This window comes from Xyrauchen texanus, chromosome 20, assembly GCF_025860055.1.
Source record: "Xyrauchen texanus isolate HMW12.3.18 chromosome 20, RBS_HiC_50CHRs, whole genome shotgun sequence".
NCBI classification, from domain to species: domain Eukaryota; kingdom Metazoa; phylum Chordata; class Actinopteri; order Cypriniformes; family Catostomidae; genus Xyrauchen; species Xyrauchen texanus.
The window spans coordinates 30624431-31201146 of record NC_068295.1 but is presented as its reverse complement, the minus strand read 5'-3'; the positions used below and the strand labels follow the sequence as shown (position 1 = coordinate 31201146).

Sequence of the window (576716 nt, the reverse complement as noted above, 5' to 3'; positions counted from 1 at the left end):
TATTGCAGTAGCTAAACACATTATGGCATAAGGGGAAACAGCCCAGTCCAGAGTGACTTGCAGTTCTTACACAATACCATGTTGAGTCACTCTCTCATAAGAAGTGTCACCGCCACATCTTATTTTTCAATTAATGTCACATTGACTTTTATTAGTGGAATCATTGCACAAGTAGAAATGGATCAGGTCTGAGACAAGTCGCTTGTCTAACTGATGAAAGAGATTAGCAAATATGGGGATCACTTCTTGGGAGAAATTAAAACGTCCAAATACAGGGGTATGGGAGAGAGCCAGAGCACAACTCAGCTTGACTGTTTGATTGACATCTGTAACCAGAGACAGATAATTCTGGTTTGTTTTCAAGTAGTAAATAAACTCCCTCAATCTTTCAGAAGGTGACACAGTGAGAGGCATGAAATATGATGCTCAATATTTCAGATAAATATTTTAATAATATAAATAATATATGTATTTTCAATAATAATTAGCAAAGGAATAAGATATTTTGATGAAGAAAAAAATTAATGAGCTATCCTGCTGAAAAAAATACATTTGCATTTTTTGCAAAATTTGTTTTACGTGGCTTGTTCTACATATTGCGGCAGTTTGCTGGTGAAATAAACACTAGAGACGTTACATCAACAAAGAGTTTAATTTACTTTTACACAAATCACTAGTTAAACAGCTGATTATCAGTTCATAAACATAAATGTTTTGCTCTATTTCCAACACAATGCTATCTTGTGACATCATAAAACTTTTACTATAATGCATCATTTCAAAGGTGATACATTTTAACATTTGCATTACATAACCAACTGCTTTCAGGGTGATTAGGTTACTTGGTAGCTCAACTGATTGAGCATTGCACTTGTAACGTGGAAGACCCAGGTACGAGTCATGAAGAGCAAATGAGGAGACACATGACCTAAAAGTGACATAGAATTAACACAAAATGACACTATCGGTAGGTATATGGTTTGGGGTTGGGACATCGGTTACATTTATTTAAAACTCGAACCTTAACCTAATCTGTTTGGGAGAACATTAAACACTCTTTTAGCACCACACAGTGGACGTTTCACCCCAAAACTGCCGCGACACGTGTAACCCCACTTAATTTCAGAGTGGAAAAAACAGCCTAAACCACCCTATGTTTGTTAGCTAGTCTCTCCAACAGATGTGTTTGGTCTGTTGACTGGTTTTAGAGGAGGTCTTTTCACTCTTTCTAGCAGTTCAGGCTGGGAGACCTGCTTAAACCATATAAGACTAGTTAAACCAGTCCAGACCAGAAAACCATCTAAGGCTGGCTTGAGAAGTTTTGTTAACACTATAATAAGGTTCTGTTTGTTAACATTATTAAATGCATTTGGTATCATGAATTTATAGTATATAAAGTATACTTTGGTTTTGATGCGAGCGCCTAGCGTCTACGTACAGTTGAATGTTTAGCCTTTCAAAGTATACTTTAGTAAACTGTGTGCCCATGCACACCACGACTGCTATGATATACTGGACTAGTTCTCTTCAGGAGTTTAGACCCATAAATGTTTCTTTATAGTCCTAAAGATTAGATTTATACAAATGCATGTATCTCTAGACCTATTCACACACGTGCTCTTGATGCTCATGTTGACTAATGTTGTTAAGAAATGTTAAGGAATAAAATCTTATGGTAGAGTTTTACCAGCAAGGCAGAAACAGTGGGTGAGTGCACCATTGCTTGTCTGAGCTGTGGTTCTTTCATTTCGTCTCATCGTTCTGGCTGTGTGCAGAATTGAGACAGATCTATTGTGATGGCAGTATCACCACTCACTAATAATTAATCCGATTCTGCAGTCTCGCAGTGGAGCGACACTCAATCCCCCTTTGGCCCTCAGATCTGTCTGCTGCTGCTGCTGCTGCTGCTGCTGCTGCTGCTGCTGCTGCTGCTGCTGAGAACTTGTTTGGCATGAGAACATGAAGGCCCAACTACTATATTTACATTTCCTGGAGCTCTTCACCTCAACATGCCAAACAACCACCCAGTCTGTGGTAGGAAAGACAAATACATAAGTTGTAATGTTGACTGTTCAAGCAGCAATTTGTGAGCCGTGCACCTGTATGTATTTTCAAATTTCACTGGCTCGCCATGTTGGCTGTTCTCTAAAACATTTATTCAAAATAAATGTGGGTGGTTTACTGAGGAAGACATGCTTTCATCAAGTGACCTGATGATCTAAGGGAAAAATAAGCAATCTTGTTGTGGGGCAGAGCTTGTAGACATCAGTGATCATCAAATATTTACTGAAGCAGGACCAAGGAGTGATGCCTCTCAATTCTGCCCACTTTGTTCTCTTTCCAATAAACTCCAAAAAAAAAACATGTCCATTGTTTTCCCACTGTTCCAGACGAACTTTAAACCAACAAGAACACCTTTACCTCGGCAGGGGTGCTAATCCAAGGCTCCGGTATTCCTCTTTGCTTCACAGGACACTTGTCAGCTCTAGAAGGTGCAGATGTCTTACTGTCAGAGGTTAGGTACTTCATAATGGACAGAGCCCCATTCATGTATCACACTGGAAATACACAATCACTTTCAGCTCATTAAGTGTACTGTGAGTCTGGGGCAAAGTGTTTGCCTGAATGGAATAAGTCTGTACGAAGAAGCAACAGAGTCTGGATGAAATATAAAATGCTGAACTTGCTGGCAGGAGTCCATACTTTGGGCAGCTTGCCAGCTCAGTTGAAATTACACTGCTTTTGCAAGTAAAAACATTTATGAATAGAGTGGATTTTTAATCACTGCTGAATTTTTTTTTAAAGTTTTAAACTTTAAAAAATGCTTTTTATGTGTTTTAATGTTTTACCCATGTCCCTGAAGCAAACTTTGAACCATAACCCTAACTTTGAAAAAGAAAAAAAAGAGAACTCAACATAAAAAACATGGTTAATTTAATCCAAGCAAAAATGAAATTAAAATTAACCATTTCCTCAAAGCGCAACAGTCTGGTTCCACAAGTAAAAATCCAATTATTTCTTTCATAGACTAATTAATTTTCAATAATAACTTATAAACCTTTAAAGACCGAACTAGCTACAAGGTTGTTCATTGATGGTATATGCTTCCGTTGAAGCCATCAGCCTGTGTTGTCAACTTCATTATTTAAGTTGTGGAATTGCTGTTAAACAACTACATTACCCATGGTAGAGCAGATAAAGATCCACCAGTCAGAGAACCCAGTCCAACCAAGCACCAAGTCAGCCTCCATTTACCCTTAAACTACTTATCTATTTGTACATAATATAATTTTTTTTCTATACTTATAATCAACAACATAAATCAATAGTTTTATATATTCCCATTGTTTTTTATTTAATTACATTATTCACAATGCTTTATGGGATTGTAATTTGTACCCTCGATAAAGATAGTACACAATTCTGTACCTTTGTTTTGAGGCAAAATTATTTGAAAATCTGATAAAAAGACTTAAGTTTGTAATGTTGTTTTTCACCTTGAAGCTGGTTGATTTGGTTCATGGCTTACAACTCTTTTATGGAGGATTTTATGAAAAGCAGATGCAAAAAAATGAATGGGAAAAATACTTCTGGAACCCAGATATAGTATTTATTTGTTGTACTTTAGTATCTTGAAACTCCAATACAAAATAGGTAGCATTTCTGGGTGCATAGCGTCCTCATCCAACCATACACAGCACCAAAGTTATCATAACCTACATGTTATAACCAAATACTTATATCATCCACAGAATTATCATTTCCACTATTAAATATAATATCACCTCAGTGAATTTAGTAAATAAAGAATTCTCCAGCTTAAATGGCTAAATTCTGTATAAATATAGAGTACATTTTAAATTGTATCTGTATGTTTGCCCCTATATGTGTTATGTTATTTTAATCAAGTAATGATTTATCAGAAAGTAATTTAAAATATTCACCATGAAATAAAACATTGCAGGAGTGAAGGAAGCAGTAATCTCCCAGCTCATACGTCTTCCCCATAGTGGATTATGGGCAAATTACCATCGTTATTAGAGTGCATCAGGGTGAGACCCTGACGGTCTTGTACCCAGCCTTGTGGGGGTGGTTCCTCTTGGGACGGGGCGCGTGTGCCATCCACTTCGGCCCTCCCGATACCCTCACGAAACCTCTTGCGTCCGATTTTAGATCTTTGAGGCTTGAACCGCTCGGTCAGGGTGTTCAAGTTGCTAACTGTCAAGACGGTCATGTCTCAGATCCAACATTACAATTGGCTGATCACGATCGATCTCATGGATGCATATTTCCATATTAGAATTCTGCCACAGAACAGGAAGGACGAAGCCTTCCAGTATCGGGTTCTTCCATTCGGCCTAGCCCTATTTTCACATTCACGAAATGCATGGATGCAGCACTGGCTCCTTTGCGACTCCGGGGCATCCACATTCTGAATTATATAGACGACTGGCTGATCTTAGCGCAGCTCCAAGAACCGGCAGTTCAGCACAGGGATATTGTCTTAGCTCATCTGGTTTCTCCGGGTCTGCGACTCAACGTCAAAGAGCGTTCCCTCTCCCACCCGGGGAATCACCTATCTGGGGGTTATATGGAATTCGATCACGATGCAGGCACAGTTGTCTCCTGCTCGTATCACATCCATTCAGAACACCCTGAGCAAACTCAGGCTAGGTCAAGTTTGCACTGTTCACCAGTATCAACAAATACTAGGTCTCATGGCGTCTGCATCCACTGTGATCCCTTTGGGCCTGCCCCATATGAGACCGTTTCAGCTATGGCTAAAAGCCAGGGGATTTCATCCAAGGGCCAGTCCCCTAGGGCTAATAAGGGTTATGCGCCGTGTGTTTCTGTTCCCTTGCTATGTGGTTCAGACCCCGCTTTCTTACCTTGGGTCCCACTCTAGGTGCGTCTCGTCGTTGCAGGCTGCTAACGACAGACGCCTCCCTGACGGGCTGGGCAGTGGTCTTAAGTGGTCGTCCAGCTCAAGGGGATGGGAGGGTCGTCAGCTGTCACAGTAACTGTCTCGAGTTGATGGCGGTATTTCTGGCCCTGAAATACTTCTTCCAGAGGCTACCATGTCTTGGTGCAGGTGGGCAATACAGCGGTAGTCTCTAACATAAACCATCAAGGAGGTCCACGTTCATGTCAGGGCAGTTTATATCCCTGGATGCCCATATGTGGGAGCAGATTTACTCTCCAGACAGAAAATACAGTCGGGTGAGTGGAAACTCCACCCCTAAGTAGTGGAACAAATCTGGGTGAGATTTTACAGGGTAGAAGAGGACCTCTTCGCCTCTATGAACAGCCCAATGTCTCCTCTACTTCTCTCTGAGTCACCCAGCCCCCCTGGGTCTGGACGTGATGGCGCATTCATGGCCCTGAATGTGTCAGTATGCGTTTTTCCCCAGTTTCTCTGCTCCCGGGAGTCTTGGCCAGAGTTCACCAGCAAGGTTCTTGCCTCTTACTGATAGTGCCACGCTGGCCAAACAGGGAATGGTTCTCGGAGCTAATCTCTCTCCTCGGCGGCTCGCCTTGGGCGATTCCGAACAGGAGGGACCTTCTGTCTCAGGCGCAGGGGATGATATTTCATCCCCGGCCCGAATTGTGGAAACTTCTTGTTTGGCCCCTGAAGGGTACCAACTGGGGGACAAAGGGCTGTCACCTGAGGTTATCGAGACCATTCTTATGGCTAGGGCTCCCTCTACCAGAAGAATCTACACCAATAAATGGGGTTTCTTCGAAAAGTGGTGCAGTTCACATGGTGCAGATCCAGTTAACTGCCAAATTGTTTCAGTTCTGGACTTTCTGCAGGAAAAACTGTCAGCAGGCATATGCCCCGCTACTCTCAGGGTTTATGTGGCCACCGTTTTGGCTTGCCACTCCTTGATGGACGGGGTGCCTTTGAGGAGGCATCCTCTACTCGCTCGCTTCATTCGTGGAGCCATGCGACTGAGGCCTCCTGTTAGGACCAGAACTCCTTCATGGGACTTAGCAATAGTCCTGGAGGGTCTGGTTGAGACCCCCTTTGAACCTCTAGAGTCAGCGTCTGACAGACTTCTGACTCTCAAGATGGTCTTTCTTATGGCGATTACCTCTCTTAAGAGGATTGGGGATCTACAGGCTCTGTCTGTTTTGCCAGCCTGTTTAGAATTTGCCCCAGGTATGGCCAAAGCTATTCTGAATCCTCATCCTGACTACCTTCCTAAGGTGCCTTTTTCGACACTACATCCTGTCACTCTGGAAGCTTTCTGCTCCCCGCCGTTTTTAATGCCAGAGCAGGAAAGACTTCACGGACTCTGCCCAGTCCATGCTCTTCAGACTTATGTCCACCGCACTAGCCAGTGGTGTAAGTCAGGGCAATTATTTGTCTGCTATAGGGGCTGCAACAGGGGAGCGGCCGCTACCAAGCAGACTATGTCACATTGGGTGAGGGATGCTATTGCCCTGGCCTATGAGGCGCGCGGTCAAGCTTCGCCAGTAGGTGTCAGGGCTCACTCCATCAGAGGGTTCGCCTCCTCTAAAGCCTTGGCTAGAAGGGTCCCTCTGCAGCAGGTTTGTGATGCGGCAGGCTGGTCCTCTCCGCACACATTCATCAGATTTTACAGTTTGGATGTTCATGCTACTCCGAGCTCTTACGTCCTTGAGTCGACATCTCAAGCTCATGCCTGAACAAGTTTGTGACGCGGCAGGCTGGTCCTCTCCGTGCACATTCATCGGTTTTTATGGCAGGCTCATGCCTGAACAAGTTTGTGATGCAGCAGGCTGGTCCTCTCCGCACACATTCATACAATTTTATGGTTTAGAGGTTTATGCTACTCCGGGCTCTTAAGTCCTTGAGTCGACATCTCAAACTCATGTCTGAGACCTCTCGCATTCTTGTGAGCACACTTCACAACCGTAGGGGTCCGGACAGCCCCAGTGCGGCGGCGTGGGTATTGAGTTCCCAAAAGCGCTTAGCAAAGCGCAGCATCATAGTGAAGCTTTTTGTAAAGGGAACATCTCGGGTTACATGTGTAACCCTTGTTCCCTGAAAAAAGCGGAACGAGATGCTGCGCTTCTTTGCCGCACTGGGATGTCCCAGGACTGCTCTTCAGAAAAAGATATCTGACGACACACTGGTGATGCGTCTATTTATAGCCTGGACACAGCCGAGGCTATAAATTCCGGTCAATGTTCATTGACATGTTACACACATATTCACAGCTGTCACAATGCAGGATTGTTCACAAAAGAGCTTAGCAAAGCGCAGCATCTCGTTCCGCTTTTTTCAGGGAACAAGGGTTACACATGTAACCAGAGATGTTTTGGCAAGTCAATTAGGACATCTACTTTGTGCATGACACAAGTCATTTTTCCAACAATTGTTTACAGACAGATTGTTCCACTTTTAATTGACTATATCACAATTCCAGTGGTTCAGAAGTTAACAGATTGGAGAACTCCAGAAAATGATGACAATCCTATAGCCAATTAGTTTCTGATACGAGGTGTACTGAATTGGAGGTGTACCTGTTGACGCATTTTAAGGCCTACCTTCAAACTCAGTGCCTCTTTGCTTGACATCATGTGAAAATCAAAAGAAATCACCCAAAACCTCAGAACAAAATTGTGGACCTCCACAAGTCTGGTTCATGCGTGAGAGCAATTTCCAAACACCTGAAGGTACCACATTCATTTGTATAAACAATAGTACGCAAGTGAAAACGCCATGGGACCATGCAGCTATCATACCACTCTCGAAAGAAGCACATTCTGTCTCCTAGAGATGAATGTAGTTTGGTGCAAAAAGTGCCAAACAATCCCAGAACAACAGCAAAGGACCTTGTGAAGATGCTGGAGGAAACAGGTAGACAAGTATCTATATCCACAATAAAACGATTCCTATATCAACATAACCTGAAATGCTGCTCAGCAAGGAAGAAGCCACTGCTCCAAAACTGCCACAAAAATGCCAGACTACAGCTTGCAAATGCACATGGGGAGAAAGATCTTACTTTTTGGAGAAATTTCCTCTGGTCTGATGAAACAAAAATGTAACTTTTTGGCCATAGTGACCATAGTTATGTTTGGAGGAAAAAGGGTGAGGCTTGTAAGCCGAAGAATACCATCCCAACTGTGAAGCGCGATGGTGGCAGCATGTTGTGGTGGTGATTTGCTGCAGGAGGGACTGGTGCACTTCACAGAATAGATGGCATCATGTGGAAGGAAAATTATGTGTATATATATTGAAGCAACATCTCAAGACATTAGCCATGAAGTTAATGCTCATCACAAATGGGTCTTCCAAATGGTCAATGACCCCAAGCGTACCTCCAAAGTTGTAGCAAAATGGCTTAAGGACAACAAAGTCAAGGTATTGGAGTGGCCATCACAAAGCCCTGACCTCAATCCGAAAATATTTTGGGCAGAACTGAAAAAGTGTGTGGGAGCAAGGAGGCTTACAAACCTGACACATTTACACCAGTTCTGTCTGGAGGAGTGGACCAACATCCCAGCAACTTCATTTAAACTATATAAAGGCAATGCTATCAAATACTAACAAAGTGTATATAAACTTCTGAGCCACTAGGAATGTGATGAAAGAAATAAAAGCTGAAATAAATAATTTTCTCAACTATTATTCTGACATTTCACATTCGTAAAATAAAGTAGTGATCCTAACTGACCTAAGACAGGGAATGTTCTCTACGATTAAATGTCAGGAATTGTGAAAAACTGAGTTTAAATGTATTTGGCTAAGGTGCATGTAAAGTTCTGACTTCAACTCTACATTATGTATCAAGAACTAACAAAAAAATATTTTTAATAGCATTTATAAATATTAATTAATAGTCAGGGTTGGGAGGGTTACTTTTAAAATGTAATCTGTTACAAATACTGATTACGTAGTAAAAATGTAGTCAGTAACCTCAATAAGAAAATAATGTAATCAGATTACCTTTAGTTACATTTTCATTGCCTCAAATTCTCATATATGAATAAAGTCAAGAGAAAAGCAATATGTGCTCGAAGACTTTTAATCATGCCTTCTGAATGCAAACAAAATGTGTTTGAGTAATGTAGCTTTTATTATATTTGAGAAAAAATCATGAAAAACAGTCCCTAATTATTAGGAGTCCTCTATCAGTTACAGAACATTTTTATTTTCTCATCAAGCAAATACAGTTATAACAGACGCAATTAATTTTGTCTTGGTTAGCATTAAACAAAATCTGACAGGATATACCTCAGATCAGAAACTGCAAAGTAAAATTCTGCCATGTATTGCAGTTAGCAGGTAGACTAATTAGCACTGACCAATCATTAACTTGCAATTGGTAGTGTAAAGGTGCCGGCCCCTATACTAAATTTAAATTAATTATTTTAAGTAAAAATTTGGGTGCCAGACAGGTTTAGGCACATCAACATGGATACTGTGTCCCAGATAGCTCTAAAAGCCACAAATTACATGCAGCAGCCATTTTAGTTGGTGGTGGTGGAACCTTAAAGTGGCATCTTCTTCATCATCACGATCCACATTCAAACATCACCAGCTAACGTTAATGGGTGATTCTATGTTTATGTTTAAGGAGGATTTTAATTACAAAACAAATAATAATAAATAAATAAATAAAATGTTGTTTTAAAGAATAGATAGAAATAGATTTAAACCTTTTTAGTGTCTTGATTTACTTAATTCTTCTCTCTATGAGTTTTAGAATGTCACAATTGCCAGTATTTCTCCCTCACCCATTCTTATGAACGGTTCTTAACAATACATTTATAATAAGTATCAAAATCAGATAAATTATCCATTGCAATTTTCCCCTAAGAACTAATGGTTTGACCTTGTTTGCCTCAAGAGGAGATTTCTCTCAATTTCCTTATTATGGTTTTTGGGATTTTACCTTTCTTTAGTGTGTAATATAGCTGTTTGTGCATGTAAAAGGTCTGCAAAGTTACAAAGCACAAAGTCCACACCAAAGGGAGTTACTCTCTACCACAGAAAACACTGCTGAAATACCTGGTTTGCAGTCCAGGCATTACTTCCGTGACATAGCTAAGTCACTATGTAACACATTTGCATAATGAGCAAAATATGGGCTCTTTAAAGTCTGCATGTAATCAAAATGGACCTTATTTACTTTGTTAGTGCACATTACTAGTCTTGTGGTGAACAATTCATAAGTGATTTAAACCACAGAAAAAAAATATTTGTCTTCAATCAAAATCTGAAAATTAGCTTTGCTTCTTTTCCTTCTCTGATGATGTCAGTTTGACCCCCCCAATACCCTGGTTGCAGGCCCAATGGCTTGATTTTTTGCATTTCGAAGAAGGAGGGATATCAGAGAGATCAGGATTGTGTTCGAGGCATTTCAGAACACGAAATGGGTTTTGTGAAATAAATATATACCAGATTCTGCTGTCTTGTCAGAATACACCGCTGTTACCTCACAAAGTTTGAAGGTAAGTGAAACTAGCTAACAAGATTGTCAGAAAAGTGCTGGCTATATACTGTATTTAGACATCTGTCCTAAGCAATGCACCCTATTAAAAACCTTGCCAAAACGCAGTAATTAAACACCGGTTAATGTAATAAAGTTTGCAGCAATAATAGCAAATAACAATTAGTTTTGAAAAATTTGCATTTCCATTGGGAGACATCAAGATGCTATCGAGGGTGAACCTGCTCCTGAGCCTCCACGTCCAGATCACCATTAGTACTTTCAGCAGGTAATGGCTCAAACATATAAGGCCTGATTCGCACAATAAAATTATCCCCTGTTTGCTCCTGCTACTCGTTCTCCTCCGCCTGCAGCAAACAAACTTCTTCCCCATCGCAATTGCTGGCAGTGTGTCAGGCGGAGAGTAGTCCACAACTGATTGTAAACTTGCGTTCAGATCTGCCTCCGTTTCTGTATGAAACACCTACTTTTCTAGATCCAATCAATTAATGCAATCAATTATAAAATATCTATTTTTTTCTCATTCAATATTCCGATTCACTCGGAAATACGTCAAGATAGGGAAGTCGGTCGCAACCTCTGTTACATGCAGACTTGAAATAATATTAACATATGAAACTTTTAAATGTTAATTTAAAAAAAATGTATTATTTAGTATATGTTGAAAATAACATTAACCAAGATTAGTAAGTGCTTTCAAATAATTATAAATTTTTAGTTGGTTAACTAATGTATTTAATTAATCTATCTATTAACAATATCACTGATTTGATTTGAGAGTGACAAACAACATGAATTGTGCTCCTTTCATCATACAAACTACTTCTATGACAAACTGTGGGTGCTTTATTAGGCGTTAAGTGAATCGCTGGCTTATGTCATTGTATTCAGAAGACAGAAAGTCATATGGGTTGAGTATGAGTGGGTCATATGAGTGAGTAAATTATGACAAAATTATAATTTTAGGGTGAAATATTCTTTTAAGGGAATGTTTTTCTAAAAGAGCCAAATGTGCTCATAGTTGAAAAAATTTTAGTTTTGTTTTTTAAAAATGATACTTTGATAAATCATTTATTGCTGCTATATCTTGCCAATAAAACTTTAAAAGGGCTTATTTGATAAACATGCTGATATATTGCTTGGGTCTATTTATTGGCTTTCTAAATTTTCCGCTTAATTCTCGTCCCTGTCAAGTGTTTCTGCAAGGTGAGATGCTTTGAGGTAAACACAATAATTTGTCAAAGGGGAGGGGGGTGGGGGGATAAATGACAGGCCCTTATCCAGACATCATGGATGTAAACAGAGCCATAAAATGCTAACATCTTCTTTATATTTATATTTTCTTTTATTGGGGTTTATTTTTTGCACATCCAAAGGTTAAACACACTAATCTCTTATCTAAAGTATCAGTCAAAATAGCAATCGGTAAGCACCAGTTGACATGAGAATTGAAAGAGCCCAGTGCATGCCTCTTGCTGGATCCTGTTGCCTATCTGCATGACTTGGGCTGCCATTATGACAGCTCCACTTGCCCAGAGCAGATAGCCAGCTGGTCAAAAGCATGATTTACAGCCAGAGTAAACATACTCAGCAGGATCTCCAACACATTTGTGCATTCACTCACACGTAGAAGTGTTACATGATGCTAAAATCAAGGGGCACTGAGACAGAGTGACAGCAATAAATGTTTAGGGCTGTACTTTTCAAAGGACAGTTCCTTGTCCATGTAGAAGATTCTGGAAATCGCTGTAGCAGATGTATCTAGTACTCAAGAGATTACACTTAACCTGAGTATCTGATCTATACTGCGTTGTCAGTACCTTCCCTCTATAAAAAAGGAAATTACATAATAAACCTGTCCGTTCAACCTGATACCAGGTTGCTGTGGTTATTCCAAGTTTTTTTATGCTCAGTTTGATTTTCATTTGTCAAGGTTAGGCTATTAATCTTTTGGCAGGATGTTAAACCCTGCTCCTGGACACTCTTTAGGAGACTGCATCCTCTTTTTCATTTAAATGTATAAGGTCTTTGCTTTAAATATTAACAAAGCCACAAACCACACTAAATGAGTAAAATATGAGGTCAGGTTAGTAGTGAGATTACTCTTATATGTCACTCTCTCTCTCTCTCTCTCTTTGTCTTATGCAACACACAACTGTGTTACTCATGCAGGAGTGAAATGCCTAGGTTAAGCTGTTGGCCTGACTTATGGTACCAATAAAGTTTTCTAATTTAGGGTGCACAAATGAAACAGCCCTGCGCCCTGTTGTGAGAGGAGCAATGTGACACTGTGAAAGCTTTTGCAAACCTTTTACTCTAATATACATAGGAATGGCATACTACCATACTACTCTAACTATTTATTCCATAAACATATATGGTAGAATTAGTTAGAGAAGTATGGGTAGTATGCTATTCCGAACTCAGCAAAAGTGTTATCCATTCATAGTAAGTATAGGAGAGCCCATGCTGGTTGTCACATGGGGAAATTGTAACAAGGGTCTATATCTCAGTTACTATGAGGCTTTGTGTCAAAACTTTAATTACACAAATGTGTTTTCTCTAGCAATGGTAATGTATGTCAGTTTTAAAAACCTAGTTCATTCCAAACTATCCTCCAAGCTATAGTGCTTTAGTTTAGTAAACCAATGAGCATAATAAACCACACTAGTATACAATCAGGTAAGGGTCAACATAATAATAATGTAAGTTTAATGTTACACTATAAATATATATTTTTGGTTAACAATTAATAAAATGTCATTATTGTGCAAATACAATACAATACAATACAATACAGGCTTACTGTGGTGAATCAGTGTAAAATCCCTGTCCTTACCTAACCCTGATTCACCACAGTAAGCCTACAATAATTATTTATATTTTGAGCTGTCAGATCAGATTTGGCAACAGCAACTAAAAATCACAGGCTTAAGTTTTTGCTATGTTCCCAGGACAAAGGTATTTTTCATAAATATTATATAGGTTAAGGGCAAGTTATTAAATAATTGTACAATTTGTTGGTGAAAACAATGGTTTATTTACATTTATACTCTGAAAAGCCCATAATGGGCTGTTATTGGAACAACATACCAAATATAGTGAAAAGCATACTCTGCTATTGAGGCAAGTTGTCATTACAGGTCAATGTGTGTTCAATAAACTGTCTTTTTATTTTTTATTTTTTTTTGGTCGACAATAACAGTGGAAATGTTCAGCAGAATGTTTTCAGCCAAGACAAATATTCACTGATTTAAAAAGTTTGACAACCAGCCCCTGTCTCTACTTTTAAGTTCCCTTGCACTTCTGGCCGAGGTAATTTGACTTAGTCTTACTAATAAGTGTTTTAATGGCTAAAATAAAATTAATATACAATACAACTGACGTGGAGGCCTCTGAAAGTCAGCCAGACTGACATACAGTATATCCTCAGGCAGTTTCTGTCCTGGAGGTGTCGTGACTAGAAATGAGTAAATAAAACCAGCAGAACGGTGTGCTGGCCCAGAAGAGCTGATGCATCAGAGAGCTTCTATCTTCCTCAGCACTTTTATTTCCCCTATTATGTTCCTGTTAATGAGTAGCTGAGAACACCAAAGCCAATATATAGGAGTAATGCATCCAAACAGCCGATATAATGAAATGGGCTTTATCAGGATGCGTGTCTGTTAATGTGGAGTCTCTGGATGCCCTGTAAATGAAACAATTAAAAAAAAAACAAATGTAGTTCTGGCATCGTTGTGGATTTTGGGTGAAAAAAGAGAGCTGGGTAATATTCTACAGGCTTTTTATATTTCAGCTTAGAGTTTCTAAATGTATGCCCAAACTTTATTAATTCTAATACGCATTCATTTTATTCTTTTATATAAGTGCCAGGTTTCCTACACGCATCCATTACCAAAGCAAACTAAAGCTCTGTTACTATATTTATTACCACACAAACTAGGTTTAATTTATGATTTTTTGATGACGTAGGCTCCAAAAATATGTTGTCCTTTATTTTCTGCGCAGAGAATCATTGTTATGCATTAGCAGTATAAATTAAGCAATAATTTACCTAGGCATGTTGCTGCCTTTGATATATTCTCTTAGTAAGATATATATTCTCCTGGCTGGGCGCTCCCAAGGCCTCTTGGGGAAGGGATGATATAGTTAATTCTAATGTACGAGCTTGCAGCTGGTAATGGTTTAAATTATGCATTTTCACTGTGGAAAATGAGTTGGGAAGATCTTGCCAAAACAGGATCATTCACCAGATAACTGAACAGTGATGTCATTGTCCTTTTTCACGCATATTTGTGTGTATATACGTGAAAAAAATTATAAAGAAAATACGAGGAATACAAAACTACAACTTTTTCAACTATGAGCACTTTTGGCTCTTTGGAGTTTTAGAAAAACATTCCCTTAAAAGAAAAGGTTACATCTAAATACACAACATCTTTATCAAAAAGTGTCATATAATGTTAATTATAACATCTAAGATTGTTGCCATGTAAGCAATATCAGAAGAAAAAGAGTAATGTTGAGTGTTGGGTAGATTACTTTTGAAATGTAATCTGATACTGATTAAAAATTACACAACTAAAATTGTAATCAGTAACATAATCTTTTAGATTACATTTAGTTAATCTAATCTGATTACTATGGGATTACTAATTTCATGCTTTGATGAAAATCAAACTTTTCAGTGTATCACTAACCAGTTACAAATATAATGTAATATAATTACAAGTACTTAGTATTTTTGTAATCTGATTACATAGTACATATGTTGAAGCAATGAAGTAATTATTTGACATGTTACTTGATAGATTTTCATCTCTGCAAATGAAAACGATGCCAACACACAGACTAACAGCTGCTACACCGCAAACCCAAACAGGCGTCATGATATAAACAGAGATGAATCATCTCAGTGCTGTTAAATGAAATAACAGCACTCTTTTGGAAAGGCCCTGGTCCAATCAATTACACTTTAAAAATTTTTAACCTGCAATTGTTACCTTAATGAGTTATTTCTTCCTGACCTAACCCTTAAAAAATGTTTTGGTGTGACCTAATTTAGTCAGGTTGATTCAGTCATTTTAAATAATACTTTTCATTTGAATCAAACCAGTTACCACATGAAGCACATTTTTTGGTTCACTTTGTTTTTTAGTCTAGAGAACTAAAACATCTGTTATTAAATCAAGCATTCATAATTGATGAAGGAATTTAAAAGCATTGAGCACAGTCAAAGTTTATAGTTTTTATCCTGGATATTTTTATTTTTTAAAGAATAACAAACAAACAATAGCATGACATTAACTAAAACATTTTATGTGCCATGCATTGCTTGGTGCAACCATCCTCTGTCCTGTTCGGGTTTACATTCTCTGAGCATCTCCGTAGGAACAGATAGGATGGAGAAAATTGCTTCATTCAGTGTGTGTATGCTTACAGAGATTGGTGGTCTCATCTGCTGAATCCACTGCATTAGTATCTGCTTCCCAGATCTCCTGTGGCCCTCACTACACTCTCAGGCCAAAGAGCATGCACTTGTAGGGAAGATAAACTGAGATTACCCCTCGCTGCCATTCTAAAAGTGCCATCTATCACCGGGGCCTCCATGTGACTTCAATTACATTAGCAAGCTTAATGGTAGTGTTAAAACACAGTTAAGGACAGGCCAGGGGCCACGGCTGAGGTAGATCTCTGCCTATGACTAATGGCTGACCTGTCGCAAAAACACAAAGGAAAATTCCTTTTGGTCAGCTAGATATTTGCGAAGAGTTAGAATCACTTTTTCACCTCTGTCTTAAGGTATAACCTCCATAATCGCTAATTGTGTGATTTCTCTTGTGCACTTTAAGTTTGTCCCGACAGGTTATTTCAGCTTGTTATCGGGAAAGCATTTATCCACTTGGAATTATTACTCCACAAGGCCCTCCCACAGCAAAATAAACGCTAGTGTATCTTTGAGAGTTATGGTGAAGCCTTTCCTCATTAGACGGGCAATCGACTGGGGGAGAGCAAAGCCCAATTCCTGCCTTTATTGAGTGTAAAGGAGAGCCAGACTGACATTTACATCTCCTGGTTCTTCATGACTGGCTGGCTGGGAAATCGCCTCATAGATCTCCCTTTTGAGGAGGGGTGCTGAAGCAAAAGACTGGATCTAATTTACTGCTTTGACTTATGAATTCTGCCTCATATTCACATCTCTGATAAAGAAGATATAAGAATAATAAATTCACTTTTGAACCACAAGCAAATGAAGAGACATTCATCTTCTCTGCAAGAAATTTAAAATTGGACTTTGGTAAAACCAGATGTCCTCAGAGTCACTGAAATAGAAGTTGCAGATAGTGAATCGTCACCAGGAGAACATTCATTAAAATGTTGCTGTTGTTCCATAAGCCAAATGCTTATTGTTTAGCCCGTACCAATATTTGGACAAGATTAAAGGTGGTGTAAGCCATTTTCTTTATATAGAATGGGATCACTGAAAGAAGTTTCTTGAGATATCGTACCGGACTCTGTGACAGCACTAGACTCTGTAAACAGAAAATAAATAGGCTACAGTGTAGTAGTTGAAGTGGATCATTCAGGTTTAATGCCATCTTTATATTCATAACAGTTGTCATCTGAGGGCGCTATTTTGCTACTCTTGTTGTGTCTCAAGACAACAGTGAGAAGGTGACAGTCTCAGCGCTATCTTTGGAGGGTGGTGTTTTGGAAGGGGGGGGGGTCTAATTTAAAGGCTCAGTCTTGTGGAAGTTCCAAAACTGCTAAAATTGCATTCAGCAACTTTAATGTATATATTTTTAATATCAATTGTAGCATCTGGACCAATCAGACACTAAATTATTCATGATTTAATGAATAATCCAACAGACGTCTTCATTGACTTTCACTTTTACATTTCCCATGTATGCGTGATTTGTGTGTATGTGTTTGTTTAGATTAGTTAGATTAGTTATGTGTTCGTGATTTGGTTAAATAAAGAATTAATCATAATTCCCTTATTAAAGCTAATTCCTTACAATAGAAATTGTGAGTGGATACAATGAAATGTAGTGTTACGATTTTAATGGTGGAGATTATTCAGACATTTGTAATTTATCTAATTTATAATGGTTGTCGAACGCATCTAATTCCAATGTAAATCCCTACATATAATGGTGGAGGTACACAGGTACTTTAAACCATCCCATGTACATTTATACTATCAAATTTGCTACACAATTTAAAAGAAAAAATGTAAGGGGAGGAGATGTGCTACTCATATATAGATGGGAGAAATCATAATGTTAAATATGGGCACTGAAGCCCTGTCTACATTTGTTCATTCGAGAATGTGCATAGTTTAATGTTAAAAACTATGTTCTCATGTGAACACGCAAGCCATTTGAACAAGCTTCTCTCATGTACTCATGAACGTGCAATGGACATTCCGATTTTCACTGAAAAATAATTATTAATTTGTATACCTTCAGAGTATTTGTAATATGACACACAAGATACATGGGCTATTTGATAATGTAGTTGGATGCATTTTTAGATTTGAAATGATTGCCTTTGTAATGAATAGATGGGCCGGGATACTCATTAAAGGTGTCATGACATGAGGAATCACATTTTGCTTGATCTTTTGACATATAAGAGGTCATTGAAACATACTGTAATTTTCAGAACTGAAAACTTCCTCCATAATTGAAAAAAGGCATTAATTTACACCAAGCTGCAAAAACGGCTCATTTGGTATTTTTGAACTTGTGATGTCATAAGAACCAAATACATCTGCATATGACTGCCTTTTCAGCAAGACATCAATGACTATTTTTCGTCATTGCACCCTTGGCCCCACCTACTGGTGCTCAGTCAGTTACACAGGTATAGAGTAGAGAGATGGTCCTGTCACAGGAGATTTATCTACACCAATGGGGACTTACACACAACACCTTCATGAGCATATCTGGATTTAAATGTGTTTCTACATAAACATTCACTTGATTAATGGCTTTGACCATTATCATGCATCTTGCATCTTTTAAAAAGAAATGTCAAGTTATAACTCTAAAAAGGAGACCCCCCCCATTGTGTTTAATCTTGCTGTTGTGCTGTTTTGAAGGCGTTCTGGTTGGTTTTGCACCCATCTGTGCTATTTTTGATTGCTGGTCTTTGTAAATGTGTACTAGACGAACGTCTTTGATCATATTGATGTGTTTCCGCACAACACCAGTGACGAGTGCCGCATTTAAGAGTAGTATAAGCGCAGTTTTTAAAAACACGTCTCATTCTGATGCTGCCACTGACTGGGAGAAACACATGCATTTCTGTGTGTAAACAAACCAGGAAAATGTGAGATGTCAATACTTTGGCCGGCTGAATCACCCAACATCACTATGGATTGTATTAAGTTTGCGTTTTCAGAAGATTTCAGTGTGGATTGTAAGTGTTTTTCGGCTCATATCAGCGTGGATTGCTTGTGAAACAGTCACAATATGATTCAAGCTTAGCAAAGAAACTGTTATTGAAAGATATGACATTTCAAATTTGACTGTTGGATGCAACCGTAAGTAACCAATTCCATTTATGGATGACTGTTTGATAGTTTATGCTGAGCTTGAGTGCACAGTTTGATACATTCAGATGAAATGTGTTGGGTGTATATTATGTGTTAACCATGTAGTTTTACAATGTGGAGTTTGTTAATTTTCTTCGAATTGCATTTCAAATATGTCTGTATTTGAAGGTGTGGGGATGGGGCATGGTCGTGTATCTGTCTGTGGGAGAGATGGAGTGGTGTGGCTCTTCAAGCTGGTTGGCATAATTTCTAACAGCTGTTTCTCATTACAGTGATGGTGGAGGGAGACCTTAAAAAACAGCCAAACACGACAGAGAGGGTAGAGAGAGAATGAGTCGAGTTTGCAGCGATGGCATGTGTTATCTATTGAGTGTTTGACCTATTTGAGTGTTACTGAGAAGTTTACATTTATTTTGAGAGTGTTCATTTGTTGCACTGAGTGAAAGCACCAGAAAAGAGTGCACACACTGTACAGAGAGGCAAAGAAATAAAGAGCACTCTGCCCCATATTCCCTCCATAGGCAACCTCCGATCGAGCTGGGGCGTATCAGATACGATACATATCAAGCTTTGGTGGATTCTGGCTCTTCCAAAACCTCTATTCACCAATGCTTTGTACATGACGGGGCATTGGGCAGAAATAATCGGGTAAGGGGCAGTGTGTGCTGAAGGGTGAGGGTCAAAATCCCTTGGCTCTTCAGATATATCAATACATATATATATATCCTTTTATATCAATATCTATCTATATTCTGTTGCTTAACTTCTTAAATAAAGTGATGAATTAACTATATGCATGATCACATAATCAATTCTATTTTCTTATGCATAACTGAAATATACTTTGAATCATATGTGTGTTGGAATGTTAACTAGTGTCTTTTAAGGAACATTCCAGAGTCTCTCTCTCTGTCCTGCCCGTAGTCTGAAGGTCCTTTGGGGATAAGCTTAGCTGTGATGAGAGGGGGCAGGGAGAATGTTAAACATATGTTCTGTGTTTGATCGTTACTTTTCTATGATTAAGTATATGGTTTAAAGTCCTATGCAATACTACCTGAATAGTAGAAGTGTGATTTTCTCTTATTATTTCTTTAGGGAAGAAAGGTATGTTATTTCTACCCCTCTCCTCTGCCTGAGGAGTGAAAATTTTATCTCTCTTGTTTTGGCTTAAATGACCTGATAATGTGTGCTCTGGCTCTCCTGTGCCCAGAGAAAAACTGTTGTTCGTCAGTGTTTTGTGTGTGCGTTTGACCTTCTACCTAGGTTTTGCACCCAGGGAGGCACACCAGGCCGACTCGAAGACGCCCGCGATCATCTGCGAGGTCACTTCAGACGTAAATCTCGGGCCCCAGGACGACAATTGCGCTGATTAATGTTGATAGGGCATAGCAATCTATATGTTGTGACTATGTTCTTGTAGCCAATCAGGAGTGAAATAATAGAATGTACTCCTTGCAAATGGTATAATTGATGTAAGATTTTGTGTAATGTATGAGTTAGCTTTCGATCTCCTCGTGAGACTTTGCCGCTGGCTGTACCAATTTCACTGCAAACTATTCTTCAGTAAACTTTGGATTCTTTAATTGAACTTCTTGACTCCTGGTTTTCTTTCTCCATATCTGGTCTGGATCATAACTGTTATACCCCTAACAGTGCACAGGGATATTCACACGTATCCAGTTGTTAACATTGAGATACTATTCAGGGGGAGAATGCATAGAGTACAGGCCACGGTTATTTCCCGCCTCACCTAGCCACTAATTCTGGGGATGAATTGGCCTGATTTAAATGAATTAAGGGAATATGTCTAGATGGGTTCTGTCGAATAATGTCTAGGAGGCACTCTTCAAAATCATCTCCCATATGGGGATTCTGAAAGACATCCTCACTGAACAAGGAACTACATTTATGTCATGTACATTATGTGAGCTGTACGAATTATTGGGCATTAAATTGATTCAGACAAGAATGTATCATCCGCAAATGGACGGCTTGGTCAAACGGTTTGTTCAGAGCCCCTGCCACGTTCAAGCATCTCATGGATAAAATTCTCAGCCCACATACAGCATATGCTGCCTCTTATTTATAAGATCACATAATTTATAGTAACGATTGGCAGTGGCACATGCAACATCTGAGAGCTGTCCTGAGGTCGCTGCGATGGGCAGGGCTCACGGCCAACCCTGAAGAAGTGTGCAATTGGGCAGGTGGAAGCTCGGTATCTGGGGTTCCAATTGAGTCATGGGCAGGTGTGACCCCAAGTTAACAAAACTGCAGCGATCAGATTCGCTGTCTTTTTCTGCATATCACAGTGCCATTTTGTGTTCCATACTGCATAACGCAGCAGCTCATTTTAGCTTATCACGGCCGATTCGGCCCGTTTCATGGCTGACCCGTTCGGTTCTCCCGATGGCCAGTCCGCCACTGATCACCCCCAAAGTGCGTCGGCCCACCGGGAAAATGCCCGGTATGCCAGATTACCAGTCCAGCCCCGGTGCAAACATATTTCTACCAACATTATAAGTGGACCTCAGGGAAGATTATGCAATGAAGATAAAAGAGTATGAGTATGTCATGACCCCTTTAACATTTTTGACATTCTACATGAAGATATGAAAAAGTCGTACAGCTTTAAAACGACATGAAGGTGATTAAAGTATGACAGAATTTAACATTTTGGGTGAACTGTTTTTTACTATTGAACGTGTGTGCTCATAACCAACCTGAAAAATACATTATTTTTGGCATTATTTGAACCAGTGATGCACAATTTATGATTCCATTGTCATCTGATTTTTTCTAAATGGTAAACATAATCAGGCACAAGATGATAAAGAAACTTGGAAAAATAACTTACATGTTCATTAGCGCAACAACTTTCAAGAGAAAAAAAACACTGCAAGGACAAGAACTCGCCAGTAACACACAGACAACTGCAAATGGAGCTCTTTAAGGTGCACTCAGCAACTTTTAGTTTGTGTCATCTTTGACACTGACTCCTAGCAGCATGGAAACAGCATAATTCAAAATCAATAGTTTTTAGTTTCAGATGCCATTGTAGAATTTCATTATTCAGAGTTAGCCATGATTACTTGTGTCCAATAGTGTGTCCAATAACAAAGTGGTTACTGGGATTAAGAGAGTAGAATTCGGCTATTTTATCTCAAAATGACATCCCCAATGAGGGGACCCTCTTCATGTAGAATAAAGCAGCTTTTATAAGGTTAGTAATGTGACTGGTGTCTTCATTTTAATGTGAGTGGACATCATTTTATAGATATGTTTTACAATTACAAAAAAATTAGTAAAAGGTTTTAATAAGGTAAATATTACTGGGTGCACCTTTAAATAGTCCACAAAGGCAATAACTACAGTTGGAGCTCCAGTAGGTGGAGCTAAAAGCAGTGGGGAGTTTATAGAAAGTATTTTATTTAAACATTATCATAACCAACAGTTTCAAATATGTTGTCCTTTCCTCATTCAAGTAGAATTTTTGGGAAATAGCAGCCTGAAGATGTTACCAATATGGTTGACAAGTTAAGTGACTTGCCATAATCAGATTATTCTGTCATGCAAACAAACGGTCTGGTGCATATGCAGGGTTGGGAGAGTTACTTTTTAAATGTATTCCACTACAGATTACAGAATACATGCTTTAAAATGTAATTTGTAATGTATTCCGTTAGTTTACTCAAGGTCAGTAAGGTATTATAAATAATTTGGATTACTTCTTCAGCACTTGTAGATTTTTTCACTTGTTTTGAATATAAAAACTACAGTACAGTAAGACAAATTACACATGTTAAAAATACATTCTCTGAAAAATCTAAATATCTTATGCAGTGTTGTTTCTAAAACAAGATCATCAAATTGTTTTGATATTCTTTATATGAAAACAATACAAAAATTATTATCAAGAATCTGATTTTTGCCCTAATATCAAAGGTCTTACTAGAAAAAAAGAAATTATGAGCTAACGTAAATTTTCTTGATAAAACAATATGATTGTGCTGGTAACATGTGCATGTAAAATGGCTAAATAGAGCATTTTAGCTTAGCATAAAGCTGACAATTTACACAAGGTCTATTTCTATTTCTTCTGCTCCAAACTTACTTCAAATCTACTTCTCTGTCTGCTCGTATGAATGTAACACATCATAAGAAAGTGTTTCACCACTGTTCAAATGCACATTGGATCACATCATTTATATGTATAAATGTTTTCCAACTGAATAGACTAAATATTAAATGAAACAAATGACAATAACATGCAAAGTAATATATTCAGTAATCAAAATACTTTATGAATGTAACTGTATTCTAATAACCAATGATTTAAATTGTAACTGTAGTGGAATACAGTTACTTATATTTTGTATTTTAAATACGTATTCCTGTTACATGTATTCTGTTACTCCCCAACTCTATGCATATGGTACGTCTAATGTCACTAGCATGAACAACATTCTACTGTATGTCGGGCTTCTGTACTTTTACAATGAGCTTTTCTGAAATATTTTGCTGACTCTGTCCATGTTTTAGTACATCTTGCTAAGGTCTTGGCAAAGTAACGACCCACTTTGCATTGCATACATCAACAGATTTGCTCTTTTCATTCAACAGCAATTACACTTTATTCTTTGAGATGAAAGGTGGCATTCCAATGCCTAACAATGTCACAGAGGAACTCTTCCCCCTAAATTGGCTTCACAGCCATCATCCAATTAGGCATGAACTATGGTAAGTGCAACAGCTATTATTGTTTACCAAAGGGGGTACAGAGAGGCTGAATAGCTGAAGGTAAGGGGTAGTTTTCAGAAGAGATGTGTGGTTTGTTGATATGTGCTTACACTGCAGAAAAAGAGCGCAATGACAAAGGATAGTACGGCACAGCTGTAGAATCATAAATAAATACTCTTAGATGGATCTGTCTCTTGGGGACATATATTACACTGCTCGCAAATACAACAGAAATTATCAGTGTCTCACAGACAGAGTGGGTACTGGGAAATCAATCCATGACTCAACAAAACATATTCTTTAGGCCAACCATCAACCAATGCCACAATGAACTATGATGAATATTTTGCTGGATGAAGCCTTCTGTAAGAATTCTAATGTGACATAAGTAAATAAAAGAAGTTAATAAACATGATGCATGGTCTTGTTCAATGGCTTTGCCAGAAAAATTCATTGTTTTTATAGCTATACTAAAACTGGCACTATGACATTGGGGTCCAGTTGAGAGACCTTCATGAAACAAAGACATGAATGTGAATAAAGGGCTTCTACACACTAGATAAAGCTCTGATGGAGCATTTGGCACATAGGAATGCATGTTTTTTGAGGGCGTAGAGAGAGCCATGTTAAATTGAAATCAATTGGGAATACAGCGAATTTGATTTCCGATAGCATAACTAGACCTGCCTCTCCGATTTTGTCATTGGTCACAAATGCCTACATCACACTGTGTTGCACTTTAAAAAGCTGAAATACTCTCAACGTTTGGTGGCATGACAGAGTGTGACTTTGCAAATCCTTGTGTTTTCTCTCTCTATCCTTGCAACACAACATACCCATTGAAATCAATGGATTCTCAGTGTTTTCTGACATAAACACTAGTGTGTAGATGCCTGAATTCCTTATTCCTATCTACATGAACCATTTTGAACAGTCTGATCAGTTATAAAGCTTTCACAAAGAAGTAAGGCTTTCCTCTGTGCATCAAAACCAAAATTATAAATAGTAATCTAAAACTAATCAAAGTCGGTATCGTGTGGATGAGGTGGCAGCAAGAAGAAAATATCTGATTTATATCACACGTACACCAAATGGCACTGCAATGGTAACTGCAGCCTCTGATGGCAGCTAAGGCTTCTAGTTTGATAGCAGCTCTCAAGCCTGTCGGCTTGAAGATGTAGCGTGGCTCAACTGACAGCAAAATTGATTTTCCTGGCTCTTAAATGCAGCCTATGCAAGGAGAACCAAGGACACTCCCTTTCACAGGTAATGACAATCGTCTTTAAGAAATAATGGCCTTGATGATGCTTTTGAAAAGTTTCCAGGTTGCCTCCAATAATTAATTCTTGGTCGATGGCATGATGATAGATTCTATCCATCTCAAAGGACGCTGTTGCCACAATTTAATTGACGAGGAATGAATCCATGAGGTTACAGAGGAGCCGGCTAAATTTCAGGTGATCAGCAAGGTTTCAAACAATCATTGGCAAACTGATGTCTGCCCTATATCTATAAGTAATTTTGTTTTATAGTCCATTAAGGATCGCTGGAGAAAGGCTGCATGGGGAGTGTGGCTTTTTGTCTAAATTAAAATGTCAGAGAGTAAGAAATAGAACAAAACAGGGAATCTGTAATTAATTTCATAGCCATAAAAATTCAGTAATCAGGAGGCCATTCCACTCTCCAGCATAGCAGTTTCTGATTCCAGCAAACTGAAATAAAATGCATTCATCTCCCTTAATTAGATTTTTAATCTAAGCTGTACATAGGAATTCATTATGGCTATTCCCTTGCAGACTGCTAGAGTTGGCTGAAAAATGAACTGGACTTAACGTAGAAGACATTGATGAGTTATTCACCAGATCAAAGTTGTTTTCAAAAACATTCTGCATCTACACTGTAAATTGGTGAGCTTTACACATGAGAAGGCTCTATTTTCATAAGACCACAAAGCGCAGTGCTACGCACAAAGACCATGCACTATTTCTTATCCGATTTTTGTAAAAGCGTTAATTCTAAGCACATTGTTCATGACAGCACAAAGCGCAAGTGGGCATGGGTGGTAGTATTTACAATATCTGTGGGTGTATGCGGAAAAACATCAAAATGTTTTATGAAATAAATATTTATGAGGTTTGTGTTAAACAATCTATAAATCATGGTTTATTTTTCGAATATTATTATTATTATGTTTATGCTTAAAATGTTGTTTTTGATCTAATTTGTATTTGTTTTTTTTCTGTCTGTTGTCACAAAGTGATTTTTAAGTCAGCGCAAAAGGGGCCGGTGGAACGAGGGTAAAACGAGGGTAAAATGTTTGGATTTTGTATAATTGTTTGACCACTTCATTATTTTGATTATATTTGAATTTAGTTTGAAGTGTAATTTGAATTAAGAAATATTTTTTTGTCTAATCTTTTCGTGTTTCAATAAATTAATTTACATTTTTTCAAATCAAAATCAGCCAGTAGAATTGAAGTGTGTTCCGATACAATCATTGTTAATGCTAGCTATAATTTTTGTGTCAGCAGATTAAAATAATTAATAATACTTACATTCTCTGGAATTTAACAGAGCATACATTCATACCCTGAACCACATTTAAGAGGAGCATGTCACATTTAACAGGGGCACAGATAATGCACAAAATAATGTAAGTCCATATTCCTCTAATTCATTGCAAACAGTCCATTTAAATTACCAGCTTCTTATGAATGTGCCGTCTTTGTTTATATCGCTGGTGCTTAATGGAATATGTACACAATACCAGCAAATTCACTTGTGCCTAGACTCAGCGCATGCTTGCACAAAAATACCAAAACTTCATGGCCATGCCCGCTGACCTTTCACTTATGACTTATGACAGTCAAAGGCATCGCTAGACTTCAGTGTCATCTGGGGTGTAGCCATATTATAATATAAAAATTAGAAGAATCCTCCCTTCCTTGACTTAAAAAATGACCACCCTACATGACAAATAATATTTAATCGCAACACTGACACTAGTTCAGAAATGTACATAAGCAAACGTCAGGCACACAATAAACATATTAAACATGTTTTAATTTAAATTGAAGAGGATCAAAGTGAGAATTGCTACTTGTCAGCTCATTGTTCATTGTGCAGAAATGAATGCTAACAATAAAATCAAAGTAATTTAACAATTGAAATTTGCAATGGATATTTACCATAATTTTTGAGAACAAAGTAAAAATAACGAGAATAAACTCGAAGCATTATGATTTTAATGTGTAAAGTTTTCCGAATAAATCGAAATGAAACCAATGTGGTGGACAATGGCAAAGTGGAGTGTCTGGGATGTTACAGACAACATCACTAACCAGGGAGATAACTTGGCTATTCAACCGAGCTGAATGTGTGGGAAGTTTTTGCAAGCTCTCTGTTCATGAAAGAGGTGTGCATTAGTACATGAGTTTTCAACTTATGGGCGCCTGTCAAGGGAGGCACGAGAAATAGGCTCACACTCAAGTGAACCTGAAAAATAATTGGAACTGCTGTGAATTATATAAGTCATATCAAGATATTATATGTGGTAACACCCCCTCAGTTACAGTCTTGTTTATAGAGGAAAACCCAATAACAACGCCGAATGAGACTGCGCAAATCTGTCTGTTTTTTTCATCTGAATAAATTACATTTCCTACATAACCTGTAGCTGCAGTGTCCAGATACTAATATCTTAGTGCTGATGCACCAAAAGACCAAGGATTTCTTTATTGCATAAATCCTATCCTAAAGTATGATTTAACTACTCCACATCCATCTCTTGCATTAACGAAGCTTCTGGATCGGCATCTGTTCTATCATTGTATTGATGCTCTGTTAACCTAATATTGAGATTTTTCACTAAATATTTCTACTACTACTTCATTCTCACAATGCTAAGAATTTTTTCTAATAATTTTTACTTTATTTTTCAAAATATAATGACTATAATCTCAAAATGCTATGACTTTATTCTAATAATTTTGACTTTATACTCATACGAAATGTAATATCATAACGCAACGACTTTATTCTCAAACGTATAGGTTACGGATGTAACCTCCGTTCCCTGATGGAGGGAACGAGACGTGTGTCGAAGAAGTGACACTAGGGGTCTCTCTTGAGAGCCTTTTGCATCTCTGATCTATGAGAAAAGGCCAATGAGAAATTGGCAGACAGAATTTGCATGTCCCACCCCAGGACATACGGGTATAAAGGGAGTTAAATGCATCTGTTTCATTCAGGATTTTTCTGAGGAGCCGACAATGAGGTTCGGCCACAACAGTGGCTCGGTTCAGCGACATGGCCGGGAGGACACAACGTCTCGTTCCCTCAAACAGGGAACGGAGGTTACATCCATAACCTAGACGTTCCCCGTCTGTCGCTCACTTCGACGTTGTGAACAGACTGGGGGAGGTAAAAAGTGCTGAAATACATCACATGGGCTTTTAGGTCACATGTGGAAAATGGCGCGGTGGTAGATCCTACCTCATGGGGAGGGAGGTGTTGCTACAAACACGGCAACTGGGGGTCTATGAGGACTGCCCAAGGGAGAAGCAGGTCCGCTTGCAAGGGGACGTACCACGCAAAATACACTCAGGGGGAAAAGTCCTCATGGGAGCCCGTCCTGTGGAGCACCTATTGCAGTACAGGGTAAATTGAGTACCCGCATTGGTCTGTCTTCAAGGAGAGGGCTGTCTTCAAAGAGAGGGCCCTGAGTCCGACTGATTCTAGTGGCTCGAAGGGGGGTCTCGGGTGTTTGTGCAAAGCCTGGTTGAAAAATCGCAAGTCCAAGATAGGTCGTAAGCCACTACCTTTCTTGGGTACGATGAAGTAAGGGCTGTAGAAACCTTTCTTCATCTTGGTTGGAGGGACAGGCTCTATAACGTTCTTGAGTAAGAGAGTCGCGATTTCCGCGTGCAAGGATTTGGCATCTTCGCTGTGTACTGCGTGCGGTAAAACGGGGGCGGGGGGGGGGGGTGTCTGGCAAACTGAATTGCATAACCGAGTTGAATGGTCCTGGCCAGCCAGCGTGACGGATTGGGAAGCGAGAGCCATGCGTCCAAGCTCCGTGCTAGGGGCACTTAGGGGACGATTATTTTTGACGTACACGGCGGGGCTTCGCAGCGGGGCGGAGAAGGTAATGCGGCGTCGGGAGGCAAAAACACGTCCCGAGGCTCTGGTGCTGAGAGAAGACTCAAAGCACTTATCTTGTTCCACACACCCGGCGGGGGGCGGGTTAGTGACTGAGGAGGAGGTCCTACAGAGGCGTCCTCTAGACTCATCAGAACCGGCCAGCCAGGGAACAACATTTGTGTGGCTGGAGGCGAGAGGTCTGTGTCCAATGTGCCGGGACTGTTGAGGTGTGGCGACGGGGTGCCGTGAGAATGGCATTTGCGGGCCAGGTGACCCAGAGACAAAGGGAATTGCTCTTTTAATGAGAATGTGGGTACCACAGCCCGAAGGGAGTGCGGCAAAGTAAGTAAACTTAACTGAAAATTCTCCTCCAGGCCCTCCACCGGGGGACGGAGTTGTCTGCTTACCAGCTCTGGAGCAAACATCTTGGTCCCTAGGTCGTCCATCTCAGGAATGCTTGGGAGACTTCCGGGTCCTCGAATGGGTTTGTGAGACAGGGGGCATGCACCTCCTGCGGGGTGCTCGACGCTGGGGCTGAGAGCTGGGCCCGGGTTCCAGGAACTACACAGGGGCGGAAGGGCATCTTTATAAAGACGTGTCCTGAAAAGGACGTTAAACGCCAGCTGTGTATAATGCTCTTTTAGAGAAAATAACACTTTTAGAGAAATAACTCTTTTAACTACGCTGCACCCAGCGGCAAAGCTGGAATGTCTGGCCCCTGGACGGGATGCGGAAAATATAGCTGATCTACCACCTGCGAAGCACCCAGGAGCAAAGCTGCACTGCCGTGCAGAGAAGGAGAAAGCCGCTGATGTGCGCCATAGATCCAACAGCAATTGCTCAGAGATGGGAGTAACAGTGTGTGACTCGCAGCTTGCTGCATACACAACCGGTCGACTCCAAAGAAAATTTCTGAATGAAACAGATGCATTTCCCTCCCTTTATACCCGTATGTCCGGGGGCGGGACATGCAAATTCTGTCTGCCAATTTCTCATTGGCCTTTTCTCATAGATCAGAGATGCAAAAGGCTCTCAAGAGAGACCCCTAGTGTCGCTTCTTTGACACAACGTCGAAGTGAGCAACAGACGAGGAACTAATACAACTTAATCTCATAATGCTACAACTTTATTCTCATAATTTTTACATTATTTGTAAAATATTATTACTTTAGATAATAAAGCAGCTGCCCCCGTGACCCGACTTCGGATAAACGGTTGAAGATGGATGGATGGATGGATGGATGGATGGATGGATAATAAAGTCATAATATTTTACAAATAAAGTAAAAATTACTTAATAAAGTAATAAATCGTCATTTTTTTATTTAACGTGGCTATAAAACAGCATCGTGGGATCAAAGTGTAAAGTTCAAAATAACTTACATTTTTATAAATGAATATGCTGCAATATGATTCCAGGATGTTTTTAACAAAGTTTCAACGCTTGATAAATGGTAAGAGAGTTTTTTTTCCCCTTTTGCTCTGGTGTGCAGACTTAAGTACATTGACAAGTTCAGTCTCATTTGATTTTAAACCATTTAAAAATCAAGGCACCACAAAGACGCTGTTTAAACGTAGCAGTTTAACTCCATGCACATGACATGGAAATGTGATCCAGCACGGGCAGAGCACGTATAGAAGAAGTCATTTTTGCTTTTATCGTTTAAAATCTATGTATTGTGCTATTTAGGCTTATAGCTCACTGTGCTGCTATTTTGAGTTGTGTTTAAGGACATTCCATAGCAATAAACATTCTTTATTCCTGCATACCAACTCCCAACTAAACCCTAATTACCGAACAAGATGACTGGCGCATGCATTAAAATTTACTTGGTGTGTGGATTGTTAAAAACAAATGAAGATTACAAATGAGGCTTATAGATTATATATTTAGAAATAAGGATTGCATAATAAAACCTCAGTGCCTCTGATACAGAAAAGTTGCACCCCTGTGAGAAAATAGAAAGCTCCAACACAAGGCGTTCGTAATGTGTCTGATGAAGTTGAGCACGAACAGCAGGTAAAAGTCAAAGCGCGAACTGTCTATGAATTCAAGTTGGGCTCACTGATCGAAATTAATTTATATTTGAAGCCAGAATTGAAACCTGCCTTGATGCTTTTGTACCCTGATGTAATTAACAATAAGTCTGACTTTTTTCTCATCACAAAAAAACATTCGGGCTATTAACAAAGGATTCGGGGCTTCAGCCCTTTCAGCCAGGGTAGAGCTGCGCCGCTGGACATAGTGCTGTGCTTAGCTCTAGTACTCTTAAAATAGGCCCTGATATGAGCTCAGATTACAGAAAATTTCACAGCAAAAGAATTCTATGAAAGGCACATATTTTATAGAATTTGAATCGTAACTTCCTCTAGGATGCACAGGGAATGACAAGTTTGCTGTGCTGAGTGTGCTCAGTAAAAAGGTTTGCTAATTGCTTTTAATGATTTTCCAAATAATATGCTCCCAGAGGATATCTATTGGACTCCTATTAGTGTTGTTAATGTGAAACAAGACACAGTGTTATGTGGATTCCATTGACTTCTGTTCTGACAGAGCAACACACTTGAGCAATACACTCTGTATATGTAAAACCAGAGGAATTAGTGTAGGTTTATCAGAGAATTATGAATAAAGCAAGCCCTGTATTGACTGAGGAAGTTTTTTTGCTAGCAATGGGACACTTATCAAAAGCAACATGCAGATATAGTAGAGCACACCTAAATGTAGATTCATATATTTCACCATTTGTTATTATGTTCTTAAGAGGCATTTTGAATACAATACAGGTCAATGTTTAAACATTAAAATATATATATGATCAATATAATTTAAAATATAATAATGAAATGGAAAAACGTCTAGGATACGTATGTAACCTCCGTTCCCTGATGGAGGGAACGAGACGTTGTGTCAGAGAAGCGACACTAGGGGTCTCTCTTGAGTGCCGATATTCACCTCTGGACTATGAAAAAAGGCCAATGAGAGTTGGCAACCAGTATTTGCATGTCCCGCCCCCGGACATACGGGTATTTAAGCGGCGAAAATACGGGAGTTCATTCAGGATTTTTCTGAGGAGCCGGAAATGGTCCGGCCGCAACAGTTAAGCCATCAGGATTCCTTATCGTTACCCTGGAGGGGAACAAGGTGCTGGCCGCCAACCTGGGAACGGGCCAAGCCTGGCCAGGCCTCTTTTTCTCTATGTTTCTCGCATAAGTGGCAAGACCATCAGAGGCCTGCTTAGGGCCTATGTGGAAAAGTTGGTGCGGTGGTGGATCCAGCCTCATAGAGGGGGGAACATACAGCACTGCAGCCGAGGCAGCCATGACTGCCTAAGGGAAACACGGGAGTCAGCTCGCCAGAGGGGACAGAACCGTGGTGTTACACAGAGGGGGAGTCCGATGGAGGCCTTACCTGTGGAGCACCTATACCAGTACAGGGTAGCTTGCGGTACCCGCAGTGGTTTGGGTTAGCGAGTTCCTCCGCTGAACTGCGACCCACGAGGGCTAGGGAGGAATCGACCAGTGTCCCAAACCTGAGATCTCCTGGGAATGAAGGCGCACTGTTTCCCCTGGTTAGGGGGAAGGGCGTTAGGTCCAAGCGATTCACCCGGTCAGATCGTGGGCATGCCACCGAGTTCTACGGGCTCGGTACCTGAGAAAACACGGGACGATACTGACTCAACTCGGAGATTGTAGAATCTCGCAAAAGTGTTAGGTGTTGCCCAGCCCGCTGCTCTACAAATATCTGCTAGGGCAGTGCCCCTAGCCAGTGCCCATGAGGACGCAACACTCCTGGTGGAGTGAGCTCGGACCCGCAAGGGGGGGCATGGCCTGGGTGTGATAAGCCAGGGAAATGGCGTTGACAACCCAGTGGGCGAGTCTCTGCTTGGAGACAGCATTCCCTTTCTGCTGTCCCCCAAAGCAGACGAAGAGCTGCTCAGAGCGTCTGGTGCTCTGTGTGCGGTCCAGATAGATACGTAAAGCACGTACTGGACACAGCAGTGAAAGGGCTGGGTCTGCCTCCTTCCGGGGCAGCGCTTGCAGATTCACCACCTGATCCCTGAAGGGCGTGGTAGGAACCTTGGGCACATAGCCCGGTCGCGATGTTAGGATCACGAAAGTATCTGCCGGACCGAACTCCAGGCAAGCGTCGCTAACAGAGAACGCATGCAGGTCCCCGACCCTCTTGATGGAAGCGAGCGCGATCAGCAGGGCAGTCTTGAGAGAGAGAGGGCCCTGAGTCCAGCTGAGTCAAGTGGCTCGAAGGGGGGTCTCTGGAGGCCCGTAAGGACGACCGAGAGATCCCAGGAGGGGAACAGGATAGGCCGGGAGGGAGTTATCCTCCGGTCACCTTTTAGGAACCTGACGATTATGTCGTGCTTACCAAGAGACTTGATTGATTGTATCTATGACGGTCGGTGGCAGGCCAGCTAGATCTTCCGCATCCCGTCCAAGGGCCAGACGTGGAGGTTCCAGAGGTCTGGGTGCGGGTGCCAGAGCGTGCCCCGTCCCTGAGAAAGAAGGTCCATCCTCAGGGGAATTCGCCAGGGAAGGGCTGTCGTGAGGAGCGTGAGGTCCGAAAACCAAGTCCGGGTAGGCCAGTAAGCGGCTACCAGAATGACTTGCTCCTCGTCCTCCCTGACCTTGCATAGCATCTGTGCAAGAAGGCTCACTGGGGGGAATGCGTACTTGCGCAGCCCCGCAGGCCAGCTGTGTGCCAACGCATCTGCCCCGAGGGGAGCCTCTGTCCGGGCATACCAGAGCGGGCAGTGGGAGGTTTCTTGGGAGGCAAACAGGGCTACCTGAGCCTTGCCGAACCGGTCCCAAATCAGCTGGACTGACTGGGGGTGGAGCCTCCACTCTCCGCCAGGCAAGCTTCGTCTTGACAGCACGTCCGCTATCACATTGAGGTTGCCGGGGATGTGAGTGGCGCGCAGTGACTCCAGTCGCTGCTGACTCCAAAGGAGGAGACGACAGGCAAGCTGTAACATGTGGAGGGAGCATACTCCGCCTTGGTGGTTTATGTAGGCTACGACCGTGGTGCTGTCTGTCCTGACTAGGACGTGTTTGTTCCGAATTAATGGAAGAAACTTCTGCAGGGCCAGAAAAACAGCCAGCAGCTCTAGGCAGTTGATGTGCCAGCGCAGCGGGACTCGGTTCCACCAGCCTGCGGCTGCGCGCCCATTGCATACGGCGCCCCAACCCAATTTGGAGGCATCGGTTGTGACCAGAATGCGTCGGGACACCTGCTGCAAGGGTACTCCTGCCCTTAGGAAGCAGAGGTCTGTCCAGGGTTTGAAGGTTTGGCAGCAGGCAGAGGTAACTTTTATGTTGTGCGTGCTGCGGCGCCATGCTCGTCTCGGGACTCGAGTCCGGAGCCAGTGCTGAAGTGGTCTCATATGCATCAACCCCAGCGGCGCGGCCGCCGCAGAGGATGCCATATGCCCCAGGAGCTGTTGGAAACGTTTTAGCGGGACCATGGCGCCTGGCTTGAAGGAAGTGAGGCATTTCAGCACTGACTGAGCACGCTCGTTGGAGAGATGTGCTGTCATTGGGACTGAGTCTAACTCCAGACCGAGAAAAGAGATGCTCTGGACCGGGGAGAGCTTGCTCTTTTCCCAGTTGACCTGAAACCCCAAATGGCTGAGGTGGCTGAGCACCTGGTCTCTGTGTGTGTATAGTAACTCTCGGGAGTGGGCCAGTATGAGCCAGTCGTCGAGGTAATTGAGTATGCATCTGCCGGCTTCTCGGAGCGGGGCAAGAACTTTCGTGAAGACGCGAGGGGACAGAGACAGGCCGAAGGGGAGGACTTTGTACTGATACGCCTGGCCGTCGAACGCAAACCTTAGGAAGGGGCGGTGTCGAGGGCGAACTGAGACGTGGAAGTACGCGTCCTTCAGGTCTACCGCTGCGAACCAATCTAGATGCCGGACGCCAGATAGAATTTGTTTCTGGGTGAGCATTTTGAACGGGAGTTTGGACAAGGTCCGATTGAGAACTCGCAGGTCCAAGATTGGTCGTAAGCTGCCACCTTTCTTGGGTACAACGAAGTAAGGGCTGTAGAAACCTTTCTTCGTTTTGGTTGGAGGGACAGCTCTATCGCGTCCTTTAATAGAAGGGAGGCGATTTCTTCGCACAGGGAGAGGGCATGTTGGCCGTGTACTGCGGAAAAATGCATGCCCATGAAGGGGGGCGGAGACCTGGCAAAATGAATTGCGTAACCGAGTCGAATGGTCCGGTGCAGCCAGCGTGACGGGCTGGGCAGTGAAAGCTACGCCTCTAAACTCCGTGCTAGGGGCACCAAGGGGACGGGTTTTTTGGACGTACCCGGCGGGGCTTCGCAGCGGTGCAGAACAGGTAACGCGGCGTCGGGAGTCAACGTGGCATCCCGAGGCTCTGGTGCTGAGAATAAACTCAAAGCACTTACCTTGCTCCACGCACCCGGCGGGGGGCGGGTTCGTGACTGAGGAGGAGGTCTGGTGTTGGCGTCCTCTGAACTCGTCTGAACCGGCCGGCCGGGGAACAGTCGTGGCGCTGAAGGCGGGGACACCGCATCCATGGAGCCGGGACTGTTGAGGCCTGAAAGCAGAGTGCCGTGAGAACGGCATTTGCGGGCCATGTGCCCCAGAGACAAAGAAAATAGCTCTTTTATTGAGAATTTGGGTACTGCAGCCCATGTTGGGGGTGCGGCAAATGAAAAAACAAAGGATTCTCCTCCCGGCCCTCCACCGGGGGACGGAGCGGTCTTACCACCTCCGGAGCTAACGTCTTGGGCTCTGGGTGCGTTGTCTCAGGAGCACATGGGAGCCTTCCGGGTCCTCGAGGGGGTCCGTGAGATAGGGGTGTGCGCTTCCTGCGGTTTGCTCAACGCTGGGGCTGAGAGCTGGGCCCGGGTTGAGGCGGAGCAGGGGCTTGCCTTCTGGCCGCGGGAGAACGCCCTCGGCGAGCAGACGCGGCATGGGCCGTGGCGGCAGGCTTACGGCGAGGCATGATGTGAGAGATGGCCTCCGTCTACTTCTTCACCATGGAGAACTGCTGGGCAAAGTCCTCGACGGTGTTGCCGAAGAGGCCGAACTGGGAGACAGGGGCGTTGAGGAAGCGAGTCTTGTCGGCTTCACGCATCTCGACCATGTTCAGCCACAGTTGACGTTCCTGGACCACTAGCGTGGCAATCGCCTGCCCGAGCGCTTGCGCTGTGACCTTCATCGCTCTCAGGGCGAGGTCGGTCGCTGAGCGCAGTTCCTGCAGCGTGTCGGGATCAGGGCCACCCCCGTGCATGTCGCGTAGTGCCTTGGCTTGGTGGACCTGCAGGAGAGCCATGGCATGCAGGGCGGAAGCGGCGCGTCCGGTGGCGCTGTAGGCCTTCACTGTCAGCGAGGAGGTTGCTCTACAGGTCTGGGAAGGGAATACGGGGCGACCTCGCCAGGTGGTATGGGTACTGGAGCATAGATGGATCGCAACCGACCTATCCACCTGGGGAATCACCTCATACCCATGGCGTGCTCCGCCATCGAGGGTGGCGAGGGCGGACGAGCCTGTGGCGATGTGACGAGTGGAGAGGGGTGCTCTCCACGAAGACGTCAGCTCGTCATGCACTTCCGGGAAAAACGGGACCGGGGGGGGGCGAGGCTGTGAGCGGCGCCCAGACCCCAGGAACCAGTCGTCGAGCCATGATGGTTGTGGGGAAGATGGAGGGTTCCAATCCAAGCCCACGCTGTCGGCTGCCCGGGAAAGCATGTCCGTCATCTGTGCGTCAGCCTCAGCCTGGGCGTGCAGGCCCGAAAGCGGCAGCCCAGGGGAGTCCTCAGCATCAGATAACCCGCCATCCGATGCTGCGGCGAGATCATCGGCTTCCATCGCAAGAGGGTCGCCGACTGGCTGTGAGGCGAGTCATCGCTACCTCGAGCACGGACGGGAATCAACGAGCGTGTCGGTGCGCGGGTGGTCCGAGGGGGCATACCCGGCGGAGCTGCACCCCCTGCCATCCCCAAATCGCCTCCATCGCCAGCCGCATCGTCCTCAATCCCGTGGGAAGAAGGAGCGACCCGGGGGTGGCTGGAGTGGCTTGCTCACAGTTGTAAGCAAGCTGCGACCGCAACGTTGTCATGGTCATGTTCTCGCAGTGAGAACATGAACCATCCACAAACGCGGCCTCGGTGTGATCTCTACCCAGACACACGGCCGTCGGAAGCGGAGAGCACTCTACCGCATCCAGAAACAACACAGGGGCGGAAAGGCATCTTTATAAAGACGCGTCCTTAAAAGGATTATCAACGCCGCTGTATTTTGCTCTTTTAGAGGAAATTACTCTTTTAAATAAAATCACTCTTTTAGGGAAAAAACTCGTGAGAGTTTTTAAATCTGCACTGTCGATGCTCCCAGGGGCAGGAATGCACAGCCGTGCAAACAGGAGAAAGCCGCTGTTGTGCGCCGTAGAATCCAACAGCATGCAGCAGAGGGATAACAGGAACTCGGTGTGTATACGCAGCAGTTGCAGACACGACCATCGGCTCCGAAGAAATTTTCTGAATGAACTCCCGTATTTGTGCCGCTTAAATACCCGTATGTCCGGGGGCGGGACATGCAAATACTGGTTGCCAACTCTCATTGGCCTTTTTTCATAGTCCAGAGGTGAATATCGGCGCTCAAGAGAGACCCCTAGTGTCGCTTCTCTGACACAATGTGGAGAGAGCGACAGAAGGGGAAAGTGTTATAATCCGGCATACTAGACAGTGTAGTCAAGTCCACATTCGGCATTTTAGGTGTTCAGGTGTCTAGATCCCAGTAGTGGAGTGATACTTTACAGACCTAGAAGAGTTGGCCAGCTTGCAACAGTCTGCTTCATCCTCCACTATATAGCACTCAGAACAGGCCAGCAAGAACGTAACACCACCACACAAACTGCACTGTGCTTATTTTTATATAGTTAGCTACTCTATTGTAGTTAGCTTTTCAAAAGTGACCCTACACTGTTGTTTAATTACTTCATCTTCGGTTTGGGTTTGCGCTAACACTATTAAAGCGAAGACAGAAGTCTCCTGAGAGAGCAAAATATTCTTAGTGCATTAGGAGGGGTGCTGGAAAGATTCAGTTCAGTGCAAGGTCCTCCACATACCACATACCATAACTGTGTTGAGTGTAATACATCAAAAAATTTCCCCATGTCAGTAAGGGGGGTTGGTGGTAATAAAAATGTGTGCCATCATCAAATGGATAACCTGCTCCATGAATTATGTTCAGTAATCTGCAAAAATGATTGCTGGCTAACCGCCCCTAATGAATCTAGCAAATGGATGGATTACAGTACCAGTGAAAGCAACCATTTTATCCAATAGTGAAGAATGGCAATGCTGTTGTTACATATGGAAAACAGAGAGGATTGCACACCACTGGTATCCAGGTAGTTGAAGCATAATATTTCCATTTACCTTTTTTTATCAACAAAATATTTGGGGGTGAAATTTCAATGAATTTGTAAGTAAATGTGAAAATGCATGTCCTATCACTGGTCACTATTTCATAAAGTTTTTCACTATTTTACAGTAGTATGAATGTGTGTGTTATTTTTGTGTGCGTGTGTGTGTGTGTGTGTGTGTTTCAATGTCATATATTTGTTTATTCCATTTTAATTTACATACATTTTATTGTGGGACAGACTGAGCATACAGTTTCTTCTGCTAGTTTTGGTTACTGTGGCATGGGGGCGTGGTCATGTGTTGGTCTGCTGGAGAGACAGAGCAGTAAGCCTCATCATCTGGTTCACAATTATCCCTAACAATGCTTCCAATCCTGCTCCAGGCACAAGTGTAGGACCGGCAGGTGCTCCGGAGCCTGATTGCCAGGGAGGGGGCTGGCGCTACGACCTCCTCAGAGCCCATCCCACGGTGGCCCTCACGAAAATGGGGCCAAAATACCATACGGAGGCCTTTCGCGACCTCTTTGAGCCTCCCGATCAGTGGGCCGTCCACCTGTTGCCCCTGCTCTCCGGGGAGGTGCAGCTGTCTGCACAACAAATTCCCGCCGCCAGCCTCCTAGATTACAATCACCCGAAGAAGGCCATCCAGCAAGGGGTCGGTCGGACTCTTCCAGAGTCAGCAGCTCTTCCGCTCGTTAAGCTTCGGGAAGGACGGTAGCTTAGTGGAAGTGGTCAATCTGGTGGTACTGGAGCAGTTCATCTCCCAACTTCCCTGAGGCATGTCCGAGTGGGTCCAGTGCCACCACCCAGCATCATTGGACAGAGCCATCCAGCTGGCAGAGAACTACATGGCAACATTCCCAGGAGGCGGTGAAGCAGTCTCTTCTCTCTCTTCTCTCTCTCCATCCCCTGTGCCTTATGTTCCATCCCCTTCCCCCCGTTCCCCTAACTCCCGCCCAGTTCCAGTTCCTCAGAGGTGGGGAGGCCCGCCCAGACCCTGCCCCCGGGGGACCCTTCCCCTTGTCTGCCCCCCTCTCCGCTATCCCCCCAGGTTGGCGAGACCGCCCCCACGAGTGCGGAAGGAAGACCTGGGCCGGTTTGCTGGAGCTGTGGGGAAACTGGACACAGCCAGGAGTGGTGTCCATTAATGGAGATGGGAACACTGGTCCAGATCCCTGACACTCCACATCATATCGTATACTGGTAAAATAAAGGGGGATACACATCAAGCTTTGGTGGACACAGGTTGTTCTTAAACCTGCATGGTGCAAGGCGGGGCATTGGATAAAAATAAACTGGTGAGGGTGAGGTGTGTTCACAAGTATACAGTGGTTACCATTGAGATATGATTCAGGGGGAAAAGTAATAGAGTCGAGGCTGCAGTTAATTCCCGCCTCACCCATCCACTAATTCTGTGAACCAATTGGCCCGGTTTTACAATTCTATTGAGGTTAATGTGTGTGGCTGGGTCCTGCAAAGTAGTGGGGTGGGGTGTAATGTGCGATACTGTGGCTGGTGAGGTGAAAAGTGAAAGTAATTGATCGTGAACAGGTCCAGCTCCGGTGCACTCACATACCCGTACTTTTCGTTGCATCGAGTGACGCAGGACACTCAAACCAAAGAGACAACATCTCAGCTGTTAGTACCGAAGAGCCGTCGGGAAACACTCTTCCAGGCGGCTCACTATAATCCAATGGCTGAAAGTGTTTGTGTTACTGCCTACCTCAAGCTTCAAATTACTCGCCAAGTGGCAAGGACCCTTTGAGGTCACACGACGAGTCGGCGATCTCGATTATGAGGTTAAGCAAACAGACAGGGGAGAGGCATGTCAAACCTACCACCTCAACCTCCTCAAACTATGGAGGGAGGCGGTACCTTTAGTCTTGGCCAGTGTAGTTCCGGAGAGGGCAGAGCTCAGGCCGGAGGTATTCCCCAATTCAAGTTAATTCACCCCGGTTCACCTTGCAGCTTACAGATAATGCCAGGTTGCAAGCGGAGTTCGTGGACGTGTTTTGACCCCTACCCGGTCGCATGAACCTCATAGAGCACCATATCGAGACCTCCCCGGGTGTGGTGGTTAGTAGCCGCCCCTATCGTCTTCCTGAACACAAAAAAAAATTGTTCAGGAAGAATTACAGGCAATGCTGGAAATGGCCGTAATACAAGAGTTGGACAGCGATTGGGCCAGCCCGGTAGTTCTGGTACCGAAGAGCGACGGCTCGGTCCATTTCTATGTTGATTACTGGAAATTAATGTAGTGTCCAAATTTGACGCTTATCCAATGCTGCGAATTGATGAGTTACTCGATCGGTTGCTCAATTTTACTCGACTCTGGACTTAACAAATTGTTAAGTCCCAGTGTCCTGAGAAAAGACAGATGTTTCCACACCGTTCAGATTGCACCAATTTGTGATGCTTCTGTTCGGTTTGTTTGGAGCCATGTTTCAGCGCCTTAAAGACAAGAACCTCAGTCCGCACATGGCATATGCCGCAGCATATCTAGACGACATCATAATTTACAGGCGGCGGCATATGCAACATCTGAGGGCTGTCCTGAGTGTGCTGAGACAGGCGGGACTCACAGCCAACCCAAAGATGTGTGCCATTGGGCGGGTGGAAGTTAGGTATCTGGGGTTCCACTTGGGTCACAGGCAGGTGTGTCCACAGGTTGACAAAACCACAGTGATCGCAGCCTGCCCGGCGCCCAAGACCAAAAAGGGGGTAAGGCAGTTTTGTGGCTGGCTGGCTTCTACCAAAGTTTTGTGCCTAGTTATTATTATGTCACCAGCCCGCTGACTGGCCTTACTAAAAAGGGGGGCTCCCGATCCGGTCCAGTGGACAGAGTCGTGCCAACAGTCCTTCCTTAAGGTAAAGTCTACACTGTGTGGAGGGCCTCTTTTACATGCACCTGACTTCTCTCTCCCCGTTATTTTGGAGACTGATGCATCTGACAGGGGCTGCGCATGGTGCTCTCGCAAGAGGTAGGGGGACGGGGTGACGGCCAGTGCTATTTATTTCTCCAGCCCTTTAAGTTCATGGTGTTCCACAGACCGGTGTGTGGTTGTGGGGTGTGGTGATAGTTGTGGCTGCAGTTACCGTCGATTGGGGTTAAAAAGAATAAAAGGACTGACCTTGAGCTTGCTTCATTGTCTCCTGACTCTTCCATTGCCCACGAACTAAGCTCTATTACATTTACAATTATATTGTATTTTTGTGCATTTTTAAAAAGATTTCACAAAATTACTTTGAGAAATGGTGGACCCCCTGTTGAAAACCCCTGTTATAGAAGAATTAGTAAAACGCTGTCAGACGAAGTTTAAGATGGAGTATAGCATGTCAAGCTTCAGGACATATCAAGTATCCATTCAATTAATTTAATGGGTTCTCCTGAAGAAAAGTGTCCATTAAGACAAAGATGTCTGTGCTGATGTTAAGACGATGTTGTATGGTGTAGGTGCTGATGTATGTGGTTATGAGAGGATATTATTGATTAGCTAGATAACTGTATTAAATGGCAATCTTTCAATTAGGCGTCATTTTCACTCCCCTGATTATGTGCCTAGCTAATTTCAAGACAAGCATTTGATCTTTTCCTGGCCATCATTACCTACTCCACTGTCATGAGTCAGCATAACCACACACGTCAGTCTTGCTTTCTCTTTCTTTCAGTTTATAATGTGACAAAGTAATTTGCCATATAATTATTGTACACAAACATCAACATGTGAATCCTTCACTAAGACTACAACCTCATGCATCACAGTTGAAGATCAAATGAGATGTAGTATATGATTTAACAACATTTCTTATAATGCTAATCTGAATATAGTACTGTACAATATTATAGTATTGTATGGTACTGTCATATTATTTATTGCCTGGGAGTAACAAAATTAGATATTGGATTTTACTATTGATTTTAGGTCCACTCAACAGACACAGCAGATCATTGGCACATCCAGCTTCAGTGCAAATGTAATTCTGGTAAATATGCACAGAAAAAAATGGGAAGTTGGCATTATTGAGCCCTGAACATACAGCAAAAGTTCTGAGAATAATAGCTCTGTTTCGAAACCTGGTGAGCTGCCTCGTTGCCTACATAGGCATCTCTCTTCTAAGGCAGCATGCTAATCGTCATGGAATCGTATTAGTGATAGATTTGAAACACTCTACAAAGGCAGCAACTGTGCACCACACAGCGTTCCCTACAGGAGACATAAGCCTGAAGTTAGCATGTTGCTAAGCTAACGGTGTGACTCATAATCTTTAAAATATATAACATAGGCTACACATACACTCACTCAGCACTTTATTAGGAAAACCTGTAGATCTGATTATTCATATTATTATCTAACCAGCCAATCATGTGGCAGCAGTGCAATGCATAAAATCATGCAGATACAGGACAGGAGCTTCAGTTAATGTTCACATCAATCATCAGAATGGGGGAAAATGTGATCTCAGTTATTTCGACTGTGGCATGATTGTTGGTGTCAGACGGGCTGGTTTGAGTATTTCTGTAACTGCTGATCTCCTGGGATTTTCACGCACAACAGTCTCTAGAGAACAAAAACAAAACAAAAACATCCAGTGTGCGATTCAATTCAAATAAAATAAAATAAAATAAAATCACTTTATTGTCACACTACCATGTACACAAGTGCAACAATAGGTGAAAGTCTTGTGTGCAGTTCCGAGCAACATAGTAGTCATGACAGAGACAAAACATACCAATTGCAATAAACAACATATTTATCCAACACAATTTACATATCAAATGTACACATACTTACACAACACAATAATAATATACAATGTACAGTAAACAATACACACAATATAGAATAAAGAACTTGTCATGTATTCGCCTCTAGCGGGTCCTGATGCTGCGATACCGCCTGCCTGATGGTAGCAGTGAGAGCAGCCCATGACATGGGTGGCTGGAATCTCTGATGAACCTCCGAGCTTTTTTCACACACCACCTGTTATATATGTCCTGGAGGGCGGGAAGCTCACCTCCGATGATGTGTCTGGCAGTTTGCACCACCCTTTGCAGGACTTGCAGTTGTGGGCGGTGCTATTGCCTTACCAGGCGGTGATGCAGCCAGTCAGGATGCTCTCTACAGTACTGGTGTAGAACCGTGTGAGGACGTGGTGGTTCATTCCAAACTTCCTCAGTCGTCTCAGGAAGAAGAGGCGCTGCGGGGCTCCAGTGTTGAGGGTCAGTGATGAGGAGATGTTGCTGCCCATTCTAACCATCTGACGTCTGCCTGACAGGATGTCCAGGATCCAGCTGCACAGCGAGCTGTTTAAGCCCAGAGCCTGGAGTTTCACATCTAGCTTGGAGGGCACTATGGTGTTGAATGCTGAGCTGTTGTCTACAAACAGCATTCTCACATATGTGTTCCTTTTTTCCAGATGGGAGAGAGCAGTGTGTATTGTAGATGCAATGGCATCATCAGTGGAGCGGTTGTTGCGGTAGGCAAACTGCAATGGGTCCAGAGAGGTGGGCAGCACAGAGCAGATGGGATCTCTGATTAGACTCTCAAAGCATTTGCTGATGATGGGGGTCATCAGAGCAACAGGACGCCAGTCATTTAAACAAGTTATTTTTAGTTACTTTTGTACAGGCACAATGGTGGATGTTTTGAAGCATGTTTGGGCTACAGACATTGAGAGGGACAGGTTGAAAATGTCCGTAAAAACACCAGCCAGTTGGTTCGCGTACACTCTGATGATGCGGCCCAGAAGGCCATCTGGACCCGCACTTTTACGGATGTTCACCCATTGGAAGGATCAGGTTATATCCGCAACAGAGACGGAGAGTGAACCAACCTCTGTAGCGTCGGCCGTGAGTGCTCTCTCCGCGAGGGCGGTGTTATTGTCCTTGAAACGAGCATAAAATATATTAAGCTCATCCGGGAGCGAGGCAGCGGTGGTCACGGCGGAGTTTTTATTCCCTTTGTAGTCCGTGATGATGTTAATTCCCTGCCACATACTTCTAGACTCGGTGGTGCTCTGATAGAGTTACAGAGGGCATAACTGGCTTATTTATGCTCCTCCGCATTCCCAGAATTAAAAGCGGAGGTCCGCGCATTAAGTGCCGCGCGAAAAACGCCGTTAACCCATGGTTTCTGGTTGGGGTAGATCCGTATTGTTTTGGTCGGAACAACAACGTCCTCTACACACTTCCTGATAAAACACGTTACGCTATCAGCGTAAACCTCGATGTCGTCATCAGAGACGGACCGGAACATCTCCCAGTCCGCATGATCAAAACAGTCTTGTAGCACTGGATCGTTCTGAGGGTGGGTGCTTCCTGTTTCTGCCTGTAAGCGGGCAGAAGCAGAACAGAAGACTGGTCTGATTTTCCAAATGGTGGGCTGGGGAGGGATTTGTTGCCATCCCGGAAAGGAGAATAGCAATGGTCCAAAACCCGGTCCCCTCGTGTGTTGAGATCCCCGATCTCAGCTCGCAGAGCTTGTTGTCCAGAGACTGAAAATTTCCCAGTAGTATACTGGGTAGCGGGGGTCAATTTATGCAAAGGGCTCCGCTGGCGTGTTTGTAAACAGTGGGTCGGCATTGAGGAATTTGAAGTCCGGTTTTCGGTGTGTAATTGCAGAACCAATGTCCAAAAGCATTTGTATGTCGTATAAAATAAGGCAGTCAACATCCAAGACAAAAAAACAAAAAACTGTAAACAAAACAAACAATAACTGCAGCGTTGTGTCGGAGCTCGCAACGCAGCAGCCATACTCAGCGCCATCTTGACTCAAATTAGTTCTGCAGACGGAAATGCCTTGTTAATGAGAGAGGTTAACAGAGAATGGCCAGACTGGTTCGAGCTGACAGAAAGGCTACGGTATCTCAGATAACCACTCTTTACAATTGTATTGAGCAGAATAGCATCTCAGAATGCTCAACACATTGAACCTTGAAGTGGATGGGCTACAACAGCAGAAGAACATGATGGCCATTTTATTAGTAAATTAGTATTAGTATTTTATTTAAACATGTAAAACTCATTGAGTTTATATTGAGTATAATAATACATTGTAAATCAAATGTATTAAAATTGAATATTTAACGCTATATTTCAGTTTTGAAATATTCTGTATGTTTATTATAATCAACTTGAATTTATTTTCTTCACTGAGCTGAAATGCCTTTAAGGATTGCCTTTTTGGCTAAAGGTAGCATTATTAATTTATCTATCTTTTGGAACAGCCTTTGTGTAGGGAGCATGCCTATGATGCCTTAAAATACCGCCTCTAGGCAGCTTACTGGGTTTTGGAACAAAGCAAATTAGTTTTATAGTCTTTTTTTCTTGATTTTGTCAAAGAATTGAATTCAATGTCCCTGTTTTAGTGATGTCAACATAACAAGGCCAGGCTCACGCACAAAGCGCTAACAGCTCTAAACTATCTTTCCACATGCAGGGCCGGAAAGTCTTTTAATTAGAGGAATGCGGCAGCACTATATTTCACCCATTCCTGGTGTCTTGCATTATCTTGGTAAACATCCCAGGTACTAATTTGATATATTGTGAAGCAGTCTGTGCTCTATCCAGCTCACAGCGTGATAGATGAATTACTGGAAGATGAAATAGCGACTGAGATTTATGGCCTGCCAGCACACAGAATATGTATGATTATCTGCTGCACCCTGAAAGCTACTTCTTTTGAGTGATAAGCAGAGGGAGAGTGATCTACCAAATTACTTCATCTCCCCAGTGTGAAGGGAAGAGCAGGGACTGCAAACGGAGCTCGTTTGTATCGCAATTGTAGTCTTCAGCAGCTAGCCGCGGTGGAGGCGCACTGTCCTGCAGATTGTTTATAGAGTTATGAATCTCATCTCCCACAGCCACACCAGCAGTTTTTTCTCTCCTTTACTCTCTCTCCGAGCAGCTATCATTGCGACTCCTTCTTTCTGTGGCCTTTGCTAGTTATGCAGTAACAAACTGTCGTCATTTCACTCTGGTGGATTGCAGTTCCACTCTGTATTTTTCTGAAATATTTTACTTCTGATTTCGTTATAATACCCACTGGTATTTCTAAGCACTTAAAGCTGTTCTGCAACTAATTGATCGATGGTACGTCATCGTAAATCCCAAAACCTGGCCAAGTTTATTGATCCTGCAGGAGCGCTTGTACCTCTCAGCATATGTCACCTAATGCACTCATAGGCTGCTAAGTAGGAGGCATTTGTTATAGTGAGGGCATTATCATATGCACACTCTGCCCATTGTTAACTGCATCAGTGATTTAATGTGAGGCAGCATGACTTGCATGGCACCCAGGAGAGAACTTGATTTGGTGTGTGGCCCAATTTATATATTTACATTCTGGCCATAAATAACCTTAATGCACCTCAGTGGATTGCTGAGAGTAATTGTTTATCCACATCCTAGCGGACGTGCTTGACAATATTCTTGATGAACATCCAGCAGCCTTGTTTCAAAGGATTGCTTTGGCTGTAGTGGCTGCAGGATGGGGTGATGTGAGGCTCTGCTCACATCCCAAATAACATTTTCTTGTCTCCCATTCACCGCTAATGAAGTTTACCAAACTATAGTTTATTTCCGCATTCCAAATCAAGAAATATGGGAAGGATCCATAGGCATTGAATACAGCTTCTATCAGCGTGGATGCGTAAAGACTTTACTCTTTAAAACTGTTTTAAAGTGTTTTAAACCTTTGTTACAATAATGTGTTTCAAATCACCAATAAAATATCATACATGTTGCTTCTTCAGCTGAAATCAAGCTAAAAAAATATTCTAGAGCAATAAGACAATCTAATGACTTTAGCAATGAGTGCATTTACATGCACAGAAATACGCTAACTATAAAAATCAGATCACTCTAAAAACCAGACAAAGCAAGAACATATTTATATGACATACTTAACATTTAAAATTATTGCATTTTCTCCAGTTTGACGTCAAAACATTTAAGAAGCATGCACACAAAACATACACGCATTGAATAAGAACACAGATAAAGGTGTTTACATGCATCACGAAATTGGGATAATGACCTAAAATGTAAACCATTCATACTACCTTCCCTCAATAAAAGAACATGGTTCCATTACACTTTGCTGGCTATTTAAGTGTAGTGTAAGATTGTGCATGTAAATATGCTAAATAAGGCAATTGGCTCTTTTTGTAATTGAAAGGTGGGACTTTTAGCTTCCGTATTGAGAGGTGATTTCAATAATTCGACAAAAAAATAACGCGTTAAAAAATTTTACGCAATTAATCACAATGCCGCCAGACCATAATAAGGAAGATTCCTGAGAAATGCAAGCTTGTAGTACCACCTGTTTACTCCAGAGGGCAGTAATTAAAATTTCAGCTGTATGGGCAATGCGCAGTTTATACAGTGAAGAAAACAACACTTCAGAAGGCAGAACAACACAAACATGCCAGCACGAAGCCGCCAGCAGGCGCCGCCATTTGTGCCATTTAGAATTTCAGCCGCCGCCAGCCAATAATTTCGTAAGCCAAATTGAGCCGCCATCTGATAAAGTTTGGCTGAGCCGGCTAGAATTATTTGCATCAAATAATAATTCTATCACATAGAGACATACACACACGAAATATATAAACAATACACGAGATCTATTTTCCCACTGGATTCATAACAGCGCAGTCTTGTGCCCGTTGCTACGATACACAGACTCACAGTGAATTGACGACCAATTAAAATTGCTCGTTTTCCGTACAGAAGAAGCGATGCATGTTTTTCTCGCACTGAGGTGAAATGGCGGAAAGAAGCAAGCAAGGTAATTTTGATCTCACTTCTCACATACTTTCCTAATTCCTACTTACTTTTTTCTTAACTTAGGCCTACCCAGACTTTTGTTAAATCTTCAGGGCACGGTTGCACAAACACCTGAATCAAAGATTGATGTTATGAACCAAATATTCTGGAACGGAGAGATTTATAGCACTGAACGTGATATTACTGCAGTAACAAACCACCGTTTCCACATTGCTAATTCACGACGCATGCTTCAGTGTACATTGAAGTGAAATGTGCAAAACTTTGTCCAAAATAATAGGCTACTGATAACAGTGTGTGTTTATATTAAGGCGAGACACGGCAGGCAAAAACATTTTTGGATATTTGTCTTCAATAACATGTCTTCTTTCAGACTTGTGGTGAAAAAAAGTCCGAAATACACATTTAGGTCTTTATTACACTACACTTCGTCTGTTTGCGTCTGTAGATTTCTCATAAAATTCAACAAAAGTTTGCATTCTTAATCAAGGTGTAATATGATAAGCTTCATCCATGATAATGCCAAGTTATTGTATACAACTTAGCCTACATGCATTTAGCCTAAACACAACACATTGTAGGCTATGTGAAAATGTTTAGTAGCATACAGACTACAAAATAAATATGTACAAACGTTGTGAAAGTAAAATCTGGTGTTTTCTTTATTACATTGTATTGCATTTTGTAGAAATATAGTGTAAGCCATGCATTGCTTGGAAATATTGAGATCTAGTAAATCAGTATAACATAGACAGTGGTGGACGAAGTACACATACCATGTACTTGAGTTAAAGTAAAGATACTCAAGGTAAAATATTACTTAAGTAAAAGTAGAAGTGCTGCCTTTAAAAATTCACTTGAGTAAAAGTGCAAAAGTATTTGCCTTCAAATGTACTTAAGTATCCAAGTACTATGATTTTTTATGGCCATAATGTCCTATTATAATTTGTCACAAGACTCTTGGTTAACTCAGTCTACATGAAGACTAATGTCACTCTTGGCACACCAATCTATTAATAATATAACATTAATTAGTCAGATGTGTGTATATATATATATACTACTAATATATATATATATATATTTGAAATGAATACATTTTTTGTGTGTTTAATTTTGGAGGGAAGGGGACTGTTCCCATAAGGTATAATACATTTACAGTATTTACTGTATATATTTTTCTCGAGCGTCTATGGTCATAATTATTAACATCCTAATGTTATGATACATTCACATAAACCTGCACAATGCCATTAAATATATATATATATATATATATATATATATATATATATATATATATATATATATATATATATATACATATACTATATACACACACACACATACATAGAATATATATATATATATATATATATATATATATATATATATATATATATATATATTCTATGTTATGGGAGCAGCCAATTTCCCTCCAAAATTAAACACAAAAACGTATTAATGCAGTGTTTCTGCTACTCTCCAGAAAAACAATGCTATTATATGCAAGTCATTTTAGTGTCAACATAATAAGCAATGTACATTATGCGTCAATATTTACCGATAATTGCTGCAATAATAGCTGCTGCTCTCTGCCCCGCTTAAAATCATTGGCAACGCAATTTGTTTGGAACTATTGAGAGCTACACGAATCACGTGACTGCGCGGCGGCGAGATCACTGTCGCAACCGTCTATGTTAGCAACTCTCATATTTAATGGCTCTGGGGTGCGTTTCCCATACAACAACGTAACTTGCTGCTCCACTACCGTAGTACGATGCACTGTTGAAGAAATCAACTTGCTAGTCACGACTGTTTCCCAAAACCGTATTGTCACAAATTGGTTGTTCAACCACGTTGGTTAATGATGTCACACATGTGGTGGATTAAAAACTACTTTTAATGAATCTGTTCGAATTAATGATCGAATTAATGCTAGATGTTTTGCTATAAATTACGGACATGTCATCTGAGGACTCTCTCATATTTTTCTCAGTTATTTGCTTTATTTCCAGATTCAATCATAGGCTCGTTCTTATGCACTAGAGCACGTTCACACATGCGCACTCTTCAAAAACGGTGCTTTAAATCTATTGACAAACTAAAAGACATAAAGGACATTTGTATGTCTTCTAAATAAAAGATACTGATTGTACTGAATGTCATCTTGCTTATTTGGCTCAAGATAATAATTTATTAAGCCCACATGTTATAATAACAAGAAACTCTGCTTCTAACCACAGGTCAAGAGCTGTCGTTCCAACCACACAACTCTGCGATGCTGTTTGCGAATGTTCGTTGGAACGATGGTTTCGGGAAACACCGACTCGTTGAACTATGATGATAACGACGGAACTTGCTACCATAGTTGGCTAACACCCCTGGTTCGCGCTTAGCAGATGCCGCCAAGGCAAGTTCAAGACAAAGCGCGCGCGCTTTACTGTGATTGGTGGCTCGTTTGACCAGTTACATTTTTATCCACTCATAAATAAAAAGGAACGACTGATTTTGAAAATGTAGTAGAGTAAAAAGATATTTGACTTTGAAATGTATTGGAGTTAAAGTAAAAGTCTCCCCAAATTTAAATACTTCAGTAAAGTACAGATACACAAAAAAGCTACTTAAGTACAGTAACGAATTACATTTACTTCGTTACTGTCCACCACTGAACATAGACATCTGTAGACATGAAGTGGCAGCTTCAGCCATTTTCAGCTATGAAAAATTTGGCGGCTGCAGCAGCCATTTAGGTTTTGGCTGAGCCGGCTAGCCAGCCAATAACTTCATCAGCCAGCCATTATTCTCAAAACAAATGGCTTCGGGCTCTAGTTCATAACACTTGAAGGAGCGCAAATGCGAACTAAGCGATCTCAAGATGTGTTTAAAGATTGAGTATTAAACTATATTTAACTTGACGCAGTGACCTATTTCTTTTTTTTATATTTAAAGATAAATATGTATAATTATTTCATCATTATATATTGAATTATTGTTCCCAGTCTGTCGCTCACTTCGACGTTGTGTCGAAGAAGCGACACTAAGCTCTCGAGCGCCGAATATACCTCTGATCTATGAAAAAAGGCCAATGAGAAGTTGGTGGACACAATTTGCATGTCCCGCCCCTGGACATACGGGTATAAAGGCAGGGAAATGCATCCGTTTCATTCAGAAATGTTCTCGAAGCCGATGGTCGTGCATGCAGCGAGCTGCGAGTCACACACACCTGTTCCTCTTACCTCTGGTCGATCTGCTGTTGGATCTATGGCGCACATCAGCGGCTTTCTCCTTCTCTGCACGGTAGTGCAGTTTTCCCCTGGGCGCTTCGACAGCGCAAACTTAAAAGAGTTAAAAGAGTGATTTTCTCTAAAAGATTATTTTCCTCTAAAAATAGCAATACACAGCGGCATTGAACGTCCTTTTCAGGACGTGTCTTTATAATGAGCTGACGGCTGCATGGAGAGCACCCCTCTCTGCTCGTCACAAAGCCCCTCGCTCATCCGCTCTCACTACCCTCGACGGCGGAGCGGCCCACGGGTACGCAACGATTCCCCAGGTGGATAGGGTGGTTGCGTTCCACCTATGCTCCGAGAATGAAGGTCGCCCTGTGCTCCCCTCCAAGGCCTGTAGGACAACGTCGTCATTGACCAACAAAGCCTACAGTGCCACTGGAGAGGCCGCTTCCACCCTGCATACCATGGCCCTTCTGCAAGTCCACCAGGCCAAGGCACTTAAAGATCTGCACAAGGGTAGTCCTGATCCTGGCGTGCTGCAGGAACGGGGCTCAGCAACCAAACTCACCCTCAGGGCCATGAAGGCCACATCGCAGTCACTCAGGCAGGCGATGGCAACTCTAGTGGTTCAGGACACCGGCGACACCGTCGAGGACCCAGCAGTTCTCCGCACTGAAGAAGCAGACGGAGGCCATTTCACATATCCTGCCCCGCCGCAACCCTGCCGCCACTGGCCAAGCCCCTCCTGCGGCTAAGAAACATGCTGCTCCGTCTCAACCTGGGCCCAGCTTGCGGCCCTCGCGTCGAGCACCCCACAGGAAGCGCACGCCCCCGTCTCACGGACCCCCTCGAGGACCCGGAAGGCTCCCAGGCGCTCCTGAGACGATCGACCCAGAGACCGAGATGCTGAGGTAATAGCGTGCGCTTTTTCTCCCAGGAGAGCCCACACACTCGGCTCCCTGGATGACTCCTCCTAGCCCTGTGGGTCCGCAGTTCGGTGGAGGAATTCGCCGACCCAATCCACTGTGGGTACTCAAATCTACCCTGTACTGGAATAGGTGCTCCACAGGTTAGGGCTCCTACATGGACTTTCTGCCTGTGTGTATTTTCCGCGGTATGGTCTCCTTACGAGTGGACCCGCGTATCCCTTGGGCAGTTCCCGCTGCCCCTGGTCGCCGTGTCTGTAGCAACTCCTCCCTCAGAATAGGCGGGATCTACCACCGCGCCACTTCCCACATGTGACCTAAAACCCCATGTGGTGTATTTCGCCACTTTTACCTCCCCCTCTCTAGGCGGGTGTGGTCTCCACAGGGTCTTTTCCCCCTGAAAGTATAGGAAACTGGGTAAGACCCCCTTCCCACTATGCGTGTAAGGGCCCCCACCATTTTTTGCTCTATGCGAGAAACATCGAGAGAAAGAAGCCAGGCTAGGCTCGGCCCGTACCAGGTTGGCAGGCGTCGCATTGTTCCCCTGTCTAGGGTAACTATAAGGTTACGACGACGTTATGGGGCATTGGGGAAGGGTACGTGCAGTCTCATACAGCTGGTCGTTTTGGCACGTCAAGTATCTGCCTGCTCCTGTGTCAGCAGTACCCGTACACGGCTCAGCGCATGGCGTGATTTAAATTGGATATATATATATAATATACCAGAGACTTTTTTAACAGAGACAGGCTACTTCTATTAAAAAAAAATTGAGAAATTGGAACGCCCAATGGTCAATGAACATCGCCTGTCAATCAACTCGAGAATACGCATTAGCGATGCTTTTTTGGCATAATCTAAGGTAAAAAGGAAAATTTTTAATACAGTGTTGTCAGATTTTACTGCTAATTTGAAATATGTTCTTTGATTGTAATCATGCCCAACCATTTTAGAGATTTTGGTCTTTCCCCAATCAAGTAGATGGGAGCTGCACTTGCATGTCGAGACCATTTTAAAGATGGCCACCAGTGGACTAACTTGCTAGAAAATCTTTGAATATACTCAGGTTCCCCATATTGTCAGGAGGCAATCAGGCTCACTCACATCCACAACACAAAGATCACACTCACCCGAATACTAATCGCCTGCACCTGTCATCAATCCAGCAATCCAGCAATCACCAGCACTATTTAAGAGCACAACTCACCTCCAGTCTCTGTCAAACCTTGAATGAGGAAATATCCACTAACCTGCTCTCTGTGCTTTTCAGACGATTGTTCCTGAGACCATTCCAGTCTGTTTCCTCAGTACACCCTTGTGTTACTTACCTGTTTTCCCTCGTCCAGAGACTCCTCCATCTCCCTGGTGTTCATACTCCGCGTCCTTTGGATTGTGATACTTACCACACTCAAGCCTGCCGTTATCTGCAAGAGAAAAGAGGGTCATTCATCAGTATTATACTCACAGCGCCCGTTGATGCATCTGAACTTCCCTACTGTCCTACGAAAGCTTCATTAAAAGTTATTCTGAATCCTTCTAACCTTGTTGTCCTAGTGTCTATCCTGACAGAAGGTTCGACCAAAACCGCTATGATTCGGAACAAACTAATCCTGTGATTAATCCAGCTGGAATTTCCCCGCCTGAGCTCGGTGAGCGCGGAGCTGCAGCGATTCCCACTTCCGCATCTGACGCTCCACCACCGCTGTTTACTTTCTGCCCTATGATAAAACCAGCGCCTTTCTCTGGCCGGGAGGAGGATTGCAACGGATTTCTCCTTCAGTGCTCACTCGCTCTAGAGGTACAACCATACAATTTCCCAACTGAACGTTCAAAAATCTCCTTCATTATTTCACTCTTATCTGGCCGAACACTTCAATGGGCAGAATCCATGTGGAATCAGACAGGACCGTTACTGACTCTCTTCAAAACTTCATAACACACTTTAAAGTATTTGGTTGTCCTGTAGGTGATTCATCAGTCTGTGAGCAGTTATATCACCTCCAACAAGGACAAATGTCTATAACTGACTATGCTATAAAGTTTAGAACCCTTGCCGCCACGAGTGGATGGAATGAGAGAGCACTCATGACAACCTACCGTCAAGGATTAAATCCAGCCCTCAGATTACAACTCGTAATTTATGATGATGTCATGGGCCTTGAGAAGTTTATTCAACAATCTATCCGAGTCTCTCGCCGAGTTCAAAATTGTTACCCAGATCTTCACCAATCATCATATGCTTCCTCGTCTAGGCCTGCTGATATCCCAGATCACCGCGGGGTTGAGCCTATGCAAATTGACCATACCCGTCTTTCTCCATCAGAAAGAACCAGACGCATGACCCATAATCTCTGTCTGTATTGTGGGGACAACTCTCATTACATCGGTGGTTGTCCTGTCCATCCACCTCGTCTCTTGGTGAGTTCGTTGGTAGTCAGTCCCCTCAATATTGCTCCTTTATCCACCACCATTTCATTGATTTCTACTGATGTTACCATCTCAGTTACAGCCCTCATTGATTCAGGATCAGCAGGTAATTTCATCTCGGGTGACCTCTGCCGGCAACTTCAACTCCCGAAAATCCTCTACTCAACCCCGTTCACAGCCAAATCAGTGACTGGAAAGACCTTGAATCCTGGGTATGTAAAACACAGAATAAAACCAATCACTTTAAGAGTCGGTTGTCTACACGAAGAACCATTCACTCCTTTGGTGTTAGAAAATTCCACTTCTGCGATCATTCTTGGCAGACCCTGGCTCATCCAGCACAATCCTGATGTCTCATGGAACAACGGAGAAATTCTGCGCTGGGGTTCTACTTGTTTCTCTACCTGCTTCCCTAAGCTTCCAAGACCTGCCTCTACTTCGTCTCAAACTATCTCCATTGCTGTGACATCTATCGAGAGCCCTCAAGCAAAACGGACCATGGAAATTCCACCCTGTTATGCCTCCTTTGCAGGCGTATTTAGTCCTGAAAAGGCCTCTCATCTTCCCCCACACAGACCTTGGGATTGCGCCATTGACTTGGAACCTGATACATCGGTGCCCTGCGGCCACATTTATTCTCTCTCCATCCCAGAACAACGAGCCATGGAAGAGTATATACAAGAAGCCCTAAATCAGGGGTACATTCGTCCATCAACTTCACCAGCAGCATCTAGTTTCTTCTTACGTGGCAAAGAAAGATGGTGGTCTAAGACCTTGCATCGATTACCGGGCTTTGAATAAGATCACCATCAAGTTTCAGTACCCACTCCCTCTCGTACCCACATCACTCGAACAGCTACGAGGCGCGCTAGTATCTTCACCAAGCTTGACCTCAGAAGTGCGTATAATCTAATCCGGATACGAGAGGGGGATGAGTGGAAGACCGCATTCATTACCCCCTCTGGCCACTACGAATATCTTGTTATGCCGTATGGTCTGGTCAACGCCCCTTCGGTGTTTCAAGATTTCATGAACGAAATACTCTGTGATTTCCTCAACAAATTTGTGATAGTATATATTGATGACATTCTTATCTTCTCCCAAGACAAATCTTCACATCAACGACATGTCTCCAGTGTTCTCCAACGATTACGAGATCACTCCCTCTTCCTAAAAGCAGAGAAATGCATCTTCCATCAAGATTCGGTTACTTTCCTTGGGTACATTGTGGGTAAGCAGGGGGTGAAGATGGATGAAGGAAAGGTCGCGGCAGTCACCTCATGGCCCACTCCGCAAACAGTAAAAGAGCTCCAACGATTCCTTGGCTTCGCGAATTTCTATCGCAGGTTCATTAACAATTACAGTACCATAACCTCTGCTCTTACCTCTCTCCTGAAAGGGAAACCAAAATCCCTGTCCTGGAACCTTGAAGCTGACCATGCCTTCCAGACGTTGAAAAATGAGTTCATCTCTGCTCCTCTTCTACGCCACCCTAACCCAGACCTCGCCTTCATCGTTGAAGTCGATGCCTCCACAACTGGAGTAGGTGCCATACTTTCTCAGCACCAGGGGGATTCCCATAAACCTCTTCCCTGTGCCTTCTTTTCAAAAAAATTATCCCCAGCTGAACAGAATTATGATGTGGGTAACCGGGAACTCCTCGCCATCAAATTGGCTTTGGAAGAGTGGAGACATTGGCTCGAAGGGGCACAACATCCTTTCACGGTACTTACCGATCATAAGAACCTTCAGTATCTCAAAGAAGCCAAGAGACTAAATCCACGTCAAGCCCGTTGGGCTTTATTCTTCACTCGGTTCCACTTCTATATCACCTATCATCCAGGATCCAAGAGTACCCGTGCGGATGCTTTATCCAGACTCCATGCCCTTCCAGACACCATTGATGAACCTGAACCAGTTCTGCCCACTACAGTTTTCGTCAATCCCATTCAATGGGACATTAATGATCAAATCCAGGAAGCCACGAGACTAGAACCTACTCCACCAGAATGCCCAGACACCCTCATGTTTGTCCCAGACGAATATTGCCTACCTCTCATCGAATCTGCTCATTCGTCAGTTGGTACGGGTCATCCTGGAGCGACACAGACTTACACTCTCCTACAGCAATGATATTGGTGGCCAGGCATGAGAAAGGAAGTACAATGCTTCGTCCAGGGGTGTCAAATTTGCGCTATATCTAAAACTCCACGTCACTTACCTTCTGGGAAACTATTACCTCTACCTATTCCTCAACGGCCGTGGTCGCATCTGGGTATTGATTTCATTACTGATTTACCTCCATCAGGAGGCAACACCTGCATTCTCATTATAGTTGACAGATTCTCCAAAGCCTGTAAACTGATCCCCTTACCAGGCCTTCCTACAGCTCTTGAGACAGCCGAGAGCCTCTTCAACCAGGTTTTTCGTCATTTTGGCCTCCCTGAGGACATTGTGTCTGATCGAGGACCTCAATTCATCTCTCGGGTTTGGAAAGCTTTCTTTTCTCTTCTCGGAGTGACGATAAGCTTGACATCGGGATATCATCCCCAGGCTAATGGGCAGACTGAGAGGAAGGTTCAAGAAATTAATCGTTTCCTCCGCACGTTCTGTCAAGATCATCAAGACACGTGGAATCAATTCCTTGCCTGGGCAGAATACGCCCAAAACTCCTTGCATCAGACCACCACAGGGCTAACACCTTTCCAATGTTTCCTAGGTTTCCAGCCACCACTGTTTCCATGGTCCGGTGAGCCTTCCGAGGTCCCTTCAGTTGATTTCTGGTTTCGAGAAAGTGAAAGAGTGTGGAATGATGCCCATCATCATCTCCAACGGGCCATACACAGACACAAAAGATTTGCAGATGTACGTCGAAATGACACCCCTGTGTTTGAACCTGGTCAGCTTGTCTGGCTCTCGACTCGAGACATCCGTCTACGCCAAACATGTCGTAAATTGAGCCCACGATATATCGGACCTTTTAAAATTCTCCATCAAGTCAATCCAGTCACATATAAGCTTCACCTACCTCCTCGATTCAAGATTCACCCAGTTTTCCATGTATCTCTCCTGAAACCTCATTATCCTTCTGTTTTTCCTCCCACTACAGAGCCTGATTCTGACCAAACCCCTCCCTTACCTACCATTGAAGAGGACCCCATCTACTCAGTCCACGAAATCCTGGACTCCCGACGTCGGGGTGGTCGTATAGAATACCTTGTCGACTGGGAAGGTTACGGGCCAGAAGAAAGATCTTGGGTTTCTCGAGACGATATCCTGGACCCGACTCTTCTCACTGAATTCCACCAACAACATCCACATCGACCAGCCCCACGACCTCGGCGCGGACCCTGGAGGGGGGGGGTAATGTCAGGAGGCAATCAGGCTCACTCACATCCACAACACAAAGATCACACTCACCCGAATACTAATCACCTGCACCTGTCATCAATCCAGCAATCCAGCAATCACCAGCACTATTTCAGAGCACAACTCACCTCCAGTCTCTGTCAAACCTTGAATGAGGAAATATCCACTAACCTGCTCTCTGTGCTTTTCAGACGATTGTTCCTGAGACTATTCCAGTCTGTTTCCTCAGTACACCCTTGTGTTACTTACCTGTTTTCCCTCGTCCAGAGACTCCTCCATCTCCCTGGTGTTCATACTCCGCGTCCTTTGGATTGTGATATTTACCACACTCAAGCCTGCCGTTATCTGCAAGAGAAAAGACGGTCATTCATCAGTATTATACTCACAGCACCCGTTGATGCATCTGAACTTCCCTACTGTCCTATGAAAGCTTCATTAAAAGTTATTCTGAATCCTTCTAACCTTGTTGTCCTAGTGTCTATCCTGACACATATGTTGTCACAATAGGAACCTGTCATTATATATCTTAATATAGACTTTTAAGCAAAATATAAACAATAAAAAATCATGAAACATAAACAATGACAATTTTTACTATTGGTTAGAGTCCAATACATAATTCCCTTAATTTGGATTTATAAAAGTATATTGTACTCTATTATTTTGTGAAAACCCAACTTGCTCCAATAAAAATGTGGCAACTTTCGAACACTGATCAAATCTGCCATTACATAACAAAGTTGATTCTTGCCTTATTGTATACTAGAGTAATTGTGTTGTGTTTACTTGTTTAATCAAGTGCTATTAATATGTTGTGTGAAAATGTCCCTCTATGACAACTAGTCCCGGTCTCCCCTATATGACATTGGGAGTTTAGTAGCAGAAGTCTGCAGTATATGCCACAAGAGGGACAAAAGGTGCCAACAAGTTAAACATGGCATTGAATTGGATGTTTTTGTGCCTCTCATTTTACCCCTCCTGCCACTGATGTATTGCAGTTGCCTGACAGGAAGAGCTCCAGTAAAATCTCTGTACATGCCAAAATACATTTTACAAGCAGTATCCTAATCAGCTAGCAGCCAGTGGCCCATAAATCCTGCCTGTGTTGGCTGAGCGCAGTCACCAGCGGGACTGAGGGAATTAATATACAGCAGAGCCTATATCCCTGGCCAGACCAGAGAGAGGCAGTGCTGTCAGGGGTATTTGTAAAGCACAGGGAGGAACTATGTGACTGTCTGAAGAAGTTAGTATGAAAGGATATGGTGAAATAATTTTTGGCACCATTTTAATCTAACAAAGTGGCATGCTTACAGTTATGTTTGCATATACCGCACACCATGCTGTAGACATTTAAAGGTAAATTTGTACACCCCCTCCACAAGTATGTTTTAGATACAGTCTCATTCAGTGCAGCTAAATGAATAAATAGGTTAATCTAAATGTACCTAAAAATAAAAAAATGTAATTTCCTTTATTTTCAACTGTGATTAACATTAGATTCCTAATACTGTAATACAACAATGTATTAAAGTTTTTAAAAATAAAAATATGCAATATAATGATTTTTATTGAAATCAGCATGAATTTTAAACATAACAACAAATACAGTATTACCATGAAGTACAAATATTTTACTTTTTCTTTTTTCCAAGCATAAATGCAATACAACAAACTAGCGTAATGCATATAAATAACATTTAATATAATCACTGCATTGTGAAAATTAGATTGTGGGTCTTTATTGTCATTAAAATAATATCACATTGCAAAAAATATTTATGCTCCTAAAATTCTTTTAATTTTCTTAAAGCAAAATAGAGTATAATTTCTCAATTCTTTTTTGGGGAGTAATATGACCCGGACATGTTGGTGACAGCATTTGTGAGGTCCATTGGAAGTATTTTTTTAGTTTTTGTCTCTCCCCTACAAAGACAAAAAACGATGCTTGTTTTGTTAGAGCTGGTGCATTAACCTCGAGATTAGTTTGGTGACAGCAGGGCTTGTTTGTCAATTTAACATGACATTGTTCATCTGCAGACAACATGGCTAATAGCGCAGAACCCTGAGCAGTTCTAACAGCCGTGAGCAGAAGGCCAGCAGGGAACTAATCGATAAATGAAATGATACTTTGAAGTGAGCGCACTTGAATCCCAAAATGACTTAGGTCCTTAGATAACATCTCAAAATTAGATAAAGGCGCTTCAAGGGGGAAAATGGTAGGCCTGGGGAAATCTATGGCAAATAGGGCTATTTTTCTTTTGGAAATTAGTTTTGAGCAGCTTAACGCGGAGCGATATCTTGATGGGGGTATTAATGAAAGAATTCACTCTCTGTCTTTTTCAGGACATCCACACTTGTGGCAGCTGCAGTTATTCCCATATAGCTTTTTTAAAGTGAGCAAATGGGTTAGGTATGTTCACAACCCAACTGCTCCGACTCACTTACACACAAACAGTCTCTGTCCACTGAGTTTAACAGCCCCACAAATACATTCCTACTTTGTGTGATCATCAGCTTTAAACCAACAATCTACTACAAGTTACTCTCACTGGTCTGAAGAGCGTTAGCCTAGATAGCTTCCAGGAACGACACTATTCTAGGATGACCAAAAATATCTACTGCGGTGACAGGCTGTGTATTAACAGAAGTAGATTACTGATAGATTTTTTTAAATGTTTATTGCAGTCTGTATTTCATATAACTATTATATGAACAAAGGCCATAGACATATCTGCTTATTAACATGTTTATTGGTAAATTTGTCTTATTATATAAATGCACAACGTGTGTAATTGCACTGAATGCTACTATCCTCTGTGTACTACATGGTTAGGCATTTTAATGCTGTTCGCATATTAGCCATCAGATGGCAGCATTGAGGTCTTTGTCTCTTAGAGCACTTTCATAGTGCAACGTTAGCCTTCTTTAGATTTAAATGTAAAAAAGGGCAGAAGACACAAGCATCACATAGATAACAAATGCCCCAAAGCAAAAAACTTAATAAAAATAAAACATCTAATAATTTTAAGTCTAGAGTAAGCCCTACCCATACAGAAATCTGATACTGTTAATGACAGTATATGTAAAACAAATATATCTTCATAAATGTGTGCTTTTTTAATGATAAAAAAAAAAAAAAAAAAGAGTCAAATACTTTGAAAATATATTTCAAAATACAACAAAAATGTCCATTTTCATATATGTAACATGTATTTTTCCAAATACTAGAGGAAATATATTAACACACACATATATATATATATATATATATATATATATATATATATATATATATATATATATATATATATATATATATATATATATATATATTTAAGTTGCAGCCTTATGCTAAAATGCTTTATATATTTTTTCTTTTTCCACATCAGTCTACACTCCATATCCCATAATGACAATGCAAAAACCAGATTTTTGATAATGTTGCAAATTTCTTAAAAAGAAATAACTTATCACACTGACATAAGTATTTTGACCCTTAACTCAGTACTTAGTTGAAGCACCTTTGGCAGCAATTACAGCCTCAATTCATTTTGGGTATAATGCAACAAGCTTTGCACACATGGATTTGGGGATTTTATGTCATTCTTCACTTCAGATCCTCTCAAGCTCTGTCTGGTTGGATGGGGACAATCTGTGGCCAGCCATTTTCAGGTCTCTCCAGAGATTTTCTATTGGGTTCAAGTCCGGGCTCTGGCTGGGCCATTCAAGGACATTCACATAATTGTCCCTATGCCAATCTTTCATTGTTTTGGCTGTGTTTAGGGTCACTGTCCTGTTGGAAGGTGAACCTTTGGCCCAGTCTGAGGTCCTGAGTGCTCTGGACCAGGTTTTCATAAAAGGATATATCTGAGTTCAGCTTTGTTTCAACCCTGAACAGCCCCCAGGACCTGCCACTGAAAAACACCCCACAGCATGATTCTTCCACCACCATGGTATTACTTGGAATGGTATTACTCAGGAGATGAGCGGTGCCTGGTTTCCCCCAGATTTGATGCTTGGAATTGAGGCCAAACAGTTCAATCTTCATTTCATCAGACCGGAGAATCCTGTTTCTCATGGTCAATGAGTCCTTTAGATTCCTTTTTATGTGTCTTGCACTGTGCAGAGGCTTCCGTCTGGCCACTCTGCCATAAAGCCCAGATTGGTGAAGTGTTGCAGTGATGGTTCTACTTCTGCAAATTTCTCCCATCTCCACAAATGATCTCTGGAGCTCAACCAAAGTGGCCATTGGTTTCTTGGCCCTCTCACTTACCTAGGCAGAAAAGTTTTTTGTAGCTTTCCCCAGATCTGTGCTTCGACACAATCCTGTCTCTGAGCTCTGCAGGCTGTTCCTTTGACCTCATGGCTTGGTTTTTGCTCTGATATGCATTTTCAGCTGTAGACAGGTGTGTGCCTTTCCAAATCATGTCCAATCAATTGAATTTGCCTCTGGTGAACTCCAGACAAAGTGTAGAAACATCTCAAAGATGATCTAGAGAAATGGGATGCACCTGCACTAAATTTCAAGTGTCATAGCAAAGGGTCTGAATACTTACTTCAAAGTGATATTTCAGTTTTCTCCTTTTTAATACATTTGCCAAGTTATAAAAAATGCAGTTTATGCTTTGTCATTGTAGGGTATGAGTATAGATTGATGCAAAAAAAAATATTAAAAGAATTTTAGCATAAGACTGCAACATAAAAAAATGCGGAAAAAATTAAGGGGTCTGAATACTTTCTGGATGCACTGTACTCATGATTAATAAAATAAATTAAGTTGGTCCAACATAAGAAAAGTTATTAAAAAGTTATTATTATTTTTTCACTCACTCGACGTTGTGTGTGAAACATGACACTGGGGGTTGCTAGAGAGCCCCGAACACCTCCCAGATATTCCTAAAAGAGTGTATATTCCTGCTAAAGAGTATATTTTCTCTATTAGAGCACACAAATTGACGTTGAACGTCTTTTTAAAGACTCATCTTTAAACGAGATCTGTGTGTGATTCCTGGATGTGGTCATTATCTCTCCGCTTCCTCACGGCCAGCTTGACGTCTCTTTCGGGACACGCCAGCTGGATGAGTATTCGATTGCTGCATCGGAGAGCGCACTGGCGATGTCGGACACTGAGGACTCGACTGGGCTGCCACCTTCAGGTCTGCCTGCCCAGTCTGAGGCCGATGCAGAGCTGGCCGCCATGCTTGCCCAGGCCGGCATGAGTATCGGGTTGGACTGGAACCCTCCAGCATCCCCTGGGCACTCACGGCTCGATGATTGGCTCCTGGGTTCGGGGCACTGCTCATGGCCACAACCCCCTTGGTTCCTTTCTTCCCGTAGGTGCATGCAGAACTCACGAGGCCGTGGAGGGCACGTTTTGCTGCCCGAATAAGACTTCCGGGTTCGTCCGTTCACACTACCCTCGATGGCGGGGTGGCCCACTGGTACACGGATGTACCTCAGGTGGATAAGGCAGTTGCAATGCACCTGTGCCCACAGAACGCCACCACCTGGCGGGATTGTCCGGTGCACCCCTCCAGAGCCTCTAGGACTACGTTGTCTCTGGCAACCAAAGCCTACAGTGCTACTGGACAGGCCGCCTCTGCCCTGCATGCCATGGCCCTCCTTCAGGTACACCAGGCCAAGGAACTAAAATAATTTCAAGTGGGTGTCCTGATCCCAATGTGCTGCAGGAGCTGCACTCGGTGACTGAACACGAGCACTGGGGGACGAAGGTCACAGTGCGTGCACTCGGGCAGGCGATGTCAACCTTGGTGGTCCAGGAGCACTACCTGTGGCTAAAACTGGTGGAGATGAGAGACGCCGACAAAGCACTCTCTCAATGTGGCGCCATTGAGGACGTTGCCCAGCAGTTTTTGGCTGTGAAAAAGCAGACGGAGGCTATCCAACACATCTTGCCCTGGTGCAGCTCAAGATTCTGCACTCTGTCTGCTCGCCGAGGACATCCCTGACTTGGTTCTCGGACCTCACGCTCCTCACGACAGCACCTCCCTGGCAGATTCCTCTGAGGAAGGATCTTCTTTCTCTGGAATGGAGCACAATCTGGCACCCACGCCCAGACCTCTGGAACCTCCATGTCTGGCCCTTGGATGGGACGTGGAAGACCTAAGTGGCCTACCATCAGCAGTGGTAGACACGATCAATCAGGCCAGAGCTTCCTCTACGAGGCAGCTTTATGCCCTGAAGTGACACCTGTTCGCGAACTTATCATTTTATCATTTATGCATTTGGTAGACGCTTTTATCCAAAGCGACTTACAGTGCATTTATTACAGGGACAATTCCCCTGGAGCAACCTGGTGTGAGTGCCTTGCTCAAGGACAAAATGTTGGTGGCTGTGGGGATTGAACCAGCGACCTTCTGATTAACAGTTATGTGATTTAGCCCAATACGCCACCATCACTCTGGTGTTCTTCCCGGAATGAAAGACCGCCAGTGATATGCAGTCGGGTCAGTGCTTTCCTTCCTGCAGGAGAGGTTTTAGAGGCGGCTGTCCCCCTCCACCTTGAAGGTATACATAGCCGTTATAGCCGCACGCCATGACGCAGTGGACGGTAATCCCTAGGGAAACATGACCTGATCTCCAGGTTACTCAGAGGCACCCGGAGGCTGAATCCTCCCAGGCCATGCCTCTTCCCCTCATGGGATCTTTGTAAATGACTCTAACGGCTCAAATGGGGAACTCTGAAGGCCCAGGAGGACCATTTGAGCCGCTAGAGTCAGTCGAGCTGAAAGCCCTCTCATTAAAGATGTCCCTCCGGATTGCTCACCTCCATCAAGAGGTTGGGGGAACTGCAAGAGTACTCTGTCAGCAACTCTTGCCTGGAGGAATCAGGTAGTGAACCTGCAAGCACTGCCCCAAGAGGAGGCAGACCCAGACCTGTCGTTGCCGTGTATGGTGCCTGCTTTGCGCATCTATTTGGATCGTTCGCAGAGCTTTAGATGCAGCAGCTCTTTGTATGCTTTGGTGGACAGCGGAAAGGGAACACTGTCTCTAAATAGCGGCTTTCCCACTGGATCGTGGACGCCATTGCACTGGCCTACCAGACCCAGGCCATGCCCGCCCCCTTGCGGGTTCGAGCACACTTTACAAGGAGTGTGGCATCCTTGTGGGCACTAGCCAATAGCACCACTCTAGCAGACATATGCAGAGCAGCGGGCTGGGCAACATCCAATAACTTTGCGAGATTTTACAATCTCTGGGTTGAGCCGGTTTTGTCTCGTGTTCTTTCAGGTACAAACAGGTAGAGTTTGGTAATACGGAACAGCCCCTTACCTTTCCCCTTACCTGAGGCGAAAACATGTGCTTTTACCCCAGTCGAGTTCACGAAGTCGCAGACCCTGGATGTCCTTCCTCCCTAGCCCTATGGTTTGTGAACTCAGTGGATTAGTTCGTAGCCAGCCCCACTAAGGTGTTTAATATGCCATGTACTGTGATTGGTGCTCCACAGGTACCGATTACTACGGTATGTATATTGATGTATATTCCACAGTATGGTCTCCCTGTCTCCCTCTGCCCCTGGTTGCGTGTTTGTAGAGCCCCCCTTCTTGGCGGGACCAACCACCACGCCTCTTTCATGTGCGGCTGCTGAGCCAATGTGTCGTATTTCCACATGTTGACCTACCCTTTTGGGCAGGATGTGGTCTCCATGGGGTCTTTTCCCCCTGAAAGAATAGGAAAGGAAAAGAGCACCTTCCCCAATGCGAATGATAGTGTTAGATGGCCCCAGCCGAATTAAATACACTATGGAGAGAAAAACATAGAGAGAAAAGCGGCTGATGCGGCCTGCTCCAGTGCTAGTTACATCGCTTCCCCCCCCTCAGGGATGTGGGGAACTACATTTACATTTACTCATTTGGTAGAAGCTTTTATCCAAAGCGACGTACAAAAGAGGAAAACATAAGCGAATCACCTTAAAGAGACAGTGGTACGAAAAGTGCCATATTACAAAGTTTCACTATCATCAGAATAGTATACAAAACAGATTTAAGTTTTAAGATTTTTTTTTTTTTAGTGACCGGTTAAGTGCTTTCGGAAAAGATGTGTTTTTGTCCGTTTTTTGAAGATAGAGAGTGAGTTAGCTTCCCGGATTGAGTTGGGAAGGTCATTCCACCACCGTCGTATGATGAAACTGAAAGTCCGGGAAAGTGTTTTGGTGCCTCTTTGTTTTGGTACGACAAGGCGACGTTCCTTAGCCGACCGCAGGCTTCTGGTGGGAACGTAGCTCTGCATAAATGTTTTTAGGTATGCTGGAGCAGACCCAGTGACTGTTTTTTATGCCAGCATAAGGGCCTTGAATTTAGTACGTGCATGAACCGGCAGCCAGTGGAGAGAGACAAAGAGTGGTGTAACATGTGCTCTCTTAGGTTCATTAAAGACCAGACATGCTGCTGCATTCTGGATCATTTGGAGAGGTCTAATAGCACATGCAGGAAGGCCTGCAATGAGAGCGTTACAGTAGTCCAGTCTAGTTATGACAAGTGACTGAACGAGCAGTTGTGTGGCATGTACAACTACATGACATCTTTTGTGGCGTTGGGGGAGGTTATGTGCAGACTGATGCTCCTGCTATTATATATCCTGCAGCTTGCTTGCACCTGCATCAGCAGTTCACGTAACACGGTTCAGCTGTTCTGGCGTTTTTCTATAGGGACCCCTAGTGTCACTACATCGACACAACGTTGAGTGAGAGACAGAAGGGGAACATCTGGTTACTGCTGTAACCTCCTTTCCCTGATGCAGTGAACGAGTCGTTGTGTCCCTCTTGCCACAACACTGTACTAGCCTCTGAAATGGCTGGACCTTGTCTCTGCTCCTCAGCACAAAACCTGAATGGAGTGGGCATTCCAGCTCCTTTTATACCCGTATGTCCGAGGGAGTGGCATGCAAATTCCATTCACTAATTCTCAATGGCCTTTTCTCAAAGAATGGGAGGTGTTTGGGCTCTCAAGAGCGACCCCCAGTGTCACTACATTGACACTACATCTCGTTCCATCCATCAGGGAATGGAGGTTCTGACAGTAACCATGAAGTAAATCGTGGTTGATGAACCTAATGAAGTGGAGTTAAAATTAATATGGTTCATTAATTAATCCATCTACATTATGATTGCTCAATGAAACTTAATCTGAAGTAAAGACATTAAATTGAGTGTAAATTCTCTGAAAACAAATCTTTATATATCATGCAGTTTTGCTTCCCAAGTTAAAGGAGACCTATTATGCCCCTTTTTACAAGATTTAATAAAAGTCTCAAGTGTCCCCAGAATGTGTCTGTGAAGTTTCAGCTCAAAATACCCCACAGATCATTAATTATACCATGTTATAAATGCCTCTTTTTGGGTGGAATCAAAAACACGCTTATTTTGTGTGTCTCTTTAAATGCAAATTAGCTGCTGCTCCCTGCCCCCTTTGCGGAAGAGGTCTGTGCCTTTACAGCTCATGCTTCGGTTACTACAGCAACTACAAATCAGAACCTATATGACTGACAGCATAAATGCCGGAGCTCAGCCATATATTTATGAAACAAGCACATTCGGAAAGGTGATTTGCAAACATTCACAAAATATAAGGTGCGATACTTACATCTTCAGGATATAAAGCTGGAACATGAACAGCTGGTACTGATCCATGCTTGAGAATCACATTTTTTAAATCCTGCATTATATTGACACTCATTCACAAAGCAGTCTGGTGTAAAATGATTTACACAAACATACATTCATTTTTGTATGTTTTGGGGTGCATTTCCTTCAAAAACAAAACTTGTCCACTGTGTCTTCAGAGGCTCTGATGCCGAGAGTACATGAAGACACTTATGTTCACTTTTACTGCTCAAGGTATAGGCAGGTTCAGTTACTGATGCACACTCCTCAAGAGTTCTTCTGAAAAAGCCTTCAGAACAAATTCAATATATCTGTTGTGCACATAATGTGTATGTAATAGGTAATGGATTACTGTTTTCCTCCAAACGATAAGCTTCTGTCTGGACACACACGTGTCTCTCTCTGACAGTTGCAGGGTGTGAGCAGGGCCGTAGCTTAGTGCTGGAGGCTCTTATTTATAGGACATTTGTTGCACTTGACATTTATCATTGCTTCAAGGCCTTGAACTTCATGCAAACAGCATTGAAGCATTCAATACGCAGGGCTTTGGGCCTCATACTGGGGCAAAAATACAAGTCTTTTCACGATGAGATAAATCACTTCCACTGCACCCACAGACAAGAGCACAGACGTTGGGGTTGGGAGCCACATCCTCGGGATAAGGGCAGAAAGACAAGGCTTCATATTCTTTCTACCCTTGACAAATTGTTGTGTGCATTGATACAAATATCACTAACCATTACAGAGAAGTCTATGTTATTGCGCTGATGCCGGAGGTACTTACACCGACCAACAGGACTGTTTCTAATGGTTGGGTAGGCAAATATGCCTCCTCTGGAATCAGGTAACGCAAAGAAATATTACAGAAGTCAAATCATATGAATGTTCCAAAAAAAAATAAAAGATAGATGATTTTAAATTATAATTTAATTACAAATTATTATCCTTGTAGAACTACATTGTGACTTCAAGGGCTTAAAGGAATATTGCACGTTTACTACCTGCTCAATCGACAGCATTTGTGGCATAATGTTGAGTACCAAATAAAATAATTTCAACTCATCCCTCATTTTCTTTAAAAACCAAAATCGATGTTACAGTGAGGCACTTACAATGGAAGTGAATGCGACCAATTTTTGGAAGGTTTCAAGGCAGAAATGTGACACTTATAATTTTATAAACGCACGTACATTAATTATTGTTGAAACTAGTGTGTTATATGAGCTGTAATGTTGTTTAAATCATAATTTACCGGGATTACAGGGTTTACAGTGCCATTTGGTCATGGCAACGAAGTTGTAAACTTGGATGTACCTGTAACTTTACACAGAAAAGTTTAGTAAGCGATTTTATCATGCAAAATTAAGTTAACATGCATTAAATTTGTGTCTTGTGGCTATACTTTGAAAATGGACCAAAAATATGGATGACTCATCTTTCAGTCACAGGTGTATCCAATTTTCTTAAAACTAAAAATCTTGCTAGAATGATAATATCCCCTCCTCCTAATATCACTTGCGATAGTAAGGGGTTTATGGCTGTAACTTAACTAACAGGTATTGGCTAATAGCACACTGATCATTTCCTGCTGTAGTCAGCCTCCAATTAGAAGCCAACTGCTGCAATTCCATATGTGAATCATGATTATTGATTAGTGATCATCAACACGGAAAAGGTTTCTAATGCTGCTGCTTCTGGTGATAAAATGCAATCCAGCTGTATTTTTCTTTCATTGATGTGCAGAAATTATTTTAAATTCATTGCACAGTATAAAAAAAAACTAAAAAAACAACAACAACAACTAATTGATTAAAATGGTTAATGCTATAATCTACAAGAGCTAAAAGGGCATACAGGGACAGTGTACATTCGAAAACAACATCCAGGGCACATAAAAATGACACACACACAGATAATGATGAACTAAGCTGATTACTAAATTAATAAATGTCAGTGGGAGTGTCACTCATTCTCTTTCCTGACAAATTAATAATTGGTAGTTACTGACAGTAATTTGAAGACTTTACTGAAAACTGCTTCAGAGAACTAGAAGTCTCAAGATGGCTTCAGCACTTACTGAATTTGATTCCATGCCTCAAAATGTGTGTGCGCATATTCATATATGTGCACATATGTCAGTGCATCTCCTCAGCCTTGGAGCGGGTGGTTTGGCTAGCTCTATGGCCTGTGTCTGGACTCATCATGCAGATGTTGTGGATCTCTGCAGCTATTTTTGGAGCCGTGTGATGACAGTGTCAACTGGAATACTCTTCCCACTTCACAGCGAAAGGTCAGAGAAAATTAAAGGCTACATGAATTTGTAAGAAACCTCGTGTCTATAGACATTAGCCTCTAAGCCAGAGCCACTCAACCTGATGAGAGCTGGGCTGCAAACAGCGGTCCTTATTGCTTCAGCTCCAACTCTTCACTGATTCACAATTCTCTACCAGAAATGAGATGAGAATTTGAATTATGTTCCCCAAAGTATGACGGTGTCGTGCAAGATATTATCCCCCGCAGTTAGCCTTACAGTATCTGGGTAAGATGTGCCACTTGAGTTTATATTCCATTCATATGACATATAGAGAAATAAATAATTTAAAATCTATATTAAATTAAAGCTAATGCACAGAAATTTAATAATTGATTTGTTTTTTGTAATCCTACAAATAGCTGCCAGATTAAAGGTCTTCAGACTTATAAATAAGTGATCAAATATAAGAGTGTAATTTTTATTTTCGTCACTGAAACAAAAAGGAAATGACTCAACCTGGCACATCTTACCCCAGGCCTGGGGTAAATTGTGCCACAAGGCAAATCTTTTTCTGCTAGCATATCTATTACTATCTCTCTATACTATTTAATTTACTAAAAAGGTGTTGATTGCCAAAGAGAGCAGACAGAGTCATGCATGTTGGGTCGCGACATATTTTAACAAATGTACAATTATTACCTTAGAGTCATTGAAATTGCTAAGAACAAATGCAATCTGTTCAGTCCCCTCTTCCATATACTGCTGTTCCACTGGACGGGACAGTCTTTCTGCATTTGTATTTGGATGATAATACTCTCTCTCACTGCTATATGAAGCAAGGCGCTGTCAGCTGCAAAGGTGATGCGGCCAAAGGGTCACTAAGCTTGTCACTTTTTAAGGCACCACGGTTATCCTGTCAGAAAGATGACAAATTCCTTGATGACTTTGTTTGTCTTGGTTTAATACAAAGTATCAAAAAGAGTGATGACCGCCCACAATGTGTTATGTGCGCAAGTTCAAAGTAATGAGTCTTTCTTAATAACAAAATAAGACAGCGTCTCCTCACGCATCACCTGCAGCAGACAATTCTGTCAGAACAAGACAAAATGCAGTTCTTCAACAGTTGAAAAGTTATTAAGAACTTACTTTTAAGTAAGTTAGAAAGAACTAAGTTAGCAAACAAAAAATAAGCGAGAATTGTCTATCAAAGTGGGATATGTGAGTTGCTTCCAAACAATCGCTCAATAAATCCTACATAAATAGATAGACATCAGTATAATGAATAATGGTCAACTTGGCACTGATTCATTGACCTTATCTGTTCTGTTGAAAATGTATTAATCATTTTCCATTGTAATCATAGTTTCTGCCTAACTATCATACATAGTTACTGCAATAATTGTTAGCAGGGCTGCTATAAAACCTTTAAAAAATAAATATGATATCACCTTCATTACTAAGAAGTTGCCACCAGTTTTATTTTTGTTTTTATTAATTTTATTTTATTGTATTTTATTAACAATAGCAGCAGTCACAATGATATTTTGGCAGAAACTATGATTGCCATGCTACATGTTTGTAGGAGTTGCAAAATATTATGTTTTTCAGTTCAAACTAGATGTAAATGATTTTATCAGTTTCAATATGGATTCTTTTTTTTCTTTACTTCTACAATTTGGGGGTGTGTTTTTGCAAAATATCATGTGTGGGTCCTTGGCCGAAGCAGTTTTAAAGGGATGGTTAACCAAAACATAAAAATTCTGTCATAATTTACTCACCCCTCATGCCATCACAGATGTGTATCACTTTCTTCTGCTGAACATAAACAAAGATTTTTAGATTAATATTTCAGCTCTGTTGATCCATACAATGCAAGTTATTGGTGACCAAAACTTTGAAGCTCCAAAAAGCACATAAGTGCTGCCTAAATGTAATCCACAGGACTCTAGTGGTTAAATCCATTTCCCCTTCTGCAACTCACTCGATCTTGTGTCAGTGTAGTGACACTAGGGGTCTCTCTTGAGAGCCTCAGTTACCTCTTATCTTTGAGAAAAGGCCAATGAGAATTGGCAAACAGAATTTGCATGCCCCTCCAGCAGACATATGGGTATAAAAGGAGAGAACCGTGCATCTTTTCAGACAGATTTTTTCTTCGTAGCCAAGCGGTTGAGTTTCAGCGAGCGGAGTAAAACCCACTTCTGTTCCACTCACCTCTAAAGAGCATACACTGTTGAAGATATGGCGCGTTTCAGCGGCTTTGCTCTTCTTCTGCACCCCAGTGCAGACTACATCCCTGGGCGAAGCGCAGCCCTCTAAAAAAGAAAAAAAAAAAAGAAAAAAAAGTGTATATATATTTCTCTAAAAGAGTAAGCACATTGATGTTGAACATCTTTTTAAAGATGCGTATTTTTCAAGCTGCCCTTCCGTCTTTGTATCATTCCTGAATGTGGTCGTTACCTCTCCGCTTCTGACGGCCACGAGGCAGCGAGGCAGCGTTTGTGGTGCAGTTGGGCGATTTGGGGAATTTAACAGGCACGGTTTCAATGGGTAAATCCCCGCGGACCACCCGTTCCCCAGCACGCTAGTCTGCCCCCATCGCCTTACGGCCAGTCTGATGTCTCTTTCGGAGCCCCCGAGCTGGATGAGAGTTTCACCCCCACATCGGAGAGTGTCTTGGTGGACTCCAGCGCTGAGGACTCCACTGGGCTAGCGCCTTCAGGTGTGCCGGCCCAGTCTGAGGCCAACGCCGAGCTGTCCGCTATACTTGCCCGGGCCGCCGTGAGTGTGGGGCTGGATTGGAACCCTCCATCCTCCTATAGATCCCCGTTCCTGGGTTCGGGGTGCCGCTCACAGACTCCCCCGGGTCCTTTCTTCCCGGAAGTGCATGATGAGCTGACGAAGTTGTGGAGGGCACCTTTAATCGCCAGTTCCCCTTCCTTTTCTTGACAGTTGCTCTGTGCACACAGGGACCTGGTGCTCATGCACCTCAGCCATTTATGGCTTTGGGTCAGCTGGGAAAAGAACAAGCTCTCCCCAGTTCAGAGCATCACATTTCTCGGCATGGAGTTAGGCTCAGTCTCAATGACAGCATGCTTCACAAGCGAGCATGCGCAGTCGGTGCTAAACTGCCGAAGTACATTCAGACTAGGCACAGCAGTTCCACTGAAACAATTTCAGAGGCTCCTGGGGCACATGGCATCCTTGGCGACAGTCACGCCACTCGGGTTGATGCATATGAGACCGCTTCAGCACTAGCTTCAGACTCGAGTCCTGAGATGGCATGGTGCCACATCACATACCGTGTGACCCTCACCCCTTCCTGCTGTCACTTAATCAGCCCTTAGACAGACCTCCATTTTCTACTGGCAGGAGTCCCCCTACAGCAGGTGTTCAGATGCATCATAGTTACTACAGATGCCTCCCAGTTCGGCTGGGATAGCACATAAACTGCCTAGATTTGCGCGCTGCATTTCTTACCCTGCGCAGATTTCTGCCGCTGATCCGTGGCAAACACATGTTGATCTGCTCAGATAACACAGCTACAGTAGCGTATATAAATTGCCAAGGTAGTGTTCGCTCTCGTCGCATGTCGTAACTCGCCCACCATCTCCTCTTTTGGAGCCAGCAGTGGCTGAGGTTGTTGTGCACCACTCATGTCCATGACAACCTAAACACCACAGCGGATGTGCTGTCAAGGCAGGAGAGTGGAGACTCCACCTTCAGGTTGTCCAGCTGATTTGGGGTCAGTTCGGCAGAGCACAAGTAGATTTGTTTGCCTCCCAAGAATGCTTCCAGCTCTGGTTCTCTCTGATGGAAGCCCCCTTCGGCACAGACGTGCTGGCACACAGCTGGCCCCGGGGGCTGCACAAGTGCACATTTCCCTCGGTGAACCTACTTGCACAAGTCATGTGCAAGGTCAGGGAGGATGAGGACCTCTCATGGCCCCCTACTGGCCCACTCGGACTTGGTTCTTGGATCTCACGCTCCTCGCAACAGCCCCTCCCAGATTATCTGGGCTACGTGCCCAAGGTTCCTACGACCCCCTGTCGGCAGACAAGCATCTCCCTTTGGCAGAGTTCCCTCCGCCCCCCCAGTCGCTGTGTTTGTAGAGCTCCTCCCCATCGAGGCATGACCAATCACTGCACCACCTCCATATTTGGCTGGTAAGCCCATGAGACATATTTTGCCACAAGTTAACCTCCCCTGCTGGGCAGGATGTGGTCTCTGTGGGCTCTTTTTTTAGGAAAGAACGCCTTCCCTAATGCATGTTTTAGCGTTAGATGGCCCCAGCCTCATCTAACTCTCTATGGAGAGAAAACATAAAGAGAGAAAAGGCTGCAGCTGGTGCGTGCTAGTTATGTCGCTTCCCTCCCTCAGGGATGTGGGGAGGAAATATTACGTGTTTTGGGGCATTGCGGAAGGTTACGTGCATTCTGCTATTTTTACACACAGCAGCTTGGTTGCACCTGCTTCAGCAGTCCAGTCCACGTGTACATCGAGTGAGTGACAGAAGGGGAATGTCTTGGTAACCGCCGTTCCCTGATGGAGGGAATGAGACGTTGTGTCCCTCTTGCCACAACACTGTACCGCTGAAATGGCCGGGACTTTACTCTCGGCTCCTCAGCTCAAAACCTGTCTGATCAGTCACACGCTTCCCTCCTTTTATATCCGTATGTCCGGGGGAGGGGCATGCAAATTCTGTTGTCCAATTCTTCTTCGCCTTTTCTCAAAGATAAGAGGTAACCGAGGCTCTCAAGAGAGACCCCTAATGTCACTACATCGACACAACGTCTCGTTCCCCCCATCAGGGAACAGAGGTTACGACAGTAACCGAGACGGTCTTCTGAAGCGATATGATAGGTGTGGGTGAGAAACAAATCAATAGATAAGTCCTTTTTTACAATAAATCTCCACCTTTTACCAGCCCCAACCAGTAGGTGGCTGAATGTGAAAGTAATTTCCACAGCAGAATGTGGAAGTGAAAGTCTATTTAGAGTAAAAAAAATAATACAAATATTGATCTGTTTCTCAACCACACCTGTCATATAATTTCTGAAGATATAGATTTAACCACTGGAGTCTTATGGATTACTTTTATGCTGCTTGTATGTCCTTTTTTTTAGCTTTAAAATCCTGCTTACCATTCACTTGCATTGCATGGAGCGGAAATATTCTTAAAAATCTTTGTATTTAGTAGAACAAAGTCATACACATCTGGTATGGCATGAGGGTGAGTAAATAATGAGAGCATTTTCATTTTTGGGTGAACTATCCCTTTAAGAATTTCTGGCCAAAGAGACACAACATATCAAAGTTTTAATTGGTATGAATATTACAATATTTATTTGACTAAAAAACTTTTTTTCCCAGACTTCTCTACATGGCGTCATCTAATGTACAGTAAACAAAGCTTTAATAGTTGATTAGCTTAGCTTAACATGCTGCTAGCCAATTAGTCGTCTAGCTTAACATGCTGCTAGATGATCAACTTGCTATAAAATGCTACTAAACAATGAGCCTGCTGGTTTAGTACATATGAATAAGAGATGTTATATTTACCACTGAGAAACTCAGATGATACCCAAGTTGTGACATTGGTAGTGGCCTGTCCACATGAAAGATGATGGAAAGCAAGGATTTTGCTAAATTATTCAAATTTCAATGCTTTATTTAAATAACGATTATTTGCTTTATATGCGGATCTTATAATCAACTAATTTGCTAATAGTCAAGCTAATGTCGACTCCTCCTTTGCAGTTTGTATTATACAAATGAATTAGTAATTTAATAGATACCAGTCACTATAGCCAATCAAATAGGTTGTGTGAAAATGATGCAGGTGTATTCACTTCGCTCATTGTGTATTTGTTTGGCTTCTTCAGTATTTAAATTTTTTTCCAACTTCAATGTGTAACATGTCGTAATAATGAATACCCAATTTGGATGACTCCATATGTTTTTGAACAGGCTTTACAAACAGCAACCTCTTGTTGTCCATGGGGGACAGGATTTTGGCTAGGATTTCAGGGGAGGGGAGGGGGTTGACAATCTGGTAATGTGATTCAAAAAACACTCTGGGTGAATTCATTAATTACAAAGCTGGCTCGAGATCAATGGTAAATATGATTTGAGTATATTTCTAGCATCTTTGTTAAGAAGCAGAGTGTCAAGTATTAGGTGGGGGTTGAGTGCTTGAGCTGCCTGGGGCTGCAAGTGATGTTAGTCCTGCTCACTCGAGCAGCAGAAACAGGAATTAGCAGGTACATGGAGACACTTGGATAGCTGTTTCTCCCTGGTGAACATACTCTTGTGAGTGGCACATAACTGACAGCTCCAAATGCCAGACAACACAGCTCTGTTTCTCTTTATTCTGTAGCCAGGAAAACACACGGACACCCTGTTGCCTGAAGACAATGAGCTCAACTTGACAGTAGATGCAATAAACTAGCAGTGTGGGAGACGTGAAGTTAAAGTGATGCATGATTTACAGGCGCATGTTTATGACTGCTACTGATCACAGCATTTGTCAGCACTCTAATTCTGATTGAGGTCAGCATTGTGACCGCTATCCTCAATCCTTCAGTGACTGCCAGGTCTTCTGTTTCCAACATCGCTCTTCACTGTCTATTTTTTTCAATGCAACTTGTATTGATAATGGGATTGTTTATGGATATTTAAAGGCATGTGAAATGCAAGGCCTCTGGTACACTTAATTAAATGTGCTCATTGGGACATGCCATCAGTTCTAAATCTATAACGGTCTGGACTGAATGTTTATGTAAATATATCCCTTTTAAAGAGGGAAAATATGCCCCTATTTTATAAGAATGCTCTATTTGCTAATCAAATGCATTTGCTAAAAGTCTCTATCACTATATGAGGTCCAAAAATAAGGAGAGAAAAAAACTAGAGACAGTGGTGTAGGTTTCATTTAAACTTTGGGGGGCTTGTGAGTCTTTCTACTAGACATACAGCATGATTATATAAAATGTATTTACACTGTACTAACTGACTGACCGAGTTCGTCAGCACACTAATTCTGATTGATATCAGCATTGTGACAGCTATCCTCGATCTTACAATGATTGCCTGGTCTTCTGTTTCCAACATCACTCTTCAGTGTCTATTTTTTTCAGTGCAACTCGTAATTGATAATGGGATTGTTTATGGAGATTAAAGGCTGATGGACAGACGGACCGACTGACAGATAGATAGAGCTAATTCTTGTGGACAATGCTTAATGTATGTTTAAATGACATGGAAATAGGACATCCGGTAAAGCCTTTATCACAACAGATCAGCAAATAAACCACTTGTTGTATACAATTCTAAACATCTGAAACAATGGCCTATTTGAAGCATATTTGCAAATGGCAAAATTGGTTGCTTTGTCATTTGGCCACGTTTAAATCGAAGCAGGCCCTCTCCACTCTGTAAACCTGAATCAAATAAAGCACTCAATAATTATAACATATTGGATCCTTCTGGAGGTGAAAAATCAATAGACTAAGGACAACGAACCTATCACTTAATTCTCTTATCACTCTGATTTAGTGGAGGAGGAGGATGTTAAATAACTCTAAATCTTTATCTATGACTTGGAAGGTGCTTTATGGCAGTTCTAACAGCTGTACTGAGACAGAACGTCTATACATTCTGCAGGACACACATTTTATAGCTTTATTACCCTTTGTCTTAAAAAGCACAGAGACATAGCATGGCGGAAGGAGATAGCAGTCAGTATTTAAGGAGGGGGAAAAGAGTTGCATGCCATCATGGCAAGAGCAGTGGTGGACGAAGTACACATACCATGTACTTCAGTTAAAGTAAAGATACTCAAGGTAAAATATTACTCAAGTAAAAGTAGAAGTGCTGCCTTTAAACATTCACTTGAGTAAAAGTACAAAAGTATTTGCCTTCAAATGTACTTAAGTATCCAAGTACTATGATTTTTTATGGCCATAATGTCCTATTATAATTTGTCAAAAGTCTCTTGCTTAACTCAGTCTACTTGAAGACTAATGTCACTCTTGGCACACCAATCTATTAATAAAATGACGTTAATTAGTCAGATGTATATATATATATATATATATATATATATATATATATATATATATTTGAATTGAATACATTTTTTGTGTGTTTAATTTTGGAGGGAAGGGACTGTTCCCATAAGGTATAATACATTTACAGTATTTACTGCATATATTTTTCTCAAGTGTCTATGGTCATAATTATTAACATCCTAATGTTATGATACATTCACATAAACCTGCACAACGCCATTAAATATATATATACACACACACACACACACGCACACATATATATATATATATATATATATACACACACACACACATATATATATACACACACACACACACACACACATACATACACATATATATATATATATATATATATATATATATATATATATATATATATATATATATATATATATATATATATATATATATATTCTATGTTATGGGAGCAGCCAATTTCCTCCAAAATTAAACACAAAAACGTATTAATGCAGTGTTTCTGCTACTCCCCAGAAACAAAAATGCTATTATATGCAAGTCATTTTAGTGTCAACATAATAAGCAATGTACATTATGCGTCAATATTTACCGATAATTGCTGCAATAATAGCTGCTGCTCTCTGCCCCGCTTAAAATCATTGGCAACGCAATTTGTTTGGAACTATTGAGAGCTACACGAATCACGTGACCGCGCGGCGGCGAGATCACTGTCACAACCGTCTATGTTCGCAACTCTCATATTTAACGGCTCTGGGGTGCGTTTCCCGTACAACGACGTAACTTGCTGCTCCACTACCGTAGTATGAACCGTAGTATGATGCACTGTTGAAGAAATCAACTTACTAGTCACGACACGCAAATTGGTTGTTCAACCATGTTGGTTAATGATGTCACACATGTGGTGGAGTAAAAACTACTTTTAATGAATCTGTTTGCGATCGAATTAATGCTAGACGTTTTGCTATAAATTACGGACATGTCATCTGAGGACTATCTTATATTTTTCTCAGTTATTTGCTTTATTTCCAGATTCAATCATAGGCTCGTTCTTACGCACTAGAGCACGTTCACACATGCGCACTCTTCAAAAACGGTGCTTTAAATCTATTGACAAACTAAAAGACATAAAGGACATTTGTATGTCTTCTAAATAAAAGATACTGATTGTACTGAATGGCATCTTGCTTATTTGGCTCAAGATAATAATTTATTAAGCCCACATGTTATAATAACAATAAACTCTGCTTCTAACCACAGGTCGAGAGCTGTTGTTCCAACCACACAATTCTGCGATGCTGTTTGTGAATGTTCGTTGGAACGATGGTTTCCGGAAACACCGACTCGTTGAACTATGATGATAACGACGGAACTTGCGACCATAGTTGGCTAACGATGCTTTTGGGAAACGCACCCCTGGTTCGCGCTTAGTAGATGCCGCCAAGACAAGTTCAAAACAAAGCGCGCGCGCTGTACTGTGATTGGTGGCTCGTTTGACCAGTTACGTTTTTATCCACTCATAAATAAAAAGGAACGACTGATTTTGAAAATGTAGTAGAGTAAAAAGTCAGATATTTGACTTTGAAATGTAGTGGAGTTAAAGTAAAAGTCTCCCCAAATTTAAATACTTCAGTAAAGTACAGATACGCAAAAAAGCTACTTATGTACAGTAACAAATTACATTTACTTCGTTACTGTCCACCACTGGGCAAGAGACATATCTCAGAGACAGGTTTATAGGCAAGGAGCCAACCTCTATTTTGGGCCTCCCTTGTCCCCTCAGTCCTCTAAACTCAATCCCATCTCATACCACATGAAATGAGGGAGATTTAGGCTTCTGATTTATCTGCACAGCGATCATATTTACCTTAATTTACACATATACACAGAGCCAGGGTCATGGAAAGGACTTCCACAGGAGGAGGCTGAAGCTCCTTTCTCTGTTGTATTTTTTTTACACTTGATAGACATGAGTTCCTGGAGCGAGCAGATGCTTCCTCATATTTTCTGGTTCCAGTGACAACTGCCGTATTGTTTGGCTTGATAAGGATACAGTGTTCCCGGTAATAGGAATTAGGGAGAGGCGTAAGTCAGGAAGACGTGGGGTGCGACTGAATCAATAGATTATAGGAGATTCTCATGAATGTTAAAGAAGCCATTATTATTGGGGCCATTAAAAGAGCTTACCCTGTTTGTCTTCCCCAAGCATGGCTGGCTCTAGACTTGACAGGCAGCAAAATACTTTTTAATGTTATTGACAGGTAAGGAGAGCTTATTTTGTGTCACATGTAAAGCCACACAGGGGTGACTAAACTGTCAGCTAAACTTACAAGCATTCAAAAACTCCTCTGACAGACAGCTTGGATTTAATTAAGGATCTGTGGGAGTATGAAGGAGATCAATGTGTTTCACACAGCCATTTGAGTCATGGTCCCCAGCTGTCCAGATAAAGTTAGGCCTGAAACCAGATTGCTCTAAAGAGAGGTACGCATAAGAAAGATGGCATATTATTGTGTCAAAATTCCAAAAAAGGGGGACATGTATTTCACTGAAGTGCTTACAAAATCAACTGAAAATTTTAAAGCAATAGTTAAAACAACCACAAGATAAAAAAAAAAGTATTTATTTATTTTTACTGTGGAACACAAAAGGAACATTTTTAAGAATATTTATGCCTCAGATATTTGAGAGCTACAGCAGAGGGGAAGATTTTCAGTGAATAACAACCAACATTTTCATCTGTTCCACACACAAAACTATTGTATGACTTCAGTAACCTCAGAATATATCTTATAAGTCAAATTAACTGCTTTTATGGTTCTTTTATTGTGATTTTTGGTTCTTTTTGGAGCTTGTCAGACTATGACTATGACATAGGTCACTATGAACTGTCATTCTATGGAAAAGAGCTGCGTGAAGATTCTTTAAAATTCTCCTTAAATTGTATATTCCACTGAACAATAACAGCATATGCATGTGAAACAATATTTTCCATGCAATGAAAGTGAATGGTGACTGAGGCTAGCACTCTGCCTAACATCTCCTTTTGTGTTCCACAGAAGAAATTAATGTAATGACAGAATACATTTTTTTATTTTATTTTTTATTAGACTATCAATTTTAGATTCACTGTGCTAGATCCCTGTAGTTTGAGAGTGTTTAAAAAAGTTTGCATATGTCAAGCAATGTGTAAATACATTGTTGCACCCTTGAAATGATTAATGCAAAAATGGCAGGTCTTTTTTCTTTACTACATGTTCTTTACTACATGTGTGGCATATCCTTTCAACACTATAACTATAACTTCTGCACTCCAATTAATACCAATTAAACATTGTGACTTGTCATGGCAGTTTCACATCTCAAAGCACTGAACTTGAGCATTCTTAAAGGCACAAGGAAATAATTGCTTTAGAAAATATATGGAATGAGTTTTAATGAAAATTAAAAAACTTTATGTACCAAACTGAAATTATAAAGATGCAAATAAAAAAGGTTAAATAAAATATATAAAATAATGACTTCAGGTTCCATGGTCACTATAATGCAACCAAAAGTACACCATTTGACATTAATGTTTACTTGAACCAGTAGAAATCAATGCTACTTGACTTAAGAAGGTTTTAAGCACATACACATAATTTTGCTTTTTAATTTATCTTTCTGATACCCAACTCCATGTTGTAGAGGTCAGATTGTATATAAAATGGTTTGTTTGGATGGACAGCAGAAAGGTTAGCTTAGTCACACTGTGCTCCCTACAGTGGAATATATTAGCTGCCATCTTCGGGGTGTTTTAATAATTACTTTCTAGGGCCATCTGACACTTTCAATAAATTCAATCAGCCCCTTAAGTTTTAAAGGCAAATTCATATTGCGGCCATCACTAATATCTGCCCTGTTCCAGGAAAGAGATAATTCGCTGTAAAAATGTGTTAATGCAGCTTGGTAATCAGACACAGCAGTGCAGTACAGCTCACAGAGCAATGTGCCAATAAAGAAAACTACACAAATGAATTAAAGAATTAGCGGCAGCTCATGTATCTTCACAATTAATAACTTCCGCTCCATCAAGTGGTAATCTAATTATGAATTATGTATTTATCTGCCATGAATCATTTATACACTTTATTAGCTAAATTGGAAAATAGAATCTGGGCTCATTATAATGATTTTAATTAATGTTTGCTCAATTCTGCAGAGTCGAGTTACTGACCGAACACAAACTGATTTTGAGCCATGTTGCTAATGGTGATAAAACAAATCTAATCATGATTCAATAATTAACAAATTATTCCTTGGGAGATTTGTTTTTTCCTGCAATAAAGCCAATTTCTCCAAAAGATGCACTCCTAAAGCAGTGCATGCATCTTCAGAAAAGATACATAAGAACCATCTAAATGAGATCTTCTGTGTATATTACAGATGATTACATACATTATGTGTACAGATGATAGTGATTTGAACTCCATGAAATTAATGAGAGAATATTCATTATGCCACCTGCATTTTACCAACCCTAATGTAACTTAATTGCCGTTACTTTGTAACTACCTTAGACTCCCATTAGAGGGAAAATCACATCTGTTTCTATCTTATAAACTTTGTGCTTATTTCTCTGGGCTTTTACTCAATATGTAGTTGGTATGTGAACACACCATGTGGTTGACTGTACGGTGTACAGTAAATATTTCATAATTTATAAAACAGAACACTGCTAATTTGTCAGCAAATTAAAATGCACCTGTTCAGAGTTGCTTATATTGCCTACATGCATTTTAAAATCCAGCTTCTAAAGGCCAAAGTATACTTCGGCTTTCCGCGTTGCTTATCAGAACATGCACAGTATACATGAAGCAAATTTCGCCATCAGCACGGTCTGAATGGACTGTCCGCGTGCGGCTCAGATTTCGACACGTGGACCGTCCTCGTCTATGTGCATCATCAGCGCATGCGCCTACCGTTGACTGTACTAAAAGAGTTTCACAAAGCTGTCGTTGTGCTTATGCATTTTTATTATTATTTAAGCAAGCTATTTATTTACTCTCTCCATGACAGACAGCATGTATAATAAATAATATGTACCTAAATCTCAACATGTTCACATACTGTGATAACATCATTTTTAATTCTATAATAATTTAATAAGTACTTTTGAATCCACTATTTATTGCTTTTGTTTATTTATGAAATTTATAATTATTTCGGGAATGTGGGCATTTCCTCTAAAAACACAAGCACTTTGTCAGTGTACTCACAGAATGACACAGACATACCAACACAGAACTATAAATACAAACAACCACATTGGCCACTACACAGAGCCTACGGCATGTTTGTTGCAGAATTGTAAACCGGCCTGTAAAGGAGTTCAATAGAAAGGAGGAGGTGAGAACCGGCTTGACAATATAAATAATATTTTAATGAAAAACGTAAACAAAACACACATGACGGTCAGATGCCCATAAACAATCTCTCTCTATTGCACCACCGTCTGCAGTCAACCTTTATCCCTCTCGGAGGCTTAATTAACCTTATAAGGGACCGGGTGTGTATAATCACGACCCGGACATGCCCTCCCCCCTGTCACATTCCTCCCTCTTTCTATCAGGCTGGAGAGCCCCGGCATGATGTACCCCCTTCCTGAATCTGGGATGGGACAGAGGCAGGGAAACTAAAATAATTAAAATATGGGGTAACAGTGTAGTACACCCCCCCCCAATAAAATAAGAATACAGGAAAAACATAGAAAAGAGAGAAAATAGGGGGAGGAGCATGACCGCCTGCCCGGGACCGGAGGATCTACTACCGTCCACCGGGGGAGGAGCGAGCTGTCATCTTTGCGCCTGCATGCCAGTTTATTCCTCTCTCTCTTGCTGTCACTCCGCTTTACCCTTTCCTTCTACTCTTTTTTTTTCTCCCCTCGTCCCCCTCCCCAGCCCTAGAGAGGTGGGAAAAAGCCTGCTGGCATGAGGGACCAGAAGGGCATCCGGGGGGGGGGTGTACATCATGCCGGGGGTTCTCTGACCTGAGGCAAAGGAGGGAGGAGTGTGATGGGGAGAAAGGCGGGGCCGGACCATGACTACGCACGCCCAGCCCCCAATCAGGATAATCAGCCGAGGAGAGGGATAAGAGCAGCAGGATGCAGCAGTTCGAGAGAGAGAGAGCCACATGCAGCTGCAGTGTGTGTGTGTTGTGTCTTTTTGTTTTCATTAAATAATATTTTGACTGTTCAGCGGGTTCCCACCTCCTCCTTTCCCAACCTTAACCTTGTTACAGTGTGATGTTACATCCACACCACTAGGTGTCAGTGTCCAAGTCCAAAATGACTGCTGTATTATCAAGCACAACATAAACTGCACTCATGAAAAATTATAATTTTTCATGAGTGCAGTGCACCTTTAAAATTGCACACTGGGTGGGAAAGGTTTCGGACACCTAAGTGTTGGTGTGTAAATGTGAGCACCCATATGTTCATATGTTCAGTGGCACCTGTGGTACATCATTTTTACTATGTTTTAGCATCACTCACAGGAGTGCTGCATGTTTAGATGCCATGTTAAGTTAAAAAGAACTTCAACTGTTAAAAACCTGCGTTCTGCTCTTGTCAAAACCTGAAAGAAAGGCCATCAACCAACCAGTGACGTGCAATACGAATCAAGCACAAACAAATGCTAAACACACAAGGAAAACTAGCATTAACTAAGTATTAGCACTAGCCGGTTAGCTTAACATTCACAACACATACTTTCAATGTGGGAGCGCATTATACCGGGTGGCGGTCTTTGAATAGTGACGTATTTACATATAGCCCAATAACCACCCTAATATGCCCCCTGGGTGCGTACTGATTGCTATCAAAACCTACCTAGTACTAAAAGGGGCACAGTACAAATGAACCAAACATTCTGGGGAAACACTTGCAGGGAGACAACTGTCTATCCCACTACAATCGCATACTCAAGAACATTAAAAACTGCTTATCTCAAAGTCACCAGAATTTACACTTTGGTGTTGTTTTTGCACATACACAAAAATATCTCTTGGGGTAGCATGCCCCTAGACCCCCTACAAATGAGGGTAACTATACTTTAGTCACATTTCTGTTCGTACCCTCAAATTAAATCCTGCAGGCACCCATCCACATGTTCAGATGTATTTTTCTGTATTTTTTCTGAAATACAAGCCATTATAACCACTTAGTTTCTTGAGATGGTGATTTTGGACTGGGGAGGAAGTTTTGAGTTCTGAAATTAAGTATGTTTTCATAATATAATAAACACATTTATCGCCATAATTATCATCAGTCCCTAAACTAATGTCAAGTTGTTCTCTTATGAAAAAAACAAAAAAAACATACATATGGTACCTTTTTAAAACTGCATATTCTTTAATCTATTAAGTTATCTTTAGCAGACAAATTAGACTATTTATTACATAATGTTTTCTTTTGCAGCTCTCGAGACTCGTACACCTGTGATACTTTTCACACCATTTGCTGCACTTAAAACCAGACAGGCCAAATGTTAGATGGAAGATTAGCTTGATAACTCCTCAGTAATCAAGTAAAAGTGTCAACCAAGAGGCCAGGAAGGCAGAAGGCTAGGAACACCACTTTAATATCCCAAACGCACATACTTACACACAGCTCTCCTTTCAAAGAGGAGCCCAATTACTTCTTCATGAGGATTCATGGAGCCACCCTTTTCTCATTAGCTATATTAAGAGACCATCTCTCTGGCTGCCAAAGAGTGAAATGTAATATTTCCCTTGTGTCCCCATAGCTTTTCAGCATCCTGCATCAGTCTGTGTTGGACTCTGTACAGTGAGAGATGTCAGTATGGGTGAAATATAGAGCACTCAGTTGAGTTGGAGAAGCAATGCAGTCTTCAAAGGAAGCAAACCCTGAGAAAGAAGTGGATGGGGAGGTGCCATATCTGAGGCTTCAGCTGTCTGCAATAACTCTTGGATGATAGGTACATGTGGCTCTCAGATGACTAACACGCTGTGCGTAAATCGATACATTGACTCAACGAGTGATTTGAAAATTTGGTACTAATTGTTTGATAGTTTAAATTCAGCCTTTAGCAGCTTAATGAAAAACATTAGCAGACATTTAGCCTTGGCTTAGGCTTAGTATAGGAATACGTATTAGCGTTTTTTGGGGTCAACTTGGCGGATGTGGTGATGAGCAATGAAATGTTTTTTTCCCATTTTTGGAAGTCAAAATATTTCACAAATATAATCCAGAAATATCCTTATGACGAGTTATGGGCACATAAATAAATAAAAGCAAACAAAGTCATATTTACCAGTGTGAAACTCAGAATTCTATAACAGAGTTGCGAGCGTGTTGACATGACAGATGGTGCAGAGAAGCTTTAATGATTTTTCTAATTTATCTTAATTTCAGTGCTTTATTTCAATAATATTAAATTATTAAATATGAGAGATCATATAGTTAACTAATATAAAGCTAGTATATCACCCTTAGGTGGAGCTCCTTTCAGGGAGTACCAGAGCGGCAGTGGGAGTGGGAGATCTATCTGTGCCAATGCCGAATCGGTCCCAGATCAGCTGGACCATCTGGGGGTCCGATGGAGTAGCCGTGAGTGGGGGTTTCCAGTCCAGCCTCACGCTCACGGCTGCCCAGGAAAGCATAGGGGACATCTGAGCGTCAGCCTCAGACTGGGCAAGCAGACCCGAAGGTGACAACCCAGACGAGTCATCAGCTTTTCAATGCAGCGGCGATGTCGTCATCCAATTCCGGGGGCTCAAGAGAATTTGCCAGCTGGCCGAGAGGCGAGCCACACTCATCCCGAGCTCGGATGGAAGCAAGCAAGCGTGCTGGGGGGCGGGTGGTTCGTGGTGATTTACCCGGCAAAACCAAGCCCGTCGTCATCCCCAAATCGCCTTCATCGCCAGCTGGGTCATCCTCAATCCCGTGGGAAGAAGAAACGACGTGGGGGCGCGGCTGAAGTGGCTTTCTCCCATGAGAAAAGAAAGCCGCGAACGCAAAGTTTCCATGGCTATGTTCTTGCACCGAGAACATGAACCATTCATAAAATGCTGTCTGCATGTGATCGCAGTCCATGCACGCCAGGAAGCTTTTATGACCGTCAGAAGTGGAGAGAAATCAACCGCATCCAGGAACTACACAGAGGTGGAAAGAAATCTTTAAAAAGACGCGTCCTGAAAAGGACGTTCAACGCCTGCTTTGTATTGCTCTTTTATGAGTGGGAACTCAAACACTTTTAGAGGAAATAAACTCTTTTTAGGAGGAGAAACACTCTTTCAGGCAATGAAAGCGCTGTTGAAGCGCCCAGGGGCGTGGACTGCACAGCGTGCAGAGAGAGAGAATGCCAGCTGGAAATGCGCCGTACATCCAACAGCAGTGCTTCCTTCCAACAGAGGTGAGTGAAACAGTGGTGAACTTAGCTTACTGTTGTACAACCGTTCGGCTCCGAATAAACGAATAAACTGACTGGCACTCGCTGCCCCGCTTCCCTTTATACCCGTATGTCCAGGGCGGGGCATGCAAATTCTGTCTGCCAACTTGACATTGGCCTTTTCTCAGGTTCAGAGGTACGTTTGGTGTCCCAGGAAGACCCCTTGTGTCACTTCATTCGACACAACATCGAGTGAATGACAGCAGGGGAACAGTGCATTACAATAATCTAGATAAGACTAAATAAAAGGTTCGATTATCCATAAAATTCAAAACCTGTCTCACATTGGAAATGTTCCTTAACTGATAAAAATATAAACTTCCTGACGTGATATTAAAAATGTTCAAAATATATGCCCAAATTTCTCACCACCTGCTGAATATTTGGGACCACTTGATTAAGCGCTGACTCACTCCATGTCTGATTATAACAACAAAATTTAACTGCAGAAAATGACGTCATCCAATTGTTTATTGTTGAAGAACATTTAAACTAGGCAGATCATTGGGATTCAATGACAAATATAACTGTAGGTCATCTGCATAGCAATGAAAATATACATTGTATTTTTGAATCATAGAACCAAGAAGTAACACAGTAAATAGAGAGAAAATAAAATTGATCCTAAAAGGTATCCTCATGGAACATCACAATTTATTATTGAAGAGAAGGATATTCTCCAACAGATACTCCAAATTTCCTTTTTGACAAATAGGAAACAAACCTAAAGTCAGGGCTGGACAGGTAATCTGGCATACCGGGCATTTTCCCTGTGGGCCGACGCACTTTGGGGCCGAACAGGGGCGGACTGACCATCGGGAGAACCGAGCGGGCCGGTGGGTCGGCCGCGTAACTTGTCGAATATGCCGCATTTGCTGCCACATAACGGAGCCGCGGTATGCAGAAAAGGACATGCATATGATGTATTAATGCAGAATATCTAACAAATAATACCCAGTTGGGCCAGTTGCCATGTCAAATCCCAGGACAATTTCTTTTCTCAGTCCAGCCCTGCCTAAAGCCACCCCAGATTATCACCCATCTCATTAATGTATCAATTAAAACTGAATGATCAACTGTCTCAAACACTGCAGATAAATCAAACAACACTATTACGGAGCACTCTCCAGAATCCTCCATCATCAAAAAGTGTTTGGTTACCCTAAGGACATGTTGTTATAATGAATACCCTACTCGGACGCATGAGCTTCCCAGGTCCACTTGAAGACACTTATGGCGCTTTTCCACTACACAGTACCAGTTCGCCTCGGCTCAACTCGACTCGACTTTGTTTGGTTTTCCACTGTGTAAAAGTTGTACCTGTACCTGCTTTCGGGTACTTTTTTTCGTACCACCTCCGGCGAGGTTCTGAGCAGGCTGAGGCGATACTAAAATGTGACGTAAAAACAATGCCAACTGCTGATTGGTCAGAGAGAATCGTCACTATTCACTGCGTCATCATTGCGCGCGCCAGACGGAGTATCCAGAATAACTCCGCCATTTTTAAATAGTTTGCACAGATATAGCCTACAAAACTATTATTATGGCACAGCGGGAGCGCCATTTACAGATGGCACTCGATGATGCAGCACATGCCCGAGAACTCGAAGCGGCTTTAAGGAGAGAGGAGATTGCTGCAATGTCGTCCTTCAACCAGGCCTTTCTGGGAACCCTGAGCCAGCTTGTCCAGGCACTGAACCGGCGGGATGCTGTTCCACCGCCCCTGGACTGAAACCCCTTTGTTTATTTTAATTAATGTTTGCACTACATGTAACATATGTATATAGTTGGATGTGTGAATTTATGTTAATATTATATTTTTTTCTATTTGTATGCGTGTTTAAATAAAACCTTTTTGAAACTTATTACAAACAGTGTCTTTTTTTGATGGTTTGCTTTTTTACAAGGGTTTGAACAAGTATTTTCAGATTGTATACTGTGATAACCTTTAATGAAAAACTGCAGAGACAACATATTTAATGATAATGTATTTATTTAGCAATTAAAATAACGCATCAGACCCTCTCGTACATCTCTGCCCTCCTCCTCAACACCCTGTGCCACTGCCACCACAGGCTCTGCTGCTGCAGGTGCATCCCAGTCATTGTCATAGTCCTCTTCGTGACTCTCACAAAGGTTATGCAAAGCACAGCAAGTAAGAATCATAGATTTCACAATTGTAACATCACAGTCATTTCTTTTCATGAGGCAACGCCACCTTCCCTTCAGTCTACCAAAAGCGTTTTCAACCACTACCCGTGCTCGACATATTTTCTTGTTGTAGATCTGCTGTTTTACTGTCAGCCGTCCAGTGTCAGTGAATCGGTAGCTCGGTTGAAAGCCCAAACAGACGGTCTGTCACGGCGACTTTGCAAAGCTAAACAGATCTGAAACACATAAACCATGCACATTTTAGTACGTAATACTGGTAGCTATAAAGTTGATTAAATACTTTGCATATAGTATAGTATTTACACATATGCAAACGTTAGCTATGTTAGCATAACTTAACCTCTTGCGTCGGCTGTGAACAACCGGATTCGTCTCGTAGTCTGAACTCTGTAGTAATTCCCAAACTCTCCTGTTTTTTTCAGCAGTGTTTCGTTTTGCTGCCCTCAGCCTCTCATGAAACAACGTTTGTCTTCTTGCTGTGAGAAACAGCCACATCCCGAGGATCAAAAACAGCATACACTCGATTTCCTCCATTGTCCTGTGTGTGGGTAGCGGATGTGTGTCGCGTATAAGATTACGTCACGGCAGTTTCCTGCGGTGTCGCTATGACGACCGGGTATTATTTGTGGCGGTACTGTCTGCAATGGAAAACGGAGCGAAAAGCGAGCCGAGGCGAGGTAAGCCGAGGCGAGGTGGTACTGGTAATGGAAAAGCGCCATTAAAGTCTGAGAATGGCTAAAATGAAAAGAATCCATTTTGTGTTTAAGATATTATATCTAATGTGAGAGCTATGCTAAGTGATATGGTGGGGTGGGGTGGCAACTGAGAGGGTGCAGTGTTTAGAAGATTTGGAGAAGATACAGACTGTACGGTAAGTAGATGATGAAACTTCAAAACAATCAGAGAAATTCTGAGCTCTGCATAACAATATAACCAGGCCTGGGCCAGGTTACATCTTCCTAATTCTGAGCCTCCTCCCCATGGCAACACTCCCCAAAGATGGTGAATAATGACATGCCTTCATGTATTTGAATAATTCTATGTATAATGCACAAGTGTAAAATGATGCATTGCTGCAATCTCTTGTATAAATTGCCTTGAAGATTAGCAAGTCTAGAAGATCAACAGAGTGAACAAAGGCAATATTTTTGCTGTGTGCCATCTGCAAATGGCCAACACCTTCAATTGCTGAGTACAAGTTATACTGTATATTAGATATTTATCAGTTATTTAGTAGTATTTACAATCAAAAGGTACATTTTGTGACATGGTATGTACAAATACATTTATAAAATATAAATACCAAGAGGTAGGCCTTCTACTTTTATCAATATTTTAGGATTTCCTTTTGTTCTCCAGAAATAAACAGAAATTAAAAAAATACAATAAAATAAAATAAAAACATTTGCATTCATCAATACCACATCAACACCTTCTAAAGCTGTCTGAAAAATACCTTTCACTTCACCAACAATCTCTTTACCGCTCTTCTAAGCATGAAAATGTGTCTTTTGTAATGTTCATTTGGCGGCCATCTTGGCAACGCTTCAGCAGCTATTTCCATATCATTTTCTACATAGACAAATAGTTTTTTAATGATAATTTAATATAAACCTTTTATTTTTGATAGGTTTACTTCTTTTGCTCAGGCTGATGGGCATGGATATTCTAGAGTAAAAAAACAAAACAAAAAAAAACAGAGGATACCTCTATCACAAAGGCGATGGACTCTTTTATCTGAACTACCTTTTCTACAGCATTCATATTGAGTGCTGCAAAGTTAGCAAAATGGCTAATGTTTAGAGAACTTTTAAAGGAACAACCCACAGTTAAATCTCAAGAGCTCTGCTGTAAAGTGAGATGACCTATGCCAGCAAACACTGAAAATATGGCCAAATAAAGCTTTTCTGCACATTATGTGTTGGTATATCTTTAATAGAAAGCATTTGCTTTGGAGTGTGTTTCTGAACCAACTGCGCTATGATTGATGTATTTGTTGTCTCTCTGGGCCTGTAATTTGGCACTGAAATGCCAATTGACAGTCCTCACTCAAACCCAAGTTCAAAACAAACACTGCCATCCTGTCAGTACACATGGCACATCCAGGATTTCATAGAATGAGTAAGTACATCAGAAAATGATTTAGGTTGTCTGCTCTATCACATTCTACCATTTTCAAAAAGAGTGGAAACAAATAAAACTGGACATCATTTATTTAGATCTTGCTTAAGCTTGACTTACCTTAAAATAACACACATGGACACCCATGTACCATCAATACGTTTATGAACAATTATGATTTCTTGCTCCATCGTGGCCAAAAGCTTGTCAGGTAGTGACAGCCTCACCCTGCCCCTCGTTCAGGGATGTCTCTTCTTTCTGCAGGGCTGAGAAAAACAGAACTGGGAGCCGCCACAAATTCAGACAGGAAGGCTGTCAAGCAGAAGCTGTCAGACGATGCTTTCTGATGCCATCGTCTCATCAGCAGGGCTGTCAGTCTCACAGAATCTACTTGGCTCTGAGGAGAACTAACATGGGAAAGAGAGGAAACGAGCACAACTAAATGAACACTGCCCAGTATGCACTCTGTATGCTGCCTACTGTTTTTTTATTTTATTTATTTTTTATGGAAAAAAAATGATGGTAAGCATAACAGCAAGCATTATTCTATAATAAATGTTTCAGACAGTAGTATGCTACATTGCTCTCACATTACCTCATCACATTGCATGTTCAATTTAGCAAGTGGCATCCAGTTAGAATCTTGGAAATTTAAGGCTAGGCATAGGGTATGCTTCATTTTCAATCAAGCCATTATGCCTCAAGCAGGGCTGGGTATTGATACAGATTTCCAATTTGATTCGATTCCGATTCACAAGCTCTCGATTCAATTACAATTCCTATTTTGATTCGATTTCATTCGATATCAATTCATATTTGTATATTTTAATAATAATGTCCCTTTTGCTTACATATGAAAGAAATTATCTCCCAGCTAATGCTGTTAATTATACAGGGGACCTTCAAACTAGATACATTACGTAAAATACTATTACGTAGTACATAAAATACTAATTATATTTTATTTGTTTTTATTCATTTTGGTTACATTTCAGCTTTTTAAAAATTAACAAATCCATGCATTCAATCAATAAAAATTACATTATATTGCATACTCTATTTATTGTTACACGTTTACTTTTTAATTGCATAATTTACATTGATTTGTTGAATATAATTGCTAAAACCGGTCTCTATAAATAAACTGCCATTTCTGTAAAGAGTGTCTGTTGATGAGCGTATGTTAACGAGAGAGACTTAAATGGCAAAAGTGAAAGGATCTTGCTGCTGAATACTCCGCCTCTTATTAACACAATTGCTGTGTATGCACAGACGATGCATACAGCTGCATGAGGTTATAAAAACGTATCGGTTACCTAACGTAACCTCGGTTCTCTCTAGATGAGGGAACGAGTATATGGGAAAGATTCATCTTTTCTGAGATATTGAAGCCAAAAAATTATCCTTAATTTTTGTATCCATTGTCAACGCAGTGCGGCAGCTGCAGACCTTGAGCGGGCTTGCTAGCGAGCTCATAGGTTGCTCTGCGGCAACTGCTGCAGCCTATAGACGAGCTTGGGCGAACTCGCATCCAATGAGAGGCGTCCGCGCGCTCACTGCATCAAAGCCCGCCAAAATGGGCGTGACTAGAGTTCATATAAGCGTAGTTCGTGAGGCTGGAACCCTGGTTTTCATTGACTGAAGCAAAAAGTCGCCGTGGCGCGAAAGCACGGCCGGCTACGCAATACTCGTTCCCTCATCTAGAGAGAACCGAGGTTACGTTAGGTAACCGATACGTTCTCTTCACGAGAGGTTCTCTCAGATATGCGTAGCTAGCTTACGCTACGGGAACCCATTGTCAACGCCGTGCGCGCCAAGCATCCACTGTATGAGCCCCAGGGAATTAAGGGGGGACCCGGGGGAGCCCTTATGAGTGGGGAAATAATATTTGGCCGGCAAGAATGCGGGTCATTGATTGTGTAATACATAAGCACATACAGGTGAAACTCGAAAAATTAGAATATCGTGCAAAAGTTAATTAATTTCAGTAATTCAACTTAAAGGTGAAACTAATATATTATGTAGACTCATTACAAGCAAAGTAAGATATTTCAAGCCTTTATTTGATATAATTTTGATGATTATGGCTTACAGCTTATGAAAACCCCAAATTCAGAATCTCAGAAAATTAGAATATTGTGAAAAGGTTCAGTATTGTAGGCTCAAAGTGTCACACTCTTATCAGCTAAACACCTGCAAAGGGTTCCTGAGCCTTTAAATGGTCTCTCAGTCTGGTTCAGTTGAATTCACAATTATGGGGAAGACTGCTGACCTGACAGTTGTGCAGAAAACCATCATTGACACCCTCCACAAGGAGGGAAAGCCTCAAAAGGTAATTGCAAAAGAAGTTGGATGTTCTCAAAGTGCTGTATCAAAGCACATTAATAGAAAGTTAAGTGGAAGGGAAAAGTGTGGAAGAAAAAGGTGCACAAGCAGCAGGGATGACCGTAGCCTGGAGAGGATTGTCAGGAAAAGGCCATTCAAATGTGTGGGGGAGCTTCACAAGGACTGAGGCTGGACTGAGGCTGGAGTTACTGCATCAAGAGCCACCACACACAGACGGGTCCTGGACATGGGCTTCAAATGTCAAACGTCTTACCTGGGCTAAACAAAAAAAGAACTGGTCTGTTGCTCAGTGGTCCAAAGTCCTCTTTTCTGATGAGAGCAAATTTTGCATCTCATTTGGAAACCAAGGTCCCAGAGTCTGGAGGAAGAATGGAGAGGCACACAATCCAAGATGCTTGAAGTCCAGTGTGAAGTTTCCACAGTCTGTGTTGGTTTGGGGAGCCATGTCATCGGCTGGTGTTGGTCCACTGTGCTTTATTAACTCCAGAGTCAACGCAGCCGTCTACCGGGACATTTTAGAGCACTTCATGCTTCCTTCAGCAGACAAGCTTTATGGAGATGCTGACTTCATTTTCCAGCAGGACTTGGCACCTGCCCACACTGCTAAAAGTACCAAAACCTGGTTCAGTGACCATGGTATTACTGTGCTTGATTGGCCAGCAAACTCGCCTGACCTGAACCTCATAGAGAATCTATGGGGCATTGCCAAGAGAAAGATGAGAGACATGAGACCAAACAATGCAGAAGAGCTGAAGGCCGCTATTGAAGCATCTTGGTCTTCCATAACACCTCAGCAGTGCCACAGGCTGATAGCATCCATGCCACGCCGCATTGAGGCAGTAATTAATGCAAAAGGGGCCCAAACCAAGTACTGAGTACATATGCATGGTTATACTTTTCAGAGGGCCGACATTTCTGTATTTAAAATCCTTTTTTTTTATTGATTTCATGTAATATTCTAATTTTCCGAGATTCTGAATTTGGGGTTTTCATAAGCTGTAAGCCATAATCATCAAAATTATATCAAATAAAGGCTTGAAATATCTTACTTTGCTTGTAATGAGTCTATATAATATATTAGTTTCACCTTTTAAGTTGAATTACTGAAATTAATGAACTTTTGCAGGATATTCTAATTTTTTGAGTTTCACCTGTAGTGGGAAGGGAACGACAGAGCGGCGGTGCCGGTCTGTGTGGAATGTGTCCCATCAGTGCAGCTCACCAGGGGAGCTGTAGCGTATTAAACCGCTAGTAGTTTTGCCTGCAGAGCGGGCACTTCCATATTGTAAAATCTGACAAAGGTGGAGGGGGAAGTCCATCCCGCTGCCACACATATGTCGTGAATGGAAATCCCGCTGGACCATGCCCACGAGGATGCCATGCCTCTAGTGGAGTGAGCCCTAATGCCCAACGGGCATGGCAGGTCTTTTGACGCGTATGCAGCAGTAATAGCGTCCTCTATCCATCTAGATAGTGTCTGTTTCCAGGCGGTGAGACCTTTGGTGTGCCCTCCGAACGAAACGAAAAGCTGCTCAGAGCGTCTGAAAGCGGCGGAGCGCGCAGTATACAATCTCAGTGCTCTGACCGGGCAAAGGAGATTGGCGTCGCGTTCGCTATCGGGTGCTGGCAGCGCCGATAGGGAAATGACCTGTGCTCTGAAAGGAGTACCGATCACCTTGGGAACATAGCCGTGTCTAGGCTTTAAAATGACCTTGGAGTCACTTGGTCCAAACTCAAGACACGCAGCGCTGACAGACAGCGCGTGAAGGTCTCCCACACGTTTGACTGATGACAGGGCAGTCAGAAAACGGTTTTGAGTGAAAGGTATTTCAAATCCACGGATTGAAGTGGTTCGAAAGGGGGCTTTCATAGTTTCGAGAACTATAGAAAGATCCCAGATAGGAACCGATGGGGGCGCGGGGGTTCATCCTTCTAGCTCCCCTGAGGAAGCGGATGACCAGCTCGTTTTTACCCCATGACTGGCCGTGCAGGGGTTCAGCGAACGCCGCAACGGCCGCCACATACACTTTGAGCGTGGATGGGGATCTGCCCTTATCCAGCAGCTCTTGTAGAAATACGAGCAGCGACGACACCTCACATGTCCGCGGGTACAGATCTCTGTCGGTGCACCATTTTGAGAACACAGACCATTTGGACGCATATAGTGTTCTCGTGGAAGGGGCTCTAGCGTGTATGATGGTGTTTATTACTCCTTCTGGCAGAGCGACGGGTAGTCGTTGATCACCCACGCATGCAGCGCCCAGCGCTCTGGGTGGGGATGCCAGATTGTGCCGCGAGCTTGAGAGAGGAGATCTGCTCTCACTGGGATGGGCCACGGCGCTGTCAGTGACAGCTGCGTAAGCTCCGGGAACCATGTCTGATTCTCCCAACGCGGGGCTATGAGGAGCACCGAGTGACGCGTTTCCCTGATCCTCTGCATTACCTGTGGCAATAGCGAGACGGGAGGGAAGGCGTAAAGCGGGCGTCTGGGCCAGTCCTGGGCCAGCTGCGTCCTCGCTCGAGAAAAATATTGGGCAGTGAGAGTTCTCTTTGGATGCAAAGAGGTCTATCTCTGCTCTGCCGAATAGGTGCCATAACGTCTGGACTGTTTGAGCGTGCAGGGACCATTCCCCTGGGGAATATTGTCTCTGGACAGTCTGTCCGGGCCGTCGTTCAGGTGGCCTGGCACGTGCGTCGCCCTCAGTGAGCGCAGGTGGCACTGGGACCAACTCAGTATGCGTTTCGTCAGATGGAAGAGGTTCCTGGATCTGACACCGCCCTGACGGTTTAGGTAGGATACCACAGATCTGTTGTCCGAACGGACCAGGATGTGGTGACCCTGAATGACCGGGAGAAAGCGCACGAGCGCGTACTCGACCGCTATCATTTCCAGACAATTTATGTGAAGGAGCTTTTCCTGAACTGACCATAGGCCGAAAACCGGAGAGCCCTCGCAGACCGCGCCCCAACCCGTGTTGGACGCGTCTGTCGAGATGACTTTTCGGCGAGATACAGCTTCCATTGTCACTCCCCGCTGATACCATTCGGCCACTGTCCAGGGCTGCAGAGCTGATATACAGGTCTGAGTCACCTTGATGGGCTGGCGGCCTGTGGCCCAAGCCCGGCGAGACGCGCGGGTGTTTAGCCAATGCTGAAGCGGGCGCATGTGCAGTAAACCCAACTGAAGTACTGCTGCGGCTGAGGCCATGTAACCTAGCACTCTCTGGAATTTCTTCAGAGGCGTGAGGCTGTTCATCTGAAAAGATGCGGCTAGTCGCTGAACACGGCGCGCGCGCTGTGTAGATAAGCGAGCCGTCATTGCCACGGAGTATAGTTCTATTCCAAGGAAGGAAATTGTCTGACTGGGCTGTAGTGAGCTCTTGGTCCAATTGACTGCAAGACCCGAACTGTTCAGATGGCTGAGGAGAACTGCTCTGTGAGACAGAAGCTCCATATGTGACTGTGCCATAATCAGCCAGTCGTCCAAATAGTTCAAAATTCGCAAACCCTGACTCCGCAGGGGTGCGAGCGCCGCATCCATGCACTTCGTGAAAGTACGGGGTGCTAAGGACAGGCCGAACGGGAGGACGGTGTATTGATAAACCTGGCCGTCGAAAGCGAATCTCAAGAATGGCCTGTGACGGGGATTTACTTGAATCTGAAAGTATGCATCGTTCAGATCGAGAGAAATAAACCAGTCCCCCTGGCGCACATGCGCGAGGAGTTTCCTGATTGTAAGCATTTTGAATGGTCTTTTTGCAAGCACCTTGTTCAAAACCCTGAGATGTAATATGGGTCTGAGGCCGCCGTCTTTCTTGGGAACAAGAAAATAACGGCTGTAAAGCCCCGACTCGCTCAGAGAGGGTGGCACTTTCTCTATGGCCCTTTTGCACAGAAGGCTTGCTATTTCTGAATGAAGCATGCACGCTGCTTCCGTGTTCACAGTGGTTTCGAGCCGCGCTCTGAAGCGAGGAGTGCGGCGATCGAACTGTAGCAAATAGCCCTGTTGTATTGTGCTTAACACCCACTTGGATATCCCTGGAATAGCTTCCCATGCTTTGAAGCGTAACGCTAGAGGGTGAATGGCCAATTCGCTCTGATTGCCGCACACAGAGCGCTGAACAAAATATGTGAGCGCGTTTAGTGTGTTTATGCATGATTGCTCGCAGACAGCATGAACAGGCTGTTTTGTGAGTGACTTCCCGATTGGAATGAATGGGGAAAGAGTCACATCTGTTACTTGATGCGCAAGCATAGTCATGGACATGGGACTTACACACAGAGGAATGTTTGCTGGCCGTGTAACAGAGCGGGCAGAGAATGGGCGCGCGCACGTATTCGTGGGCGCATTTATTGACTCTAACACTCGAGCGGTTCGTAACCGCTTTATGTGAGCGTGCTCTGGTGGGGACACGAGACATGTAGTGCTTGTGTGTAGAGGTGAACACTGGATTGTGGGCACATTTTCTACACATAGGGCTGGTCGTGTGACAGAGCGGCCAGAGAATGGGCGCGCGCACGCATTCGTGGGCGCCTTCATTGACTCTGACGCTCGAGCGGTTCGTAACCGCTTTATGCGAGCGTGCTCTGATAGGGGCACGGAATGTGTTATGCTTGTGTGTAGGGGTGAACACTGGGTTGTGGGCACATGTTCTACACATAAGACATGTTTGCTCTTTACAAGATTTATTTGGGTCGCCGTAAAAACGGCGTTTGAGTGCAGGCAAGCGGGCAGTGTCACCGGCTTGTTGGCTGCTAAATTCACCACTGTAGTAGCCTGAGAGAAGGGGACTGACAGGGGGCAAAGCTTTGACGGTGGTCCGGCCGCGGCGGGACTGAGCCGTCGTTTGTTCAACAAAGTTAGGAAGACTTCGGTTGCTCTGGTTTCAGCGTTACCTTAAATCGAGGCCCGCGGGGGGGCGGCGGTCTGCGGCGGCTGTCTGAGCGCGATCGAGGGCGGCCGCCCTGTCGACGCTGAGAAGTCTGAGTTTGTTGAGCTGGGTGCTGTGAAGAGGCTCGTGCAGGAGGCTGATCACGTGAGCGGCCTGCAGAGGAGCTAGCGCGACGCGGCAGGAAGAGGTTCATGGCTTGAGTGGCTTTCTGGACTTCTGAGAAGCGGTCAACAATGCCACTCACCGCGGAGCCGAAGAGACCGGTCGGAGAGAGCGGTGCGTTGAGGAATGTGGAGCGCTCTGCTTCTCCCATGTCGGCTAGCGTTAGCCACAGGTGTCTCTCAGTCACAGTCAGCGAGGCCATGCACTTCCCTAGAGCTTGAGCTGCAGCTTTGGTAGCGCGAAGGGCGAGGTCTGTCGCGCTTCGTAGATCAGTAACAGCCTCTGGGTGCCTGCCTTTCTCATCCCACTCCTGAAGAAGATCCGCTTGTAGGCCATGGAGTGCAGAGCAGATGCGGCTTGGCCGGCGGCGGAATAGGCGCAGCCAACATAGGCGGAAGTCGCTCTGCAGGCCTTAGACGGGAGCACAGGCTTAGATCGTCATCTCGCGGAGGGCAGGCAAAGGTGTGCTGCTACCGAGTCCTCGACCGGGGGGATGGAGGAGTAGCCTCTCTCGGTGGCGCCGTCCACCGACGCGAGAGAGGTGGAGACGTGGGAACGGGACCTGGCCGACAAAGGAGCGTTCCACGACTTTGCAAGCTCCGTGTGTAGTTCCGGCAGGAAGGGAGCGGCCCGGGCCGCGGGTGTAGAGCGGCGATGGCTTTGAAGGAAGCAGCCGTCGAGTCTGTTGGGTGCCTGCTCAGGGGGCGGTGACCACTCGAGCCCGAGGCGGTCGACGGCCTGTGTGAGGAGGCGTGTTAACTCCCCTTCGACTCTGGCGCGGGTCCTGCTGGATTCCTGGGCCGAGGAGGAGGCTTGGGAACCTGACCACTCCTCGCTGTCCGAAGCCATGATGGAACAGCAGCCCTTATCCTCCGCCTCGTCATCCGAGATGGCAGCAGTGCGGCCGCTCAGCGGCAACTGCGCGTCCCGGGGGGGCGGGGAGGGTGAAAACGATGCTCGAGGGAGAGGCTCCGGCGAGGCAGTCCCTTCAACCACAGTTTCCGGCAGCCTTTGGGAGCGGCGCTTCTTTCTGCGCGGCGGAATGTAAGGCGGTGCGGCGGCTTCTGCTTTGAGCGCTTCGAGTCGAGCCCGCAGGGTCGACATCGGTAGCTCCTCGCAGAAATCGCATCCGCCCTCAGTGAGGGCGAGCTCTGCGTGTCCCAGTCCCAGGGAGAGAGCGCAGATGATGTGGCGGTCTCCGGTGCGGAGAAGGGCGCGACATGAGGCGCAAGTGGAACGAGACATCTTGAAAAAGACGCTCGTACTCTTTTGTGAATAGTTCGTAAGAACTAGCTTGCTGAATAAAAAGGATACGTCGTCGGATGGCGTAGCTCACAGGATGGCTGAAGGTGGCTGAGACGGCCGGCTTCTTCTAGCGCTGTCCACGCTTGCATGATGCCCCTCGAACGGCGACGCGGCTTCCAGGTCAGCGATGCGAAGAGCTTCGCTGAAGAGATGAAAATCAGGGTTCCAGCCTACGAACTACGCTTATATGCACTCTAGTCACGCCCATTTTGGCGGGCTTTGATGCAGTGAGTGCGCGGACGCCTCTCATTGGATGCGAGTTCGCCCAAGCTCGTCTATAGGCTGCAGCAGTTGCCGCAGAGCAACCTATGAGCTCGCTAGCTAGCCCGCTCAAGGTCTGCAGCTGCCGCACTGCGTTGACAATGGACACAAAAATGATCCATTGTCAACTTTTTTGGCTTCAATATCTCAGAAAAGATGAATCTTTCCCGTAGCGTAAGCTAGCTTACGCAATACGAGAGAACCTCTCGTAAGAGAACTGGACTGTGCAGAGAGGTGGCAACATGCAGAAAACCGAAGGGTTGGTTTTCTTTAAAATAATTATTTTGCTATTTGAATCCAGTTGTGTGAAAATTTCACACATAAGAGTCACATAATTTTCAGTACAGTAATCCACACAGTAAGTATAGTGCTGATTTTGACAAATGTAGTAAGTCATCCAAGTATTCATTGCATATATAACATTTGTTAACTGATCGCAGTGTACACACTATATAGTGTCCTACAGCAATGGAAAGAGTAGTATGTTACAGTAGCTATGTACTACAAACATAGCCCAACACTCACAGTGTAGATGTCATTTTAATAAGCAAATTAATTTATTTGTTGTCTATTTTGATCTAGTAGACATTAGGCTGTGGATTTATCCTTTAGCAATCCCTATGCTAAGTATACTTGAGAATCTGTGGTTGTTGTGTTTCTTTTTGTTCAGAGGCGGAGAGCTCCAAGTGCCAAGAACTTGTTTGTTCGTGCCCTTGCTTGTCTATCAAAGAAACATATGGCCCCCCCATATGTGGAGATGTCAGGAGGCCTTTCAGGGTAATCATCTTCTGCAGCTGGATGAAGATCCCACGTCAGAAAGAAGTGTGCCATCCCTGCTTTTGCCTGATCTATTTAATCTGTCATGCACAAAACAAAACGTCTTGGTTACTGTCATAACCTCCATTCCCTGATGGATTGAACGAGATCTTGTGTCGATGTAGTGTCACTAGGGGTCGCTCTTGGGAGCCCCAAACACCTCTGATCTTTGAGAAAAGGCCAATGGGAATTGGCGAGTGGAATTTGCATGCCACTCCACCGGATATACGGGTATAAAAGCAGCTGGATCGCAACCACTCATTCAGGTTTTGAGGAGCTGAGACATTTCTGCATTTCAGCTGGTAGTTCAGTGTTGTGGCAAGAGGGACACAACGTCTTGTTCCCTCCCACCCAAGACGTTCCCTATCTGTCACTCACTTGACGTTATTTGCACTATCCATAAGTAATATTGGCATTAAATTCATAATGTTAGCCAGAGTGCAATTGGCCCCCACAGTGAGTCTGGTTTCTCTCAAGGTTATTTTTCTCCCATTAACCAACATCTTATGGAGTTTTGTGTTCCTTGCCACAGTCACCTTCGGCTTGCTCACTGGGTTCATAAATAAAATTATTAAATAGGAAATATTAATATTAAAGAAAAGCACCGACCCGATTGTGCATCTCAGGGGGTCTTCATGTCGGGAAGAACATCACTTAGCAAACAAACGTCATTCAAGGCATACAGGCACCTCGTACAGGGAGCCCTGGCCTGAGTGTACGTGTCTACCACCGCTAGTGGTAGGCCACTTAGGTCTTCCACATCCCGTCCAAGGGCCAGACATGGAGATTCCAGAGGTCTGGGCGTGGGTGCCAGATAGTGCCCCGTCCCTGAGAGAGGAGGTCCAGGCAGAGCAGGTTACGCCACGTCGAAGATCCTCGTGTCCCAAGCTTGTGGCTATGCTGATGGGAACATCAAAGCACTTACCTCGCTCTGCATACCCACCATAGGACCAGTCAGCGACAGGGGAGGAGGAAAACATCCTTGTGACACATCACAAACACCAGCTCCTTTTATACCCGTTTGTCCGGGGGATTGGCATGCAAATTCCAATTGCCAATTCCCGTTGGCCTTTTCTCAAAGATCAGAGGTGTTTTGGGATCCCAAGTGCGACCCCTAGTGTCACTACATCGACATAATTTCGAGTGAGTGACAGATAGGGAACAACAATGCTTGCAACATAATTTGCAACTTTCATCTGACAACACCTCTCTTAGTAAGAGATGAACTAGTCTACAGAACATGTTTAAGAGTGTAAACACAATAAATGGTAGTTGATGCAAACAAATCTAAATTGTAATAACCTGAGGGTAACATATGCAACTGCAGATGGAGTACATACCATTATGCATCACCTCAAGGCAACAGGGGCTTCAATATGATAGTAATATAGTCGTATAAACATACTACATGAATTGTATGGCTAATTTTATTTCCTCTCTCTAGGTTGCTTATTTAATATATTTTATAAGTGCTTATTTAATATATTGCTTTCATAAGAGCTTGCAAGCTTTCCTTTTTAAAATATGTCTCGATCCTTTGGGCAGTGTGATTAAGGATAAAATACTGGATGCATACTTCCAAATAAATTCAAGTAATGACATAAGCAAAAATGTTTAGCGGTTGAATTTTTTCAGTGAGTTGTGAAGCGGATTCTGACAGAAGGGATGAGCGCAGAGGCATCCATTACTAGCACACTGTACCCCTGGCACGCTAGCTAATGTATTACCTTTGGATTATTCTAATATCTGTCTGATGTATGTTTGCTAAGCAAAGCAGGAGCCCATGGGTTAGGCCCTGAACAACACAGCAGCTGCAGGAAGCCTGTCTCTTGAAGGAACCTCACAACCACCATCCTCCCCCCTTCCTGTTGCTGAAGCCAGAGAAAACTAAGTGCGAGGTGGATGTATAGGGCCAGAGGCAGCGGGTCCTTTGGAGCTCCTGGGACTCACTATAGCCAGCAGGCCGAGGAGCTGATAAGTCAGTGAGCCATTCATCAGCTCAAATGAAGGCAGTAAAGTTGACTAGTGAGAATGTGGCTCAGCCTGGGGTTGGCAGACTGTTCCTCAGAGGAGAACTGCTGTGACACTAACCCTGTACAGACGCTCATAAATGCATACTGTATTTGCCCCCCTCTGACATACGCAGACAAATATTTATTCTTCTTGATTCTTTCAAGGAGCACAAAAGAAAAATCACACCTCTCTTTTTCTCCCCAGTTCATGCCAAAATAATCAATGCTCTCTCAAGCGGGCTTGGCTGTGCTGACGCACAGGAATGCATGCATTCATTGCTCTGGAGCTCCACTAAAGATAATAAGCAAGGAACGGTCCTATGTTTTACAGCTATCAAGATTCATCCTATTTGACATGTATCATGGTGTTTATAAAGTCCCAGTAAAACCTCTAGCTATACACTTAACAGGGTGCATTGCAAAACACAAGTTCTGAAGGCATTCGGAGAGAGCAAATCCAGCACGCTCTTATGCGTGTCCCATTTCTTATTCACAGTGCTATTCTCAGTGTTAACACCTGTCAGCTGACTGACTTCTTGTTCCCCATGGCTTATGAAAAAATCATGGCTATGGAGTTCAGAGTCAACAGACCCATCAATATAAATTCACCATGGTCTTCATGGAACATTAGGCGGAATACTGTTTGCTTACAAAGGGCCTCTGCCTCTCCACTGCTGGTATGAATGACAAAATGGGGGGGGGAGAAATGGTTCCTTTGAAGAATATTTTCACTCATGTGCTCTAAATAGGCCATAAAGCATTTATTGCCTTTCACAAGCTCCGTATAATGTGTGTTACAAATTTAATGTATTTACCCGGTCATAAATCACAACATGTATGTCACTGGACTCACTTTCCCGTGGTTTTCATTTATTTCCTTAAATTATTATTTCCATAAGAGATGATCGTTTAAGATGAGTGCAACTTAACAACACAAAAAGATAACATGATGGATATCATTATGGATAACATATAAAAAACAGAGAACTTCCTCCAGCCATGTCAAACTGGTAATCAAGTTGATATAACAGCAGCCTGCGCCCAAGCGCGATTGTGACATGACAAAGACCTGCAGTCATGTTCCCACCGAGTCTTTCGCGAGTCGTCAAATGTACTTCACCATAGAGACATGTTGGCATTCCCGCTCTGTTTGAGATAATTCAACAAGGCTGTCCATTCCTCTGCATGGAGAACAACCGAGGAATAGGAGGAGACATCGCTCCCATGAGTTTGATGTGCCTTACACTGCTGTTGTTAAACACATGACCCGCTAACGTTTTTGTTTTACATAAGGCCGACTGGCTGTCGGGGTTTCCACTGAAAGGAACTGAAAGTCAATTATCTACACCATTTCTCTCTGACATCATTGTGCTAATACAAGCTGCTCTTGACCTTATGCTCGCGTGTCTGGGGTTGATGAAAGTAAGGCGTCGCTTCATGATTGGATTAACTTCAGATGTGGCGAGTGTCTGGGAATATTACAGTGGAGGCTCTGTGATCTGCCCTCCTCTCCTCGTCTTATTCTCTGTCATCTCTCTCCCCCAAACCCTTATCTCTGGCCCAGGGCACTTTAAGCCCACATTACACACACATACACTCGACCTGAGGAGAGATCGCTCTGGCACTCCCTCGGTAAGCTTCAACACACACAGGCTTGATAATTGACTCAATTAAAAAGGTCCAATTGCCACAGCAAATTGATCCAAGTTATAACATTATCATTAGCACTTCAAGTATGGCAATTATAGGACATTCACAGGCAGAAGCAAAAATAATGGGGAAGGAAAATTAAGTGACTTTGTACAAAAGGACATCCATTTCAGATGCACTTGATGTTGTGAATAGCCCTGGTGTCAGCAGTATATGGAGATAAAAGAATGAAAGCTTCTTATTACATATGTTAGCTCTGATGAAAAGTCCTCTAACAGACAAATGGGTGGGAGACTATTCTCTTTCAACAACCTGGATGCTTGTATGTGGATAGTTGACATGAAATATTTTTAAAAGTTGACATGTCCTGTGTTTTGCCATTTTAGAACGGACCCTTTTCTCATACCTTGATGACGCGTTTGCACCTTATTTAGCATCGTAAATCTAGCAAAATTCTTAATATATTTTTTGTATTATAATTTGGAGTAAATTTATAACATAATACTTTGTTATATATTACTCTGGAATTAGTTTGCTGTTAGAGGCAAATGGGAAAATATAATATTTTCTTAGATCTCTCAATCATGATATTGATGTTAACCCTGCTATTGTTTATGTCTGCAGTTCAAACCCAGATATGTGAGAAGGGAACATTTTGCATAAAGTTTTATTAGATAATGTAAATTGAAAACACTGGACCACTTAAAATTAAGTAGTTGCAAAAGGTGATTAGGAGGAAGAACCTTTAAACAAAGTGACAGAATCTAAAATATAAACTTTCCCTTTTAAATTCATATACATTTTAACCTAAAGGTTTGATCTTGATTAAAAAAGGACTTGATAATGCATGTTTTCAGCAATATGATTTTACTTACCTACCTAAGTCAAATGCCAGAGCCACATAGTCACATAGAGTGTACATTTTTAATGGATATAAATATTTATGAGGAATCTAAATCTGAAAGACTCCATTATACACTTTTGTTCTAAACAAGTCAGTAATATAACAAGTGAATCAACTTCCATTGCATAGTTGTTACTATCACAGCTGCAATTGTTAATACAAAATAACATATGAAACAACATCCTTTTAAAAGTTACTGAGGTCTCGGAACTGTTAAATATTAAGGTGAGAACATTTTTGTATCAGTAACCATGTTTATATTACATTGTGGGGACCAAAAGTGTGTGTGTGTGTGTGTGTGTGTGTGTGTGTGTGTGTGTATGTGTGAGCGTGTATTTATCACTTTGTGGGGACCAAATGTCCCCATAAGGATAGTAAAACCCGAAATTTTTGACCTTGTGGGGACATTTTGTCGGTCCCCATGAGGAAAACAGCTTATAAATCATACTAAATTATGTTTTTTGAAAATGTAAAAATGCAGAAAGTTTTCTGTGAGGGTTAGGTTTAGGGGTAGGGTTAGGTTTAGGGGATAGAATATAAAGTTTGTACAGTATAAAAACCATTATGTCTATGGAAAGTCCCCATAAAACATGGAAACACAACATGTGTGTGTGTGTGTGTGTGTGTGTGTGTGTGTGTGTGTGTGTGTGTGTGTGTGTGTGTGTGTGTGTGTGTGTGTGTGAGCGTGTATTTATCACTTTGTGGGGACCAAATGTCCCCATAAGGATAGTAAAACCCAAAATGTTTGACCTTGTAGGGACATTTTGTCGGTCCCCATGAGGAAAACAGCTTATAAATCATACTAAATTATGTTTTTTGAAAATGTAAAAATGCAGAAAGTTTTCTGTGAGGGTTAGGTTTAGGGGTAGGGTTAGGTTTAGGGGATAGAATATAAAGTTTGTACAGTATAAAAACCATTATGTCTATGGAAAGTCCCCATAAAACATGGAAACACTACATGAGTGTGTGTGTGTGTGTGTGTGTGTGTGTGTGTGTGTGTGTGTGTGTGTGTGTGTGTGTGTGTGTGTGTGTGTGAGCGTGTATTTATCACTTTGTGGGGACCAAATGTCCCCATAAGGATAGTAAAACCCGAAATTTTTGACCTTGTGGGGACATTTTGTCGGTCCCCATGAGGAAAACAGCTTATAAATCATACAAAATTATGTTTTATTGAAAATGTAAAAATGCAGAAAGTTTTCTGTGAGGGTTAGGTTTAGGGGTAGGGTTAGGTTTAGGGGATAGAATATAAAGTTTGTACAGTATAAAAACCATTATGTCTATGGAAAGTCCCCATAAAACATGGAAACACAACATGTGTGTGTGTGTGTGTGTGTGTGTGTGTGTGTGTGTGTGTGTGTGTGTGTGTGTGTGTGTGTGTGTGTGTGTGTGTGTGTGTGTGTGTGTGTGTGTGTGTGTGTGTGTGTGTGTGTGTGTGTGTGTGTGTGTGTGTGTGTGTTACACATATACCACTATAGAGGCCTGAGTTGCACAGACATGGAGATGTCAGCAGTGAGTGATTTAAGACAGAGCTCCAGCAGCCTTGCACTGCCACATAGAGGAGCAGACAGGCTAGAAAGATGAGCCCTCCTCAAATGTGAAGGCTCTCTCACTAATTGTTTCTGAAAAAAATGACATAGTCTTTTTTGCACTTTGCTTCAGGTGTCAGTGCCTTTCACATTAGAGGGTTTGCGATTGTGCGATTGCCCTGAAGCAGTTTGTTTGATGTTTTGAGGACTGTCATTGCCAAATGCAAATCCATAGAAATTGAAATCTGAATATATTTACATAAGAGGTTAATAAAAATAAAAGATACCTAAGTGATTTGAAAGTCAAACAACTGCACCTGCCACTCAAGTGTAATTTTATGCTGACCAGGTTTGGTTTGTCACAATAGGGAAGAGATACAAAAGTAGGCTTAGAATACAATAATTGTACCAGCTTATCTCTGAGACAGACAAGGCTGCATTTAGCTTCCTGACACATTTCAAGTGGAATTTATTTGTATTATTTGTTTATGCAACCTTTTTTTTTTCAAGTGAAGTTTGTAAGGTACGAACAACACTAAGACTTAAAAGATGACTTTTTCTGTTGTTGTAATGTTAAATAATGTAAATAATAAAAATAATTATTCATGCAACAGAGCTGGAATTTTTTTCTTATTCATGTTTAATGATTTCATGCGCTCTCTGTTATTAAATCTCTGTCTCAGTAATCACTATATTACAGTGATCTTTCTACAGTGTCTATTCAAGTGGGCAATGGCAAACTGCAGTCTATATGTGTCATTATGTAGACAACACTGCCACTTGCTGCAAGATAGCAAGTACAGCATTCTCAGCTTTTAAAAACAATGCCCATGTGTATTTTGCATGGATATGGCTTTGGATATAATATATTATGACATTTGATATGTCAACAGTTTTATAATTAAAGATTTTCTGTATTTTCATATATATATATATATATATATATATATATATATATATATATATATATATATATATATATATATATATATATTTTACTATTTACTGCTACAACTCTTTGTGATTCTGATCCATTTATTTTGCAATGTACGCTCCAAGAGACTGAAATGATGAGCTTGTCTCATGCTGCTGTACTTCCTTGAAATGTGAATTTGTGTCTATAGCAGCCCTAAATGCAAATGAGAAAAAGTTGCAACTGCTCCTGTGTATTAGAAATATGTATTTTTTAAAACTGCAACAATTGTATTTATTTGTCACGTTTGAAGATAACAAAGGCGAAACCTCCTGAATTATTTTGTTTCATATTAACAGTTTCATGTGTATTTTCCTTTCTTGTTTTGGTAGCGGGATTTTATTATTTTTTTTTTTCTTGTATTCCTCACCTGAGCCCCAGGGTTTATGAGCATATATCAAGGTGATGCTCTGACAGCCAGAGGAAGAGCAAACACAATCAGGACTGGGATGAGGAATAGAGGCACTTTCCACAGATGGCAACACGCATCCTTTCAGTCTTTAAACAGACCTTGAAAGCAGCTGAGGGACCGGGCCCTGTCTGTAGAAAGTGTTGAAGAACAGTGGGTACTTGGCAGAAGTAGCAGAAACAATTAGCGTCACATAAGCTTCCAGGAGCAATGGGTAAGATAGGATGTAAGAACATGGTATCTTATTTTCAGCGAGCGGACTTGAAATGCACACTTTACTTACAAGCATCTCTCATTGTCATTACGCGGCGCAGCATGAGCAAGATTTAAAGATGGCGATAGTCATGCTCCATATTTCACTGCTGATGACTTATGAGTGGGCAGGGAGATTTGTTTGCATCCTTGCATACCTAATTAATGAATCGACAGAGGAAGTGCGCCTCCTTTGAGAGTGCCCCACCACCCTGTCTCTTGTTCTGTGCATATCATTGTGCTCTGGTTTTCTAATTGAGAAACACTCAAACACAAACATGCCATTTGAAATGCCAGTAATGAGATGAAGTAAACAAATTTACCATATGACACACTTACACTTTATTTGAGACAGATAACCAGAACGTCCCTACTCCCCAACTACAAAGAGTGAAAATTAAAATGCATTTCATTAAGTTTGGCACAATCATGAGCATATAAATAATAAAATGAATGAGTGTCTAAACTACATAGGCTAAAACAAGGCAGAGATGCCTTCTCTGGGTTTCATTGAGTTGGACTATTTTGATAAACATTCTCTCATCCACTAGACAGCAGTATAATATTACAGCTTTTCAAACATCATGATGCCAAGGATCCCCTTGTGAGGGATACACTTCCTAAAATATAAAGGCATCTATATTGTATATTTAAATGTATAAAGACCCATTTATTATACTGTGTGAGGAATTAAAAAACGAAGTAATATGATAAAATATTTGGCTTTTTATTAGGAGAAATTAAATAGTAAATACATTTAATTAAATAATTGGCTTGTATATTGTCATTATACTAAAGCTAAAAGAAATGATTGAAATATTGCATGAAACATATTATCTGTATGAGTGCTTTAAGAACAAGGGCTGTTAATAACAGTGTTTGGTGTAATTTGATTGCAAATTAATTTAGTTACCGTAATATAATTACGTTTAAGTATAAAAAATAGTGTAACACATAACATTTTAATTTCTTGTAATCAGATTACAGTTACTAATTTTAAAGTTAATTTTAAGTACATTATTAGGTTACACTTGGGTTATATTTTTTTTTTATAATATTATTTGAGTGGAAAAACTAATACTAAGTATTTAGTAATGCAATACATTTTTATGAAGTAATCATTAAAGTAATCTGATTACAATTTTAAAGAAGTATTTGTAGTTTTTTTTTACTTACCCAACCTGGCCAATAAAACAGAATAATCAAGATTCATTTCATGATTTCTTTAGAAAGCAGACTGAAACTAATAATGTTTATAAGTATTTTTTGTTTATGTTTATAGAGGGACTGCCTAGACCACCCTTAATTTAAAGGGATAGTTCACCCAAAAATAAACCTTCTCTCATCATTGACTCACCCTTATGCCATCCCTGGTGTGTATTACTTTCTTCTGCTGAACACAAACGAATATTTTTAGAAAAACATCTCAGCTCTGTACGTCCATACAATTCAAGTGAATGGTGTCAAGAGATCCAGAAGCTCCAAAAAGGAGATAAAGTCACATAAAAATAATCAATAAAACTCCAGTGATTCAATTAATGTCTTCTGAAGCGACCCAGTTGGTTGTGGGTAAGAATATACTAAAATTGAACTCTGTTTCAACTGTACATCTTGACAGCAGTCTACCTGGTGATCAGGATTTCAAGCTTGATTACACTGCTCTGCACATGCATCAAGCTCTAGGAAGTGTAATCAAGCTTGAAATCATGATCATGCCTAGGGACTGCAATGGCAAAAAAAACTTTTCTCATTCAAAATCAACTTGATGGCTTCAGAAGACATGGATTAAACCACTGGGGCCGGATTCACAAAAATGTTCTTTAGAAAAAAATTAAGAAAGTTCTTAGGATAAATTATAAGAATGTTCCTAAGTTCAATTCTTGAAAAATTCTTAAGAAGTTCTCAAATATTTTCTTAAGAATAAAAAGACAGGATTTTACATTGTCTGATCAGCTAGCTAATGGAGTTACCTTGTCCAAAAGCCTACAACAAATTCAAAATGTCAACACTGGTAAATTGCAATGATTCATTTATCTATTAACCTTTTTTTTAAAGTAGCAAGCACCTTGTGATCATTTTGTTTGAATGTAAAGTGCGTGAGATATGTTTTATGACATTAACCATCAGAGGAGAATTTACTTGCTGCTAACCATTTGATCATTTTTTATTTGACATGGAGGAAAAGAAAAGAAACAAATTTCAGTAGACTGGATGTTCTTGTTGAGGAAATTACTGCAAGGAAAAAGTTCTCCATAGGAAGCTTGATAATAATATCACATCGGAAAGTACGAGGCGGGTAAATGGGAAAGGTGGTGGTGGGCTCTGCTGTGCTCAGCTCTGATAGGGATGTGGATGGAGGTGAAAAAGAAAGTCTCAGCTTTCAAATGTTATAATTATTATGTTTCTATGAACTCTAAAGATCGCGTAGAGAGCACTTTGAATTAGCCTGATTGGTCACCACATTAAGAAGCTTCAAAACAAGATTTATTGTTTGAATTTGATGATAATATGCATATGGTTTACAAGCTGAAAATATAAATATAATTAAAACTAAAGAGTTAAAAACGTTTTTCAGTCCAAAATAACATTTCTACATCAACAGTCCACTGCGACTTCAGACTCGGCATTAAAAATCCAGTAAATGCATTAAATATCTTAATTTTTAGTATTTAAGACAACTGTGAGGTTATCCTACATTTAAGATGTTATTTAAGACAATATTTAAGAAAAACAAATTCTGAGAATTTGAATGCTTCTTAACTTTTTTCTTGAGAACAATCTTAAGAAAAAAGATAAGAACTATCTTAAGAAGTTTATTCGGGAAAACAAAATATTTGTAACTTTTTATTAAGTTAGAAATTAAGAAGAAAATGTCTCCTTTTGGGGGGTTTTGGAGTTCTGGTCAGGTCACAGGTTCTAAAAATCTTTGCTTGTGTTCAGCAGAAGAAAGAAAGTCGTGTACATCTGAGATGGCATGATGAAATGGTGAGTAAATGATGAAAGAATTTTCATTTTTGGGTAAATTATCCAATAAGAAACACTTCCGGGACCAGCCTACACTATTCACTTTTTATCACATTGTTCATTCATTTTGGGTCTTTAAACAGATTTTTTAATCCCATTACAAAGTAACAAATGCAGTGTTTTTTCAAAGTGTTTACTTCACCCAATAACTATAAGCAATTAAGCAATATGTCGTTGAGTATGTGTTTGGATGCCTATGCTAACACAGTATTGTCCACATAAGCTATTACACAGCTGTAGATTGATTGCGTATCATAGGTTGTGTGGTTAAGCAAAGCCCGAATACTGGGATATCGTCTAGGTTACAAATGTAACCTCCATTCCCCGATGGAGGGAACGAGACGTTGTGTCTGAGAAGCGACACTAGGGGTCTCTCTTGAGCACCGAATATACCTCTGATCTATGAAAAAAAGCCAATGAGAAGTTGGCAGCTAGTATTTGCATACCCCGCCCCCACAAAGGCGAGGCAAATACTAGAATTTATTCAGGATTTTTCTGAGGAGCCGGAAATGGTCCGGCCACTACAGCGGCTCGGCTCAGCGACGTGGCCGGGAAGGACACAACGTCTCGTTCGCTCCATCGGGGAACGGAGGTTACATTCGTAACCTAGACGTTCCCCTTCTGTTGCTCTCTCCACGTTGTGTCGGAGAAGCGACACTAGGGGTCCAATTTAAATTACGCCATGCGCTGAGCCGTGTACGTGGTCTGACACAGGAGCGGGCAGGTGTTTTTTACGTGCCAGACGACCAGCTGTATCAGACTACACGTACCCTTCCCCAATGCCCCACAAAAGTCGTCGGAATCCTTTTGGCTACCCTGACAGGGGAACAAGGCGACACTTGCCAACCTGGGAATGGGCCAGGCCTGGCTGGGCCTCTTTTCTCTCTATGTTTCTCGCATAGAGCAATAGACAGCTGGGGCCCTTACACACACCGAGGGAAGGGGGTCTTACCCAATTTCCTATTCTTTCAGGGGGGAAAAGACCCTGCGGAGACCACCCCTACCCAGCTGGGGAGGTAAGGTGGTGAATACATGTGTTTTTAGGCAACACGTGGAAGTGACGCGATGGTAGATCCAGCCTCAGCGAGGGGGAGTTGCTACAACACGGCGACCGGAGGACAGCCGGAACTGCCTAAGGCAAATGCGGGTCCGCTCGTAAGGGGACCGTATCGCGGAAAATACACACAGGGGGATTCAGCGTAGGAGTCCTCACCCTGTGGAGCACCTATTCCAGTACAGTGTAGATTTGAGTACCCGCAGTGGATTGGGTCGGCAAGTTCCTCCGCCGAACTGCGGACCCATGAGGGCTAGGGAGGAATCGACCAGGGATTCGAGTTGAGTGGAATCTCCTGGGAAAAAAGACGCACAGTTTTACCTCAAGTGAGGGAAAGGGCACTATATGCAAGCAATTCACCCGGCCAGCCCATCAGCATGTTACCGAGTTCTACTGGCTTGGACCTGAGAAAACACAGGATGAAATCCTGCCATCTACTGCGTCCTGGTGGGCCACGATAGCAGCAACATACACCTTCAAGGTGGACGGGGACAGCCTCCACTCCAACCTCTCCTGCAGGAATAGGAGCACTGACCTAACTGCGCACCTCTGTGGGTCTTCAGCCCGGGAAGAACACCAATTTGCGAACAAGCGCCACTTCAGGACGTAGAGCTGCCTGGTGGAAGGGGCTCTGTCTTGGTTGATCGTGTCTATGACAGTAGGTGGTAGGCCAGCTAGATCTTCCACGTCCCATCCAGGGACCAGACGTGGAGTTTCCAGAGGTCTGGATGCGGATGCCAGATCGTGCCCTGCCCCTGAGAAAGAAGGTCCTTCCTCAGGGGAATTCGCCAGGGAGGGGCTGTCGAGAGGAGTACAAGGTCCGAGAACCAGGCCAGGGTGGGCCAGTATGGAGCCACTAGTGTGACTTGCTCCTCGTCCTCCCTGACCTTGCACAGCACCTGTGCAAGAAGACTCACTGGGGGAAATGCGTACTTGCGCAGCCCCGTGGGGGAAGCCTCTGTTCGGCCATACCAGAGCAGGCAGTGGGAGGTCTCTCGGGAGTCAAGCAGGTCTGCCTGGGCCTTGCCGAATCGTTCCCAGATCAGCTTTACCGACTGGGGGTGAAGCCTCCACACTCCACTGGGCAAGCGTTGTCGTGACAGTGCATCCGCTACCTCATTGAGTTTGCCGGGGATGTGAGTGGCACGCATTGACCTGAGTTGCTGCTGGCTCACAAGGAGGAGACGACGGGCGAGTCGTGACATGTGGTGGGAGAGTACGCGATTTATGTACGCTACCGCAGTGGTGCTGTCTGACCTGATTAGGACATGTTTGTCTCGAATTAATGGGAGAAACTGTCGCACGGCAAAGAAAACAGTCAACAACTCTAGGCAATTGATATGCCAGCGCAGAGGGGCCCCTCTCTAAAGGCCTGCAGCTGCGTGCCTGTTGCAAATGACGCCCCAACCCGATTTGGAGGCGTCGGTAGAGACCAGGATGCGTCGGGACACCTGCTGCAGGGGCACTCCTGCCCATAGAAAGCAGAGGTCTGTCCAGGGTTTGAGTGTTTGGCGGCATGCAGGGGTGATTATCACACGGTGCATGCTGTGGCGCCATGCTCGTCTCGGGACTCAAGTCTGAAGCCAGTGCTGAAGCGGTCTCATATGCATCAACCCCAGCGGCGTGACTGCGGCGGAGGATGCTATATGCCCCAGGAGCCTCTGGAAAACGAGGCAACGGTCCCTCTAGTTTTAGAGGGACCGTTGTGCCTGGCTTGAACTTTGCGAGGCATTTCAGCACCGACTGTGCACGCTCGTTGGTGAGACTCCATGCCGAGAAGGGAGATGCTATGAACCGGAGTGAGCTTGCTTCTTTTATTGAGAATTTGGGTACCGCTGCCCCGGTTAAGGGGAGTGGCAAATTAAATGTATTCAAAACAAAATTCTCCTCCTGGCCCTCCACCGGGGATGGAGCGGTCTTACCGGGTGAGGTCGGTCGCTGAGCGCAGTTCCTTCAGCATGACGGGATCAGGGCTACCCACGTGCAATTCTTTGAGCGCCTTGGCCTGGTGGACTTGCAGGAGGGCCATGGCGTGCAGGGTGGAAGCGGCCTGTCCGGCGGCGCTGTAGGCCTTCGCTGTCAGTGAGGATGTTGTCCTACAGGCCTTGGAGGGGAGTACAGAGCGACCCCGCCAGGTTGTAGGGTTTCCGGGGCATAGGTGAAGTGCAACAGCCCTATCCACCGGGGGAATCGGCGTGTATCCATGGACTGCTCCGCCGTCGAGGGTAGTGATAGCGGATGAGCGAGTGGCTTTGTGACGAGAGGTGAAAGGCGCTCTCCACAGCGACGTCAGCTCATCATGCACCTCCGGGAAAAACGGGACTGGGGGGGGTGGCCGTGAGCGGCGCCCAGACCCCAGGAACCAGTCATCCAACCACGATGGCTGTGGGGAGGACGGAGGGTTCCAGTCCAAGCCCACGCTGGCGGCGGCCCGGGAAAGCATGTCGGACATCTGAGCATCAGCCTCAGCCTGGGGGTGCTGGCCCGAAGGCGGCAGCCCAGGGGAGTCATCCATGTCAGACGCCGCGCTCTCCAATGCAGCGGCGAGCTCATCAGCTTCGAGCTCTAGAGGATAGGCAGGCTGGCTGTGAGTTGTGCCGCTGTTGCATCGAGCACGGACGGGAGTCAACGAGCATGCCGGGGAATGGGTGGTCCGCGGGTCTCTGGTACCCGATGGAGCCGCACCCACTGCCATCCCCAGATCACTTCCAGCGCCACTCGCACCATCCTCAATCCCATGGGAAGACGGAGCAATGCGAGGGGTGGCTGGAGTGGCTCGTTCTCGGTTGAAAATGGACATTCAGCGCTCGCTGTGTTTGCTCTTTTAGAGGAAATTACTCTTTTAAATAAAATCACTCTTTTAAGAAAACTCTTTCGAGTTTTATCTGCGCTGTCGAAGCGCACAGGGGCAACAATGCACAGCCATGCACAGGAAAGGAGAAAGCCGCTGTTATGCGCCAACAGCATGCAGATCGTCAGAGGAATACACAGGAACTTGGTGTGCATATAACTCGCAGCAGACTGCATACACAACCTTTGGCTCCGAAGAAATTTTCTGAATTAACTCTAGTATTTGCCTCGCCTTTGTACCCGTATGTCCGGGGGCGGGGTATGCAAATACTAGCTGCCAACTTCTCATTGGCTTTTTCATAGATCAGAGGTATATTCGGTCCTCAAGAGAGACCCCTAGTGTCGCTTCTCCGACACAACGTGGAGAGAGCGACAGAAGGGGAACTACAGTGATTAATACTCTATTGTTTTAAAAATTGTTAGTTAACAACAAAATTCATAATAATTATTAGGGGATTTTTTTGTACTTTTTATAAAATGATTTTGATGGGGATAAAATATATCTGTGGCAGTAAATGGAATATAAAAATAGATGGGATGAGCACATTGTAAGCCAACCATGCATTCTGCATTTGGAAATCTGTAATGGAAATGTATTTAAACAGCCTGGAAGCATCTTGAAATGTCTTAAAATCACAGCGCTTGCAAATTACATGTAATTCTCTGCTCTCCCCTGAAAATATTTGTCACAATTCTTTCTATAACATGTTTTTATTTAGTGTATTGAATAAAAATACTTTAAAAGCATTGCTAAAATCAACACCTTGCAAACAGCAGGTCCTTTGTTATATTAGGAAGCCAGACAAACAAACTATGGACATTCCTCTCAACTTAGAAATAAAACCTCACTTGCACATATCACAATTTCATTTGTTTCTGTTGAATCTGTTTATTAAATCTGGCTCCTGAGATTAAGATGTTTTGTACTATTGTTATCTTCTTAGCATTAACAGGTAGGTTAATATCTGCTTAACCTGACTAATCTAAGATGGGTCAGTCTCGTGTTATAAATGTGACTTTTAAACACATGTGCATATTGAAATACATTGCTTGAGAAAAGCAGAGTTCTCTTTTCTTTTTTGGCCTGATGGTAACCCTGCTTCTTATCGATTTACGTTTTTAGAAGTTTTGAGGACACCTTTTTATAGTCCACCTAGCTTGTTTAATATTTGGTTATTGAGTTTTATATGAAGGATTTTGTAGCAGGTAAACGGCATTCTTCTAAAATATTGAATTATACATCAAATACAACATTTGCCATGCAAAATGTCATGTGACTAATGTCTATTCACTTTATGTGTAGGCAGGGCCAGCCCTACTACAGGCAATACAGGCGACCGCCTGGGTTTTGTCTGACATACAAATCACAATGACGGTTACAAATAAAAAAATTATTTTACTTATAAAATGAGCTCTTAATAATAAAAAAAAGACAAATATATGAAAGTGACAACAAATAAAATAACAGCAGTCTATCTAAAATTGGCAAGAAGAAGCCTTTATTTCACACATTGCTGTCACACATTATGCACATATAAATACACAGTGAAATTCTTTCTTTGGCATATCCCAGCTAAACTGGGGTCAGAGCGCAGGATCAGCCATGATATGGCACCCCTGCAGCAGATAAGGTCAAGAGCCTTGCTCAAGGGCCCAACAGTGGCATCTTGGTGGTGCTGGGGTTTGAACCCCAACCTTCTGGTCAGTAACCCAGAGCCTCAACCACTGAGCCACCACTGCGGAACTAGAGTGTGGCTTCTTTTCACTGTATTTTTAGACAGGAAGGAATTCAGACACTGCTGATATAAAGACACAAAAAAACTCAATAAAAAAAAGCAATTAATGTGGAAAATAACCAAACCATCCTATCTACTGGATCTATGGATGTTATGACAGTTTAACTGGGGGGGTATGCAGGTCTGCCCTTATTAGCAAGAGTCACAAAGGAGGGGGGCCTGGGTATCTCAGCAAGTAAAGATGCTGACTACCACACCTGGAGTTGCAAGTTCAAATCCAGGGCGTGCTGAGTGACTCCAGTCAGGCTTCCTAAGCAACCAATTGGCCTGGTTGCTGGGGAGGGTAGAGTCATATGGGGTAACCTCCTCGTGGTCGCTATAATGTGATTCTCGCTCTCTTTGGAGCACGTGGTGAGTTGTGCAGCACAAAATAGTGTGAAGCCTCCACATACTCTAGGTCTCTGTGGTAGCCACGTGATAAGATGCACGGTTGATGTCTCAGACGCGGAGGCATCTGAGATTTGTCCTCCACCACCCCAATTGAAGCGAGTCACTGCCACGAGGACTTACAGTGAATTGGGAATTGGGCATTCCAAATTGGGGAGAAAATTGGGAGATGGAGATGATCCTCTGTTACAGTATATAGTGAATAACTCTGAGAGGGAGCACCCAGTGCTAACCAAACTATGACTGGTATGTATAAACACCAGGCATGTGACACCCCACCAAATACAATATGCGAATCATAATTTAAAAAGAAGTTAATAACAGTTGGTCCAAGAGTCCGAAACCACAAGTGAAAATGCTTCTATTTAGAATTGTTTTCTTACAAATTATATAATCTGCAGTAATACTATATTCTGTAGTATTTGGAATGTCCCCCTTTCATGGCATCATGAACTCAAGCATACAAGAACTAAAAAACATAACATGTCTGATCCATGTTATGCTATTTTAAAATGTTTCAAAGAGCATAATAGAGCAAAATATTATATAAAACAAAAATCTAAGATTTTCAATGTGGTATCAAGTTCTTTGATGGTCTTGAATGACTTGTAGTTTCATGTTCAGACACTAGAGATCAGCATATTCATAAGTCTAATATTTAAAGAGATGGGGAAATACTAAAACTTTTCTCACCTGTTTATTTCTGTTAAGAACACTATGGAGGATTCCAAGAACTTAATGATGGTGGCATTTGAGCAAGCTCAGTTTATGGCTAATCTTATGAAACTGATCCAAGCCAATAAATCTTTTGAAATAGGTGAGTGGAAGGAATTCCATACATGGAAATTATGTTTACATTTCACTGCTTTCTTATTAAATATACATTTAGCTTGGGATTGTCTGTTTTAGGTATCTACACAGGATACAACACCTTAAATGTGGCTCTGGTAATACCTGAGAATGTGTGGTGGCCTGTGAAATTAATGAGGAATATGTGAAAATAGCCAAGCCCTTTTTTACATGTCAAAATAAAACATAATGCCACATATTTGTAACATTATTTTATACGTTTTAACTAAGCTTAGATGCTGCTGGGTTTTAATTCACAACTGAAAGCTGTTGGTTTTATTAAGACATGTCACCACCTCTCAACATATACAACTACACATGCCACATTTTCAATATTGATTCTTGCCTGCCACTCCGAGAACATCAGTCATCATCAGTATAAAGCCCAATTGCCCAGTAGTGAGGGAATAGAGACTTGCAGAAATGTCCATCAGACTCTGCAATGTGCTGATAGAGACAGATGTGGATTTCCATTTGGGTGCTGATATCTGCACAATTAGCCTTGTAAATCCAAAGAGCACAGTACTTTGTCATCAGTTTTCTTTTCTTATTTATAGTTTGTAATAGCTATAGCACAGAAATAGCACCATATCAAAATGCAGACTTCACATGTCTGAGAAATGCACAGTAACCACAGGGAAGTTTTGTTGTACAAGAAGAATTTACTACACAGTCTTTTTATTTTAGGCTGGAGTGGAGAATAAAATTGTTATCTGCATTAAACCTTGGTTAAAGATGGATTTATATTGTAATCCATTACAAATACTTTAGAAAAGTGGAGCTAAAGAAATAAAACTTTGCTCTGTCTTCAGACAAACTCTTAATCGCTGGTGAGGCTGAAACCAATGACTTTGAGTTCATTGACGCTGACAAAAATAATTATGATTCATACTTTGAAAAGTCTCTTCAGCTTGCTCGAAAAGGTGGCATAGTAGCTATCCATAATGTAAGTATGATGTACACACTATTTAGTTTGCTTTGAAAGCCTGCTTGTAAATACATACTCAATGGATATTCAATAAATTATTAGTAGACATAAATTAGGCTACTATGTGCTGAAGGTTATCTGATAGAGCAGTAAAGTTATTGAAATCGTAATTTTTACCGTCTTTTTAGGGTTTTAGGGTTTGTAGACAGAGTGGCCACATTCATTTCCATTGTAAGTGCCTCCCTTTTGCTTTTGCTTTTCTTTTCTTTTCTTTTTTTTTAGAAAAGGAGGGGCAAGTCAAAATGTATTTGTATGGTAGGCTAATCAAAACTACGTCATAGATGCTATCGATAGAGCTTCACTTGTATTGAACCCGGAATATTCCTTTAATATTGGGATGAATGAGGCAAAGATATACATATGCGTACCTTTATCCTCGTTTTCTGTCAGTAAGCTGGTTTCTCTGTTCTTTAGGTCTTCTGGTGGACGTGTCATCAACCCAAGCAGAGGATGACATCTCCTCACAGACAAACTGAACAAGAACATCAAGATGACCGAATTCATCTCAGTATACTCACTAGATGTCCTGACCCTATCTATCAAAATAGCATCTATATTATACAGTAATAACTTATTTGACGTACTAAAAACTGACGTTTATCTAATTTTTGCGCTGAATAATAAAAATAGCTTTTTTGCTAAACTTTCCAACTGAATTTTCTGGTGTTCATGAAAACTTGAAATATTAAATATGGCTTTTGTAAACAAAGATATGAATTTAATCCATCTCCATTACAGCATAAGTGTAAAAGTTGGCTTTTAATACCTATTTCTTTTATAAAACTTAAACAAATAATCAGCGTATCAGATACACTCCTTTGAGTCTCCATATTTTGGCGTTGTAATTCAATGTTTTGCGGAAGATGGCGACATTGCTCCTATGTCGTTTCTCTAGTCAGAACATTTACTTTTTTAGATATTATTGAGCATGTATTTACTTGTCGAGCGTCGACTAATGTTTTGTTCTCTCTTTACTCACTTCTCTTCTCACTTTACTCACTTTTATTGATATTCAAAGTCCAATTACTACTTAATTTTGTAATCCACACATTGCATCTGAGGCTTGGAGCCTGTTGTTTAGCCTATAAATGTTCTGTGACAGATTAGTAATGTTACATGGACTTTTATACCTTAATATGGATGTTTTTGTATTGCCATACATAAAGTGAAGCAGTACTGCTTTCGCACTATTGCGTTGTTGAATGACGTTGTATTCGTACAGTTTCGTTTGTCTTTACGTAAAACAAGTGGAAAGTGAAACTTAAGATGGGGGCGGTTCGTCTATAAAATCCCGTCCTGATCATGTCAACCCAGACAACATTTCGATTCACACCAAAAGAGCTTGTGGTTAATATAAGGTAAGGCTTTTTATTGGTTTTCATAATTATCAAAATATTATCAAGATTAAATATGCTGAAGCAATAACAATACAAGCCATTTAAAAAAAAAAAAATGAAATATGAATGAATACCTTTAATTAAGAGGTCTTTTCAATATTAAAAATAAATGCATATAAGAATTGATTTCTATACTTTATGAAAATATATTCCACTAAACATTTTATGTTTGTTTATTCATATTATTCCTTTATATCCTACTGTAAATAATTGGTCAGAGATACAGTAAGCAGAGTAAACATCCAAAAGAAACAAAATTCAATAAAAATGAGAAAGCATTGGCTGGAGTGAGCAAATCTTTTTTTGAAATACTTAAATACTTCTCTCTGTTTGTCTTAAACATTAAGGAAATGTCTGAAGAGGATCTTCAAAAATTGCCCTGCCACTTTACGTGGGGCCTGCAAAAGGAGGACGCTGATCTTAATTTCCTTGAAGTGAAATTCTGTGAAAAGCTGAAAATGAAATGCGAGGATGTTGAAAATTTGAAACATAGAGACTTAAATTTTTTGGCCTTTATCAAACATTTACAAGGTTTTAATGCTGAAGCAATTAAGAATCTGGAACAAGCAAAGGAGGAACATCTAGGAAATGAAAAGTTCTTAATTGTGACGTATGGAAACTTAGCTTGGGTGCACAGTATTATGGGCAATGTGCAAGAAGCCAAAACCTGCACGGAGAAGGTTAATGAAATCCTTAAAGCTTTTCCAGCCCCATGTCCAACAGATCCTCACAGAGAAGTTCAGAGCGAGAAAGCCTGGACACTTCTTAAGTTTTCTAAAAAAACATACATCAGGGCAAAGGAGAGTTTCCTTGAAGCATTGCAGCAAAAACCAGATGACAAGGAATGGAACACGGGCTATGCCTTTTCTCTGTTCCGTTTGGAGGGACAGGAGATTGGCGAGTACAAGCGTCTATGTTTTGAGGAGTCTCCTGCTGTGGTCCAGTTGAAGGAAGCGCTGAAACTTGACCCAGACAATGCAATGATCCATGTATATCTGGGGCTCAAGTGCAACAAGAACCAAAGGAACACTGAGGCATGGGAGTACATGACAAAAGCGCTTACAATGACTCCAGATAATCTCAGTGTTGTTTTGCGTGTTGCAAAGTTCATGAAGAAAGAGCAGTGCTATGACAGGGCCTTGGAAGTGCTGCTGAGAATGCTAGACAAAGCACCAGAGTCGTCACGTTTACATCATGAGATTGCCAACAATTACCGCTGGAAAGCCATGCAGTTGAAAGACATACACAATCCAGGGTTGCTGAGCCTTTGCATTCAGCATTTAGAGAAGGGTGCCAGTTTAAATCCAGGGTTCATTTACCCACAGTTGGAGCTAGCTATGAGGTATGCAGACATCAAACAATCGGCTAAAGCAGAGCAGAAGTTCCGTGAGCTGTTTGCTCTTGACCTGAACCCAGCTGATCTTCAAGCCTGGCATCGCATGTATGGAGATTTCCAACTCTACAAGTTGGGCTCAGAGGCATCTGCAGTTGAGCATTACAAACAAGGCATGATGTTGGGACGAGTGTCCACTGAATGGATCAACTGCAGAAACAGACTGAAAAAAGTCCTACAGCATGACAGAAGGGACATATACCAGATCCGGATGTTCTTTTCTTCCTTTTGGCACAGAGGCACTCATTAAAAGACAATATTTCCATCCCTATGCATTGCTATGTTTATGGTTTACTTTGTAATCTGAAGTTCCACTAATTATAATATTCATCTTCTCATGTAATCAAAATCTTTCAAAGCTTTCAAAGTTAAAGTAGTTCACTGAAAAATTAAAATGATTCATTAACCTCCATCCAATACTTTATGGGCTTTTATCTCTTGTGGAAAACAAAAAGGAGATGTTAGGCAGAATTTTTACTTCAGTCACCATTCACATTCAAAGTATCCTTTTTTTCTTTTTTTCATGTAATGAAAGTAAATGTGATTTAGGCCAGGGGTTCTCAAACATTTTGGGGCCAGGGACCCCTTACAGGGGAGAATATTTTCCAAGGACCCCCTTCATAATTGTAACACTGATTAAGCATATGCTTTATACTACCAGTTGTACTCTTAGAAACCATTGGAACTATTTCTATCCTAAAACTTTTCATCCTAAATAATTCAGACCTGTTTCATAGTGATAAACAGAAACACATTTCAGTTTTTATTCAAATTGCATTTGGACTCCAACAGCATTTATACTGTTCAAGAAATTGAAGCTTTCATAAAATCAACAGTAGCAAGTCCTAATAATCCCAAACATTTAAAATGACAAATGTAAAGTTACATTCAGTAAGTGCTTCAACTTTAAAATTATGAACTTATTGCTTCTTATTCAAATCAATTGCAGAACAAACAAATCATAATGTAAGTTATCATAACATTGTTGCAGAACACATCATAGTAATTAAGCCTATTCAGAATTTTTTTAGTGAAATACTTGCATTAGGCTACATAACATTCTTATCTCACAATTCACAATAACTCACTTGATGAACTCACCTTAACTAATGAGATAAGTGAGCCTCTCTCTTTCAACACATTATGATTATTTTTGATGATGGATGACAGGCAGACTCTAAGATCATTTTCAACATGCAAACAAGCCCTGTACTTAGTCTACATTGCAGCCAAGTGGAGAATGATGACTCACAGAGGTAAGTGGTAGGAAAGAGGAGCAATATTCTCATGGCCTCGGCAGTGAGTTCAGGATACTCATGTGAGGGGAGGGTCAAAAGTCTGCATGAGGCACCTGCTGGAATCTGGCCTTCAATGTCCTTTCGTGGGATAAATCCAACAGCTCCTCTTCTGCCTTACCATTAAGGCCACTTTTGCAGCTGGGGCAAAGGGATCCCGAACCCAGTCCCAGGCATCTGTGTTCACATCTGAGAAGTATGAGCTGAAGTGCTTGTTCAGCGCAGAGAGGTGAGAGGTGGTTACCTCTCTCACTATAGCCACAGACAGGTTTTTTGTGTGGAGAAACTCAGTCAGTTGGGGGGACATGTCTGTTACTCAACCTCCTTTGACAGAGAGGTTTAAGCTATTGAGCAAGTTAAATACATAAGCAAGATATGCCAATTTGGCTACACACCACAGGTCGGAAAAAAACTCTGCAATGTCGGATTTGTCTACTCTCATAAATTCTGACATCTCACTGCGTAGCTCAAACACACGCTGCAAAACTTTAACACGAGAGAGCCATCGCACTTCTATGTGATATAGCAGTATATCATGCCCAGCATCTATCTAACTACAAAGTTGTCCAAACAAACTTGACTGCAGTGCCCTTGACTTGACAGAGTGAAGGTCTGGTTCCATGCCTTTTGTTGCAAGCGCCTGCCGATGTAGCATACAGTACTTAGCCATAATCTTCGGGTTGACAGCCTTTATCCGCGCAATAACTCCACACTTTCGGCTCATCATTTTCGGCTTATCAGGTTCACCATCCACTTTGTATTGTATTGGATGTATTCCTCTCTCTTTCAATGGAAAAATTATTTTGTTTTGCCCTTATATTCTGGGTGCTTTGTAATCAGATGCCGCTTTAGCTTGGCGGGCTTCACGGCTTCATATTTTCTCAATTTAGCTAGCTTGGACTTGATGATGTGGACTTACTCAAATATTTGTCCATGCTCGCCTGTTAGCTAATAAGCAAAGGTAAGCAGCAGCAAGAATGGTTTGTTTTGCCCTGAGTGAAGTAAAATTTTTATTAATTTTTTTTCTGAGAGAAGTGAGTGACTCATGACACAGATTGACTTGACATGTCAATAATTTCAGAATTTCTATAGGCCCAAAGCTAACGTGGGTGGTAGTAATGGACACAATATGGCTTGTTTTATTGGCACAAATGGTGCCCAACTGTAAATATGCACTTTTTAATAATACAGCACAATTGTATAATTTATAGAAAATTATTTCACGGACCCCCTGGCTATGGGTCACTGGGACCACAATTTGAACACCACTGATTTAGGCAATAACATTCAGCATAAAATCTCCTTTTTTGTTCCAGAGGCAAATGAAAGTGATATGGTTTGAAACATGTGAGTAAATGATGACAGAAGTTGGCTTTTTGGGTGACCCACCCCTTGCCTGTATGGATGTATAAAGGTGTTTGTATCAGATTTGTTTAAAACTAAGCAACACAAATTTTAAAAGGTTTGTTATTAAATCTGTTTAAATACACATTAAATGACAAATGGAGATGAAGTTTGAATATGTACATTGTCAAATTAATATAAATCCAGCACCTCTCATGAGTTTGACTGAAAGAAAAAGCTGACTTCTGTCAACTTTTCTGCAGCACAAACGTGTACATAATAGCATTAAGCATATTGTTCCATCAGTAAAATATCTGCAAATCTGACAAGAAGGAAACCGTAATTCTGTAGAATCAATAACACCAACATAAAAAAAAAATTAGGTTAGACACCATAACATATGAGCTAAAGAAAACATTACATTTTAATTTAAGCTGACATCTTACAAAGCCCTGATATAACATTTTGTTGAGGGTGCAGGAAAAGGAGTCATATTAGTGTGACTATATAAGAACAGTGAGCATTGCATTAAAGAAATACATAAAAAGAGAAAAAATGCAAAACATGTAATGTTTCACATTTTATGTTGCAGCCTTATACTAAAGTGCTTTAAAAAAAAAATACATCATTTGACACTTCATTTGCTTCAATATATCATTCACTTCACTTGCACATTTATTAAAAAGAAAAAACTTAAGTATCACACTGACATAAGTATTCAGACCCTTTGCTATGACACTTAAAATTTAGCTCAGGTACATCCCATTCCTCTGGATCATCTTTGAGATGTTTCTACACTTTGTCTGGAGTCCACCTGTGGCAAATTCAATTGATTGGACATGATTTGGAAAGGCACACACCTGTTTTTAAGGTCCCACAGCTGAAAATGTATATTAGAGCAAAATCCAAGCCATGAGGTCAAAGGATCTGCCTGCAGAGCTCAGAGACAGGATTGTGTCAAGGCACAGATCTGAGGAAAGCAACCAAAAACATTTGGCTGCATTGAAGGTTCCCAAGAGCACAATGGTCTCAATAATTCTTAAATGGAACAAGTTTGGAACAACTAGGACTCTTCTTGAGTTGTCCGCTCAGCCACTGAGCAATCAGAGGAGAAGGTCCTTGGTAAGAAAGGTGACCAAGAACCCAATGGTCACTCTGGTTGAGATCCAGAGATCATGTGTGGAGATTGGAGAAACTTGCATTTCAATTGGACAACCATCACTGCAACACTCCACCGATCTGGCCAGATGGAAGCCTCTCCTCAGTGAAGACACATTAAAAAGCATCTAAAGGACTCTCAGACTGTGAGAAACAAGATTCTCTGGGCTGATGAAACAAACATTGAACTGTTTGGCGTCAGTTCCAAGAGTCATGTCTGGAGGAAACCAGGTACCTCTCATCAACTGCACAATACCATACCAACGGTGAAGCATGGTGGTGGTAGCGTCATGCTGTGGGGTGTTTTTCAGCGGCAGGGACTGGGGGACCAATCAGGGTTGAAGGAAAGCCAAATGCAGCAAGATACAGAGATATCCTTAATGAAAACCTGGTCAGCCACAACATTACAACCACCTGTCTAATGTTGTGTAGGTTGCCCTCATGCCGATAACCGCTCTGTACAACTGTGGTGAGAAGAATATAATCTCAGAATGCTATTCTGATATGCGGGTTGGCGCTGTTTTGGTGGCATGAGCAGTGGCGGAGACCCCATTGGCCACCCCACACGCAATTGCCGTTTTTGAGCACAAGACTTAACATGTACTGCCTGAAAATGTATGTGCCACCACAGACTGATCACTGGCCCCTGCCCGGCCACCCCTGATAAAAATCCCAGGCTCTGATCCTGGGCATGAGGGGGGGTCTACACAATATTAGGAAGGTGGTTTGAATGTTGTGGCTGATCGGTTTATATATATATTTTAGATAATAATAAAATAAAAATAAGTAACAGGTATTCTCAATCAAAAAGAAAAACAATGTCATAATATCTTAGAAATATATTAGAAACTCACTCTTGTCATTGTTTATGAGTTTATGATGTACAGAATTTCAGCTAAAAACCCTTAGAATCTGTGTTAGAAATCAAGTTATTTTTTCTTATGAATGAAGTAGCATTTGGCATTACAATATAAACAAAACAATCTGGAAAATGTTCAACGGCCTGGTTATTAATTGAAAAACAGAAAGATAAATCTTCATAGGCAATAATAATAACTCACAGGCTACTAAATTTGGGTTGGGTATCTTAATTATTATTAGCCTATCATTATTATTTGCACATTACTTAAACAAAAAACAGTTAGCACAGCATTGGAGAAATACATGAAAATGAAATAAAAATATATATTTTTTAATTATACTCCATTAAAAATAAATAAGTTATATAAAATAATACAAATAAACAACAATCAGAAGGAAAAACATAATACTTAGAAATGTTTTATTCTTAGAGATATTTCAACTAGAAAATTTGGGTAAAGAATCAAGAAAATTGTTCTTATGAATAAATTAGCCAAGTTACATTGCAAAAAAATATATCATGTTCAATAGCATGGTGATTACTTGGGGGAAAAAAGTATATATATATATATATATATAAATCAGTGATAATATTAACTCACAGTTTATAATAGGAGACAAATAAGAGCTCACTCACATCTTCCAAAGGTGTGTGTGTGTCAGGAATCTGTGGATAAAGTGCAGTTAAGGTGACGTCACAGCAGTTCCCTGGAGGTCGGCAAAGAGTGAGTGTGCATGATGCTGAGCTGAACAGCTGATTCTGTGAATTTTATCAGCATGGACTGCTCCATTCCGCAAACCTAGCATCTACTGCAGTATATAAATAAAGGTCACAAGTCCCTCACTAAACGCTGCACATGAAAGCGCACCAGCCTCGTGATGGAGCGGCTTCTTCATTCACCCGCCAGGGCTCGTGAAGAGTACCGGTATCAAATGGCACGTCCTTCTTCAAAACTGATCTCAAGGACTGCCTTTAGCTTGGGGTCCACAACCCAACTGAGAGGCAACGAAACTGGGGCCAAACCAGTTGATAGCTTAGATTTGTTGCAGACCACAACATTTGCAGGTGAAATGCCTCTAAGGAAAATGAGTGAGAAAGAATTACTGCAGGGACTCAATGACCGCTTCGCAGGATTCATCGAGAAGGTTCATCACCTGGAAAACCAAAACAGAGCGCTTGAGAGAGAAATTGAGGCCACTAAACTCAGAGGGATATCCTCAGGCTCTCTCTCTAAAGAATATGAATTGGAACTCAACGACCTGAGGAAGCAAGTTCACGAGATTTCCCTTCAAAAGCATCAGATTGAGATAAATCGCCAGACTCTGGAGGACGAGTTCAAAACTTTGAGAGACAAGTACGAGAGAGAAGCGTGTAGTCGAGTTGATACTGAGGACAATATTTCAGTGCTGAAGAAATGCATCAATGACGCATACTTAGCCAAACAAGAGATGGATAGAAAAGCAAAAGCTCTTGAAGATGAAATCAGCTTTCTGAAGAAAAATCACAAGAGTGAGGTAGACGAAGTGATTGGCCAAATCCAGGAAAGTCATGTGGCTGCAGAAAGGAGTGATTTTAGTAGAAGTGATATTACTGCAGCTCTGAGAGACATCAGGATGCAACTTGAAGGTCACACCAACTCTGACATCCGATACGCTGAGGAGCGCTGTTGCACACAGCTCGCCAAACTGACCAAAGCAGCTGAGGTCAACAGAGAGGCCCTCATGGCTACTAAAGCAGAGATTAATGAACACAGGAGACTGCTTCAGTCCAAGGACACTGAGCTGGACTCTGTGAAAGGTGTGAGAGAGGCAATGGAAAGGCAGCTGTATGACCTCGAGCAACGGCACAATGCTGAAATCCATCATTACCAGGTAAGCAACCATCCACCTTCAAACAATATTATATCAGCAAATCAACTTTGATTATTTGTGGTGTACATTGATATAAGAGAAAGGAATGATTCATAATATTTGAGAATAGTTTTGTGCAATCTTTACACATTATTAATTCAAGATATGTGGTATGTGTTTCTTTTCTAATGGAATTCCATGCTTACATGCAGTACTTTTATCTTTGGTGCAGGACACAATCAGAGAGCTGGAATTCGAGCTGAAAAATGCTAAATATGACATGAGCAGCCACATCATGGAGTACCAGGATCTTCTCAATGTAAAAATGGCCCTGGATGCTGAAATTTATTCTTACAGGTACTTCTTTGATTGATTATACAATAGTAATAGAGAGATACATTTAGCAATTTTGAAATGAACTTCATTGGCTAGCAATTGTGGACAACTGGACAATTAACAGACATGTTGTTCACTTTTTTCTTGTGATCAGTTCCAAAATTTATGCAAATCAAACACATTTTCTGTTATCAGATATTTTAGTGATTTTGGAATATTGTGTAAAATAATTAAATTTAATTATTGCTCCTTTAAATTCAGCTCTTTTGTTGTAAATGGTATTTGTTATCAGACACACACACAGATATATATATATATATATATATATATATATATATATATATATATATATATATATATATATATACACACACACACCGATCAGCCACAACATTCAAACCACCTAGATAATATTGTGTAGGCCCCCTCGTGCCGCCAAAACAGCGCTAACCCAGCATCTCAGAATAGTATTCCGAGATTATATTATTCTCACCACATTACTACAGAGCGGTTATCTGAGTTATCATAGACTCTGTCAGTTCAAACCAATCTGGCCATTCTCTGTTGATATATATATATATATATAGAGATATATATATATATATATACTGTATAATCAGAATTAATTGGCCATTCTACCATCTATATATTGGCATCGGCCATTAAAACAAATACCAGTGTTGGGTGAAATTGATTACAAAGCAATCCACTACTGTACAGTAGTGCAAAGCCCCATACACACATGCAGCGACTATGCCGCTTGATAATGCTTGTCTCTGTTGCTTTTATTTTTTGTTTTTCATTCCAGTTTGTTCTGAGCAAAAACTGTATTTTTTTATTCCGGTTCAGAAGTTTCACAGCCTCCTTTCCAAATGGTTACTGGTTAGAACAAAATAAAACAAGGGTTAAAAACTGTCTTTTTAAAATGACAGTAGAAACCTGGTCTGGAAAAACAAACTCAAATTAAGCCATTTGCCTCACCAAAATAAGCCAATATATATATATATATATATATATATATATATATATATATATATATATATATATATATATTTGTTTTTTTTCTGTGTGGTGGATTTATCAGCATAGAAATCATAACAAGTGTACAGTTAATTAACAGTTAAGTATAATTTTAAAGGTTTATCAAAAATTAAAATGATCAAATCTGTATTAACACATCGTGTCTAACAAAAATTCAGTTAAGACTTGGAAATAACTGATTATCGATTAGAAGTGGTTACCAGCATTTAAAAATATTTTTTCTCTCTGGAACCATTGAAAATCACATTGTTCCCGTTTTCAGTTTTGTTCTAAAATAAAATTTGTTTGGTTTTCAGTTTTGATTCTTGAACCTTTTCTTGTCCCTGGTCACTCTAACATTATTGGTGGACTGCACTTCTGGCCATATCTTTTGAAAATTCACAGATGGCATTTTGCTAATAAAACTAAGATATCATTTCACAAGGAATCAGTTTTCTTGTCACTAAAATGCACATTCTGCAGCAGTCCTCAATGCAACATAACATTAATAAGATGAACAATCTAATAATGTATGAAGCAAACTCACTCAGACTGCTGACAATTTCAATTCCACACAGAATTTTGTTTTATATCCATTGATGTTGTTGCAGACGAATCATATAGAAAAGTTCACAGAAACTTTAGCTTGACTCCATTATCTCAAAGGAGATTGGCTCTAATGAAAACCTCTTCACTCCAATTGGTTGTCGCTCTCAAAAGTTGCTCCTCATTTGCATAAAGTTAAACTTTTGTTAAGTCGCTGGACACGCCCATATCTAGTTGTCATAGGTCACTGTTGCTCGTGCCGCTGGAAGTCGCCTACTCGCATTGAAAATGAATGGGATCTAGTCATTTTGTTGCTGGAAGTGTGTGTAAGGGACTTAACACAGTGCATTTCAAATTCTGTAATCAGAGTAGTTACTGACTTCCAATTTATTAATAAAAGTTAATAACTTTGAAGTACATTACTTGAGTTACATATTTCAAAAATAATATAATTTATGTAAAATACATTTAAAACGTACCGGTTTAAAATTATCAAACATACAGTATGTATCATGACAGCTGAAGGGCGTGTGAGTCATTGTGAGGTAAAAACACATGGTGCTGAGTGTATGACTTACGTGTGACTATGAACAAGGAAAAAAAGTGTTTTAGTAACTTAAATGTAATGTCATTAGTATTGTGATTACTTTTCAATGAAGTGATCAGTAAAGTAATCTTATTACAATTTAGAGAAGTAATTAGCTATTTGTAGTGGATCACTTTGAGTAATTTACCCAACATGGTTTACCACTATTATACGGTATTTTTATGTTATTATTGTTTAATTCTGAATGTCTTTTTTCGAATTATGAAATGAACTATTTTGTTCTTGTTCCATTTTCTTTTCTACAGAAAACTTTTGGAGGGTGAAGAGTCAAGGTACTCTACAATCTCAGATGCACATATTTCAGTACCATTCATTTACAGACAGTCACCTACTCTCCCTTGTGTGAAAAGGCAGGGGGTAGCAACTCGAAAAGCAGAGCCTCACTACAAATTTGTTGAAGAGATCATTACAGAAACAAACAGAGAAGATGTGGAGATATCAGACACTGGGGCTGACAAGAGTGAGGAGGGGAGAGAAGATGACAAACCAGACGAGGAGAGCAGTGAGCAAGATACACAAGGTGACATTTCACAGGAGGCTGAAGATACTAAAGAACCAGCCATGGAGAACAGCAATGGAGGTAGCCCTGAAATAGAGGCAGAAGAAAACCTGACTGTAGAGATTGTTGAAAGAGAGGAAGAGATGGCTGTAAACAATAAGGTACACAAAGATAAGGACACTGACTCTGAACCAACTCAAGACAAAATTTTAGCAAAACCCCTTGATGAAAAAGATAAAGATGAGCAAACCGACACAAAAAGCATAGAGCCCAAAGACCTGCAGGATGATTTGAAAGGAAAAGTAGAAGTACTAACAGATGCACCTGAAGAGGAAAATGTGAAGACAGATAAACCAGATACAGATAAAAAAGAGGTAGAGAAAGATGTCTCAAAATCAGAGCTGTTAGCAAAGCAAGTACTGCCAGAGAAGTCAGCTGAAGCTGGTCCAAAATACAAACCATCTCAGAAGCCGCAAGAAGGTCCTGAAACAACTACTCAAGAAAACACCAAGCCCAGTGAACAGGCAGTTGAGGTAACTTCTCAAAAAACTGAAGTTGCTGAACATAAAGATGCTGAAATTACATCTCAAGAATCTAAGACTGCAAAACAGCAGAGAAAGAGAAAGATGCAGTGCCAGTGAAATCTGTAGAGTTGGATACTGCAACACCAAAACCGCAGCTCACACCTGACAATGCTGAGAGTGGAAAAAAGATTCCTTTGGGAGAGGATACAATGGAGGAGACAAAGAAGAGTGGAGATGCAAGTTCCCCTAAAAAGGATATTTCAGACACTGTGAAGACATATAAACCAGCTAAAGAGGTAGAGAAAGATGTCTCAAAATCAGAGCTGTTAGCAAAGCAAGTACTGCCAGAGAAGTCAGCTGAAGCTGGTCCAAAAGACAAACCATCTCAGAAGCCGCAAGAAGGTCCTGAAACAACTACTCAAGAAAACACCAAGCCCAGTGAAAAGGCAGTTGAGGTAACTTCCCAAAAAACTGAAGAAGTTGAACATAAAGATGCTAAAATTACATCTCAAGAATCTAAAACTGCAAAAACACCAGAGAAAGAAACAGCGCCAGTGAAATCTGTAGAGGTGGATACTGCAACACCAAAACCACAGGTCACACCTGACAATGCTGAGAGTGGAAAAAAGATTCCTTTGGGAGAGGATACAATGGAGGAGTCAAAGAAGAGTGGAGATGCAAGTTTCCCTAAAAAGGATATTTCAGAAAATGTGAAGACAGATAAACCAGATACAGATAAAAAAGAGGTAGAGAAAGATGTCACAAAATCAGAGCTGTTAGCAAAGCAAGTACTGCCAGAGAAGTCAGCTGGAACTGGTCCAAAAGACAAACCATCTCAGAAGCCGCAAGAAGGTCCTGAAACAACTACTCAAGAAAACACCAAGCCCAGTGAACAGGCAGTTGAGGTAACTTCTCAAAAAACTGAAGTTGCTGAACATAAAGATGCTGAAATTACATCTCAAGAATCTAAGACTGCAAAAACACCAGAGAAAGAGAAAGAAACAGCGCCAGTGAAATCTGTAGAGGTGGATACTGCAACACCAAAACCACAGCTCACACCTGACAATGCTGAGAGTGGAAAAAAGATTCCTTTGGGAGAGGATACAATGGAGGAGTCAAAGAAGAGTGGAGATGCAAGTTCCCCTAAAAAGGATATTTCAGACACTGTGAAGACAGATAAACCAGCTAAAGAGGTAGAGAAAGATGTCTCAAAATCAGAGCTGTTAGCAAAGCAAGTACTGCCAGAGAAGTCAGCTGAAGCTGGTCCAAAAGACAAACCATCTCAGAAGCCGCAAGAAGGTCCTGAAACAACTACTCAAGAAAACACCAAGCCCAGTGAACAGGCAGTTGAGGTAACTTCTCAAAAAACTGAAGAAGTTGAACATAAAGATGCTAAAATTACATCTCAAGAATCTAAGACTGCAAAAACACCAGAGAAAGAGAAAGAAACAGCGCCAGTGAAATCTGTAGAGGTGGATACTGCAACACCAAAACCACAGCTCACACCTGACAATGCTGAGAGTGGAAAAAAGATTCCTTTGGGAGAGGATACAATGGAGGAGTCAAAGAAGAGTGGAGATGCAAGTTCCCCTAAAAAGGATATTTCAGACACTGTGAAGACAGATAAACCAGCTAAAGAGGTAGAGAAAGATGTCTCAAAATCAGAGCTGTTAGCAAAGCAAGTACTGCCAGAGAAGTCAGCTGAAGCTGGTCCAAAAGACAAACCATCTCAGAAGCCGCAAGAAGGTCCTGAAACAACTACTCAAGAAAACACCAAGCCCAGTGAACAGGCAGTTGAGGTAACTTCTCAAAAAACTGAAGAAGTTGAACATAAAGATGCTAAAATTACATTTCAAGAATCTAAGACTGCAAAAACACCAGAGAAAGAGAAAGAAACAGCGCCAGTGAAATCTGTAGAGGTGGATACTGCAACACCAAAACCGCAGCTCACACCTGACAACGCTGAGAGTGGAAAAAAGATTCCTTTGGGAGAGGATACAATGGAGGAGTCAAAGAAGAGTGGAGAAGCAAGTTCCCCTAAAAAGGATATTTCAGACACTGTGCATGTAGAAGCTAAACAATCTGAGCAAGGGGACACCAACAAACTAACAGATGCTGCAAAACCTGTAGATAAAAAGCAAGAGTCTCCAACAAAAGAAGAGGAAAAGCTACAAACAACAGAAGAATCAGTAAAAAAGGAAGATAGCAATGCTGATGGATTGGTAGACAGTGTGAAAACAGAAAAGAGAGAAGGAGCCAAGCCAGAAGAAACAGAAAAAACACAAGAAGACATTTCAAAGGATGCAGGAGAAAAATCTAAACCTGAGTCAAAGAAACCGGAGGACACCACAAAAGATACTAGTGAAAACAGTGTAAAAACAAGCAAAGGAGAAACCATAGTCACAGAAAAGAAGGTTGATGATGCACCTAAAGCCAAGGAAACCAAATCTGATGCAAAGCCAGAGCCAAAGGATACAAAAGAGAGCAAAGTGAAGATGCCTGAAAAAGCTGAAGGGGTGGATAGTGTAACAACCAAAGACTTTAAGACTGACAGTGGAACCACCAAAGATGTAAAAAGTGAAGAAACTGTCCCAAAAGATGACAAAGAATCAGACAGCGGCTTACATAAGGTGAAGGATGCAACATCTGAGACATCATCCATAACAGAGGCAAAAGCACCAGAGAAGACTGAGCAGGTTGGCCAGGAGGACAGCATGAAAATCAAAGGTGCAGATGAAAAAAGAAAACCCTTTAATGTAGTGTAGAATCCTCAATAAAAGCATCAGAAAAGGATAAAGAGCAGAAAAGATATTGGTCAAAAAATAATAATAAAAAAATTTAATGTCTTAAAGCAAAGAGAATGAAAAATGTTAAAATATGCAACCTTGATGTAATGTAAAGTACTTCATGATAGATTATCTCAGTGGAGCATGAGAATTTTAGAAATTGCTATCCTAAAGTTTGAATGTTTTGATGCATGTGTACACTGTAATATAGGCGTACATAATGAATGTGTGAATAATGAGGAATGTAAAAGAACAGATTTTATTTTGCTACATCCCTTGCTCTGATCATCCAAATATGTATTAAAACAATGCAATTTACTGAATAAATATTATTTCAGCATATCAATCTGTTTCATAGTATATTAATTAAGCTTAAGGTTTTCTATTGGATAAAGAGCTTACAACAGAGGACATTTGTGCCAACAGTTTGGGCAAAAAAGAAATTTCATGCTTTGATGCTGCTCTTCTTTTCTTTGTTGGCAACACCCGCCAATCAGCACATATATAAACAAAAGTATTTTCTTTCAGCATAGCAACTATTAAATTTTATTTGTACAATTTATCACTAAGGATTTTGCTCTAGCGTAGGTGTTCACAAGCTTATTTGTCAGCTAACTCCTATTGACCTAAATTATTAACTTAAAGAGTAGCCCCAACATTTAAAAGTAACACTAACTTTAAATAAAATATGAACTTTACATGTTCACTTATTTCTTTTATCTTTATTGAAGCTATCTCATATATACACTCACCTAAAGAATTATTAGGAACACCTGTTCAATTTCTCATTAATGCAATTATCTAATCAACCAATCACATGGCAGTTGCTTCAATGCATATAGGGGTGTGGTCCTGGTCAAGACAATCTCCTGAACTCCAAACTGAATGTCAGAATGGGAAAGAAAGGTGATTTAAGCAATTTTGAGCGTGGCATGGTTGTTGGTGCCAGACGGGCCGGTCTGAGTATTTCACAATCTGCTCAGTTAGGGTTTACAAAGAATGGTGTGAAAAGGGAAAAACATCCAGTATGCGGCAGTCCTGTGGGCGAAAATGCCTTGTTGATGCTAGAGGTCAGAGGAGAATGGGCCGACTGATTCAAGCTGATAGAAGAGCAACTTTGCCTGAAATAACCTCTCGTTACAACCGAGGTATGCAGCAAAGCATTTGTGAAGCCACAACACGCACAACCTTGAGGCGGATGGGCTACAACAGCAGAAGACCCCACCGGGTACCATCTCCACTACAAATAGGAAAAAGAGGCTACAATTTGCAAGAGCTCACCAAAATTGGACAGTTGAAGACTGGAAAAATGTTGCCTGGTCTGATGAGTCTCGATTTCTGTTGAGACATTCAGATGGTAGAGTCAGAATATGTCGTAAACAGAATGAGAACATGGATCCATCATGCCTTGTTACCACTGTGCAGGCTGGTGGTGGTGGTGTAATGGTGTGGGGGATGTTTTCTTGGCACACTTTAGGCCCCTTAGTGCCAATTGGGCATCGTTTAAATGCCACGGCCTACCTGAGCATTGTTTCTGACCATGTCCATCCCTTTATGGCCACCATGTACCCATCCTCTGATGGCTACTTCCAGCAGGATAATGCACCATGTCACAAAGCTTGCATCATTTCAAATTGGTTTCTTGAACATGACAATGAGTTCACTGTACTAAAATGGCCCCCACAGTCACCAGATCTCAACCCAATAGAGCATCTTTGGGATGTGGTGGAATGGGAGCTTCGTGCCCTGGATGTGCATCCCACAAATCTCCATCAACTGCAAGATGCTATCCTATCAATATGGGCCAACATTTCTAAAGAATGCTTTCAGCACCTTGTTGAATCAATGCCACGTAGAATTAAGGCAGTTCTGAAGGCGAAAGGGGGTCAAACACAGTATTAGTATGGTGTTCCTAATAATCCTTTAGGTGAGTGTATATTATATATATATATATATATATATATATATATATATATATATATATATATATATATATACACACATACACACACACACACACACACACACACACACACACACACACACACACACACACACACACACACACACACACACACACACACACACACACACACACACACACACACACACACACACACACACAGACCACTTTATTAGGAAGACCTTTACACCTACTTATTGTGATAATCTAATCAGCCAATCGTGTGGTAGCAGTGCAATGCATAAAATCATGCAGGCATGGGTTAGGACCTTCAGTTAATGTTCAACTCAACAATCAGAAAGGGGAAAAAGGTGATTAGAGCTGACAGAAAGGCTTTGGTAACTCAGATAACCCCTCTGTACAATTGCAGTGAGCAGAATAGCATCTCAGAATGCACAACATGTCTACACTTGTGGCAAATGGGCAACAACAGCAGAACACGTTGGGTTCCACTTCTGTCAGCCAAGAACAGAAAGCTGATTTATTAGCTTTTTTTGGCGTGGCACTAAACTGCCATTGTAGTAAATAGCTATTGACTGAGGTATTTTTGTGTTCTTGCCCTTTTAAGGGATATAATGTTTTGGGTATGAGAAGCCATTTGCTTTGCAGTTAACACTTTCAAGAAGTGTAATTTTATTGAAGAATAGTTTATTGAAAAGTTCAAACATAAACATAAGGACCTCAGAGGTTTTGTGGAGTCAGGGTCATAACGCAACACTGGGAGCTAAAGATACTGAACTCAAACCACATGGGCGACCCATTCTTCCTTTTCTGTGTGATTTAGCTAGTCGTCTGTGCTGCAAATAAAAACAAACTACCAGCCATGCCAGCTCACTAGTCTTATTTTCAAACAGACAATCTCCCAATAAGGCTACCCAAAAACTGCTCTGTTCAAGGGCAGACTTCATGTACAACAATTCCTCCTGGAGTTTTTATGGCTGACAAAAGGAAAATAAAACTCATCCTTGCATGCATGGAAAGAAACAACGGTATAACAGTATTTAAATAATATCAGGTATAAGCTTTAATAAGGAGTTAATCATGAGTTGCATTCAGATGACTAAGGAATATCAGATACAAATACAAATGATGAAATCAGACACATAGTTTTGCCACAAACCCACCCCAAATCCACTGCAACGTTACTGAAAAGGGACCGCAATAGACCACAGATGCCCTCAGTCCCAGGGAGAATTTTCATTACTGTGGCAGTGCTGGAGACAGAAAATTTGTAGCTGACCCAATGTGAATGTCTATGAGACAACAACTACAAACAAAAAGGACATTACGACCAGGAGGGGTAAAAAAGAAATGCCATGAAACGGCTGCGGAAAACGACTGCTTTAGATGTAGCCTTGGAACACATCCTATCCAATCCCATCCTGAATTCCCTTGCTGGTTGCTGTTGGAGTTAGATTTAAGGTCAGATTTCTCTGATATTCCCTTGTCCCTGACGTTAAGCAGGAGCAGGTTTAGGCCTCCAGCTCCAGACCCAAGCCCAGCTTATGGCCACCGGAATTGACACTCTTTCCATCAACCAGGGCAGACAGGGTCAACTTAATACCTGTAAAAAAACAATATCAATTTAAATCACTAAAGAGTTATAAAAAGCCTTTAAAGAGGCCCTAACAACGTGTATGCAAATAAAATAGAAGTCTCTATAAAAGCTAATTTAAAACAACTTATTTAATCAGTCTCCAAAGCTCACAGGGAGCGAGTCATTTTGGAGGTGGACAGAAGATATTCCCTGCCATAAAGTCTATAGTGAGATTTGGGTAAGAATTACTGTGTTTAAAGTTATGAGAGTGGATACACATAAAAATAATAAATGCTCATATGTAGGTACATTTTAACTAATCTGCATGGAACATATACTTTATGCAATGAAAGGGGATACATAAAAAAATAAATCTCATCAGTGTACCTGGTCTCAGAGTCTGAGTATAGCCAACACCAACAAGGCTGGTATTGTTCACTTTAGCCTATTAGAAATGAGACATAAAATGTTAAGAAACGTATGACCCAGCGCCTAATGGAATATTGCGGCTACAATACAAGTTAAGCTCAATCGACAGCATTTGTGGCATAATGTTGATTACCACAAAAAATTATTTCAACTCGTCTGTCATTTTATGTATGTATGTGTATAATATATATATTTATTATTTTTTAACTGAGGCTACAGTGAGGTTCTTACAATAAAGTGAATAGGGCAAATCTTTTAAGGGATTGAAGGTAGAAATGTAGCTAATAATTTTATAAAAAGCACTAACAGTAATTTGTCTGTTAAAACTTGTGTTATTTTAACTGTAAAATTGTTTAAATAGTCGTTTTGAGATTGTTTTACATTACATCGCCATGGCAACATAGTTGTACAATTGCCTATAACTTCACACAGAAAAGGTTAATAAGTGACGTTACCACACAAATCATTTTTACACACATATTGTTTATATCTTGTGGCTATACTTTTGAAATGGGAGTATTTTAATGTTTACAGATTGGCCCCATTCACTTCCATTGCAAGTGCCTCACGGGAACCGGATATAGGGGAAAGTCAAAATGAATTGTTGTGGCAATCAATATTATGCCACAAATGCTGTTGATTGACCATAACCCGGAATATTACTTTAAATAAAATGTCAAATGTAGGCCAACATTAAAAATTCAGATTACACATTTTCCTCACTGTAACAATCAGGCCACACATGCATGTTATACGTAACATGATGGGCCAATTTCTATAAAGCAGTTCAAACTTCTAAAAATGTCAATTGTAATATTATATTTTAATTGTATATAATGTGTGTTCTGGGTTAAGGCACAGAAACACACAGGTCTCCCTTTCTGAGACAATATTGTCTTTTGTGATTTATTGTGCTCTGTAAAAGCAGTCTGAGAGGGTTTGTTTACTCACACAGATGGAGGCATCTTTGTCCAGCTGGTATTTTGCAGCAATGCCGAAGCGTGTGCTGTTGCTACCTGCTGTCCAGGCAAGATTTACTGCTGTCTCCAGCTTATCACTCACTTTCTGGTAGATGGAGCCACCAAATTCAGAGCCATCATTACTGCAGGGACAGCGGTACCAAATTAATCAATCATTAAATAAAACAAATTTAAAAACCTGTATTTACAATTCTCTTTTAAAAAAATGAACCCACTGGCATTTGAAAAGGTACTGTAAATTATTTCAGCAGTTTTGTGAAATTCAACCACACGCACTCTACAAAATCCCCTCCGGTCATGTCAGCAAACCCGAATGCACAAAATGATCCACAGACAGAGTCTCTTATTGGATCATTTTCTGATTGGCTAAAAAAGTGTGGGCCAGCCCCTGACTCTTTTTTTAAATGTTTGAGCCAAGCACTGTCTCATAAGCAGCTGCGATTCCTCAGTACATATTTTTCAATGACATTTTTCAGGTAGTAAGGACATTTTATGTAAGAAATTCCCCCCAAAAAAGATAAGAAAAAAAAAAAAAGTAAAGACAAAACCATTTAATCTCAACTAATGTCAACACTACCCTACACTAGAATAAAACTTCAGGTACCCGTTCCGTGAATTTAGACTGATTTAATGATGCTTCAGGACTTACACGTTGGTGTGCAGTTGGAAGTCGCCGGTTTTGTAGCCTACAGCAAAGTTGTTCTGGGTCATCTTGGACTTAGCAGTGTCAAAGGACATCTGGTAACCAGCAAGCCATCCCTCATAGCCAACCACTGCAGCTCCGTGGATGGTTGGGCCAGCAAAATCAAAGTCAACATCACAGCCCAGGTTGACATACTCATGTTTGTAAGCAGTCTTGACTTTTCCACTCTTTTTTCTGTTCTCAAGGGGGAAAAACAGCCCAGTTCAGTGTTATTCAATAAGATAAGATTGGTTTCAAAGTCAAACAAGGTAGGCATTTTGCGCAAATTTATTTATTACACATGTAAACATAAACGTTTACAATTCGACTAGCAATTGACCAACATGTGTAGATATTTTACCAGTTTAGATTGATAGTAAAATTTCCACATTAAAACAACATATTTTATTTCTTTTAAAATAAATGCTGCAGGGTTTAATATTTTTCTAATCAGTTCATACTAAAACAATAATCAGAATCAATTCAGAGTTCAGTTTAAATCACAGCAGAGCAGTGGTGCACACCAAAGACAGATGTAGAAACAAAGATGCGAGTTAAGTGCCTACACTAAAGTCAAGTGCACAAACACGACTGTTTGCAGACCAGCTGTAGCAAACACTTGACCATTTGTGGCCGAATGAATCTATGATCCTGAAATTCTTTCACAAACCCACGCAAGAGAGTTTATTCATGATAAGCCAACAAACAACATGAAAGACGAGCTCGCACCCTTTATTGCACTGATTTGCACACAACAGGGGGAAAACACAGAAGAAAATCATGACGAGGCAGCGGTTCGGGAGATGTTGGTGATGTTTTCATTTTAATTTTTCCGATGCCTTTCTCTACTCTTGCGTACTCTCCATTTCATTGGCTTTTACTTTATTGCCGGTCACTTGCTTGTCAGGACAGTACGCACACATGATGATGAAGGTTTGAAATCCATCGTAGCTTTTGTGACAGGGTCGCGCGATCTACTCGCAGAGTAAACAGATAGAACAGTGCATATGAGATGCTTGATTAATTTTCTGAAGCATCAACTGCTATTTAAACTGCTTTACCATCACATGTGCAGGTGAGGAGAAGCTGAGGGCTGCACTCTCATAGAAGCAGATATACCTCTCATCCTGGACCAGAAACTTCCAGTTGTGATTAAAAATTGTATTGAATAAATTAATATGCATAGATTAATTTTAAATAATAATTAAATACAATTAAATGATATGCAATGCTTAAAAATAAATAAAATAAGATAATCAGTTTAAGTAATAGTATTCAATGTGTTTTTATGGAGAACCAATTTTTTTGTGCTTTTAAAAGGTTCTAAAGAGAGATACTCTTTTAAACTATAGAACCATGTATTTAATCTTGTGGATGTAAAAGGCCAGTTTATGTAATGTGACTCATTCTGATTTTTTAAAACAGCTGTTAAATAAAAAAACTGAAAGGGAAAATAACAGAGTAAAAAAATACATTTGAAGAAACTGAATAAAGAAAGAAATTGAAGGACAAGATGCATCGTACTGCATCGAGAATCGTTTCCCTTTGAATCGTAATCGAATCGTGAGGCCAGTGAAGATTCACACCTCTACGAATAAACCTACACTGCTCCTGCCAAGAGACAGATACTGCATGATCCAAAGCCCCTATCCTGAACAGTTAGAGCCTATACATTGAACAGCATGAATGTCATCTGAGAACAGAGGCCCCAATGCTTGGCCAAAGCCACACTAGGCATGTGCAACTCTCCTGACAGAATTACATATCTTACAACATGGGGAATACGTCGACAAACTGGGCCCCACTCAGTAGGTCAATATAACTTTAATATCTACATTAATGTACAACAATACAGCGCTAACTTTGTCAAATAATATTCTATCATGATAAATAGAATATACAGTTTTGTTCAGACACAACATTAAATCTCCCCAACTCAGTTTTACAATAAGATAAATCAGTTTCCATTGAAATGTAAATCTTTTTACACCAAAGCTTGATGCAATCTGCAAAATTGGACAACAAAAATAAATTACCCTGTGTTTGGTGAGAAGGTTGTGTCAAAGGTCAGCTTCAGTCCCTTTGCAATCTGAGAAAGTGTCACAAATAGCATTATTAATAATGATTAATGAACCACACCTTGACTCACCATCACTCGACAATTTAAAAGTGCATTCAGACCTGGTCTTCAACGGTGATCTCTGTGCCCAAAGTGTTGTCAGTATTCCACTTCTCTGTAAAGGTCAGACCATACTCAGGTCTCTTGTATTTGGTTTCCAGGCTTCCCACCACTTTGCTGGTGTCAGTGTTGGAGGAACCAGAGGTCTTAAATTCCTATGGAACGATGAAAGAAATATTTCACATTGTGGCAACATAATCCTGGATATTACAGAAGGCTAATTGTTTAAATTAGGAATGTTTTAAACTGAATCAGAGACAGTATAAGAGGGACTTTCCCTTCCTCCCATTTCATTTTTTTATTTACAACACTAAATATGGCAACTATAGCCTTCCAGTTAAAAGAGCCAATTGCCTTTTTGATAAGAGGCATTGCCTTTATTTTTGTTACTCTAGAAATGGCCATGGGCATTAGCTATACCAGCCTGAAGCACCTTTTTTTTATCATTTGATCTAAAGAAGCAAAATAGATGACACCACAGACTTTATTGCCAATTTGAAATGCGTTTTTGAAACGCAATCTTGATTAAACCATTTTGGAAATGTTGGTTATTTCCCATTCATGCTGATAGAAGCTGTATTTATATGAGCTTTAAAATAGTTGGCCAGGGGCTAAATCGATTTTTAAAATTAATATTTGTCAATTACCGATTAAACGGCCAATGGTTTTTAAAAACCATAAAATTCACAGACATAGATGCTACAAGAGATTAATAAAATTCCAGTTGCAGTTTATTGTTTAATCAAAATGCCAATAACAAAAACAAAACAAAAGATATTTAACTATAAACAAGTCTGCTCTAAAGTTAAGCAGATAATTACCAAATTAAGCTTTTTATAGCCTATTTATATATATATATATATATATATATATATATATATATATATATATATATATATATATATATATCATTTTTTTCAGTTTCATTTGAAATTTTAGTTAAAATAAATAAAAAAGTTCAAAGTTTGAAATCAAGGCATCTTTTTGTGAAGGCTTAACCCTAACCCTGCTTAATGAAAATTACCCCATAGTACCACCTAGCGTCCAACCCGCAGTAATACCAGTTTTGTCGGTTTGAACGCGAATAATTAATTACTGCATGGAAATGCCACGTAAACGTTCATGTCTGTCCATCACTGACTACGTGACTTCACCACTTAAGAGGTTATTTTTTTTTTCTGCGACCAACCGACCAATCAAAACTTGGTCGACCAAGACTCTTCTGATCGACTAACGTTTGCTCGACAATTAGGGGGCAGTCCTAATCAATACCCTGCCCTAGTAAACTATGTGCACTGATTAATTGAACTCTAGACTTAACGAAGAGGATACACAGGGAGTGACAATACAGAAAGGCAGAGGTCTGTGCATGCAGTGTTTTTAAAATATAGCAAAGAGAGAAGTCTCACCACTCCACTAGTTGATTTTGTCTTGACATCAAGCTTCACCATACCAAAGCCTTTCAGAAAATAATCCAAAGGAAAATTATTATAATAGGGAATTCAAGTACAAATAAAGGACATTTATCATATATTGTAGTCTTGGATTATTAGATACATTACCATATCCTTTGTTGAAAATGTCTTTGGCAGATTTGCCAAGATCAGCATATGCTGGGGGAACAGCCATTTTATCTAAAAAGAAACTGCATAGGAATAATTAGTGTAGTTTGTTCTTTGGGGACATACTAATATAGTTGTAGAATAAAACAGAACCAGGCCAACATTTACAGTTACAATAGATCTGAGCCATTTGGTACAAATCAGTGAAACCTTTTGGGCAGTCTACTGTAACTCTAGGTGTACAGGGATAATCTTAACGAAGACAGAGTCGCAGGAGTTTGATAAACGACCCAGCCTGAAAGCAGCTGCTCTGATCTGGCAGTGAGAGCTAATCTGAACTGACAGCAGGCCACACCTAACTGAAGTCACTGAATCATGAAGTGACCGCTCAAGTAGGATTCACTCACAGTCTGAACACACTTCAGACTAATCTACAAGAGTTGAATATGCACGCAAGTCAGCTTTCTCCTCAATTACTTGCATGCATATTCAACTGCCTGGTGGGGTTGTGGAAGTGAGGAGTTGAGTTGAGACACGCTTTTTTGTGTGTGTGCCTGCATTTTTTTAAAGGGATATTACACCCAAAAATTAAAATTCAGTCATCAGTTACTCACCTTCATCTTCATTTAAACCAGGAGATACAATGGCAGCCCTATATATTACGAAATAAAATTTTCAATAAAAGTGAATGATGAAATTCACATGATGATTCTGGTAAACATCTCCTCACAAAATGCAATGAGTCATCATGGGTTTGGAACAATATGAGGGCGAGTACATGATGACAGAATTTAAGGCAAATGATCACTGTGAGCTTTACCATACATGCCATTACACATGTCACCACAAATGTAACAGGAATGTCTGGTTTTCATGCCTTCATTTCAGGAAGTACTAACCTTCTATGAAGACTAGTCAGATTAAATCATTTAAATAATCAATATGGATATAATCTCAAAAGTGAAAAGCGAGTATGGAAACTGTCATATTTCAAAGGGCAAATTAAGGGCAAGGTTAAAAAGGGGAGGCACAACCGCTATGACACAGCCGGAGGAAAACCTCATGGACGGTGGTGGCTACACAAAACTTGAAGTGAAATTAAACAAAGATACAGCAAGTACAACGAGCATTCGTTCCGTGTACAGCTTAAATAGACTAAGTGTCTGATACAGGAGAGCCTGGTGCTGATCCCTGCACTAAAGGCGTGATCTGTCAATTACAATTAGACCGTAAACCTTCTATAATATCTTCATGACACGCAATAAGCGGCAGATCATCACTTTGCTCTGTCTTTTTGGCTCTGACATAAGAACAGGCCGAACTGTTGATGATTCAGCTAACACAAGCTAATGTGCTAGCCAAAAGTGATAGAGTGGAAATGTACGACTCCAAACATCAACTTTCCGCAATATATGATCCCTGTCACGTTGACTGACTTACCTATTAAAGTGCTTGGCGTGAGTTTGTTAAAGTAAGCCTGGTGAGCTTCTTGGCAGCGCTGAGGCAATGTAGTGGGACTGGCCGGTTGGAGGGCGAACTGAAGGAGACTGTAATGTAACGCAACCCGTGCCGAAAGCCTCCTGTTTGAGGACCCCAGGGTGTCCCAACATTGCCTGACGGTAAATGTTAAAGGAAAGTTCACCTACAAACGAAAATTCGTTATTTTCTCACACTCTTGCCATCCCAGAACACAAGATTTTAGAAACATATCTCATCTCTGTATTTCCATGCAATGCAAGCGAATGGTGGCCAGAACTTTGAAGGTCAAAAACAGAAAACGTAAAAGTAATCCATAAAACACTAGTGGTTTAATCCATATGTTCAGAAGTGATATGATAGGTGTGGGTGAGAAACAGATCAATATTTAAGTAATTTTTTTACTATAGATCTCCACCATTACATTCTTCTTCTTCTTCTTTTATTTTTTTGGCGATTCACATTCTTTGTGCATAACGCCACCTACTGGGCACGGATGAGAACGCATACTTAGGTCTCCTGTGGTCGCTGCATCAAGGTTGTCCATGTCAGAAATGTGTTGCAGAACTACTTTCACCAATTTGTTGCACTTTTGTTGCATTTGTTATGTTGTGATGTATCCCTGGCTAAATATAGTCATTCATAATTTGTCGTTTTTGTGATAATCTTTGTAAAATGAGAGAACATGAGTGGTGCCCTCCAGGTTAATCTCAATTAAATTGAATTAGATTGTGATTTGCACTAATTATGCTAAAGTAGAATTCAGTGACAGCAGGTTGAACAAAACAAAGTTGACTCAAAAAGAGCTTCAATATTTTATATAAAGAGCTTCTTGCACATACCATTTTTTTTCCTTCATTTCTAAATGCTTTTATGTTGACTGACTCATTTTGAATTCCAGAGGATTCGGTGTTGACATTGAGGACATATTTAGTAGAAATGATGTATCTATGGTAGGCCTATGACCCTGAGAGTGGCAGTGTGATGCTGTATCCTCTTGAACTGAGGACAGACTCATCAATCAGAGGGAAGCCATGCTGAGCAACAATTTTATTTATTGATTTATTTTCTACATGGAAATTGAGGCCAGCTGCTTTTAAATTAATGCTGGATGTGGCTGCTGTAAAGTCGGTTCTCATGGGCCAGTTTATTATTATTTTATATAGACTATGAATGAGACCAAAAACCTAATTTTGTATCTCGTCAACTTGACTGGGAAAAAATTTAAGATTCAACTTCCAAAAGATATTGAATGGCCTCTCCTACATTGCCTGTGGTGCTTTGGTGATGCTCCATCACCATCTCATAAAAACTGATAATTGAAATAAGTCTTGCATCCACTTTCAAAGCTTTCTACTTTACTGAATATTTTTATATTACTGTATATTAATTTAATTAATTTAATTGGGTCTTATTTCTGATTAGAGTTCAGCAAATACTGTCTAACTGTCTGTCTATCATCAAGTCTTCTGATCCTGAAGAAAAAGAGCGTGTTTTTTTTACAAATGAAACAAGAGTGTCAGGGTATTGAGACGCAGGACTCAAATTTTATGATCAATGTCAATGAAACTCAGTAAGCAGTATAGTAGGAAAGTCTGCGGATGGCTCGCGCAGCGGAACGGAAGGACACCCAGCGAAGCGTCACCACCAGCATGCCCGCGGGGTCTGTCCGGAAAAAGACAGACACTGGGATGGCATGCGCCGGCACGTGACCACTGTCAAAAACACCAAACACAACAAAGAACACGGGGCGGCACGCGCACACACACAAACACAGCGGATCGGACGGACGGACGGACGGACGGATGGATGGATGGATAATTTACATTTATGCATTTGGCAGACTCTTTTATCCAAAGCAACTTACAGTGCACTTATTACAGGGACAATCCCCCTGGAGCAACCTGAAGTTAATTGCCTTGCTCAAGGGCACAGTGGTGGTGGCCATGGGGATCATCGAAACGTCACTGAACATTGACAACATATTCATTATAAAATTTTTAAACTATGATAATCATAATGTTTAAACAAAGAGTGAAATAAACGTAAAGCACTTAATATGTAGTGTGTGACAATTATTTATAGCATTTAAAAAAAATAAAGACTGTCGTCCAGTCATTTCGGCCACAACAAACACGTTTGACTATATGTTGTAAATATATTTATTTATTCAAAAGTTTGAAACACACAGTCAAGAGCATGCATGAGATGTCATGAGAAATGTGATGTGTGAAGAAATAAATATCTGTGTGACTATTTTAATTGTGTCACTCCAACCAAGCTGTACATTTTGAAATTGTGCAAAAAAAGTATTTAGGATACATAAAATGCTAGCTATGAAATTAGCCTCAGCAGAACAAAAGAGTCTGTGGTTTTATTTCATAAATGTTTAAAATGACATTTCCATGTTATCAAACTAAATACCAACATTTGAGATGTGGTGATTATTATAATAATTATTATTAATTAATTTATTTCCTTTTTTATAATTAATTTGATTTAATTTCAGATAAATGATGGTTCAGGAAAACAAGCCCCTGAGGTAGTGATGATGGTAGTGACAGAAGTATCTTGGATGAAAGAGGAAGGGTAGGATGACATGACTAGTGGAAGGTACCCTAGGCCAGGCTAAGTTTTCTAATAAGATCCACCTATAATACTCTTCCAAGCCCTGGAAATTTGTCTCTGTCGTATGGCAAAGAGGAGAGTTGTCCCCACTGTGAGGCCCAAAGAGCAAATCTGCAGCACATCTTTGCTTGGTGCAAGACTGCATTGGCACAAGGACGGTACAGATGGTGGCATGATCAGGTCCTGCAAAAGCTGGCAGAGATCCTAGAGGTGTGTAGAGTAAAAGCAAATGAAGGCCATAGGAAGGAAGATAGGAAGATCACCGAGTTTGTTAAAAAGGGAGAGCTGTTCAAGCACTGCATAGAGGAAATCAAGATCAATCCTGGTGCCTGGTAGTGATTGGTCAATGGTGGTCAACCTGGGCCAGCAGCTGAAATTCACTTCTGAGGTTGCCATTACCTCCTTGAGGCCGGACACAGTGTTATGGTCGGTGTCAGCTAGAAACTTATAATGATTCATATTACTGTCCCATGGGAAGAGGGACTGGAGGCAGCCGATTAGAGGAAGAAGCTCAAATATGCTGATCTGTCTGCCGAGTGCAGGGAAAATGGATTGAGGGCTGCAACTTACCCTGTTGGGTGTCAAGGATGTATGGGATGATCAATGCAACTTCAATTGAAAGACATTTGTATCACTGGATCAGCATTGAAGAAGCCTCTGAAGGAAATGGCAGAGTTATGGCTTCTGTTTATGGTTAAGAAGGAAGGATGACAAGCGGGTTGTGAGGAAGTAAGAAAGTAGAAATAGGGAACTTAATTTTTTAATTAAGTCTCTCAAATCGCTTTCCTTGATAATATGTTGGGGAATTGGTTCAAGGATAGGCACTGGAGGGGTGGTAGGCGTATTCGCATAGTTTGTCTTTTCTAACAGAGAAGAGGCTTTGATATACGGCAGGATTGATCATCATTGGTAATGGAGTACTATTGTACTGTAATGGAGGAATGTCTTGATGGGAATGCAAGAAGGAGAGACAGAGGAAAGGATCCGGTGTTCAGCTGCGAGAGGTGGCAGGGAGACATCACCACCAGGAGATGTTCTGGAATAAATGGGACAAAACATCTGTGATGGGTGGCTCCTGGTTGATGACCCCATAGCTGGACAACTGAATGCACTGGCGGAGAATCGGCAGGCCATAATGCCCAGCTGTTTTATACAGCCACCTGTGCATCTGATCATAAATTAAATGTATAATATTCTTAAGTGGGCTGGAATGTAGAGTGACATTGTAAAGCATATTTATCTAACATTTATGGTAAAATAAATAGTTAAATTACACAGTAATTTGAATAAAAACTGTGGAGACTGTGAATCAGAACTAAAGTCCCTTGAAAGGAGAAAAGCGTCATATGATGGCAATTACACATCTGATAACATTAGTGTAAGTGAACAGAACTGCTTATAACATCTCATGAAACACGCCCTATAATGCTGTGAACTATTTATTTACTTTCGCATTTATTAAGACCTGAATCGGTATGCAAATATATGTATGTTAAGATATTAGCTTTAATTTACCATGGAGCAAATGTAGGTGACCTTGGTGATGTTATACATTTGGGAATGAGGACTGACACAGTTTAATCCAAAGCATGCTCTTCTTGAGATTTTTTTAAAGATGTTTAAAAAAGAAAGAAAAAACAATGTGTGTATCCTTTCTAGGGACCTTGTGTCACTATTAAAAATGTCCCAGCTGCAATGATAATTCCTATACAATTCCACTTAAAACTACTCAAACAAAAATGACTCCCATTTGCTCTTGTTGGAAATAAGCAAACGCTTTTCAGAGAAATGGTGCACGGCAACAGTTGATAAGATAGGATTGGTCAGAACTGCTTTTATGGATGGCTTAGCAAGGGGTATACTGTATTAATGCACCTCTATCAAGAAGGGCCAGCTTTAGACTGTATGGCTGCAAAATGGAGAAAAATTCATTGAAATGCACAAAGCAGTGGATTGATAAAAGAAGATTCCAAAGTCTTTGAATATCCCTTGGAGTACAGTTAAATCACTAATTATGAAACAGAAAGAGTATGGCACAGACGAGAGCAAGCTGTTTTGAAAGCAGGAAACTTGTGAGAGAGGCAGTAGTTATTACCCTTCGTCATATATTTCTTTGATTAATGAGGGGGCGTGGCCAGAAGTAGCTGATAGTTGTTTCTGCTTGATAACAATATCCAGAAGTAGCTGATAGTTGTTTCTGCTTGATAACAATATCCAGAAGTAGACCGGGTGTCTGTTTGAGAGATGCAACAGCCGTATGTGTCTCGCCGTATGTGTCTGACCGGATGTTGATATCAATAGACCGGATGTTTTGACAGTATGTGTGTTTTGCTAGACAGGATGTCTGTTTGCGATTGATAAAGTTTGACAGGACGTATCTGACAGGATGTGTGTTTGACCACTGGTTTGACCATTGGTTTGTTTTCTAAAAAGTAAAATGTGAAGAAAAAGAAATGTGTTTAAGTGTGATGCTTATATTAATCTGTATATAATGTATATCTAACTTAAAATGTTAAAGATGAATAAACAACATATTTGTTTTTAACAAGAGGGTCTACTATTTAACTTAATACCATGAGTACTTTTTTGTTGAGTTTTTCATTCAATCTCACCTGTAATTTCAGAAATAGGCTTCTAACTACACATGCTCTGTTAAGTTGGAGTTGTCAGGCTCTGACACAGATATTTTGGTCCACAGATCTGATGTTTACAGTTTTACAGAACTGTATTAACTCTAGGTGCAGTTTTAGGCTCAGGGATATGTTTGGGGGATTGTTCTTGGATGAAAATAGGAACATAATACACTTTATAATTAAAGTTTACATCTGTGAGGTCTCATTTATATAAAATATATTTCAAACATTTACTGAAAACTAAGGTCACGCTATCTTTTGTCTCAACTTCAAACAAGCTCAGTGTACTTTTAACACTATTGGCTACATCAAAACAATCACAAAGGGATATTTTGTATACAATTCACAATTTTAAATCATTGATTCGTCGCGTGTTATTTACTGCGTCTGGATTGACCAGTTCAACACTTCCGTTCCTTATCACCGTAACAGACTTTTGACTGTTCACACACACACACACACACACACGTACATACGCACACACATTAGTGCAGCTATTATTATGAGGACTCTCCATAGACATAATTATTTTTATACTGTATGAACTATAGATTCTATCCCTAACCCTAACCCTCACAAAAAACTTTCTGCATTTCTACATTTGCAATAAAGCTTGTACAATAGAAATGTCCCCATAACCGACATTTATAGCATATTACCCTTGTAATTACCAGTTTGTAACCTAAAAAAAGTCCTCATAAATCACCCAAATAAATATGCCTTTGTTTTACCTTTGTTTAGATTAGGGCTGGGCGATATGGCCAAAATTGTAATCACGATAATCGTTTTTATATTGTTCGATATCGAACTACTGCCTCTATCACGATATACATTTACACATTGCACTTTCTTTTTTTATTTCAAAGTTGACGGAAGAAAAGAAGAAAAAGAAACAGTCAAAATAGTCTTAACAAATCTGCACAGGGGGTCCAGAGACGGCCAAAGCAGTGGGGTCTGCGGGATCCTTTACAAATTTTACCGTCTTTTACCGTTTATCAATTGAAAATGAATGTTAAAAGATTGTGTTGTTAAAAGATCATATTTGTTGGAATATTTTGACATTAAAATGAAATATTTTGTATATTTCTTTAGATTCAGATACCCTAGTATGGGGCATAGAAGCCCTTGTGATTGTGGAATGATGCTGAATGTGGTTCAGGGGTGTCTAGAGAAAATCTATTAAAAAAACATATATTTTCATTAAAGTGAGAGATTAGTCTACCAACTAGTAATTTTAGTCTTTCCTTATCCATTCCAGACATCTAATTAATTTTCACAAAATTAGAACAGAAATTGATTTGTTTATTATTAAAGGCTCGTAACATGCTGATTAATAAAGATACATTTAGAAGGGGAAACGTTTTGGTCTAAAAGGTGCTTTGAAACCACGTTAACTCATGCGGCGTTTCATGTCTACACACATGCAGGGAAAAGAGGCAACGCATGCAGAGCAGGACAGGGCAGAAATAATGCATGCTTGGTGCTAGAGAACATTATTCAAGATTACAGCGCAGAAAGATCAGAGCTGTTGTCCACATCACTGTTGTTCTGTAGCGCTCTTCACTAGAGACGATGAGAGAGCGCAACAGTTGCCATGAAGTCTTGCGGTGCGGATGGAATCAATCTGGTGTCTGACATAACCTTATTGTTAGCAAGGCAGCTAGCATTAGCAAGTTCATCCAGTCTGACCCTACTTTACCACTGGCGCGTTGTGAGCGAAGCTGAGTTTTCAATTAATTCCTATTAAAGCCGAGCGTCATGCTCGCAAGGTGGATCGTAGGATTGGCAGCGGTGCGGAGCAAGCTCTCTGCTAGCGCTGTGAGCGCCTTTGAGCGGATTTCGTCCACCCCAGTGGAAACGCAGCCTGAGAAAGCCAAACTGCTTGTATTTTAGCGACACGCAGTAAATATAGAAAATTCCTCAAAAGCTTATCGTGGACTTTATTGTGATAAATATCGATATCGCTTTATCGCCCAGCCCTAGTTGAGATGTTTCTTGCTTCTATCTAATAATATTAAGTTGATTTCACTCAAATTAATATTCAGTTGTAAATAGTAAATTCTCGATTGTAAATACATGTTTAAATATGTTTAACGGTGTTTTCAGTCACTTTCCAAACCAGTAAGGTTTGAAACATATATCTCTATATGTTTTCAACGCAATTAGCTAATACTTATGACCCAAATTGTTATTCCAGATATAGATCTTTTTCATATATCGGTAGATAAATGGTAGTATGCCAACACAAAACTTGAAATAAATGAATTTGTTATAGTACCAGTTGATATTTTATTTGTAAGACAAATTTTGAACAAAATCCAAATCAGCCATCTTCCATTTCTACAGGCCCAAATAACTAAAATGTAAATATCTGAACACCGATAGTATTAAAAACATGTGGTATTTGAAAAACATATTACTAAACGTACCATATGTAACTAGAATAAACCAACAATGCGTATATGAAAACCTTCTTTCGATCTATAATCAGTAAAAGTGAATCTGGTGTTGTGAAGATGTGTAATACAAACAGTTCTCGTTCACTACGATCCATGGCGCTATCATCAGACCGGTGATTTTATAATAGTCTATTAAAATGACATTGTCTTAGCTTTAGTTGCAATAAAATGTATTTTACAGTGTATCTATTTTAAACAGTTTTTAAAAAAGTCCCTGACAACACACGAGCAAATGAGAGTTTCATTTTTCTCTGGAAAACAATTCTTTCAACATATACAGGCGGTTTTCAGACCTTTAATCACCCGTTATTGCAGCAATTAAAACCCCCACAAAAAAACAGCGGATTCAAAAAGGCTGGTGAAAATCATTTCTAGATGTACTTTATTTGGTTATTTTTTTATTTATGCTCAAATGTGGGGGAAAAAATTAAAGAGTTCTTAAGAAAGTATTTAGTACTTAAGAAAAATCTCAGGATGAAGAAAAAAAACAAGTGGGGGATGCAAGAAACAGTTGTTATTCAAGCCAATTCAGTAGTAATGCATTGCAGATTTCACAACACTTCTATAAGGTGCCATGAGATAAACAATACTTTTACTGCAATTTCAAACTCATTCATAGAAATATGATGCAGTGCATTCAAATCTAGAAAGACATTTTGGAAAATACCCACTTTGAAGAATATGATGTGGAGATTTTACAAATCATCTTCCACCAACAAAATAAGGTAGCACAATTCAAACCAAATTGTGTAACTGTTCGGGTTTTCTCCACCACCTTATGGAAAAAGGAGCCAGCTCCCATTGTTTTACAAATATGCCATCAAAGAAAACAGAACACTGGGTAAATATATACATTGATTCTTAGTTACAGGCTTACAACAGAATAAAACAAGACATCAAAGGGAATTTAAACTGAGTGGTAAGGATTTCCAAGTTGCCACTCAACCCACATAGTGCAGAACCTCTTATTGACAACAGTTTTATTCGGTCTACACATTTTCACATCTCCAACACAATGCCTTCATTTGGATGTTATGAAAGCAGACTGGGATACATTAATGCTGGATTATTGTAAAAGTGCATATGTTTAGAGGATATCAAAATAGGACAAAAAAAAATTATTCTCAGTTGAACTCAATTGAAAGCGGGAAATCAGATGTTATTGAATTTCAAAACAAAAACACATGCCATTAACAAACTGACATTTTTATTGGTCAAACACAAAGCCAATCATAAAGAAGTTAAAAACATATTTTTGAATGTGCATTGTCTGTGCAGTAGCTCTAGATGGCAGAAGAATCCTGTAACTTTTGAAAATATCAGATAATGAACATTTTTTTTATTCACAATACATCATTTATAGGGAGCATAAATTGTGTACATTATCGTTGCCAGGGATATGTAAAGCACAGTTGCATGTCAAATTCAATAAAAGGATCAATGTTAAAATGAAGGACAAAACTAACATGGCTATTTCCCAACACTGAAAGCCATTTAAACACTATATAATAAATACAACCTGACATGACAGCCATGGGAAATTTGCTATGCTTGTTTTGGAAAACCCAAGCAAACAAAAGAACATGTTAATAGTACTGCTGACAAATTCAAGTCAAATTCTGAACATCATTTGAACAATGTCCATACATCATCCATTTCTGTTATTGATTTCAAATCAATGCAAATTTTATGCAGGAACATGGTAGAGGTCAAAGCTCATTTTTAAAAGAAATGACAGAAATTGGATTTAGGACAGAACATAATGCGTTTAGGAAATGCAACTTGCAAGGTAAAATTAATAATTAATCAAATCAACGAAGATAACAATAAAGTATCTTTCACACATAGAAACCATGATTGCTTCATTGCAAATGTTTCATGATGCTACACTGGAGTTCATTTCACAACATTCCCACAACCTTCATCATACTTGAGGCCTGATTTACTAAAGCAAATCTTTAGCAAAAGCAAAAATCAGCAGCATAGCCAGTGACAAGTCACCACCTCATGGTATTGTTTTTGCACACGCTAAGAATTGTAGCACTTCAGAGATAGCTTTAGTAAATCTAGCCCTTGATAGGAAAAATAGATTAATTAGCCTTAATATTATTCAGATTATTTAGGAATCAACTTATATAGAACAAAAGCTATCGTCATTTTAAGATCACACTGACTAAATTCAGAAGGTACTTTGTTTTGTTGTTTTCTGTCAAGTGGAATGATTACATAAGACATGAATTTTCCCTCATCGCTCCTTCAAAATTTCTAAGGGATCATACAAATGCAGCTATATAAAATGAGATCTTGATCGCAAAACTTCAAGTCTGATTTAATGTCTTATCCACATATAAAGGAATTTAATAATATTAAAACAGGGTTCTTTAGAACAGAGAAATAAAAAGTGCTTATGCTGTATGCGACTCCATTAGAACCGGCGCAGACACTTCCGTATGCACAGCCTGAATGGTGGATTTCAAATGTTGTACAACAGCAGTACAATGGCAGTTGGAATGCTCCGAGATCTAGCACACACTTGATTCATTATGGTTTGCCAACAACTCACAGGAATCAGACAAACAAAGAGAACAGAACATCTAAACGACAAAATGAGTTCAATCTCAGTCTTTGTGCCCAGTGCTGTGTGGCTTCCCCATATGTCCTCGAGCGTGCAATGCACCAGCAGGTCCTCTAGAGGGCGTATGCGGGCCATATGATCACACGTGCAGCATCTCCATACTGTAGTCCTCTGTCTCTGTGTACTGGGAAGAGTTTGTGTCTGACTGTGCCGGCCCAAATGCCTCTTTATTCTCCAAGTTTGGCTCCAGGAGAGAGGGCTTTTCAAAAACATTCTTTTTACAGGTCTCTGGGCGATTCTGCACATATATTACTCTGTTGTAGGCCTTGAGTCTCCTCCATAACTGGATGTAGACCTTGCATTGCACATACATAAACACCAGTCCACCAGTGAAGCCTATAGCCACCACCACCAGTTTGGTCCAAAAAGGCCATTCCAATATCCCTGTATAATAAAAGAAAAGGGAAAAATCCACATTAAACCACTGTAATTATGCCACATAAAATGTGCGTTTGGACAAATAAAGGGATAGTTCACCCATAAAAGAAAATTCCATCAACTTTTTTTCCCCTACACCACTGACTTTTTAATATGTACAATACACATCACATACAGATAACTTTATTCCAGGATCAACATACTGTATGCAGCAACCCTAAAACAAGTTCAGGCTGCAGCAACAGCTGTAAATTGCCTTAACATCGAGTGACCCCACTTCTACTTCTACAAACATGCCTCTGGTAAGAAGACTTGAAACCTGTTTGGGTTTAAATAGTAGCGTCTCTAGTTTAGTTATATATGCAGCTTTAAAAAAATTCATTCATTTTTCGCATGTCAGTGCGCAGATAAACATGTCAGATATCCACATATGTGGATTTTAAGACATTCCATCAAAAGTTGAAAAACACGACAGTTATTTTGAATAACTTTTAACATTAACACACATGTTGGTCATTTTGCTCCATTTTAATATAAATTGTTATATTTTGTTTTTATATCACTGTACAATAAAGTTCTATTCATTAACATTGCTATTGCATTGCTAAATACATTCTTATATTTTATATTCACGGTGCATTTTCACATTCAGGATCAATGGGTTCATCCAAAAGCTGAAAATATTTTGCTTTCAGAGGCTTTATAGTTAGGATAAAAATAAGGTACATTTCTAACTGTTCTGAGACCAGTGCAGATAGACAGCACACTAGAGGTTAAGTAATTTACTAAATAGGGAGCAAGGAGACATCCTTCTATGACATCCATTCACTCCTAACATTCCAGTCAAATGTTCAGTTTCAGGCTGTAGATGATGTTTGGACCTCTAAACATGTTTGGCAGACACGGGCAATGGTAGTCCGCACATAGATTCAGAATTTATAATGTATAATTTTATATAAGCATGGTTTGCAGTGCCTGGATAATTCTGGCCATTATTTAGAATCTGGATTAATTATGCTAATTTCTGATGTAATGTCTGTAAAGTCTCAAAATCAAACCATTTGAATTTTTTAAAAAACTGAATTTCAATAGCTTAGTGTTCAATAGCTTAGTGTTGTAAAATTTCACAACTTAGTCCTGCTGTCCACATATGTGAACATATATTTTTATGGAAACTATTTGCTCTAGAATTAAAAAAATTTTTTTTGCTCATTAATTAGGTGGAACATGCACACAGCAGTCAAGCTCCGGTCTCAGGAGGTTAAAGCAATATTGCATATGAAGTGATTCTGGAATACAACATCTAAAACATATGTCACACAACGAGCAAACACAGGAACAATTATAGCACTGGGATGCAAATACAGGGGGCTGGATAATAGTCCTGATATCTCAATCAATGTTTCAGGTAGAATGGGTCATTAGAAGCACAACCTAATGGGGCAGCAATGGATATGGGGCTATGCTTTGGAACGTAAAAACAGCTTTTTAACCCTTGACCATTTTACCAAATAATGACTCATTACTTAGCTGAGAAGTAAACAGTGTCAAATGCCAATTTCAGAGTGAGACGTGATAACAGCAGCTAAGGAATTCCAAAGGAATTTCCAGAGAATTTGACTGGCACAGAACATACAGTATCTCACAAAAGTGAGTACACCCCCTCACATTTTTGTCAATATTTGATTATATCTTTTCATTTGACAACACTGAAGAAATGGCACTTTGCTACAATGTAAAGTAGTGAGTGCACAGCTTGTATAACAGTGTAAATTTGCCGTCCCCTCAAAATAACTCAACACACAGCCATTAATGTCTAAACCGCTGGCAACAAACGTGAGTACACCCCTAAGTGAAAATGTCCAAATTGGGCCCAAAGTTTCAATATTTTGTGTGGCCACCATTATTTTCCAGCACTGCTTTAACCCTCTCGGGCATGGAGTTCACCAGATCTTCAAAGGTTGCCACTGGAGTCCTCTTCCACTCCTCCATGACAACATCACAGAGCTGGTGGATATTAGAGACATTGTGCTCCTCCACCTTCCATTTGAGGATGCCCCACAGATGCTCAATAGGGTTTAGGTCTGGAGACATGCTTGGCCAGTCCATCACCTTCACCTTCTTTAGCAAGGCAGTGGTCGTCTTGGAGGTGTGTTTGGGGTCCGTATCATGCTGGAATACTGCCCTGCGGCCCAGTCTCCGAAGGGAGGGGATCATGCTCTGCTTCAGTATGTCACAGTACATGTTGGCATTCATTGTTCCCTCAATGAACTGTAGTTCCCCAGTGCTGGCAGCCCCAGACCATGACACTCCCACCACCAAGCTTGACTGTAGGCAAGACACACTTGTCTTTGTACTCCTCGCCTGGTTGCCGCCACACACACACTTGACACCATCTGAAACAAATAAATTTATCTTGGCCTCATCAGACCACAGGACATGGTTCCAGTAATCCATGTACTTGGTCTGCTTGTCTTCAGCAAACTGTTCGCAGGCTTTCTTGTGCATCATCTTTAGAAGAGGCTTCCTTCTGGGACGCCATGCAGACCAATTTGATGCAGTGTGCAGCGTATGGTCTGAGCACTGACAGGCTGACCCCCCACCCCTTCAACCTCTGCAGCAATGCTGGCAGCACTCATACGTCTATTTCCCAAAGACAACCTCTGGATATGACGCTGAGCATGTGCACTCAACTTCTTTGGTCGACCATGGCAAGGCCTGTTCTGAGTGGAACCTGTCCTGTTAAACCGCTGTATGGTTTGACCACCGTGCTGCAGCTCAGTGTCACTGGGGAGGGTAAATGGCTAATTGGGCCCAATTTGGACATTTTCACTTAGGGGTGTACTCACTTTTGTTGCCAGCGGTTTAGACATTAATGGCTGTGTGTCGAGTTATTTTGAGGGGACAGCAAATTTACACTGTTATACAAGCAGTACACTCACTACTTTACATTGTAGCAAAGTGTCATTTCTTAAGTGTTGACACATGTAAAGATATAACCAAATATTTACAAAAATGTGAGGGTGTACTCACTTTTGAGGGATACTGTATATCTGTGCTCATCTTTCACTGGAAATACAACTAGCCTTTGAGCTATTTACATTTTCTTGCCTGTCTATTAAAGAGCATTTTTAAATGTCAAGATCAAGTGTGTGGAAATTGCCATGTGCCAAGTCTCTAAATGTTACGGGTCTGCTCAAGCACAGGGCCTAGATCAAGGAATAATGTACTGCTTTCGGACACTCCGTATGTCAAGCCAGGATGTAGCTTAATCCACCTGACATAATTAACAGAGGGCAGAGAATGAGGTTAGTGCAACATAAGATGTACTTGAATATTATATTGCTGGGACCAAATGAAAATATCCAAGAATCTGGCACTTAAAAACCTGCACTGATTGGCCAATAAACTGAATATTCATCTGAATATGAACACTATCAAAGTCTATGGTAGTTATAGGGTTGAGTACTAATGCAGATTTACTGATTTGATTTTGATTCACAAGCTTTCGATTCAGATTCATATGGGTATTTTTCAGTTATAATGTCCCTTTCACTTACATATGAAAAAGTCTCAGAGCGAATTCTGTAAATAATACAGGGGACTTTCTAACAAGATACATTATGAAATTAGTAATTTTACAAATTTTATTTTATAAAGTTATCAATCTATCAAATATATATTTATTTAGTTGTTCATCATTTAGGCCACATTTTGGCTTTTTAAAAAATAAATAAATCTATGTATTCAATCAATAAATTATGATATTATATTGCATATATTATTTTTTGTTATGTTTATTAACAGGGGCGTCGGACTGGGGGGGTAAAGGGTACCGAGTACCCAGGGCCCGAGGCAGGGGGGGCCCCTTAGAAGTCAGTTTTCTATACATACATATTTGGTACGGGGGCCCAGCAAGATGGTTTGTACCCAGGGCCCAAAATTTGGTGCTACGCCCCTGTTTATTAATTGCATAATTTGTATCAATTTACAAGTATTTACACTGATTTGTTGAACACATGCTCAAATCGGTACTGTCTCTAAAAAAACCTGCCATTTCTGTAAAGTGTCTGTTGATGAGCGCATATCAACGATAGAGACTCAAATGGTTCTCATTTGTGCCATGTATGATTAGAATTAAATGTTTATTTGTGTTGTATTTGATCAACAACTGATTGTAAAGAACAGAAAATTAAAAGAGACAATATTCAATGACAAATGGGTTGCATGGATCTCGTCTTTGGAGACAAGGAACAACTCTTGACATGCAGCAAAAGGATCTCGCTGCTGAATAATTTACGTATATACAGTACAAAATTACTGGTGAGAGAAATGTAATCATTTAACGGGCAGTTTCCAAATACATATAATTTAGTCCAGTGGTTCCCAATCCTGTTCCTGGAGGCCCCACAACACTTGTTGGACATCTCCCTAATCAAACACCTGATTCAACTTATCCGCTCGTTAGTGGAGACTCCAAGACCTGAATTGGGTGTTTAAGAAAAGGGAGATATACAAAATGTGCAGTGTTGGGATGCCTCCAGGAACAGGGTTGGGAACCACTGATTTAGTTGCATAGTGTAAAATTTGGTTACAAATGCGAGTGATTCCTCTCACTGTAGAAGAGTGTTACAAAGAGTAAAAGATCATTCTTGGGATTTAAGCATCTATATTGATCAAATGAAGATTGCAATGCAGCAGGAAATCAATATTTTTACCCTGCCCTGATTACAGACAAAGTATAGTCCTGATTGGACCCTCCCATGCATTATGCTGATAACTAGAAATTTGCCTGAACTCTATCAGAATAGTTTGAATTTGGCATATTTATCGAATTCCAAACTGGCCTCAGTCCAATGAAATGGAACAATCGGTTCTTTGTTCCAAGCATTACCCTCGCAGTCACATGTACAGTCTTGTTCTCTTTAATCTTTTATGCTTGAATATACCCATAAATAGACTGAAGAAAAAAAAAAAAAAGTGGCTAGACTGTGATAAGTGGTCATCAAGCCTGAAATTGCCTTTGTCCGGCATATTCACAACTGACAGTGTGGGGCAGACGCACAAATTGCATTTAGGAGTGTGTTCTGGCTGTAAAGCCTTTATTCAGGCTGTGACTGGCTTTCATATGCTAGTGATGATTGATGTAGAGTCTGTAGGAGGGGAGGATGGAGGGGGGAGTGGGAAGGGGTTCAGCCATTTGAACCCTCAAAGAAATAACTACTGTACATTAAGAGGATAGAATTGTAAAAGCGTTTACCTGGTATTCTCCCGGCTGCATGATTAAAAAGAGTTTGTTACTATTGTACTATTGGCAAAAGGTGAAGCACTTACAGTGGTTGGGGGTGTCATGTCTTCGAATTAAACTCTATTGACAGCATTTATGGCATGATGTTTAGTACCACTGAAAATAATTGACATGTTTCTCAGTTTAATTTTTTTTTTTTTAAAGCCAAAACTGCAGTTACAGTAACATTTACAATAGAAGTCAACAGGGCCAGCATAATGGAGGCATTGAAAGCCTAAATGTTAAGCTCATATTGTTGCTACAGCATTTACAGTATATGAACAATAATGTCCATCATTTCAGCTGTAAAATTGTTCAAATCATCCACTTTGAAGTGGGACTACTTTTAGTTACGTGTTACTGATGTAATTCCTGTGGGTTGTGTTCACTCATCACATTCCTTTCTGATATCATTATTTGTGCAAAAGTTACCAGCTTCATATCATCATAACAACGAAGTTGAAAGATTGGATGATGGTGCTTTCACGTCATTCAGACTTGTAAAAAGTATTTATGTCTTCGCAGAACTCATAATTAAAGGATTAAACATTCGATGCACCGAGTCATGTGACAAAACAACATGGCGCCGATCTCAGCCTTCTGAGATCTTGTCTTTGTGAAAGTTTTTACATTAAAAATTGTTTGAGTCAAAAGTGTAGAATTTAGTTGCATCCGATATGTCAGTTTAAAGGGGTCATGACATGAGGACATATTACTTGATCTTTTGACATATACAAGGTCATTGTACTATTAAAAACATACTGTATGTTTCAGAACTGAAGACTTCCACCTTAATAGAAAAAGAAAATGTAAACAAAGCTGATTTAAATGTTTTTCTACAAAACATAAACATGTCTGTGACCGCTTGATACATATCTCTGGCAACATTATTTTTTGCACCCCTTTTCTCCCCAATTTGGAATGCCCAATTTCCAATGTGCTACAAGTCCTCATGGTGGTGTAGTGACTCAGTTGCCTCCGCATCTGACACCATCAATCTGCGCATCTTATTAGGTGGCATGTTGAGCGTATTACCACGAAGACGTAGCGCATGTGGAGGCTTCACGCTATTCTCCGCAGCATCCACGTACAGCTCCCCACATGCCCCACCGAGAGCGAGAACCACACATTATAGCGACCACGAGGAGGTTACAAAAACTAAAAGATGAATTCCTTAATTTATGTTCTGTAGTAATCAACATTATGCCATAGATGCTGTGGGTAGCACTTAACTTGAATTGAACATAAAACAAAAAAGAAAGCTACTGGAACCTCTGACTCTTTTGCCAGGCAAAATGTATCCTGAACACATATTGCAGCATGATACAAGAGATGAGAAATGGACACGGCTAAGAAAGTTGAAAACATTCTCTATAGAGTATATGGGTGCATGCACTGCGGTCTAATAGGTCTCTGACTCCGCTCAAGCCTTTACCATGGAAGATGAAAAAGTTAATGGTGTAACCATGGTAACAGTGATCAAAGATCTCCTTACAGTTCTTGGACAATGAAGTGCATGTGAATGGGCAATTAATGGTAGGAGCAAATCAGTAAAGTGCTACTGCCAGAGACCAATCAGCATAAGGGTCGCAGTCAGCGATATAACTTCAAAAGGATGTGGACACTGAGTGCAGCAAAAGGGATGGAGCACAAGCTTTGTACAAATCTGTTACAGAAATCAAATCCATTGCTATCTTAGATATATTCAACGGAGAACCCACCCGGTCCCTGTGCTCCACAGCTCGATTGGTATCGATTTAATGGAGCTTGAGGGGTAAACTGGAAATCACCTCTACCATGAGCATACCAACTTGTCCAAAAGGGTTTTCTAAAATGAGACACCAACATGCTGTTTAAAAACCGGAGTCCACATTCAGAATCTGAGATTCTAATAAAACAATTTAATCCTGGAAAAATCTGAAATTTTTATGAATTAGAAAAATGTAAAAAGAAATATGATGACATAAAATCAACAACAAATATTTAAGATTCTGCACTATTTCTAGGTCACTAATCAAATAATGAAACTGTGACATTACACCTTTTGTACAAAGGTGTTGACATGGTCAGAGTTATTTGCTTGCGCTGAAACATTCTCAAATCATGCTGCAATGACATAGACCATCAGGTTTTGCACAAACTTGTAAGGTCCACGGCAGCTTCAGTGCATGCCATCATTAAAGCAAAAGTAGGTCATACCAAATAATAAGAGAATTGGAAATTAAGTGAAAAACTTACATGAGTGTTATACTGATAATACACTTCAATGTGCAAAACAGCAGCATTTTCACATGTGGACTCAGACTTTTAAATGGTGTTCTACATTTGAAAGAAAGGATAAATCATCTTGGTAGAGGACAAAGACATTATGATGTGCCTGACAAAGACAAACAGCAGTCAGAGGGATTCAATCACTCCAACAACGGAATAATCCAGTGAGTGTTTTATGGTAAATGGGGGATGAGGAAATAGGAATGCAGGTAGACAGTGCTGGATGAAGTGGGAGAGCAAAGGTAGTTCTGGATTGGCTGAGGAGATAGGTGGGCGGAACTAACCTTGTTTGATCTCCTCCGCTGTGCGGTCAATGAGGACGTAGAGCGACCAGACAACACAGGTGATGGCGATCACGTGGAATGTGACTGAGAACATGATCTTTCTCCGCTCACTGGCTGTCATCTGAAGCTTCTCCCACTGCACATAAAGAGATGTGCATGTGCACGGGTGTGAGAAAGAGAGAGAGAGAGAGAGAGAGAGATAGATTATAAAAACAATTATATTGTAAACAAAAAATATTTCCAACACTTCTTTTCTTGCTGTTGTAAAATAGCACTCCATACACTTCAGAGTCTAGTACAAACAAAGCCTTTCTGCCCAATAAATATTTCATGCAACTTAGTGAGTGATCTCCAGGCTCTCTCTTTAGCAATTCAGTGCCGGTCTCAATGTCCAACAATGACCCAGGTTTCAGCTCAGCATTCACTACCACTTTAACTAGAATAATATTTTATTGGCAATAACTTTTCCTTTTTAAGTCAACATAAAATGCCATTTGCAACCCATTTTTCAATGAAAAAACAAGGAGGGCAGGACTTAATAGAGTAAGAGTACAACAGTGACCGCCCATTCCCATGAAGCATTGCAAATTATGTAATCATAAACGACAGAACACAAAACTATTGACTATAAATCATTGATTTAAGTGGGAAATGTTTGAAGTTTACTGCAAAATATTCAAAAATATACCTGTACAAGTTGTTTGAAAGAGTAGGCAGGCATCAATCGCAATGATTTATGGGAGTAGATGGTCATTAGAGGTCGACTGATATACAAGTTTTACCAATTTATCTGCACTGATAGTTGGTTTTTGGCAAAAAAACAACAAAAAAACAACACTCCAATAGTTTGTTGTTTTACATACCAGAATGTAGGGGGTGAATGGAATGCATCTTGAATCAGTTTTGGAGGGTATTTACACTTGGTTACTTCATGCGTTTTGCTGATCGGATTGCTATCTGATAATGAAAACACCAAGTGTAAATTCCCTCCAAGATGGATTCGAGACTCATTCGAAACTTGGTCAAGTGTAAATGCATCTGGCTGTTCAAGCTACATATGCAAACTTTACTCAACCCAAACAGCGCTACGTCAGCATGGGGAAAATTTGAAACATAACAGCTGTTACAGAGTATTTGCATAGGGCTCACATCCTGCAATAAATAATAAAATATGAAACAGATGCATGTTGTACGAGAGACATAACTTTTTCTTCATTGATTAGATGCAGATTGATGAAGAAACGGAAACTAAACACTGAAAATAAGTGCAGCTGACGAGCATGGCCATGGCTGAACCACGACAAGCCCTGTGAGGAAAAATACACAGCGCATGAACACCGACACCTGCGCACAGGGCAAAGTCACTTGGAATCGAATGATAAATCTTCTCTTTTAAACTCGCTGCCTGGCATTAGCATATTAATTGTTATTTGGATATAGCGCACAAATCTAAGATTGGATTTTATTATCCGTTTGGAAACATTGATGTGGCCAAGTGTAAATGGAATGTGCTTATTCAATCAGGTAACAGTCAGATCAGTAAAAAGGCATGAAGTGACTGAGTCACCCCCCGTAGTCCCATTGTAGGAGGGGAGGGGTTGAAAAGTAAAAGGAGGTTTTCACTCCAGCTGAAAAGTTGTTAGGAGGTCACGCATGTTATTGCATATTGATAAAAGATTATGGACACAATTTTTTATTTGAAATAACATGCACTTATTAATAGTACACTTAAAACCACGAGTATGTATTCAATCAATTCGGATTTCATGTTGACTTTAAATAAAGTACAGTCTTTAATCCATTAAATTATTCAAATAGAAACGTGATAAATTTTGAGCTTTTCAGTTGCAAGGGTACAGTACATTTTCTAAAAACACCTGGCAACTAGTTGGTAGAGATTTTTTTTTTTATAGGAACAGAAGAAATACTTATAATGGGCACATCTAATCTCAAAAAGTTCAAACAGAGAACAGCTGAAATGTTTCACATTTCGGATTTCTGTAGAATGACACCCTGACTATTTTAGTTTTGAACAATTTATCACATGGTGGCCTAATAATACATTCTCAGAAAAGATGACAGCGCTGAATCTGATGCACAAACCCACAGAGAGCTAAATTAAAGACTAGGAAAACTAAAAGTCTTCTCTTGAAAAGCTCTTTCCATGGCAAATAAAAAAGCACAGATACAAATCTCTGTTTATTTGAGATCTGATCCACACCCTTTCATCTGGAAGGATGCTGACATCAACGTAAGTGCCAATTTACAAAGATGTTCATAACCTAATCACAAAAGACAAATCAAGAAAACAGAAAACAAACCAGCAGCGTGTAACAGTTAATCAATAGCTACGATTATATAAACAGATGCCTGTCAACTGTCATATTGACCATAACGTCATGAGTTTGTGTCTCGTTTCATCTTGATTAACTTGCAGACAACTAGAGATAACACTCCCCTAAAGCAGTCTGCTAGAGCACCATTTCTATGGTGACACAAAGGACAGCTGTCCTAGAGATGTCCTATTTTAAGCCCCATTAGAAACACACAGCATCAGAAATTTAATTAAAAAGAGGAAGCAGTGGACAATATAGAAAAACATTAAAGTGCCTGGACTTTTATCGTGTTCACGTCACTCAAAAACAATTCATTGGAACAATTCATTATAAAAACCTCTTGCTGGTTGCATGGACAAACTTGTTTTCAATCATCTCAAAGATCAACTACTGCATTTGCTCATAAACAAATGTAAATTGCCCCCTTATGTAATGCTCAGACTCATGTGGCTTATATTTCATTTCAATAATAATAAAAATGTTGCCAAATAATACAGTTCACTAGCCTAACTGTGGGAGATTTATGTTTGCTAAACAATGCAGCAACTGAAAGTGATTGAAAGTATGAAATACCATACTGTATATTTATAGTTTACTTCAAAAATGTATTAAAAAAAATACCAAGATAAATGTAAACAAGTTTGAGTTTAGGGAGACTGACTTGATTACATCATTCACAATGAACCATGGGAGTAGACTTCTCTGATTGGTGGATCTCTCCTCAGGATTATGGGTAGTGTAGTTCTTCACTGGGAATGTAACAATTGAACTATATACTCATGCTACTATTGCTTAACTTCCGAGCTCATAATAGGGTCTATCTTGAAAAGTTTATACAATACCTCAGAAAATGTATTCCTTTACTGTGAAAATGAATGGTATTTTTACTTTCGTAAGCCTACTGCTGCACTTTATACAGAATTCAACTGATTTACAGTCACAGGTGTGTGTTTATCAACTATGGAACATTGGCTTCTAATGTGGCACATCCAATCAGAATGCAATTCATTTGAATTATTATTTTTGACAATACTTTGCAGAGGGCTTTATGTAGTGCGTTTGTTCCTTGGTTTAAAGTTTGGAATGGCATGCATGTCAGTATGAGCAGGCGGCTGTGGACATTTCTGGGTCTGTGAGTGTGTATGCATGCATGTTTGTAATATTACCTTGCGGAGTGGCTTGAGCTTGGTTTCCATGATTAAAGTATATTTACAGAGCTCACAGCAGCGTGTGTCCGAGCTCTTGATCCACTGCTGCAGGCAGGACTGATGGACATAATGCAAACTCCCAGTGCAGTGACAGGGTGTGATCAGTGGACTCTCATCATCCCCCTCACAGTGACAAATCCTACAGAGAGAGAGAGAGAGAGAGACTCTGTCATCATCCTAAAACCACTGCAGAACAACATTAGCCAAAAGTTTTTCACAGTTATACTAGTCTTAATTTAACTTTTTTGCCAAATGCAAGTAAAAAGTGGCTTTGTCGAATAAGTGTAACATTGTAATGGTAGTTACTTGCCAGTTGGCAACTTCTGCAGGAACTGCAACAATATATTAATTAAATCAAATTGTAAAAATGATCCTTGCTGAGGTAAATGAGGCAAGCGAGTATTTAGGAACTCCATGTGATGACACATACGTGGAATAATCCTTGCATTAGGTCGGCAAAAAAATATTAGTAACAAAATCACAATGTGTGTTTTTTTATTTGTGCCATTTCAGAGAGATGGAGGCCAGATTGTACTATGAAATTCTGGGAGATACAATGACCTGCCCAGTTTGTTACAAACATGCAAGAAAGAAAATTGTTAAATAATCCAGTCCTTACTGAAATAAAATTAGTTTTAAATAAAACTATGCAAAATACTGTTTAATTGTCAGCAAGACATTTTTATGGCCGGTAAAGATTCTATATTCACTGAGTGATGTCAAAAGTTTCATTTTAAAACCTGGTTATCATAGAAGCGTCCAACAGCACTTTAAATCACACTAGCTGGTGGAGAGGGAAAAGCTGTTCGTTACAGTTTGGGGAAAGGGTTTGTAGGAGGTGCCCAGAGGAAATTAAGAGACACACAGAGTGAGAGACAAAAAGAGAGGTGAAAATACAAGCAACTTGTGGCAGCAGAAGAAAAACTTCCCACATTTAAAAGTATTATACCCCAAGGCAAGGGTCCCCATAGTGTAAAGAGATGGAGCAGGGACCCCCTGTTACATACAGAATAAAATAGAGCATTGCGCATTTTAAGCATGGCCTATAATAACATGCAGACATTGCGACTTACAGCGTATTTAAGGTATACATTTGATCAGTTTGTGTGTTCCCTGGGAATCGAACCCATGACCTTGGCATTGTTAGCGCCATACTCTACCTGCTAGTTTGTTAAAATGCATATACTGTATAAATTGCAAGTCATATATTTAAACCAATGCTAAAGTTCAGATAAATGTTTCATAGCATAAATTTAATTATTTTATTTTGGTTTAATAGATTTGAAGTTTTTCACAAAATTAATAAGGGGTCCATGTTTCCTGCCATGGACCCCCTGTTGAAGACCTCTGCCTTAAGAGATTAAGAGTACTTTTGACAAATATGTTTAAAATGATATTATCAGCCTAGAAAAAGCTGTTTTATTCTACATAATGTGAGTCGCCCCCTCATGGTGGCTGTCATTTTTAGATCATGACCAGTCAAGCACTACAAACTTTATCTCTGTAATGCCAATATTATCAGACACGGTCTTTGCAGAACAATTTAATAATTGCTGACAAATACAGCAACAAACAGGGTATTTTCAGATATTTTAAATATGTTATTTTCAGGTGACAGTATAAAGTCCAAGACCACTGTAGTATCTACATTATTCCGCCTTGCTCTGATGGGTTCCCTTGCTCTCGCTCTCACTCCCATGCTTAATAAGCTTAGAGGTCAGTTGGGAAAGCATCGAGTACAAACAACTGCACGACAAATGTCAACATTTATATTATGAAGATCTGCCACTGAGGCTAGCAGAAGTTCAAAGAGAATCAGAGATAATTTCACAACACACTGGTGCTGGTAGATGCGCTTGTAAATGCGCTGCAAATGGAGTTTGTGAAAAACACTCAGTGCAGTGAATTTGTCTTTTAGGACTAAGAAAGTGTGACTTAAATCTGCAGTGTGTAATTTCTGCACCACTAGCAGCACCAAACGGATTGCAAACGTAATGTTTCCAACAGATTTCCCTAAAACTGCTATTGTTCGAACAAAAAGTTATTCCCGCCTCAAACTCTATTTGCCACATTATTTGTCAGTCAGACGGTCTCTTAATGTGTCCAAGTCAGGGGTGCTCATTACATAGATCGCGATCAACCCCAAGAAAACCACTGGTCGAAAAGGGAAAGGTATATAAACTACACAAAAATCTTATCTTAATTATTATTAGATTATTTAATTAATTACCTTATTTCCTTATTTCAGCTCCCCTGCGCATGGATTTCCGAAACGCAGTATGGCAAGGAAAGACTCATTCATTGATAGAGTTAGGTAAATGGGTGGCGTTAGAGTTGGGTTAGATTATTTGACAAATGAGGTATCGCTTTCCTCGTGAATATTAAGGACCCATCCCCATACTATGTTTTGGAAATTTGCCCACACACACAGCCTGACTGACAGATGCTTTCTTTTTCTGTGCCTGCTAATCTGTCTGCGTTAAGATGCTAATGGCTGATACGCGCCATACAGACCTGCCCATATTAATATTAAAATTGAATATTAATCAAGCAACAATAACAACAAATCGAGACTATTTATTGCTCTTGGCTGGATAAACTTTAGTAGCTTTAAAAATATGAATGTATTATAATCATGCAGTGAAAACCTGTAATCTATTAAGTTTTATGGTAAATTAGAATAGTTTTCAAATTTCTGAACTTATACTTGAATAAATAGAGCACCCCCGCCGTAAGTCAAAGATCTGGCTTTGTGAGGTTCTCAAAAGCCTAACCTTGGTGATTTTTTATGTCTGACAGAACCACAATGTAAATAGATGGCATAATGGCTACAGCACACTGCTCAGTCATTGTAATGGATCTAACAATCATCCCTTCCGGCTGCGTGATATGGGCCCTATAAATGTTAACAAGCTGCCGGGGCATAAACACAAGAGAAAATTGCTTCTGTGTCAGCGTCGAGAGACTTTTCAGACTGAATGACCAGGATAATGACTATTTTCAGATACGCCTGATCCAGTTAAGGCTCTACAAGATTAGCAAACAGCACAGACAAAGAGAAAAACGGAGCCCGTCACATCTCCATCAGCCGACAAGCAGCTTTACAGTCTGAGCAGTGTGTAATAACTTCACTGCGAGCTGAAGGGAATCAACTTTAATGGACTCCTTTTGTTTGTGATTACTTGCATATTACCTGACAAAGTTATGATTCATGTCCCCCTCTCACTCTCACTCCCCCAAGTATAATCAAAATATATGAATCCCATCACACAGAGCTAGATTAGATCAAATTAGAATAGAAAAACTCAAATTACCATATTTAAGATACTCTATACTGCCTTTTGAGGAGGTTTGGCCCATGGCTCATTCTGTGACCTGCTGTTCTACAATAGCGAAATTGTCATATAAGACGGACATTTCCCTCTCGATAACGCTCTTTATAGCACTTTATTAGGGTGAATACAGTGACCGCCAGATATGAGACGGTGAAAGGATGACTTGTCCTGCATTAAAAACTGCACTGAAGAATAGGTGATATGTGGAAAGCTTGAAATTAATTAAAGTTATATGCACACAAAATAGCAGGTAAATGGTGATAAAAACTAAAATAATATAAATTCTCATTTCTATACATTACGATTTCTTAAAATGCATTTAAGCATCATTATCAAAATTGTATAGCTTATTCTTTTTTTATTAATTAATGCCATGTACAATATAAAAACAACAAATAAAAAATAAGGACAAAAGATATTTAACTTATATATATACTATATTTGAATTAACTAGAGCAATACAAAAGGATATTCCCTTTATTTAGCTCCTGCCTCCACTTTTTCCCCTCCTCCCCCTTCCTTTGTTCTATCTTTCCCCTTTTTCTTTCCTCCACCTCCACCACTCCCACCCCCATCCTCCCCACATGCAAGGGGACCAACCAGATACACACCACAGGCCAATTCTTCAAATGGAAGCTCCCACCAAGGCACATGTGGGTGGAAGGGTGATTTCCCACCGTTGAGGAATCTGGTGAGACATTCTGTTGATGCAGGTTTACCACAGCAGGTACCCAGACCATGCTGCCATAGCCAAGTCGTACCATGTCCTATGACCCATAAGCATCGTCCGTAGTCATTCAGAGTAGTCATACATGTCATATAAATCAGGCCCCTTTTAGCTATAATGTAAGGTTGGACCAGCAGCGTGCACCAGCCAGACGAAAATGACCGGCAGGGGAAGTGAATGGAAAGAGCAGGAAAATCAACGATAGAATTAATAACCACAACAATAAATGTACCGATAATACTACTAATAATTAAAATGGTTGTCAAATTGAGAAAATCCATGATTTTGTATAATCTATGAGTGAGAATACAATATATTTTGTGTTTATAGAGGATGATTTATATATATATATATATACACACACACCTAATAGTAAGATCAATAATAATATGCAACTGTTATAGGAAGAGAGAAAACAAAAAGAAACATGAAATACAACATTTAGAACATTATATCATATACAAGAAACAACAATCTCTAAAATATTAATTGTAGAGGATTTAAAGAGTAATTTGAGTAATACTCAGGCAATATTTGTATATTATATATTAAACTTATACTTCTTGAAACACATTAAATAGTGCAGGTGTTTACATATACATATGTGAGTCTTCAACTCACCAGCTAGGTTAATATTTAGGGATGAAAGAAGTGGAGTGAAGATTTGATTACATTTATGACTGATTTTTAACTGTAAAATTAAAAATAACCAAAAATAATAAGCATGAATCAAAAAATAAGCGCAAATACAAAAATAACAAGCATGAATCAAAAATGTAAAGTACGCTCCAAAAAAAAATGTAAATAAAAAAAAATAGAAAAATTAAAGTAAATTCATTGAATTGCAAACAAAATCATGTTTTCCTTGATTATAGTACTGTTTTTTTTGTGCTCTGTGACAATTTTGCTCATATTTAAAAAATTTTGTACGCTTGCGCTGTATTTTTCCTTGCTTTTGTTTCCAAGTTCTGTGCTGGATTTTCCAAAAATTGTGAGTTATATAAATCGGGGCGTTTTGCATCCCTATTGGTCCACTAGTTCTTGATTGACAGCTCATTCTCTAGCCAATCATTTAAAGAGGGGAGGTGACATCACCAATGCAACTACGACGGCTGCTGCCCAATATTATATTATTTGTGGTTGATAGATACGCTGCTTGTGTCTGTTTTGAGTATTTTCTGCCAGCTCTAGCTAACAATGTGTTGTCTGAGTAGGCCATTATCATACTCTGTTACTTAATACTCCATTATTTAATACTTCCTTGTTTAGCCACCGATGCCAACATAGGATTAGTACATAACGGCACATTCAGCAACATGGAAAAGCAGATCAAGTTGGGTTCTGATCTCACGACTAAATTGGTACAGCAAGTAAAAACATGCAAACATCCACACCAACCCAGCCTTGTTTTAGTTTTTTTTAGATATGCAGCCAATAACCTACAAACAAGGAAGTATTAAATAATGCCTAAACTAAAGTCTCTGCTAACTAAATTCAGCTGACTCGATACATGTGTTAACGGAGTATGATAATGGCCAACTCAGACAACACATTGTTTCCTAGAGCTGGCAGAAAATACTCAAAACAGACACAAGCAGTGTATCGATCAACCACAAATAATATAATATAATATTGAGCAGCAGCCGTCGGTGTTGCATTAGAGTGATGTCACCTCCTCTCTTCGTATGAATGACTAGATGAGCTGTCAATCAAGAACTATTGGACCAATACTGATGCAAAATGCCCCCTGATTTACATGAAACTCACAAGTTTTGGAAAATCAAGCGTGGAACTTGCAAAGAAAAATACAGCCTACACGTACAAAATTTTTTAAATATGAGCAAAATTGTCAGAGCACAAAAACAGTAATATAACCAAGGAAAATATGATTTTGCTTGCAATTCTGATGACTTGGCTTTCATTTTTCTGTTGTTTTTTTTTTTGCAGCATATTTTAGATGGGTTTATATTTTTTTATTCAAGCTTATTATTTTGATTCACGCTTATTTTTGGATCCGTGACCACAATACATTTGATGGGATTTTTATCCAATAATTGTTTTCTTGGCGATAGCTAGAGACAGAAACTGTGGTGTTGGATGTTCAGGAGGAGGGTTATTTTGAGATGCATCACCTAAAAAAGGCATAATGATGGAAAATTAGGGATTCTGCAATTCAATATATCTGATAGCTTATTGGTAACATCTTTCCAGAAATGATCAACAGGTGGGCATGACCAGAGTGCATGAAGGTGTGTTAAGGTTGCAGTAGGTGCATCTGTCTGAAGTTACTAGTCCCATTTTAAACATCTTGTGTTGTGTAATGTGTGTTCGGTGTAGTGTTTTATAATGAATTAATTGGATGTTTGTATTTGTACTTATGATGATGTTCCTAAAAACTGTTTTACAGAATTCCTTATCTGTAATGATGTTGAGATATTTCTCCCATTGTTTAACAGATGCTGGAGTCTTAGTATCTATGGATGATATTAGATTGTATAACTTAGCAAGTAACTTTACATAACTACTGATTGATTTAGTGCGTTCTATAAGTGGTGGTGGTTTTTCTATACTCTTATTTCCAGTTGTGGCTTTAATAGAGTTTCTAATTTGCAGGTAGTAGAAATAGTGTTCTATTCCTAAGTCATATTTCTTATGTCTTAATTCTGTAAAAGTTGTTACCAGTAAACAGGTTATGCAAGTGTGTGATCCATTTTATATTGTTAAGAGGTGTTTTGTTGATTGTAAAATCAGGGTTATGCCATATGGGGGAGTTGATGTGTGGTGTGAGCTTGTGTTGTATTAATTTATGTAATACAATGTATTAATTTGCCAACAAGCAGTGAGTGTTGTTCTAATCATAATATGGTTAAAAAGGTTATGCCGTTTGATATATGTGAATGAAGGGAGATCAGATTTGGTTATTTCTTTACATTCTGCCTGTTTAACTCTAGCCATAGGTTATGGATACGGTCACATTTTCATTTGCAAATATATTGTAATTGAGATACTAAGTAGTAGTGTTGGAAATTGGGTGCTGTTATTTTTTTATTTATTTTAAGTGTTTGTAAGCTTATTTTAGGCTTATTTTTTCCAGTAAAATTAGCTTATTGTTCCATTTAAGGATGTAAATTAAATCTTAGTTGGTTTCACTGGAGCCATGGTGAATAAATAGATTTTTGGCAGTATACACACATTTTAACTGCTGCTATACGACCTATGATGGAGAGTGGTCAGTTCATCAAGCGATTTAAAAATTCTTTGTTTTTAATAGTGGAATAAAGTTGAGTTTGAATAAGTCTGAGAGGTTCGGGGATATGTGTATTCCTAGGTATGTAATATTATTTATTGTAAATGTGTTCTGTATGCTAGTAGCGTGCGGTTTCATATTCAGTGGTAAGATTGTTGATTTGTTCCAATTTATGGAATTGTCTGATATTTTAAAATAGACGTTAATGAGTTTAATTGTTTCTGTAAGTGATGTCTTTAGAGTTTGTAAGAAAAGTAATATATCATTAGCATATAAAAGAGATTTTATGGTCAGTGTTATGTAATGAAATTCCATAGATATTTGGTCTTATTGCAGCAGCTCAAATTTCTATGAATAGAGCAAACAGTAATGGGGATATAGGGCATCCCATACGTGGCGCAACAGTTAAAGAATGGGGAACATTTTTATCTCAGATTTTGAAAGAGGCAATTGTTGATTGTTGGTGCCAGATGGGCTGGTTTGAGTATTTCTGTAACTGCTCATCTCCTGGATTCACACACACAACAGTCTCTAGAATTTACTCCGAATGGTGCCAAAAAAAACAGTGGCAGTTCTGCAGACAGAAATTACTTGTTTATGAGAGGTCATGGTTTATGAGAGGTCATGGAGAATGACCAGACTGGTTTGAGCTGACAGAAAGGCTACAGTAACCCAGACAACAACTTGTTGGCAGTTTATTATGACCATAGCATTTCTAATAAAGTAATACTCAGTAAGAATATATCCTGATAACTCTATATAAAGACTTGTTCTTGAACACTATAAGCAGAGGACTGCAAACTATCACACTGCTAATGTGGAACACAGTACACATGCTCTAACAGGAAGGAGAAACAGGGACTTGTTGGAAATGATTATGCAGGTGAAGGATGGATCACTCTAGAGGTGGAGCCCATGGGTAAGAATAGCTGAGCGGGAGTGAGTAAGCCCCACCAACCTGCAGCAATCCCCGGAGGGGAGCACTGATTCAGGTCGCTGTCCTCCTCAAGTGAACAAAGCGGAGCCCTCAACCCATCTACCTTTAGTTACCAACTGGACGAGTCCTCCTCGAACACATAATCTCCCACCTCCTCTAAACAACAAGACTCGCTGACCCCCAGAAGGGCACTAGATGACTTTGCTATATGTAAACTGGGGGTGTAGCTTCCCATTTCAAACACCTGAAAGCTTCCTGCGGTAGAAGAGCGGGTGAATGGAAAGAAGAGACGTAGGAAGTTAAGAGCTTCTTTGGAGGTCTGATTGGGGATGACAAGAGGGAGCCAGACAGTGCCCAGTCCTTGGAGAAGAGATATATTTTAGTTGTTGAAGGATGGAGGCTGAGATGGAAAGGGCGGAGGTAAGTTGTCTTTTCATTGAGGACTTTGGTGTGACCAACTTCAACAAGCTTGTCTTTCTCAAGTGCCCAGCTCCCCATCTGAACAAGTGCAGTCTATAAAGTGAAGACCAGTACACTGGCTATCCACCTTTTGGCCCACATCATTCAGAGACTTGGAGAACTTGAGACTGCCTCCCTCTGATTTTAGGATGACTGAAAGTTTAAGTAAATAGTGCCGTTCGGTGCCAAAAAAGGTCCTACTTTTGGGCTTGGTGGGAGAGTCCAGACAGAGTGTTGTCATGGTGACACTCTGTGATGCTGAGTTTTTACCGTTAGAGTTCAACAGTACTACAGTAGCCTGTAAAGTCTTCTATGAGCCCACGTCCTGAGCGAGGTCATGTGAACTGCATATGAGAGGAGGGGGTGGGACAGAAAGAGGAGGTGCAGAAACAGAGATGGGAAGAGAGAAAACGGACATAAAGAGACATGCAACATGCATTAGAGCAGTGATTCGCAACCAGGGGTACTTGAAGGGTCCAAGGGGAACTTGGAAGGATTTTGATTTTGCTTTATTAGACTTATAAAAAAGAAATAGCCACTTTCAAAAATATTAGGGGTGTCAATAGATTAAAATAATTTGTCACTTAATGTTCCTTTTCCAGTTTCCAGACAAAAAAATTTAATAAAAACAAAGACATATTTCCATGCAAAACATTCACAAAATCATTCTTACACTAATTGTCAAAACTGAATTAAATGTCACAATTTTCACAAGACTGGAAATAACATTTCTAGTTTGGCTTTGATAAAAGGATACCAAAATCTAATTTCTGTAACAATGTACTCATCCTCGTGTTGTTCCAAATGAGAATTATTTTTTTACCAAATAAAAGGAAACATTTTAATTAATATTCTGTTCTGACTTTTCAATACAATGGCAGTTGATAGTGACTCACTTTAAAGCATAAATAATTGCCCAAAAGTAACAAAAGAAGTCCATGGGACTTATTAATTTTTTCAGTGAAAATCTTGATGTCTGTTACATAACGGAATATTCATTAAAATTTTCCATCCTTTTAAGCCATACTTGTGGCTGTGGGGGTTTATAAGAAAAGGTTGGGAAACACTGCATTAGAGAATAAATGGAGACAGATTATAAAAAGAAAGGTGGAAGAAACAGAAGAATGCAAGAAAGAAATGGCAGAATAAAGATGGATGGCAGTGCTGGCCCACTGATGTTCAATAATAAAAGAGACTAACAACCCTGCCATCCCTGTTTTTCATATAAGGCTTTTTCAAAGTATTTTCTTTCTCTCCTCTAGTAAATGTCCAAGAGATTGCTCACATGACAAGACCCTACTGCAGGAGTACATGAGCTCAGTTGAGGGCAGGGCAAACCTACCTGCAAATATCCTGGTTAGAAGGTGTCACAGAATTCCTGGGGAAGACACAGGGAGCATTTACAGAGGATGGACTTCCTGCCTATACACAAAACAGAGAGGAAAGTATTAAAATGGAAACATGAAACATTAAAAAGGTGTTTTTTTTATTTTATTTATTTAATAATACTTCCTTCAACTACAGTTTAATATGAAGAGATAACTTTGACCATTCATGAGTTTTGGGGTGGGACAATCTGTATGCCGAAAATGGCTTGGGAGTGTTTAGAAAACCTGTATGTAAACAGTGATTATTTTTATTTATTTGCAATTTCGTTTGGTGCTGCAAATGGTGCATAAATTATACACTTCAGCTTTAAGGCTGAAATTAACTCAACGCAAGAACGTGAACCCAGATGCTTCTAGCTACACAAGCTCAATTTAGTGCGTTGTTGTGTTCCAAGTGTTGCAATCTCAATGTTGGACATTTGTGTGAACTGTATGCTGGTAACGGGGAGTTTTCTCTTTTCAAGCCTCATGTCATAGTGGAGAAACAGTCTGAAGAGAATATTGCTGAGCAAGTAAAGTCAATTTTACAAACTTACCTGGAAAAACAAATAGCACATTCGGTTTATTTGCCCAGATTTTAAAGGTAACTTTCTCACCCCCTTTAGCATTGAGGTTTGTTCCTGGCACTGATACACAAGAATGCATGATAAGCATGTTCAACTGGACCATTAGGCAAGCGCTCAAATCTACATGTGTGTATTTGCATAGTGTTTGTCCAAAATAATTAATATTTTTGTAATGTCTTAAAGACAAGCGAAGAACTTCTGTCAAAAGGAATATCTTTCACTGAAAGTTATTTCACCAAAAAACTAACATTGCATGGAATTTCTAATCAAAAGGAGCATGGACTGTATTTACATTATTTGATTCCATCTTTTATGTCCCAGACTAATTATCTATTGATTCAATCTGTAACAAACAGAGAATTTATAGCCCGGAGCCTGACATGGATCAATACAGGACGGAGTGTCCGAACTGCCCTCCACCAAAACACGCACACACAGGCTGACACCCATACTAACAGAAATTCACAACTCCAAGAAACTATTCTGAAATAATGGTGTGTTTTCAGGCAAAAGAAATGGGGAAATATGCCTGAGTGAACACTCGGCTCCTTACATTAGATCCTCTGTGCGGTTTTGTCCAACCATGATTTCAAATGATGATTCACACTCCTGTTCAGTGGGATGCCAAGGCCGGAGACCACTAGTGAAAATTCTTTTTTACATTTCAATTATATTATTAACATAGCCATTTCAGTAAAGAAATGTAATTAATTTGAGAATATCTTTGAGAATGTCTCCCTTTTGCTTTAAATGGCAGCATGCACTTGAGCTGACATGGACTCCACAAGACAAAGCAAAACCTGAACGTCCATGTTATTCCAGCATAATCAGAGAATGTTCCAAAAGTATCTTGTGTGCTTCAATGGAAACAAGGAAATCTCATCATATGTACATAGTTAAGATGGTCAAAGTCACAAATTTCCTAACTTAAGACCGATGTAGAGTTTTAATAGTGCAAAGCAAATAGTTAAAATATTAATATACTTAATTCGTTCATTTTACAATAATATTTTTAAAACACAAAACTTTGTTTCCAGGTTTAAAATAGATTTTGAAACCCAAATTTGTAGTGTGGTTGCAGACATTTGGCCCCACACTGTCCTGTATATACATGCTCCATTCTGATTGTGAAGGATGCTTCATGGGAACTGAAGATATATTTTAGAACATTAAATGTGTTTAATGTGTGTAGCATTGCAGAGTTTTGTGTGATAACTGTGTGAACGTGACTAAATCGAGTCATTACCCAGTCACCCCAGTGAGGGAGATGAGGGGTTTTTGACAGCCTGCCACTGAGGGGGGGTTCCCAAGAGAGATAGATCAACACCCCTGATAGTGCTACGTCATCTGGAGATAGCCCGCCGAAGATCGCCAGTGACAAATACCGGCATAGCATACCTTTATTATTGTATTTAAGTATATGCTTCACCAGTGACGTTTTAGGGCTGCTAAAAGCGTGAAATAGACCCGTTTAAAAGCATGACTGTAACTGAAGGAATGAAAGAGAAGGCCAACGAATAGCTTTCTCCAGTTATATTAGACCTCGTTGGCTATTACCTACATACTAATCTTAAATTCCTTTCAGTTAGTTTGATAAAAAGACATGTCAGGCAAACACAGTGAATTACATCAAAGTCATTATATAACATGGTACTGCTGCACATGTTGCAAAATAAAGGGATTTTAGCAATGACACAAATTATGGTAACACATGCAATAAAGTTTAGTCCAGGGCCTGTTAACACATATAAGGAAATACTTCATTACACACTCAAGTCTTCCTCATAATAGCTTTATTGCATAACTGATAGACAACCCAAGTGCTGATGCAGTAAGCAAGCATTTCTGTTTCGCAATGTGGATTTAGGCAACATGTGATCTTTTGGAATGACTCTAAAAGCAATAAAAATGAAATTATGGAAAGTTGTATACAGAAACTAGGGATGCACCGACACCACTTTTTCTATTGGAAATCTCAGTATCGGCTGATACCGATCCCAAGCCAGTACCAGTGTTGTTTTTTTTGCATAATAATCAGTTCAGAATATCTTTACATTATTGTGTGGAACTAATTGGGAGTACTCTTTAATATGTAAAGAAACACAAACCTCTAACTACACATTATTTAAATATAAATGTACAGTATAAATCATTAAGAAACACTTTATTATTAACTAGTATACTGGATAATGTAGCCGCAAAATGAACAGTAATTCCAGTCGTCAAGTCTTCAGTAGAAAAGAAACCAGTGTATTATTTTTACCTTTTTTCTTCACCCAAAAGTATTTCAACTTGCATCTGGATTTAAAGGATTCAGATCTCTTTTTTGTTCAATTTAGTTGCAAGACATCGGTCCACTTTTCATTCACACAGTTATTTTTTTGGAACCCATTCAACTTAAATATTATTATACATTTTAAACAAATACTAATGATGACAATAATAATAAATTGTTATTAATATCATTATTACTGTCTTGATTTTAATTTGAAATACAACATGCGCCGTTTTAGCATTCAATTGTGAATTTCTCATTAAATTAGACTAATATTTGAACATTCATTTGACAGCCTTATTATATGTCCACGTGCCCCTCGTGATTATATGATTTACATTTCAGATATAGAAGGAAGCAGGAAGCTTGGACAGAAGTTTATTTTATCACAGAGAAAAGTTGTAAATTTCATAGTCAAAAAAAATCTCAAATGGAAAACTGACTGTTCCTGCACGCAAGCATTCACCCAATGTATTGTGTTTGTCTTCTGAAGCAAGCGATCGGCCAAGCAAAAGCGCTTTCACATAAGGTCGGCATTAACCTGAAATTATGATTTACTACTGATGATTAACTCATTAATCTACTTGGCAGCAAAACCTCTGAACGCTCATGTTTATAACCTGACTGTAAAAAATTGGACGCCCCTCAACTACCTGAAAATAAATTAAGTACATTTAATTTGAATGCGTGTGAGTGTGTGTCAACCAAGCAGCACCATACACTAACGCGCTGGCGCTGCGCATACTATACATTTACTTATTAAATACAGACTTTTGTGATTCACAGAGCTATCACACATCTTCAAGTGGCTTTGAATAAAATGCACAAGTCTTAGGAACGGTTTAATTGTGTTTTTATGGTTCTTTTGTCATATTTGGAGCTTGCCAGTAACGAATATGACTAACACACAGTATCTGATTTCGATCGGGCTCGTCGGACTGATACCCGATCCATCTAAAAGCTTTAGTTTCTGAGCAGACACCGATTCAGGTATTGGATAATCCCTAACAGAAACAGAATTATAAGCAGCACCAAATACAAAACCATTACAATAAACAAGTTTTTGTCTCCAAACTGTTCAACCCTAATCAATTTTCTGGAAGCACATTAAAACTCTGTAGGTTATTGTATATTATCATACAAATAATTTGAAGCATATGTTTACATAATGTTTATGGAAATAAACACAGATGCTGCAATGGTCTGTCAAATCACTCGCATGTAACCGAAAGGCATTCAACCCTCACAAGAACCATAAATTATGAATTGAAGAATTGGCCCCCTTTCAATTCATGATTTTGAATTTAAAATTTAGTGGTCACACCCCACTGGATGTTGAATTTCAAATGACAAGATGATAAATTAACTCACAAATTCACAAAGTCACACAATAGAGGAAAGTCATTAGTCCAACACATGTTTTGTAACAAAAACAACTGAAATTAAAAGTTAATTTATTTCTGTGGCAAGGAGAAGGGTGGGGGCGGGCCGTGATGATGAACGCCTGGCCCCTAATCAGGCTAATTCAACCCACAAGGGGGATAAAAGGCAGCCGGAATTGGCAGATCGGGAGAGATAGAGCTACAGGCAGCTGCCCTGTATGTGTGTGTGTTATGTGTCTTTTGCTTTAAGTTAATCATTAAATTATTATTTATATTGTCAAGCCGGTTCTCGCCTCCTCCTTTCCCGCTTACCGTGAGGGGAGCGGCCGACCGTGAGGGGAGCGGCGGCTCCCTACAGACCGCCTGCAGCGGTCCGGTCACTGCCAGGGCCAGAGGAGACCCCTACCACAGACCAAATTTTCCCTCCCCTTATCTCCCTCCCAGGTCCGAGAAGGTGGGGAAGCCCTGCCAGCAGGCATTACAAAATATAAGGTATGCATGTATATAGATATACATGTTTTTTAAAGCAGCTTCTTTAGAATTAATTCATTTGAACTCTTCCTAAGACTCAAATTTAAACTACAATTCTACATTGTTTGCTACCTCAATTAACATTCAAGAATTGAATTACAATTTAAAAGCCATTCTCAATTCAATTTAAAAAGGCAAACAACCCTCACAAGGCATTCAAACACAGGTGCCTATAGAAGCCCAAACTCCGAGTAAAATAAAAATGACGGTTCAAATAACGGGGAAGAATCCAAACAAGGGGATTCTAGGTAATAAAAGCAGTGACATGGATCACTTGAGTGTGTTGCAATGGCAGAGTTGAGAGAAATATCCCATGGACCACTATTAGGACCCTTTGGGTTTCGCTGCAGTTAACACCTTGTCACGCATCATGCTATGTGTCATTTCATGTCGGACACTGAATAGATTACAACTGTAATGGGAGCTCTTATGTTATTCATTCTGCCAGAGAAAAAGGAGCTCTGGAATGATGAGAGGTCGCTTTCCGCTGGGGCTAATCACAGATAGCTGAATGTAAACGGACAATTGAACATGCTAAACTGGGCTTTCAATGTAAATGAAGACAAATCTTTTACTCCTAAGTCCTAAAGCACAGCAGCACTAAATGTTGACAACAATAAAGCATAGAAACTAGTTATAAAAAGTGGTACTAAGGGTGCTTTCACACTACAAATTTCATTATAGACCCAAGGGTGTTTGACGTTTGATTTGCTGGTTGGTGCAAAAGCAGTTATTTAGCAGTTAAAATAAAGTGTGTGTGCCAAAAAGTTGTTCAAAGCTCTTTCATGAGAACCATAAGTCCTCAGTGGCTGGATAGTCTTGAGTTAAACTAGTGAAGTGTTTCAGAGCAAGTGGCCCTGACATTTATTAGTGCATGTAAAGGGTTTATCTGTTAAGAGGCTCAAATGTTACGCAGAAGTGCAGTAAATCTCCTCTAAGAGGAAGAGATACATGTTAGAGTGAAAGTGCCTGAAAGATATGATCCCAACATGAACTAATTTACTACTACTGTAAAGCCGTGGTCAAAAGTATTGGCAGTGACAAATTTTGTGTTTTCCAAAGTTTGCTGCTTCAGCATTTGTAGATAATTTTTTTACATGTTTCTATGGTATACTGGAAAAAAATTAGAAGCATTTCATAAGTTTTAAAGGCTTTTATTGGCAAAAACATTTCAATGCATGCAAAGAGTCAATATTTAGTGTTGACCCTTGTTCTTCATAACCTCTGCAATTCACTCTGGCATGCTGGATATCAGCTTCTGGGCCAAATCCTGACTGATGGCGATCCATTCTTGCCTTATTAGTGCTCAGAGTTGATCACAATTTGTGGGCTTCTGCTTGTCCACTCAGCTTTTGAGGATTGACCACAGGTTCTCTATGGGATTAAGATCCAGGGAGTTGCCTGGCCACGGATACAAAATTTCAATGTAATGACCTCCAAGCCACTTCATTATCACTCTTGTCTTGTGGTGCTCCACCATGCTGGAAAATGCACGGATCATCACCAAATTGCTCCTGTATCATTGGGAGAAAATGCTCTTGCAGGACGTTTTGATACCTTTCTTTATTCATGGCAGTGTTTTTGGGCAAAATTGTGAGAGCCCACTCCCTTGGATGAAAAGCAACCCCCACACATGGATGGTCTCAGGATGCTTCACTGTTGGCACGGCACAGGACTCATGGTAGCATTCATTTCAGTCTGTCCTTGATGTTTTTCTTGCAGAGAAGTGGCTTCTTTGCTGCCCTTCTTAACACCAGGCCATTGTCCAAAAGTCTTTGCCTCACTGTGCGTGTAGATGCTCTCACACTAAACTGCTGCCAATATTGAGCAAGCTCTGCACTGGTGGTGACACGATTCCGTAGCTGACTCCTCAGGAGGAGACGTCCTGGGATGTCCTGAAGCCTTCTTTACTGCAGTTGAACCTCTCTCCTTGAAGTTCTTGATGATCCGGTTAATGGTTTTTTCAGGTGCAATATTCTTTTTTCACAAAGGCCATTTTGATGCAATGCAATGATGGCTACATGTCTTTCTTTAGAGATAACCATTGTTAAAAAGAACATAATGATTGGAAGCACTTCTTAACTCCTATTATAGCAATAAGTCTGCTCTTATAATCCAAACAAAATTATAGAGGGATTTCACCTAACTAGTACTCATTCACACTTTCCCAGGTGCTGCTGATATGATAAGTGCAATTATGTTAGCTGTTAGTCATTTTGTACCAGGGCCCAAAAACCCAATGAAGCTTTTTGCAATTATTTAAAATGCATCTGATCACTCTGCACAATAATCTAGAAACAATGTGAATCAACACCACAACAATTGACGCAGAAAACTTCACTGCCAATACTTTTTGCCATGGCTGTATATTGCTCCATGCCTTTAAAGGGTAACTAAACCCTAAACCAACTTTTTTTAGTTAATGATCTGTAAAAATGGGGCTTTATTAGTACTGGTCATTGATTCAAGTAATTGTTTTGACATTTGTGTATAAAGTGTTTTAATTCTACAATATATGGTGTAAAAACGTCTGAGTGCCGCCCTCTTCAGGTGGAACGGTGGCTACTGCACTTGATTTTTCCTATTGGCTGTTGCGGTACTTCGTGACGTAAGCGGTGACAGCTGACGTAAGCAGGTTCCAGCTCACCACGCCAGATTCATGTACATGTCGTCTTGCGACCGTGTGAGGAATAATAATAACATAGAGTCTGACAGCAGCTGTCAATTAATCCGTCACAACGAGTCCCAGGTGCCCCCCGCTCAGCCCCGCACTCGGTTCGTTCCCTCTATCCCCGCCGGGGTCTGCCCACTTTTCCAGCATTTTCAAATATTTCTAGTGGGTGGAGTCAGACTCTGAGCAGGTGTTTAGTTACCCTTTAAATAGTGAAAATACTGGTTTTTAAGATGCATTCTGAGCAATGCGTTTGACAACGCTAAAGACAGGTGTAAACGGAGTTCCAAAATGTTTTGATTTGTCCACTTCAGCCACATTATTAGGTTGCTGAAAACATAAGTGACAGCACTGGGCTCATAGTGTAAACAGTCATCCATTCAAATGCATCTGAACAGCAGCAAAGCACCACCCACTTACCTTTCAAACAACCATTGGACCAAAACAAGAGTTTTAAACTTTTCCGGTTAAAAGCAGCTTTAAAAGAAAATAACAGCCCGATTGGAAAATTTAAAAAGCGCATGCATACAGCCTACATAAACAAGAAATTTCTTCAGTGTGCCTGAAATCAACACACAGTATTTAAAGCTCAGTTAATACAAGTAATCCATTAACCCCTAAATGCATGGTAATTTTCCCAAACACTCTTACATATACGGGTCTTAAGAAACACAGCACTTATATCTATCTACAATGGATGTACAAAATATGTATGTATGTGTAACTTACACTGATTAGCCACAACATTAAAACCACTGACAGTTGAAGTGAATAACATTGATTATATTGTTACAATGGCACCTGTAAGTGGGTGGGATATATTAGACAGCAAGTGAACAGACATTTCTTGAATTTCATGTGTTGGAAGCATGAAAAATGGGTAAGCGTAAGGATCTGAGCAACTTTGACAAGGGCCAAATTGTGATGGCTAGATGACTGGGTCAGAGCAACTCCAAAACAGCAGGTCTTCATGGGTGTTCATGGTATGCAGTTGTTAGGTACCTACCAAAAGTTGTCAAAGGAAAAACAACCAGTGAACCAGCGACAGGGTCATGGAGTACTGAGGTTTGTTAGTATTTATGCTTGCTTACTATGGGCCTAAAGACAATCATTTTCATCATAATTTTGTGTTACAGCATTATTTTCTGTAAAACTGCTTTGAAATTATGTGGTTTTTTTTTTGTTACCACTGCAGTACGTTCATCTCTACGCTGGCCTAAGGCATATGGTTTTTATTAAATATTAGACAAATATACAGTTGTTCCTTTTAAATATGGAATGGGGACTCGAAGATTGATTAATAAACAAACTGGGGTGGTACCTAGAGTGCCAATGTACAAAGCTTCATTGTATTAAGGAGTATATAGCTACAGTTAAAGTGTCTACACAGGAATAAAACAGAGATCCTTGAGTTTCTTCATTTTTTCTTTCTCATTCTTTAAAATATTTGTCTATGGCACTTTTTCTTCTAGACCAGACAAAATGTCCTGACCATCAATTTCCTTTGGTTGGCAAAGTAAATAAATATAAATTTGAACTGTCTTGCAAGGCAATGGAATAAAATAAAGAAGAGAATGAAAGATAGATGCAGACCCCCTTGAAGGCTAAGCCTATCTCTCTGTCAGTATCCGAAGAAGGAAAAAAAAGTGTCATACCTTTGAAATGTTGCTGGACCTGCTTGCAGAATGACCAAGCGGTTTCTCATTCTGTGTGAGAGAAGAAAGGGTAGAAAAAGTTATAGAAGCATGCTTACAATTCAATGAAAAAGAAAGAGTGCAAGAGGAAAAAAAAACTACATTTAAAAAAAACTAAATTACTTTCAAGTACAAAGTTTATACCAAAACTGACTGCTAAAAATGGTAATAACACTGCAATCTTCAGTTGTGATTTTCAGTGAACTTCAAAATTGTGTGCACGCTGAAAGATGTAAAACATAAAATACATTGTAAGTGATAGTTTAATGGTCTTTAAACTCAATATTTCTCAGCTGGTTAATTCAACCCTCAAGCATTCATGAGAGATGTTGTTTTCCTGCTGTGATATTATTTATAGGGCAGCTGTGACTGGAGTGTAAGAGGGTTGGTATATTATCAGCATGTTCTACTCTGACACAAAAATCATGACAAATGCATTACAAGAATGAATGCAAAGCAAATGAAAGTGCAATAAGGAACAGAGAAGAGAAGGGTTTGTGGATAATCCAATTAATCTGCTGATATATGACCGTTTTGAAATTATCGACATAAACCAATAATGGTGTTCACATGTCCAATTATCATAAGTTGTAGTTCCCCCTTATGTCAATTCCAACAGCCTTGACAACAGATTAAAGAATGTTTCTTTTCAAAGTTGTTTATTGGATGTTGAGCAAGTATTGTATCAAGCGTTCTTTCTAGCTATTTTTGCCCTAACTGAATTGTATTGACAAAGTATCTATCAACTTTATATCAGCTATCAGTCGATCTGCTCTAGACATTGTATCTGCTATTATAATACCCATACTGGTAAATTACAAGTTTGTAGTAGGCAAATATTTTTCAATTAACTTCCCTCCTTTAGTGGCTGAATATCTGTGGATAGACCCCTAATCATATGAAGCTGCTACTCACTATCATTTGAAAATACTTAACATCCTTGAAAACCTTTTAATGTATATTTTCTCTCTACTTGTTAACTGCATTTAATGGTGACATTCAGTCAAGTATAATCTTTGACATAGATTGTCATTGATTTTCATTTTTGGCATATTTACTGTTCTACGAATTCAGTTAAAAATGTATCCCACTGTCATTGGCATTTCTTCCATTAAAGAGGTTCAGTGAAAAACTGAATGAAAAGCTACGTTAAAGAATGAAACTCACATTAATATATTACAGATCTTTGAGAGAACGCCTCATTCTATTCATCTCTCCTCAAGAAAAGCATGTCTCAATTGGGCTCCTTGTGCCGTAAAGAAAAAGTAGAACTTTGTACAACAACAAAAAAGGACATCTGCCAAAAATGTCCTGAGTCTGTCTCTTTGTCCTCATTAAAATGATGGAGACAGGGACACTTAAGGTGAGGTGCAAGGACACAGTAAACACATGCTGCATCCACACAAATTCAAATAGGTGAATCAAATTTCACTCAAATTTAAATAAATAATAAATATTTTTTACATAAAGTGGAGCCTATTTTTGTACCATTTTGCATTGTGAAATTTAAGTTTTTGTAATTCTCATTTTTCTCAATAATTATTAGATTTTTCTAATTAGTCTTATCTTATGCAAAAAGAGGAAGCTCTGCATAAGTCTTGCATCATTTACAAGAAACAACTCTGAATCTTCAAAACAAAGAACAACAACCAGCGTTATATAAAGAACAAAAAAAATAAATAAATCCAGAGGAAACCTCACTACTCTAGTATTTCCAGCATAGAAATGGCACTGACTAATATCAGTGCTTGGCAGAGAAAAGCTCTGAAACAAAGAGCCTTCTGGCACCATGATATATGTTTAGCAAGTGGGTGAGTGTACTGTGAGAGCTCATTGTTTTTCCTCTGAAATCAACTGTAACAGTGAGTGCCCGATATGTGAGAGAGCATGTGCAGCACCAGAAGGACATATTCAATTCATCTTTAATGATTCCTTTGCTTTTTACTCATATCTAGCCCTCAGCTGTTACCATGGAGATACAGTGGAAGGGGATTGAGTGTATCCCTGCTGGTTATTGTCTGTCATTAAGGAGAATTTCAGCCACATTACAAATTATTCATCTAGTCACATTTCCATACATCCTGTATCACACACACACACACACACACACACACACACACACACACACACACACACAAGGTGATGGCCATCTCGCTATCACTTTACCAGTTCAAAATGAGTCTTGCTGAACAAGGCTGGGAAATATATTGAATATGGTTTCCTGACAACATAAATTTAAGCAACCTCATAAATATCACAATGATTTTAATTTGGTTTTAAAGTGAGCTTCCTAAAAAGTAATTAGACTAGTTTTTTTAATACTTCCTTGTTGATTCATGAATAGGAAAACAGAATAGCAAAAACACCACTAGTTAGCAAGTTTGATTTCACCTCAATCTATCCATTTAACCAAATCAATTTGAATTAAAAGGATTATTCTGGGTTCAGTTCAAGTTAAGCTCAATCAACAGCATTTGTTGCGTAATGTTGATTACTACAAAAAAGAATTTCAACTCGTCCCTCCTTTTCTTAAAGGGGTCATATAATGGTACATGCACTTTTTCAAGCTGATTGTACTGAAATGTGTGTTGGCTGTGCCTGTACACAACCATCCTATTATGATAAAAATCCATCCAGTGTTTTTGTTTTAATCTCCTTATATATTTTCTCCTGCCTCAAATCGAGCCGTTCGACCGTGTGACGTCACATGGTCGGACGCCCCTCCCAGGATTGTTGATTGACAGCAGTGTTTCAACACAGACCCGCCCTCGCTCGTGAGCGAGCTGTCAATCATAGTCCGTCATCATTGTTGATACACTGGAGCAGAATGGCGCCTAAGCGATTGTGGTGTTCTGTTCTTCGGTGTAATAACGAACACAGCAGTCATTTTGATGTTCCTAAATCTGAACCGCTGAAGACGCAGTGGCTGAGTTTTGTTTACGATGGGAATATTCCCCACGAGCAACGTCAATGTGTTCATGTTTGCGCGAATCATTTTTCACCAGACTGCTTTATAAACGAGGGTCAGTATAAAGCTGGTTTTGATAAGAAGCTGCTGCTGAAAAAAGATTCGGTACAAACTATTTATATTCCCTCTGCACCTCCAGAATTAGTAAGTGTAACGTTTTATTAACCTTTATATTAATCTTTGCAAATCGCTTGCACGCTTCACAATGAATGTGGCTAATGTTTACACTCAGGGTACATTACGGCATGTTTTCCATAACGTTACGACGTTCTCAATATAATTCATAATCCCACGTTTATAATGAACAACGCGTTATGGTTATTGTGTTATTAAAAACTGTGTACGCAGGTGTTACAGTTAACATGGTAACACTAAGTTACACCTGGTTTACTTGTATGTTACTGATTAAGAAGTAATGTCAAAAAACAGTTATACGGAGAATAACTCCAGAACGGAGGGGCGGGTGACCAAAGCTCATTATCATTTAAAGTCATATGCTCTGAAGCGCGTGCTGAAAACAGAGCTGTTTTTGAGCAGGTAAAATTAGTGTTTTCTTAAAATACTAATAAGAATTTTTAATAAAAGTATATTACAAAGTTTTCATTTAGACCCTAAAGATTCATATTAACTTGTACAAAAATGGCATTATATGACCCCTTTAAACAAAAAATACAAAATTGGTTACATTGAGGCACTTACAATGTAAGTGAATGGGGGGTATATATAATAGATAAATATAGATATATAAATATACCCACATATTTGGCTGAGTGCTTCCTTACAAGTACTTCAGGTTGTAGCTTTGTTTTCGGCAACAGCAGAAATTAAGTGTTGTTATGGATCTGCATGCTTCAAGTGTGTGGGCAGATCCAGAGTAATGAGCCAACCTCTAAGGTTGCCATGAGTGCACGGATAATGTAATGACATGACAAATGCATGGCTGGTGTTTGTATGTAGTATGACAGGGACAATTAAAGGAGAAAACAGCATGGTGAAGTATGAAGCAGGTGAAAAATATTTACAGATCACTCATCATGTTCAAGTTATCTGTGGCAGTGGGTTGTAGGGAGGGATGTGAGATTTCTGAATAAATGATTGCCATTCCTGGTCTCAAACTACATTCTGGGGTTAAGTTTAGGAACTTCTTGCCCTATTTAACATCAGCCTTATAAGTCAGATGTTCCAAGAAACTGCCACAATCTCGTCACCCTGCCAGACAAGGTCTGCTTTGTTTTCTGAGATGTAGTCTTTTATCTGGGAATGTGGGGCATTTCTTCCATCTGAGGTGATGTGACGAAGGCTTTAAAAAATGTGCTAAAGGTGTCAAGTGTTTCCTGGAATATTCTCTCTGCCATGTTGGGGAAAACGTTGTTAAAGACTTACAGTGGTAGCCAGACTTTTGATTTTTAATAAATGTTCTGGTCAAAGTTGTAGGTTAATCTGGCCAAGAACTGCACAATTAAAAGGAGGACACCATCTGACAAACATGTAAAATCACCAACTGACCAGCATTTTTACATAAAGTTAATGGGATAGGGAAATCTAGTTTATGTCTAGATGGTAATTCTCCTACTGAAAAAGAGTTGCACTTGCTGCTACGAAGGCTAGGGTGGGATCATGTCCCAACCAGTGACGTGACAAAGCTTTAGGGTGATCCTCACTGCACAGAACTGCAAAATAATATTGCGGATTCACGACATCGAGTTTAACTGCATTTATTTAAGCGGTTTCAGACAGAATCAAAAGCCTAATCTCTCCACAATACCTCACAAATACAGGAACATTAATGTAGAGTGGAGGAGGGCGGGGCCGGGCTGGAAAAATGCATGCCCGGTCCCCAATTAGCCTGATGGGGGCGCACGAGAGATAAAGGTGGCCAGTGACAATGCATCGAGAGAGAGAGAGAATGACAGGCAGCTGCTTTGTGTGTTTATGTTTTTCATTCAGTTTATTATTAAAACCATCATGTATATTGTCAAGCCGGTTCTCGTTTCCTCCTTTCCCTTAACCCGCTTTACATCCCGGGAAGGGGGGTGCCCGTCTCGGAGTTTGACACTTGTGTCACACAGTGTCGAGTGAGTGAGTGCCACAGCTACAGGGGGACTGAGTAGCTAGATCATCCGGACGCAGAGAACGGCCGCCATCCGCGAGGCGAGAGTGGACTGGACTCCCCAACCACCTGGAGCGAAGGAGCCACTGCCAGGGGCGGAGGGGAGTCCCCAAGGGTCACAGAGAACGCGGAGGGGTGTTGTGTCCACTGGGGGTCGGTCTGACTCCAGTCCACCCAAGGTTTATTTTTTTTCTCTCTCTCTCTCTCTCTCTGTCACTACATGTTGGCCTTTATCCCTTGCATATTTTGTTTTGTTGCTGATTCTACCCTCCTGCCTCCAAGGTCGAGCAAGGCGGGCAGACAGGACGCAAGGCACACCTCCCCCATGTACTTCATGCAGGGGCTCCCCGGCTGGAACAATGCACGCCTGGTCCCCAATCAGCCTGATAGGTGCGCACAAGGGATAAAGGTGGCCGGTGACAATGGTTCGAGAGAATGACAGTTTGTTTGAGAATGTTTTTCGTTCAGTTTATTATTAAAACTATTATTTATATTGTCAAGCCGGTTCTCACCGCCTCCTTTCCCTTAACCCGCTTTACAATTACTAATTACTTAATGGGAAAAGTAATCACATCACCAATTACATTTTAGTAATAAGGGTTTTGCTTTTCCACTCAAAACAATGTCAATATTTCCTTCATGTTCATTGCGGTTGTGTTTTCAGCTGTCACAGAAACACAATCACACATATATATTAACATAATTAATGTTTTAAAAGTACTCTAAACCAATGTTATTTTATAAATGTGTAACAAAAGTACTGTACTTAAAAGTTAACTTAATTGAAGGTCAGTAACTGGAATCTGATTACAGTCATTTAAATTGTAGCTAAAGTAATTAGATTACTGCAATTAATTTTTAATCAGCTTACACCCAACACTGCTCTTGAATATGTTTCAAAGATTCAATTGCACGAACCTTGGAAACTTCTACAAATCTAGAGATTAGTTCTTCCTATTGTGGCAGCTTGGTACCTTGTAAACAACTTAGTTTCTAGGTTGACTGATTCAAGACCTGTGTACCCAGACTCTGACACGCGATTAATGCGAAGAACAACACCAGAATTCAAACAGCTCTTGCCATATTTGTGTGCAATATGCATCAGACAGTCCAGAAACAGTCTATAGGTGGTATGTGTGCATACCGACTGAGGTCAAGACTACACGGTCCTCAATATACTTGCTTTGGAAACTTTCCTAAAACTTTAATACATGTCTAAGAACAAAGTTGAGGTGTTGAAAACACCACGTCATTATTTCACCAAGTAGCACTTTGTTCAAGCAAAGCTTTGCAGAGTATATTCGGCCCAAACATTGCCCCAGTATCTGGGCTGTCTCAGAGGAGAGGGCGAGTCTATGACTGCCTCGTGGAGAAGATTGAATTATCCTACTGGGGAGCAGAGGTTATCAGCCCTGAGTGAGTGTAGACCTGTGACAGAACAGCATCTGCACTGCCTCCGCTGGCTGCTTTCTCCCTCCATCTCTGAGATTCCAAACCATGTCTCATTGCATTAGCAGACAGCTAAACGCAACAACAGCAGTCAATAGTGAACAGATATCAAATGAGATTATAGTTTCAAATCTCACATCACTCTATTTTTTATCTCCCTCTTTCTCTCATTGCTTTTGTCTTTTGTTGTTCTGCTTTTGCCAGTTGCCTTGTGTGCACAAGCAATTCCTATCAGTTAATGTTTGACTGGATGTGAACATAATGGCACAAAAACATTCAAAGAACTGGCTTCTCGTGACTCAACGTTCATTGTTCCTCAAATCATTACGGTCAAAGGATGTGATCATTTAAATTTTTTTATAAAACAAACTGTTGGGTTGGGGGAGTGTTAAAGATGAGGAAGTAGAGGGAATTCAAAATTATGATAAGTATTAAACAAGCAAAATTTGGACCCAACATTTGCATCCCATAAATTATAATTTTTAATTACTTATAGCCTTGTCTATTCAAAATTGCAATTAAGCCATCTGTTGCAAAGAAATAGGACTTACTTACAGGATGAAACATTACATTGTTGCTTGCTGTGCAAAACACCACACTGTTTCAAAGTGGTTGCCAGGCCATGGCTATGTGGTTGCTTAGTTGTCCCGGTTGGTTGCCCGATTTTAAAATAACCCACACCCAAATCTCTGGGCCCAAATTAAAAAAACATAACTTAAAGGGGTAATGATATGCCTTTCTTATTATTTGAATACGTTGATATATTGAATACCTTTAAAGTTCACTTACAGTATAATAAAGTTTTAAACACCAAAAAAGTCATTGTGTTATATATATATATATATATATATATATATATATATATATATATATATATATATACATATACATATAACACAATGTATTATATATTCATTAACCCTCATTCTGTGTGTATATCTTTTTTTCTTTCTGTCAGAAACGCTTTGTTTTGGTGCAGCTTCTCCTTTAAGACTTGACAGTAAATGCTCACTCCTATGATTGGCTCTCTGCTTTAGACTGACTTGAGTGGGGTTATGGAAGTGATTAAAGGTAAATTAGACAGTCAGATGGAAATACCTACCAGAGTGACATCCCAATGTGTAGGAAGTAGAGAACGAGTCCTTTTGACAGCTTGGTTTCAACAAATGCTCTTTTAGTAGTGAAGAGGAGGTTTCGAGTTCTGAAACTTACAGAATGTTTTACAGACCTCATATGTCAAAAGATCAAGGACAATTTTATTCTGTATGTCATGATACAGGTTTTTTTTTTTTTTGCACATTTTATTGTCCACTAGGCAGACATTGCACATTTGATTGCTTAAATGTAACAAAACACCTCTCCTCAACAAGCCACACGATTTTAGGCATTTTTCATGTCCATAATGGTTCAGGACGAGCTACGTGCCAAAGTCTAATACTTAGGTTTAGGGTTTTTGAAAAGGTCCCATAATATGTGTACTAAATGAACTGAAGCCTGGTTAGTCTCTATAACATTGTGCATCCCTCCTCCCTCCTCCCGTCTGGCAAGAGGTACCGAAGCATTCGGGCCCTCACGGCCAGACTGTGTAACAGCTTCTTCCCCCAAGCCATCAGACTTCTCAATACTCAGAGACTGGTTTGACACACACGTGTCCTGAGTTGCACTTTAATAACTGTCACTTTATAACTGTCTGCTACCTCAATAACTGCTATGTGCATAGAACATTATCTCATAGTATGTTATGTTTACATTTTTAGAAACTGTCATCTTTTTGCACTACTGAGTACTGGTCAGCGCTGCACTGTCTATTGTCCTGTTCATTGTCAGTAATTTGTTGTACTGTCCTGTACTTTTTGCACATGTTTGCACGTGCACTTTATATAGGTATATATAGGTAGTTTATATAGGTATTATTTCGTTGTGTAGTCTCATGTGGTCCTATGTTGGTCCTTTGTTGTTTTTATGTAGCACCATGGTCCTGGAGGAATGTTGTCTCGTTTTGCTGTGTACTGTACTAACTGTATATGGTTGAAACGACAATAAAAACCACTTGACTTAACTTGAAGTATCATTTTCCCCACCTTTATGTGTTACATTTTGCCAATTAATGAGTACTATGAAAATGCAACAGTTTGCAGAGTATAAACATTCAGATTGTTGTTGTGACAGAAGCTTACAACATACAGCTGCCACTGCATTCAAGGTACCTATGTGTTGCTTTCATTGGCGTGCAGTCAGCCACTTCAAACCCTTTAGAAAAGGGGTGACTTAAATGGAGACGTAAAATGTAGACTTTAAATTTTGAAACATTCTTTCCCCTGTTTATTAAAAATATATATGCATATAAATGCATTTAAATAAAATATAAAACAATTTAAAATAACTGTAGATTAAATCAAATATCTTTACATTGTTTCTCTTGTTTGACAGAGTAAGCGGTGTGTTTATGCAGGTTTATGGTTAACAGGTTTATGAACTGCACACCACTGGTTTCTTTAGAACAAAACTGCTTAGAATATTCTGTGCTGACAACCATGATTTGCATTTATTTAAATTAGATGTAAATTGTATTACATGATGCAGACAGGACAAAAATAGTTTCTCTCTAAATATTGAATCTGTGCGATGTGTAAATGCAGCCTGATAGAACGTGGAGCAAGAGTGTGTGTGAGAGCACCCGAAAGATGGTTAACTATGCCCAAGTAGGGCAAAGCCAGAGGAAATTCTAGTGGAGGCTCAAAGAGGTCCTAAAGTGTGAATCGGTTGTTTGAGCTGGGTATGGGGTAAAAAACAAATCCAACCATGTAGCTGCTGGTTCCCTCCGAAGTTTCCCCTCAGGATAGTTGGCGCTCACTCACAGTTTTATCCGATAAAGTTAATGACTAGAGGCCTTGGTGCCGAAAAGATCTCAACCTATTCCCAAACTTTAAATGGGTAAGAAGCCCAGCTCACTGGCATGGACCCGCATGTGGAATGCGAGACACCCAGTGGACCATTTTTGGTAAGCAAATCTGGCACTGTGGGATGAAACGAAAGCTCTGCACACACAAATACTTTCTAGCACAATTTTTTCAAATGGAATAGAGGAAGATTTCAGCCTCAATTCCAGCCTTTTGGAAAACATAACTAGGCATCAGCAAGTGTTGCTTTGTTCCAAAACTTAGTGAGCTACAAAAGGGAGCATTTAAAAGGTGCATTTTAAAGGCTCAGCAAAAGAAAAAAATCTATCCAACATGGCAGATGAAACAAAAATGTCTTCATACAGTATATCCTTCATTCAAACTGAAAACTATGAATAAAAAAAAAAAAAAAAAAAAAGTTAAATCTAATTAGAAATGTCATGAGTCTTCATGCTTTTAAGAGTATAACGTAGGGACATCCCCATTAAACTATTGGCCCATATTTTAAACGGGTCATGACACGAGGAATAAAATGTTCCTTGATTTTTGTACATATAAGAAGTCAATGTACTATAAAAACATACTGAAAGTTTCAGAACTGAAAACTTCTTTCTTAATAAAAAAAAAAAAAAACAGCATAAATTTAAACCAAGCTGCAAAAACGGCTGTCTGGGAAAATGTTTTTCTACATAAACATGCGCATACTAATGTCTTTGACTTCTTGATAGATATATCTGGCCGCTTTAAGATGACGCACTGTGAAGTTGCAACTCTGAAGAGGAGAAGCTCTGTCATTCAGCTGCTGCCCTGATGTTTCGAGCACAATTGCGTCATGGACGCGTTCTTACCTCATCTGTGCTATTTTTAGTTGTTGGTGCATGAAAACACGATGGAATGATATTGGAAACTGGATGCGGCTTCAGCGTTTTTTAGAGTGGATTGTATGTCCAGCTCTTATACTAGTCATAATGAAATTCAAGCTTTGCAAAGGAGCTGTTATTGAAGGATAGGGCAGTTAAAAACACTTGGATGCAATTGCAAAAACCAGAGTAAACAGTTATGTTCATGGTGCAGACACCCCGTTTACATGGGCGTGTCTGTTCACACGATGCAATACAATGGCTCAAGGCGGTCTACACTGATCAGCCACAACATTAAAACCACCTGCCTAATATTGTGTAGGTAAGTCTACGGTAACTCATATAACCACTCTGTACAATTGTGGTGAGAAGAATAGCATCTCAGAATGCTTTGAGATGCGAATTTGTTCTCTTTGGTGACATGAGGGGGACCTACACAATATTAGGCAGGTGGTTTTAATGTTGTGGCTGATCGGTGATATTTTTTCCACGCACCTTGCTGGTTTTGTGAAGTTGCACCAGAACCAATGGTTTATTTGTGTTGTTGGCAGATGTAGCACCACCGAGTGCACCACAAAATGGAACGGGCAATCCGTTTACTTTTGCCGCAACGGACACACCACAATGGATGCTTTCATGGAAGACAGCGTCATTGATATAATGGGTTCCATTGCTTTAGACACCACTTTCATGTCGGTTGTATGCAGGTTGTGAGTGATAACAGTTGTGCTTAAGATGAACAGTTTAATATATTCGGATGCAATGTGTTGGATGTGCGTTGTGTGTAAACCCTGACATTAGTTTGAATGTTTTGGTACTTTTATTATTTTTAAATAATTTTCTTCCGATTGAGTATCCAATATGGCTGTATTCGAGGAGCTGCATGATGTTAGCCAATTAGAACACTGGTCGTTTATGTTTAATTTTAAAGGAGGCGCTTAGGCCAAAACAGAGTGTTTTAGACAGAGGTGCCAGAGAAAGGCTGCAAAATAATCATATATTACTAAATTGTTTTAATGCAAAAAAGGACACTCCAGGACGGATGTTAAAATGTCCCCTATGTGCTCAAGCATCCCATATAAGTTGGCGAACAAAGTATAGTGTCATGAGCTTAGCAACATTCTAACATGAAACTCTGAAAAGAAAATTTGTGGGAGTATGTGGGAGGTTAAAAAAAGTTACTTACAAGGTTCATCATTAAATCATTATGAGGTTCCATTTCAGTTAGAATCCTGCCTTAATAGGCTGCTGTTATTGTATGCAGTAGATTCAAGGCAGCTCATTAGGTTTTGGAACAGAGACTCAGTGTCTGTTTTTGTCTATCCATCTTTCTGGCAGCATGTTTTAAAGCAGTTAAGAGCCTGAAGTCCTTCAGTTACACATCGAAATGAAAGCAGGGTTTGTTTAACTATCAGTTTGGAGCAGTTTTGCAAACAGCAGTACCAAGAGTCAAACCAGTCTTAGAGCACCTATTATGGTTTTTAAAATATTACCTTTCATGTAGTGTGTTATATAGCTGTTTGTGAATGTAAAAAAAAATCCCCAGTGCATGACAAATGGAGTTAATGACTCCCAAAAGAAAGAACTGATTCCGAACACCTGAAACGAATCCAGTCTTACTTCCTGTACAAACCTAAGTACTTTGGTAACAAAAAAAACCAGACTCGTCTTCATTGGCTGCTCGCGAACAGCGAGGAAAAAAGGATTTTTATGCAATTTAAATTATGAGCAAATTAAATTGTTTTTTGACCTTGGATGCATGGAAAATCTTTTGTATGAGACCTTTAAAACAAAATTAGGCACATTTAAAAACCATAATGTGTGCTCTTTAACAAGAACATTTCAGATCCTATCATGTCACATGTAAACAAAGCATGTCAAGATCACCCACTTCGTTGTTGAATTTCATGCAATATTTAACTTCACATCAACAATTGATTAGATTAGCAATTCAGTGTATCATGACCTATTCAAACATATAATTCAAATTTATTAAAAGCTTAAAATCACACACATTACACAGTAACATCTGCTTTCTGAAATGACACATTTTAGCACAAGTAGGATTCTTTTACAGCCTAACTAACATAAAAATTAATTATAGTGGGTTATTTGATTGTAGAAAAGAATGACATAGGATGAATAAGCATGCACGCGCACACACACACACACACACACACACACACACACACACACACACACACACACACTTTGTGTTCTACAGGAAAAACATAATTTGAGTTGAGTGACATGAGGGTGGGAAAAGGTAATGTCAGATAGTGACAGAATTGTCTTCATTTTAAAGCAAATCATCTGCAGAAGCACACCTCAATTGGACTGACCAAATTTAGACATGAATTTCTGCCAAGGAGATTTAGTACAAAAAAAAAAAAAACTGTGCAACGTAATAATTAAAGATACAAATTATCAGTTAGAATGAGCATGAAGCCTCTGTCAAGGGATTTTGGGAATATAACCCTATCTGGCAGGAAGTATGAATGGAAACATTTTCCAGTTTGAGCTCAAAACATTTGCACAATGATGGCTCAAATTTCAATATCAAAGAAGCTGAACACAGGCAGAGGGGAATTCATACTCTGGACAATGACAACAATTACAGCTCATTTTTTCAGCTGAGAGGCACATTTTACTCATCTGACCTGTCAAACAAATCCCAGCCCTCTGAGGCGTATGAGCCGGAGATCACATGGTGTAATGTAAAAAAGGAGTTACAATCAGCTCAGCTAACTAAAGGCCTCGCTGGAGCACCATCTCTACTGAATCACAGGAAATGGTCATTTCTCAACAATTGAATGTCCACTCATCTCTTTATCACACCCAACCACATAATATAATGAGAAATGAAAGCAAGACTTAAAATAAAGCACTGGTCATAAAGTCAGTTTGGCAGTGTCAAAAGGGAAGATAAGAAAAATGCCTTGATGTAGAGAAAAATAATTCTGCAATGTAGGTGTCATGTGTAAACTTAAAATCCCTGGCCATGTTTGGAATTACATATGGTCATACTACTCTTGCCATTTCTGCAGTATGCAGCATGTAGTCTGTGTGAAGTATACAAATCTGATGTACATTATGCACAGAGTACCTGGATGATCTGCTACAGTGTACATTTGCCAAAATGTTCCAAACACTAAAGCACACTGCAAGGAATTCTTTATATCACAATACAATGCCTTGACCTACATTGCCAATGTAATGAACAGACCATTATATGAGTTGTGATTTATAACATCTCTTTTAGTTGTTGGACTGCCAAAAAATTATAGATTTTTAAACAAGCTTTAGATTTATTTAAAAGATTACTGGATACCCCGGCTAAAGTAAATGAGGTCTTGTGACAATGTTTATCACTGCATAAGATTCACATTCACATACTACTTTTTAAAAACATTAAACGGTAGTCAGTGTATTCCATTCGGAACATAGCAAAGAGCAAGTGAAGGTAAAACAGCACAAGCAAATTTGATTGAAAGTCTACAAGTGAAACACCAACAACATTCTCATGTCAAAGTGAAACAACATTCTTATGGGAACAGTTTCGGTTTCCCAGCTCAGATTCTTTTTTCTTTCTTTTCTTTAAAAAAAGCAGGGAGCTGTAAAGTTGTTAAAATTTTCATTTTTACAGTCATTTTTGGGTTTGTTGACACTACATCATCATGGCAAATTTTACAACTTTACATAGAAAGTGATGTTACCACACAAATCATTTTTATAAACATATTGTTTATGTCTTGTGGCTATACTTTTGAAACAGTGAGTATTTTAATGTTTATGGATTGGCCCCATTCAATTCCATTGTAAGTGCCTCACTGGACCCATGATTTTAGCTTTTTTTAAAGAAATCGAGGGATGAGTAATATATTGGTGGAAATTAATATTGTGACACAAATGCTGTCGACTGAGCCTAACTTGTATTTAACCTTTACTTATTACTCTATCTATGACATAACATGACTCTGGAAACAGCATGAAAGTTTAATTCATTGCCATAATCAGACATACAGTGCATCCGGAAAGTATTCACAGCGCTTCACTTTTTCAAATTTTTGTTATGTTACAGCCTTATTCCAAAATGGATTAAATTCATTATTTTCCTCAAAATTCTACAAACAATACCCCATAATGACAACATGAAAGAAGTTTGTTTGAAATCTTTGCAAATTTATTAAAAATAAAAAATGTCTTTGCCATGACACCCAAAATTGAGCTCAGGTGCATCCCGTTTCCACTGATCATCCTTGAGATGTTTCTACAACTTGATTGGAGTCCACCTGTGGTAAATTCAGTTGATTGGGCATGATTTGGAAAGACACACCTGTCTATATAAGGTCCCACAGTTAACAGTGCATGTCTGAGCACAAACCAAGCCATGAAGTCCAAGGAATTGTCTGTAGGCCTCCGATACATATTGTATTTTGGCACAGATCTGGGGAAGGGTACAGAAAAATGTCTGCAGCATTGAAGGTACCAATGAGCACAGCGGCCTCCATCATCCATAAATGGAAGTTTGGAACCACCAGGATTCTTCCTAGAGCTGGCTGCCCTGCCAAACTGAGTGATGGGGGGGAAGGGTCTTAGTCAGGGAGGTGACCAAGAACCCGATGGTCACTCTGACAGAGCTCCAGCATTTCTCTGTGGAGAGAGGAGAACAACCATCTCTGCAGCACTCCACCAATCAGGCCTGTATGGTAGAGTGTCCAGACGGAAGCCACTCCTCAGTAAAAGGCACATGACAGACCATCTGGAGTTTGCCAAAAGGCACCTGAAGGACTCTCAGACCATGAGAAACAAAATTCTGTGGTCTGATGAAACAAAGATTGAACGCTCATCACTTGGCCAATACCATCCCTACAGTGAAGCATGGTGATGGCAGTATCACGCTGTGGGGATGTTTTTCAGCAGCAGGAACTGGGAGACTAGTCAGGATCGAGGGAAAGATGAATGCAGCAATGTACAGAGATATCCTTGATGAAAACCTGCTCCAGAGCGCTCTGGACCTCAGACTTCATCAGGTTCATCTTCCAACAGGACATCGACCCCAAGCACACAGCCAAGATAACAAAGGAGTGGCTACGGGACAACTCTGTGAATGTCCTTGAGTGGCCCAGCCAGAGCCCAGACTTGAACCTGATTGAACATCTCTGGAGAGGTCTGAAAATGGCCGTGCACTGACACTCTCCATCAAACCTGATGGAGCTTGAGAGGTCCTGCAAAGAAGAATGGGAGAAACTGCACAAGAATAGGTGTGCCAAGCTTGTAGCATCATACACAAAAAGACTTGAGGCTGTAATTGGTGCCAAAGGTGCTTCAACATAGTATTGAGCAAAGGCTGTGAATAATTATGTACATGTGATTTTTTTTTTTTCTCGTAATTTCAAACAAACTTTTCACGTTGTCATTATGGGGTATTGTTTGTAGAATTTTGAGGAACATAATGAATTTAATCCATTTTTGAATAAGGCTGTAACTGTACAATGTGGAAAAAGTGAAGCGCTGTGAATACTTTCCGGATGCAGTGTATTATGATGTGGTTTCATTGTGCTTGCTATGTCTCAACTATATTCAAAGGAATATTCAGGGTTCAAAACAAGTTAAGCTAAGTCGATAGAATTATTTAGATCTGTCCCTCCTTTAATCCGTAAACATTAAAATACAAACTGTTTTACAGCAAAATCTCACTTTGCCCCCTGCCCTCCTTTCTCCCTCCCACCTGGAGGGGATTTCACAAAAAGCCTCTGATTTGGTGCATTCGTAAATTAATGTGATTTGCTCATGCAAATTCATCACATCACGACACAACGGTCACCAACTTTGTCTTTATTGCTGGGATAATTCAGTTAGAACAAGATAAACATCAAACTCAGTATAGAGTTAATGGCATAATGATGAACCTGGCCTCATGATGTGCAGCTGTATCATTAGACAGCAAATAACTGCCCATCGCTGAGATTTAATGACACATAATGGCTGTAGAATTACTGTACTAGTGTATATGTCACTGCACACAGACATAAAACAGTTCTAAATGACTGTGATCACAAATTCCAAACACAAATTTGGATCAGAATCTAGGAGGTCTTTCCAATCACTGCTAAGTGCTAACAGTGTAAACTTTCATTTTAAGGGGCAATATTTGTGCTGTGAAATGTATTTTCTGTGGGAAATTTGGACCTTTATGAGGGTATATTTCACATAGTACATTAATGTTAAATACTTCAATTAAATTAGATTTGGCTGTTACCTATAAAATTAAAGTAAATAATGCACAAGATGTAATAACACAGTAAACTCTCTGCTAGAATACATTTTAAATAACCAGCCTGTACTGAGAGCAAGATCTGTCTTACAGATAATACAATAACATATCTCAAAACTAAATACATAAATAGATAAGCCTACAATAAATAAATACTAGAAAACAGAAAATCAGATGAAAGCACTGCAGGGCCATATTTGCACCCACATTTTATATATCTGTGGCATTTTCACTTTTTGTCTTGGTTAATTTCCGATTCTTCCTGCTACAATGCAAAAAATATATACTTTTACTCAATATGTGTCTTGTTTTACAGTAAAATGTTCTAAGCATCATTAAATCGAAACAACTATTTTTTGCAGTGTATCCCCCTAAAATCAGTGTACATGAAATTACAACCCCTATAATGGGGCATAAAGCGGAGTTTTTAAACCATGTGGATGAAAATAAAGGATGTGGTATACATTTGTGTCTGCAGTGCAGTTTCGTTGATAACATCTGATCAGCCAATCTCATTGGTGTAAAACAGAAGTGAGATAAACAGAATGGAGAATAATTCCACAGTAGTGTTGTCCTGCAAGCAAACACAAGCACCTGACTGGAGCACACACAGACAGCGGAAAGTATAGGGTGAAAGTGGGAGGTCACTGGTGAAACATGGGATGGATATAGAAATTGCATAAATACACAACAAATGTCGCACTGTTGATTTTACACACACAAAACACTCCTGCTCACATCTGATGTTGAAATGCTTCACAAGCTGCCTCATCTCAAATAACACAACAACAGGCCTCAGATGGAGTCAACAATCACACACACTCACACTCACACAAAAAGAGGGAAATAAGCACAACAACAAAGAATTTTTTTTTTTTTTTACCTGAATCCTCATTTTCCAACAGGAATGCATTGATGAATCCTTTAGGAGAAAGCAGTCTCCTTCTTTATACAACAAACAAACTCAGACAAAGCCTTGCTGGAGAGGTTACATGTCCCCTGTATAATTCCTGAGGGATGTAGCGGAGGAGCTCAGCAGAGAGGCAGGATGCAACAGAAGGAGATTCTGTCCTAAATCCACATTCTTTCTACATACACACAAGCAGACGCACTCACAGAACAGACGATACTTGCCCAGGCTTGCTCTCAGCCGCAAACCCAGCAACTAGTCACTTCCACCAGCTGACTCCAATCAGTAGGGACAACCCACTGTATTATACATTATTTATAAGGGGGAGGAGCTGAGCTCTTTGCCTGTCAGAGGATGTGTTTCAAACTCCCACCTTCCCCACAAACTGTCATTTGTGCCAGAGCTGGGATATATAAAAAGCACCTTAGCTATGTTTGGAATGGGATACTAGCTTAATATTTACTGTGTACTGCCTATTATTTTTTTTTTAAATGTAATCTTTTTCACAATACATAGTAGGCAGTATTCTATTGTAACTGTTTCAAATATTGTTACTGTTGTCACAAGACCTAATTATATAATGAGGTCTTGTGACAGCAACTAATATATACATATATATATATATATATATATATATATATATATATATATATATATATATATATATATATATATATATATATATATATATATATATATATATATATATATATACACACACACACACACACATATACAACAGTTAGTTCTGGTCCTGAATCTGATTGGATGAGAGACCTTCCATGAGAACTGATGGTCTGACAGCATTAGCACTCTTCACTGTGTGTATCACTCCGATTGTGTTCGTGCTGTTCTAAACTAAAGTGTAAGCGTAGTGCATATGTGTTAGGAGTTACTGTCTTTACTTTTTGAAATTACATATGTTAGCCAGCAGGTGGTGGCAAAAGATCATTTTTGTGTGTAATATGAGCCAGTTGGTGACGTAAAGTGAATCCGCTAGTCATTGTTTACATAGAACAGCGCTTACACATTTGATACATACGGTTTAAAATGGCAGAGGACATTGCTGTTTCTTTAGTGAATGACATTTGCGCACTGGCTACTGCGCAATAGAGAGGAATACACCACTCGGACGTATATATTCCACTGAGAAAGCTGAGCTTCAGAAAGCTGTAAGCATCTCTGATTGGGTGTGGCAACAGGTGATTGCACACGCTCTCTCTCTCTCTCTCTCTCTCTCTCTCTCTCTCTCTCTCTCTCTCTCTCTCTCTCTCTCTCTCTCTCTCTCTCTCTCTCTCTCTCTCTCTCTCTCTCTCTCTCTCTCTCTCTCTCTCTCTCTCACACACACACACACACACACTATGTGATACTATTTCGGAAGTGAACATTTTGAATTATTAATGGAGGCTTGGACACATCATTTGTTTTGAACCAGCAATGGCAGATTCTGATCGGTCGCGTAATAAAGTAGTTCCATGGACAAATGTGTTTTTATGACCGTACCAAATTTTTTAAAATGTACTTGTTCATTGAACTGTTGTATATAAGCATTATCACACGAGCAAGAGTGATATGGCCATATTACACTCTTGCTCGTGTGATATTGCTTAAAATATATATATATATATATATATATATATATATATATATATATATATATATATATATATATATATATATATATATATATCTCTCAAGCTATATTTATCTAACAATACGTTTTGGGGTTAAATATCCAGTTGTGCAAATGTGTTTTCACTAGCAGAGTTTCTTTATGTTTTTTCCAAAACCATCTTATTTCAGAATTATTTTTTAGAAATTCTAACCACCAAACTGAACCAAACATATTTTTATATAGCTCTTGAATAAACAAGCAAACATTATTAAACCACACTGGCATACATTCAGGCACTTCAGAAATAAAATGCTTTTTTTGGTTCCTTTTTGTATACAATTATTATAATAATTATACTTATAATTTTTTAATTGCATTTATTTATTTTTAGGTGGATTTTTCTCCCTTTTTCCTCCCCAATTTGGCATGCCCAATACCGAATGCGCTCCAAGTCCTCGTGGTGGTGTAGTGACTCGCCTCAATCCGGGTGGTGTAGGACGAATCTCAGTTGCCTCCGTGTCTGAGACCGTCAATCCGCACATTTTATCAAGTGGCATGTTGAGCGTGTTACCGTGGAGACATATTGCATGTGGAGGCCCACGCTACTCTTTGCGGCATCCACGTACAACTCAACACGCACCCCACTGAGAGCGAACCACATGATAGCGACCACGAGGAGGAATTGCATTTTTAAGGAATTGTTCTGTTCTATGCAGCACATTTGAGCAAATTTGCGATTTGGTGGTGGAATGTGTTATTTGGAATGTTAAAATGAGAACTCGTTATGGCTGTTATAAGTGACAATGCGTGACAGCGGCAATGCTCTTTCGTGCACACAAATGTGCACACTACTTGCTCTGCTGTTCCGCAGCTTGTGCTCCAGTGCAGTTAAATCACAAAGCAAAATGCAAACAAATGTGTCCCGCTTCATGAATTACATCCACTAATGTACAGATGTTATCATGGTTTATTAAAATAAAAAGTTACACTAGGGCAGATTAAAAACTGGAACTCCTTGTACTAGAGGCTAATACTTTACCATGAAACCAATCAGTAACCGCATGCACCAAATTGTTAATCCATGTATTTCTACACAGACTTACAAAATCCCAGGACCAACAGTTGCAGATATAGGGAATATAGAAAAACAAACAGGGCAGATGGGCGTAAAAATGTCTTCTGAGTGAACAAAAATCTCTTCTGCTGCTGTTCTCAGTTCTCAGCTGTCTGAATGCACAAATGGAAGAGACAGTGCTAAAAACATCAAGACAATTCCTCCAGTAAAGTGTTGAAAAATAAAGGGTGGTGGCAAAGAGATACAGCGAGAGAGGGGGCGAATAAAATCAGGTGGCGAGCGAGAATCAGGTAGGGGTAAGTGAGGAGACAGTGAAACACTCTGAGCTAAATGTAGTGAAGAGGATATCAGATAACTCCTGGGGCGTGAAATTGCGATGTAATAGTCTTTTCAGTTTATATTCAAAAAGAAAGTCAAACCTTCTCACAGGGGACAGGGGTTGACAATTCACACAGAAACCTCACTATGAGCTCTCTGTGTGGGGGATGGAGGATGAGGCAGTGCACACCATGAACATTAGATTTCAACAGTCATATAAGCGAATACTCATTTAACTTTCACTAAAAGTAATGCAGCATGGACTTTCAACATCAGCAATCATGAAAACTACATTTTGATCAATGAACTCTCATTTACATTTACACTTTGCATAGTGCTTGAAGCATATGAGCGAGCATGCATGTTTTAAAATATTTAAATTGCAAAGATCTAAAGAGTGCATCAATCTAAGAAAACAAATTACACTTCAAAAAATTTGATCTCAAAACTTTTAAGTGACCTCTTTTGAAAAATACAAGCTCTGCTTTTGGGACGCTATTTTTGCAGGGCAGGGCAGAACTAAAAGAAGCAGGTCACCCTCATACACCCCTGTGATGACTGCTTCACTGAGATCAATGCCAGTAAATTCATTATCATAATCTGTTCTCATCAAAAGCAACAACATTGGAGAGATTAGTGAGTTAATAAATAACAAAAAACGAATAACGCAATCTACTATACTGTATTACTCTGAGCATTAATGCATGAACTTAAAAGGTGAAGTATGTAACCCTTTTCAGGTAATATTCACCTTTTTTTTTGCCAATGTGTGAACAGCTGTAATGCAACTTAAAAAATTAGCCCTTCCTAGGTTGCCTATTAAAGCCTGTAGACTGATTTTCATGCGAAGGGAGCGGGTCGCTTTTGCCGGGAAAATCCAAAGGATGTGACATTTATGCACGTTCCCGAGAGCCTTGCCTCAGTGCTTCTCTTCCGCTACTCAACAGCGACAACAAACTGCAACACTAAGTAACGTTATCTTAGAATGGAATCCAGCAAATTTCCGGCTCCCAGCACAATACAGACTCCTACACAAACTTAGAGTAAGCAAAAAAACAAAAAAACTTTATCTACCGAATCCAGTCTGGTTAAGCAGGAACATGATCGTGGTCGAACTAGAGTGAACATCGGCAGGGTATTTGATTCCTGGAGGGAACTTCGACCTTGAATTGGCATTCTTCTTATTGGACAGGTAAGTTTACATAACTGTAAAGCATGTGAAATATAGTGCCATAAGGATTGATCTGTGTCATTTTAGCTAAACTACAATAACTCATGAAATGAATGCTAGACAGTGTTCAAGACAATGCCATTCATTAGAGTAACATAACTTGGAGATACAGAAAATATATACATTCTATTATTATAAAACAATAGCGCATCGATAAATCAAAATGACAGTTGCGATATAATCACATCAATACTGAATTGTGTCAACATATTTATAATGTAGAGTCTATTTTATAAACAGCTACTATCATCATCCACCAAATTTAGCTAACAGCTATTGATAATCCAACATAGGCCATCATATAAATGCAGTCAATGTATCATGCAAAGAAAAGTGATTACTTCAAACTAAAGTCTTGCATAGTCAGACCTACAGTATATCTACACTTTGTTTTAGACCTGTTCCAGCACTGGAGTCAAATATAATATACATTCTCAAAGTTTGTAGTAAAACAATCATAACTGTGTAATTTTAATTATGCTACCTCATCTGTCAGCATGATGCCAGTGAATCACATTCAGTCTGTTTTGGCCGAAGCTCGCTCGCTCACGTCCCTACGGAGTGTGTGCATGAGCGCGAGCATGAGCAACATGTAGCTGGCTGCAGTTCACTTAATGGCCACAAGTGTCATTAATAACAAGGGTTTCTGAATCTTACAAACTGCAATTTTAATTTAATAAAAAAACGAATTAATTAATAAAAACATTACTGATTGAGCAGCCAGATCGATGAATTGGCCAATATTTGGCCATTTTGAGAGTATTGGTCATTCCGCCTATAGTGACAGCCTTGTCAATGGATAGTGAACATAAGATATACATTATACTGTATACATATATAGATATACTCTCTAGATCAAGGGTGGCCAATGCGTCGATCACGATCTACCAGTCGATCGCAAAGGCAATGCTGGTAGATCGCACAAAATTTAAATGTGTTAAAATTGAATAAAAAAAATAAATAAATATATATATATATATATATATATAGTCTTTCCTTCTTTTAGTTTCTGTCTGACTTGCACTTGACGAGTACATTTTGACCAGGCGAGATTTGTGTTTATTCAGTTGCCATGACAACTAGGTTTGGGCCTTCCAAGTGCTTCTGAGAACAGAGCGCGAAATTGCGAAGCTAGCAGTGTTTGAGACTAGCTACCAGCCGCTACTGTCTGATTCCATTCAGTGCAAATCATCAGAATAAGGTAAATGCCCTGGCTATTGTAATCTATTGTGCTGTAGGTGTTTTGGGTTTAGTGTTAAAACTGAATGATATCAACATTCAACATTATTACATATATATATATATTTTTTAATTAATTACAAGATTAATTCCATGTAGGGATACATGCAGTAGTCCCAACAAGCATTTAAAAAAATGTTTTAGTTGGTAGATCTTATTGAGTTGGCCATTTAAAAGTAGATCATCATGCAAAAAAGTGTGGGCACCCCCTGCTCTAGATATTGGTGTTGGTAATTGCAATAAAAAAAACCCATACTGCTTGACAACTACTAAATAACAAATGACATCATATGTAACATCAAATACAAAAGCTAAAGTTTTCAGGGATCTACGAGGTCTCTCTACTTGTAAGCCTTACTTGTAAGGACTTGATTTCCATCCAAACAGATTGATCCACTGTATATTAGAGGGATATTGATGTGATAAGTGATGTAAAACCAGGCTTTTCCAACCTGAATGAACAGAGAAGATATTCTTATACGGGTAGATGCCAAAGTGATATTAACACTGACATATATGTTGAGATAATGTCTTCTCTTTGCCTTTTTAAAGCTTCACCAAACAAATAAAACAAGTACACAATTAAGATATTACTCAATTAACTACGTACTAATTTGCGCATACATGTTACGTATTTTGTCACTTAACTGGACCACAACCATAAAAGGCACTATCTATTCTCTGTTTGTGTGTACTTTTTTCATAATTTATTTTACTTCTGCTCTAGCTTCTGTTCTACTTTATCTACTCTTGGAATTTGACAGCGTGATACTGCAGATTTTGCTGGCTCTTGTCTATTGCTTGTGATGTTCCATTTTGGTAAGTCCAGTCTGCTAAATGACTAAATGTAAATGTTCATGATTATCACATTGGTAGCTGATGTCAAACCAGAGACTATTTAGCAGAGACGGGCCACTTCTATTAAAATGAATGGGAGAAATTGGAATGCCCATTGGTCAACGGATTTAGAGTTAATTTCGGCCTTACAGGTAAAAGAGTCAATCACCTTTTAGAAACAGACATCGCCCATCAATCAACTCGAGAACGCACATACGCATTAGCTATACAAGACTGGAATTGTTGTGTTTATTTTGCGTAATCTAAGGTAAAGAAGCACTCTTTATGATACCAGTGTCGTCAGTTATCATGTTACTGCTAATTTGAATTATGTTCTTTGATCGTAATCTTGACTAACCGTTTCTGAGATTTCTGTTTTTCCCCATTCAAGTAAATAGGAGCAGCTCTTGTATACTGCTTGTTTACCTAGAAAAATAGTTGCCCGAGAGCATTCCAAAGATGGCAGCCAGTAGAATGATTTGCTAGAAAGACTTTGAACACACTATATTAAAGTAAACTGTCATGTCTCCTGTGCACTTTGCGCGAGGAGCGCTATTCGTATGATTTTGCTGCCTATGTAGTGTCACTTATAAAGTTCCATTTAAGTTAGAATATTGCCTTACAGAAGAAGGCATCTGATTATGTAGGCAGTAGACAGCCAGGTGGCTCACTAGGTTTTGGAACAGAGCCTATTTTGTTTCTGAGTGACAAATTATTTGGAAAGTGAAATGAAATGAAGTGATCTTTGCTGACTCACAATAGATATCTCCTCTGAGGAAGAGTAGATAACACCTGTGAAGTATGCCTCATGATTAAAGTTAGGACACAGACTCGCCAAACTACTTAAATCATTTCTCATTTTAAAGTGAAATCAATAAGGGCTTTGACAGTCCTGCTCTATTCTAACCTTGGCAGTCTATACATGTACTGTAATTAAGGGAGATTAGACACTATTACATGGCCTACTTCAGTGAGATGAGCATAAACAACCTTTAAAAAACTGCTTCAACTCTATTACAAGGATAACCTGTATCTATCCTGGAGCCTTTATTGGTGAGAGAACAGACATTAAGAGGGCATTTTAAAGTCATGTTGATGGGATGGCTTGTAGACAGGGTTCACAAACTGGAGGCTCTGATCTTTGAAAGCAGTCAGCCCAGTATAATGGGAGTGTTCAGGAAACTGCAGGGCTGAGGCTGCAGTCTGGGCTTGGGGTGGAATTCCCCTCATGTCCCTGTGGCCATCATTCAATACAGATTATGATTCCAGAATTTCTTCCTTCTGTGTACAAGAGTTTTCCATACATACATACAAGAGGTTGCAACCATATCTCGATTTAGCAACTACAGTGAATACTGTATTTCATGTTGCATGGCTTTCATTTGTATTACTCCATAAAACAGGTTAACCACAAATAGAACACAGCCTGAATGAATATGATTAGTGGGCAGACATATGTTTTGTCTGAGCTCATTCACTATTCCCTCTACATTGAATGCCACATAGTGCACTATATAGGGAATATTGAGCTAAATTAGACTATTCTGAAGGAAACTAGACTTTTGATAAACATAAAATCTGTCTGTGGCTCACAGTCAATTTTTTGTGCTGTTTACAGAGAACACTATCTGAGATACAGTAGGTGTGATGCCTATCGCAGTGATATCTGTCAGGTAAGAGACATTTTCTGCCATTTCATACATTATTTACTTGCATCCTGCAACAGTATGTCAAAGCTCTTTGTAATCAGACTTACAGCATTACATGGGCCATTCTATTGAGGATGGTGGCACAGCTATTGCTGTGAGCTGGCCTACTGGTTGGCAGATTGCGTTCATCTGGTGAACCCACACAGATGGACGTCTCCACTAGCCCTATCTGAATACAGCCAAGGACATTACAGGGCAAATTATTCCTTTAATAATAGACCTTAGAAGATCTCTTCAATGGCATGCACTATATAAAGCTGTATAAAGCTCCTAGATTTAATTTTCAACAACTGATGTTGTCTGGAGCTTTTTGTCTGCTAAAAATTATTGGAAAGATATTTTTTTCAAAGTTTCGTCAGCAGTACGATCCAAAATCACTTTAAAGAACTGTACAACCCATTGAAGAGACTGGACGTCTATCCCTCTCACAGCAAAGATGGCGCTGCTGTGAATAATGGCTGTGGTCAAATCAGCCAGCAACCTGAATAATATAAATTTTGTATCTAGGGTGCTATGATGAGGAGGAGGGCATGGCCAGGTCGTGAGTACGCATGCCCGGCCCTGAATTGTTCTAAATGTTCCGGGAGGGGGATAAAAACAAGCCAGAGGTGCCAGTTCGAGAGAGAGAGACTGTGTGTGTGTGTGTGTGTGTGTGTGTGTGTGTGTGTGTGTGTGTGTGTGTGTGTGTGTGTGTGTGTGTGTGTGTGTGTGTTGATTTAAGTTGATTTATGTCATTAAAAATTTCAATGACTGCTCAGCCAGTTTCCGCCTCCTCCTTGCCCATCCTTACCTGTTACATTGGTGCCGAAACCCAGGAAAGAAGAAGGATGCGATGTCGTGGAGTCCTCACCATTGCCGTTCGCCAGGGCTGTCGCCAGGGGACGGAGGAGTCACTGCCGGCCACCGGGAGTTAGAGGATTTACTGCCATCTGCCAGGAATGGGAGGAGTTGTTCTGTCCACCAGGGGAGGAGCAGCTATCATCCGCAAGAGGGTGGAGGAGTGGCTGAGGGCCAGGCGACGGCATGTCCAGGGACCGGCAAGCAAGTTATTCTCTCTCTCTCCTCTCTCTCTGTCTGTCTCTCCCCCTAGCTCTTTCCCTCTCCCTTCCCTCGTCTCTCCCAGGGCTTCAGAGAGGTGGGGAAGACAGTGTGTGTGTCTGTGTATTTAAGTTGATTTATGTCATTAAACGTTTATTTGACTGCTCAGCTGGTTCCCGCCTCCTCCTTGCCCATCCTTACCCATTACAGGTGCTCTAGGTGATTGGTAGGATGTTGCTAAGATTGTCTGGATGGTGGTAGCTGTTAGGAAGTTACTAGGGTGCTTTGGATTGTTATTAAGATGTTACTAAAGCACTCTGGGTGGTTGATAAATGTTATTAGGGTGCTTTGTGTGGTTGTGGCTGTTAGACATTATAAGGGTGCTCTGGGTGGTTGTTAGGACGTTACAAGGGTGATTTTCATGGTTGTTACAACGTTACCAAGGTGCTTTGGGTGGTTGTGTCAGTTAGGGCATTATAAGGGTGCTCTGGGTGGTTGTTAGGATGTTACTATGGTGCTTTGCATGGTTGTTAGGACATTACCAAAGCAATTTGTGTTGTTGTTAGGATGTTACTAAGGTGCTTTGAGTGGTTGTGGCTGTTAGGATGTTACAAGGGTGCTCTGGGTGGTTGTTAGGATTTTACTATAGTGCTTTGCATGGTTTTTAGTATGTTACTAAAGCACTCTGGGTGGTTGATGGTATGTTACTAGGATGCTTTGGGTGGTTGTGGCTATTAAAGGACATTATAAGGATGCTCTGGGTGGTTGTTAGGATGTTACTAAAGCACTCTGGGAGGTTGTTAGGATGTTACTAGTATGCTTTGGGTTGTTGTGGCTTATAGGCCATAATAAGGGTGCTCTGGGTAGTTGTTAGGATGTTACTAGGGTGCTTGAGGCTGTTAGGATGTTATAAGAGTGTTTTGCATGGTTGTTAGGATGTTACTAAAGCACTCTGGGTGGTTGTTAGGATGTTACTAGTGTGCTTTGGGTGGTTGTGGCTTATAGGACATTATAAGGGTGCTCTTGTTGGTTGTTAGAATGTTACTAAGACAATCTGGGAGGTTGTTAGGATGTTACTAAGGTGCTTTGGGTGGTTAAGGCTGTTAGGGCATTATCAGGGTGCTCTTAGTGGTTGCTAAGAAGTTACTACGGTGCTTTGGATGATTGTTAGAATGTTACTATGACACTCTGAGAGGTTGTAAGGACGTTACTAGGGTGCTTTTCGTGGTTGTGGCAGATAGGATGTTATAAGGGTGCTCTGGGTGATGGTTAGGACGTAACTAGGGTGCTTTTGGTGGTTGCTTGCCTGTTACAGACTGAAAAAGTGCACTAGCTTGCAGTAGCAGAGGCAAGAAATACTGAGGTTGTCTGAATTAATTCAAAGCCATCTGCATCCACAGGGGAGAACCCACATCATAACGAACTTTCTAACTCATTAGCTAATGTCTAATTACTGTAATGATTTTGAAGTGGAGATAAAATGGAAAAAATAGCAAAAGGTACAGGACATAATGATACTTAGTAACTTTTCTAAAATGACTAAGCTATAAAGCTCAATCCACACTGAGACCCTGTGTGCTTCAGTGTAGCCTGCGGCCTTTTTAGCATCCAGATTGGGCCATTAATTAAGATCAGTCATGAGGCTCATGAGGGAGAATAAGTCACAAACTGCTTTGATTACATGCGACAGAATTCTGCATCACTGTTCCTGGTTAAAGGCCCACACAAACGAAAAGGCCTCAAAGGAGTATTGAACAGTGTATCTCTAGAGCGGTAACGACAAAACTCACTTCCCATCTGCCGAAAAGTCATTTACTGTAAAAACAATATCAGTGGCTTTCAGTTCCCATATCAAATTCTGCCGTTATTTATGATAAGAACCACAATAAAGAATGCAATGCTTGTGAAACATTTAATGTGATTTATTTTAAACCTCATCATCTTCTGCAAGAGGTTTTATATGTCTACTTCAAGTCCTCCTCAGAAGCTGTAATTACAAAATGATTAAATGCCATTTTTTTTAAATAAAAAAAAGATGCATAATGTAACTTATTGTAATGTAAATGCATTATTAGTGCTGTTGCAACAAAACTTTATTATTGCCAATACCAATTTGCTTTTGCCATGCTTCTTTAATAAACACACCCTCAAAACGGAAAGTCAGGCCTTTAAAAAAAAAAATGTCCCTCTGGAAATGAAAACATTTTGATAGTGTTCATCTTGTAAATATGATCATTTTGACATGACTTAACGGCAGGTTGATCTGTTTTATACTGAAAAAATGGAGCTGTAATCACACCTCCAGCAGATGTCTGATCTGCACACTGCTAAGGAACTCCAGCATCCCACACATGGCCCTGCTAGAGCTGCTGCTGCTTTCATCTGTTTGTGGTTTACAGACATTTTCAGGCATACTTATCTTTACCAGAGGGTCATTTTTACCAGTGGGTGAATTCCCATCTCTTCCTGTCCCAGGAAAGAAGCCTTCAGATTTCAGAGAGTTTACTCATCTATCTCTAAGGATGCATGTATTCATTTGCAAAACTCTGCAAATGAATACACAAAGCATTTGTAGTAAACAAACTGCTCTGTACAAAGGGAACTGGTTACAGAAAGAGACACAATTCCTCTTTCATTTTCACACCACTGTTGCAAGACTTTGAATAGCCGGCAAACAAAAAAAAGGAAACATTTTTTGAGAAAGGTCAGGCGCCTCATTTGTTGTAATTAATGAAAATAATGTGCAAATCTGTGAGGTGCCATAAGCTATCAGTGATTCAAACAATGAGGATTAACAATGTCATTGTTGTTTAAAGGATTGCAGAAGAAATATTACACAAAAAGTCAAATTATAGGGAACTCTAGTTTCCTGTATCTAACTGGTATAGCATGGTGCTAGCAATGCCAAGGTCATAGGTTTGATTCCAAGGGACCTCACAAACTGATAGAAATGTATATCCTGGATGAACTAATACACAATATGAATACTGGCAAAACTTCCACTTTTGCCAGTAAGTTACCTGATCTAATTCCATAAACACCAAAATCTCCCTCTGAGCATTTGTCATGGCCATGTTGTCTTTATGATGTTTGTTTTGAGCATCAAATAAAAAAAAGTGTACTTTTGAACAACCAGAGAGACAGGCTTCAAAATTATACATTTTTAACGTTAAGATAGTAACCCAGCAAGCTACAATCTCCTCAGCTGGTATGCATGATTGTACATAAAATGTTTCCATCCAAACCACACTTAAGATTAGTTTTAAAAAGTGCTGTCTGTCGATTACATTTTTAAATCGTAATTAATCTCATAGTTTTTCATAGTTAATCGCGATAAATCGCATATTTTGAAAGTGCTGAAATTTGACTCTACTTCTTTTCCTGTCAAAATGCATTTATTTTCTGCTTAGGAAAAAAAAAAAAAAAATTAACAATATAATGCTTTATTACCATTTTCAAAATAAAATGGTAGATGCATAGAAATGCACTAAAATAGCACCAATTAACGTTTATAAATAGCAACATTAAACGTTTTCCAAAGTGTAAGCGGGAGTTTGACTTACCGAAAGAATTAGTCCCCATAGGTTTAGTATTAATTGCAATGGGCAATAAATCTCATCCTCCACAATATTAACTGGCTGGTAGACTGTGGCTATCCACTTTGCTGCAGAAATTGTGAAGCCGTGTTCATGATTCGCATGATTCTGACATCAAGCGCTGCTTTGAACTCCACATGAAAAGTGCTTGAGGACAAAAACGTCTCATTCTGCATTTTGGTGATAGATACAACTTGACTTGATCTTGATCTTTTAAATATATAAATTAGCCTTTATTCTGCTATATTGTATATTGAGTTTATATGTTTATACATGCATTGTATACTATAAATTGTCACATTCTCTTACAATAACCATTAATTCTATGTCCTGTCAGTTGTCTATGTATTTAGGAATTGTGCTATCATTATTTACACCTGTCAATATAGTTGTCTATATTGTAAATGAGTCTATCCAATAAAATAGAGAGCGAGATAGATCTAGACTTTGGACTAATGTCTTTCACTTCTCCAAGACTCAGGGCTCCATAAATTATAAGAGTGGTAATGAAAATGTCATCTCTCTGCCAAAGTTGCCCCCTCTCATTTACTATTCCTCAAATTTATCATCTCCAGCACAGCGCATGTATTTGCATTTAAAGCCATGCATTTTAAAGTCTAATGATGAGAAAAACATGCATTATTAGCATTCAAAGTGTTGAAATCTCAAACTTTATATAGCTTATGTGCTTCTTAGCACACCGTAACCCCCCTTAGGAATGAGATTTCTTCAATGAATGATAAGCTGACAAAGTAACTTGCCAGTAGATTAATGAATGAACAGAATATTCTCTAAAGCCAATACATTTTTATGGTGCAAACACTAGCATGTCTTCATATAGCAATCTTGGCAAGGATGTCAGATGTGGGCTTGGTGCTTGACATATGACTGAGGAAGTGTGAAGCTGTAATAGTTTGCATAACTCAAGCAGCTGACTTCACCCTTCATCTCCTATTGAAGCGCAGCCAACAGCTGACCTCAGCACTGTGCAGGTGTGTCCCACCTAACGGATGCAGGAATTTATAGAGTCTAACACATCCCAGATGTTTGCACTGTCAAGATATGCCATGCAAATGAAAAGAAACCTTAATTATACTTTGAAAGAAAATGAAAAATGATTACAGAGGTAAATAAATTATGCTAAACCATTTCTCAGAACTTCACTTTTCTAAGTGATTTTTGTAATGACATTTACCAAGTCCCAATATAATTTAGCAGATATTTAGTGGCTATTCATCCCCCTCAAGTTCTCAAAGGTGAAGTTTATTACATTAACTATGGACATGTTCCACTCACACTTGACAACCAGAAACTGTCCAAATGCATTTTGTTTTAATTTTGAACAGTATATGTATTATTTTTATCATCTAAAATCCAACAAACTACTTGTTGTGAATCAATCTGCTTAAAAAGTGGGTTTGGACAATATTTATTTACAATAAATGCAACTTTGTTATTTTCTTATATAGTGTGTGATAGAAAATCTGGTAACACTTTACAATAATGTTCCATTTGCAAACATTAGTTAACACCATTATTTAATATGAACGAACAATACTTCTACAGCATTTATTCATCTTGGGTCATGTTAATTTCAACATATAGTAAAACATTAATACAAAGTACAATAATACAAAAGTTGTATATCTTAACATTAGTTAATGCACTATGAACTAACAATGAACAATTATATTTTTATTAACTAACATTAATGGTGCACACAGTATTTTTTTTAATTGGACTTACACTGATTCTTAGTGGTGTGGATGCAGCATTTTCAGTTACAGATGCCATTATAGAAATTCACTATTCACAGTAAGCCATAATTAACTTAATTCATGAGGGAAAGTGTCCAATAACAGAGTATTGAAGTATTCGGCTGGTCATGTGATCCAAACATGGCAGCCCCATGAGGGTACCCTCTCCATGTAGAATAAAATACCTTTTATAAGGTAACTGATATGACAGGAGTTTTCATCTCATGTGAGTGCTCATGATTATTTATATATGTTTAAAAATTACAATGAATCTATTTAGAAGTAAAACTTTTTTAAATGAGGGAAGAAATGCTGAGTGCACCTTTAATAAATGCTGTAATAAAAACATACATTGTTCATTGTTCGTTCACGATAACTTTTGCATTAACTAATGTTTATGAATGGAATCTTATTTTAAAGTGTTACCAAAAATCTGATAGTGTGGCTTTTTTAGGGGGCCACGTTTAATTAATATTTACTCAAGACCCAGAAAGAATACAATAAAAGGCGCTGTGCTGATGAGGCCACAAATTCCCAAAAACTCTACTAATTTAGCAACCACTGCTGGCCATCATCCCTAAACTGCCACTCAGTGTCTCTCCTGTGTAGTTCCCTCCTAAGCCAGTGTCTGTGTTTAAAAAGATTTTAATATTTTTAAGTACTTCTAAAGTAATTTTAAAGCTGAATTGTTTCAACTGCCTTATTGGACCAAATTGAACAAATTAGACATAGGGAAAAAATAAGTGTGCGTGCTTAACCTGTAGATATGGGCTTTGGAATTGGCCTTCTGAGAACCACTTAAAAGATGCCCTCTAGAAACTTGGTTTACTTATTTTAATGAGGCAGAATTCAAGAGATGATTTTTCTCATGTAAAACAACAGCCAATGCAATAACTTGTGACTCACAAGTGTCTAAAGCCTAACTGGATAGGACTAGTTTTCCCTGAAGCTGTAAGGTGTAAATTTGTGTTTCACAGATGTAGTTTGATTTCAATCCCGTCTGAATCAAACAAGTCAGTGTTTATCTAACATATCCTCGGTAAACGGAGGAAATTACTGACAGTTTTCCAGCAAAATTGCGTGTCCTACCAGATTGGAATATCTGGGATTGTGGTAGCTATACTAATATATATATATATATATATATATATATATAAAATAAATTACATTTTTTCAAAAACAAAATTCTAATTTTATTTTATTTATCCTTGAAATGGCATAATAGCTTGTCTTATTTTTGTACTGCCTGGTGCATGTTTATTATTGAGTAGCAGTAGCAGTGTCAGGTAAGCACCTCAGCAGCATCACAGGATGCTTCCACTTTCATGTTTTAAACTGGAACAATGAATTGGCTCAAAATAACGTAAAAATAACCACAGACCCCTTAATGTAAAGCATAATTGCTATCATTGCTTTCAATGATGTGCCACCTGCAGGGTTGTTAAAATATATTACTACAGATTACAGAATACAAAATACATACTGCAAAATGTAATTTGCAACATATTCCATTAGACTACTCAAGGTCTGTAATCTAAATACATTGGATTACGAGTTATGACTATAAATGTATATATATGTATATATATATATATATATATATATATATATAGTATATATATATATATATATATATATATATATATATATATATATATATATATATATATATATATATATATATATGTGTCATAACAAGAAATTATACATGATTGTAACGTAGTCATAGGATGGGCAAGGAGGCGGTGGGAGCAGTCAGAGTAAAATATTAAATGACACAAAGGAACTTAAACATAACATATTCAATGGATGGGCAAGGAGGAAGGTTGGGCTGACATAAAGGAACTTAAACCTAAAACACTCAGACAGCGAGGCTGTGTGTGTGTGTGTGTGTGTGTGTGTGTGTGTGTCTCTCTCGCTCTCTTGAACTGGCATCCCCGGCTCCTCTTTATCCCTCTTCCGGCTGATTGGGCCGATTCAGCACCAGGCGTCTATCATTATGGTATGGCTATACACTACTCCTCGTCACATACCCCAAGCGCCCGATTCAGGCTAGGGAAACCTCCGGCCTGACTTACTCCCCCCTCCTTTCCAGGAGGGGAGGTGTTGCCCTTTCAGCCTCCTGGGAATCTGAGTAGGATGAGGGGAGGGAGAGGGAACCAGCTGTGCAGCGGTACTCCGCAACACTGGCCGATGGCATCCTGGCAGAAGGCAGCGGCTATTTCATCTCCTGGTGGATGGCAGTGGGCTCCTTCGCCTTCTGGCAAACCGCTCCAGTACCACCAGACCATATCTCCTCTACGTTGCGACCCTCAATAAGCAGTGAGGGCTCTCTGACAGCGCATCCCTCCTCCCTCCAGGGTTTTAGCATCAACGAAACATGGTTCGGGAAAGGAGGAAGCAGGAGCCGGATCCACTTTCAACAAGACTTTAATTAGACTGAACATCAAACTGAAAACACAGCAACATAAACACACAGATCGGCCGCATGTGTCTATTTCTCCCTCTCTCTGGTGTTCCCGTCTCTTCCCTTATCTCCCTCCTGCTGATTAGGCAACTCAGCGCTGGGCGTGCATCCTCATGGCATGGGCACACCCTCCTCGTCACACTTCTCCACCACCTGATTCAGGCCAGGGCACCATCTGGACTGGTTTACCCCCTCTCTGGAGGGGAGATGCTGCCCTTCCAGCCGTTCCGCCTCCTGATGGTCCTCCCCGCCTCATGAGAATCTGAGAGAGACGAGGGGAGAGAGAAAGAGCAAGCAGGAGAGACAAAGAGAGAAAGAGGAGAGAGAGAGAAAAAAAAGAAAAATCGCTCTTCTTCTTCTCCACAACATGATACTGCTTCACGGTTGGGATGGTGTTCTTCATCTTGTTTAATTTTGGTTCATCGGACCAGATGACATTTCTCCAAAAAGTAAGATCTTTGTCCCCATGTGCACTTGCAAACTGTAGTCTGCTTTTTTATGGTGGTTTTGGAGCAGTGGCTTCTTCCTTGCTGAACAGCCTTTCAGGTTATGTTTATATATTACTTGTTTTACTGTGGATATAGATACTTGTCTACACGTTTCCTCCAGCATATTCACAAGGTCCTTTGCTGTTGTTTTGGGATTGATTTGCACTTTTAACACCAAACTATGTTGATCTCTAGGAGACAGACTATCTCTCCTTCCTGAGAGGTATGATGGCTGTGTGGTCCCATGTTGTTTATACTTGCATACTATTGTTTTTACAGATGAACGTGGTACCTTCAGGAATTTGGAAATTGCTCCAAAGGATGAACCAGACTTGTGGAAGTCCACAATTTTTTTTCTGATGTTTATTTTGATTTTTCCATGATGTCAAGCAAAGAGGCACTGAGTTTGAAGGTAGGCCTTAAAATACATCCACAGGTGTATCCAAATACACCTCCAATTGACTCCAATTAACCAGAAGCTAATTGGCTAAGTGCCTAAAGGCTAGACATCATTTTCTGGAATTTTCCAAGCTGCTTAAAGGCACAGTTAACTTAATGTATGTAAACTTCTGACCCACTGGAATTGTGATATTGTCAATTAAATCTGTCTGTAAACAATTGTTGGAAAAATTACTTGTGTCATGCACAAAGTAGATGTCCTAAACAAATTGCCAAAACTATAGTTTGCTGATATGAAATCTTGGAGTGGTTACAAAATTAGTTTTAATTAATTCAACCTAAGTGTATGTAAACTTCTGACTTCAACTGTATATAGATACATGTTTTCCAACTGAATAGACTTAATATTAAATGAAACAAAAGACAATGAAATGCAAAGTAATCTCTTAAGTAATCAAAATACATTTTGAAGGTAACTTTATTCTGATTACTAAATATTTAAATTGTAACTGTAGTTACTAATAGTTTGTATTTTAAATATGTAATCCCATTACATGTATTCCATTACTCCCCAACACGGGCAACCTGTACATATCTTATGAAATAAAAAAATGTGTTTTGGGGTTTCATAACCATTTAAAAGGGATAGATTAAAGTGTAAAACCCACAGAGATCACAATACTGTTCAAATCAGTACATAAAATCATAGATGTCCTATTTTATAGCTGAGGTGTGTTATTTTTTCTATGGTAAAATTATTTCTCGTACCCCATCTTTATATGCAGAATTGACTATTAGTAAGTCATTTATAGGTTGATTTCACTGAAAAGTGTAACATAGATCAAAGCAAAATACTTAAGACGAGTGCTAAACATAGCAACCTCACTATAGCTACCCTTTTCCTTAAACTTCTCTGCTTCTTCATCTACAACTCCAGACAGCTTGAACAAATTGAACTTCTGATCCAGCATTCCCATTAGATTTTGGTTAAAAAATCTGAAGTGACAGCCCAAGCAGATGGTGATATCTTCCTAATAACAAGCCCTGGCTTACAGAATCTTTCTTTGAGTGGTTAGTCTTTTTGCTACTCGTGTTCAAGCAAGCTGTGATGGAAAAGTTCTGTGAGCTCTTTCATTGTTTGGTCTCAGTTGTTAGAGATTGGTGAAGACACAGATGACTGTAAACAGACTGATAACAGACTAGAATAAAGATGTCTTCCTTTTATAACTCATAACTCAGCAATGAATCTCCTCTGTGTATGTTTTGCAAAAAGCTCACGAAGGCAGTGATTTGTTTATGGAATCGTAGAAATTTGATACAGTTGGGAAATGCATAAAAATACAATGCCTGTGTCAATATTGGGCTTAGTAAATATCACAACCAATTCAGTGGAAAAATTAAAGGTGAGATATGAATAAAACCCTGCATGAATACTGACAGTTTAAAACTGAGGTACTGTAGTTATTTCCATGCATGTGTAATGTATCCATATTTTAAAAATTACTGTCGGGCTTCTAATATAATTTACAAAATTAAAGTTGAATCGGTTTCAGGCATGAGCTCTTGGGTTCAAAAGTCTGCCACTAAAGTCATGACATCAAAATATCTTTCACAAGTCTTTCCCCAGGCAGCTAACTCAGTTTCCACCAACAAGCAATTTGTCTGCCCAGAATGAATGCTGAATTGTTGTGCAAAGCAGCACAATTACCATCAATCAGAAGCTATTTGATATTAAACGAAAGGGGGGGCGGCTGGCCCAATGGGATTTCACAGAAAGAGAAACCAAGCAATCGACAAAATGTCCTGCCACTTATCACGGCTTGTAAGGACAAAATCTTTAAATGGAAGAGCTTTTATGGCTTGTCGCTATTTTGCATCATGCCAGGTTAAGACACAACGTTAAAAAATCTATTTCATAGCTCAATTCCAGGTGCTTTGGAGCTTAGAAGCAAAAAAATGTTGAAGCAAAAAAAAGTTTACTCTGAGTGCCGGTTCATCAAGGAAGGTGGTAGGCATTATACATCCTAGTTCATGCACTGGCTCTAACGTCTTTATGAAAGCTCTTCTTTAGTCAGTGCTTCATTTGTTTCACACTGCTTCTCAGAACTTTCAGATTATGCTGAACGTTTGCATTATGACATCTGTATAAATTAATCTATCTACATATTCAAAATGGAAATTACAAAGTAAAAGAACTCAGAGGCCCATGTTTGGCACCATCCGAACCTAAAGGTAATTATCTTTTATTAGAGATGCCTGCTAAGGCAAGCAGCACTATTGCTATTACTCATACTTACTGTGGAATTTCAAAACATCTAATCATAAGTATTCAACTTTGGTATAACTTGTTCCACACCCGTTGTGCAATGTAACAGACATAAATGATACCTCTATTCGTGCAGACTGCTGGAGAGAGGTGTGCTATGACTTTTCTAAGTAAAATTCCATAGACTGACATTGAAGGAGGAACTCAAGCATTATCTGTAGGTACAGGAATATCAATGAGAATTGATGATATCCTCTTTTGATTAGGGCCAGTAAGCAACCACCTAGCAACTACCCAAAACACCCTAGAAACTGCACAGTGTCACCATGGCAACCACCTAAAAACACCCTTACAATGTAGTAGCAAGCTTTGCATTGGCAAGCACCACACACATTATCTGCTCTTAGCCAATTGCTAATCAGGAAGGAAAAGGATGTTTTTTTATTCCGGTGACACCAAATAAAGGTATATGGTCAGGACATTATCTGATAGATAAATCTCAACAGTTTGTCTTGGCTTGCCCTGTTTACACAACATGTTCCAGTGAAAATAAAGCTAAGCTTTGCCATTATAAGGAAAAACTACAGACAACACTGACTAAATGCTTCCCTCAGTGATTAATAATTTACATCTCCCTTTGTATAAGTAAAAATAAATATATATATAAAACATGAGGGTGAGAAGATGATAACGCTACCTTAAAGATTAATTAAACATTAATAAGCAATCAAACAAACAAGATCAGAAGAAAGTGGTTGCCATGGAAATTCATTCCTCTGTTGCGATGCATAAATGTGGCTCCTAAATTGATACATTCTCATTTCTACATTGACATTTTAAACATTCCCTTGGCTTGCCATGCCTGGCAGCAGCTTTGTCCCTTACTACATTAATGTGACTGAGAGTTGACTGCTACATTCTGATTGCTGTCATTATCCATGTGGAGACCTTGTGCCATGTGCTCCACTGTATAAAGACAGCCTGGTCAACTCAATTTATCAGAGCCACAAGCTACAACAAACCCTTCATGTCAGGTTCATTCTACTGTTGAAAATGCAGCAAGTAATTAGACTCTCTGAAAGGAGCCATATTGACCATTGGGTTCATTTGCAAACCATGTAAAATAAAAAAAAAATATAAAAAAAATTGACAATAAATAACCTAAAACTATGACCACAAACAGATATGAACCAAATTTTTTTGAGGGGGCACCAGGGTCAACCAAACCCAGACCACCACCACCACCACCACCCCCATAATTTATGCAAAATTCATATTAAATACAAAAAGCAGTATAATTCACAGGTTTTAATCAGTAATTGTATCAGTAATGGTTGCATTCGAATGCACTTTTATGACATGGAGTGCATGTCTGACATCATGCTCCCTAGGTTGAAGTTTCTTGAGTACATACATTATGTATCTATTGGCTAAAGCATTTTTAGAAGAGGCCGTTCATACCAGAATGATATACAGTATATTAACCTTTCCATTAAGGAGCAATATTTGACCCCTGGAGATGTTTTTCACTGGCTTTTTTTATTTATTTTTTATTTTAAGAGGGCATTGGGGCATCATCTGGCACAACAGTTCTAATTCATGTTTCACCTTTGTGGTTTTAATTAACTATAATTTTCACATACAACAGTGCATCATGGATTATTAGGATTTATAATTAATATATAAATTAATTACATTTCAACTACACAATGGCTAGGGATGTGTAAAATGGCATAATTTCAAAATCAACTAGTCTGTGGGTTATGCCAATGTTTATTCAAAGCCCTCTATAATTAGGCTGGAGTAATTTCCTCAAGACACCAATCAGATGCGTTTCTTAAATGTAAGCGCTGCCCTTCAGTAGGATTACAGACATTCAAAAAATTAATTATCTTCATAACTATAACCTTCAAACTGTCAAAGTCCAAATCCGAGCCGAAAAGACCGATAGTAAAATATTGTTGTGGCACTTTGTTTGGTGTAGTGGTGTTTTTCACCTATTTTTTCTTCCATTTTTTATTTTTGTCTTCATTACATAACAAGTAAAATTTATAAATCTGAAAATAAATGAAGTAAAAGCATAAATAATCGAACAAATAAAAACACAGATAATGCCTAAAATGGCGTGTGGATAGTAACATTATGCATAGCTGCTCATAAAATAATTGTGATATATGCCTTCAGGTGTATTAACTAAGCACAAATAAGACAGCACTAATAATACTAAAAAACAATATACATGGTGTAATAGTACGTTTTCAAAGGTGTGAAATAATTTAATATTATATAATGAGGTGCAAATTTAGCCTGCCTCTATTTCATAAATTAATTCCAAGGGCTAAATTATTCTGTTTGACCTCTAATTTCAACAACATAGTATTTAAACCCACACTTAAAAAAAATCTACAATTAATTTACAAAAGGTAGCCTACCTTAATAAAAAGTTGTCTTTTACCCTTGCTACAGTATATAGATAACCCAGGACTTATTCTGTTTCCTTGGTGAATTAGCACATTATCAGATCTTGTAGTTAATGTAGATAGAGTTTAATTGTTGGTGACTTCAACATTCACATACTGTAGATAATGAAAATGACGCATTTGGGATTAGCATTTATCGATATTCTGAACTCACTTGGAGTCAGACTAAATGTAACAGGACCAACTCATCGCCATAACACTAGATTTAATTCTTTCATATGGAGGTGATGTCGATACTATAGAAATTCTGCCGCAGAGTGATGACATCTCGGATCATTACCTCGTCTCTTGTATGCTGCGATAAGCAAATGTTACTCAATCTACACCACAGTATTGTTCAGGTAGAACTTATCTTTTGACCACTAAAGATAGCTTCACTAATAATCTTCCAGATCTACTCAGTAAACCCCAAAGCCTAGAAGAACTAGATAAAATTACAGAAAATATATATAGTCATCTCTAGCACTCTTGATAGTGTCGCCCTCCTTCAATTAAAGAAAATGTAAGAAAAATTTGTACAATGATCACTCATGCTCTCAAGAGAGCAGCCTCGGAAAATGGAGCGCAAGTGGAAGAATAAAAAATAAGAAGTATTTTGCGGTGCATGGAAGGATGGTGCCGGTAGCTACAGACAGGCACTAAAAGCTGCCAGGTCAGCATATTTTAGCAAACTCATAGAAAATATCCACAACAATCCTAGATGTTTATTCAGTACTGTGGCTAAATTGGTTAGGAATAAAGCCTCAACAGAACCAAATATTCCGTCGTAGCACAAGAGTAAAAACGTCATGAATTTCTTTACTGATAAAATTTTAATAATCAGAAATAAAATTGGAATTATAAAATCATCTGTCACAGCACCTCAGAAAACAGTGTCTCATAATTTTCCTCACGTGCAACTTCAATCCTTCACTGTCATATGTCATGAAGAACTAACAAACTTATCGAAACATCAAAAGCCACAACATGTTTGTTAGATCATATACCAACCAAGCTCTTAAAAGAGGTATTCCTTGTAATCTCAGAACCTCTTCTTAATATTATTAACACCTCGCTATCCTTAGGACATGTCCCAAAAACTTTAAAATGGCAGTTATCAAACCGCTTATTAAGAAGCCACAACTTGATCCAGGAGAACTGGCTAATTATTGACCGATTTCAAATCTTATGTCATCCCCCAAATATGTTCATTAGTATATATGAAATAGAAATAATATATATGAACAGTTTCAGTCACGATTCAGGCCTCATCACATTACAGAGACTGCACTTATCAGAGTTACAAATGACTTGCTAGAAATTATTTCACTTCTAGTGCTTTTAGATCTTAATGCTGCATTCGACACGATAAATCTCGACATTCTCTTGAATAGGCTAGAAAATAATGTTGGCATTTGTGGAGTTGCATTAGCATGCTTTAGGTCCTATTTAGCAGACCACTACCACTTTGTCTATATAAATGAGAAATTGTCAAACCAAACAAAAGTATGGAGTGCCGCAGGGATCAGTTTTAGGGCCTCTGCTTTTCTCCTTGTATATGCTTTGTGGTATAATTTCCACAAGTTTCCACTGTTATGCTGATGATACCCAACTTTATATTTCTTCAAAACCTGATGAGATTCCTGATGAGTGTATCAATGAAATAAAAGATTGGATGGCCAGAAATTTCCCTCTACTCAAGTCCGACAAAACAGAGGTACTAATTAATAGAACAAAAACCTCTAAAAATGAGCTCTAAAAAATTATTTGACTCTCGATAAATGTACTGTTACATCATCTTCAACAGCGAAGAACTTAGGTGTCATATTTGATACCAATCTGTCCTTTGAAAATCAAATTACCAATGTTTGTAGAACATCATTCTTCCACCTAAGAAATATTGCTAAACTACGAAACATGCGCTCTGTTGCTGATGCAGAAAAACTAAATTCATGCATTCATGACCTCAAGACTAGATTATTGTTATGCATTACTGGGAGGATGTCCAGCAAAATCAATAAATAAACTTCAATTGGTTCAAAATGCAGCAGCCAGAGTGCTGACTAAAATCAAGAAATATGATCATATTAGCCCCATTTTATCGTTGTTACATTGGCTACCTGTTAAATTTCAAATTAATTTAAAAGTTTGTTTAACTATGTACAAAGCTTTGAATGGTCTAGCTCCACAGCACTTAAAGGGATACTCCAGGATGTAGCATTAAGCTATGTATCAGTAGAAAACCAGTAGTATTTTCGAATTACCCTGCTTCCCCCCCTCATATCCCCATGATATGAGAGAAAATTTCATTTTTAGTCTGGAAAAAAATCCTCCGATGACGCAAAAATCGTCATTTTGCATCATCGGAGGATTTTTGGGACAGAGGCTTTAAAGGGTAACTAAACCCTAAACCAACTTTTTTTAGTTAATGATCTGTAAGCATGGGGCTTTATTAGTACTGGTCATTGATTCAAGTAATTTTTTTGACATTTGTGTATAAAGTGTTTTAATTCTACAATATATGGTGTAAAAACGTCTGAGTGCTGCCCTCTTCAGGTTGAACGGTGGCTACTGCAGTTTAATTTTCCTATTGGCTGTTGCGGTACTTCGTGACATAAGCGGTGACAGCTGACGTAAGCAGGTTCCAGCTCACCACGCCAGATTCATGTACATGTCGTCTTGCGACCGTGTGAGGAATAATAATAACAGAGTCTGACAGCAGCTGTCAATTAATCCGTCAATACGAGTCTCAGGTGCCCCCCGCTCAGCCCTCATGACTCGGTTCGTTCCCTCTATCCCCGCCAGGGTCTGCCCACTTTTCCTGCATTTTCAAATATTTCTAGTGGGTGGAGTCAGACTCTGAGCAGGTGTTTAGTTACCCTTTAAACTACAGCCAGTATTAGTAGCTAGTTCCGCATGTTTTCACCACACCCATATGAGGCGGGATCTTACTCATAGAATGTAAAGATAGTGTCAGCCATCTTTAAGCTAAGCTAACAGGCTCTTGCTCTGTAAAACTTTGTATAATAGTCTAATCACGATGGCGGAAGAAAGTTTTGAAGTAATGACAGATGGGGATTTCGAAGATCTTTTGTGTGAATCGGATGCTCATGGGCTACCTATACTGAGCCGCAATACAGCTGACGTAACAGTTGCGGAGATGGAGGAACAAGAGGCGGCCGGAGCAGCTGCTGCAGCAGGGGAGCAAGACCTGCTTGGCGGTCAGGAAGAAGAGCCCGCCAGACTTCGAGCTGGGGCTGAACTGGTGGTGTCAGTGCTCTCACTGTGCGTCTATGCAAACAGATAGAGAGTCCTATTGCTGTCGCGAATTTCAGCGATGCCATTTTCTTCTGCATGAGATCGCTGAATCCGCTGATGAAACTGCACAGCTAGCATGTGTAACTGAGCACCCAAGTTTTGTACCACACATGGACAGGGGGTCCTGGAAACTTATTTCAGGATCCCAAAGATAAATTGAAATGCCAGCCAAAGCCTGCAGGGACAAATGGACTGGCTTAGTGTAAAGTGAGTATTTGTTTTGTATTTCTTTTTGTTACTAAGACGTAATGTACAGAGTTTGGACACCCGGCATAATCGTGGTTTGGGAGTGACCTCGTAAGTGCGGCAAAGCAAATGCATTCTGGGAGTTGTTGTCTTTCAGCCACATGAGTAAAAAATACATTTTTTGCCTTTTCTCAGTCTAGAATGCTTCAAATTCAAAAATAATTTCACATTTCTACTACATAAATGACCACTATTAAATACACATTCATCTTCCCACAGCTGGAGTATCCCTTTAAGTGATCTTCTACCAGGCTATATTCCATCACGTTCATTACGTGGTCTAAAGCACATAACTGGTAAGCAGAAGGTTGTTGGTTCGATCCCCACAGCCACCACAATTGTGTCCTTGAGCAAGGTACTTAACTCCAGGTTGCTCCAGGGGGGTTGGCCCTGTAATAAGAGTAAGTCGCTTTGGATAAAAGCATCTGCCAAATGCATAAAATGTAAATGTAAAAATGTAATGTAAATGAAATGACCAGCCAGGTTGAACTGCGATGCACCTAACTGATCTCTGCCTACATCACCTTGGTCTAATGATGGACTACACTCTTGAAAAGGAATGCATAAGTTATCAACTAATTGCCAACAAAACCCTTCATCAGCCATCTAACAAGAACAATTGCATCTATGTGAACTTTTGCAGTTAATCCAGGATGGACTTCAAACTAAATTTAGCATGTGAATAAAGATTTCTGCAACATGCACATTCTTGTTTCCATGCAATAATCATTCAATTGAATTATTGAAGGATAAAATATGTTTTTGTAAATTCAAATATTTCATTTAAAATCCTCTTGGCTCAAATATCTGAGGGGGCATGTGAATTGGCATGACGCCTCTGACCACAAACCAAACTCAAACCCTAAAACCCAAAGACAACCATAAAGACATTTTGGATTCATTATTTTACAAAGCACAGTATTCTGTGGGTTGTTGAAGATATATTGCTTTGAATCGAAGATAAACTAGCAGTAAAATGTTGAATATTAGTTTCTGTTAAGGTAAATGGACAAGCATAGTTGTACCTCTAGAGTCCTCTAGTGCAACATTAAAGTCAACAATAATTAAATTAATCCTATTTAGTTTTTTTAATAGATGTTCTTGGTCTTATTGTATAGTGTACAATTCATTGGTGCAAGCTATTCAAATTTAAAAATGTGTCGTCCTCTGTAACAACTTTCCTTTTTGGCTGATGAAACAAATAACACTAACCCCTCCCTCTAATCACCTAACTCAATTTCGGCAACACCCACTTTTCACTGATCAATTCCTTGTGGATAAAATCAAGTTCCCTTCTAATCTACAGGTGAGACTCGAAAAATTAGAATATCGTGCAAAAGTTCATTAATTTCAGTAATTCAACTTAAAAGGTGAAACTAATATATTATATAGACTCATTACAAGCAAAGTAAGATATTTCAAGATTTATTTGATATAATTTTGATGATTATGGCTTACAGCTTATGAAAACCCCAAATTCAGAATCTCAGAAAATTTGAATATTACATGAAATCAATAAAAAAAAAGGATTTTAAATACAGAAATGTCGGCCCTCTGAAAAGTATAATCATGCATATGTACTCAGTACTTGGTTTGGGCCCCTTTTGCATTAATTACTGCCTCAATGCGGCGTGGCATGGATGCTATCAGCCTGTGGCACTGCTGAGGTGTTATGGAAGACCAAGATGCTTCAATAGCGGCCTTCAGCTCTTCTGCATTGTTTGGTCTCATGTCTCTCATCTTTCTCTTGGCAATGCCCCATAGATTCTCTATGGGGTTCAGGTCAGGCGAGTTTGCTGGCCAATCAAGCACAGTAATACCATGGTCATTGAACCAGGTTTTGGTACTTTTGGCAGTGTCAAGTGTCAGTGTCAGTGTACTTTTGGTGCCAAGTCCTGCTGGAAAATGAAGTCAGCATCTCCATAAAGCTTGTCTGTTGAAGGAAGCATGAAGTGCTCTAAAATGTCCCGGTAGACGGCTGTGTTGACTCTGGACTTAATAAAGCACAGTGGACCAACACCAGCCGATGACATGGCTCCCCAAACCAACACAGACTGTGGAAACTTCACACTGGACTTCAAGCATCTTGGATTGTGTGCCTCTCCATTGTTCCTCCAGACTCTGGGACCTTGGTTTCCAAATGAGATGCAAAATTTGCTCTCATCAGAAAAGAGGACTTTGGACCACTGAGCAACAGAGCAGTTCTTTTTTCTTTAGCCCAGGTAAGACGTTTGACATTTGAAGCCCATGTCCAGGACCCGTCTGTGTGTGGTGGCTCTTGATGCAGTAACTCCAGCCTCAGTCCACTCCTTGTGAAGCTCCCCACACATTTGAATGGCCTTTTCCTGACAATCCTCTCCAGGCTACGGTCATCCCTGCTGCTTGTGCACCTTTTTCTTCCACACTTTTCCCTTCCACTTAACTTTCTATTAATGTGCTTTGATACAGCACTTTGAGAACATCCAACTTCTTTTGCAATTACCTTTTGAGGCTTTCCCTCCTTGTGGAGGGTGTCAATGATGGTTTTCTGCACAACTGTCAGGTCAGCAGTCTTCCCCATAATTGTGAATTCAACTGAACCAGACTGAGAGACCATTTAAAGGCTCAGGAACCTTTTGCAGGTGTTTAGCTGATTAGAGTGTGACACTTTGAGCCTACAATACTGAACCTTTTCACAATATTCTAATTTTCTGAGATTCTGAATTTGGGGTTTTCATAAGCTGTAAGCCATAATCATCAAAATTATATCAAATAAAGGCTTGAAATATCTTACTTTGCTTGTAATAAGTCTATATAATATATTAGTTTCACCTTTTAAGTTGAATTACTGAAATTAATGAACTTTTGCACGATATTCTATTTTTTCGAGTTTCACCTGTATTTCTTGTTGAAAACCCTGTTTCACACAGACATATGTCAGATTAAGGAAGTTAAAGGGCTTGTGAATATTATTTCATCTTTGCTTTAAGGGGGTAAAAATTCATATTTTATTATCATTATTTTTTTTTTTTTCTCTTCGTCTGACCTTGGGAAATGGTTACCCTGGCAACCACCAAAGTGAAGCTCATATGTATGAAGCTGTAAATGTCTGTCTGCCTTCTGTCTTATTCTTGTTTTCTCTCTTTAGGTCTCTCTCACTGTGTCATCCACTCTTCCCCACACCTCGATCTCCAAGACTCACTCACTCTCTCTCTCTCTCTCTCTAAACAAACACTCAGGATTACATAGATTTGGACATTGTACACTACAGTATTATTGTATGACAGATGAGTATATACAGTTGTAGACAAAATGATTAGCCCCCCTATGAAATTTCAATTATTTTTCAAATATTTCCCAAGTGATGTTTAACAGAGCAAGGGGATTCTTATTATATTTTTCCTCTGGAGAAAGCCTTATTTATTTCAATTTGCCTGGAATAAAATAATTATTTAAAAAATGAAAAATATTCTAATAAGTCAATATTATTAGCCCCCTTAAGAAATCATCTGTTTGATTGGCTACGGAACCAACCACTGTTATCCAATTACTTAACCTAACTAACCTAATTAACCTAATTAATCCCCCAAGCCTTTAAGTTGCACTTCAAACTGAGGTTTAGTATCTTGCAAAACAAATAGTGAAGTAATATACTGTAAAACTGTCATCATGGCAAAGACAAAATACATTTGTTTAGACCTGAGAAAAAGAATTGTTAAAGCTCAAAGCAGGAGAAGGATATACACGTTTATCAAAGCTTTTTCAGGTGTCAAGAACTGCCGTGAGAAGTATCATCAAGTAGTCTGAAGAGACCCACACAGTGGAAAACAAGACTGGCAGAGGCAGGAATCGAAATATTTCAAAAATCTTGGAAAGAAAACTGGTGAGAGAGGTTTCTAATGATACAAGAACAACTGCCAAGACACTAGTGAATGATTTAGCCAAGTCTGGGATTGATGTCTCAACGAAGACAGTCACTAGAGCCCTGCACAGGAATGGACTGAAAAACAGAGACACCTCCAAGCTAGACTGATGTTTGCCAAGGAATTATGCATACTGGAAACTTGTCCTTTGGTCAGATGAGACAAAACTAGAGCTCTTTCGCCACAGAGATGTTGCCTATGTTTGGAGAAAGAAGGGAGAGGCGCTCAACCCAAAGAACACCGTTCCCACAGTGAAACATGGTGGTGGGAGTATAAAGCTGTGGGGATGTTTCAGTGATTATACACACCCCGTCTCTTATCATGCTAATTAAGCCTCCAAGAGGGATAAAAGCCGACTGCGGATGGTGGTGCGACAGAGAGAGATCGTTTACGGGGAGTTGACCATTCTATGTGTGTTTGTGTCTTTTGATTTAGTTCTTTATTAAACTATTATTTATATCGTCAAGCCGGTTCTCACCTCCTCCTTTCCATTGAATCCCTTTACAGATGTTTTTACAGATTACAATAATATGTGTAGTGCAAAATTATTAGTAAATTATCAAAATGGAACACTTCTGGTTTGTCTGCAAATTGATCAAAGCACTTGTTCAGTTGTGGTCATATTGCCTACATGCGTTCTAAAGTACAGCTTCTAAGCTTTAAAACGATATCTACCTTTTCTTTTGGTCAAAACTGTAATTTTTTTCTTGCCGGAAGTAACACAACCCACTTTTCATTGTTTGAGAAGCTGTTTGAGCAGCTATTTGGAGCAGCATTACAGAGGCCAAAACAATAGTCTGTGCTTCCCCACTCTTGATAAGCACAGAAACTGTTTAGCATGAGTCGAAGCAGTTGTATTAAAATGAATGGGAGAAACTGGAACTCTCAATATGGCGGATAAAGAAAAGGAAATTCAGCTTTACAGATAAAATAACTTATCCCCTTTTAGATTCAGACATCGTCTGTCAGTCAACTTTGGAATGCAGATACGCATTAGCTAGTGTGTGATCTGAACAAAAGAAGCACAATTTATGACACCATTGTTGTGGATTGAACTGCTGATTTGAAATATGCTCTTTGATCATAATTTTGACCAACCATTTTTAATATTTTGGTCTTTCCTCATCCAAGATAGGAGCTGATCTTGCACCTCTATCCAAAGAAAATAGCTTCCCAGGAGCCCTCTAAAGAGGGCCGCAGATTAGACTGACTTGCCTTGAATGGAGTGGTGGTGGCGTAGTGGGCTAAAGCACATAACTGGTAATCAGAAGGTTGCTGGTTCGATCCCCACAGCCACCACCATTGTGTCATTGAGCAAGGCACTTAAATCCAGGTTGCTCCCGGGGGATTGTCCCTGTAATAAGTGCACTGTAAGTCACTTCGGATAAATCGTCTGCCAAATGTATATATGTAAATGAGTGGCTCCTGTCGCTACTACCAGTGCAGTGTCTACTGTATATATATGTTGTTTCTTGTACACAGCCAACTGAAAACAAGTGGCATGACATTGGCAAAACGGCTCTGATGCAGCATTTAATTTACACAGAACCAAAGCTTAAAACCTAAACTTACCTAAAATATTAATGCTATTCTTTTGTTGCCTTGCATGCACTTCCATTTCTTTCTCTAAATGCAGATCTAGTTCGTAAATTACAGATTTGCAGTATGACCGAAATGTTAGACAACATTTATATGTGAAACAAAGATATTCCCTTCTAGCCTTGGCCCTCAAGCCTACCTGTGATTTGACCATCTTGAAAGTGCCCTGAGTCACAGACTGAGAAAAGCACAGCCTGTCATCCATAATTTTCAAGCAAATTTAGAAGCCTGTTTTCTAACCCTGCATCACATCCAGAGTGCTTAAATAGCAATCATTGTAAAGCATATAACCATCAGAAATTCAAAAGACAATGTAAGAATATGGCAGCCTGATTTCACAAGAGTTTTAAAGCAACAAAGAATAGTCTGATTGGTTAAATTACAGAATAAAGTGTTTCCTGAAAAACAGGCAGTCAGCTTCATAACTAAGTTTCCACCAACAAGCAATTTGTCTGTCCAGAATAAACGGCAAATTGGTGTACGAGGCAGCACAATTACAAGCAATCAGAACATATTTGATGTTAAATGTACAGTTACAAGGAGTGGGATTTTGGACCAATGAGATTTCACAGAAAGAGAAACCAAGTGATTGAAAGATGTCTAATAAGTTGTTATGTTGATGAATAGGCAGCTTAAGTTAAATGATGTTTTTCAGAGAGTAAAGCCAATATCAAAGGTGAAAATGTAAAAGTAGTCATTATCTAAACATTTTTGTATGGACGTGAGAGAAGACCAATAATTCATGATTAAAATAAGTTTTCTGTAGATAACGGTTTGGTGGAAAAGCAATCTGTATCAGCAGAGCGCTGTCGACACGGCAACATTTACATACGTGAGGCTTAAAACAACCCTAATCTTCTCAATTAGATAGAATAATCATAGTTATACTCTGGGAAAATGATGGACCTCCAAGGCATGCTCTCGCACAAGACCAGTGTTTGAAGATGGCAGAGAAGCAGGAGGCGTTTAAAAGCATCTTCCCCCATCTTGGCAGAACCCCTGTAAAAACCGCTCAGGAACACAGCAATTGATGTCAGAGTGAGTGAATCAGCTGGGTCGTAGGAGTCTAAAAAACGACAATCAACGTGACAACTTTAATTAGGTGGCACACAGAGATGCCCATGAAACTCATGCTTGCTAAACAAGGAAGAGAAGGAAGCAAGCTTCCGGAAAAATCCCCCTTCAAAATAAATATTTTCTTATGTCATGTTGTACAGTAAAAATATCTAAACATCCTTAAAACGAAATACAATTATTTGAGAAGTGCAAGTGGTTGATTCTCACAAAACCTGTCAAGAAATGTCCTTGTCCTTTTTAACTAAAAAAATCAAAAGAAACGTATATGAAATTATATTTTGCATATAGAAAATAAAGGCTAGTTTAAGGGTCATTAAGATTTTTTGCATTGTGACATTATTTTCATGACAGTTTCGAACATTTTACCCTCTGTTTCTCATTACCGCAATGCGAAAAAAATGGTCATTATGATATTAACATAAACGCAATGTGAAATAATAATTTACTATTTAAATTGTTACGTATTTTTATAACAAAGTAGTACTCACTTTGTAATGCCTTATATTTTTGCAGACTTTCATTAAAAAAAAACAAAAACAAATGTACAACATTTAATACAGTAAAAAAAAAAAACAATACTGTTTTACTATAATGAAAGACAGTATTGAAAACACTGGCAATAGCAAAAGTAAAACATTCAGATGCATTACATTAATGAGAATTGGGGAGGAAAATGTGCTTAAGTGTCTTGAAAATAATGTCACAATGTAAAAAATCTTAATGGTCCCAAATGTGGTCCTAAATAATTTAATATGTTATTCAGTATTGATATGTGGTTAAATATGACCAGGACATTTTCTTGACAGGTTACATGAGAAACACCCGATTGCATAAGATATAAAGACTTGATTTCAGAGAATATATCTTGAATTGGAGATCTTGTCCAACATGTATTTTACCCCATTGGCAAATCGTTTTTTATTCTTTCTTGTTTTAAGCATAAATCTAACCAAATTTGGTGAGGTTAATGCTTAAAAAAGAAGAAAAAAACTATTTGCAGATTGGGTAAGAAGAATCAAATTAATCAAGTCTATCTTACACAATTTTGCTTATGTTGTTTTAAGGATGCTTATTTTAAGGATTTTATTTGTTGTTTTTTTGCAGGGAATGTTTTAATGGCTAGAGCTGGAGAGTTGCCTAAGCTCCTACATGCGTTTTCTCCCAAGAGAACGAGGAAAGGAACTGGCCGTCTTATCACAACATTCTCACATTGGCTAGACCAGAACTGATACGGCACTGCAGATTCCAGCTCCACATCTCACCGGACACAAGTTAAAGCAGGAGACAGTGGAAAGTATAGCTTGGGGCTAATTAGGGGGTAAAAGTATCCCAGCTCACCGCTTTAACCGCTACAACAACACTAAAATTAGGGTTAAAAAAAGTCACAATAAGACATACAGGAGTTGAAAAAGACAGAGTTGGTGTGTGTGAGAGATAGACACCAGCAATGCAGTAACTCACCTACAGAGTGATGGACAACTAGTCATGCTGACAACAATATTGCTATTTTCACATGGATCATGAGGAAGCATGGGCAAAATATAAAGTGCAAAATGTGCATGTGGTTTATTTCAGAACACCCTGATATATGACTGCCTCAAAGAAGCTTGACAACACAGACGAAACTAACGGTTTTAAAATGGCAGGTCTTTTTTAGAGTTTATTCTCAAACAACTGAACTTTGATAAAATACTATTTTGACTTTTATGCATTTGGCAGACATTTTTATATATAGCAACCACTAGTGCATTCAAGGTACATTTGATCAGCTTTCTGTGTTTTCCCTGGGAATCTAAAACATGATGGAAGCACTGAAAGCTCTACCAGTTGAGCTACAATTGGACTACAATTTGCACCATCACAAAAATTAGCACAAAATTCGCACTTTCAAAATTGCAAGACTCTCTTCAACTTAATGTAGAATGAAAAGCTAAAGTATTGCACAGCTTCTGTAATAAACCTTTAATGTGACATTAATTCAGTTGTATTGTTTTAGTACCAAGGGGCTTGGAGAAAACTATTCTCTGCTCCAATTTAATAAAAAAAAATTATAATTTAACACCAGAAATCTCAAAACTCTGGGAATCTTCTAGGCTGTGACACTATATAAATGTATGTTCATATACTAATTTTAAAATAATTAAAAAGACTGCCTTTAAATTTTGCCAATTGTCCCAAAGGGTTGAGTAAATCAACTACAAAAACATTGACAAATTTCTTCTGTTGAACACAAATTAAGATTTTTAGAAGAATATTTCAGCTCTGTTGGTTCATACAATGCAAGTGAATTGTGGCCAGAACACTAAATTCTCCAAAAAGGAGATAAAGTCAGCATAAAAGTAATCCATATGACTCAGTGGTTAAATCAATGACATCACAATCATGTTTTCAATCTTGATTACGCTTCCTAGTATTTGGCGCATGCATAGAGAGCTAGATGGCGCTATAAGAAGTATAATCCAGCCTGAAATAATAATTGTATATATTGAAAATACATAAAAGTTGTCCAATGAAAAAGGAATTACAATTTGTTCTTTTCTCACCCAAAACCAACTGGATCACTTCAGATGGCATTAAAGGATTAGTTCAACCAAAAATGCTAATTCTCTCATGATTTACTCAACTTTAAGCCATCCCAGATGTGTATGTCTTTCCTTCAACAGAACCAAAAAGAAGATTTTTATAATCACATTTCAGCTCTGTTTGTCTATACAATGAAAGTGAATGGGTGCCATGACACTGCTGGCCGTAAAAATCTTAGTTTGTGTTCTGCAGAAGAAAGAAAGTCATAAACATCTGGGATGGCATGAGGGCGAGTAAAAGATAAGAGAATTTTCATTTTTGGGCGAACTATTCCTTTAAAAGTTAATGTTTTTTATTTAGAAAAAGAAATGTCTGCGCCTCTAGTGGCTCCAGACAAAAGTCAAATTTGTTGCATAGACAACACTGGCGGCATCCGAAAGCTAAAAATTGCATCCATCAGAGACTGTACAAGGGTAGGAAATTTGTAGATGTCCAAATCCAATATCTGCTACACATCCTGTTTACTGAGACACCTTCAGCTGGTAATTTTTTGAAGGTAGCCTTGATCCAGCTTTTAGAAAATAGACATGTCTTCTGAAAGAGCAGAGGAAAGCAGTAATCCGTTTATAAATGTCCTGTTTTTCTTTTCTTTTTTTTCAACTTATTACTTCACTTGTAATGAGAAATAAGCACTGTGGTTGCTAAATATTTGCTTAAAAGCAGCCATTGACTCTACTATTGCCATAGGGGTTACCTGTTTTTCCAGCCACTGAAAGATGGGGGAAAGTGTTTGAAATTCGCTTGAAAACAGTTATTATTTTTGCAGTTATTTTAATGCACTAGTGGTGCAGAAATGACACATTATACCTTTAAGACACTAACTCAATCTTTTGCAATCAAGGAGGTATGTGAGATAAATCTGAAGGTTTTCTCCAGAGGCAAGGCTGAGAGTGGTGGAATTTTGATTTGGATTTTGTGAAGTACATTAAACTGAGAGGGCCAGAGGCTTCCCTTCAGTCAAGATTGAGCCCTGCAGCAGTGTATGGTCAGCTTGTCTGTGTCTCTTTGAGCCAATCCCTCAGACATAATCAACTCCTGCCAATACTCACGATGGCTTCCTCAAAATCACTAGGAGCAGCTCGCAATCTGTGCCTGAAAAAAGTGGGTCATTTTAGATTACAATAATCTTAATCTCTCAAGTTAAATAAAGCACATGCTGGAATAGCACCAGTAGTGTGATAAAATCAAGAAATGGAATTCACCATACAAAGTTGCGATTCACTTCCAATGTACTGTAAGTGGCTCACTGAAAACATGATTTCTTTTTTTTTTTAAGAAAAGGAGTAACAATTAAAAATTAATTTTGTGCTAATCAACATTATGCCACAAATGCTGTCAACTGAGCTTGTATTGAACCCATAATATTCCTTATAATCCATTATTATGGCCAATATAAAGGGACACAGGACACTCATTTGGGTTCTTTCGAATTATCTAGTACATAAAGTCATTAAAACAGTTTGAATCCTTCTTAAAACAGGAGTGATACATTTTTGCCTGGCAAATCTAATCTTCGGCAGCAGGTGTTTGAGGGACCTGTACATTTACAAAGTCTTTAAAAAGTCTTCTTTGTTATAATAGGCCAGTCAGTTATGTTTGGCAGAAACCTCAAACTAAATGATGTAAAATGTAGCTATTCCTGTCAAGCATATGACACTCATGTAAATTAAACTTCCAAATTTGAATATTTTCTCCAAAGCAGCAGTAAAAAACACACTCTGAGTTGTGCCGATATCACAACAAATGTCAAACACTTACACAAACAAGTTGCTCTAGCAATCACACGGCACCTTGGTCTCTCTCTCGAGGAGATTAGAGTGTTGACAAAGCTTAAAAGTGTCCTACAAAGATAGTGCTGGCATTGAAATCATGTTGCTCTTCAGTAAACATTTCCCCTCAAGCATCCTGGTGGCTCCATGTTATTTTACAGAGTTGCAAGGCTCTTATCATTATTAGCATAATATTACTATTCAAACCCCCCAAAGCAAAGCATTCCAGAGAACACAGATTTGGACAATATGGCCCTGTTAATGTTTGGCCAGTTTCCCTGCCCTATGGGTTACCAAAAGCTTTAATATATATATATATATATATATATATATATAAAACAAAATTGGCAAATTTAATACAGTTGATAAAAACAGTTGTTTGCATTTATGGCAAAGTGGCAGTTCAGTTTCTATCTCCTTCTGTTTATGTGTGTAAGTTCACACAAGATGCATTCTCTCTGAATAAAAGATTATTGTTGCACACCAGCTGATCATGAAACCATCATGCTGTTTGGGCTAGATGTTGGGGGAAAAAATGGTTATTTCAATGTTTTCTAATATTTTACCACATGATCCTATATCAATACTGTATTGCAAAGAATTAATATTTTTGATAACATTCTTGATATTTATATTTTGGGGAAAAAGGTGATTTAGTCTTAAAAACTTGCTTAAGTGGTACTCAAAGTACTGCAGCATTAGGTGAACGCACACTAACATTTTCCATTTGCCTCTACAAACTCAGGTGCATATGTGTAGGCGAACCAAATTGGAGTCATTTCCCATTTCCTAATCCCAAACCCCCTCTTCTCTTAATAATGTAAGTGGCAAAAAGCCACCAAAATACTTCAAACACTCCAGGATTTTAAAATAGTCAAATTGGGCACAGTAGCTTATAATCACTCCAGGTCTATACTGAATCTGCACCCCCTGAACTCCACAGAAAGTGCCACAAATTACTGCATAATTTAAACACCTTCCATTCACAAAGATGTACACATTGTCAGCCCCCTAAGTGTTCATTTATAAAATATTTTGGCTAATACGTTGAAGCATTCAGCTACCATTAATATAGTACTGCTTCCAGACCCCCTTTAACACATTTTACCATGTTTAAATCCATTCATCTCTCAAAACAAGTGTGAAAAATTCTGTCTGGGACTATTAATGGTGCATTAATGACTGACTGCCTAATGATAAGAGAGAGAGGGAGATATTTTTAAAACCTAGTCTCATAGAATTAACATCTGAGTTTTATGTGCCGAGTTCTACATTTAGCTGCAGTTTCCTGGTGAAATGAACTCTAGAGGCGGTACAGCAACTGTGTGTTTTATTTACTTTCACACAAAATCACAACTACATTGGCAAATTATGACCTTATGAACACCTGTTTTTTGCTCTGTTACGCACACACTGGCATGTAATGACTTCGAGCTACTTTTACTATAACATATAATTTGAAAACCGATACATTTTAACACTTCTATACAGGACTGGACTGGTAATCTGGAATACCGGGCATTTTCCTGGTGGGCCGACACAGTTTGTGGCCGGTGGATCGGCCGCGAAATGGGCCGCGATAAGCTACAATGAGCCGCCGCATTATGCAGAACGGACCACAAAACGCCGTAGCGATATGCAGAAAAGGACAGAGAACCCACTCGATTTTGGTGCCCCCACTGGACATTTAACTGGAAAGCTGCAGACAAATGTGTAATATGTAGTAAGTTTCATCTGCAAAAATGTTGCCATGGTCACATCAATTTCATGAGATTGGGCTGTATATTTTAGAAGTTATTGTCATTGACACAGATCTCATTTAAATGATCAACATGACACCGATTTGAATGTGAGCAGATTGTGCCAGAAAAACATAATGAAAAAACGACAGCCTGCCTCTGTGTACCTGATATTTCTGACACTTGTTCAGTTCTGAACATTTAATAGCACCAAAACTGCAATGGCAGCTGGCGCTGAATCTAAAGCAGAGGGATCGAGGGCTCCTTTCCACAAAGACACAGAGGAGGAGTTGTCTGCAACAGGCAGATGGGCTGTGCATTCTTTGCCTAATGGCAATACACCCCCCTCTCTGATCTGTATGCAGAGAGGTAAACGATACTGAGGCTTGTGCCAACTCCTCAGTCTGTATAAAAGACAGTCCTAGGGGTTAAGAGAAAAAAAATTGCCTCTAAACTCCAGGAAGGAGGAAGGATAACAATCATTTATATCAGTCATCAAAAGATGGACAAAAATCTGCTTAAAACTTTTCTAAAATACACATAGTGGGGTCCAATTCAAGGAAAATGCACAAAACTGATAAAAAACAGACTTTGTGTTTAAACAGGTCATTCTAAATACAGCATATTGCATTTCTAGAGCTTTGAAAGATTTTGGTCATTATGGTCCAGCGAGGTTTGATTATAGTGTCTCGATGACTAACCTTCATGGTTCATTACCCATCTTGATGCGTTTGTGTCTTAACACCAAAAATAAGACAAAACTGACCATTAATCAACATCAATCAAATGAGTCCCACTAAACCACACTCTGGTGAGTGTCTTCATTAATAAAGGGTGAATCTCACGAAGCCTGTCAAGAACATGTCTGGCATGGGTCATGTCCTCAAAATAAAACCTAATATCAAAAGAAGAAAAAAATGCTATTTTGCTATTTTTGCTATTCTTAATTATGCTATTTCTAACAACATTAGTATTTTATTCATGACAATTAAGCACATCCCTGACAATTATTAGTGCAATAATAAAAAAAAAAATATATTATTCTCATTTTCGTAAAAAAAAAAAAAAAAAAAACCTTATTTAAATTGAAACATTTATACATAAATGTTAGCATTTTAAATTAAACTTTTTAAATGTGCCAAATGTGAAATTTGAAAATTTGATGAATGAGAATTACAAAACAAATGTAAAAATATTTGATACAATATCCAAAAGCAATACAATAAAAAGAACTGGAAAGAACTACAAAATATAACTGCATTTCTTAAAGCGGTCATGAAATGGAGATTCAAATTTTCCTATATATATATATATATAGACATATAAGAGGTAACTACTATAAAAACATATTGTAAATTACAGAACTAAAAACCTCCCCAGTCTAAAAAGAGCATTTATAGTTGCCACCCTGCTGAAACGTCTCCTTTTGAAATCTGTCTGTTCGTTTCGGTGTGTTTCTGGCGATGTGCACTTCAGTGCGCCTACAGTATGTTTTCGAGTCATTTTACCATTCTGACTATGATGTGTTCATTTTGTTTTTTGTCTTTTTTGTCTCATGTCAGCATTGATTGTATGTGAACAGTCATAATTGGTGCTGGGTATCGAGTTCGATACATTTTAGGCACTGACCGAATTGCCTCTAAACTATCGAGTATCAAAAAATACTAAGGGGTTAATCTCGTCAACATCAGTGAAAAGCATGTAGCATGCTAGATGTGCCCAAATCTAAAAGTGCCGGTGATTGGCTGTGTTTAGGCATCAAGAAAAATACAGTAGTTTACGCCGGTTACACCCAGAGATGCGGCTCACACGTGAGGCTGTAGTGTGTATTCATCCCAACACCCGTAGATGTAAAAGATGTGGAAATGATCAAAAGTGTGGCTACATTTCAACAGACTCGATGCCAACAGCGCGCGATGCAATATTTGCGACAAGATAATTGCTGCCAAGACCGGCAACACGACAAATCTGATGAAGCACTTGACAGTGCACGGAATAAACTTAAGAGCAGAAAGTTGCTCCGCCTTCGACTGCAAGAAGACCGAGCCGATGCAGTCATCCTCTCAGCGTCCTGCCACTGAGCTTCCTTGAACATACCCACCATGAATCCTCCTCCAAAACTACTGATGAATGCAGTGGCGCTATGACTGGGACAAACCAACAAACAAAATCGGCTAACTTGTAGTGGAACATGCTTGTGTACTTGTTAAATCAATTTTTCTGTGCGCGGTGACAGTCCTATAAACTGTTAGATATTGTTTGGATGTATGGCTATAAATAGCTAGCTAAATTGATGCTAAAAAGGCTTTAAGGTTGACAGTAACTTGACAGTAAAGTTTAACTCACATTAAACTAATTATCTTGTTAAACTGTACTGAATTAACGGTTTAGCTTTCTTGTTTTTTTTTTCCCCTCTTCACATTAATGTTATAGCCTCTGCCCCTGCCGACCCTGGCATGAGGAGACCAGAAGGCTCAGAAGATCTCAGTCTTTGAGTCTGTAAAAAAAGTAAACAAACTGAAAAAATAAAACCAAAGTTTTTTTTTGTGGTAATGTTTGTAATCTTGTTAAAATGGATTTCATAAAATTGCTATCGAAAAAAGTATCATTTAGGAACCGGTATCGAGGTCAAGACATCACATTTTTTTTAACAATACGCAGCCCTAGTCATAATATGATTCAAACTTTGCAAAACAACTGTTATTGAAGGATGGTGCAATTAAAAACACTTTAAAAATGTAAGTAAACCATTTCATTCATGACTATTTAAAATGTCATGACCGTTTAATAGTTTATGGTGCTGACTGTTAACAGTTGTGCTTGAGATAAACCGTTTAATATATTCAGACGCAATGTGTTGGATTTGCGTTATGTGTAAACTCTGTTGAGGAGCTTGTTTATCTCTCCGATTGAGTTTGCTGAATTTGAAGGGCTGCACGATGTTAGCCAATCATAACAGTGGGGGTTCACGTTGAAAATTAAACGAGGCGCTTAGGCCAAAACAGAGCGTTTCAGACAGAGGGCCAAAAACAAGGTGCAAAATGATCATATATTACTAAATTGTGACTGTTGTGGTGCAAACGACTTTACATTTTTGATTCAGATTTGACCTTGACATGTTCTTTTTGACATTCACGCACAAGCTCCTCTACAACACTTCTAGTCAACAGCTCCATTGTTAGTAGGTAAAAATTACTTTTGGTTGGCACACTGTCACTAACAATCAGCCAAAACCTTTTGAGGGCCCTGTTGTAAAAAAAAAAAAAAAAAAAAAAGGATGTACCAAATGACATAGCAACAAATCTATTTGACAGATGGCAAAAGCCAGTCAATACTGCCAGATCAGATGAATTCTGTAAACAAACCACCATGCCATATATACAGCTCTGGAAAAAATTAAGAGAGCCATGCAAAATTAGCAGTTCGATAAAGTACTGACAACATTTCTCCCAAATTTTAAATTTTTGTTATTTAGAGCATTTTTTTTTGCAGAAAATGAAAACTGGTCACAATAACAAAAAAGATGCAGCGCTTCCAGACCTTGAAAAATGCAAAGAAAACAAGATCATATTCACCTTTAAACAACACAATAAAAATATTTTAACTTAGGAAGAGTACAGAAATCAATATTTCTTGGAATAACCCTGATTTTCTGCCGATTCCAGCCTTGCTGAAGCACCCCCTGATCATCATTGATTCTCCACCAAATTTCACAGTGGGTGCAAGACACTGTGGCTTGAATGTCTCTCCAGGTCTCCGTCTAACCATTAAACGACCAGGTGGAGGGTCGGTGATGACCTGGGGGTGCTTCAGCAAGGCTGGAATCGGGCAGATGCATCTTTGTGAAGGATGCATGAATCAAGCCACGTACAAGGTTATCCTGGAAGAAAACTTGCTTCCTTCTACTCTGACAATATTCCCCAACTCCGAGGATTGGTTTTTCCAGCAGGACAATGCTCCATGTCACACAGTTAGGTCAATCAAGATGTGGATGGAGGACCACCGGATCAAGATCTTGCCCTTTCCAGCCCAATCTCCAGACCTGAACCCCATTGAAAACCTCTGGAATCCGATCAAGAGTAAGATGGATGGCCACAAGCCATCAAAAATATTTGCACAAGGAGTGGCACAAAATCACTCAACAGTAATATGAAAGACTGGTAGAGAGCATGCCAAGACATATGAAAACTGTAATTGAAAATCTGGGTTATTCCACCAAATATTGATTTCTGAACTCTTCTTAAGTTAAAACATTAGTATTGTGATGTTTAAAAATAAATATGAACTTGTTTTCTTTGCATTATTCAAGGTCAGAAAGCACTGCATCTTTTTTGTTATTTTGACCAGTTTTCATTCTCTGCAAATAAATGCTCTAAATGACAAAATGTTTATTTGGAATTTGAGAGAAATGTTAGTACTTTATCGAATAAAACAAAAAGTTAATTTTACTCAAACACATACCGATAAATAGTAAATCCAGAGAAACTGATCATTTTGCAGAGGTCTCTTTAATTATTTCCAGAACTCGGTGTGTGTGTGTGTGTGTGTGTGTGTGTGGCAATCCGGTTAGGTGTGCATTAAACAATTTTATTTCATATACACTCACTTAGCACTTTATTAGGAACACTGTGGTCCTAATAAAATGCCAGACGTGGTCTTCTGCTGTTGTAGCCCATTCGCCTCAATGTTTGACGCGTTTCTGAGATGCTATTATGCTCACTACATTTATACAGAGTGGTTATCTGAGTTACTGTAACCTTTTTGTCATCTGGAACCAGTCTGGCCATTCTCCATTGAACTCTCTCATCAATAAGGCATCACTCACTGGATGTTTTTAGTTTTAGGCACAATTCTGAGTAAACTCTAGAAACTGTTATTCTGTGAAAATCCCAGGAGATCAGCAATTACAGAAATACTCAAACCAGCCCATATGGCACAAACAGGAATGCCATGGTTGAAACCAATGAGATCAAATTTTTTCCCCATTCTGATGGTTAATGTGAACTAGACTAGTCTTCACCGGTCCAACCTAACCAGAGGACCTGAGACCAGACCCGGGTTCGGATCCACATTTTATAATGTCAGCCGGGTCCGGGTCGGGTCCCATTCTATTGCTGCGGGTCCTGGGACTGTTTAACATTACATGTAATACCAAGTCGATCCGATAAGACCCGGCCGTGATCACACAGCACTGATGATGATGGTGCTGTGTGTGAGTTGTAACTTAAAACATTTTAAAATTAGGATGAGAAAGTGCAGACGGGAAATAAGGTGAAAAAAATGGAGCGGAGCCACAACAAGCTGAGTGACATCAGAGGCAAAGCAGAGTTAATGCACACAATAGCAAATTAGCAATGCTAATGTTAGCAGTGGCAATGAACGAGCAATCGTTATAATAATTCAAAAGGGCAAACAGTACAAGTTATCTTATCATGCGATATAAAAAATAAATGCAACGCTCGTGTTTGTCGTGTATCTGTCACCATGACAGCAAGTGGACTTTTGAAGCTGAAATAATGAGTGGATAAGCTATGCTGTTTCAATCAGATCAGCAAGAGAGGAATCACAGAAAACCTGGATGTATTTGACCAACTTTCTTGGCAAGGAGGATGTATTATATGCGTCACGGCCAGGCACAGGGGAGAAGGCTACTAACGTTACATTAGGTAAGACACAAAGTTTTTTTTCACCACTTGTAATTGAACTTGTTAATAGCAATCAGATGTGAAATCAGTGTCGATCGGGTCTGTGCCTCCCGGCCTGGTCCAGGTCCCAGCTTTCATTTAGTAGATCGGTCCGGCATTTCTCGGTTCTGCATGGGTACGGGTCCAAGCTGTCAAAAAATAGACTGGTCCTGTTCAGGTCCGGGTAGTACATTTCCGTGTCTCTTTGGGTTCAGGCACAAATCTTTGGACCCGTGAAGATCTCTAATGTGAACATTAACTGAAGCTCCTAAACTCTATCTGAAAGATTTTATGCATTGCACTGCTGCGGGCTGATTAGATAATTGCATAAATAAGTAGGCGTACAGGTGTTCATAATAAAGTGCTAAATGAGTGTACATGCCAAATGCCTCTTGCTCAGACTAAAAATCAGCTGCCATAAAGAAACACTAGAAATGTAGATGTACAGAAGCTCTGCTGAAGCATCCTTCTTAAAAAGTGGTCTGAGAGCGAAGACATGCTAGCATTTAGGAATTAACTGCCTTCCTGTTACTTTAGTCACTGGAGGCCATTTAGGTAAAGAAAAAACAGCCTGTCTCCTGCTTAGCTGTGACAAACAAACAGCTGATGGGCCTCCAGCCTCAAGCCTACCAATGAAAGAACACTCATTAGTGTCACTGTCCATTCACACTCCTCAAACAGAGTACTGCACTAGAATAGGATGAAAGAGCACAACTAAAAGCTGTTGGCACAGTCATACAAGCTGAAAACAGATGATAGTAAATATTATCTCAATGACAATTTAAATAAACTTTAAGATTCAGACATTCAGCAAATAAGCATTCAACCTTTAAGAGAGAGAAAATGTTACACAGTGCCACATATCAGTCATGCAGCTAAAGTCAAAACACTTTTTAACAGTTTGGCCAAAATTACCATCGTTATGTTTGGAGGAAAAAGGGTGAGCCTTGCAAGCCGAAGAATACCATCCCAACCGTGAAGCATGGGGGTGGCAGCATCTTGTTGTGGGGGTGCTTTGCCGCAGGAGGGACTGGTGCACAGAAATAATGTGTATATATTGAAGCAAAATCTCAAGACATCAGCCATGAAGTAAAAGTTTGGTTGCAAAGTTGTGGCAAAATGCCTCAAGGACAACAAAGTAAATGTGTTGGAATGGCCATCACAAAGCTTGTGGATGGCTAACCAAAACATTTGAACGAAGTTAAAAAATATAAAGCCAATGCTACCAAATACTAAATAAGTGTATGTAAACTTTTGACCCATTGGGAATGTGATGAAAGAAATAAAAGCTGAAATAAATAATTCTCTCTAATATTATTCTGACATTTCACATTCTTAAAATAAAGTAGTGATCCTAACGGACCTAAGACAGGGAATGTTTTCTATGATTAAATGTCAGGAATTGTGAAAAACTAAGGTGTATGTAAACTTCTGACTTCAACAGTATCAAGCTTTGTAATATCCGGATGATTAAAGGTGCACTCAGTAATTTTTTCCTCATTAAAAAAAGTTGAACTCCTAAAGACATGAATTGTAATTATGCAATATATGCAGAAAATCATGAGCACTCACATTAAAATGAAGACTCAGTCATGTCAGTAACCTTACAAAAGCTGTTTTATTCTACATGGAGAGGGTTCGCAGATGGAAGCTGCCATGTTAGAATCACATGACCAGCCGAATACTACTCGCTTAATCTCAGTAACCATCCGGTTATCTTTTCTCCCCAATTTGGAATGCCCAATTCCAAATGCGCTCCAAGTCCTCGTGGTGGTGTAGTGACTCGCCTCAATCCGGGTGGTGGAGGACGAATCTCAGTTACCTCTGCATCTGAGACAGTCAATCTGTGCATCTCATCATGTGGCTTGAGACGTAGCAGGTGTGGAGGCCCATGCTATGCACGGCGGCATTCATGCACAACTCACCACGTGCCCCACAGAGAGCAAGAACCACACATTATAGTGACCACGAGGAGGTTACCCCATGTGACTCTACCCTCCCTAGTAACCTGGCCAATTTGGTTGCTTAGGAGACCTGGCTGGAGTCACTCAGCACGCACTGGATTCAAACTCACGACTCCAGGGGTGGTAGTCAGTGTCAATACTCGCTGAACTACCCAGGCCCCCACCATCCTGTTATTTGACACTTTCACTCATTGATTAAAGTAATCATGGCTGACTGTGAATAATACATTTATACAGTGACATCTGAATCTGAAAGCTATTGATTTTAAATTCTGTTACATCGAAGCCAATAAGTGTCAGTGTAAGTCCAAGATGACACAAAGAAAAAAAGTTACTGAGTGAAGTAATTTAATTTCTGCAGCACTAGCACCACCAAACGGATTTACAAAAATAGTCCCGCTTCAAACTCACGCCATTGGTTGAGTAACGTTGTTGTGGCGGGTCTACACAGGTCCTTCCAAACAAACAGAGCATTTTTCATAGCGCAACAGAAATAATGTTTACATTTTTCGAGAAAACTAACTTATGAATTGCTAACTTATTGTTGTCTCAGCATATTAAGTTGGGATAGAAGATTTTAACAGAAAATTTACACACTTCAGCATAAAGTTTTCAGTATTTCTCTTTTAATCGGATATATCATGACAAATACATATTCCTTGATCTTTTTAAATAAGTTTGATGTACTACTGTGACGAGAAGGAGGGTGTGGCCGGGCCATAAGGACGCATGCCCGGTGCTGAATCGTAATAATCAGCCAGGAGGAGGATAAGAACAAGCTGGAGACACCAGTTGAAGAGAGAGCGAGAGACGCACATGTCTGTGCATCTATGTTTTGTTGTACTGTTAAATTTGAGTTATGTTGATTGTTCACTCCGGTTCCCGCTTCCTCCTTGGTACTGAAGGCAGAGTCTGCCACAACTACAAAAAACCTCTTCCTAGCAAGAGCATAGGACAATCTGACATTTTTGTAAAATTTGGAGGGGACACACATAGATATGTTTGGTTGATATGTCCCTGCTTAATTTCAGAACTAAAAACGTCCTCAACAAAAAGATAACTTATTGAATTTATAGATGCTTCTTAGTTCTGAAATTCTTGGATTTCAACTACCCAAATTTTATCATGTATTATTGACACCAGAAGAATATCATTCCGAAGAATGCCAATGTTAGGGGAGCAGGATGCCAACATTAGAAAAGAGCAGCTTAAGTTTGAAGTTTAGCAAGGTCCCTGAAAATTTCAGTCTGCAGCACAGCAGTACAAACCCAAAAATGGTGGGAAAGGGACACAGAAATACTAAATTAGCACTGTTTTGGCACAAAAAAATCCTTGACTAACATTATAAGTGGACCAAAGGGAAAAATTATTAAAAAAATTGAATTGCCTCTTTAACAGACAACCACAGGTGCAGTGATACCAATCACAATCACAAGTTCTACTCACACATAAAATTTGTGTCATTCCTCTCCACATAACTTACTGGAAACTAGCTCCCCAAATGTACCCTTTCTTGTGTATGTGTGACTTCCTCTACTTCACTTACTTCCTTTATTGTAGTCTGTATCAGTAGTTTTAAAAATGTGGGGTATTCCAAGAAAGCATTAAGTGTAATATAAACAGTAATTTCGATTTCAGAGCTCTTATGTTGGTTCTATGCCATCAACACAGAAACAAACAGGTGTTTAGAGCCCAGGCAGAGCAATGTGTGTGGGGGGAGGTCAGGTTTTCCCTACATTATGGGGACCAAATATACATAGATAGAGAAACCTGAGATCCAACCAAAGGCCACATTAAAAAACAGCTTTATAAACACTAAATAATGTCTTAATGAACATTTAAAAATGCACAAAAGTTTGTGCAAAGGTTAGGTTTAAGAGTAGGGTTTGAATTAGAAAGTAACATTAGTTCAGTATAAAAACAACAGAAGTCAATGGAAAAAAATGTGTGTGCATGTGAGTTATGAGTGGGAAAATAAAATGTTCAGAACTTTGAAAACAGGATACAGCATTTCACTCACAATGAGGATGGAGGTGTAGCACAGGTCGCAAATAATAGTGTCGTTTGTCATTGTTTTGAGTGTTATTAGGTGGCAGACCAACCTGTTTGTCCTTCTCCTTTGGCTTTCCACTGCTGGACACCCGGGAGGAAGTGACATCACGAGGGATGACAGATATTTGGTGCAATGGCATGTTCATCCCCGCAGTTCAGTGAAGCTCACACTCTCTGAAGCTTGTCCACCAGCACCAACATGATGGGAGAGGGGGACCACTAATCCAAACCTGATGGAGAGAGAAAGAGAGATGCTTATATAACTTAACCCTTTAATCAGATTTTTTAATAGGCATTTGCTGACAAACAAGGATGTTGATCAGGAAGACGTCTTACAGTACTTGGCGTAATCAATGCAAACATTTAAAAATACATGAAACCATGTTGTTTACTAAATGAACCACAAAAAATTCAATTAGATGAAATGAGATGTAGCAGCTGTATCACCAATTACAAACCATTCTCATATTCTCCATAATTAAACACATTCATTGAGGGAGAACAAAGAGCTGATATCATGCTGAGAAATCACAAAGTCCACTTATAAAAAAGACTGTTCCACTTCAACCACCATCTGTTTGCTACCATGACAGCAATTATATTTCTCCACATTTTGTCAACATGCCAACAGCATGGCCTTGATGCAGGGGTAACACTTTGCCTCTTGAACTGCTACAGGGGTCACTGCCATCAAAATCAAATCCACCAGTTTGGCACTGCCGATGCAGGAAGAAAATGCAAATCAGAGACTCAAAGATTTACTGCTGTGCGCTGTCTGCTAGTGAAAATGGCTTGATGCTTAAAGCTGTAGTATGACAGAATGTTGGGTGCATTACACTGCAGTGAGCTGTTATACCATACAATATCTCCTTTGATTTCTCTGGATCTGAGCTGCACCTACAGTGGAGTCCAATAGTCTGAGACCATAGTGCAAATCTGGGATTATCTTTTCCAATTTAAACATGGAAATAACCAGAATGTTTTAGTATTTAGAAAATTCAAAACAAAGAAATGTCATGGTGTAAAATGAACAAGTAAAAATTTGGATTTTGAACTACACTGTAAAAAGTTGTAACCTGCATGTCATAGTCTGTCTGTTCCACGTTCAAGGACTCTCATTTTGAAGTTCTCTCCCTCACTACATTTCCCAGAAGTCACTGCCCTAATCACTCCATCATTATCCCCACCTGTGTGTCATTCCCTCGTATAGTCCCAAGTGTATATACCATTAAGTTGTGCTTAGTTGTTGTCAGTCCTTGGATTGTTACGTTTGAATTGTATTGTTGCGTTTGTTCCACGCCTGCATTTGTAATTAAAGGATTTAAAGTTCCTACCTCTGCGTCTCCTCGACTCCTAGGACACCAAGCGTTACACTGCAAATGTAAACTTAAGGGGCTATTTTATCCTGATTTAACCCTTAGCTTTGTTTAACATTGTGTAACCTAATTTATTAAGGTATATTCAGTGATGATGATGTATTTGTTGTCATATGACTCAGTGATGAGATCCATTAAATTCAAAACAATCAAGATGGCGGCATTGATGTTGTTGTGCCTGCTATCCACTTTGACAGCATTGTTAAAGATTTACTCTGTAGAACCTTCACATTGTATTCCTCCAAAGGCAACGGGACATTTAATTGGAACTGCTGTCAGGCAGCAGAACACAAGGACAACTGAATTTGGAAACCCTACATGGAAATGACGCAGGGCCATGCTTTTCGCAGGGGAATTTAAGCGTTTTCAGAATTCATTGTGGACGAGCAACTTTTGGATAACATTTTGTAAGCATTTAATTTTGCCACTGAAACAGGACACTTTGGAAAAACCCCTTCAGAGCTTAAAAGGGTTACATTTATCTCTTGGAATATATCGTGCTGCTTTTTTTTTCCCCACAAAAAAATTGATAACTGATTGTTCAGTGAGATGTTCAGAATACCTACAATCCGACATTTCAGAAATTAGTTTACGGGCCACATGAAATAAGGTGGTTGGCCGGAGTTTTACACCTGTGCTGTAAACCAAGATAAATATTTGCTTATGAGTAAGAAAAATTAAATTGCTTTCCTTTTAAATTAAGTTTATATTTCTTACCCCACTGTCAAATCGTTTTTTCTGGTTTTAAGCATAAACCTTCAGATTCAAATCTTTCTAGATTTCTCTGAAAACAAGACTAAACACCTTGCCATTTCCTTAAATTAAATGCATTTTTTTAAGGATGATTACATTTGCATACTGTAAAACTGATTAGGAAAGATCAAGAGTGATCAATCACAAGGTTTCCCTTTAATTGAATCAGTGTTTGGTTTGAAATAGCAGTTAGTGGTCAACTTCATAAGTCATGACACTGAGTTTTTCATGAAATCTGCTGTAATAACAATAACAATCATGGTCTTGAAGCCTGGGAAGTGATGACTAATGCATGAGGGTTCTGTCAATTCAAAATGATCAGTGCAAAATGTCCATTTTATGCATGAACTGCACCAGAAACCCTTGCACAGTAGAACAGAAAGGAAAAATTTAAACAGGCCACATCTGTCAACGTGATGTCCCATTCTGTGTATGTACTGTGTTATTTTAAGTACAGTCTCGTACCTTGGATTTTCTTCAAATTTTCTGATAATTATATGCAAATCTAAATTTGTTGTGATTCATTAAGGATCTGGTTTGATTCATGGCTTAAAGGGGAATATTTTTTAGCAACACAAAGCCACTGTGTTACTCTTTAAGTAAAATCATCGTACAAATGATTTACTTATACATGAATCTGGATAATAACCTGGGAGATGAGGAAAAAGTTTTAACATTGAAAAAATTTGACATATCGTGATTAGTGTCGGGACACCAAACACAAAAAAACATGGCTATGCCTGGCGGTATTGCCTCAAAGAGCATCATTAATTTCTTCCTTTTCATCTTTCTGAACTTTCATAGCGAAACTGATAAATTATTGAAGATAAATAATGTAGTTAAATACAGTTTAGTAGTCTGTCTTATCTTGAACAAATGTAAAAAATGGTTTACTGAGTTGTAAAGCCCACTCAGAAACAGGTATGGAGTAACAAGTGTGCAAATGGATTTGCCTCCTCTCCAATCCAACATTATCACACAGGAAGTCAACATGTTATTTCCGAGAGTTTTAGTACCCTAGGATAGACAACATTATGACAACTCACTGACAAGTGCCATCTCTCATGAGACATTTTGCATCGGCTCAAGCGTGTTTACCTTAACTTGTGGCGCAACCGGAAGAGCAATGCGTCAGCAGTATGGGAAACCCAGGTTTAGATCCAGGAAATGTTCTCCCTAACATTACATTTTTACTCCACTGATGGATAGGTTTAGGTTGGGGTGTGCAGTTTATAAATTGTGCATTCCTTTTTATTGTATTACATCCAATACAGCTGAAAACAACTTGCTTAAAAACTTGCTTTTGGCACACCTCCGTGGACATTTCACCCGGAAAATGGAGCTCACACACCCAATACGCCCAACAACACTGACCGCTTTGGCCACTGGGGGCAGTGTTTAGAATTTCGGAAAGCACAGACCTACAGTATTTCAGCTAAATAAAAGTCAAAAGTAAACAGCAATAAATACCTATATGTAACACTACTATATACTAACATTACAATAAAAATACCATTGACTTTCTCAATATCAAGAAATTGATTTTTAGAGATAAAACATAAACCTACCAGACCTACCATGAGCTCAGGGATTAAGTGATGTTGTATGCGTTTGTAGAAGCCACAAGACAGTGTGATTTTAACTAAAACACTACCCATAATCTTGAAGAGAGATTCACCAATCAGTGAAGTTGCTTTAATCATGGAAATGTAAATTGCTTTAAAAGAGCTCCACAGAGAAAGTATATTGTTTGTTTACATAATTAATTAAATATTATAAGTAAACAGTTATAAATAGTACACTTTTATGATTTGATTATGTCATTTGTAACGCTTTGTGGGATTAGGTTCACATCCCATGAAACACATGGTTGGGGAAGCTACTTTAAAACTGAAGGTTCCCAAAAGCGCTGGGAGATATTGATCCTATTTTTGGCCATATCGATTAGGGGTGTAATGATCCATTGATTTGGATCTATGCATCTATCCACTGACCAACAATCCAATGTTATCAGTACAATGCGTAAATATCGCTATTGACATTTTTTTAATATGTACCTATATTTTAATACTCTTATGTCAGCCACGTCCGTACTCATTTCCATCAGGTGATGAAGCAACCTTATTACATTCATTTGACTTTATGAGCACTAAATATGCTTTTCATGTGGGACAAGGATGTGCGCAGGGTCTTTGAAGCCAAATTGTGCTCTGCTATCCGGGAGCGCCGTGCACACACCTCAACTGGGCTTCCCGAAAATACACAAAATACAGAGCGGCTCACATGCGCGATTAATCAATATCAATATCGTTGTGCATGCGACCCATTTCAATTTTACATAAGAATTTGCTATTTTAAAGTATCATAGAGAAGTTCAACCATTTTCAGCGCTGTACTGGTAACCTGGCATACCGGGCATTTTCCCATCGGGAGAACAGAGCGGGCCAGTGGGTCGGCTGCAAAACGGGCCGAATGATAAAGCCACAAAATGCCACCGCGATTTGTAGAAAAGGCCAGCAGTGGTTTCCTTTCTTGTGAAGCAGCCTTTCAGGTTATGTTGATATAGGACTCGTTTTACTGTGGATATAGATACTTGTATACCTGTTTACTCCAGCATCTTCACAAGGTCCTTTGCTGTTGTTCTGGGATTGATTTGCATTTTTTGCACCAAACTACATTGTAGCTGTATGAGCTGTATGGTGGCTGCGTGGTCCCATGGTGTTTATACTTGCATAGTATTGTTTATACAGATGAATGTGGTACCTTCAGGTGTTTGGAAATTGCTCCACAGTATGAAACAGACTTGTGGAGGTCCACAATTATTTTTCTGAGGTTTTCCCATGGTTTCAAGCAAAGAGTCACAGAAGTTGAAGGTAGGCCTTAAAATACATCCACAGGTACACCTCTAATTCAGTATAGATACCTTCTATCAGAAGCTAATTGGCTACTTGCCTAATGGCTTGACATCATTTTCCAAGCTGTTTAAAGGCACAGTTAACTTAGTGTATGTATACTTCTGACCCAATGGAATTGTGATTTAGTCACTTAAATGTGAAACAATCTGTCTGGAAACAATTGCTGAAAAAATTACTTGTGTCATGCACAAAGTAAATGTCCTAAACGACTTTCCAAAACTATAGTTTGCTTATATTAAATATGTGGAGTGGTTAATAAATTAGTTTTAATGACTTCAAACTAAGGGCATGTAAACTTCTGACTTCAACTGTATCTCTATAATTTTTTCAACATCTTAAGAACCTTATTTTGTTGTGGATGTCTCAATGTGTATACAGAGAGCTGATTCAAATAATCAAATGATATTTTGGTTGAATATGAATATGATAATTGATTGTGTAAAATAGGCACATAATATCGGAATATCGACCTGAATTGAATCGTATTGCGGCAGACTTTGAAGTATCTGCAAATATCGGGTCACAGGCCAAGAGAATCGATTCAAGATCATATCGTGATGAAACGTCCAATTTACACCATTAACATGAACTGAAGAAAGAACTGACTCACTTAAATGATTTAGTTTTTCCCAGCACTACATGAGAGAGAGAGAGAAAGAGAGAGAGAAAAAACTGTTTAGGTAAGCATGCATGCACCCATCCTTCACTTCACCCACCATCATGAGAATACCACGACTCTTGCTGGTGTCATGTCCATGGACTTATTTAGCTTTTTAGTTTATATTCAAATAACAAGCGTCCATGAACCGTGTTTCCACAGATCTGACTTGATCTGTATTCAAACTCCAACATGCAATGTAAAACTGGAAAAAACATATCATTAACAATTAATCTTGGAAGGATAACTAGGACAGAAACAGTAAGTCCCTGCACTGTGTTCTGAATTGATCAGGCTGGTGAATTACCCAGCTTTCAGAAAGGGTAATCCATCAAAGTGCAGCTGCCACTGGAAATGACCTGAATTAGATCGATAATGCAATGGTTCTATCTGAGAGACTGCTCTGTGTCTGTGTTTGTCCTCACTGGAAAATCCTTCTGCTGCTCTCTGGTGTGAGCATGCTCTGTGAGATTGTGTTGATTTGTAACCCAGATTTATTTATCCAGGCAGATGTAAAGGTGACACATTTAGACAATCCCTATGGACTGCTAGACTGAAAACAGAAAACAGGCAATCCTCTGCAGTTTATGCACGATTTCACTGTTTCCACTAAAGATATTATGAAGGTAAATCTCTCTTTTATCTCCATTTTTGATCGTTCTGTTTCCAATGGAATGTGAAAATAAGATATATTCCTAGTGTTTTTTTTTTTTAACAGTTGCACTTCTGATCAAGTAATTTACAGTCACACTGTTTTTCTGTTCCAAATCCTAGTGAGCTGCCTTGCTGTCTACTACACCAATATGTTTTTGTTTAAAGACACATTGATTTTGCTAAGTTTATACATATCATCCACACTAGAACAGCATTTTCCTCCACCAAAAACTTTCACAAACACTCTCCATAACCACATACTTTGCAAACCGATGGCATTATGGATTAATTTAAATGAATTATTTAAAATTGTATCTTAATTGTATTCATGTGGCACTAACGAACTGAAATGGAACCTCATAAGTAACTGATTTGGAAGACTACATAGGATTTTGAAACAGAGCCACCCCATATTATCTAATATCAAAGACTTTAAAATGCTTTCAGGAAGCTATTTCCAGTCATGAAAGTTCAGCTCATGTCTATTTGAATAGGTGAACACAGAAATCTCCAAAATGGTTGGTCAAGATTACGATCAAAGAACATATTTCAAATCAGCAGTAAAATCTGACAACACTGGAATAATAAATTAAGCTTCTTTAGCTCAAATTACACACAAAAAAAACTCAGTTTTGCCATCTTGTAAAGCTAATGCACATGCGCATTCTTGAGTTGGTTGACAGACGATGTTTGTATCTAAAAGGTGACTGGCTCTTTTACCTGTAAGGTGGGACTTCCATTCTACAGTAAATCCATTGACCGTTGGGAGGGATCCAATTTATCCAATTCATTTTAATATAAGTCACCTGTCTGCTAAATAGTCTCTGCTAGTATACTCTGCTTTTAACCAACTGGGTGACTTCAGGTAGTGTCATATGTGACCGGAGTGATGATATCAGATAATTATTCAGAGCTTAATAAGTAGCTTACTGGCTTAAACCCCATCAGTGTGCTTTGTTGTGTGACCTCAAGATCAGAAAGGGGCACAAACTCTGCCAGTACTGGAACATCCTCACAGACTGTTAAGAGATTAGAGAGGGATAAACTGGACTTGATGTGTACTAATGAAAGCCTGCTGAGCCACACACTCTGCTATTTTGACACCCCAATTTCACATTTGGAGGCTAGAGCGAGAGAATAAAACTTTCTTAATACATATTCCTGTTCTTATTTTTCATGGTTCATTAGTACATTTTATTCCAAAGAAGAAAAAAAAAGTATTTATAATATTTCCTCAAAATTGAATTACTCTCTCTGCCTCTGAAACAAATTTCCTTCGCTGACACAATGGGCTATATAGAGCACAACGGTCTCGTACCGAAAGTAAAAATCCCATTCTTTTCCTCCATAGAGGAATAGATTATTAACGATAACTTCTAGACAGACCTAGCATCAATGGGATATGCTTCTTTTGAAGCCATCAGTCTGCATTATTTTGTCTTAATTTTTAAAATGTTGTGTTTAATAGCAGAATTTCTGGTAAAGAACTACACCACCTTTGATCTAAAAGGGAAACGATCCACGAAACAAAGAAACAGAATGAACAAAACGCGGCAAAAGAGCTCTGCAGCAACCGTCCACTTCCCGACACAGTCCGAATGAGAATAAACAGTTGCACACCCAAACAGCTTATATATAAGTGTAAGTACATAATAAGGTGCATCTGCATATTTTGCAGTATACTTAAAATATATTGATTCTATACTGGTGATCAACTACATTAATTCAATACGTTCATGTAGAGCGGAGGTGGGCGGGGCCAGGCTGGAACAATGCTCGCCCGGTCCCCAATCAGCCTGATGAGGGCGCGCAAGGGATAAATGTGGTTTGAGAGAGAGAGAGAACTACAGGCAGCTGCTCGGTGTGTTTTGTTAGTGTGTTTTTCATTTATTTCTTCATTAAACTATTATTTATATTGTCAAGCCAGTTCTCGCCTCCTCCTTTCCATTGAACTACTTTACATTGGTGCCGAATCCTGGGAAAGAAGGAGGAATACCAGTCGTGGAGTCCTCGACACTGCCATCCACCCAGGGGAGTGCCGCTGCCATCTGCCGGGGGACTGAATAGCCCGACCGCCCGGACGAGGGGAAAGGCCGCCATCTGCGAGGCGAGTGGGGACTGGACTCCCAGACCTCCTGGAGCGAAGGAGCCGCTGCCAGGGTCAGAGGAGTGCCCTGCCGTCCCCCAGAAACGCAGAGGGGTCGAGAGGACCGGCGTCCGCGAGGGGAGGAGGGAAGCGACTCCCGGACCACCAGGAGCAGTAGGGCCGCTGCCAGGGGAGGAGGAGAGTCCCCACGGGTTGCCGAGAAGGCATTCTATCCACTGGGGATTGGCCTGGCTCCGGTCCGCCCGGGGAGGAGCGGCTGCCGTCTGCCTGAGAGGGTGGAGGAGTGATTGGGGACCACGTGACGGTGCATCTCTCTAGGTCGATCCGTGTTGGCCTTTATCCCTCGCCTATTTTGTTTTAATGTTGTTTTTACCCTCCTGCCTCCTCCCAGGTCAAGCAAGGCGGGGATGACAAGGCATTTAGTTAATTTCTTAATTAAACTATTATTTATATTGTCAAGCTGGTTCTCGCCTCCTCCTTTCCATTGAACTGCTTTACAGTTTACATTTGCCCATTGTTTTTCACACACAAGTGAGTGACGTCACTTCCCAAGACAAACACGCCCCATAGCATAATCCCACCCTTGACCCTGATTGACAGGTTTCCGTGTAAGGCATCGGAAATTGAAATACTAAGGGAATAAGTATTCCATTTGAGTTTTGGCTGGCTACATACGCGACGCTGAGAAAGTGAAAAGCAGACGTGGTAATTGAAATTGCTATTTAAATATGACAGGGCCAAAACTCGTAAGATATGGGAGACACAGTTGCAAACGGACTTTGCTTTTCCATTTGAAATTTGGCAGTCATTGTGCGTTCGCTTAAACGAAAATGCAAACGGTAATGCGCGATTTGCAATTGCGTTTGGATTATGTCACATTTTATGCGTCCACAAATTGAAAACGCAATTGCAAATACAATTTGCAATTCCTTTTGAATAATGTCCAGAATATCATTCCATAATTTTGATTATGTCATTCACATTGCTTCATGGAATTGTAGTCCATTCCCTAAAGACATTAAGTACAGTCTTGTACCTTTGTCTTTTTTTTTTTTTCTCAAATAATTTATTCCTTCAAATTAAAGATTGTATCATTGTGATTCACCTTAGAGCAGGTTGGTTTGGTTCATGGCTTAGAGCTCTTTTATTGAGGATTTTATGAAATTACTATGGGAAAAATTTATGGGAAAAATACTTCTGGAACCAAGATGGCTGAAAAACTTGTGCTCTATAGGCTAATACTATTTAGGCAATATTTTAAGCTACTGTTGTAGGTAATGCAGCTTGTTTAAAATGTTTAAGAGAGTAATTTAATGACAGTTAACAGTACATTAATGTAGGTTCGTCAAAAAATGACAGATTTAAAAAAAATAAAAAGTGTTACGACTACAATATGTCAAAATGCTCTACAGGGTCAAATTTCAGCCTCTACATCTCAGTCAAAAGGCTCCTCAAAAGTGAATGTCGGATGCATTTTAGGAGGACAGTAGTCCTCTACAAAGACAACAAACTTGCATTCAGGTCTGGCTCCATTCTGGTATTGAACACCCACGTTTCACGATCCAACCAGTAATCGATGTATAAAATCAAGTACCGCCGTACATTCTTTCCTTTGCTGACTATTCTGTTTCACTCGGAAATACATAAGATTACAAAAGTCAAATGGGTTGCTAATTCCATTTAATGTTGACTAAACGATTTCATGAACCCTAAAACTGTTATGTAGAAAAACTTGAGAAGAGCATTTTAAAGAGGTCATGTCATAAAAAATAACAATTTCCTTGATCTTATGACATGGTAAGAGTTCATTGTACTACAAAAACACACTAAGTTTCAGAACACAAAAATGTCTTCCTCAATACAAAAAGAGCATTTATTTAAACCAAACTGCAAAAATGGCTCGAATGGACTTTCCCTACTTTATGATGTCACACAGATGAATACATGACTGCCTCTACAGCAAGAAATCAACACCTACATTTACATCATCACACCCTTGACCCATCCACTGGCACTCAGTCAGAAAGGTGAAGAGGAGAGAACAAGATAGACAGAGAACAAGACAGATGGGCCTAATTTTCCAACACAACAAAACTGACTTACATAATTCACCTTTTTGTGCCCATATGGACTATTTTTAAATGTTTTTTTTTTTACACAAACATGCAATAGACTAACTGCTTCAACCATATCATGCATCTGGCGGCATTTTTAAAATATGCAATTTTAAGTTATAATTCTTAAAAGGAGATTCTTATAATTCTTATGTGTGGATTATGTGTGTGCATCATATTTCAGACTAATTTCAGCATATGTCTTTTTGGCTCAAATAAGTGTGGATTACTTATGTACCAGTCAAAATATCATTCAAGATTTGCAAAGGAACTGTAAGGATGGGGCAGTTAAGAATACAATTGGACCCGAATGCAAAACCTTAAGTAAACAAATCCATTAATGAATGTTTCATATGTCATGACTGTTTGATATTTATATTTTAACAGGAAACGGTTTACATTCAGATGAAATGTGTTGGGTGTGCGTTATGTGTAAATCCTGAAATTTAGTTGTTTTATTGTTATGGAGTTAGTTCATTTTCTTCCAATTGAGTTTCAAAAATATATATATGGCTGTAATCGAAGGGGTGCACAATCATGACAGTGGGTGTTTGTACTGAAGTCTAAGGGAGAAGCTTAGGCCTGAACCGAGGGATGGAAAATTATCATATATTAGTACATTATGACTGTTTTTGTGCAAAGAAAATACTTACTAACGTCGTAAAAGGAATATTCTAAAATTACATAATTTTTTTTTTTAAAAGAGTCATTACACCTTTATATATCCATCACACCTGCAAGGCCTGAACACACAACACAGTAGGCTCAAAATAAAAAGATGTTTGAAATCACAGGACATCAAATTGAATTTTTCTTAGCTGTAACAAAAGAATATTTGACATCGGGGATTTTTCAACACACACACACACACACACAGCAGGTGCAAGCAGGAAGAGCCTTCTAAAAAAGCACACTTTCACACTCTGTAGGCAAATCCAGCAAATCTATTAGCGAAAGCAGACCTCAGATGTCCTGCATTAGTCTTCTGAAGCACTCTCTCCATTCACATATGACCATCATCCACTCAAGCCACACACATAGCAGAGCACAGGGGAAAGCTGGCAGTTGATTACATAGTTTGCAAGAGTGGCAAGATGAGACATTTTGAAAATTTAAGAGAAGAACTTTGTCATAGTTATCTGGTTATTCCTGTTTTTTCCCCTTGTGTGTTTCCCTTCGTGACCGCTGTAATTAGCATTACTTTGGGAATGCTGATTCACACCGCTCACGTGGCAGCACCCTCACCTTTTCCTCGTAAGCTTTGGCTATTTATTCCCCTTTGTTTCTCTGTCTCGACACCACATTTTTCCAGTACCCCTGTCATACAGTCTCGCCATCTGTCTGTCTGCTGTCTGTTTTCATGTTTTGCTCTGTTTAGTTTCTTCCAGTTGGATATACATCACCCTGTGGTTTACCCGTTTACTGGATTCTGTCATATATGCTGTGGAATATATTACTCATCTTCTGCATTCAGATCACTACCATTATCAGCCCAGGTACTCCAATATACTTCCCGGACATTCCCATCTTCAACAAGTGCCGGTTTTACAAACTTTTGCCACTTTCCAACAGCCTGCTGTGTTCATTCAATAAAGACTGTTAAACTTTCTCTGCGATTGAGTCCTCATGCTTACCTCAAAGCCAATTATGGACTCAGCAGAGGGAGCCAGATTCTGGAATGCCATTGCTCAACAAGGAGCACTGCACTGTCATCAACAAGAGGAACTTGCAGCATCCAACCAAGCCATTAGAGACATAGATGGCTGAATTAACTATGCTGGTACAACAACTTTGGCTCTCCCCCAACACCGTTCCCGCTACCACAAACACAGAGGCTGCAGCAGCTCCACCCCCAGTAGTTTCCACCATCTTCAAACATTCTGAGCACCGTCAGAATCATCCTCCACCCTAATCAGGTGAGCCTAATGCCTGTCGCTCATGAGTCAGAGAAGCGACACTAGGGGTCTCTCTTGAGCACCGATATCCACCTCTGATCTATGAAAAAAGGCCAATGAGAGTTGGCAACCAGTATTTGCATGTCCCGCCCCCAGACATACGGGTATTTAAGCGCCGCAAATACGGGAGTTCATTCAGGATTTTTCTGAGCCGGAAATGGTCCGGCCACAACAGGGGCTCGGCTCAGCGACGTGGCAGGGGAGACACAACGTCTCGTTCCCTCCATCGGGGAACGGAGGTTACATACGTAACCTAGACGTTCCCCTTCTGTCGCTCTCTCCACGTTGTGTCAGAGAAGCGACACTAGGGGTCCACTTAAAAAGAGCCATGCGCTGAGCCGTGTACGTGATCTGCTGATACAGGAGTGAGCAGGTATTCCTACGTGCAGAACGACCAACTGTATCAGGCTGCACGTACCCTTCCCCAATGCCCCATTTAAGCCATCAGGATTCCTTATCGTTACCCTGGAGGGGGGAACAAGGTGACGGCCGCCAACATGGGAATGGGCCAGCCTGGCTGGGCCTCTTTTCTCTCTATGTTTCTCGCATAGAGCAACTACGGCCGGGGCCCTTACACGCATTGAAGAAAGGGGGTCTTAGCCCTTAGTAGGGCGGAGAAGACCCTGCGGAGGCCACACCTACCCGGGAGGGGAAGCAAATTTTGAGTGGCAAATACATCGCATGGCCTATACTTAGGTCTTATGCGGAACAGTAGTGCGGTGGTAGATCCAGCCTCGCAGAGGGGGGAAGCATACAGCACGGCACCCGAGGCAGCTGTACCTGCCTAAGGAAAACACGGAGTCAACTCTCGTGAGGGGACAGAACCGTGGTTTTACACACAGGGGGAGTCCGAACAGGAGGCCTTACCTGTGGGGCACCTATACCAGTACAGGGTAGCTAGTGGTACCCGCAGTGGTTTGGGTCGGCGAAGTTCCTCCAAGAGAACTGCGACCCACGAGGGCTAGGGAGGAGTCAACCAGTGTCCCAAACCTGGGATCTCCTGGGAAAGAAGGCGCACTGTTTCCCTGGTTAGGGGAAGGGCGATGGGTGCAAGCGATTCACCCGGTCAGATCGTGGACGTGCCACCGAGTTCTACGGGCTCGGTACCTGAGAGAACACGAGACGATACTGACTCAACTCGGAGATTGTAGAATCTCACAAAAGTGTTAGGTGTTGCCCAGCCCGCTGCTCTACAAATGTCTGCAAGGGCAGTGCCCCTAGCCAGTGCCCACGAGGACGCAACACTCCTGGTGTAGTGGGCTCGGACCCGCAAAGGGGGGGCACGGCCTGGGTGTGATAAGCCAGGGAAATGGCGTCGACAACCCAGTGGGCGAGTCTCTGCTTGGAGACAGCATTTCCTTTCTGCTGTCCCCCAAAGCAGACGAAGAGCTGCTCAGAGTGTCTGGTGCTCTGTGTGCGGTCCAGGTAAATATGTAAGGCACGTACTGGACACAGCAGTGAAAGGGCTGGGTCTGCCTCCTCCCGTGGCAGCGCTTGCAGGTTCACCACCTGATCCCTGAAGGGTGTGGTAGGAACCTTGGGCACGTAGCCCGGTCGCGGTCTTAGGATCACGAAAGTGTCTGCCGGACCGAACTCCAGGCAAGCGTCGCTAACAGAGAACGCATGCAGGTCCCCGACCCTCTTGATGGAAGCGAAGCCGATCAGCAGGGCGGTCTTGAGAGAGAGGGCCCTGAGTCCAACTGAGTCAAGCGGCTCGAAGGGGGGGTCTCAGGAGTCCCATAAGGATGACCGAGAGATCCCAGGAGGGAAACAGGTTAGGCCGGGAGGGAGTCATCCTCCGGGCACCTTTTAGGAACCTGACGATTAAGTCGTGCTTACCAAGAGACTTGCCGTCTACCGTGTCAGTGGTGGGTCAGCGATAGCGCAACATACACCTTGAGGGTGTAGGGGGACAGCCTCCTCTCCAGCCTCTCCTGAAGAAACACGAGCACTGACCTAACTGCGCACTTCTGCGGGTCTTCAGCTCGGGAAGAACACCAGTCCGCGAACAGACGCCACCTCAGGGCGTAAAGATGCCTGGTCGAAGGGGCTCTGGCTTGGTTAATAGTGTCTACGACGGCCGAAGGTAGGCCGGCTAGATCCTCCGGGTCCCGTCCAGGGACCAGACGTGGAGATTCCAGAGGTCTGGATGCGGATGCCAGAGCGTGCCCCGTCCCTGAGAAAGAAGGTCCTTCCTCAGGGAATTCAGCCAGGGAGGGGCTGTCATGAGGAGCGTGAGATCCGAAAACCACGTCCGGTTGGGCCAGTAGGGGGCCACCAGAGTGACTTGCTCCTTGTCCTCCCTGACCTTGCATAGCACCTGTGCAAGAAGGCTCACTGGGGGAAAAGCGTACTTGCGCAGCCCCGCGGGCCAGCTGTGCACCAGAGCATCTGTCCCAAGGGGAGCCTCTGTGAGGGCATAACAGAGCGGACACTGGGAGGTTTCCTGGGAGGCAAACAGGTCTACCTGGGCCTTGCCGAACCTGTCCCAAATCAGCTGGACCGATTGGGGGTGGAGCCTCCACTCTCCGCCGGGCAAGGTTTGTCTTGACAGCGCGTCCGCTATCACATTGAGGTTGCCGGGGATGTGAGTGGCGCGCAGTGACTCCAGTCACTGCTGACTCCAAAGAAGGAGACGACGGGCGAGCTGTGACGTGGAGGGAGCGTACTCCGCCTTGACGGTTTATGTAGGCCACCACTGTGGAGCTGTCTGTCCTGACTAGGACATGCTTGCCACGAATCGACGGAAGAAATTTCTTCAGGGCAAGAAAAACAGCCAGCAGCTCTAGGCAGTTGATGTGCCAGCGCAGCGGGCCTCGGTTCCACCGGCCTGCGGCTGCGCGACCGTTGCACACGGCGCCCCAACCCAACTTGGAGGTGTCGGTTGTAACCAGAACGCGACGGGACACCTGCTGCAAGGGTACTCCTGCCCGTAGAAAGCAGAGGTCTGTCCAGGGTTTGAAGGTTTGGAGGCAGGCAGTGGTAACTTCCACGCCGCGCGCGTGCCGTGGCGCCATGCTCGCCTCGGACTCGAGTCTGGAGCCAATGCTGAAGTGGTCTCATATGCATCAACCCCAGTGGCGCCGCCGCGGAGGATGCCATATGCCCCAGGAGCCGTTGGAAATGTTTCAAAGGGACCACGGTGCCTGGTTCGAAAGAAGCGAGGCATTCCAGCACTGACTGAGCACGCCGTTGGAGAGACGTGCTGTCATTGAGACTGAGTCTAACTCCAGACCGAGAAAAGAGATGCTCTGGACCGGGTGAGCTTGCTCTTTCCCAGTTGACCTGAAACCCTAAACGGCCGAGGTGCTCGAGCACCTGATCTCTGTGTGCGCGTAGTAATTCCTGCGCAGGAGGCCAGAATGAGCCAATCGTCGAGGTAATTGAGTATGCGTATGCCCGCTCCTCGTGAGCGGGCAAGAGCCGCTTCTGCGACCTTCGTAAAGACGCGAGGGACAGAGACAGGCCGAAGGGGAGGACCTTGTACTGATACGCCTGGCCGTCGAACGCGAACCGTAGAAAGGGTCGATGTCGAGGGCGTAATTGAGACGTGGAAGTACGCGCCCTTCAGGTCTACCGCTGCGAACCAATCTAGATGCCGGACGCCAGACAGAATTTGTTTCTGGGTAAGCATTTTGAAAGGGAGTTTGGACAAGGTCCGATTGAAAACTCGCAGGTCCAAGATCGGTCGTATGCCGCCGCTTTCTTGGGTACAACGGCAAGGGCTGTAGAAACCCTTCTTCGCTTTCGGTCGGAGGGACAGGCTCTATCGCGTCCTTGATTAGAAGGGAGGCGGTTTCCTAGCGTAGGGAGTGGGCATGTTCGCGTGCACTGCGGAGGAACGAACGCCCACGAAGGGGGCGGAGACCTGGCAAACTGAATTGCGTAACCGAGTCGGATGGTCCGGTGCAGCCACCGTGACGAGCTGGGCAGTGAAAGCCATGCCTCTAAGCTCCGTGCTAGGGGCACCAAGGGGACAAGTATTTTGGACGTACCCGGCGGGCTTCGCAGCGGTGCGGAACAGGTAACGCGGCGCCGGGAGGCGCTGTGGCGCCCCGAGGCTCTGGTGCTGAGAATAAACTCAAAGCACTTACCTTGTTCCACGCACCCGGCAGGGGCGGGTTCGTGACTGAGGAGGAGGTCTGATGCTGGCGCCTCTGACTGCTGAACCGCGGCCGGGAACAGTCGTGGGGCTGAGGGCGGAAGCACCGCGTCCTGGGCGCCGAGACTGTTGAGGCCTGAAAGCAAGGTGCCGTGAGAATGGCATTTGCGGGCCATGTGACCCAGAGGTAAAGGAAATAGCTCTTTTATTGAGAATTTGGGTACCGCAGCCCCGCCAGGGGTGCGCAAATGAAAAACAAAAGATTCTCCTCCCGCCCTCCACCGGGGACGGAGCGGTCTTACCATCTCCAGAGCTAACTTCTCGTCCCTCTGGGTCCGCTGTCTCAGGGACGCCTGGGAGCCTTCCGGGTCCTCGACGGGGTCCATGAGGCAGGGGGCGTACGCTTCCTGCGGTTTGCTCGACGCCGGGGCTGAGAGCTGGGCCCAGGTTGGGACGGAGCAGAAGGTCTTCTGGCCGCGGGAGGACGCCCTCGGCGAGCAGGAGGGGCCTGGGCCGTGGCGGCAAGCTTGAGGCGCGGCATGATGTGCGAAATGGCCTCCGTCTGCTTCTTCACCAGGGAGAACTGCTGGGCAAAGTCCTCAACGGTGTCGACGAAGAAGCCGAACTGGGAGACAGGGGCGTTGAGGAAGCGAGTCTTGTCGGCTTCACGCATCTCAACCAAGTCCAGCCACTGCTGACGTTCCTGGACCACCAGGGTGGCCATCGCCTGCCCGAGAGCCTGCGCTGTGACCTTCATCGCTCTCAGGGCGAGGTCGGTCGCTGAGCGCAGTTCCTGCAGTGTGTCGGGATCAGGGCCACCCCGTGCATGTTGCGAAGTGCCTTGGCTTGGTGGACCTGCAGGAGAGCCATGGCATGCAGGGCGGAAGCGGCGCATCCGGTAGCGCTGTAGGCCTTCGCGGTGAGCGAGGATCTTGCTCTACAGGACCGGGAAGGGAGTACAGGGCGGCCCCGCCAGGTGGTAGTGCTTCCGGGACATAAGTGGAGCGCAACAGCTCTATCCACCTGGGGGATCTCCGTGTACCCGTGGCGCACTCCGCCGTCGAGGGTGGCAATACCCGTTCCTCCACCTTCTAGACTGATAGATGGTTCTCCTGCCTATTCCGTCAGGTGCCTTCTTGATGTTAGGCTGAGGGTTAGGGGTTATCAGTACCTGATGTGTGTGTGTGGGGGGGAGTTATGCCATAGATATCTGGTTATTCCTGCGTGTCTGTGTTTTTTTCCCCTCGTGTTTCCCTCCGCGTGGCAAGTGTAATTAGCGTTTCTATGGGAACACTGATTCACACCTCTCACGTGGCAGCACCGGAACAATCTCGTCGCCAGATTGTTCCAGTACCCCTCATATGCAAACAGACAGTCTCACAATCTGTCTGTTTTCTTGTTTTGCTCTGTTTAGTATGCTTTTTCCAGTTGGATTTACCTCACCCTGTGGATTACCTGTTCACTGGACTCTGTAATTTATGCTGTGGAATATATTACTCACCTTCTGCATTCAGATCACTGCCATTATCAGCCTGGGTGCTCCAATATGCTTCCTGGACATTCCCTTCTCCAGCCTGTGCCGGTTTAACAAACTTTTGCCACTTTCCACCTGCTTGCTGTGTTCATTCAATAAAGACTGCTAAACTTTCTCTGCGATTGAGTCATTCTCCTTACTCCGTTCCTGACAAAAATAAAACTGCAGAATGATGATTTGAGTAAATGCTTCACCATCTGCCAAAAGGTAATTACTTAAATTCTTTAAATAAAGGATCCATAATAAAGACTGCTTTCTTAACTGAATATAATTACAGAAAAATACGTTCTTTCGTGCTCAAAGAAATTACACTGTAAACAATTTGGAGTGAGGTTTACTTAAAAAAAACATAGGAAACATTTCTACATTGACATTGCTATTTTCAAGTCAAGGCTACACACAATTCTTGGTGGCTTACTCGAAAACAAAATTGAGAATAAAAAAAAAGCCAATGATAAATGATTGAAATTGCAAAAGGATGAGAATATCCCTCTTTTTGTTTTAAAAAAGTGCACCATACAAATACAGTTATGGCACTGCTTTCCACATTCTGTGAATCACACTCATTAAATCAGTCTCAAACAGCAGCAGGTACACAGGGAGATGGGAGCGGTGAGCAGAAAGTGCAAAATTCAAGATCATTGATTTCTCATCATGCACTGGAACAAAATATACTGTATTTCTTAGGGTTGCATGCTCTTGGACCCTAATAAATCTTAAGATTGCTACAACCACAATAAGAGGAAGCAAGGTTTGTAGAAAAATTACCAAAAAACAACACAGCATTAATTGCAAAGAGTAACAGGGTTAATTAGCACATTAACATCATGAGGATGTTAAAAGTTCCTGTCTCAATAACTAATACACATTTTTAGTCCCCCCCATCGCTTAACCTCTGGGGTCTGAGGGTGTTTTGGGCCCTGGAGAAGTTTTGACATGCCTTGATATTTGTGCTTTTTTCAGTTGCTTAAAAACATATTAATGGCTAAAGTCTAACACTGTATTCAGCACAAACTGGGCTACAATAATATGTGAGCAACATGTACAGGTTTGTGTTTTTGAAAAAAACTACAATTTTAAGTCATTGAAATAAGGCCATATAACAGATACTTAACATTTGTCCACAAGCCTTTTGAGAACTGGATCTTGTAGCCTAGAGTTTTTGCTAAAAAATGATGCGAAAACCATCCTGATCACTCATTCATACAAAACAATATACTAATTTAACTTTTGTAAGACAATTTTGCTGTTGAAAGGTCATATGCTAGGAGGCATGAACTATGAATATTGAGGTGATTTACACCTGAGGAGACTAAAGACCCCTCCCCTATCACTGAGGAATGTGTCAGAAAGAGAATGAATGTTAGGAGACTTAATTATCAAAATCAAGTTTTAAGTTAAAAGAAGTACATGACTGTACATTTTCTTTAAATAAAGACTTTACTTAATATTAGACCTACACTGCCGTTTAAAAGAAGTCTCTTCTGCACACCAAGACTGAATTTATTTGATCCAAAATACAATAAAAACAGTGATATTTTGAACTATTTTAAAAATTTAAAAGAACAGTTTTTTATTTAAATATATTGTAAAATGCAATTTGTGATGAAAGCTGAATTTTCAGCATCATTACTGTAGGCTTCAGTGTCAAATGACCCTTCAGAAATCATTATAAGATGGTGATTTTCTAATATGGACATATTTAAAGTGTATTTTACTCATTTAACCTGAACACATATTTGCAAGCACAAGCTTTGTTGATGATAATGAGGCAGCATAAACACTATTTAAAATATAATCTAAACCTTCATATTATTTTATATCATATTACATATCATATTTATATCATACAGCATACAATTTAAATACCTGCTTTTGCCAAAACAGCATTTAAATGTAACTAAAACTTGCTTATTAGGACATATTTCAAATGTCAATACTCTGAATCCTGGCTGGCATGTTTATATAACAATAGCATGTCAACTAAAGAAAACTACTCGTCCGAAATTGTATCCTCGGCTGGATCAAGTCTCTCTTCAAAATACAAACGTTCATCGGAGACCCGCTCTTCTTCTGAAGAAAATGTTAACTCTTCCTTACATCCAGGAGTTTTCTCGCATGTGTATCGTTACAAACACACAGTAAAGTGAATGAATTGTTTACATCAATCCTCTGAACATTGTTGGGGGCATTTCCCATTTGCATTGTTCGTCTCAGCACATTAGCGTATGAATGGCGCGCTCTGCTGGTGGGTGTGATCACATTATCTATAATTAGAAGAACCGGTAAGAACTGTACATCGCTTTGTTTCTTACAGATTACATTGCAGGAGAATATTTGTTTTAAATTTAAATTGTTTTATTTAAAAGTAGAAATCTTAAGCTTTCTTTAGACATATGTTTCATGTTTGTGTGAAAAGTTTTGGCTGAGTTTCAGTTCATTTTTTTGACGTGTTTCAGAAATATGCTCGTGAACACAAGAGACAGCTGAAAGCTCACTTTTTATTCCTTTTTATTTTCTTTATTTTACAAAAGCACATGTTTTTTTTTTTTGTTATTGTGAGTGTACACAAATAAATGTAGACCCTTTATAGTCTCTAATGAGGTCTTATCTGTATGCCCCAAAATGACGGAGTATTTTAAGTTATTTCCGCTGTAATGACGAAAATAGACTGGCCGTGAGGCGTGCCGCTGTCACCCTGAGCCCGGGTGGAAGTCAACGAGCGTGTCGGGGGACGGGTGGTTCGTGGGGATGTACCTGGCGAAACCGAACCTGCTGCCATCCACGAATCGCCTCCATCGCCAGCCAGGTCATCCTCAATCCCGTAGTAACAGTCTTGTGAATGCAGCTCGCATGGACAGATGCATTTCCCTCCCTTTAGACCCGTATGTTCGGGTTGCATGCTCTTGGACCCTAATAAATCTTAAGATTGCTACAACCTCAATAAGAGGACAGCAATGTTTGTAGAAAATTCTGTCTGCCAATTTCTCATTTTCCTGTTCTTGTCTGACAGAAGTGGAACCCAATGTGGCCTTCTGCTGTTGTAGCCAATCCACCTCAAGGTTTGACATGTTGTGCATTCTGAGATGCTATTCTGCTCACTACAATTGTACAGAGTAGTTATCTGAGTTACTGTAGCCTTTCTATCAGCTCGAACCAGTCTGGCCATTCTCTGTTGACCTCTTTCATCAACAAGGCATTTCCGTCCACAGAACTGCTGCTCACTGAATGTTTTTTGTTTTTGGCACCATTCTGAGTAAATTCTAGAGACTGTTGTGTGTGAAAATACCAGGAGATCAGCAGTTACAGATATACTCAAACCAGCCCATCTGACACCAATAATCACACCACGGTCCAAATCACTGAGATCAAAAAATTTTCCCCATTCTTATGGTTGATGTGAACATTAACTGAAGCTTCTGAACTGTATCTGCATGATTTTATGCATTGCACTGCTGCCACACCATTGCCTGATTAGATAATCGCATGAATAAGTAGGTGTAAAGTGTAACTAATAAAGTGGTCTGTGAGTGTATAACCTTATACACACACATACCACTTGTTGGTGTTGTTGCTGTACATACTAATCAGGCCTGCTCTATCATCATAAGCACATAAATGATGGTGAATGAACAGCAATGCACTTTATCATTTCATAAGTGGATTATAATTGTTTTTCTTGGAGTGGCCCAAAAAGCTGACTGCTCCATCGCTAGGCCTATTAAAAGTCATTTTCTCACATTTTCTAGTAATTCAGACCTGAAGTGCAAAAAGAAAATAATCTGTTACAGAAAGTCTGGTCCAACTCATACCAAACAGACACATTTGGGACATGATGTTCCAAACACTTACTTAATTTGCAACTTCTATGGCTCTGTGATAAAGTAAAGCAGGAATTTCAGCACTAGTTGCTCAAAGCACTGATATCCAAAGAACTTTAATGAGAAACAAGTGAATAAAAGATTTATCACAGTTTTAAAATCACAATACACTACTGTATGTACAGTGTCACAATAATATTACATCGCCAGGACCCTGCTGATGCCCTACTGATAGTTTCTAGGTGTGCTGTTTACTTCTTCTACAACCAAAACGACCCTACTGTTGCTATTTAACCTCCTGAGACCTGAGCATGACTGCTGTGTGCATTTTCCATTTCCCTTTTTTACTAGTACTACCTAATAAATGTGCAAAAATTTGTGAAATTTTAAATAATAACAAGCAAAAGACAGTATTTTTTTTAAATCAGATTGTTTATTATATTTCAGGATTGTTGGTTATTCATGTTTTTGAGATGTAACAGACATTACATCAGAAACTAGCACAATTAATTCTGATTCAAAGTAATGGCCTACATTATCCAATCACTGCCAACCATGTTAAAATAAAATTATACATTATATATTCTAAATCTATATACTGATTACCATTCTCCCATGTCTGCCAAACATGTTGAGTGGTCCAAACATTATCTGCAGCCTGAAACTGAACTTTTGATATGAAGTTTGGATTAGCTGCATAGAGAGCTATGGGATGTTCCCTTGCTCCCTATTTATTGAATGACCTCCAGTTTGCTGTCTGTCTGCACTGGTCTCAGAATACAGTTTTCAAAATACTCCTTATTTTCACACTCCATATAAAGCCTCTTACAGATTTATTTTTCTTGATGTTAAAATGCACAGTAAATATATGATTTCTAATGAAAACCATGTGCTATTATTATACGCATTAGTGTACATTATGTTTAGCAGCATGGTGTTTTGTGATGGATTGCTAAAATTTTTAATGGCATATTAGACGACTCTAATTTTTAATGGCATATTGGACGACTCTAATCTTTTGACTCAAACAGGTTTCAATGTAAAAACTTAATTGTGTTTCATCCCAGACAATCTCCGCTGTGGTCGGCACCATGTTGTTTTGTCACATGACATGCACATTGAAAGTTTAACTATTTACTGACAGCCCAGAGTCTTCTGAACTGAGATCAGTAAGTTTAAATGAATTTCAATGATGCATTGCGTATAGCGAAGCCAAAATACAACGTACACGCATGTGTACGTGGGGGTCACACAATGTTAAGGCATACACATTTTCACAAGCTTACAATGGTAAAATATTGATCAATATAAAAAGGCACTGTCAATTAATTGTAGAAATTATAGAATCTTGAAATAACTAGGTAAACAACATCAATACCTTGGGTGGTCTAATGGTGAAAACCTCTTACTTTGTGGTAACATTTTGTACATGATGGGATGCTGGTTCCCCACCACACATCTTAACCAGACTTAACCATAATAAAATCATGCTAGTTGACAATCTTAAATTTTGTTGGTGAACATGGCTATTCTGGCCTACCAGCTACTGTAGACTAGCACCAACCTCCAAAAACCATCCCATGCTGGTCTTAACTAGTCTTTTCAGCAAAATAAATAGAGTCCTAATAACATTCACAGTGATTATTTATTTATTCAGTTAATCTGAAATAAATAAACTTCCGTAAACAGTGTACCTCCCATAATCTAGCAAACTGGATATTACCAGATTAAGGCTTGGCAGCACACTCAATCAATACATTGCTTAGAATTTGCTAGTATTATTCATAAGTCAAAGATAGTGCAGTATTGATTCTAATTGCCATTTCTACACTGATGTCTAGATAAACCCACTTTATACATTCTGCCATTCTCTATTGTCTATTGTCATTCCATTTTGTTTGCCCTCGCTGAAAGCACTTTTGTTAATATTTAGCTCAAGAGAGGGCCTGGGTAACTCAGCAAGTAAAGACACTGACTACCACACTTGGAGTCACAAGTTCGAATCCAGGGCATGCTGAGTGAATCCAGCCAGGCTTCCTAAACAACCAACTGGCCTGGTTGCTAGGGTGGGTAGAGTCACGTTGGGTTAACTTCCTCGTAATCACTATAATGTGGTTCTTGCTCTCTGTGGGGCACGTTGTGAGTTGTGTGTGGATTCTGCAAAGAATATTCAGTTTGGTGATGCTAGTGGTGTAGAATTTTTTTTATTATGATTTTTTTACAGCTATGGTATTATATGGTTCACAAGAATGCCTAAAACTTTGATTCATCTCTTCTACCTCTTGAAATAGAGTTTTGTTGAATGTAAAAGGACCTGGTTATTGAATCCAGATTGGAAAGAGTGACAATGACTAGAAAACACTTCAGATCCCTAGAGAAGGACAAAAATATGACTGAATCTCAAAATGATTGGTCACTCTGTCAGTTCAATTTGACAAGCAAATACATTTGTCATGTTTGCGATGATGTCTCGGCTTAGGAGACATAACAGTTCAGCATGGGAACTACATATGATTTTAGATCATATGTAGATCTTGAGATTCTTGCTGAATTTAGAATGGTGGCACCTTTACAGCCATACTCATCTCCACAACCACACACATTTTGACATGTATGTCATCTGCGCTATGGAAACTACACAAAGTTTGAGAGTGGCATGTTCAGATTAAAAAGCAATGAGTCAATTTTTTTAAAGTTAATGGCTGAAATGATGGTTAGACATCACAAGCAGAAGTTAACAGTCTTGGCAACACACATTTCTCAAGGTGACGCACACATTTGTCACCTATATGAGATACTACACAATATGTTTTACCATGAGCCACTTTCCATCAGTGAAGCTGCTCTCCGATCAAACACAGTAAAATAATGGAATAGTAAAATAAAGGTTTTGTTTTTTTCAGCTTTATTTGTCTTCACCACTGCATTAAAGGGCAAAGTGAATAAAATGTCGCCCACAGAGTTATACAAACATTATCAGTAGTGGTGAGAAGTTCAAAAAATAAAGTCGCAAAGGGGTTCCAATAAAAACATGGTGGTTCCAAGTTAAATACACCTATCCTTTGAGTAACTTTCTATCAGAGTCCATGAGGCAGAGGAGGAAATGTCTGAGACAGTGAAAACAACCAGCGGATGGTGGCACAAAGCGCCAAAGTAAATAACAGAGTCTGCAAGCATGTGTCCAGATTGGTCAAACAAGGTAAATGTTCTTCCATTTCTAAATAACATACTATTGATTGGTGGCTTGTTGTACTAACGCCCCAAACTGAGACCAAAAGTTAATGTTGCAACATTAAAACCTGTCTTGGTGGATAAATCAAAGTGCTCTTTAGAATTAGGCAGAGCAGATCCATTAGCAATTCTTTATGGGTACATGGCTCTGGGCCATCAAAAAAATGTCTGCAATATGACCACTTACTTTTGCATGAAGAAAATTAGTTGCTTTCTGGTTCATTACAGAACATTGCCTGAAGTTTAGCTACATGTTGATTTATACTTTTTATTGATTTTCTTTTTTTTATCATGGATTTTCCAACAGTCTTAGAATAAACTCTTAAAAGGTGAAAGTAAGTGTCTTAGCTAACAGTGGAGTGGAAGTAGCTTCGTCAAGTGTAAAAAGCATTTTTTTGCACAAAGGTGAATATGCTCAATGAATAGAGAGTCTTAAAAGCATGCACACAAACAAACTGTAAAAAATGTACCTGAATTCTCTCAATTACATTTCTTTCAATCTATCTGTAATTTACACCATTTTTAAATACTTGGCTTTCTTAGGTCTAACTAATGTCAAAGAATTCAATAAAGAGCCGTTTCTGTGTTTTCTGTTGTGAACCCATCTAATTCCACAACGTAATACCACAAGTTGTCCTAAGTGCTTTTGATAAAAATAACTTAATAATTGGATGGGTGTGCTGAGTGACTCCAGCCAGGTCTCCTAAGCAACCAAATTTGCCCATTTTTTGTGGTCCTTGTGGTCGCTATGATGTGGTTTGCTCTCGATGGGGCGCGTGGTGAGTTGTGCGTGGATGCCACGGAGAATAGCGTGAAGCCTTCACACAAGCTATGTCTCTGTGGTAACACGCTTAACAAGCTACATGATAAGATGCGCGAATTTGACGGTCTCAGATGCGGAGGCAACTGAGATTTGTCCTCTGAGTCACTGCGCCACCACGAGGATTTAGAGCGCATTGGGAATTGGACAAGCTGGGCAAGTTGGGTAGAAAATGAGAGAGAGAAAAAAGAACAGTTTCATCCTGTTAAAGGGATAGATCACCCAAAATGAAAATGCTGTCATCATTTACTCACCCTTATGTTGTTCCGAACGCATACGACTTCCTTTCTAATGTGGAATACAAAATTAGATGTTGTGAAACCATTTATTTTAATTGCATCTTCAATGAAAATGAATGGTGACTTGGGGAAACATCTTTTGTGGTCTATGGAAGAAAGTCATATGGGTTTGGAACAAATGAGGGTGAGAGAATGATGTCAGAATTGTCATTATTTTGTGAACTTTCACTTTAATGTTGAATTGTGGATATGCAGTAGATTTGGTGTGTTGTTAACTTTTGTTTGGGGCCACCGTACAAATACTGCCATATTTGGTTGGATTTGGTCATTTTGCAGACAGCAATGCGATACTAAAAATTGCATCTCAAGGAGATACACAACTTCGGTAATCTGACACATTTCTGAGTACAAAAATTACAAAGATTTGTGAAGGAAAGGAAAAAGAAAGTCTGTCAGATAGCTGAAGTGGAACGGAAGTTATTAAGTTTTGCTAAATGATGAAAACATTTTTTTTTTTTGGAATGCATTAAATAAAATGTGCACTGAATAATCTTGAACATTAAGGCAAGGGACATATCAAGAAACTAAATAAGGGGTGTGCTTCATTCAGAAGTTATCATCCCATGACCTGCTTCTTGAAAGACCACTTAGAGAGTTTCGGAGCAGTTTGACAGTGGATATGTCTCCATCATATCAACAGAACAAGATTTTTTGTCTAGATTAGTCTCAGTCTCATTCCTAGTGTAGGGTTAATTAGAGGGGTTATCAAAGATTTACAATACGGATAAACCAGCAGACATGTTACCCTGTAACAGAAGTAAGGACAATGACACTGCATGACTTGCTAATGTAGCTAATGTAGATTCCTGAAATAAAAATGTTTCTACCAATCAATGCTGACAATATAGGATTAAACAAATGCCACCCCATGCACTGTACAGGACAACTCAACATATTCAAGATAGCATTATCATTAACACGTCCCTGCTCATCATTTACAGCTTCATAAAAGCTGTGATAAGACTCCACACTCACTGCATATGCATGCAGGCAACAGGGAACACAGATACCAAGATTGCCATAAACAAACATACAAACCTGAGATTTTACAACATGACAGACACAGCCTTCCATAATGCATAGTCACGAACAGCTTTCTTGATAAACAATATTGGTGAAATGGTTTCATTTCCTAAAAAAAACACCATAATGGAGACAACCATTCCTTAACCACATACACTCACATGTAGCTTTTGAACACATTACATACTTTTTTGAGGTGAAACTACTAATATCTTTCAAGTCAGCTTAACATGTTAAATTGTCATTGTAGCAATTAGTATACTTAAATTGAATTAACACACATATTTGTCACCTTAACTCAAAAACCTTGGTTGAATCAACTACATTAGGTACAAGGATATTCTGCATTATTTGTTGCAAAATCTTTGAGACTAAGAAATATAAATTACTAGGGGCCTGGGTAGCTCAGCGAGTATTCACGCTGACTACCACCCCTGAAGTCGCGAGTTAGAATCCAGGGCGTGCTGAGTGACTCCAGCTAGGTTTCCTAAGCAGCCAAATTGGCCCAGTTACTACGGAGGATAGAGTCACATGGGGTCGCGATTAGTGGTTCTCACTCTTAATGGAGTGCGTGGTAAGATGTGTGTGGATCACGGAGAGTAGCATGAGCCTCCACATGCTGAGTCTCCGCTGTGTCATGCACAACGAGCCATGTTATAAAATGTGCGGATTGACGGTATCAGAGGCAACTGAGACTTGTCCTCAGCCACCCGGATTGAGGTGAGCAACCATGCCGCCATGAGGACCTACTAAGTAGTGGGAATTGGGTGACTAAAATTGCGAAAAAAATATATATAAATTACTTTGAATCTGAACACATGCTAGACAAACAATATCTTAAGTGTTGTCCAAATCTAGCGTAACAAAGTTGTTTGATTGCCAGCTCCCAGCATGCATTGCGGCATGAATATATTTTTAGGTTTAGTGTAAAAGGCTTATCTTTTGCTGTTTGCAGACATTTGTCTGTGCTTTTGTCATTCCTGTTAGTTAATGGTTGTGTGGTGATGTTCAGAGCTCAATTTTCTTGATGCTTGTGATTAATGTGTGTTAAGTGTTGAGGTCTATGTGCCTCCCTAACTAGATATCACATGCTGTGTTTGCTATGCACGATGCTCGGACATTAAGGCTAAATGTACAACAGTAGCCAACTAAAACAGGATTAATTAATTATTTGTATGTTATTTGAACAAAAAATGTCAAGTCTACATTATTTAAATCAAAACGTTTTTTCAATATTTGTATCTGTTGTCTCAACAAGAATATTTTTATAGCAGTGTAATTGAATCAACGCAGAAATATAAACACAACTAAGTTAAGCTGATTCAATGCCAATTTTTACCTCATACAATTTTGCTTTTTTAGGGAAAACAAGTTTACATAAATGTTTTAAGTTAACTAAACTTGTCCCTGGTTACAGTGTGGACTGTGATAGAAAAATACACTCAAGGAGACAATAGAATAGTGTAAACAAAAACAACCAAATAATAATGCGCTTACCGCAAGATGTTCTTTAAAAACAAAGTGAAATTCCAGCCCAACAACGTCACAACATAGTTGACATTCAAATTTCCTTCAAATATGAAATTATCGGCCTGTAAATGTTTGAAAGTACCTGACACCACACAGTCACAGGTCCTATCTGCAACCCACTAATGCGTGAGACAGTAATGCAAGCATTACGCGCTTATGTTGCACTCTAATCCATACTGTAGCCTACTGAGCCGATGCGAACTACTGCATGCATCACTGGTATGCACCTAACCCAAGCGCAGTGGATAGTAGCTGTCACTGGAGCCCCAGTCTTTTGTACACATCTTTGAAGTATCAGCTCGCCGTAGTCGTACAATAACAGTTTCACTTAATGCACGCGGTGATGACGCGATTTAAACGATTAAAGATGCATGCTTGCATATATTATTCATTTTTTTCCTCATTTCCAGAGCAGTTACATTTCGAGGCACAACATACTCGCCAAATAGAGGTAGCAAAGCACAAGGCAACACGCACACTGCTTTTAGGACAGTATTTCTGCAGAGACTGGAAAACAATGGATATTTTAAAACGTCCTGACGCGTAATGAAAAAACAGCGGGATAAAATGTGGAAAATATTAATGGTCCTAAATGAAGGCTCCACTGTCTTTGTACAAAATACAATTTAATGTAGCCAATTTGGCTGTCTGTGTCTGTGTGTGTGTGTGTGTGTGTGTGTGTGTGTGTGTGTGTGTGTGTGTGTGTGTGTGTGTGTGTGTGTGTGTTAAATATAACCAAAGCAATGACAGGTTTCGTTAATGCTTTCTGCAATGGTCTGAACGAATTTAATGCAAGCGATATATTTAAAAGATATTTTTCTTTCCTCATTTCCAGAGCAGTTACATTTCGAGCCACATCATACTCGCCAAATAGAGGTGGCAAAGCACAAAACGTTCTTCTAACATTACTGATAAGTCATGCAACCCCCTGTAAATAAAGAGAGATAGTCCATCTGCGAATTGAAATAACGAACGTCTGTTTTCTTCGTCTGACATTTTAGTTAGCAAACTGACAGGGGGAAGTGTTTCACTTCCCAGGCACGTTTTCTCGATTCGCTCAAATATTTACTCACCTCGTCTTTATCCGAGTATTTTTGTTTTTATTTCATAGTCCCCATCAGATAGAATGCGTCATGTCCACTGACTTCCGCGTTCGGTTGGATAAGCGAGCTGAAAAAGAAAATAAATCGAAGAGGGCATGCGCGTCTGATCATGCACTCCAATGGCACTGTTTTATTGTATCTAGTGATATACTGTCTCTCTCTGTCTGTCTGTGTGTGTGTGTGTGTGTGTGTGTGTGTGTGTGTGTGTGTGTGTGTGTGTGTGTGTGTGTGTGTGTGTGTGTGTGTGTGTGTGTGTTGATAGACAGGCCAGCTAAAGGCTGTATGTGTGATTCGTTGGAAAATACACTTTTAAAAATAACTTTGTGCTCATAGCACTATCAAAGCATACCTTTATTCATTATGTTATGCTTGTGATTTGCATGTGAATAAACAAGAGTACAACCAATTGGACCAGTAAAATGACAATTTTTAATCATCCATGTGTGCATGTGTCATCTAACGTTCAACGGTTAACCTGTAAATCAAGTTCCACTGGATTATCTTATATAAAAAGATGGGGTTGTTTCCTTAAAGAGCATTGGACTAAGCTATACTCTGCAAATTAAGTTTGTTTGGAGAGGAGATGTATTCTTTTATTTATTGTGTGAAATTGTACTGTTATTAAAATGAGGGAAATACAAATATTTCAGTCTTGACATTGCACAGGAACAAAACCTTTGAGCCGTTTCAAAGTGTTACAAAAATATAGTCGAAGACTGACTGAACTTCTTACTTTCAAATTCACACAATAGTTGCTAGTTGGAAAATATATAATTTTGAAATAGAGTAAAATGCCATGTTTTGTGACTTTCTGCCTGGCTGAGCCTGTGCAGTAAAATATTGTACCTAAATTTCTGTTTTGAACAATGGTTGTGTCCTTTCATTTGTTGTGTTATCATTCAGTTATAACACTAAAATATAGCTGCAAGCAGCAATGCGGATTCCTCCTCAAAATGGCAAATCATTTAAAATTGATCAGTAGATGGTTGGGGTTAAACCCTCTCAATGGATGAATCCAAAAAACATGTATTTCTGTCTGAATCCTAAACGAAACATTTTCAGTCTAGAGGAAAATCCATCATACCTTATGGATCCTTGAGGCGTTTTTGTTCCCAATGAGAAATGAGGCATGTACACCAAGATTCAAAAGAATTGGTTAAATGGCGTGGAAATGGTATCACTTTGAAAATATTTTTGGGGGGCGTGGCCTGTAGCGCCTCCTATGGGCAAATGTGGGTCATTCTTGGTTTGTGGGTTCCTGTTGGCCTGTAGTATCAATGTACATAATTAGAAAATATTTGACCAGAAAATGGGACTTTTGGGAATTACCTGTTGCACCCCCTAGGGGTGAATGTTGGCCATTCTTGGTTTGAGGGTTCCTGTTGACCTGTAGTATCAATGTACCAAATTAGAACATTTTTGACCATAAAATGGGAATTTCGGCGTGGCCTTTAGTGCCCCCTAGGGGCGAATGTTGGCCATTCTTTGTTTGTGGGTTCCTGTTGGCCAGTAGTATCAATGTACCATATTAGAAAATTTTTGACCAGAAAACGAAATTTTGGGAGTGGCCTGTAGCGCCCCCTAATGGCGAATGTGGGCCATTCTTGGTTTGTGGGTTCCTGTTGGCCTGTAGTATCAATGTACCAAATTATAACTTTTTGACCAGAAAATGGGAATTTCGGCTTGGCCTCTAGCGCCACCTAGTGGTGAATGTCGGTCATTCTTGGTTTGTGGATTCTTTTTGGCCTGTACTATTAATGTACCAAATTAGAACATTTTTGACCAGAAAATGGGAATTTCGGCATGGCCTGTAGTGCTCCCTAGGGCTGAATGTTGGCCATTCTTGGTTTGAGGGTTCCTGTTGACCTGCAGTATCAATGTACCAAATTAGAACGTTTTTGACCAGAAAACGAAATTTTGGAGTAGCCTGTAAGCCCCCTAAGGGCTGAATGTGGGCCACACTTGGTATGTGGGTTCCTGTTGGCCTGTACTATTAATGTACCAAATTAGAAAATTTTTGACCAGAAAATGGGAATTTTGGCTTGTCCTGTAGTGCCCCTAGTGGCTGAATGTCGGTCATTCTTGGTTTGTGGATTCCTGTTGGCCTGTACTTTTCTTGTATCGAATTAGAACATTTTTGACCAGAAAATGGGAATTTTGGCTTGTCCTGTAGTGCCCCCTAGTGGCGTATGTCGGTCATTCTTGGTTTGTGGATTCCTGTTGGCCTGTACTATTAATTTACCAAATTAGAACATTTTTGACCAGAAAATGGGAATTTTGGCATGGCCATTCTTTGCACAGTACTTCAGAGTGATGTCATCTTTAAGCATGTTAGGTTTGAAAAACCATCAGTCAAAATTACATTTGATTTATTGACACGTATATATTGTTAAAATTTGGACATTTACATAAACACGCCCCTTTCAGCCATTTTGTATCGTATTCATTTTTCCTAAGTAACGTTTTCAAGGATGTCCATTCTACACATGTGTACCAAATTTCAAGTCAATTGGAGCTACGGTTCAGGAGAAGAAGAGTTTTGTAGGTTTTCGCAAATTTTCAACGTACGGGAAAATCCATCATGGCGGAAGTTATGGGTTCTTGAGGCTTTTTGTTCCCCATGAGGAATGAGGCATGTACACCAAATTTCAGAAGATTTGGACAAATGGCGTGGAAATTGTATCACTTTGAATTTTGTTTTTTGGGCGTGGCCTGTAGCGCCACCTATGGGCGAATGTGGGCCATTCTTGGTTTGGGGGTACCCGTTGGCATGGAGTATCAATGTGCCAATTTAGAAAATTTTTGACCAGTGACTTTTTGAGCTATTGGGGCTCAAGGAGAAGAAGAATAATAATAATAATAATAATAATAAATATAGCTGCAAGCAGCAATGCGGATTCCTCCTCAAAATGGCAAATCATTTCAAATTGATCAGTAGATGGTTGGGGATAAACCCTCCCAATGAAGGAATTCAAAAAAACATGTCTTCGTCTGATTCCTAAACAAAACATTTTCAATGTACAGGAAAATCCATACCGGACCTTATGGATCCTTGAGGCTTTTTTGTTCCCAATGAGAAATGCGGCATGTACACCAAGTTTCAGAAGAATTGGACAAATGGGGTGGATATTATATCATTTTGAAAAAACAAAATTTGGGGCGTGGCCTGTAGCGCCACCTATGGGCAAATGTTGGTCATTCTTGGTTTGTGGGTTCCTGTTGGCCTGTAGTATAAATGTACAAAATTAGAAAATATTTGACCAGAAAATGGGAATTTTGGAGTGGCCTGTAAGCCCCCTAGGGGCTGAATGTGGGCCTTTCTTGGTTTGTGGGTTCCTGTCAGCCTGTAGAATCAATACACCAAATTAGAAAATGTTTGACCAGAAAATGGGATTTTTGGAATTACCTGTAGCGCTCCCTAATGGCGAATGTTGGCCATTCAGTGGTTTGTGGGTTCCTGTTGGCATGTAGTATCAGTGTACCAAATTAGAACATTTTTGACCAGAAAATGGGAATTTTGGCATGGCCTGTAAGCGCCCCTAGGGGTGAATGTTGTCCATTCTTGGTTTGTGGGTTCCTGTCTGCCTGTAGTATCAATGTACCAAATTAAAAAAAATTTGACCAGAAAACGGGAATTTTGGCGTGGCCTTTAAGCCCCCTAGTGGCGAATGTCGGCCATTCTTGGTTTGTGGGTTCCTGTTGGCCTGTAGTACCATTGTACCAAATTAGAACATTTTAGACCAGAAAATGGGAATTTCGACATGGCCTGTAGCGCCCCTAGGGGCTGAATGTCGGCCATTCTTTGCGCAGTACTTCAGAGTGATGTCATCTTGAAGCATGTTAGGTTTGAAAAACCATCAGTCAAAATTACATTTGATTTATTGACACGTATATATTGTTAAAATTTGGACATTTACATAAACACGCCCCTTTCAGCCATTTTGTATCGTATTCATTTTTCCTAAGTAACGTTTTCAAGGATGTCCATTCTACACATGTGTACCAAATTTCAAGTCAATTGGAGCTACGGTTCAGGAGAAGAAGAGTTTTGTAGGTTTTCGCAAATTTTCAACGTACGGGAAAATCCATCATGGCGGAAGTTATGGGTTCTTGAGGCTTTTTTGTTCCCCATGAGGAATGAGGCATGTACACCAAATTTCAGAAGATTTGGACAAATGGCGTGGAAATTGTATCACTTTGAATTTTGTTTTTTGGGCGTGGCCTGTAGCGCCACCTATGGGCGAATGTGGGCCATTCTTGGTTTGGGGGTACCCGTTGGCATGGAGTATCAATGTGCCAATTTAGAAAATTTTTGACCAGTGACTTTTTGAGCTATTGGGGCTCAAGGAGAAGAAGAATAATAATAATAATAATAATAATAATAATAATAATAATAATAATAAAACCATCAATTACAATAGATTCCCTCCTACGGAGGAATCTAATGAACCACCTTTACTCCATCTGTTGGCTGTACAACTAAGTACAGTTTAGTACTATAAAGGTTATTTCCAGTACCTGGAATCCCAAAGGGTATTGTGATTAAATCGAAAGCATTTGCGGTGTTATATTGATTAACTTTTCTTTAAAAAATCTGAATTCCAGTAAGGCACTTACAATGGAAGTGAATGGGACAAACGTTAAAATACTCACCATTTCAAAGTATAGTCGCAATATGTGTGTAAAAAGATTTTAATATGATAAAATCGCTTATTAAACTTTTCTGTAAAGTTATAGCCAATTTTACAACTTTGTTGCTAAGATGTAATGTCAAACCGTTAAATGACTGTAAAAATGACAAAACATGATTTTTTTTTAAAGAGAAGTAAAAAAAAAATTAGAACATTAATAAAAATCAAATTAAACAAGTATTTTTATTAGGTTCATCACCAGTCAATTACAGAAAAAGCATAAATAATAACTGCTGCCTTTTCTGAGCAGTTTTTCAAATACTAAGGTACAAGGAATGTTCATCATGGCAGCCAGTCGAGTGTTCACGTATTATCATGACAAGCCCTTGAAAACATTTTTTTTTTATGCTACATGGTCATACATAGTGTAGTGTGTACAGCTCAGCTGATATACAGGAGCCTATATTATTTATACTAGCACCCAAAGTGAACCATGGATAAACAGTGTTTTTACAGTGTTGCTGGACATAATTAGGGGTGGCTGTACAGGTGGTAGAGCGGGTTGTCCGCTAATCACAGGATTGGTGGTTCGAATCCTGGCCCACATGACTCCAAATGCCGAAGTGTCCCTGGGCAAGACACTGAAACCCAAGTTGCTCCCAATAGCAGGCTAGTGCCTTGCATGGCAGCTCTGCCGTCACTGGTGTGTGAATAGGTGAATGAGACGCAGTGTAAAGCGCTTTGAATACGCTAAGGTTAAAAAGGCGCTATATAAGTGCAGACCATTTCCAGTAGAAATGAGTAAGACATATAAGAACATTCAGTAACACTTTACAATAAGGTTCCATTTGTTAACGTGAATAATAAGGGTATTTAATGGGGTATAGAATAATACAGCATTTATTAATATATTTTTAAATCAAAAGTTGTATAGGTTATCATTAGTTAATGGACTAACAACGAACAATTGTATTTTCGTTAGCTAACATTAAAAAAGATGAATAAATGCTGTAAAAAAATATAATGTTTACTGTAAGTTCATGATACCTAATGAATTAACTGATCTTAACAAATGAAACATTATTGTAAAAAGTGCTACCGAACAATATAACAGGAAACTAACGGCACATAGCTCAACCCCTCCCATACCAAACCCAATCTCCAGAAGAGATATTCAGCATTACTATCTATGAGCATCTTTGCAAGACTTGTCATGAAAATTGATCAGAACACACAGAAAATGTATGTAAATAGATATGCTTGGAGCTTTGTATTTTGCATCTTTAAATGTTTGTTGCATGGAAGAAATCTTTTTTAGAAACTATCTATTTACATGCAGGGTTTTCTACTTTTTTCATTAATACTGTATAAAGACAGTAGAGAAAGGTTCATTTTCCGAGGGTACGGCTAAGGAGTGAGCACTGTTTTTTTCTCTCGTATACAGTTCAGACTATATTTTTAAGCAAAATGGTAATAAAAGCACACATTGGTGTTCAAGGTTTTTCTCTATTTTAATAGATGATCAAATACATATAATCTCTTCCCTCATGTGTGCAGTGCATGCCTTTATATTTTGGGCAGCTTTGGTGCACTTATGATGGGGTTGGTCTCCTGTAGAAATCGTCGACCTGCGCTTTTGTAGTCGTAAGTGCAGTCGTGGGTCTCTGGATAGCGGTGCATGGAACAGAAGATGTTCCCACACCTAAAGCAAAGAAATAAACATATCTTTATGAGCAGGACAATAATAAGACACCAGTTTTCTCAGTCACTGTTAAGTTTGTATCGTAATAGTTTCATTGTAGTAATTTAAGAATTAACCATTGGGAAACCAAATCAGTCCACCACTAATGGGGGATGTGTTCCTCTATAATAATATGTACTAATATATATATATATTTCTTTCTTTCTATCTATATATATCTATATATTTATATAGATAGATATACAGTGGCATGTAAAAGTTTGTGCACCCCTGATCAAAATGTATGTTGCTGTGAAGAGCTAAGCGAGCAAAAGATGCCCTGGTTTCCAAAAGGCATAAAGTTAAAGATGACACATTTCTTTAATATTTTAAGCAATTTTACTTTTTTATATCCATCTTTTCAGTTTCAAAATAACAAAAAAGGAAAAGGGCCTGAAGCAAAAGTTTGGGCACCCTGCATGGTAAGTACTTCGTAACACCACCTGGCAAGTATCCCAACTTGTAAAAGTTATTTGCAGCCAGCTAAATGTCTTTCAATTCTTGTTTGGGGGATTTTTGCACATTCTTCCTTGCAAAAGGCATCTAGTTCTGTGAGATTCTTAGGCCGTCTTGTATGCACTGCTCTTTTCAGGTCTATCCACAGATTTTCGATGATGTTTAGGTCAGGGTTCTGCAAGGGCCATGGCAAAACCTTCAGCTTGAGCCTCTTGAGGTTGTCCATTGTGGATTTTGAGATGTGTTTAGGATCATTTTCCTGTTGTAGAAGCAATCCTCTTTTCATCTTCAGCTTTTTTACAGATGGTGTGATGTTTGCTTTCAGAATTTGCTGGTATTTCATTTAATCCATTCTTTCCTCTACCAGTGAAATGTTCCCCTGTGCCACTGGCATCAGCACAAGCCCAAAGCATGATCGATCCTCCCCCATGCTTAACAGTTGGAGAGGGTTTTTTTTCATGAATTAATTCACCCTTTTTTCTCCAAACATACCTTTGCTCATTGCGGCCAAAAAGTTATATTTTAACTTCATCAGTCCGCAGGACTTGTTTCTAAAATGCATCAGGCTTGTTTAGATGTTCATTTGCAAACTTCTGACGCTGACATTTGTGGAGAGGATGTTTTCTTCTCATGACTCTTCCATGAAGGTCATATTTGTGCAGGTGTTGCTGCACAGTAGAACAGTGCACCACTACTCCAGAGTCTGCTAAATCTTCCTTAAGGTCTTTTGCAGTCAAACAGGGGTTTTGATTTGCCTTTCTAGCAATCCTACAAGCAGTTCTCTCTGAAAGATTTCTTGGTCTTCCAGACATCAACTTGAACTCCACCATTCCTGTTAACTATTATTTCTTAATTACATGACGACCTGAGGAAACGGCTACCTGAAAACGCTTTGCTATCTTCTTATAGCCTTCTCCTGCTTTGTCCTAACAAGCATAAGGTCTGATACCTTGGTAAATATTATCTGAGTGCTAACATTTCTTGGGGTGCCCAAACCTTTGTATGTTCCTCCTTTCCTTTTTTTTGTTGAATGTTGAAAATAATGTTTCATCTTTAACATTATGCTTTTTGGAGATCAGTTCTTCTTCTACTCACTTAACTATATACAGCAACAGATATTTTGACCAGGGGTGCCCAAACTTTTGCATTCCACTATATGTACACCCCCTATATATATATATACAGTATGTCCCCCTAAATGTACAAAGAAACTGGAGGCAGTCACAGATGGCGTTACTATCAATGCATGACTTATACAGTGTGTATATAATTTGAAATGATTACCTCTGTACAAAATTAGCTTTGTCCTGTTAGGTAATGTGCACATGTGCGCACACACACCAAAATAAGTGCATACTTCCCTTCCAGATTACAGACAAACAATAACGTTCCCCATTGTAAAGTAATAAACTCATACTAAGTGAGACATAGAGAGAAAACACCCATGGCAGTACTGTACCTGCATTCATAGCTAGTGGCTAACCCAGTCTTCTTCCCACACAGGAAGCAGTGCTTTGAACTCTTCTTCTTTGTTCCAGTGGGAACTTTCATAGGGGGTAAGTGATGTGTCGGAGTACCTGAACCAACATTTACACATACAAAGATAAACAAAGAAATAAAAAAAACAGTTATTATAATCACAACACCAATAAAGAAGAGATTTAATGAACAAAATGCTAATTTGTTTAGTCCACTCTATTGGGCATTAGCGAACCTCCCAGTCTTAATTTCAAATAATGTATTAACAAAGATGGAGTTCTCTAAATTTTTTGGCTGTTAGAATATGCAGGGAATAAGCCAAAACATGTGGTGTAATGGCAGGCAGAAGCACTCAGCCAAGCACAGGGACATGAGATTGGATTTCCAGTCATGTACTTGCAGTGTTATCTACTCTGTTATTTGCCATCACCTTTGTATTTTCAAGGCACTGACCATCTAAAATGTTTCAGAACATTCAGACACTCTGAAAAACTGGCAGTAAAGTGTCAGACAACATTTCCCAAATGAAAAAGCAGCATCAACTTTTGCAAAACCATCATCCAGGCTCTTAAGTGTACAATCGTGGGACATGGTCTCTCTAAGAATCAGTGGCTTGAAAATGTGTGCAATTTCACATGTATGTTTTTGTATATGTGTGATCATGAGAATCATTACTTATTTGACTGAGTTATGGTATTCATTTCCTGTTTTTTGGTTTCAGTTAGCAGTTCTTCTCTGTATGATGGTGAGGTTTTTTTTGATTAGCAGAGAAAACTACAAATAAGCCATGAGCAGGATTTCCACGAAAAGTGTGAACATCACTGTGACACCAGTGATACATAAATTACACACTTCACTTTAAAAGCCTTAGTGTTTAAATGTGTTATTAACAGTCCTATACTTTATGTAAAATACAAAAATGTAAACATTTTTAAAATCTTAACTCTCAAAATAGCAAAATATATATTAATAGATATGTTCTAAGCAGTGCAACTAGCAATAATGCCTTTTTTGGCCAAAGGCTCTGTGTGTCACCCAATAGATTGGTGACATTTTACATGTGTATCTCGAGAATCCTGCATTTGGTTCTACTTGTTGCGCTGCACATAGCTTTTTTTTAACATTTACATTTATGCATTTGGCAGACGCTTTTATCCAAAGCGACTTACAGTGCACTTATTACAGGGACAATCCCCCCGGAGCAACCTGGTTTGGAGTGCCTTGCTCAAGGGCCCAACAGTGGCATCTTGGTGGTGCTGGGGCTTGAACCCCCAACCTTCTGGTCAGTAACCCTGAGCCTCAACCACTGAGCCACCACTGCCTCATAAATGCAAGAATGGCCTCTAAGGCATGTGAAGCACTGAAATAAAGCAGTAGTCTGTGGAAGCGGTTTCACAAACCTGAGGAAGACTGGTGAAAATATGTTTAAAATATCGATGAGTGGAAAAGTGAGACAAACAGACGATAATTGCCACAGATGGCATTACTGTCAGCAACAAATTTTAAAAAGTTGCTTTGTGATACAGAACGTTGCTATGAGATGGTATTCTGCATGATTCTTTTCACATGAACAGCACACTCTGATTATAATGTCAACCCACTCACCTAATCTCTTTATTGAACTGGAGAGTCCGGTTGATGAGCTTGACGGCTGCAACGACAAGATTTCGATTGAAAAAGTATTCACAAAATTGCCCTAGCGCTATTCTCATGAGCTGACATGTCAAAATAAATGAATTGCAATAGTAATCTGTATAATCTTATATATTGTAAATATGCACAAGTGCTGTCACTATTATGAATTATTAACACGATTATTTGGTTGACAATGAATTGTTTGTTTTTGCAACCCAGCCAACCTGAATAGCTGTTGTTTTGTGTTGTATTGTATTATATTATGCACTACTAAAATATTACAAGCCCTTCAATCCATTTTTTCGCATGAAGGAAGACCTTTGAAACATGTTTTTTCATTCAATCACATCCAGAGTATATGCTAGTCTCCTTTTTATCACTGCGAGTCATTAACACTGTGGGCTCTATTTTCATGAGTGCACAAAGCGCAGCCCTACGAAAGTGCACAACGTCTTTTTGCGAGAGCACTTATTCGAAGCACAATTTTTGTGCCTGCACAAAGTGGCCGTGGGTAGTAGTGTTTGCTCTATCTGTGGGTGTATATGTGCAAACTGTAGGTGTATTGTATGTTAATGAAGTGGCGCAAAGCGCAATTTGCTTTGTAGCCAAGTATTTGCAGTTTGAAAATTTCACCAGCAGTTGGAAATAAATTTAATCTCCAAACTCCATAATGTGGAATATCGAATAATGTCCATGATTATCACTGTTGTAGCCTTTTTATAAAACAAATATTCATGAGATTCTTGTTGAACTATCTTTAGGTCATGATTTATTTTTATTTATTATTATGTTTATATTTATAACTGTATTTATGATCTACTTTGTATTGGTATTTTTCCACCTGTTGTCGTAGAGTGATTTTAAGTCACTGCAAAAGGGGTTGGTGAAAGTTGGAGAGGGTAAAATGTTTGGGTTTGGAATTATATTTTTGATCACTTCATTATTTTGATTATATTTTCATTTTGTCTGATGTGTAATTTGAATTTATAAATATTTTGGGTTAAATTTGTTCATGTTTCAATAAATCAAAATTGACCAGTAGAAGTGAAGTGTGTTCCAATTCAATCACTGTTAATACTAGCCATGATATGTGTGTCAGTAGATGAAAAAGATAAATAATCCTTACATTCTCTATAATGTAACAGAGCATAAATACAAATCCTGACGAGAACCACATTTTCCATGCATATAAAAGGATCATGTCACTGTCATAGTAATATGCCTGACATTCAGCAGGGATGTAGTTAATGCACAAAAGATTGTGAATCCATATTTCTCTTCTTCTAATTCATTCAAACATTTACTCTACCAAGTTCTTATAAATGTGCTGTCTTTGTTTATATCGCTGGTGTTTGACAGACTATATAATAGAACGCAGATGGTGGAATAACCGGAGAAGAACCTCTGAACTAAATTGCATTTGACCACGCCCATTAGCGCTTTGCGCGCACAATTTCACCTAACACCACTTGTGTCTAAACATAGCACATGCTTTCACAAAAATTTAAAAACTTCCTGGCCATGCCAATTGACTTTGAGTGTATGACTTATGGCATAGCGCTGTGCTTAGCGGCAGCTCTACAAATAGGACCCTACTCTATATGTGTTCAATGACCAAGAACATCAGCAATTACCCAAACATTAAATGAAAGTGAAACAGGAGCACTTTGCATTCACTGTCAAAATCCTTGCTTATATTCTGGCGGGAGGTTGGAACGAGCGTCCATAGACAGCGCAAGCATCAGAGCCCTCCATAAGCAGTTCATCTTCATGCGCTCTTCAGAACCTGCTCTGAGTGCGGCCCACAGTGTGGCTTAGTGAGATGGGTGGAGTTCATGCCCACATAATGCAATAACATAACGGTTGTCCTAAATAAATTCAGTTCCATTAAATAATCGCGATCAGACAATTATTTAATAATCATGACAGGCCTACTAGTATGCACCATGTTTCTTTTTTTTGACAGGTTACATCCTCTAATACTAGTAATAATTTGCACGACAGCATTCATATCATGTCATATTGAGTTAAAGCAAATAGTGTTTCTCCGTATAGCCCACTGATATAAAATAAATGTCAGCTTTTTGATACTAAATAAAAGGGGAGATGTGTAAAAGCAACAGTAGAGGCCACGGCTGCAACTTACCGTGTATGCAGCTGTTCTGTGAAGGGGGGAGATCTTCCTCAGCAGGTCTTCCTGCAACAGATGGATGTTGGTTGGTAGGGGGGCGGCTGTACCATATAACCTGCCCAGCGCAAAGGGCCCTGCCATGGCCTCCTGACCACCAGTTCCTGCCAGTGAGGCCAGGAATTCTGCATTGTTCACTGAGCCCAGTGGCTTCGCTGAGGCTTTATTGGCCATCTTGGTAATGTCCTGGGCCTCGCTTTTGGAGATCACCTCTGAGCGCTTGTCACATGGATCAACTTTGGCCCCTTGTACACATGTGGTCCGTGAGGGGGAGCTGATAGGATGAGGAGGGCTGCTGCCGGTTCTGAGGAGGGCAGGGGCTGGACTGGGCTGCAACGGGGAACCCGGAAACTCAAAGTGCTGTGGTATGTGAGGAGGCAGGAGAGGGTCAGATGGGAGGTGCAGGGAGCTCATTACATGTCTGTCAGGTTGGGCCCATGTGCCGATTAGGTTTGAGTTGACGGCTTGTGAAAGAAGAGGAGCTGCTTTCTTGGGTTCTGCCACAGTCCCAATAGAGTTCCTACTTCGTTCATGCTGAACAGACACATCTAGACTCAAGGGCTCAGGAAGACTGAATGGAACATGTTTATGAGGCTCAATAACGGTTGAGTTCTCTGCTACTGTCAGTCTGTCACTTTGGAGATCTACCTCATCTTGAACTCCTGGGCTGGATAGAAGAGATACAGGTGGGTACACACAGTCCCTCATAACTTTAGACCCTCTTATATCCAACCTGGACACTTTGGGAGGGAGTCTGATCTTCCGTGGCACTGGATTGTCCCATGGTTCCTCAGCCTGTAGCATATACATGCTGGATGTTGCAGAGGAAGGATGAGCTCGGCTTGAGGAAGTGGAACTTGAGAGAGAAGTAAATGATAGGCGGGAGGAGTCAGCAGCAGGGGAGAAGGCTGCTGGTTGCTGCTGATCACCGATTGGAGGCAGATGTGTTAAAGAGGTGTGGCCTATCTGAGGAAGGACCCGATACATTTGGTGGAGTCGGGCAGAGCCAGGCAAACCATTGCAAGGCCGTGGAGCTACTGGAGGTCTGACTTTTAACTTAGCAGTCTTCTTGGGCTGACAAACACAAAAGAAAACAATCAGAAATAATATTATGTAAATAAGGAAAATAAATGGAGACAAATCTGACAAGACTACATCTATGATTAGGGGTGCATTCAACAGTGCATGCATTCAAACTTAACAGCTATGGAGAAGAGGATAACAGTAACAACAATGATTTTCTGCAAATAGAGATATGAAATGGATCAAGACATCAATGCATAGTTGAGTGTTAATAATTAACTCCATGTGCCAATCTGCTGAGCTTGTAGTTAATACAGCACCAGTTATTCAGATGTAGCGCAGGATGGGTGACACTCACTGACAAATCTAATCAGATGTGTTTGAGAGTAAGGAGCTTTATGCCATGAGCGATAAGATGTGGATTTGGTTTGAACTGTTGTTTCACGCAACAGTTAAAAAGAGCATGCGTATGCTCTGCCTGATGTTGTACCTTTTTGTTAAGGTTCATATTCTCCATCTTAGCCTTGAGCAGCTTCATCTTGTTCATTGTGATGGAGTTTTCCAGCATCTGTTGTTGTAAAGATGAGGCCTCTGAATCCTCCTCCACTTCTGTGTACACATTGTGCACAGAGCCACTGCTGAAATAAACACATGCAAGCACAAACTCTTCCATTATCTCAGTTTAATAGTGCTGTTCTAAATAAATGTAATTTTGGGCCTTTACACATAATATAAATATATAAAGAGTAGTGTTCAGTGAAAAGTCTCTAATCTGTGCCGAAAACTCAAAGGTTCAATAGCGGTTTGGTCTAACTGATTGTCAGGATGACCTAAGGTTAATGAAACAAAAACAGCTGATTACAACACTAAATTTCCCTCTACCCCTAACAATCATTAAAGATAATTTGAAACAAAACAAGGAAGCTCTTATCAGTTTCATGTTCTGTGGCAAATATTCTGTAGCTGGCCTACAAAAATAGATTTCCTAGTACTGTATATGGCAAAGACCATCATTAAATTATATTTTAAAGATGATATTTACCCAAAATTGAAAATCTTTCATTTTTACTCACCCTTATGTCTTTTTAAAACTGTGTGTTTAATTTTTTTTCTAAAACACAAAAAGTGTTTTAATGTTCTGAAAATGTTCCTTTCCACCATTGCCCAAATAAATATTGGTGCATGCCCATGACATAAAATTTCATTGGTTCTCTTGTATGTTGTGACCAAACACCAAACATCATTGACATCAATCCTGACATGGTTTTTTTTTAATGTTTTGATATTTGACATAGCACTACATTTTATTTGAGAGCTACAGTGGCGGGCAAGATTTTCAGTGAATAACGACTTAAGTTCCTGTCGGTTAATCACATAAATTTATTATGTGGTTTGCAGAGGTGGGTAGTAACGCATTACATTTAATCCGTTACATTTACTTGAGTAACGTTTTGGGGAAAATTTTACTTTTAGAGTAGGTCTAAAAGTAGGTATTTTTACTCTCACTCATGTAAATATTTCTAATGATTTATTTTGACCTTTACTTCTTTACAATGTGTGGCGTTACTGTCATTACATTACTGGGTTTCATTTGAATGAATGTGTAATTTATTGAGAGATTATTGAAAGGGACTTTTACGAGAGCAGAAGTTCACAGCTGCGTGCAATGAGATGCTCCCACTTGAGTGATGAGACTGTCACTCAAGTCATCAGTGCAGCAGCATCAAACTCTTCAAAGTGAAACTTTCTTCGCTCCACACAGTGAAAAAAAATAATAGTTTCGTCATGCAATGCCTTCATTTAACACCAAGACAAGATTAAAGTCACAGCTCCAACTTCAGGCAGCACGCTGAGGTAAATTTTGGCTCGAATTCTAACGCGGGCTTTGCTATGTAATGAGATTGACATTTTCAGGGTGATTCTGAGTACAATTTTTGGCTACTCTACCCACCTCTGGTGGCTTGTAATTTAGCACAAAAGCAGCCCTCTACATAGCGAGTAAATCACTCGCATATGCGACTAAATTTCATGCTATGCGACTGAAATATAAAAATTCTGATTTATAATGAATAAAACACTGCCGATTAGGTAGGCAGCCTAATCTTTTACAGCATGTTGTGTCTAGTGAGTGCCCGCCCTTTAGGAAATGGACGTTATTTGGCTGCAGTGGGTCCGGAGCTCTTGTGCACTGTCTTCATCACTTTAGTTGAGCCTGGAATTACATAGCATTTAACGACGTCAACTATTTGACTTTGGTTCAAGTTTTCCACGTTCTTTTTCACAACATCTAAAATAAGCCTAACACTAATATGCATGTTGGATGTCTTTTAGAAGTTCAAAGTGTTGCAAAACTCGAGAGCTTGTAGATTTGAATTTGTGATACTCTTGTACAATAAATATTTCTTCAAGCTAGTCAATACACATTATACAAGTAAGTTTCCTTTTGCTTCGTTCTGTGTATTTTGTATCCAAAGACGAGACCCAGGCACCTCATTTTCATTTCATGTCTCTTTTAAAATCCGTTCTGTTATTTACAGTCAGTTGTTGGTCAATAAGATAAAAGATAAACATTATTTCTAATCATACATTGCACAGATGGGGCAACTTCTCTCTCGTTAATATGCGCTGCACTCATTCAACCGTAAACAGTTGCTTGGGAAAGCCATTCTCTTAAAGAGACAAGACCAATTTAGCGCTTGTTATTCATATCAATGTAAACTCAATGTAAATCAAACAAGTGCATATAAACAAACATGTTACAAAATGTAGTAAGTGTAATAAATGTGTAAATTCATAAATAATTAAAAGGCTCAATCACACATTTCAAACAGTGATAACAGCTTGTATCATTATTAAACACGATCATAGAAATCATATACATTGATAGATGTATCATACGCATTGATAGAATGTGAAATTTGTTCACAAGCTAAAATGTGATTAGAAGGATCAAAAGCAAAATGTGAAAATAAAATATACAATCTCACATACTATATTGCATGAAATCTAAATATGACAACTAAAATATATATATATATATATATATATATATATATATATATATATATATATATATATATATATATATAAAGCTTGACCTTTATGGTAACTATGAATTGATATTGTACTGTATGAAAAAGACACTTTTGTATTCCACTGAAAGATATAACAGCCTATGGGTTAGGAATGACATGTGGGTGAGTAAATAATGACAGAATTTAAAGTTTTGGGTGAACTATCCCTTTTAGTTTTCCAGTTTGTGCATCTGCCTTAACATCAGTGAAAATGCACACCAAAAATATGAAAACTGTCATTCTGCTAGATCTGCTTTTATCTGTAATGGGGAATCAGAGCACAGTGTGGACAGAGTTGTTTCTATTTACACGTAACTTCTATACTTTGAACTGACCTCAATGATTCAGACACAGGTGTAAGCGTTCCATTTCCTTTGTCCACAACTCGGAAGAAATTGAACTGATCCCCCTCTCGGTACACCAGGAAAGTGACCTGTTTATTAGGCAGCGATTTTTCCCACATCTCCTCTCTTCCTGTGTTGAGGCAGTCGGAGATCTCCCTCACAGAGTCATCAGTCACTGTCACTGCAGGTAACCAGAGGAAACAGGATGCGGGTCATACTAATCAATATCACACTGTTAACTAACTGAGTGCCTGCACACTTCCCAGAATTGTAATGAGCGATGTTTTTACTGGCATCACATTTCGAAGCCATTGAGCTCTTGCAGTCCACAAGGGAAGACTGCAAGCAACAGTAATGCACAGAAGTTCTTAATTTACATACATGCTTTCGTGATGACACTTATTCAGCAATCAGTGCTCAGTAGAACACTAAAAAAATAAGTGTTATTGTTTTACTTTGTAAGAAATGCTTTTCATTTTGAAGTTTTGAATGTCCAGTATTTTTCTTCTGCTGTCTAAAATCTGATGCCTTATATCTACTTATTCCCATTTCATCACTAGGTTGTTGTTGAAAGTAAACAAGAATGGTAGGCAGATGCTCACACTTTCACTAGTAGCTACCATACAAGACTGATCATGGCTGTGAGGTCTGGGCTAATTGTAAAACTTGTTATGGAAATAAAAAACTGCATGACTGATTAACATGAATTCATTAAATGTAAAGACTGTTCTTGACTCGTCTGCTGATCAATATAAATTAGTAAAAATTACAAGATTTTGCTCATAACAATAATAAGAATATGCATCTGAATAACACGTTTGCTTTAAACACATTATTCCTGACAGCTAAAAGAATAAGTATCATATAAAGGAACAAACAATTCAGTTCTAATTTGAGATACATTCTAACTTTTTGTATTAAAGCTAAAGGGTGTAATTTCTACCCCACTAGCACCACTGAACAGAACTGCAAAAATAAACATTGTTTTTAAACAGCTTTCCTAATATGCCCCCTGTTTGCAGTTGATCGAACAAACAGATAGTCCCACCCCAAACTCGCACTATTGGTTGAGTCAATGTTGTTGTGTCGGGCTGGATGGGTCACTCAAAAAAAACAGAGGAATTTTTATAGCGCCACAGAGACACAGAGTGTCCAGTTTTCGTGAAAATGAACCTACAAATGGCTTATTAAAGTTGTCTCTGCATATTAATCTGGGTAGAGGAAAGATTTTTAATACCAAAAAAATTCACACTTCAGCTTTAATTTTAATATTATGATCTTGTTATTTTTTTAATGCAAATATTTTAATGATACTACTGCGGTTTCCACATATACATGTTTCTTAGATAGACATATAAGATTTAAAGTATTCTGAAAGTTATGAAGGAAAATGTAAAAAAAAAAGGTTCAAACTTCCCCCAGTCTCCCCTCCTGCAATAGCATTAGTTGTGTTTAGTCATTGGTGGAAACGCACCTCGTCTGGTGTTTACAGGCCCTCCCCTCATGGCGAGGACCAGCTTGAGAGTGCAGCCCTCAGAGATGCTGAAAACACAACCACGTCAAAACTCAAAGCAGGCAGCAGCATTACAAGTCTGTAATTCTGCCTCATATAAGAGTTCCCACAAACTCAAATATATTCCCACATTTCTTCACTTAATATCTGAAGCACAATGTGTGCTACCCAGTCACACAATATCTTCCTAGAAAGCCTCCGTGTGGAACATTGACAAGAATTTATGAAAAATCCACCATCTGTCACCTCCAGACTGAGCCAGCCTGCTTGACAGAAGTGGCTGCTTTTAAAGGGCTAGATCACATAATAATGTAAATTCTGTCATAATTTATTAACCATCATTATAGTCCAAACCCTTTTGAATGACTTCCTCTCTTCTGTGAAACATAAAAAGAGATATTTGGAAGAATGTTCAAGCTGTTCAAGAGCTATGGCAGGGGAGAATATACTGTAGAACATCCATATAGACTCATATGGACTACTTTTTTGGATTTTGACAAGGCATAGTCACATTATATATTCATTGTATGGAAAACGGTTTTCCATACAATGAAAGTATATTCTGCTTTTTCCATACAATGAAAGTATAATGTGAGTATGAACTGCCAAGATCCATAAAAAGAACAAAAAATGTGTCCATATGATTCATCTGTTATAGTGCATTCCCCTCCGCCATAGTTCTTGTGCAGCTTGGACATTCTTCAAAATATGTCCATTTGTGTTCTACAGAAGAAAGTCAAAAAGTTTGTGGAAAGAAAACCATACATAAGTGTGATTAAATGATGATATTATGTTCATTTCTGGGGTGAACAATTCCTTATTGTAGACCTTATTCACAGTAGCGCTGCAGTGCCATTTGATTTTTGATGTGATTGAAAACGAGGCTGTGAGGGATATCATTCATGAAAATTTCGTAAACAAAAGAATTGAGCGTAAATTCCGTGTAAAATTGAGCTTCCTGAAAACTTTCCGCAAGATTCACAAATGCTTGGTATTCTGCAGAATTCTTAGTACAACTTGTGTATGTTAGTGAATTGCAGACATTTGTAATAGAGTGCGAGTGCACGTTCATTCACAATTATCATAAACCACGCCCATGAAAACGGCATATAAGGAAGGCTTTAGACTCGCTAGTAAATGAGAATAGGAAGCTTTTAACATATATGCAAACAGTAATAAAAGTTTTTTTTTTTTTTTATGTAGTGCATTCTCTTATATTGATATTGATTTAGCAAACACTCACATCTAAAATGAAAGTGAGGAACTTACAATCATCTTTGCTGTCATCAGAGGTTCTTTTTAACTTGCAACAAGAACAATCTTCAAAGAAATTGATAGAATGCCTGAAAAAGTACTTTGACTGAAACGCTGTAAGATATTGCAGATTTAAAAGCTCTACGAAGCTATATGTGTATGATGTGTTAATTTATGGTTTCACCACTGACCATACGTCAACTGAACGTGATTTACCGATGCCTATACTAAATTATGAAATCTAAATAATAGATTATATATCAATCTATATATTATTTGATCTTATATCAAATAAAAAACAAAAACAGTGCAGCCAGTCACGTTAGAGGGCATTATTATTATCATTATTATTATTTCTATAAAATCATGCAGATATGTCAGGAGCTTCAGTTAATGTTCACATCAACCATCAGAATGGGGAAAAAAATTTGATCTCAGTGATTTGGACCATGGCATGGTTGTTGGTGCCACACAGGCTGGTTTGAGTATTTCTGTAACTAATGATCTCATGGGATTTTCAAGCACAACAGTCTCTAGAATTTACTCAAAATTGTGCCAAAAACAAAAAACACCCAAAAATCAAATGCATGTCAAAAACTTATGTTGGAAATAGGCAGAGTTGGGGGAAAAAAAACTATACTTTGAAAAAATAAATTCAAGCAGTAGAGAAACGTTTCTAAATAAAATATTTTTTTATTATTCATGTTATTTTACAGTTTATTCAGGTTAACTTCACAAATGTAATTATTAATAATTTTTTCCATTACTTTTTTTTTCTTTTCTTAATTTTACTTCTATCAAAATGTAGACATGGCAGTTTGTCTGAAAGAACCCAACACATTCGGATGTCTTACGCATGATTTACACATGTCAGGAGCAAGTGTAAATGTTTTTCATACAGACTAACGTTTTGAAAATACGAAAACTTGAATCAGAAAATGTACGTAAGACCGGCTTTACGAACATTTTACACAAAAATGAATTCAGCTCATGTTTCATGAATGAGACCCACAGACTATTCAATGGCAGGCAATATATTAAGCTGTATAAAGCTCCTATCACATCTTATTTTCCACAACTCATGTTTTTGTGAAAATTAAAAACATTTTAAAGATGTTTTTTCAATGTTCCGTCAGCAGGATGATTGAAAACACTTTAAACAACAGTTAAAAAGATGGCGGTACTGGCGCTAAGGTCCATGCAGAGCTCAGTGCCGTTGTCATGTTCAGTGGAACATGGACCAATTGAGCTTATTTTACTTTTTTAATAACAAAAACTGTCTGGAAACAACTTACCTGTAATCATGCAAGCAGTACTCATCTTCAAGTTCCATGCCATTCCAAATCAAATGTTGCTGAGAGACAGGAATGCCTGTGACCAAAACAATGTCATTAGTCTATAATAAACATTCAACCATACAGACCAGGGCGAGATTAACCAATTATTTCATCTTTAATGTACTTCATCACACTAAAGAGGCACAAACAAAAGAGCTATTGCAGGACAACTGGAACATGATGTGGACATCTGATTGCAGTTATTGTCTCATCAAATGGAATGTTTCTGAACTGTAATCATTGGAGGCAAACAGAAAGAGCAAAGAAAATAATCCCCAGCCATTGCCATTTTATGAGAAATAAAAATCAATGTTCAGTGACATTCATAATTTTCACACCTTTGAGCACTTACAAAAGATTTTTGATTATCTTCCAGAGAAACAGATTTCAAAGATGTGTCAGTACTTTATGTATTTCATATTGTTATATTACATTGCTCATATGGAAACCTTTAGGTATCATGGAGGAGATACAAAATCCACCATACCTCCACCTAACCCTAACTCTAACCCACACAATATATTAAATGTTCACAGGTTAATAATCCATACTCTTAAATAATATTGAAGCATGATGCATGGATATGCATATCCCCAAAATATTAAATATATGGGATACAATGTGGAATAGAATGTTCATTTATTTTACACAAGAATTTTAATAGAATGTCTTTATATTTGATTGTAAAAATCGTACAATTTGACAACAAATAAGAATACATTGAATTCATGAATGGTGAGTGGGACAGAATGAAAAGAAGTTCAACCAATGAGGAAAAACAAAACGAGTGAAATAGCTAATGCTGTTGGCTTACTGTCTAATGAGGGGAAAGTTCACAACTTGTTCTTCTGGGGCATTCCATTCAAAGTCGGATGTGGGATATTCCTACTTCATAGCTCCGATCGCCGTATTGTAAAGTTTGCTAAACACATTTAATTGTAATGTTTATATAAGTTTATATTATCTGAAAAATTAAATGCTGATCAATATTTGTGAATATTCAGTGTGACAATATGTTTGTGTGACATCACACTCCTGCATCTTGGTGAAATTGGAATTGGGGCAGCTGTGGCTCAGGTGGTAGAGCGAGTCGGCTGCCAATCGCAGAGCTGGCGGTTCGATTCCCGCCCCACATGACTCCACGTGCCGAAGTGGAGTCATGTGGGGCGGGACACTGAACCCCAAGTTGTCCCAATGGCAGGCTAGCGCCTTGCATGGCAGCTCTACCACCATTGGTGTATGAGTGTGAATGTTTGTGTGAATGGGTGAGACACAGTGTAAAGCACTTTGGTAACCTCTAAGGTTAAAAAAAAAGTGCTATATAAGTGCAGACCATTTACCATTGTGGATATCCACTGCACTTTTCAAAGTAGGAAGCTGCAAATTCTGACTTTCCGACTTCCGAGAAGTTTGTATCATTACATCTAACCCAGGGATGGGCAACTGGTGGCACTCTGTATCGTTGAATACGGCCCATCGGACAAGACAGAGGATTAATTTTATTTCTTTGAAAAAGGGATTATGTAAACACTGCATTGAATATATGATGTTAATACAACTATTGACCAGAAGAGGTCGCTTGTTCTCAGCAGACCTGCTGATCACTGTGGGATTCTAGACTGACTGTTGAGAATGTTCTCTGATGCACGGGTAAAAGCTTTTAGTAAAAATGCAAGTTACAAAATAATTATATTTGTTTTTATAAATACAAATGTTAATATAGGTAACAAAATCTTTAAAAGAACATTGTGCATAGATTACCCACAATAATGAGGAAATTGAGTAAAGGTGTGAACATTGTTAGAGTGTGGATTTGTAATCCGGCCCCTTGGTAGAATGGAGAAAAAATGTTGGCCCTCACCCCCTTCAAAGTTGCCCATCCCTGATCTAACCAATTAAAGATATCTTCCTGCTACTTTGCTCCACCCTCTTCTTCCTATTTCCCAGCCAGACAGAAATATTTTAAAAGATAAATATTTAACTGTTAAGCCACTTATTTATCACTTTGACACTTTTGTTTGATGACTCAAATGAGCCATTAAATTGGTGTTTTGAGCCATTAATTTATGAAATATAACAGTTCAAAAGAATCAATTCAGTGAATATGAAAATAAATTCACCCCTGATGTACTACACTATCAATCAGCCAGCAGCAGGGCAACAATGACTCAGATCTGCCCCCCTGTGTATACCAAATAAAAGAAGAATCATGTCATCTCCAAGATCTAGTTTGCCTATATCAAAACGGTCAGAAGAGATACTGTAATGACCCAACAAACCCTTTAAAACCAAAAAATATTTTCTATAATATCAATCTATAACCATTTCAAAGGTTATTCTGGTGACTCTAGAATTATGTTGATCATTTTTTTAGCTTTTCTATGCCTATTGTGTAACACACTTAGAAAGCTTCAAATGCTTACACTGGCCCATGATTAGTGAGTAGATGTGCCTTTATTGGGTGTAAAGAGTAATACGACACCAGTACTCACCCATGCAACACAAAACTGGTATCCAATCCCAGAGGGGTAGTTTTCTAGACAGGATCAGTGAGCAGAGTGACATAACAGTGTGTGTGTGTGTGTGTGTGTGTGTGTGTGTGTGTGTGTGTGTGTGTGTGTGTGTGTGTGTGTGTGTGTGTGTGTGTGTGTGGTGTATTGCAAATTGTGGATGAGTAGCTTGCCCATTATTAAGAGACATGCCTAGTCATGCCCTTTAAACGTACACAGACTTGTAGTCAGTTGTGACAGTAGTGTCTGAATACTTTGTGGGGCCACTGTATGAAGTGTGTTTACAAACGTCCATGTAAGTAAATAAAGAAGATATTTTTTGATGCACACAGACATTGAGGCTACAAGTGTCCAAAATGTATAAAAATCCCAAAAGCAGTTTAATGTGCAACCAAAGTCCAAATAATAACCAGAAAAAATCTGATTTGGTGCATAGCATAGGACATTTAACTAAAAACATGCCTGAGAAACAACAGGGAATTCACTCCGTTTCAATGCTATACATTTTAGTAATTACAAAAGGACGGTTTTTAAAACTTATCTACACTGATCAGCCACAATATTAAAACCACCTGCCTAATATTGTGTAGGTTGCCCTTGTGCTGCCATAACAGTGCCAACCCGCACGCATCTCAGAACAGCATTCTGACATGATATTCTTCTCACCACAATTGTACAGATTAGTTAACTGAGTTACTGTAGACTTGTCAAAATAGTCTGGCCATTCTCTGTTGACCTCTCTCACCGACAAGTCATTTCCATTCACAGAACTGCAGCTCACTGGATGTTTTTTGTTTTTGGCACCATTCGGAGTAAATTCTAGGGATTGTTGTGCTTGAAAATCCCAGGAGATCAACAGTTTCAGAAATACTGATTATCTAATCAGCCAATCGTGTGGCAGCAGTGCATAAAATCATGCAGATATGGGTCAGGCGCTTAAGTTAATGTTCACATCAACAATCAGAATGGGGAAAAAAATGTGATTTCAATGATTTGGACCATGGCATGATTGTTGGTACCAGACAGGCTGGTTTGAGTATTTCTGTAACTGATGATCTCCTGGGATTTTCAAGCACAACAGTCTCTAGAATTTACTCAAAATTGTGCCAAAAACAAAAAACATTCAGTGAGGGGCAGTTCTGTGGATGGAAATGCCTTGTTGATGAGAGAGGTCAACAGAGAATGGCCAGACTGGTTCGAACTGATAAAGTCTACAGTAACTCAGATAACCGCTCTGTAAAATTGTGGTGAGAAAATTTGCATCTCAGAATGGTATTCTGAGATGAGGTTTGGTGCTGTTTTGGCAGAACGAGGGGGACCTAAACAATATTAGGTAGGTGGTTTTAATGTTGTGGCTGATCAGTGTATTCAACAGATGAAGAGTTTTGTATACACAGAATACATTGCATTCAGAAAGTATTCAGACCCCTTAATTTTCTTCATATTTTTTGTTATGTTGCCGCCTTATGCTAAAATGATTTTATTTTTTTATTTTTTTTAATTCACATTAATCTACACTCCATACCCCATAAAGCAAAAGCAAAAACCAGATTTTTTATAACTTCGTAAATTTATTAAAAAGAAAAAACTGAAATATCACATAAGAACTCAGACCCTTAACTCAGTACTTAGTTTAAGTACCTTTGACAGTGATTACAGCCTCAAGTCTTTTTGGGTATGATGCGACAACTTTTGCACACCTGGATTTGGGGATTTTCTGCCATTCTTTCAAGCTCTGTCAGGCTGGATGGGAACCATCGGTGAACAGCCATTTTCAGGTCTCCAGAGATGTTTGATTGGATTCAAGACTGGGCTCTGGCTGGGCCACTCAAGGACATTCAGAGTTGTCCCTAAGCCACACTTGCGTTGTCTTGGCTGTGTGTTTAGGGTCATTGTCCTGTTGGAAGGTGAACATTCGGCCTAGTCCGAACATATTCATGTCCACTCAATTGAATTTGCTTTGTGATTATTAGGGATGCACCGAAATTTCGGCCGCCGAAAATTTTCGGCCGAAAATGGCACTTTCGGTTTTCGGCCGAAAGAGAAAATAGGCCGAAAAAATGAGCCGAAAATATATACCTCCTCGCCCCGCCCCTCAGTGCCCAGATTTCAATCTGGATCGATCTAGCCCTTATCACAGCGCTACCAAACAAAGGCCGATCATGTCAGCGGTGTGGAAATTCTTCAAAGTTTCTGATAAGGACATCAAATTTGCGATCTGCAGTGTTTATTCAGCAGAACTTTCAAGATATATATATATACAGAATACAGCAAGAGATTCTACAGGAAAATGCCACAACTAGCGCAGCTACACCACAACTTGAGACGTATTTATCTGAACTACGCCAGAAGCGACAATCCCCTTGACTACGGGCGCATAAACAAAGACCGCTTTCCTTTGCTTGCGCGGATTGCGCACAGGTATTTATCTGCCCAAGCACCAGCACAGAGAGTGAGAGACTGTTCAGTGCAGCATCTCATGTTCTTGATGAGCTTTCTGACAGGAGAGACTGTCAGAACGTTTAAGCAACTTTTGTTCTTGAAGAGAAACCTGTCACTTGTAGTGAAATAGAAAGCGGTCCAATATGATGTGTATAGCAATTACATTACACTTGTTCTTCACTTGAGGATACATCTGTCGTTTACAGTTGAGGTTGGATTTAGTTCAATTACTGCTGTTTTGCACTGTTGTTTTGCACAATCATTTTCACTTAAAGTGTACATACGTTTACATAAACAGAATAGAGCACTGATCTATATATATAATTATATATTATAGTTTTATATAGATCAGTGGAATAGAGGCCCTCTGCCATTCTGTGTTCCACTGATCTATATATATAATTATATATTATAGTTTTATATAGATCAGTGGAATAGAGGCCCTCTGCTATTCTGTGTTCTGCCTGTTGTTTTAATTAAAATTACTGTTGCATATTTAAACTTTTTGAAAGATGTTAGCTAAGTTCATTTCTTGACTCTTGTTTTGCATATAATAGTTTTCTAAAACTTTACATTATTTGGATAATTGTTAATAAAATCTGTAAAATTAGATTTTTACAGAACTGAAAGAAGAATAATATATAATATAGTTTTAATATATTTTTTGTCCAATTTTGGTGTGCTACTTTCAATAAAAGTGTGATTTATTTTATTGGTTTGTAGTTTTTCAATTCAGATTAATTAAATTCATGAAATTAATGAAAAAGTATAAAATTAATACAATTATACACAACATTTTTTTTTTTTAAATAGGTAAAAATTTCGGTTTCGGTTTTCGGCCAAGTGCATCCTGGATTTTCGGTTTCGGCCCAGAATTTTCATTTCGGTGCATCCCTAGTGATTATGGGGTATGTATTGTAGATTGATGTGAAAAAATTATAATTTAACTCTCTGGGGTTGACGGACACGCCGAAACAACATAAAATTCTCCATCATTTTGGGGCATACAGATAAGTTTAAGACATCATTAGAGACTATAAGGGCTCTTCTTTTATTTGTGTACACTCACAATAACAACAAAACCTTGTGCTTTTGTAAAATAAAGAAAATAAAAAGGGTGAGCTTTCAGCTGTCTCTGTGTTCGCGAGCATATTTTGTCAAAAAAATGAACTGAAACTCCACGAATACTTATCACACAAACATGAAACATATGTCTAAAGAAAGCTTAAGATTTCTACTTTTAAATAAAACAGTTCAAATTTAAAACAAATATTCTCCTGCAATGTAATCTGTATGAAATAAAGCGATGTATAGTTTTTCCTGGCTCAGCTAATTTATCTCTAATGTGCCACAGGCAGAGGGCAATATTCACATGGAAATGTGCTGAGGCGATCAATGCAAATGGTAAACGCCCCAACTGTGCCTTAAAAACAAAGTTCATTCACTTTTCTGCACGTTTGAAAGATCGCAGGCAAGGAAACTTCTGGATACTGACGAAGATTTAACATTTTCCTTAGAAGAAGAGCGGGACTTCGATGAACATTTGTATTTTGAAGAGAGACTTGATCCAGCCGAGGATACAATTTCGGACGAGTAAGACATTTATTTTTACTTACATTAGTAGACATACAAAATTCAGCTTTGATCACAAATTGCATTTTACAATACATTCAAATAGAAAACTGTTCTTTTAAATTGTAAATATAGTTCAAAATATCACTGTTTTTACTGTATTTTGGATCAAATAAATGCAGCCTTGGTGTGCAGAAGAGACTTCTTTTAAACGCTAGTGTAGGTCTAAAATTAAGTAAAGTCTTTGCGTAAAGAAAATGTATAGTCAGATTACTTCTTTTAACTTAAAACTTGATTTTGATCATTAAGTCTCCCCACATTCATTCTCTTTGTCACATTCCTCATTGATATGCCCAGGGGAGGGGTCTTTTGTCTCCTCAGGTGTGAATTAAAATCAATATTCATGATCGTTCACGCCTCCTCGGATATGACCTTTCTAACACTAATAGTGTCTTACAAAAGTTAAATAACAATATTGTTTTGTATGAATGAATGATCAGGATGGTTTTCACATCGTTTTGTAGCAAAAACTCTAGGCTACAAGATCTAGTTCTCAAAAGGCTTGTGGACAAATGTTTAGTTTGTGTTATATGGCCTTATTTCAATTACTATTTTCAAAAACCATGCATAAACTTTATTTTCTCAAAACTACAAAATGTACACACATGTTGCTCACATATTATTGTAGCCCAGTTTGTGCTGAATACAGTGTTATCAGACTTTAGCCATTAATATTTTTTTAAGCAACTGAAAAAGCACAAATATCAAGGCATGTCAAAACTTCTCCAGGGCCCAAAAAACCCTCAGATCCCAGAGGGTTAAAGCAGTTTAGCATAAGGCTGCAACATAACCAAATATGAAAAAATGAAGGGGTCTAAATACAAATATATATATTTAAAAATATTAGGTTTATTGCCTCTCCAGGAACCAGCACCTTATCGTGGTGGAGAGGTTTGTGTGCCCTTATGATCCTGAGGGTTGTGTTGTCTGGAGCCATGTGCTCCTGGTAGGGTCTCCCAAGGCAAAGTGGTCTCAGGTGAGGGGCCAGACTAAGAATGGTTCAAAATGACTCATGGATAAAACGGCAAGAGGAGGAGTTACCCTGCCCGGAGGAAGCCCGGGGCCCCTGTCTGGAGCCAGGCCCAGATGGAGGGCTCGTCGGCGAGCGCCTGGTGGCCGGGCTTGTCACGGAGCCCGGCCGGGCACAGCCCGAAGAAGCAACGTGGAACCCCCCTCTACATCCCTTGGGCCCACCACCCATTGGAGGAATCGCAGGAGTCGGGTGCGCTGCCATATGGGCGGCAGTGAAGGCCGTGGGCCTCGACGGACCAGACCCGGGCAGCAAAGGCTTGCTCTGGGGACGTGGAATGTCACCTCACTGGGGGGGAAGGAGCCGGAACTAGTGAGGGAGGTGGAGCGCTACCAGTTGGATCTGGTGGGGCTTACATCAATGCACAGTTTTGGCTCTGGATCCGTACTCCTGGATAGGGATGGGACTCTATTCTTCTCTGGAGTTTCCCAGGGTGTGAGGCTGACGGGCGGGTGTGGGGATACTCATGAGTCCCCGGCTGAGCCACTACGTTGGAGTTTACCCCGTGGACTAGAGGGTCGCCTCCCTACGCCTACGGGTTGTGGGGAAAACTCTGACTGTTGTCTGTGCATATGCACCGAACAGCAGTTCAGAGTATTCGGCCTTCTTGGAGACCCTGAATGGAGTCCTGAATAGGGCCCCAGTAGGGGACTCCATAGTGATGCTGGGTGACTTCAACGCACACGTGGGAAATGACAGGGACACCTGGAAAGGCGTGATTGGGAGGAACGGCCTCCTGATCTGAACTCAAGTGGATGTTTGTTATTGGATTTCTGTGCTAGTCATGGATTATCTATAACAAACACCATGTTCGAACATAAGGATGCTCATAAGTGTACGTGGTACCAGAGCACCCTAGGCCGAAGGTCGATGATCGATTTTGTAATCGTGTCGCCGGATCTGAGGCCATATGTTTTGGACACTCGGGTAAAGAGAGGGGCAGAGCTGTCAACCGATCACCATCTGGTGGTGAGTTGGGTCAGGGGTGGGGAAAGACTCTGGACAGACCTGGGAAGCCCAAGCGAGTAGTGCCGGTGAACTGGGAACGTTTGGAGGAGTTCCCTGTCCGCGAGATCTTCAACTCACACCTCCGGCGGAGCTTTTCAGGCATCCCTGTGGAGGTTGGGGACATTGAACCGGAGTGGGCAATGTTCAAAGCTTCCATTGCCGAAGCCGCGGTGGAGAGCTGCGGCCTCAAGGTTTTAGGTGCCGCAAGGGGTGGTAACCCTTGAACACCGTGGTGGACAATAGTGGTCAGGGAAGCCGTCCGACTGAAGAAAGAGGCCTTCCGGGATTTGTTGTCCCGGAGGTCTCCGGAGGCAGTTGCAAGGTACCGACAGGCCCGAAGGGCTGCGGCCTCGGCCGTGAGGGAGGCAAAGCAGTGGGTGTGGGAAAAGTTCGAGAAGCCATGGAGAAGGACTTTCGGTCCGCACCAAAGTGCTTCTGGAAAACCGTCCGCCACCTTAGGAGGGGAAACGGGAACCATTCAAGCTGTATACAGCAAAGATGGGACGCTGTTGACCTCAACCGAGGAGGTTATTGGGCGGTGGAAGGAACACTTTGAAGAACTCCTAAATCCCAACACGCCCTCTATGGTAGAGGCAGAGCCGGAGGATGATGGGGGATCAGATTCTATTTCCCTGGGGAGGTCACTGAGGTAGTCAAACAACTCCGCAGTGGCAAAGCCCCGGGATTGATGAGATCCGACCAGAAATGCTGAAAGCTCTGGATGTGGAGGGGTGTCATGGATGACACGCCTCTTCAACATTAGCGTGGAAATCTGGGACAGTGCCTAAGGAGTGGCAGAACGGGGTGGTGGTTCCCTCTTCAAAAGGGGGATCAGAGAGTGTGTGCCAACTACAGGGGTATCACACTTCTCAGCCTCCCTGGTAAAGTTTACTCCAAGGTGCTGGAGAGGAGGGTTCGGCCGATTGTCGAACCTCAGATTGAAGAGGAACAATGCGGTTTTCGCCCTGGCCATGGAACGACGGACCAGATCTTTACTCTCGCAAGGATCCTGGAGGGGGCCTGGGAGTATGCCTATCCGGTCTACATGTGTTTTGTGGATCTGGAGAAGGCGTATGACCGGGTCCCCCGGAGAGACTGTGGGAGGTGCTGCGGGAGTACGGGGTGGGGGGTCCCTTCTTAGGGCGTATCCAATCCCTGTACGCCCAAAGCGAGGGCTGTGTCCGGGTCCTCGGCACAAAGTCGAGTTCATTCCATGTGGGGTTGGTCTCCGCCAAGGCTGCGCTTTGTCACCAATCCTGTTTGTGATATTCATGGACAGGATATCGAGGCGTAGTCGGGGTGGGGAAGGTGTGCGGTTCGGTGGGCTGGGGATCTCATCGCTGCTTTTTGCAGATGATGTTGTCTTCATGTCATCATCGGTCCGTGACCTTCAGCTCTCACTGGATCGCTTGGCAGTCGAGTGTGAAGCAGCTGGGATGAGGATTAGCACCTCTAAATCTGAGGCCATGGTTCTCAGCAGGAAACCGATGGAGTGCGTACTAGGGAATGAAGTTTTTCCCCAAGTGAAGGAGTTCAAGTACCTCGGGGTCTTGTTCACGAGTGAGGGGACAATGGAGTGGGAGGTTGGCCGGAGAGTCGGGGCAGCAGGGGCGGTATTGCACTCGCTCTATCGCACCGTTGGCACGAAAAGAGAGCTGAGCCGAAAGGCAAAGCTCTCGATCTACCGGTCAATTTTTGTTCCTACCCTCACCTATGGTCATGAAGGTTGGGTCATGACCGAAAGAACTAGGTCAGCGAGTACAAGCGGCCGAAATGGGCTTCCTCAGAAGGGTGGCGGGCTTCTCCCTTAGAGATAGGGTGAGGAGCTCAGTCATCCGTGAGGAGCTCGGAGTAGAGCCGCTGCTCCTTTGCGTTGAAAGGAGTCAGTTGAGGTGGTTTGGGCATCTGGTAAGGATGCCCCCTGGCCGCCTCCCTAGGGAGGTGTTTCAGGCACGTCCAGCTGGGAGGAGGCCTCGGGGAAGACCCAGGACTAGGTGGCGAGATTACATCTCCACACTGGCCTGGGAACGCCTCGGGGTCGCCCAGTCAGAGCTGGTTAATGTGGCTCGGGATAGGGAAGTTTGGGGCCCCCTGCTGGAGCAGCTGCCCCCGCGACCCGACTTCGGATAAGCGGTTGAAGATGGATGGAGGTTTATTGATGAAAAATGTTTTAGCCGATAACCGTTAGTTCCAAAAAAGCAACTATCTGCACTGATTAATTAGTAAAACCGATATATCGGTCTACCTCTACTTTATATCTATATTATGGTGACAGTAACCATAGTTTAACCACGGTATTTGTAGTAAAACCATAGTAACCACAAAACTGGCCATGGTTACTAAAATCATGGTTAATAGAATATTACTATAAAAAAAAACATTGATAATTGTATTAAAACCATAGGTTTAAAAAAAATATGGTTACAGTCATAGTTACTACAGTCATGGTTACTTAAATAGCAGTATAGTAAAGCCATGGTTAATTTTCACAAGGGTATAATTAATAAACAACAATTACATAACATTACCAATGTTTTAGTACACCTACAAACAAACCCAATAAAATAAATGTTATGTTAAGTCACGTCTTGTGTCTTTCAGCCCTTCTGCGCATTAACATGAGTGGAAGAACAATTAGTTCCTGTCCTACACAACTATTTATTAATATGGCCTACTTATCTTTTTCTACTTTGAAGCTTATGATATGCATTCATTTTCATGGTAAACAATTATTATTAATTGTTAAATAGTAATATTTTTATGTGAGGATCAATATTCTTAATACAACACCAGTATCAAAAGTATCAATATTTTAGGATCGACCGGCCCATTCCTTCTGGAGACTTTCGAAATCACTCTCCATAACAGCATACCGGATTTGTGTGGACGTCGCCTTAATGCCACCTGGTTTTGTTGTATAATGTAAAAAAAAGTTTATAAATTTGTAAGTGTGGCCAAATACATATTTTCTCTATATGTAATACATAACATATCAGTCTCAATGCTTTCCACAGCCAGTCTGTACAAGACCATAAAATGGCCAATTTAACAAGCCATGCCTGATTTCTAGACAACATGCAGTGGAAGGGGCAGCCATTTCAGCCCCAGACACAAAGTGCATTAGGACATCTAAGATTGGCCACAAAAAGCACATAGCAGAACTAAAACAAGTCCATTCCAAGCCCGTAATCCACAGGGTGGAATGGCAAATAAACTCACCTTTATTAAAGCTAACTCCTGCCAGAGCACCACACATGGTGAATCTGGAGAAACCAGTGCTGTCTAACACATCAAAGCTAATGATCCTCAAAGGAACACAGTCTGTGCTCAAGGCACCATTGAGACTGGCATGTTTAAGGGTGCGTGTTCTGTACAGAACAACCGCATGGACTGATAATTTCCCCTCTTTTTTTAAACTAATGTTTTAAACTAATGTAGCACGCTGCTCAGTCAAGTCAAGTTTTGCTCACGTGCAGGTCCTGAGAGACAGGCTATATTTACCTCCTCTAAATGGGACATATACACTCACCTAAAGGATTATTAGGAATACCTGTTCAATTTCTCATTAATGCAATTATCTAATCAACCAATCACATGGCAGTTGTTTCAATGCATTTAGGGGTGTGGTCCTGGTCAAGACAATCTCCTGAACTCCAAACTGAATGTCAGAATGGGAAAGAAAGGTGATTTAAGCAATTTTGAGCGTGGCATGGTTGTTGGTGCCAGACGGGCTGGTCTGAGTATTTCACAATCTGCTCAGTTACTGGGATTTTCACACACAACCATTTCTAGGGTTTACAAAGAATGGTGTGAAAAGGGAAAAACATCCAGTATGTGGCAGTCCCGTGGGCGAAAATGCCTTGTTGATGCTAGAGGTCAGAGGAGAATGGGCCGACTGATTCAAGCTAATAGAAGAGCAACTTTGCCTGAAATAACCACTCGTTACAACCGAGGTATGCAGCAAAGCATTTGTGAAGCCACAACACGCACAACCTTGAGGCGGATGGGCTACAACAGCAGAAGACCCCACCGGTACCACTCATCTCCACTACAAATAGGAAAAAGAGGCTACAATTTGCAAGAGCTCACCAAAATTGGACAGTTGAAGACTGGAAAAATGTTGCCTGGTCTGATGAGTCTCGATTTCTGTTGAGACATTCAGATGGTAGAGTCAGAATTTGGCGTAAACAGAATGAGAACATGGATCCATCATGCCTTGTTACCACTGTGCAGGCTGGTGGTGGTGGTGTAATGGTGTGGGGGATGTTTTCTTGGCACACTTTAGGCCCCTTAGTGCCAATTGGGCATCATTTAAATGCCACGGCCTACCTGAGCATTGTTTCTGACCATGTCCATCCCTTTATGGCCACCATGTACCCATCCTCTGATGGCTACTTCCAGCAGGATAATGCACCATGTCACAAAGCTCGAATCATTTCAAATTGGTTTCTTGAACATGACAATGAGTTCACTGTACTAAAATGGCCCCCACAGTCACCAGATCTCAACCCAATAGAGCGTCTTTGGGATGTGGTGGAACGGGAGCTTCGTGCCCTGGATGTGCATCCCACAAATCTCCATCAACTGCAAGATGCTATCCTATCAATATGGGCCAACATTTCTAAAGAATGCTTTCAGCACCTTGTTGAATCAATGCCACGTAGAATTAAGGCAGTTCTGAAGGCGAAAGGGGGTCAAACACAGTATTAGTATGGTGTTCCTAATAATCCTTTAGGTGAGTGTAGTTTACCATTCAACCATTCAACCAATCCATGTGATTCAGGGAATGCTTTATTGAGAGAGAAAGAGCAGCAAGTTTAGTTACTGAGTAATTACAATGACAGCTTATAGAGTGAGGGAGAGAAGCTATTCATTCTCTTCTCCTTCTTTGATTACTCATGTGTTAAACTGATGAAACACGTGTAACTCCATAAGTGGATCTGTTAAACAACCGCAATTACTCTGACTACTCTAGTCAGTAACCAATGACATGTCAAATGACTTGGTTTCTTCAAAATACATACATCAGAATGAAAATTCAGACATAGGCCACTGGGAATGAAACCTATCCTCAAAACTACAGGTGGACTTTATTGTGTCACATGAGAAGAATGATTATTAAGAATGATTACCCTTAAATGCATGGGTGTTTCGCCAAACATTATTACATACCTTGGGTCTTTAGCGAACCAGCACGTATATCTATCACAAATAGATCTACAAAATATCTAGATAGTGTTACATTTTCAAAACATTTTTAAGACAACTAGAAAATAATAGAATAGAATATATTCTGTTATATTTTAGTGCTTTCATTTTCATATATCAAAGAGAGGATGCAACCAATGATAGAATGGGATCCATTACTTCCACTCTGACTTTTAAGACACAACTGGCTGTCAAACGCATATTGAGCTACACACAACACATAATCTACACACAGCCACATGTATTTTCTCAGTTACTTTTTGAGTCTAAATAGACATGACTTACATAATTTTTGTAGTACAACCAAATGTAAATGTAGCCATATAATCCTGTTTATGTGTTGCACTTGCTGTAGTTTACTTCCATGTTGCTTCTTTGTCAAATAGCAATGTCTAATGTAAATCATGTGAACCACTGAAATGACAAATAGCATGTATAATATGTATGCATACATGCATTTTCTGATAACTAAACACCAGATGATAAGGCAGTAATTTGTATGAATATGGCACTCATTTTGTGATAGTAAACTTCATAGATAGAAATTTATAGAAGTGGAAATATATATTGTGAGACATACACATATATATATATATATATATATATATATATATATATATATATATATATATATATATATATATATAAGTTCTTAGGGTCTGTAGTGACCTGAGATATGTTTGACAGCCAAATATATACGTGTGTGTATATATATATATATATACACACTGTATATAAAGATTTTTTTTTTTGTTAGACGATTGATGAGAAAGGTTTAGGAATACTAAAGAAGTGGGGACATAACTCCAAAACATTTATGAGGTAAAGGAGGTGGAATGAGGTCGCAGGTCAGTAAAAAGCTGAGGTATGCATTTAAGGGTTAAAATAGCTCTACAGTATCTACAACCTGCTACTATCTAATGAGCTATAGGTGTTTTCCACCATCTGCCTGAACGGTTACAGTTGCCAAATCGTTCTGTTCCGATCCGGGCGTGCAGGTATGTTTACGGCTTCTTTGGACTGGGCAAGTGACCAGTCATGAGTCGCCCTGTCACTAAAGCCTTCCCACCCGAACTGTTAGCTGTCCTAAGCATTAGCGGGACTATTCTTTGTTGTTGTGTACAGTAATGCAGCAGTCAAAAGAGGACACTTACCCTCCAGTCTCTGAATCTTGGCCTTGACTGAGACGACCTTTTCAAAGGATGAGACACGCAGCTGGAAGCAGGTGCCTGTCAGGGTCTCTATGAACAGCTCCATGGTCTCGTTGAAGGGCAGCTTGTAGTGCACCATGTCTACATTGTCATCATTAAAAAATGGTGGGTTTCTTTTGTCAGTCATTTCTGCATGGGGAGGCCAGGGCTCAGGAAGAGATAACAACGAACCCTGCCCAAGGTAGGGGAAAGAGGGTTGTGATCCCACCTCTGGCACAGACCAAACACATCATGCATGAAGATTGAGGCTGTGGAGAATAGGAAGGATATAGCGCATTATACATCAAAATATCCTCAAATCAATGTTGTTCCGACACTTTTTCACCAATTAATTTCCAAGTCTTTTCCATAACCTTTTCAGTCCATTATAATTTTTGAAAAATAATAATAATTTAATCATTTTAAAGAGATTGCAGATGATTCAAACTATTGTAACACTTATTAGTGTGCAAAGGTCTCAGTTTATTTACAATTCAAATTTTTTTTTTTTTAAGTAAAATTAAGTAGCTAGGCAAGTAATATTACACATTACTCAAATCATTAATATTAACCCTTAAATGCATGGGTGTTTCAACAAACATTATTACATACTCGTACGTATATCTATCACAAATTAATCTACAAAATGCCAGATAGTGTCAAATAATTTTTTTTAAATCAAGACAATTAAAAAAAATTATAGAATTGAATATATTCTGATATATTTTGATGATTTATTTTTCATATTAAAGAGACAATGCAACAAATGATGAGCAGGATTCATTAGTTCCATGCTGAAATTTTACACAACTGGCTGTCAAATATATATTGAGCTACACACAACACAACTACCACATAACATCTACGCATATAAGCTACACATATGTATTATCTCAGGCACATGTTGTGTCTAAAACAATTTACATAATTTCACTAATACACCAAAATAACAATAGACATATTATACTGTTCATGTGATACACTTGCTATAGTTTACTTCCATGTTGTTTCATTGTGAAATATAAATCATGACAATCACTGAAACAACAGTCACCTCGAGGAAGAAATGGCATGTGTACACGCACATATGTGGTACTAATAACTCACCACTGTCACAAAGAAAACCAACGTGATATGCTATTTATTTGTATAAACTTATTTGTCTTGTAATAAACAAAGATATATATACATCCTGTAATAGTATATTTATATAGATATGAAATAATCAAATATGATTTATGGAAGTATATCTAGGGTCTTTAATAATCATATACACATTTGGTAATTAAGCAGTTATAGATTATATATTTTTTGCAACTTTTGTAAATTTTTTGTTACACTACTCAGAAGAAGAATATTAAAGAGGTGTGGGTTAATACTCATGTTAGCCTTATATTAAACAATACAACCATTTTATATTCAGGTGCAGCACTGAGCCATTAAGCTATTTTATATCAAATTAGCACATAAGTTTGCAGCAGTTTTATGGAAGTACATAATGTACTGAGTAAGGCTCAAATAAACTGAAAATGCACGTGAATTATGTTAAAGTTGCTGATTATGTTGAATGAAGGTTACATATGTGTATACATAACTAGTCTTAACAGTACACATGTCGTTTTTACGCGTTTTTTAATTACTCTACTCAGCAGTCGATCAATAAATTGTTTAAATAAAGTATCCAAAGTCCCAACCGACCAGCGTTGTCTTTTCTGTTTCGTTGTCATCTTACCTTGACAGCATCAGGAGAGATCTGTAGGGAGGGACACCTGGATCAGCACGAGAACTGGCTGATGTCCCGGCCACAACACACCCCAAAAACAAACTAGTTACCTTACAAGGTAAAAGCGATCATCTCTGTACGGTACCCTGACAGAACCTTTCGATAAAAGGGGTTTAAATTCCGTTTTAATGGCTTTAGCAGATGAGCAGCGGCAGCCCAACGAACTCTTCACAAATGTCGTTGATTCCCAGCTTGTTGAGTGTCTTCCTTCACCTTCTCCTTTTAAGATTATGAGGTACAAGACAACCTGTTTCTTTATTCATTCGAGCCACGACTAATTGCTTTTGTTCCCATGTAAACCGGCTTAAAGGGCCCATTAAAACAGAATACCGATAATGAAAAGAAAGAGTCCGCCTATTATGATATCTGTGATTGACAGGGGGGGAAACGAATTGGATTTGTTACGGATGATAAGAAGACTCTCTCGTCCAATAGAAACACGTAGTGGGCGGGATCAAGCTCGCGTCTCCCGGATGTTAACCATGGCTTCTTAAAACAACAATTGACTGACTAAAAGTGACTGTACCTGGTTCCAGACAAGATAATAGATGTAAATGTTAATTTTAAATGTGCAAATTAAAGACTTTAAGATAATTTAAAGTTTTAACATCTTCCACGTTCATAAAAGTAAAAAGTGACACACCCGCATGTAACTTTTTGTTATATGAATGTTTGAATTCCAGTACTCAGCACTCAATAGGTTTCATAAAATATATTTTCTTTTGTTTCAAAACTCATTTAACATGCAACACAAGAAAAACTTAAACAGCTCATGTTATTTAAAAAAAACAACAAAAAAAAACATCAACAACAAAAGACAGAGCACTTCTGTTGGCACATAAGCTCGGAGTTATGGCACCACAATGAAAATTAAACCTTACAGCTGACAATGTCAAAGGAATGTATCCAGTCTCAACTCTCTAACAAATCCTCCTTTATACAATACCCCCAAAACATCTCATATTTAAAGTGCTAATGAAAGACACATAAGCCATTGCAGATGTCAAAGCCGGTTCAGGACAGCTACATCATTTACCAATCAGATTAATTTCTAAATGCATTAGACTTACTCTCGTGTATTCTATTTGCTTGTAAAAGTTACCTAATTCGAGTTTAAATGATATACAAACAGTGTTAGAGTATGTCTATCTTCATTTAGTCCATCAACATTGCTACACAGTTATACAAATAAAATCTATAAAGGAGAATTAGTTTCCTCCAAACACATTCAGCGGATCATCGAAAATATTGTGGCCTGTTTCCGCTACTGAACTGGGATCATGGGTATTCTGGTTCTTCTTTGACGTGGAGGACGGCTTTACTGATGGTTGTGCAGTCCCAGCCGAGAAGATATCATCTGTGAAGTGAGACCAGGAAGAAGATAACTGTAAGCATTTTTGGAGAGTGTGTTTTGAATGGATTGCACACATTTCACTTTAAAACAAATGTTCACAAACAGTGTTTTGCAGAGATAACTAACCCATGTCATCATCAAATATAGATTTTGTCTCCACTTTCTTCTTTGCCTTCTTCTCCTTTGGCTTTGTTGTGCCAGTCAAATCAGCAAAAATGTCGACATCATCATCAAACAAACTCACATCCAAAGATTTTGAATCTTTAGATTTCTTCTGGGCTTTGGGAGGTTCTTGAACTTTATCCTGTATGAAAATGTTTAGGGCTTTTAGTCGATTCAAATATTTAATCAATTAATCTCATAATTTTATCCAAGTTAACGCATTCTGTTCCAAGAAAACTTTAAAAAAAAATGCTTGTGTAATTATTAAACTGCAAAAAAAAATTCTTCATTATAATTTGTCTTGTTTTCCAGGAAAAAAATATCAAAATATTCTTAAAACGAGATATATTTACTTGACAAACAAACTGGCATAAGATATTTTGTTTTGTTTTCAGCAAAATAGACACATTTTGTAAATATTATACTTAAAACAAGAAAAATCTAAACAAAATAGTTTTCTCTTTAAATTGGCAAATCGTTTTTTCTTATTTTAAGCATAACACTGAAAACAAGACAAAATATCTTGAGCCATTTTGCTTGTCAGTTAAATTTATCTTGTTTTAAGAATGTTTAGATATTTGTACTGAAAAATAAGACAAAAATACTAATTAAGAAAATATATTTTTTTTGCAATGTAGGTTTGGTCAATTTTTTATTAAGGGTCATAGCAAAGATTTTGATAAATCTCTCTCTCTCTCTATATATATATATATATATATATATATATATATATATATATAAACCCATCAAAACACATGGGAAATGGAACACCATGTCTTAAAATTAATGCACACATCCTTGTCAGTCCCTACTAAAAAGATTGTTTAGTATTAATTAAGTTGAAGACTGACTGAAACTTACCTGGAAAAAGTCTGGTTTTGTAGAGCTGACCTCCGTTTTAGAGTTCTTACTTTTATTATTTCCTGCTCCAAAAATATCATCATTGTCTTCATCATCTAGAAAGGAAACAGGCTGCTTTGCTTTCTGGACTGGCTTCTGTTTCACTGTGGCAAAAAGATCATCCCCATGGCTGTCAAAAATAGATGGGGCCTGGTCTTTCTTCAGGGCTTTGCCTGCCTCTGTCTTGGAGGCTTTCTTATGGCCTTCTTCAGGGGGCTTTGTTTTGTGTTTTGAAGGGGGAAGAGACTTTGTGGTAGATGCAGTAGCAAAGAGATCATCAGAATCAAAGAGGTCGTATTCAGCATTAAGAAACCTCTTCGGCTTGACTGCTTCATCTGGGCTCTTGGCTGCAGGAGGGATTGTGACGGGTATATTGAGTTCTGAGGGCCGCACCGAAAAGGGGTTTGAAGTAGGTAGGGAAGCAGCCATATCTGGTTCAGCTTGTGTAGAGGAGCTCTCATCTAGGCCCTCCCCAACTGCTTCCACAGATCGCTGCACAGCCAGGTGTCTTGCTGCCCTTGTTTGGGGTCGCCGCCGCCCTGCACCTTTTGCTCGACTCTACAGATGGAAAGCAGATTCTCTATTTGCTATTGAATACTTTGAAAAACTAAAATTCCAAATTCCAAATAACAAAAATAACAAAAAAAGCAAAACAATTAAATAAATAAACACAAACACAAACCAAAGCAAAACACAAAACTGGTAACTGCAGCATTACTTGACTTAACTCAAAGTGTAACAACAACTGGTGCTTGATACTATCAGTGATGGGAACTATTCAAAAGCATTCTTGTGTGCCTCTTTTACATAAGTGAAATTTTGTAATTCCAATTGTATCTAGGATGGTTTTATCTCTCCAGAACTCTGTCAAAATAAAGTAAAATAGAGTTTTATGGCCAGTAGGAAATATTTATGGTCTGTACATTTTCTCACTTCACTCGACCATTGGCAGGTGTGTTAGAAATTTGAATGCAATGGCACATAACCAAAATGTATCAATGGGGCTATCAACCTGCAAAACACACACACTTTAGTCTGACCTACCTTGTTAGCAATCTGTAGTGTGTTCACCTGAGCTGGTGATTCAAAGCTCACCCCTCCCTCTCTGGAGGTCTGACGATCAGGGATGGTCTCAATATCTGGCAGTGACCTGGCAGCTGCGGGGAGGGTAGAGGGTGCCAGGCCAGGGATTACTCTGACAGCTCCTGGAATCCGCGGAACTGCGCCTGGCAGAAGGTTGGCAGGGTTGACCGCTAAACTAGCCTGAAAGGAACAGATAGGTCTTTATATCTGTGACACAACCTAAAGCAATACAGACAGTGCCCTTTACTCAGATGCCAAGACCGGAATGGAACTGGTCTTTTTGCCACTAATTTTAAAAGCACAACTGCAAAACAATGGCAAATGTAGACTGCTTCATGAATGTTTTCCTGTCATTAAAGATTATTTACAGCATTTAGCACAAAGACAGACAAGGTTAAGGCAAAGCTAAAGAAAATGTAATGTGAAAATGTTAACAGGCAAGTAAATATGCTGCGCAGACCTATAGACATTTAAAAGATAAAGTCATTTGTGTCACTGCTCAATAAAAGGCAAAATTGTCATGCTTTTAACCTTAGATAAAGATTAAAGGCTCATGCTAGAAAAATTTGCTATAAAAAGAAAATAAGAACAATAGACGTGGTAGAAGTAGTTTTATTCTTTTTAAAGTTACTTGGAAGTTTACTTGGAAATTTTAAAGGACTTGAAGGCTCCTGTGCAATTAAATAATATAAAATACATTGATGTTAACTGATTAAAAACCAATAGCCACTTTTATAGGCTGTGGCAAAGTATGTTTATAGAGTAAGTGGTAAATAAAATGTAGTACAAAAATCAAAATAATTTGTGAATATACCTTGCTTGAGGTTAATGTTGATTTGTCACTTTCATCTGTTTTTGGTTTGCTGGGCTTCTCTGGTACTTTCTGTATGTGAAATTATGTTGAAATATTAATATAGTTTTCTATAAGGGCCTAATCAAGCTAAAAAAAAAACATTGTTATGAAATATTTACTTTTAACACAAAGCTTTCTTGACTTAACAACAAACGGTTATATGATTTACTGCAATTTATTTATACATTTGAGAATAAATACTACCGGAGGAGCTTTAGGCTTTGCTGAACTGAAAAGATCATTGTCGTCATCATCCCCAAACAGTGTGGCTGACATAGGTTTTACCGAACTCTGAGGTGGCACCTGTAAAATGAAAATACTTTCCATCAATAGGTCAATACTGTGTAAAGAGTAAAAGTCAGCAGTCCAAATATTAGCTATTTTTTTGAGAGTCCATATATTCTAGCCATGGAGATATGATTACAAATCAATCAATCCTAGCCAGGGTCCAAAATTAACTCCAATCTTGGCCAATAACTTTATTATTAGCAACTGCAACATAATGCATGGGTTAAATTGTGATGCAAGTGGATAGTCTGTGCCTCGCCGATGTAAGTGACATGATCAATTCAATTCCAAGACAAGCAAACAGTCTAATACAGAATAAAATTAACATTAAAAAAAATTATGTTTAAAGGGTTCCCACTCTTTTCAAGGCACAAATGTTCAGGACATTTTATGCACCCAACAAGTGTCATATTTAAGCAAAAACACATGCATCCATTTAAATCAAGCTTTTATTTTGTGTTTCTGTGTGTTTTTGATGGTAGTTTCTCACCTCCTGATAAGCAGTTTGCTCCATGGCCCAGTGTGATTATTAATTCCTGTAAAGCTGTAGTTCAATTAAATAAATACATAGTCTGTATGTGCTGCACACTTTAAAGTGCTCTCTGTCTCTATCATTTCACACACAAGAGCATGCATGATGATCATGTTGAGGTTTTCAGTGTATGAGCAGCCGTCTCTTCGCATTAATTTTGAACCGCGCATCACTTGCAAATTGTTTATTTATTCAATTAAATCAGAGATTTTTTGGTTTAAATTATCACACTAGGACATATCACAATTTTAATTTGATTAATTGTACATTCAAATATTCATTTTATGTTACATTTAATATTCATACGTCATATTCCATGACATTCTGCATTTTACGGCAAATGTAATTTACTGTATATGACTAGATTCCATGTTTTCTGCTTTCTACATGTGGTAACCACGGTATAAGCTGACTCCGATCGTTGAATTATTGAAAATGATTTCACATCCTGAGGTATTAAGGCTGAATCATCACACTACCAACCTAATGTGAATTGATTAAAAAATAATAATAATAAAAATCATTGCTCCAACTGTCATCGTTGTCTAAAGTTTATAACTCACTCATGAGGGCCGAAAAAGTTCAGACAATCAATGATCCACTGACATGTTTTCCAGGGTTATTTTTTTAAACAATAAGCTAAAAAGCACCAACTTAAGCTATTTTAAGGATTCAAGTATAAAAAAAAATGTAATAAAGTGTATTCTGGTGTGGCTTGCTTCTGTTTCACAAATTTGTACAGTTTCATTAATTGATTCGTTTAGTGACCACTTCTGTAGATGCCACTAGGTGGCGACAAATGAGCACCTTATGTGCAATGAGTGAGTCATTGAATCATTTTGAGATGTTCATGACCGAAATCTGCAAAGACACTTTATAGTATTTAAGCATTATAAGAACAAAGCAGATCTATAATTTCAGTTCAGTTTGTGAACAGCCGAGTATGACTTTCATCCAAAAGGACAACAATAGTCTAATAATAATAATAATGCGTATCATTAACGTCCTCACCTTCTGCATTATTAAAATTTGGATGTCAAATCTACCAACTTCAGGTGAATGTTAAAGCATTATAAGAACAAAGCAGATCTATTGTATCATTTTCCTACAGTATTTAAACTGCTGAGCATGAGAAAATACAACATTAGCCTAATAATAATAAGAGTTTCAATAATGTCCTTTCGTCATTGTAAAGAGCATTTCACATGAGTTGAAACGAGGCGTCAACACTCCAACGCCATGCATCAAGCGCCACTTAGCACTTCCACATGACAAGCGCAGTAGTAAGCGGCACGGAGGGGCAAATTTACGAGCTTACCATGCAAGAAAGCAGGAGGTGTGCAAAATAAACTTTGAAAACTTTTATTTGGAATTAGAAAAAAAGGCTATTGTTTTAACTGCAGAAAATAAATAGAGGACTCATTTATATTTAGGTCAAAGCATTTGTTTGTTTGTATTTTGGTGAATGTATTTACTGTAGTTCAATAACTGGGGTCTCTGGATACTCAGAAAAGATAAGGTTAAATACATTTGAGACATTCAATATCTCTTCAAACATTTGGACAGCTTTAAGATATTTACTGTAGCTTTGCACGATCAAAGACATAATTTGTGATGCAAAACGTGTGAAACACACTTTGGTAAGGAAGTTGGAGCCGAGGTTGCGCTGACGCATCACTTCATAGGCTTCAATGTATTCGGCAGCGCAGTCGTGTGAAAGCCCTTTAACATGTATAAACATTAGTCACTTTTACACATTAATAGCTCTTCCGCCATTTTCTTTTCGTGATGAACAAGGCAGATTTGCATGCCGATGCTTAAGTGAACGAATAACATGCCCCTCTCATTCAGCACATGTACCAGGTCTTTCAATTTTTTTTATGAATGAGATGTTTCAATGTCATATATGTATAGCACCATTAAAAACAACATAAGTTGACCAAAGTGCTTCAAAGCAGTAATTAAAAACCCTAAAGTAAAATAATAAAATAATTAATAAAAATAATAACAATAAAATAAAAAAAAATTAAAATGAAAACGTAACAAATTTAAAGAGTGTCATTACAGATGGCCAAAAGACACAGAGAAAAGGTAAATAATTTGTTAGAGATAGAATAGTTAGAGTTGAGGCAGTACTAATGTGTAGAAGTATATTATTCAAAAGCTTGGGGCCAGCTATGGCAAAAGCAAGATCACCTCTACGCTTCAGTCTAGATCTTGGAACCGATCTCTGTAGCAGACCGGTAGCCAGTGAAGTAAGGCGAGAATCAGTGACATTTTCATGCATACATGTACCCGTCAAAAGTCTGGTGGCAGCATTCTGGACTAATTGTAATCGGGCCAGGGATGCCTGGTTAATCCCGGTGTAAAGAGAATTATAGTTTCCAGACGCGAGGAGATAGAAGCATGGATCACTGTTTGAAAACTAGTAAAAAGACAAAAAGGGCTTTACCTTAGCTAGAAGCCTGAGTCAAAAAAAGTAAAAAGCCTCGATTTTTTACATGCGGTTTGATATGAAGTGCAAATTGATCCAAGACAAATTTTGGATTTGATTTAGTATCCAAATATGTAATTTCAGTCTTACTCTCATTTAAGCGCAAAAGGTTAGAAGACACCCATGATGTTATATATTTTAGGCAAGCCAAAATTGGTTCAATGGCATGTGGGTCTCCTAATTTCAATGGAAAGTAGATTTGGGTATTGTCAGTGTAACAATGAAATGACACACAATGTCACTTAAATATGGCACCTTTAGGAAGTATGTAAAAGAAAATAGAACCAGATCAAGAATAGAGGCCTGCAGCACTCCACAGGTAAGATGAGCAGACAAATACTTAACATTTGCAATGGTAATCAAGAAGCTCCTGTTGGACAAATATGATTTAAACCAATTGAGAATGTTGCACTGGATTCCAACGCAGTCCTCCAAATGAGTAATAAGAATGGAATGGTTAACCATATCGAACGCAGTGGCAAGAAATAAAATTATGACAATCAGAGTCGCCAGTATCAGTAGATAGATAGAAGTCATTTAGGACTCTGAGCGGGGCAGTTTCCATACTCTAAACCCAAATTGAAATGTTTCAAAAAATTGAGTAAAAAAAAAAAATTATATAGGTCTGAAATGAGTTAAGACAGTGGGGTTATGGTTTAGTTTTTTGAGATATGGCACAACTGTAGCATGTTTAAAGTAATCAGGTGCGGTTCCTGTGGTAAGACATTTATTTATTAAGGAAAGAATGCTAGGCCCAACAGTATCAACAATCTGTTTAAGAAAATGTTTAGGAATAATATCATGAGGGGAGGTAGAAGACTTTAACTGACCAATAATATTGTAAAGCATAGGGAGAGAGATAGGCATAAACTCCTTTCAAACAGCTTCACAGATAGGTGAATCAGTAGCAGTCTGATAAGGAGGAACATTGTGTAGTTACATTTGCAGTCTTATCAACAAAAAACCTAATAAAATGTTCCCGTTGTTGACAAAACTGGGAAAGCAGAAGCATTAGGATTGATAACAGCATTAATGGTGGAAAAAAAGTAATCTTGGCTTATGACATTTTCAGCAATGATATCTGAAAAGTATTTATTCCTTGCATGCCTAACTGCTTTCTGAAAGTTAAAAAGAGCATCCCTAAGAATTTCATAGGAAACCTGCAATTTATCTTTCTTCCATTTTTGTTTAGCTCTCCTACAAAGCTGTCTGAGTGAGCAGACAGTATTATTCAACCAGTGATCGGACACATGTTTAGACTTCAGTGGGGCAACTGAGTCCAAAATATTTAAACAGATTTAATTAAATTAAGATGGTCATCAGAGCTTAGATGAAGCAAAGGAGAGTCCAAGGATAAGAATATGCAGGCATCTATGAACGCCGCAGAGAACTCCACACTGAGTAGCAGGGCAGATTATTCGAGACTGACGAACAGAGGAACAGGGTTTAGCAGTTAGGACAGGAATATAGATAATTCAAAATAATAGAAATGTTGATATCACAGATGTCAATGTCATTAACAGATAGGCCATGGGATAAAACCAGATCTAAAAGTATTGCCTTGATTATACATGGGGCCTTTCACCAGTTGTTCAACATTAAAAGGAATGAATAAGATTTAAAAACTCCTTGGATAATGGATTAGATAAATAACACATGCGAGTTAAAATCTCCAAGTAGTAAAATTCTGTCATAGTATTCCCTAAAAAGTAAGCAAATTCATAAATTTAATCCATTCATCCATCTATTTCATGAATGAGCTGTAACCAGTCAAGCGATCTGCCTTGGTTGGACTGTGATTGCCAAGCACACGATTAGCTGCTGCTGTAATCAATCCTGAGGGTGTAAGCACCCTTAACCGTTGATGTTGTTTCACAATGCGCAGCCGCCAGCAGTGACAAAATTTGTGTATTTGACTCCTATTTCGAGTTGCGATTGTTAACATGTTTTTGTACCTTGCTAGCAACACAGTTAAACCATTGTATTATAAATGACATTTAGGTATTTTGGAAAACTGCATTGCAAAATTCAAGGTTTTCCAGGATGCGTGGGAACCTTGCATTTAGCTTGGATGTCTAAACGGAGGTCTCCTCACTCTGTTGTATGAGTGTTACGCAATCCCCCTCTAGCATAGAAAGCGGTGTCGTGTGGAGCCTGTTACTTTTCTCAGCAATGGCCAGGATGGGCCAGTCACAGTCACTTATTATTACTGGATGAGGATTTTTAAAAATACTTTTATAGATAATGCTGATGTGGATTTTCATTCACAGGTATGAATCCTTGCAATTATAGTTTTTCTGAAACATTAACCTTTATGCTTTTTTCTGAATGTTTGATATGATACGGTGTAAAATATTTAAGAGTATGCAGTAAATATAATTTTCTATTTTTCGGTGAATGTGTAATGTGTTGTAATGAAACATTACCAACCCCTGGACCCACATTTGGACCCCCCAATGTTCAAACCAAATCTTTGCCATTGGATCGACACGACAGCGCTATTTGTCATAAATATGCATGGACAAAACAGGTAAATGATTCCATTGTTTTAGTTTTTTTTAATAATAGAAAATAAAAAAAAATCTAAAAAATGCAGTATAATGGCTGGTAAAAAACGTATTTATGGCCAGTGTGGCAAGTTAATTTTGGACCCTGGTTTTAGTGTAGACTTACAGCTGGTTTAGGCGACGTGGCAAAGAGGTCTACATCTGGATCGTTGTCTCTCTGCTGCGTGTGACTAAAAAGGAGCTCCTCATCTTGAAACACACCTGTGCTCTTTATGCGTGGCCCATGATCCTAAGGGCACAACCGAAATCAAACCTCTTCCATAAATGACATACTTATAAACTTGCAAACCTCACAGCACTGAATTTCAAAATCAGCTAACCTTTAGTGTATTTTTTTCTGCTGGTTTGGATATTTTAGGGGCAGGAACTATTTCATCAGGGCTCTCATCTTCATCATCATCATCATCATCAACATCAAATAGACTTAGAGCTGTTTTCTTGGCCCTGGCCCCCTTAATCCCCATGGGAGGTGGGCCGTCCTTCTGCAGGTCCTCACCTTCAGCAATCTCCTCTGGACTCTTAGTCTGTTTCTGTGGAAAAAAACATAACTCCAGTTCCCTTTAAGCATTCATTAGGTGTCAAACCCATTTAAGTAAATTATTTTGAACTAAATTTGGACTCATTTTCTATTTTATTATCTTGTAAATATCTCACTCACTTGGTTTGTATCTTGCTTATCTCCGAATATGTCAATCCCACCAAAAAGGCTAACTGCCCCTGCCGGCTTCTTCTTTGTTTCAGTACTGTCATCAGAGGACAGAATGGATTTCACAGACTTCTTCTCCTCTGCTATCTTGTCTGTTGCTTTAGTGGTCAATTTGTCCTCATGCTCAGGGTCAAACAGAGGAGGAGCACCAGAAGCCTGGAGCATAGAGACACATACAAGAAATAAACTAACAACAGACTGCTATAGAGCGCAACAGTCTGGTTCCGGAATTAAAAATCCCATTCATTTATCTGATAGAGCAATTGATTTTCAACAATAACTTATAAACCTTTAAAGACAGAGCTACCATGAGCAACGAGGTTGTTAATCGATGGTATATGCTTCCGTTGAAGCCATCCATCTGCTTTAGTTCAATTTAATTGTTTAAAAATCCTGTTTGATAGTGGAATTCATGGTAAACAACTACATTACCCATGGTAGAGCAGATAAAGATCCACCAATCAGAGAACCGTGGCCAACGAAAACCACATACTCCCATAATGCTTTGTGATTGACGTAATCGAGTCGGTCTTCCTTCACCCTTAAATCTACTTATATATTTGTATATATTGAAATAATTTAAAATAAACTTAATACGTTGTTTCTATACTTATAATGATCAACCTAAATCAATCGTTTTATATATTCCCATAATTTTTATTCAATGACATAATTTGCAAGGCTTCATAGGATTGTAGTTTGCCCTAATGAAAGACAGAAAGAACACAGCCTTGTACCTTTGTCTTCATGTCCGATATTCAATAATGTTTTGCTTCAAAATAACGTTTGTGATGTAGTGAAACTTTTTGGAGCTGGTTGGTTTGGTTCATGGCTTACAGCTCTTTTATGAAGGATTTTATAAAAAAAGTTTATGGAAGAAATGAATGGGGAAAATACTTGCAGAACACAGATGGCTAAAAAAGTGGGCCGGCAGTTGAGCTTTATTCTCAGCTACTAACAAATTACACTGCAAATAAAATCTGTCCTACATTTATACTGTAGGCTGTATGCACAAAAAGTATGTGTCATGCTATTAATGTTTCCATTGAATCATTATGAATTACATCACATTCAGTGATGTTAAAATGTATTTGGACACCAACAGTCACAAAAAATATCAAACCAGGTGTTACCTATAAAAACACATTTTCCTAGTCCTTTTCTTAGATGAACGAAATGTGTTTGTGCAATCTTTATTTAAAATAAATGCCATTTGATCTGTTGGTACTGTATATAATGCACTTATATTTTTACATTTTCATGTGTGGCTTTAGATTCCAAATGCTTTTTGGGGACACTGTATGTCATCATAAAACACTAATTGAAGTCATCAAAAATGACTGCATCTATTCTCAATACATTGGATACCAATCTTTGAAGTCAACTTTGTGAACACCAGTGAACAGCTTACCTTAGGTTCAGATGGAGTTTTATTTGCAGGTGGTTTGAAGCCAAAAAGTGGTTCTTTGTCCTCCTCATCATCATCATCATCTTCATACAAAAGAGATGCTCTCTGAGATGATTTCTTACTGCAAGGACAAAAACATGTAAACTTGTACAGGAAATTTTGCCTTACAACACAATTATTTGTTTATCTCAGTTGTAGTTTTGTCTATGTACTCATCATAGATCCACTGCTCGAACCTTAACTGCTTTGTGGCTGCAAACAGATCATCATCCTCATCAAACAGGCTGTCTTTTTGTGGTCCTTTCACACTGGGTAGACTGGAGGGGGCGCTAGTACTTGGCTTCATTCCTCCAGGCCTCACCTCTGGGCTTTCTTTTCGGGGCTTAGTGCTCATCCACTGATCCTGATACAGACAGAGCAAATATTATGTCATGCTTCTTTTGATATCAGCATGAATTATTGTAAGTACAACAAACAAAAATTAAAAAATGGCTTTACAATTACATTTTGAATGCAATTTTAAATGTTAATATACTGACTTGAACTATATTCTTAGTGGTGAAAAACAAATACCTCATCATCACTAAAGAGTCCACTTGATACAGGCTTCTTAGGTTGTAGCGATGTTTTTTTTACCTGAACTGACTTAGGCTTTGGTGCCGATGAAAAAAGGTCCTAAAAGATCACAATAGACTGGTTACTAGTGAAAACCACTGAATAAAATAAAACATATCTGGATTTTTCTATAGTCTATCTCTTTAAATAAAGCATGTTTAATCTTACCTCCTCCTCTTCATCAGCAAATATTGAGAGCAGAGCTTTACTGGGTTTGTTCTGAGTTGCAGACTTTGATTTACTTTTAGTCTCACTTGCAAATATCTTTGAAAAAACAAGAACCAAACAAGCATTAGTGACAAATATGAGATATTGATTATAATTAGGGCTGAAAAACAATCTAATGTACAAATTTTTACTCTTTTGCCAATATTTGACAATAGTTGAAAAAACTGCCTTATATTGTTTAGGCCTCCCTCGTGCCGCCAAAACAGCACCAACCCGCATCTCAGAATACAATTGATGCAGATGCTATTTTTCTCACCACAATTTTACAGTGCAGTTATCGGAGTTACCATAAACTTTGTCAGTTCGAACCAGTCTGGCCATTCTCAATAGACCTCTCTCATCAACAAGGCAGAACTTGCCGCTCACTGGATGTTTTTTTTTTTTAACATCATTCTGAGTCAATTTTCAAGACAGTTGTGCGTGAAAATTCCAGGAGATCAGCAGTTACAGAAATACTCAAACCAGCCTATCTGGCACCAACAATCATGCCACAAAATCAGTGAGATCACATTTTTTCCCCATTATGATGGTTGATGTGAACATTATCTGAAGCTCTTGACCCGTATGTGCATGATTTTATGCACTGCTGCCACACGATTGGCACAATAAATAATCGTATGGATGACTGTTGGTGCCAGACAGGCTGGTTTGAGTATTTATATTATCTTCATTAACATAACCACCGGCCAGGCAGAGGGAGACTGAGCACTCATTAGCACCTCGCTGCGAGAGATGTTAATCACTTGACCATCAGGACTCCATGATGAGTTAATGGCTTCAAGCACTGAAGACACATATGTTTTGTTTGAAAAAAATCATTCAGTCACTGAGAAGAACTGAAAAGATGACAAGCTGATCGTAACATTTATCACACTCAGCTGCATACCATCACAAACACGGATTAAAATCCATAGTGATTCTGTCATTCTGCAGAAATAATACAAAAGCAACTAATGACGGATAAAAATAACCTTGACGGACATTTTACAGTTTTGGTGCATTTTAAAATATAACCTTGTGAAAGCCAACAGAACTATGAAGACAAGTCCAACAATGTACCTATATTAGCCCCTGTTTCAGAACAATCAAGCAAAATACAGGTCTGAAAACGCCCCAAATTTTACTGATGTTGTTATTTTGTATGAATGTTTGCGATAGTTGCGGGGAGTCATTATGTGCGTCACCCCTCCACCATTTTTAATGGACTAGCACAAATCATAAGGACGAATGCATTTTTGGAGCTTGATGGTAACAACCATGGCTAAAACACAGTATCGGTTTAGAATCAGGCTTTTCGGACTGTTACCTGATCCTATTAAAAACAACAGTATCAGAGCCAATACCGATGCAGGTATCGGATCGTTGCATCCCTAATGGAAACCAATCAAACTTAACCAACTCTAACACGTTTTTGCTACTTTAGGTTTCATACATGCAAGTCGCAAGATAAGGAAGGATAGCAATTTATCACCTACAAACTAATCAAAAATATAGTGACTAATCAACATCACCCAGCCTTATTTGTAATACACAAAACAGTATGTATTACAAATTACGAAAGAGAGTAGGCTCTGTATGATGAATATGAAAAGGTGCTATACTTGTGAGTCTTCATCATCTGAGAACAGGCTTTTGCTTGCTGCTTTCTCTGATGCTCCAAGGGCAGGTGAAGATTTGACTGCTTCAGGTGGAGGTACACTCTGAAACGGAGGCAACACAAATTATTAATCATTAACAGAGCAGACAGACAGAAAGCGAGAGTGAGATAGTTTTATACCTCTTCAGACTTGGCAGACTCCTCACTGGTAGAAGGGCGCCGCTTCTTCAACCCCTCCACCAGTATATTTTTAGTGCCAGGTCCAAACATTGAAATGGCTCCAGCAGGTGGCTGCAAGCAAACTCAATCAGTATATAAGCAACAACAACAATCATATTAACTATAATAATCATTTTCACAAACAGACCTTTTTCTCAGGAGGGCGGGTCTCCTCATCCCCCTCCATGCTTTTGTCTTGATGGGGAGGAGCTGTGCCTTCACTGAACATAGATCCATCTTCATCATAATCATCCTCCTCCTCATCACCCCCAAACAGGTCTACGGTTTTCTTTGGCATTTGTTTCTCTTGTCCAACTGAACAGGAAGATACACATTTGCGATTCTTCAAAATGACAGTCACAAAGATCCAATGTGAAAAAAAAATATATAATCAGTTTTAAGGCAAATGCAAGAGATTTACCAGGTGTGGATATTTTAAGAGTCTTCCTGCTGAAGAAGTCATCATCATTTTCTTCATCATCAAAGAGCCCACCACCAACTGAGGTATGTTTTGGAGCTGCTTGCACTTTGGGCCTCACTGGACTCTTACGGTCTTTGCTCTCTAATGAATCTGAATCATTTGGTGAGCCAAAAAGTTTGTTTTCTGTGGAGTTATGAAAATACTTCACTCATTAGAAACTAGAGCAAACTTTTATGCAAAAGCAGTGTACTAGTATGCAAATATAGCACAGTTAATACTTACCAGGAAAGATGGAGACTGCGCCAGTGGGTATTTTCTTTGTTTTAAGGGGCTCTACAAACACAAACAAATTACTAAGATGACTATTATGAAAATTAAGTATACATCTACCAACAGTCTATTTCAGGATATACAAAGACACCGATAAGTAAGGGAAGATGTAGTTTCAGACAGTTATTGCAAAATAAACTATAACAGGATATACTGTATATATATATATATCCTGTAATTAATATTTTTGTTGATTCTGTAAAGCAAGTGTTTTAGAAAGGCACTATATAAATAAAATGCATTATTATTACTACTATGAATACACATGGAATATTGTTTTGAGTTGCAAAAAATGATACCAAAGACATGAAACTAGATTAACAACAGTTTAGCGGTTATTATCTATTAAATGTTTGCCCACAGGATGTTGATTGAGCAATCTAAATCAAGTATTCCATAAAGCCATGTTTTATAGCCATAATAGATGACGGAGTTATCAAGTAAGAATATCCCACATCCGACTTCCTCACAGCGTGGTCCTTTCAAGTGTTAAAAATCATACCTGTTTGGTTTACAGACTGTTCCTTCTCAGCTGGTTCATTTTTGGGAGCATCAGAAAACAGATCTCCCTACAGAAATTAATAATATAAACTGTATAATATATCTGTAAACAATTATATGTATAGTATGATGGTAAAATATAAGCTTACATCAGAGATTTAATATCATGGAAGCCTTTTTCTAGCTGTAATTTCCAGTTACTAAATGATTACAAAGATTGACAGAAATACAGATAGAACCAACCTCATCGTCATCATCAAACAGGCCTTTGCCTCCACTAAAGAGTCCACCCTTCCCTCCAAATGGTGAATATTCCTCATCTTCCATGTTTGGTGGTTTGAACATCTCATCGTGATCATCTTCCACTGTAATAACACATTCATAAACAAATTTTTATATGTGAACGCTCATGGAATTATTTATCAATAAAGTTGGGTTTTACCAGGTTTATAACCACACCATGAGATTGGACATGCAATAAAAAAAACTGAAATAACAGTGTAGGAGTTTTGAAGAAAACAATATTAGATCCTGTCACTTTGTACACGTAAACACTTTTTCCGGTTTTCATATCAGTTTAATATTTAATTACTGTTTACCATATCAAATATTCCACCATATGGCAGCATGCTCTGATAAGCATGAATACATATTAGGTGAATATACAGTACAGATGCTCATACCATGAGGTTTTGGCTCTTTCTTTGCTTTACTCTTCTTCTGGGTAATGGATGGGCCTGATGACAATGCTTCAAAATAAAACAAAATTATAATGAGGGCATGCACAAAACCAAACTTTTGAAAGAAAACAAACTAAAACGGAAAGATGGAAATGTGTTAAATGATAAAATGATAAAATCTGGATGTTTTTTAGGTGACCTACATGTGCGATCAGGTTCTGATTTGCTCACAGTCTCTCCCTTAATTCTAGCTGCTAGTTCATCGGCAAAGGATGATAGGCCAGTGTCCTGGAAAACATGTAATGCAAGAAATTACATTTGCAGTTTTAGCACATTTTATTAATATAACATCTAATGAATATTTCAGAATTCCAAGAACAGTTCCATCAAGTCAAGGTTCCATACACTTATGTTGAAGTCAATAAACCAATTTTTTTACCACTCCACAGATTTAACATTAGCAAACTATAGTTTTGGCAAGTCGTTTAGGACATCTACTTTGTGCATGCCATGAGTAATTTTCCAACAATTGTTAACAGACAGATTGTTTTACATTTTACTGACTATATCACATTCCCCATGGGTCAGAAGTTTACATACACCAAGTTAACTGTGCCTTTAATCAGCTTAGAAAATGATTGTTCTTAAACAATTTTTTAGTGGCAAAATTGTTTAAGGACAACAAAGTCAAGGTACTGGAGTGGCCATCACAAAGCCCTGACCTCAATCCCATAGAACATTTGTGGGCAGAACTGAAAAAGCATGTGCGAGCAAGGAGGCCTATAAACCTGACTCAGTTACACCAGTTCTGATTGAAGGAATGGGCCAAAATTCCAACAACTTATTATGAGAAACTTGTGGAAGGCTACACAAAACGTTTGACCCAAGATAAAAAAATAAATAAAGGCAATGCTACCAAATACTAACAAAATGTATGTAAACGTTTGACCCACTGGGAACGTGATGGAAGAAATAAATCACTCTCTCTACGATTATTCTGACATTTCACATTCTTAAAACAAAGTAGTGATCCTAACTGACCTAAGACAGGGAATATTTTCTAAGATTAAATGTCAGGAATTTTGAAAAACTTTGTAAAAAAATGTATTTGGCTAAGCATGTAAATTTCTGACTTCAACTGTATGTCTGAAGGGCGCAGAACATGGAAGCTATTAACCTTTCCGAGTTCATCTTCATCCTTATCAGACCCTGCAAATATGTCTGAATCTTCATCTTCTTCATTCTCTTCATCAGCATCATCATAACTGACAACAGATGACTTCTATGGGATGGAAAGAAAGTTTGACAACAATTGTAGCAATCTACATATGGAATGTAAAATAATGCCAAATTTGGTCTGATTTACCAAAACAACAAGACTTACAAAAATAGTGCAGTAATTTGTATAGCTAGATTTCTGACTTATTAAATGGGCCTTTAAAAAAACACAACTATTAAAAATAAATGTTAAACATTTAATCTAAACCTTAAACAAATCTATATGTTAATCTAAATCTTGAATTAAACTTTTAGAGCACTTTTTCTTTTTTACATTCTGCACCTCATAATACAAAATAATTAACATTTCTGGAATTACATTTGGATAAATAAATATTATATATATATATTAAATCCTTTATGCCACTATCTCTGAATACATAAATATTTCTTTCACTTGAGTATGAACCTCCAGAATACATTAATTTTTAATGTCTTACTTTCTTTAAGTTGCCATGGAAATCATCATCCTGGTCAAAGTCTTCATCTGAGTGCTTTAGAATTAAAATCCAAAAGGAAGGGTTAACATATATACATTACGAAATGTATTTATTACATTTGAGAATAAAATTGGGAACAAGACAAACTGTTCTCAGAATTAAAATATGACTTTTATATAAAAAATCAATATGCCAACATTCTTTATAACATATGTGCATACACACAGTGTCATCTCTCACCTCATCCTCTTCCCCATCCTCACTTTCTATGACACTATCTCTGTCATTATCAATAGACATTTCTATAAAACATAGAACACAGACAGGTGTTAAAAGCAACCTGAAACAACCAGAAATCTGTAAAGAAATGAAAATGATTACGTTTAGGTATAGGAAAATACTTCTATAATAGGAAAGGAGAAAGGAGATATGTTACCATCACTGGATAGATCACCCAGGCCAACATCATCCTGATCCATAAAAGCTTGAGACCCAATCAAGTACGGTAAAGGCCTGTCCACATACAGGTCCTATCCACAAAAACACAGAACCGATAAATCTAAGCAAAGCCACGAAATATTAGTATGCAATAAATACATAACAACTGTATAATAATCAAATAAGTATTCATGGCTTCTAGAGAAAGACTTTACCTTTGCTTCCAAAATGGGCTCTACTTTCTCCAGTGCTTCCTCATCCTCAGAGTCTGAGTTTCCTGCTTTAATGTCCAGCTGTTCAAAAGCACATTCCAGGACCTTCAGACCATAGTTGACTGCCTCCTGGACTTTAGGGATAAGTTCAGCCTCCTTCTGTTCCCTTGTCTTCTCCTTTACATTACGAGTATGTAAACATCACCAGACAAACTTTCATAATAATGAACAAGCTCTAAATAAAATTTCATAAATGACCCACAGCATAAATTACCATCATAAATCTCAAAAGGAGGTAGAGTACCTGTTCAGGTGGTCTCTCTATGGTCTCAGGCTTTGGAGCAGGCTCTTCAACTTCTTCATCATAAACCCTCTAAAGTTAAGAAAGAAAAAAAATTACATAAGGTTTTTTTGTTTGTTTGTTTTTTGGTCTTGAAGATTTAGGACATCTCACCGGCTTCCCAATAGGGGGTGTAAATGCTCACTAAAGAAGTCAGAATTTGACCACTTTGAGTCTCAAGCGAAGAACATTTATCACATCAGTCAATGTGCAGGAAAAATATTAATATCTTAAGCTATTTAAGGTAATGTAAATAAATAGACAGATATCTTAATATAGTGCCTTAATACCTAGGCCTAAACCATAACAGGGTGAGAAATTACCTGGGTCTGTGCACAGAAAAGCCCCTGAGAGTAATAAAATTGCCCCTGATATTTAAAATGTGGGGGCATAATATGCCCTTTCTTTCAAAATGTTATACATTTCAAAATTGTATATATTTCATAGTATTCTGTTTTAGGCCTATAAGTTTAATTGCTAAAGATAGAATGTAATAAAAGCCATGTAAAAAAGATATTCAGAAATGTTTGACAATATTTAAAATTTTGACTAATCAGAATCGAGCATTGCAGGAAGCTGTGTAATATAATACAATATAATATAATTTTCATAGTTAATTGATTTAGTTGAAGTTAAATGCACAGTGTGTTTTATATGGGTTAGGGGAAAAATGCCCATAAAAATAACTTTCATGGGCAAAATATCGCCCCTTAAAGAGATATTTCACCCAAAGATTCTATAATTTACTCGCACTCATGGCATACCAGATGTGTATGACATTCTTCTGCAAAACACCAAGAATATTCCAGCTTTGTAGGTCCATACAATGCCAGTGAATGGTGACCGGACCTTTGAAGCTTAAAAACATATCACATAAAGGCAGCATAAAAGTAATCCATACAACTCCAGTGGTTTAATCTATATCTTCAAAAGCAAAATGATAAGTGTGGCTGAGAAACAGATCAATATTTAGGTCCTTTTTTACTAGAAATATCCACTTTCACTTTCTTATACATTTTGAAATGAAAGTGGAAATTTATAGTAAAAAAAAATCATTGTTTCTCACCCACACCTATTATATCGCACCTGAAGATATTAATTTAACCACTGGAGTCGTATGGATAACTTTTATGCTGCCTTTATTTGATTTTTTTGGAGCTTCAAATTCTGACCACCATTCACTTGCATTGTATGGACCTACAGAGCTGAAACATTCTTAAAAAATATTTTTGTTTGTGTTCTGCAGAAGAAAGAAAGTCAAACACATCTGAAATGGCATAAGGGAGAGTAAATGATGATAGAATTTTCATTTTTGGGTGAACTATCCTTTTTTTATATTTTTCTGACACTTCTTAGAAGCCGTGGTAAGATTTGATCTGAAAGGGAAACACATGGGCTAAAAGCTATAGCTGCCAAAACAAGGTTTGCTCTGTAACACACACACATGAAAATAGAATCATCTCATTACTATTTAGTTACAACCATGACAAAATTGGACATACATTTTCAATGAACTGTGTGTTGGAGAGCATGAGAAAGTCGTTAAACACTGAGTGTAGGTGGCTGTCTGTGGCTTTAGTGTCCCGAATAAGACCGTCCAACTGCTTCTCAATCTCATGCGTCTTGGACAACATCTTTTGAGAGAAGTCTTGCAGGAAAAGGAATAACTGCAGAGATACAAAATATCTTGATCAATTTGATTACATTAACAAATAAGTGACTCTAAACTTTGTATACCTCAGGAGCAAGTACATACAACATATGAAATCTGAATGCATTCCACTGACAACATACCCCTGAATCTGATGCCAGTGACCAGTTTGTGCTGGATTTCTGCATCTCTTCGAGTGTCCAGGGTCTCTCCCATACCTGCTCAGCCACCCCATTATGATTACTGGGGCCATTCTCCATAAAATTAGACATGCTGTAGCCCAAGATGGCAAATTTACCTGAATATATTACAGATGAATATGACAATATGTCCATATAGTTCTATACCAGACACTTTTCTTCCCATACAGTGAAAGTAAATGGCTAAAATTCTGCCTTATCTCCTTTTGTGTTCTACAGAAGAAGAAAAAATCGTGTGGGTTTGGAACAACATAAGAATGAAACACATTTTCATTTTTGGGAGACCTATCCCTTTAATATAATTTATATGTAACTCATAAGCCTAGCAGAACTCATGACTGTTGACATATATATATATATATATATATATATATATATATATATATATATACATACATACATATAAAGACCTGGGTAAACGTTAGGTACAAGTTTATCTAACAGAAGCTAATACTAAATTATGTCCTTTAAGGGAATTTTTAGGGAACGTTTCAAACTTAAATCCTAACTATGAGGCAATAAAAAAAATCTGCATGTGCAGAGGCCATAAACTTGTCTTTCTTTAAATCTTAAACGTCATGTTTAAGTACATACTGAAGTACATGTTTGATGCTGAAGTACATACTACTGACTGCACATGTTATCCTCAAGTTGTTTGTATTGATTTATGCAATTGCTCTAACTGCTGTCATGCAAGGCTAGCTGCTGCTAGCTATCAGTCTCTGCTTCATTACTCATTTCATTTGGAGTCTTGCTTTACCTTGTGTACTGTGGTAAAATCTCCCCTTTAGTTATTTCTTCATCTCAAAATCTCACGAATCCAGCAGCGAGGGAAGTCAATGGAGACTTATCGTTGTCATTCGTCCTCTCATCGTTTCAGTGTTTTGAGAAGTCGGCCATGATCCGTCTGCAGAGAATCAGCTGATTCAGTCACATGACTGAGACGTTCTCTGATCTCAGAACAGCTTTTAATGTTGTGCAATGAATGGGCGAGGGAGGGATATAACGAGTCACAAAGCATAGTTTCTCATAGATTTTTCAGACACAGTACTTCAAGAAGCACAATCATAAATTACCCTTTTTTAATGACAATGAACTATGGGGAAAATGTAGCACTTGCTGAATTCATTTTGTAACAGTGGGGTCAAAACTCTGAGATCACTAGAGAAACATTTTCACGTTTCTTACAATACACATGTGTCTTTTCTCAGGCACTTATTGAGGCACTTATAGATGAACAACTTATGTAATTTCAGTAGTACACCCAAATGATAATCGTCATATCATACTGTTCATGTGTTACACTTGATATAGTTTACTTAAATGTTGTTCATGCAGCAATGTGAAATGTAAATCAAGTCAATAACTGAAACATCAGTGTCACCTTGAGTAACAAATATCATCTGTAATATGTATCTGTACATGCATATGGGATACTGATAAATCACCATTGTTGCACAGAAAATAATTTTTTAGTGATTTTTTTCAGATGTATGAATATAGTACTCATTTCTCTTGGAATAAAAACAAAAGTATATATATATATATATATATATATATATATATATATATATATATATCAGTATCTCACAAAAGTGAGTACACCCCTCACATGTTTGTAAATATTTGATTATATCTTTTCATGTCTCAACACTGAAGAAATGACACTTTGCTACAATGTAAAGTAGTGAGTGCACAGCTTGTATAACAGTGTACATTTGCTGTCCCCTCAAAATAACTCAACACACAGCCATTAATGTCTAAACCGCTGGCAACAAAAGTGAGTACACCCCTAAGTGAAAATGGGTTACAAGAGGGTTACCAGGCAGTGATGCAGCCAGTCAGGATGCTCTCTACAGAGCTGGGTAGAACCGTATGAGGATGTAGTGGTTCATTTCAAACTTCCTCAAATTAAGTGTTTTTTTTTATGTGTCTTTTTTGGATGCTAGATTTCAGCCCTTGCTAACATTCTGAGGCCCGGTGCTACAGGATGTGATATTTATGTATTCATTATTAATGTGTATGTACAGTATATATATATATATATATATATATATATATATATATATATATATATACACACACACACACACACACACACTGGCAGCCAAAGGTTTGGAATAATGTACAGATTTACTCTTATGGAAAGGATAGGTACTTTTATTCACCAAAGTGGCATTCAATTGTCACAATGTATTTAATATAAAATTAATATGCATAGTACGCAGAATAGGACACTAATAATTTCTGCTATAGCCTACTTGTTAGCACTAAGACTGTAGATTGGCTTGGAGTTGTGAAGTATAATTTAAGAATGACAATGAAAATGTGAATGGAATTTAAATATAAATAATATTTCTTCTCTTCCTAGCAAACAACTGAACTAAAATAAATTGCATTAAAAAGAAAGCAGGAAGCCACAATGTACCAAAGTGACCTGAGAGAAAAGTTGGACTCCAGCCCATCACTGGAATGACTCAACAGTATAGAAAAATAGCTGCACATTTTTTCTAAAAGACCATTGACTATTCCATGACTCTCCATGCACTTATGCTATGCTTGTTACTGTTTCTCAATGTATCCAATATAGTGCCTTTACAGCTAATATTTAAAACTAAAACATACTTGCAAATAAGCTAATCTACTAAATTTGTTGTGATAATTAAGACCATTAATCTGTTGACAAGTCTATTTTAGTACATTTCTCAAGTAGATCCATTAATTATGTTCTTACCCAAATAACTTACAAAACTGCATATTGTGGGCTGGAAATAATGGAGTGTTAGAACATCTTGAAATATAGACACTGTGACTGCATCATATGTATGTAAAAGTAATTTTATAATCATTTGTAATGGTACAGGATGTCAGTAAAGACAAACTTAAATTTAAGTTTCCCTACATTGGCTTTTGTGATCAAGAATGAGGGAAACGCTCAAATGTGCTAAAGAATGCATAATTAATCAGTGTTTATTTGGTATTTTTGGGTAAAATAAATGTAAAAAATACAAACATTAAGATAATAAGCAGGCTTAAAATAATTTTGTGGCTGCAACATAATTTCAAACTTTATTTTTACATGTTTTCTGTATGATTTCCTAATTATTATTCACAAAATCACAGAATTATGAAATTCCTCTAACTGGACACATATGCTACCTTGATAAATGAAATTGCTTTCTTTTTCAATTCTTCTAGTTCAAGAGGTGTCATTTCTGCACCACTAGCGTATAACGGAATTGTTAAATAATGCCCATTGTCAAACAGATTTCATGAACATTACTGGCCTGACAAACAGCTAGTCTTACCCCAAGCACAAGCCATTGGTTGAGACAATTTTGCTATGTCTGACTAGTCAGTGCACACAAACAAACACAGCAAGGTTTTGTTAGCACATTATCACACAGTTTACATCACAAATCAACTTTAACCCATTAAACAATCCTGCATAGCGCTTCTGGTCATCTGTTACTGTAACATCAGACTGCCACACTGTTTGGGATTTTGTCTGGAGACAGATAATAGTATGGCAGCTTTTTTCCATCATTTCGGGTCTTGATGACTTTGGTAATTTCTACAAGTTTCTTTCGAAATTTCACCATGGCCTCCTTCACAGGTTTATCGACGAAGTGCTCATCAGGATACATTCCTAAGAACAACTGCAGAAATCATATTTCAATATATAATTTTTTTACATTCCACAGCTTTGTTATTTAACTTTGTTGAGTACAGAGTGAGTTTAGAGCATTAGTTTGTTATAGTGATGAGTTAATCAGATACATCAGACCTCATTTTCCTGAAACTGACTGAGGGCCCACACAGCTCCAAGATGCCAGCAGGATCGTCCCCGATCAGGCAAACTTTCCACTATGTACTTCATATCCACCAAACCCTTCTTTGTAGGAGGAGGATTCCGCATGGTTGGGGGAGAATTGGGAATCCATGAACACCAGTCAAACTGGAGTAAAAGGTTGGAATATGATATTGGAGTTGTGTTAATATAATACAACGGCAGCAAAATATTTAGGACAGTACCTAGAAAAACATGAGTGTAATCTCACCTGTCCAAAGTTTACTGCAGCGTGTTGTGCAGAAGCAGTGAAGATAACGATAGTTAGATACTCCACTAGCTGCTCTTTGGTTTGTAATGCCTTGGGAAACTCTGAAGACAATGACAATATGCCATTACTAAAGTTTTAATTCAGAGTTCAGACATATTGATAACAATCAGAATTTAAAAGGCTTATCTTCAAATGTGTATCAACAGATGTTTGTCTGAAAGGAATAGTTCACCCACTGGTTTCAAACCCGTATGACTTTCTTTCTTCCATGGAACACAAAAGGAGATGTCAGGCAGAATCTTTAGCCTCAGTCATCATTCACTTTCATAGCATCTTTTTTTCTATACAATGAAAGTGAATGGTGACCGAGGCAGCCATTTTGACTAACATCTCCTTTTGTGTTCAGATGTTACGGTTTTGTGCGTCCGCACCATGTTTCGTGTCGTCCGCACCATGTTTCGTGTCATCCGCACCATGTTTCGTGTCATCCGCACCATGTTGCGTGTTGTCTGCACCGTGTTTTCGATTTTGCCGATCACGTTCCATGTCATGTCTTCCTTGTTGTCCGCCCGTGTTTCACTGTCTTTGTGAAAACTACACTTCCCTTCTTCCCGTCGTTTCCGGCCTTGTCAGTGTGTTATTGTCCGCACCTGTCTGTCATTTTGTCATTACCGTGTCTCTTTATTTAAACCCTGCTGTTTTCCCTTCCCGTTGTCGTGCATTGACGTTACATGTCTCCGCGTATGTCTGATTCTGACTCTCTCTGTTCGTGTTCCCTGCCAGTCTGTCTACCCGCTCGTGGTTACCCTGTTATTCGTCTGTCCGTCCGAGGTTACCTTGTTGTTCTCCGCCCTCCGTAATCTTCAGTATTTGGTTTGCCTTTTTTCCATCGTGGATTTTGTTTTGTTCCTGTGTTTTGTTTCTTTTATGTTAATTCAAATAAAGCCGCACTTGGATCCACACCCCCGTCTACCTTCTCCTATTTCCACATTTCATTACAGAACGACCGACCACAAATGGATCTAGCAGCCTGCTTCACGGAACTGGCCCAGGCGGATCTGTCGATCCGCAAGTACTCCTACCTCTTCTCCACTGTCGCCATCTACACCGGGTTCGACGGCGCTTCCCTGAAATCCATCTACTGGATCGGGTTACCATCATGCCGGCGGAGGGAAGTGCCGGAACCCGGAAAGCACACGTGGAGGGAGTATGTGAGTCTCGTGGTAGAGAAACTCGCTGCCGAGGAACCACCCCTCTTGATTCCGGCCAACGAGACAGAGCCCACGCCTGCCACGGTCAGCAAGCCAGCGTTGCCAGTCTCGTCCGCCCGGAGGAGGAGGAGGAGAAAAGGAAAGGCCTCTGCCCTCCAGCTTCTGCCTACCTCTGCCAAGCAGCCAGCGCCTGTAGCCTGAACCGGCCCCTGCTCTACGGCCATCTCCCAGACCACCTAAACCTGTCCATGCCCGGTCGACGCCTCCCAGACCACCCAAACCTGTCCCTGCCCGGTCGATACCTCCCTGGCCTCCTAAACCTGTCCTTACTCGGTGGACACCCCCACACCACCTGACTCGGTCCCCGTCACATACCCCCATGGACTTCCTGTCTGCTCCTTGCGCCTCCGTGACCTGCCTGTCTTGCCCTCTGTGCCCCCTGGACTTCCTGCCTGCCCATTGTGCCCCCCTGGTTTGTCTGTCTGCCCCTTGTGCCCACTTGGACTGTCTGTTTGCCCCTGGTGCCCTCATGTTGTTTTTGTGGGTTTTTGTCTTTTGTTTTTGTAGGCCAGGGAGGTGGCCAGGGAGGTGGCCACAGGGCAAGGACCGGTTTGGGTGGTCTGGGAGGCGTCGACCGGGCAGGGACAGGTTTAGGTGGTCTGGGAGATGGCCATAGAGCAGGGGCCGGTTCAGGCTACAGGCGCTGGCTGCTTGGCAGAGGTAGGCAGAAGCTGGAGGGCAGAGGCCTTTCCTTTTCTCAATCAAATACTGAAGAATACGGAGGGCGGAGAACAACAGGGTAACCTCGGACGGACAAACGGATAACAGGGTAACCACGAGCGGGTAGACAGACTGGCAGGGAACACGAACAGAGAGAGTCAGAATCAGACATACGCGGAGACATGTAACGTGAACGCACGACAACGGGAAGGGAAAACAGCGGGGTTTAAATAAAGAGACACGGCAATGACAAAATGACAGACAGGTGTGGACAATAACACACTGACAGGGCCGGAAACGACGGGAAGAAGGGAAGTGTAGTTTTCGCAAAGACAGTGAAACACGGGCGGACAACAAGGAAGACATGACATGGAACGTGATCGGCAAAACCGAAAACATGGTGCGGACGACACGAAACATGGTGCGGACAACACAAAACCATAACATCAGAAGAATGAAAGTCTAACAGATTTTTGAACAACATTATTAGTAAATGGAGACCGTATTTTAATTTTTGGGATAAGTACCCCTTTAAAGGGGTCATGACATGAGCAATCAAATTAATCTTGTTCTTTTGACATATGAAAAAGTGGTCATTGTACTATAAAAACATACTGTAAAGTTCAGAACTGAAAACTTCCTCCTTAATAGAAAAAGAGCATTCATTTATACCAAGCTGCAAAACGGTTCATTTTGAATTTGAGGATCATGACATTACAAGGACCAAATACATCTGCATATGACTGCCTCTTCAGCAAGACATCAATGCCTATTTTTCATTATTCATTAGTGGCTGTGCCCACTGGTGCTCAGTTAGACAGGTGAAGAGGAGAGAGATGGGTCTGTCATGGGAGATTTTTCTACAGTAAATCAATGGAGACTTAAACAGGACACCTTCATGTGTCTATCTGGATTTAAATGTTTTTCTATGCACTAGATGAAGGGCTTTGACTGTTATAATACATATAATAATAATGCAATAATATCACACACCACTTTTAAAAGATGTGAGACCAGCATCTCTGCTTTGGGCTGTTGAAGCTGTTTGAAGCCCCCAACATCACTGTGGAATGTATTACGTTAGTGTATTCAGAATATTTCAGCATGGATTGTATGTGTTTTCAGCTCATATCAGTGTGTATTGCTTGTGAACCAGTCACAATATGACTTAAGCAATGCAAAGGAACTGTTTTTGGAAGATGGGACAGTTAAAATTGGACTATTGGATGCAAAACAGCATAGACAGGTAGAGCGGGTGGTCCAATAATCGCAGAGTTGGCGGTTCGATTCCTGGCCCACATGATTCCACATGCCAAAGTGTCCTTGGGCAAGACACTGAACCCCAAGTTGCTCCCAATGGCAGGCTAGCACCTTGCATGGCAGCTCTGCTGTCATTGGTGTGTGAATGAGTAAATGAGATGCAGTGTAAAGCGTTTTGAATACCGCTAAGTTTAAAAAGGCACTATATATGTGCAGACCATTTAGATTATGGTGCTGCTTGAGTGAACAGTTTAACATATTCAGATGTGTTTGATATGGTTTATATGTTACATCCATCCATCTTCTAAAGTCACTTGTCCTATGTAGGGTTGTGGGTAGTGCTGGAGCCTATCCCAGCTGTCAATAGCAGGGGGTATTTTATAAATTTTATGGTCTTGTGGAGTTTGCCTGTATTGGAAGGGCTGCCCGATGTTAGACAATCACAACAGTGGGTGAATACATTTAAGTCTTAAAGGGCCAGACAGCTTAAAACTGAGCATTTGAATTGTAACCTTGGTACCCTGAGTGGGAACGAGATGCTGCGTAATTTCATTGGGACACGCCTTGAATGTCACATGGTCTGAAGCCCTTGTACAATCACGTCAATTTATTGGCTGGTTGCACTAAGCGATGCCCCTAGGGAGTTACGTCACAGGCTTCATAAAAGTGCTCAGGTCTCCATCTCCAAGCGAGTCAGATTTTCTGCAAGAAGGCACAAGCCTATGCAGCTGCTAGAGAGTATGGCCAGCTTACACAGCATCTCGTTCCCACTAAGGGAACCAGGGTTACACTTCACGTAACCGTGACGTCCCCTTACGTAGGAACTCGAGCTGCGTAATCGTATTGGAACGATAAATATTCAAAGCATGTGAACAGTAGCTGCCAACTGTCTACGCCTGTGTGTCAAGCATAATGTGGCACACAAGCGAGCTAAAGCATCTGAATAAAACAGAGAAATAATTTTACTAGAGTTTACTCCTGTTCCAACAGATAGAACCTAGGAAGCAGGAGTCAAACCCTCATCACAGGACCACCCTTCCACCATACAAATGTCCTCCAAGGACGCACCTATGGCCAAAGCCCATGAGGATGCCATGCTCCTCGAAGAATGGGCTGGAATACCTGAAGGTAAAGGTAAACCGCGCACTACGTAAGCACTTGAAATTGTTTCAAGTGCTTACAAGATGGTATGAGTATGTTCGGTTCCTTGGTGATTGATGTAGGACACCACCATCCTGTTGTCAGACTGGAAGAGGACATCGTTGCCATGAATCTCCGGGATGAAAATATTTAACGCCAGCAAATCTCCAGATAGTTTATATGCCGATATTGCTGCTGGCCCATCCAAACCCCATAGGCTGGATGACCCTCATACACAGCGCCCCAACTAGTGGAGGAAGCGCCTGTAGTTAAAACTTTGCAGTGACACACCTGTCCAAACGGAACGCCCTACATCAAAAGGCGGGTCAGTTTCTATGATAACAGATTTCAGTAGCACCCATGCATCACTTTGAAGTATGGATGCGTCAGTGGTTGAAGTCCCTCTGTGGAGTTCATTCAGCACTGAAAAGATTTTGCATGGAACATGCACAGGGGAATGACAGTGGAAGCCGCAATCATGAGCCCCAAAATCCTGTGAAAGTGTTTCACAGAGAGAACGCGTCCCACTCTGAACATCGCAAGACACTAGAGAAATGACAGAGTGCAAACTGGAGACAGACGTGCCTGCACTGCTCGTGAATCCAGCTCCACCTCTTGAAACAGAGTCTGTTGCCCTGGCAACAGGACACACTTGTCTATGTCAGCCTTTCTCAAAGTGGGTGCCGCGGCACACTGGGGTGCCCCCTGACTGTGTCAGGGGTGCCGCCAAAAAATTACGTAGGCTAAAAAAATAAATTAAAAAAAATGTAAAAAAATCTGACATTTCATATATAAATACATTTGAATTTACATAAATACATTCTTCTTCTTCTTTTTAAACATATGAGCGTATTAATAAAATTGTAAATTCATTTTAGATAAATATATATATATATATATATATATATATATATATATATATATATATATATAAAATGAACCATAAAAATCCGTCTCACAAGACCGAAGCAAGACACACACACAACTTGGCGCTAAGTGACGCAACCCATAGCAGCGTTATAGCAACAACACCTCAGACTGACAGAAGCGTAAAAATAAGCGTGAATTTAGGCCACTTTTAGTATCTCTGGTGCATTTTTTAACATGCATCTTTTTCTTATCGTATTGTATATATTTTTTTCATGTCTGCCCCTTTTTATTTTATTTTAACTGCATCCTGCACTTCATTTTAGTTCTCCTGGTCTGGATTTGTTGTTGGGTTCTTGTATTGGGCGGTCCACCTCTTACGGTTTTATGGCATTTGTGTCTCTGATTAATTATTTTGTGAATTACTTTGCAAACCTGTGTTTTTAAAGGTGCTATAAAGTTGTTATTATTATTGTTATTGTTATTTACAGTTCGTATTATGCTCTGTTCATTACTGTTCTGTCTAAATAAACAGGACATTTGCATTTACATTTGGGTTATGCAGTGTTTTTAAATTATATTTTACACTGGGGTGCCTTGAGATTTTATGCACTTTTGAAAGGTGCCCTGACTGAAAAAAGTTTGAGAAAGGCTGGTCTATGTTACACACAGCCCTAAATCAAATGGTTGAGAATGACATCTCGATGTTGGGCAGCCAAAGTCTCGAAGTGGGCTAACACCAAACAATCATTGAGATAATTCAAAAGGTGGATGCTTTGAAGCCTCAAGGGCATGGTCCAGTACAAGTCCGAACGGAAGGACGCAAAAATGATATGTTTGCCCCCAAAAACAAATCTGAGAAAGCTCCTGTGCTTTGGAGCAATCTCAATGTGGAAATAAACATCCATCAAATCTATTGTCACAAACCAGCCCCCCAGCTGCACTAGTGACATTATTTGTTTCTGTGTCAGCATTTTGAATTGACATTTCATTAGAGCAAAATTCAAATGTCTCAAAATCCAGAATGGGACTAGAAATTAACAGCTGTAAAAGCTGCATTCTCTCTGAAAAGGGACTTCCCGAACAGAAACATCTGTCGCAATAACCCCATCAGGCGGAGCCTGCCTGAATTGCATTACATAACCATGATTTATCGTTTGATGTTCCCAGTTCGAAATGTCCTAAAGCTGCTGCCAAGCCAACAGAAGGGCAGCCAGAGGGATTAATGCTTGGACTGCAAAACCAACAGCTGACTGAAAAGAGCGACATCCATGCCGCCATCAAGAAAATCGAGCAGAGATAGCAGTGCACATCTCTTGTCTTTCCATAATGCCCTCATGGTCCATGAACAGGTGAAAGATTAAAAAAATGGGTTTATAACTTGCATCTTAGGGGTGGCAGTGGCTCAGGTGGTAGAGTGGGTCGGCCACTAATCACAGGGTTGGTTGTTCAATTCCCGGCCGACACGACTCCACATGACGAAGTGTGCTTGGGCAAGACACTGAACCTCAAGTTGCTCCCAATGGTAGGCTAGCGCCTGCTAACAGTCACAGTGTAAAGCGCTTACAGTTAAGGTTAAAAAGGAGCTATATAAGTACAGACCATTTACCATCTTCTTATAGAATCCCGAAACAAAAATGGCACCGACTAAGCACGTTGGTTCGCCATCACTCCGTTGGGGAATGTTCTCTTATTCCAGCCCCCTCGTTCTGTAGCCAGTCTCACCGGCCCATGCATGATCCCCTCTGCCATGAGCAGTTCACATCGAATGGGGAGGGGAGAGAGAGAAAGGCAAAGGCTGCTCCGCTATTGTCTTATTCATGTGCATTTTCTCAGAATGACACAGAAAAAGACAATGAGGACAAAGGGGTCAATTTGTTCCTTACCTTCCAACAACTAATTTTCTGATACAGCAGTTTTAATGGTGATGGCTCAAGACACACATGGTAACTCCTGCGCAAGCTTTGTTCATCAGAAAATGACTGCTGAGCTAGGGCTCAGAGCATGTACGATGAGCCTAACGCTTTCACACTTGGGAGGGCGACAAACACGAGGAAGAACCCGATGTCTGTTTTTACTCCAAACTTCTCAGACACAAAGCCGAAATTCCAAATGGCTCCTGCACACGGAATGAATCTGGAGGCCATGGGACTGGAAAAAGTGAGGATAATGCCTTGTGGTGAGAAATTGCAAGCCTCGACAAAGCGCAGCTGTCCCCATCGGACCCTTATAATGTTTGGAAAAAAACACATTCAAATTGCTCTGAAATTTAAGCTGTATAAACAAGGTCCTTACATGTTCGCCACTCAAAAGGAATGATTAATAATCCTCACTTCAACATGAGTCCCTGTAACAAACATGGCCTTAGACAAAATCGTGCACTGAAGGAGAGAATATCTGACTCGATGGTGCACAAGCAAGCGCTTTTATGGAGCACGTGACGTAGCTCCCTCGGGGCGTCGTTTAAGCGCCACCAGCCAATCAATTGGCATGATTGCGCAAGGGCTTCAGAACACGTGACACTCAGGGCGTGTCCCAATGCGATTACGCAGCTCGAGTTCCTATGAAAGGGAACTAAAACTAAATTAATACTGTTTTGGTGCAAAAAAAAACTATACTAACATTATAAGTGGACCTCAGGGAAGATAATAAAATTATAAAAAAATTGTATGTCATGACCCCTTTCACTTTTTCTGTTTAAAGAAGTATTGTGGGTTCAATACAAGTTAAGCTCAATCGACAGCATTAGTGGCATAATGTTGATTAACACGAAAAATAATTTTGACATATGCTTCACTCCTTTTAAAAAATCTTAGTTACACTTTAAATGGAAGTGAATTGGGCCAATATTTGGACCGTTTAAAGGCAGAAATGTGAAGCTTATAATTTTATAGATGTACTTGCATTAATTATTCTGTTAAAACTCATGTATTATTTGTCATTTTTACCATCAATTAGGGTTTATTGACATTACTTCATCAAGTTGTAATATTGGCTACAACTTCACACAGAAAAGATAAGCGATTTAATCACACAAATTATGTTAACATGCATATTGTTTATGTCTTGTGGCTATAATTTTGAAAAGAGCCTCACCCTAATCCAGATTTTTGCTTTTGCTAAAGAAAAGGAGGGACAAGTCTAATAATTTTTTGTGTTATTCAATATTATAGCACAAATGCTGTTGATTGAGCTTAACTTGTATTGAACCCAGAATATTCCTTTAATGGCCTAAACATGAGCATGATGATACAGGTAATCTAGTAGCTGTTTTCTAGTAGATTTGCTAACTAAAAGATTTGATGTTCAGTCCAAACTGCTGAAGAGTGGGTAGAGTCAAGAATTGGAGAGTTCCTGATGTAATAGTCTTATTCTGTCATCAGTGTGTGACTATGCTGTAGGAAATGTGCCATTGAGCACAGTATGTTATACAAAATGATAACAAACAGCATAAAAAGATACTCATAAATAAGTTTTTGAGTTTGTGGTCAGTTCATACTTACCACAAGAGTCAAAATCATGCATTCCAAAGCTGCAAACATCTTTAACAAATGCCTGGATCTCTTCATCCCCCTGAACGGTCTCATCCTTGTCATAGTAGGCGTCCACTACCTCAGCCACAAAACTATGAAAAGATCAAATCAATATCAAATTATTAAGCATAGTAAAAGGGGAATTTATGATTGAGCATAATTCATCCCTTTACAAGTCTTTATTTAATTTTTAAATTAAATGTTAATTAGTTTCATGGATCAACTGTAATATACTGTACTTTTTCACAGCCTCCCAGACTCTGTTGCCATCATCTCTGAAAAAGTAGTAAGGCAGCTCCTCCTGGTTGTCCATTCCTCTGGCTTTAATGGCCTCTGGGAAACAAAGGGACTTGTAGGTGAAGGTCTTCATGGACTTCTGGACCAACTCTACATGGCCACCTCCACCAGTACCATTAGCCTGTGGTACGCAGATACACACACCCCACACACAAACAATAAACACTTCTGTAATGGAGCAATGGTAGTGTGTTGTGCCTCCCTAAGATGTTACTGGGTCTTTCATGCATGTGAACATTCCCTATATTTAGTTTGTTTGCTTGCTCTTATCAAGGAAAGGAAAAAGTGGAAGAAGATGGAAGAAGATGATTGTGGCAGGGCAGTCCCTTATCAGGCTAATTAAGCCTCAGAGAGGGATAAAGGCCTGTAATGACTTGTGTGGGACAGGAGGAGTCAGACGAGTGATTAGGATCCAAGTGCGGTTTTATTTAGTAAGAACAAAAAATAAACAAACTCAGGAACAAAGTAAAAGGTCCACGATGGGAAAAGGAAACTAAAATACCGGCTGGAACACAGGAGGGGTGCAGGAGTGACTGGGCAGCGCACATCCACAGAGGGTAGGGTAAACCTGAGACAACAGAAGGGTAACCTTGGAAGAACAGACACACTGGCAGGGAACACGAACAGAGAGAGAGAGAGAGTCATAAACGACATAAGCGAAAAACATGAAACGTCAACACACGACAACGGGAAGGGAAAACAGCGGGGTTTAAATAAAGAGACACGGTAATGACAAAATGACAGTGTTATGTTCCCTGTTGTCTTTTGTTTTTTGTACTGTTATTTTGAAGTTTAGTTTAGTTCCTGTTTTGGTTTTTGTAGTCCTTTGTAGTTTCTTTTATGCTGTCATGTTCACTGTTGTCTTTTGTTTCTGTGCTTTTATGTTGAAGTTTAGTTTAGTTCCTGTTTCCTGTTTGGTTTTTGTAGTCCTTTGTAGTTTCTTTTTATGATTGGTTTTCCCCTGATTGTTGCCCCAGGTGTCCCTCATTCCCTTGTTTGTTCCTTTGTGTATTTAAACCCTGGTTCTTTGTTTAGTCATTGTCGGTCGTTGTTTGGTGTTAGCCCTGTATGTGTTCCCTGCCAGAGTTCTCTGTTTGTTTTTCATCGTGTTTTGGTTTTCAATTTTATGTTTTATTTCCCCATTGAGGGTTGTTCCTTTGTGTTTTCTTGTTTATTTAATAAAAGTCCTAACTGCAATTGGATCCGCATCTCCTCGTCTGCCTCGCTGCTCAAGCATAACAGAACGACCGACCACACATGGATCCAGCAGCTATTCGGGCTAAATGTCGGCTGCTCAATCTGCAGCAAGAACACTACCCACTTGCAGACCACGCTCGCTACTTCCTCCTCCTGGCGAATGCTACTGACTTCCCGGACTCTGCACTGATGATCTTTTTCAGGAGCAGCTTGAACCCCTCGCTGAGGGAGCAGGTGCCACAGGCAGCGCCCGGCTGCACTTTCCGCGACTACCTGGGAACGACCCTACTAGCGTGCAGCTCACCGCTCCCTGACACACCAGCCCATCCTGTCAGCGAACAACCCCCCCGCCTATGGCTTCCCTTGAACCTGCACGGCCAACTTCGTCCGCCCGGAGGAGGATGAGAAGACAGGCGTCCGCCTCCCGGCCCACGCCTGCCCCGGTCAGCGAGCCAGAGCCCTCGTCAGCCACGGTCAGTGAGCCAGAGCCCTCGTCAGCCACGGTCAGCGAGCCAGAGCCCAGCGCCTGTAGCCTCGACCGTCCAAGAGCCAGTGCCAGTAGCCATGACCGTCCAGGAGCCAGCGCAAGTAGCCATGACCGTCCAAAGGCCAGCGCCAGTGGTCACGCCCGTCCAAGAGTCCGAGCCTCCCGAGCTTTCCAGAGCTCCGCCTTCCGAGCTTTCCAGAACTCTGCCTCCCGAGCTTCCTAGAGCTCTGCCTTCCGAGCCTCCCGAGCTTTCCAGAGCTCCGCCTTCCGAACTTTCCAGAGCTCCACCTCCCGAGCTTTCCAGAGCTCCGCCTTCCGAGCCTCCCGAGCTTTCCAGAGCTCCGCCTCCCGAGCTTTCCAGAGCTCTGCCTTCCGAGCCTCCCGAGCTTTCCAGAGCTCCGCCTTCCGAGCCTCCCGAGCTTTCCAGAGCTCCGCCTCTCGAGCTTCCCGAGCCTTCCAGGGCTCCGCCTCTCGAGCTTCCCGAGCCTCCCAGGGCTCCGCCTCTCAAGCCTCTCGAGCCTCCCAGGGCTCCGCCTCTCAAGCCTCTCGAGCCTCCCAGGGCTCCGCCCCTCAAGCCTCTCGAGCCTCCCTGGGCTCCGCCCCTCAAGCCTCTCGAGCCTCCCAGGGCTCCGCCCCTCAATCCTCTCGAGCCTCCCAGGGCTCCGCCCCTCAAGCCTCTCGAGCCTTCCTGGGCTCCGCCTCCCGAGCCTCCTACGGCTCTTCTCCCAGAGACTCCAGAACCTTCTAGGGCTCTGCCTCTAGAGCATCCTACGGCACACCCTCCCTCGGCTCCACCTCCAGAGCCTTCCAGGCCTCCGCCTCTAGAGCTGCCTACGGCGCCACCTCCCTCGGCTCCGCCTCCAGAGCCTTCCAGGTCTCCGCCCCTAAAGCCTTCCTCGGCTCCGCCTCCTGAGCCTTCCTCGGCTTTGCCTCCTGAGCCTCCCACGGCTCCGCCCCTTGAGCCTCCAGAGCTTTCCATGGTTCCGCCTCCCTCAGCTCCACCTCCCGAGCCTTCCTCGGCCCTGCCTTCCTCGGCTCCGCCTCCCTCTGCTCTGCCTCCTGAGCCTCCCTTAGCTCTGCCTCCTGAGTCTCCCACGGCTCTGCCCCCTGAGCTTCCAGAGCTTTCCATGGTTCTGCCTCCCACAGCTCCGCCTCCAAAGTCCTTCTTGGCCCCGCCCACCACGGTTCCGCCTCCTGGTCCACCCAAGGCCTCACCACCTGAGTCTGCCACGGCTCAACCTGCCACTACTCCGCCCACAGTGTCTCCCACGGCTCTGCCTGCCTCTGCTCCGCCCCCAGGGTCTCCTGCGGCCTTGCCTACGCCTCCTTTGGCGCCGCCACCCAAGTCTTCGACTGCTCCGCCTCAGAAGTCCTCCTTGGCTCCGCCAGCTCCCCTAGTGTCCAATCTTCCTCCCAGGCCCCCTGAACCAGCCCTTGTCCTACGGCCACCTCCTAGGCCACCTAAACCTGTCCCTGTCCTGTGGCCACCTCCCAGACCTCCTGAACCGGTCCTGGTCTTGTGGCCACCTCCCTGGCCTCCTAAACCTGTTCCTACCCGGTGGAGGCTCCCCAGGCCACCTGACCCTGGCCCCGTCTCACACCCCCATAGACTGCCTGCCTGCCCTCTCGGCCTCCCTGGTCTACCTGTCGGCCCCTTGAGCCTTCGTGGACTGCCTGTCTGCCCTCTTGGCCTCCCTGGTCTGCCTAATTGCCCCTCGTGCCCCTGTGGACTGCCTAATTGCCCCTCGTGCCCCCGTGGACTGCCTAATTGCCCCTTGTGCCCCCATGGACTGCCTAATTGCCCCTTGTGCCTCCTTGGACTGTCCCTGTACCCCTTGTGCCCCCTTTGGTCTGTCTGTTTTCCCCCTGTTCCAGTCCCTCACCCCTTGGACATTTATTTGTGTTTGTTGTTCTTGTCGTTTTCTTTAGGACCGTCTGGAATCCAGTCCTTTTGAGGGGGGGTTATGTTATGTTCCCTGTTGTCTTTTGTTTTTTGTACTGTTATTTTGGAGTTTAGTTTAGTTCCTGTTTTGGTTTTTGTAGTCCTTTGTAGTTTCTTTTATGCTGTCATGTTCACTGTTGTCTTTTGTTTCTGTGCTTTTATGTTGAAGTTTAGTTTAGGTCCTGTTTCCTGTTTGGTTTTTGTAGTCCTTTGTAGTTTCTTTTTATGATTGGTTTTCCCCTGATTGTTGCCCCAGGTGTCCCTCATTCCCTCGTTTGTTCCTTTGTGTATTTAAACCCTGGTTCTTTGTTTAGTCATTGTCGGTCGTTGTTTGGTGTTAGCCCGGTATGTGTTCCCTGCCAGAGTTCGCTGTTTGTTTTTCATCGTGTTTTGGTTTTCAATTTTATGTTTTATTTCCCCATTGAGGGTTGTTCCTTTGTGTTTTCTTGTTTATTTAATAAAAGTCCTAACTGCAATTGGATCCGCATCTCTTCGTCTGCCTCGCTGCTCAAGCATAACAGACAGACAGGTGCGGACAATAACACACAGACAGGGCCGGACAATAACACACAGACAGGGCCGGAAACGACGGGAAGAAGGGAAGTGTAGTTTTCACAGAGACAGTGAAACACGGGCGGACAACACGGAAGACATGACAGGGAGCATGCACGGTAAAACAGAAAACATGGGCAGACAACAAGGGAGCGTGACATGGAAAGTGACTATTGACGGGTGAAACAGAAAACACGGGGCGGAGAACACAAAACACGGTGCAGACGACGCGAAACATGGTGCAGATGACGCCAAACACAGTGCAGGTGACACGAAACATGGTGCGGGTGACACGAAACCATGACATAATCCCCCCTCAAAAAGACCGGATTCCAGACGGTCTTAAAATGAACAAAATAAATAATAAAAAGGAATGAAGAACCCAGGAGAGAGGGGTAGACTCAGGGGCAGGCAAATAAACCATGGGGGACACAAGGGGCGTTGAAACAGACTACGGGGGTACAAAGGGCAGACAGGAGGACCGGGGTGGCACAGAGGGCTGGCAGGCAGTCTATGGGGGTGTGTGAAGGGGACCAGGCCCGGTGGCCTGGGGGGCGTCAACCGGGCAGGGGCAGGTTCAGGAGGCCTGGAAGGCGGCCACAATGTGGGGATAGGCCTGAGGGGCTCGGGAGCTGGCCACGAGGCGAGCACCAGATTAGGGGGTCTGGGAGCTGGCCATGGGGCAGGAGCTGGTTTGGGTGGCTTGGGAGCTGGCCTCTGGGCAGGGACCGGTACAGGAGACCTGGGAGGTGGCCGCAGGACAGAAGCAGGCAGAGCCGTGTGAGGTGGAGCCAAGGAGGACTTCGGAGGCGGAGCCGTAGAAGACTTGGGAGGCGACGCCAAAGGAGGCGTAGGCAGGGCCGTGGGGGGGCTCAGGAGGTGGAGCCAAGGGAGGCACAGGAGGCGGATCTGTGGTAGGCGGGGCCAAGGAGGACTTAGAATGCGGAGCCGTAGAAGACTTGTGAGGCGGCGCCAAGGACTGCTCAGGGGGCGACGCCGAGGATGGCTCGGGAGGCGGAGCTTGGGAAGTCACCGGAGGCGGAGCCGAGGGAGGCTTTGGAGGCCAAGCCGGGAGTGGCGGAGCCGAGAAGGACCTAGGGGGTGTCGGAGGCGAGGCTGAGGGGGGCTTCGGGGGCGGAGCCGAGGGTGGCTCTAGCGGTGGAGCCGGAAGAGGTGGCGCCGTAGGCAGCTCTAGAAGTGGAGCCCTAGTAGGCTCAGGAATCTCTGGGAGCAGAGCCGTAGGAGGCTCCGAAGGCGGAGCCACAGGGGGCCCGGGATGCTCGAGAGGTGGGGCCCTAGAAAGCTCTGGAGTCTCTGGGAGCAGAGCCGTAGGAGGCTCCGAAGGCGGAGCCGAAGGAGGCTCGGGAGGCGGAGCCACAGGGGGCCCGGGAGGTGGAGCCGTAGGGGGCCTGGGAGGCGGAGCCGTAAGATGCTCGAGAGGTGGGGCCCTAGAAAGCTCTGGAGTCTCTGGGAGCAGAGCCGAAGGAGGCTCAGGAGGCGGAGCCGTAGGAGGCTCGGGAAGAAGAGCCGTGGAAGGCTCGGGAGGCGGAGCCGTGGAAGGCTCGGGAGACTCGAGGGGTGGAGCCCTGGGAGGCCCGAGAGACTTGAGAGGCGGAGCCCTAGAAGGCTCGAGAGGCTTGAGGGGTGGAGCCCTGGGAGGCTCGAGAGGCTTGAGTGGCGGAGCCCTGGTAGGCTCGAGAGGCTTGAGAGGCGGAGCCCTGGAAGGCTCGAGAGGCTTGAGAGGCGGAGCCCTGGAAGGCCCGAGAGGCTTAAGGGGCAGAGCCCTGGAAGGCTCGAGAGGCCCGAGGGGCGGAGCCCCGGCAGGCTCAAGAGACTTGAGAGGCGGAGCCCTAGAAGGCTCATGAGGCTTGAGAGTTGGGAAGCTCGGGAAGCTCGGAGGGCGGAGCTCTGGAAAGCTCAGGAAGCTCGGAAGGCGGGGCTCTGGAAAGCCCGGAAGGCGGAGCTCTTGAAAGCTCGGAAGGCGGAGCTCTGGAAAGCTCGGGAAACTCGGAAGGCGGAGCTCTGGAAAGCTCGGGAGGAGGAGCCCTAGAAGACTCGAGAGATTTGAGAGACTTGGGAGGCGGAGCCCTGGAAGGCTCGAGAGGCTTGAGAGGCGGAGCCCTAGGAGGCTCGAGAGACTTGAGAGGCGGAGCCCTGGAAGACTCGGGAGGAGGAGCCCTGGAAGACTCGGGAGGCTTGAGAGGCGGAGCCCTGGAAGGCTCGGGAGGAGGAGCCCTGGAAGGCTCGAGAGGCGCTGGCTCTAGGACGGGCACGACCACTGGCGCTGGCGCTTGGACGGTCCTGGCTACTGGCGCTGGCTCTTGGACGGTCACGGCTACTGGCGCTGGCTCTTGGACGGTCAAGGCTACTGGCACTGGCTCTTGGACAGTCGTGGCTACTGGCACTGGCTCTTGGACAGACATGGCTACTGGCACTGGCTCTTGGCGGTCATGGCTACTGGCACTGGCTCTTGGACGGTCGAGGCTTCAGGCACTGGCTCTTGGACGGTTACGGCTACTGGCACTGGCTCACGGACATCTGAGGCTACAGGCACAGGCTCATTGACGTTTTAGGCTATCGGCTCTGGCTCACTGACGTCTGAGGCTACAGGCGCTGGCTCGGGGACGGTCGAGGGCTCAGGCTCGCTCACCGTGGCTGATGAGGACTCAGGCTCGCTCACAGTGACATGCGTGGGCTCTAGCTCGCTCACCGTGAAATGCGTGAGCTCTGGCTCGCAGACCGGGGCAGGCGCGGGCCGGGAGGCGGAAGCCCGTCTTCTCTCCCTCCTCCGGGCAGACGAAGTGGGCCGTGCTGGCTCATGGAAGGCGACTGGCGACGCTGGAATGCTGTTCCTGGTCGGCGTGGCTTCAGGCTCGCTGGCCGGGGCAGGCGTAGGCTCTGGCTTGCAGACCGGGGTAGGCGTGACAGGGAGAGCCCGGGACGGCTGAAGGGTCTCCACAGTGGGTGGAGAGGTAGGGTCCTTCTCAGCAAGGCCCACAGTGAATGATGAGCCGCGCAACAATAAGGTCACCTCCAGGTAGTCGTGGAGAGTCCAGCCGCGCGATGCCGGCGGCAGCTGCTCCTTCAGCCAGCCACTCAGGTTGTCTCTGAAGAAGACCACAAGGGAGGAGTCTGGGAAGTCCGCGACAGTCGCCAGACTAAGGAAGTCGCAGATGTGGGCCTCAATAGGACGGTCTTCTTGTTTTAAACAGAGCAGGTGGTATCTGGCTCGTAAAACCGCTGGATCCATGGTGGTTGTGCGTTCTGTAATGACTTGTGTGGGACAGGAGGAGTCAGACGAGTGATTAGGATCCAAGTGCGGTTTTATTTAGTAAGAACAAAAAATAAACAAACTCAGGAACAAAGTAAAAGGTCCAAGATGGGAAAAGGAAACTAAAATACTGGCTGGAACACAGGAGGGGTGCAGGAGTGACTGGGCAGCGCACATCCACAGAGGGTAGGGTAAACCTGAGACGACAGAAGGGTAACCTTGGAAGAACAGACACACTGGCAGGGAACACGAACAGAGAGAGAGAGAGAGTCATAAACGACATAAGCAAAAAACATGAAACGTCAACGCACGACAACGGGAAGGGAAAACAGCGGGGTTTAAATAAAGAGACACGGTAATGACAAAATGACAGACAGGTGCGGACAATAACACGCAGACAGGGCCGGAAACGACGGGAAGAAGGGAAGTGTAGTTTTCACAGAGACAGTGAAACACGGGCGGACAACACGGAAGACATGACAGAGAGCGTGCACGGTAAAACAGAAAACACGGGCGGACAACAAGGGAGCGTGAAATGGAAAGTGACTAGTGACGGGTGAAACAGAAAACACAGGGTGGAGAACACGAAACACGGTGCAGACGACGCGAAACATGGTGCAGATTACGCCAAACACAGTGCAGGTGACACGAAACATAGTGCGGGTGACACGAAACCGTGACAAGGCCGATGGCAGACGGTGTTGCAACGAGAGAGAGATAGTTTACGGACATGTCCGACATGTGTTTGTGTCTTTTTCAGTTTAGAATTAAAATATAATTGATATTGTCAAGCCGGTACTCGCCTCCTCCTTTCCATTGAAATACGTTACAATGATATTCAATGAATAAAGTATCTGCGATACAATCTGTAACAGGCAATTTAACTGTGTGTGGGTAAATTTGTGGCGTATCAGTATAAATGGACAGATTTTAAAATGTCAAAACCAAAGGGTAGACGGGTACCCTTACCGAAATGCAATACTACACCCTTGGTAGTACATGCAAAAGACCTCAAAATTACACCCACAGATATCCAAAGATATATAGACACAACATTTTCACAAACACATAATTGACAGTCACATACACTGGTGGCCAAAAGTTTTGAATAATGTACAGATTTTACTCTTATGGAAAGAAATTGGTACTTTTATTGGTACATTTAACTGATCACAATGTATAGTCAGGACATTAATAACGTGAAAAATTACAATTACAATTTGAAAAAAAAAAAATTAACTACTTAAACTTAAACTACTTCAAAGTGTTCTTATCAAAAAAATCCTCCATGTGCAGCAATGACAGTTTTGCAGATCCTTGGCATTCTAGCTGTCAGTTTGTCCAGATACTCAGGTGACATTTCACCCCACGCTTCCTGTCTTGTCGGGCACTTCTCACGCACATTACAGTCTAGATGATCCCACAAATGATCAATGTGGTTGAGATCCATAACACACTTTTCCAATGATCTGTTGTCCAATGTCTGTGTTTCTTTGCCCACTCTAACCTTTTCTTTTTTATTTTTCTGTTTCTAAGTGGCTTTTCTTTGCAATTCTTCCCATAAGGCCTACACCCCTGAGTCTTCTCTTTACTCTTGTGCATTAAAACGGTGTTTAGCAGGTAGAATTCAATGAAGCTGTCAGCCGAGGACACGTAAGGCGTCTATTTCTCAAACTAGAGACTCTGATGTACTTATCCTCTTGTTTAGTTGTACATCTGGGCCTTCCACATCTCTTTCTGTCCTTGTTGGAGCCAGATGTCCTTTGTCTTTGAAGACTGCAGTGTACACCTTTGTATGAAATCTTCAGGGTTTTTTTGGGCAGTTTCAAGCATTGTATAGCCTTCATTCATCAAAACAATGATTGACTGACGAGTTTCAGAAATCTGTTTCTTTTTTGCCATTTTTAACCTAATATTGACCTTAAGACATGCCAGTCTATTGCATACTGTTAAACAACTGTTAAAGACAATGTTAAGCTTCATTTAACGAACCAAATAGCTTTCAACTGTGTTTGATATAATGACAAGTGATTTTGTAGTACAAAATTAGCAATTTAGCATGATTACTCAAGGATAAGGTGTTTGAGTGATGGCTGCTGGAAATGGGGCCTGTCTAGATTTTATCAAAAATGACTTTTTTCAAATAGTGATGGTGCTGTTTTTTACATCAGTAATGTCCTGACTGTATTTTGTGATCAGTTAAATACCACTTTGATGAATTAAAGTACCAATTTCCTTCCAAAACAGCTAAATGAAAAGATAATGGACAGAAGTTTTTCTATGGTTGAACTGAACATAAGATATAAACTTACCTTGTCAAAGAGTCCACACTCACAGATGAGTTGCTCACGGGCCTTGGTGTTAATGGCAATGGTAAAACGAATGTGAGGTAACAGCAACTGGAAGGGCAAAGGTTGCTCATTAGAACGTCTACTCAACCACAAATATTCATTCTATTACTTTAACCATTATGTTGTGCTCTGGATTACTTTATTTTAAGATTTTTTTTTATTATTGAATCCAGTTGTAATAAAATCCAATTACTTTGTTCAAATATGGTATCTGAAAACACACACACACACACACACACACACACACACACAAACATGCACACACTCACAAATTGGACCATTTTATTTACATTTTACTGGTTTTATTTCACTTTGCTACACCTGGTAAAAAAATGGACAGCCATTGGAAATGAATGGATTAGACAAAAAAATAGAGAAATATTAATTTCCATGCACTTTCCAATCCTTTAGATAAGATGAGCACATTTGTGAATGTGTGTTTGCACAGACAAAGACCTTGGACATGTGCAACAACAACCACCGCCATTCACCACTATGCGGTGGTGACGTCACCACGACACTTGTGCCAGGCTATGTGCACCTTGACGCCACGTGAAGTGTCGAAAGCCCACTGGCAGGAGGTCACGGGGAAGACCCAGATGCCATGGGTCGACTGACTGAGATGACTGGCTGATGGACCACATGTGCTCCTACTGACATGTGCACGCACACACACACAACATGTGTTGATCACCCTTTCCATACACTCTTTGAGGAATATTTCAAGATCTACTAATCATATTATGTTGTGTTTGGAGTCATTTCAATCGGGATGGTCTGTTGTAAGTTATATGTCATTGTCTACTGTATGTTTTATGTATGTTTCAGGAAGTTATAAGGAAATATGTGGCAAAAAGACACTCCTGAATTTCATAAACAAATACTCACTGCAGTTTGGCCAGTGAGTGAAACAAATTTGCTCATTGCATTTGACTAATTAAGACCTTTCCATGATATATATATAACAAATGGCTTTCTATTTTATAGTTTTTTACCTACTCTGAATATAAATGTTGTGATAACAAATTTGCAAATTATGAGAACAAAACAATTCTAATTTGTCAGCAATTTAAAAAGCATTATTTAGAATTGGTAGGATCAGGTATGTGCACTGTAAAGTCCAGATTCTAAGCTTATAAATGACACATATTTTAATTATATCAAGCATGTGGTTATGAAATGTATTACATAATTATAATTTTAATTATTATACCCCACTTACCGGGTATTAGCTCAATTCAATGAATCCTTCTATCAATAAAATACACTCACCTAAAGGATTATTAGGAACACCTGTTCAATTTCTCATTAATGCAATTATCTAATCAACCAATCACATGGCAGTTGCTTCAATGCATTTAGGGGTGTGGTCCTGGTCAAGACAATCTCCTGAACTCCAAACTGAATGTCAGAATGGGAAAGAAAGGTGATTTAAGTAATTTTGTGCGTGGCATGGTTGTTGGTGCCAGACGGGCCAGTCTGAGTATTTCACAATCTGCTCAGTTACTGGGATTTTCACGCACAACCATTTCTAGGGTTTACAAAGAATGGTGTGAAAAGGGAAAAACATCCAGTATGCGGCAGTCCTGTGGGCTGAAAATGCCTTGTTGATGCTAGAGGTCAGAGGAGAATGGGCCGACTGATTCAAGCTGATAGAAGAGCAACTTTGCCTGAAATAACCACTCGTTACAACCGAGGTATGCAGCAAAGCATTTGTGAAGCCACAACATGCACAACCTTGAGGCGGATGGGCTACAACAGCAGAAGACCCCACCGGGTACCACTCATCTCCACTACAAATAGGAAAAAGAGGCTACAATTTGCAAGAGCTCACCAAAATTGGACAGTTGAAGACTGGAAAAATGTTGCCTGGTCTGATGAGTCTCGATTTCTGTTGAGACATTCAGATGGTAGAGTCAGAATTTGGCGTAAACAGAATGAGAACATGGATCCATCATGCCTTGTTACCACTGTGCAGGCTGGTGGTGGTGGTGTAATGGTGTGGGGATGTTTTCTTGGCACACTTTAGGCCCCTTAGTGCCAATTGGGCATCATTTAAATGCCACGGCCTACCTGAGCATTGTTTCTGACCATGTCCATCCCTTTATGGCCACCATGTACCCATCCTCTGATGGCTACTTCCAGCAGGATAATGCACCATGTCACAAAGCTCGAATCATTTCAAATTGGTTTCTTGAACATGACAATGAGTTCACTGTACTAAAATGGCCCCCACAGTCACCAGATCTCAAACCAGTAGAGCATCTTTGGGATGTGGTGGAACGGGAGCTTCGTGCCCTGGATGTGCATCCCACAAATCTCCATCAACTGCAAGATGCTATCCTATCAATATGGGCCAACATTTCTAAAGAATGCTTTCAGCACCTTGTTGAATCAATGCCACGTAGAATTAAGGCAGTTCTGAAGGCGAAAGGGGGTCAAACACAGTATTAGTATGGTGTTCCTAATAATCCTTTAGGTGAGTGTATATATATTTTCTTTATAATTCTCCATAAGTACTTAAAAAGATTTTGGAAAAACGATCTAATGCAATATCTTGGTTTATTATATATGCAAAATGCAATATTTATTTTTCAATGTTAGAACAAAAAGTGTTAACACAAACAAATGCAACACAAGGGTTAAAAGGACTTATAGTGAAAATGATGGACAGTCATTAACATTATGGTATCAATTGTAAAGAGAGAACAGAGACATTACCTTATAAACAGGATGAACTGCAGGCAGTTGTCTGAACATGGCTATGCCAAAGACCTCAGTTATCAGATGTGTCTTAAGAAGATGTGTGACTGTCTGGTGCACGTGAAAGTCTGAAGATCTCACCCAAATCTTGGCTAGCAACCAGTCATACTGATCATCACTTGGGAGGAAGATGGGGTTCTCCTCCCCTGGTTTTTGACCAAGCTATGTCAACAAAAGAGAGGTCATTTTTTTACATTCATTATGCCTATGAACTTTGTTTAATCAACATCAGCTGATAAAAGATTAAATGTATATGAATGTATAGAGGAAAGTGTTTATCCTAGGTTGCCTTCGCTACACTGGACATAATTGTACCTGATCTAACCCTTAAAATTAGTTTTGTTGGTGTGACCTAATTGATTCAGGTTTATTTAGAGAAGTTAAATGATATTTTTGGCTCGAATATACCAATCATTTTAGATTTTATTACATGAAGTATGTGGTGTGACAAATAAATGTTTAGAAGTACAAATATCTCATGTAGTCTCAAAATTAATATGGACCCACTTTATTTTTGGTGTTTTAACTCCTATGTATTTACATTAAAGAATATTCTTTGATACAATATACTTATTGTGTATGTGTACATTTAATGTAGCTACACGTAATTGAATCTGAAAGTCAACGCTATTGACCCCACCTCTCAACCTAAACCCTAACCCTCCCATGTCCCAACCTCAATTACAGCAAATGTGAATCTTGTAGGAGTTTTGTAAAATAACACATGAACACATGAAGTAGAATGTACACATTAATTGCATTAGGAACATTGTATCAAACACTTACAATTGTTGTGATGTAAGTATAAAGACACCTAAAGTGGGACCAAATAATTTGCAATATGCTGTTTTAGATGGAGAATAGCATGCCACACCACAGTACATGTCTACTTCCTATGAGTACATCATGCTCTAACCACACTTTGTTTTTATGAAAATTATGTGCCATATCTTGAGAATTTAAGTTCACATAAGGAACTGTAGCATCACTATCAAAGTTTCCTGCACATGTGGCTGTTTTCTGTATAGAACAGATACCTGAATGGCGATTGGCATGATTTTGTTCTGAATGTTCTTGTACAGCAAACAGATGGGTGCAGCCAAGTACTGGAGTGTGCATGGGTCCGTAGCATTGGGCGTTACCTCATCTAATAACTCAAAGTCAGCAATGAAGATGTTTCCTGCCTGAAAAGCAAAGACATTTCATTTCATTTATACATTTGGCAGATGCTTTTATCCAATAAATCTTTCGGTGCATTCAAAGTATACATTTTATTAGTATGTGTGTTCCCTTGGAATCGCACCCACAACCTTGGCATTGCAAGTGCCATACTGTGCAACAAGAAGACCTGTGTTTTAAATGTGTATTAAAATTATAATAAACAAAATTTGGGTACCTTGAGCTCCTCCTCCAGGGTGAGACCTCTCTCCAGGCTGTAATCCACAAGTTCATGTGTGACTGGAAACTTGTCTGGTATCTCTGTACATTTCCTGATGATGACAGGATTGCAGCCATTCAAGAACTGGTAACCAAACATGAAGTCTTCTTTCCAATGCTGCATCACATACTCTGTCAAAAGGTCACAATAAAAGTGAAGAAATACATTAATATGGAGGCATGAAAACAGTTTCAACACAGAAAATAATTTTCCTTATCATTAGATGCCTAGTAATATGTAATGTAATAACTTTCATGTAAGTTACATGAAATAACTTTTATATTCTAAATTTGGCAGTGCTTGGAGATCAGTCTAAATACATCAGGTACATGTAGCAGAATAATATGAATAAACACTGTAATACTATACATTCCATATAGCTTGTTTGTTGTTAATATGCTTTGTACTCCTGTGCAACAAAGAAGAGTGTCGGGTTAGTTACGTTTTTGTGCAAATCTTCCTTTGCTCTTCACAGAAATGTTGATAAAGATCAACAGTCTAAAATATGATTAATGCAAATTGGAAAATAGGCACAAACCTGATATTGTGTTCTTAATTCTCATAAATATTCGCTCAAAATCTGCAAAGTCACCCCAAGAGGACTGGAACATGTGCATAAACTGGTTTACGTACAGGTTTTCTATCCTGTGGAATAGAACAAAGCCAAATATATAGAAATATTACATAACATTACATATATATATATATATATATATATATATATATATATATATATATATATATATATATATATATATATATATATATATATATATATAAAAACAACATATAAAAATATATATAAAGATACTTTAATAATTTGGCATATATATATGCATGTATGTGTGTGTGTGTGTGTGTGTGTGTGTGTGTGTGTGTGTGTGTGTTTTGTTTTTTAAATAAAAGTAAATAGAAATCAATGACAGTTTTGGTGACTAGACAGTTAGCTTAACTATTTTTTATGACTAGCAAAAGTCCTTACGTATAGTGGAGCTTTAAAGGGTGTCGTGGACTCAAACACACCCCTAGCCAATTGTATATGGACAAGGCTTTGAAATACATACTGAGATTAAGCAAAATGGCATTATCTAGTTTGGCTTTATTCAACTTCTAGAGCAACTAAGTTTTCAGGCTTTCTCACTTGCAAACACATAAGCACTGCCCCTTGGCCTAACACGTTTTTTTTTTTTTTTTTTTTTTGACAACATGGTTAAAACTGTGTCTGTAGTACGTGATATAAACATACTCCCTTGTAAGAAAGACTTCTTGCTCAAAACCACACTGCTCAAAATTAGTTATGCCAACAACACAATCTACAGTCTAACTTCAATATTAACTGACAGAGTTAGTCAAGTTCTGTGCAAATTTCTAATACCACAATAACAATGTGTATTTGTATTCAGACAGACAGGTACATGCAAACACATACAGAGCTATAAGAGATACATGCAAATGTGCATAAACACAAACAGGCTGTCCCTTTCTGGAAAAACAAATTGACTGCTGTATCATAAAGATAAAAGTAGGATATTCAACAGTGAGACTGAAGATTTTACTTACGCTTTGCTGTAGTTGAGCACAAAATCCACTCCTTTCTCGCTGTCAAACTGAATGTCCCGTGGCAGCTCACAATGGGCTTTGGCATCTATACTCATCGGGAAGCCAGGGTGCCATTCCTTCCATCTTCAACATTAAGCACAATACCATGTTTAAAATTCAGTCTCAATTACATCCAAACCAAATATTTACAATCTTTTAATATTTTATAATTATACAATTTATAATCAACATTATAGCATAAATAACAGGGCTCCACTTAAAAAAAAAGCAACAACTGAATTTCCTAAAAAAACAAGCACATGCGGTCAGACACAACGCAATGGTATCATTGGCAAAGTTTCAAGTTCAGTGCCATGAAATGGAGATTTACCAAAACTTCATCACCAGTGTACTGTTGAGATAAGCCTTAAAAAGTGAGATAGGCCTTTAGTGCTCATCTGTTAACTTTGAGGCCATGTACAATATATGCTACTAAAGGTTGACAAAATCAACAAAAAGGCCAAGGGGAATCTTGAGGAGAGGATTGTGTTTTATCTGTTTCGACTGCCCTGTGCTCCCGTTGTCTTGGGGTACCAGTAGCTGGTAAAGCACAATCCCACACATAAATAGGGCTTGTTATGCTCCATCTTTCCTATGAATGTGGCAAGACTTCTAACCATCCTCCTTCCAGACTCCTTCAACCTCTGTCTGTTTCTTCGAGACCCTGGTTACACATCGCCCATAACTTTGTCAAGGAGTTACTTCTGTCCTGTGGCAATACGGTCATTATGACAGTGGTGGACAGGTTTTTAAAGGCAGACCATTTTATCCTGCCCCAGGACTCCCTTCAGCTTGAGGGACAGCGACTGCTATCGTGGACAAGGTCTTTCAGGTTCACGGTATTCCGTTGAATGTGGTCTCTGACAGGAGCCCTCAGTTTGTGTCCAACTTCTGGAGGGAGTTTTGTAGGCAGCTGGGGACAATGGTTAGCTTGTCCTCTGGATTTCACCCCCAGAATAATGGCCAAATGGAGTGAGCCAACCAAAGTCTAAAGGGGATGCTTAGATGTGTGGCCACACAAAACCCCTCTTCCTGGTGCAAGCAACTTTCGTTGACAACTCCCAACTGCCATCAAATATAGGTCTCTCCCATTTCAAGTTCAGCACCGGGATATCAACCCATTGCACATGGAGACAGGCTAGCAGGGCTCTCCTCAGGGGGAGAGGGTATTTTAAAGCATCGTCTGGCACCCAAATATATGGTGGGCCAGAAAGTTTAGCTTTCATCCAGGAATGTTACCCTCAAAGCCTCTTCTTGAAAGTTTGTGCCAAGATTTATTGGTCCCTTCCCTATCGTGAGGGCTCTCGGTCCATTGTCCTTCTGCCTAAAGCTAGCCCCCAACCGAGTGCTCATCCACCCTGCATATCACGTCTCTAAAATCAAGCCATCATCAAGTTTCCAACACACTCCTCCACCTCTGCCAGGCCTGATTATGGGGCTCCTGCCTACACTGTCAGCAGGCTTCTGGACATGAGACAGCGGAGACAAGGGTACTAATATTTAGTGGATTGGGAGGGGTCCGGTCCAAAGGGAGAGCTGTTGGGACACGGTCCGAGACATTTCCGGGGACTGTGGCATCATCGTACCAAGTCTGTCTTGTGTTTCGTTGTCTGTCTTTGTGTGACCGCATGGTTTTGGTTGTATTCCATCTGTGCACTCTGTCTTGTTTCATGTCGGAAGCACAATGTCTGGTTCGGTTTCGGTTTGTGCAGGATCCGGACACTCGTGCTTCAAGTCTTTCTGTTACTGACGTGGGTGCATCACGCTTATGTCATCTTGGCAGTATGCATTAGTGTCAATAATTTGACTGTCTTTTGCGAATGCGACTCGCATAGCGCACGCATTGCGTTGTGCACCCGAGATGCGAGCCGTGTTGTGCACCCGAGATGCGAGCCGTCTTCGTGTTGGGCTGAAGTTTGTCACTTCAGTCTAAGGTATGTGTGTGTCTCTGTCTTACGTCATACTCCACCTCCTTGTTTGCTTATTATTAGTTCTTTTACCTCACCTGTCCCGTTAAGCCATTTACATTTACATTTATGCATTTGGCAGACGCTTTTATCCAAAGCGACTTACAGTGCACTTATTACAGGGACAATCCCCCTGGAGCAACCTGGAGTTAAGTGCCTTGCTCAAGGGGCACAATGGTGGTGGCCGTGGGGTTCGAACCAGCGACCTTCTGATTAACAGCCCTGTGATTTAGCCACTACGCCACCACCACCACCATTTGATTTCTCTCCCTATTTTAGTCTCCTCGTGATTGCTGTCCAGTGATAGTTCATCTTGCTTCCAGTCTTGTGATCTAGTCGGTCCTGCAGGGGCATAGATTCCGGAGGGGGCATAGATTTTTTTTTGGGGGGGGGCACAAAATCAAAACAAGCACAAAATCCTCTCTTATTCCTGACACATCGCTTTTAGTGCCACACAGTGAATATTTAAACTCAGAAATGCCATATGTGTAAAGAACCACATAATGTTACTTTGCAACACCACAGTCACCTAAAGTTCATGAGATCAGGGTGTAAAATTTACTTTTTGTCTCTTCCACTGTTGTAGCTGACAAAAAAAATGGTGTCTAATCAAATACTCTCTAGAATCAAAATGTCACCTGCCACAAGCTAGCTGCCCCAACTTCGTGTTTCAAAAGGAAATACATCAACACAGGAAAGACAACTACTCTCTTTAAGAGCTTTCATGGGGTCTTTAGTTATATTCAGATCTCTGTACCCATAATCATTGTCCTCTTATTTGTTTTGCATTACAAACATGTGTTAAATGGGACTTAATCAATCATCAAATTATGACTGTATGTAAGGAGGATAGTCCACTACGTATTGCTACTGAATGATAAAATCCTAGACCACATTTGCTTTTTTGGGGAGACCAATTTTAAACCTCTTCCTTAAAGTTGCATCAAACCTGTATGTCTTTTGTCTCTGTTCTAGCTCTTTGCGCCTGTGCTGTTTTGCCATCCCAGTCTTGTCATGCTGCGGCAATCGAGCTAAAAAATACCAAGCAATGATACATTATTATTTTGTGGTCAAAATGGAGACTTTCCTGTAGTTTGAATGCACACAGCTGATCAGAACCTACCACGGCCATCCCTGAGGATCACCTCCTTGTCATCAACCAGCCAGCGAAAGCAAGGGAACTCGATGTGATCTCCATAGGGTGTCTTCACTGTGATGTATTTGCAGTACCAATCATCGTGTATCCAGTATTTCTTCTTTTCAATTTTTATTAGCTGAATTTCACCCAGGTCCTCACCCACATTGATGTCATATGAGTCCACCTTGAATATACCTTATGTTAGAGGTTATATCAGGGCAACGCCTCAAAAAGTACATGCATTTAGATTTAGCAAATAGTTGTCTTCCGTGGTGTGTGATCATTGATCTTTCTCTTTTTCTTTATTGAAACTAATTGGACAAACATTCTTGGGAAGTTAATGCATAACATGATCATTTACCTCTTTTTTTTTTATATAAATATAAAGATTTTATGTTTTAGGTCAAATGTATTAGATTATATTGACATTGTACATGAATAAGGGAAGTGCACAGCTAAAACAGCTCACCATTTCTCTAAAGTATTTTGCCTTTCCAAATATTTTTGCCTTCACTAGTTCATTTTAAATAGTCCTGCTTGTGAAAAATATTTTTTAAAAGAAAAAAAAAATGCATGTAGTCTTCCAAAAAATGTATTAATAAAAACTGCATGCATTCTAATTAGAAAACAATGATCAAAATGCTGTTCATCAGTTTATCAGGTCTCAGTGCAGGATGTTTCAACTTCCCCTAAGTATTTTGTGTAGACTACTCCCAAGATAAGACCATTTAAAGTCTAAGATATTGAAGGTTCTGAGTCCTTTGATACTGGTTTGATGTAAATGATAAAAGAGGTTTATTATAAGTATAGCACATTTCATAGCAACTTACTATGTATGTATAGTGCCTCTGAAATGCAACAATAAGAATCTGCAATGGCTGTTTTGATATGATGGTATTTTGTTGTACTTTTATTAACTCAGAACACACTTTGCATGCTTTTGTGCATACAATCTTTCATTTGATAAAATGGCCATAAAAGAAAGCACACCAGAGCATTAAACAAAGGGATAAAATACAAAGGGAAATATTTTTATTTTCACTAACATTGTTCAAAAGACTAAGGTGCTTATATATATTCATATATAACCCATTGCATAGACTTGCATTCCTAAGTTGATCTAGATCTTACCGCTCCTCTTTCGAAGTCATTATAGAGGGGTTTATCCAAAAGGGTTCTCTCACTGCATCCTTCAGATCCCACCAGGGTTAAGTAAATGTAGTCATCTGTTCCAGCAAACCACTGAGTACCTGTGGAAACAGTCACCGTGTAGCTGGGCATATTAGTGCTGCTGGAGAACAGCTTAGTGAGCAAACTCTCTAATGGACATTTCAAGAGTCTCATAGACTGCATTTCCTTCCCTCAACCACCCCCCTCCCTCCCCATAACTGACTTACTGTCATGTGAAAATACAAGCCACAAACTTCACACATACATGGGGGATATGATGTTGATTGTTGTCAAGATACAGTACTAAAAGCAAAACTTTAAAGTTTATGTGAGCTTACAAAAGTAGGTATTATTAATATTATATAAATATAAATTATGAAGTTTTTAAGAAGCCTTGTCTGGCATATATGATGCTACAGTTCTGGATTATTGTGGAGGATTTAAAATAAGTGTTGTATTTAGAGAACGCAACTACTGACACTTAATAAAAATGGTTGGTGTTATTAGCAGTTTTTAAGGCTTCGTGGAATCAGCTCTGTGGTGTACCATCACACATTTTGCTGATAAAGACAGTTACATTTGTATGAAATACTGAAAACATTTTTTTTATTTAAGTTTATATTCAACAAAAATATTTTTCAGCCTTAAAGGATTAGTTCACCTTCAAAAACCCCGGCTCTGTCTTTAGTTAGGCAGAATGATATCTACAGTCACCATGCACTTTTATTGCATCTTATTTTCTTCATACAGTCATACAGTGACTGTGAACGGTGTCGGAGGTTAAAATTTTGCCTATCTAAAGACAGAACCAGGGTTTTGGAGGGTGAGCATGTTAAGATAAAATTTTCCTTATAAGGTTGAACTTTCGCTTGACTTAATGGGATCTACTTTATGTTGAATTTTTTGTATTCAATATGTACATATTTTACGTGTGATATTATCTCACAGTAAAGGGCTTTAATGACCCCATGATCATTATATTTTCACAATTTAAAAACGATACTGCCCAATGAATAATGATCACATCTCTGCTTTCTTACAACTTAGTAACATTGATGACTATGACATACGCTATAACCAGAGTTTTGTTTATAACATATTTTCCAGTCAAATAAGGCATGCTTTTGAACAGCAGTACCTTACAAACTCAAAAGGAAGTAAATGCAAATTGTTGGGTGGGAGGTACGATATTGAATGCATTTCCAGACAAGAATGATTAAGGGATGTTTGGGAAATCCCACTGGATGTCGAATGGAATAGGATTTTAAAATACTAATGGCCAAGGAATTGGTTTCACATTTCATTTATGGTCATGTAAACATACATACAAATTAACCACATCACAATCACATGTACAAAACAGGCATACATTCGTTGTTCATTAGTTCAATGCTTATTAACCATTTAATCTGAATCAAACATTGTCAGAATGCAAATAAATAATAGTGATAAAATGCCTTTCAAAATAAAAAACTCAGAGCAGCATCATAAACTTCCTCCTCAGAAAAAAGTTAAGACAAAGACATTTTAGTGACTTAGCTCTGGAATTTTATGCAAATAAACCTAAAATGTGATAAATCATGACTGTCAATAATCATGAACTTAGAGATTATATTTGATCACGTATAAAACAATATCCTCCGGTCTCTGTTGACTGTACTCTGTAATTTACTGTAATTTTCACTGGCTAATCTCTAATATACTGTATGTTCCTTTTCATCCATTGGAAACATATGCAGCAACTTTCATCATGTACCGAAAAGTTCATGGCCAGATGACTATTTCATCACAAACACATGGCAACAAAAAACTGAGAACAGATGGGAAAAGAGTGCAACAGATTGAAGAGTGCTTATTTCCTTACAAAAATAAGGCATCAACAATTGCCAGAAAATTGCAAAATGACCTCTGAGCTGGTAAAAGTGTAATAGTATAAGTCATGCAATAGTTAATTTGATATTCTACTCCACTAAAAGATTCTAAACTGAGGAAAGACTGAATTATTTAACAACATCAGCCATTCATAATTTACCTACACAAATCGCCTGTGATCTGCTCCTCACCACACACATTTTCACTTGTTTTGACGTTGCTTTCATCCAAAAATAGAGATTGTGATTATCATAGATTAATCTGTACAGTAAAGCATTGATCAGACATTAGCCTTGAGCCACAGTAACTTTGGCATGCAAATATTACTTAATACTGCATAGGCTTCAAATACACTCTCTATGATTTGATGAAATATATGCTACATATAAATCACTAAATGAATATTAGCCTGTAAGACTTGAGGTGAAGTGACACAGATTTGATGAAATATATGCTATATATAAACCAAGTTTAGCAAAGAAATATTACGTTCTCTTTTTTTTTTGGTCACAAACTAAAAAAATATTTTCATCAGTTGTACTGTAGCTAAAAGCATTCTGATACATTATTGAAACACAGCCATAAAACCTTTAGTGCCTCATTTGCTTTGCTTACATTACTGATATAAGTTAGAGACAGGTGGATAGGTTAAGGCATATTGTCAATTGTAATTTTTTCTTCTGTTATTAGCTATATGGTTTAACTGATGCAGAAGTTGCTTAGGTTTACTTTGGTTTCCATGCCATGACCAGTGATGCTTTCACCCTCTGCATCCATAGTGACTGTTGACGGGGAGTGCAAAGCCACAGAACTGCCATCAGTGTATGGGTGTTTCTGAGAACCCATGACTGGAATGGAAGCCACTGGTGCCATGATGTTGGCAGGGGTCATATCAACTTGTTCCTTTAAGGCCCAGTCTCTATTGTTCTAGTTTAGGTGAAGAATTTGCTTCATGAATTCATATGTGGTGAAGGCAACTGCTTGTGAAGGTATGCAGCGGATGTAGTTAAGGGACAGGCCACGATACAGTCCATTCTTGATGCCGTACTTGGTGTACACATGCTTGAGAGTTTTTTTGAGACTCCTGATCAACCAAAATAAAAGACATGTTAGCGATAAGATAAGATCATGAGAATAACACTTCGTGGAGAAGAGGATATAAATGCTAGATAGTGTGTAGATTGTGGCTGGACTGTTTAACACATCAGCAATATTGCTGTTTTAAGTTACTTAGCAACTTTTTGTAGCTATCTTAGGGTTGCAACAGTATAAGATTTTCACAGTATGATAAAAGTCTCATATTACAAAGAAATATTACACAATTATTATTATCAGTTACAATGAACCTTAATGGAGTGAAAACAGAAGGGTTTTTTTTTTTGGTTGAACAAACACTTTATTATAATTGAAACTTGAAACCATTTTTTTCAAATTGAAGTATGTGTAAAAAAAGTCTCCCTTTTGAAAATAAAATAAATAGAAAAAATAAGAAAGCTAACCTAATTATAAACATGATAAAAAAATAGAATGTAACTAAAACATATAACTAAAGCATGTTAGTTTACATGTTATCATAGCATGTTAAATGAAATAAAACATCAGCTGTGTGAGCTTTTGAAGTAATGTCCGATGATTATTAACAGTTAATATATACTGTAGACTGCTCCTGTCTGTACTTTTATCTCAGTGTTTCTCAACTGGTTTTGCTTCAGGACAGATTTTACATTGGACATCAAGTGTCGACCTGCCATAGATTAAACAAAACCTGTATTTAATGTATCCTGGGTTGCATTTCCTTTTATGCTGCATAGTTTTGTTCATGGTTTTCATGTACAAGGACATGCATCAAGTGACATTATTTTTGAGCCCATTATTATCCTGTTTGTTACCTAATATTACATATTTACACACATATTACACAGAAGGAAAGGCTCCTGTTTAACATGGTTAGGTCAGTGTGCTAGTCTTAAATAATAGTAATAATAAATTAATGTATTTATGAAAAATAAATACTAGCTGAAACACATCTTGAAACTTTAACTACAACTGCCACTGTTGTTATAAAATGAGGTCTAACAGGTCTAACAGATTCTAACTTAAAATTATTTCATATGAAACTATAACATTTTGTCAAAATATAACGGTTACTTTTACTCATGTAAAATCCTGAAACAAATTTGTAAAGGTGATGTATAATGAATAAACATATTAGTGCATAGCTCAGTGTTGCTCTTTTCCTCAGTGCTGTTTGGCATGTCAGGGCTTCCTACTGTTTGATGGGTTTGACTTGACTTCCTTCGTAACGCTTAAAATTAGAAAAGACTCACTAGAATTGAAATTGGTTTTGAGGTCTGTGCTCCGCAATATCGAGGGAAGCCCGGGTGTTGCACGCACGCCAGAGAGAAGGGTAGATCATTAGTGTGAGCTGGTTCCGTTACACTTGTGCGAAAGTGCCGATTGCGAGATTATCATTAAATCTGCCTCGACTGTCCTAAATAGGGTATCACTTGGACGGCCGCCGAAATATCTTCAATAGGAGAACGATGGCATTGTTCTTTCCCTACTGTCCGTGACACAGTCCGAATAAACTTGCGACCCACCAGTTGAGAAACACTTCTTTAACTCACACACACACACACACACACACACACACACTCACTCACTCACTCACTCACTCACTCACTCACTCACTCACTCACTCACTCACTCACTCACTCACTCACTCACTCACTCACTCACTCACTCACTCATGTCAGACCCCCTCAGTTCTCTCTGACATTTTCTCCGGTGCATGTGCGTGTGGTGCAAGTTGACGAGTCTGACAGGCAGTTGAGGAGGAAAGGAGATGCGCACACGCAGGTGAGATTCTCTGTCAGGTAGCATTTTTTTCTCAATACCGTAGATAAGAAAATGTACATGGTATGATAACCGCCAATTTTCATAGCATGAAAACAGTATACCACTGCAACCCTAAGCTAGCTGTTGTTTTTCTTTAAGACCTGAGGACTTGAAATCATTCAAATTATACTCACAAGCATTTGTCATAATCAGGAAGTGAAGTTCCTAACTGCATTCTCCTCCGGGCAACATCTAGTGGATATCTATGAATAAAAATATGACAGACCTCACACAAGAGCTAGAATTCACATGTGTGGCACTAGACAGGTTTACTTTGATTTGAAACAATATCAAGACTAGTGACAGTCTGGAATACTGATCAGGGCGATTAACCAGCCGATAATTGGCCATTCTGCAATTATCTGCATCATACGATAACACTGCCCGCTTGACCGATTAACAAATTTAGTAGTTCCCACATATGACAGCTCCAGATTTACAACAGTTAGTTCCAGTCCTCGAATCTGATTTGACTAGAGGCATTCCAAGAGTGCTGATAAAGGAGTCATAACAGCACCAGGACACTTTACTGTTTGTATCATTCCGCTTGTATCAGAGAAATGGGAGAGATTTTGATCAATTTAATTATTCGTGTTGGGTCAACATAAATATTTTTAGTTTGGTTAACTAAAACTAGGCAAGGGATTTCTAATTATCAGCATGCTTTGCATGCCAATTGACAGGAAGAGAAAAAGTTCAAATTAAGTGTTATATAATGTGTCTTTCTGCAAGATGAATGTAAAGGGGGAGATTTGTTAGTGTTTAATGTTTTATGTTATTTAGAAGAGTTTCTGATACGTTGAAGATTTTGGGGGTTGCCATTATGGTGAATAATAGAGCTTGAGCTTAAGTTGAGGACAAATAAAAATTAAGAATGTCACTTTATGTAGAGTAGTGCTATGCTAATTAAAGTATAGTGTTTTCAATTAGCATGCATTAAGCATGCGAGCATTCACTGTAATAGCTAGTTAATTTAACATGTGTAATTTAGTTGGGTTAACTTAAATAAACTTGGTTCCCTCTACTTGAAGTATTTAAATTGAGAAAACATGGTAATAAGTTCAGCCAAAGAGTTTTTAAAGTTAAGTGTTATCCAAATGTATGAGTTCTCTTACTCAATATTTTAAGTTAAGAGCAATAATAATGCGTGTGTAGTATGAAATCAAAAACTAAAAGTACTTTTAATTTAAACTTGGAGTTTATTAACTAAATTGATGTAACTGATTACCTAATTGTTTTGGTGTTCTGCTTACTTATTAGGGTTTACAGTGCATGCTATCTTTATTGGGAAGATACACACAAATGCCCCCTCTAGTAGTAATTATGACTGGGAAACGCAGAGATAATTTTGATACCAGAGTTTGCAAGTTGGAAGGTGACAAACTTTCAAAATGGCAGAGGAGAATAGGCTTTCTATGTTGGTGTCAAAATAAGAGTTCCCCAAGAAACATTAAAGAATGAGCCTAGCGTCCTCCATGTTTTTTTACTTCAACAACAAAACACTTAAACGTGACATACTCTTTAATGCCGCTTTAGAAGTGGGAAATTCTGAACGGCAGCATCACTCCACGATCGCTCTGAGTGAATTACTACCACACCACAGCTGAAGAATAAGAGTTAAACTAACTTAGCAATGACACACACTCAGTCACTCTCTCTCACTCACAGACACAAGTCCTTGTTTCACCAATAACTCCAATAAGCCATCGTTACTAGTTCTAAAGTGACACTTTCGAATAAGGCTTATATTATCAATTAATTATCAATTACTTGATAATATTTAGAATTATCAATGGCAAATTCACAAGAAAGTAGAACCACACACAAGAGTTTTTGTGGTGCTTCTTGGTTTTTCCTTATTTACTTATCTGTTTAACTGTTGTATAACAGCAATATCACACTCGCAATCATGCTGTTTTATCCATATATATGCACTGATGTGATTACCTGCAGCGTTCAGCATGGCCAAATCACAGCCATGCTGACATAAGGCCAGAACAGCACTCTTGCTTGTGTGATATTGCTTTATTATATTATTATTGAATTTTGAGTAAATAGTGTAAAATAAAATAAAAATATACAATTCTGTTTCTCATTTGCCATTACATGTATATTGGCATTACATCGGCTATCTGCAACCCAGCTCTTTAGATTTCAGCCTCGTTATTGGTATCAGTTGAAAAATCCATGAAAGAAAGGTTTGACTATTTTAGCAATTCTGTTTGATGCCAAAAATACAAAAAATTCACCTTAAAAACTAAATCTGGAAAAGTTTGTAAAAAAGAAAACTATAAACAAGACATAATCAACAAACCAGATATTTAAAAAACAAAAACAAACATACGATATAGTTTGAGCAATCGCTCCTGCAACTCCACCACACAACAGATTGACGTGAGTCTTCAGCACTAAAACATCAGCGTTGTCAAGAGACGGCTTGCCTAGTAGTTCTGGAAAGTGAGTGAGTCCCAGAGTTTTCAATGTACCAAATGTGAAAAAAGAAAATCCTGGCAGATAAAGAAAACAGAGACAGAAGTTAGTTTTCCAAAAATTGTTTTCCAGTTGTGCATACTGTATATTTCTTGAGAAATGAACAGAAAATCACCTGCATATGGAGCCATGCCAATTATCGTGGGGGTCAGACCATGGTAGAACCCAGAGATTCCTCCTTCCTTTAAAGATAAAGCACTGTAATGCAAAATTAAGCACTAAACAATTTTAAATTTAACATATTTCCACCCTTCATACCTTAAGGTAAATAGTCTGGAAGGCATTTCGTATGCCAGTATATCGATGCTCTCCTGTCACTTGAAATGCCAAGCGAGCTCGGATTACATCGAGTGGATAAGTGAAAATAACTGCAGTCATTCCTACAGCAGGAATAAACAGCAGACAAAGACATAAGATGCATCATGAAGTAATATTGAGCTAGTGCAAGAGTTGTTGAAAGGAATTACAAACCTGCCATTGATCCTGCCATAAGGCGGTGAATGTGACCAGATATTCCAAGTTGTGTGCTAAGGAACTGAAAGTAAAGAAACATCTTACTGCAAGCATTACATAATCTAATCAGACAGTGCAGTTGGCATTAGTACAAAGCTTTGCACTATTAGCCTCAGTGTAGGGGAAGCTACTCTGAAACTGTAGTATGGCCTAGCTAAAAGCTTTTCAGTGTTTAAAATGAAATTAACTATTGTCAAGCAACTAACAAATGCAACTGACTAGACTTCAGCTTTTTAATGGGTCGGTATAATTTCAAATATATAACCATGAGATTATATCATTTATTTTTGCAATCAGCTGAGCTATTTTCATGATACTGAAATATAGTTAGTAAGTTAGTAGCGGATCTACTTTTAATGAACCACTAACCAGTATGGGTTAGAATTAGTAGATGATGATGACTATGAGAAAAACAAACCTTTTTATAGCTATCAAAAGCCATAAACTGAATGGCTCCATATGGAAAAATCCTGATCATCATAGCCCCATTTCCTTTGTATAGTCCAAGGAAACCCTCCTTTTTTGGCACAGCCTTAAGTGTGGCAAACACTCCTACAAATATCAGAAGAGAGGATATAACATCCCATATTTAGAATTTTGTTGATTGAAAATATGATATCTCCACATCTGTATTCTAATGCATAGTTTTACATACTTTTATTTCCATTGAAATACATTTGACTTACCAAGGTGATTGTAATGAGGATTTTGAGCTTGTAGTAAAATTTTCACTCTATCCAGAGGCGCTATGGTGACTTTGGCACAGCAACCTGCAACACCTTTGTGATCAAAAAAGTGTCAGTGGTTTATAGCTCAATGCTCCTAGAGCCCCATAACATGACAAGAAAATAACAAACATCATAAATTCCTATTATGCAGTTTTATAAATAATAAAAATAAAAAAACATGAACTGAATGTATGCTTTTAAGTACTCATTATCAAAAATCATCAACAACATTTAAAGGTATAAAGTGAAACTTCACCTCCTGCTACGAAAGAGCGGAAAAAGTAGTAGTAGTCCTTCTGAACAGGGGTTGGGATCTGAGTCTGAACTCTTGAGGACATGGCCTCCGCTGTCATGATGTCTGTTTTAACGCTCCAATATATTCATGTCTGTAGCATACTCTGGAATATGGTAAACAAACATTTGCATGGCTATTCCTATGCCTCAATATATCAGTGTCACAGGTTGGACTATGCACTCAGGAAAGTCATACAAGTCAGAAACTATTGGACAGGGTTGTAGATATAAAACTTTATGAGTCTGGCTCAGGGAAATGCTAAAAGACAGACACTTCTAAACCAGGCAGGCAGTTCTAGCTTTTAATATATATATATATATATATATATATATATATATATATATATATATATATATATATATATATATATATGTAATAGCTATTGTATTAATACTTCTGTACAGACAATACATTATAAAATTAATATAAACACAATATATGCCAGGTTCTAAATGCCCTTACAAAAAGTAATGTTGCAGGACTATACTGTGATTCATGAACCAAGGTATTTACTGGTGTGCTGATTTCCGCACAATGCGCAACCATGATGTTCACAAGAATAGCATTTATAACGTACAGAGTGTCAATATACACAATAAAACGATATTTGCTAGTTGTTACATTGGTAACTGTCGCTGTCCTGTGAATAAGCCAGCCATTCAATGTTTACTCAATTTAAACTTTTCTTTTCGCACAGTACACATATTTCAACGTTTTGCAGTGGCACTGACCTGAATGCTTGCAAATAAATCCAAACAGAAACGAAGGTCAGCGGGTTGCACAACTGTCTATCGACCGCTACTGAAGCTGTCAGCTCTTCCTGTTCTAAACACTGCGCATGGACTGTGTGAATGAAATAAACATATGGCAATAAAAACCACGTTCTGCATTAAAACGACACTTCTTTAATTCTTTAAAACGTAGACGTTGTTTTTGCTTAAAAATGACTCACGTCAAATTAAGGCACAGCAATATTACATATATTTTTCACGTGTTTATCAGCAGTTTCGCCAATGTGAGGTGTCCTTCGCTGATTCATTTCCTGTCGCAGAATTAATACGTAATACGAACCGCACCGTACTCTTTTTATAATATAAAAATATAAAATTTTCCAAAAATAAGAATGTCATTAACCAGAAAATCATCTTTGTAACTGTTCATAACAAGTCCAAAGACAATGTCCTTCTGAGAGAAATCTGAAAGAAGAGGAACCTTTGGGAAGAGCCACTCATGAATGTCAAGCCATAAAGCCTCTACATACATACAATGAAAAAATAAATGATCAGTGGTTTCTACTTCATCACAAAATACACAATTTCTAGTTTCAATTCCAAATCTTTGTCGTACTAATTCACTGGAAGTATAAACATCATTTAAAATTTTAAAATGGATTTCCTTGGCTTTGGGGGTTAATGGGAATTTTAAATAATTAGTTCGTAATCTACAAATTTCTGATAGATTTGTTTGAGAATGTAGTTGCTTTGAAATCGTAACCTCCAATTAAAAGTGATGGGAGACACAGGGTGGTGGGATTAGAGGTTGAAAGGAATCCTTTGATTAAACATATAATAGAGTTGGAGATGGCTTTGATTATAGAATCAAATGTGTTCCGATTACAGATAATATCATATTTAAGACAAAAGTTCTCATATGAAATAAAACATCCTCTGCTATTGACTAAATGAAGCACCGACCAGATACCTTTCTCCATCCAGTCCTTATTATAAAGTGATTTATTTCTTATTGTGATATATCTATTATTCCATATTGGGGTCTTATGTGGCGTAAAATTATGATTGTATAAAAGTTACCAGTACAACAAGACTTGCTGGTGAAACTGGGATAGTTTGACAGGGAGACGTTGGGGAGTGAAATCACATCTAAGTAAAAATTCTATCCCTCCCAATTTTTTTAAAATTTCTCTGGGAATATGAAACCAAAGGTTGTTGTTATTTAAAAAAGCTTTTAACCAGTTAATTTTCAGAGTACCATTTATGGAATCAAAGTCAATGGCTTGTAGACCTCCCTCCTTGAAATCTTTAGTCAACTTTGCTCTTTTAATGTAATGGACATTCTTTCTCCAGATATAATCAAAATTAATCTGATTAATTTTTTTAATCACTTTGTTTGGAATTGCCAACGAGTATGCAGGATAAATGCACCTAGATAAACTATCCATTTTAGTTAAAAATATTCTTCCCAATAGACTAATATCTCTTAATAACCACAAATTAAGTTTAGATTGGCATATCTCAACAATTTTCCACAGATTCATATTTTCTTGTTCAATTGAGTCTTTGGAGATATATATTCCTAAATATTTCACTGTGGATTTTATAGAGATATTGTAGGCTTCAGTTAATTGACATTGATGAATTGGCATTAACTCACATTTGTTCAGATTTAATTTTAAGCCAGAGGCTTTAGAAAAGGTGTGAATAATTTATAGAATTTTCAGAATTTCTGACAACTGCTTCATAAAAATGGTAGTGTCGTCAGCTAACTGGCTAATGATTATTGGTTGCCCAAAAGCCTCTAAAGGAGCAATGTTAGAATTTTTAACAAGGATAGCAAGCAGCTCTGTAGCCATTATAAAGAGAAATGGGGATAAGGGGCAACCCTGTTTAACTCCACGTTTGATAGGGAATCTGGGTGATGTACCTCCTGGTAAGGAAATAGAACTATTTGAATTTTCGTAAAGAGATTTTATAATGCTTATAAATTTCTCTCCAAAACCAAATAAACTTAAACAGAGGTAAATAAATGGGTGTTCGATTGAATCAAATGCCTTAAAGAAGTCAAGAAATAAAATAAAACCATCATCGTCTATAACATTACTATAATCTAAAATATCTAGCACTAAACGGATATTATTGTGGATGGATCTTCCTTTCATGAAACCAGATTGAGAGTCACTTATAATTTTATGTAGGAATTTTTTCAATCTATTAGCATAAATAATAGCTACAATTTTATAATCAGTGTTTAATAAGGTAATGGGTCTAAAGTTATCTAAAATTTTGGGGTCCTTATCTGGTTTAGGGATTAGGGTTATTACTCCTTGTTTCATAGTAGAGGGGAATGTCATATTATCAGTAGCTTCTTTTAACATAAGAGAAAAAGGGTCTTATAATAAGTTCCAGAAGTGTTTATAGAAATTAGCTGTAAAGCCGTCACTACCTGGAGATTTGTTTAATGATAAGTTGTCTACAGCATTATCCAGCTCAACAGAGGTAATATCAGCATCACATAACAACACGTACTCATCATCTATACGGGGAATTAGAGCATTAATTTGGCTAAAGAAAGATTCAGCATCATCCGAAGAAAAGGCTGAAGAATATAATTTTTTATAGAAAGAGACAGCTTCCTTACTAATCAGAGATCGATCTGTAACTTCATTGCCGTTAATCAATAATGTTTTAATTGAAAGTCTCTCCTGCCTTCTTACCGCACCGTATTCTGTAATTTGCTTTACAGTTTAATTTTATTTCTCTTTTAGTAGGTTGTGCATTTATCTGATAGATTTTAATATTATTATTATTTTTTAAATCTTGTAATATTGTGTAGTGTTATTGTTATGCGTTATTATTTAAATAAAACATGCACCGGACAATGGTAATAGTAGTAGTAGTAGTAATACTAATTAGAAATAATAAGAATAATGAGAATACTTAATAAAATGACTTTTTATTGTTACTTTTCCATTTAATTGTGTTGTCATTTAAATAAAATAATAATAATAATACAAAAAAAAAAAAAATAAGTTGGTTGTATTTATCAATCAGATTTTATTATGATTAAATATTACCTGTACATCAAACTTTTTTTAACATTGTGAGTTTTACATTGATCTGTGTTGTCATTTAAATAAAAATGGATGACTTTAAAAAAAATAATAAAATAATCTTTTGTAAATTAGTCTCAGATATTATGATAAAATATTGTCTGTTTATGAAACATTTGCAGTGTTGTGTGTTGAGTTTTACATTATGTGTTATTTAACTGAAATGCACTGGGCTTTTTAATTATAATAATAATAGTATATCTATAATTGTCTGGTTTGGTTCAGCCACCAAATCAGACAGAAGGAAACCACAACGGACAGTAAGGACTGCTGAGAGGATTATTGGTGCCCCCCTGGCCTGCCCACCCTCCAAGTCCTGTAGGTCTCCAGAAAGAGGAAACATGCAGGTAGAATCACTCTGGACACCACACACCCTGCCCACTCCCTCTTTGAACTGATGCCCTCTGGCCAGCGCTACAGAGCAATCAGTGCCTGGACATCCAGGCACAAGAACAGTTTTTACCCTCAGGCCATCCACCTCATGAACAATTAAACTGCCTCAGGACTCCCCCTAGTGCAATAATGTAAATACATATCTCAAGTACATATGTAAATTCACATATTTGATCAAGAACTGTACATACCTCTACCTTGCACATACATTACCACTTGCACATGTACATATGCCATTCTCTGTTATATGTCCTATTTTATTGAATGTCTATTTATACTCTTAATTTGTTTTATATTATGTGTCTCACTGTAATGTTCTGTGTGCACTTGTTTCTCCAATCACCGAAAAAAATAAATATTCCTTGTGTACATGAAAACACTTAGCATTAAAGCTCATTCTGGTTCTCATAGTAGTAGTGTAACATTCTGGCAAGCTGAAAACAGGAACAGACAGAGATGAAGAAGCTGAAGTGTGAACCCAAATGCAGTTTATTTACAGTGCTGTAACAGAACAAAACAAACATAAATGACTAGACTTGATTAAGAACTGGACAGACCAGACCAGACAAGGAAACAGAGTTACAACCAACAATATTCGACCAGGGACAAATGCAAACAAGAGGGCTAAAATACACTGACGAGGGAAACACATGACAAAGACAACCAATGAAAGGACTAAACAAATAACAAGATAACAAGACCACTAAACAGGAACAAAAACTAAAACTAAACAGGAACAAATAACTGAACAGAACTGATAACAAGTTAGCAAGACAATAAACCAATGAGAACAAGACACATGAACATGAGGGAAACAATATATCACAAGACATGACAAGACAAGGAATACACAGAACTAACAGTCTCTAAACTCCTAGCGACCTCTGGTGGCTGCTAGGGCAAAAGTCTCAGGCGTTACAAGTAGTAGACAGGGGTGGACTAAGCACTAGGCAAAGGTAGGCAACCGCCTAGCGACCCCTAAAATCTGAGGTCCACCTAAAAGTTTCGCTGTCATTTTCTGGCTATCGTGGTGTGGTCCGTTCTGCATAATGCGGCAGCTCATTTTTGCTTATCGGACCCCGTGGTTCTCCAGAAGGCCAGTCCTCCCCTGATCGGATCCAAAGTGCGTCGGCCCACCGGGAAAATGTCCGGTATGCCAGATTACCAGTCCAGCCCTGAATGAAGAGTGTCCCATTCCTGTAGTGTGCCTAGGGCCCCCAAATCACTAAATCAGCCCCTTGCAGCAGCAGCAGTAGGAGTAATAGTATTATTATTAATATTTTAATAATGTCTGTAAAAATCTGAAATTAATATGAAAAGTATTTTTAATTGTTTGAATCTTTAAAACCTTCTGTTTGTAAAGTACAGATAAAGGTAGGTGAAGTGTTCAGTGTTGCGCTGGCTAAACATCCGGAGTGGAGTCATAGTGAAACTGACGTCATCTCAAATCGTGGTGTACACGTTTAGACATCAGGCATATACGACAAGTTAAATCAAATCACGGTGAATTACAGAAGTTGCTTCATAATTATTGATATGACAAACTTTCTGCTGGCTGCATTGCACAAATTGTATCGAGAACAAGATCCAGTCCGGGTTTTCCCGCCATCTCACGGACGCCCATTAAATAGCCTGAAGTTGACTGGAGAGTGTGTAGGTCGTGTCTGGCAGAGGGATGCGGTGAATGGAGTGACATAGGAAGGACTTGCCTTTATTACGTGCTTTACTCTCCGAGGCAAAATGTCAGCGTTACAGTTAAAAGTTACATTGTGAAGACTGCAGACCGAGCTGCTTTTCACGCGTGCCCAGGGAATGCTGAAGGATCAGTCGTGTCTTACAGGCGGGTAATATTATTAGCCCTTCAGACAGTGCAACTATATCTCTGGTATGTAATTTAAGTATTTCAACTCCCTTCAAAGTGTTCGCTACAATACATCACAGATTATACCCCTCCTGTTTGGTTGGTTTGATTCATATCTCATGTTATAGATTGTATAGGGGTTTATAGAAACGGAAACAAACTGTAGTAAGAGATAAGCATGTGTGAACGTCAAACGATTAGTCAGCTACCGCGGCTGTATCTCAAAACCTTGTGAGTTCCCTTACTAGACAGCAGTTTTGGATATCATGGGCGCGTGACTCGGAGAAACGCGTGAGATCAGAAATCCTGCACAAAGTCCTGCATGGGCACATCACGCACAATTCTGCACCCGCCCATCACGCACAACAATCCTCAATGTGCCCATCACGCACAAAAATACTGCATGAACCTCCAGTGTGAAGCCAAAAAATGCTGTCTACATAGGGTACTCGCTAAGTTTTGAGAACAGACCATGTGTAAACTTGTGTGAGTGGTACATCCACTTGTCAGTGCAAACTCACTTCACACCAACTTCAAACTTCAACAAACTGTTTCACTTTAAGTGTAAATACTCCATAACTGAGCCAGATAAAAACACTGTTGAAACAAACAGATACAATACATATAACCTTGAGTAACAACAGGTAGACTATCCCTTTCAAAAATGTTCTTCAAAGAAAACCATGGTACCTTTGTGGTGTATGTCCAGAACAAGGCATGGTATTGCCTTGTTAAATATCCAAAAATATGGTAATACTATGGCACTTATTTTAAAGTCCCTGTAAAGGCAATTCTAAAAAAAAATTCTAAACACATTATAAATGTTAGAAATGTATTGCTAAAACATATTACAAAGACTGTGAACTGTGAAGGACTGAATTGTGGAGTTAGACCGTTAAACAGTTTTTCACCATTGCTATTTTCCGGATTTTTTGGGCGGGCTAAAGCGGGGCTCGATGACGCACTGGAGCCCCTGAGCTCCTGGACACGCCCCTACTTGATGACGCACTGGAGCCCCTGAGGCTGGCCGCTCCCTAACAATATAAATAGAGCACATTCGCATCATCTAAATTAGGTTATGCTAGCTAGTTAACGTTACATATAACTTAGCTAACTTGCATACAAGGGAGAGCAAAATCTTACCATTCTGTTGCAGAACGAGGGGGACGATGTTGACTTTCTTGGTCAATGTCCTCTGAATCAGATTCAGGCTCTGGAGGCTCAAACATATATGGCTTGGTAAAACCTAATAAACTGCTAGGAGCATCCATTCCGGCTGTAGCGGTGACAGTTGAGTGTGTGTGGCGACGGCAGCTTTCCCGCAAGTGGGCGTGGTTTCAGCGCAGCCAGCGGACACGCCCCCAGCATTTGAGAGCAGAGACCATTGCTAATTTTTTCAAGATTTTGATAGCTTATTTTATGTACTTGCCGACTTTTTTTATCATTCAAATTTGGCTGGGTGGCTAATAACACATTTTTCTGTGATATGACAAACTCAGAACACATACTTAATTTTGACTTTACAGGGACTTTAATGTCTGTCCAAGAAGCAGGATTTGTCGTGCAGTTTTGTCATTTAATAGTAATGTAATTACATTTGTAGCTTATGTGTTTTTGAGCAGAATGCATTGTGCAGTAAATTATGGTTACCGTAAATTTTTTCCTTTAGTATCGCAAAATGTTTACAGTATCCTCTGTATTTCCATTCAGAGTTTATGACAGCATTACGAAACTTAGAGAGTTTGGACTCTTTCTTATGAGGATAATACTTTGCACCTGGACACACAGTCATGAGAGTATATGCCACTTAAAGGTGCTCTCAATAATTCTTTCCTCATTAAAAAAGTTTACCTCCTAAAGACATGAATTGTAATTTTGCAATATATGTAGGAAATCATGACCTCTCATGTTATAATGAAGACTCCAGTCACATCAGTGACCTTATGAAAGCTCTTTTATTCTACATGGAGAGGGTCCGCACATAGGGGCGGCTATGTTAGAATCACACGACCAGCTGAATACTACTCGCTTAATCTCAGTAACTGTCCTGTTATTTGACACTTTCACTCATTAATTAAATAATCATGGCTGATTGTGAATATTACATTTCTACAATGACATCTGAAACTGAAAACTGTTGATTTTAAATAATGCTTCATCCAAGTTGTTAGATGTCAGTGTAAGCACAAGATGACACAAAGACAAAAGTTTCTGCTCCTTTAAGCAGTGGCAGGCAGTGCATTTCAAATCTAGGCCTTCAGTGTGATTCATGCCATTAAGAAAACACAGTTTCACAATGAATAAGACACCCTATGCCTTTGGGCATCATACATTATGTTGCAGCTAACTGTTAATACCAATTGACATTTTAAAAACACCTACACGCACGAAAGCCAGAACTTGAAATGACACTTAATGCTCAAGCAAGCCTAACATTAACTGCAGCGTGACTGTTTTGTGAAATGAACGTCTCCTGAACAGACATTCTGAATCATGATTTTTCATATAATTCTACCAATGAGGTCTATATTACCTGGAAAAATCTATCTAATAATATTGGCGATTTTAAATGTTGCTTGCATTAAATTTCGTTTTGTCAGGGTACATGGTTATGCTGTGTTCCATTAAACAAGCTTTAATACAATGTAACGTGGAAACTTGAACTCATTTATACTTAATAAAGTGAAGGTTTATCACTTACTTTGTATATCTCCCTGAGTGTCCACATGATTGTATGACATCATTTGGAGCTCACACTCACGTGCTGCTTCGGGCATGCGATTTGTGAAAAAATCGTTACACTTTGCTTGTAAGCATCAAGGAATACATTCTGACTGGACAAACTTTTCATTTTTCTCTATTTGTTTGTAGATTAATTAAGAGTGGAAAGCGATTAAAAATACATAAAAGGCAAAAAGGTGTTGGAGAATGAAAGGATGAAAAATATGTATTTATTTATTTGGCATGTTAGGCCAGCAGAGAAGGCTTTGCTGGCCCTGAGAAAAACGCCACTGCCTTTAAGAGACATAATTATCTGTTACATGACGGGCTGGGCATTATGGCCAAAAATATTATCATGATATTTATTTTCATTTTGTTCTATACTTATCACAATATACATTTCATATGATTAATGGGTAAGAAAAAGCATTTCAAATGTTTGGTAGACCTTTGGTATAAACATAACTTGTTTGTTTACAAGTAAACGCCACAGGGTAAGCTGCCTTTTCATTTGAAGTTCAAGAAGTATACTCCGTATAGGATTTAGTCCTACAAAAGGCTTGTGATGTCTTTTCGATGAAATTTCACCAATTTCATTGTCTTCAGCAGATGTTTGATTCCACTGAAAGACTGTCTTGTGACGCTCCACACTCCAGCTCAGTAGGTGGTGGTAATTCACCATAAACTGGATTGCCAACAGCCAGTAAACATCACAAGAAGAAGAAACACTATCTTGCCTGTGCCTGTGGTTACGCGAGGTTACCTGCTACCTAATGTAGCCTTATTGCTGGTCTATATACTGTAATAACAGGGCTATAAATGTGTCCCAAATGATACACTATATCCTCTAGCTAGATAATACTTCCTAACTGGCTGGTTTAAAGACTGTGATTTAGTTAGTTAGTTGTGTGTATAACTTTGTGGAACTGCTTGCATTTTTAGCGACACGCACCTGATCCGATTGTCAATGTAGAACATTGGCTTAATATAGAGAATTATTAAAAGTTCATCATCTATATTGAGGAATTTTCTTCTTGCTAAATATCGATATAATTTTATCTCCCAGCCCTAGTTAGATGGCCTGTTTACTGTATGGTTTATGTGACACTCCATTAGCTTAAATGTGAATTAAATGAGTACAATCAGATGATACATCATGCTACATAATACAAAGGATTTGGGAATGAATAATAAAAGAATTAATTGTCTTTTCCACAGGTAACCATTCATCCATGTGTGATCTTACTTGAAACATTACATGACAGATTTGACAAAAACTATTGTCCAGTGTCATCAGTATACTGTTTCCCATGCCGACTCTCCTGTACCACACCTCCCACCTCCTCACTCAGCCCAGCTATGCCTCGTACTCCCAAACCAGCCAATAAATCATCATGTGAATCCAGAAACAAAAATGTCAGGGGTGTGAAACCTTTCATAACTACAAGACAAACAGCAAACTCACGCAAAGCTAATTGCTCAGCCACTCTCAGGAGTCAAGATGAGATCAGGAAGTCCACAGACAAACAACAGGCAGCCAAGGGGTCCCAGAGGAGTGCTGTCAGCAAGCCCGGCAAGAGGAGAGTCAAGACTGCCCCAGTTGTTGAAGTATCCAGACGTACGCGTGCTTCTTTAACCGAAAATGGCTTGTCAAACCGTAATGGCCAAGGGAAGCCACCTCGCAATAGTCGGTTGTGTCAGAGCGTCCTACAGGAAGTTGAGTCTCATACGAGGGTGCTTACACGGAGAAGGGGAGGTCAGCAGAACAGAGGACAGGATACTGTCTCTAAAAGGCTCAAACTTCATGATCTTAATAGTGATGGGCAACAAAAGATCGCTCAGGGACTGACCATTAACATAAGGTCGGAGGAAACTGCGGAGGAGCACAGAGAGACGGTTGTTCTCGACACTGACAAGGCAGAGGAGAAGGTAAAGGCAAACACAGAAACTGTACAAAATGAAAGATGCTGTGCTCCTACTGATACAGAAGTTGCGCTTGTTGAGCAGTGTGACCCGTTAGAGCACAAACCCGTCAATAACGTGGACATTGCCTACAATGCTGATATCTCAGGCCCAACCGTTCCCTCCCCTTTACTGTCAGATATGTATGATTCAGGTCAGGCTAATGAGGTCAACGAAATTGTTAACCAACATACTGACTTTTCTCACAATTCTTGTGAAACCACTTCAGAAACCTCTACAGAAGTAGATGAGACCGTAACCTCACTTGTTTGTCAATCCCCTAAAGAATCACCAGCACTTGAAAACATCACAAATGCTCCCCAGGTAGGAAAAATAGAGTTGCAAAGCAATGTAGACGTGGACACTAAAGATGAAATTGACGATGCTGAAATGTTAATGAAGAAAGAAGGAGCGCTTTCTCTCCTCTCTTTGAGCACAACCATTAACAACAGAACTCTTTGTGACAAAGACGTGGCAACAACGTCTTTCAACGGCTCGCTCTCCAATAACACAGAGAGCACCCACTCCTCATTTGACAGCGAAGCAGAGTTGGTTCTGGTGCACAGAACCTCAGGAAACACTCCTCTCCTGGTTGAGGATATTCAGCTGCGTTTACTTAAAGTTCAAGAGAGGAGAGACAGAAAAAAGAGAAGTCATTGTGGTGTTTGTGTGACCTGCCTGCGCAAGATCAACTGTGGGGAATGCAGCAGTTGCCTGAACCGAAAAACAGGACATGAGATCTGTAAGCTTAGAAAATGTATCGAGCTGAGGAAAAAGCCCTTAATGATCTGTACGGGAGAGGTAAGGCACCTAATGCGTCCGCTTTTTGATGCGGCTCTCTCACAAAAGAACACATTTTTGAAGAGTCGTTACACAGCTATCAGTTTCACCATCTCCTTTTCTGAAGCCATACTATATTTTAGTTTGAGGAACAGACTGAACTTTAAGTCATTATTCAATGAAAATGTTCACATCTACCAAAATAACATTGATTCTAGCGTTTGTATTTATCAAACGTGACGAGTTCTGGATGCAAACACAGGCTAGATGTAAGTTTTGAATAAAGTTGAGAACCAAGAACCACTTCTTATTTGGAAAAAATATAAATAAAAAACACCTGACAGTATGTTTTGCATGACTTCTGGTTACGTTGAAGTTTATTGAACGTGAACTGAAATGTGGTTCCCGATCAAATGACTCTTATGAGCCGGTTCTTTTAAATCTACAGTGCGAAACACACAACATGACGACTGTAGAGTGGTTCCCTATCAAATGACTCTTATGAGCCGGTTCTTTTGAATCCACTGCGCAAAGCACACAGCGTGACAACTTTAGTGTGGTTCCTGATCAAATGACTGTAATGAGCCAGTTCTTTTGAATCTACAGTGTGAAACAGTTTAGTATGGCTTCCAATCAAATGATTCTTATGAGCCGATTCTTTTGAATCTACAGCACAAAACAGTTTAGTGTGGTTCCCGATCAAATGACTCTTATGAGCCGGTTCTTTTGAATCTACAGCACAAAACAGTTTATTGTGGTTCCCAATCAAACGACTCTTATGAGCCGGTTCTTTTGAATCTACAACACGACCGCTGTAGTGTGGTTCCTGATCAAATTACTATAATGAGCTGGTTCTTTTGAATCAACAGTGCGAAACAGTTTAGTGTAGTTCCTGATCAAATGACTCATATGAGCCAGTTCTTTTGAATCTACAGCATGAAACACAGCATGATCACTGTAGTGTGGTTTCTGAACAAATGACTTTTATAATCTGGCTCTTTTGAAACTATAGTACAAAACTATTTCTGTAAGCAAAACAGCACTATCAGTGTAGTCCAGTTCCCAAACAAATGACTCTTATGAGCCGATTCTTTTGAATCTACAGCACAAAACGGTTTAGTGTGGTTCCTGAACAAATTACTCATATGAGCCATTTCTTTTGAATCTATCGCGTGAAACCTGATCTTTGTTTCTAGGTGCAAAACAGCATGACCAGTGAAGTCCAATTCTTGAACAAATTACTCTTAAGAGCAGATTCTTTTAAATCTAATAGACACAATAACAGTTAATTTTGTTGTTACGTGCGATCGTGTTACTACAGTCTCATTTAAACAGTCTTACATATCAGAGCCAGAACAGACATGTGTACAAGTGTTTCATTCATTCTGTCTCTCTCTCTCTCTCTGTCTCTCTCTTCTCAACAGTTCCCTGTAACTGTGTGTAAAAGTCTTGTCTAATGATAAAAAGCAAATATCAATAAAACTTGTATCATATGTCATCTGCAAATATACTATATATATATCTAGTTTTAACAGATTTAATTCACAAACCTCACGAAAAACTTCTAGTTTCCAGAGCCACAGTATTTCCCTTAAGCATGATTTATAATAGCCTGGATCAAAATTGTGTCCCTCTGACTCACGAATATTGCATGACAGTCAGTCTGTGACACTTCAAGCAGGCGATCCGATCAGGAGATTGCTTTTTTAGACAATTTATGTATATGTCATTTTCTGTTATATTAAATTGTGTGATACAATATATCAGCATTATATCGGCCACCCTGCTCTCTGGATATCGGCATCATCCATTAAAATACTCCTATAAGTCGACCTCTAGTAGTGTGGCTCCTGAATAAATGACTCTCGAGCTGGTTCTGTTTAATTTATAGCACGAAAACCAGCTCTTTATTTTTATGCACAAACACACAGTGAAGTCCAGTATCTGAACAAATAACTCTCATGAGCCGGTTCTTTTGACTCTCCAGTGGAAGATTTTTGTTTGTTTTTGTTTTTTTGGAGCTTACTCTGGTCACAATTAACTGTTGTTCAATGCCAAGATCTGTGTAACGATTCTTCAACAATTTTGTGTTCCACACACACACACACACACACACACAAAATTATGTGTTTGGAATGGCATGCAAAAGTGTAAAGAATGACAGATTTTTCATTTTTTTTTCAATGAAAGTCTTAAAGCAACAATGTTCAGTACAACCTTGACCATACAATATTTACACTCAAAGTTGCTTTCAAATTTCACATAGACTAAAGACAGTTAAAGACAATAGGCAGGTGAGGTTTTGATGTGAGAGAATAAACATGTTGAAATAGATTTGGATATTTGTTGGTTTCCTATTCACACTTTTACTTTCTATCACCACTGTCTTCTGAAAGCAATCAGAGAAATGGATGAGCACTGTTATCAGAGAAAGCCCTATCACATGATGCACTGTGAGCTTAGCACATGACCTGTTTGTCTATTTGTGTGTACGTTTGTGAGAGAGTGAGAGAGAATGAATGGCATTCTATGGATGTCAATTCTCCGTGTTGCAGCGTGTCCTTACCCTCACAGCATGTGTTTGACAGAGGCAGACATGCATTTTAGTTCTTCAAGAATTTCTGTCACAGAATGTATTTATTATGGAACTCTGTTGCTTTCTTTTTATTTATGGCATTTGTTCTTATTTGTGCAGTAGTTATGTTTGGTTCAGGCACCTAAATTGTTGTCACTGTCACTTTGGTGATTAAGACTGAATTCCTAGCATTTTTGGGTCTAGCTGTTTGTTTAGCCACAGTCAGAAACAATTTTGTTGTTTCTCATTAAGCACTTATTATCCAATTTTATGTAGATTTATTCAGAACCTGTCATGCACTATCTGCCAAATCTACATAAATAACCTTGTTAGGCATTAGTGAATCCTGGGTCCGAAATTAACTTTTTAGCCCACCAGCCAGTCAGTTTTCTTACTGGCCAATTTTTTTTATTATTGCATTTTACAAGTGGATTTTAAAGGCATATGGGACAAATAAACAATACTGCATGCATGCCATGTTTAAAAGAGAACTACATTTTTAAAGAATTGTATTAATTTATTATTTATGAAATACTTAATTGCCAGATAGTCCATTTAGAAAAATGTTTCAGATTATTCACTTATTACAACAAAACAATATTTGTATTTTAATGTAGAAGTTGTCATATGAACCAGTAAGTAGAACTCATGAACCTGAAGTACACACAACAGAGTAGAAATTATTTGTTTACTTGGAGTGAGTCAATTAATTAATTCAGCTCTAAGACATTCATAAAACTTTTTGATTCACTATAAAGAGCCGGCTCAAAAGAGTAATTTGTTTGGGATTCAGTCTACTGGTAGTGCTTTATGTCTCGCCTCCCGCTGTGGATTCAGTAGCAGTGTGGATGTGGCGCTTAATAGTAATACAAGAAAGACTGTGTGAGTATTTTAGTCCGGTTTTCTGTCCGCATCACCTGAATAATGCACGTTCAAGAACCGTCAAAAAAATAATTTGGTTTTTATTATTAGCAATCATTACCGGAGAATTTGTATGTGTGGTTGTGGGTAATAAAAACTTACTGTACACTCTACAAACTTTACATCCAGTGTAAATCCAAGAGTTGTCTTACCTTTAGGGAATGCTCCTGTACATACTTCAGTCTTGCATTGCGGTACAGTATAGCTACTTCTAATGGTAGGTGCCCACTGGCGCGGAAGAAATCCACTAACCCCACTCACCACACCAGAGAACTGCTGCTGCTTCAGAGTGAGTTTGTAATACACAAAGCCAGTGTATATTTTCTACTATTAGCTTTCAATACATGAGCAATGATATCATCTTAAAATATGTGCAGTTGGAAAAATGCCAGTGTTAATTTAGGAACATTTGCTTACCCAGCCACAGAATTGACACAAATAATGTGTGCAATCATCATTTGTAGTCACTGATATATATAGAACTGGATTGCTCATGATGTCATATCAAACATGCCCAAACATTCCAATGTGCCTATTGACTTAATAGGAAATCATCTAATTTCAGCAATTAAACATTAATCATCCAATCACCAATTTTTATCTGAAATCTGCATTTACATACCTACAACGCAAACGTCCCACACATGTAATTATTTATTTCTTTAATAATTTCTTGAAAGCCGAGCGAGTTATATGTATCTATATCAAACAGTATCCACCACTAACAAACTTCATCGGCGAACAGATCAGCTGAATGTAAACAAGTTCACTGAAACTAAGGTAAGACTCAGACAAACATTTTCAGATATATTTATTGCGAACATCAAAGTGTTTGTTCAGAGTTACTTGTTTTATGTTTTCATCAAAAAGGGCCTTTTTCAGGGGCCTGGGTAGCTCAGTGAGTATAGACGCTGAATACCACCCCTGGAGTCGCAAGTTTGAATCCAGGGCGTGCTGAGTGACTCCAGCCAGGTCTCCTAAGCAACCAAATTGCTAGGAAGGGTAGAGTCACATGGGGTAACCTCCTTGTGGTCGCTATAATGTGGTTCGCTCTCGGTGGGGTGCGTGGTGAGTTGGGCGTGGTTGCCACGGAGAATTGCGTGAAGCCTCCACACGTGCTATGTCTCACGCTCAACAAGCCATGTGATAAGATGCACAGATTGACTGTCTCAGATGCGGAGGCAACTGAGATTTGTCCTCTGCCACCCGGACTGAGGCGAGTCACTACACCACCATGAGGACTTAGATCGCATTGGGAATTGGGCATTCAAAATTGGGAAGAAAAAGTGGAGGAAAAAAACAAACTTCAAAAATAATGTGCCTTTTTCTCGTGACCACTTGAATAAGAGTGTGCGCTCTCTCTCCCTCTATCACACGTGCAGAAGGAGACAAGCAAAGGTTAAAATTAAACTGATACGTTAAGTTAAAATGGCAAACAATCACGTCATTTATGAAATGTATCCATGTATGACAACAGCAAGAACTTCAAAATTATAACAGGCAAATATCAGGCATTTTAGATTAATTAAAAATCCTGGTTTGACTTTTTTAAGGTCCCTTTTTTTGTGTCACCCCAAAACAGGCTCTTTCATACTTGCGTTACAACTTGTGGATGGTTTTGCCACTTCCTTTGGTGATTGTTGTGGTGCACTGATAGACTGAATACCGGGCCAGGTGAATGCTCTATCTGCGTATATCTTCTCCCTTGTAACGAATATTATCCATAACGAGCAAATTAAACATTAAACATGATCATAACTAGATGGCAAAATGCAACTTTCAGATCCGGAGGTCAGAAACGGGGGTGTTTTCACCTGTCAGTCTTTGCTGCTCTATGACAGTTTGGGCATACCAAGAACCTCGAACACTTCCAATGGCTTCACCTGCTGGCAGTTTAACGTTGTGTCAGCGATCCAGTTCTATATATATAGTGTTTGAAGTCTGGATTAAATGCACTGAATCCACCTTCGCTCACCATATGCCAGCGGACACACCGCGTTTGAGACTATTGATAGGCAGCAGGACTACATGTTAATGAGAGCCGTTCTATATATACACCTGTGTTACTGACTGTCCTGTAGCCCTACAGACTCCCCTTGAGGACAAAACTAGAATGTGTAAACCTAATTTATAAACTGACATATAGCGATAGTGAGCAAAAACCACCTGCCATAGTGGCCTGTGATACCGTGAAATTCACAGGTCAAACAGAAAATGTACTCGCATTTGGTGCTTGGCGGATGTACATTTTTTACTTTTATGATACTTTTTTAAGTTTTAAAGTGAGTTTTTAGCAACTGATTTTGTATTGCAAATATGCATGGGGATCTTTATTAAAGCATCTTTTGTGTTCAACAGAAGAAATAAAGTCAAACAAATTTGCAATGAAATGACGGTGAATAAATTGTGACAGAAGTGAGCGGATTTCATGGTGTCTGTTAGTAGTAGTCTGTTAGAGACAGGAATGTTGATGAGATTACACTAGATTGAGGTCTATAAACATATCACTCATTTCACTAATATTTAGGGCAGTGTTCAGCTGAGGTCACATCTGTCAGTGTTACCTATTTAGATTTTCTCAGTCAGGGTGTTATGAGTGTGGATGGGTTGGTTGCAAATTCAGGATGTGAGTGAAAGTTTGGGGAATTAATTTCTATTGCACTTGGGATTGTTTGTCTTTATCTTCTGGGGTTTGATGGGAAAACCTTCTGTAATGAAAACTACACACAGGGCCTTCCCATAATGGATGTCACATGAAATGTAAAGTGAAAATACGTTAGTGCAAGAGGAAGTGTGGACACTTCACACAATATTCACTTCAGTGATGTAACTCACCCCCTCAAGTGTGACTGTTCTATGTATGAAAAACAATTATACCCATTTTATTTTCATACAAAAGGATTTAAAATGAAACCATGACACTTCAGCTGTCAGCTACTGTAAATTATTGCTTTACATAGTATGTTATCATTGTAAATGTCTCTGTAAATGCCATTAGGTGTAATGGATCATGAAATATTTATATTTTATTTTTTTGATCTCCAAAGAGATTTCAAAATTGTTAGGTTTAAGGCTTGTTCGGTTCTGTATTGTAACATTTTTTTTGAACAGGTTAAACCAGGTCTGTTTGGGTGTATTTATTTCAAAAAGGCCTTGGTCGGATGGTCAGGATCATCCTGTGTTCACACCTAGAATATCAAAAAAGTGAATTTAATACAAAGCACTGGTGCTTTCAAACTGGATTGTATGGTGTTGATGGGTTACGCTTGTTTTTTATAGACAAAAAGCTAACCTATCAGTACAATAAATCTGCTTAATAGTCTTGAAAGCTATGAACACCTTGGATGTTTTTTCATCCAGTATGACAAATTGTCACATTTACATAATAATCTTTGCTCACGTTTTTTATGTGTCTTTCTTTAATTAGTGTTATTGAACAACCTGATCCCACGGCTAGAAGGGATCACATACCACATCTCACAGCATATGCCGCAACATGTCTCCTTCATCACTATAGAATTATAGCCGTGTTTGTGATCAAGATTGCGTCTTAATGTCTATTCATTTTAAATTCACCAGGCCTGTGTGATCACGCTTGCTCCATTACAAGACATATTCAAATAGAAGACAAATTCTGCACAGCTGCCAGCCAGTTGATACACTCTTAACATATCAAAGCCCTCTATAAGCTCAGTAAAAAAATGTCACCTATGATTATATGTTTTTACTATGCCTCCGAGACGGAGCTACTGCTGTTTGCTTGTGAATGGTGCAGGGGGCTGCTTGGCTTGGCACAGTTGGGGAAGATGGAAAATCGGGGGAAAATAAAGGGTAAGGGGGGCTTTGGCTAAGCCTGGACTGGTTTTAATCATGTCTGACAGTGCACTGAGGCCAGGTAACGTTCCAGAATGCATGTTACACATGTGCTGAATTTCAAGAAGTGTATTCACGACGTCACAAGTTCTGGTATTACTAAACATGCTTTTCCTGACTAATCAAAGGTTTTAAAGACCTCAAGAAATGGTTTGACGAATACAGTTGTCTTTCCTGTGTTGATTTGTTTCCCATTAAAACAGAAAGTTGGGTATTTCAAAAAGTAAGATATGTGTCCCCATGTGCACTTGCAAACTGTAGTCTGACTTTTTATGGCGGTTTCTGAGCATTCGCTTCGTCCTTGCTGAGCAGCCTTTCAGTTTATGTCAATATAGGACTCGTTTTACTGTGGATATAGATACTTGTCTACCTGTTTACTCCAGCATCTTCACAAGGTACTTTGCTGTTGATCTGGGATTGATTTGCACTTTTCGCACCAAAATACGTTCATCTCTAGGAGACAGAATGCGTCTCCTTCCTGAGCGGTATGATGGCTGCGTGGTCCTATGGTGTTTATACTTGCGTACTATTGTTTTTACAGATGAACGTGGTACCTTCAAGCATTTGCAAATGGCTCCCAAGGATGAACAATACTTGTGGAGGTCCACAATTTGGCAATTTGTAATTAGTGGACAACCCGCTCTACCACCTGAGCCACAGCCGCCCATCAAGATATGTTACATATTAATAGTTTTGTGCACCGTGGCTATCTTCAAAAAGCAAGTGAGTTGCCTTGCAGCACTGAAAAATAGGGAAAATTCAGGTTGTCCAATTTACCAAATCATATAATTTGTGATATACGTAACAAAATTGTGTTTTTCTTCTTAACTTTTTTCTTTGCTTTTGATTAATGTAATTCTCTAAAATGTGCACCCTAGGTAACATTATTTAGGGTTAATGTGATAATCTAGTATGTTCAACAACAGCACAAAAATATTTTTTGCTGCTTGTAAAATTTACTTCATTAAAATGAGCTAATGCAACACAATTCTTGACATTTATGTTACAACTTAATTTCATTGCATTCAGTATACTTAAAAAAAAAAAAATGTAACTGAAGTTTAACTAATCCGTTTGTTATGGGAATACGTTTTGTTGACATAATTGGGCAAGGAGATACAGTATCTCACAAAAGTGAGTACACCCCTCACATTTTCCAGCACTGCTTTAACCCTCTTGGGCATGGAGTTCACCAGAGCTTCACAGGTTGCCACTGGAGTCCTCTTCCACTCCATGACGACATCATGGAGCTGGTGGATGTTAGAGACCTTGTGCTCCTCCACCTTCCATTTGAGGATGCCCCACAGATGCTCAATAGGGTTTAGGTCTGGAGATATGCTTGGCCAGTCCATCACCTTCACCCTCAGCTTCTTTAGCAAGGCAGTGGTCTTCTTGGAGGTGTGTTTGGGGTCCGTATCATGCTGGAATACTGCCCTGCGGCCCAGTCTCCGAAGGGAGGGGATCATGCTCTGCTTCAGTATGTCACAGCACATGTTGGCATTCATGGTTCCCTCAATGAACTGTTGCTCCCCAGTGTCAGCAGCACTCATGCAGCCCCAGACCATGACACTCCCACCACCATGCTTGACTGTAGGCAAGACACACTTGTCTTTGTACTCCTCACCTGGTTTCTGCCACACACGCTTGACACCATCTGAACCAAATAAGTTTATCTTGGTCTCATCAGACCACAGGACATGGTTCCAGTAATCCATGTCCTTAGTCTGCTTGTCTTCTGCAAACTGTTTGCGGGCTTTCTTGTGTATCATCTTTAGAAGAGGCTTCCTTCTGGGATGACAGCCATGCAGACCAATTTGATGCAGTGTGCGGCGTATAGTCTGAGCACTAACAGGCTAACCCCCCACCCCTTCAACCTCTGCAGCAATGGTGGCAGCACTCATACGTCTATTTCCCAAAGACAACCTCTGGATATGACGCCGAGCACATGCACTCAACTTCTTTGGTCGACCATGGGGAGTCCTGTCCTGTTAAACCACTGTATGGTCTTGACCACCGTGCTGCAGCTCAGTGTCAGGGTCTTGGCAATCTTCTTATAGCCTAGGCCATCTTTATGTAGAACAACAATTCTTTTTTCAGATCCTCAGAGAGTTCTTTGCTATGAGGTGCCATGTTGAACTTCCAGTATGAGGGAGTGTGAGAGCGATGACACCAAATTTAACACACCTGCTCCCCATTCACACCTGAGACCTTGTGACACTAATGAGTCACATGACACCGGGGAAGGAAAATGGCTAATTGGGCCCAATTTGGACATTTTCACTTAGGGGTGTACTCACTTTTGTTGCCAGCGGTTTAGACATTAATGGCTGTGTGTTGAGTTATTTTGAGGGGACAGCAAATTTACACTGTTATACAAGCAGTACACTCACTACTTTACATTGTAGCAAAGTGTCATTTCTTCAGTGTTGTCACATGAAAAGATATAATCAAATATTGACAAAAATGTGAGGGGGGTACTCACTTTTGTGAGATACTGTATGTAGTTTCCAGCATGCATGGCTAGGACTTAATGCGGAGAGTAAAAATTTCTAAATTTAAGTGTAATTTTATGTATTTTTAAGCATGTTTAATGTTGTTATTTTGGAATTTAGAACCGATTTTGTTATGCTGTGTTACCATTGTGATGAAGAGTGGAGCTTTTGCTTAGGTTAAGGGGTTCTCAACCAACATGTTGTATGAAGGCATACGATAGCATCCATACCATGTTTTATGTTGTTTTACTCAAGGAGCAATCCCTACTTAGAATTTAGCATGCGAATGAATGCTATTGCTAGCTAAAAGTTAGATAACTAGAATTACCTTATAACATAAATCAGAAATGTGACAGAAAAAAATTATGTCAAATCCTGTTAGGGACACACATAAAATCACTTTGAGGCCACTGAGACATTAAAACAATTACTTGATTCCATTATGCTGAAATTATTGGAACAAATTATGTTCTACTGCCTAAATGGGCAGCTGTATTGTAAAGGGGCATTCACACTGACAACAGCCCAAAGTCATTACTGTATTTTCCGGAATACATGTTGTCTTTTCATCATCTGAAAGGTCCTACGACTTATAGTCCAAAGCAACTTATTTACATAATTTATACGTAATTGATGTCGGCCTGTCTAACACACTGGACACCAAAACACAAATGCTCTCACACACACACACACACACACACACACACACACACACACACACACAGAGATAAAAGCATTTCAGTAAGATGGTAGTAGTAGAATTTTAAAGTAGCCTATATAGCAGGGCTATATGTCAGCTTATATGCACACCCTTTTTCAACAAAAGATAAATCAATTATGAAAACAAAACCTTAAAAAAATGCACAGAAAAGTGCTTTTATTCTCCATGTTTCAAGTGTTACATGGGTATGTATCATCAGTTCAGGGTCCATAGTTATCGTTAAAAGTGATTGTGAAGTGCCGCTGAACCTGCATACGTGCATATACCCTGAATAGATTCTACAGATATATCAGCGTTCTCAATCTAAACATGATCAGATCAGTTTATTCTCAGTTTACCAATGATTATCTGCACAAGTATTTGGCTCCTGTATAAATTCAATATAATTTTCCCCTCATTGAAAGGATGGACAATAGAAGAAATTAAGTTTTTATAAATGACTTATTTATTATCTTAAATTTATATTTAAGATAATACATTTCCATTGTATTCTTATGTGGATTAATATTGTCAAAGAAATGGGCTTTAGCAGATCTCAACGGTCTTCCTCAGTTTTCACAATGTGTAAACAATAGCATAATGTTAATAGATCATTATGTTTTTAACTTCAACGTAAAGTTGATCAAAACCTAGTTGTAAGTTGCGCGTGAGAGATCATATGTTTTATTCAGCCATATCTTTAGAAGGAATTTTTAGCCAGACCTTAAAAATTTTAATTAAATGCCCCTAACTATTTTATTGTTAATAAATGCATAGTATCAACTGTGTTTAGTTTAGTTTTTATGTTAACATTGGTTACAATGAAAGTGTTAGCTAAGATAAATACGGAAAAAAGTTACGTCGAGTTTTCATCTGGATAATCTGGCCCCCGCAAGAAAGTAGTTAATAGTGTGTTTTGCCTTTAAGAAGTATTTCATGCAACCAGCTTAATTACTCTGTCCCATCATAACATTATTCTTCTAACAACCTAGACCACTGTCAAACGCAACTCCTCACAGGCCCACAAAATGATGTTACATCACACTCGTGAAAAAAGCATCAGTGAACCAGATAATGAATTAGTGCATAGCAAAAAGGGTTGCAAATATCAGAAATATCCATAGATAGACATTCGCTAACGTTAATGAATGAATAGAATACAACAAGCATATTGTTTTACTAGTACTCCGGTCAAATAGTGAAGTGCTGGTGACTTGACTCTGAACTGATTTGAAAAGAGTGAGTCTTTAGCAAGCTGCTCAGCTAATAGCGCAGTAATCTAATATGCATTAAAACACATAGCAGATACAAATATATAAATAAAATAATAGTAAAATAGTTTGTGCTTTTTGATGAGATTGAATCAATGCTTTTTTTTAACTTTTACTGTTTAAAGAACATGTCTCTCAAATCGTTTGCACCTTCAGATGGATTACTTTTACTGTGTTTGTTGCAATGCATTCGAAAATAAGCCTCCATGCAATGCTGCATTAGAATGTGGCCAAAATAAGATATCTTAGAAGGCAGCATAATTAGGCCTTTGCCTAATTCCATCTGGAGTCCACCTGTGATGCCTAAAAATTGTACCTTCATATGCAGCTCACAAGATTTAGAATAAATCCAGTCAGTGAATGAATGAACACTGAATGAAACATGAACTTAAATCTTCCTGTTATTTTTATGTTGCCATTACTTGACAGCCTACAAACACTAAAAAGAAATGAGTGTTACTTGTAACCTTGATAATGTTTTTGTATCCATTCTGCACAGGATGCAATGAGAGGCGGCGGCAGCCGAATTTGCCGGGGCTTCAGCCCCGAATGTTTTGAGTGTAGCCCGAATGTATTTTGAAAAGTTGACTGACAAATATGAAACCGGACAATAGACTATGTAAACCCACAAAATCATAAGTTGCCTTATTTCATTTTGTTTTGGCTTTGCACATACTGCATACAGCCTGTAGAAATAGACATAGGCATAATCTAGCCTATAGAATAAGTTTCTTTGCTGTCGGTAACCTATGGGCGACTCCGTTTCTTCTTCTCTGTTGAATATGCAGCAGGTAGGGGAGGAGCTTGCACAGTGGTTGACATCGACTAACGTTACTTAGTGGCGAGTTAACAGCAGTTAGCAGGAAAGACAGCAAAAATTAAGCAAATGAGGCTTTGGGGATTTTTCTGAAAGATGTCAGTGGGTAAGAATTCACATTTATTTTTGTCCTTAAAGTCTGAAGATCATCATCTAGCTGGCTTTCACCCACAGTAGGCTAAACATGAACAGGTGCACTACCGACAGTCGAAACATGTTGTAGTCTCTAGCTTCCTTGTTAGCGCACCCGCCTCCCACGCCGGAGACGTTAGTTTGAGTCCCGTGCGGAGCATACTTTCCTTGTTTATCAGGTGTTGTTTTCGCTAAGGATAACCAATAAGCATTAACATAAAATGTATGTGTGACTTGTTTTGTGATATTAGTTTGTAGTAAATATACACTTTGATTTGATTAAATGGTTTTGTAGAGTGTAGCAAAGATGAGCAACAGACTGAGGAGCAGCAGCAGCAGCTGTGTCAGAATCAGGCATGGAAACTGCTAACAATTAATCAGTCACTTTACTTTAGAGAAAGTTAAAAGTGAAACATTATTTATCCCAATGATCCTAATGAAAGGATTTTGACTGATGAATTATTCTCATAGAGATGATGAGAATTATATACAGTTCGATGCCATTGTGTGTCAATTAACTTTGACTAAAGTCATTCATGTATTGCTTTAACTTAGGATCTAATACATCATTTTGACTATTTATGTCAAAAAATATAAATTATTTATATAAAAAAAAGATTTTTACTTCACTTTACTCACTATAATATAACTCTTTGTGATGACTTTATGGTAATGTACATGACAATTCAAGAATCATGATAGATCTTAGGGCAATCCCACTGATCTGCTCTTCCCAATACATTATCTTCAATGGTATTGGTCTACAATTTGAAATATGTAGCACTTGATGAATTAGTTGTTTGAAGCTGATTTGCAATAAGTTATGTGCTATATCTGTTCTTTTGCATCACAGATGATTCAGGGAGGAGAGAGGATGTTGAGGATAGTACTAGAGTGGAAGATTTAGGAACTGTAGAAACAGGCCCAGCCAGAGCAAAACTCAAAGAATACCCTCTCACCAGCTTGTGGTTGCTAGTGTGAAAATAAAATTGTCTGGGCTAAGCCCCGGATGTCCTTCAATTCTGGAAACGCCTCTGGATGCAATGCTTGTATCAGTCAAATACAGACACCCAAATTTCCATTGTAAATTGTTGGTAGTTCTCTACCCAGTACTGATAAGAACATGGTAGAGTTGACATTCTCATACTGAGGCTTCATAACATTGGCATTATCTTGTAATGCAACGTATACTGTAATCTGAAATGTATTAGGTATGTACTAAATATCTGTCTAAATTTGAGTATAAACGGCTTTCATATTCAGGACTGCAGTATGCAGTATGAAAGTTTTGTTTCTCACATGAGACATTTCTATGAGTCAATGGAAGCAGCATTTTTTCAAGTTTTCATCTTGACTCCCATCCCATCCACCCTCTTATTCATTAGATAATGCTTTAAAACAGTACCACATGCATCCAGTGTGATGTACCAAGGAAATCTTGGCAGTGTAGAGCAAAGCTAATGAGCACAACAGCAAATGCAAACCGATCCATATGCTGGAGCTCAGGGGTGACATCCCATATTACCATATGTACAGTTTAACTTGGCACAGATCACACACAACATAAACACAGCAGATCGCAAATAACCATAGTTTTAACAGTTTAGGAAGCACATTGTTTTGGCAGAGCACTTGAGTAAAGCCTCTGTCTCTGACATCTTGTGTTTCTCATCACTGAATAACAAAAAACAATGACAAATAGACTACCACACTGATGATTAAACCATGCAAATGCTGCTAACATGTCATTAGTTTCCAGAATTTATACATGGATCAAAAATGACTTTTTATTTTTTGGCAAAAATAAATACATTTGAATGATAATTAGATAATAGTCATTATAAGGAAAATGGCTTAACAAACAGACTAACATACATTTCTGTTCTATACAAACAATAGCTTGGAAAATCAATAGAAAGTACCTAACATGATAGAAAATAAAACAAGTGTCAGTTTGCGCCAAGTGGACCGTCACAGTAATAAGCCCACTGTAAATACTTTAAATACTGAACATTAACATGTTATTTAACTTTGCTTATGTGTCACATATATAGATAATTTTAATATAAAATATATCAAAATGCCAGCTAAAAATACCATTTCATATGAAAGATATTGCATACAAATTGCCACATATGCACTGTATGCATTTAAGGGGAAGTGTGTAATTTCTACACAACTAGCAGAATCAAACTGAATAGCTAAACTAATTACTTTTTTTTTCAAACAAGCTTCAAACACCACCTTGTGTTCCACTGTTTCACCAAACAGGTTATCCTGCCCCAAACTCACACCATTGGTAGAGCAAGTGCTGCCATGTCTGGTTCAGTTGGGCCATTCAAATAAATTGCAGTTCTATGTGGTGCCACTAGTGGTGCAGAAATGTCACTCTGCACCTTGGCTTTAATGTTATAATATTTTTGTTAAATCTCTGGTGTAACATATACAAGATGTTCCTGGAGCCTGTAGGCAGGGACTGTAGGATCATTGGCAGCACCCAGCATGAGTGTTTGTGAGTACAGCTGGTAGGAGGCAGAAGTGAAAGAAAGTGAGTGAATGAATCGTGAAATATCAGCATGAGTGAATGCCTCTGCATCAGCCTTCTCTCTGACCATTGTGATATGATCTCTGATTCGCTTCAACACCTCCTAATGCATCACACCCACAAACAACAGCAATTCAAGCCTAGAACACCATCTGACACACTGAGCACCTCTGTGCACATTTTAATGCTTCGTGACATAGTCCAAGTCAACAGCCAAAGATGTTTTTCATTTATGATTTCATTTAGACCAAAGACATCTGAATACACACCATGTTTTCTTTTTTTTTTTTTATGTACCAATTGAAAGTATATGCTATCAGTAACAGAAGAAGAGTTCTTCTTTTTTGTATTTTTGGGGAAAACATCAATGAGTGATACCCAGATGGAATGAATCAGTATATCAAATTAGCCTAATCAATGGATTTATGGGATAGTTCACCCAAAATATAATTATCTCATAATTGACTCATTCCATCATTCCATCTCAAATTCATATGACTTTCTTTCATATGCTGAACACAAACAAAGATATTTTGATGGCTATATGTTTGTTTGTCCACACATTGTACGTCAAGGGGTCCAAAACTTTCAAGTTCCAAAAAGAAATAAGGTGAATAAGTACATATATTTTGGTCTGTTTCTTGCCCAAAGTGATCATGTCGCTTCTGAAGACATGGATTAATCCACTTGAGTCATATGGATTAACTTTATGCTGCCTTTATGTCCTTTTGGAGCTTGACATTTTTGGACCCCATTGACTAACATTGTGTGGAAAAAAATCTTTGTTTGTGTTCCACATAAGAACAAAAGTCATACGGGTTTAAGTCAGCATGATGTTGAGGCTGTGAAGGATAGATGTACAGTTCATTCAATGGGTTTGACTGTTGAGAGGTCATAAGTTGCAGCTAATTTTCACTAGCCGTGACTTTCTATTTGGGAAGGGAGAATTTTCAGTGTTTGTCGGCAGAACAATTGACACCAAGGTACACAACATAACAACCCATTGAACAGACGGTACTTCTATCCATTACAGCCATGTTTCTATTTGTCAAATTAAATGTACTGTCCATTGTCTCTCAAAATCAATCAAAATGTAAAAAAATATTGGTGTTTCTCCATAACCTACGTAGCTTAAGTTTACATGTTAGACCAAAAGTGGAGCAACAAGTAACCCTCAGATTGATAGATCTCAGTACTGGAAATGGGAAATCGCAAAGCATTTTACCATACCACATTAGTTGCCATGGAAGAGTACGGTAGTGCTGGAAAATTTCTCCACAGTCCTCACAGCTTTACAGTTGAATGGTGATTTAAATTTCAATGTCAGCCCTCCGAGCAAGCGAATGGATTGAACCATTCAGCTTCTTTTGAGGAGTCCCAGGTGTTCTTACTCTGTTCTTTTCACTCAAACTAATCCTTCCCTAAGAGCCGGACAGGTTTTGGTGTGTTATATGAATCATCGTAGTTTAAAATAAAGTCATGACACAAACACAATGATGATGATGATGATCAGGCAACTGCCCTTTTTATTATATTTTTTAAAACAAGTTCATCAGTTGAAGTGTCCTTGATGCACTTTGTCACCTCTTTTCCCTTGTTATGTGAGTGTAGAGCAAGCCACCAGTTAGTCTTCCTGTGTTCTCTCTCACTTCCCTCCTAACTGAGGAAATCTTGGGGAACAAAACTATTCGCTCTGACCGAGATATGGCAAACTGCAGTTGAGATGGTCTTGTTTTTTTTCAGGATGATTTTGTTGTAAGTGTATGCATAAATGCATAACACACAAGTATTGCACAATACACAAAACTCCTCATATAAGTGATTACATATATATATAGAGGCTGATATTTGGACACTAAATTCACAATAAAAAATGAATACATTTCACTGCATTAGATAAAAACTTATCAAACCAGATGGTATGTACAAACAAATGATGCTAGAAGTTAGTAAACGAACTTATTTTGAGCCATTTTTGCAGTGACTTTTAATTAACTGGTCCCAAGATGATTTCTAGCGAATGAGTGAACTCATTTCCAAAAGTTCAAAAGAGTAACCATAAATTTAGTTCACATCGCCTCACCTCATTTTACCTGCTGTTTGAGGGTTAATGTAATGTGTTTCTTCAGGGACATGTCCTAGCATGGAGTCATGCTTTCCTGTAAGAGACAAACTTTCCACCATTTCTTTTTTTATTATTGCTATATACAACTCACAAAATACCATTTAACCAAAAACAAATACAATTCACAAAATCAACATTTAACCAAATACAAAAAAAAAACATTTAACCCAATGTGGACCATTCCATTGGTCACTAGGTGAAATATTGACACATTGCCGTGGTGCAGTAGCCCTGTTTGCCAGCACTTCAAGAGGAGAGATTTATGCCTCGACTGCTCGTGACTAATAAAGGCGTGTTTCAGAAATTTGCAACCAAGCGCACATGGGGAAAGACAAAGAAGGTTGGAGTTTAGGGAGGTGTTGGAAAAGCTGAGCAGAGTCTATATGGTTTTACATTTCTGAAAACAGAAGATCAAGAAAAAATATATAATACTCAGATACAGTTGTGTGACAGTAGCTGTTTTGTACTCCGGCAAACCAAATGATTTGTGAAGGGACAGGAGTTGATATATGGATGGCCAAATAAAAAACATTTTTTTTTTTAAATAAATCAGTAAATACACTAGCTTTGCATACATTTCTTTTTAAAAATTGTTCTCTGCATCCATTTTCATTTAACTTGTTTTCATTTAAGCAAGAGCAAGCATTAGTTATATGTCAATTAAAGCAGGTGGGTGTAATTCGCACTTCTTTGAGGTTTTCTCATTGGCTCAGCATGTCAGAAGTCTAAAGTAATCGATAATGGTCCACACAGCTAAGTTAATGTTAAATGTCATTTACAGCATTCATTTCAGCCAACATTTCACTTGCATTTTCTATATGGGTTAAAATAAAGTAATTGAGCGACGTGCCGATAACTGGAACCCTGAAACTGAAAAGACACTAAGCTTAGGGCTAAATACAATTCATCCTTACAGATAATGCTAATAGGAAAATGGATGCAAAATACTAAAATGAAGTACAAGGGACATTTATTTATTTACAAAGTGATTTAATGATTAATTGAACAATTTTATGCTTTTTTTACGATTTCATTACTATTTAATTTTGAGTAACTTAGTCCTTCAAATGAATGAAACTTGCTAGGATTAATATTTATGGGAGATTCTTCAATTAGGGGAACTCTTCTATCCTTATAAGATGTTTCTAAAGAAAGATTCTACAAAAAAAAACTTTCTTATTGTAAAGTATAGAAATGGATAGCTTTACAATGTTTGTGTCTTTTTAGATCCTATTCATTAACATTTTGTTAAAATGTGTAATTTATTATAATTTTGATATGTTGGGCTTGTCCCAAACAATTTGGAGAGCAATTGATATTTACCAAAATGTTTAAAAATCATGGGAATGAGAAGTGACAGGGGAGCACATCTGCCAGAACAGCAGAATGACAGATTTAAATTATATCAGAAATATCATTAGTTTTAAAATTATACTTCCTGATCTGAGAGTAACTTTTAACACAGAAAGAATCAATTTCTTTTTGTTTTCATAAGTTCAGTCAATTGACTGTTTGCTAACTTTTTAGGTTAGCAAGTCCAAAACTTATCCAATTTATTTTTTCTCCAAAAGTTAAACAAGTTATTACCATCACACACAATATTAAAACTCCACACCAATAAACATTATACTAAAATCCACTTAAAGGTTGATCAAGGGCATGACCTGATCTTTATTCCAGTACATGTGATAAATGTTTTAAGCTGACGTGTGTAATTTCTGCACAACTAGCACCACCAAACAGAATTGCAAAAATAAACAGCTTTCCTTATTCGCCCCCAATATAGCCCTGCCCCAGCTCGCGCCATTGGTTGAGTCAGTGGTGTTGTGTGGGGCAGAATGGGTCCCTCAAAGCTAACAGAGGAATTTTTATAGCACCACAGAGACACAGTGTTTAAAGTGTTCCTGAAAATTAAGCTACAAATGGCTTACTTATAGTTGTCTCTGCATATTAAGCTGGGATAGGCCAAAGTATTTGAACACTGAAAAAGTTATATGCTTCAGCTTTAACACAGACGAAACATCATTAGAACGTTTATATTTCAAGCTTTCCAGTTGTCAAACGTGCGCATAATTGAAGAATCACCCTTATATTAGTCACACAAAGATTACTGGCTTTACACGTAATATGCACTGTCACCATTCCAGCATGTACTATAAAACTCGCTTTCAGCAATCTTCAGAATATTAACCAGATTCAGGCTCTTTATCCATTTTCAAAGAGAATACCACAAGTCCATTGTCCTGCAATGCAAGCGTGAAGAAAACTGTCTTGAGGCAGCTGACTCACTGCACGATTCAAACCGATTTCCATCAGCCACCTCACTTGTTATAACAACAAAGCATTGCAACAATACTCAGCCATCAGAGCACACAGCAGGCAGATTTATTATGGATGGCTGCTTTAGACACATGCTCGCAGAGATGGTCAGTCTATTATGCACGTTACGCTTTGGAGGGAAGTTTTATCACGGGTAAGGATTAAGTTAAAACGTCTTAGTCTAGGCCCATTGAGGATTTTACAGCTTTACTTTCAACTAGGCATGATATTAGAAAACTCTCCTCTCATTTTTAATCAAGTACAACATGTAATCATAGCACATTCATTAAAGCGGAAGTGTGTAATTTCTGTGCCACTAGCGCCGCCAAATGGAATTGCAAAAATAATCACTGTTTTCAAACAGATCAAAGAAAACTCCCTGTCTTCCATTGGTTGTGAACAGACAGTCACACCCTAAATCCACTACATCGGTTGCTATGACTGGCTGGATGGATTGCTTAAACAAACAGAGCAATATTTAAATAGTGCCACATGTGAAAACAACCCACAAATGGTTTACTTGTAGTAGACTGCATAATAAAGTTGGGTACAAGAAAGAATTTTAACATTGAAAAATGACACACATTAGCTTTAATGTACTAATTTGCAAAAGCTCAAAGACACCATTATAGTAATGAAGTAATCTAGACAGACCAGTTTAATACTTAACGGACATGAAGACAAAAAGTAAACCTGTCTCACCACCTTGAGTTACAAACACAAAGTCATTTCATATTGACTCAAGACACATGATCCTGTCTTTACAGTGAAGCAATACTGTAAAGTTCTGCAGTAATTAATTTAAGCAAGTTGTGATAAGGCACAATAACTTAACACATTTCTTTTCATATTTTTACACTTGCTCTGTAGTATGAAGTACATTACATAAAGGTGTGATATTAAGATTATTTGTTTTTAGTCTACACACAAAAATAAACACATAGGCCTCATTTACACCTTGAATTAAAACTTTACGTTTCATATCTGGATAGTATCTGGGTATTTTGTTTTAATGGATTGCATTTACACTTTGCGATCAAATGCGTCTCCACTGTGATCGGATAGTGATCCGATCACACTCAACCACGCAAAATAGAAAACGCTGTTTTCATATTACATCAGAAGATGTGGTAACTGAAAATTCTCTGAATTTTAAAAACATTGATGGATAATTCAAATACTTTCCAACACTTTAACAGTCAGAATTCTATCTTAATTTTTTTGCCGGCCGTCAAACCTAAATTACGGCTTGCTGAAGCTAATTTTATTAAATTCATCATGCGTTCAGCATTTTGTAAGTGCTAAATATGCTTCTTATCTGAAACACGTGAGTGAAGCCTGGTTTCACGCGAGTGTCATGCGAGCCACATAGTGACTTGAAAACACGAGAGAGATGCGAGCGAGTGAGGATTTGAGGAGAGGGACAATATTCCAAGTGTATTCCATTGCAATAATTGATGGTATATTGTTCATTGTTCAGGTGACAAGATTACAAACTGGCGGTGTCTGTTGTGTTTTTCACTTTGCAATGGTAGAATTTACAGAAAATTGCAAAAAAAAAAACACAACACAGCACTTTAACTGTAGTATAACCTTGATGTGAACATTAACTGAAGCTCTTGACCCGTATCTGAATGATTTTATGGATTGCACTGCTGCCACACAATTGGCTGATTAGATAATGGCATGAATAAGTAGGAGTTCAGGTGTTCCTAATAAAGTGTTGAACTGAGTTTGGACACGATAAAGCTAGCAGCAACACATTGAAACGGTAATTTTGTCAGCAGAAAAACAGTATTCCATTTAGCGCAGTACTACACTTTCACACTAGAGTGCATAGTGAGTTATTTTGTGACACAGCTAATGTAATTTAAATGCTGCAATAGAGGGGTATGAATAATCAACTGGTTCTTTGGACAGTTTTTGTGAATAATCTGGTTAAAATAAACTATTCCAGTATATTTAGCATTGGAAACTCCAATTCATTTCAGACGAATAATATAAATGAACTTGTTCACACAAATGATTTGCTGATTCACTTCTATTTTGAATTGAAATATTTTGTGTAATGCTGCTATTTTGATTCAGTTATATAAATAGGGTGTTTTTTAGTTTACTGGTGTATGTTAAGTATACATTTATGTTGAATTTAATGTTGTCACTCTATTTGTTTAACTCTCAAGAAAAAAAAAACCTGGGCCTGGAAAGCTCAGCGAGTATTGATGCTGACAACCACCACTGGAGTCGTGAGTTTGAATCCTGGGTGTGCTGCGTGACTCCAGCCAGGTCTCCTAAGCAACCAAATTGGCCCGGTTGCTAGGGAGAGTAGAGTCACATAGGTTAACCTCCTCGTGGTCGCTATAATGTTGTTCTTGCTCTCGGTGGGGCATGTGGTGAGTTGTGCGCAGATGCCGCGGAGAATAGCGTGAAGCCTCCACGCGCACTATGTCTACCGCGGTAACACGCTCAAAAAGCCAGTGAAAAGATGCGCAGATTGACGGTCTCCGATGTGGAGGCAACTGAGATTCATCCTCCGCCACCCGAATTGAGGAAATACACCACCACAAGGACTTAGAGTGCATTGGGAATTGGGCATGCCAAATTTGGGAGAATAAATAAATAAAAATAAAAAACATGGTTTTACTATAATAATACTCTAGTGTCCATATAGTAACCAAGTTTTAATTTTTAGTTACCATTACTGTGGTTAATTTTGGTGTTACTATGGTTTTACAAAATAAAACATGGTTTAACAATGGTTACTGTAGTAAAATTACCTGTCAGTCATTTTGGGCGTTCTCAAAGTGTTGTAGTTGAAGCAGATCATTGAGGCTTAATGCCATATTTAGATTCATAATAGTTGTCATTTAAAGGCTACTGTTGTGTTTGACAACCATGGGAAGATGCACTGCTGCTCTACAGTTCGGTGTCGATCTTAACCGTTTCTTTGGAGGGCAGGGTTTTGGATAGGGGCGTGTCTATGGCTATGTTCAGGCTATGTTGGATAAAATCTGGATGTGCAAAAAATCTGATTTTAGTGGCAGTCTGAACAAGGCCTAATTCAATGGGTTAGTCTTGTGGAAGCTCCACAACGGCTAAAATCTTTTACCGTTAGGTGAAAGTTAGGTGTTTATAACAAATCCTTACCAGAATATTTGAGAAATATTAATAAAGTGCTGGCTTGCAGGCACTCTAAAAGTGTGTAATATGAAAGTATACATGAACATGTAGTTCATATATCAAAGGAGGTTAGACGTATTGAAAATTTGTATGTGGTGATTTTGGCATGTGCAGTAATCACAGTATGTTGTTAAAAAAAGAGTTTCATTTGTATTCAGTTGTTGAGCAAGTGCTTAAAGTAATTGTTGCTTTCCCTTGTCCTCATCTGGCCTCCTCTGCCATATATGTGTCTCTAGTTGATTTGCGCAGGCAGACTGCACTAAACACTACAGTGTGTGACAGCTGCAGTGCAGTGGCGACAGGTCTGCGGCTGCGCTGTCACATCCACTCTAAAGATGAGTCTCCATGGAGAGACACAGAGACAGAAGAGAGAGAGAGAGAGAGAGAGAGAGAGAGAGATACTTTGATATTCAAGGCTCTATAATAACCAAAACTTAAAACAACATACATACCTAAAAAAAATAAATATGTAAAATAAATACACTAAACATAATACAAATTTCACTATACAATAATCACTCATTTAAACATATATCTGGAGAGACCCATCAGAGTCAATTCCACAAATACACTGGTATACTCCCCATATATTATTAAATGTTTCCAGATCTTCAACCATGTTGTAAAAAGCAACCTTTAAATCATTACAGCACCAGATAACCCCACACCATTGAGTTTGCTTTTACACAATAACCAGATTGCCATTTTGGCTTGCCCAACCAAAAAGTTATTAAAACATGAATTCCTACTCCGATTATATTTGGGTCCATAAATAAAAAGCATGGAAGAGAACACTTCCCCAGAATCTGTCACCGTTCCTCTATTTGAGAAAATAAATGTTATTTTAAACAGTTTCTAGTACTCCACAAAAAGGGCACGCTTCCCCTACCTGTGGATCAAGTTGTCCTCTGTGTCTGTTTGTAGCTATTATACCATGCGCAATCCTCCACTGAAGGTCTCCAGATTTTTTTCAATGGGAGGATTGTACAAGGACCTCCAGCTACCCTTAGGGGAAAACTCTGATCCAAAGTCCCTCCAGTGAATGAAGCTCTGAAACTTTAACACACAATATATACAGTTTTTCCCCCTGTATCACTAAAAAGTCCTATTTGAGGAGTTTTGAAGGTAAGCAAAACAGCAGGTGCAATTCTTGTCCACAACAGGATTATAAAACAAAGGTTCTTCTTTAAGCTTTAGTCCTCGGGCATCATTGAAGTTCCTTGAGATACAAAAAATTCTCCTTGCTATCATCAAATGATAAAAAGGTGCCAAACCAGAGAAATCAAAACTTTTGAGTGTCCATAAGGAAAAGAAGTCGGTCCTGCCCCATCCCACACGCTCTCCTCAATAGGACATAGGCTACCTCAGACCAGCTTATATTCTTTCTATAAAGGAGTCTGAAGTCATCAATCGGCTTTTAATGTCCTCCAATCCTGGACCTCCTTCTTGCTTGGGTAAATACAAAACTGGTGCTTTTAGCCAATGTTGACCAGACAAAAGAAAATCCACCAAACGTTTTTGAATAGCTTTCACCAATTCTTCAGGAGGTTCTAGAATGACCATTTTATGCCATAAAGATGAGGCTACAAGATTGTTACAGACAAAAACCCTTCCCCTGTAAGATAACTGGGGTAGCAGCCATTGCCAGTGAGACAACCGAGCACACACCTTCTCCACCAGGCCCTCCCAATTCTGACTTCTATACTCCTATGCTAAATACACCCTGAAATACTTAGAACCAGTCCCCCACTGTAGTCTACCTGGAAGCAAATGTCTTCTATGATCTAAGCCACATCACAGGACATCACTTTTATCCCAATTTACTTTGGCAGATGAAGCTTTATTATAACTCTCTAAGATTTGTTCCACTGTCTGAACATCTCTATCATTCGTGATAATAATTGTGATGTCATCAGCATATGCTGAGACCTTTATAAAATCATTTGAAATTGGAGCATTTATCTGCATGCCCATTAATTCTCTCCTTAATTTACAAAGGAGAGGTTTAATGGCTAAACTATAAAGCTGTCCTTAAAGTGGGCAACCCTGTTGTATGCCCCTCTGCACCTTAACAGGAATACTAAGACCACCTGCCATCTTTATCATACACGTAGCATCATTGTAAAGTAGTTTGACCATTGAAACACATTTATCTTCAAAACTAGAAGCCTTCAGATCTTTAAAAAGAAAATTATGGTCAACTCTGTCAAATGCTTGCTCCTGATCTAGTGATAAAATTCCCATGTTGATATTATTACACAAGGCAAAATCAGTAACATCACGCATTAAATGCAGATTATCAGTAATACTTTGTGATATTTTAACAGTGATTATCTTATACAATATAATTGATATGTGATTTTATGTAATACCTTTTTTAATCTGTTGGCAAGACACTTTGATATTAATGTATATTCTGAGTATAATATTGCAACTGGTCTCCAGTTTTTAAAAATGTACCCTTTCTTGGGTAACAATTATAAAATTGCCCATTGGCAGCTCTTAGGTAGAAGTCCTACACAAAAACATTCTTGTAGTACTTCAAAGAGATCAGTTCCAATTATAGTCCAGAAGTGTCTATAAAACATGCCAGGAAGTCCATCTATACCAGGAGTACGACCTGAGAAAGTCCCATTACTGCAGCACTCACTTTCTCAAAGGTGAATCCAGAGTGTAGAGTTTGCTTATGTTCAGATGTTAAACAGGAAAGATGCTGTAATACTGAGAATAAAAATCCTTTTTAGATTTCTAATCTGCACATTTCTATAGGATCAGTTGTAACATGCCCATTGTTATTTTTCAAACTATACATGGTTGGACTGTCCACATCTTTCATTGATAAAAAAAAAAAAGAAGAAAAAAACGACTCAGACCACACTTGTAGACTAACAGAATGAACAGAATGATCATGTTATTTTCAATAACAAAGATTTCTTTCTCAAGAGTCCATTTCAAACACATGGTTGAATGAGATGTATACTGTTGGCAAAATGCTCTAATATGTACTTTACCAATTTCCCACCACAGAATAATATTTCCATATCTATCCTTTTCACTTTTCCAGGTTTCCCAAAAATACATAAAACTTCCCAAAAAAGATTTCTTGCAGTAACTTGACATTAAAATGCCAATAAACACTTTTGTACCTTCTAGATACCAATAAGCAGTTTATGATCAGTAATTGGTGTAGGGACAATAGCTGTGTATACAACTTTATTTTTCATATTATTTGATAAGTACATTCTATCTAAGCATGCTGCTGAGATCATCCATCATTAACCTTCACCCGGGTATATTGTTTTGCTGAAGGATTATTTTCTCTCCACATGTCTGACAAATATATATTTTTTAATAATGCTGAATTGAAGAGTAGAAGACTGAATATGTGGTTCTTCTCCATTTCTATCAACAGAAAAGTCAAGAGTACATTTCCAGTCTCCCCCATAATGATTCAAATCTTAAAAAATCTTGCAATATATTAAAGATATTTATTCTATTAGGACCTTCATTAGATGCATAGATATTGACAAAAACAAAACAAAAAAACATTCATCTCAACTCTAACTGCTAATAATTTTCCTACCTCAATTTCTTTTTTAAACAAAACTTGCTTTAACTGATTAAAAGCATTGCATCTCCTGCACTCGAGTTAGTTCCATGATTTAAAATATAATCATTTTTCAACCACAGTCCCAATCAATCTCATTAATAATATTCCTGCAAAAAAATCACATACAAATTTTTTAACTTGATAAATTGTAAAAGTATGTCACCTTTCTTCCTATCCCTCAACCCATTAGCGTTAAGGGATCCCACACGTAAAACCTCCATAGCGAAAAGAAAGATAAGAAAGACAGAAATCAGGAAAAAAGAGAACATATCAACCGTAATGATTTATTAGTTTTCCCCTCTTTGACCTCACTTTTCCATTTTTTCCTCCATTTCAAATTGCAGTGATGTGTTTCCTAAATCTAAAACTTTTCTGCTGTGACAGCTCTTCTCTTCATGTCTAACATGAAAATAAATCTCCAAAGTGCGCTTGGGTAAAGTCAAAAACGTAAATACTTGCCTGAAAGTACATATTTGAGTGCTGTATTTTTGCATCCTAGTGGGATCATTCTAATGGCGATTTTTTCATATCGTACCAAATCTTTAATAATAGCGTCATTTGAAACAAAAGGTGGAACATTGGAAATCATAATTTTTGTTGCAGGAGCACAGGCACAAACATTTCTCTCACCCATATACCACTCTCAGTTAGAAGATGAATTAGCTGCTCAGTTTTCAAAAACACAACAACTGTCTTATTCATACGTGAAGCCGAGACAATATTGTCAAATCCAACTTTTTCTCATACCACTACGAGCAATTCCGCCACGCTTACACCGTGCTCTGGCACACACCTGCATCCATTATGAAGGGACAGGTATGCCGTTGCTTGTGCAGGATCAGATGCCATAAAGGCTCGCAACAATAACCATGCCGAGCGTGGCTAAAAATTCACAACACTACCTGTCTCAATATTAGTATTAGCCAAAGAGGGGAAAAAGAAAATATAGAAAAACACTACAGTTTTCCACATTCGCTTTTGCCAACACGCTCCACTATCACACACCCGCACTCTCAGCATGCACCTCTCAGAGAGAGAGAGAAAGAGAGAGAGCACGTGTCACAATCACAGACTCTGTAAACTCCCTCTCCAACCGTCAGAGGGCGCCATCGCCTGAATATTGACTCTCTCTTCACACTACATTTCCCTACAGCCCCAGTTCTGACTCTAATCACCATGTTCAGCTGTTTCTCATCTACTAGGCTATTTAGCTGCACTGCATGCAGCTATCAGTGCGAAGTCTTGTTTTGCTACTGTGAACATTTCTGAGCGTTTATTCCTGTGACTGCCTGATTGTTTGTGACCCTGCCTATTTTGGTTTTCTCCCTGTCTGCTGCCTGCCCTGATCTTCTGCCTGGTATTGTTCTACGATTTAGCCCTGTCCTCACTGCTCTTTCTGCTGGTTCCGACCCTTGCCTGTTTGACTACTCTTTTCAATAAACTAAGCTGCATATGGATCTCTCTGACTCAGATCGTTCACAACAGAAGACTTCGCCTACTCATGATCCAGCAGCTATATCAACCTTGAACGCAGCCTTCTCTGCCCAAGCGGGTCAACTCGCTGCCCATCATCAGCAATTGGGTCATCTCACCTCTTTAACGGAGGAATTGGTCAAAGCAATACGAGGGCTTCAAGCGTCGTCATCCGAGCAGTCGCCCAACCAAGCCTCGACCACTGTTGCCCCTCCTGCAGTACCTCCACCTACCACAAGTCCTCGTCTCGCACATCCAGAAAAGTTTGACGGAGATCCTGGCAAGTGTAAGGGGTTCATTCTCCAATGCTCTTTATTCATTGCGCAACAACCCACGATGTTTTCCACCGAAGCTGGTAAGATCGCCTTTGTCTGCTCGTTACTCACTGGGAGGGCATTGGATTGGATAACGGCAGTATGGAAGGATGACGGAACTGCATTTCCGTCATTCGAGGTGTTCCTCCAACGCTTTCGTGAGGTCTTCGAACATTCAAAGGATGGGAAGGGTGCTGGCGATCGCCTGCTTGAACTTACGCAGGGCAAAGTTACTGTGGCTGAGTATGCTCTTACTTTTCGCACCCTCGCTGCGCAGACTTCCTGGAATAACGACACGCTCAAAGTGGTCTTCCGAAGAGGCTTGAATCATGAACTACAGTCTGAGTTAGCTTGTCGTGATGAAGGTAAGGACCTCGACCAGTTCATAAACCTCACCATTCAAATTGACAACCTCATACGATCTCGCAGAGCGAACCACCGCACTATTCCTGCTCCCCGCAACGTCCAAATACCCAGAGTTACAATCCCTGCTCGCACTGAAGAACCCGAGCCAATGCAGATCAACGCAGATCGAAGCCATCGATGGACGGCCACTAGGCTCAGGTCACGTTTCTCACATCACCCAGGAACTCCATCTACAAACTGGGGCACTCCATCATGAAATCATACAATTTTATGTCTTCCACGCTCCGCACACACCTGTGATCCTAGGCCTACCCTGGCTTCGCAAACACGATCCACAAATTTCCTGGAGAACCAACTAGATTGTCCGCTGGAGCGATTCATGCCACTCCAAATGCCTCGTCCAGGTCGCTCTATCACCCGTCCGAGCGATAACCTTACCCGTGGGGAGATCAAACACGAACAACCTCCCTTCCGAATATCACGATCTGTCAGAAGCCTTCAGCAAAATAAATGCCTCTAAACTCCTACCTCATCGTGCCGGTGACTGCGCCATTGACTTGCTACCAGGGTCCACGCCTCCCAAGGGTCGTATATTTCCCCTCTCCCAACCTGAATCCGAGTCCATGAGGAAATATATTGAGGAGGAACTCACAAAGGGCTTCATTCGACCTTCCACGTCTCCGGTGTCTGCCGGTTTCTTCTTTGTACAGAAGAAGGACGGAGGACTCTGACCCTGCATTGACTATCGTGCCCTGAACAACATTACAGTCAAGTTTCGCTACCCACTCCCCTTGGTACCAGCCGCCCTGGAGTTGCTCCGCACTGCGAGGTACTACACCAAGCTTGACTTGCGCAGTGCGTACAATCTCATCCGTATCCGGGAGGGGGACGAGTGGAAGACGGCCTTCTCTACCAGCACAGGGCACTATGAATATTTGGTCATGCCTTTTGGCCTGGCGAACAGTCCTTCCATTTTCCAGTCATTCATAAACGACGTGTTCAGAGACATGCTCCAAAGAACAGTTATAGTATACATCGACGACATCTTGATTTACTCTGACACCCTGACTGACCATGTGCAGCATGTTCGAGCCGTCCTCCAGAGGCTCATCCAGCACCAGCTATACGCGAAACTGGAGAAGTGCGAGTTCCATCAGACTTCCACTACCTTCCTGGGGTACATCATTAGTGCAGAAGGAGTAGCCATGGACGAGGGCAAGGTCAGAGCAGTTCTAGAATGGCCACGACCTACCACCCTGAAAGAACTACAGCGCTTCCTCGGATTTGCCAATTTCTATCGCCGCTTCATAAGAAACTTCAGTTCCGTGGCAAGCCCACTCACATCCCTGGTGAAGAAAGGAACACATCGTATTCCATGGAATGAGTTGGCCACCCAAGCCTTTAATCAGCTCAAGCAACGTTTCACCACAGCACCCATCCTGCGTCATCCTGACCCTGAATTACCATTCGTGGTCGAAGTGGACGCTTCCAATACCAGCTTAGGAGCCGTTCTCTCTCAACGTCAGGGGTCACCGCCCAAGTTGCATCCCTGTGCGTTTTACTCCCGCAAACTAAATACTGCCGAAAGGAATTACGATGTGGGAGATCGAGAACTTCTAGCCATGAAGGCCGCCTTTGAAGAGTGGCGGCATTGGTTAGAGGGTGCTATTCACTCCTTTACCGTTTTTACCGACCACAAGAACCTGGAGTACCTACGTTCCGCCAAGAGACTGAACCCCAGACAAGCTCGCTGGTCACTGTTCTTTACCCGATTCCACTTCACAGTCACCTATCGTCCAGGTTTCAAGAACACCAAGGCAGATGCCCTATCACGTCAATCTGACCCCGAGTTCACATCACAAGACCTCAAGACAATTCTGGCTCCAGACCTCATTGTCGCTCCCATTCAGTGGGACGTTGAAACCGAGATCGAGCAGATCAACTCCCGGTCTGAGATCCCATCCGCCTGTCCACCCAACCGGGTCTATGTCCCCGATACGCTCCGGGATCAGGTCCTGGAGCATGTTCATACTCTTCCCAGCTCTGGACATCTGGGAATTACTACTACCATCCAGCTGCTACGAAATCGCTACTGGTGGCCCTCTTTGGCCCAAGACACCACTGCCTTTGTCCGACACTGCCAAATCTGCAATTCTCAAAAATCATCACGCCAACTACCTGCCGGTCTGTTACAACCTCTTCCCATTCCACAACGCCCTTGGTCACACATAGCCATTGACTTCATTACCGATCTGCCTGTCTCCAAGGGTAACACCGCCATCCTTACTGTTGTGGACAAGTTCTCCAAGGCCTGCCGCCTGATACCCCTGCCTAAGCTTTCTACTTTTTAGTAAGACAACCTTACTTTTACTAAGCTTTTTTTACAAACAGCAGAGCACCTCTGAAACCTGGTCTTCCGATTTTACGGCCTACCCGAGGACATCGTCTCCGACAGAGGACCCCAATTCACGTCTCAAGTCTGGTCAGCCTTCTTCAAGACCCTTCAGATCAACGTCAGTCTCACTTCAGGGTATCATCCTCAATCAAATGGGCAGGCCGAACGCATGAATCAAGAGGTCATACGATTCCTATGCTCCTACTGTCATCAACATCAGGAGGACTGGAGTCGCTATTTGATGTGGGCAGAGTATGCCCAGAACTCCATCCAAAAGCATTCCACCGGCATGACCTCTTTCCAGTGTATCCTGGGGTTTCAACCGCCCCTCTTTCCATGGTCAGGAGAACCCACGAACGTCCCGACCGTGAATGACTGGTTACAACGCAGTGAAGACACATGGAATCAGGCCCATACTCACCTTCAACGAGCCGTTCGTCGCCAGAGAGAGCAAGCCGATCGACGTCGTCGTCCAGGTCCGGTGTACCACCCTGGCCAGTGGGTCTGGTTATCCACCAGAGACCTACGCCAGCGGCTCCCCTGTAAAAAGCTCAGTCCCAGGTATGTCGGTCCATTTCAAATAACAAGACAAATCACACCAGTCTCTTTCCATCTTGCCCTGCCTAACCATTACCGTATTGCTCCCACCTTCCATGTCTCACTGCTCAAACCCGCTGATGGTCCCAACGAGAGGGAGGAGGAGAGGTCCCAGGAGCAGAGCCCCCAACCCATTCTAGTGGAGGGCGAGGAGGCCTATTGAGTCCAGGAACTCCTAGACTCCAGGCGTCAGGGCAGCACCCTACAGTACCTGGTCGATTGGGAGGTATACGGACCAGAGGAGCGTTCATGGGTTAATGCCACGGACATTCTGGACCCTAGTCTAATTACTGACTTCCATCACGCCCATCCCAACAGACCTGCTCCCCGACCACATGGGAGACCCCGACGCCGTCAGCCACCTCACGCCAGGCGTCGCTCGCAGGGGGGGGGGGGGTCTCTGTCACAATCACAGACTCTGTAAACTCCCTCTCCAACCATCAGAGGGCGCCATCGCCTGAATATTGACTCTCTCTTCACACTACATTTCCCTACAGCCCCAGTTCTGACTCTAATCACCATGTTCAGCTGTTTCTCATCTACTAGGCTATTTAGCTGCACTGCATGCAGCTATCAGTGCGAAGTCTTGTTTTGCTACTGTGAACATTTCTGAGCGTTTATTCCTGTGACTGCCTGATTGTTTGTGACCCTGCCTATTTTGGTTTTCTCCCTGTCTGCTGCCTGCCCTGATCTTCTGCCTGGTATTGTTCTACGATTTAGCCCTGTCCTCACTGCTCTTTCTGCTGGTTCCGACCCTTGCCTGTTTGACTACTCTTTTCAATAAACTAAGCTGCATATGGATCTCTCTGACTCAGATCGTTCACAACAGCACGACTGCGCGCCCTCAAGTGTTTGACATCCTGCCAGAAAGTGGGACATTGTGAAATGCGTTGTTGTGATGTCATTTATAACAGCTGAGGCAGGAAGCTTAGTTATACTCTCAGATTTGTTTCTGTCATATTTCAATGCTTTTTTTTATTTTTGCATTGCATCATAGATGGGTTACGATCTTTTCATTTCTTAAAGTGTGGGTTTTATTTTTAATGCAAGAATAGAGGTGATTCCTTATTCAGCTAGAAATTGCTCTTTATTAGAGCAGTCTTTATAAAATGATTTCTAAAACCATTTTTATCCATTTTATCCATTATTCACAAATGTCTGGAAAATGAATGGAAATTTGTTGGTCAGAACGTGTGGAAATGCTGTGTAGATGGGGGATTCTCACGAAACCTGTCAAAAAATGTCCTGGTCATATTTAACCCCAAATCAATAAAGAAATATGAAATTAGATTTTGCATAAAACAGTAGAGCCTATATTTTGGACCATTATGATGATTATTGCCGATACCGATAACTGAGTTGGTGGTAAAGGTTGACAACCGATTAATCAGCCAATAGTTTTTTTAAATCAATTTATAGAATGATCAAAGATTTCAATTATTCCTTATTATGATAGACACGGAAATTGAGGCTGCAAGAGTTCAAAATGAATAAAATCTCCAAAGCAGGTTATTGTGCAACCAAAATAATAACCAGAAAAATTAAGATTTGGTGCATAACGTGGGACTTTTAACTATAAATAAAGTCAGAAATACACCAGGGACTTTTATTTAAAAAAATGATAGAGGCTTGTCTCTGTTACAATGCTCTATGTGTTAGTATTTAACAAATTAAGCTTTTTATAACATATGTATTCATTATATATATATATATATATATATATATATATATATATATATATATATATATAATATATTATATATTTATAATATAATATATTTATAATATATATATATATATATATATATATATATATATATATATATATATATATATATATATATATATATATATATATATATATATATCACTAGATAAGGTTTATTGATAAAGAATAAAAAAAATGCTAAATAAAGAAAAAAGAATATATCTGAAACTATTGGCATAGTTTTTTGCCCATAGTTCCAAAAAGCAACTATCGGCACCGATTTATCGGTAAAACCGATATATCGGCCTACCTCTAATTTTAAGCACATTTTACCCTAATTCTCATTACCATAACATGTCAGGACATTTCATTTTTATAATTGCCATTGTTTGGAGCAATTCTCATTACTGTGACAGGTATATTTTTACTGTGTTACATATATTTTTTTAATTAAAATCAGTGAAAATGAAAGTAAGGACCAAGGGAGTACTACAATGATGTATAAATACTTTACAAATGAAATTATAAGTCCTTTTTTCATGTTGCAATAATGAGAACATCATAATGACCATCTTTTTTGCATTGCATCATAAATGTGCATAACTGCAATGAAAATTATGTCACTGCCCTGAAAAATTGTATTTCTTATTTGTTTCGTTTGATTTTGTAGTAAGATAACAGCAGGGCATTTTCTTGACAGGTTCTGTGAGAATCACTTAAATGGAGTTATACTGTAGGTTCTGTGCATGAATTTTTGTTTATTTAAATTTTTGTATTTAATTTGTTTATATAAAATCTAAATGCCTTCTATATTCAAAACCAAAAAGTGCACCTGAGTAGCAATATGCACTTACATATTCATATTCATATATCATATTCATATTACATATGTGTAGTGTATCTCAACATTCTGAGTGTGTTTGCAAAGATTATTTTCTTGTTTGAACTCTGCTGCACAAACCGGCTTTGGACTCCAGTCCGGTGCCATGAGTGTCCACACCACAGCTTAACTCTTTCCCTCGTGCGTACTTGTAGAGTAAGAAACCACATAGGGGATCCTTTGTTTAGGAGGGTTTAGGCATGGTTGAAACATTTACAAGCCGCTAGAGCCCCACACGATTGGCTGACAGGGTGCTGTCTGCGTCTGCAAGAGGCATGCGTTGGGTGTCTGCGGCAACAGCGATCCAAAGCCTCTCTCCTCCGCACTGATCATGCAAACCTGGGCTGCTCGCTCTGCATCTGCCACTAAAGCCACTTATTCTACTGAAGCTGAGGGAGGCAAGATGGCCACCTTTTAGGATTATGTTGCCCAAAATTGAGGGTCTGCCTCTGAGGAATGAGAAGGTACAACCCCAGACTGGGCTTTTAATGGCTATTGTCTCAGCCAGGCGCTATAAATAGAGTGTTATGACTGTGTGTGTGCTGATAGCTTTGCATAGTGTGTTTGTATTCTTTTAGTTATTGCTGCATCAGTAATTTATCTTGGCTAATGTTTTGGTTCTTCTCTCAGGTAGGGTGCAAGGATATTTCCAAGCCACAGGGAAAATAAAGGTAAAAGACCTCTACGTTTTTGTTTAGTTTTTTTTAACCAAAGTTTTAAGTGCATAGTAGTGAAGCATATGTATTTTGATTGCTTTTATTTTTATACAGTTACATTTTGTGCTGTGCAGATTTTTTGATGCAGGAATTGCGCTTCTTTAATCAGTGTGTTAGTGAATTTAGGCTGGCTGAGGGGCAGTGAGTTTTTTGTTCTCTGTGAAGTTTAGAAACAGGAAAGCAGCAGAGTATGAATGAAGAAAACTCATAACTTCAGAGAAATACACACACACATCAGGAAGGAAGCATGCTTTTTTAGAATTCGGGTAACAGCAAAGGCTCGACACTGTGAAACTGTGCACGTAAAGCAGTCTGAGCAAACTACAGCCTTTGATGTGTTTAGAGGGGGCTGAGGGATCCTCACCAGACTCTCTTGGCAGTAACCGAGCAACTCGACATAAAGATGCATATACGAGAGATGTGGGGTTAAATTAATATTCCAGGTTCAATAGAAGATCAATCAACAGCATTTGTGACAATGTTAATTATCCAAAAAATAAAATCACATATCATGGTTACTGTTTCTGGGGCCAATCAGTACAAATTAAAATACACACAGTTTCAAAAGTGTAGCCACAAGAATATTATTCATGTAAACATGATTTTTGTGTGTTAAAATCCGGGATTTACCAGCATTACAGCAGTTAACAGATTACAGTGCTTACCGGCGTTATATCATCATGATAACAAAGTTGTAAAATTGGCCATAACTTCACACAGAAAAGGTTAGTATCAGATTTAATCGCACTAAAATCATGTTAACAGACTTATTATGTATTGTGTCTATACTTTTGAAACTGTGTGTTTTAATGTTTAAGAACTGGCCCCATTCACTTCCATTAAAAATGCTTTATAGTAACCACCTTTCTTTTTTTTTAAAGACCAAATTAATGTTTGTGGTAATCAGCATTATGCCACGAATTCTGTCGATTGAGCTTAATTTGTTTTAAACCCAGTTTATTCCCTTAACTTTTTAGTACCAGGGTAGTTGGCACATAATATCAATGTCTTGATCAAAATCAAGATTTGATCAACATGGAGGTTTTAGGTTAAAATTTACAGTATATGAATGTACAGTATATGGTCACCATTATTTTAAGTTAATTTTTTTGTAACTGGTCACCATTTTTTAAGCTCTCAGTTAATATGAGGTCATCAAATAATTAGCCAAATGTTGTTTAAAAGAGTCAAAGATGGACTATAGCATGTGATAATTCTTTACTCTGTGTTTTACTGTCATAGAACGAAGCGGTATTTTGTCATTTTGAATGAGAGCAGGGTTTGTAAGCTGTTTGTGAGATACACAGGGTGTCAGATCTGTCCTCCTCTCCCTCTGTTTGGGGTGGATATTCCCCTTCTGCTCTAACTTTCCCTGGTAACGCTTCCTAAGGGAGGCTTCTTAGGATTCTGGCAGTACGCACGCTGTTGCTAGGGGGTGTGCGTCTGGAGGAGCCGTTACTACAATGAAAAGGAGGCAAAGTCAAGTGTGACTTTTTTTTTGGGAGTTTTCAAGGCTTCAGACACAACAAGTCAGGAACAAAGAGGCAGAGGCACTGCTGGGAGAGACTAACGTTTGACATGCTAAGAATGCGCAAGTCGTCCTTCTTAATGTCTTGTGATGTTTTCAATAAAAAAACACATTTGGAGCTTTCCGCGTTTTAGAACATACTACGAAGATGATTGTAATGCACAGTTGTCTTTGATCCATGTGAATTCACAAAGTATGCAGCAGATTTGTTTACTTTCTGAATATACTTTCTTCATTTGTTTAGGAACATAAAAGCTTTTGTTACCATGAAACTGTAATTTGAGGAGCTGGATATAGTATGTACAGGATAATCAACAGATGTTTGAAAGATGTTTCTTTTCTGTTCATTCTTTTTGAACACAACTCCAAAAAATATTTGTCAGATAACCTAATAAATTATCTTTGCATCAGAATCAACCTGACTACACTAGATTAGACCAATTGAAAGATAATTTTAGGGTAGCTATATCTCCATAAATGTATAATTCACCCAGAAGTGAAAATGTTGTCAGCAGTAACTCACCCTTGTGTTGTTCCAAACCTATATGACTTTCTTCTGTGGAACACAGAAAGAGTTATTAGGCAAAATGTTAGCCTCAGTCACAAGGAATAGTTCACCCAAAAATGAAAATTACCTCATTAATGACTCACCCTCATGCCATCCCAGATGTGAATGACTTTCTTTTTTCTGCTGAACACAAACGAAGATTTTTAGAAAGATATTTCAGCTCTGTAGGTCCATACAATGCAAGTGAATGGTGACCAGATCTTTCAAGTTCCAAAATGTACATATAGGCAGCATAAAAGTAATCCATAAGGTTCCAGTAGTTAAATCCATGTCTTCAGAAGCGATGTAATCACTTTGCATGAGAAACAGATAAATATTTAAATTATTTTTTACTATAAATCCTCACTTTCAGAATGTGAAAGTGAAAGTTTAGATTTATAGTACAAAGGGACTTAAATATTGATCTGTTTCTCACCCAAACCTATCATATCTCTTCTGAAGACGTGGATTTAACCACTGGAGTCTTATGGATTAATTTTATGCTACTTTTATGTTCTTTTTGGAACTTGAATGTTCTGGTCACCATTCAATTGCATTGTATGGACCTACAGAGCTGAAATGTTCTTCTAAAAATCTTTGTTTGTGTTCAGCAGAAAAAAGAAAGTCATTCACATCTGGGATGGCATGAGGGTGAGTAATTAATGAGATCATTTTCATTTTGGGGTGAACTATCCCTTTTAATATGTATTTACATTTGAGCTTTAATTAGTATAATTAATTAGCTACACTCTTTTTGACATTCTGCTACTGTGTCCATTTATATCTTTGTGTTATAAGCTGTTTACTCCTTTGATCAACTAGTCATTAAACATCCATCTACAATGTCTGGTTAATTGCAAGCATTCACTAGATAAATGACGTAATGTAAAATCAAAAGGAGTATCGGCACTGTCTTTCTTGGAGAGAACCAGCATTTGAGTGTTGCCATTTCACCTAGAATTTGCACAAACAAACTATCTCTTTTGTTCTAGCCTTCATGTTTTTGGAGCCTCATTTTCATTGTGTTTTCATAGGTTTTATTAAACCTATTTCATACATCCAATATCAGAATTCATTACTAAAAATAACCTATCATGAAGCATTGCTGATAGCAGCAAAAGTTTAGTCTTCTGCACTGCAGCAATCAAAATAAATCAAACATCTACACCGGCTGCCCATTTATTCCCCATCCAGAGTACTTTGTACTCAGCATCTGATGCTGACTGCTTTTCTTGTTTTACTTTTGGATGGGAACATCAGAGGGGCCGATTACCATTTTTTTCTTTTTACTCTTTGTAATAACAGTTGCAGTGGCTGCCAAGTTATTGCCTCACTCTTGTTTCGACCCCTCTGTTGCATCAGCCCTCTCTTGGCATAATTGTTAATGAAGGAGTTTTCCTAAATACTACATTGTAAATATATATATATATATATATATATATATATTTTTTGGTAAATGGTCTGCACTTATATAGGGCCTTTTTTTTTTTTTATTAAGGATTTTCAAATAATAATAACATCAAAAACAAAAACATACAGGCAAACAAGCCAACAAACAAACCCTAGGCGCTGCAAGTTAGATAAAATGTACATTGTACAAATGTGTCCGTTTACAAAAAAACACAAGTCGAAACAAGAGAAGCCAAAACCTTCTCAAAATAAAAATTTCAAAATTTGTATAGAAAGGATTGGAGAGAATCCCAAAGACTCGTAAATTTGTCCTGTTTGTGGTTGAGGTCATAGGTTAGTTTCTCCAAAGGAAGAAAGGCTGACAGTTGAGAAATCCACATAGAAATAGTAGGGACCTGAGGTGTAGACCATTTTAATAGTATACATTTCTTAGCCAGGAATATAAGGGTTGTAAACAGAGGATTGAAGCCTAAGTCAAGCAGGTCTTTAGGAATGTCATTCAGCAGAAAAAGTGAGGGGGATAAAATAAAACGTTTTCCTATTATCTCCTGAATTGCAGAGTGAACCCCTTTCCAAAATGGTTGGATATGAACACGACCAAAATACATGAAAAAATGTGCCCTTACAAGTCCTGCATTTAAAACAGAGGTCGGAACAATCTGGGAACATTTTATGCAGACGGACAGGTGTAAAATAAATTCTGTGAAAGAATTTAAAATTTTGTTCATGTATGGAAATCGAGGTGCATTTTGGAAAAATACCATCACAAATCCTGGTCCAATCTTCGGGGTTAAACATAACTCCTAGGTCCCGTTCCCACAGTGGTTTCAAAGAATCGTAAACTGAGGAATCAGAGTAAGCTTGTAAGGTATAAAATTTGGAATTAAGATATAGGGCCTTTTTAACCTTAACGGTATTCAAAGCACTTTACACTGTGTCTCATTCACCCATTCACACACACATTCATACACCAATGGCTAAGGTGCTAGCCTGCCATTGGGAGCAACTTGGGGTTCAGTGTGTTGCCCAAGGACACTTCAAGTCAAGTGGTTTTTATTGCTCCATGCTCCATTCAGCATGTGGAGTCGTGTGGGCCGGGATTCAAACCACCAACCCTGTGCGGTTAGTGGCTGACCCGCTCTACCAACTTATTCACTTTTTTTTTTATTATTATTATCTCTGTCTTGTTGTTGTATTGTTTGTGAACTGGAGGCTTCTGTCAAGATACATTTATTGTATGTGTAAGCATTCTTGGCAATAAAGCTCATTCTGATTCTGGTGAGAGACTAATTTAACTTGCTTATAAATACTAAAAAAATAACCACAAGATCCTCTGAAAGTAACTCCCAGACACCTTCAAGTACTTCATCTTCTCATGCACATTGCTTTAATAGAGTAGTAAAATTGATTTTTATGAGCAGTACTTAGGTTACAGTTAGAAAATGTTTTATGAAGCCAGGCACTCTACAGAAGTGGTCACTGGTTGTTGTTGTTGTTGTTTTTTTACCCCATTACCTCTAGACTAGAGTATACAGCTAATCTGTAAAAAAAAAAAACTATGAGGTTATAATGAGTATTTTACTTCGTTCATGTTATACTATAAAAACACATACTGTTTTACACCCTAAAAATAAAGTACAATCATCATTTACTCACTCTTATGTTTTACCAAACTCATTTGACTTTATTTCTTCCATGAAAAGCACAAAAGGAGATGTTAGGCAGAATGTTAACCTTAGTCACCATTCACTTTCACTGTTTGAAAAAATGTGAATGGTGACTGATACTGCCTATCATCTCCTTTAGTGTTCTACAGAAGAAAAAATGCCATTTTTGTGTGAACTTTCTTTTAAATAAAAAAATTAAATAAAATAAAAATAATGTGAATGTCTGTTTAAACACACATCTTTATTCTGAGAATCAATAAGCATTTTACATTTCTTTGATCAAATATGGTAAATTAAAGGAATAGTTCATCCAAAAATGTATATTCTGTTCATCTTTAATCACCCTCATGTCGTCCCAAAAACATGACTTCATTCTTCATAGAACAATTAAGGACATAGTTTCAATAATGCTACGATCACTGATTCTCATAAAATAGCAGTTGACAGTGAGTCAATTTAAAGCTTAAAAAAGCACCCGTGGTGACAATTAAACCTCATTGGCTCTTGTGCCATGATGTCATGACACTTGAAAACAAGATGTGCAAGAACCAACCAGGTTTGATTTTCTTGATGTGTCACCATATTAGATGTAATGTACAGTGAACTATTTATGTAAAATCTGGACTAAACAATACTTTTGTTTTCGTTTTTATGTACTGCATTAACACCATGCATTAAGTTCTTGCCATTTCCCTGATGTAACTACTGATCTGCCATGGCAACAGCTTTCATACGTTATGATGGCCAATAGCAGTGTGCTCTGATTCACACCACAGTCAGAACATGCTGACCCATGTCTATCTTTTTCCATGCCTAGGTTGAGTCAGAGGCAAACTCAGTAAATGGCACAGGCTCAGAGCAGATGGAGGAGACCAGTGTGGCACCAGAGGAAGAGGAGCATTACATATCCCAAATACACAATATCCCTGATTTTCCCACTCCTCTCCAGCATGGCCAGGCATCAGCTCATCCTGAAAAGCAGCCCTGGACAACTGATAGCAAAGATGTCCTTCTGATCTCTCAAAGCTCTCTAAATGGTGGTGAACACATGAAACCAAACACTGAGAAATATGTGGAACTGTCCTCTAGAACTAAACCCATGTTAAGCAAAACTCATGAACCCGAGGCACTTCTAGAAAAGACAGTTCCTCTAAAGAAGATAAAACTGGAGGAGCAATCGGTTGAGATCGATAACCAACACTCAAGGCACTTAGAGACTATCGGGTGCCATGAGGATGCTTTATCCACTCTTGCATCTGTAGTCTGCTTCTCTAGTAAAAGTAGAAAAGATCTTGAGGAGAAGCATTTTAGGCCTCAGACCTCAGATATCTGTTCTTTGAAAATTGAGCCGAAAGAAGAACCACATCAGTGTCAGTCAATTCAAGAAGAACCAGCAAAACCTCCTCAGCAAGATAACATTGCACTATCTTTACCCAGTGTCCAGTCTCTGGTCCAGCAAAGGAATATTAGTGTTGATCAGGCAATAGCTATTGAGGCCTTGACCCAACTGGCAGCTACCCCACAAACGGTGTCCTTCAAAACAGAAGACCAGGGCACTCAGCAAGACAACCCAATGTCTACATACTCCACTTCAAGCAACCACAAATATCCTCTGGAGGCTAAATCAGTTTCAGATGTTTTCTCTAACAAGGTCTCCGTAATTAGTTCATCATTGCATCAGACGTCTGTCATCTGCAGCCCTTTGAATAGGCAGGTCAACTCCACACAAAGTCATCACTGTGCATCTACTCCCAGAAAGCTTTCTTTGAAGGATCTTCTGGTAGCTAGCTCAGAATGTGAAAAGCTATCATTTACCACAGAGAGCCAAAGATATGGCCAAGCACTTTGTAAAATTGACAGGTTAGAAGGCACTTTCAAGAAATCCAAACATGGTGAAGGGACACCTATCTCAAGAAAGAGGGATGAGGAGGAAGTTGCTGCTCAATTGGTGCAACTTGCATCCATGATCCAATCGAGACAGTCGAAGCAAGTCTCTGAAAACAGTCCCCCGAAAGGCTTGCCAGCTCAGACTATGAAATACGATAATGTTTTAGGGGAGCGCTTGAAAAAACAAAGAAAACCTAGAACGACACCTTCAAACCCCAGAATTTCCAAGAAGAAAGCTGGTGAGGTTGAGGACAACCATTGTAGGATTCCATTGGCCAGGAAGACACCCAACAAAAAGACCCCACTCAAGGACATCATCCAGAAAGCCATTTTGCAACAAAAAATGAGGTTTCAGCACAAAAGCAGTAAATTTCTTCCACAAGCTCAGATTGACCTGAAAAAATACATTGCGGAAGCTCACCGTGAGAACAGGCAGCACTTATATTATAGCAACTCTCTGAAGAAAGAGCACTTAGACTTTGAAACTATCACAGGTTCTGGGAAACAGAATGGCATTCACTTTAAACATGTGTATGGTGACAACTCTGTATTGCCACCAAATGGACTCTTTCACAATCATATGAATGAGCATCTTGGTGCTAGCCAGTGGAGGAAGCATGAATGTGAACAACACATGATATCTCAGGTATCGAAAACCTACGATGTGCTGAATCATGGTGCTAAACAACAACCTCAACATACGATGCTCAGTGTACCTTGTAAAGACTTGCCACAAAGCCCAGGTTTGAACCATAAAGCAAACAGTTTTAACTATAATCAACACTTGCAAACAAATCTAAATGGACATTACAAAGTAGAGAAGTCTGGTGATGTCACTGTGCTGTCCACATCTGAGGTACATTTGGGAAATGGTGACTTTCCGTACACTGGAGAACAGACTCCCACCAAGCACACTCTAAACAGCTTTTTGGAGTCTCCAATGAGGTTTTTGGACACACCAACCAAAAATTTGCTCAACACCCCCTCCAAACAATCCACAGAACTGCCCTCCTGTGACTGTATGGGTAAGTCACATTAGCCATATAAAAATGTTGATCCGTAGACTGAAATAAAAAGTTTTCTTGGAGACTTATTGGAAAATCAATTTTAAACTGGTTGCTTTGTTTTGGAACATTGCTGGTACCTAGATAGTCTGAGGTGGTCATTAGCTGGTCCAAGATGGTCATTTGCTGGTTAACCAGCAACTATGTTCCAAAAACCAACTTTACCACCATAAGCTGGTATGACCTTGTTGGATGCTACCAGGCGTGGGCCAGCTAATGTTTAGTTTAGACTACCTAAAAACCAGCTACCATTTTCCAAAACACAGCTACCTTCTTAAGCTGGATCTAACCATATTACGTTTTTTTAATAATTTTTATCTTTTTGTTATTGATTATTTATAATTTTTACCACAGAACAAATTATTGAGAAAGAGGAGGGTCCATACTACACTCACCTTGGATCTGGCCCGAATGTAGCAGCAGTGAGAGAGATGATGGAGAACAGGTATTTTTTCTATATTAAAATACTTCATCCTATCCCAGCACAAAAGGCTACTTGAGCCAAAAATGAAAATCCTGTCATCATTTACTCACACTCATCTTTTTCCAAACCTTTATTACTTTATTTCTTCTGTGGAAAACAAAAGGGGAGATGTTATCCTTATTAGACATCTCTTTTCCATACAATAAAATGAATGGTGACTGAGGCTTACCTTCTGCCTAATATCTCATTTTGTATTCCACAGGAGAATGAAAGTCATTTAGGTTTGGAACAGCAACAGGGGGAGTAAATTATGTAAACATTTTAATTTGGGGATAAACTATCCCTTTAATGTGAAGAAACTATAGTAAGGATGGTTTCCCTGAGATTTTACCAAGAACTTAAGGTTAAAGGTAGGACTATGTTGTTCCAGGATCAACAAAAGTTCCAGGAACTTCGTCTTACTTGGCGTAATCGGTTGACCACTGAAATTAGAAAACTATTGTGAAATATTTTTTTATATTCACACAGAAATGTGCTTGTAGATTCAGACTTTACAACTAAGTAGCAACCACAGATGTATTTCAGCAGAAGCACACTTTCATTTTGCAACAGGAAACCTATGACTGCATTCAAGGGGCCCATAGAGTGATTGAGAGGTTACTGCTAAAAAGCTGAAGTTATGGCAGCCTCGTGTTGCGGTGGTGATGTTTCCCATCAGACCTACATTCATAATGAAAAGTGTAAAACTTGTTAGCAAGTATTATCAAGAACTGGTCCATTATTATGACATCTTCTATGCTGCTTAAAGGTGTAGTTGACCCAAAAATCAAGCATAGCGTTAGTTCTGGCAGATCACATTAGTCAAGTTTGCAATCAGCTGAAGTTCAGTTGATCATGATGTCTACTAATACAATTCAATCTACAATCAAAGCCATGCTTCATTTATTCTCTCAGCTTTCTATTGGATGGATGCAAGGTACACTTAACACTAGGGCTGCACAATTTTGAAAAAAAGTCATATTGCGATTATTTTGAAAAATATTGCGATTGCGATTTAAGCTGCGATTATGATGGTAATGTTTTCCACATGTTCAACTGCAAAAAGGCTGCTGGGGTTTTCACACTTGAACCCTTTTAAAAAGAACCAAACTGAGACCTTTTTTCAGTTCAACCACAAACAAATAAATAAATAAACAGTAAAATAAAGTCTTCTTCATATCCAAATGTTACCATCCACCGTGTACCTGTTTTTGTCCATTTTGTGACAGGATCTCAGCCCACAAATCATCATCATTAGTTTTTGAAACAAAGTCAACTTGAATAATAGGGATGCTCCAATCAGGATTTTAACATCCGACACCGATCTCCAATTTTCTTTTCATGTAATCAAGCGATGCTGATCATTTAACTTTTTATCAGCAGCTCTGTCAAAACTGGTTATATGTAAACTCAATGTCACTGTTAACTACATTTCCCTGTTGGTAAAACCATAGTCGTTGCCTAGATTTTGCTGTCAATATAATGTTGATTGATTGAATAATTCAGTATACACAAAATATTATTTTAAAATATAAATGTTACATTATCTTTATTCTAGGCCTTAAAAACTAGTAGGCTTATACAAACTATTCTTTACTGTATATAAGATAGTCCTAAAGAATGAGGCTGAATGTCAAACTGAAGTTGAACTGATAACCCATTGGTGTCACCATTTCATTTAATTATTTAATATTCATTATTTTGTTATATTTCATTTAGCAATGCATTATATTATAGTAACTACATATTTGATATAGATTTATTATATATACGTTCCTTCTTTTAAATTTTTTTGGATGTTGGTAATATTAGTTCCGCTTACAATTGTTTCTGCGGGGAGTGTAATAAGGGCGACACGTCCTCTCGTGAGGTAAACAAATGGCATTAGACTGGAGGACGAGATGTTTCTGGACTCTACAGGTGTTACTGTTAATGCTGTTTGCTCAGCAATCATTTAATAAAGATGTTTGAATTATACCCTTATCTTGTATTCTGCGTTATTATTATGATACCTGTGCCTTGCGGAAACGGAGATGCTGCTACCGCAGATAATAATACAAGTTTAGTGTAAATAAAGCGTTTAGCGCACATAAGCAAAAAGAACCAAACTCGGAGCACTTCTGTTACTCTAAGCATGAGAGGGAGTTGTGTAGCTCAGAACCGCTCTGAAAACACAGTAACAATGCTCTAACTTAATATAGACTGGACAGAAAAGCACAAATAAACTTTGAAGGGAGCAGACTATTTATTTATTTATTTAATTAATTAAATCGCTGCTCTTTGCAATTTAATAATCACACAACATCATATCGCGGTTTCGATTTTATTTCGATTAATTGTGCAGCCCTTCTTAACACCCTCCTCCACCCCAGCTCCACTTCTTGTATGACAGTTTTGCATTTAGTTATCTTAACGCCTTTCCTGTTATTCTGTGCTCTTTGTAATTCCAGTCTAGCAACCAAGATTTATAAATCTATCTTCAATGTGTCTTGTTTTTGATTTATCAACTTGTTATATTTGGAGTTCTATCAAGTGTCTTTCAAATCTATATTATGCAAATTATTTGCTGTTCTCCCTGCTCAATTCATGCATCCAGAACCAAACCATACCGCCAACACCAACAGATGCTTCAATTGTCTGCAAGTTAATTAAGTATTAACTCAAGTTAGTATTCATTTGACAGAAGTTGTCATAACTGAAATTAAATTTCTGTCATCAGTTACTCACCTTCATGTTGTTTCAGCCCTGTATGACTTTAGGCAGAATGTTACTATGTTTGGAACTACATAAGGATGAGTAAATGATGACAGAATTGTAATTTTGGGTGAACTTCACCCCTCACAAAGCAATGTGATAACATTTGCTCACTGCACTATTTTCATCACAGGTATGGTGAGAAAGGCAATGCAGTCCGTGTGGAGGTTGTGGTGTATACTGGCAAGGAGGGGCGGAGCTCGCAGGGTTGCCCAATCGCCAAGTGGGTCAGTGACCTATATGAAATGTTTTGTAGTCTATGGCCCTGTTTAGATTTGGTATTAAGATCCATCTTGTATAATCTGATCACAGGTGGCCAGGCAACATAGGTGAGACACATTGGTTTAAACCTGATAGTAACATGCATCTTAAATGTGTCTAATGCACTGATATAAATTCAACATTTTTACCTTAAAATGTGCTAAAATCTTAGATCAGGTATAAATAGCTGATATAACTAGAAGCTAGAAATAACAATTGCAGTTATAACAATTATCACTTTTACAGTGTACCTTCAGAATGTAGTTTGATTGATCAGATCAGAACCATTTAGGATGTGATCGGATCGCCCCAAACCAGGTGTAAACAAGGTATATGAACAGGTTGTAGAATATCTGTTGATGCATATACGGTGTGCATGTGTGTCAAATTTCCAGATCATACGTCGTGGAAGTGTGGAAGAGAAGTTGTTGTGTCTTGTGCGGCAGCGTGCTGGTCACTGTTGTCAGAACGCAGTGGTTGTCATTCTGATCCTGGCCTGGGAGGGGATCCCACACAGTGTGGCCGACAGCCTGTACCAGGAGCTCACACAGACTCTCTGCAAATATGGCACGCCCACTAGCCGCCGATGTGCCCTCAATGAAGAGTGAGTCACGAGTAACATACAGAGTGTGTGGGAATGATTCATACACACACTTTTTACTTTAAAGACCCTGTGCAATCAAAAGGGAGTGGGAGTTTTTGTGGATTTTACTCCATTTCTGTTAGATTTGAGGACATTTATATGCTAGCATACTCCTAAAAGTTCAGAAAATGTTCTTATTTTATAACTGTAAATGTATTCAACTTTTTATGCTTTTCTCTGCAATAACATTAGAAGTACTTAAGCATCAGCTTTCTGTTTCAAGTTCTGTTTTTCTATAGCCTGAATACCACTTCTCTCTTTTGTTAGTCGTACCTGTGCATGTCAGGGTCTGGATCCAGAGACCTGCGGTGCCTCCTTCTCATTTGGTTGCTCCTGGAGTATGTATTTCAATGGCTGCAAGTTTGCACGCAGCAAAACGCCCCGGAAGTTCAGACTGCAGGGAGACTACCCTCAGGAGGTGAGCTTTTTCTGGACTTATATGAGATTAGTCCTCAGTCCTTTGACAATTTTCAAATGCATTTTTCAAATATATTGGAACTGGCATACTGTACATCTGCAAAGGAATGCTTAAAGGAATATTCCAGGTTTAATGCATGCTCAATCAACAGCATTTGTGGCATAATGTTGATTAACACAACAATGAATTTAGACTCATCCCTCCTTTTCTTTAAAAAAGTACAAATCTGGATGACAAAGAGGCACTTACAATGGAAGTCAATGGGACCAATCCGTAAATGTTAAAATACTCACTGTTTCAAAAGTATAGCCACAAAATGTAAACAATATGAGTGTTAAGATAATTTTAGTGTGATAAAATCACCCATTAACATTTCTGGGTAAAGTTATATACAATTTTGTTGCCATGATGACCATAAAACGATTATTTAAACAACTTTACATCTCAAATAATACACACGTTTTAACAGAAGAATTAATATCTGTGCTTTTATAAAATTATAAGCTTCACATTTAAACCCATTTAAACCTAATCGCATTTAAACCCTCCAAAAATTTGCCCCATTCACTTACATTGTAAGTGACTCACTGTAACCATGATTTTTTATTATTAAAGAAAAAAGAGGAACTTTTCTAAATTCATTTTTGTGATAATCGATATTATACCACAAATTCTGGATTGAGCCTAAATTGGCTTGAACTTGAAATATTCCTTTAGTTTGATCTAGCATAATCGTAAGCTGCTTTTTAAAATCCCCTTAAAAGGCTGTAGTAGCATTACATGAGATGTGCTAGTCTCATGAGAGTATCCAGTTTGAGTTTACCTGTAGTACTCCGTTTACTTCAATCAGTTTAGCCTGTTGCCCTCTAGTGGCAATAATTCAGTTATTAGTACATTACTTACATGAATTGTTCAACCCCCAAAACATTTAATTCTCTCATTGTTTAATTCAACCTCAAATTATTTCTTACAGAGTATGCTGTTATGCTATTATTTTATCTGTGGAGATTGACAAAAGTAGAAATGTCTTAAAAAATCTCTTCACACAGCTCCTAAAAGTATAGAGACACCATAAAAGCACTATACAATTCATCCATATGACTCTTGCATTATGTTCCAAGTCTTCCGAAACCATACATTAGCTTTTGTGTGAGGAACAGGATTCCATGAAAATATTTCCCTCCGCTAAAAGCTCATATATCTCATTGGTGTCCATGTCATATTAAAAAAAGGTACAAAAACACGTTACACCAAATTTGATGTCACCGATGCCATTGTTTCTTGCATGTTATAACAGAATACAACAGTTTGAGTATGTTAGATTTATAGTTATTGAAATTAGCCTTCCAACTTTGCAAAAATACTGTATTTTGGGGGTTAGGAGGAGAAGTTGGAGAGGTATCTGCAGAATCTGGCCACAGATTTGGCCCCCGTTTACAGAAAACTGGCTCCTGAGGCCTTTCAGAACCAGGTAGATATCACATAATCAAAATGAACCTTATTGCAATGTCAAAGCAGCTTTTAAGGTTTGCTAATTTCATCTTCCAGAATGTTGTTTGCATAGCATGCATGATGTGTTCAGACTGAACACTTGTCTGCACTTGTAATGGTAGTATTGTATTGATGTCAGGTTGAGCAAGAGCAGCAGGGGCCGAACTGTAGGCTGGGGAGGAGGGAAGGTCGACCATTCGCTGGTGTGACTGCATGTGTGGACTTCTGTGCTCATGCTCACAGAGACACACATAACATGACCAATGGAAGCACTGTGGTGAGGTTTCAATACATTCGAATGTTCCCTTCTGAAAAGACCAGCATTGCTGTTCACCAGCATATAAATATAATAATACTAATATAAAGTTGACTCTTTTTTTTTTTAACTGCAGGTATGCACTTTAACCAAGGAGGATAACCGTGCAGTACGGAACATTCCAGAGGACGAGCAGCTGCATGTCCTGCCTCTCTATAAGATATCTGACACGGATGAGTTTGGCCATGTTGAGGGCCAGTGGGCTAAGATGAAGACTGGGGCTCTGCAGGTCCTTTCTGCTTTCCCAAGAGAAGTGCGGCTGCTGGCCGAGCCTGTCAAGTCAGCCCGCAAGAGGAGGCTGGATGCTAAAAGAGCCCATGCTGAGAAACTTAACGGCCTGGATAAAAAGCAGGTCACTCCTGTAAAAGTGAGGAATGAGTCTCTTAAAGGTATACCCACTTCAGCCTTCCTTCTTATCTGTGTAAAATCAAAAGTAGTGTTTAAAGACATTGAAATGTCATTATTTAGGAAAGTGAAAAGAAGAAAAACTGTCAAACCCAAATTTTCAAAACAGTAATAGGAAAGGAAACTGGTTACCAAGGCAACCAGTACGATATTGTGGTACATGGTGTATTTTGAGCCTAACCTCTAGATTAACCTGTCAACTATTCATTCAAACTTCAAAGCCTTGACATCTGGAAAGCAGCAACATCATGCATCAGATTAGGTTAGGTGCTTGCGGTTGTTTTTATGCCATTCACGTATATTAAGCCATGCAGAAGTGTTCACCCAAATTACACTGGAACCAAGTGGTACAACACAATGCAACAAATGTATTTTGCTCTAATTTCAATTAATGATGTTGTCTACACAACAAGCATAGTGATGTCAGTACATTAAATTTTGACAAATTAATTGATTATAATGGAAGCATTATCCAAGAGTGAACCGGACCAGATTAGAACGCAAAAACAATCTATTTAGAAATGCATTTATTTTTTGGACTTTCTCCTGTTTTATATAAATGTGCACTGGTAATTTTAGTGTTTTATTCTTTTGATACACATTATTTTAGGAAATGTTACAACTTACTCTTGAGGGTTGATCATAAAATATTAATGAAATGGGCTGGAGGGTTGATGATTTAATCCCTAAAATTTGGGAGCATTTGCTCTAGAGCTCTTGTTACATTTCTTATTTAATTATTAGTGGTGCTTGCTTTAGAAAGGTGTCACAATTACTGTCACTTTGACCTTAATTTGGGGATTTTCCAAAATCCCTAAGCCAATTCTTGTTGTTCCATACAAATTTCAGCATCTATCTCATCCTGCACAATTTTTGCTATGGACACAAGTGATGGCTTATTGAGGAGAGGTGTGCTTTGATATTTAGGAGCGATTGGGTTGTACGATGTTCACCTGGTGGGGAAAAGTCCCATAGACTTAACATTGAAAGGGGATCAATGGGATTAGAATATCATAGAAACATGGGGGTGGGCTCATTTCAATTGGGCTAGCAAGCAGTCATTCAGTAACAAACAAGCAACCATCTAAAGCACCCTAGAAACCGTATGGCATCATCACACACCCATATCTCTGAACAAGAACATTGAGACATGGGGGTGGGCTTTTTTTGGGTCTGGGCAAGAGACATGGGGGTGGACTTTTTTTTGGGTCTGGGCAAGAGAAATGGGGGTGGGCTTTTTTGAGTCTGGCACTTGGTAGGACCCGTGAGGGCCCTGAGATCCCCTATGGGCAGCTGCCATATCTCGGCACCAGAACATCATAGAGACTTGGGGTTGGGCTTGTTTAACTTGGGGCAGTGTACTGAGGTCCTTTGTGAACCTTGTGATGCCCTTGTGGGCCCTTAGTGGGCCCAGACATATTCTGGCACTAAAACAAAGACGAGACATTAACGGTCAGCTCTTTTGATCTGGAGAAGTGTACTGAAGCCCTTGGTGGGACATTGTGACAGCGAGTTTTGCCACAGCAAGCACCACTCACCGATCAATTTGTTATTATTATTTTCTGTCTCGACAGGTTTCAAACAAACCTCTGTTGAATATTCACCACGTTCGGAAAAGGAAACATGGAATCTCTGGTCCAGAATGCAATTTCCAGACATAGGACGCCAATTCTCGGACTTCTACTCTTCTAGCCCATACAAGCCGAGAAACACATGCGCCACACCTTCTGTAGCCTCCAACTCTGGCATGCCCACACATTCTTCTTCATCTCGCTCGGACTTCTCTCAATCCCAGCATAATATTTCTGGTGGAACCACTCACAGTAATGGTTCTCCTCCTTTTAAACATGGTCCAGGACTGGAGGCCATTCGGCGGATCTCTGCAGAGCTCGCTGAGCAGAAACCATTCAGAAACCAGCCATGTTTGAATGACCCCATGAGAACAAACTCCCATAATGGCTCTGATAATTCTCCCTCTTTCAAATCTGAGCATGAGGAGATGCGGTGCTTCCAGGGTGGGGCGGCTCCCAATCTGCTCTCCCCGCCAATGGTGGAGGGTCTTCACAGTTGTTTGAACTGCCCCCCTAGAGGTCAACCAGGCCTTGATGACCACCCCAACCCACCCGTTACTCCAGAGGTGGTTAAAGCAGAGGAGGTGTGGTCAGACAGCGAGCACAATTTTCTTGACAGCGATATTGGTGGGGTTGCGGTGGCTCCCTCTCATGGCTCGATCCTTATCGAATGTGCACGACGGGAGCTACATGCAACCACTCCCATCCTGCGACCCAACCGCAGGCATCCCACTCGAATCTCCTTGGTCTTCTACCAGCACAAGAGCCTGAATGCACCTGGTCATGGCCTGCAACAGTGGGAAGCCAAGATGGCTATAAAGGCAAGGGAGAGAGAAGAGGAGGCAGAGCGTCTGGAAGCTTTGGAAGCTAAGGATAAAAGGTCAAAGACAATGGATTCCAGTACAGAGAGTGAAGATGAGACTTATCAGGATGAGAGACACAAGGTTCAGGTCCCTACCCGCCAATCACTAACAGTTACACGTGATGGCGTCATCATGTCAGCCCCCTACGCCCTCACACACGTTACTGGGCCTTATAACTGCTGGACGTGAGATTTTCCATGCTTTTCTAGATAATGCCTTACCTCAGTTAGATCTTTTCGCACCTGTTTTTATGCGCCGCTTGCCGTTATGCTCATCATGTCAGCTCTTACGATGAAATGGACTACCGTTTTTAGGTTTTTAACTATGAGATTTGGTGTGTGTGTTTGTGTGTACATGTTTGTGTATTTTTTAGTTTTTTATTGTAAAGAGATGGTGCTCAGAACAGATGTTATAAAACTGGTTTTATACATAAAGACAAAATTAGTGCATAGAAGATGTGATTATTTATTCTAATCATTTTCAAAACTATTTTGTAATTTAATTTCTGGTCCAAGCCTGTTTACTGCAATAGGATTCTGTCATCCGTTAAATGACGTGTGTAGTAAACACTCCGAATTGACATTGTCAAATGTCAATTCTATTTTCTTGGGTGCTCTCTTGTAGTTGCTCTTTTATGGTGCCATTGTAGCAGTAAGGTTAAATGACCATTGGTCATTACAAGAACTTTACATTTTACATTAGATTGTTGGTCACATATTTAAATGACAGTTATAGCATTTGGTTTTGTCTTTACACTATCTGGGTAAATTGTATTGGTAATGAAGATACATTGTTTTTGCATTGTGAGACATAGTTTTCAGTAATTGGCATCCTTTAAAAAGCACTTTGTATCTTCAAACCGACGTGATCTTTGAGGGTCCCATCATGCACGTTTGTTTTTTGTTCATTATCAAGTGTCTACAGTCAAAATTGTTCGGTGTATCTTTTTTGACAATGTTTCAAAATCCAAACCGGTTATTTACCTTCACTTGTGTAAAAGATCACATTATTTGATCCAAATTTATGTTTTTATTTTTTTTCTTAACTCCCAAAAAGTTTGAAACATGACTTGAAAACAGCTTAATCAATTTATACTGTACACATAATGACAAATATTTTAGCATTCAAGCTTGTTAAAATATGTTCAAATGAATTTACTGTATGTTTATCACTGGTGCTTTAAAAGAATTCCCATGAAACCTAAAATGTAATTTCATATATTTGTATTGCTACGTAGAGCATTTTTATTTTAAATAAATCCCTTTTTTGGTGAGGGGGCGGTGGAGGAGATCAATGTCTGTACATTTCGATATAAACATAAAAGTTATTCTATTTGTTCAATTATTATTATTTTCAGGGGGTGCATTGAATGGAAAGATCAACTTCAAAACCATGATACTCAATGACTTTGTAATTCTTAGTCAAGCTATTGGCTCAAATAAAAACAAAAGGTTTACATAACTCTAAACTTAAGGTTTAAAGTGAATTTAAGGCTAAAAAATATTTTTGGTGCTAAAATGTTTACTTTAGTGTTCAAAACTATTGTATACCCAAAATGCTATTCTTATACTTAAGCACTTAAACAACATCTTTTAATGTTAGTTCTGAGAAACTTAACACATCATCTTTGAAAACATGTTTTGACTATTAACGAGCACTCTAGTTGCAAAGATAGAAAAGCTCTACAATATCCCAATGTGAACCTATGTTTTGGGGAACTTGAAATCACAAAGTGGCGTGGGTATATTCTCGCTATACTGTCTCTTCAGTTAAATCAGTTTTTGCTGAACAATGCAACTGTTGTTTTTGTGTTAAACTATCATGTGTAACAAAAGTCTTGTATGTGGTGCTCATACAGTACAAAGTACCAGACAAATCGATTTTAGGTGCTGCACTAGTTTGGATCTTTCATTTGTGGGGTTTCTAATATTTACCTAACTTAAAGCTGAAGTGTGTACATTTTTCTATGTTTAAATACTTTCTCCTATCCCAGCTTAATATGCAGAGACAACTATAAACCATTTGCAGTTTGGTTCCCCCAAAAAGAGTAAACACTGAGGCCTATCAAAAACATTGCTCTGTTTGTTTGAGCATCCTGGCCAGTCCGACACAGCAACATCTGTTGCTATCTCTTTTTTTAACAATGAAAGACTAGGGAATTTTTGCTATGGAAGTGACTCTTGTGAAGAAATTACAAATTTCAGCTTTAAACATCATCAGATCATGCTATATTGTATTTTTTCCCCTCTTGACCTAGTGCAACACAAATATTACTATGACCCTCACAGTCACCCCATAGTAATTCATTGTGATTGTATTGTCAGTACTATCTGTTGACTTCAAGAAATGAAATTGTCTAATGGAAATACTAATGCAATTTGTTTCAAAGCTCAATTATTTTATAAATTGTTTCTAAGCTATGGTTTACTTTGAATTATGCATTGATTTTGTGTCTCCATGTCACTGTTCAAAAGCAGCCTTTATTTGTGTGAATTTGATTTATAATTACGCAACTTCTTATTTATTTGGCATATTATAGGTTTGGCTCATATGAGAGGTCAAGAAGACTGTAAATGGCCATCACAGCAACATTTTAGTTAAAAAAAAAAAATCTGTAATATGAAATAGATACCCAAATACATTATATTCACCTGGCTATTCACATTATAAATCTGTTGCATGTTTCTCCTCCTTTGTTGTAGTTTTTCCCCTCTTTTCTCAGGTAGTCTCTGTGCCCTCATGTCACTTTGGATATACACTCACCTAAAGGATTATTAGGAACACCATACTAATACTGTGTTTGACCCCCTTTCGCCTTCAGAACTGCCTTAATTCTACGTTGCATTGATTCAACAAGGTGCTGAAAGCATTCTTTAGAAAAGTTGGCCCATATTGATAGGATAGCATCTTGCAGTTGATGGAGATTTGTGGGATGCACATCCAGGGCACGAAGCTCCCGTTCCACCACATCCCAAAGATGCTCTATTGGGTTGAGATCTGGTGACTGTGGGGGCCATTTTAGTACAGTGAACTCATTGTCATGTTCAAGAAACCAATTTGAAATGATTCAAGCTTTGTGACATGGTGCATTATCCTGCTGGAAGTAGCCATCAGAGGATGGGTACATGGTGGCCATAAAGGGATGGACATGGTCAGAAACAATGCTCAGGTAGGCCGTGGCATTTAAACGATGCCCAATTGGCACTAAGGGGCATAAAGTGTGCCAAGAAAACATCCCCCACACCATTACACCACCACCACCAGCCTGCACAGTGGTAACAAGGCATGATGGATCCATGTTCTCATTCTGTTTACGCCAAATTCTGACTCTACCATCTGAATGTCTCAACAGAAATCGAGACTCATCAGACCAGGCAACATTTTTCCAGTCTTCAACTGTCCAATTTTGGTGAGCTCTTGCAAATTGTAGCCTCTTTTTCCTATTTGTAGTGGAGATGAGTGGTACCAGGTGGGGTCTTCTGCTGTTGTAGCCCATCCGCCTCAAGGTTGTGCGTGTTGTGGCTTCACAAATGCTTTGCTGCATACCTCGGTTGTAACGAGTGGTTATTTCAGGCAAAGTTGCTCTTCTATCAGCTTGAATCAGTCGGCCCATTCTCCTCTGACCTCTAGCATCAACAAGGCATTTTCGCCTACAGGACTGCCACATACTGAATGTTTTTCCCTTTTCACACCATTCTTTGTAAACCCTAGAAATGGTTGTGCGTGAAAATCCCAGTAACTGAGCAGATTGTGAAATACTCAGACCGGCCCGTCTGGCACCAACAACCATGCCACGCTCAAAATTGCTTAAATCACCTTTCTTTCCCATTCTGACATTCAGTTTGGAGTTCAGGAGATTGTCTTGACCAGGACCACACCCCTAAATGCATTGAAGCAACTGCCATGTGATTGGTTGATTAGATAATTGCATTAATGAGAAATTGAACAGGTGTTCCTAATAATCCTTTAGGTGAGTGTAAGCTTCTATAGGATTCTCACATTGTCTTCCAATTAAATTCTCAAAAATGTCAATTTACTTTTGTTTGTATTTTGTGAAAATGGACAGGCGGTCCCCCTTTTGTCATCTTCAATTATTTTACCAGTTTGGTAATTATGTTCTATATACAGTGAAGGTCTTTACCAATGGGTGGAAGGTAAAGTGTGTAATTTTTTGAATATTGAAATAGAAAAACCTCCTATCCCAGCTTAATTTGCAGAGGCAACAATAAGTACAGGAAGCCATTTGTAGATTGATTCTGGCAAAATGTGTAAACACTGTGGCACATTGCTCTGTTTGTTTAAGTATCCCAACCAGCCCAATACAGCAACAATTACACAACCAGTGACTTGGTGGACTATTTTATTTTTTTTACTAATGAAAACCATGAATATTTTTTTAATTATATTTTGTGGTGCAGAAATTACACACTTCACCTTTAAGTATGAATGTAAGCCATTAAAGGCAACATTATTTGTTGTGGTATAATGTAGAATATTGCACCTCCTCTTACTTGTAAAATCAATCAAGAACATATTATGACTTGAAGACTTATTCATTCTTGATGAAATGTTTTGTCAAGGAAAGAAAACACCAGCTTTTGAGATTTTTCCTTTAAAAAAATAAAATGCACAGTTGTATGCTACTAAAGAGTCTGAGATGACATGCTTTGGCAGTGCACATTTTCTGAATGGTTTTTCATTTACATTCTTATACTTCATGCATAATTCTAGATACTTGAAACATTTGAATGTCCCATTTTGTCTCCTAAAGCATACGTTATGGAAGGGGTCATGTCTGTAACGATTAGTATTAGAGCTTGAGTTATATGTCTTTAAATGACGTAACTATAACTCAAACTAATTGTCAGTTAATTAGAATCCCTAGATTTGCACACTAATGACACTTTGCAATCAATGCATTGTTGATTCTGCATAGGCCAGCAATAAATAAAGTATGAGTATTTATTATAAAAATGTTGCATTTATTTGGCAGACTCTTCTAATACTTACGTATGAGTACTAGTTTTCCCCCCACTTTCAATGAAGTGAATTTGAGTATGGAATAGCTGTAACAGTGTGTGTAAAAATTAGTCAGTAGAGGAAAGATAAAAGATTGAGAAGATAAAGGAAAGAAGGCAGAGACAGTCTTTTAAGCAGAAGAGAACGCTGTGTGATAACTGGAGTAAAGGGTCAGCAGGAGAGTAGACAGACACAGAAAACTCAAGAATATCAGGGCCCTGTACCACTGATGTTTTGCACCATTGATATTGATATAATTTGTGAGATACAATATGAAATTCTAGGCTCTCTTTTCATCAGTTGTAGGCTTTTTATATATTTAAATTACCAGTAACGCACATTCTCATAATATTTTCAACAGTTTATTAATAGTAATTTAATAATCATAATTAAGTAATCAAAACTATATGCGTGCGTGCGTGTGTGTGTGGTCTAAGCACATAACTGGTAATCTGGTAATCAGAAGGACGCTGGTTCGAGCCCACCATTGTGTCCTTGAACAAGGCACTTAAATCCAGGTTGCTCCAGGGGGATTGTCCCTGTAATAAGTGTACTGTAAGTCGCTTTGGATAAAAGTGTCTGCCAAATGCATAAATGTAAATGTAATATAAAAAAAAATCAAAACTATAATAAAAAATAAATTAAAAAATATTAGCTTTTAGCGTTTTCAAGCCACGCTTTCTCTAGATTACAGCTCTGCATACTCTGGGCATTTTCTCAACCAACTTCATCAGGAAGTAACCTGGGATGCTTATTAAACAGATTTAAAGAAGTTCCCATGTAAGGTGGGCTGCATGCTATCCCATGTACAGCCATTCATTTATAGGAACAATTTATATTTTTATACAAAACTAATTTAAGCATATGCTTTCAGATCAAATGTTGTTGAGATTGTGAGAAACATAAATTCAATAAAGTTTTACTGGTAATGAATTTATTTAATAATTTTGTTTTAGTAACAAAAACTACCAACATGCAGAGTGGTAGACGATTACAAGTGTTAAGTACAGTTTTAATCATGAGAATATTTTCCTTCTTGCAAGTTTGAACTGTTATTATCAGTGTGTACATTCACATTAGCATCCTCTCTCTGTGTGACGAATTTAAAGAATGTAGTCCACATTGATTTTAAATTAAAATTATGGGTTTTTGCATTTTCTAAGTCTTTCATTAAGAATAGATTGTCTTATGAAAGGAAACTTGCTTGTAATTATTGATTTGTCTACTCAAAATGAACATATTTTGGGACACAAGTATTCAAAGTTACTGAGAAAATCAGGCAAACATGGTCAGTAGGGGTCAGTTGTTCAGTCCACAAAAATGATTGTAAATGGGTATTTTTATCTATCTATCTATCTGTCTGACAGACAGACAGACAGATAGATAGATAGACAGACAGACAGACAGACAGATAGATAGATAGATAGATAGATAGATAGATAGATAGATAGATAGATTGATAGACAGATAGATAGATTGATTGACAGACAGACAGATAGACAGACAGACAGACAGATAGATAGATAGACAGACAGACAGACAGACAGACAGATAGACAGAGATAGATAGACAGACAGACAGATAGATAGATTGATAGACAGACAGATAGATTGATTGACAGACAGACAGATAGACAGACAGACAGACAGATAGATAGATAGACAGACAGACAGATAGACAGAGATAGATAGACAGACAGACAGATAGACAGAGATAGATAGACAGACAGACAGACAGACAGACAGATAGATAGATAGATAGATAGATAGATAGACAGACAGACAGATAGATAGATTGATAGACAGACAGATAGATTGATTGACAGACAGACAGATAGACAGACAGACAGACAGATAGATAGATAGACAGACAGACAGACAGACAAATAGACAGAGATAGATAGACAGACAGACAGATAGACAGACAGACAGACAGACAGACAGACAGACAGACAGACAGACAGATAGATAGATAGATAGATAGATAGATAGATAGATAGATAGATAGATAGATAGATAGATAGATAGATAGATAGATAAAAAAAATCTAACTTCAGTTTTGTCAGATAAACTCAAATATAAAACTTGATTGAACTATCTAATGTAGAAAAAGTTGAGATTACTTAAAACAAAAATGTTTATGCCATTTAAGTCAGAGCAATTCATTTTTATTTATTTTTTCTTAAATACCCAAACAAAATCCCTTGCACTTAAAATTGTGAAAGTGTGTTTGGTGAAAGCATGCTGACATTAGAGGACAAGTAAATATTTTGCAAATAATATGTTTGTGTGTGTTTTTAATTATGTTGTGTTTTGTTTAAAGTCAGCATCAGGGTGATCAGATGTTCGCTTTTATTAAGTTTCTTTAGTTATTAAGTTGAATTAACTTCTAGGAGTTTTAAGCAATTTTTACCTACACCACTTTTTAATTTGGACCAGCTACTTTGGCACTTTGGTGGGGTGACACATGATCGTATGTAGAAATGTAAATCTATTTTTTATATTAAGAATATTGAAAATGTTGATCAACTGTACTTAAAAATGCAAGTTTATTGCATTTAGTTAAGTTCTTGTAAAAAAATCATTAATATTTTTTGAGTTTGCTCAACTTTTTACGTTGAGTTTATGGAACTTAAAATGTAACTTAAATGGTTAAATTGGTACAACCAACTTTGCTGCTGGTTGCTTTACTTTTTGCAACTGTCAACAGCTCCTTGTATTCACACACTAATTGTGGAACATATGAAATATGCATACAGGCTTTTGATTATTTTTTTTTTTTTTTAAGTTTTTGGAAGACATATAAAGGCATCTCATTTCTGCAGTATAGTTGTTACAACTGCTGTTCACGGTCTTGGACATTTACCATAGTAAACAGTACATTGGAAAACCATGTAAATACCACGATGATACATGACTTTTGTAATCATTCCATGGTTTTATTAACTGATCCCATCACTGTTCCATGGTGTCGCAACCGTATTTTATCTGAGCCCCTCCAGCTGCCGTAGATTGCTGAGCGCGTGGGTGACGCAGTAACGTCGAACGGTCAGAAGAATTTTCACAGGCAAGATGGCGACATCGGAGCCGGTAAGAGGGAGCGGGCTTCTTTCCATTAGTGCGTCCAAGCGTTCAGAAATAGTAAAGCAGTGTCTGGTGTATAGTCTGCGGGACATGTTTGGGCAGTAAGATGTATTGTTTAAAAGCTTCAGATGTTGAAAATTGCCCCGTATGGCGTTCAGTCGGGTTTCGGGGTGGCACTGCTGCTGTTGGGTGACTTTAGAGACAGGGAGGGTCCGGGGGAACGAAAATCCCCATTCCTCACTCTCTGCCACGGATTCGTTTGAATCGTCGTATTGAGTCCGTAGCGCTTTTGTAGCGGATTGGGTTCAGTTTTCTGTCTGCTCGACGTGATTAAATAAAATCTCCAGACATCTGGACACGTGTGTTCATGGCTAACCGTGTTACTAGCAGCTCTCGCTAGCGTGCCTAATCGTGGCTGCTTAGTCATTTAATAACTCTGTATTCTGATTAAATATTAATTTTTCGATGTGCATGGTTGCATTATTTTTTTAAGGCTGACTCCTTAAGTAACATCAAAGTCGTGTATTGTTAAAATGAGTCCATGTGTGAATTGAGAGGCTTGTACCTTAGCGGACAGTAGAGGGTGTATGACTCCAAATTGGACTAGAAATGAATCGGACTGACTCTATAGTGTGTGATCTGTACTACACTGCATGAAATATAGGATTTTGATCACACTGATTGTGGTTGTTAGACATCCTAATATACCATCAGTCTTATTTGGCAACATGGGTTGAAACTGGGGTTTGACCCAAGGCAATAAAGTTACAAGTATTGAGCCAGTAGATTGCAAAAGCAACATCTGTTTCCATTTAGTATGTTTGCCAGTTACCTTTTAGAAGCTCTTCAGTTCAAGAGCCCTGTTTAGCAGAGAAGACAAGTTGACTGCTGCACTTGCACAGAATGTAAGGTTATGTGTCTGAAGGGATTGTGACTTCTAGAGTAGGATGATGTTAAAATATGTCATTATGCATGCATTGATTGAATTGCTCTGAACTTCCTTTTAATGAAAGCTCTGTGTTTTGCATCTATTTAGCGAGGAACTGAAAATGAAGAAGCCCGTGCTGATAGTCCTACTGCTCCTACCGCTCCTGTAACAAGTCCTGAACTGTACATCAAACACCCTTTGCAAAACAGGTAAATAAATAAATGTGTATGTGTATTTTTTTTCCCTCTCAAACTCAGTGCCACATGTTAAACTGTAGATGGAAGTACTGAGTAAAGCTAATGTAATTTATTTAATTTGGAATTTCTCTTGTTATAAGTGGACTTGGTTGCCCGGTGACCTCACCTAAAATAAAGGCATAATTCACCCAAAAATGAAAATTCTCTCATTTATTCACCCACATACCATCCCAGATGTGACTTTATTTTTTCTGCAGAACACAAATTTAGATTTTTAGATTAATATTTCAGCTCTGTAGGTCCATACAATGCAAGTGAACGGTGACCAGAACTTTTACGCTCCAAAAAGGACATTAAAGCAGTATAAAGGTAATCCATATGACTCCAGTGGTTAAATCCATATCTTCTGAAAAATCTAATCAGTTTTTGGTGAAAACAGACTAGAGGTTGACCGATAGTGCATTTTGCAGATTCCAATAACTGATTAATCAGCAGATATTGTTTAAAATGTATTTGGTTACAATTCTTAGGCTTTCCTTACTATGACCAAAAGTCCAAAATGAATAAATTCCCAGATGCAGTTTATTGTGTAACCAGAATTCCAATGAAAAACAGAATTCAATTCTGATTTGGAGCATAATGCAGGACTATGAACATGCCCAAAATACTCTTATTTTGAAAAGACAGTTACAAAGTTACAATACTCTCTACTTAACTATTTACCAAATTAAGCATTTTATAGCTTATATATTCATCAGATTAAGGACTTTGTAAATATATATATTGTGTGTGTGTATGTATATATATATATATATACATACACATACATACATACACAACAGTTAGTTCCGGTCCTCGAATTTGATTGAACAAGAGATGTTCCATGAGAACTGATGGTGTGACACCATCATCACTCGGACGCTTCACTCTGTACTTCACTCCGCTTGTGTTCCTGCCGTTCTAAACTAAAATGTAAGAGCAGTGCAGATGTGTTTAGAGCCATCTGTCTCTTTACATTTCATTTTGTTACATTAAACTAACAACTTCTGCTGGCTAAAATATGTAAAGTCGTTTAAAGCTATTTCCTAGCTTTAGGAGTGTAATAGTAATACGAGCGATCACGGATTGCTGTTGAATGTAAAGACTGAGTGACACTGACTCACTTCACATCACCAAATGGCTCATATTACACACACACATTTTTTTTAGCCTCCACCAGCTGGCTAAAAATGTTGTCACAAAATTAAATGTAGAGCCAGATGGCTCTAAACACATCTGCACTGCTCATACACTTTTTTTTTTTTAGAACAGCACGAACACAATCGGAGTGATACACACAGTGAAGGGTCCGAGTGATGATGGTGTCAGACCATCAGTACTCATGGAACGTCTCATCCAATCAGATTCGAGAATCACAACTAACTGTAAATATATATAATTTATTTCACCAGATTATTTTTTTATTAATCATAAGATATGCAGTTAGAATACCTATGTATGTGCTGATGGAGCACGTTTCCAAATAGTCGCTCTTTTCTTTTCATGCCCTCGCTTTAATCTGTAAAGCTGATATATCGGTCTACCTCTGGAACCGACCAAAATATAAGTCCTTTTTCACTGTACATCTTGCCATTGCGGCACAATCATGATTTCAAGCTCGATTACACGCAGAGCTAGATGAAGCCATAGGAAGTGTAATTGAGCTTGAAATCATGATTGCCACTGCTGCTATCAAGATTATAGTGAAAAAAATAGTTACAATTTGGATCTTTTCAGAAGACTGATTAAAACACTAGATTCTTACAGATTACATTTATGTTGACTGATTATGTTCATGAAGACAGAGCTGAGATATTCTTCTAAAAATCTTAGTTTGTGTTCAACACAAGAAAAAGTCATACACATCTAGGATGTCATGAAGGCAAGTAAATGATGTGAGCGTTTTAATTTTTGGGTGAACTTTTCTGGAAATTGAGATATTTATACAAATATTTACTAATGTCAGATGTGAATTCTAGAGAGCAGGGTGGCAAAAATGTATTTATATAGGCTATGCAATAGTGATCACAAATAAGACCAAATAAAAATTATTACATTTATTTCCAATATTTACTTAAATTGCTAGAAAATATTTGAAAATAAAAAAAACTTTGCTTTATGCATTGACAAAGCTGCTGTTACATTTTTAATACATACCAGGTCTATTGAACAGCTCTATTAATTGACCAAGTGGGCCACAGTTATTGGGTGATGCCAATAATTAAAAAATAGATAGATATTGGGCTATTATTTGGCCTGGTCATTATGTGGGCCTATAACTACTAACAATTCTGTTGTCATGTGCTTGCAAAGTGTATTTATTTGTGTTGACTATTCCATAAGCAGATGTTATACAGATGGTGTCCTTATATGCCTTAAATTCTCAGTCAAGGCATCTTTTTAAAATGTAAAGTTAATAAAGCTGGTCTTGGATGACATGCTGTAGAAAAAAGGTTGTGTTTTATTGAAATTGTGGTTCTGTTGTCATTCTGTGCTCAAGAGGCAAATGAGTGATGCAGTGGCAGTCAGCCAGCAGGAAGTGCTGAGCTCACATGTTGAGCGGTCTCATTCCAGCCCTTTCTGCCTTTTCACTGCCCATATCTGCACCAGCGAGGACCTTCATTCATTGTAAAAGCTGTTCTTGCCGACTCTCAGACGGCCATAAGATAGAGTATGACATTCATATTTGAACTTGTATTGCTGGATTATATATCTAAATGTTAATTAAGCAGTTGTTTTTAGTTGGGTTTGATTCTACTCTTTGTAGTCATTTATTGATAACCAAAGGTTCATCACTGGTCAGGACTACAATGTAGATTACACTTTAGTGTGAGTCACAGGGTACATCTGTCATATACCCAGCATGCTCTCTTTTCTGCTTAAATGAACAATAGTACCCCTTATGACTGTTAACAATGGTGTTTTGTTTTTAGTGGAACTGCTTTGTTTCTCTTTCCTTTTGCATTGAATTAGTGGTTCGAACTAAACTTTCAGTCTTGTTCTATTAAGTGTAAATACTAGAATGTATTTTTAGGAAGATTGACTTGGTTTGATGGAAGTTGCCCTTTTAAATAAGGACATTTTGAAGTGAAAATGTGACATTATTCTTTTAAATAAAACTATAATTGAACTTCCTCAGCTGGTAGAGTGTGGCACTAGAAAAGCCAAGCGTCATGGGTTCAATTCCCAGAGATCACACGTACTGATAAAATGTATACGTTGATTTCATTCACTGTAAATCTCTTTGGATAATGGGTCTGCGGATAAAATGGATAAATGTAACCAAAGCCTTTGGTTCAAAGTACAGTATGACTCGGCTCTCACTCTTGAGAGGCTCTTCATGAAAAATATTCAGGAGACCCATACTCACTGTCCTGATTTTCCTCCATGCAGATGGGCTCTCTGGTATTTCAAAAATGACAAAAGCAAAAGTTGGACAGAAAATCTGCGTCTCATCTCCAAGTTTGACACAGTGGAAGATTTCTGGGCGTAAGTGTTTATCTTTGATATTTATGAAGGGACAATATTCATAATAGAGTTTTTATGAGAATAGAATAGTGCTTATTTTGACATCAACTATTTGGTAGCCAGTAATGATTATTAGTTGGCAAGTCATGATGAAATTTACTTGATTCCATTTGTTTTGTTCCTTAGATTATACAATCACATACAGCAGCCCAGTAAACTTGGATTTGGCTGTGACTACTGCTTATTTAAGGTAAGATCAGGAGGCTGGTATATGTACAGGTTGAAATTTGGGGCTGATGATCAACACTTTATTGGGAAGCAAGGAGTCATTGGACTATTAAAGTCTTGCATTGGCATCACTCTGGTCGGCACCTAAAAGTACCTGTGCAGTGCCCTGACGAGTGCAGTTTGATTTTTGTGTTTTGATGTATTTCCTACTGAAGCAGGAAGAGGGGGCGGGACATTTCGAGCGACACGTCCCATTTTTAATAATAGACAATAATCTTTAGTTTACAGCCAAATTTGTCATACACTGTATATACCCCTTTCCACCATGTGCTGCTCATGTCAGAGCAACTTACCTGGAAACTTGAGAAGTTTTCTCAATACTGACCAGCTTTTGTAAAGACTTGAGAACCAAATGACGATCTGACAGCGTTAATCCATAACCAGCCCAAAAGGGCGCACAGCACATCGCGGCCTTTGCTTACGATGAGGCTGGAGCCGTTGTGCATGTTCAGTGAAGTTGAATGAGAAACAAGTGAGGAAAACATAATACATCTACGTTTTAAATCCTAGTACACTGAAGCATAAAGAATAAAAAACACTACCTCGAGCTGAGCGTCCCACATTGGCGCATCCCATTCAGAAGTGATCATCCCTATGCTCTATTCCATTCGCAGACTTTTCCACTGTGGGAGCTTTAGTTGGCTGAAAGGTGATGTCAGTCAGGTGATAACTCACTTTTTAAGTGATTCTTATTGGAAAATCTGTTTGAATCACTCCTACAGCATTGATATGGCTTCCTTCGAAGTGCCCTACAAAGGCATGATCAGCGCCAGTTAGAACACTGCTGGATGTGCTGAACAGTTGTAGGGGGAGGAGCTAATAGATATGGACTAAAAGCAGCAATTTTATTATTCAAAAACACTGTTATTCAGATTAATGTCTCTGTGTGTCTCAGGATGGTATCAAACCCATGTGGGAGGATGACAAGAATAAACTGGGAGGAAGGTGGTTAATGACCCTCGGCAAACAGCAACGACACAATGACCTTGACCGCTACTGGATGGAGACAGTACGTTTTTGTTTCGATCTTTCCTTTTTGACTTGCATTCTGCATATGGTTTAGTGAACAGCTTGACATGTGATCTTAGCGCTTCCTGTTAGACTTTGGATTAAAGTTTATTTTTTGGTGGGTTTTTTTGTACAAATTCTTATTCGCTTTCCATGTGTTTTGCAGCTGTTGTGTTTAATTGGTGAGTCATTTGATGAAGCCAGTGAAGATGTGTGTGGAGCTGTGGTCAATGTCAGACCAAAGGGTGATAAAATATCCATCTGGACGGGCAACTGCCAAAACAAGGATGCTATCATGACGATAGGGTATGTTCTCTTGCTTATAAGAAGAAAGTTGGTCTTAAAGGAACAGTTCACCCAAAAATTGAATATTTTCATCATTTACTCACCCTCATGACATCCCAGATGTGTATGACTTTCTTCTGTTGAACACAAATTAAGATCTTTAGAAGAATATCTCAGCTCTGTAGGTCCATACAATGCAAGTGAATGGTGACCAGACCTTTTCATGCTCCACAAATCAATATTCTATGTCTTCTGAAGTGATCCAATTGTTTTTGGGTGTGAATAGACCAAAATATAAAAAACATTCCATGTACATCTTCACTTTCAGAATGTTACTATAAATAAAGATTTATATATATACCATTATATATAAATCTTTCATTTACTTGCAATGTATGGACCTTCTTGTACTGTTTAGTGGTAAATATTTACAATTACAAAACAGAACATATTAAATGTTTCCACTTAGGATTTGGAATAACTTTAAAAATCACCATTAAACGTTTCGCAACTCATTTGACCAAGATTTTGAGGCATTTTGGGGTGAAACAGGATGTTCAATGAAAGATAATGTGTATGATTTTATCCATCGGGAATTGATTGATATATTTTGATAAAAGAATATAAAAACAACTTCATTTAAAAATCAACATAAAAGGTACCATCAATTCAGTCTACCTAAAATGTGTGTTGAGCTGACGTTTTGAAAACAATACATAGAAATCTACTGAATAGCTCACACCAGTACCATACAGTCATTGTGACAATGATATCTGTTGTTCTTCCTATTTAGGAAACAATACAAAGACCGTTTGAGCATCCCCAGCAAAACCCTCATTGGATACCAGTCACATGATGACACCTCTAGCAAAAGTGGCTCTACAACAAAGAATATGTACTCGTTTTGAAGAAAACAAATTTCAGCTCATTGTAGGTTTATAAAATTACAAATTTGCATCACATTAATACTTTTGAGTTGTCATCTACTGTAGTGTCCTTTCTTTTTAAGAAAAATAAATAAATTGTTAAATATGTATCTTTAGTGCTCTCCAGCCTAAAATAATCAGCACTGTTATCGTGTGGATCAGGGGATGTTTAATTGTTTAGACCTGAGAGAGGACCACATCAGTGACAAGTTGAGCTAGATGTTACTGCTATAATTTTAGAATCAGAAAGTTTAAAGGACTAATCAAGACTTGCCTAGCTGAAGATGTTCTAAGGCTTAGTTGAAATGAGATGCCATTCTTTGCTTTAACATTTCTTTCTCTCATGCGTCATGTTATGAAGTGTTGCTCACCATCAGACGAACAAAACAAAACGACAACTAAAATTTTAAGGGCCCAAACTGTTTTAACATGCTTTGTTTGGAGGTGTTTGGCATGAGAAGTAATTGCAGATCGCCTGCAGACTGACTGATCTTAAAGGTTTGTAAAGGATTACCTTTGGTCGCACTCACTCCAAGTGTTGAATTTGGAGGAGTGGTCATTTATTGTTTCAGCTATGCTGAAATTGTGTAATCTTGCTTGTTGACCTATCTTGAACAGTTGTGTTTCTCCCTTCCCGCTTCATCTATTTATGATATATGCATTGCAGTTGAACTACAATATGAGAGGAAGATCATGAAAATCAAGCTTATATTTTCTCTTAATTTCATTATTTCTTTTAGGTTTTTAGCAATGTGGAATATTGCTTCAACTTTTGTTTTTTTGCGTGAATATTTTTTTACAGTGTATTCAGTGAAAGCCTGGACATCCATGCTTTTTAGGTTTGCTACCGCCTTTCACTCATATTGATACTGCAGACATTCTCTAGTTTGCACCACACTTTGGATCAGTTAAAGAAGAGAGGATATTCATTGTGAATTTATTTTGCTCATAATGTATCTTTATTATCTGTAATTCCAGGATGTATATTACCTTCTTTCAAAAGTAAAGGTTATGTGCTTTGCATTAAAATTTGAGTGTTTTTGTCTATTTCTTAATTCTTGACTGTTAAATCAGAGTTGGTTATCAAAAAAGGACATAACTAGGCCCACAAGAAATTTGCTTCGCATATTTCCACATAATCGAAACGCAAGTTATTCCCAAAGTTCTACACATCTACCATACATAGTTTATTAAATGTTTGGCCAATTTGATAGTGTACAAATAAATGTAAAGTACTCTCAGGGTGCACTCAACAAATTCTTAACCCATTTAAAAAGTTTTACTTTATAAAGAAATTAATTATAATTGTGATGCATATGTATGAAATCATGACAACTCCAATTATATTAGTAACATTATGAAAGCCATTTTATTTTACATGGAGAGGGGCCCTTATGTGGTCTGCCATGTTAGGATCACATGACCAGCCGAATACTTCTCAATTTCAGTAGCCACCTGATTATTAGGCACTTTCACTCACTGATTAAATGAATCATAACTTACTTTGAACAGTGAATTTCTACAATGCTATAGTTTACTGAAAACTACTGTGTTTGAATGACGTTATTGTTTAAGTTATGCAGATTTCCCCCACAAATTGGCACGGAAAATTGGAAAAAATAAATCAAAATATTCTATCTGGGCCTCAAACTCATTCAAAAAATACAAAAACTTTAATAATTATTATTATAACCCCTTAATTTGAGTGGTTTGGAACTTGCAATCTGACCATACAAAAATTGGACTTGATTCGATGAGCCTAAGTGGTCTTTAAAAAAATAACTATTTTGTGGTCAAAATTGACGGCCATAGAAAATTAACGGTAGAGACCCTACAAAAATATTTTTGGTTTGTTGAATAATATAAATCAGCCAAATGCCAAATAAACATAGAAATTCAGGTGGGACTATAAAACATCCAGAGTGCAAAAGATGACAAATGTTGACAGTGACAGAGTCACACACACGCAAATTAACTGGTGAGACTATAATTCTGAGCAAATGTTTGGACATTTTATAAATAAAATCAATAAATCAGCCACAATGCAGAACACACAGAGAAATGAGGGAGTGAGGCCATAATTCACCCACAATACAAAACACACGTTCCTCTTCTCTTTGTATCACCATGGTCAGGTTTGAAAGTAAACGTACGGTAATGTCACATTATTGTATAAACAGACGTTTCAAAAGTAAAGAATAAAAGCTAAGCTTTGACAGATAATATCTTATAAATGTGTCTTAATATATATTGAAATGCATGAATGGTGATAATCTTAATCTAAAATTAGAAATTCAAAAATTACAAATGTAATTTCTATAACACTATCACCTTTTAGAGGTCCTTGCCGCCACCGAATGGAATTGCAAAAAATAAATGTTTTCAAAACATCTTTCCGAATACACACTCATCTGCTGTTGATCAAACAGTCAGTCCCGCCCCAACTCACGCCATTGGTTGAGTAACGTTGTTGGGGTGGGTCTCTCAAAACCAACAGGAATATCCATAGCACCACTGAGACACAGTGTTTACCGTTTTTGAGAAAATTAACCTATAAATGGCTTACTTATACTTGTCTCTGCATATTAAGCTGGGATAGAAGAATTTTAACACTAACAATGTTAAATACTTTAGCTTTAAGTTAAAACAGGCAGTCAGACCACACAGTATTTGCAGCCATCTACTGGTTATTATTATGCCATGATTTTTCAAGTCATGTAATTGTTCTTTTTTTCATCAGATATTAGTGATCTGCCTCCAATATGTCACATTCTCATATTTTCTTCATGTTTCAACTTTAAAAACCAGAATAACTTTTGCATATGCAAATTACTGTATGTAATTGATCTAAATAGCATTAAATCCCCCCAAAAAGTGTATCATTTTATTGTTATTACTTCAGGGGAAATACATTTGATATTTTCTTTAAAATAAAATAAAAATGTATACCTGTACTGTTTCATCAATCTAAGAGGGTTAAATGATTGATTTTCAGTCCCAGCTATAAAACACCTGTTATTGAGTTACTGTTATCAGCACAAGCAAATATCCCAATATCTCACTGACACCTGAAGTGGCACCACTGTTGATAAACTAATTTAACATTTAGTATTCCACATCATAGGTTCAAAGTCCTTAGATGTGTAAATGTCTTTGTCTTGCACTGCACACAACCGGCCATGCAGTATGTGCAAATACAATTTCCAATAAAAGTCACTCCCCAACACAGACTTTCTGAGCATAGAATTTAAAAGGTTCAACAAGCTGCCCTGTAGCTATACTATCTCTGGTCTTTAAATTAAGTAAGTGCTTACTAAACCAGATTATTTAGTTGTGACCTCAATTTGGTGTCGTCATGCTCCAACGGCATTAAGGACACTTCATTCCAACAGTGCCAGGACTGTAGTGTGACCCCCACACACCATTAGACAAGAGTTGTTATAGTAGGATGTTTTAGCTACAAACAACAAGGATTAAACCATCAAATTTGACCTATCACAGAATAACAGTGATAGATGAACTAGAACTTACCCCACCAGAGAGAATTACTATTTGTGCAATAGTAAGGAGTGGTTTCCTAAGTTGAACAATGGGTGTGTCTGAAAACAGGTGTTTCAATAACGCTAGTACATTCATTGCATTGTTATGAGTCTTTAAGTCCACCGCACTTGATCTTTTTGTATGTGGAAAGAACTCATCAATTATCTTGTGAAACCATTGACATACTAGTAAGTCTTTCTAGTTGGCATTTGAAGGCAGAATGACCATTATCTTTAGATGCATTTAAGCAGCACGTAACAACATAAAGCCACACAACTGCATTTCTAAAACAGGACTGAATTTCAGTCTAGTCATATTGATTCATGTCCTGTTTTACATTAACCTGAAATATATAGATGATTGTAAACAACTGAGAATTTTTTGTTCAGTCATTTATTTCTAAACCAAGTAAGTGCAACTCCAACCAAAGTCTGCTTGTAGACGAGTCATAACAGCAAGTGCATCTCAATGTACACACAATCATACCAACTATACAAATACTATTAAATATTAAATAACTGTCATACAGATGTACAAGATCTCTGTTCAACAATAGATCAGGAAAATTATTATTAATTGCCATCTCCTTAAATATGAATCTATATCAAGCTTTAAGCTTGACAACTGTCTTATCCAGAAAACTTTAGGTAAATTGGGCCACATTTTGATCAAGATTTCTGTCAAATAAGTGGCCCATTGTACATGAATTCACATAGATAAGAATTAACTGAAGTTCTGACAGAGAAAGGGATTGTGAAAAATAACTGAAGATAAATCAACTATGAATAAGGAGTAGATTATACTTATCTGTTTAAATAAGGACCTTATGAAACCCTCATCACTGACAAATATACATTTCCTGCCAGCCACTGATTTAACATTCCTGATTTTGTGATGCAAACACTGTATGATTATTTAAGCAGCATGTACTGACCAAACATCCGTTAACACATACAGTATATGTGAGCCTTGAGCTAATGTCATAGATTGCATTAGTAATATCTATAAAATTCCAAAAATGTATCTCGCCAAGTAAAAAGGTTACAAAGAAACGAGGAAAGATCTCCAAAGTGCCTGTCAGTATAGTTTCCATTGCCCCTTCCCAAAAAATAAATAAAATATCCTGCTCCAAAATAAATCTGGTGTTTGCAATAGCATATGAAGTAGGGTGCCTATTGCAACTTAAAAGAAAAGTGCAACCCCTTTCTAGGGGAACGTTGTTCTTTATGTCTCTTGATTAGGCTTACTATTTAAATGAGGTGATAATTTAAACTCCCTTTAATGAACTCTGATTCCGTAACGGAATAAAAAAGTCAAGCTGTAGCTGTAAATCAAGTCAGAATCAGAGGGTTCTCCTCTTCTTTCTTTGCTAAAAGTGCTGAGAGCATTGAGGATGAGAAGTAGAAGAACTCCACAACATAGCTGAGTTCATAAAGCTCCAGATTTAGACTGAGCATCCATTCAAACACAGCAGAGATGTGTTTGTAGAAAGAATCCTCTTGAATGAAGAAGATGCAGTCTGATTAAAGAAGTGGTCATGGAAAACATTTTTTATTTGTATGTGAATTTAAACATAAGATTTTTTAAATTAATATTCAATAATGTTGTATTGGTCACACTTTATACAATTACATCCATAACTACTTGTATTTCATTCTAGCTGTCTTTGTTTTCTTAAAGGTCCAACTGATAAGTCAAACAGATAGTACCACCCCAAACCAGCATAATAGATCTCAACAATCTCCGCCCACTTTTTCAGCCATCTTGGTTCCAGAAGTATTTTTCCTATTTTTTTATCCATAGGAATTTCATAAAAAACAAAATAAAAGAGTTCTAAGCCATGAACCAAACCAACCAGCTTTGTGGTGAATCACAACATTACAAAATTTGATTTAAAGACAAAAATTATTTGAAAATCTGACAAAAAGGCAAGGTTCAAGACTGTTTACAAAACGCCTTTCATGAGGGAATAAACTACAATCCCATGAACAATTGCAAAGTACGTAATCAAATTTTAAAAATGGCGAAAAATAAAGCTACTGATTTCAACGTTTTTGATTTTAAGTACAGAAACAACACATTAAAATTTATTGCAAAAGTTTCAGATATATACTAAAATATACACAGACGAGCCAAAACATTATGACCACTCACATTTGAAGCATATAATGTTGATCATCTCTTAACAAGGCCACATGTCAAGGTCTGGGTAGATTGATGGTAAGTAAACGCCATGCAGGAGAAATGGGCAGGAATAAAGACCCAAGTGACTTTGACAAGGACCAGATTGTTACGGCCAGACGACTGGGTCAGAGCATCTCTGAAATGACAAGGCTTGTGGGGTGCTCCCGGTCAGCAGCGGTGAGTATCTACCGACAGCAGTCCAAGGAGGGACAAACCACAAACTGGCGACAGGCCGAAGGCTCATCAATGTGTGAGGGCAACAAAGGCTATCCCGCCGGTCCGAACCGACAAAAGGTCTACTGTGGCATAAGCCACAGAAAAGGTTAATGATGGTTACGGGGTGAATGCATCACAACACACAGCGCATCGCACCCTGATGCGTATGGGGCTGCTTAGCAGAAGACCATTCAGAGTGCTCATAATGACACCTGTCCACCGCTGAAAGCACCTATAATAGGCACGTGAACGTTGGAATTGGACCTTGGAGCAGTGCAAGAAGGTCGCCAAGTCCAATGAGTCCCATTTTCTTTTACATGTGTGTCATTTACCTGTAGAAGTGATGACACCAGGATGCACTGTGGCAGAGCTCCAGACTAAAAAAATTACTTTGGAACCATTGGCTCCTAAACTGAAACATCAATTTGACACGTGCCACCAACCTAAACATCGTTGCAGACCAGGTACACCCCTTCATGGCGATGATATTCCCTGATGGCAGTGGCCTCCACACTGCACCTAAGGTGCCCTGCCACACTGCATACATTGTTCAGGAATGGTTTGAGGAACATGATGAAGAGATCAAGGTGTTGCCCTGGCCTCCAAATTCCCCAGATCTCTGTACTGAACCAACAAGTCCGAATCACGGTGGCTCCACCTCGCAACTTACAGGAGTTGAAGGATCTGCTGCTAATGTCTTCGTGCCAGATACCACAGGACACCTTCAGGGGTCTTGCAGAGTCCATTCCTCTACAGGTCGGCGCTGTTTTGGCGGCACGCGGAGGACCAACAGCATATTAGGTGGGTGGTCATAATGTTTTGACTCATCAGCATAACTATTTTGGGAGTGTAGGGAGCAGTCACTGCTGAACTGTTTTCATGAGCTTTGTTTGCAATTGTTCTCGATTCTTTGATTGGTGGATCTTTTCATGTTTAGTATAGTTATTCACCAGGAATTCCAATTTTAATTATTTTTTTTTTTTAAATAAAGTTGAAATAACACGGACTGATGGCTTCAACTGACGTATATACCATTGATTAACAACTGAGCACACAGTAGGTCTGTCTTTAAAGGTTTATAAGTTATTGTTGAAAATCAATTCGGCAATGTTTACACATTTTGGAGGATTCAAATTACGGATGGCTTACTAACTGTATAGTTGTCCCTGCATATTAAGCTGGCATAGGAGAAAGCATTTTAAAATTACACACGTCAGCTTTAAACAATGACATCTATAACTAAAAAGGAACCTATAACTACAACAGTACTTTTTCCACCAATACTTAATTCTAGCAATCTTCAGGCTTTTAATATGCATAGAAACATACTAAACATCAGTTCATATACTAAAATAATCATTACCATGCATAATAATGCAAAAAAAAAATTAGCATAAAAGGATACAGAGGATGGTAGCAGAAATCTGGATTGTTGCGGAGAGGATCCGTAGGGGGTAAAGTAACCATTCAAACCCCGTCAGCATACATTTGCTTGTGAGGGAGGTCAGGATGGTTATGTAGAGACACACACACACAAAGCTCAGTGCAGCACCCAAGTAATGGAGCAACAACAGTTCTACTGGCTGTGAGGAAAAACACACAACCCCAAATCTATTCAGTCATTTCATGGTAGAAGAGATGGTGTCAAATAATTATATTTCAGATGGGAATACAGAACAATTATGTGCTACGTGATACGACATGTTTGTGATATGGTAGTATAATTATCAGTAAATTCAATTCATTGAAATATATTTAAAATTACATCTTACATTAAGTTTGTAAATTGCCTAATATCATGAAAATTCTTCATATTTACACATACAGCATGCTTTCAGGAAACAGTATCCAAGCCTGTTTGTTTTGTGACCACACCTAACAACTTGTTATCTTTCTACATACTTGTCTTGCAAAACACTGTTAAATAGCTTGATTTTATTTTCTGTTTGATCAGTGAGGAATGAAATTGTTTTGATAGTCTTGTCAATGTACCTGTTAGCTGAGAATGCTGTGGATTGTGGTTACTATTTAGAACTGAAACAAATGTAAGATATGAAATAAAAGTAGTTAAGAATTTTCATGTGGACTTACATTGCAGTTCCCAGCCATGAAAGCACCCATGGATGCCACACAGCCTAAAACCAGACCAATCTTACTAAGGAGAGAATGCATACTGCTCTGGTCCAGAATGTGTGCATGATGAAAAATGCAGAAAATCAGAACTGTGGGGACAAAGAGAGTATAGATTACACAGTTTTTTCTATAATGATAGTGCTTCACGTTTAGTGGAGAAATTAAGAAATAGGCACAATTTATATTTGTCTTCAAAACTAAATTCAAGTATTTAAGCATAAGACTTTAGATCTAAATGTTTTGAAAATCCCGAGAAACATACATTTGAAAATTTTGATTGATAGTGTATGTTCTATGGAAGTGTTTGTCAAGATACTGTATGTGAAATTGAATCTGAAAAGGAATGGCATATTTACGCACACAAAAATGACCCTGCATTGATTGTTGCTGTGAAAAGAGAGTTTTCTGGAAAGTTTGCTCCACTTGTGCTGCAAAATAAACAGAAAATCTTCAAGCCCAAAATGTCCTTTGGATTATGATGCGTGAAACAAGTGCATTAAAGGTTAATGTGTTAAACAAACCTTATGGTGGGTACATTATCCAGGGTGCAGCACATCCCTGTTTCATTTGTGTGACAAGAATTTCTGTATTTCCTTTTATAAGACGGAAGTCACAATATTATATGAAACATGAGTCATAAAAGCAATTCATATTTAATATTAAAGAATGCTGGTTGGATCACTTTACCAGTTACTAAGTGAACAGACATGGTTGAAACTTAATGCAAGTCCGTATCTGTAAAGAAAGACAAGAACCATTCACAAAAATGTACAAAATTATGTAAGAGGCATTACCTGCCATTAAGGATTATGTTGCCTAACCTAAAAGACATGTCTATATTCTAAGGCCATGAATTCATTAAAAAATGTTAACTAATTAATCGTGATTAATGGCATGGTACTTGGTACATTTAAATAAACATTAAAATATAACCATAAATATATTTACTTTATACTTTTTCTAAAAGAATTTGCAATCATAATTTATTTTAATTATTTTAATATAACATTTAAAAAATGTTCCCTTTTTTTTTTTTTTGCGGATTGAGTTAATTAGACGCATTTTAACAGATATAAATCTTTGATACAAGTACAGTATCTCACAAAAGTGAGTACACCTTCACATTTTTGTAAATATTTGATTATATCTTTTCATGTGTCAACACTGAAGAAATGACACTTTGCTACAATGTAAAGTAGTGAGTGCACAGCTTGTATAACAGTGTAAATTTGCTGTCCCCTCAAAATAACTCAACACACAGCCATTAATGTCTAAACCGCTGGCAACAAAAGTGAGTACACCCCTAAGTGAAAATGTCCAAATTGGGCCCAAAGTGTCAATATTTTGTGTGGCCACCATTATTTTCCATTTGAGGATGCATATTTGAGGATGCCCCACAGACGCTCAATAGGGTTTAGGTTTGGAGATATGCTTGGCCAGTCCATCATCTTCACCCTCAGCTACTTTAGCAAGGCAGTGGTCTTCTTGGAGGTGTGTTTGGGGTCCGTATCATGCTGGAATACTGCCCTGCGGCCCAGTCTCCGAAGGGAGGGGATCATGCTCTGCTTCAGTATGTCACAGCACATGTTGGCATTCATGGTTCCCTCAATGAACTGTAGCTCCCCAGTGCCGGCAGCACTCATGCAGCCCCAGACCATGACACTCCCACCACCATGCTTGACAGTAGGCAAGACACACTTGTCTTTGTACTCCTCACCTGGTTTCTGCCACACATGCTTGACACCATCTGAACCAAATAAGTTTATCTTGATCTCATCAGACCACAGGACATGGTTCCAGTAATCCATGTCCTTAGTCTGCTTGTCTTCTGCAAACTGTTTGCGGGCTTTCTTGTGCATCTTTAGAAGAGGCTTCCTTCTGGGACGACAGCCATGCAGACCAATTTGATGCAGGTTGCGGCGTATGGTCTGAGCACTGACAGGCTGACCCCCCCACCCCTTCAACCTCTGCAGCAATGGTGGCAGCACTCATACGTCTATTTCCCAAAGACAACCTCTGGATATGACACCGAGTACATGCACTCAACTTCTTTGGTCGACCATGGCGAGGCCTGTTCTGAGTGGAATCTGTCTTGTTAAACCGCTCTATGGTCTTGGCCACCGTGCTGCAGCTCAGTGTCAGGGTCTTGGCAATCTTCTTATAGCCTAGGCCATCTTTATGTAGAGCAACCATGTTGAACTTCCAGTATGAGGGAGTGTGAGAGCGATGACACCAAATTTAACACACCTGCTCCCTATTCACACCTGAGACCTTGAAACACTAACGAGTCCATGACACCGGGGAGGGTAAATGGCTAATTGGGCCCAATTTGGACATTTTCACTTAGGGGTGTACTCAAGTTTGTTGCCAGCGGTTTAGACATTAATGGCTGTGTGTTGAGTTATTTTGAGGGGACAGCAAATTTACACTGTTGTACAAGCTGTACACTCACTACTTTACATTGTAGCAAAGTGTCATTTCTTCAGTGTTGTCACATGAAAAGATATAATCAAATATTTACAAAATTGTGAGAGGTGTACTCACTTTTGTGAGATACTGTATATGTTAATATGCTGTAAATTAAAATTTGTGGACATGCTGCAATTAAAATTTGGGCAAAATCTTCTTGCATTTTCCAATGGACTTATGTTTGCTCAAGTTTAATTTGATAAAGTTTCATTTCAAAAGTATTATTTTCTCTGGTTTCTTTTCAGTCTATCGCACACACACTGGGTCTCCCTCAAGGTTTCACTTTTGACACGGTTTTAGATTAAAGACAGTGAGCATTTTCGGGTGATGCAAAGAGATAAGGCAGCTTGCCCGTATCTCTCCCACACTTGGCTCACCGCTTGATGTGAAGTCTCTATTCTCCATATATTAAATCCACTCCATGTTTATTATGCCCAGAACATGTGTCATATGTAAAAAACAAATGTGCACTGCTCCACACACAGTTTCAGTGCTAGGATGTGCAGTTGAGTATGTACCTCCAGGAAATTTATATGTGGCAATTTTAGCCACAGGAATTGGGGAAAAATGGATATTGCCTTTTTTTTTACGTGTTAAATAGTCAATTATTAGTTGCGTAAAATTTACCAGCCCTATCCTATATTCAGCGAGTACATGGTAAAAAAACATAATTAGCACCAAAACAGTTACAATATTGTGCTATGGGTGTAGCATAACAGTGTTTTTGGGTTTCTGTATTCATTCTTTTCAATCAACATTCTCTAGTAGAGATGTGCAAGAATGGATCGTTTAATAAGTAACATGGCGAATGAGTCACAGAAATGGCTAAACATCCAAACATTTATGTTAAAATAGTTAATCAACTGGAAAACCACTGGTAATGCCCCTAGGATTTTTTTCAGCAGCGGTGCTGTTGTGCGTGTTTCCACAAGCCTGCAATGCCAGACCCGTCTTAATGCTTGTTAATAGAAGAATAGATTAAAACAGGTGTGTCAAACTAAATTTCAGTCTGGGCAACATCAGGGTTTATTTGTGCCCTCAAAGAGGCTGTTGAAAATGTGGCACAAGCACCTGCTTCGGTAGCACCCATGCAAATAACATACATGCTATTTGAATTGAAATGCTCATTTGACAGTACTGCATTGATTTTAAGGTTGGGATGCAGATGAAAATTGTGATATTAACAACAGTAACATCTAATTTTTAAATGGCTAAATTGAAATATTCTGACAGTGTGACTTAGTTGGGTCTTCTTTACGGATTCCTTTTATTCAGGCTCCTACTGATTATATAGTCATGTCTTGGAATTTGCAAACAAAACAACTTACATTGTCCTACAATCAGAGAGCAATACAAGAGTACAGATTTTACACAGATGGAAAACTGATAGTTTGGTCCATAATTATGAAAATGTACCATAGTTCTTCCAAAGTATCCATAGTTTTAACAATGATATTTGTAATAAGCCCATGGAAACAATAGATAAATCCATGCATGGCTCCTCACTACTATGATTAGTAACTATGTTTTCTATATAAAGAACTATGGCATTTCTGTAATAAAAACAGCAGTCTAAATACATTTAGAAAGTTTTTCTGCCACAACTACCATAGGTAATACAGTACAGTTAGTGTTAGTACTGTAAATCCAAGGTACATTTTAGTAAGCATTGTAATCTGTGAAATGAAAAGCCTTCTAATTTATATTTTCTCCAGTTTTCTTTGTCAGTGCCATTTAGAATGTGGGGGCTGTTTGTTTTAAACTAGTTTTATCACCGAGTCATAAGTGTTTTGCAACAGACAATTCTGTACTGCATTCAAATGGATTTTGTGATACCAGATGCACATCTTACTGGCTCACAAGCACATTTAAAATAGTCTGTTGTTCGGTTGAGACCTGTCTGCGAATTACCGCACCTGCTCTGCCCTCATGCTGCTATGATTAAGCCGTGTTTCATTCTGCTTTTGAAGTTAGCAAAATGCGCTCCAAAACATACAGATGACAGGAGAATGCTCATTTATATTGACGAGGAAAGCAAACAGATAGTTCAGTGAAACGTTGCGATCCAGTCATCCTACACCGATCAGCCACAACTTCAAAACCACCTGCTTAATATTGTGTAAGTCTTTCTTGTGCCGCCAAAACAGCTGTGACCCAATCGAGGCATGGACTCCACAAGACCTCTGCAGGTTTCTTGTTGTATCTGGCACCAAAACGTTAGCAGCAGATCCTTTAAGTCCTGTAAGATGTGAGGTGGGGCCTCCATGGATCAGACTTGTTGATCAAGCACATCCTATAGATGCTCAATCGGATTGAGATCTGGGGAATTCGGAGGCCAAGTCAACACCTTGAATTCTTCATCATGTTCCTCAAACCATTCCTGAACAATTTTTCAGTGTGGCAGGGTGCAATATCCTGCTGAAAGAGGCCACTGCCATCAGGGAATACAGTTGCCATGAGGTGGTGTCTGTGATCTGCAACAATCTTTAGGTAGGTGGTACATGTCAAAGTAACATCCACATGAATGCCAAGACCCAAGGTTTCCCAGCCGAACATTGCCCAGACCATCACACTGCCTCCCCAGCCTGCCTTCTTTCATAGTGCATCCTGCTGCCATCTCTTCCCCAGCTAAACTATGCACACGCACGCCACATGATCTAAAAGAAAACATGATTCATCACACAAGACCACCTTCTTCCATTGCTCCATATTTCAGTTTTGATGCTCACGTTCCCATTGTAGGAGCTTTCATCAGTGGACATGGGTCAGCATGGGCACTCTGAACGGTCTTTGGCTATGTAGCCCCAAATGCAGCAAGCTGCGATAAACTGTGTGTTCTGACACCTTTCTATCATGGCCAGAATTAAGTTTTTCAGCAATTTGTGCTACAGTAGCTCTTCTGTGGTATCAGACCATATGGGCAAGCCATCACTCCACACATGCATCAATGAGCCTTGGGTGCCCATGACCCTGTCGCCGGTTGACAATTTGGCCCTTGTCAAAGTTGCTCAGATCCTTACACTTGCCCATTTTCCCTGCTTCATGACATGAAGTTAAAGAACTAACTGTTCACTTGTTGTCTAATATATCCTACCCACTTACAGGTGCCATTGTAACTATATAATCAATGTTATTCAATTCACCTGTCAGTGGTTTTAATGTTGTGGCTGATCAGTGTACATTTCAGTAATTCGCTTGTGGGCCACTTGAACTGAAGCGAGTTTGACATGTTGTTATGTGGTGATGTCACTGAGGATGCGTATGTATTTGGTGTGTGTGTATGTGGTGGGGTCTCTTGCACAGTGTAGAAAAAGTTTTATGTTGCGTAAAGAATAGGGATGCACCGAACCGATACTGAAGCTTTTAGATGCATCGGGTATCGGTCCGACGAGTCCGATCCAAATCCAATACTGTGTGTTAGTCATGTTTGTTCTTGTCAAGCTACAAAAATTACATAAAAGAACCATTAAAACACCATTAAAGCAGTTCATATGACTCATGCATTTTATTCAAAGCCACTTGAAGATGTGCGATAGCTTCATGAATCACAAAAGGCTGTTTAATAAGTAAATATACAGTATGAGCAACGCCAGCGCGTTAGTGAATGGTGCTGCTCTGTTGACACAAACTCATACACAGGCTGGTGATGCACTCGTGGCTATTTTTAGCCTTCACAGTGGTGCGAAATATTTGAGAGCTACTCAAGAACCACATCTCAGATGTAGATGCTCAATAGTTCGGTTCACTTATAATGTGCATTTAGAACAGCACCAGAGGTACCTTTTACCAGAATTTGAATTAGAAGCGAATTAAACTACTGTGAACTTTCCTACAGACACATACAGGAATTCCTGGAGAGTTCAGAATGTCAAAATAAAAACGTGAGGGTTTAAAAAGTGCACAATTTAAATATATTACTGTTGTATTTAAAATTATAAGTCAATAAAAATAATAGGAATAACAATGTATTATTATTATTGTCATCATTAGTATTTGTTAACAATATTAAAGTTGAATTTAAACACTGACCCTTAACACTTACTTAGTTTAATCATTTTAAACCATGACTTGCACTATACATAAGTAGTATTGGCATTATATTCATGATGTTACCCAGAGGGGAATTGGCCCCCACAGTGAGTCTGGTATCCCCAAAGTTATTTTTCTCCCATTAACCAACATCTTATGGAATTTTGAGTTCCTTGCCACAGTCACCTTCGGCTTGCTCACTGGGGTTATAAATAAAATAATTATTTAATTACTTTAAACACAATTCACAGTCGTATTTGATCTAATTACACAATGATGACTCATAGACATTATAGACATTACAGTTTATCTTCTGTTAATACCTGATCTTCTGTAAAGCTGCTTTGAAACAATGTGTGTTGTGAAAGGCGCAATAGAAATAAAAATGACTTGACTTGAGAGTACTCCCAGTTAGTTCCACACAATAATGTAAAGATATTCTACACTGCAAAAAACAACAATGTATCGGATCGGGATCAGCCGATACTAAGATTTCCGGTATCGGAACTGGAAGAGAAAAAGTGGTATCGGTGCATCCCTAGTCAAAAATATTAAATTAAACATGTGAAATCCCAACAGCAGCACTCATAATTCAGCAGTGGCACAGCACAGCTGTAAAATGCATATAGGGGAAACACTGTAACGGTATGAGGGTAAAAGAGAAATGTGTGACTCAGACTCTCTTGACTCACAAAGAGCAGATAAGATTAGCCTAGTCTTTGAGCTTTTCTGTTCCTTACTCATGAGTTAGTGAGTTCAGCTAAATACAATGTGGCTTGACATATTATGACATCAGCAACTAAATTACTTGTTGCATTGTTGTTAGGCTGGTTATTCAAGAGTGTTTTACACATCATCATCATCAATGTTATAATCCAGATTTTTCTAAATAAATTAAAACAGGCCTATGAGATGAAAAACAACATATTAAATAATCAAGGCATCACAATCTGGTTTAGAAATTTTTGAATGAGAAGCAAACCAATCCATCTATTTATTCAATCATCCATCCATCCATCCATTATGTGATAGCATTTAATTTATTTTTAATGTGTCAATCTTTTTAGCAATGGATAAAAGATATAAACCTTTAAAAAAATACATAGTGGAGTATAAAAAAAGACTTCTCCGAAATGCAAACCTGTAACAATTCTAGTCAGTGTTTATTAAACATGTATAAATTCTATTCAGTTATATTTGGCTCATAAAATGTGATATATCATCAAAATCAGAGAAATGGCAAAGAATCCGATAAACTCACACTGTCCAGCACCCGACGAATGAGACAGAACACAGAATTATTGGTAAAATAACCCAAAATCCCATGTTTGTTGTAGAAAGCTGCTTCGAGATTAAAATGTAATTATTACAAGCGCAGAAGTGATTCGTCCACGGAGGTCTTGATATGTCAGGCCCACAAAAACATTATCTTCTGCATTTTAGTATTTCTCTTCTGGACTACTGAACAGTCGTATCTCCTGGACAGCTTGGCCTTACCGGTTTACTCCACCAGATGAGCTGCATTCTTAACACGCAAAGGAGGCTTTGAGACACGCCAACCCATCCAACCACTCCTTAATTGTAATCACCTTCTAGTAGAAAATATTACAGGCACAAGGAAACTTGGGTTGGGTCAACTTGTTCCAGGTATTTACTTACTGCCTGACTTATTCACAAGGTCTTCGTTTCTGAGAGCATGTAATAGAGTGACCTTAGCAGAAGAGTTTCCCTTTCAGTAAGTAAAATGGCATAGGCCTAATAATAATTGAGCATGTGGAATTATTGTGGGATTTATTTTCTTATATATTATATTTTTCTCTTTAAGTGGTCTTACTTAAAGTAAAACAAAAAAAAATTATGTTTATAATTATGGCTTATACCTGTGATTCTATTTCTTCTCTCTGGAGATTGCAGCATCTGCATGTCACACAAGCGCCATCTTTGATTTGGACGTAAAATGAAAACGAGGCTGTAAGGGATAGACTTTCAGGCCTCATTCACAAAGCAGCAGAACATGGCGGTCTGTCCTGTCTTTGAGTGCTTAAGTTCACACACAGGTCGGTTACTTATGAGAATAACCTATTACCGAACGGACACACGCAAATTTTCAAACGCATTTCTTGGCAAACGTGTGCTGTGCGGAACAGTGCTGGACAACAACAAGTTGTCTGTCACTTCTTATAATGGGAAAGCCATCGCTCTGTACATGATGTACGTGTCTCGTGTTTTTTTACGTGGAGTTTAATTAACTCACGGATACACGAGCCGTGTGCCTATCCGAAGATCCAGACGCTTCTTCCACCGGAACTCATCAGTTATATGGGCAGGGCTCAATTTAAAGCTGCTGTCGGATAATTGTGATTTGACGCCATGGTGCTTTATAATACCTGGAGAGAGCTATTCCTTAGCATCCTCGTCTCTGTTGGTGTGTTTGTTCGATTTGAACTGCATCTCGATTTACCGGTTGCAGGGGAGGAGTTGAAAAAAACCGGACAATTTGCTCTTCCCATCGTCTGCTTAACCTACACCAGTCACGGACGGTCACGCGATGTTTGCAGACGAAATGAGATTCAGATAGACAGACTGTGGAGCTACAAAAGGAACACACAATAATCTGAAACTGTTGAAATGAAAACGTTTATGTGTTGCTTACAGTGCCTGTTGTTTGTATAAGAAAGTCCAATAAAAGCCTGTTTAATTGTAATACCAATAAAGGAGTATTTTTAAGAATAAACATAATATTACTATGACACACATGATAGCATGATATAAACATGGTGTACGGTAATAAAAACACAGATATGTGAGAGTTTTCGCTGAACTGGAGGTATAAGAATAAACTCAATGGCATATGCCATACTAGACTTATTTCTGCCATAGACGGACACGGACATAGCAGAAGTAGTGAGAGAAGTATGTGTGAAGTATGCAATTGCGAATGCTGCCCATGAAACAAGTGTAACCGTTGTCACGTGTGAGTCTGGCCAATGGTGAATGAGCTGTGTTGTCGACAGTCATTCAGCTTGTGCAGGAGCAACTGCAGAGAGGCTGCTCTAGCCAGCTGCTCTCGAATCCCTCTCGGTACTTTGATGGCATAAATAAAAGTGACGTGGCGGTGGTGCCGGTTCAAGTCAGACAAAAGTCCAGTGCTGATCGGGCTGCGCAGCTCTGCATGAAGTCGAACACACACCTAATGACTGTGCTCAGTTAGCGCAGGGTTCCCAGAAAGCGAGCAAAATGGAGGCTGCCATCTTTGCTCATGGGTGCTCAGTTTCGGGACCGAGTGTCACGTGACTAATCACTCGTCAATGGGGAAAGGGGAAAATATAAATCAATTTCTCGCTTTTATGAGCCCTTCAAAAACAAGCCGTCACATGATGACGACGTTTTATATAATTTAAATAGAAATGGTTCTTGGAATAAATTTTTTATTACATCATAAAACGGCCACTTTTGAATGTATGGAGACACATGCTTTTTGCCATCGGATGGTGTAGTTCCCGTATCTACCAGCAGGTGCTAACAGGGACCTGCTAACCAACCAATTCCTGACCCCCTGTATGATGCATGAACTTGCGCATTGATTAGGCTTGTTTTATTTAATTATGCTGCCTTCATGTGCTATCAGAATTATCACAAATACGAGTTTCCTACTCGGAAGCTGCACATGAACAACCCCTCAAGACGTAATTTTTGCGACTGGGAAACTGATACCAGAGTTTACGAGTTCGAGGAGTCCTAAACTATTAACATAGTGGAGGAGACTACAGTTTACAGTTTTACAGTGCTTGCCGTTTAAGTCATATTCATTTATGTATATCAGCAACCATTTTGTGGTTGTCAATTTTTTACACCATTAAAATGTTGTAGGCTATTTGACCAAAATTCCATTATCGTGAGCAAGCTGAGTGATATTATGTTGTCAAAAAAAGTTCCTCTTTAAATAGATAGAATGAAAGTTTTTTCCAACAATAAAGCACTTGAACACAACGTACTCTATTTACCACTTCAGAAGTGAAAAGTAGGATAATTACGATAGCATGTGAAGGCAGCATAAATAACACGTCATAAATTGTGATAATACTGCTTTCATGTGCTATTTGAATTATCCTACCTTTCACTTGGTAAGTGGTAATTATGAGTATGTCACGTTTATATGATTTGTTGTTGGAAAGAACAGGAAACATGGATGACGCCAGGTTTATTCATACATGTTTTTTGAGGAACTTTTATTTTGACAGCATAATACATTGCTCAGATAGCTTGCTGACGGATTTTTGGTAAAATACAAGCTATTTTCACAATGTAAAATGTACAAAATGCATCAAATGGTTGCTGAAATACATAAATGAATATGACCGAAACTGCAAGCGGTAGCTGTAGTTAGAAAAAATGAATAAAACCTGTCATTGCTACAGTAACCATACTCTCCTCCGCCATGTTGAAAGTTTACAACTCTTCCCATCTCGGCAATTCGGGTATCATCTAGAATTCCAAGTTTCCCACTTGAACTTCCAACTTCACTGCGTCATAAAAAGGGCACATTAAAAGACTTGCCAATTGGATTGGCGCCGCCATCTTTGATATTTACGTTATGGTAACAGGTGTTAGAATCCGGGCTTCACTTTGGTTCTTTGTTCACACAAACATGATTCGAGCCACTACTTTATACACTTTAATCAACTGTACAAAAAAAAGGTGTATTTTTTTTTATGTCGTAGATGCTTACATTGGCATACACTGACACCTAGTGGCCTGGATGCTGCATCATTCAAACAGCAGTTTTTAGTTACAAATGCCATTGTAGAAATTCACTATGCACAGTAAACCAGCATTAATTTAATCCATGAATGAAAGTGTCCAATAACAGGGCAGTAACTGAGATTAAGCTAGCAGTATTCAGTCTGTGATGCCAACATGGCTGCCCCATGAGGCACCCCTGCCCCATGTAGAATAAAATACATTTTACAAGGTTATTGATACATGAGTGGTCATGATTTTATTCATATATTTCAAAATTACTATTAATTTCATTTAGAAGGAAAACTTGTTAAATGAGAGACAAAATGACTGAATTCACTTCCATTGTAAGTGCCTCTGTAACCCAAGTCAAACTGTCACGAATTGCAGACAACGAAGGCAGACGAAGGTTGAGGATCCAAATGCAGCTTTCTTTATTATAAACAAAACAAAGGAAAACCCTCAATGGGGAAATAAACATGAACAGAGAACTAGGGCAGGGAACACAGACCAGGCGAACTACATTCACAAACATTCAATGATCGACAAGGACTGAACCAAAAACCGGGGTATAAATACATGAACAAGGGACAAAGGGGCCAATGAACAAACAGAACTCAAAACAAGATAACAAAGGTGACAAAAAGAAGCAAAATGACAAACTAATGAGGACAGGTGAAAACAATGACAGAAAACACGAATGCTAACAAGAAGACTGTGGAGCTACAAAAGGGACAAAAATGGAAAACAAAGGGGCAACGGTAAAACAAGACAAGGTCATACATAACATAGCCCCCCCTCAAAGGATCGGATCCCAGACGATCCGAAATAAAAGAAACACAAAGAAAAAAACACCAGGAGCAGACAGGCAGACCAGGGGGGGCACGAGAGCAGGCAGGAAGTTCAGGGGGGCACAAAGAGCAGGCAGGAAGTCCAATGGGGCACAGAGGGCAGGCAGGAAGTCCTGGGGGGCACAGAGGGCAGGCAGGAAGTCCTGGGGGCACAGAGGGCAAGGACAGGTTCAGGTGGTCTGGGAGCTGGCCACAGGGCAAGGACAGGTTTGGGGAACCTGGGAGGAGGCCACTGGACAGGGACTGGGTCAGGGGGCCTGGGAAGAGGCCACAGGACAGGGACTGGGTCAGGAGGCCTGGGAGGAGGCCACAGGACGGGAACAGGGTCAGGAGGCCTGGGAGGAGGCCACAGGACGGGAACAGGGTCAGGAGGCCTGGGAGGAGGCCGCAGGACGGGAACAGGGTCAGGAGGCCTGGGAGGAGGCCACAGGACGGGGGCTGGGTCAGGAGGCCTGGGAGGAGGCCACAGGACAGGAACAGGGTCAGGAGGCCTGGGAGGAGGCCATCGGACAGGGACAGGTCTGGGAGGCCTGGGAGGCAGCCTCAGGACAGGGACAGGTCCGGGAGGCCTGGGAGGCCTGGGAGGCAGCCTCAGGACAGGGACAGGTCCCGGAGGCGGAGCTGTGGGAAGCTCTGGAGACTCAGGAAGCGGAGCCAAGGGAGGCAGAACCATGGAAAGCTCTGGAGGCTCAGGAGGCGGGGCCGAGGGAGGCAGAACCATGGAAAGCTCTGGAGGGTCAGGGGGCGGAACCGTGGGAGGCTCAGGAGACAGAGCCGAGGAGGGTGGCGCCGTAGGAGGCTCTAGAGGCGGAGGCCTGGAAGGCTCTGGAGGTGGAGCCGTGGGAGGCTCTGGAGGCGAAGCCGAGGCAGGTGGCGCCATAGGAGGCTCTAGAGGCGGCGACCTGGAAGGCTCTGGAGGCAGAGCCAAGGGAGGTGGCACCGTGTGAGGTTTCAGAGGCAAAGGCCCGGTAGGCTCTGGAGTCTCTGGGGGCGGAGCCATAGAAGGCTCGAGAGGTGGAGCCGTAGGAGGCTCAGGAGGCAGAGCCATAGGATGCTCGAGAGGTGGAGCCCTAGAAAGCTCTGGAGTCTCTGGGAGCAGAGCCGTAGGAGGCTCGGGAGGTGGAGCCAGTAGGAGGCTCTGGGGCCGGAGCCGTAGGAGGCTCGAGAGGTGGAGCCAGTAGGAGGCTCAGGAGGCAGAGCCAGTAGGAGGCTCGAGAGGCAGAGCCCTAGAAAGCTCTGGAGTCTCTGGGAGCAGAGCCGTAGGAGGCTCGGGAGGCGGAGCCGTAGGAGGCTCTGGAGGCGGAGCCCTGTAGGGCTCGAGAGGCTTGAGGGGCGGAGCCCTGGGAGGCTTGAGAGGCGAGCTCTGGAAAGCTCGGAAGGCGGAGCTCGAAAGCTCGGAGGGCAGAGCTCCGAAAGCTCGGAGGGCAGAGCTCCGAAAGCTCAGAGGGCAGAGCTCTGGAAAGCTCGGAAGGAGGAGCCCTGGGAGGCTCGAGGGGTGCTGGCTCTTGGACGGTCATGGCTACTGGTGCTGGCTCAGGGACGGTCGAGGCCACAGGTGCTGGCTCAGGGACAGTCGAGGCCACAGGTGCTGGCTCAGGGACGGTCGAGGCTACAGGCGTTGGCTCAGGGGTGGTCTAGACTACAGGCGTTGGCTCACTGACCTCTGAGGCGACAGGCTCTGGCTGGATGACCGTGGTATGCGCTGGCTTGGTTTCGCTGACCGTGGCTGACGAGGGCTCTGGCTCGCTGACCGTAGCTGACAAGGGCTTTGGCTCGCAGACCGGGGCAGGCGAGGGCTCTGGCTCGCTGACCGGGCAGGCGAGGGCTCTGGCTCGCTGGCCGCGGAAGGCGTCGGCTCTGGCTCGCTGGCCGCGAAGGCGCCGGCTCTGGCTCGCTGGCCGCTGAAGGCGTCGGCTCTGGCTCGCTGGCCGCTGAAGGCGTGGAGTTGCGAGCAGAAGCTTCTGCCCTCCTCCTCCTCCTCCTCCTCCTTCGGGCTGACGAGGTTGAGCGCGCTGGCGCAGGAGCAGAGGAAGCTGGGCACAACAGCTCTGGAGCGGACCAAGCTGGCAGCGCTGGTTCGTGGATTAAGGCAGGCGTGGAGGTTGGCTTGCTGGCAGGTGGGGCAGGCGCGAAAGGACGAGCCATTGACGACTGGAGGGTCACCACTGCGGGAGGAGAGGCAGGGTCCTCCTCAACAACGCCCACAGTGAGTGACGAGCCGCAGACCAGCAAAGTCTCCTCCACGAATTCCAGGAGAGTCCAGCCGCGCGTCGCCGGTGGCAACCGCTCCTTGAGCCGAACTGTTCAGATTGCCCCTGAAGAAAGCCACCAGGGAGGAGTCTGGGAAGTCCGCGACACTCGCCAGCTCGAGGAAGTCGCGGACGTGGTCCTCCACAGGACGGTCCTCTTGTTTCAGGCAGAGGAGTCTGAAGTTCGCCTGTAGCACTGCTGGATCCATATGTGGTCGATCGTTCTGTCACGAATTTGCAGACAACGAAGGCAGACAAAGGTTGAGGATCCAAATGCAGCTTTCTTTATTATAAACAAAACACAAAGGAAAACCCTCAATGGGGAAATAAACATGAACAGAGAACTAGGGCAGGGAACAGAGACCAGGCTAACTACATTCACAAACATTCAACGATCGACAAGGACTGAACCAAAAACCGGGGTATAAATACATGAACAAGGGACAAATGGGCCAATGAACAAACAGAACTCAAAACAAGATAACAAGGTGACAAATAGAAGCAAATGGCAAACTAATGAGGACAGGTGAAAACAATGACAGAAAACACGAACGCTAACAAGAATACTGTGGAGCTACAAAAGGGAATAACAAAAAAACTATGGAATATATGGAAAACTATGGAATAACAAAAGGGACAAAAATGGAAAACAAAGGGGCAACGGTAAAACAAGACAAGGTCATACATAACACAAACATTTTATTTTTGTTGTAATCAACATTTTGCCACAAATGTCCTCGATTGAGCTTAATTTGTACTGAAATATTCCTTTAAAAATTATGTTTTCCATGTACAATAATAATAGTGAATCTTATAGAAAATGTATTAAACAATATATCATTTTGTTGATAATTAAGTTATTATAACGTAATATTGTTACGTTATAGGCATTTGTAAATTGCACTGTCTTCTGTGACAGATAATACATTCAAAACAAATGCACAAATAATATTAAAAACTATGAAGAAAGATGTCATGCAGCAATACAATTTTTTCGTTATTTATTTTCATTTCATACACGTTTTTACACATATTCATAACAGAGCCTGTGTATATATAAACTATCGCACATATGTGCAAAATATCTGCCAAATCTTATTTTTGAACAGGATCGAGAATACTGTTCAGCTTTAGGGTCCTAAACTTCAAAACAATCGAAATGGCGTCGTATGTAAGATGGAGACTATTACGCTTCATTCACTACGAGTCGCACATATTCCATCTTTCACAACATTCAAAAACCAAGACGCGAATTCAGTAGATAATATAATGCCATACGACTATTGTCCTAGTGTGCTTTGAAAGTGAATACATGATCTAGTTGGCTGCCTCATTCAGGTCCAAAAAGACTAATCTTGTCCTCTTTAAACTTACAGAAATCGGGAGTCAGCCAGCTTATTTAGCTGAGACATGTTAATAATAGTATCTGTAAATGGATCGTTCACTCAAACCTACCTTTTAAAAGGGCTTCGATCACTTTGATTTAAAATATGATTAATTAGCTTTAGTTGATATGTTGTGCGTTTTATATGACAGTGCATTTCAAAAAGCATTTTTACCACTCATATCAATCATGCATTGTAGCCATAGTTTTTAGTTACTACAACAAACTGGTTAATTGCTATTAGCTACCACTGTCATAAAAAAGAAATCAACAAATGTTCTAAAAGCTCATTTTGTTGAATGAGAACCGGAGTATCTGTGGAAACTTTTTATTTGAGGTAGTTGGAGGTGAAAATACTGTCTTTGTTATTTTCATTTTGATGGTACACCTCTAGAAACATACTTTTTCAGTACAATGTATTAGAGGATTGCAATCAGCTACTGTATGCTCACCCCTTAGATTGGCAGTAAATGAGAAATCAGTGCTATTCACTGTGGGCTGCTCAAAACCCCAGAAAACAGTCTCAACAGTGTAAGAACAAAGCATTCTCAGGTGAGACTCTAAACTCATAACGGGTGTCCTCTTTATTCCAGGACAGATCAACCCTGATTGACCAGAGTTTGAAATGCAGTATTTTCTGATGACAGATTTTATTTTTAAATTACAGTGCAAACAATTTCAATCTTGACTTAAGACACACTAAATCCAAGAAGTTTAAAATTCCTTCCTGGTAAGCCTGTATTAGGTACAGGGACTCAAGGTTTCCCATTGCCATACTCAGCAGAAAGTTCCCCTTTAGCCAGGTTAATACTGTTTTAGCTTTGTTGGGTCTTTTAAATGATATAGTGCCCCTTGCAAGTAGTCATTTGAATTTATCATAAAATCAGCCACAGTTGATAATCAAAATGCTTTTAACTTTAAATCGGCGCTTCCATCCAGGGATCTGATGCAGTTTGAAATGGCAGAATTCTCACTTGACGTTCATTCTTCTGTTATAAATAAGCGCCACTTCCGAATTCTCTCATGAACTCGCCGACACGCTTACATCACAATTAGCATAAGCTGCTGGCAGGAAGCGCTTTTTAAAAGTTAATGACGTTTTAATTATAGATGTATTGTTTACACAAATATATCAATTTGCTTCATAAGACATTTATTTATCGACTGGAGTTGTGTGGATTACTTTTATGCTGCCTAAATGTGCCTTTTGGACTGTCAAATTGCTGGCACCTGTGTCTATCCACAATAAAGATCTGTCAGAGCTCTGTCTTCTTTTAAAAATCTTAATTTGTGTTCTGCTGAAGAAAGACATTAATACACATCTGGGATAGCATTAGGGTAAGTGAATAATGAGAGACTTTTCATTTTTGTGTGAACTATTGCTTTAATTATCAAAAGTAAAAGTACTGGTCTATTAAAGTGATAGTTCCCCAAAAATGAAAATTCTATCATCATTTACTAATGCCATCCCAGATGTGTATGACTTTAATTATATTGCAGAACACAAATGAAGATTTTTAGGAGAATATTAAGCAAAACATTTAGCAAAAAATGAAAAAAGTTATCCAAAGTGCTCCATGAGTCCAGTGATTTAATCCATATCTTCATAAGAGATATGATATGTGTGAGTGAGAAACAGATCAATATTTAAGTCCATTTTTACTATAAATCTCCACTTTTACTATTTTTTTCTTTCTTTTTTGTTGCAGATTCACATTCTTCATGCATATCGCCACCTACTGGGCAGGGAGAGGAATTTATAGTAAAAAGGGACTTAAATGTTGATCTGTTTCACACCCACACCTATCATATCACTTCTGAATGCATGGATTTAACCACTGGAGTCTTATGGATTACTCTTATGCTGCCTTTATGTGCTTTTTGTAGCTAACATTTTTTGGTACATATTCATTTGCATTGTATGGACCTACAGAGCTGAAATATTCTTCTTCAGTGTTCAGCAGAAGAAAGAAAGTCATACACATCTTGGATGGCATGAGGGTAAATGATGAGAGAAGTTTCATTGTTGGGTGAACTACTCCTTTATGGCTTTTGTTTAATATTTGTTTTGCAATTCAATATGCTGTATCCTCCTGCTCATACACTGCCTGCCCAATAAAAGTTGCAGTTTGGATACTTTAGAGCCTCTGATTGGATTATTATTGTAGTGATTAATATATTTCAGCTGGCAACAATTCTTTTAACCCCAAATGATGCATTGTGTAGCTTCTCATTTCTTAAACAACCATGTCGGAAGACATATCCCGTGGTTGTGGAAAATATGTTATTGTGTTTCAGAAGGGGCAAATTATTGGCCTGCATCAAGCAAAGAAAACAACTAAGGATATTAATGAAAACACTGGAATTGGGTTAAGAACCGGTCCAACGCATTATTAAAACCTGGAAGAATCGTGTTGAACCATCAGTTTCGAGGAAAAAACCTTGAATTATCATGAACGGAGATCACTAAAACACTTTAAGTCACATCGTAAAAAATCGACAGTAGAACCCACGGCTATGTTAATAGTGAAAATAAGAGCATTTCCACACACAATACTGAAAGAACGTACAGGATTTGGACTAAACAGCTGTTTGGCCACAAGAAAGCCACTTGTTAGTGAGGCTAATCAGAAAAAAATTACTTCAATTTGCATGGGAGCATAAAGATTGGACTGTGGAGCAATGGAAAAAGATGGGCGATGGGCACGTCAGGGTAAGAAAGGAAGCGCATGAAGTGATGCACCTGTTATGAATAGTGCCTATTGTACAAGCCTCTGGAGGCAGTGTTATGATCCGGGGTTGCTTCAGTTGGTCAGGTCTAGGTTCAGCAACATTATGCGGCAATAAAATGAAGTCAACTGACTACCTGAATGTACAGAATGACCAGGTTATCCCATCAATTGATTTTTTCTTCCCTGATGGCATAGGCATATTCCAGGACAACAATGGCAAGATTCATTGGGCTCAAATGTTGAACGATTGGTTCAGGGAGCATGAGGAATCATTTTCACACATGAATTGGCCACCACAGAATCCTGATCTTGACCCCATTGAAAGTCTTTGGGATGTGCTGGAGAAGACTTTATGGAGTGGTTCGACTCACCCATCATCAATACAAGATCTCGGCCAAAAATGAATGCATCTCTGGATGGAAATAAATGTTGTAACATTGCATAAGGTTGTCGAAACAATGCCACGACTAATGCATGCCGTAATCAAAGCTAAAGGTTGTCCAACAATATATTAGTGTATGCTAAATTTTTTGACCAATGTATAAATTTAAGGATAGAGTGTTCTAATGTCACAGACACACCGATAGTTTAGAGCTTTTTATTAAGAAAAACTGTGTGGTTTACAAGGAATTTTTTTTAGGTTACAAACTGGTTATTACAAGGGTATTATGCTATAAATGTTGTTTATGAGGATATTTTTAGTGTCCCCATAATTCAAATAACTTAATAAAACATATTAAACAATAAACTAACTTTTTTTAAATGTAAAAATGCAGAAGTTTTTTTGTGAGGATTAGGTTTAGGGTTAGGGTATATAGTTTGTACAGTATAAAAAATCATTATGTCTATGGAGAATCCTTATAAGAATAGCCACACCAACATGTGTGTGTGTGTGGCACATTCCTGACTGTATATGTGTTTCAAACTTTTAAAGAAGTCCTTTTCTGAAATCCAGTGATATTTAATTGCTACTCAAATTTTGCAAACATACAATTCCAAAAAATTACAGCACCGTACTAAACAATATACAGTAGTAAGTATATATATATATATATATATATATATATATATATATATATATATATATATATATATATATATATTGTTTTATTTGTAGGGCTTTTTTGTTTATTTATTTTACATTTAATAAAATTTGGAAGTGTTGTTAAGTTTTGTAAATTCTCTCTACTGAAAGGTCAGAAGGAAATGGGCTCATGGCACATAAGTTCAGGGCGCCGGACTGGGGGGTAAAGGGTACCGAATACCCAGGGCCCGAGGCAGGGGGGCCCCTTAGAAGTCAGTTTTCTATACATACATATTTGGTACTGGGGCCCAGCAAGATGGTTTGTACCCAGGGCCCAAAATTTGGTGCTACGCCCCTGCATAAGTTAAAGGGATAGTCTCATCATTTACTCACCTTCGTACCATCCCAGATGTGTATGACTTTCTTCTACAGAAAACAAATTAAGATTTTTAGAATCAGAATGCGCTTTAATGCCAAGTGTGCTCAGCTACACAAGGATTTTTTTTCCTTCGGTGAAAGGAGAAACAAGTGCACACAGAACATTACAGTGAGACACAGAATATACAACAAGGTAAGAGTATAAATAGACATATAAATAATAGGACATATAACATAGAATCTGCAAGGTAGAGGTATGTTCACCTATTGAATTAAATATGAGTAAATTTACATAATTTACATAATAATTTATACATTATTGCACTAGGGGAGTCCTGAGTCCTATTGGATGTCCTGGCACTGAGTGTTCTGTAGGCTGGCCAGAGGGCAATAGTTCAAAGAGAGAGTGGGCAGGGTGTTTGGGGTCCAGAGTGATTCTTCCTGCACGTGGTGACCAAAACTTTTTTAGAAGAATATCTCAGCTCTGTAGGTTCATACAATGCAATGAATGGTGACCAAATCTTTGAAGCTCTAGAAAGCACATAAAGACTCCAGTGGTTTAATCCATATCTCCCAATGTGATCCAATCAGATTTGGGTGAGAACAGACCAAACTGTAACAAATTTTTCACTGTATATTTTGCCACTGCAGTCTCTAAGCACAATCATGATTGCAAGCTCGATTAAGCTGCGTTCACACTGCCAGCGATGCACAGCGACAAAACGACCTCATCTCATAAATTTTCAATGAGAGCTGGCGACTTCCGGCAACACGAGCAATGGCGACCATTGGTGACCGGATGTGGGCGTGTCCAGCGATGCGACAAAGTTGAGAAATGTTTAACTTTATGCAAACGAAGAGCAACTTTCAGGAGCGACAGCCAATACGAGAGAGGATGGTAGAGCTCACGTGATCCTAATATTTTAATAATAATATTAATTGTAAAGAAACAGTGCTGTTTAGACTCTCCATACACACCACTAGTGACCTAACAGCCAGCCACTGGCGACATGCAGCGACAAAGTAGCTGTCAGTGTGAATGTAGCTTTACACTTTCTAGTGCTTGATGTATTTGCAGAGTGCTAGATGATGCTATAGGAAGTGAAATCGAGCTTGAAGGGAAGGACATGAGGGTGAATAACGATGAGAAAATTTTCATGTTTTTGATGAGCTGTCCCTTTAAAATACCTTTCAGACAACGTATTGAACACCTCATCCTTTTCAACATGTGCTGTTAATTGTCCCATTTTTACAATTTGAAATAGGTTCTCACTTTGACACAAAAAGGATTTGTGAATCAACATGTGAAATTCAATAAACATTAATTTCTTCAGTGTTGCACTTCAGTATGTCCCATATAAGGGAAAAATATCTTGATTATTTGTATTTAGTGTGATTGTACTTTTTTTGGATAGTTGTTTATGCGAAGAAGAAATAACTCAAGTGGAAAACGTTAACAAAATGGTACTAAATTGTTTAAGAAAGAGATTAAATGACGTATTTTGGGAGATGCTTTTGGGATAAGACTTATGTTGTTGCGTTTTTATTTTAATATAAGCGACAATTGCACGTCGACTGCCAAGTTCTGCTTATCTCCTCCGATCCCGTGATGTAGTTGAAGCAATTCTGCGCATGCGCATCACATAGTGTCGCTCAGACTTCTGCACCGGTGAATGAGAACAGAACGGAGGGTAAGCAACGAGCTAGCCTGCATGCGCACACATTGGGTTCAGTTTTATTATTTATGATTTGTCACTGTCTAGATTGGCTGTGTTGAGCAGTTTGCATCCACCTCTGAGGTGTAAATCCGACTAATAAGAGCAAGAAGGCAAAAACACTAGACAGTGTGCTAATGCGTGGGCCCGAACCAGAGATCACTGCTGCACAACAAAAAAACTCTCCAGTCAGCACAAATGTAGTGTAAACACTTAGTCTCGTGCCTAGTTTAATTGAATGCACTTATTTGTGATTCCGAGGCCTGGTCACACATAAAAACAGGATTTCTAGAATAGTGTATTTGTTGTTATGTTTCTACGTTAGCTGGTTAGCTTGATGCTTTGAGAATTCGTTCGTGTGCTAAGCTAACTCGCTAGTGCAGGTCTACATATACTGTGTAAAAGTGATCATTTGTGTTTGCTACCACCGTCCCTTTTGAAACCCAAGCCATGGGAATATTAATTGATCTAATTAGCTGTTGATTTGTACTTTAGACTGAGTTTAAAGTAGGTTGGTTTTGTAAATAGACGGCTCGCGTTGTAAACTGACAGATGGCATGGGCTGTGTTTCAAACCTAGTGAGATGTCTACATAGACAACGTTTGAACACGTTGGTAGTGCAGCGCACTTGGTTTAGAAAAACACAGCCACTGTATTCACTGTATTATTATTTGTTATGGGTTGAGCTGTCAGTGTTAAGTGCCGTTCACACTGGTCGCGTTCTTGCGTCAGTCCTCGCTGTTTTTCAGTTGTTTTCCTATGTAAACATGCGCTAGACTGACGTCTGTGACGCGTTCGGTGTGAACGGCCCCTTTAGTAAGTGCAAATTCCGTTTCCACAGGAGATAATCTGCTGCTCGGTTCAGCAGAAAGCGTCAGCAGGTCTCCATGGCCCAGTTCGGGGGCAGAAGAACCCTCCATGGGCGGCACAGTTTGCCGCAACAGCGGTGTCACAGCCCGGCCACTCAGGACAGTCTCTGGACCTAAACAGTTTACACTGTAAGTCACTGTATGGAATTTTCTATATATGCACTTGCTTCACTTTGATTGGTTAATTACAAATAACCCAAATGGAAATTTCAGTCAAATATATATAGGCTAGTATCCTCTGTCTAGATGTTTTTATATGGTTTACATTGACTCGTGTATGATTGCTTGAGTTTCCTTGCATGTAGGTCACATACAAAATTATTTGTTACAAAAACTATTATAATATCATATGTGTTTCCACATAGCTTTAGGGGTACAGCAGCCGTCCCTCTTGGGTGCATCCCCTATGTACTCTCAGCAGTCAGCTTTAGCTGCAGCCTCCCTCAACTCACAGTCTGCCGCTAACTACCAGCTCTCCCAGCAGACTGCAGCTCTGCAGCAACAGGCTGCTGTAGCCGCTGCATTACAGCAGGTGAGGCCTTTGCCATGATCATCCACTCTGCACTTTATAAAGATGCCGTAAGAACACCATAAATGCAGTTAGATTAAATGCCATTGAATCATTGGGTTTTGTTTGGAATATACTATTCTCACTATTTCTGCAGTATGTAGTAAGTATGCTGTGTATACTGTGGACAGTATGGACATTTTTCCAATTGCTACTGGATGACCTACCATAATTGCTAAATTGTGCAGTATACAACAGAGCACACTGCACTGAATACAGTATTTTTTTTGACTTGCTATTTTTTGGAATGCTAAATAAGAATTGTACTTAAAATTGAATAAAAATTCAAAGTAACAGTTGCAATGTATACTGCAACTAAGCTAATATTCGATTCCGAACATAGCCATTCACATGCAACTTTCCAACCATTCAAATGAACATCCAGATCAAGTAAACTACTTTTATCTGTCCCTCGCTCAAAATGTAAGTCTAAGGTTGATCTGGCCTTTTCTGTAACTGCCCCTAAGCTCTGGAATAATCTACCTTTGCACATCAGGGACTTGCCGTTGATAGTTGTTTTTAAATCTAGCCTAAAGGTCTATTTTTATTTGTTAGCATTTAAAGGGGTCATGACATGAGAAACCAAATTTGCCTTGATCTTTTGGTATATAAGAGGTCTTTGTATCATTAAAGCGTCCTGCAAGTTTAATATTTTAAGACGTCCTTCCCATTCTAAACGAATCATTTATTTAATCAAACTCAAAATACAGCTCGTTCTGGATTCATGGTTAGAAGTGACGTGACGGTTAGAAGTGGCGTACCAGCGTTTGCATATGACCGCCTCCAGCACAAGATAACTACGCTTTAAGCGCCAAGACAACTACGCTCATTTCAGTATCGCCGTGCGCCTCACAAGTGTTCAGTCGATGGACAGCGAGCTCTGACAGAGACTACTTGTGCACAGGAAAATTACGATGCCACACAGATGTGCTGTTCCTGGCTGTGGTCAAACAAAACCTCTGAATAAGCTGCCGAAAGATCCAGGCGTCAGGGAAAAATGGATGCAGTTTATTTTTTGCGGACGTTCCAGTCACGGCAGTGTTAACTTAAGCGTTTGTTCTGTACATTTTAAGGATGACTGTTTTGAGAACAAATCTCAATATGATGCTAGCTTTGCCAGAAAACTGTTGCTCAAAGATAAGTCCGTGCCGACTATTCTGGGAACAACGACGACGCAAACTGTAAGTAATCTATTTTAAACTTTAAACTACTTTTTAAAGCGCAATTTCATTCATTATGAATAATCACAGTGTTTTTACTTAGTTTACTTGCATATTGTTCTGGCTGGGAGCGTCAATAATTGATACATAGGCACTGACGTTAGCCAATCATAACAGTGGGCGTTAACACTGAAGTCTTAAATGGAAAACGCCCCAAAACAGACTGTTTGAATCAGAGGATGAGAAACAGGGTGGGAAAAGGTCATAAATCACTAGATTTTAAAAGTTTTTCTTAAAAAAATATATTAATACTATAATTGCACCTAAGGGAACATAATAATACAATAAAAAACCATGTCATGACCCCTTTAATACTTTTTAAAGATTCTCTGAGATTCAAAGTCAACTGATCATGCATTTTCTGATTGTATTAATCTATTTAATAATGTATTATCATTATTTTGTTTTATTCTCCTTTTTTATTTCTCAAGGTTATTACTATGTTTCTTAATGTACAGCACTTTGGTTCAGCTCCTGTTGTTTATAAATGTGCTGTATAAATAAATTTTGAATTGACTTGATCCGCTGTTCATTTAACATTTTTTCAGGCACTTACACTGGAAGTGAATGGAGCCAGTCAATAAATGTTAAAATACAGTTTCAAAAGAATAGACACAAGATGCAAAAGGTAGTCTTAACAGGATTTTAGTGTGATAAAATCAGGATATATAGGCATTACAGCTTTTACTAGCATTACACGTCATGACAGCGAAGTTGTAATTTTAGATATAACTTTACTCCGACAAGGTTAGCAAGTAATTTTTTCACAATAAAATCAAGTTTTACTATTGAAACAATTGTTTGAATGTTTATCGACTCGCCCCATTCATATCCATTGTAAGTGCCTTACTGTAACTTTTGCAACTTTTATTTCTAGTCAGTTTAACCCTGACCAAAATGGCATATAATTTTAGCCAACGAAAATAGCATTTTAGTTGATGATATGATAATGTGTGAAATAAAATAACGTGTGTCAATATATATATTTAAGATGCATACAAAATACAACTGGCCTAGCTCCTGAAATAATTGCATATAAAATGATGTATTAGCTACTTTTAAGAAATTACTGTATTCTGAATTCTTAATGCTTTAGAGACTGTTGTCAAAATTCACAACACAAATGTATGCAGCTAAACCTAAATGAAGCTAAAACCTAAACTGATGCTGTTTATTGCAATGTTTAAATCCTTCTTTTTTTCTTAATTGTTTTTTTGGTTGAATTGCACTGATCTGCATTTCTAGCATGCATAGTGTTTGAGTCCTGTAATGCGAAACCTTCATCCTGCAGTGAACAGTCTTGAGACATTTGTGTTATTCATTTTAGTCTCAGATCAATTCAGCCCTGCAGCAGTATCAACAACAGCAGCAGCAACAACAACAGCAGCAACAACAACAACAGCAGCAAGCTCAAGCCCCCCCGCCTCAGCCTCCACCCCAGCAGACCCTTTACAACATCCCACATCAGGTACATACACTCACTCTCATACTCACCTCCTCTTTTACGTCGTATTTTATCTTTTTTAAAAGTGGTTGATGCCCTACTTTTATCATGGAAATAGTGACTATGCTGTTAAAGGGATAATTGACCCAAAATTGACATTTCTGTCATAATTTATTTATCCACATGTTGCTCTAAACACCAAGAAGATGTTAGGCAGCATGTTAGTGTCACTAATGAAAGTGAATAGTGACTGAGGCGAACATTTTGCCTAACATCTCCTTTTGTGTTCCATGGAATAGAGGAAGGGTTTGGAACAACAAGAGGGTGAGTGGATGAAGATGGAATAATTTTTTTTTTGGTGAATTATCCCTTTAACAATGAGAATTAGAATTAATGCACTGTATTGATGCACCATGGCAGAGGAACTTAAAGAACTGCTGTCAGCAGAATGGTGACTCAAAAGTGCTGCAGTGCATGATATATTAATCTCGCCACTTTAAACAGCCCAGGCCACTGAGTGCCTGTCTGCATTATTTAACTCAACACTCAGGACTCTTGCAAACTCATCTCACTGGGCCTTGGTAGATGTGGTCTGTTGAAATTTTTAACTCCAATGCCATGTATTGATTTTTCAATTCAGTCTGTAAGGCCTTCATTTAATTGTGGTTTGAAAAAGCTGATTGTTCCTTAGTGAAATTTATTGTTTTTCTGCATTCCGATGTGTAATTTGTGCAGTGATTTCTTTGAATGACATTTGCTTTTTGTCTTTCCTTCTTTCTGACAGCTCCAACAACCTCAACAAGCCCTGCTTTCACAGGTACCCTGTTTTAGTGCAGCATTTGCATCTATCTGAGAAAGCATCTCATCTCTCCTTATGGAAAGATGTTCAAAAAGAAGCAAGAGAGCTTTTTACATTTCCAGAAGTTCAGAATTCAAGTTGTTTGTATTTTGCAGCCCCCTGTCGCCTTGCCCACAAGCTTGAGCCTGTCAAACCCGCAACAGACGGCCCAGATAACCGTGTCCTACCCAACCCCCCGCTCCAGTCATCAGCAGCAGACCCAACCCCAAAAGCAGCGCGTCTTTACTGGTGTCGTAAGCAAGCTGCACGATACTTTTGGCTTTGTAGATGAGGATGTCTTCTTCCAGCTCAGGTTTGTCTTAGTAAATGTGCAGGTTTGGTTTGTTTTTGAGAGTTTGGAAAGTGTCTCACATCTCATTAGTGAAAAGTTAAGTAGTGATGCAATCTGTTTTCAGGTACATTGTGCCATTTCTGCACCGCTAGCTGCTTCACAGAATTGCAAAAATATTTACTGATTTTCAATTTGTTTCCTGTCGGGCTGGTCAGGATGATCAAACAAACTGCAATGTTTTGAAATCAACCAAATGGCTTATTTAAGTTTGTCTCTTCACCTTAAACTAGGATAGGAGAATTTAAACACAGAAAAAATGACACATTATACCTTTAATCTAAATGTAATTAAAATATGCTTAGATCAGTTTATACTCCTCTCTGGAAAAGCCTTTACTGGTGTTTAGTATGTATAGCCCTTCAATTACATGTTTTGCACGTGATGTTTCTTTAGTGCGGTTAAGGGGAAAACGCCACAAGTCGGTGATCGTGTACTGGTGGAGGCCATCTACAATCCCAACATGCCTTTCAAATGGAATGCCCAGCGCATCCAGACTTTACCTCAGCTGCCCAACCAAACGGTGAGCACATGGTCTAAATGGATCCACGACAACAAGGCTAACAAATACAATCTGGCTCTGTTTACACCTGGTATTAACATTCGTCTCAGATGGTCTCATTACTGGTGTTCAGATGAGACATTTTACCGTTTACACCTGGTTACCATTTGCCTCCAATGGTTGTTCTGTGATCACTTTTGATGAGGAGATGTGATGTTTTGAGCAGAATGTTCAATTATTTTAGTCAAGTACATGTGTTAAATGAATATCAGATGTGCATGCTTCATCTACAAACTCTACATTTATTTATTTAACAGACAGTCTGTCAAGTCTTTATTTATGAGGTATTTCAAATTGTCTGATAGTGTAGTTATGTAGTTTTAAATCCCTTTTTGTTGCACAGTATGTGACTGATTAGAGCGAATTATGATTATGAGCGAATAGGTCATTCGCTGTTATCCGGTATGCATCAGGACTAATAAGCATTTTCACTAGGGCTGGGCAAAAATATAGTTATCCAGATGCATCACGATCTCGATTCTTAAATCTCAAGAACAATCTTTCACTCTATGTAGCAACCCTCTCTATAAAGCATACCGAATCTCATGCTATTTGACTAAAATGTCTATGATTCTCCACTGTCTAGTAAATGTTCAGATTTCACTCACCAGTGATTGAGTAGTATAGTGGAGAAGTAAAAATGTAGGGAAAAAACAAAAAAAATATATATATAATATATGTGTGTGTTTGTGTGTGTGCAACATAATATTATGCAATTTCAAGACATTCATTGATGGAATACACTGAATTTGTAAAATTTATATTTTTGAATTGTACGTAGAAGGGTTGCCTAGAAGGCTTCTGTTTAATTAAGAGCATATGCTGAGAGAATGTATTTTATTTGTAAGAAAAATAGACATTGTAACAGAAATGTACCGATGTGACTTCATATGGAATTGAATCGAGAGCTTGTCAATTGGAATTGAATTGGGAAATCTGTATCAATACCCAGCCCTAGTTTACACTACAAATGCACTATTGTCAGGTGTGTTTCTGACAACCTTTTAATTTGGTTTGATTGATCCAATCACAAAATGTTTTGGACCCCATCATACACAAATATTCACACATATTTAGCACTGTCCACTTCGGATTGGATCATCCAAGATGGATGTTAATACCAGATGTTAACGAGGCCTGTGATATCTTTCTGCTTCCACAGTGTGTCATGACAATGCTGTTGATTCCTTTGTTCTTAATCTCCATGTAGCACCAGCAGCCCCAGCCCTTACCTCAGGTTTCCCCACAGCTGTCCAGCTTTTACTCTGAAGCAGGAATGGCGCGCTACTCTGACATGCACTCTGCGGTGGATTCAAGACAAAATGTAACCCATGCCAGTTGAACTCTGCGCCCCAAATCCTCATCCTCTCCTCCTGCCCTTTATCTTTTGCTTGATCTGCTCCTTCACTCTCCTCTTTCACAAACAGGCTTTAGTCACAAGTCCTTCGGTTTCCGTTCCGTCTGCCCAAGACGAGCCGATGTTGCTGCTTCCCTCCCTGTTTTACAGCTCACAGCTTGTATGTTGGATGCCAATTTTGTAATTACACATTTTCCTTGCAATCCATAGATTGCATTTTTGGCTATTCGCGCCTGCTGTGCTATTAATGCATGTTGTCTTGGGAGAAAGATGTAGTTGTATATTTTGTGTTAGCATTCAGTGGGGTTTCAGGTGATTGTCCTGCACCTTTGTTTTAAATTTAATGCAATACCACAGCAAAACAAATATGCTATTTAAGACACTATTTAAAAAGTTCAATACTAGTATAAATATAAACAAATTAAATCAAATTATATAAACAAAGATCCAAATTAAGGAAACAGTCCTTGAAGTTTTTAAGTTACCTAACAGCAGTATTAAGGATTTTAAGTGACCTCCCAGATGCATAAATAAAACTACTTAAATGATTGTATTAGAGTACCAAAAATGCCATACTCACAGGATATGACTGTTCACACTTAGATTTATAAGGCAATCATCATCGTCTTTGTAATTTACAGACTATAGATTTACCAACAAAACTCCCAAGCCAGCTTGATAAAAACACAACCAGAAAGCGCTGTCTTTCTGCTCTTCCTGAAGATCACGTAAAACTCCTAGGCACTCACCATTTTTTCGTTGTGGTGTTTGACATCAATATATCTGAACACAAACATCACACTGAGCAAGTGCATGATGCTGTTTTTTTTAACTAAACAATACTTTAACATACCACAGTGTGCATCCTTTTGAAATGCCCCAGAATGCCTGTGCTCTTGCATTTTTGTCTTGAAAGAAAGTGCTCTTTGTGCTTTTTTAAAGAGACTTGAAAACCTATTCTGTCTTTCAGTAGGGGCCAAATGAGGTAAAAGATAACAGCATTGCTGCCATTTCCTCTACCTCCAGCTATTTCTAACCATTTATTTTCTCTTCAATGGATTCAGTGCATCTTGATAACTACTTATGGCACCCTTTTGCTCCCATTCTTTTAAAACAGGTTGCATAAACTTTAGGTATTGTAGGCGGATTAATCTTATTTATTAAAAAGCTTGTTTTATAGCTGCAAGTGGAAAGCTCTTATTTTAATTGTATAACACAATTATTGTACAACAACATGTTTGCGCTTTGTTTTGAAAGACAGCTTTTGTCTCGTATAGGGCTGGGTGATGTATATCAACAAAAATGTATGAAATGCTGTACTGTGCAAACGTTTTTGGCACGTTTTTCAAAAATAATGACATAAATAGTTTCCATGTATCAATTAATGTCATACAAAGCCAGTTAACATAAACAAGCTAAATCTGGTAAATTGGTGTGACCACCTTTTCCTTTAAAATAGCACCAATTGTCCTAGGTACACCTAGACACAGTTTTTGTTGGTTGTTGGCAGATAGGATGTTCCAAGACTGACTCGATGTTCGTGGGGGGCTCTGCCATCTATTGCAGGGCTCCCTGTTCTTCTAATATATTCTATTTGCAAAAGGAACATTTGGGTGTCTAAAATGTATATTTCCTATTGACACACTTAAGCTGAAGGTATAAATAACCATCTTAAGACAAATGTTTTTGTGAAACATCTCATGTGCAAAGACTTTTGCACAGTACTGTATACTCAATATTTTTTGTTGGCAATATAAAATTAACCAATATAATGAGTATCACAATAATTTGAATGCACTTTTTGTATGACCATTATGTTTTTTAGAGACTGTTTTAGCCTTATGATATTACTAGGACAGGTATTATAACCTGTTTAGAACCTCTGTAGCAAATGTGCAGAAGTTGCTGAAAATGCATTTAAGTTTTGCAAACAAAATTTGTATTGAAGTTTGTCTGAAATTATGGTTCTTTTGATTGGATAAAATCATCCTTTTTAGCTGTATTAACCAGCCCTATTCTCAAGCATTAGTTGATTGTAATGATATCAAGATCATGCTCTGTCATCTTGAAGATTCTACTTGGCAGCAAACCCATCTCTTCTGCGTGGTCTCTGTGTATTTTAGAGTCAGCAACCAGGCCCAAACATGATGAAACCTGGTCCCACCATGATGCAGTCTCTACCCCCTCCCACCACGTTCAGTGTCCCGGCCCAAGGGCCACCTCCATCTCTTCTGCAGGCCCAGCTCTCTGCAGCCTCTCTGGCCCCACTGCTGCAGAATCCACCTCAGCCACTGCTTCCCCAGCCACCCCCTAAAGGTACATTAACACCCCTTTGGCTTTCACAGTGCCACAATTCTACAGAATAGAATGTAATCTTTCTCTCTGCTGTGTGTAGATTCTGTGTTCTCAGGGGTTTACTGCAGCCCCAGTGCGGATGATGCCTCAGCCACAACAAGTAAGGCGTGTGGACCCCTCTACCCGCTTCCCCAGTCGCAGTGACCGACCAGAGCTCATCCTGAGGAAGGATGACCGCAGGTATTGAAGTATATGCTCATATCATGCAAAATCCATTCCTTGAGATATTGTGAATATTTTGAATTGCTCGAATTTGTCTGTTTTTCTAGTAGGGAGAGAGAGAGAGAGCGGAGAAGATCAAGAGAACGTTCACCCACAAGGAAACGTTCTAGAGATCGGTCTCCTCGAAGGGAACGTTCTCCAAGACGGCCACGTAGAGTGGTACCACGATATACTGTGCAGTTCTCCAAATTCTCCCTTGATGGGTAGGTTTTATGTTTCAGAACAAGAATCTTGAGTTGCAAATGAACTTTTTTGTCCCATACAAACAACAATTTTAAATGTATTTAGTTAGTTTTCTAAAAATACACCATCAGATATGTTAAATATGTATTGTCCAGTATAACTGTACATGAAGTATACGCCTTTGTTATGACTCTTTATGTTCTGTTCTCGGCAGTTCAAACTGTGATATGATGGAGCTACGACGCAGGTATCAGAGCCTCTACATCCCTAGCGACTTTTTTGATGCTGTGTTTACCTGGGTGGATGCTTTCCCCCTATCTCGACCTTTTACATTTGGAAACTATTGTAACTTCCACATCATGCATAAAGAGGTGGACTCTCTGGTGAAGAACACAGCTGTGCTGGACCCGCCTGATGCCAATCATACCTACAGCGCAAAGGTAAATCCACACAAACATCCGTCAATTATGGTAATCTTTTTTTGGTAATTGATCTGCTAATACTCAGTAAACTTCCTGTCAGGTATTATTCTGTGTTCCTTTACATCATGCTGTCTTTTTAATCTCCATGTATGATTAATATTGATTACTGTTATAGGTGATGTTGCTGGCCAACCCTAGTCTAGATGAGCTGTATCATAAGTCATGTGCTCTGGCAGAAGATCCAGCAGAGCTGAGAGACACCTTCCAGCATCCTGCTCGCCTCATCAAGGTACAGCTCTCTGAGTAAAACAAAAAAAACTTAAAGCAAGCTTTTGTTTGTGCCATGTTATGTAACATTAACTTATGTTACAAATGAAAATTGTTTTGCACTTGATATACTGTAGTATTTCACTGGATTAGATGACATCAAAGTGTTAGGAACTATTATTACCAGCTAACCATTTTTCATTATATTAAGAATTATATGCAACAGTAACCACCCACTTTCCAAATAGCCTTGGTTTTAGGAAGTACTTTTCCTGTTTATTTTCACCATAGTCATTTAAAAAAAAATCCTTTAGGCCTTGAATCGAACCAACCAGCACAGAGATGAGTAAAAAGAAAATACTTGATAAGCTGGAAAAAGTCAATGGTACGAGACTTTGACTCCATTAGTTGTGAAGGAATGACTTAACTACATATTACATAAAGCATTGCAAATTATATTGCTACAACAAAAACTAGTGGTCCACGATATATCCCCGTGGTCAATAAATCGGCAGATATTTGGTATTTTTTTAATTATCGGCATAGGCCGATAAATATTCCTGTGTGGCCAATTCGTTTCTTAAGCTGAGATGGTGCCAATAATTGCCTGCTTGCATATGAAGGAGTCATCTGAGATAGGTAAATGACCAATCACAGTTCGTCTTGTTGCTATGTGGCATCGCACACAACGGTCTCACATATCAGAACCACGACAGACGCGTATTAGCTCATGACATCTAAGGTGTTTCATTCTCTCTCTTCTCAACAGTTCCCTGTAACTGTAAACTGTCTTGTCTAATGATAAAAAGTCAAATATCAATAAAACCTCTATCATAAACCATCTGCATATATGCGGATATCTTATGGACCTTGGATGGACTCTCGAGTCAGTTTGACCTGTTTGAACTTTTAACACTGAATTACAACAACTTTTAAAGCAATCTCTGTAACTTTCTTTTGTTAATAAAAAACAAAATGTTATTAATGAGAGAGTGCAACAAAAATCCATCTTCCAAACCATGTCTTTACCCAAAGACACTTTGATAAACCTGTAATAATGCTTTATTTACACGCCCGTGCGTGTCACATCATATCCGTACACAGAGAAAATAAGATCCGGCTGCTGTAGCGTGTGTGTGGGAGTAGTGTGACGCTGAAAGTTTGATGTCACAATGAACAAGAAAAATTTTCCATGAATCATTCAAAACTGCAAACCTCAGGGGAATCACCGGTTGTAAAATAAAAAACCCACAAACAGAGCAGAGTCTACAAGCAAAAAGGGAAAGAGACAGAGTCCGTAATAAAACCTGAATCTACATCAGCTTGGCTTTTCAGAGGTGGTGACAACTCTGAGATCTGAAAGGATTTAAAAGTGCCCCAGAGATGGATTTTTTCTTACTCACAGGTTAGATGTTTTATTGATATTTTTTATGTATAGTTGTGTAATCACACACACACACATCTGTGTGTGTGTGTTTGTAGTGAAACACAATAATTACACTAATCGTGCAGAACTTTTCACTTGCTAGGGCACGTGTGTATTTTTCTTTATAACGGAAATGATTTATATAAATAAATCCTTTAGTCCTAGGCTTGCCAAGGACATGCGTGTCTTGAAATGATGTTGACGACTTTTTGATAGCATTGACAATCTATAAATGAGTTACCATAATTTCCGGACTATAAGTCGCAACTTTTTTCCCACGCTTTGAACCTCGCGGCTTAAACAACAATGCGGCTAATATATGGATTTTTCCCGCTTTCAAATTTTATTTAAAAAATAAAATAAAACATTCTGTGACGTGCTCAGTTTTTTGGCGGCATGAAGCTTTCATTAGACCAATGAAATTGCCGAACGGGTTAAGGTCAAACAACTTTTTTGTTTACTGTTTAGATTAAATCGAGCGCGCTCAAACTTCCCATCATTCTGATTACGGTAGTCATTTTGTCACCCTCAAGACACGGAGAAATGCATATGATGCAGCTTTCAAGTTGAAGGCGATTGATCTGGCTGTTGGAAAGGAAATAGAGCTGCTGCACGGGAGACGTTGGAAACAGCAGCGTGATGAATTGACTCAGTGCAAAAAGACAACTAAAGCTGAGGCTATTCAACTCCGACATCGAAGGAGATGACTTCAGTGGTTTCATGTGCACAAGAGGAGGAAGATAGTGACCAATGACTTTCTTGCTAGGCTACTGTTTACTGCAAATTTTTTATTTTTTGTTACAAGCCGTGTGTGGCAGCGGGGGCGTGGTCTAGCGCCCGTCCGGGAGAGAAAAGCGGTAAGGGCGCTTACACCTGAGCTAATGTCTAACACCTGTGTCTAATTTCAGTAAGCGTGGGGAGAGCGGTATAAAAAGGCAGCAGAGAGAGAGAGAGAGAGTGAGTGAGTGAGTGACAGACACACACACGTCAGTCTAGTGTTGGCGTATAGAAGTCCAAGAATTGAGAAACTTTATGAAATTGATTGTAAACATTGCTGTGGCCAGTAAAGGCCTTACCTGGAACGTCAAGTGCCCTGCTTCACGTGTCCTTCTTGGGAAAACTGTCACACTGGCACCAGTGTGACAGTTTTCAGCACTTGATGTAATGCCCTTACCGCTTTTCTCTCCCGGACGGGCGCTTGACCACGCCCCCGCTGCCACACCGTGTTTCGTTAAAGCCTATTTATTTTTGTTACAAGCCGTGTTTCGTTAAAGCCTGTGTAAAGTTCATTTGTTTCAAGGTAGGCACCTGCGGCTTATAGACAGGTGCGGCTTATTTATGTTCAAAATAATATTTTTTTTTAAATTCAGTGGGTGCGGCTTATATTCAGGTGCGCTCAATAGTCCGGAAATTACGGTAATATAATGGTCTTTTTGGCCAGAATATCCTGCAGTTATAAAAACTTTAGAACATTTGACCTTATCAGACTAACAATTGTTATGTCTAATGTTAACGAATGTTGCCTAACTTTTGTAACATAATTTATTTCAAAACATCAAGGTTTACAATAAGTCAAAACAACAGCATAAGAAATGGCACTTATCTGCTCAGGTGACATGTTTTCGGATATCTTTCTTTCGTTATTTATTTGTCTTTTATATTTGTATTTATCGCTCTGAAAATATGTCCTGTATTCATATGTACACCAGTGCCTCGAACCACATTCATTTGCACAGTGTAGCAGAGCCAATGCACAACTTATGTCATTTTCAAAACAATGTTCTTCTGCAAGAGACATGCAGTTTTATTTTTTTAACCGCTAGAGGGCCAAAAGTTACATAGTGTAGCTTTAAGTTTCAGCCTGAAACTTCATCTGAACCTTGCAATGTAATTTTATTACATTTCATGTATTTATAAACAAAGCTACAAAATAAAGTCCCTATTTTGTACCTCCAGTTTAATTTCACCCAGATCATAGAAAAACGTACGAGAAAGCTGAAAAATGGTAGAAAAGTTTTAAGTGTTATTATGTAAACTCACACTCATAATTTCACACACCCCTCCAAAATCACAATCATACACAAACACACTGGCGGACAAAAGTTTGGAAAGAAATTGGTACTTTTATTCACCAAAGTGGCATTCAACTGATCACAGTGTATTGTTAGGACATTAATAACTTGAAAAATGACTATTACAATTTGAACTTAAACTACTTCAATGAGTTCTCATTAAAATATCCTCCACGTGCAGCAATGACAGCTTTGCAGATCCTTGTGGCTGTCTTGTCGGGCACTTCTCACGTACCTTACAGTCTAGCTGATCCCACAAAAGCTCAATTATCTTTTTGATTTTCTGTTTCAAAAGTGTCTTTCTTTGCAATTCTTCCCATAAGGCCTGCACCCCTGAGTCTTCTCTTTACTGTTGTACATGAAACTGGTGTTGAGCGGGTAGAATTCAATGAAGCAGTTTCTCAAACTAGAGACTCTAATATACTTATCCTCTTGTTTAGTTGTACATCTGGGCCTTCCACATCTCTTTTTGTCCTTGTTCGAGCCAGTTGTCCTTTGTCTTTGAAGATTGTAGTGTACACCTTTTGTATGCAATTTTCATTTTTTTGGCAATTTCAAGCATTGTATTGCCTTTATTCCTCAAAACAATGATTGACTGATGAGTTTCTAGAGAGTTGTTTCTTTTTGCAATTTTGTCCTAATATTGACCTTAAGACATGCCAGTCTATTGCATACTGTGGCAACTCAAAAACAAAGACAATGTTATGCTTCATTTAACGAACCAAATAGCTTTCAACTGTGTTTGATTATAATGGCAAGCAATTTTCTTGTACCAAATTAGCAGTTTATCAGGATTACTCAAGGATAAATTGTTGGATTGATGACTGCTGGAAATGGGGCCTTTCTAGATTAGATAAAAAAATGACTTTCTTTCAAATAGTGATGGTGCTGTTTTTAAAAAAAAAATATTATATCCCCTTTGCTCCCAATTTAGAATACCCAATTCCCACTACTTAGTAGGTCCTCGTGGTGGTGCGGTTACTCACCTCAATCCTGGAGGTGGGGGACAAGTCTCAGTTGCCTCCTCTTCTGAGACCGTCAATCCATGCATTTTATCACATGGCTCATCGTGCATGGCACTGCAGTGATTCCGCATGTGGAGGCTCATGCTACTTATCATGCGCCCCCTTGAACCCCTTATTGCTAACACACGGAGGTGACCCCTTGTGACTCTACCCACCCTAGCAACTAAAAATATAACACAGTTTTGATATATTTGGGATTTTGTTTAGTCACAACATAATTCCTATAGTTCCATTTATGTTATTCCATAGTTTTGATGACTTTACTATTATTCTAAAATGTGAAACAAAAATTATAATAATGAGCAAGTGTTTCAAAACGTTTGACTGGTAGTGTGTGTGTGTGTGTGTGTGTATATATGTATATGTATGTATATGTGTGTGTGTGTGTGTGTGTGTGTGTGTGTGTGTGTGTGTGTGTATAAAAATAATAATAATAAACACACACATTTAAAACTATAAGTCCCTCTCCATTGACCCTCCCCGAGAGCCCTCCAAAAATGCCAAATTGCTGCCCCACTTTTTTTCAAACAACTCCCGGTTGTCTAGCCTTCTATACGCCACCTCCTTAAATAGGTATTAAACGATTAGTCGTTCAAAGGTGAAAATATAATATCGTTGATAAAAATCAGCTTACACCTGGCTGAGGGAGAGAAAGAAATACACAACTCACAGTCCACATGCACTCTAAACTTTCCAAAAAGCTTCAGCTGATGTAGATCACAAAGTATGAGGGAATTCTAATGCAAAAATACAAAGTAAGTAAATACAGAAGCATTCTCGTTGTGGAATAAGTGGAGCTGGAGCTGCCGCTCTGCTGAAGGAAACACCCTGACGTTACATCTTAAATGCAGTTATATTTAATGTGTAATACCTTTATTAAAGTTCAAATAATACTGAAGCAGATCATGTATATAACTACAAACTCAAAAACTGGCATTTTTCTGTGCGGTCAGTGCCTCCTCTATGAGTTGCGCAAATGACCCGATCTAAGGGGGAGAGACTGAAATTGCATTCAGCTGATGCGCACACTGTCACAATACGCAGCTTTATTAATACGAGAGAGTTTGTTTTTTGTTAGTTAAAGATGGATTGAAGTGAACAGAAAGGTGAGAGAGGGTAGTCTTTGCCCCATTATACATTGCAACAAAATATGTTTTTATGTTTTTTCCAATATAAATATGTAAAACTCTTTTAAAACAACATACTTTTTTAGCAATTATACTGCAGAATTTTTTTTATCTGAGAATGTTGAATATAATATTAAAAATACAAATATTTTAAAATATAAAAAAGTCCTTTAAAAAAAGATGCATTCCCTAAAAAAGCCCTGATCATCAACGTTAGATACATAAATATTAGTCAAAATCAACCTTTGCCCCTGAATTTCTGCTAAATAATAATGACTCTTTCTAATTTATCTTTAATCTGTTTGAGACATTTGAATTGTAGATGTTTACTTATCAATGTAATGACTCCCCTGCTCTTACTTGAGCCAGCATTAAAGAAAACATGTCCACCCCATATCTTCCCAAATTATTCAGCTTCCTGTGGGGAAAGATGCGTTTCTTGAACAAACACTATATCATATTTCTTACGTTTAAGAAAATAAATAACCTTCCTTTTATGGGGTGCCCCAACTCATTCACATTCCACGTGGAGCGAGACAATCCACTCATAATAACATTTGACATTTTGATATATTAGAAAAAAAGATTGTGTGTCAAAAACAAAATTATGAAGACCACATTCCAACATTGGAGCAAAAAACAAACCCCGAACTTCCCCCAGACCAAAAAAAATAAATTACTGAAAAAAGAAAAACGTGCGCATTAACCTGTGCACTACAGCAACAACTGGTGTCCATCACTCTAACCTCAAACAGTCCATGTATACCTAAGAGAGCCCCCGTGACAACTTTTCCTTCAGATTGCACAAGTCCGGTGTTTCTATACAAATTTGGTGAGACAGAATTACACATCAGAAAATAATCTATAAGTCAAACTCCAGCCAATATGAGGCATAAGCATAATGAACATGCAGATTCATCCACATACGGTTCCTAAGGATTGTTATTCCTCAATTCAAACTCCAGCCGCCATGCAGAACAACACAGAAAGAAACAAAGAAGTTTCCTTGGACGGTCAAGTGAATGTTTAGTGAGTCGGGTCCACTCAGCTACATCGAGAGCATCACACAATGACTTACTCCTTCCATTGACATTATGAAGGACATCACTTGCTCTAGACATGTAAATATTTTGCGGCCATCCTTAATATCTATTCTCAATTTGGCCTGGATCATCAGTGCAAAAGCTAGATTCCGTTGATGTAAGAGTTTCTTGCATTCCTTGAATTGATCACGTTTCTCTCTTGTCGAGTTCGCAAAGTCTGGGAACAAGAAAATGCTGTAGTTCTTCCAAAAAAGCCTTACTTTACACTTTGCCTCGCATAACGCACGATTTTTATCGGATGATCTCAGAAATTTGGCCAGAATTGATCAGGGCCTGACTCCCTCAGCGGATCTCCATGCTGGAACCCAGTGAGCTTGCTCGATTTCCAGCTTATGGCTTGTTTTGTCAAGCCGACTCTGGTAAAGCTCATCTAGGAATTTCACCATATCTCAGCCGCCTTCGTTCTCAGGAATTCCAACAATTCGGACATTGTTTCGCCGGTTACGATTCTCTAAGTCTCCCAACTTTTCACAAATGCTCTCCAAGTTTGTCTTGGTTGTTAGTGGGTTAGCAACTAATTCCCTCTCCGATGACTCCAGATAATCGATCCGTCTCTCGACGTCCCCCACTCTTTTAACCAACTCAGAGAATTTCATCATTGATCGACGTATTATAACAAGATCCTCCAAGTCAGCAACAACCTTCGCCAGCATTGCCACTATGCTTGACAGTTGACACTGATACTCTCCCACCGCACCGTCCAAACTGAACCCCCAGTCTGCGGCCCTGTCAGGGGTATCAGCTTGAACACGTAAGTGTCTTATAATGTCTCTAGAGCCCGAGGATTCTGAATTCTTTTACATTGTCTTCATAGAACAGTTATAGAACAGGGTGTATCGAATCTCACCGGTTTATGACTCAAAAAGTATAAAAAATTTGCAAAGTGCGCAGAGCTCGCCATTCACAAATGTTGCCATGCGACTCCCCCTGCCTCGGCACTTTTAATATTCTCTTCCAATTCCATGAGTTTTTGTGCTTTGGATTTTTTGGTGAATGTATTGTAGAATGTAGAAATGTATTACTACACATAAATAGTGTAGTACTTTACTTGTAATTAAGCAATTAAATGAATATGAATTTGTAAATGAATGCAAATCACACCCACTGGTTGCTTCTTAGGAAACCATATTCCATCTTTTAACAAGGTATACATGTTATTCACTTAGAATACATTTTATGGAGATTTTAAATTCCATTTTTACCTTCTAAACCCTGCTGTTGCAGTCAATTAAATGATCTGTACAGTGACATACATTTTCTTGTACTCCTGGTCACTAAAATATTTTTGTAAATTTTAATGGTGATATGTGTATGTTTTGTGTCACTGGTGTCGGGGAGCTGACTGTGATGTCTCTGTCCTATTCCATTGCTGAACGCTTTGCTGTGTGGAATAGGATGTTATCTGATTTTGTCTCCCCCTGTGTCCGCCAGATACACACAATGCCTGTGTAGCTGTGCCGCCTTAATAATATTCAGCAGCCTTCTATTGTTGAATACTAATTAATCCCTGTTTTCTTTGTGAACTCATCTATTTTCAGTTTCTGGTGGGGATGCGAGGAAAAGATGAGGCCATGGCCATCGGGGGTCACTGGTCTCCCTCTTTGGATGGGGCTGACCCTGAAAACGATGCCTCAGTCCTTATAAAGACAGCCATACGTTGTTGTAAGGCTCTGACAGGCATTGATCTGAGTTTATGTACGCAGTGGTAAGTACAGATCCATTCTCCGTTTGTGCTGATGCATCTCCTGTTATCTCCATGTGTGCGTCTCTTAATATTAGGCCTTAACATCACAAAAGGCCCGACATACAACACCCAAACGTCTGACCCGCTGCATGGTTTTGACACCACAGTGAATCTCCTGACATGTTTGATGCTTTTGTTTTTTCTTAATTTTGATTCTAATTTCATTTATTTATTTTGTTACGCAATGTGTACGCTAATGTGTATGGCAGTCCAGCCTCTCTATCTATGTGGTGAATGCATTGATTATTTTGCTCCGAGAGCAGAGCCGGAGGAGTCGCCGCCATCGCTACTTTCTGTTCTCTATGACCTTTGTCTTGTGTTAAATATCTTACATATTTAACTTGCTTTTCATCTGTCTCAATCTGTCCTCCTTTCACACCCCGGGGGTTTGTAAAGCTATCTTTCACAAGCAACTGGTTCAGATTCATGAGTGTTGGGGGAGGGGCCTGTGGCACTGGGGGAGGGCTTTATGTTTTGTTTCGTTTATATTGTCTGTCGACCTCCCTAATACGTGGCTGCCGTTCATCCTGAGACAGTGCCGTGGAGTTTTGCAGACTGTATTTTCATACACTTCTCATTCGGGAGGGAGGGTTGTGTAACCACAAACGGGTCGCAAGGGGATCGGATCTTTCTGTATCTGTGTGTTTTGGGGAAAGTGTGTGAAATTGTGTGATGTCTCACAGAATGTTTCTTTCCAACGCGCCTCTTCCTTTGCGACAGGTATCGTTTTGCAGAGATACGCTATCACCGCCCTGAGGAGACTCACAAAGGGCGGACAGTCCCCGCACATGTGGAGACAGTGGTTTTATTTCTCCCGGATGTTTGGCATTGTCTTCCTACCCGCTCAGAGTGGGAGGGCCTGTCCCGTGGACTCAAGGAGCAGCTGGCAGAGAAAATCTTGGCTGAACGGAAGGAGGCTGATGGAGAACAGGCACTGAACGCTAATCCCTCTCTTCTCATTTCCGCTTCTCACAGGCACAGGAATAGACAAACAAAACACTCAAAAAAAATAAAAAATAAAATAAAAAACACAAAGAAACAGACAAGTATCACAGGCATCATACAAACCCACGTTTACCATCCCTTCCTGTCATTCCTGATCCTCCACCCCATTTCCTTCTGCTCTCCCCCTCTCATGCAGTCACACACAGCGGAAGAGCTTAGGTCGTATTTTAATGACACCTGCATCAACTGGTAAACCAGCTTCCAGCTTTAGCAATAAAGCACAATTACTCATCTGATGGCCGTAGGGCCCTAATTTAGACAGCAATGTAACATTGACTTAGTTGACCCTTCGCTAAGCTTCACCTCCCTTGGTTACTGTTGCTTGCTCTGACAAGCGTTGCAGAACTTCCCATATGAATAAATGGGAGATTGTCGTGTACGGCTCAGTAACATATTGGCAAAATATTAAATTACAAATGAAATTGATAATATTTTTTCATGGGCTGGAATGAAGTGACATTGTAAAGCATATTTATTTGATGTTTTGTGTAAAAACATTTTAAATTCTACAGTTCTTTCAGTCACTTGTAAAGAGAAAAGCGTCATTTGATAGTGATTACACTCCTGAGAACATTAATGTAAGTGAACAGAACTTCTCATTAAGTCTCATAATAAACTCTTTATGATGCTGTGAACTATTTATTTACTATAGCCTTTATTAAGACCTGCATCAATACATTAATACAGTTTTTTATTTTGAAAAATCTTGGTATCCTTGCTGATGCCATACATGTAAATTTACAAATGAGGACTGACAGTTTTACCCATAGCTCTCATTTTCATTTTGAGTTTGGTTAAAAATAGACATTTTTTAAATACAATGACCCAGAAACATTAAATTTTTTTTTGGATCATTCATATAACATTTGGCATAAAATTACTCGAACACATGTTACTCCTGTAAACTCTATTTGGGAAAAAAGCAAGCGTTTGTCAGAGAAATTGAGATTGTTGCTAAGATAGGATTGGTCAGAAACGCCTTTATGGTTGGGCATAACGGAGGGTCAATTACCTGATTCGACATCTGATTAAAAAATGTCCAAGTCAGTTTGTGCATGATGAAGAACCAATGAGATTTAGGAAATGAATACTGGAATCTGGAGAGCCAGTTGTGTTTATGATGTTTGTGTGTGGTTTTTTTGTTTTTGTTTTTTTAGAATGTTTTGTTATCTGATTAATTCAATGCCTGCTGAGCTCCAAATATTCTGAGTTCTGTCTCTTGTCTGTCTCTTTTATTTTGATTTACATTACTCTCTGATTGGATTGTGTTTAGACCCTTGTGGATGTGATTTTTCCAGGGAGGTTGGTTTATCCCAGGACAGTTCTGACTAGGTGAAAACAAGCTAAAAAGCAATAAACGTGCTAAAGGTAGCCGTAGGGTGTCCCCACACACATGAGTTTGGAGACCATCTGTGAGTGCATCTGTCCCCATGTCCATCTCTTGAACCCACTGTCAATGATTATCTTTTTGTATTCCACAGAACTGGCATTGATTGGCTGATGAGTGGGATCTGTTTCTGAAAGCTAGAGAGCTTCCGTGTATCCTAGCAATGGATATTTTTTTTACCCAATCAAGAACTCAGTAGGAGGAGACAATGAGAGACAGTTGTGACCTTGCTTCTTGCACGGATCAACTTTTGTTTGCAGAAAAATCATTTAGAGCCAGAGAGTGGCTTTTTGACACTTTTGTCCTTTTTTTCTCTCCCTCTCTTATACACGTGGGCAATAGGAGGAGGAGGATAAAGATGAAGATGATGCAAAGGAAGTCACCACACCGACTCATTGGACTAAGCTTGATCCGAAATCAATGAAGGTAAGATGACTTATCTTCAACAGAACAAACTATCTATTTTAGGAATGGTGGTGGCATAGTGGGCTAAAGCACATAACTGTTAATCAGAAGGTCACTGGTTCGATCCCCACAGCCACCACCATTGTGTCCTTGAGCAAGGCACTTAACTCCAGGTTGCTCCAGGGGGGATTGTCCCTGTAATATGTGCACTGTAAGTCGCTTTGTATTAAAGCCTCTGCCAAATGCGTAAATGTAAATGTTTTAGTCCTGGGGAAAAGTACATCGAAAGGTCTTTAGTCCCTGCAGTGGGAAAGGGCCTATAGTCTTGTCATCCCCTAGATGTACACATTCCTTGAAAGATCGCATTGTTTGATAAGTGCAGTATTTAAAAAAAGAAAATAAGTTTACAAATTAGTCTAGTTTACATCACAGCATCGTTTGCCGCTTGCTGTTGCTTGTCTGTGTCAGGCGATATTAGGGGAGGGAAATTCTCATTCTAGAGAGCATTTTATTTGAAAACCATTTGTAAATGCCCCTCCAAACAAGATGAGTCTTAAAAATGTTAGTCTATTTTCTTGGAAGAGAAAGATAGTAGATTTTAAATATTTTAATTACTGGGTATTGCTCTGTGAGTGCTTGTATTGAGTAAAACTTGCTCGCAAGCCAGCATGATAACATCAGTCTTTCCACTGGAAGTCTTATTGTAGACTAGTAGTATAATAATTTATTTCAATACATTTCAAAGATTAGTTCTTGGCATGCAAATGGAAATCTGCTTGTGCAATCTCTAGAAAATTATTTTAAAAGAAATCCTTATCCTCTAATTATAAACGACTGAAAAGAAAATGGTCAAACAGTGTGGGAACCCTGACGTTTTGGAGAACACTTCCATGTAGATGGCCTTAAAGGAATATTCTGGTATTCACTTCTATTGTAAGTGATTCACTTTAACCTAGATTTCTTTGGTGGTAATCAACATTATGCAACAAATGCTGTCAATTGAACTTGTATTGAACCAAGAATATTTCTTTAAAGCTAATAGACATGGACTAAATACTACAAAACTCCCAATTTTGATTTGAATCTGATTTGCACCATAGGTGAATGACTTGCGGAAGGAGTTGGAGAGTCGTTCCCTGAGCTCTAAAGGGCTGAAGTCACAGCTAATCGCCCGCCTCACCAAACAGCTGAAGACAGAGGAGCAGGTAGAGGAGTCCAAGGAGCCGGAGAAGCCTGAACCTCCATGTGTGGAGGAGGTTGAGACCTGCAGACTTGAGGATGATAAAGAGGTGAGAGAGTTCAGATGATCCTGCACTTGTGGAGTGTCTGTCAGATAAATCAGATCCAAACATGAAAATGTTTCCTTCAAGGAGGAGGAGCGTAAGCGGCAGGAGGAACAGGAGCGCCAGCGCAGGGAGAGAAGGTATGTTCTACCGGATGAGCCCACCATTATCGTCCACCCCAACTGGGCTGCAAAGAACGGGAAATTTGACTGCAGCATTATGTCCTTGAGTGTGCTGCTGGACTACAGACTGGAGGATAATAAGGAGCACTCCTTTGAGGTGAGGAGCATTGCATGTAGACAAACCAATGTAGAGAATGGAGTGCGATAGTTCACCCAAAAATGCCGTCCATTCTCACAGAACAGGTTTATGTGTTCTATCTCTGCCATTACTTTATTATTGGTCTATGTACACGTGCGTCCAATTGACATGTTTCTCTTGCATCACATCTTGCTGTTAAGCTTTTACAATGCATCACAAGACCCTCTGCATTCCTTTGCATTAGACACCATAATGAACAAAGAACTAAACTTTCATATATGGTCTCACTTCTGCTTGTCTATTGGCTTCTGTGTCAGGTGTCTTTGTTTGCTGAGCTGTTTAATGAGATGCTTCAACGAGACTTCGGCTACAGGATTTACAAAGCACTCGCTGCTATACCGAGCAAGGAAGAGAGGAAAGAGAAAAAAGAGAAAGCTAAGAAAGAGGCTGAAAGGAGGGACATAAAGAAGGAGAAGGATGAAGAAAATGGAGAGCCTGTCTCAAAGAGAATGAGAGAGGAAGATGAGAAGAAAAAGGTGGGTGCATAGTTCTAATTGATTTGCCCTAGATCTGCCTTAAATGCCTTAGTGGCATCATGATTGTTCAAATGAATTTCATTTGAAGCTTGAGGATTATTAAATACATGAGTATCCATCAGCATGATTTTATATGTGCTGAGTGTAGGATGAGGAGAAGGAGAGAGGTATTAAGAGAGAAGAATCCAAAGATGAAGATGATAATGAAGATGGAAGTAGCAACAACAACGCTGATGAATATGACCCCTTAGAGGCAGAAGATGCTGACGACTACGATGATGATGGTAGGCCTGAAACTATTTCACAAGCAAATGCATCTGGTCTGAAAACATAGGCTTCAGTTTATGTGACTCAGTATATTTACATGCAGTTTAAAAGTGAGATTTCAGTCGGAATAAATAATATGTTGTTTAAACGCTTAAATCACAGTCTCATTTTCGCAACAAACAAGGTTGAGGCATGACAAATGTTAGGTATTTACATTTTAGATTGATGTGGAAACCCCATTCAGCTGTAAGAGCTAAAAATTCATTAGAAAAACAAGGAACTGCAGACACAAGTCACCAAGAAAGCTTGAAAAAGCTGTAAAACATCTACGTCAGTTTCTTCATGTATTCAATTACACAATGTGTCATATATACTTGAACAGACTGATGAAGATTACAACTGCGCATGCAAACACATCTAAAGACAGAGGGGATCTGTTGTGTTCTTTAGATAAAGATGACGAAGACTCCAATGGGAGAGACAGAAGAGACGACCGCAGAGACGACCGAAAATCCAAAGACAGAGCTTCTAAAGATAAAGTGAGCTCTACACAAATCTCCTGCAGCATACTACTTTCCTCATAGTAAGTGAGGTGAGGAGTGGGATTATTAATTGTATTGCTTAAATGTCTTCATCTGTCTGTTTGTAGGATGAGAAGAAAAAGCAGATGTTGACATTTAACAGGGATCTGCTGATGGCCTTTGTGTACTTCGACCAGAGTCACTGTGGCTACTTGCTGGAGAAGGACGTGGAGGAGATCATGTACACACTGGGCTTGCATCTCTCCAGAGCCCAGGTGCTGCTGCTGTAGTGTTTAGTGTTGAGATGTTCTAGAGTAGATGGAGACTTAGAGGGGCATTGTACAGTCCATTGAATATGTTGTGCTGATTTGTTACTTGGATGTTAATTGTTCTGCTGAGGAAACTTTGAAAATAGTCTTCAGGCTAATTTGCAGTGGGCAAAAAAGACTCAATTTATTGTTTTGACAGCCAGACAAAAACCAAGTAAACAAAAGTACAATGTATTTAAGTGGACTCTACATTGTCCCTCAGCCTTGTTTTTAAATATGCAATCTATTCTGACTAAAGTCTGTTTAATCTGTAATTAATTATTCACTTGCATATAGTGCTTGCATAAAGTTCAGGATTATCAGTAAATGAAGAGAATGTAGAAGCTCTTTCAACACATCTATATATATTTTTTATGATTGGCTGTAATTTCAGGTACAGTATTGTTACATAGCGTAGCATAAATTGCTTTGACCTATTGTGGACCGATATACTGGTTTTACTGATTTATCGTATCGATAGTTGCTAATTTGGTGAATGGCCTATTTATCTATAGTGCAGAGTTCCTCAATCTGACAAATCTTTTGCCCGCCCCAAAGGCATGTTCACACCAAATCTGTGACCATTTTGCCAGACGCACCTCCGACAAAACGCACACAGAGTCCATGAAAAATAAAAACCAAAAACAATTTCACCCTCTTACAGTAGGCGGCGTTGTTGCTGTTCTACACAATTTTCCCAGTCTCCTGCCCTGCCCAGCTGTGAATGCTAGATGAATGCTGTTAAGGAATTTATTTAGCTATTTTGGCATAACTGTTTCATTATGTTCTTTCCATGGTGTTGACGCATGTTGCATAAATATCATCCTGTTTATATTTGAACATGTATTTTGCTACGAGAAAACAGACTCCCGAACACAACTACTTTTTTTATAATGTTGGATTAATGCCTGGATAATATAACACAAGGTTCTGTGATGCAAATACACATGCACAATAGTGCACATTAAGAATAACATGTAAAGTACAGTATAAAATATGATGCATAGGCTTAATATTAAAAATAATTCATCACTGGCTCACAGTCTTTACTTTTTTGAAATTATTGCAATGCTTTGTTATATTTTCCTCACAATAAAAATAGCAGTGTGGTTCTGAAGTTCGTTTGTGTACAGTAAAATATTGCATGTAAGAGTCTTTTTATGGGATATTTTTACTACAAATTTACTACGAATTTACCTCGCTGCTATTTTTAATGCAAGGAGAGTATGATATTCATTAAATAATGTATATTAAGACAAAACACCATAAGCAGCCTTTCAAAATTAGATGAGGTGTTTGCAGTACAAACGGTTCAAATAAGAGTTGCCGGTGTTTCAGGATTGTTTATAGTTAAAAGTTATGCAAGAAATCTTCAATTTTTTTTTCTGGTTATTATTGGGAACAATATACTGCATATGGGAATTTTGTCATTTTGGGCTTCTGTGGCCTCCATGTCTGTGCTTGTCATAGTAAAGAAAAACTTTCTAACAATTGGCTGATTATGTGTTATCAGCCTTTTACTACCTTAGTTATCAGTATCAGCAAAGTCCACTATCAGTCGACATCTAACATTTTTTGTGCTGTCTTTTTCAGGTGAAGAAACTGTTAAACAAACCTTTGATTAAAGAGTCCTGCTACTATCGCAAGCTAACGGACCGGCCTAAAGACGAGCCCAGTCCTACACTGACCCCTGATGCTCAAATAGACAACCTTTTAGGTATGGAAAGAGGATGAGCGCTGGAACTGAGAGGCTTATGTGTAACTCAAGATTACATCTCCATCATCCTACAGTAGACTGAAACTGATGTGTGTGTGCGCGCCCACAGGTAACCAAACACTGCTTCCCAGTCAGAAGAGCAAGCGGGAATTGGTGGAGAGTGGCGAATCGGGTAGCCTGATTGTCTACAACGGAGCCATGGTGGATGTGGGCAGCATGATGCAGAAGCTGGAGAAGAGTAAGAAAACCAGAGAGGAGATTGAGCAGAAACTCATGCAGCAGGACATTAAAATGGGTAATGATCTGATATGTCATATGTGTATTTGAACAATAATGTCAGTGATGTTAAAAAGCCATGCTGACCCTATTTACTTTCTAAATACATGATCCTGGTTTCATTGTGCATGATTCATCAGTACACGTTATTTCTAGTCATGGAAATTCATTGATCATTATGTTTTGGCACCCTTAATTGCAAACCTGGTACAATGTTGCACAGAAGTATCATTAGTTTTGCCAATTTAACCTTTTTGTTTTGCAGAGGAAGATGCAAAGCATTCAGCAGAACTAGAGGCAGCTAACCGTAGTCTTCAACGTGAGCTGGAGGAGGTGAAGAACAGTTTAAGAGACACGGAGAACAACCTGAGAGCATCAGACCAGCAGAAAGTCAGTTATGAACAACAGCTCCACAGCACAGTATCCAACCTTGACACCATCATGAAGGAACTACAGAGTGTTTTATCAAATGTATGAACCTACCGTACACACGACTTTGTCTGTTTCATCACTCATCTCCTATAATCTGTTTACTAAATTGTCTTCTCTCTAATTGATGCAGGTCGATTCCTCAGAAGATAGTGACCATAAAACACAAGCTAATGGCTCTGATGAGTGAACACTTTAGCTCATCCACATCTTTGTCCCCCTCATATATGTAAATAAGCTCAACTCAATTCTGAAGCTAATTTTATTTTGATAATTTTTTTTCCTTGTACAAAGTTTTAATGACAGCGGAGCTAACCAAACTCATAATTATATATGTACACTTTCTTTGACAAGTTCATTTGTTCAGAATAATTGCTTTCAATAAACACGTAACAAGCTCATGTTGAATAATTAGTTCAAATGATGTCAAATTGTAATTCGATTAATGTTAATTCAATTAAGTTTTTTTTTTTTTGCCTTTGTTAGTAATTTTAACATGTTTTCTTTATCAGCATATTTCCTTGTTGAAATAATACATGACTTGTGCCAGTATGTGTGAGTTATTAGCAGAGTTGATTTAGCAATAAAATTGTTATTTATGTTTAAATTGAGTTTAGATAAATCAGTTAGGATTTTATTAGGAATTACAAGGACCTGCTTTCTGATCCCTTTCATCAATACAGTGACAAACAGTGATCGGTAGTTTTATTCAATATCTTTCATTTGTTTTGCTGACTTGTATCCCACACCATCTCTATGCATGCTAAATAAGTGCATGCATATCAGCTCGGTTCCTGAATATTCCTCTTGCAATTTTTTGGTTCATTTGATCCCTTAATGCTTTGTTCTGTGACCCTTGTGTAATCCTACCAGGGTAGCTTTGTGTGAATGTGGCCATGTTCTTATTCATTGCAAACAAAACCAGAGCCCTGTTATTGATACACAAGTTTGATCTGGCTGAAGTCAGATCCATTATGAGTCTTGCGTACTTCATAGAATATTTCTGAATGTTTGTAGTGTTTCAGAATAGTGTGAATCGAAAACTGTGAGTTTTCCTGTAATTGTTTTGAAGGCGGTGAATTCTTTTGTTTTGATTTATTTCTATTAAAAGCCCACTAAAGATGAGACTGATTACAGTGAGTGCTTTCTGCTTGGTGGAAATGAGCCAAACTTAATAGAAATGAGCCCAAAGCATCCAAGTGCATATTATTTTTCTGTTCTGGTTGTACTCCATGGTTGTCCTGGTTAAAAAAAAAAAGTGGTTCATTTTAACATTTTACCAAAAAAAAATGTTTGTATCCATATCATATGATCTGTGTGAGAAGGCTTTTTGGTAACTTTGCAATGCAGTTTTCCTTCAGTAGATTGCAATATTACAGGCTAAGTGAACAATCTAAGGTTTCCTGTGCCAGTTTTTTTAATGTAAACAAACTTTTCTATGGATGTAAATTACAAGTGCACAAATTTTTCACAAAAAAAAACCTTTACACTTTTAAATGGTGATTTAAAATGATGTACTAACATGAGATCCAGTCATATCAGTTTCACTGTAAGGCTGGTTGTCCCCTCATGGTGGCCCTGATGTTGAGATTGCATAACCAGCACTGTATTTCAGTTTGTCCAAGGGATGAAATGAGAATTCTGTCATCATTTACACACCCTCATGTTGTTCCAACCACATATTTCTTTCTTCAGGGGAACACAGAAGGAAATGATTTAATGAATGTCCCATTGTCTCATGACCAAACATCATGTTGAAAGAACCAATAAGGTTGCAACATTACGTCATGACATTTGGTCATGTGATGTGCAAAACCCAACGAGGTTTCTGATGAAGCCGCCATATTTGATTTCAGCACTGTTAATACACTTTGTTTATATAGTAACTGTCCTGCTGAATTGAAAGGCAGCAGATTGGAAAATATACATCCACAAGAAGCTTTCAATAGGCCTCCAAAAATTGGGCACATCTACAAGATGAAATATAGGCAATTGCTATTTTGCTTCCTAAACATTTTATTTTATCTGGCTATACTTTTGGATGGCAGTCCATTAAGAAAGGTGCTTTTGGGGGTCAGATGGAAACTGGGCCATGCCAACCAGTCAAACCTTGACCACTTAAAGAAGAAACAGAGCGAGCAAAACATTAACATGTAGTTACTTTGTGCACCTTTAAACCCAGTCCAAGACTAAATGTTTGTTTTCATTTTAGAGAATGCCCTCTGACATTGTGAATTACTTCAAAGGAGGAAGCTGGTTTACTATCAGCCTGGCCTGTTTACCAACTTTAATTACAAAACTTTAATCTTGAGTAGTTCACCCAGAAATGTAATTTCTGTCAACATTTATTCACCCTAATATCGTTCCAAACTAATATGACTTTCCTTTCATAGAACACAAAAGTTGCATTTTTTATTTAATTTTATAATGCAAGTGAATGAGGTATGGAGCTGTCAAGCTCCAAAATGAAAATCATCATAAAAGTGGTCCCAACCACTTGTGCACTATTTCTGATGTCTTCTTAAAAAGGAATATAATGCCTTAAAGTCATTTCAACTTGTCAAAAAATCGGTGAGGCACTTTCAATGGACATGAATGGGTCCAGATTTTGGAGGATTTAAAGAGAGAAATGTGAATCTTATAATTTTATAAAAGCATTTACATAACAACTTGCATTATTTTAGCTTTAAAGTTGTCTAAATCGTCTCTTTTACAGCCATTGATGGTATGTTACGTCATCACGGAAACAAAGTTGTAACATTGGGTACAACTTTACACAGAAAAGTTTAGTAAGCGATATTATCACACTAAAACAATGTTAACACGCATATTGTTTATGTCTTGTGGATGTACTTTTGAAACAGATTATTTTAGTATTTATGGATTGGCTCCTTTCATTTCCATTAGTAGTGTCTTACTGGATCCCAGACTTTTGTTTGTTTGGTTTTTTTTAAAAAAAGGAGGGAAATGTAGATAATTTTATGTGGTCATCAACATTATGCCACAAATGCTGTCAACTGAGCTTAACTTGTATTGAACCCGGAACATAGCTTTGTGTAAGGAACAGACCAAAGTCATATGAGTTTGGAATGACGTAGGGCTGCGTTAATAGTAACGCATTTACATTTTTGTGTAAATCAATCCTTTAAATGTCACATTTCATTCCTATCTATGATTACCTTCATTTAAAATACCACTAGAGCATTACCACCAATCACAGGTAACAAATTAGCTCCAGTTTCTCATCTGGTCTATGTATTGCACATCAACATTGAAAAGACACTAGTTTATTATGGCACAATGTCACTCTGCAGTCCAGCTGCAGCTGAAGCAAGGGTGTTGTGAAATCAGAGCCGGTGCAGGTAGACCCACTCCTTCCCTGAGACAGAGGGCCTTTGTGCCCCCACCTTCACTCTACAGTTTGGGTAACACACACACCAGAGTGCCATGGGACAATCCACTTCTCTTTGCTTCAGAGGGCTGGGTAACACTCTCACAGTAGAAGCATGGAACAATCTGCTTATTTGAATTCAAGCTTGTGCTTTTTTCCTTGTCTTTTCTGGGTGGGGAGTTTGGTTGCATCTGTTATATAGCAGCATTAATGGGAAGATTAGGTTACAACTCTCCCTTGATCTCTAAACAGGGAGGGGTTCACACTACTACACTAAAAAATGGCATGTGAACTGGGACACATTTGGACAACGCTACAGATATACATCAGCAGGGTTGACAATCATCCCCGTATTTGCTGAGACAGGCTGTATTTTGGCGAATATGGTGATGCCCAGTGTGTGACACATATTATCCCATATTTTTGCAGTGAAATGCTTGAGGGGGACCCCGTCCCATATCGAGGCACTCAAATTGCGTGAGCATCCAATATTCACATGGCAAAACATTTGCAACCCTATAGAACAGCCGTACTCACAACAACTGCGATTTTACTGCAGGGAGCAACTTTCTTACCTGTACGGCCCTACAAAAACTAGCCATTTAATGTGCATATTTATGCAATCACAGAAGGTGTTGATAGTTCAATGTGTTACCATTTATCCTTTTGTTTCTGGATGGCTCCTCTTGTCTGCCATTCCTGGGTGAAATATAGAGGCTAATGTTTCTCCTTTGTCTCCAGATAGACCCATTATCCCCTCATCTCTGTCTCGTTTCTCAGTGTCTGCGCAGGCATTCTCCTTTCCCTCCCCGTTTCACACTTTTTCTTTGTTTCACGAGACCCCACGCCACGTCCAAACCCCTGTGCTGTTGCTCCTCACACTACCATGACTGCTCAAAAAGTCTCACTGTCTTCAACAAGTCACTTGAGTTAAGGTGTAATTATCATGACAATGACATGCTCTCTGGAGAATCTTCGTGATAGCTTTTCATAAAATGTCAAGCTTCTCTGTTTTCATTTGCCTGACTTCATGGAAATGTAATTGACTTGACAAGCATGTCACTGGGATTGTGGCCCCTCAGAAATTCCAAATGAGAAGTGTTTGTTGATGTTTATTTGAGCAAAATAACAGAGCAAGAATGCTGTTGTACTGAATATCAGCATGGGTGTGATTATATGTAATTCCAGTGAGTGTGATATTGTTTTAATACAGCAGTTCTAAAACAAGAAGTTAATATCTAGTGACTTGCTTTTTAGACACAATAGGGATAGTTATTGTGTCTTTTTTTAAGTGTCAAGAATGCTCTGGGTTCAATACAGATTGAGCTCAATCAACAGCATTTGTGGCATAATGATGATTACCAAAAAACAATTCAAAATCCAAAAAGACATGGTTATAGTTGTTGGTTTCCTCCTTACATGAAGCTTGGAATTGAGGTTTCATCAGACTATAGAATCTTCCTTACAATCTGAGAGTCTTTAGATGCTTTTTTTGCATGTCTTGCACTGAGGACAGCCTTCCGTCTGGCCACTCTGGGTTCTTGGTCACCTCTATTATCAAGGTCCTACACCTCCAATTGCTCAGTTTTGTGCAGACAGCCCTAGGAAGAGTCCTGGTTGTTACAAACTAAATTCCATTTAAGAATTATGGAGACCATTGTGCTCTTGGGAACCTTCAATGCAGCCAAAAAAATTGGTAGCCTTCCCAAGATCTGTGCCTCGACACAATCCTGTCTCTGAGCTCTGCAGGCAGTTCTTTTGACCGTATGCCTTGGTTTTTGCTCTGATATGCATTTTCAGCTGTGAGACCTTATATAGACAGGTGTGTGCCTTTCCAAATGATGTCCAGTCAATTGAATTTGCCACAGGTGGACTCTAGACAAAGTGTAGAAACATCTCAAAGATGATCCAGAGAAATGGGATGCACCTGCTCTAAATTTTAAGTGTCTTAGCAAAGGGTCTGAATACTTAAGTCAATGTGATATTTAATTTTTTTCTTAATTTTTAATAAATTTGCAAAATTTAAAAAATAATCTGGTTTTGCTTTGTCATTATGGGGTATGGAGTGTAGATTGATGTGAAAAAAAATAATATAAAGCATTTTAGCATAAGGCTGCAACATAACAAAATGTGAAGGGCCTGAATATATTATGAATGCACTGTGCATACAATACAATGTTCTTGTTGTTCTGCTAAGATTCATTGCTGCTACTGAGGTTGAGGTTGAGGTATGGGTAGGTTAAGGAGTAGGGGTTAGGGTTTTGGGGTATGGTTTAGGGGTAACGTTATCAGTGTAGATACTGATGTGATTAAATGCAGGTACTTTAAATGTAAGTACAATGCAACAACACGTATGTACATAATAGTACAATGTATCAAATGCTTAAGTACATATTAAAGACACCCAATATAAAGTGGAACCATTAGCTCTCATGAAAGTGATGAGCATTAAGGAACAGTGAGTCTGTTGTTAAAGCTGTATGTCATAACTCAGCAAGGCATGCATTTATTGAAATGTTTAAGGTAGGTTTCAGTCATAACAAACCCATAGACCATGGTCCCCAGTGCGGCTGACCGACCCGAACTGTAACACCATTGAATTAGAGTAGACAGATACACACTAATACATTTTCGCTTGAAAACACATTGATTTTGCTATGTTTATGCCTCACATCCACACTGGAATGACGTTTTTCTCCACCGAAATGGGCCATTTAAAAAATGCTCTCCTTTACTGTATACTTTGGAAAACAATGACGTAGGAACTGAAAACAGAGCTCTCAAAGGAAAACAGATTACAGTGTGTATGTGGCCTTCGACGACCAGATCTGTTGTATAAATTCCATTATGTATCAATTTTCTTTGACCTTTCCCTCTTACTTCACATTGCTCTGAATTCTCTGTAATTGTGTTTACTTTAAACTAAAAAATTGATTCAAAATATCTAGCACCATCCTGCGTAATGGTTCTATCTCCTTTGCCAATGTGACGTAGTATACTAGTTTCCTTCACTTGATCTTTGCCAGCAGCTTCTACATAACTGAAGTCAAACAAACATGAAAATCCCTCTATGGTGCTTACCTGATACTTTCTATGATACATGAGAGAAAGCATTCATCTTAACCACTGCCATTCTTATCAGCTGCCAAGCCCCAGCAGTGTAAAGAGCACTTATGTGCAGTTCTTAGTCTGCTTGACAACACCAGGAAGAAGCAAAGTGGAGCAGTTGTTGAGGAAATTATCTGTGTTCCTAGCTCTAAGGCAGTGGAATACTGGGTTACAGTGTGAGAAACCTGTGCGGTTGCTTTTGATTGGCTCTTTGGCATCTCCTAGTTGAAACGCAACACCCCTGTGTTGTCTAAATAGCTTGTGCCAGACGCTGACATGGGCACAGAGCTACCTTATATGCTCCACACCATACTTTCTCCAAATTAACTACATAGATTAGATTAATTCATTTTATAAGTTTAACCACATTTTGCAATCATTGCCATGATCTGATGCCTTAAGTGTGGTAAGGTGATATCCCTTAATGATACAGTAAATTACAAACAGCATATGCTTTGGGGGAAACCACTGGCCAAGTGTTATTTACAGTAACTCTTCCAGCATGTTTCAGTCTGTGCACCAAGCAACAATGGAAAAAAACACAGGACAACACAACTGCTTTCTGGCTAGTTTCTGAGAGTTATTGACAATTTCATAGTCGAAATACCTTGAAGGAATCAATCTTCGTACAGAGCCCTAAATACCAGTTTAAAACAGCTTGAATGTCCATATGTTGGTTTATTATACAATAGTTGGTTAGTGCATTTATGCTGGTTTGGTGCTGGTCTAACTAGTGGACCAGCATAGCCATGTTGTTCAACAACAACAAAAAGCTGATAAAATGTTGCCTGAAGGAGGCTTGTTGGTTATTCTAATTAAGAAGCCTGGTAGTGATAAAACAGGACCCCATCCTTGGAACCAGGATCCAAAACATAACATGAAACAGTTACCAGAAATGCTAGTCTTTAGGATAAGAATACGGTCTAGATATTTGACCATTAGTCAAACATCCTGTCTTTGTCCCTTGGCTAACAACATAAAATATGTCTGGAACTCTCTCATGCTGTTTAGAAAGTCGTCTGCCCTGTTTAGTGTAGTACTACTCTGCACTGACCCACATCTCTCTCTCTCATTGATTTGAAAAGCACTAAAACAGAAGAGGAAGTCCAAGGGAGGCTTTTCCTGTATGGAGCAGGGTCACTTGAATCAGCAGGAAGAGTGAAGTAACCTCCACTAAACGCAACGTTTGATGTTGCTATTTTACAAGGCATTTGGATGGTTGATGGTGCTTTCCCTCAGGCAGTAATTTTTTATTCTTCATTAAAGCAAATGGAAATTAACTAGTTATGAGGTGACAGATGAAACGGCACAGACATCTGACATTTCATGTCACTGACATAAACTAGACCCTTTCTAACTTATGACACTGTAAGTAAAACAAAATGTGTCCACTACATTGTGTAAAGTAAACCAAGGTAATTATTGTTTTGCATATTTAAAATTTCATTTAAGTTTTAGTTTAAGTAATGTTTTTTATAGTTGTTGTTTAGCATTTATGTTATGGACATATTTGTATTTTGTTTTATATATATGTTAGTTACAGTTTTAAGTTCAGTGTAAACCCTTAAATTGTCATTACTGGAAATATCAAGTTGTCTTAAGTATTACTTAAAATGTCAGGTTTAGTGCTCCTAACTACATTTTTAGTTCATTGAACTTATTTATCTTTAAAATCCGTAGACTTAAAATATTAAGTGTTAATAAAATACAGAAATTGATGCTACGTTGGATATCATAATGCTTTGCGTCTAATTATTTAATTATGTTTCCTTGGTCAAAGGGACATTATGGGGGCATATAAATAGTTGTAATTAAGAATTTAAAGAGGTTTTAGCTCTTTTGTAGTATTATTTATGTTGTTATGTTGCAAATAGTTGTTTTCTGTGATGTCACAATTACGGGATCAGTGCTTTGATCAAGTTGGACCCTGCAGTTAAAGTGCAGGCATACTGTATATGTATTTCTTTGGAGAATTAATTTAATTCAATGACTGACCTAGAATCAGTTATGATTTTTAGTTAAGTTTAGGTTTTGTTTGATCAAAAATTTAATCAATTCAATTCAAATGATTAACAACAGAAGAAACAACAATATTTATATAGCAAATCTGAGTTAAGTCTACTTGCAGTTAACTTAACATAAACAGTTAAGATCATTCTATATGAACACCAATTTAATTGAACTTAATTATATAAACTTTGGAGATGACATTATTAAATGTAATTGAGGGAAGGAGTTTACTCAATCAAATGATTTCAGTGTTTATAAATAAAGTCAAGTCAAATTTGTCAAGAAAAAGCATGGCCTGACAGCTTAAAAAATAGTTTTAAAAGCACTAGGAGGAGTAACAACTGGAAATTTTGGTCTTGGTTTATGGATTCTGGAAAACCCATAAGCCAAGTCTGTAGAATAAGAGTAAGCCAACATAATTAGTCGAGCTTTGTCTCCTCACTGGCAGCTCACCGTCATATCAAGTGCTCAATAACAATGAAGGAATATACATAGTCTATTTGTGGTGGGAAAGAATAGTCTTATTTCAGTTTCACCATTACTTAAATCAGTAGTTTTAGTCTAAGATTTAGTATGACCTACATTAATAACCCTGGTGTAAAACAGACATCATCAAACACACCTGCAGTTGTCATCCTTGTGTGTTGTCTTCTTGCGGTACACCCTGCAATTAGTCTAGCAATTGGATTCAAACTGCAGCCATCTACTCTTCTCTCAGTCTACTGTGAACATCACGTTCGACCCCTCCCAACCCCCCCAATGTGAAGAATTTTGTGTAGCATCAGACTACTGTCTGCACACATTCCTTAGTTAGCTGAAAATACATAGATCTGTGATGTCTTGTTTAACTAGATTATTTGTAACTCTCTAACACCTACTTCATCCACGCTATAATGTAAATAGGCCAGAAAATCACAACACAATTGGGTAACACTTTAAAATAATGGTCTGTCATTAATAGGTAATTATGCAGAAATGAATACAGGATTGATGAGTAGTACCACATTAACACTTTAGTTACTACTATGAACTAATATGGAAACATGATTAACCAATTAGTAAATAATAGTAAACTGATGACTGATGTAGTTCTTTGATTTTCCTCATTGTGAACTAGCAACTAACTATGGCTAATTTAACATAACTACTAATGAATTACTAATCAAAACATAAACATGTGTCTAAAATGTGAATGATTATGTTTTTACTGTGAACAAGATCATGCATGGGTTCTTTGTTGGAATTAATTTATGAATGTAACAGGTTGCTATACATCAAGGCTACGATGTCTGGTAGAGTATCATAGTCAAGGATTAACCTCATAATCAGGATTGATGGGGAACAAATTTAATAATGTAATAATTAACCATGTAAAAAACACATCAGTAGACCAATAATATTAATGTCCCCCTCAATGTCTATGGTGGTTACTGTTACGTTCTTGTGTTGTCTGCCCTGTGTTCTCTGTTTCACTAATCACGATTATGTCACGGTCTCGTGTCGTTCGCACCGTGTTTTGTGTCGTCCGCACCGTGTTTCGTGTCGTCCGCACCGTGTTTTCTGTTTCACCCAGCAATGATCCCGTTCCATGTCACGTTTTCCCTGTTGTCCGCCCTGAGTCTCACTGTCCGTGTGTAAACTTCACTTCCTGTCTTTCCCGGCGCTGTCACAGCTTTATTGTCCGCACCTGTTCGTCATTTTGTTATCACCGTGTCTGTCCATTTAAACCCTGCTGTTTTCTCCTTCCCCTGTCGATCGTTGACGTTTCTTGTTCGTCTTCACGGTTCACGTCTATTCCTATGACCTCTTGCTGTTCTCTCTGTTCCCCTAGTTCATTCAAGGATTCCCCAGCCCTTCGTGGATGTTCGCTGTTCGCTGTTTTTCCCACCTACTGTGTGTTATTTTGTGTTTGAGTTTATTCCCATCGTGAACTTTTCATTTGTTCCTGTGTTTTGTTTATTAGTTGATGTTTTTTCAATAAAAGAGATCCGCATCACCCGTCTGCCTTCTCCTGACTTCACACAAATCGTTACAGAACAATCGACCACCAATGGATCCAGCGGTCCAGCAGGCTGAGGCAAGAAGGCCGACCTATAGAGGACCACGTCCGCGATTTCATTGAACTGGCGAGTGTCGCGGACTTCCCTGAATCCTCCCTTGTGGCCTTCTTCAGGGGTAATCTGGACGGTTCGCTTAAGGAGCAGTTACCACCGGCGACGCGCGGTTGGACTCTCCAGGAATTTGTGGAGGAGACCTTGCTGGTCTGCGGCTCACCATTCACTGTGGGTGTGACTGAGGAGGACCCAACCTCTCCTCCCACTGTGGTGACTCCCCAGTCGTCCGTGGCGCCTCCTATCATGCCTGCCCCACCTGCCAGCGAGCCAACCCCCATGCCTGTCGTTCCCCATGAGCCTGCATGGTCCACTTCGTCTGCCCGGAGGAGGAAGAGAAGACAGGCTTCCGCCTCCCGGCCCACGCCTGCCCCGGTCTGCGAGCCTGAGCCCACGCCTGCCCCGGTCTGCGAGCCAGAGCCCACGCCTGCCCCGGTCTGCGAGCCTGAGCCCTCGTCAGCCACGGTCAGCGAACCTGAGCCCTCGTCCGCCACGGTCAAAGAGCCTGAGCCCTTGTCATCCACGGTCAACCAGCCAGAGCCATTAGCCCCCGGTGTCAGTGAGCCAGCGCCTGTAGCCTCGACCGTCCCTGAGCCTGAGCCTGCGCCTGTAGCCTCGACCGTCCTTGAGCCAGCGCCTGTAGCCTCGACCGTCCCTGAGCCTGCGCCTGTAGCCTCGACCGTCCAAGAGCCAGCGCCAGTAGCCATGACCGTCCAAGAGCCAGCACCAGTAGCCATGACCGTCCAAGAGCCTTCCAGGGCTCCGCCTCTCGAGCCTCCTAGGGCTCCGCCTCTCAAGTCTCTCCAGTCTTCCAGGGCTCCTCCTCCCGAGCCTTCCAGGGCTCCGCCTCCCAAGTCTCCCGAGCCTTCCAGGGCTCCGCCTCTTGAGCCTCCTAGGGCTCCGCCTCTCAAGTCTTCCAGGGCTCCTCCTTCCGAGCCTCTTAGGGCTCTGCCTCTCCAGTCTCTCGAGTCTTCCAGGGCGCCTCCTCCCGAGCCTTCCAGGGCTCCGCCTCTCGAGCCTCCCAGGGCCCTGCCTCTCGAGCCTTCCAGGGCTCCGCCTCTCGAGCCTTCCAGGGCTCCGCCTCTCGAGCCTCTCGTGCCACCCAGGGCTCCGCCACTCAAGTCTCTCGAGCCACCCAGGGCTCCACCCCCCAAGCCCCCTACGGCTCTGCCCCCAGAGCATTCTACGGCTCCGTCTCCTGAGCCTCCTACAGCTCTTCTCCCAGAGACTCCCGAGCCTCCTACGGCTCCGCCTCCCGAGCCTCCTATGGCTCTGCTCCCAGAGACTGCAGAGCCTTCTAGGGCTCCGCCTCTAGAGCATCCTACGGTCTCCTGTACCGGCCCCTGCCCAGAGGTCAGCTCCCAGGCCACCCAAACCAGCTCCTGCCCCATGGCCCGCTCCCAGACCTCCTAATCTGGTGCTCGCCTCGTGGCCAGCTCCCGAGCCCCCCAGGCCTATCCCCACATTGTGGCCGCCTTCCAGGCCTCCTGAACCTGCCCCTGCCCGGTTGACGCCCCCCAGGCCACCGGACCCGGTCCCCTTCGCAAACCCCCATAGACTGCTTGCCTGCCCTCTCGGCCTCCCTGGTCTGCCTGTCTACCCTCTCGGCCTCCCTGGTCTGCCTGCCTCACGTGGACTGCCTAATTGCCCCCTTGACCTGTCTCAGAACCCCTTGCACCCCCGTGAACTGTCTTTGTGCCCCTTGTTCTCCCCCTGGTCTGTCTGTTTTCCCCCAGTCTACTCCCTCTCTCCTGGGTTCTTCATTCCTTTTTATTGTTTCTTTTTTTTCTCTTAAGACCGTCTGGAATCCAGTCCTTTTGAGGGGGGATTATGTTACGTTCTCGTGTTGTCTGCCCTGTGTTCTCTGTTTCACTAATCACGATTATGTCACGGTCTCGTGTCGTCCGCACCGTGTTTCGTGTCGTCCGCACCGTGTTTTCTGTTTCACCCAGCACTGATCCTATTCCATGTCACGTTTTCCCTGTTGTCCGCCCTGAGTCTCACTGTCCGTGTGTAAACTTCACTTCCTGTCTTTCCCGGCGCTGTCACAGCTTTATTGTCCGCACCTGTTCGTCATTTTGTTATCACCGTGTCTGTCCATTTAAACCCTGCTGTTTTCTCCTTCCCCTGTCGATCGTTGACGTTTCTTGTTCGTCTTCACGGTTCACGTTTATTCCTATGACCTCTTGCTGTTCTCTCTGTTCCCCTAGTTCATTCAAGGATTCCCCAGCCCTTCATGGATGTTCGCTGTTTGTCCCACCTACTGTGTGTTATTTTGAGTTTGAGTTTATTCCCATCGTGGACTTTTCATTTGTTCCTGTGTTTTGTTTATTAGTTGATGTTTTTTCAATAAAAGACCGCATTTGGATCCGCATCACCCGTCTGCCTTCTCCTGACTTCACACAAATCGTTACAGTTATGGCCATGATCATAGTTAGCTTACCTAACAGAAATATAGGGATGTATGTTATATTATAAACGTCTGTACGTTTGATATTGCTGAAGGTCTTTTTAAATAATTTTGGTAACCCATAAGTAATGAGTCAAGAGTCAAGGAATTACTAATAATCTGGACCATTATTCTAAAGTGAGGGTCATGGTAACACATTTTTATTTAATGAGATCTTACTGTTTCCTTCCTTGGGAGTTAAATATTAATATCTGGACAATTATTCTAAAGTGAAAACACATTAGAAACCATTAATAGTAACTGAGGTGTTACTTGTCAGTTAGTAATGAATACTCAAGTGTTTGTTCCTTCATTTTATTAATTTAATGAAACAGATCAAACAAACATTCACAGACATTAAAAAAAATTCTGGCATTGAATTATGAATAATTGAAATAACTGAACTACATGTTTTATAAGCCTTATATCTTAACATAAAGTAAAATAATAAAATGATGTGTCTAAAGGTCAAGTGTGTTGATCTCCACAAGACTTCAACAGAAAACGGATAGAAAAGCAGCGTGTAGCATGAGGCCGATTCCACATGTGTACTTCCGCCATAGACAGCCCACTTGGTAAATACTTACAGTTTTTATCAAATTAATTTGCTGTTTCCTCCTTTGCTTATATTCGGTATGAACAGAACAGAATGCATGTTAAAGTTTACCGTGAGCAGGTGGATCAACGGGAGGGCAGAGCAAAATCGCACTCGCTCTTCTTTCAGTTTCAGCACGAGTATTGAATATGGTGAACCATGATTGGATAAGAAGCTTGATGGACCAGACAGTCATACTTTTTTTTTTTCATTGGATCCATTAAGTTACTCAGATTTTTTTTTGGTATATTCAAGTGTGTATTTATTAATTAATAATGAGTTACCATGACCCTCACTATAAAATAATTAGTAATTCCTTTGTGTTTATGGGGTAACACTTGACTAATTTCTGATGGATTAACAGAATTATTTAAAAAAGACCTCCAGCAATATCAAACATGCCAAAGTTGATTGTTTTGATTAGTAATTAATTAGTAGTTTAATTAGCCATAGTTAGTTAATAGTTCTCAATGAGGAAAATCAAATTAAATAATTATTGATTATCTAACAGTGAACTACATCAGTCATCAGTTCACTATTAATTACTGATTGCTTAATCATTGTTGAGCGGAGGGGGGTGGGGACGGGTCGGAATATCGCGCGCCCGTCCCCAATCGGCCTGATGAGGCGCGCGAGGGATAAAGGCGGCCGGTGACGATGGTTCGAGACAGAGAGAATTACGGGCATGTCCGTCGTGTGTGTGTGTTTATGTTTGTGCTTTTGGTTTGAGTTTAATTAAATTATCATTTATATTGACAAGCCGGTTCTCGCCTCCTCCTTGCCCATCCTTAACTGTGTTACAATCATGTTTCCATATTAGTTCATAGTAGTAACTAAAGTGTTAATGTAGTACTACTCATCAATCCTGCATTAATTCCTGCATAATTACCTATTAATGACAGACATAAAAAAAAAATTATGACATTAGTATAAAGTGTTACCCACAATTGGGACATTGCTTTCTATTATTTCAGATATATTTTCAAATGCCTTATTTGTCAAGTAAATATATTCACTAACACTATTATTTTATGTTACACATATCAAAGATTTCTAAAGTAGAAAATAGTAAGACAAAATGTAATACGTATTAGATTGCACAATAATTCTATTTATGTGAAAATGAATGCAAAAAAACCTGTAAAAACCCAGTTTGAAATGTTTTAAACAACCACACATCCTGAAACCCTAGCAGGGTATCCACTGTACAGTAAAAGTAAAGAAAACAGTTCTGCAAGCCTTATTTATGTATGTTTGGATCAGCCCTTTAGTATTCACCAGACGCATTTGTTCAGTCAAAACCTCATTTTGATGCACCAATCAGTAACCACATTGATTTTTTCTCTAATGTCTAATGGCACTTTTAACTGCCTCTTATCCATCAGCTCACACCATAAAGTTTTAACAGCAAACAGTGAAGGGTGGCTTTGATCCAGTTTACTGCAATAGAGTACTTACACGTGCACTCATAATGCAAGAGTAATGAAGGAGACACATTCAGCCTGCAAAGGAAAATCACTATCAAAGGCAAGTGGGTAGGTGAAGTAAAGTCTTTTTGCTATGATACATTTTTAAATTGTGGATAAAGTTGTGTACAAGTAAAGTTTAAATTATATCTGAAAAGGTCTCAAAAATTATTGGTGACAGAAACACACAAACGCATGCACGCATGCATATGTTGGTGCGGCTATCCTTATGAGGACTATCCATGATAGACATAATGATTTTTATACTATATATTCTGTACCCTAACCTTCACAAAAACATTCTGCATTTTTAAATTTTTTGAAAAAACATATTTTAATGTGTTTTAAGTGATTTGAATTATGGGGACACTAGAAATGTCCTCAAAAACCACATTTATAGCATAATACCCTTGTTATTACCAGTTTGTAACCTAAAAAAAATCCTCGTAAACCACTCCCACCCCTCCCCCCAACATAAACTCTAAAATAACAGCAACAGTTCAATGTATTCAATGTAATTCCTGGCCAGATGGAAAAAAAGAAGCTTTGAATGAAAGTGACCTTGGGTAATGAAAATAGTAGGCCAAACTGGATATATACAAAGAATATTACCAATACTGATGTGGTTGCGGTCAGAGCAAATGCTTGGCCTTTCAAACACAGATGTACAAGGACACAGGGTCTTTCATTGAACATGGAGTTTGGCGGGGGTCTTAAAGAGAGTTGTATGGCAATCTTCCAAAGAGAGTGCGGCTGTGCATGTCTACCCCTAACATGATTAATGGTGGGACGAGGCGATGTATTCTTTACATACACGGAGGAAACGCAATATCCTGTTGCAGTGCCAGACCTTCATCCTATGGCCATACACACATTTCAGCCTTTTAATCTGTCATTATGCCAGACCTTAAGTTTTGATTTCAGTCATCTAATACATGAGATAAACTTGAGTTTAAACTTGGCTCCCATCATTTCAAATGTCAGATGTAGAGAAATGGCACATGAAAACATTATTTTGAACTCAGTAATATATGGTACACAGCTTTACACACACCAAATGCTAACAAAATGCTCACTTTTACAGGATAATTTGTGATATTTCAGTTCCATTTACACTCCCACCACATTGCTGATCTCATTTAGTACATAAATACACAAAAAGCAGTATCCATTCATCTTCAATATCTATTAACAAAGTTCCCTGTTTATTCATTCATCAAGTTTAACATAAATGCAAGTATAGAATAAAAAGTAAAATAAGTATTTGAGATGCCATGATGCCTTTGTCTCTGCAGTGCTCTGAGAATATGCATGTCTAAAATTATAAATAAAAATCAATATCAAATCAGGGCCTGGGTTGCTCAGCAAGTAAAGATGCTGACTACCACATCTGGAGTCACAAGTTCAAATCCATGGCATGCTGAGTGACTCCAGTCAGGCTTCCTAAGCAACGGGTGGGTAGATTCACGTTGGGTTAACCTCCTCGTGGTCACTATAATGTGTGGTTCTCGCTCTCGGTGGGGCGTGTGGTGAGTTGTGCGTGGACACCGGAGAATAGAGTGAAGCCTCCACATGTGCTAGGTCTCCGCGATAACGAGCTCAACAAGCCACGAGATAAGATGCGTGGATTGACGGTCTCAGATGCGGAGGCAACTGAGATTCGTCCACCACCACCCGGATTGAGGTGAGTCACTACACTACCACGAGGACCTAGAGCGCCCCCCATCCACACACACACAAAATTTCTATACCAATCATCACTCTTGCTTTTTTTGCCAAAACTTAAAATAAACATGTTATAAAAAGCTGCCCAAATTTGACATACCTGAATAGATAGGTCCTTTTTAAAATATAGCAGGTTTCATATGCCTGATTTTTTATACTTTTATGGTTAAATAAATATGTTGTATTATATATAAGAGCAAGATGTAGGACCTATTTCTTAATTGTAAATATTAATGTTAAATCTAACTGTAAGATTTAACCATTATTTTGTCTTAAAATATCAAATACATTTATAAAGTTTAATGACAAAAATGTGGTCTTAAAATATACATTTGTATAATGGACTATATTAAAGTCACTTTCAAAGCAACTCGGTCCAAGGGCGTTTGAACGTGACGTCTCCTCAGCTCCTGAGGGATTATGGAATTGTTAAGTATGGAGATAAAATTGGTGCATATTAACATGCAAATGAAAAGAGATTCACAAATAGAAAGTTGGTTCACAAATAAATTGAATGAGATCCACAAATAAATGTAAGGAGTTTCACAAAAATAAAGTGAATTCACAAATAAATAAATTTTTTTTTTACAAATCTATTTTTTAACTCACAACCCAACTCTGTCCAGCATTCATTTGTGAATTGCATGCATTTATTTTTGGATTCCTCTGATGACGTCCATTTCTTTAAAAGTTTGTGGCCTTGGAGCTTATCTGTATGTGCTTGATTCCATGCTCATGAGAGCACTGTGACTCTGGATAGTAAAACGAAGTGTGATTGGTTGAAGATAGCACGTGCTACGATTGATACGATTAATGTGGCCATTATCTGATTGGCTTGAGTAGACAATGGGTGGAGTCCACCTATTTGTAGATTTGTCTGCACGTCTTGGCGCTAGATTTGTTTCAAAATCAGCAAATGTGTGTAGCGATCCGCAAATGCAGAGGAAGCAATCCACAAATAAATGCATGTGATTAGAGTTGTTTGTGAGTTAAAAAATATATTAGTAAATAATTGTTTTCTTTGCAAATCTCATTTTATTAATTTGTGAACTCACTTTATTATAGGTAAATCTATCTTCATAATTATTTTATTTGTGAATTCCTAAAAAAAAAGTTGGAACTCCTTTCATTTATTTGTGGATCTGATTAAATTTATTTGTGAACCAACTTTTTAATTATAAATCTCTTTCCATTTGAATGTTAATATGAAACAAAAATACCCCATAGTAAAGTGTCCAGTCGATCCGCACTTCAGAATCTCACCGGAAATAGCAAGTATTTTCTCGCTTACTCCTTCATGAATACTGCGGATTCTGACAAACTACTTAATACTACTGTTTTTAGGATACTATTGTAGGGAGGTTTGGTATACGAACACAGCATTTGATTTTTTGATGTGAATGAAAACGCTGTGACAGATAGACTTCAGTGTCTTCACTATATAAACCTGTATAAAGGTCGTAGAACAGAATTTTCACAACTCTTGTTTTGTGGAGTTTTTTTTTTTTTTTTCTTTTTTTTTAAAGATTTGTGGAAAACTATCATCACCGTTTTATGCAATGGTACAGCCCATTGCAGAGACTGGAAGTCTATCCCTCACAGCCCCGTTTATCAATTTGAATACTTCACAAAGTTTAATATCAGCAATTTGGTGTTAAAATGGAAAATTGGGTAATTACTTCCCAAAGTTTAATTACAAAAACGCAGCAGTCAAAATCTCTGCAGAAAGCCCCATTAACCTACAATTTTCCACCCATTATTATTTGTTTACTACCTGCAGTTTCCTCTCAGTACCAGTCCAGACGAGAACACGCCTTTTATAATTATGGGGCGCTTGTTTCATTGGTAAGCAGCTGCTCGCGCGCCTCCCCTACGCGGTTGCCTAGGGAGTCCGTAGACACTGGAAGACACATGCAGAGTACGGACAGACTGGACGGAGGACTGCGCTTTGGGAATGCGACACATTCAAATTGTGGTTTTACACACCACGCCGCATACACTTCGGTTAAGTAGTCCGAAATGTGGTCTTATTCCCAAGACTGTGTAGTAAAATTAATTTGACCGTGATATTAATTCAGTACGAATAGAAATGTCTCTGCAGCAAAGGGCGGTTCAACTGTCAGCCTCGTCGCTCGCTGTTATTCTGAGTCGGGACGAAGACGCCAAATGCAGCGCAAGCAGCTCTAGCGGGCAGGATGTGTTTGCGGATTTTAAAGCTCAGAATTCGCGAAGCTTCTGGAATAAGAGACTAGTTAAAGCGGTGGCTGAAGTGTACTTCCAGGGGTGGCTGAAGAGCTACGTGCTTCTCGTCCAGGGCAATGCCAATAACTTGGAAGTGCTCAGGGAAGCATGGATGCGTAGGGCGCTGAGGTCACCAAAAGGATATATCATCAAAGCAGTGGGTAGGTGGTCAATGTTGGGCTATTTAAATTACATTTGCTTGGGTTTGAGATGACGTGGAATCAGAGTTGCTTCACTGGCTCATTCGTTCATGAAATAAGCCTGAAGATCACCCTAAAGGTAAGGCACCTCACAGCATTGTTTACAGCTCACAGTCACTTTCTGTTGATTTTTCCGGGGTTTAACCTGGGAAGGGGGGTTGGATCTGTGTCCCATAGGAAGGAAATCTGAGGAAGGTCGGTTGAAGATTTGATTCCTTTGCTCTTTGTTGAAAAGTTGGGAATAACTCCTTTGACCATATTATTTAATAGGAATAGTTCACCCCAAAAGAATCATTCTCTCAGCATTTACTCACCCTTACAGTAGACAAACACGTATGACTTTCTTCCTTATATAGACAAATATATTGATGTCTGTTTGTCCATACAATGAAATTAAATGGTGGCCATAAATCTGAAGCTCCAAGAATCACATAAAGTCAGCATAAACATAATCCATCAGACTCCAGTGGTTTAATCAATGTCTTCAGAAGGAGTTACATACCGTTGGTTTTGGGTGAGAACAGACCAAAATGGAACTCCTTTTTCACTGTACATCTTACCATTGCAGTCTCTAGGCACAATCAGGATTTCAAGCTCAATTACGCTTCCTAGTGCTTGAACATGCAGCAGAGCACTAGATGGCGCTAGGAAGTTTTATAGTAAAAAGGAGTTACATTATGGTCTGTTCTCACCCAAAACTGATTGGATCTCTTCAGAAGACATGGATTAAAAAGTAATATGGAGTTATATGGATTCATATGGATTACGTTTATGCTGACTTTATCTCCTTTTTGGAACTTCATGGTTCTGGTCACCATTCACTTGCATTGTATGGACCTACAGATCTGAGATATTCTTCTAAAAATCTTAATTTGTGTTCTGCAGAAGAAATAAAGTCATACACACATCTTAGTGAGTGGTAGTGGCCTAAAGCATAGAATTGGTAAGCAGAAGGTTTTACCAGTTCAAACCCCACAGCCACCACACCAACATTGTGTCCTTGAGCAAAGCACTTAACTCCAGGTTGCTCTGAGGTTTCTGGAGGTAGGCCTATTTGTTATAAGTTCACTGTAAGTCTTTGGATAAAAGTGTCTGCCAAATGCATAAATGTAAATCTGGAATAGCATGAGTAGCGAGTAATAATGAGAGAATTGTTGGGTGAATTATCCTTTTAAGTAGACAAACTTACTTTACACTTTTTATTTGAATAATACTATCATACTGAATGCTTTAGCCTGTCCGAGGCTACTAAAATGTTATCACATAGCTCACAAATGACCTCCAGCCATACATTTCTGGAGATATTTTAAAGATTGAAATCAGATTTTATTACAAAATCAGAACAGAACTGTGATCATGAACATTATCCCAGCTTTAGGACTGCACTGTATAGGAGATCCACATACACCTCAACCTCAGCTGTCTCTCTAAAGAAATCCTCAGATTATTGTTTACCCCTGTCTCTGCACAGCTATAATAGAAAACCACCACATAATTTCCATTCGCTGTAGAAGGTAGCCTCTTAACCTAACCTGACTGGCTGTTCCTTGAGAGACCTCAGCATGCTTTAGTCGTAACTGTGTGCATGCATGCAACTTAAGTGCATTATTTCCAGATGACAGGAAATGATTTCTAGGGAGCAGTCTAACCCCACTCTCTCCCCTCTGACTCAATTTCCACCACTCTGTTTCAACTGAAGCCACTTCCAAAAAAATGGGGCATCTTGATTTTGTGTGGGTTTTTCTGTTCACGCCCAGTGTTTTGTTGGTTGTTATTGTTTTTTGATTGGAGATAACATTGTTTTCATTGGTCACATGTTGAGGTGATAGAGCTTTTGTGTGGCTTTCTGTTGCTTCAGGTGTTGCTGCCTCTAGGAGGCATCTGCTTTGCCCAACTGAAAACATGAAGCAGATTGTGAGAGCCGCCTTTTGCTCCTGCTGTCACAACCATTGAAGGTGCATGTTAACAATTTGTGGAGAGAGACATGCAGCATATAACTGAGGAATTCTTGAGCATGGACCACTCATTTGGAGGAGTGGCTGGGAGAACCATCAGAGCTTAATTTCACTATGCAAATGAAATGAAAGCAAATACAAATCTGGTGTCAGATTGTGCATTGAGGCAACATGAGCCCAGCCCCTGTGTCTCTGTAATTTATTACCCATTCACTAGGACCCACAGTCCTGAGTTACAGTATATCCTGTCCAGTAAATGTCCACCAGGCAATTTTCTTGCTTGACCTATGAATCTAATGTCCCTTGTTTTATGTTCAATGTGATACTAGAGCCTTGGTCATTTTATTGCAGTCTGAAGTGAACTTGTAGATAAGAAAGAAGTAACCTGGTCTAATGACAATTTGTAATAGTTAGTGCAGGATGACGAAATAGTAATAAATCTAGATAGCCAGAAATAAATTAAAGTTGGCTTGTACAAAAACTTATGACTTTTACTCCCCTTGAGAAAAATAAATGAACAAAAAACAATGTGTATTATGATTTGACCTAATACCTAATTTTAACCCTTAACCTAAACCTATCCATAATGTCTAGCCTCATACCCAAACCCTAAACCTAACCATGATGTAAATAGGCCTTAATTTTGTGCATTTACACTGAAGAAAGAAAACATCCGGGTTTGGAACGAAACCAGGGAAGCTTATTACAGGTTATTGACATACATGAGTACATAAAAAAATATGGAATGAGTGACCAAATTTGTTCACTGAGGTTTCCTTTTTTTAAATAAAGTGTTGGATAAGAGGCTAGTTAAAATTATTTGACTGTATTTTATTGATTGGAAACTCTATTTGTTTATTGTTTTCTATTAGGGATGTGCAAAACTACCAATTTTAATAGTCGAGTTGTCACGAGACAAGGTTTGATTGGGTATGGTTTGATCTTAGGGGTAGCGATTTGAGCAAAATCTTATATCATGATATGAGTAATTTTATATCCCGATAATGATTTATATCACAATGTTGTTACATTTTTCCCAAAAAATTATCTATAAAAATGGGTTTATATATGAAATAACCATATTGTGTATATTGGGTATATAATACCTATTTTTGGATCCAGTCAGTGAATTAAATACTCTATAAATGAAAACTGCTTTCTGTTATATAATTTTCTCTTTATTTGGAACTTGCCAAACAAAAAAACAAAAAATCACTTTACAAAACACCCTTACCATAATTTCACATAATGTCACATTTCAGTCTGATATTTTGTTGATCAGTATTATTATTATTATAAACGTTCCACAAGAAACTCAAGGTCTTCTCGTAACAATGCAACACAGAAATACACAAGTTTCTGCAAAAAATATCCCAAATTATGTTAACACTTAATAAATATCACTTAAATATAAATACTTCTTGCTAACTTTTTTGCATGAATGTGGAGTGCATCTTTTTGCTTTCATTACATTAGTTTGCGTGATTCATTTTGAGGTGCACGACACAGATTTTACAGTTCTCACGTGAAGCCCTGCCCATTGATAGATAAGACCATGCTATGCGTATGGATGTTTACATATAGCGATATACAAAATAAAGCAAAATCTCTATCGATTGTCACTTCGTTGTGAAGATATATATTGTCATACCACCCAGCCCTTGTTTGTTGAATGTATTGAGATTACATATAACAAAAAACATTTTTAAATGAAAGGATAACATGTCCATGAACCATTATTAACAAAGATTTATGAGTAAAATGTACATATATGTGTACATAGGGTACTTTTACACAATCTGATTGATTTAACTTTCTATTTACTTTCATACATTTTCGCAAGGGTATTTTAAATTTCTTTCACCAAAGCCTTGTTTTTTTTCTAGACCTGTGTGTCAGCAGGAAAGGGTTAGTGGCTGTGATTACCCATCAGCAGATGGGATGATGAATTAGTCTGCTTCCCTCTCTGTCCTCTTGATTATCAGTATACATTAAGTGAAAAAGATGGATTGTTCTCTGGGGCCTCAGTGCAGAATGTTGATGATGAAGAGAACATGTTTTTTATTCACAAGGGCCCGCTTGATAGGCTCATGATACTCAAAATGACATTTTCAGCTCCAATTTCGAGTCCTCTGCCTTCTGTATTTTCCTTGAACCCCAATAAATAGATTGATGCAGCCCAGTATTTTCTGGTTTTAAGTGTTGTAGTATTGCTCAATGCAAATTTACTGGTGAATACCTAAATTATAAAGGCCAAATTATACTTTGGGTGTCTGTGTTGGAGATCATTCCACGCACAGTTGTGTGATGCAAATTGCATCAGTCACCTTCGGCTTGCTTACTAGGGTTCTAAATACAGTTATTATTTAACTATTTAATTATTTATTTTTATACACAATTTACAATCATATTTAATCAAACTACACAACGATGACTCTGTAATATCTATATAAGTCTTAGTTTCATTTTCTGTTAAAATGCATAATTTTCTGTAAAGCTGCTTGAAACGATGTGTGTTTTGAAAAGTGCTATACAAATAAAAATTACTTGACTTGTGTGATCAGCACGGCCGTGCGTCTTGACCGCGCACCGCCTAGATTTTTATGACCTGTGCACGCTGTCCTCGGTTGTGTGCGCCGCTGACACGAAAAAGTTGTAGTGTCCATGCTTCAAACGCATTAGTATTCGCTTGCAGTGAGAAAAGTATACTCACAAAGGCAATACGTTAGACCAGGCACGAGCCGATCCGTAACACGCAAAAACAAAGGATACTTGGGCGTTAAGTCAGATTAGTTAAATAGCGTATTTCAGCTGACTGTTTGAATGTGCCTGGAAGAATGCTTTGGCTTTGTGAGTATACTTTTCTGACCACGAGTGAATACAAACACATTTGATGCCCACTACAACTTTTTTGTGGTACTCTTTTAGTGAGGCTGTCAGTAGTCTTGGGGGCTGTATACATCTAACACATTTTGTGTCTGTTAACACTGTTTTACAATTGTTTTCCTATGCAAACTTGCGCCAAACAGACATTTCACCATGTCTTGATGTTTTTACAGTGTCTCGTGCATGAACGCAGGGTTTTTAGATGCTTTTAGAGGTTGCGCTACAAATAATCATCATCTGCCATTTTGAAGGAAGGGGAAGATTAAAGATGTAAAATCATGGATGACTGACAAGCGTGAGTTTGTCAGTCATCCATGATTGACAAACTCACGCTTGTCAGTCATCCATGATTGACAAGCGTGAGTTTGGAGCAACAGAAAGTTCTATTCATTAATGTCAGCAGAATTAATGAAGGACCCAAGATGTGGAAAACAGTTCTCAGTTTATTAACAATAAGCAGCAATGATTATTGTAAGCAAGCATTTATTGTAAGCAGAATAATGGGACAGTAGTGACGGGATGTAAATCAGAACGGAAGACCGGATTAATTCTAGAAACATGAAAAACTGGGTGAACATGCTTAAGATAATGGGGTAATTTGAGCTGAACCACCACAGGACTGAGCACCTTAGTGATGGCAAAGGGGCCAATGAATCAGGGTCCCAGTTTAAGTGATGGGAGTCAGAGTGGGATGTCCTTGGCCAACAACCAAACCTTCTGCCCACACACGTAAACTGGGGGCTTAGATGGCTTGAGTCTTGTGATGGGCACCAGTCCTCAAGAGGGCTTCTCTGTCCTGTTTTCAGGTGTGTTGGGAGGTCTTATTGGTGTCACAAACAGGGTAGGCAGCCTCAAACTGATGGCTAGATCCACCAAGTCATCGAAGTGCGTAGGGAGGTCCAAGGCGTAGATCTCATCAAGGATTTTATCTGATAGCCCATGCAGAAACCGATCCCATTGTGCTTTGTCGCTCCAGCTGCAGGAGCATCTCTGTCCCGAGTAGAATGGTTGAGCACCTTACAGAACTCATTCTTGAACTCTTGAAATGAAGTAACGCAGTTGTGATGATTATCCCACATGGCGTTGCCCCAATCACGTGCCTTTCCTGCCAGGAGGTTAATGACACACATGATCTCGGAAGCCTCTGTAGGGAAGAAAGAGAAGTACATCGAGCACTGGGAGAGAAACGCTCGATAGGAACCATCTTCTCAAGAGAATGGCGCAGGAGTATTCAACCGGGGCTTGACTTGTTCCTGACTGTGGGGCACTGCCAGAGAGGGACCAGGTAGTTTGGAGGCAGGAGGCATGGGATCAGAATCAGGAGTGCGGTGAAGCTGTTGCACCAGAGACATCAACTCAACCAACTGAGAAGCCATCATCTCCAGGGCCTGATTGGTGGAGGTAATCTGTTCCTGTTGGCGCCCCAACAACACTCCCTGTTGTGCGAGGGCAGCGTGAAGACTGAGATCCTCCGCTAAGGTCCATTGCTGGCCAGATTATTCTGTCACTGGAATTAATGAAGGACCAAAATTTAGGAAAACAGTTCTCAGTTTATAACAATAAGCTGATCAATTGAGCAGAATTGAATAAGTTGACTAGCACGACTACAGTGAGGTGAAACTTGAACTTGAATGGCTGAAAAGGGGAAGTGGTGAGAGCCGTGAACTTGACCAGTGGAGAGGGGTTGACTGGTGAGACTGGAGCCCCTGGCAAGATGAGCTGACGGACGAGCAGCCAGCACAGCGAAGGGTGATGAGTAATAAATCCAACCAACTGACAAACTGGCACTGGAGAAACACACACAGAGCGCAGAGACAGAGTGAGGTAATTCAGACACTACACAATACACAATCTGGCAATGAACATGACACAATGGGGATTTTAAATAGAGTAAGGAAAAGGAATCACAACTGTCGCTGATCGGCCGATCAGCCGAGGTAGTCATGGCAGCGCTGATCACGGCTGCTCAGCGACAGCTGTGATTAATTTTCCTTGAGCGACACATAGGGAAACATAAGGAAATTAATACAAACACAGGTTAAAAGGTTTTAATATCACTCTGATTTACTCAAAAACACTTTTTATTTGATTTTATTTATTTATATTTTGTGTCAATTTCTGTCCAGAATTTCCTCTTAGGTGGAAATATTTTTCATGATAAAAAATAATTAAAGCTATAAAACACAGATGTTTTATTTATATAGTAACAAATGTTATAGGCCTGCTATAACACAATATCGGTAAGTAGAAGCTTTTCGATAACAAAATATCCTGGCTTGGCCTGTGTGCCCTTTGGATTTTTTCCATCTGTCCCATTTGTCGATGAAGTTGAATAGCCCTGGACTAGTTAGTACTGTTGGCTAAGTTACTCAAACAAGTAATCCACTACAATAATTACTTTTAAAAAATGACCAGATTACTTTACTGATAACTTCAACAAAAAGTAATGACATTACTTTTTCATTTTAAGTTTGTTTTTCCAGTTAACAAATGAAAAAAGTGCCTATATTTCCTCCTTGTTCACAGTCGCACACAAGTTATTCACCCAGCAGCATGCTTTTCTCTCTTACTATGGATTTTTTTCCCTTCAGTTGTCACAGAAATGCAAATAGACAAAAACGGACGTGCTTAAAATCAATTAAAGTCATTAACTGTAATATGATTACAAAACTGTAATGTGTTACACTACCTTCTGTACTAAAAGTAATTAGATCACAGTAATTAATTTATTTGTAAGCCGATTACACCCAACACTGGTAGTAATGCAGTGTGGCACAGCACTGCTAAACTATTACTTCTTTAGATGAGCTCAGGTGTCTCTTTCTCAGATGTGGCCTTGAACTAAAGAGAATTTCTAATGCATAATTTATCAGTGACTGCTACAGTTGAAGTCAGTAGTTTACACTTAGGTTGAAGTCATTATAACTCATTTTTTAACCACTCAACAGATTACATATTAGTAAACTATAGTTTTAGTAAGTCGTTTAGGACATATACTTTGTGCATGACACGAATAATTTTTCCAACAATTGTTTACAGACAGATTGTTTCACTTTTAATTGACTATATCACAATTCCAGTGGATAAGAAGTTTACATACACTAAGTTAACTGTGCCATTAAGCAGCTTGGAAAATTCAAGAAAATTATGTCAAGCCTTTAGGCAATTAGCCAATTAGCTTTGACTAGGTAGCTCATCAATTGGAGGTGTACCTGTGGATGCATTTTAAGGCCTAACTTCAAATTCAGTGCATCTTTGCTTAACATCATGGGAAAATCAAAAGAAATCAGCCAAGACCTCAGAAAAACAATTGTGGACCTCCACAAGTCTGGTTCATCCTTGGGAGCAATTTCCTAATGCCTGCAGGTACCATGTTTGTGTGTACAAACAATAGCATGCAAGTATAAACACCATGGGCCCATTCAGCCATCATACCGCTCTCGAAAGAAGCGCATTCTATCTCCTAGAAATGAACATAGTTTGGTGCGAAAAGTGCCAATCAATCCTAGAACAACAGCAAAGGACCTTGTGAAGATGCTGGAGGAAATGGGTAGACAAGTATCTATATCCACAGTAAAACAAGTCCTATATCGACATAACCTGAAAGGCTGCTCAGCAAGGAAGAAGCCTCTGCTCCAAAACTGCCTTAAAAAAGTCAGACTACAGCTTGCAAATGCACATGGGGACAAAGATCTTACTTTTTAGAGAAATGTCCTCTGGTCTGATAAAACAAAAATTCAACTGTTAGGCCATAATGACCATCGTTATGTTTGGAGGAAAAAGGATGAGGCTTGCAAGCCAAAGAACACCATCCCAACCGTGAAACTGGTGCACTTCACAAAATAGATGGCATCATGAGGAAGGAAAAATATATGGATATATTGAAGCAACATCTCGAGACATCAGCCAGAAAGTTAAAGCTTTGTCGCAAAAGGGTCTTCCAAATGGTCAATGATCCCAAGAATACCTACAAAGTTGTGGCAAAATGGCTTGAGGACAACAAATTCAAGGTATTGGAGTGGCCATCACAAAGCCCTGACCTCAATCCGATAGAAAGGAGGCCTACAAATCTGACTCAATTACATCAGTTCTGTCTGGAGGAATGGGCTAAAATTCCAGCAACTTATTGTGAGCAGCTTGTGGAAGGCTACCCAAATGGTTTGACCCAAGTTAAACAATTTAAAGACAATGCTAACAAATACTAACTAAAATACTAACAAAGTGTATGCAATCTTCTGACCCACTGGGAATGTGATGAAAGAAGTAAAAGCTGAAATAAATAATTCTCTCTACTATTATTCTGACATCTCACATTCTTAAAAATAAAGTAGTGATCCTAACTGACGTAAGAAAGGGAATATTTTCTATGATTAAATGTCGGGAATTGTGAAAAACTGAGTTGAAATGTATTTGGCTAAGGTGTATGTAAAGTTCTGACTTCAGCTGTTTATTGAAATGTGGATGTATAGGAACAATGTGAACAGAAATACAGAGATTTGTGAAGACCTTGTAAAGAAATTTGCAGTTCCAAAAACTGCCTCACGAGGCTGCCACACCCTAGCTCGTCTGAGTAACTTTTGGATCATGCTTTCATTAGTCTAAGGGATGTGAAGAGTAACACATTAAAGAGCACCTTTTATGGTTTTTAAATGTGCCTAATTTTGTTTTAAAGGTCTCATACACTAGATATACATGCATCCAAGGTCAAAAAACACTTTAATTTACTCATAATTTAAATTGCAGCATTACCCCAGTGTCAAAAATGACTCGTTCATTGATCCGTTCTAAAGCATTCATTCTAAACTCCTCCTTTCTGAGAGCCTACACTGCTCTGATTGGTCAGATGTCCCAGTCTGTTGTGATTGGTCTACTGCTTAGTGTAGTGTTTGAGGGAGGGGTCAAAGCTGTTCGTGAGCAGCCGATGAAGACAAGAGTTGGGTTTTTTGTTACCTAATTACATAGGTTAGTACAGGAAGTAAGTCTGGAATTACTAACGACTCGTTTCAGGTGTTCAGAATCAGTTCTTTCTTTTGGGAGTCATTAACTCTTTAATGCTAAGTTCTAATTAGGTGTTCATTATTGTTGAGCACCATTAACCTCACTGTTATTTTTAATAACATGCTACGCAACTTTGTTAAAATTATGTTTTATCCTCAGACATTTATAATAATTCTCTGCATTGCAAAGACATTGCATATTGCAGTAACCTATATAAATGTGAATATATGTACATGTACTCTGTTGTTCCTAGATTCAAAGCAGCCTGATTTGTATGAGGTTTATGTGGAGGAGACAATATCTCTTAGATCTTATCTCATTAGCCAAGACATAGCCTAGTACTGGACTCTTTTATCCCCAGGTCAACACCCTGTGGTTCTCATGCATTGAAAGTTGCCCTCTTGTATAACAAGGCATCAAAGGTCATTGCTCCCCAATGCTTTCCTCAAAGATGTCTTTGCTGACCACAACACTTCCAGGTGTGCACCGTAAACAGAGGAAGAACATTTCAGCTAACATGTGTTTGTAAATGAACAAAAGGTTTCTTATTCCCATGAAAGCAGATCTTCCTTTCACTCAAAAAATCTGAAAAATACATTTGGTTAAATAAAAAACTATTGTAGTTTTGTATTTTTTACATTTAATTAAATTAAATAAAAAATGGCACTCAGTATTATTTACAGAAAATCCAAAATAAGCATCTGGGTTGATATTTATTTATTTATTTAAATGTATGTTTTTTTTAGATTTATGTCAATAAAAAAATCCATGTGTTCAGAATTAAAAACATATGCCTGCCGTGTACATGCCCAGTGTTGTGAGATAAAGGTAGAGCTGGATCAGGTTTCTAGAAAAGCAACCAATGGAATGTTTTCTTGAGATAATGAAACACACAAACCAACTTGTCTGCCACAAGCAGCCATGTGTATTCTTTTCCAACTTAACCTTCTTTAACCAGTTGAAATCTTGTATTCTTTATTCATCAGTGTAGTTAAACAACCCTGACAAGATGGCCAGATATATTGTCCTTAACTTCTCTCTCTAATAGAGCTCTCTGTCCCACTATCTGCTGAGGCTAATTTTATGCATCTCTCCCTGTGACTTAAATTATCTCCAAATCCAACAATTTGTGCTGTCTGGTCCAAATACTGCACATAAGACTCCTCATTTCAACTTGAGAATTCACTGTTTAAGGGCATGCATATGTGACTTTGTATGGAATGGAATTTTTCAAAGATATTTCGACATGTCCCTCACAATGGTTTTTCTCTGTGGATTTCTTATATTTAACCTGATAAGGATGGCATTGCCCTATATATTTGATGCTGCCTTAAAGTGCACCTGGAAAGTTCCTTCATCTGAGTTGAGCAATAATTAATACAAATGTCACACATTCAAGTGACAAAATAGAGAACAAGCCAAACTTAAACAAATAAACCGTGAATTTACACAACCTAGAATATTAACTAATGTATCGGAGCGAGGCTGGGATGGAGACCTGTGGCGAATGATCTCGCCCAACTGTTGGTGATTGCGGGATTGGTTGGCGAGCTGCCGTCGGTAGAGAGACTCAACAAAGCTGTGTGTCTGATTGAGATCTGCTGCTGATAAGCAGAGTGACTGAGAGGTCAGTGAGCTGGAAAGCCACTAGGGTGTGTGCTGCTGGAAAAGCATTGTGTGTGATTGTGAAGACACTTGAAAATGTAAAAATAAATGTTGTACGTTTGGATGTGCACCCGGCTCCCGCTTCCTTCTTCCCACATGAGCAAAGGACTTTCACCGTTTTATGTTGTGTCCTCTCCACTTTTTATATCGTTATGCAGCCCCTGTTTAGAACCTTACCTCTGTTTTAAAGCATGTCTTTTTCCATTACACAAGAAGTCAACCCTTGAAGAAATCTGAGCTGAATGAAATATTTATGGAGTTCACAGCCAGGTGCAGATCTAGGCCAGTACAAACAAATAAAATTACAATCCTGCTCTCCTACTGTCTGTTAAGCATTGCAGTGAATGTGTTTGCAATTAGTGGACAGAACTTCCCTCATATTTTAATTCCTGTCCTTTGCTAAATAAAGGAATTACAGTCCAAAGATGATGTAAGTGTACATGTCCTGAGAGGGAAGTCTCAACTCTCAACTAGACACACTTACCCATTTCCATGCTCCTACTTAACTGAAACAAAGATATTATAACCAAGCTTTTAGCATGAGATGTTTCAGGCTTAGATTAAAGTTCAGCTGACACATTGCAAAGGGCCTCCAGATGTAAGGACACAAAATCTGATGTAGCTCAGCCTAGGTCATGGGAAATGGTTCTCATATGCTGGAAATTACCAAAATAGATATTGATTAGATGTGTAACAGTGACTACGTTTCCACCAGAAAGCGGCTAATTTCGGTTTATTGCTAATTTCAGAAAATGCTGTTCCAGTTTACATGCACTGTATAAGCGGCGTACTCTTTACTCCCTTATACATGCGGCTCGGTCAGTAAGCAGCTTTCTCCACAGCAACGTATGCTTGTATAAATAACAAACATGGTATCCAAGAAAGACTACTTTTTTATCTTTTTTGTTGAGTGGTGGTGGCGTAGTAGGCTAAAGCCCATAAAGTTCGTTGGTCAGAAGGTTGGTAAGAAGGTTGCTGGTTCGATCCCCACAGTCACCACCATTGTGTTCTTGATCAAGGCACTTAACTCCAGGTTGCTCTGGGGGAATTGTCCCTGTAATAAGTGCACTGAAAGTCGCTTTGGATAAAAGCGTCTACCAAATGCATAAAATGTAAATGTAAAAATGTCTCCACAGCATCTTATGCTTGTATAAATAACAAACAGGTTATCCAAGAAAGACTTATTTTTTATCTGTTTTATCCGTTTTAAACTCAGTTGTTGCTGTGTTAGGTTCCTTAATTTTCCATCATGATACAATATGCCGTAGTGGGGTTTCCCTCTTACGTAAAATGTAATGTTCCAGTTCATGAGTGACCTTCAATATTTTACATTTGTGTGTGTAAATGGGTATAGTTAATAGGTTGTGTGCTTTTCCACAGTACTCTCAGAAATGTTGAATTCTTTCCGCTGTGTTGTTTGGCTCCATTCTATGACGAACTCTTCAGAAACCTGCTAGGATGGCGCATATGTGTTTACAAGACCACATTTAGCTGCATTCTCCAGGAGAAACCTGGGTGTGTTAAACGGCTTCCTCTTAATCCCTTAAACAGCATACGAAAATCGCTGTTCTCATTTACATGATGATTCAGAACACCATTTTCTGGAAAAACCCTGGAATAAACAGTTTTCTTAAGTGCATATAAACATGGTCAATGATGTAGATCTTGCTTATGGTAGGAAGACTAGTATAAAATACCTTGAATGCCTTAAGATCTTGCAGAGCAAATCATGAAACAAAACACTTTATGTTGCTTGAGCGTTTATACTTCATACAAAGTCCAGGAAACATAAAAAAACTAAATCAATATTTGGTGTGACCACCTTTGCCTTTAAAAAGCACCAAATCTCTTAGGTACACTTATGCATAGTTTTTCAGATTAACAATTTTTTATTGATTCACGTAAAAAAAAAAAAAAAAAACATATTGTGGCAGGGCGGAGGGCGGAACCGGGTCGTGATTATACACACCCGGTCCCTTATCAGTCTTATCAAGCCTCAGAGAGGGATAAAGGCCGACTGCGGAGGATTGTGCGGGAGAGAGAGATAGTTTACAGACATGTCCGTCATGTGTGTTTGTGTCTTCCGTTTTAAGTTTTATATTAAACTATTATTTATATTGAAAAGCCAGTTCTCGCCTCCTCCTTTCCATTGACTTCTTTACACATATATATACACAGAATCAATCTTAACCCCCACTATTACCCCCTCCCAATCCCCAATCCCATTTCCCACCCTGACCCCAACAACATCACAGTGGTCTCAAATGATATAAACACACACATGCACAAAAATTTTTAATAAATTAATAAATAAAATAAAAATAAATAGATAGATAAAAATATAATAATAATAATAATCACATATCCATAAATGACATATACCAGCCCCATTTGTCCACGAACATGTTGTACCTCCCCATTCTTCTAAATGCCCCTTCCTCACAGACCACCACCTTCCCATCTCAGAGCACCATTCCTGAAAAGAGGGTGTGCCAGCTGACCTCCAGCCCCTTAAAATGATCTGCCAGGCGATCATGACAATGGTTTAGACCCAACTCTTTATGTGTCTACTTTCATTGTCAATGACTACCCAATTGCCCAAGATACAGAGTCTGGGGCAAAATTATACCCAAGTACCTAATACATCGCACACCAGACACCAGACACCTTTAACCAAAACTTCTGTATCTCAAGACATGGGTTACAGCATTGGTTCTCAACATGCGGCCGTCACGCATGGAAGTCATGCATATTTAAATAATAACTTTCAGTTTTACAATTTGTTTTTAAATTAATAAAAAAAAATATTATATATGTATTAAACCAAATATAAGTATGAACTATTAAATTTTTTCGTTTTATAAAATTATTTAGGTGATCATGTATTATTTTTAGACATGTACAGACCAAGTATGTGAGCACGTAGTTACATGAGTTCACGCAATTACGCAGTTAACGAGCACATACAAGCGCACGCTTTGGAAGAATTAAAACAGTCATCAGCAGCCATTAGGTAAAATTGGGATCAAAATGGACAAATTTGTTATTAGGGGAGAGAAAGGAAATGAGAAAAATGACAACGAAGGAACACATACAAACAAGAAGAGTCGAAGCATCAGCAGTGAAGGTAGGAGAGTGCTGGATGAATGGAAGAACCAGTTTGCTGTCACTGATCGAGATGGGCAGCCTTTCTGTTTGCTCTGTAGAAAAGTACTGGGCATATGCAAAACCTACAATGTCAAAAGACATTTCGATACCACCCATGCAACATTTGACAAGAAATACTTGGCTGGATCTCAGGTCAGAGCTCTCAAGATAACTAATCTTGACAATGTGATAGCTGAACAGAATATAATGCAAGCTAGTTTAAAAGTGTCCCAGGCCGTGACATTAGCAACGTTCAAAATTTCATGGCTCCTTGCCAAACACGGCAAACCATTCAGTGATGGGGAACTAGTTAAAAACTGTTTTCTGGAATCACAATGTCTATGTGATTATCTAAGCAACAAGAGCGAAATAATCGGCATGAAAAAAAGTTTACAGCTCAGTAATGACACAGTTACACGTCGAATTTCAGAAATGTCTGAGAACATGACGGAACAACTAAAAACTAAGCTAGCCACTGCTTCGGCACTCAGTTTGGCAGCAGATGAATCAACAGACATCAGAGACGTTGCTCAGCTTTGCATTTGGGTGAGATGTGTGAATTCAGGAACGTTTGAGGTTACAGATTATTTATTGGCATTGAAATCGCTTCATGAACGAACAAGGGGCGAGGACATTCATAGAGCACTGTGAAGCATGCAAAGACATGAACATACCGGCATCCTCTGTCGTCTCCATCACTACTGATGGTGCACCCTCAATGATGGGAAAACAAAAGGGTCTTGTTGCTGAAATCCAAAAAATGTCCTCTGAATTGTTGGCATTTCACTGTATTGTGCACCAGTTAGCAGATAGATACCTCTTGAAGGTAATGGACACTGTGGTCAAATGTTAACTTCATTCGTGCACACCCTCTACTGCACTGCCGGTTTGTTGCATTATTGGATGAATTGGAAGGTGCCTACGTAGACCTTGTTCTGCACAGCGAAGTGAGATCGCTAAGTCGGGGAAAGGTCTTAAATCGCTTTCTGGATTTACTCCCAGAGATAGATCACTTTCTTGATGACATTGGCGAGGGAGAAAGATTTCCAGTCTTGAGAGACAAGGAATGGAGAATCAATCTTGCTTTCCTTGCAGACATCACAGTTCACCTAAACAAGCTAAACCTGCAACTCAAAAGGTGACGGAAAACACGTTGATGACCTGTTGTGTTGTATTGAGAGTTTCAAAATTAAGCCAGGACTGTACACTGCACAACTCAAAGATGGTGATTTAACTCATTTCCCACAACTGAATGTCGCGAGTGAGTGTGTATTGGACACACAACAGAGAGAAAGATTTGTTGCAACTGCCAATCAAATGCAAGAAAAATTCATCTCTCATTTTTCAGATTTTGACAAACCTCAATTTGCTGGACATTTCATTAGAGAGCCATTCACTTTCCCTGTGGAAAAAATCAATGACTTGGCTACAACTTTCGGTTTGCCACGCCGCTCACTTGAAGATGAATTGTTGAATGTTCAGGCAAGAGGAAACACCCATACAGCGCAGCAAGCATCCTCAGTTACAGAAATGTGGCTAAACATCCCTGAACAGAACCTCAGATTATTAAGTTCGAAAGTGCTTTCCATATTTGGATCAACATACATCTGCGAATGCACATTTTCTGCAATGTCGTGCATCAAGTCACGCTTCCATGCGCGCCTTACCGACTGCAACTTACAGTCGCAACTTCATTGTGCTGTGACTCCTTTCGAGCCAAAGGAGTCAATACAATCCTGTGTCGGAGGTCTACAGACAATTCCTTGGACTTCATGGCTTGGTTTGTGCTCTGACATGCACTGTTAACAGTGGGACCTTATATAGACAGGTGTGTGCCTTTCCAAATCATGTCCAATCAACTGAATTTACCACAGGTGTACTCCAATCAAGATGTAGAAACATCTCAAGGATGATCGGTGGAAACAGGATGCACCTGAGCTCAATTTTGAGTGTCATGGCAAAGGCTGTGTACATGTACAAAAATCTTGATTTTTCGTTTTTTATTTTTAATAAATTTGCAAAGATTTCAAACAAACCTATTTCATGTTGTCATTATGGGGTATTGTTTGTAGAATTTTGAGGAAAATAATGAATTTAATAAATTTTGGAATAAGGCTGTAACATAACAAAATGTGGAAAAAGTGAAGCGCTGTAAATACTTTCCAGATGTACTGTATCTTATTTGAATAAGTTTCAAATTGTCCCCAGTGTAATCCTAAGGGATGTTACCAATTGATAATGACATTCTTTTGTGTGACCTGATACAACATGCCTTGTACAAAAACATCACTCTCTGCAACAGGAGATTGTGTTGGTTTGAGGAAATATTTGAAGACATCTTATGTGAGAATCATTTGTGACTTTTCACAGGGTCTAAATATTTCAGCCTGATCTCATGAAAATTATGTGACTGTGGTAGCATTTTTGCCAAATTAAATTACATGGTTCTTTACACATATCGCTACAGTTTTAAGTTGAAATGTCCACTAAGTCCACTAAAGCAAGTTTAATATTCTCCCCAGAAGACAAGGTTTCATGGATTTTTTAAATTAATGAATAAATGACTAAATCTCCCTAACCTAATCCTTTAACCTAAACCTAACCAGTAGTGTCAAAAAGCAATTGTGAGATGTTGATGGAATGCCTGTTGTCTCCGAGGCATCCACGGACAACTCACCACACGCCCCACTAAGAGCGAGAACCACATTATAATGACCACGAAGAGGTTAACCCAACGTGACTCTACCCACCCTAGCAACCAGGCCACTTGGCCAAGCCTGACTGGAGTCACTCAGCACGCCCTGGATTCGAATTTGCGACTCCAGGTGTGGTAGTTTAAAAGTGTTTTAATGTATTAAGATAGTATTGTGTGAGGAACAGTGTGAAAAAGAAATGTTTATTTACTGTTAATCTTCTGTTTTACTCATGATTTGTGTGAAATGTAATAAAATTAAATGTTGTTTTAGTGAAGGAACATAGACTCCATTCGTAGTTCAGGCATGTGAACGGCGAGCTCTGCACACTTTGCTAGTTTTAATACTATTAATGTCATAAACCGGGGAGATTCGATGCACTCTGTTCCCATAACTGTTCTAGGAGGACAGTAAGTCAAACAATTCAAAATCCTCTGGCTTTGGAGACATTAAAGGCACTTTGTCGAGAAATTTTGAAAATGTCGGCAATGCAGACAAAGGTTGCTGACTTGTAGGATCTTGCTGTAATACATAGATCGATCACCCATCTGACGTGGTTACAAGAGTTGGGGGTGTCGAGAAACGGATAGATTATCTGGAGTCATCGGAGAAGGAATTATCAGCTAACCCGCTAGCGACTATGGTGGATTTGGAGTGTGTCTGGGAGAAGTTGGAGGACTTGGAGAACCGTAGCCAGTGGAATAACGTCCGTATTGTTGGAATTCGTGAGGCCGAAGAAGGTCAGGTTATGGTGAAATTTCTGGATGGGCTCTTTCCGTGTCTGCTCAACATAACAGGCCATAAGAGGGAGAGCTCACAGGGTTCAGCGATCCACTAAGGGAGACAGGCCCCGATCAATTCTGGCCAAATTTCTGAGATCATCCGATAATGATCTTGTGTTGTGCGATGCGAGGAGTAAAGGAAGGCTTTCTTGGAAGAAGCACAGCATTTTCTTGTTCCCAGACTTTGCGAATTCGACAAGGGAGAAACATGATTGATTCAAGGAATGCAAGAAACTTATTCTAGAATAGATTATTTCATCAGTTGTTGATTGCTCAATGGGAAACTTTTTAGTCTCGGATCATGCTCTGGTGAGTTTAGAGGTGTTGCCACATATTGAAAAAAGGATGTGGAGTTACAAGGGAATATTAAAACTGCAGAGGCAGAGCTGTAGTGCCGAATGTCGTCTGATGGCCCCAGAGAATTGACCCGATTGAAATACAGATATAATACTATTTTGTTGTGGAAGGTGGAGTTTTGGCTATTCCTGGCAAGACAGTTATAGTCTCAGGACAAGGCAGGACAAATTCTGGCTAGATTTATAACAGAGACAATATTTTTGTACCATACCCTCAGTGAAATCTGCTGGTTGCGAAATATTTACCACACTCATTGATATTAATAATGCTTTTAAAGAATTCTATCTTGATTTCAATAGTTCCAAATCTTCATCTACTGATGAGGATATTAGAAATTGTGTTGAACCATTAGAACTTCCTAAACAGATGGCTGAACCAAAAAATTTTCTCGATTCTGAGATAACCTTGGAGGAGCTTGGCGAGGTAATTAAGGCCTTGTCTACTGGCAAGGCTCTGGGGCCAGACTGCTTTGCCACTGAATTTTTTCGATCTTATGCTACAGAATTGGTTCCACTTTTGCTAGAAGTTTATACGGAATTGTTAAAGAATGGAAAACTTCCACCAACCATGATGCAAGCCCGGATCAGTCTGATTCTTAAAAAGGACAAATGTCCAAGCAGGTGTAAGAGTTACTGTCCAATTTCCCTGATCCAGTTAGACGTTAAAATATTGTCAAAAAGTTTGGCTAACCGATTAAGTAACGTTATGACACCTCTTATACATATAGGTCAGGTGGGGTTTATTCGGGGCCGTAGCTCTTCTGAAAACATTAGGCATTTCATCAATATCATGTGGTCAGTGGCGAATAATCAGACTACGGTCGCTGCCATCTCACTTGACACTGAAAAGGCGTTTGATGTGGAAGAATGTGATTATCTTTTTAGGATTTTGGAAATGTACAGGTTTGGTAATACTTTTATTGGTTGGATTAAGTTACTTTATAGACACCCTGCAGCAGCGGGACAAAGGAATGGATTAAGTTCTGATTATTTTACTGTGGATAGGGGCACCCGGCAAGGTAGCCCTCTTTCCCCATTATTGTTCTGTCTTGCCCTGGAACCATTAGCAGCCGCGATAAGAAAGGAGGATGATTTTACAAGGGTTTTGGTGGTGGTGTGGTGCATAAGCTTTTGCTTTACGCAAATTATATAAAAATTTTCGTCTCCGACCCTAATCGATCTATGCCTTGCCTCCACAGAATTATTAATACCTTTTCTATGTTCTCGGGATATAAAGTTAATTGGTCTAAATCCAAAGCTTTGTCTCTAACATCGTACTGCCTGGTAATTACTTTTCAGCTAGGTGCCTTCTAGTCACCCAAACAGGGTATTTGGGTATTTTATTCCCAGTAAATTTGTGTCATTTATTTAGAGTTCAATTTGACCCTTTAATAAAAGGTTTTCAAGTGATGTGGGCAGATGGGCTTCATTACATTTATCTATGATTGGGAAGATCAAAGTGATCAAAATGAATTGTATTCCAAAATTCAACCTGCTACAGTCTATCCTTATAGATGTCCCCTGCTTTTATTTCAAGCAATTTGATAGCATAGGGAAGTCTTTCATTTGGAATGGTAAATGTACCAGGTTACATTTCAGTAAATTGCATAGGCTGATTGACCAAGGTGGGCTAGGCCTACCCAAGATTTTGTTTTATTGTTATGCATTCGGTCTCAGACATTTGGCTCATTGGTCGCTTCCACCTGAGATAGACCCTTCCAGGTTTTGTATTGAACAGGAATTTCTTGCCCCTATTTCGCCATTGCAAAGCATTTCTATCAAACTATTGGGATTCGTTTAATGGGAAATGGGGCAGCTATTTGGCATTTTTGGAGGTCTCTCTTGGAGGGGAAGTGGAGAGAGAAGTTTAATTTTAAATGTGTGTGATATATATATATATATATATATATATATATATATATATATATATATATATATATATATATATATATATATTTAAGCAATATCACAACGAGCAAGAGTGCGATATGGCCCTACATCAGCACTGCTGGGATTCAGCCGCAGGCACGAGACCATAGGGACGAGGCCGTAGGCACAGAGTATCATGAATGATATCAACCTTTTAATAAGTCTAATAAACTAGAGAATTTATTCATCATGCATGTGTGGGGAGAATCTGAAGAGTCTTGGCCAAATATGTTCTGCAATTTGAATGTTTTATAGCCACATTGGTGTGCGTTAATGAGTGTGTTTACATGCACACAAACTCTACATGCACACACTGGTAACTTCTAAAAACCACCTTTTAAAAAAATGTAAATTGTATTTATATGAGATTTGAAATCATTAGCTTATTCTCTGCTTTTGACATCAAAGCATTAACAGTCATGAGCAAAATACTTGCACACATTGGATAAGCCGGTAAAGATGTTTACATGCAAAAATCTACTTGTATTTTACCCCTATAAACAGTGGTCATTGAGTGAATTTAGTCACAGCTAAACACAGTACATTTCCCAAATAATGGAGAAAAATATAATACTTGAAATTCAGACTGAAATAAATTTCCAAACATCTGATTTTATTTGTATTTCAAACCACATATGGATGTTATTTGGATCGGGTTTGTAAAAATTACATTTTTTTGCTGTTCAGAGATCAGACTACAGACAACTAAACAAATATGAATCAGAAACACCAAAAAGTATATATATATATACAGTATATACATATTTTTTTGGTCCTGTCTGAACAAGGCTTTAAAGGTGTGATTGTTATTATACAGGTTTGTGAGTGCTGTTGGCTTTAAATGGTAAATGTCTAGAGCCTCTTTTAAGTGGATATATGGGTATTTTTTTACTTGTAGCATGGCAGGCAACAAAATTGTAAAGCTTCCACTGTAGAAGGTGTGGCAAACCCTTCAGGCACTAATGAGAGCACAAAACATCGCTATTTGCCCAACCATGCAAAACAAAGCAAACCAGTACTAAAATGAATGTGTGCATATCATGCATGAAAACACAAATACTGCAAGACTCCTGACAAACAGGTGGCTTTTACTAATCCTGCAACTGAATATTGGACTGAAACTACCCTCCTTAGATGAAAACTACATAAGAGTCTTATTGTTTTCTTGGCTGATTCATGCTTTGACATAGTTCTTAAGGGGGGGTATTTACACATCTTGATCGATCTGATTGCTGTCCGATTAATACGTAGTTCCATTTAGCCTGAACAACCAGATGCTTTGACACCCCCTTAGGTTGTTTGAGTCTCGAAATTAGACTTGGAAGGCATTTACACATGGTCTTATTCAGTAAAATCAGTAAAAACACATTAAGTGAGTGTGTGTGGTGGGGGGATAAAAGCCATTGGGGCAGTGACTGGCATGGGTCTGAAGAGATGCCTGAAGGCTTGAAGGATTACTGGGATCAACGTTTCAGACAAATAAGAATTCCAGCGGAAGAGAGAACTATGCCCTTTCCACAGTAGCTGTCTCTATATAATCTCTTAACATGGGACACAATGTCTTTAACTGTTATTTGACTTAGGCACGATCAGTTGTATTATCTTTCATTCAGATAAAATCCATGGGTGAAAACTTTATACAGTGCATACGTTGGCTGTCCAGTCTACACTGCAAAAAAAAAAAACGAATAGTAAAATTGTATTTACTTAATATTTATTTAAAACGTTTTTGTACACAGTTTTTGTAAATCTCAGTGGTATTAAGTATCTTAATCTACGTAACAACAAAATTAAAAATAAAAACAGTGTAAATAAACTTGCAAACAGTGAAACAATGCACATTAGCACATTAATTATTCAAGCACAGTGCATGCCGGAAACACCAGCTTCGAAAAGTAAAATAAATTCCATTATTTTATTTACCAGTGAAATTTACTCAAATAAGGAAATAAATATGACAAGGTTTAATACTTTAGGATTAATACATGATGACACATAGTAAAAATATCACAAATAATATTTACTTATGAACTAGAACATTATTAAAAAAAAATGTAATGTAGAATTGACTTAATAATTTTTAAGTTCACTCTTTAAGCTGCACTAAATAATGTTATGCCCTCTAGCATCATCTGTGTTTGAAACTTAAAATTGCAGGGAATTTTCAGAAGAATACCTTACATCAGTTGTGTTCTGGCACTGCTCTTCTGGCGGATGAATCTCATGATTTCAGCTTACCTGGCCCATCGCCTGTGTTTGATCATGATATTCAGAGCCGGAGTCACAACATGCTATATTCATGTTGATATAATTCTATACGAATAAAAATTTAAAGCTGAAATGTTACTTGCTTTGATGAAGATAAAAAACACTCTTATTTAACGATTTTGAATTAATTAATTTTACATTTATAGCTCTTTTCTGACACTACACTCAAAGACCTTTTACAGAGAACAGGGGATTCAATCACCTCAATCACTACCAGTCTATTTTAACATAAAGTGTTTTATCTACTATTAATGTTTGGATTGTACTACACTTATCAATTTAAGAAGTGATACTCGTGATATGGCTTATATGAGTTCAGTTAAATACTTTTATTATTTTTGTATTGTATTGTTCAGCCTCAATTGATTGATTATGCTGGTGGAAGCAACCAATGAGCCAAATGTCTGAGACCAAATACATAATTATAAAACAAAATCTTGTGTAGGCCTAGCCCACCTTTGCCCACCTATGTAATTTATTGAAGTGTAATCTGGGATGTTTACCATTCCAAAGGAAAGACTTCACTATGCTATCAAATTGCTTGAAATAAGTGAGGGAGACATCTATAGGGAGATTGTAGCAGATATTTGGAATACAATTAATTTTAATAGCATTAACATTCCCAGTCATAGATTCTGTTTAAGTTTTCATTAAACCATTATTTTGACAGTTCAGAAAATAGGTGGAGGATCATAACTGTCTGCCTGGGGCCAGAGGACCCACTACTGTCTACCAGGGGAGGAGCGAGCTGTTGTCCGCCAGAGGTTGGGGAGTGGCTGAGGGCCCGGGCGACAGCATATCTGGGCGCTGGCAAACCCAGTTATTCCTCACTCTCCTCTCTCTCTCTCACTGTCGCTCAGTTTTGCCATTTCCCTCTCCTCTTTGTTTTAGTTTTTCCCTCCTCTAGTCCTCCTCCCCAGCCGGCAGGCAGGGCCAGAAGGGCAGCACCCCCTGAAAGGAGGGAGGAGTGTGACGAGGAGGAGGGCGGGCTAATCAGCCAAGGAGAGGGATAAGTGCAGCAGAATGCGGCAGTTCGGGAGAGAGAGAACCACACGCAGCTGCAGTGTGTGCGTTTGTGTTCTGTGTCTTTTTGTTTACGTTTTAATGAAACTATTATTTTGATGGTTCAGCCGGTTCCGGCCTCCTCCTTTCCCATTGTGAACCTTGCTACAAAGATCTAGAAAATTCAGCTGCAAAGCCGTCTGGCCCCGGAGACTTGCTTGTAGGCAAGGCCTTAATTACCTCACCAAGCTCCTCCAAGTTTATCTCAGAATTAAGATTTTTTGCTCAGTCTTCAGTTTAGGTACTTGTACTGATTCCACAAATATCATAAAATGGTTCTAATATCCTCTTCAGTAGACGAAGACATGGGGCTATAAAGATCAAGATAGTATTATTTTAAAGCATTGCTAATATCAATGGCTGTGGAACATATGTCACCACCAGCAGATTTCACTGAGAGAATGGTAGAAAAAGACTCTCTCTGTTTTATATATCTAGCCAGAAGTTTTCCTGCCTTGTATCAAAGTATGACTGTCTTGCCCTGAATAGCCACAACTCCAATTTCCGTGACAAAATAGTATTATATATATATTTCAATCAGGCCATTAGGCGACATTCGTTGCTTCAGCTCTGCCTCGGCACTTTTAATATTCCCTTCCAATTCCAACTGTTCTTTTTCTTTGGATTTTTTGGTGAATGCGGCATACTGTATGATCTGGCCCCTAAGAACCACCTTAAGTGCCTCCCAAGCCACACCCACAGAGAATACTGAGGACCAGTTGGTCTCCATATAGACATTGATTTCAGCCTTTTACATTTGTTTGAATTCAGGATTTTGCAAAAGGGATACATTAAAGTGCATATGTGTCAACACACCAGGGCGTGATCTGAGACAATCTTTTTTTCCAACTGAGCAATCTACAACAGATGAAATTAGGAACTTAGATATAAAAATATATATATTCTAGAGTAAATCTTATGGACTGATGAAAAAAAATTTAAGTCCCTACCAGATGGTTTCAAAAGTGTCCAAATATGTGCAAGACCAAGATATTTACACATCCTGTGAAGCGTCAATGTTGCTCTAGGGGGCTTGCACACTTTTGCTTCACTATGATCAATGACTGAGTCATCAAATGATTTAAGTTTCCTTCCAATATTATATCATGAGGGGTGCCAGCGGCTTGCATCATCCCTTCAAGATATATAAAAAAGCCCTGATAATCAATGTTAGGTGCATATATATTAGCCGAAATAAGACTGTCCCTGAATTTCAGCTAAAACAGTAATTACTCTTCCTAATTTATCTTTAATCTGTTTGAGACATTTGTAGATGTTTACTTAACAGTGTTATGAGAAACAAATTCCCATCCCATAACTTCCCAAATTTTTCAGCTTGCTGCAGAGAAATGTGTGTTTCTTGAAGAAACACTATATAATATTTCTTACACTTAAGAAGATAAATAATCTTCCTTCTTTTTACCGGGTGCCCCAACCCTTTCACATTCCACGTGGAGAGAGACAATCCACTCATATTAACATTTGACATTTTGATATATAAGAAAAAATTTATTGTGTGTCAAAAACAAGAACATGCTGTGGTTCTTCCAAGAAAGACTTCCTTTTCTCCTCGCCTCACGTACCACAAGATCTTTATCGGATGATCTCAGAAATGTGTCCAGAATTGATCGGGGCCTGCCTCATCCATGGATTAACAAATGGGAACCCTGTGAGCTTGCTCGATTTCCAGCTTATGGCATGGTATATTTCCTTGAACCATGAACTTGAATTTTGAATTCAAAACCTGCAATGTAGTGTTGCACCATATGTGTCATAGTCTATCTGCTCCACGTTCAAGGACTCTTATTTTGAAGTTCTCTCCTGCACTACGTTTCCCAGAAGTCACTGCCTTGATCACTGCCTCGTTATCCCCACCTGTATGCCATTTCCTTACTAAGTTCCAAGTGTATACCCTCTAGTTTTGTCAGTAGTTGTCAGTCCTTGAATTGGATTGTTACGTTTGGATTGATATGTTTGTGCTCACGTATTGTTATGTTTGCTCTCGCTCCAATGTTTGTGAATAAAGGATTTTAAGTTCCTACTCCTGCATCTCTTGAATCCTATGACACCAAACGTTACAATATGTTAGACATTGCTTGGTCAAAATCAGTTTAACCACCAACAACGTTTTTAAACGTTACATTTAAAAATGTAAATTTTAAATGGCATGTTTGTATTTTAAACTTTAAAAACTTTGGAAGCATTTTAAACTTAAAGAATCTATTTTAATTTATCTGTATTCTATTAGACAAACCATGTTAGTAGTTGTATTTAGCTCAAAATTCTAGATAAAAGTATTAAAGCACTAGTATATTCTATTAGTTCACTATTTAATAAACAATGTAATCATATACTTTAAGTGAATTTAGCACTAGTATATTCTATTAGTTCACTATTTAATAAACAATGTAATCATATACTTTAAGTGAATTTAGCACTATTTATTTATGTATGATAGCCTGGACATGTCAAGAAAAGCATGTCATTTCAGCCACCCATATATCACATAATTCCTCAGAGGAAGAAATTTGCTTTAGGGGTTTAAACAACATGTGTGGCATTATCAGGTTATATTTCATTCGCTCTCTATTTCCCACCTCCTTTAGAGGGATCACAGCCCAGTGTGGGTTTTTGTTATTTCAGCCACTCAAGATGGTTCAGAAAGCACAATCAAGGTAATTGTTATAGCTGTGACGATGAATGAACCACATTAAAATATTGGATTTATTAGTACAAGGACATGAATCACTGAAGAGCTCCTTATGTGTGTGTGTATTTCTTGAATCAACACTGCCCTTGCACATTAACTACCTTTGTGGTTTCCTTCTGTGAAGTTTTGACGCCCACAAATGACCAGGTAGTTTTCAGCGTGGACCGAAGTGAACTGCCCCCCCAACAGGAATCAAAACGATAATTAAGCTGTTTTGCCTTACATTCTGCCTTTGTTGTTCAAAAAGCCACACGTTTCTTTTTTTTGTAAAACTTCTGCAACAACTGTTTTCTGACCTTTTCTAAAAATGTGAAATTACAAGGTAGATGTTTGATGAAGCAATTCACCATGATGTTTAAAAAGAAATATCTTAATTGTACATGCACTAACAATAAAATATCAAAATATATGAGTCTTTCCATGGTTCTAAAAGGAACAAAATATGATCAATAAGGTAGATTTGTAATTTTGGAAATCTTGCAAATAAGCAACATAAATTAAGAATACAAATATTTCAATATTTTGTGGGTCTGGCAAAGTATCAAGCATTGTTTATATAGTCCCATGGCAACTTGGAAAAAGGGCTCATATGAAAAGAGACAGCTTTTATTTCCATAGAGACAACCAATCAACAAAAAGAATTGCAAACTGAAACAATACAGGCATCACATTTTTGCTAGCCTCCTATCCCACACTTTATTTTAAGAAAGAAAACACAAATAAACAAATTTGGTTACTCATTCCATATTTATTTTTGGAAGACAAATGACTGATGCACTGTATGTCAATAACCTTAAACACTTCCTATTAAATTATGGTTAGGTTTAGGGTTTGGGTAAGGGGTTAGACTATGTTTAGATAAAAAATAATAACATTGTTCATTGGTTTGTTTAATTTTCTTTATGGGAGTAAAACTTGTACATTTTTGATGTAATGTAAGCAAATGTGAACTAATGATTTCTTATGATATTGCCATCTTGTAATATTATTTTAACTTGAGAATCATGAGATCTGGTTGGAACCACTGGTTTAAGGTAAATCCTAACAACTGTTTGATGTGCTGTAATATTCACTTATTCATTGTTTTGGTCTTTGCAACTTGGTTTTTCATATACTTAAATATTTTTGCATGTTGGGTAATGTGATAAGGAAAAATTGGGTTTTCTGAGTATGTGCACTACAACCATGTGATTTCCATGTCTTCTTTGCTCAAATTTCTTTCTTAACCTCTTGTGCTTAAATGTTACCCGAAATTGTTTTCATATTCTTTTGTAATTTGTAAATCAAGAGTTGCACTTTTTCCTAGCCCCTTTCTACACCTTCCATGCCACTATTTGCAATGTGACCACAGTATGCCATTGCCAGTGGTTGCCATGGTAAGGTATTCTTGTGACAAAGGTCTTAATGTCGTCGGAACAGCCTCATGATACAATGGGCCCAGAGTGTTTGGAGAGAGGAAGGCTTCATGTGTCCTTGGTAACAGCCAAATGCTCTAGCCAGTTAAATTAAAACAGGAACTCTCAATTGTTGTGCAAAACGTTTCCCACTTTCTCTCTGGAAGGACTCTATTCGAAGCACACTTATCCTAAAAACATTTTTGTTGTTTTGTTTAATAAGTTTGCTTGCATCATTTCAGTCAATTAAATGCATTTGTAACAGTAATAAACACCTTCCCTGTTGCAGCCTTAAAGTCCCAAGGACAACCTAAGGATGTGTTTGTGTCACTTTTGACCACTTCCTGAAAAATAAAGGAAGACAAGAATGCATTTATCTAGTTTATTCATTAGTCTTTCCTCTTGTTTGACCTCTTAGACTGCATGTGGCCAGAGACCTATGAAAGGATGTTTTCCTGTCTAAGACCTCAGCTGGGATGTTTTTCCCATGGAAACAGTGTCAAAAGTTGAAAACAAGAAGAAACGAAAGCATGTTTCTGCATACCATTATCTCTGAGCATTCTATTAGGACAAAAGAGAATGGAATAGTTGCTAAGAGCACAGGGAGTCACACGTTTAAAGGGAACTATAGAAAATGAATGCAGAAATGGCGAACCTGAGAACAGGAGTGGCTTTTCATAAAATGTGTGTGATAAGACTTGGAGACCATATGAAGACCATCCTTCTTTCATTCCCTTTACTTATATAAATCTAGTAATATATGTAAGGGATAATGTACAGTCAGCTGGTTGTTATCGCAAAATAAACCCAGACAGGGTAGAGGGGCCTTGTAATAAATGGACATGAAACATTGATTTGAGTGGAAATAATTGTATTAGTTTACTTGGAGATCGCAGAGTAATCAGAGAGGTAGTAAAGATGACTAGCAATACCCAGATAATGGATTTGATATTACTTAATCCCTGGATATGGGGTTTTTACTCCATTGACCAATCAGAATCTAATATTTCAGAGAGTAATAAGAAGAATATTTTCTAGCTTGCAGTGATTTTAAGTGGGGGGTTTTTTTCCCCCTCCTTTGGAAATCTGGTGACATTTCCACCAGACACTGGGAATTGAATTAAGTGGTCCAAGTGTATGAGGGCCACTAATGTTTACATTATTTGAAAGAAATGGCATTTTCATTTGAACCCATGGTCTGCTAAGAAAAGCACACAAAAACAAGCCCACTGTATAAAAGACCCTACTGCATTCATTGACTTACACACTGTATGCCAAGTTTAAGTTTCTTTACCTGTGCATTTTAGTTTGCTATATTACCACATTTTGTTTTATTATGTCATGTTTATTAAGTGTGCTATATGCAAAGTGCAAAGCTGAATCAATCAAAAAAGTGAGTTTGGCCCTGGGGGTCCTTTCAAACAGTTACAGATGAACTATGGTGGGAGACTTATCTGGGCTTTGGTAAATTAATCAACAACAGAGTGTAAGTAAGAGCCCTAGATTTAATGTAGCCATCTCTAGATGATCATCAAGACTTTGCAAGCTTGTGTTACTATTGTCTGTGGCTCTGTCAATGGAAGCAAGGCACTGAGACAATTCTTCAATGTCTTTAACCACATACAGTATAAATGAAGAACCCCCTTTGTTTTAAACACTGGTTAAAACAGAAATGTGTGATTATTTCAAACAGCAATAAATGTGCACAGTCCCTAGCTTGGACAATGTAATTTGCCGACAAGCTTGATTTGTAATAGAAACATTCCCTGCCTTTAGAAAGATCAAATGAAATTCCTTGAGCAAATTTACTGTGGTTCTTTATCCTTGTATTTGGGATTCAACTGCAGATTTGTTTTGTCTTCGTAAACTGATTGTAATTTAGCTGCTTAGTTTATGTCACGAACCCCGCTCCTCTGCCCCATCCCCGCTTCCTCGAGCACGCACACGCGCTCCCCTTCGTCCAGCTCACGCGCACGCTCGGCTTCACCGAGCACACACACGCACTCCGCGAGCGTACTCGCTCGCTTCCCGCTCCCTCGCTCCGCCCCCTCGAGCTTCTACGCTCGTTTTGCTCGCTCGAGCTTGCACGCTCGTTTTACTCCTACGAGCTCACATGCTCGTACACTATCTCCCCCCTCGGGCTCACATGCCCGCTCCCAATGGCCAGAACATTATGTACACCTGTGCCCGCTCTCAGTCACCACATTAGTTTCACCTGCACTCGTCTCATCACCTATCATTGTTTACACCTGCACTCGCCCCTATATATATCACAACCCGTTCGTCTCACTCGGGTTGGTTATTGTTCTAGTTTACCCCGCATCTTCGCCCCCCGCTAGTCTCGTCTAGTTTTGTACTCCTCTCGTTTACCCCTTAGCTTGCCAGCCCCCCTTGTTCCCCTGTCTTTTCCTCTCGCTTGTCTTGTTTGTATATTGATTCCCCGGCTTCGACCTCACGCTCCCTTTGACTTCTCTCTCCCGGATTTGCCCCTTTGTTTATATATTGATTCCCCGGCTCTCGACCCTACGCTTTCCTCGACCATTCTCCATCTGGATTTTCCCTACTGTACCTTCGCCTGCTCTTTAAATAAAGCAGTGTTTGTTCACATTGTGACTGTCTCGTCTTGTGTGTGTGTGTGCGGGTTACAGTTTAAAACGTTCCACCTCACTTCTCACTGAACAAACACTGTCATTTTTGAATGTTGTTGTTTTCCTTTCAAGACATCACTATCATAGATTTATGGGACATTTTTATTTGTGGTTTCTTTAGAAGCAGACTTCAGAGGGCCATATGTGCCCTAAACCAACTATTTGCTTTATCTATTAGTTTTGTTTGATATTTTCACCCACTCTTTCCCATCCAAACCCATTTTGTGCACAAATTTATTTTACTTCAGTGAGAAAAGATAGTGACCCCAAATTTCCTTTTTTTCTACAGGTGATCTGTCTCCAGTGCAGATGTCACCAATCTCCCAGTCTCAGTTCATCCCACTGTCTGAAATATTGTGCTCTGTTATATCGGACATGAATGTTGCCCATGTGGTAGTAAACCAGGAAGCATTGATCAACCACATGATGAAAGCACACCCAGGTAACTTTACATATGACATTAAAGGGATAGTTCACCAAAAAAAATTTATTCACTCCCCCTTGTTGTTATAAACCAATATGACTTACTTTCTTTTTCGGTAGACAAAGGGAGAAATAAAATAAAAAATATTCTGCTCAGTAATGTCATACAATGGCAGTGAATGGTGACCACATCTTCAAGCTTTAAAAGGATGCAAAGTATAAATCAGAAATTAAAAAATATATTCAATGTGACTCATGGCTGGTTCTGAAGGCATTCGATAAGGTTTGGTGAGAAACAAATCGAAATCTAATGTATTTTTTTGTGAAAAACTGTGTTTACTGTGACTGACCATTGATCTCTCTTGAAAGACAAACTTGGAGAGATTGAAGAGCCGCACATACAAAAAGAAGCCAAAGTCAGACAGAGAGTACATGAGACCACAGTTTTTTTTTTTTTTTATATATATATATATTTAGCTTACTGAAAGTGAACTGGAAGAATTGGTGAGAAAGGCAGAAGTAGCTGATACCATACCAAAGAGCAAGAACTCAGTAGGTGTGACATTCACAGCCTAAATTAAGTTGTTTTTGTCCAGATAGTGAGATGCTAGCTTCAATATACTGTTATGACAAAGATATTGGACTCGTGCCAGTTAACAGCAGACAGGGCTACACGCGCAATGCAGCAAATAGAAGTCAAGTGATCTACAGAATGTCCTGTTGCTCGTTGTGGCTGGTTAGGACAAAAGCTGTAATTAAGGGAAAATAAAACTTTTTACAGCATGGCATGTCATGTCTGTTAGGACATGGTGTGACTGTCTGCATTCAGCCTCCTCAAGCCTCCTCCATCTCTCTCAGTTTGATTTTTGAGTACTCCGTTTTATACAAATAAGGCTGGTCATAGAAATGCATCTATTTGTTAACTTCAAACACTACAGACACATTTTGTAAGTTCGGTTCTCTGGTTTGTGTGCAGCTGTGTTGTGTTTTCTGTTGTTAATGCTGTATCGCTAGATTTAGGGTTGAAGCGAAACAAAGTATTTTTCTCTTAAACAACCCATCTCATCAGCGGGGGCTACATATTCTTCTGCTCTTGTGCACTTAAATGAACGGGGAGCAACTGTCGGCCAAGATTTCCACTATATAATAAGTTGGATTTCTTTTTCATAACAAGGCAAGTGTCACATTATATAATTTCTTTACTTCTGAATTATACTTTTGAAGCTAGAAGAGATGGTCACCGTTCACTGCCATTGTTTGACATCACTCTCCCTTTGAGGAACAAAAAGAAAAAAGAAAGGCATATTAGTTTAGAACCACGCAAGGATGAGTAAATAATTCATGAATTTTCATTTTTGGGTGAACTATTCCTTTAACATGCATTTCATATCTGGACACTTGCTGGATTGCATTTACATCTTGCAGTCAAACATGTTTCCACTCACTTACAAGCCTAAAATGGAAAAAGCTTGCATTTTACATTAGAGGCTGTGGTAACTAAAATCTTTTAGTGAATTTTAAAAACATTGATGGATAATTAAAATGCCACCAAAGCTAAATTTCATGCCACAAAAGCAAATTTAATGATATCTGTCATTAAACGGTGTTATCCAGATAACAAAAACACATTTGCATTTACACCTTCTTTGAATGTAATCATAATCCGTCCCTGACAACCTTAGAATGTAGTTTCAGTGATCCGATCATGATCTGATCACAGTGCGTCTTGGGTACATTTACAGCTAAGTGCTATCAGATAATGATCCCATCACCGAAAATGCATTTTAATCACAGGTGTTATATGGGGCCATTGTGCTTACTTGTGCTTTTGGAAAAACCTTTTATTGTGTATATATTTCAAGCCACACTGCTTCATAACACTTCAGTACCTTGCTGTAGAGCTAAATTGAGACCAATATCCCTATTTGTTTCAGGAATGACCATTCCCACTCAAGATATCTTGTACAATGCTCTGGGAACTCTTATTAAGGAGAGAAAGATCTATCACACTGGTGAGGGCTACTTTGTCGTCACTCCTCAAACATACTTCATCACCAACAACATGGTGAATGAGAGGAATTGGTGGAGTACTGGTGACAATGACCTGCCATCACCTCCTCCCATCACATACTTGGTGAGCAACGAGAGTTGCATGGAGACCTCCACTGAGGTGCCTGTTATGGCCCACTGTAAATCTTGCAGCTGCTTCACCCCTCTGTCCAATTTACCTCCGCCTGTTCAGGACCATGAATCCATCAGCATTAGTGAGTGCACTGGTAAAAGTCTCAAGTGGCAGAGAGAACACAAGCCCTCTGTTCAGCACCAGTCCACCTCTACAGCAGCAGACTACCAGGCCAGTGAGATCAGCAAATCCACCACCACCAGCCGCAAGGACAAGGAGAAAGCTGGCCGCAAATTTGGGCTTAACCTATTTCGACGAAACACTGGAAAGAAGGAGAACCAGCTCAAGAAAGAATATGCCACATTCTCTGGGCAGTTCCCACCTGAGGAATGGCCGGTCAGGGATGAGGACGACCTGAATAACCTCCCTAGGGATCTAGAACATGCCATCATCAAACGGATCAACCCAGAGCTGACCGTGGACAATCTAGTAAGACACACGGTTCTAATGAAGAAGCTTGAGGGGAAAGCTGAGAAAGGCACAGAGAAAGATGTGGACAGGGGCATTTCCACTGAAGCCCTTGTATCTAAGCAGAGGCACAATACCTCAAAGGTTGGGGGCAAGAAATCTGTCCCTAGAGCTACTTGCAGCAAGAGAAGAGGCCCTTCATCCAAAGAGAAACAACGGGCAAAGAGCAAGACTCTGCCTTGTGTTGAAAATGTAGAGGCAGATGATCTCATTCTGTCTCGCCTCAGACCAGAATTAGGTTTGCATGAACCTGACAACCAAGAAGAAAGTACCATTCTGAATTCAAAATGTGTCTATAAGAAACGAATAGAGAACCCATTTATGGGTTTACCAGGAAGAGACATGGAACCAAACATCATCCATAAAGAACAAAGGAGGAGAGAAGCCAAGAATCCTATCACCAGACATCGTGAAAGAACAGGTCATAGGTCAAAGTCCTGGGATCCTCACAGGGCCAAAGCAATCACTGATAGTGTGGAGAAATCTCACATGTTGATGGACACACCCTGCGAACATCTCCATGAAAGAGCACTGACTGTGGACTCCACCCTGGATGCTAAACCAATTAAAGAGCTTTGTGGAGATTACAGCTCTGTCTACCCTGATAGCAGCACATTGAGGATAAATGACAAAATTAAGCTAAGAGAGAATAAAGTCAGAAGCAAAGAGATTAGAAATGGCAGAGGAAAGGAAATGAAACATAATGCTCTTCAGGATGGAGATTTAAGAAATGTTTCTGACCAAAAGAACATTGTAGATCATCTCACCCCTTCATGTGACGCAACAGAATTACCCCTCTCATGGCCAAAACCTACAATTCAGCGTAGACTTTCCCTTCATATATTAAAGAGTAAAGAAGAATCTCATTACCATCCTGATTTGTTGTCCTCACACCAGCAAGCTGGCAACATGACAAGCAGCCAGCAACTATCAGATGGTCAGACCTTACACAGAAACACAAGCCAGACTGAGAGCGAGGTGTACACTGATGATGAACATGGCATCTATCAGAAGCTAGAGGAGGACGAGCATGGCTGTAGCTCCCTGTGCCGGAATGAAGAGTGTGTGCTTGACTGTGAGCTATCACAAACTAGTACAGCTCGCTGCCGTGAGCCTGTCTGTCTGGATGGAGACTGGGATGGCAATTTCGAAGAACATGCATTCACCAGTCATCTCGAACCCACCAGAACCACACAAAGACAGCATGAATATAGGTGGCAGTCTTCTGATCGCCAGTCTTTGCCTCTACTTCAAAAAGGTGCCAGCCCCAGACAAGAAGCCCAGGGTCTGGGGAAAAGACTACATAAAACCAGTCTTGGAGATGTTGAACCTACTGAGGTCCTGGAAAGCAGCATTTTTGACTACTGTCAGACAAGTGAAGTGGAGTCAGATGCTGAGACCTTACATAAGTCTGCAGATGAAGCTGATGGCAAATCTAGTCACTGGATATGTCACCCTAAATTAATGGACTACCACCAGAACACATTACAGACATCAGAGGATGCTGGCAACATCCACAATGCAAGTATAAAGGACCATGCAGGTGCCCGCACAGGAGAAACCGCAGAGAGTCAAAGTAACACAGCAGATAGTGGGATTGACTCTCCAAGGTTAGTTAATGGTGGTAATGTTTTGAGGTCATTCGTTTGACATATTTGCTTGTTTCCATCAAATGTGATGTCACTGTAATTGAAAGATCTACTGAGGTATTCATACCGCAATCGACTTCACCTTACTAGTACTTATTAAAGTTTATGATTGTATGTATTTAAACACTTACTTGTGTTTGGAGTTTCATATCTGAAGGTTTGACTGATGATTTCATCATCTTCATCTTCATCTTTTTACTCATTATTTGCAGGACACATATCAGTTTAAACTCCAGTAACTCAGCCATCCTTAAAGGACTGAAGCATCGTGGTTTCCTGCAGAACCTTGAAAAACTCCACTCCACGAGTAACGGCATTCATTCTCAGAGTTCTCTGCTCAAACTTACACCTGTCATGAATGTTTAAACAAATAAAAAATAGCTCTGCATTTGGGCACAGTTAGATCATGTAAACAAATTATATAATTCCCTCAAACAAATGTAAATATATTTCCTCAAAATTACTAAAAATAAATGTAGGTAGCTTTTTATATGCTTACATTACAGTTTAATTGAACTGATTCTTTCTGTAAAATCATTTTGTACACTGGTCCTTGGCTGTTTATAGAGAAAATCTGAACATTACAGGGGAGTAACTGTTTAAATTGCTTCTCTACATGATCTTTTAGATGTACAGTATGTGCAGATGATAGGTAATTAGCAGAAATAAAATATTCTTAAAACAATGCCTTCATAATTTTTGTCTCCATGTTGGCTGAAGGTCATTTGAACAAATAATCTTTGAAGGGGGTTCAAAAAGGGTCAAAATGAAATAATTTTAGCAGAGGAACAAACATAGCCTTATAAAAATTACTTGATAAAATAAAATATTAAATTACAGTATTCCTCATAAAACTGTGATGCACATTTACATAGCATTGTACATAAATCTGTCAGTAACAGAAGATGAATGTCATTATCTTTTATTGAAATGGAATGACATGACCACAATGTAATGCAAAGTTGTAAATAGTTTTCCCAAAAAAATGGTAACCCTTAAAGGAACAGTTCACACAAAAATGAAAATTCTTTCATCCTTTACTCACCTTATTCCATCTTAAACTCATATGACTTTCTTTCTTCTGCAAAACACAAACAAAGATTTTTTTGATGTTTATATCCATACAATGCAAGTCAATAGGATCCAAAACTTTCAAGCTCAAAAAGGTCCTCTGTGCAATGCATCAAGCGCGAAGAAGTGTTAGCAAGTTTCAAACCATGATCGCACCAAAGAGATTGCAGATGTCAAGATTTATATTGAGAATGGAGTTACATCTTAGTCTTTTTCTCACCTAAACCGATCGTATCTTCAGAAAACATGGATTAAACCTCTCAAGTTTTATGGATTAC

General features: G+C 39.6%; 13 protein-coding genes across 16 annotated transcripts; 6 read left to right on the top strand and 7 right to left on the bottom strand.

The window, feature by feature from the left end:
• Positions 1-121459: 121459 nt before the first annotated feature.
• Positions 121460-123360, top strand: LOC127660777 (interferon-induced protein with tetratricopeptide repeats 1-like). Its single transcript, XM_052151193.1, has 2 exons — positions 121460-121533; positions 121920-123360. Exon 2 carries the CDS (start codon positions 121923-121925, stop codon positions 123213-123215), a length of 1293 nt encoding a protein of 430 aa, XP_052007153.1. The 5' UTR covers positions 121460-121533; positions 121920-121922; the 3' UTR covers positions 123216-123360.
• Positions 123361-128502: 5142 nt separating this feature from the next.
• On the top strand, positions 128503-135771 carry LOC127660579 (neurofilament medium polypeptide-like). The gene is made up of 4 exons (XM_052150903.1): positions 128503-129495; positions 129707-129831; positions 132229-132856; positions 133309-135771. The coding sequence occupies exons 1-4, from the start codon at positions 128503-128505 to the stop codon at positions 135769-135771; spliced, it is 4209 nt and encodes a 1402-aa protein (XP_052006863.1).
• Positions 135772-138755: 2984 nt separating this feature from the next.
• Positions 138756-146710, bottom strand: LOC127660779 (voltage-dependent anion-selective channel protein 2-like). The gene is made up of 9 exons (XM_052151196.1): positions 146565-146710; positions 145125-145207; positions 144972-145021; positions 143565-143717; positions 143420-143472; positions 141351-141578; positions 140673-140823; positions 139680-139737; positions 138756-139319 (listed from the first exon to the last, which is right to left on the bottom strand). Exons 2-9 carry the CDS (start codon positions 145189-145191, stop codon positions 139228-139230), a joined length of 852 nt encoding a protein of 283 aa, XP_052007156.1. The 5' UTR covers positions 145192-145207; positions 146565-146710; the 3' UTR covers positions 138756-139227.
• A 7903-nt stretch (positions 146711-154613) lies between these two features.
• On the bottom strand, positions 154614-283966 carry LOC127660780 (E3 ubiquitin-protein ligase MARCHF8-like). 2 transcript variants are annotated; one of them, XM_052151197.1, is made up of 7 exons: positions 283798-283966; positions 253883-254062; positions 187893-187943; positions 178767-178846; positions 168678-168858; positions 165176-165311; positions 154615-157339 (listed from the first exon to the last, which is right to left on the bottom strand). In XM_052151197.1, the coding sequence occupies exons 2-7, from the start codon at positions 253976-253978 to the stop codon at positions 157035-157037; spliced, it is 849 nt and encodes a 282-aa protein (XP_052007157.1). In that variant the 5' UTR covers positions 253979-254062; positions 283798-283966; the 3' UTR covers positions 154615-157034. The 2 variants fall into 2 exon arrangements, with proteins under 2 accessions (XP_052007158.1, XP_052007157.1); XM_052151198.1 differs by lacking the exons at positions 253883-254062; positions 283798-283966 and adding an exon at positions 205379-205690 and having other exon boundaries at positions 154614-157339.
• A 4747-nt stretch (positions 283967-288713) lies between these two features.
• LOC127660774 (AN1-type zinc finger protein 4-like) lies at positions 288714-321670 on the bottom strand. The gene is made up of 10 exons (XM_052151189.1): positions 321255-321670; positions 319487-319791; positions 304461-304536; positions 301873-301940; positions 300390-300579; positions 297471-297618; positions 295916-297031; positions 293740-293785; positions 292115-292232; positions 288714-290160 (listed from the first exon to the last, which is right to left on the bottom strand). Exons 2-10 carry the CDS (start codon positions 319668-319670, stop codon positions 290025-290027), a joined length of 2082 nt encoding a protein of 693 aa, XP_052007149.1. The 5' UTR covers positions 319671-319791; positions 321255-321670; the 3' UTR covers positions 288714-290024.
• Positions 321671-322008: 338 nt separating this feature from the next.
• On the bottom strand, positions 322009-343708 carry washc2c (WASH complex subunit 2C). Of its 2 annotated transcripts, XM_052151185.1 has the most exons (31): positions 343563-343708; positions 342746-342900; positions 342454-342618; positions 340916-340984; positions 340615-340788; positions 340398-340491; positions 340202-340263; positions 339962-340015; positions 339421-339525; positions 338447-338531; positions 338247-338312; positions 337807-337928; positions 337565-337631; positions 337015-337065; positions 336733-336915; positions 336460-336626; positions 336273-336383; positions 336097-336195; positions 334436-334531; positions 334226-334327; positions 333889-334055; positions 333656-333773; positions 332197-332400; positions 331859-332068; positions 331645-331767; positions 325862-325960; positions 325619-325687; positions 324766-324984; positions 323683-324279; positions 322786-322963; positions 322009-322662 (listed from the first exon to the last, which is right to left on the bottom strand). In XM_052151185.1, exons 2-31 carry the CDS (start codon positions 342872-342874, stop codon positions 322514-322516), a joined length of 4134 nt encoding a protein of 1377 aa, XP_052007145.1. In that variant the 5' UTR covers positions 342875-342900; positions 343563-343708; the 3' UTR covers positions 322009-322513. The 2 variants fall into 2 exon arrangements, with proteins under 2 accessions (XP_052007145.1, XP_052007146.1); XM_052151186.1 differs by lacking the exon at positions 338247-338312.
• Positions 343709-345488: 1780 nt separating this feature from the next.
• LOC127660775 (polyunsaturated fatty acid 5-lipoxygenase-like) lies at positions 345489-375920 on the bottom strand. Its single transcript, XM_052151190.1, has 14 exons — positions 375728-375920; positions 374582-374780; positions 374408-374489; positions 371453-371575; positions 370431-370537; positions 369851-370023; positions 369492-369638; positions 368413-368616; positions 365653-365739; positions 355834-356012; positions 355565-355686; positions 346864-346964; positions 346590-346760; positions 345489-346461 (listed from the first exon to the last, which is right to left on the bottom strand). The coding sequence occupies exons 1-14, from the start codon at positions 375875-375877 to the stop codon at positions 346282-346284; spliced, it is 2025 nt and encodes a 674-aa protein (XP_052007150.1). The 5' UTR covers positions 375878-375920; the 3' UTR covers positions 345489-346281.
• Positions 375921-377059: 1139 nt separating this feature from the next.
• Positions 377060-386607, bottom strand: slc25a16 (solute carrier family 25 member 16). 2 transcript variants are annotated; one of them, XM_052151194.1, is made up of 11 exons: positions 385515-386607; positions 385294-385405; positions 384524-384665; positions 384226-384318; positions 383958-384091; positions 383498-383561; positions 383285-383406; positions 383142-383208; positions 382881-383043; positions 380671-380739; positions 377060-378722 (listed from the first exon to the last, which is right to left on the bottom strand). In XM_052151194.1, the coding sequence occupies exons 3-11, from the start codon at positions 384618-384620 to the stop codon at positions 378566-378568; spliced, it is 966 nt and encodes a 321-aa protein (XP_052007154.1). In that variant the 5' UTR covers positions 384621-384665; positions 385294-385405; positions 385515-386607; the 3' UTR covers positions 377060-378565. The 2 variants fall into 2 exon arrangements, with proteins under 2 accessions (XP_052007154.1, XP_052007155.1); XM_052151195.1 differs by lacking the exon at positions 385515-386607 and having other exon boundaries at positions 385294-385499.
• Positions 386608-390512: 3905 nt separating this feature from the next.
• LOC127660771 (methylcytosine dioxygenase TET1-like) lies at positions 390513-453208 on the top strand. The gene is made up of 11 exons (XM_052151184.1): positions 390513-390687; positions 394603-396147; positions 437105-439199; positions 439593-439683; positions 442589-442682; positions 443112-443320; positions 443627-443777; positions 445159-445248; positions 445408-445545; positions 445661-445973; positions 447564-453208. Exons 2-11 carry the CDS (start codon positions 394744-394746, stop codon positions 448610-448612), a joined length of 5634 nt encoding a protein of 1877 aa, XP_052007144.1. The 5' UTR covers positions 390513-390687; positions 394603-394743; the 3' UTR covers positions 448613-453208.
• Positions 453209-456475: 3267 nt separating this feature from the next.
• Positions 456476-464687, top strand: LOC127660769 (eukaryotic translation initiation factor 4E-like). The gene is made up of 7 exons (XM_052151181.1): positions 456476-456531; positions 457562-457662; positions 461083-461178; positions 461344-461407; positions 462341-462454; positions 462620-462759; positions 463532-464687. The coding sequence occupies exons 1-7, from the start codon at positions 456514-456516 to the stop codon at positions 463644-463646; spliced, it is 648 nt and encodes a 215-aa protein (XP_052007141.1). The 5' UTR covers positions 456476-456513; the 3' UTR covers positions 463647-464687.
• Positions 464688-467593: 2906 nt separating this feature from the next.
• On the bottom strand, positions 467594-479758 carry si:dkey-228d14.5 (uncharacterized protein LOC796266 homolog). The gene is made up of 7 exons (XM_052151435.1): positions 479497-479758; positions 472425-472472; positions 472259-472330; positions 472098-472165; positions 471696-471826; positions 471010-471187; positions 467594-468723 (listed from the first exon to the last, which is right to left on the bottom strand). Exons 1-7 carry the CDS (start codon positions 479559-479561, stop codon positions 468536-468538), a joined length of 750 nt encoding a protein of 249 aa, XP_052007395.1. The 5' UTR covers positions 479562-479758; the 3' UTR covers positions 467594-468535.
• Positions 479759-493235: 13477 nt separating this feature from the next.
• On the top strand, positions 493236-522240 carry ccar1 (cell division cycle and apoptosis regulator 1). Its single transcript, XM_052151438.1, is given in 27 exon segments — positions 493236-493284; positions 494150-494306; positions 494543-494709; positions 497293-497433; positions 498194-498226; positions 498364-498560; positions 498993-499119; positions 500369-500482; positions 502639-502831; positions 502911-502923; positions 502925-503050; positions 503140-503295; positions 503490-503715; positions 503873-503986; positions 512256-512422; positions 513182-513392; positions 515196-515279; positions 516359-516547; positions 516629-516820; positions 517120-517338; positions 517487-517622; positions 518056-518144; positions 518255-518401; positions 520028-520151; positions 520261-520446; positions 520693-520898; positions 520990-522240. Coding segments are annotated over 27 exon segments (3789 nt in total). The 5' UTR covers positions 493236-493266; the 3' UTR covers positions 521047-522240.
• Positions 522241-539629: 17389 nt separating this feature from the next.
• On the top strand, positions 539630-576013 carry LOC127660960 (storkhead-box protein 1-like). The gene is made up of 4 exons (XM_052151465.1): positions 539630-540113; positions 570935-571087; positions 573003-575328; positions 575580-576013. The coding sequence occupies exons 1-4, from the start codon at positions 539801-539803 to the stop codon at positions 575731-575733; spliced, it is 2946 nt and encodes a 981-aa protein (XP_052007425.1). The 5' UTR covers positions 539630-539800; the 3' UTR covers positions 575734-576013.
• Positions 576014-576716: the final 703 nt, after the last annotated feature.

Bases quoted from the DNA above. Each gene is read 5' to 3' on its own strand.
- LOC127660777 (XM_052151193.1), top strand. From the start codon at position 121,923: ATGTCTGAAGAGGATCTTCAAAAATTGCCCTGCCACTTTACGTGGGGC.
- LOC127660579 (XM_052150903.1), top strand. From the start codon at position 128,503: ATGGAGCGGCTTCTTCATTCACCCGCCAGGGCTCGTGAAGAGTACCGG. The intron at 129,496-129,706 runs GTAAGCAACCAT...TCTTTGGTGCAG, and splicing joins CTGAAATCCATCATTACCAG to GACACAATCAGAGAGCTGGA. The intron at 129,832-132,228 runs GTACTTCTTTGA...TCTTTTCTACAG, and splicing joins GCTGAAATTTATTCTTACAG to AAAACTTTTGGAGGGTGAAG.
- LOC127660779 (XM_052151196.1), bottom strand. From the start codon at position 145,191: ATGGCTGTTCCCCCAGCATATGCTGATCTTGGCAAATCTGCCAAAGAC. The intron at 141,579-143,419 runs GTAATTTATTTT...CCTTGAGAACAG, and splicing joins ACCTTCTCACCAAACACAGG to AAAAAAGAGTGGAAAAGTCA. The intron at 139,738-140,672 runs GTGAGTAAACAA...CATTTCTAATAG, and splicing joins ACAAAGATGCCTCCATCTGT to GCTAAAGTGAACAATACCAG.
- LOC127660780 (XM_052151197.1), bottom strand. From the start codon at position 253,978: ATGAACATGCCATTGCACCAAATATCTGTCATCCCTCGTGATGTCACT. The intron at 178,847-187,892 runs GTATGACACTTT...TTTTGTGTATAG, and splicing joins GGTCCAGCAACATTTCAAAG to GCAGGAAGTCCATCCTCTGT. The intron at 157,340-165,175 runs GTTAGTTCCGCC...TTTATTATACAG, and splicing joins AGCGGAGGAGATCAAACAAG to GGATATTGGAATGGCCTTTT.
- LOC127660774 (XM_052151189.1), bottom strand. From the start codon at position 319,670: ATGACTGACAAAAGAAACCCACCATTTTTTAATGATGACAATGTAGAC. The intron at 300,580-301,872 runs GTGCGTTTCCAC...GGTTACCTGCAG, and splicing joins GCCTGTAAACACCAGACGAG to TGACAGTGACTGATGACTCT. The intron at 290,161-292,114 runs GTACAGTACTGC...TCTTTGCTTTAG, and splicing joins GCCACTAGCTATGAATGCAG to GTGTGGGAACATCTTCTGTT.
- washc2c (XM_052151185.1), bottom strand. From the start codon at position 342,874: ATGTCTAATTTTATGGAGAATGGCCCCAGTAATCATAATGGGGTGGCT. The intron at 334,056-334,225 runs GTATTTGTTTTT...TGTCTGTATCAG, and splicing joins GACTCTTTAGTGATGATGAG to GATCAGTGGATGAGCACTAA. The intron at 322,663-322,785 runs GTTAGTTATCTC...CTCACTTCACAG, and splicing joins TATATTTGATGATGACATGG to ATGATATCTTCTCGGCTGGG.
- LOC127660775 (XM_052151190.1), bottom strand. From the start codon at position 375,877: ATGCCCAGCTACACGGTGACTGTTTCCACAGGTACTCAGTGGTTTGCT. The intron at 365,740-368,412 runs GTAATGTCTCTG...TTGCCCTTCCAG, and splicing joins CAGTTCATCCTGTTTATAAG to TTGCTGTTACCTCACATTCG. The intron at 346,462-346,589 runs GTCTGATGTATC...TGATTTCTGCAG, and splicing joins GTCAGTTTCAGGAAAATGAG to TTGTTCTTAGGAATGTATCC.
- slc25a16 (XM_052151194.1), bottom strand. From the start codon at position 384,620: ATGACAGCGGAGGCCATGTCCTCAAGAGTTCAGACTCAGATCCCAACC. The intron at 384,319-384,523 runs GTGAAGTTTCAC...TTGATCACAAAG, and splicing joins CCGCTCTTTCGTAGCAGGAG to GTGTTGCAGGTTGCTGTGCC. The intron at 383,407-383,497 runs GTTTGTAATTCC...TTCCTGCTGTAG, and splicing joins TATGGCAGGATCAATGGCAG to GAATGACTGCAGTTATTTTC.
- LOC127660771 (XM_052151184.1), top strand. From the start codon at position 394,744: ATGCCTCGTACTCCCAAACCAGCCAATAAATCATCATGTGAATCCAGA. The intron at 439,684-442,588 runs GTATTTTTTCTA...TTTTCATCACAG, and splicing joins AGAGAGATGATGGAGAACAG to GTATGGTGAGAAAGGCAATG. The intron at 445,974-447,563 runs GTATACCCACTT...CTGTCTCGACAG, and splicing joins GAGGAATGAGTCTCTTAAAG to GTTTCAAACAAACCTCTGTT.
- LOC127660769 (XM_052151181.1), top strand. The intron at 462,455-462,619 runs GTACGTTTTTGT...TGTGTTTTGCAG, and splicing joins ACCGCTACTGGATGGAGACA to CTGTTGTGTTTAATTGGTGA. The intron at 462,760-463,531 runs GTATGTTCTCTT...CTTCCTATTTAG, and splicing joins GATGCTATCATGACGATAGG to GAAACAATACAAAGACCGTT.
- si:dkey-228d14.5 (XM_052151435.1), bottom strand. From the start codon at position 479,561: ATGGGATTTTGGGTTATTTTACCAATAATTCTGTGTTCTGTCTCATTC. The intron at 471,827-472,097 runs GTGCGTAAATAT...TTGTCCCCACAG, and splicing joins CAATGCAGGGTCATTTTTGT to TTCTGATTTTCTGCATTTTT. The intron at 468,724-471,009 runs GTATCCTTTTAT...TTCTTTAATCAG, and splicing joins GATTTCTGCTACCATCCTCT to ACTGCATCTTCTTCATTCAA.
- LOC127660960 (XM_052151465.1), top strand. From the start codon at position 539,801: ATGTCTCTGCAGCAAAGGGCGGTTCAACTGTCAGCCTCGTCGCTCGCT. The intron at 571,088-573,002 runs GTAACTTTACAT...TATTTGTTTCAG, and splicing joins CATGATGAAAGCACACCCAG to GAATGACCATTCCCACTCAA. The intron at 575,329-575,579 runs GTTAGTTAATGG...CATTATTTGCAG, and splicing joins AGTGGGATTGACTCTCCAAG to GACACATATCAGTTTAAACT.